At 37.2% G+C, this 521,630-nt stretch overlaps 4 protein-coding genes across 4 annotated transcripts; 1 reads left to right on the top strand and 3 right to left on the bottom strand.

Annotated features, from left to right (window-relative positions):
* Positions 1–90,666: 90,666 nt before the first annotated feature.
* LOC150085273 (uncharacterized) lies at positions 90,667–91,062 on the bottom strand. The gene has a single exon (XM_090374510.1). It carries the CDS (start codon positions 91,060–91,062, stop codon positions 90,667–90,669), a length of 396 nt encoding a protein of 131 aa, XP_090230636.1.
* A 48,783-nt stretch (positions 91,063–139,845) lies between these two features.
* Positions 139,846–396,882, bottom strand: Impbeta11 (importin beta11). Its single transcript, XM_090373121.1, has 26 exons — positions 396,653–396,882; positions 324,375–324,475; positions 323,207–323,279; positions 322,756–322,959; positions 307,395–307,524; positions 303,213–303,320; positions 302,382–302,452; positions 295,237–295,336; positions 271,993–272,085; positions 267,300–267,455; positions 264,281–264,321; positions 259,771–259,909; positions 253,214–253,319; positions 239,871–240,034; positions 238,661–238,701; positions 237,387–237,452; positions 229,607–229,771; positions 214,839–215,031; positions 214,621–214,700; positions 190,432–190,512; positions 180,300–180,395; positions 176,158–176,271; positions 175,810–175,931; positions 152,157–152,249; positions 150,969–151,047; positions 139,846–140,437 (listed from the first exon to the last, which is right to left on the bottom strand). The coding sequence occupies exons 1-26, from the start codon at positions 396,794–396,796 to the stop codon at positions 140,276–140,278; spliced, it is 2,922 nt and encodes a 973-aa protein (XP_090229247.1). The 5' UTR covers positions 396,797–396,882; the 3' UTR covers positions 139,846–140,275.
* A 15,916-nt stretch (positions 396,883–412,798) lies between these two features.
* On the top strand, positions 412,799–414,067 carry IFT57 (intraflagellar transport 57). The gene has a single exon (XM_090374508.1). It carries the CDS (start codon positions 412,817–412,819, stop codon positions 414,065–414,067), a length of 1,251 nt encoding a protein of 416 aa, XP_090230634.1. The 5' UTR covers positions 412,799–412,816.
* Positions 414,068–441,973: 27,906 nt separating this feature from the next.
* LOC150085270 (major facilitator superfamily domain-containing protein 12-like) lies at positions 441,974–520,959 on the bottom strand. The gene is made up of 10 exons (XM_090374507.1): positions 520,611–520,959; positions 513,552–513,759; positions 502,613–502,727; positions 498,131–498,310; positions 489,938–490,030; positions 475,287–475,379; positions 471,159–471,338; positions 468,099–468,193; positions 459,425–459,552; positions 441,974–442,107 (listed from the first exon to the last, which is right to left on the bottom strand). The coding sequence occupies exons 1-10, from the start codon at positions 520,948–520,950 to the stop codon at positions 441,974–441,976; spliced, it is 1,566 nt and encodes a 521-aa protein (XP_090230633.1). The 5' UTR covers positions 520,951–520,959.
* Between the last annotated feature and the right edge of the window lie 671 nt (positions 520,960–521,630).

The following is a 521,630-nucleotide window of genomic DNA, read 5'->3' as shown; positions in this document are numbered from 1 at the left end:
AATAGACCCTTCCAATAGAATCATTCGGAATATCAAAATGCCAGAAATGTTCAGAATTGTGTCCAGGAACAAGAAAGTGAATTCATTCTACTGCAATTGCCTCCCTTCACTAGATTTTAGTCCAACTGAGCACTTGTAGGACAGCATGGAACAATCCCTTCTCAGTAGACATATGAAACCAACCAATTTGCAAAAACTGTGGAAAGCAATTAAGTCAGCATGGACCAGCATTCTTGTGGCACGCTTTCTACACCTCCTTGAGTCCATGCCACGATGGATCCAAGCTATTCTTAGCCCTCAGAATAACCTGATATGAGAGATCCAAGCTGTTATGAGGGACCCATGCTGTTCTGATACCTAATAGGGAGATACTCGCTGTTTGGTATATGTACCTAATAAAGTGGTCACTCAGTGCATAGGAGAATAACGACTTCTTTCTCTCTACTTAATAGGATACCATGTGCATTCTGCGCTGTCTGCTTACAATGAGCAGTAAATTTCACGGATATACAAATAAAAAGTACGTCGAGTAGTATGTATGAGCTTCAGAGTTTTAAAAACTTGACTTCAAGCTCTTTCGCTTTACTTCTAATATGCATGAAAAATGAAAACTAAAAGATTGAAGAGCACTTTGTACATTTTATTGCCATGCAATGATATATGGGAGAAGTAAGTTTCAAAGCCTAAATTGCTTGTTTGCGAATATGTTATCGAAATCTTTTCATTTCAAAACCATATCACCAGATTCTACTAAGCAAGCTCTCAACAAACTCATGTATTGAGCCTTAGACAGAAAATTCTTAGACAACATCATCTCAATAAATCCATGCAAAGTGTTATTCCATTTCCTTTTCAACTTCCCGATCATTTAATATGCTTAGTCATTCCAGCTATATCGGATCTTCCCCTATTTCAAAGAGCGATCGAGTCACAGACTTAGAATCACATTCTCGACAGCGATATTGTTCTCTTCTATCATCAGTAATGTACTTAAAATTATTCAATTCATTAAGCTGAATTCTTTATGACTACATCTATTATGCGTCTGTTGTTAGGAACCCATATAATAGGATTTGAATAAACTTGAAACTGTCCAGCTCAATTTTTTCAGGTATCTTTCCGCTAGAAATATTTTGTTCTACTACTCATATTGCCCTCATGGGTAGCACAGTTGGCAGGATCGCCGTCCTCCCCACACCGGGTGGAAAAAACCAAACTTTGAGTCCCGCAATATGGCCTTAGTCACTAATGCTCCTAAAATCCTACTACAACAATCAATCACATGACTACTATCAATCACTCTGTGTATACAATCGTCTCAAAACTCTTAATTTCAGAAAACCTTAGCCGATCTCAAATATTTAAAGTTCCCTCTGAGAATTATGATTCTTCGGAACTCCTGCAAATCATCAACCTTCGTGTTCCTCTAAAACCCACTGGAAATTAACGATCCTTCCATATTCCTCCATCCACCTATCCATCCAATAACTATATGAAATACAGTCCAATGAACAAACTCTCTTTACTTGCTAATAACCCTGATCCAGACTTTTAAAGCTGTTATTTATTACTCTTTGTACATGTTTTAACAGCACAATTATTTCTTCGAAAGAATTCCAGCTCTCCAAGAAACCTCCTTCAAATTGTCTGCAATATCTGCCATGTTTTAAAACATTTAAGTTTCAGCCACTAATATACTCTTTCTACTATCATTCTATCTACATCGAAGTACAACACAAGAAGTAGATATTACTTAACAAATAATAAGCGTAGCAATAATTTAAATTAATAATACTTTTGATTAAACTTAATCCTTAATGATAAGTAATGATAATTCATTATAATAAAAAAAAAACTAATTATCACTGTGAAAAAATAACCGCTAGCGCATTCTCGCGGCAAGAATAAAATATTTCAGATGTTCATTGTAACAAGCTTATCCTCCCTTCGAGGTAGTACAGTAATAATAATTTAAATTATTAATAATAACAATTAAAAATAAGTCTTAATAATAATTATGTATGATAATTGGCTAAAAATAAAAATATTATTAATGAGAAAAAAATCGCCAGCAACAGCAGCACAACCTCGCGATAAAATTAAATGTCTGAGCAGTATTTATTGTAACAAAATTAACTTCTCCACACGACAAAAGCGTGCATGCCAAAAGACAAAATGAAATCTACAAGATTTCATTACGTGTCCTGACGTCTGCTATATCACGCACGCGGTCTCCATGGGGATTAACTGCTAATTGGCCCACTTCGATCACATGCTGCTGATTATATTTTTTTTCCTTTCGCATTAAAATGCATAAAACCATCTTAATTAGCTTCAGCATAATTAGAGGATTATTTATTTTTTTCTTCATTTATTCTGACCTCAGTGTGGCTTCGTGTGTGACAAGAAACAATCCCAGATATAATAAAGCCTTTTATGTAACAGAAAAAAAGCAGTTCAAAAATCAACTGGCTGTCGCCATAACTCTCATTTTCAAAGCTTAACTACTCATAAATTAGCTGTAAACATTTTAAATGATTCTTCCTAACTAAACGCATTTAATTTGTCTTTGCAGGTGGTATTTTCAAAGGAGATTTCTTCTCCTTCGAAGAAACTTCTTTCAAATTGTGTGCATAATCGTTATATTTAAAAAAAATAAAATATTAATAATAAAAAATTCAAGAATCCAATATGCTGCCATCTAGTTTTCAATATGTGAACCATATAAATTATGGAAATTTATTCTGAATTTTTTGATATTTCCAATCAACAGAATCAGGTAATGTATATTAGAAAATTTTAAAACATAAACTGCTTTTGAAGCTTAAAACTGAAGCATTGTAGTGCGCATTAGAAAATGTTCGGCCTTCGCTCTCAATACAGTTTCTGAATAACTGTTTTTTTTTTTCTTTTCTTTATTTTTTTGCCACATGTTAGGCTTAGGACCCCTTGCTGTTACATAGTTGCAAATAGATTAAGGACTGTTTAATGAAAATAGTGCGTACTTTTAAATTTACAAACGTTGCTTTGTCTACAGCCATTCAGAACAGTTTTCTTCTGCTATTGTAGCATCAAACCTTGATAAGCACTACATTAAAGTTTCATAAATCGTCAGGAACTATGAATGTGTCTATATGACCACGAAGTGCGATAGTTGGAATGAAAAGAAAGCGAAGTAGAAAGGGAAACGACAGACGACGGTGCGGGGGAAGGGGGGGATAGGATAACTGAAGAGATAAACATCAGAAAGAAAAGGAAAAGGATGTGATAGGAAAAATGATGACAGCCCGCTGTATTAAGCCACTGGATTCAGTCACTATCAATAGCTATCGGAGACATGAACGACCGGTTGTGAACACACGCAGGACCCATCCTCACGTCCAATGACAAGCTCCTGCAAAGCTAAGACTGTACTCTTTAAGGGATTTTCGTTTAGATGAACGCTATAGCATTGCACTCCGAGCTGTCCAACAGACAGAGGGAGAGTGAAAATGAAAAAGGAGTTTGTTGGTGTATATACGGTAGGGGATATTTGTACTTAGTACCTCTCTATTCATGTCTGTTTATCTATCAATACCTTAAACTCGGTGACTCTATGAACCTCTGTCCAACTGTGTGTTTCAGAATATTCTGTAAAACAATACTTAATAACAACTCTGCTCATCACATATAGTTTTTTTTCCCTATAGGATCCAATCGGTAAAAGATGTCACATCTTACCACTTTAATGACACCAAACTCACCAGTGCGAACGGATATATCAAAAAATACATGTATTCAAAACTGTTGCATCTTTCCTTGCTCCCATATATTTCACTATAAACAAAACTTACATTTAAATATGTTCGCCATGAATTTAAAGCTTATGAAATTATTTTCATAAATTCATAAAAATTATATAGTTGGCTTTGTATACACCCCTTTTCTACACCCCTTGTGTAGAAATGGACTGGTCTGTGATAATGATGAAGGCTCAAAGTCGGGTATAAGACTATAGTTCGTAAACGTAGCCATCACTTTTTTTCAGTGGCTGCGAGGAAGAATGGGTCAGCAGCGAAATCTTTCCGACTTTGAACGTGGGATGGTTATAAGGGTAAAGTCGTGCAAGTGCAAGTATCTGACAGGAAACATGGTTGTTTTATTTATTTATTATATGAATCGGTACCTGCCTAACCTCTGACAACTTGCTAGTCAATTTAGATAATTACAAACTACTCCCCCTTTGCATTGTCCAATTGCAGGGTTGGAGGATCTAAAAAAAGACAAAAAAGTAACAACAATAATAAAAGTAAGTAATAGCAACATGTTAAGCGCTTCTGTTCTGTGATGTCAAGAGCCTACCGTGACTAGCTCAACAGCGGTCGGAGAGCCAGCCAAAGGTCACAAGTGGGAGAGCCACGTGTGTTCGACGCCCGTGGTGAGCGTCGTGTGTCTCGTCTCGTGACACAGCAGCGACATGGCAGAATGGCTCAGCTAACCATTCAGTACAACTTAGGAATAGCAAGACCAATATCCACATGGACTAATGCACCAAACATTAGCTCGTATAGGCTATGGCAGTCGACGGCCATCACGGGTACCCATACTCACTGCGCCTTGCATGGTCACGTCAGCACCAAATCTGGACCACCGACATGTGGAAATCTGCCTCTTATTCTAATGAATCCCGTTTCCAATTCTGTCATGCTGATGGGCGTATCTGCATTTGGAGAAAGCAACAAGAGGCCATGACACCTGGATGCACTGTTTGTGTTCGACAGGCTGGAGTCGGTGTGTGTTTTTGTGGTATGCCCTGGGTCCTCTGATCACCGTTAATTAACGGCTCGATGGGAACGCCTACCCTTCTGTCGTCGCCGACCAAGTACACTCTTCATGTTGTCAGTGTATACTGGCCACAAGGCCCAGCAGGTTGCTAACTGGTTTCAGAAACGAGTTAGCAACTTATTTCAAACAAAGGCCTCCATAGCCGAGGCCATAAGTGGTCATTATGTTATATTATATTAGCCATTAGGTCATATTAGGTCACCTAGAAATTACCTTTCAACTGCCCATAGGTATTGTGTCTGTAAATTGCCTGTGTTCTCTGGTCGATTTGCCTAATTTGCTGGACAAAAAAACTTGCTATCTATGCCTGAGACCGACTAATTCAGCCACGGAGTGAAAAAAGTCCATAAGTTCCTCCTGTCATCGACGAGATTCGAACCCAGGCTTTTTCCACCCGGTGTGAGGAGAACGGTGACGATACAACTTTGCTACCGCACAAAACTAGCCGAGTGATTAGCTGCGGGAGCGCGCGAGCACACGCTCTTTGAATAAACCGGGTTCAAGCCCCCTGACTGCTAAATACGATCGATCAGTCAACCCGCACTGCACCAGCGTAGCAGATTATTGTCCATTCCCTCAACATGACTTGTTGATGACTATTGACGATTGATTGACGATGGCTGTAGATTTATTTTTATCCTTTTATTAACTTGGCGTTTATTGGCGTTATCTGAAGGAATATGGATTAGTCAGCAACTCTTCTCGTCCATCCATTTTGACGGAAAGGACAGATTCAGTAACAGAAGTAATAATCAATAAAAAATGAACTAGTTATAGAAAACTGCATGTGTAGAAAACAACTTATTATGATTAACAGAGAAGCAGTGTATTATATAAACGTCGTCTTGGATGATTGTGGGAACTTTTGCTTACAACAATATATTTTCATATATACTGAGTGATCACCGAATTATAACCACCTACCGAATATGGTGTTAGTACACCTTTCGCACAGATAACAACCGATATTCGCCACATTGACTCTACTAGATATCTGAAGACGTCCATAGGGATCTGCAGTCATGCTGCCTGCAAAGCTTTCCACAGTATCGAAACAAATAACGGTTGCGTACCCATACACCTCACCTCCCGTTCCAAAACATCCCACAGATGTTCAATTGGATTATGGTCAGGCGAATTTGGAGGCCAATCAAAATGGGTGATATCTTCACCGTGTTCCTCGATCAATTCGTGCACAGTACGGTGACATTGTACATTATCATCTTGGAAGATCCAGTCTCTGTTCGGGCTAAAATGCAACATGGCTAGGTGCAGATGATTTCCTAAGAGCTGATGGTAGACCTCACCAGTGAAACGTGGTCCATACGCATTAGGGGTCCTAGTTTTTGGCAACGAAACATGCCTCATATTAAGCAACTAACGGCTGGTCTGCAGACCGAATCAAATCCCGTGCAAATACGATATTTTCTACAAACTGTCAGAAGTTTAAGTAATAAGCTTCATCCGCTCCAAACACTTTTATCTCTCAGAGAAACTGACTTCATCTGTTTAACGGAGTCCTAGCTATCAAGTGATAGACAAATCGATATACTGCTTCAAGGTACCCTTACAAAGGTATCGGAAACTGTAGAAGATTGAGAAGCGGTGGAGGCGTTCAAATATTCTTCCCAAAACAATGGCAGACGACAAGAGTTATTCTAAGCCAATCTAACAACTTTGAAGCTTTATGCTTCAAAGTTGTTAGATTCATCTACCTCCCTCCTGACCACACTGAAGATACACAGATTGAACTTCAGACGTATCACATCGCCGACGAGAGCAGGTCAAGCTTTAGACCTTGTTTTCCGCAACTATCCCAACTGTAATAACTATCCAACTGTAATAACCCAACTCTTTCGCATTTTCTTCAGATCACTTACCTATTACCTGTGCCTTCTCAATATCAACGGTATCAGGAACTCAAGTTAAAAATTATAATTCAGATACCCGCTCTCAACTGATATTTTCTACAAAATTCTTGAAACCTGAAATAGTCATCAACCATCTCTCCACCATTAATTGGGATAATTTATTTTAATTATCTACTGAAGAGGCAATCCAATCCTTAGCTGAGCAGTTGAAACATATGGCCATGATTGGTGCATCTAAACAAGTCAGAATTAGCAAGAGAACCCAACGGTGGTTTCATCCGGACATGGAAACCGCCTTTAGACACAAGCAGAGGGCATATAGAAAATGGATAAGATCCAGAAACAGTACAGACTACGAAGCCTTTAAAATGGAGAGAGCTCACTTCCTGCGCCTCAAGAGATGAGCACATAAACACTACATCTTATCCCAAATTAAGAAGTCCCAGAAAATTTCCTCGAAATATAACAATCACTTTAACATGGAAGGAAAGCTATTTGAGGAGTGGACGCGCATATCTTTTGATCATCCAGATGCGACCACAGAAACCGCAATCCTGCCTAGTCTAACTGGGAAAACCCTAACTGTTATGGATGATATTATAGTTACTAAGCAACAGCTCATTGACATGATAAATGGCCTGCCCAACACGGCTACAACTGGACCTGACGGCTTTGCACTCTTTATGGTCAAGGTGCGTTCTGTGTACATTGTGGATTTCCTCCTTAACATCTTCCGGAAGATTCTAAAGACAGGCGCCGTACCTGAACTCTGAAATTTTATTATGTCAAACCAGTTCTTAAAATTGGAAACCCCAAGGCTTCCGTCCAATTGCCATAGGATGGACTTTATTAAATTTTTTTGAAAAACTAATACATCCAGTAATTATCCAACACTGTTTTTCTCACCGAGCACCTTACCTCCACACAGTCCTACATCACAGGTCCACTACCTCAAATCTCCTCGATAGTCTCTGCACAAAAAGCCCTGAATGATAGAGCTCAACTGAACATTATCTTTTTCGATATTAAATCTGCTTATGATACTCTGTCAATTCCTACTCTTTTATACATCCTAAAAGAATATTTCAAAACATCAAACCGAATAGTATGCATTCTGGAGTCTTTACTACAGCGGAGAGAGTTAAGTATAGAAAATGGATCTCACCAAGAAACTATCTATGCAATGAGGGAGATGCCTCAGGGTGGGGTGGTGTCGACCACCCTCTTTGCAATTCTACTTGAACCATTCCTTGCAGCACATCCAAATTTTTGCTCCTTCGCCGATGATTTAATTTTTTTTTATTATTTCAAAAGACCCCTAAAAGATTCAAGAAATTAATAATCAAACCTCCAATCAAATTCAACAATTAATAGATTATTTACAGCTAGCTGGACTCCAACTAAACAATGCGAAGTCAGCCCACATGACAATTACGAAGAGGAAGTTCAGGAATGACATCCGAGTTATAGTTAATGGCGAGACAATTCCAAAATGTGATCGCATGCTGACCTTAGTCTAACGTGGGATGAAGACTTAAATTTCAAATATCACTTCTTCAAGAAAAAGACCTATGCTGCATTCTGGGCTATCCGCCAGGAGCTCGTAGCCTGCCACAGCATCAATCTGATTTGTCAATACATTGATAGGTGTTTCACTCCTATACCTTTATATGCATCCGAAATCTGGTCCTTAGCACCTGTCTCTCTGCGTAACAGATTCCAGACGATGGAATACTGGATTCTGCGATGGCTGAACCGTCTGGGATGGAACCCGTTCACCATCTCCAAATCTATTCTTCTAGTCAATCTAGGCATGGCTCCCTGGAAGCTCACTGTTCTCAAAAAAAAATCTGTTCACATTCTCTAAGCTGCTAACCCGTCAGACTGATGCCCCATCGATAGAGGATATAATCTCACTTCTAAAAGCAAGAAATATAAAGTACCAGAGCGGAAAACGTCCACTTAGGATGAAGCTCACTACCCTGGAGTCCTTAAAAGGAATGTTCCCGTGTAACATGATCCAACACCCTCTTGTTGGATCATGTTTCATCAAATTATGGATGAAATCTAGACCAAATCACCAGAAGTACTATAAAATCTGAGCTTTATTTATATCAGAAATGTAAATAATTTAATATAAAAATATATTGTAAAAGCTAAACAAATTGTAATGACAATTACAGAAATTAAATGAAATGTAGGTCAAGCTGTTGAAAGGGTGAACCTAAGGTGAATAAACAGATGATAATAATAATAATAATAAAAAGCAACCACTTCCGCCAGCCTGGACAGTGGGCACCATACATAATGGGTTCATGGACTCGCGTTGCTTGTGCCACACGCAAAAGCGTCCGTCGGCCTGTTGCAGCAGATATTTGGACTCCTCCGACCAGCACACTCGTTTTCAGTGCTCCAGTGTCCAACCAGCGTGGTGTTGACATCACAGCATTCGTTGTCAACGGTGATCATCGGTGAGGAGAGGAGTGTCTCTTCCGTCGTCTTGTAAGATATAAAATCTTACAAGTATAATATTTTATAGAAAAGAGAGATCAATTTAAAGTAAAGCTTCTGATATAGCAATATGGGGCAGCAAAACATTACCAGTCACAAATATTACTAAGATAATGGGTCACTCGCAAGGGATTAAATTTAGACAAGGTTACAAGGAAGGTAAGGGGGGTAAGCATGAGAGACTAGTGGCAATAGGGGGTGCGCTTCAGCTCCCAGCACACGGGAAATAACACCATAACAACGGGACACAGGTAGCAGCTAGTGAGTACGTGTGAATAATTATGGCTCCGAAAGAACAATACAGCAAAGGACTGAGTTTTTCGGGACATTCCTTTGATCGGTGACACCTGGAGACGAGTCGGGTATAAATACGGGACAAATGCTCCCATGAGATTTAAGACTGGCGTCTGGCTGTCGGTGATAGCAAGTTTTGGCATCTTAGGAAGTAAAGGTGTTAAGTGAAACAGAAAGATGGCGGCGAACTTCAAAGCAGCGGACTGCCTGGGAAAAGAATATTAATGTTAAAACGGGAGGTTGAATCCAGTGAGGATGAGCATAGCATGGGAAACCCACACTAGCGAATAGTCGGGATGTAAATTTAAATATTGAAGTACGAGTGGTTAAATTTCTGAGCGAAGGTGGGCCAACACAAAAGGGCGGTACACAACTTCGGAAAACAAAAAGAGAGCGCACGCAGCCAAGAGAGACACACAGTTGAGATTTTGTTGGTTTTTTGGGAAAATGAGTTAAAGGGCACACAGTTGAGATTTTGTTAGTGTTTGGTGAAAATGGGTTAAAAAGAACACAAAGTTGAGTTTATGTGGGTGTTTATGGAAATGAGTTATAAACACTGAGTTGAGCTTTTTTTGGTGTTTTGTGAAGATGAGTTAGGAAAGACAGAGTTGAGTTTTTGACAATGTTAGTGGGAAAATGAGTAATAAGTTGTGTAGGGTTAGATAAGTCCTGTCCTGTCCTGTCAGCCAGTTAGGAAAGTTCTGACAAAGTTAAGATGGAGTAGTGAAGGGTTAGATAAGTTTAGTGCAGTCAGTAAGTTAAGGAAAAGTTAGTGGAGTTTCATAATAGAAGAGAACAGTCGAGTAGTCCGTCATCGGAAGGCAAGGGTAGTGGCCCGTATGCAAATAAGTCTGTCCATTATCGGAAGGCAAGGGTAGTGGCCCGTATGCAGATGAATGAAGTGTAAGGAGAATAAGCCTGCCCGTCGTCTAAAGGCAAGGGTAGTAGCCCGTATGCAAACGACTGAAGTGTATGGAGAAATAAACCTGTCCATTATAGGAAGGTAGTGAAAGTGGCCAGCGTGAAAATAAGTAGTGTAAGGAGAAAATAACCCTAGTTGACCATCTGAAGGCAGTGATAAAGGCAAGGCGCAGATAAGTGAGCTGAGAAGGTAAAGTTGTAATTCCGTGTCCGCCAGAATAGCTGAACCATAGGCTAAATAGCAGTATCGAAGACGAGCCCATAAATTCCTAAAAGACACAATGATGCCTTATCCAGACGTAGACTACAGCCCATTGAGAAACTAGAAGTCCTGAGATGAATGCCCTTGGCAAACGATGATGCCATTCCCAGACAAGGAGCTGAAGGCCCCAAAACGGAGAAATCCGATTAGTAAAATTAAGTAAGTGACTAGTTATAAGGTATTTTCACTTACCTATAAAGGACTAGTAGAAATTTAGAAAGATGTTAAGGGAAGGTTGTACAAAGGTATAAATAAATATACATAAATATAGAGATAAGTCAGATGATAGTTTTGGGTTTTGAGTAATGTATAATTAGACATATGTTGAAAGGCAAAAGAGAGAAATTGGATAATTGTTATTAGTTATTGTTTAACATATAGGTATGATATATTTTGGAAGGGAAGGGTAGAGAAATACAGAGAAGGAAATAGCCTTATGAATGTAGCTAACCCTTGGGACCAGCATTAGTCCAGAAATTGATGTCAAATGTACTATCTGTCTTGATTAGAGAAAGTTGTGAAATTATATTCCCCCAAGACAAAATGGGGCACTAATTAAAACAGAAATTAAGAGTGAAATTCCTAAATCAATTTATAAGGTAAGAATTTGATTTACATAAGAGAAAGAGTGTGAACTAAACCTCTTAAGTAATTATTGTTCATGTATGAAGAAAGAAGAAACTAAAATAAGTTTGTGTAAGGATATTGATTTTGTTGTGTATAAAGAAATAACCCTTCAAGTGTAAAACCAATGTACTTAATTGTATATATATCTGATGCTACATAGGCAAATTTGAATAATATTAGTATGTGCTTGAGTTTTGATCATTTTATCATGTTATATATATATCATGTATATGTAAATAAACTATGTATGTTATAAATTAATGTGTGTTTTTGTCATTCTTTGAACATTCAGCCTTTCCGAAGGGAATTGAGAAGTTCCCTTGAATCTGGAATTCTCCTGTGAAGTCTAAGTCAGATGTGTAAGTGGGGGTATAGAAAAAAAGGTCTATATAAATAAAAGGGAACAAAACAAGAATATTAAACAAAGAATATTTAATTAATCATTAAAAAAAGAAATAAAGTAAAGACCATTTTATTCCCCCCCCCACAGTCTGCTGTGGAACCCCCATACCTCTGCGTGTGCAGCGCATCATCATTTGGGATGTTATTCTTGCATTCCTGATGTTGTATTTCAATGCCAACTATCGCATAATGACTTGCTGTTGAGCTCGTACAATGCGCTGCATCCTTCGCTAACCACGAACACATCCACCTGCATAATCCTTTATATTTCGGGAGATAGTTTGACCCGTTCGACACCATTCTTTGAACACTTTAACCACAGTGGCCAACCGACAACACATACCGTTTCCGATATAGAAGTACGCGACACAAGAGCTACCACAATCATGCCCTTTTTGAAACTCCGTGATATCTTTACTACGTCCCGTAACTGCTAGTTTTTCACTTCGACTTGCACGACGCAAATTACCACTGCTCTACCATACGAAGCTGTTCAGTTTTTTTATACTACTATAAAGCATAGTCCAATACGAATGGGGATAGTCATAATTCAGTGATCATTAAGTGTATATTGTTTAGTGACAAGGATATAAAAACAAGGTGGCAAAATTGCACAAAACCGTTGATATAATAATTTAAAAAATAACCAACATTAACGATTCATTCACTTTTCCGATTTTTAAACATGGCTACTGTAATGCTATATCCTCAATCCCAAAAAGGTATAATAATATATATTTTTTAATTTTAATATATTTTTTTGTGTAAAAAGATTAGTAATTTAAACTCTCACCCAATAGAACTTCTTAATAATCAGCGATGTTTATGAATTCATTGTTGGACCTGCCATCAGGCCTAATCACGAAAGATTTGGAGGTTTTTAATAACTGTATAAGGGTAGAAGACTATTTATCAGTTGTCTCCTATAGTTTTCAAAAGTTCAAGAATGACAACACCAGAAACTGGGTAGAATATCTGATGGCTTGCCAATACACAACGGATGTTATTCAATACCTAGAAATATTAGAAAATTATATTTTCGGATGTCTCCGAGTGGGATACACAGATACTTCCCACCCCTCATTGTATAAAAAAACACTTGAATGTCTGGCCATGGAAGCTGGAAACTTCAAGTTCCTTGCGTTAGACCATGCAATATTCTCAAATGAGTTTCCATTGCCCTCGTAGTTGGTAGGATCGCCGTCCTCTGTGGGGGGACGGTGTATAATTGATTATTTATTCTTTAGATTGTGGGGAAGAATTCTTTATTATTATTATTATTAATTATAATTTCTGTAATTAATAAATCTCGTTATTCTTTCTGTCCCACCTCTCTTAACTTTGTATTTCCCAGTTTATTTTACCCCTAATTTACCCCCTCCACATTAACACCTGACTTGTATACTGCACAGAAGATCACAGATTCTGGGAGAATAGAAGTTCGTGTATGTCTCCTCTGGACTGGCTGAGTATTCAGAATGACTCATATAACACTTGATAAACATATACAATATTGTTTATTCACAGTATATACATTAAAAGAATATATCATACATCATCAATTGGGTATTATGTTAATTACTAGCATTATATGTGTGCTAAGATGTAAGGATAATCATAACTCCTAAACCAGAAGGATAATCTCCTTCTGGTTTAGGTTACATCTCATAACATTCTCTTGTCTTCTAACAATTTAAACTTCCCAACTGGGATTACAGCAGTGAGCATAACACCTATATGTGTATTTTCCTAGATTTATAAATCCCCGCTATAATCTTTCTTTAATTATCCCTTCCAAAATAATTACATGTGCTTAGAACACTCTTTAGTCTCAACTTAAAACATACTAGTCTCGAGTCCTTCCCTTTATGCTAAACAATATCAAATCAACTCTCAACTAATCTAAAACATTCCTTAGAGTCCTTTCCTTCAATTCAAGCTTAAAACTATCATCATCAATATAGGGCATCATCAGACTCCTACTGGAATTAGTCATCGGCTAAAGAACTGCTGCTCATCTACAGGAATTCTCCTTCGTTTAGGAACTCACTCTTTTCTCCATAAATGGGTTGCTCTGGCCCGCTTTGGGCGTCTGATCAGCTCGACGATACTGGGGTGCATAATAAAATTATCAGGACTCTCCTTACTGCTCTATCGAGAAGCCAGACTGTATAACTCTTCCTTATCTTTCTATACCGAGACTTTTCGATCTTTATCACTCAGCTCCAGCATATGTGTTTCCATCTTTCATTGGGCATCTCCTTCCTATTTCTACGTTGCGGCTGACCTCTCCCAGAACTTGCCTAACGAATTGTCTTTGCGACAAACTGCTTCAATTCCCACTACCACATTCCAGCGATTCACAAGAACTCCCACCTTCTTCAAAACTTCATACAACTCCAGAAAACTCTAAAACTCTCTCACTGCAAAAACTCCCTTAAATTAATTTCTCTATCCGCTACTCTCCAGCGATTCTCCCGGCACTTCTCGGGATTTCTTTCCAGCCGCACATCACTCAGGAACACCCACAGAAACTCTCAAAACTTCCAAAAACTGCCCAAACTGTCCAAAAAAACTGTAACTGTCCCCTTTCCTCCTGTTCCATCTCCTTTTTGCTCCAGCCACCCCTTCTATTCTGATCCAATCGTAGTTCGTTCTTCATCATCCCTTTATTCTCATTTGCTCTCTCCCACTTCCTTCGTTTTATTGGCCCTTCCCTTTCCTGGGGAAACATCCGACTTCTCAAATTTCTACAAGCTTCGATGAACTTCCGGACGTCTAGAAATTTCTAGATATTTCCTTGTGATCATTCCGATGCACTTACCTCTTATTAGTCCACTCTGTTTTTTCTCTACCGCTCCTTGAAATCAGTAAGTGCTCAAGGAGTCGATTTGTTTTATCCAGCGGCTAGCCATTTCCACACGGTGTATGCCGCAACCAGGGTTCCCTCCACCCTCTTAGTCTTTAAAATTCTTCCTCTCCACAAGGGGAGTCGGTTCCCTCGTTCTTTTCTTCCAAAGAGCTGCCCACTTTCTGTTTATAGCGACTTGAACTGGCTTCATGGTGCTCCCTTTGTACTTTTGTGCCCTGTCCAGCTACCCACCCGTTGTTACGCTAATCCTCCCCTACTTAACTGTAATATATATATATATATTCTTGTTATGTTATAATGTTTATTTCCCTAGGATAAGTGTAAGAATTGGGTTCTTACACCTCCCCACACCCAGTGGAAAAGATCTGAGTTCGAGTCCCGTTGACGATGGAGGGAATTTTTATGGGCCTTTTACATAAAGTGACTAAGTTAATCGGTTTTAGGAGAGGGTAACATGGTTTTTCATCCAGCAAACAGAAAATCGACCTCAGAACACACGCAATTTACAGACAATATACACGGAGCAATATGGCCTTAGTCGCTGATGCTCCTAAAACACTACCACAGCAACAACATGGTTCTTGGGGGAGGGTGATTAAACTAAGGTACAGAAACACATAATGTGATCTTAAAAATGTTTCATTTTCCTGCGAAAAGCAAACTCTAAATACTTCATAAATCTCTTCATTATGTAATCAATTTACTTAACAAGCCTTTAAACGCGGTATTCCTTTAACGTAATAAAAATCTCATCAGGAGGGTCCCACCGCCATCACCCATGTGAGGCAAAAATTAGCCAAAGGAATGTGTTAATTTAGTTCTTCTAAGAACAATATCTCATTCAATTTATCGACGAAACCACAGCCCTAGAATATTGGCTATTTACTTTCAATTAACTGTCAAGATAGTCACACGGCGCATGCGTGACTTTGGGTTGCCGTGAGCTAATCAGGAGCAGAAATAAAATCATGTACCTTGCATGCGTCACACACACAGCAAGAGGGTAGCCAGAAAGATCCAATGCAACTTAATGACACCACATATCAACACCACTTTAACAACTCCCCCCCCCCCAACACTTCTCCAACACATTCTAGACGACTCCAACCCCTCTTCCCCCCTGCGGGTAAATTGCCGTAACGGCACTAAATAGAATTAGCAACAGGCAATATGGCGCTAATATCGTTCCTTGTAAGGAGCATAAATTGCCTTGATGATTTTTTCACAAGCTTTTCCTAAGCTATAAATGACTATGCGGATAATGACTATCGCAAGACACTGAGCTACCGGTGTGTAACATAAATTACCTGAAAGAAAAGCCCAATGAACCATCACAATAAGTTGTTCCGCCTAATAACATTTTCCCCTCTATGATCACAGATATACAACTTGTTTGTGAACTTCTTCCGGTTGATAAAACCTCAGTTATTCTGGGATAATAAATGATATTCAGTCAATAACGTCATAATAATACGTATTAATAAGAATTAAAATGGCACAACGTGAACTCTTTATCAGATTATCATCAAGATGCGTAATCGTCTGCAATCTTAATTTATGAATTTGTGCGCAGTAGCAGACGATTTATTCATATAATGAATCGTCTGCGAATGCATTTATTCACTTATTCACATAATGAATCTAAATGCAGTTTATCACCGAGTTACAGAGGGAACAGTTGACGGTTTCCCCCAATAAAAAACAGACTAATCGACCTTTAGAACGCACACTGTTTATAGTGTACGAAAAGAAAAATTCGACAAGTTTTTTTTTTTTTAAATAACAAACTGATTTTGTGAATAAAAAATGTGCTTTTTATGATGGCTTTGTGTTTTCACTGCTGACCTAACTTCGAGTCCAGAGTTCGAGTCAAGGTTCTAGTATTAAATCAAAATAGAATCTTATTTTAAACTTACCAAACATGTTTTACATTTACCTTCAAAGTATTCTCTTTGTAAATGTATGTAACCAACCATGCTAACATTGCTAACGAACTTTTAAATTATTTTCTGATCTTACTCAAGAATCTTACTCCGGAATCCAACGATAATTGCATTGCTATAGGGCCCCCGCAATCTTGGGGCTCTGAAGTATCTGCCCAAATACACCTCGTTTAAATCTTCATGATGATTTTTTGTTCCCCAATTTTCTTTTTCGTCTATTGAGGACTTTGGCTAACTGCAAGTACGGCTACAAAACATGACCGATTGACGCCACACGTTTGTCCAGTAGATGATCTGTTTGCTGGACGAAAAATCCGAATCTCCGGGAAAAAAAAAAAAATCATGATATCCTCGCCTGAGACCGACCAACTCAGCCACGTTGTGAAAAAGACCCATAAAAATTCCTCACGGGATTCGAACCCAGGACTTTTCCATGCAGTGTGTGGGGAGGACGGAGATCCTACCAACTGTGCTACCGACGAGGGCTTACCAGATTTCTACTTGTCCGATTTTAATAGAAATCAGAAGTGAATACATCATTTCAAGAGGCCCAAAAATACAACAGAATCAAAATCCATTAATTAGGATCCGAGTTATTACATGCGGACGGACGCACGTGGTGAAAACAATACGCGCATGCCTATATATGCTAATGCACCTGATATTGTCCTTCCATATTTGGGCCCCTAGAAGGATTATCATCACTGGCAAAAAGTTCTCTACTGGTAATTTTATTTCATTGTCCAATAGGAAGAAGGGAACATATTCACGCGAGAAACTGAAGACGGAAGTGGATCGCAGCATTGTTCAGATAGATAAAAAAAAAGTTCGTTCAAAAGGAATAAAAAGAAAGCGAGAAAAAGAACAAATAAAGGGAGCAAAGAGTGATAATTAGAGACTGATAGATGCGGAAGGAGACAGAACATACAAAAGAATAGCGGAGGTGACTGTATGAAGTCAAAACAGACGGCGAAGAAGAGGGTTATATAGATAGATAGCGAGACAGAGTTAGAAAGAGGCTACCTTTGTGCGGTATGCTGCAGGAAGGCGTATTACATGGAGGAGGAAACACGATTTACATCTATCGGTAGTCGGCAAGTACATAAATTATTCATTGGATTGCACTCGGTCGGCAAGAATAAGAATAATGATTTTCGCAAAGGCGCTTCGTGTGCTAACGTACTTTTCGTATGCACTTGCAACTGGCATATGAATTATGCGACGAAAACTTCTTTTTACTTCATTTTAAAATTCTATAGCTTCCTGTTGCTTCTTGATTAGATCAAAAACGAGAACCGTGTCCCGGCTAGCGCACACCACACTGTTGTGTTCCTCGTTCGTACAATACACCTCACTACCATCGTTTCTGTGGCACACAAACCGCTGAAAAGGTGGCCGGATAAAATAGCGACAAATATTCTTTGTCTTTGGGGTTCGCACTTGGTGGCTTTAATTTGAGGTAAAAACTGGGCCGGCGAATATCTCATTTCACCCGGAAGACACAGTCACGATGGAAAATCTCTATCCTAGAGAAGCGTCATCTAGCTCTTCTTTATCCTTGGAAATGCATCCAACGCTCTTTTGTTCATCTATCCAATAATTTCTCAGTCTATATATTCATTCTTTCCGGCGTTCTTTTGCCAGTTTTTTTTCTATTTATCTATTAATATTTTGATCCCTCGATTATGTTTTTCTCCAGACCTAGATATGGGGTACTTGTATTACCTTATGTCTCTCTCTTCCAGAACTACTAAGATACCATTTTATCGAGATCTAAGAAACCATTTCTTATGGAACTTGGAAATGCCTCCAGTGCAGTCCTTTTTTTCTAACTACAATACTGAACCCGATAATTTGTTCCGTGTTTATCTGCCTTAACATGTTTTGTCTGATTATTAATGTTCCATCTTTTAGTCTATTTATTTGTCTATCTTTCTTTTTTACGAAAACCCAAAGTACAAAAGTTATTGGAAGTTACATTCTCAGCCTTCAACCATTGCACGGTTGAAGGCTAAGAAGAGAATGCTGATATCAGACTTGAACAGAAAACAAAATTAGAAGGGATAAATGAGGAAGAAGAAAAGTTGATATTGTGTGGTTGGAGTCGGACGGTGAATGGATGCTGGCTACTTGCGGCGTGTGTTCGAACTGATTTGGAAAAGAGTGGGGAAATTACTGGTGCCAATTCAGAAGAACAGTGCCCATGGAGGTATCTGCAGAAAAATCATGCATCAGGCACTGAACGTCTAGGAGAACACAGAATTGCGTGTTCTGTGGTTGATTTGCTGTTTTCTGGATGAAAAACCCGAGTTTTCACCCGATGTAGAGAGGACAGTGATTATACCAACTGCTCTAACCATGGGCAAAAAGGAATACACGCAATTACAGTCATAATATACTCATGCCTTAGTTGCTTTGGCACTTAACACACACCTAAAGATATAAATCGATCTTTCACGCTGTGGGCTTCCACAATTTGATAAAAGGATCACATAAGTGTATAAATGTCTTTAGAGGTTCTGTTAAAAATATTTTACATTACTTTTCTACTTTCTTCTTTTTTCCTGACTCTGTGACTTACAGACTCGCCCTCGTACTAACAACAATCTTAGTATGGACCATAACTTACAAAAAAAAAAAAATCTATATAAGGAACAAAAAACCGCAAAAGAGTTTTTAGAAGTGTGTATTATAAAATGGATTAATTTTTATGATAATTGTAAAGTAAGCCACATAAAAAAATTCTAATAAGGGTTAATAAAAAAGGGTTTTAATTGGTTTTTTTTTTTTTTTTTTTTTGGAAGGTTGAAGAAGAATGAATATCTCGAAAAGTGAACTTCACTTTGGCATTTCTTAATAAAATATGACAAAATTCTTAATTACACTTATAGTTACAATAAATATGTAAACAGAAATACAGATATATTCTACTCTTGCAAAGATGGTCAGCAGAATTGGAAAAAGGTTGACAATCAGTTGGGAAAGATCCAAGGCCTGATCGTCCACCTCACGTGAGTTATTGCTGTAATAAGCAATTCACAAATGTTTGGAAAGCAGGCCTTGGATTTTTCCCAACTGATTGGATTAATTGGAGGTACACAAAGAAATAAAACTGTTCCATGGAGGCATTTTGACAATAATCCATAAGTATTTCGCTTCTTCCTCTGTTGGGAGGGGTGGAAAAAAATTGATTTCTCCCTTCTCCAACAAAAAACCATACGAAACTGTATACTGTACTCTAAAGGTTACCTGCCATATCGACCAGGATGATACAATACACGGTATCATATACCAGGTACAGTCGTAGACCAGGTACAATATACGCAGATCATTTAATCTGCCAGAAATGTAATTGCTGTTCACAGTGGGGGTGGAGGCTGCGTCCACCAGGGTATTTACCCTAAATTTCCTTCAGCGCGGGTGGCATAGTGGTTATAATCACAACCATCCACAGATCGGGTGGAAAAGGCTCGGATTCGAATCCCATCAATGACGCGATGTCCCTCGCGTCATTGACAAGAACTTCGGGAGCATATTGGATAATCAAGAATGTTTAAATAACAAAACTAAGAGAAAATTTAACTTTACAGGACAAGTTATTTTGACGTTCAAATATTTCTGTGTATGTGTACATCATAATTCAGTTAATGTACAGTGGAGTCAACTACTAACGAATAAAAAAAACTACGAACTATCTCTCGTTAAACAGAACTCGTTAAATAGAAATCTGTAAAGGACAACTAAAATCAAACTTTGGCAAGCGATGATATTAATTTGAACTTTTTAAGAGCGGTAAGACATTAATAAAAAATGTGGTGCTTCTGATGTGCTTCGTAAAATGTGGCCAACTTCTAATGATGTCCATTGGATGAAAATGGCAAAAGTTTGTCTTCGAAAAAGACCTTTTGTAAATGGCCAAAGTGGAGACAATAAAATCCTTCTGTTAGCACCAAAAAACGAAGCACTGAAGGCAGGTAACTAATACTAAACAGACACTTCTAATACCAGAGGTTTTAAGAAATGGGTCAGCTGTTAGCACTCTGGTCACACGTTCTTTATCTGGACACAAACAAATCGAAATTCAGCAAAGAAGTACGACCACAATAATAAACAGCCTGCAAGAATTTCTTCACTACTCTCACAAATTTATATTCATTATCGTGCTGTTTTAGCTTCTCCGAACAATTCTTTCTTTTCTATCTATCTAGCTAGCTCTGTTGTACTTTATCTATCTCCCTTATCCATTTTTCGCCTTCTATCTATTGCTCTCTACGCTTAATCCTATTCGTTCTTTTCTCATTATTTTCCTTGATAATCAATGTGCTGCATTCATTGCATTTTGTTTTTATGAAAGTACAGAACAATCAAATTGCAATAATTATTTTAACGCCAGTGAGATTTGTTGCTGAAATCCGATTTGTCTATTTTATTTCGAGGGTTTAGTGTCAAACAACGTTAACTACAAAATTGCATTTTTGTTTTGAGACAACATGAGTTTTACTTTTTATACAAATAACAATGCATAGAAATGAATCTCTCTAGCAAGAAAATTAACCAAGAAAATGTCAAATGTTTTTTCTTGGTTAATTACAAAAACATTTACTACAAAATGATTTTGTAGTAAATGAAATTGATGGTGATTATAATCACTACACTACAGAGTGCAGAGCGCAGTTGGTAGGATCGATGTCCTCCCCATACCAACTGGAAAAGACCTGAGTACGAGTCCCCTCGATGACGGGAGGAATTTTTATGGATCTTTACGTCTAGTGTTTGGTAGTTACGTCTTGGTTTGGCAGCTGTTCGAAGATGGCAACTCAACCTAACAGCGTATGCGCAGGAATAGATGGAAACTATTGTTTGATTTCTATAGACCAAAATTTTAAAACTGGCTTATTTTCATCATCAGTTCGCAACAAATTGGACAACAAACTTTCATTATAATACCATCACTAAAAAAAGTTAAAGGAAAAGATCTCTCTTTTTGTCAAGTGCACGGGAGCTTTCATGAATCTACCAAATTATTTTCATGATTTCAAATACAAAATTCTGGCCTTCATCAAGCATAAAAAAAATAATACAGCCATCCATATCAGACTAATTTTATTACAATTAGAGAAGACATTTGGGAAAATGTAATTAAATTCGTATAGGATCATCGTTTCTTGTATAATTCTCGTTAGCAGCTTGAAAAATAAGTACAGTATCAGGTATTGGTTCTGTCGGAGTAAAGAAATTTAAATTGCAGAATGGATTCCTTTCAATTAAAAATTTCGGATATTTGCAATGGCAAAATTTAGTTCTTTATTCAAGAAGAAAGAAGAAAAGAGGAGGCAAAATGTTTCGAGCAGTTTTCAAGTGTTTCAAATATTTTTTGCCATACAACAGACACCAGTTATAATATACACTGCCCTACCATTAATATCCGGACAACTGACTTTAGACAAAAAAGAGCTTTTATTGCATCATTTTACATTTTGTTTTTATGACGGCCTTCAATCTACGCGGCATACTCTCAACCAGATTTTTTATAAATGTCAGGTGATATGTTCCTCCACTCAGCCTTTAACGCAGCCACCAGTTCGGCATTGTTCTTTGGGCGATCTCGATGTGCACGTACCCGATGATCCAATACATCCCAAAGATACTCGATAGGGTTCAGATCAGTGCTCTGGGCTGGGCAACCCAACTTTTCCACATCCATGTCCTCAAACCACTTTGTTACGACCCGAGCAGTATGGCATGGCGCGTTGTCTTGCTGATACAGGTATGGGCCTTCCCCGAAGTATTGCCATAATGTTGGAAGTGCATAATTGTCCAGATTGTCCTGGTATTGCGCAGAATCCGTGGTTTTGTCTATAACGACTAATGGGCCCAAGCCAAACCATGAAAGGAGCCCCATACCATGACAATGCCTCTACTAACCTTCATTGTTGGGAGGATACAATCAAGAAGGAACTGTTCCCCTGGCATTTGCCACATACAGGAACGGTCATCAGACTGATAGAGTGCGAAACTCGCCTTGTCTGTGCATAGGACTGTTTTCCACTCTCCACAGTCCAGGATTCGCGCTGCTCACACCATGTTAATCGAACTGTCGAGGTAATTCTGTTGAATGTGTCATCTTGCATGCCCACTTTTGCAATTGTCTGTTCGAAGCCCAGTTTGCATACTTATAGCAGGTTCTGTGACGTGTTGTATGTATAGGACCTGTTTCCCCATCCATGGAGGGGTGTACGGCTATTAATGGTAGGACAGTGTATTGTGTTGTTGTTGTTGCCATAGGGTTATAGGAGCATCAGCGACTAAGGACATCAGCGACAATATTCCTCATGTATATTATCTGTAAATTGCGTGTTCTGTGGTTAATTTTCTGTTTGCTGGACGAAATGCTGTCCTCGCCTGAGCCCGACTAACTCAGCCACGTTATGAAAAAGGCCTATAAAACTTCCTCCCGTCATCGACGGAACTGGAATGGAGTATTATCCACTCGGTGTGGAGAGGACGGCGATCCTACCAGCTGTGTTCAAATATTCATAAACAAAAATAAACAATTAATTAAGAATTTTTGTATAATGTGTGCAGACAAAGGAATATAATTAGAGAAAGAGAAGGAGAGCTAGAGAGGTAAACATAATGGTAGGCTCATACTGTAGACGAACTTGAGGTATAAAATACTCGTTCTAAAACTGTACAACTCACACATTGATTAAGAACTCGACTGGTAACTCGTTATGTAGCGAACGGCCAAACTAATTAAATAATCGACTGAATGAAGTACTCCAACTCTTGTAAATCCGATCATAGATGCGATCAGTGCCGTAGAATGAGCTGTTTAATTATTTTAACTGTGCTAATAATTGAATTTGTAATTCTGGCAATTCTCACTGCCAAATACAAACATGGAGTTCGAATTACAGATGCAACTGTTTAATCTTCCCTGTATCAAAGAAAACATTCGAGCGAAAGCATTCCTTTGTATTTCAATCGGTTCCTGTATGCGCTAGGAAGCATCGTTACAAAGTACCGGGATGAAGAGCAAATTCAAAACCTAAGAATTTCTCGAATAAATTACCAATAAACCAGTTATTATTAGATAATAATACACAGAATCCTACGCAGTTTTGTGTGTGTTTTAATCTAATATAGTAAAAAAATCGAAGTCGAACAATAAAGTAAAGAGATTAGTGGGTATAATTTACCTTCAAAAGTAGTACTCTCCTTCTGTTGTTGTTGGGTTTTTAGGAGCATCAGCAACTAAGGCCATATTCCTTCATGTATACTGTCTGTAGATTACGTGTGTTCTGTAGTCAATGTTCTGTTTGCTGGACGAAAAACCCGAATTTCCCGGAGAAAAAACCATGCTGACCTCGCCTGAGACTGACTAACTCCGCCACGTTGGAAAAAGACCCATAAAAATTCCTCACGTCTTCGATGAAATTGAACTCAGGCCTTTTCCACCGGGTATGGGAAGGCGATTCTACAAACTGTACTACCCACGAGGGCTCTCTCCTGATTTTAAGCACACAAATGTTCTTTGGAAATAATTTTCTAAAACTTATTTTTAGTAGTGACGTCACTGCACTGAAATTCTTCGGTTTCAACATGAAAAAGTCGCATGGAGTGGAAGAGGCAAGTAAGGGTGATACTCCATATTTTTTAGCCAAAAAATTGCCATACCGAAAGAACTACCTGTATATCGGAAGAGTATTGTCATGATAAAAATCCATTAAAAATTTAGTCCTATATGAACTGCACAGACATTGAAAAGAAATTGGAAGAGAAATTAATGTTAGGTTTTAGCAGCATTAGCGACTAATGTCATATTGTTCCATGTATATTGTCTATAAATTGCATATATTCTGAGGTCGATTTTCTGTTTGCTGGACGAGAACCTCGAGTTTCCGGGAGAAAAATCCATGCTACCCTCGCCTGAGACCGACTAACTCAGTCACGTTATGAAAAAGACACACAAAAATTCCTCTCGTCATCGACGGGATTCGAACTGAGGTCTTTTCCAGCGGTGCTAACCACGAAGGAAGGAATAGTTGAAGCTAAACATAAAAAAGCGCCTGGAGTGGATGGGATGTATCTAATTATATTAAGGAAGGCAACAAAAGAGGTAAGTAAACGTTTTGTTTTAAACTGGGAAAATCCTGGGATTTTACCAGTTTAAAACAAAATTTGATATTCGTTCGTTGCTCCATTGCAAAATCGTGATGTCCAGCAAAGCTACTAACGAAACTGGTTGATAATTACAACCCATCAGCCCAATGGACAATCTCTGTACCATCATCTGTTAGAGGAAATTTGAACTACCACAGTTCCGTTTATTTTAAAACTCATTGAACATGACCGCGACACCATTCCGGGAACTTATATATATATATATATATATATAATTCGGATGTGAGCCCTGGCTTTTGGCTGTGACGAAACACTTGCAACATTACTCATACTGCACACTGCATTCATCTAGTTGCAATAAAGATTTTCTCTCCCTCTCAATGCAAACAAGTCTAGGACACCTCATATTTTTCTTTCAGTGATAGAAATTTTGCTAACAGGAATAAGAGGTGATTATCCTGTTGTATAAGTCATTACAGAAAGGATGTGGATTCGTTGGAATGTATAGATGAGCGAGAAGAGACACAAATGGATCAAGGATACTCTTACCAAAGAAGTCTTCAGTTCTGCAAAGACTGGTAACTAGCCTGATAAAAGTGTTTAAGTGGACATAAATTAAAATTGAAAAAGAATATTACATTACAGTTGTGTGAAAGTTTTCCTTCTGCCAGAGAATAATTGATTGTTGGAACAAACTTCCATCTGATGTAGTGGAAATGAATAGTTTGAATAAATTTAAGGAAGAATTAGACAAATTATTAGAGAGGAGCTACAGATGAGATTTTTTGGCTGATACTTCTGGTTCTATAAGCTTGCTTTCTTGCATCATTAATATTCAGATCTCCTGCCAATTTCCAGTCAATCATCAATCATTTCTCACCATTTTGAATCAGTTTTTTTGCACATCTTAGTCCTAGAACAAACGAAATCCAAGCCGCTCATATTATGCAATACTGAACCATGCAGACACGTGATAAAACAAGCATCGCCTTACTAATATTGTTCAGATTTAGCACAAAAATATAATGAACACAACAGCTCCCGGAACTAGTTTTCAGAACTGTTGCTCAGTATCAATTATTTCCAAACATTGCAGAATCAATAATGATAGCCGTTGCATTACTCTTTTTGTATCTTCTTCCTAAACAAATGTCTCAACTAATGCTTACAAGCAACGCTTCATTAATTCTTGTTTTTGCTAATTACTAACCAACCCACTGCCATTGTTTTCTTTTTCGAACATGGAGAATTTCATTCCTTTCCCTAACTAGTATTTTTTTTTTTCGAGCTGCTATAATTTCATTGGGTCTCCAAGGATCTGCACATATTGCCGACGGATCTCCAATTACAGCCGTCATCTGCACACTTATTGTATTATAGTTTATGCGACGTTGGACAGACAAAATGTATCGCATTATCATTCTGATATATTAGTGTTTAGAAACTGCGCCGCTAACAAAAGTGTAGTAATTACAATGGCGAACACCATCTGCATCGGGAAGATGGTTAACATTGAGGCAATTATCGAGTACCCAGCGGGAGCATCTGCAAGTAATAGGTAATAAGAGAACCATAATTAATAAAGCCTCATTGCAACAGTGTGACGGGAATTGCATCAAATTTAGCACTCAGAAATGGACTTTTCTGTCTCTGCTCTATCTTAATGAAATAACTGCGATAATTGGCAGGCAGATCTGTGTCCATCTAATACAGTAAAAGTGGGCAGAAGTGTTATTTATTTTCGGCAATACTCTGGTTTTATAAGGAGGCTCACCGGATGTGGATTAGTACTGTCCATTTTGAAAATTACCTCTCGACAACCAACAGATAAATTTAATATTTTAAAAAATAATATCAGAATTCCATCTTTATAGAAGACATTAATGACTATGATGGCGAATCCCAGTTTGGAGAGTAGGATAAGGCCCTAACACAGGTACAGTAGATAATCTTGTTCTTTGTCCCACTGATGTTAGCTAAAATTTGTTTGTAGATGTAGAAAGGCCAGATTCAGGAAACTGACCTCACAGAAAACTCTGATAAATATATTTTTATTCTTTTCCATATCGGCAATCTAACATTTCTAAATAAGTTCACAGCAATATTATAAAAACACAAAGCATGAGGATTATCAAAATCTGGAACAAATTTGTATTAAAGACGAAATAATAAAATTGATAAAATAAACTTAAAGTACAACTGCACGATTTATAAATTTTCGCTTGGGAAGAACACTTCGCATGGTGACATGGACATATAACTGCATGCTGGATTCAATTATTCAGAGTATAATGACTGCAGTATGACAAAAATAGGGTACGGGGTCGTTTTTACTTGTAAATTAGATTATTAACAATTTTCATCAGAATCAATGGCATGATGAATGGAGGTGACTTGTACGAAGGTAATTCAAAAAGTTCGTATTCTAGCATATACAGGAAAGCCGTGCCATTATGATTCCCTTTTTATTTTTCGACATAGTCCCCAGCCACCGCAATACACTTCTCCCACCGATGCTCTCGTGCCTTGATCCCATTGGATAAAAAATCTGTATCTTGGTCCTCCAACCATGCACCCACAGCTGCGACCACCTCAGAGTCAAAGGCATACCTTGTCCGTTAAATGTTATCCTTCTGCTTGGGAAACAAATAAAAGTCACTAGAGGCAAAATCTGAAGAATACTGAAAAATAGGGTGGGTGCTGAAGCAACTGAAATCCTGAAGTCTCTATGGCACCCAGTCCACCTCCCATTGCAATCTAGGAGGTGAACGGAACTGGGTGCATTGTCGTAAAGGAGCACGACACGTTTTCGCAGTTTTGTTTTGCACTAGTGACAGTGGTTTCGTTTGCCAGGTAATCAACCATGATGATGCCTTCTGCATTCCAAAGAACTGATGCCCTCACCTTGCCAGCTGACGGAGCAACACACGGAACTTCTTGGGAAGCGGAGAACATGGATGCTTCCACATTAAACTTTGTTTTTTTTTTTTTTTTTTTGGTCTCTGTGTCAAAGTGATGAACCTATATTTCACCCAATTTAACAATCCAGGACCAAAAATTACGTGAATCCTCACAAAGCATGTTCAAGTTGGTGATGCACATTCGTTTTCAGCATGCCTTTTGCTCATCCGTTGACGTTCGTAGGACCTTTTTCATCTTCAAAGATTTTGTCACGATTGAATTGACACTGCTGTATGAAATGCCTACAGACGAGTTAAGTCTGTAGGCATTTAATTCAGCAGTGTCAGCAGCCTACAGACTTAACTCGTCTGTCTTGTATCACTAGGTCAATGCACGCGGTTGATGTTTTCTCAGTGGTAGATATGGAGGGTCGTCCAGAACGATCTGTATCATTGCACGATCCCTAGTCCCAACAAAATTCTCTGTGCCACTTCACAACTGTGGAATATGAAGGAACTTTATCCCCCAATGTCTGCACCATATCAACATGAAGATCCTGCGGAAACATTCCTTTTAAAGACAGCTATTTTATCAACGTCCATAATTCATTTTTCTCCATTTCAAAAATTTTCTACTCCTTAGTTCACAAAATCACCTGCAAAAAAAAAAAAATGAATTGGCTCTATTAAACTGAGATTTGGTACAAATCTCAGATTTGATTTGATTGATTTTTGGTAGTTGTTGGCGCATCGGCTTCTGTGGCCATATTGCACCTTCCAAGGTTTTTGCAGTACTTTGATCCAAGCCCGAGGCGGGAATCGAACCCGCGACCTTTGGGTTGCCGGGCAGGTACTTTACCCACTCGGCTAGCCCGGTCGGCCACAAATCTCAGTACAAATCTGAGATGTACAAAAGGATGTACTACCTGCTGAAAAAATACTGTAAATCATATTCATAGAAGTATGAATATGATTTACACTATTTACAGATTAGAATACGAACTTTTTGAGTGCCCTTCAAAGGGGTTGGCCCAAGTTGAAGTACCTATCATTGTGCAAAGACGATAATTAGTTTTATTTATTTTTCCATATATTTTGGTTAATATATGTAAATATACAAAATTTGGTTATTTTTCGGCTTATTTAATATGCATAGATTTATTTCCTTACTTATTACGGTCTATCACGGCAGTATTAACTATATCTTCGATTCTAGCTGGTGATATATGCACATTTATAGGGATCTCAAATTTAGGAATTAATAGCTTTCCTAAAAAGGAAATATATATACGAGGGGTTATCATTTAATACGCGGACTGGTGCAAGATCTTATCTTAATTGTCATCATCTGAATCTTCTGTGGATTTCTCCTTCTCTAAATACTCTCTCTTGAAATTTACACACTTTCTGAGCTTTCTTCAGAGGTGGAAATAGGAAGAAATCACACGGGGCTAAGTCCGATGAATAAGGGGGATGTGGCAGAACCTCGGCACCTATGACAGTGATCACTGCCGGCACAATATTAGCCTATGGGGCTGGCATTGTTTTGATACAGAAACCACTCTACACCGAAATTTCGCCGTCCTACCAAGATGCTCATTACCATACGCTTCATTCATCTCTTTAACTGTTACCGATGCATTTAAGCCCCGTCTGACACAATAACGAATCACGTGTTGCTGATCAATCTGTATGTCCCACATGATACTTGCTTCAAAACGATCCTCAGTCACACATGGCTAAAAAACTCTCTACACGTAACACTATCTGCACAAGTACTGGCATGCACACACAGACTTCGATCAGTAGCGATCATGGAGAGCTCCTCTAGCGGCAGTCATCGAAAGTTCACTCGGTAAACAAAGTCTTGCACCAGTTCGCGAATTGGCTCTATTAAACTGAGATTTGGTACAAATCTCAGTACAAATCTGAGATGTACAAAAGGATGTACTACCTGCTGAAAAAATACTGTAAATCATATTCATAGAAGTATGAATATGATTTACACTATTTACAGATTAGAATACGAATTAAATGATAACCCCTCACCCCTCCTTTATATAGAACCATGAACCAAAACCACCTACCTAATAGCATATGTATAACCGTGATAACCACCTGCACCCGGTGTGGCATCGATTCCACGAGACTGCGGAAGGTATCCTCAGGTATTCTGGACCAGATGGACAGAAGGACGCCCCAGAGTTCAGCAACGGGAGCGAGGTACTGGTGTGGACTGGCGAACGTTGCGTTCCACCGCCTCCCACAAATGTTCGATGAGAATGATGTCAGAGGAATTTGGCGGCCAGGGAAGCATACGAAATGCTTGGACATGATTCTCGAACCATTTCTGCACAATGCGCGCCTTCTGACACGGCGCGTTGTCTTTTTGAATGAGTTCAGTGCCATCTGGATACACGTAGAGGAAAACTTGGTCCGAAACAATGGCGACGTAGGATCTCCCGGTGAGGGTGTATTCAATGTGAATGAGGGGGGCCGGTGATGTCCATGAAAGCATCCCCAAACCATTATACTACTGCCGCTGGCCTATTTTCATCCAACCGTGCAGTCTGGTTGTAAAATAAATAAAATAAATTTTCTGTTTATACTCCGGCACGACAACCAAGTCAGTAGAGTTTACAATAAATCGTCAATACAAATATTTATCGTATTTAGTGGTCACGGGCTTGAACCCCGGTCCACTCAAGGAACGCGTGCTATGCACTCTCGCTCCTGTTGTAGCTGTTCACCTGATCGTTCGTCGAATACCCACCCGTCCATTGGCATGATGGAGCTGGAACCTTGATTCAACAGACGAGGAGACCCTTTATCAGTCGTCCAACGCCCAGAAACAGTTATCTGGTTTGTTGTTGTACGCTTTTAGATGCAACACAACTTAGACATATTGTGCGGTATATACAAATGTATAATATGTCTATAAATTGCGTGTGTTCTGTGGTCTATTTGCTGCTCGCGGCTGTGGAAAAGATAAAACTTGGTGACATATATTATATGACTGTTATGAGTACTCCCATCTTAGGGAGGAATTAATAGCAGGGTCGCTAAATCTACATGCGTTGAATCCTGAATGTGAACAACTTCTGGTAGAGACAGAGGCAGATTTCAAATCCTTTCAAGAGTTTGCCGTCTAGGTATTTCGAAGATGGTTAATCTTGTTAGAAATAGAGGAGCAAGGAAATTAATTGTTACATCGTGTGATAAGGTCTTGTGGCTGACTGGAGAAGGACAACCAGGCTGGCTGATCATCAGTGCGGATTTCAGTATTTCAACAGGTAGGCGCAGGATGTGTGGTATCGTTCTAATTATAGGTGGCAGTTTACCCTGTGCGGGTAATGGCATCCAAATCGTTTCAGAGAGAAAGATAATCTTCTTCACGTAAAGTAAAGAAGAACCATCAGCTGCAGCTATTTGCGTTCCACTTATTGTTATGCATTGCATCAATCTTCACGTAGAGACGATCGCTCTACTAATCAACACAAAGAGAACATTTATTGCGACTCATTATTCTGCACTGATCATTTAGCAGAGCAATCACATGTCATTAATAGTGCATTTTCACTCGTGAAATTTGACTACACTTTTTTCTTCTGCGCATCATGATTTTTCTACACTGAGTGGACAGAAATCATGGGATATCTACCCAGTAACCGGTAGGCCCACCTTTCACTTGGCGATGCATTGAGTACACTAGTTCGCGAAAGGGTTCCACGAGTATTTCCATCCATGCTTGCTGAACCGCTGTCAATAATTCCGTCGCATTCCTGGGGTTTTTACCTTGTTATAGTCACCACGGTTCTGTGTGGAGGCGCATTGTCCTGTTGGAAGTGTCCATTACCCTGTGGGTTCACCATGAAGGAATGCCGTTGGTCTACAAGGATGGACACGTAACCTGGACCATTCAGAGATGCGTCTAAAAGTACCAGAGGTCCCAACGTTTGGCAGTTGAACGTCCCAGACCATTACCGACCGTCCACCTGCCTGAACACTTCCTTGTTGACATAACGAGTGCATAGCTTCGTGCGGTTTCCGCCAGATATGCACCCTCTCGTCCGCTCGAAATAACTGGAAACGGGACTCATCGGACTAGGAGACCCGTTTCCAATCACCCAGGGTCTAGTGCCGATGTTCTTTCGCCCAGTTGAGGCATAAAGTCCTGTGTCGTGGTGTTAGCAATGGGACTCTGGTGGGTCGGCGGCTCCCATAACGTATTGCAGGTAATGATTGCCCTCGTTGAAGTCGGCGGTAATTTGTGCCACTGTCGATCTCCTGTTGGTTGAAACGATGCGAGACAGACGTCGACAGCCACGTTCCTCCACCACCTTTCTCCGCCCACAGAGCTGTCCACGATGAGATGTTATTCCGGAAATGGCATATTCCCGATAAACTCTTGATACTGTCAAACGAGGATAGTGCAATTTCTGTACCACTACTGCGATAGAGTGACCCGTGCGTGGGGCACCCACTATCATCCCTCTTTCAAAGTCGGTTAACTCACGATGTTTACCTATACTGACATCGAATTACTGTCTACGTGAATGCAGTGATGCAATGTACCTATATACTGCCAAGCGGTGGGATCGTCCACTAACGAGAGGGGTAACAGCGTCGCGTTGCCCAGGAACCAGGTATCCCATGAATTCTGTCCTTTCAGTGTGAATGCAGTTCCTTGTGCTGTATGAGTTCAGGTGGATTATCATTGCTGTTATCAAGACATAGACATTTCAGATGGCTCAGTAGTTTGTGCTGTGGCAGATTCATTGTGTCTCAGACTATATGTACATCGGATGATTTCAGTAAGATCACGCAGTCGCATGTGCATGGTATTGTAATTACCATACACACAGATTACCATAAATTTAAAAAATGTGGTCGATTTGCTGTCTGCTAGACGGAAAACACGAGTTTCTGGGAGAAAAAAAAAATTATATTATTATTTAAAAAAAAAAAAAAAAAAAAAAAAAGACCCACAACAGGTCAGTTCTTGCATTTGGGCTCTTTATACATCATTTATACAGTGTAAAAAAATCAGTTTTAATTACTCCTATACGAAACGCAATAAAATTACAAAAAAACAGAATTAGAATGTCTAACAAAAACATTCCTAAGGAAGAAATATCCTTATAGCTTCTTAGAAAAAATTATACATGAAGTAAAAAATAGACTTGAAATTCAGCCTACTACAAATAAACAACTAACCACAAACATCACCGCCCTGGTGGGTAGCATAGTTTTTAGAATTGCTGTCCTCCCCACACCCGGTGGAAAAGAGCTGAGTTCGTGTCCCGTCAATGATGGGAGGAATTTTTATGGCCTCTCACCACGTGGCTGAGGTAGCCGGTCTCAGGGGAGCGTAGTATAGTTTTCCCTACCGGAAACTGGGGTTTTTCGTCCAGCAAACAGAAAATCGACCACCGAACACACGCAATTTACAGACAGTATACACGGAGTAATATGGTCTTAGTCGCTGATGCTCCTAAAACCCAACAACAACAACAACGAACATCACCAGAGTTCTACCATATCACAGCATAATTTTCTCATCATACAACAAAGTCAATACTTTTTTTCAATAGCTACAAAAATACCAAAAAATAACACGTAGTAGTAATAGTAGGGTGTTTTTGGAGCATCAGTAACTAAAACCACATTGCTCTCTCTATATTGTCTGTAAATTTCCTGTGTTCTAAGGCCGATTTTCTGTTTCTGGATGAAAAACCCGAGTTTCCGGAAGGAAAAAACCATGCTACCCTCGCCTGAGACCGACTACCTCAGCCACGTTGTGTAAAAAGCCCATAAAAATTCCTCCCGTCGACTCGAACTCAGGTCTTTTCCAACAGATTTGAGGAGGATGGGATCCTATCAACCATATGATATCGCAGATACCAATAATATAGTGTATTTAATTCTCTGTTAACAAGGCGACTGCAATGCATGTTACACTGGAAGTACCACAGTACTATATGGCACGTCAAATACATGGAACACCAGAGTTTATTACCATAAAGCAAGTTTAGAAAAGTTAGGTCATACCACCGAACTCACTACCCAAGTTCACCCTTCGCACCACCAATCTAAAATTGATTCGGCAATAGTTTTAACAAAACTCCCCTCCAGCTACAAATTGACTACTGTAGAATCACTTTCAACAGAATGGTTTAAAAATACCACACAATAAATAATTCTTGAGGTCAAACTACCTTCAACTTTCTCACCAATTTGGAATTTAAGTAACATCAAATTTCCGTATCCGAACAAACTGCATTATGGGAATTGAAACGTATATAATCATCCCTCTTCATTACGGCCTCACTAACCAAAAGGTGATGATCACGAAAGCATCCGTCATGCTCTTGGTTTTAGTGCTTCAAATCATTATAGACGTGTATTAAGATCTTTTGGTTTCTGTTTATTTAATTAGAAATTAGTTGGTTATGTTAACAATTATGATAATCGAAATTTAGGTGTGATCTAAAATATGTTAACAATTTAAAAAAGGAGGGAGAAGGAAATAAATTAAAATACAAATAGTGCGATACATAAAAATTACATATAATTAGAAAAATATATCAATTCCAATGATATTCTAAAGGCAAATAGCGATACCAACCGTATTTAAAATAAGCGCTTTTGGTAAAACTTTTATGGAGAAATCTCTCCATAAAAGTTGTACGGATTACCAGATTTAAAAAGCAAACTTTACCCCAAATAGTCATTATCGAGTTTTCATTGTATTTGTTTGTTTTTTACAAATAATTATACTATATGCACTAGATATTCAATTGAAAAGATGTTTTGGATATTTAACAAAATTATTTTTTGAAACGTCACCTGTAACATTTACTCATGCAATCCACTACTTGAGTAACAGCCCTCGCGTCTAGCACAGTAGTTACGAGTCTTGTTTTTCCACACAATGCAGAATTTTCTTTTCTTTTATATTTTATTTTTAGTGTCTTTTATTTTCATTTAATACATAATTAAAGATACTTATTTTAGATACTGATGCTCATGTACTCTTCAATTCTCTTCTTTGTTTATCTAAAGAACTCTTTCTTTCTATGTAACATAATAATGAAACCCTGCGATATAACGATTAAGGTCTTTATCGAACAATGCAATACTCCAAACTGCCAAAATGCTTATAACTAAAGATAAACAGTTGATAATGAGAGAGTAGGATAGCATACTTCAAGCTGGTTCAGCAAGATAACTGCTGAAAATTGATGGGTGATGGTTGTAGATATTGCTCTCCAACATCGATGCATAAAGTTAAGTACAGAACTTCATAAAACCATAAAGGCTCATGGAAATTTGACGCTTAGATTGTGTTTCGCATTACGCTACAGAATTAACTTTTTTATTTAATCTCAGCAGTGATCTGACTTAATAACAGACCTACTCTAAAACAAATAGAGGTAATTCTGGTAACGCTTGAGATGAGAAGTCTCTCTCTTGCCTTCTGTATTAACCCTCATTTCTGATTCTACAAACAAAATGGCCTCTGCAAGTTCCGAAAAAACTTTGTCGAGTATCCAAGATTTGATCTTGGTTAACTAAAAATTCTGAACAGACGACTACCCCAAGAGATTTTTTATCCAAACTCGGTCTCACCTGTCAGGTAAATGAAGTGAAATGTCTTAACTTTGTTGTTCGCTGAAAATATAATTTTAATGTCCACTCAGGGCGCCTGAAATGTTTCAAAATTGTCCATTAAAGGTTAAATATTTATGCAGGTGTCGCTGCTGGGCTGCATTATGGGTTTGTTGTAAGAAACACATTCGCCCTGAGACGAGTGTACGCACCAGATAAAACATCCAGAGAGAGAACATAAAGTCGGCGGGTCGTGTTTCCTAGAACAGTGGCAGCCACATACATTACATCCTCCTTGCATCTTTGGAAACTACACTTGCATTAATTCTCCTTCATCTCTTCCTCTTATCACATAGTAAATTGCGCTGATATGTGACGCTAATAATTATAATCTAAATTTCTATCAAAGTTTTTATAATAGAAAAAGAAACTTTCGCTTCATCAAATTAGCTTTCCTTTATTAACCTAATATTATTCTTTCATTCTTCATTCAACTCAACTGTAGCAGAGAAAAGTTTATTAATCAGTTTGCTAACTTTACACAGATTTTGAGTCGTGAAAACAGCCATCACAAGTTGACAAACAAAATTTGATTGAACCAAGTTCAATCAAATTTTGTTTATTTTTTTTTTTTCTATCTTGTTAGTAAAAGCTGATCTTCTACCACGCTTTCAAAAATAGATCGGGCTATCATCACACGCATTCTCGTTACATCACAACTTCAAAATCGATGGGAATATAGTGCCTTGCATCGAGACAAAAATAGGTGGTTCTAGATGATTTTTAGCATACAAAAGTAGTGAAAATGGGCGCATCATTTCCACTGAAACTGAGTGAACTAGCAAAGAGCAGTATTTCTCTATTGCCACAGCGCATATGTTTCGGGTAGCACCATCAGTAGGAAAGGTGATACTAACTGTTTGGGACATGGACATTAAAAATTTATTAAATATTGGTATTATTAACGCTCCCCCCCCCCCAAGCGTGCGCCCAATAAACATAATTGTATTATGTCTGTAGAAGTGTGTGGTCACAGACCGGGTTGCATGTTGTGCAGGATAAAAACCAGAATAAACCGACTCGGGGAAAAAAAACCTTCACCTTCCGCCTGATATCGGCTAACTATAGCCTTGAATGAGGAGAACTTCAGAAATTTGGGACATGAAGTTGTCATAGAATGACAAACTTACAGTCCAAAGGATATAAAGTGCACAGCGAATGGTGTTTCAAGTTTCAAAAATTAATCGGAAGCCAGCCGTCAGAAATAAATGGCAAGGATTCAAGAGGGTGCTACCTTCTGCACTTCATATGTGCAACGTTCTCAACGGTTCGAATCCCATCACAAGAGGAACTTATCTATTAAAGCCTCACCACCTCCATATACTGATCAGAACTCGCGCGATATCACCTGTTTGAGCCTCTTACATCGGAACTTAGCCGAACAAGTTTCCTTCTGACCACGAGGTGCAATGTGCGCTGCAAAAGTCTCAGCAAAAAGCCAAAATAATTTTTCCTCGATGACATCACAAAAACAGTTAATCGGTGAAAGGAGTATATATTGGAAAGGAGGTTACTTTCTGCAAAATGGCGTAAGGACTACTTTCAATAAAAAGTAAAATGTACAAAAGCAAAACAATCACTTCTTTCTGAGATGGTGCTTCTAGGTCAGGGCTGTCCAATGCGGTGCGTCTGATCAGGTAGCACAGTGGTTATAATCATCGTCCTCCCCACACCGGGTGGAAAAAGCCAGGGTTCGAATCCCATCACACGAGGAACTTTTACGAGCTTTTTACACTCTGTGGCTGAGTTAGTCGATCTCAAGGGTGGACAGCAAGGTTTTATCCCACGGAAACTCGGGTTTTCTTCCAACAAAACAGGCAAATCGACTAGAGAACGCACGGGCGCAATTTATGGACATAATACACGTGGGCATATAAGTTCTTGGGTGGCCCTAATATGACAGGTTTTTTTTGTTTTTGTCGAATACAGTGCCACGAACTGTCAACCACCTTTTCTGAGAATGTGTATTTGGAGGAATTCTCGGATGTAAACATCAGAAGTCAATTATTCCGAGAAAAAAATAACGAATAAATATTTTAAGGATTCAAATTTTCCATCTTTCCGGTCTCTGTACTGCTAACGTCGACAGCTGCCAGAGCCGAATGATCCTCGCGAGAGTACATCTGTATATGAGTTTGTGTTGATCTGGTTCAAGCACTACTGAGTGCTAAAATCGGTAATGTTCTTGTATTCTATATTGAGAACCCTTCTGAATTTTTGTGGTCGTTCCAAAGTATAAACAGACAATTTATATATTTAAAATAAGTTTCTGTTATAGAAAATAAAATTCAAACTATTTTAAAAATTTGCACAACCGAATTTATTAAATAGTGTTAACTGAAGTTCATGTAATTAATTTCATTTCTCCAAAGTTTAATATTTTGAGTGGATAATTGTATATATTTTGATGTATGATCAATTACAGAGGATCATTTTCTTTTCTTTTTTTTTTTCTTTTTTTTTTTTGTTAGCGCCCTCCATTTCTTAAAAATGTACAAAATGCGCTCAGCCAGCCAAAAAAGTTACACAGCACTGCTCTAGGTGATCCTCAGCGATGTAAATCACAAAGTGGCTTACACCGCTGAGTAACTGACCCAGGATATCATGAAAAATTCGGTTCATAATATGTAGAAATTTTACCACTGTATTCAGAGTTATCTGAGTTGAGAGTCATTACCATAACAGTTTCAGTTCTAAATTAGATTAACTAATATAATAATTATGTGATTTCTTCTTAACCTATATAATACAGGTCTTGAAAGATAAAATAAAATTAATTCTTAATTTAGTATATTTTTAACAAAAAAATACGATCAGCTTCTTATTCAGCATACGAAAACATCCCTGCAGATTACTAATGAAGGTTAGTAAGACCAAATGCAACCCAAAGAGCACTTAGTCCCCATTCAGAAAATAAATAAATAAATAAATAAACACATCGCTTTTCTTGTTTTTCGCTAACTAAAAATGTTTGCCGATCTAACTTTATCACTGTCAACCGAAAGTACTGTGGAGCTTCATTAAGAATCGGATATGTCATTCACCAAGGGAGAGAATTCCATGCCCTTTTTATCATACCGTGCACCATACAAATACGAACAACGCACGTCAGCCAGTTCAATTAGTACGAAATGGCAGTCTTACCTACTGATTTCATAAATTATTCCTCAATACTTCATTGTTACCATGGCTACTAATGTTGTTCCATACTTGCCAACCCCGCTTCGGAGGTCGCTCACATCATTTCAAAAGAGGGGGCTTCTGTTTAGGAACATGCATATTGCAACAAATAATCTACCAATGACTGTTCTCTTACTTTCAAACTGTACAGCAATCAAAAATTGTAATCCTCCCTTTAATATCAATAAGAGGGTTAGAATATCACATAACTGTAATATTATTAATACAAAATCAATTTCTTTGGTGGGGGGTTAACCTTACAGTTCATAACCTATTTATTTTATTATTTTTCTCGTTCTCGATGAGAAGTCCAATTTTACTGTTTTGTGATATGAAATATAATATGCAATATGTTTAATCCGATATCTATTCTTTTATGTCCAATCAATTACCCTGGTCGGCATCAATTTCCTCCCTGAAATAATTTCGACAGATTCTCGTAAAAAGCCTCAGATATGTACTTAAAAAGTTCTCATCATCCTCAGTTTTCAAATATCGTAGGTTAATGACAGAAAACCAAGACCTGTCGTTAAAGCTTCATTTCCTACATTTCCCATTTAGACTTTTTACCTGAAAACTTGGGAGAGATCTCCGATGAACACGGTGAAAGGTTTTACCAAGATATTTCTCAAATGGAAAAAAGATACCAGGGAAAATGGAGTCCAAATATGTTGGAAAACTACTGTTGGAATCTAGTTCGGGAGACACCAATGGACAATTATAAAAAGGGAAAAAAACGACAAAATAAGTGTTTTGTTATCAGATAAACATTTTTATAAATAGAATAAGGTTACTAGACTCACCGTTCATTATTTAGTACTGTATGTAACATTTTCTTAAAATGTATGAAATCTTTAAATGGAAATAGGCCTACGGTCTCAGGATTCATACTAAATTTTTAGTATGAAACCTTTTTTACCAGAAACTTAGTTTTTGACTTTAATCCCTTCTTTCTTAAAATTAGTAGGTGTTGCAGCAATATGGTTTCCACATTTGAATTCAGCAACGTCGAATCTACAAGAATCATCCTGAATTTTAACAGGAAGAGAAAAAGTTGTTTTTTTCTGACCAGTTTTATCAATTTTACTGCCTATTATCATTTCGCTGATTTTTTAATAATAATTCATTATTGCTACTCTGGTGATTCAAAGCAGGTGGCGCTTCGAGCTTCATTATTATTCAAGAACAGTTACGAAAATTCACAGAATGAAATTATTGTGAACTTTGACATCTGCCAAAGTTTAGTTATCCAAATATAGAGCGGAAGGTATGAATCTGTTTTGGGTTTTTTTTGTTTTTTTATTATATTGAAATTTAACTGCGATAGGTGGTACAACTTTTCTGAAACCTTTTGTCATTATATATTGTCATTTTGTAGTCTAACGTGTGTAGCTTCACAATTACTTGGAGCACTTGAATTTTGTACACAACATTTCCACGTCTTCAGAACTTCATAATTTCATTTATTATTAAATTCCTTCCATAATTTCTCATAAATCCAATAATCCAATTAAAGAAATATGCTTAAAAATTAAAACAGCATTTTCTCGAGACTAATTGATCAATTAGTTCCAAGACTTCTTTAATTATCTCGATAAAATTATTTTTCTATAAACAAGATTTATTTTAATTGCTAGGATTAAATCAAAAACTCGCTCGCATTCATTTTAAATGTGTTTACAAGAGCAATATTTTAGCGATCCAAAGAACTTGAATGTAAATTACTAAACGAAAAAAAAAAATGAAAAATTAATGAAACATGCCACAATCATTGCCACACCTCTGACCATTAGTTGCTGGGCTGAGTGAATTTATCACGCAAGGCATGGCGGTGTTTTCGTGTGGGACTGAGTTAACTGGTCTCAGGCGATGGCTTGTAATTTTTTTTCCTAGATTTCAATTAGTATCAAGGCAAATGAGGACATGACGTATTAGTTCATTGTACAAAAGTACATTTTATTACTATCTCAATATTTTACGTACAGAATTATTAATAACCGGTCAATTGCCTCGACCTTTAATCAAAAGATCTTCAGGGCTTTTCTTTGTTGGATAAGAGTTCCTTTCCTCAATTAAGTACAGTAAAATAAATAAATTAATTAATTATATAAATGATGAAGGCATAGTTTAAAAACATATCTAACTAGTTAACTTTATACTTCCCTTTTCACGAGATGTAAGAGTCAGAATTATTCAAGTACATTAAATCTTCAGGAACAGCAAATGGATTTAACAAACTAAACAGCGTACAGTCACTCCAACTGTCAATTAAATTAATCCAAGTTTTCATATAATTATTTTCATTTTATTTTTATGCACCAATGATGCCGCTCTTCTTTAAGTTGCAAAATATATTTTCAGTAAAAAAGTAAATTCGCCTCCCTTTCTCTCAAACAATATCCAAACATACCTTAACACAGACATGATTGTACTATACAAGGTACTCGCTGGAACAGCATCTCAATCACTTAATCATTGAAAAAAAAAACGAACTTTAATTTTTTATGCTTTTTTTATTAATCAGAACATACTTTTATACAAATAAAATTATGTTTTGATTGTTTCTGATCAATTACTCTAAAAGGAAAAGCACCTATTGCCTTTATCATGTTCATCCGCCCGTCTGTACACATGTAACAGCTCAACAACCAGTGGATGGATTTTCATAAAATTTTATATTTGGGTCATTTATAAATATTTATTGAGCCATTCCAAATTTAATTAAAATTGGACGGTAGAAATTCTGCATTTTTTTCCATAAAATTTCGTGTTACTTAAAGCCCTATATATAAATGGAAGAATATTTGGGATGTTTGAGCATTCTTATACCGTATATCTTATTAATCTCCAGGAAGATTTTAGGATCAATTTCGATTTCATAGCCCACTCTAAAAAAATCTATTTATAGTATCGGACGTTCGGGCATTCTAGAGAAGACAAAGTCGGATCGACGCCAAATTTTATGTCCAGTTACGATACGATTCCATGTACTAACATATCCCATCCCCAGAGTGTTTTAATTATTTTTAGGGTATCATTCGAAAAGTATAATTTTATTGTATATTTATTACAGTATACACAATATACAATATCCTATCACAGCTGTTCAGCTAAGGGTTAGGAAAAGTCACATCAATATTATATTTTCAGCGCATGATTTGTTGCTCCTTGGGAACGTTTGGGTTCCAATTCCAATTTTAGTCTCTCTCCAGTTATTCTTCAAAAGCATTCGAAAAATTTGAGCAGAAGCTCCAGTTTTACTAAAATTCTCATCTTATTAGTCATGTAATGAAAATTTCAGTAATCGTTTCTTGAATACAGTATAGACTTTAATCCCTGAAGTTATTTGATATACGATAATAGAACGCGCTTTCATAATAAAGTTATTTGATAATAGAACGGCTTAGACAAATTTCACGTTTCATTTCCTTCATCGGTTATTCTGCAAAGACCTGCTGGAATAATAGTAATAGTATTCGCCATATAGTGCAACGAAGCCACAGGCTTTTTCTGCAGTGGCAAAAAAAAAAAAAAACAAGTAGATAAGAAAATACAAATTATATGCTTCCCTTCTCATACAGATAACTATCTAGTTGACCTTTGAATTTATTCAAACTGTCAGCCTCATCTTCCTGCGAGGGCGACTTGTTCCAACAATCAACGACTTGCTGGCTAAAAGAATACTTCCTACAATCTAATCTAAACCTCAACCCCTCGTCTTCCCTCGTATGGTCGTCCTTTTGCCGATCTCACCGTTAGAGTTGCCCGCTTTTGGACCCTTTCAAGAAGCTCAATGTCTTTTTTTCAGATGAGGTCTCCATACTTGAACACAGTATTCCAAATGTGGTGTAACAATTGCCTTTTACAGTGAGATTATGACCTCCTTATCTCTACAGGATAACGTTCGATAAATAATCGAATAATCTTGTCGAATTGTCTTATCGAATAATCATGTTATTCGATACGACACCATGGTCTTCCTGGCTGCCTGTTTACACTATTCAGAAAACTTCATATCTGCCCGTATCGATACTACCAGATCCTTTTCCTCCTCCACTGTTTTTAATTCAACCCCACTAAGTGTATAATTTATTTGTGGGTTGCTATTCCCAAGTGTAAGGCCTTGCATTTTGCTGCATTAAAACACAGCTGCCATTTCTCTGATCATCTTTGAAGTCTGTTCAGGTCATCCTAAAGGAGCGCTGCTTGGCACTGATCATTAACGACTCTACCAATCTTTACGTCGTCTGCAAATTTTGACATCATACCTTCTGTCCCTTCGTCGACGTCATTAATGAAAATGATAAAACAACAGTGGTCCAAGAACCGAACCTTGAGGAACCTCACTCCTGACGTTACACCAATCTGAAGAATATCCATTAATCACAACTCTCTTGCAGCCACCCAGTAATCCATCTTAGAAGCTTACCAGTAATCCCAACCCGTTCAAGCTTGTACAATAACCTCTCATAAGGGACTGAGTAAAATGCTTTGCTAAAATCCAAATAGATTATTCAAAATTGTTCTCTACATCCAGCTCATGAGTAACTTTGTCAAAATACCCTACTAAGTTAGTTAAGCATGATTTTCCCTTAATAAAACTATGCCGTGTGCCCTTCAGAATGCTCCATGTTGTGTGCTCTTCAGAATGCTCCATGATGTGGGTCCTTCAGAATAAGTGGAAGATCAGTGGAAGACCAAGCTACGGGCGACCAAAGGCGCTGTTATTAGGGGCATATTTTACACAACTGACACTCTTTTGATTTGTGGTTTTTTTCACAGATTTTTTTCGGTCCTAAAGTTTTATATCTAATTTAAAGAGTCTCTAAATATAAGTACGAAAATAGTTAAGTATTAAAATTGATGTCAGCACCAACAGTGGAACACCATGTTCTCCTGATCTGCTGAATCCTGTCTCCCACATTCCCATGCTGATGGGTGTACCTGCATTTGAAAACAACACGAGGTCATGGCGCCTGGATGCACTGTTGGTATTTGGCAGGCTGGTGGCAGTGGTGATTTGGTAGGGGACTGCTTTCGTGGCATGGCCTGGTGTTCTGATCACCGTTAATCAATGGCTCGATGGGAACGCCTACCTTTCTTTCGTCGCCGACTAAGTACACCCTTCATGATGACAGTGTATTCAGACAACTCCGGAGTTTATCAACAAGGCAATATGCCATGCTACAGGGCCTAGAAAGTTGCTAAGTGGTTTCAGGAACATGACAGCGAACTCTCTATCCTCCCATGGCCACCAAATCATCCGATCTCAATCTAACTGAACACGTTTGGGACTTACTGGAAAAGGGCATTCGATGGTACGCCCATCTACCTGAAAATGTGTAGGTATTACTGGATACATTTTGAAATGCATGGGTAGCACTACCATAGGACACGCTGCAACACCTTGTGCAGTCCATGCCAAGACGTGTACGTAATGTATTTATGCGCAAAAGGTGGCTCCACGAGGTATTAGATAGGTGTTGTTAAGGCAAAGCCCATTCAGTCCATGCTCTAAATACCACAAATGGATAACATAATTTTTTGTCCGGTGTCTATGTAATTCGTAACAGTAATATAATCGATTTCGTATTGTATTATCAAGTGTATTATTCTGAAAATCGATTTGGCCTAGTCCAAGATTTTTAATGGGTAGGAGATGCATTTTAAATAAAAATATTCTTATAGAAGAATGTAGAATTAAGAATTGAGCTTCCTTTAGAATTAAACTTCCAATTTTAATTGTAATTTTCCTTTACTCGGGAACTGTCTGAGATAATAAATTGAAAATACTTTTTTTTAATCAACCTTAAAAGCTTGACTAGAATGAATATCAAAATTTGTACAGAATTAAAAGTTTTTGCTCTTAAGTTTTCCGAGTGTTTAGTCTTTTCGGCCACTGTATTTTTTCAGAGATGGGAAAACGAAATATTAAATCACTTTTTGGAAAGTTCATTTTTTCTTAAAAACACTCTTGAGTTCATCTTAATGCTAAGAAAACATTTTCTTGCCATTTAAATCAATTTGTGATGTCGCTGTCGGTGATTTATGTAAAGAATGCATCAACTGTTGCCGATTACCACTGCCCATATAGCACGTGTCTTGAGATGGTAGCTCTTTGCGTATGTGCTTTCGAAATTCTGTCCATATTAGATGCGTGCAGCTTCTATATTTATTACGACTGTATTTTGAACTGTTATAAATACATCGACGAGCTGATGCTCTTGTGAATTTACAAAATAACTGGAGGCGTTACGGACATAAATTTCGTTTCTCCATCAAATATAAAATATTCTTGCTGTCATCACTCTAAAATATATCACCGGGACGCAGCTACAGTCTGATGGAAAGAGCGAGATAGAGAGAGAGAAGATTAAAATTCTCTGTTCTCAGCCCACACACACACACGACCAAAATAAAAATAAAAAAAGCTGTTGACTCTTCAAATGGTTTAAGTGATTAGTGGCTCCGCATTCCTCTCAAAGAGTCCATTTTCCCTTTAAAAATCGTTTTTTCTTTTGAAATGTTACCTCACATTTTCCCAAATAAATTACATTCTTACCCTATGGCTATATTAAAGTGTTTGCATTTTTATTATTTTTTTTTTTTCTCTCACACACATACCCATGAGCGTAGCTTACTTCATGAGCTACTTTTTCCAATTTTCTTTAGTTGGTTATGTGTGCTTTTATAGAGTTATATAACGGGCAAAAACTAGATATTGTAATTTTGCATCTTTGCCTGGAAAAGACAGGGAGAAAGCAATAAGAAAATTTTAAGAACGAGCAATGGATACTATTCCGAAATGCTCTAATGCTTACATGCAATGCTGAAGTTCAAATTATAGCCACGGATGGATAACCAATGGTAGCATGCGAAACAGATAAATGTCTGTTATCAAGCAGCTCACGTACATATGAGATTGATATTCTAGTGTTTGAAGACGCGCTAGTACAGTTCGTAATAATTGTTGATGGGCTTCAGAATTTGCTGTTTATATCTTGAATTAACTGCTTAGATCGAGAAAGTGGACGTTAGAACAAAATGAACGATGTTTCTAAGCATGATCTAATTAAAACAGAACAGCAAGGCTTCGTGTATAATAGGAACTAAACACGAACGCAGTTAATACTATTGGTAGAAAGACACGCACACAGGACCCCACACTGAGGATTACTGATTCTCTTCTTTGAAACTTCTTTCTAGGAGCTACGTCCTCTCCTGATACCCTTCCCCTTTGAAACTTCTTTCTAGGAGCTATGTCGAAGACAGGTTTCGAATACACACACTTGAAAAAATCTGATTTTTCAAGTTAATCTGACTATTTCGGTGGCTTGTCCAATATGGTTTCAGATTTCAAAATCCATATGGAAAATCCATTCTGGATAATAAAACTATTCTAATTTTCTTTTCTCGAATTTATCTAATATAATTAAAAAAATGAATTAAAAATAAATAATATTAAAAAAAGAGTAATTCAATTTGCGTGATGTTATTGTCTTCATATTTTTTTTTTAAATTGTATCATTGCTTCTTATTTATACAGATGGTTGAAATTCTGATACCCAAAGAACCACATATGATTTTGGTTATGCACTAAGTCACTACCAGCATATAATTCTGAAGAATTTCAAATACATCAAGGGACAGCACTGAAAAACTGACTGGTCAAGCTACGGATAGTGATGTTCTGCAGCTACAACAGCTAAAAACGTTAAATCCACTCCGAGTTCAGGATTTTTCGTAAAAGACAAAGGCCTCGATCAGTTCACATGAATTCCAAAGATACAGTTCGACATACAGAAAGAATTTTAATCTAAATAATATGTGACCTTAATATGAATTTTTTAACATTAAATAGTTGTGCTTGTAATCCGAGTTTGGTTTTTATCAGCATTATTTCTTCACTAAATGAGGAATAATATATATAAAATCATTTCATTTCATATCCCTGATGATTAGCGGAAATAGTAATTCGAGTTATTAAAATTATTCTTTAAGATGGTTCAGTAATAATTAAAATTATAGTAGTTCAGGTTCTTTTAAGTCAGTAGCTGACCGTAATAAACTGACCACTCAGTGCACATATCATCAATTTGTTGACGTTAAACATTAATGCAAGAGAGCATTGACGTTGTATTTTCATTTAAAATATATTGTGTACACAATAATTAATAACACCATATTTAATACTGAAGTAGTGCAATACCGAAGCAACTGTGAAAGGTTCCTGTACAAACGACGATTTATTCATTTGAAGAAGTGCTCATGCCATTACAAATAATTTTTTTCCCTAATACAGTACTGTATAAACTTAGTTGGTTTATTTAAAGCAGGGCAATACATAGGCAACTCGTTGTAAATATGACGAATACAGTTGACGAGAACATCATTTTAACGAAATTTTTTTATACCAAATATTGTTTAATTCTGGGGATTCAACAAATTAGCGTGAATTCACTCTAGATATAGAAAGTAACGTTATTATTTCATCTATACTGCTTAGTGTAAGAGAGCCTAAGTTATCACCAGGCCTCAACAGCGTTGTGAAGTTTCATAAGCTAATTCAGAGAAACAAATACACACCGGTTGAAGCTCAGAGCATGACTGCTATCATATTGTGACCAGGGGAGTATTCAGGGGTGGGAAGAGGGGGTAGATTCCCCCTTAACCAAAATTTTGAAATTAAAGAAAAAGAACGCAGAGGTGCTCTAAAAAAAAACTCAAGTCTCACCGCCGTGTTCCCCCTTATGATGATACCTGGATACGCCCCTGATTGTGACTACTCTTCTAGCGTACAATACGTCCAGCGTTACACGTACATTGGCCACTCCTCGATTTATTATACAATACATTTTTGTTCTACATTACAGAATAGATTACATTCTGCAATGTATAGATTATAGAATGTAATCTATACAACGATGTCCTATTTTTTCTGATGCTCAGCATGCGCTTACAGCGACCGAAAAAAAATCACCAAGCAGATGCTCATTATTTCTAATGTTTCATTTTTTTTTTTTTTTTTTTTCTCCTGTCTCAAGTGACAAAGTGGTAAAATGAGAAATGCTTGTCTGCAACGTGCTAGTTGTGGGGGAAAAAATGGAACGCACATGGATGAAATAGGGGAGTGTGTTGAGCAATGTGGAAACTTATCTGCCTTTCGTCTCAGTTATAATAAAAGCCAATTAACTCTTTAAGGAGGGAGGGAAACAAAGTATACCGAACCTTCGTGGCGATAATGGCATATTCAGAGCCAGAACTGCCTGAGAAATGTTATTCGTGGATGGGGGAAGACAAATAGAATTTGTCTTAATAAAGTCCTCGATGCAAGAGATAATTAACTCGGATTGTACGATACCTATTGAATGTGTGTGTGGGACCCTGCTAAAGCTTGGAGTAGCAGAAACGCTAATTAGCGTCTGAGCAGGAGACGGAAGAGAAGTATTGCGTCACTAACTGAAACGTAGTCAAGCCAATCGACAACAAGAAGAGAACATATTTCACGATTGTGTCGGTGGCTGGGAAGATTTCAAAGACTTTGCAAACGATACTCAACAACAAAGCGCTTGTCCAGCTGGGCTGGTGGGTGCCGCTGTGGGTAAGTTGTTTACACCTCGGATTGCGATAAAATATTGATCGACACCAGTGGTTGCCAACGTGTCCATTTTTTGTTTTTTTTCTTATTTAACTGCACTGACGTAACGAGCCCTGATTTTTAGTAGCTGGGAGGTAAACAAGGGGTGACGAAAAAATAAATTCTCTCACCCTCCCCTACGAAAAAAATTGGAAGGTTAACATTTTTTGTCCTTTTGATGGTTGGAATTTCTCCTGTGCTTTGAATTTCACGAGGTAAAACGTTATAAATTTACAGGATTCTGGAAATCTTTCCAGCTATTCACGCTTACAGCATCAACTCTTGTCTTCTTAAAACAGCTTACAATCTCACTTAAGTCGGTGGTTTTTCATGACGCAGAAAAGAAGTACATCATATCTGACAAAGACAGTTCCTGTGTCAGTGTACACTATCCTCCAACATGTATTCTGAACAAAATGACAAGACATTATTGAAGAACTGTTATATCTGACTCCATGCTGACCCTCTTTATTCATTTTTTGCACTATAAGAAAGTCTGGCGAAAATATTCCACAGCTCTCATAGATCATTTCTTGAATTACTTTGATAATACATTATTTTTGGAGTTAGGAGTATAAAGTGGACCTTCTTAGATTTTTATTGGTTGGTTGGTTTTTGGGCATTTCTTGGCGTATGAACTACTTTGGTCATACTGGTCGGCATGATTGAAACTATGATTTTTATCGTGCACTATGTATGTACTGAACTGAAACCTTCGGGAATAACTGGTTGAAGAAACCCTACTCCCTTCACTTAGCACTGGCTAACTACAGCTCCGATTAAGAATTCCTCCGGTTCCAACAGGATTTGAACTCCGACACCTTCCAAACGAGTGACAAATGGCAAAATATTATAATGGCAAAAGAACTCATTGTCACGAATAACTTTGAATTTAAGGTTCGGGCGCTATCGCTCGCGGACGACACAGTGATTATAATCACCCTCCTACTCAGTTAGTGGCATGATGAATCTTTATGAGCTTTTTTCACAACGTGGCTGGTTAATTTAATCGATCTGACGCAAGAGTGGCATGATTTTCTCTCCCGTAAACTCGTATTTTTCATCCAACAAGCCGACCGAAGAATCCACGCGCAATTACAGACATGGTATACTGGTGCCATTATCAACTCAGCAGGATGGAAGCCTTCTCAACAATTCATGTTGAGGGAAATGGACCATAATCTGCCACGCTGGTCCAGTGCGAGTTGGCAGATCGACCGTATTCAGCAATCAGGGGCTTGAACCCCGGTGTACTCAAAGAGCGTGTGCTATTGCACTCCCGCTCCTGCCCACTGGGCTACGGAGGAGCCCTCAGCATGAATTGTTGAGGAGGCTTCCACCCTGCAGTGGGTTGATAATGGCTGCACTTTACTTTTATACTGGTGCCCATTTTTTTGTTATGAATCATGATTTTTTTTCTCTTTGCTAACGCGCCTGGAATGTAGCGCACTGCGTATATTAACTAACTTGTTTTCAACGATTATCTGCATATTCTGTTTTTTTTTTACAATGTTTTCTTTCATACACTTTTATCCCTTATTGATATTTGGAAGAAAAACAGAGTTATCCAGATGCAACGGGTATGTTTGCTGAGTAGGAAATATTGAGGTTCGAATCCCATTTATTTAAACAGAAGTGAAAAGAGATAAAAATTTTCGTGTGACGTCAAACCGTCCACAACCGAGTTTTAAAACTCTTTGGGTAGAAGGAAAATCAATGATTAATAAAGATCTTACGCAACCGCTAAGATCGCTTAGTTTAATTCAGTAAGTCAGAAGACTGGATACCACCTTATTGGCACTTCTTGCAGTATCAGTTGGTATCTCCAATAAATCGACATCTTGGAAAAAGAGAAAAGGTAAGATTTATTATTTACATACGTAACAGAAACTGCAATCGACCATTCAATAGAAGCCAAGATACTTGCCTATGCATTCATTGCAGAACAAAATATTTTTTTCTCTGTATTGCGTGTTTCCAGCCATTGTGAAGTCGAATAGATAAAAAGTCAGATATATGACTGCAAAGACTATAACAGACGGCAACCAAAACTTCAATTTTAATACGAAATTGAATTACAAATTCCTAAATAAACTGAATCCATGTACTGTTCTCGTTTACCTATTGAGATGTTGGCTACATATTGCTGTCAGCAACAAAAGGTAATGGAATAAAATATAGAGGCATACTTTATGCGCGCGCGCTTCGGCGCTCGTGTGTCCTGTCTCAGATATAGGGTTCGTGGAGAACATGAAAATGAAAATATGATTTTATTTTGTTGCGAAAGGAGATGTGCGGTAGTTTTCTATATAAGGCTGGTCTGAAATCTAAACAGGAAGTCGGACGATCCAGAATTTCCTTGCATGCTTGCTAAATTCTTTCTATCTCGAACATCGGATTCAGTTTCAAAACAAACCTGGGTATTCACTTATTTACTAAAAGTTTCGTTAATTTAATTTTTTATTTTTTGTGATCACAGACATTTTCTTATTTTGTATCAAAATATTCTTGTCGTCTACAAAACAAAGTGTGTACACTACTTTCCCAAAATTTAAATCCCTATTATATATATATATATATATATATATATATATATATATATATATATATATATATATATATATATATATATTTTTTTTTTTTTTTTTTTTTTTTTTGCTAAAAAAATTGTCTTACAGTAAGTTTCAGGAGTGTTATCAAGCTCATTCCTCCAATCAGCGCAACCCAAAAATCATAACATACAGTGCTTCAAGTACCATATACGATGGCCTATATGATATATACGGAAAAAATAAATAACGACTTCCAGCCGGATTTCTGTTGATCCAATTTCATTTAAACTCACGATGGCTGGAAAAAAATCTTTCTAAAAAAGCCGAATGTAAAATTTCATGAAAATCGATCCACTGAGAGTCGAGTTATTGCATAAGGATGGACAAAAAGTGATAATTTCTGGATTTCCATCAGTCCAATTTTAATGAAATTTAGGATAGCATTACAAATATTTCTAGAAGAGGCAAATATAAAATTTTATCAAAATCCATCCACTAGACGTGGAGTTGTTACATGCGGATGAATTGACTTTTTTTATTTATTTATTAAACTAGGAGTTCCAGCCACGTTTTCTGGCAATCCCACCACCTATTTACAATACTATTTACAAATTTACAGATACTATTTACAAATTTACAGATACTATTTACAAATTTACAGATACTATTTACCTATTTACAGAGTATTTCAGACATATCAAATACGGAGGGTTTTACATTAGCTCGTCGTTCAACAGAACAGTTGAGTTTCGCCGACCGGGCTAACCGGGTGGGTAAAGTACCTGCCTAGCAACCCAAAGGCCGCGGGTTCGAATCCCGCCTCGGGCTTGGATCAAAGTACTGCAAAAACCTTGGGAGGTGCATTATGGCCGCCGATGCGCCAATAACTACCAAAAAAAAAAAGTTGAGTTTCAACCTAGATGTTCATGATCTATTGGTTTTGGTAGTAAAATTGGTAAGTAATAAAGTGTAAGAAGTTAACCACATCAGTTCTCTATGAAATTGATTAGTTATACGATTTTATCATCACACACAAGTTGAAGGATCACTAATGAAGCATACAAAGAAAAAGAAGTTAACTAGATCAGTTCACTATGAAGTCACTATAAAAAGTCCCAAGTTGATGATGGATGGACATTTGTCAAACCTTGAGCAAGATTGACCACCGAGGCTTCCGCCCATATGCCATGTTGCCTTACGTTGCGGATGCTTCAGAACCTTTCGGGTTAGTCTTATCAACACAACATGTCAACTTTTACACAATAACTCGTATAACATAAAGAACGACCTTTGGCCTCGCGGCGGCTACGACGTCTCCGCCCCGACCACGAGCAGGTAGTCCTCCTTCGCTATCCCCTCCTAGTGGTGGGGATGGCGAAGACAATAGGCAATTTACGCATATATGCTAACTCGCCTAAAAAGCTATCAATCGTGAAAATGGGCCAATAAACTGCCACACTGTGATGGTGAAGAATGTGTTCAATTAGGTAACAACCAGCAATAATTTTTCGAAAAAAAAAAAAAAAAAAAAAAAAAGACTGCCTTCTTGAATTCTAACTCGGAGATCGGAACAAATTTCAAGAGTTTCATATGCTACTCGCCCATGAAATCCCAGAAAGCCCTCGCATATAGCGAATTGAATAGCGTGACGTATGGTTTGCGCCTTAATTTTGTAGTTTTTGGTGGACGCTCTTTTCAGCTAAAAACCAAAAAAAATCAGCGCAGTGAGCAATGGAGTACATCATCCCCAGAGTCACTTATGTAAACAATGAGGTTGGAGGTCCAGCATCTATAACTGTGGCTATAACTATAATCCACAGCCAATTGTAATGCCTTTTCTTCGTATTAAAGCTAAGGTTGCATGCCCAAATAACGTCAAACATGGCTCAGAGTTACGTTTCCCATTGTTTTTCGTCTGTGAAATGATGAAAATAGGACTGGAGTAAAATAAGTCTTTCAAAATATTACAGTTAGATCAGAAGGTTGAGGGTGTTCCCGGAGAACGTTTCCAGAGCGCATTTTCCCAACAATGAAATCTGAGCTGTTGCAATAGTGTGACCGTTTGCTTTTCATGGCCTTCAAACTTTACTGATAAAATGTCCTGTGAAATGACCTTGAAGTAGGATCAGTCTTCCTATTGTCTTTTGGCGGTTGAACTTGCTTTAATTTCTTTTTCAATTCCTTTAAATAAATTAATAGATGCCCTGATACTGTAGGACGGCTATATTGGGCCAGAAGAATGTGCAACTATCAGATATGACACTAGCAATTAACAACTACGGCGTATTTTGCGTCTTCTTGTAGATTCGAACACAACCTTAAAAACCCTTCATTTGCACTCCGACCAGTCATGGCAGACTCGAAAGCCTCTGAGTTTGTTTTCGTATGACGTCCACTAAAACGTCCTTTTAGCATCCTAAAAGACAGGAAGTAGTTTTTCTGGCTTAGAAAACAGCCTTAAACGTTGACGACCAATTGCTCCTGCCCTTTCTCTAAGAAAGGGCAGGAGCAATTGGGCAGATTACTTTGCGTGGGGAAGAGGTCACATGCAATCCTAATTTATCCTAAATATATTACCACGAAAGACGGTCTGAAAAATCGCATTTTGAAAGCTGCTAAAACCATTAATTTAAGAATAATTCTAAAACGATAAGACATGACAGGGATTCGTAAATGTGTAGTCTGAATGCAGCATTGAACAAAAATGGAGGCCACCTTGAACAGCTTAGATGTTTATTTTTAGAGATTTATTTCAGTTTCTTTTTATATTTTAAATTTTATGATTAATGTTCAGTATCTTGGTTCTATACGTTAATTTTTGTTTCTGAAAATTTATTAACACCTTTGTAATTACGGATTTACCCTACTTAGAATCATTACAGTGATTTTATGTTTCAACTGCTAGTTAAGCCATCAGCTGTTTCATTATAAATTATTAAAAATTTTCTACGCTGACACTGAAAAGAACTCTCAGTACAATATCTACTCTGGCGATTTTTCGACTACCAGTTCGTAATTGTATGTGGAGATTTAAACAATTGGTTTAGTATCCAATGTCCTCAACAACGGTGTCCCCACCCCCAACTCTCCACTCCCCTTCCATGAACATTTTTATTTGGTATCTGTTCGTTAAAGTCTCCTTCGCCATGGGTGCTGCTAAACAATAAAGTCTTTTCAATAATGCAACTCTGTCGATAGAGGGAGTAGCATGTTTGTATACGACCAGGAGACCATGAAAGTTCAAAGGACCATGAATTTTGTCTCTTCCGTTTCTCGCGTGCACTGGTGACTCAATTGTGAATCGAAGAATATTAAGTTATTTTCAAACGAGATCATTTGTGTAAAGTACACTATCTACTCTCTTTCTCTCAAGCATTTAGATTGGATTCGATTTAAAAAAACATACACACACACAAAAGAGAACAAACGTAGCTGCTCTGCAAAAGAGCAGGTCGGTCTGATTAATTTAATTATAGCAAATATATGAAGCCATGTACACTAAGACATATTTACACCAGTAATTTATTAAACCGCTCTCATATTTCCTTATCAAAACCGCTTAACATGCCTTATGCTGTATTGTAATTAACTGGAGGTGGCAGAAAAAGAAGAACGAACGGCATGCTACTTAATGGGTACTTATTTTTATACGTCTCTCTCTCTCTCTCTCTCGTACTGGAAGTAAATAGACTCGTCTTTCTGTGTTATATTGTGTGCGCGCCATCTTCTGTTTTAACACAGATTTTTCTGTTGTATTAAGTTAGAAGTTCGGGATGAATAAAAGAATGTTCAAAGTGTTGCTGGCGAGTACAAAAACTTAAAATTTCGATGGAACGCCTTTCAGTTATCATTTTACAATCATAACACGCAAGTCAAATAGGAAAAGTAGTTTAGTTTATTAAATCCTTAAATTTATTGCAATCGAAAGGTAACATGATATCTAAGGGGGTAAAATATCTACGTCCAGATACATAATGTAATTTTAATTCTTGAAAATAAATCAGGAAACAAGTTACTGTCGATCATAACTATTTGTTTCAGCCAAAGAGCAAGAAATTATTTTTGTATGTTTATCTAAGCCAAGAGTCGTGAATGATATCCAAGTTGATCAAGTTAATTAAACGGTGCGAAAATGGAAAAGATAACATAATACGTCTGGTACGAGTCGAATTTTCTATAGAGAAAAATAAATATCAAGAGTAGAATGTTCTGTTTACGACTGTTTGGTTTAATTAACTTCGAACAACCTTCGATATTGTCTTGTCTTTCTGTACAGAATTTTAACATAACATGGCCCAATGATTGCAGTCAAGACTCTAATTCGCGATGATAAATAACGCGGATATCGATGAGTGGTAATGAGTTAGGAGAGTCAAGATGAATGTTGCAGAGGGAATTAAAAGTACCCCTAGCTATAATTGTTATTTGCTTAAGCTCTTCGGTGTCTCTTAAAAGAGAACGAGGAAATCCAAATTGGTCCTTCGACTATTTTTTTTTTTTTTTTACTTCATTGTCTAGGTATAATTGCACTTGCTTTGTTATGATTACTTTATTCAAAATCGTGCACTTAATAAAAAAAAATATTTATTTCAAGTAAACGTTCATAAGCATCATTGAAAAGCGACTGCAAATCTCATTAAAATTGTATTGTATTCACCCGTATATGGCGATTATTCTGTTCCTAATGACAATTCTTGCGGTTGTAAATAAAACGATAGAATGAAAAATAAAAGCATTAAATAGGAAAGTACATAAAATAATGGTCAGAGTATTCAAAGACGACGACTACATTTTCGTTTGTGGCTTAATGCCTAATTTTACATATAAAACATTTGTAATAATCAAACAATTTTTACCGATAAATATGGAACCTATATTATTTATTATTTTCATAATTTCATAATCGCATACGTTAGAAACAAAAACATTTTCGATTAAAACAACTTAAAATCGCTAAAAATTAGGCAAAAGGCAACACGTTATCAATTCTTAACGTTAGAAACTACTGTAACAGATGATAAAATAGATCGATTCTCCTTACCATAAAGGTAGATGCTCATTATGGTAAGGAAACTGTATCATTTACATTAGTACACTGCCCGAAAACTTTATTAGGATGATGAACTAACAATGGACTGGACTGCCGATACCCAAAATCGCTACTCTGACAGGGCGTGGCTTGGCTTCAACATGTTGAAAATTGACACGAGAAATACTGGGCCATTCATGTAATAAAAAACTATCCTCAATTCCTGAAGTAACGAAGGTGAGGATTGTGTTGACGAATCTTTCAAGTTCATCCCATACATACTCAATGGGGGTTCAGATTCGAGGATTTGACTGGCCAGGGCAGATGCTTGAAGTATTCCTCAATCCACGCTTTCACAAGTTGGGTGAAAGCGTGGATCTATGGATCTATTATCACCTTGAAAATGCCTCTGTCCATAGTGATAAACATCCAACATTGTCTGGTGTACCTGATTTGCAACAATGTTCTGATACTCTAACGTTGACTGTACCCCCAGGGGACCGAAGGCATGCCACGAAAACATGTCCCACACACACACACACCATAGACATAGTTTCCGATGAATTTGGGAAAACTCAAAACATCAATATTATCATTATTAGTGTTATTATTATTTCCTGCTTAATCGCGTGTTTAGCTAATTATTTTCATTATATTTATGTCATATTTAGTAAACTGCTTTAAATCTAAGTTAGAAATGCTGAGAATGCCACTTTTGATAAACGTATCTGAAAAATTCTGTTGTCTTCTCTATAAACAAAAAAAAAAAAAAATAGTAATTTATGATGAACAGAGAACAGAGAAGGAATTCAAAATGAGAATTTGAAAATACTAAAGATCTTTTCAAAAATATTGGGCAGGCTGGGCCCTCTATAACTCTATTCCATCGATGCTGAAATGCGTAATTACTGATTTGGCCACCAGTCGGGCCACATAGCTTTATAGTGCTTTTCCTGCACACGTCACACATCCCATGCGACATCTTCTATTTACGTATTTCTGCACAGATCACTGCATATAGTCCAATCCTCCTAATAAAGTGGCTAAGCAGTGTAGATTTTACCATATAGATATGTGTACATCTAGCTGCATCAGCTTCAATAGTTGGAGTAGATTGATTCACTAGATCAGTGAAACAGGCAGATGATGTACGTTTTAAAAATCACACCAAAACAGCAATCAAAAAATTAATTAGGATGACACAATAAATGCATAATTTCCAAGCCTCCAGCAATATTTTTAATGCTTTCTCCATACTCTTTAACAATAATACCAAATTACATTGGGCCATACTGCCATTACCAGAGGCGTCAAATAGAGCCAACGCAGAACCCGGAACAGTCTTACTATGCCGGCTCGCTTTTCCTCCATGTGGGGAAGGCGGACTCCAACACCAGATCCTAAGAAGCTGATCTGTCCCCTCCGTCAATTGACTAACATTTTCACTTGTGACACTAGGTGGATTTTTGGCTGCTTTGTGTTCTATTGCTATCTGTTCTTGAGTGCTACATACACGTGGTCCTATATAAAGCTATAACTTTACGTTTTATGGAAGCTTCGAATGTTTTGAGTCTGCTGAATGCTAAACTTAAACCCAATTACTATACACCATGCACTAAAATCAAGTGTATTAAAAAGAAAACAAACTAATAAGTTTCTTCGACTAATACATTTATAATAGCATATTATATGTAATGTGGAAGCCACATGTTTAATCTATATGGAAGTGGTCTATTCTGCTTATCAAGCTTTACCAATTCGCACCCCTTTTATTATACTTATTTGGACTGGTTCTTTGTTAAATGGGCGCTGCGTATGTGGTTGCCATAACAATAAAATAAGATTTTTTTTTCTGTAGAGCATGCTGACTTTGTCTGTATTTATATGCCATATAATCATTTTGATTTGGCCAGAGTGTGAGAAAAGGTAAAGATGGAAACCGATTTTCAAGTAACAAATAAAAAGTTTATACCCTACAACAAATAGCAAGTTGGTTCGATTTAAAAACTTAATAGCCTTATACCAAATTTGGAATGGAATTAAATTTGTAATCAACAAATTGCATTTCTTTTGAAATAAAATTTAGTCTAAATCACTGAAATGAGAAACCGCCATGTTTTATTAACATGGCGGAGTTGGAGTAATAACTGATCATATACAATTTGTGGGATTGCATTTTTGAACGCTTTAATCGATATTACATTTTACTTATTTATTACGATGTGGATGTATATCTATAAGCTGACTGCTTGTATTTATTATGATATTGGAAGGGCAACCTTTCGGCAGGCTGCGCCTGGTAATACAAGCTGACCAATCAGTCACATAAAGTATTTAAATATGATCTACTTCATATTACTAAAGTATCATATGATGGCGTGCAGGTTTAAACTGATGCAAAACAGGTTGAAATTTTCGCAGCTGTTCATATTGAAATAATCACCAATAGAACCGATGGTTCTCTGTCACGAAGATGACCATCACCCTTGCTCACACTTTTTTTTTTTTAACGTGGACTTTGTCCATGAAGTTCAAACGACCCTGGAGAAGTCCAGCCAGAGAATAATGGGCAGCGTGGCTTACCTTATAGTGGTGTTGGCGGGCAACGTAAGGCCCCACTAGGCCCATACGGCCAAGTAGCCAGAGAAACAACAGAACCCAACACTATACACATACAACTTGCCACGCACACACACTTCTGGCATTTACAGAGTTCTAGATACGTCACAAGAGTGCTGATGGCGCAGTTGTGGAAGACCACCGGTGGAGCTCACCCTAAATACTATACCACTATGTCAGGGGCTCACATTTGGTGAGTATGGGCTTGAATGATGATATCCAGCCAAGGGTCCTGAGCTGGATATCATCATTCTTCTCTTCCTTGGTGATTCCCTTCTCTCTCTCTCTCTCTCTCTCTCTCTCGGGGTAACTCAATTTTTTTTTTGACTGATGCAGAAAAAGCCTCAGGCTTCCTTGCACCATATGGCTAATGATGATGATAATAATGTCACGAAGATGATTGGAATTTAAACAAAAGTCCACACAACAGAAGTCCAAAAAATCCTGACATTCAACTTTGCACTTTCCTCAATACCTTTTATGGATATGTACATAATAAAATTATAATTTCAGTAGTGGGCCCTCGTGGGTAGCACAGTTGGTAGAATCGCCGTCCTTCCTACACCAGCTGGAAAAAATCAGCGTTCGAGTCCCGTCGATGATGTGAGGAATTTTTATGGGCCTTTTTCACAAAGTGGCTCAATTAGTCGGTTTCACGCGAGAGTAGCATGGGTTTTCTCTCCTGGAAACTCGGGTTTTTCGTCCAGCAAAATAGAAAATCGACCACAGACAATATGCAGGGTTGTTCAAATTAAAGTATCCCTATGTAGAGGACTCTGGAGCAAGTTCTAAGGCTCGTACTGAAGATAAATTTGGAAAACAGGTACAATAAAGAATGCGCTCTCCATTTATTGAAAAAAAAAAAAAAAAAGATTAGTTACAAAATTTGTCACTGTATGGCGCGTAACTATCTTAGTTAGTTACGATTATGCAAATAACGTAAGTTATGCAAATAACTTACGATTATACAAATAACTTACGTTATTTGCATAATCGTAAGTTATTGCCATTGCTCAGCTCTACTGTACTGTATAAAAGCAAAGCAGTCTCTTCAAAATCATACAGTAGATGTTTGATTGCACTGCAGCAGCAATGCCAACAACGTTGCAGGAAAATGCGCTATTAGTGAAGCTGTACTACAAGAACAGCAACTTTGCAAGAAAGGTGCAATTAGTGAAGCAATACTATCAGAACAGCAACAATGCAGCTGCGGCTATCAGAGAATTCCGACGTCAGAAGCGCATAAGGCGTGGACCTAAGACTGTTTGTGCTGTCCGCAAAATGATTGCGAAATTTGAAGCGACAGGACATTTTGGTGTTCAACCAGGTAGAGGTCGAAAACGATTGGAGTCCTCTCGTGTTGAAGATGTGGCTATGGCTGTCGTGGATTTATCAAGTCAGTCCCCATGTGGTAGCGCAAGTGTGCCAGCTGTTTCTCGTGAAGTGGACATGCCGTATTCCACTGTAAGGCAAGTAATGCGTCAAGTGTTGCGGTAATATCCTTACAAGATGCACATGCTACAGTAGCTATAGCATGGTGATGCAGATATTCGTTTCACATACGCACTTCAATTTCTAGCGCGAATAGTGGATATCACTTGGCCATGGAGTGATGAAGCCCACTTCTGCTTAAATGAACAAGTGAATACGCACAACTGTCGCATTTGGGCAACAGAAAACCCTCGAGTTATCCAAGAGGTCCCATAGCATTCTCCAAAAGTGACAGTGTGGTGTGGATTTACGGCCACATTCATGATTGGGCCATATTTATTTTTTTGAACAGGTTTGTTTGTTTGTTATTTGATTTTTAGGAGCATTAGCAACTAAGGCCATATTGCTCCGGGATATACGGTGGTCATTCCCTGACCTTTCCGCATCCTCCGTATTTGGTGGTGACTGGCTCGAACCCTGGTCTAATCAAAAAGCGTGTGCTACGCACTGCTGCTCTTTCCCACCTGGCTACGGAGGCGCCTATTTTTGAACAGGTAACATCGACTGGACCCCGCACCTGTTCCGTCACTGGACAGCGATATTATGAAATGTTGGCAAATTTTGCAATAGTAGAGCTGCGACAACGTGGGTGCTTTCAGGATACCATACTTATGCAAGATGGTGTGTCACCCCACATCCACCGTTGTGTCCAAAGATTGCTAAGGCAACATTTTACAGACGGGTCATCAGTTGTTGTTTCCAGACATCTTGGCCAACCCCGATCACCGGACCTCACCCAATGCGACTTCTGGTTGTGAGATTTTTTGAAGAGCCAGGTGTATCGGGAAGGATGCCAAACTCTGGCAGATCTGAAGGACAGCATTAGACGTCATGTGCTGGCTATTCCACTTGACATGTTACGTTCTGTTGTAGATGTGCTGTTCTTCGAATGGAAACTGTTGTTGACCAAAATGGAGGACACATTGAACAACTGTAACGCTGTTCAAGTGATTGTATTGCCACAGCGCCATATAGTGACAAATCTTGTAACTAATTTTTTTTTTTTTTTTCCAATAAATGGCGAGCACATTTTTTATTGTACCTGTTGTCCAAATTTCTCTTCAGGACGAGCCTTAGAACTCGCTCCAGAGCTCTCTACATAGGAATTCTTTAATTTTAACAACCCTGTATATACAGATCAAAACCTTATTCGCTGATGCTCCCAAACCCTACTAAAACAATAACAACTCAGCAGTGGTACCAGAGTTAAAATAATTTTAAAAAGGTTTTGAGCATTTGGAGTAATTTAACTATTTATTATATAAGCAATAATTATTAAAGTCACTAAAAAATTCATTAACCATTTTATAAAAATGCATCACTCAAATCCACTGTCTCTTTAAGAAGAGTGCTAAGGAATATGTAATATGTAGAAGTAACCCCAGAAAAACGTACTAGCTATGCGATACTACACTCAGGGAGTTAGAGAATGAAAAAGACCTGGGAGTAATTGTGCAGTCAGATATGAAGTTTTCTGAGCACTGCAGATAGACTACCAGAGCAGGTCAATGAGTCTCATCAGTGACATACAGGAATTTTGCTAGTAGGGATATGGAGGTGATTATCTCTTTGTATAAGGAAATGGTCAGGCCGCGCCTTGAGTACTGAGTACAGGTCTGAAGGCCTAATTTTAGGAAGGATGTAGAATTGCTAGAACAAGTAAGTACAGAGAAGGACAGCAAGATTGCTGAGGAGAACGAAGGGATCCTCTTACCAAGAAAGGCTTAAGTTCTGCAAACTGCAGCGTCTGGAAACTAGGCACCTGCGAGGTAATCTGATTGAGGTGTATAAGACCTTGAATAGTTTGAGTAGGCACAATGCTGATGGGATTCTTCCTCTTGCTCAGATTACTCATCTAAGGGGACATAAATTCAAATTGAGCAAAGACAGTTGTAGAATAGATGAGCGGAAATTTGCCTTTAGCCAGTGGGTAATTGATTGCTGGAACAAACTCCCATCTCTTGTTGTGGAAGTTAATAGCGTGAATAAATTTAAGGAAAAACTGGATTTGGCTGATGCTGTATAAGCTTGCTTTCTTGCATCATATTCCTCTGCTAATATTAATGCTATATATACTCTGAACGAATCTTCTTTATCATATTCCTAGAACCAGCATTTACCTTAGGCCAATATAAATATAAATTTATATTTATATATATATTTTTTTTTAATTTAGACATTATAAATATAAATTTCATACCAGGTTACTTTGTTTCGATAGCACAGTTTAATCTCAGAATAACGGTATAAAGATGAGGTGCATTTAACTTCAGTACTGAATGAAAGCTTAACATTAATCTTAAAAATGATAAAAATACAAAGTATATATTTTTACAAAATAATAATAATTGGAAGATTAAACACTGCAATTACCATATGTGAAGAAATATTGGCACTGTGCCAATCTAAATAATTGCTTATGGAGATAAATAATATTGTAATGGAAGAAAAATTCTACTTCAAAATAAAGGCCGTTATTAAAATTCAAAGCATCTGCGTAATTGATAGAAGGAAAAAAGTTGCTCAAGCACCTATAATCAGCAAGCATTATAATATCTGCCTAATATTTTTTTTTTGCGATTTTTTTTCGGAGCTAAAAGGCGTATTCAACTTTCAGCCATGGAATAACTAAACGTTAAACATTAAGCCTTATTCTAGTTCAATTTTCTAGTGTATATTGTAATGAAAGATATCTAAATTGCCACTTCAAAGTAGAAAGACGAATAGAAAAGTTAAATGCGTTCCACATTTGAAATACAAAATAACAAAGTATGAAAACAAGACAGAAAGAATACTACTTTTACTTTTTCTTATGGCAGCTTCAAATTTCTATACTAATTTATGCATAAGAGAAACAAACGCTTAATAATGTGCGTCGTTTACATACTAAATAGAGATACTGAAAGCGACTTTTGTAAAATAATTCATAAATAAATTAAAAAAAGAATAAAGTTAATTATCATTAAAAATGAAATTTTTAGCAATATTGGTACCGTAACGATTAATAAAACTATTATATTTAAGAATTTTAGCCTATTAAAAACACATGAAAACAGAACAATATACCCACAATGGATGAACAAGACAGCGGCTCCTAGCGTCAAACAAGTGACATTTTACATTTGCAGACGCAAAGTATTTAAACATGAATTACTTCACATTACTCAATTTTAAATTAAGATTTTAAATCATAATTTAAAATATTTTGCGTCACATTAAGACAACTGGTATTTATTTTTATTTCTAATACCATGCAGCATTTATATTTCACTGATAAAATCTAAACAAGAAAATAAATTAAACAAATGAATATATTATAGGAATTTTAGTAGCTTAAATACATGGTATTTTAAGACAGCATATTAAGAGGTCTGACAAGAAAGTTCCCGGACTGAAACTGTTGCCATCATATTCGATGAATTTGAAAATAAATGGAAATGTGATACGTTATAGTTCAAACTTCCTCCAACAAACTGTGGTACAGAGATCGTCCAGTAGGCTGACAGGTTGTAAGTAACAACCTACTGGACGATTAACTGGATGATTAACGTTCCGTGTAGTGGAGCAAAGAAAACATCAAATTTTGCTATAAACTGGAAAAATCTGCAACAGAAACGTATGAAATGTTAAAAACTGTTTATGATGATGATGAAACGTTAAGTCGTATCAGTGTATTTGAATGGTATAAACGATTCAAAAACGGAAATGAGGATGGTCGCGATGACCCAAGAAATGGGCGTCTGTCAGCCTCTCGAAATGAGGATAGAGTTGCAAAAGTTCGGGAAATTGTGGAAAGAGATCGTCGTTTGACCCTCAGGATGATGACTGATAAGTTGGATATGAATAAGGCGACGATTCGTCAAATGCAGCATGCAAGTGCATAATTTGGAAAGATTCAGGAAAAAAATTGTGTGCCGAGTACATACGCATATTGGAAGTTAAGTGAAACTTCTTTAGGCGAACATTTATCAAATGACTGAGGATCCCATATTGATGTGAATGCCGAAGGCGACGAATCTGCATGAATGGGAGTCTCGGAGATATGGGACGTTCCGTTACCAAATCTAATTTCGGCAAGTGCTGGCATCGGATGACATTTAAAACTATTTGACTTCGATAGAGCCGGAATCACTTTGTTCTTGAGAGTGCCACAACTGTTACAGGCCGGCATTTGACTTACATCCTCATTTGGAAATGCTGTTTGAAGAAGATCTCGAGCTGCTACAATATTCACATCATTTTTGAACTAAAGCCGAGCACACTGAAACGAAATCATTATCCAGGAATGTACGTTTAAACTGTGGGTGGATGTTTCGGGTGTTTCTTAAAATCCTGTTGCTGCTCCGGCTGTGTATTACGTGTTGAACGATTTGATAGAGTACGTCTGGTAGCCGGTTTTGGCTTCTTCGCTTTTCATTTAAGATTGGGCTTCGAGGACTCTTCATCATTTTCATTTTCAATATTAAGTTCCATGATTCCTTCTTCCAAATTCACTTCTAATATTTCTGGGGAGATGTAAGGCTCTGAAGATGTGGATGGATGGATCTTCTCCGGCTTTTTTGTTCAACTCCATCGCACACTGTATTTCTTCCGCTGTCGAAATAGCTTACATCTCTCCTTTGTACTCAATAGTGGTGGTTTGGGTGGTCGCATTGCACGTATACGTACTCTATACGCCTTACAACGCTCACTATTAGCCTTCAGCACGTTGAATTATAAATTTTTTCCGTTTTTTATTAAGTACGGCTGAGAATGACGAAAGAAACAGCATGACGCAATCAGTAGGGTACTGATTGGGTCATGCGTCGCTCGCTCCTGATACAATGGTGGGGGAGGGATGAATCATGTCGTGTCGCATTTTCTTGGCGATTTTTGTCAATCCACGGATGCATTGCACGTGTACGTGCTCTATACGCATTACAACGCTCACTACACTGGGCCTCCGCTTTACGATTGGTTCAGTGTACGATCAAATCACTTTACAATTGGTTCACTGAACGATCAAATCACTTACGATGGACACTATAACAAAATACCGTTCACTATACGATATGTAGTAAGCGCCGGTCATTATGATCACGTTTACGAATTGAATTTTAATTCTATTAAATAACCGAAAATAGGAGGAATATTATCCACAGGCTGTAAAAGTAAAGATATAAAGCACAGATTTGCACCTTATTAAGGGCCTCCATAGCCGAGTGGTCAGGAGCGGGAGTGCATACCACACACTCCTTGAGTAGACCGGGGTTCAAGCCCCTGACTGCTAAATACAGTCGATCTGGCAACCCGCACTGGACCAGCGTGGCAGATTATGGTCCATTTTCCTCAGCATGAATTGTTGAGGAGGCTTCCATCCTGCAGTGGGTTGATAATGGCTGCACTTTACCTTACCAATTAACAAAATTAAATGATACGTGAAAATGGGAAGAATATTTTCCACAGGTTAACAAAAGGTAAAAAAAGAAAGGACGGTAACTACACTGTGTATTCCCAGGTGGTCACCATCCCAATTACTAACCGAACTTAACTTCAGTAATCGCGTGATAACTGGGGTATTTTTCCTATTACGATAGTTGGCTGTTTAGACTGCGTGTAATGCATTTATTTACAGCAACGGTCCCATTTTCGGTGCGTTTTTTGTCAATCCACGAACGCAAGTTAGTCCCATCTGTAAACTGCCTGAAGCGCGTCTAAAGGGATTTCACTTCAAAAGATTTAGGAAGCAGAAAGGTCTGTGCAAATTTTGTGCCGCACAGCCTCACGGATGAGCAGAAGCAACGAAGAGTGTCATCTTGAGAAGACTTTATCCAGACTTTTCAAGACAATCCTAATTTTCTCGATTGTATTGTCACTGGAGATGAGTTCTGGGCGTTTCAGTACGACCCAGAGATGATGGGTCAGACAGAGCGTGCAGTTGACCTCAAAATCATCACCAAGGCCCGAAAAATTTTGTTTACTGAAGTACAGGGGATCATGTTTTTCAGCAAACAGGCGTGATTCACAAGAAATTTTTACCTGAAGAGAAGAGAATCGATGTCTGCGTTCTACATATAGTGCTTCAAAGACTATTGAAGCTCATTACACGGACGAGGCCGCAATTTAGAGAGAAAGGCAGCTGGTTCTTGTTGTACGACAATGACTTCCACCCATTCTACACTCGTTGTGAAGATATTTTCTGAAGAAACATAGCACTGTTCAGATCAACCATCCACCTTACCCTTCCGATCTAGCACGAGCGGACTTCCTTCTTCCACTGCCCTCAAAGGAAAGAGATTCAGAATGTTGAGGATATGATGAAAAGCGTAATCGCCAAACTGAATATCATTCCTTTGAATGAATTCGCTGACTCCTTTCAGAAAAAATTTTTACGGTGTAATATATGCATTCAATCAAGTGGTTGAATCAAAATAATAAAACTATTTTTGTGCTCCTTCACTTTGTGTTCTTTTCATTGCATCAGTCCGGGAACTTTATTGCCACATCTCTTACAGTAATTAATATATGAGACAGAGAGAGTAGGTCAAATATATTTTCGTGTGGGTAGTAGACAAAATTTTTGATTGCTTGTTCACAGTTAAATAGACACACCACTTTTACCTGACAGCAATCGGCCATGTCCGCCCTTCTATTATGGCCAAGTTTCTCTCCCAATGCGCCAATCGGATTAGATCTGGCTCTGTGCGGAACAATCTTTAATGACCAAACAAATAAAATAAGTGGATGTTATATTCACCTAAACTCTTATATTTGAGGATCATACCAAAAACTTTAATTTTCCTACTTCTGATAGCTTAGAACCAATCCCAGGTAATAGAAAAAAGGAATAGAAAAAGAGAAATCAGTAGTCCAAATAGTTATGAAAGTCGCAAACAAGGCGAAACGAATAATGACGTCAGAAGAAGAGAGAAACGGTTGATTTGTATGACTAGAAAAGCAATAATATAATGCAAATCGGATCATTCTTCAGAATACCACATTTTCAGAGCTCTGAAAGATGCCACCCATCACCATCACCACTGTCAGAAATTTATTTAGTGGTAACGGTGATGGTGTTGATGAGGTGAAAAGTGATTTTGAGAAGCAGGACGGGACTTTAACCGCAGGGAATATTTTAATCTTCATTGCTGAATCCATTATTTATTGAGGCGGAAGGAGATTATAAGGTGAAGTAGGAGTTTCTTGTTTTTTTAATAAGTTTTGATGGAGGAAAAATAGGTCATCTTTGGGCTACTCTCGTGAAATCATATAAAACTTGCATCATACTGCAGTAAAAATTTGCCTTTTCAGCGTCAACTGTAAGTGGGTCAGGGGGGAAATTCTTTGATTTACTCTTAAATTCATAAATTAACAACGTCGTTAATAATAATTAGTTTTTCGTAATTAAGACTGTGATTAATAATAATTATATCTAAAAGAATAATAGTGGCACAGTTCGCTGAAATACTGCTAATTATCATGTGATTTTGATCCTTGTGCAGTTATGGTAATATTTTATTTAAAAATATAGTTTCTGGGTGTTCATCTATTGCGTTATTATTGTTGTTGTTGTAGTAGAGTTTTAGGAGCATCAGCGACTAAGACATTATTGCTCCGTGTATACCGTCTGTAAATTGCGTGTGTTCTATGGTTTATTTTCTATTTGCTGGACAAAAAGCCGATTTTGCGGGAGAAAAACCATATTACCCTCTCCTGAGATCGTCTAATTCAGCCACGTTGTGAAAAAGGCCCATAAAAATTCCTCATGTCATCAACGGGTCTCGAACTCAGATCTTTTCCAGTCGGTGAGGGGAGGACGGCGAATCTACCAACTCGATGGTATCTATCTTGTGTTAAGCGGCAAAGCAACTAAGGGTATTAGGCGTCGGTATATGGTATTCTGTAACAGCATGTATTCTTTGGTCAACTAATTGGGCAACACTATGAAAACAAAAAACGTTTTTTTCACCAGTTTCCGGGAGGAAAAAACCATACTACCTTCGCCTGAGACTGACTAATTCAGCCACGTTGTGAAAAAACCCGATAAGGTTCCCTTCGAGACAGGATTCGAATCTAGGCGTTTTCCACATGTTGTGGAAAGACGGTGATCTTACTGTGCTATCCGCGAAGGCAGTTAATCTATCGTGATGTAGAACATTCACTATTGTGTAGAAGCATCAAGAATGACGATATGATTTCCTCTTTTCCCCCTCCCCCTCTCAGTCTGAGTGAATTTATCTCTTTCAGATTGTAAGATTTTATTTCAGAATTCGAGCCTTCCTCTAACAATCATAAAAGATGCGTTATTTGCACATATAATATCAGTGTTGATTTGAAACTTTTGATCAGAGAAATTTATAAACTTTCATTGCTGGATATCTCCTTGGAGAATATCCTTCAGATTCTCATGTGCTTAATATACATTTCAAAAGATATTCTGATACATGCACGAGCAAAAGAAAGTAAAATCTTTCATTGGAGTCTAAACTCTAAAGACATTTTTTTTTTCTTGACCAGAAATATATTTGTATTTCGAATGTTTGAATCTGGAACAAAATTTTATAAAATATTACCCACCAACTTAAATTCGTAGCTCTCGTTTATTGTTATTACTTCATTTCTTAGAATTCTCTTGACGATTGCTAATGTCCGTAGGCTCTTCATGTTTATGAAGCTTTTTCAAATTGTTTATAACGTAATGTAGCCAAGAAGCGTGTGTACATACAGCAGTGTAGATTTTTTTTAGGATAACTGATTCGAAATATTAGGATATCTGTTTAATTGATAAAACAATAGTCAGTCTACTTAGTTAATTATCGCTTCTGGCAAGAAAAGAAATTTTGGAGATGAATGTTAAAGTTCTCAACCGCTTCTGAATCTCGATTAAAAATTTAAAAAAAAAAAAAACCTAGCTAGGTGTTTTTTCACGAGTATTTAAGTTCCTGCCAGCGGCTACCAATTTAATTTCAGTTTTGGTTTTTGAAAAAAGTCTGACACTAACATGTGACACCAGCATTATTGGTGTCAGGAAACAGGCAATGGCGCCTCCTCTAAGCTACCTTGCTAGTAACGCACTGTATACAGTATTTACATCGAGTGTATTCAGCGTGTAATAGGTAACAGACCTAATAAAACATATATAGAGATATGTAACGGTCGGAAACAGTCTATACTGCTTCGGAAGGATTTGGACTGACTGCAAGTATGAGCTGAAAAACTACAGCTAAAATTTAAAGCTATCAAGTGTAAAGTACTTCACTTGCTTTACCCTCATGGGCAGAGTTGGTATAATCACCGTCCTCCTCACATCGGGTGAAAAAGACATGAGTTCTAATCCCGTCAATGACGCGATGAATTTTTATGGGCCTTTTAACCGACTAACTCGGCCACATTGCGGCTGAGTTAATCGATCAGTCAGTTAAATAGGTGTCAGGCGAGGGTAGGATGGTTTTTCTCTAGGAAATTTGGGTTTTTCTTCCAGCAAATCGACCACAGAACATGTACAATTTAAAGACATATTATGTAAGGCGCAATATGGCCTAAGTTGCTGATTCGCCTAAAACTCTACAACCAACGAACCATTACAATGAAGGGCGACTAGATTGGTGAAGGATGCTAAGCATTGTTCCTGTGAGGAACGGCTTAGAAGATGCAGTCTTCAGACTTTAGCAATTACACACCTTGGGGATTTGAAGAATTCTAGTGATACGTATAAGTCTCTGAGGAAGCTTAGTAAAATGAATGAGGAAGAATTTTCGCACTGGTGAGTGAGACAAGAACCACAGGACACAACTGTAAAATCTCAGAGAATAAAGATTAGATCTGTGAACTTTATCTTCGGACTGCGTGTTGTGGAAGGTTGAAATAAGTAGCGTGCAAGATGGCCTGGACTGAGAGTTTGATAAAAATCAAGCCCAGAATCAAGCTAAGAATTTAATACACTCTTTTTGACTATGGAAATAATATGAGGTTTCTTTCTATTGTTTTTTTTTTTTTTTTTCCTGGCAGATGCAGAATGCGTTCCTTGCATCATTATGCCATTTTAGTACAATTTGAATGCAAAGCTGAGCTAGTTATACATATCAGAAATGACAGATCGATGATGAGTCGAAAATAGAAGAACAAAAAGATAAATTATAAATGCCAGAAATATTTGACTTTCAAAAAAAATACTGGGAGATTGACATTTAATGTGTGTGGTATGAAATGATGTTCTCGACAAATATGTACATATTTCTTTGATTTCACATATTATTATTGTCAATTTGCAATAGTGAAGCTCATGCATTTCTAGAAGGACAAAAAAACTTTGATTTGTATCCTGCCAATAATTTTATCTGTCCAAATTCGTTAAAACTCTTTTGACAAAAACCCCACCGAAGATGGTTATGAATTTTCCTACAAAATGTCTACATATAAATGATCTAATCCACTTATGAAGCGTACGTAAACTTAACTTTAGTTAACAATCATCACAAACCTGGTCTTTTCTTTCCGGTACTCTTTCTAAAATAAACTTTTGCGGTTAATGAAGAAGAAGAAACTTATCAAATATTTCTACTCCATTCACGTTCTTCTAGTAATTCAGTTATTTCCTGCAGTAGGCTCTTACAATAAAGGTCAGCCAGCATTATTATAAAGAAGAACTATTAAGTCTGATAGAAGGACTCAGTTCTCCCTCGTGAAAACTGCTGTAGACATTCACCGAGAATAAGCGCCTTCGTATTTGTTCTTAGAACAGCCATGACTATCCGTCTTTTTCTTCTTTTTTAGCCTTCTACTATCCTTTCTTGATGTGTTCTCTCAGAAAAGACATTTGATCCTCAAGGGAGGTAGAGTAATCACAAACAGTTCCTTCTTGAGCTCATTCTGCTTATAAAATTTATTCTGTTCTTCATTGTAACTATTACATCGTTTTGTCGATATTTAATTAATTAGTCCAAGTTGTTTCCGAGACCTATATTTGATTGCGAATATGATTAACGTATACAGCGGAAATCAACTTTCTTGATTCTTCCAAGATCCAACAAGGCGCGACATTACTTCCGGTGATTATTTATTATCCCTTCTTCTCCTCTCCCCCCCCCCCCAGAAAACTTTCCTAACTTTTTTGGTAGTATAGTTAGTTTCCAAAGGGTTTTTGTCACCAGTAGTAGCACGGCACTCTGTGCAAATATGTTGTCGAAGTGTTGGAAAGTTTCCAATGACACAAAGGGATTTTAGCTTTGTAATGACCGCACTTTGGTTACTATAACAAAAAAGAAATCTTCACCTCAAAATTTTCAAATTACAAAATCGAAAGCTATGCTCTGAATGGGTAATCTGCTAATACCACCATTGGTAGCCTGTACACTAAACTGGGGATAAAAAAATGGACTGGGAATAAATTTGTGTACTGTTCCACTTTTGTAATTGCATCAACATTAATAAGCCAAATGTGATAAAAACTTATTAAAAGTGACTTATATGTAGCTTTACCATCTTTGAGATATTCGTGTTGGTCAATACCTTTTCACTTTCTTTGACATTTCGTGGGTTTTAATCTTGAATTTGTCTGTGTTCCTTCAGGGTACTGTTGCTGATTGGTTCCTTTATGCATCCGCAGGTGCAAGGGGAATCAATCAGTTTCCCTCCACGACGAGATCCATTGTGATTAATTAGTAGTACGTGGACAGATATTAGAATTATATAATTAATTACCTTTCCTTGGAGAGAAAAGAGGCAGCAATGCTTTAATCAGGTTGCCATGGATACGGTACTAGAATCTGGTAGCGCTTTAACGTTGTTTTGAAAGTCAGTTGGGCTCTTGAAAAGTTCCTTCTGTTTACCGGAAAAATGAAGAGGAGCCCATACTTCCAAGTGAAATGCGTTATAAATATTTTAAAGATGTTTTTAACTTATAAAGATGGTATTTATCCTTCCGTTTCATGCCATAAATAGAGAATCTTCACCGAATGTAAAATCCACCAACTATATTATCTTATGAAACCCATAAATTTTTTGTTTGTTTTATAAATCACTGAGGGGTGGATAAGGGGGAAAGGAAGGAAAAAAGTATAGGATTATCTGTCTTGAAAATAAAACATGGCGAGTTAGACCTTTGCTATTTATGAGTTCAAGTTGGGGAAAAAAAAAAGTTGATGATATCTTTAAATAACTACTCTAGTGTGGTCATTCGCTGAATCACGAAACTATTTCGACCAGAAAGGGAGGGTAGGTGGGGTGGAAAGATGGAGAAGGCCACCAGCTTTACGATGGAAAACTGTTGCAGGTGTCTTTCGCTTTATCGTCCAAGGTGCAGTCTAAAACATTCATGACGTAATCTGCAGAAATGTGGCCACACGATGATTTTGCTGACTATTGCAGAAAGTGATACCGGAAGGTAATGGTTCTTTAGTGCGATTCCTCTAAGTCATTTAGATCCTCTTATTGGTCACGTAAGAGACGCAGCTCTCCGGAATGACAGAAATCCGGCGGGCAACCGTACAAGTCAGTAACTGAATGTAGTAGCAAGAGGTGGTAAGTATTGTACAATACGGACACGTCATCTTCGCGTTGGCCGTAAGTTGTATGTGCGTGCGTGTGTGAATGTTTCACTACTTGCTCTGACAAAACGCTCACCGGCACTCTAAAATGCTCGTGCTTTTTAAAATCTGGTCCAAATGGACTTCTTTTTTGTTGCTACAATCTACACGGTAGACATAGCCGAATAAACGTGCCTGGAGATCAAAAAGACCAGTTCGCCTTGCTTAAGGGATACGTGAGTCTATTGGCTGGCACACAGAGACATTGCATAGTATCCCCACAACTCTCCCCCCTCAACTCAGCCATCACCACTGTATATCGCGCCGGCTATTCCAGTTAAATTGGAAGTCTGTGAATTGACGATTCCGAGTTCATTCCAAGCTGAACTTTTGCTTGTACTTCTAAGGATTCCTCAAAGGACTCCGTCCACTGTGAAAGCGAACAGATATTTCGTTCTGTTTTCTTAGATTACTCTGTCACCCGGAGTGCTTCCTTGAGGAGCAAAACAAACAGAGCAGTAATTTATAAACACCTGATTTAGAGCTTATAAAACAACTGTAAGCAGCATGTGAGAGTAGCTTTTCAGGTTTTATAGGTTGGATCCAAGCATCCCGGTAGCTATAAAACGCGAGCGTTCTCTCTTCTCGCCGCTAAATTACGACCCACGGGTAAGTGAATTGTGTTCCAAAATATAATAACACTTGCGGTGTTGGTCCAGCGACAATCTTTACACATCAAAAGTGACACGCTGTGGTATTTTCTTAAAAGCCAATGATAACCGCAGAAAGAAAACGGGATTAGAGGCTCTTAAAAATACGTAAATGGATTTTAATAAAAAAAGAAAAGATAGCAAACGTTAAATGCTATTTAAGTGGCTTCTCGTTAATCGCTACATTTCACACAATGTTGCCTGGATCGATCAGCAAAGCGTGTTAGCTCGTTGTCACAGTGATCAATGAGTTCCAAGGAAAAGACGGTTTCTCATTTTCAGAAAATAACTTAGGCACGCCAATTTTTACTTCGAGAATGCCCTCGTGGGTAGCGCAGTTGGCAGGATTGCTGTCCCCACACCGGGTGGAAAAGACCTGAGTTCGAATCTTGTCAATGACGGAAGGAATTTTTATGGGTATTTTTCGTAACGTGGCTGAGTTAGTCGGTCTCAGGCGAGAAAAGCGTGATTTTTTCTCCCCGAAACTCGGGTTTTTCGTCCAGCAAAACAGAAAATAGACCTCAGAACACACGAAATTTACAGACAATATGGCCTTAGTCGCTATGCTCTTAAAACCCTACAACAACTTTGAGTATATAAAAATATATTATTCAACAGAACACCTTGTTTAAACCAGTACAAGTATACTTCGCTTAACACAGGGTTAGGTTCCTCAAAACTAGGTCGTTAAGCGAAGCATCTTTAAATGAATGATAAATTTCGTTTACTCCGTGTTAAAATGAGAGATATGTTAATTAAAAAAAAATTAAATACTAAATTTTAAATATAACGGTTGTTAGAGCAGTAATTGGGAAAAAAGTATCAGTTAGTATTAGTGAAGTCAAATAATGATAGGAAGTGAACTTTTTTTTTTAGTGATCACGATACCTTTCCTGATGGGAGGGCACTATTCACCTTCGTTTTTTAATTTTACTTTTTAGATCATTTTATTTTTTAGGAGATCCTGTTAAAACAATTTCACGGACAAGTTAAGGATTGGGATACAAGAGAACCTTGTTCACACTTTACTTTCACTTCTGTAAGTGTATTTTTTAGGAACTACTAATGGGGGAGTTGTTTCAACGACCAAAAATAGAGAGGTATTAATGGATGCCGGATGGGTAATGCGCATCTTCTGAAGTTCGGTTTCCAACCCAAACTATAGTTTATATTAGAAGAAGTTAGTAGTAGGCTAGTACCGTGGATGTGTTAAGGGTAGGCGGGTAAGATTCCCAGGAGACTGTGTATAGATTGGAATTGGAGTCAGAGTCCCCATACATGGAAAAGCACTCTTGCCCAGTGAGGCATTTTTACCAGGACCCACCGCAGTTCTCAACGCTCCTGACTAAGGAATGGTACGATGACCTGTTCCTTTAACCTGGTTCCTGCACCCATAAATTTCTTCTAATTTCCCAACCCTCAACCAATTCATGCTCTTTGAAATTGGAGTAGGTATGTTAAAAAATTAGTAAATAATGTTATCTGGATTAAAGGTGTTACAATATGGACGGAGCCATACTGGAATAGGCACGTACTCACTTTCTGACCTACCTATGAGAAGGATAGGCGTGAATCCTTTTATGAAAATAAATGCATAGAAAAATTATTATTTTCTTTTTACTAGTTTCTGTGTTCCTCCTATCTAAGTCACCCAAATTTCTCTTGTTTCTTAAAACCCTTTACTTCATTGATTTCGTTAATTTCTGATCTCTGTGAGATACACCAAATTGTCGTAGCCACCAATTGTCTTTCACCAAATGTCACATATAGTGAAATGTCATTTACCAAATTGTCTCGTACACCGAACTGTGCCCTCGTAGGTAGCAAATTTGGTAGAATCGCCATCCTCACCACACCAAACTTCCTCTCCACTCAAACTCAGGTGGAAAAGACCTGAGTTTGAGTCCCGTCGAAGACTGGGGAATTTTTAATGACTTTTTTCACAACGTGGCTGAATTAGTCAGTCTCAGGTGATGGTAGTGTGGTTTTTTTTCCCAGGAAACTCGGATTTTTCCTCCAGCAAACAGAAAATCGACCGCAGAACACATGCAATTTAAAGACAGTATATATGGAGCAATATGGCCTTAGTCGTTGATGCTCCTAAAACCCTCCTACCACACCGAACTGTCATGCACAGAATTGTCGCATACAACGAATTGTTGTACAATGAACTGTCTTGCGACGAATTCACTTGGACTCGAATAAATCTGGAGCACAATGAGCCCAAATCTTGAGTGTATAAAAAATTCTTTTAGCGTAACATTTAATAATCTCTAAGGATGCCTCTACTTCGTCCATTATACCTACTGATAATTGAAAGATTTCTGGTGTCTTGAATAGTACTTATTACGATAGTAAAACGCCCCCTCACTGCAAAGAAAGACATTCAAGTCAGTATGATTCGAATTGTCTATGCTCTGCTGGCATAGTTATCAGACATCGAACGATCTCAGTCTGATAAGTTAGGGTAATTTTAGAAGTCCTAGAGACTCGGTAATAACAACAAAGCACTTGAAATTGTCTGCGTTCTTTGACACCGGAAATCAATCAATTTGTCGTTACACGTGTTGCATTCTTTTTCATTTCCGGAAATAAATATCTTTGTAGTATTTAATCGCTTCATTTATATGTTTTGACGTATGCAAGTAAAGTTATGGTCGGTTAAAATAAATCTCTAAGAATTCACATGTCTCATATTTCTTTAAGGGATGCTTACTTTAAGCTGAACAAAGTAGTACACTGAATGTACACTTTATTAGGAAAACACAAGCCTAAATAGCCTGTAGTTTCTCCCTCAGCGCTCAGAACAGCCTGGATTCATCGTAGTATGGAACCAACAAGGTATAGAAAGCATGACAGAAATGCTGGCCCATGTTGGTTCGATTGCTTCCCACAGTTGTTGCAAATTGGTGGTTGCGGATCTGTACTCTAAAGAGTTCGTTCCACCTTAACCCACAGGTGCTCAACTGGATTGATATTAATGAGTGTGTGGTCACCGCAGTAGGCTGGATTCACTCTCATGTTCCAAGAACATGAGAACTTTACAGTTTTGTAAAGTTCCGATCCATGGCGCATTATTCTGCTGAAAGAACTCATTCACAGATGGATACATTTCAGCCATAAAGAGATACGCCTGCTCGGAAACAATTTCCAATAACCTGCATCCAAATGTTGCTCCATTGGTGTCAAGGAGCCAAATGTGCACCGCGAAAACACTGCCCATACCATTACATCGCCTCCGCCAACCTGTATTGTGCCCTCGTGAGTAGCATGGTTGTTAGGATCGCATTCCTCCCCCATACCAGGCGGAAAAGATCTGAGTTCAAATTCCGTCGATGACGGGAGGAATTTTAATGGGCCTTTTTGACAACATTCCTGAGTTAGTCTGTCTCAGGTGAGGGTAGCATGGTTTTTTTCTCACAGAAAATCGGGTTTTTTGTCCAGCAAACAGAAAATCGACCAAAAAAGCACACAATTTACAAACAGTACATACGGAGCAATATGGTCTTAGTTGCCAATGCTCCTAAAACCCTATTAAAAAAGAATAAGAGTTTTTTATTGTCTTGGAAAAGATGATTGGTTGCTGTAGAGTTTTAGGCACATCAGCAACTTAGGCCGTATTGTGTCGGGTATAATGTCTGTAAACTGCGTGTGTTCTGTGGTGGATTTGCAGTTTTCTAGATGAAGAACCAAGTTTCCGGGAGAAAAAACCATGGTACCTTTGCCTAGGACCGACTAACTCAGCCGAGTTGTGGAAACGACCATTAAAATTCATCGCGTCATTAATATTTCGTGGGTTTCTGTTGCACTTTTCCCTAATTTTAAACAAAATTTGATGCGAATATGTTGCTGCGTTTAACCACTCATTTTAAAATGCGACTAAACACATAAAACACCTATCAATGCTCGCTAATTCTGACAGACTGCAGATCATTGAGTGATTCTTGCGTTACAATGTCTATGAGTCACCTAACGTGTTACGACAAGTCGATGATGGTTACGAACTGCAAAAGTACAAAGTCGGTCCCGAACTTTTTGATCACACCTGCTATAATATTCAGCGTACTGTTTCTTTAAGTTGGACACAGCTTTTTTCTTGCTCGGAGCAATACGTTTTAGATAAATAATTAGTGAATTAGCTTCTTCTGGAGTTATAACTGTGTTTACTAAGTTGTTTTTTTTTCTTAAGCGAAATATTTTATCGAGTTAATAAAACAGATGAGAATGTCAGCAGTAAAGAATTTTTTTTTGAGGTTCACGAAAGGTAGATGAAACCAATAATTTAAAAGATTACAAATTAATAAAAAAAAATTGTAGGAAACAGTATTTTCTACACGCATTTCTTTCTATACGTATTTCGAGGAGATACAAATATTTACTCAGTACCTCTTTAATCAATTACTCAACTATCAAGTTAAAGTTTTACAAAACATTGACTTCATTAATTTGAATGGTTCCATTCATCCCGTAGAGAATTTTAGAACCTGAGAGTGCCAAACTTTCAAAGCGCAATTTCATGTTTATCTAAAAGCGAAAACATAAAACACTTGGTTGTGTAGTAGATTGCTCTCATTACAAGAAAACGGTTACTTGAGCATACAAACAAAACAAAACGAAAGATAAAAAGAGAGATGAAAAAGGATTTAACAAATAAGTGTTTTCCTGGAATACAATACGTATAAGCTAATCAGGAATTTTCTACTTGGCCCCTTTTTTTTAATGCTTCGCTGCTAGGCAGAAGTGCTACTTCATTTGTAAAATAAATAAATATTGAGAGCTCAGAACAGCTTAAGAATAGTTGATCTCCTTGACTCCCAAGAGATCTACAGACAGATTAGAGAGATAAGACTAAATTACTTACTAGAATTTCTTGTGCAGTGTGTAATGGAAAACAAGATGCTCGAGTAATATCTACGAATTTGAGCCAACAGAAACAAGACAATATTCTAAGTGGATCGCTCATTTGTAACAAAAAAGCAAAAAAAAGGTTTTTGAATCAAGACATCAAACGAATGAGTCCGATTAAACACTTCCAAATGTGTACCGATCGCTGCATTCAAGTCTGCAGTTAGAAAATTACAAATGTAGCAACGGGCAATCACGCTGATCTCTGACCCGTGAAAAACCTGAAATATTAACAAATATACCTGATTTTAAACTGAGCTATTCATTTAACACATAACTTGCTGATAAAGGGTGTGTACCGAAGTAATTATGGCAACAGATCGCATGGTATTATTGGATATGAAGTGAAATATTTTTAGACAGATGGCAGAAAGCAGTTTAAATCAGACAGCAGTGGTATTTGAGGAACAGAATAGCATTTATACGAATTTTTCCAGAGAATAACGCGTGTTTATTTTGTTACATTACTCTACGTCCAAATCAGTTTTTTAATGCCAAAGAAACATCCAGAATATCCAAACAGTCCTGCATCAAAGAAAACAAAGAGAACATTAATAAGTGCCTTTACGCGTATAACATATTCTGCGTAGGAAAGGCATCGAAACCTTCTTCCAGCACGTTTTGTAAGTTTTGATTAAATTTTATGGTAGTAATGCAAACTGGGTTGTATTTTATTTGGATAGCCATGTATAAGCGTGGGGGAAGGGAGAAAACTGAAATGGAAAAAGTGCACAATCTTAGATTCTCTGGTATTCTAACGTTTAACTTTTGCAGACTTGTTATCTCCAGTTTCACTGAGCTTGTTAAAGGTTAAATAAACATCTCTAGCTTGGCCGTACCAGGGTATTGCCCTTACTTTATTGGATGGCAATAAATTATTCTATATATAACATTTGAACGGATATGTGTAAATATTAATTAGCAGTTTATGCCCATATAAAAATTAATTCAAAAAGTTTTTTCTTTAAATAATCGTACTGTTTTGCATGCAGGACCAAATACAAGTGAAAAAATTATCAAAGGCGATTACAACTTTCTGAAGATTTGCCTATATCAAACAACGTTTCATGTTTTAAGATACAATGGAGGACAAAAAAAACTGCATCACTCGTGAATTTTGCAAATAATGTGTTTTGCGCTGCATGGTGGGTTGCAGAAATGTTCGAAATGCATTTGTTAGATGGGATATATATCTCTGCGAATTAAATCCAATAAAAAGACTCCACCTGATTGATATACCTAATTGCCATAAATATCTTCCCAAAGGATAAAATGCGTAATTAATGGAAATATGAGAAATCATGCAAATGGCAACCATGACACCCAAACACATTTTATTGCATTTACGTGAACAAACTGAAATGACAAGTTAACATAATAGTATTATGTACTGTAAATCAGCAAAATAAGTCCTCAATATTTTGTAGTTCCTCCTCGAGCTGCAATTACAGCCTTGCAAAGATCTAGCATAGAGTTAATCAACTTCTGGATATACAGTGGCCCAATTTCGTAGTACCACACTCTTACAGTGCTCTCCTGCAACTGAATCTTACTTGTTCGCTTCTTCTGAGCAATTTTAGACGACATTATGTATCAGCAATTTTCAATAGGGTTCAAATCTGCACTGTTGTCAGGCCAGTCCAACACTGTAACGCCAGCATTTCTGAGGTATGACTGCACCTTAAGGGAGAAAAACGAGGGAAAACACTGGTGTAAGTATGTTTTAAGCCTTGTGAGACAAGAAGACAAACTCATCATTAAATCTAAATAGCATAAAACTCACCAATTTTGCTGTGTGCACGGTGCTGAGTCCTGCTGAAAAATGCAGTTTTGGAAGTGTGTGGTGATCCCTAATAACGGGTTTCAGACACTCCTCCAAGATAGCAGTGTAGGTTTCTGCATTCACCGTTCCGATAATAAACTTAATTCGCCTCATCCCTTTGCTTGTTATGCATCCCCAAACCATATGACCGGCGGGGAACTTTACAGTCGGTGTTATGCAGTCAGGATGGTATGCCTCCGATTTTCGTCTTCTAACATATCGCTTCCCATCCAAGCCATGCAGGTCCTGCTCAAGTACCATCTTCACCACCATCTTTGACTTGGACAGTTGGTTAACAAACTTGTATGACGCCGAGTGACATCACTGTGTTTTCTTGACTTCCATTTCCATTTTGTCCTGAGGCGGGGTCATCTGCTGCCACCACTTTACACTGGTGCGGGATAATTTTTTTTTTTTAATTTTATTTACTTTTTTATTTTATTATTATTTTATTTTTTTTCCCAATTTCTTAACTTATTTTTATCTTTATTTTTACTGAATTTTCTTTATCTTTTATTTTTTTACTTATTTTTATCTTTAATTTTTCTGATTTTTTAATTTACTGTTAAATTTAATTTTATTTGCTCATATTTTGAATGATTTCGATATTCAGTATGTGACACTTGAGGTTTGTTGCGGTTCGCGCTCAGTTGTGGCCCGCCTCCTCGCGGCATAGACGGGTATTAGGACGCACCACCCTGGTGCTTGTTGCTTCCTGATAGCAAAGCGGATAGAAACAACTAAACAACATAACAAACACATACACGGCACAAACATAGCATTACACACATTTCTAGCCTTTCTGCAGAGTTTTTGTAACATCACAGTGTAACACGGCGGAGTTAAACTAGCGTTTGGGAGCCGCCTTACATAAAATACTATACATGTCTACATGCAGGTCCTGTCATCAGTTTCACTGAGTCTTCTGTTCCGTCATGTCTACCCTGGCCAAGTCTACCTGAAATTTTATTATGAAACAAGGGGAACCAGACTTTAACTACTGATGTCTCGACTACTGCTGATTGCCACCCCATCACAAAGCTACATGACCACTGTTCAATTCATTATTCTTGGCGGTTTTTATTTATTTTTTTTATTATTGATTTTTTTAATTATTTTTATTTTTATTTTATTATTATTATTTTATTTATTATTTTTTTTATTTGCCTATAAACACTTTTTTTCTTTTTCAGAATTCTTATTTTTATTTTATTTTATTTTATTTATTATTATTTATTTTATTTTATTATTATTTTTTATTTTATTATTATTGTATTTTATTTATTGATTTACTTTTTATTTTTATTATTTTTATTTTATTTTTATTATTTTTATTTTATTTTTACTTTATTTTTATTTTATTTTTATTATTTTTATTATTTTTATTTTATTTATTTAATTTTTATTTTTATTATTTTTATTTTATTTTTACTTTATTTTATTATTATTATTATTATTATTATTATTATTTTATTTTATTTCTACTTTATTTTATTTTTATTTATCTATTTATTTATTATTATTTTTTTTATTATTTATCAGCTGATACCACCGGGTTGGGCTCCCAGTGGTACGGGATTTGTTGGCATCCACTGGAATTGATTTTTCCTACAGTAGATGCGGGATTCTTACCTTGTCACTTTCGTTTGACAGTACACGTATTGTTGTTGCCCGCCTCCTCGTGGAGTGGATGGGTACTCGGGAGCAGCCATCCTGGTGATCGCTGCTCCCTAGTATCTAAGTGGCAGGATTCAACAAAACAACAGAACAAGACACACACTTCGTTGACATAGCACCATACTTGTATCTGGCCATTTCACAGAGCTCTGTACTCATCACAGTGTACCAGGGCGGAGTTGAACTAACGTTTAGGTGCCGCCGTACATAAGACACAACACATGACCACATGCAGGTTGAATTTCGATTCGTCAGAAAAGATGACGCCACTTCGCCACTTCCTGGAACTCTCATTGGCTGTGCGAATTTCTTCCGTGGCCAGAATACAAATACAAGTCTCGGTATGGCATGTTTTAATTCTCCGACTTCTGCACAGAAAATTGTATGATGTAAACGTGTTCAATGTGACATAACTATCGGTTTGTCTAACAAACTGTATTGGAACTGAACTGGAACACCTTTTAGTTAAGTAAACATTGCATTATATATTTTCTTTTGATGCCTAAAAAATTTTGAAATGGGTTGAAATCCGTAAACACTTTTTAGGAAGACTGGATTTGAAGAGTTCCCCTCTATGCTAAACAATAGATTTCTTTTTCACTACAATATATAGAAAGGACAGATTATATCTTCGCCAAACTTGTAAAGCTTCAATCCCCTGGGCTTTCCAGTACATAATTTGAATTCCGAGTAATCGTTACATCCTTTTTTTTTTAGACTACTTTCCAAATTTGAAAAGCAGCAGGCTTTGAAAATTATAAAAAAAAAAAAAAAAAAAAAAGTTCAAATCATCGAACTTTTTTGAACAATCTTATACGGGGTGATTTTTAAATCATACTGTTTCTTTTCTTTGCAGTTTTACAAACTTCTAATTGTTCGTACCAACAACATCATTATTCTGTAGAGGAAGGTTTGGAATTTGATTGGCAACACTGAATACTCTCCAGAGTTGTCCTGGAATTCCTGGATGACATTTTTGACAACGGGATGGTTTCTACCCTGAGGTATCTGACAATGGAGTCAGATGGCTTCCAATATCACATGATTTAAACTCATGTGATTTTTATTTCTGGGATTAACTTAACGAGACAGACTTTCAGAAAATTTTACGAACCATTCTTAAGCTTAAGAAAACGACTGAGGAAATTTTTTTGTGTATTGGAAACAACATGGGAGCATATTCTTCGTAACTTCAACTCCGACTGCAACGCATTATTGATAAAAGTAGAGGATACATCGAACATGTTGTGACATGATTTCCCAACTTTCCTAAATACAGCTCAAAGCGTTAATTTCTGTTTATAAAATAGTATGATGAATTAAAAAATTACTTTGTAATACTTGAATACATTGAAATTAAACAGGACATGAAAGGAAAACAATGAATCGATTCAAAAAATCTAATCAAGCATGAAGGTCTGCCTAAAAGCATTCATAAAATAGTTTGATAATTGGCAGTCAAGATGGAACAAGTGTGTGGTTGCTGAAGATTACACTGAAGAATATTAGCAATGCAAAACATTTATCATTGAATAAAATTAATTTTTTGCAATTTTCACCGAGAGATTTTGATCAAATCATGTAGTTACAAAACGAATACATTTTCTAAATTACATCAATATTCGTGTTCCGTCCCAAAAAAAACTCAACGAAATAGCAAAGCATCTCATTTATACTAGAGAACAAACTGGTTGTGAGAGCTCCATCCGCCTAGTATTTACATTAATCAGACTTCTGTCGTATTGATCCATTTTTAAAGTATACTAATTTGTTCAGGAACCCGTAACTAAAGTCACAAGTTTATCATTGTAAATCATAAAATAAACTTTGAAATACTCATTCTTTAATCACCCTATTTCAGAGTGTTTTTTAATTTACTTTATCCACAAAACTCCCGGAATCATCATATCAACAACTATTTTTAAAATAGTTGTTGATATTAAAAATCAAAATAGTAACAGATTCTTCACTAGAACACACTACGATATGCCCAGATGTTACAAATACGAATGTTTCCAAATCACACAACCAGAAACTTTCCTGATGATGGTGTTAAAATAGTAAATAGTGTAAGAAAATTTTACTATATGGCATAACTGGCTGTACCACCTGTGTCCCAATGTGCAATGTTTCAACGCAGATATATCCATTTGTAACTTGAACTTGCCCTGTAATACAGGGTGGCCACTGAAAGACTGAAGGGTTTGAAAAAGTCATAACTTGTTAATTTTTAATCTTTTTTATTTTCTTTTTTTACAGGTTATAGAGCATTCCTTGGAGATTAAAATGGCTACGTATGATGTCCAGCAACGAGTAAAACTCGTTGGGTTTTTCTATTCCAGTGAAAGATCAATTATTGAAATTCAGAGAAAATACCGGCAATATTTTAAAGTCCTCCTAGCGATAACATGATTCGGAACCTAATCGCCCGGTTTGAAAGAACTGGATCAGTCGGCGATCTTCCGGGAAGAGGTCCTAAGCGCACTGTGCGCACTGACGCAGCGGTGAAAGCTGTACGGCAGAGTGTCCTTGAGGATCCATCTGCCTCTACCTGTCGTCGCTCTGCTCAACTAGGCATCGCCAGAACATCGCTTCAGAAGATTCTGAAAGGGTGGGCAGTCTTTCAGTGGCCACATTTTAATCTCCAAGGGATGCTCTATAACCTGTAAAAAAAGAAAATAAAAAAAGATTAAAAATGAACAAGTTATGACTTTTTCAAACCCTTCAGTCTTTCAGTGGCCACCCTATATAATATATAAATAAATTAATATATTTTCTGAAAATTATTACATAATTATTCTGAAACTTATTGCATCATATCAAACTATGACGAGTTCGAACATTTATTTATTTGCACCACGAAAATAAGCTTTGGGATTTATTAACTTAATAGAAACAAACATAAGCATACTTTAAACAATTCTCAAATGTAAAATTTATAATATTTAAAATTTATCAATAAAATACAAAGAAATAAACTTTGTTGCTATAAAATAAACATTACTTACCCGCTGCAATCCAAAAATCCTTCAATTCCTTTATTTTTAACGTTTGCGGTTTTTAGTTTAATTTTGACGATAGAGGGCTTTAAACGAATTTAACAGACGATAATCCAGCAACTTCCTGAATTCAAATTTTTTCTGTTTGTTTACCATGTTGCCTGTAGTGCATAGGCGAATAGCTGGATATGTTTAGCTTTCCTGTTATGAATAAATAAATATTTATAGCTATTCCATTGAGGTTTATTCGAGCTAAGAGGAATAAAGCATATTGGATTTTGTGCAGATTAAATAAATACAGTGAAAACAGTGATGGAATGTTACAAGAAATAAAATTATTTCCCAGGGCAGCTCATTAATTACTCTAATATGTACGGTAAGGTCTTCTTATGGGAATAACCTTTGACAGTTAAACATTCCTGCATTAGTGTTATATTTGTACATGTGTAAACAACTTTAAAAAATATGCGTTAAGTTTCGTTATTCCGACATTTGTAAGGAAGTCTTTTGCTATTCTGTATTAATTAAAACAAACGTAAACTAGGTTTATGTATTCTTTACTATATTGGCAAATTTAAATGTTTCTTCTTATTGCTGTTAGCAAAGTTTCTAAGTCTAATGAGGAAATTCATCAATTGTAAAATTGTTCACATGTGCACCTGCAAATTTGACATAAGTGATTACGAGGGCTGAGATAAAAGTAGTGGCAATCAAATACAACAGGAAAATTCAATTTATTATCATGCAAGTATTAATTATATTCCTTCAATGCAATTACTGTATTAGCATTAGCATTAGTAGAGGCATATGGTACAAGAAAACAAACTTATACAGAATCAGCAAAAAAAAAAACTTCACATTTCACCCATCCAATCGCTCCAAAACTTTGTCAAGTTCTTCCTTGAATTTATTTAAGCTATCAATTTTTTTGGTTTTTTTGGAAGATTGCTGGAACAAACTTCCATCTGTCCACTACGACAAGATGGAAATCTTGTCGTAGTGGACAGATGGAAGCATCTGTCTGTTCCAGCAGCAGCAATCAACTACCCGCTGGCTAAAGGCAAATTTCCGCACATCTATACTACAACTGTCTTTCTCAATTTGATTTATGCCCCTTTAGGTTCGTAATCTGAGCAAGAGTTGAGAATTGAGCCTGCTCAACTCATTTAAGGCCTTATATACCTCAATCAGATTACCTCGCAGGTGCCTAGTCTCCAGACGTTGCAATTTGCAGAACTTAAGAATTTCTTGGTAAGAGGACTCCTACGTTTCCCCTCACCAATCTTGTTGCCCTTCTCTGTACTCGTTCTAGCAACTCTACATCCTTCCAAAACACGGCCTACAGACCTGTACGCAGTACTCAAGGCGTCGCCTGACCATTGCTTTATACAAAGGGATAATCACCTCCTTTTCCCGACTAGCAAAATTCCTGTATATCATCCTTGTACTGAACAGTCTAGATAGCAAAACATTTGAAACAGAACAGAATACAGTTATGGTCAGAATTATTAATTACTAACAATTTTTAAATAAAATCCATATTTGAGATTGCGTGTAGTCCATATCCAGACAAATATTAGGAGGAATTATGCTGTAATGGATGTAATTACACTGAATAACAATGAAAAATATTTTTTCAATAGAAATATGGTGGACTTTGTGTATTTTCTCGATCTAGAGCTTGCTGCAGTGGTCAGTTTCCGGCAATTTCTAGACTGTTCTACCCAAACCTGTTTCCTGCATGTTAGACGGATATATATAGTAAACCACCCGAACAGATATAAATCAGTTCACATGCTTTTAAAATGTTACGTCGGTGCGTTAATTCACCAGGAAGCTTTTTCCATGTGTGCGGTGATTACATAGTTAAATCCCACAGACAGTTCATAATCCACCTATTAAATAAAAGCAGGTGAACTTTATTTTGTCTGCAAGTTAAGTGATGCAGACAAGAAGAGGACTCCTCGTATTAACAGTGTGACTGATGTTTGTTATATCCTTTGAAACGGTTTGTTATATCCATTGAAATCCAAGAAAGTTTGCAAACATTTTTTTGGAAAGAACAAAGCAGACAACTAAATCTTGATTGAGAATTTATTACATGGCAACTAAAATTTGGTTGCAATATGTCTCTAAAAATACACTTCCTCCATTCCTATTTAGACTTTTTTTCCTCATACCTTGGACAAGTTAACGATGAACACGGTGAACGTTTTCATCAAGTTATTGCTACCATGGAGAAACCAAGGAAGACAAAAGCCCAGTATGCTAGACATTGATCAGAAGGGCTCCTAACGAAAAAGAAATTCCATTCCAAAAGAAAAAAGCAAACGAAAAAAAGAATCACTGACTATATTTTTATTCCGTTTATTGCAAAGCTTCTTAAAAATTCTAATAAGCGTGCATTCCTCTAAAATCTTTGGGTGGGAAATATTTGACTTTGGAGGCTCATCAAGTTTCATGTAATGATTAATTTCAATGGGGCTGGGAATGTAGATTAACCGAAGATCTAAAAGAGGTGCAAGTCTCTTTTAGAAGAGACTACAAGAGGAAGATTATTAATTTTTAACTTTTAAAAATCAAAGTTTGGATTTATTAACTTATTCACAACTGTTGTGAGATTTAGTGTAGAGTAGTTTTCAAGTTTAATGTTATTGGAAGGTTTGATTTTATTGGAGATAATTTGCTCCCTTACTTTTCATGATTCATTGAGGTAACCTGGGCGCCTCCGAAGCCAGGTGGGCAGGAGCAGCAGTGCGTAGCACACGCTTCTTGATTAGACTGGCGTTCGAGCCCGTGACCATCAAATACAGAGGATGCGGAAAGGTCAGGGAATGACCACCACATATCCCCGGAGCAATATGGCCTTAGTTGCTAATGCTCCTAAAAACCAAAATAACAACAACATAACAACAACATTGAGGTAACCGAATAAAAAATTCATTTGGGAACAGAAACAGAGTGTTCACATGGATCTTTTTGATATACAAGTCATATACATGGATAGATATACTCAAGTCTTAAATACTATATGGCCTTCTGCAGGGTCCCTTCGTATAGATTCTACTTGCACTCCCACTTCCTGTACTCAGCTCTCAGAATAAAATCAACGAGATTTTTCATTGGGTGATCTGGAAAGCCAAAACGTGTTATCAGTATCTCGATCCTGAGTGCTATCTAACAGCCGGCTAGCGATGCAGTTGTAAAATAGTCAAACTAAATAAATTAGCCATGTAACGGCGAGTTACCTGTAATGAATTTATATACTGTATAGAACATACCCCCCCCCAGCACTTTTACATAGCACAGTTGATAGAATCGCCGACATCCCCACACTGGTTGAGAAAGACCTGCTTTCGAGTCCCGTCAGAGATGTGAGGAATTTTACGCGCCTTTTTCACAACGTGCCTAAGTCAGTCGGTCTCAGGCGAGAGTAACATGATTTTTTCTCCCATAAACTCGGGTTTTTCGTCCAGCAAACAGAAAATCGACCGAAGAACACACAATTTACAGGCAGTACATACGGAGCAATATGGTCTTAGTTGCCGATGCTCCTAAAACCCTATTGCAACAACAACAACCTTCCCACCCCCTCTTATTGTGTGTGTGGTATTATATACACAACTGATAAGCTACACCAAAGAAACTATTCAGAATATCAAATAATTATAAAATCGACAAAGTTTAAACATTAAATTTAAGAGAAAGTAATGCTCCATTGTATTTTGTGGGGAAGTGGTGGGAAAGCTAGTGCCAGCTTTCCAGTATCTAGGAGACAGCTGCTTATGACAGTTCTTAAAATTATCAAAAATATTAAAAGCTCATCAAAATTACACACCTATGGCCTGGAATACTTAGCGAAACTTTTTTTGTCTCCAGAACGGTTCGTTTTTTATGCCAATTATAATAAAGTACACAAAATTCCTTTCAAAATTTAATTACTCTTTTCATTTTTCACGGAAAAAACAAAATTCATTACAGAAATCAAACTAAAAAATTATCCTGCATAACCAGAATAAATAATATCTCTCAAAAATTTCTAAACTTCCACTTTCCTGGCGTTTCTGTCAGATAAATTCAACAAAAGATTCTTGAGTGAGTGAGTGAGTGAAAGAGCTTTTATTGAATACAATGATGGGTTGTTTCAAGCAGTAAAAATATTTTTTGAAACATCATCATTCATAATGATTTCCTGAGTGGTAGAATATCTTCACTCACACTGGACAAATTTATGCGATACCGCTTAACAACCGGAATTAGAAAATTGTTTTCTTAATCGAATTGCTCAAACCCGACTAAGCTTATTTTCTTCTGTTTCTAATATTCTACCAGGATCGTCCAAGTTTACAATCACACTGTCTAATCTGAGAACACATTTCCTTTTTAAAATTGTCCAGTTTTCTCATTAAAAACAGCAGACGGACATGATTGGAAGGAACATCAAATAGGTAATCAAAAAGAAAAATGTTCCTTTACTTTTTCAAAAAGTGTTTCTTGAATCAAAGAAACAGCCACTTAAACATCTTTGCACAACAAAGTACAAAACCACATACAAAGAAAAAAAAGAAAAGAAAAATACGTTAAACTTATGATTACATCTCTTACAATGTGTGAAGGACTCAGACCCTACAAAATTTTTTTACCAAATTCGACACTTAATTCCACTTGCAAATAAAAATGCAAACCCACGATCGACTTCCATCTAAAGCATAACCATAAGAAAACAAATCAAACAATACTCACCGTTCGACAACCCTTTTAAATTAAAAACTCAAGAAAAAGAACCTCAACTTGACAACTAACAAACCCATGAAAAACTAAGTACATGACAACAAAAAAAAAGTATTTTCGAAAAATCACCGAGCCAGCTAAAATTGATCGCCACCAAACGATATAGATGGCAGACGATACGAAGCAGTAGTTGAAACCGCTATTCTTCAGAGGATGTACCTAGGTGATGAGTGTAAGCTCCAAAGCAAATGAGGTTACGAGGCGTCGGTACATATTGTGTCTGCAACTGCGTGTATTCTTCGGCCGGTTTTCAGAACGAAAAACCTGAGCTTCCAGGCGAAAAAAAAAATCATGCAACACTGGCTTGAGACCAACTAACTCAGCCCCGTTGTGAAAAAAAAACTCATAAAGATTCTTAGCGTCTTTGACGGGAGTCCAACTCAGGTATTTTCCAGTGTGGGAGGACGGTGATTACTCCCGCTTGCTACCTATAAGGACCATTTTGTCTATCTTTAGGAGAATATAATCTGTTATGCAAACCTCTCAGAGATTTATGCAGCCCCTGATGAACTTTAAACGATATTTTTGAAGACTCCTAGACTAGTGTTCACACTTCCATGGTTTCCTGCTGACGCTTAGTGACACGTTCATGAATAGCCGCACTGGGCGTGCGCCTAGAACCTCCAACATATGGGTGCCCCAAAAAGTTTAAATAGACATACATCCAAATACTTTCTTCAGAAAGAGAAGCCCCAAAATCCCACAGTGCCTTAGGTTCCCAAATGACCGAAACACACTGTACTGCTGACACCTACTCCAATACTGTACTCTCTACAACTCCAAATGTTATTGCCAGCTGTTATCGGAACACAGCGCAATGAAGAGTTGTTTGAGCTCCTAAACGTGTAATGTGAAAGCTCCACATTTCTCGTATAAGAGGGATATCACGGTTTGGATATAACTGCACAAGTGAATTTACACGCATATGCAAAAGTTAAGGAACTTAGCCAATTTTAGAAAAATCTCAATACCATCTATCGAGATTTTAATACACTTTTATTACAAATTTCTAAATGAATAACTCCTGAAAACTGCCAAAAACATAATGATTGTCACTAAGAAATAATTAACTCATGAAAATCATAAAAATTTCGCATGATGAAGGAAAAGTTACAACAAACTTTTGTAACTTTTCGCACTCCTCTATGAATCGCAACGATTCATAGAGGAGTGCGATCACCTCTGGCTGCTCTGCATTCTTATATAAAGTCCTCATGATGCCAACAAAGTTATTTAGGAGGCTGAAAGGAAATAAATCTCATTCCTTTTTCAGGGAAGATCTGACTAGCTAATATATTCTCTGAACACTGGACCAGAAATGCATCAACCAACTGAGCCCTAGGGAGACGTCTGTAATCCAAGAAATTGAACATGAAATGCACCCCGAAACAGTCCACACAAGATTCTAAGAAATCAGCGTGTGTGTATATATATATATTGTTCAATGTGTCCAACCAGTGTGTTGTTGACACCACAGCATTCGCCATCGACGATAATCAGCTGAGCAGAAGGTATCTCTTGGGTAGTCAGTCTGCTGTAGAACTCATACGGCTAAGTGAGCGACGCATCGTCATTTGGGACAGCGTTTTTGTGTTCCACATATTGTATTTCGATGTCAATTGTCGCACAGCGATCTGCCGTTGAGTCCGTACAACGCGCCGCACCCTTCGCTTACCACGAACATCTACCTTACATAATCCTTTACAGTTCTGTCGCCGGGAAGTGGTCTGACCTGTCCGACACCATTCGTTGTACACCTTAGCCACAGTGGGCCGTGAGCAACCGACAAGAGAAGTCGAGGTAGAAACACCCGAGACACGAGCTCCCACAATCATGCCCTTTTGAAACTCCGTGATATCATTACTAGGTCCCATATCTGCTATTTTATCCCTTTGACTTGCACAACCAGATGCAAATACCATTGCTCTAGCGTAGGAAGCTGTTCAGTTTTTTATACCGCGATCTAGCAGCACAGTCGATTACGAATAGGGCGGTCATAATTCACTGATCACTGAGTGTATGTACAGGAAATGATGTTAAGTGTCCGTTGAAATATAATCTTGCTTTTAAAGTACTTTAAATTTTAAAATACTGTATATTATTGCTCTTATTTGATTAATAATCCAAGACAAAATTACAAGTTGCAATTCTGAAGATTAATTCTTGTAGGAAACTGTGTTTGTAGTCTTAGGATTCGATCCCTCCTTGATTAAGCCAAATACTCACAGTCTGTGTAATAAATTGCAGAAATATAACCAAAGTTAATAGTAGTGGGAAATGAAATAATCCAGATTTAAATATAATCTAAATTGAAGGCCTTCGGAGTGAAGAAAGACTGTGTGATGTCCACTTATGCTGGCTGGGCATAACTGTAAAAGCGTTGTAGAAATATCAAGAAAGGTTAAAAGCTAGAGTGTGTTCTAATTTTATTTCAAACACCAGATACAAAGGCCGTGCAAAGGTACTTGGGGCCCGGATGCAAAAGGTGTTAAGGAGCTGCACCCCCCCCCCCCCCACTTCACACCCCATTTGCACGGCCCTGGCAGATACCTTATAGCCAAGACACGAAGAACTTTGGAAAAGGAATACATTAAATTTACATTTACAAATGCCATATGGAACTGTATGTCTGAAATTTTGAATGCATAAGCTTCATTAAGAATTATAAATGAAAAAAAAGGACTGTAAGTAAAGCTATATTTGATTATATGTTATAATTTTAGGAGTCTGGTTAGTTATTGTTTACAGCACACTAATTAAGTTTTGAATAACTGTGAAGTTAAAATTTGATGACAGAAATGCACTATGACAGGATTGCCCATTCTTTATGTATATATATATTATTTTAATTATTTATATGAGATACAGTATATAGTTAGTTTAGATTTTGAGTGATTTTAGTTTAAAGAGCCAAGAAGGAATTTGCACAGGACTGTCAGAATACATTTTTTTTTTTTTTTTTGTTTAATACAATGAATATTGATGAGATATAGTTCAACAGAGAGCAATATGTCAACAAAGGTAGAATTATAAGAGAGAATCATATGAATATAAAAGTGGAATAATTTACGTGACTGAATGGAATATCTAGTCAATGTCTCTGTTTCGGATATAAAATACGTGTCAAAAAAAAAAAAAAAAAAAAAAAAAAAGGATTAGGTTAAAACTGTAAGGTATAAATAATTTGGGAGCGAAGAGGAATTTAGGGCAAAATAAAAGTAAAAAAGTGGCTTGTATGTATTAGGCATGTAGTTTATAATTTACTACACATAGACCAAAACCAAAACTAAAAACTAATGTATATACAGCAAAATAAGAACTCACTCAGACGTCGAAATCACGCAAAAAGAAATTAAACTGATTATGGTGGAATATTGTTAGCTTAACATGGTGTGCTTGATATTTCAATGTTCTGCTAACTAGCTATTTCATAAACATACTCTACAGCCTGGAGTTCTGAGATATAAGCAATCAGAATTGTGTTTTGTGTGCACCTGTCTTCAATAAGGTGGAAGCCGTTTTCACACAAGGAAGGCAGAAATACTGCTATTATCTTGAAATTACACATATATAAAACAATGGGGTGACCGTTTAACAAGGTGTTGAAAAATTATCATCCATATTTGAATCACCCTAAAAGTCCCTAATAGTCTTGGACACCTCCCTAACAATGAGGCCCAAACGTAACGCAGAAAGAAACATGGTAGGTTTTGAAGTGAAACTTCTTTAGGCCAGCTCCAGGCAGTTTTCACATGGGAGTAACTTGCACTCCTGGATTCGTACAAAAATCGCCACTAAAATGCAACACGAAGTGATTCATTGCCTCTAACTATTGTACCACTCCGTATGTAGCAGCAACACATAACGAAATCAGTAACCCTACAGCGCGGCCACGATGTAACTCGCATGCGTGTCGAGTTTACGTTTTAGATCGCTGTATCTCAGCTTATAGCAGTCCAATTTTAAAAATTAAAAATCAAATTATTTCTTTCGTCATTCTCTATCATATTTCACAAAATATTTCGACGAAAAAAAATTATAATTCAACATGCCGATGACTAATAGTGCGCGTTGTAAGGCGTATAGAGCACGTATACGTGCAATGCAACCACCAAAACCACCTCTATTGAATACAAAGGAGAGATCTATAAAAACTTTGTAATAAACTTGTAAAACAATTGTAAAATATTGAACCACTGTAACATTGAAGTCGTAAACGTTTCCAAAAATTCTTTCGAATTTTTTGAAATACGAAATAACTCGGCACACACACAATTTTTTTTTTTTTTCTGTATTCTTTACTCTCTTTTTTTTTTAAATCGAAATTACGGAGTTTTTAGATTAAAAAAAAGAAGACATAATTGGAAAAAAATATTAGTCTAAGGAAAGGTTGGTTGTTGTTTCAGGTACATATATTAGTCCTAGCAGCAGCAGCTGCTATTCTGGAGCATTTGCAATGAAGAAAGATTACAATTCCTATTTGTTATCTAGTAGGCTAGTTAAAATTTAGCATTTGGAATCAGTATTACGAAAGTGAGATAGTCGAAATATTGTAATCTTGGATATCTATACTATCAGCGAGTTAGTGTATGTAAATAAATGGGAAAAGACTGCTCCTGGTTTTATATACAGTACATACATATATATACACACTGTGTATATAAAGCATGCAAAAAGAATAAAAGAAAATCTTCCCAAATGATTTATAGTGTTTTGAAAGATAAAGTAGCAAAATACGAAATAACTCACAAGTCATTCTTCACATAAGGCATTCTTCACACGTTTGTGTTCTACAGGATATTAGACGCAGAAACTATACTGCTGAAGATATTCAAATGACTATTTCCCGTCTTTCCCTCAACAAATAAATTTTACTGTTCAGAATGAATTCTTTGTTTTAAACTAAAACAGTGCTGAGAAAAAAAATTCAGTGTTAAACAAAAATAATCGAGTATGAAGTAGGACAAAGGCTCACTGAATAAATTTTGTCTTCAATATTTATTTTTAAAAAATTCTTTCAACAATACGAAAGGCTTTGGCGCTACATACGACCTCTACCGGTAAGATAAAAGACTTATTTAGCAAAGCTGGGTTAGTAGGCTTCGTTTAGATGGATTGATAAGAAGGTAAATAAATAATAATTATATTCATATTTTAATGGTTAAATATGAAATTACTTCATAAGTCCTGTCCTCACCTAATTTTCTATGCTAAATGACTTCTGTTATTTATCGCTAAATTATTAAATAAATGCATTTTATATCTATTAATCATGGCGATTAATTGCTTTGTAGCTTTGTATCTCTGGTTAATAATGCGATATTATTTATTTTCTGTTGCTTTTATTAATTTTGAATTGGAATCATTAATAGAATGGTTTTTTTTTTTCGTAGAAGATTTAAGAAATTTCAGATTTCTCGGAACTAGCATTTTGATTTTCACTTTTTGTTTACTGCTTAGTTTTATATTCGTATATGCCTGTGATGAGAGAGAGAGAGAGAGATAGGCTAAAAAAAAGAAAGCATAGGTGTGATTATTCCTAAATTTATTCCTTAAAATTATTTACCGAATAAATTTAGTCTACTAAAGGTAATGTGCGAAATTTTTTGATAAACAAATCAGGAACAAAAAAATTATTTTATTTCGATATAATGTGTTGAAGCTCAATATACATATATGATAATTTTAAATTAAAATAAAAAAAAATCATTCATATTCGAACTATCCACATAATTTTCCTCCTACTCCCTAAACACTGAGTCCAGAGGCAATGCGAGGTAGGCTTTGCTGTATTTATTTTATCGATATAATGAAATGTTTAGTTTAGAAAGGAGAAGACAGAGAGTGGTAATCAGTGGACGCTGCTCTTTGTGAACTAATGTTATTAGTGGTGTCTCCCAGGGTTCGGTGTTGGGCCCACTGTTGTTTTGTATATTTATCAGTGATACTAATGAAGGTATATCAGTTTATGTTCAAGTTTGCAGATGATACAAAGGTTGGCAGGGTTGTTAATGACAATAATGGCAGCGTGCTACTGCAACAGGATCAGGAAAATTGGGCAGATGGGCTGAGAAGTCGCAACTGAAGATTAACATTGACAAATGCAAAGTACTGCATATGGGTAGAAGTAACCTCAGATAAATGTATCAACTGTGTGGGTACGTTTCTCTGGGGTGGTAGAAAATGAAAATGATCTGGGAGTATTTGTGCAGTCAGATATGAAGTTTTCTGAGCAGTGTAGACAGGCAGCCAGAGCAGGTCGTGGGTATTGTCAATGATATACAGGAATTTTCGTAGTAGGGAAAAGGAGGTGATTATCCCTTTGTATGAGGCAATGGGCAGGCCACGCCTAGTAGTGCGTACAGTTCTGGAGGCCTCATTTTAGGAAGGATGTAGAGTTGCTTGAACGAGTACAGAGAAGGGCAACAAGATCGGTCAGGGGAACGAAGAGGTCCTCTTACCAAGGAAGGTTTAAGTTCTGCAAATTGCAGCGTCTGAAGACTAGGCACCTGCGAGGTAATGTAATTGAGGTGTATAAGGGTTGGACAGGCTCAATTCTGGTGGTATTTTTCCTCTTGCTCAGATTATGAATCTGAGGGGGCATAAATTCAAATTGAAGAAAGACAGTTGTAGAATAGATGTGCGGAAATTTGCTTTTAGTCAGCGGGTAGTTAATTGATGGAACAAACTTCCATCTGTCGTTGTGGAATTGTGGAAGTTCATAGCTTAAATAAATTCAAGGAGGAACTGGACAAACTTTTAGAGGGAATGGATGCGTGAATTTTTTTTTTTTTTTTTTTGGTGATTCTACATAAGCTTGCTTTCTTGCATCACACGCCTCTACTACTACTACTACTATTTCTGTCTGTTTATAATTCGCAATACGCCGGTGCTATTGAGTCTGTTAAAATCAAATATCTCAATGGCGCCACTATCCTTCGCGTTTCTCTTCTCCTTCTATGTCACTTGTTACAGTTATAGTGCATTTTTTAAGCAGCCTCTGGGTATTTACGACAAGCTAATGAAATTTCGTAACCATTATATTTGCCACTGTTACTACGAAGCAAGTTTTACACAAAACAAACTACAAGCGGATGGAGACCACCGACTCGGAAAATTCCTTGTGCAAATATCAGACCGGTATTCTGGCGAAAATATGATCTGTTGGAGGAAGCAGTTTATCTGACTGAGGCAGATTTAGGCACGCTAGAATCATGGCCGTACTTTCCCGGAGGACACAATAAAATTACGCCCGTTGCAGGTCAATAAAATTTTTCAGCGAGGCCTTGTCGGCTCCTATTTACTGATCATCCGCCGTCCTCTCCATTTCTGCGGACGATTAACCCTTGATGGCCACAAAGTGATTTAACACGTGCCCTCGAGCCACGGGGTGACTGCCACTTTGTCCGTTACAAAAGATACCGCGACAAGGGTACCGCAGGGCTAGTCGCGGAACTGACGACTGCCGGCTCAGTAAGCAGAAAGGAAACAAGAGTGCCGTGTTTAAGGGTAAAAGTTATTCCGATCAGGGATCCTGTGACGTTGATAAAGTTCAGGGGCCTGCTTGCAGGCAACGGTTCGAAATAAAAGCAGACGTCGAACGCCGTGCACCAGAGGCCTCTTGGGAAATAAAGGAAAAGAGAGCGTGTCGTATACGCATGCGAAATATCCCCCCTACCCCGTCCACTGTTTATGAAGAACCTTTTGAAACGAACCGTGCACGCCTGCAGCCAAAAAAATAAATAAATATATATATAAAAAAAGGCTGCACCACCACACACATATAGACCATAGTGTGCTAAAGCTGAAGGTGATGATAGCAATATTTTAAAACTGACAGACCACTTGATCTTAAATGCTTTCTTAGCTACATCCCTTTTATCTCCAAAAAAAGGTAGATTTATTAGACAAGTTTTAAAAGAGAAAGAGACCAATAGATAACAGTTGCTTTATACTGACGTTGTCAGTAATTTCAGTAAAATAAAAATAAAAAAGTCGGCAGATGGCGTATAAATGCTTAATAATGTCGAAAATTAGGTTTTCTTATAAAGATTATACAAAGAAATATTTGTTTCCATTTTGTGCGTTGTAGGTTTATTCCAATGCTTGTAACTGGTGATGTTTTGGATTGGTTTCCTTTAAAATATAATCCTGACTACGAATTGCATATTTGCATATTCTTTGCAGACTTTGCTTATTCTTCATAGATGTTTTCGTCCTTCAGAAAATCAATTTTCTTACGCCCAGGTCGTAATCAGTTATGTTGAAAGTTTTTACATCTAATTTTTGCTGATTGCAATCTTTTGAAGCGAAAAGTATTCGAAATATGGAGATAATTAAGATTTCGTTGCTAGCGAAATATATTCCATTACTGTAACTTGCTGATAAATGTGGTAAATAACTCAGTTTTCATATAAATAAATAAACGTTCTGTTTACATCGCAACCACCATATTGGGTGCACGAATTGCGGTATTTTGTGGTTTCAGTGGATTTTATATGGACCTTGATGCTACTGTTGCAGGTGCATCTATGATGGAAGCCCTGTATAACCTGTGGTTTACAAAAACTTGGTATTATCATATTTTTTGGAATATAAGACGAGCTTTTTTTTTTTTTTTTGTATAAAATTAGTCTTTCGCTTTATGGTTCAATGCTGACTGAAACATTTCCCATGAACTTAGTGGGTTGTTAGCGAGAAATTTTTTCTTGATGATGGTATTGGGGAGAATCACTATGGTGAACTATAATTAGTCTTTCAAGTAGAGGTAGTTCCCTCTGCAAGTAAACAGGGACTTAGAACATCTCCAATTCAAAGACATGATCACCTTATTGCCTGACTTTGCGTTAATTACAATTTAAACTAATTTTAAAGAATAAAATAGTGAAAAAAAAAATAATTCTGTTGCGCTTGTTTGTCATCTTACGTTCTTGTTTACCCCAAGAAATAGTTCGCTGCATTTTGGGAAACAGAGGTGTAAATATCTGAGATATAACGAGGGGATATTGTGTTTCGTTGTAGCCGATTTAAAAAAAAAAAAAAGGAATAAATTTTCCTTGTATCCCGAAAGCTCCCTTTTCCTGTGTATACTTTAGCTATTCCAATAATAGAATAATTTCTCACCCCATATTAAATATAACTTTTTTGTCTGCAATCAAAATGACTTTCACCGAGTTTTTACAGCCAAAACAAACGTGGTTCGCTTTATAGATAAATTAACTACCTGTTATGGTAGACAATAATAAGCTTTTGTTTGCTTCCATCTGGAATTCGTAATAATTCATTAATAATAGACTTCCCATCTGCTCTTTCTCACAACCTAACATAAAGGCAAGAAATCGGAACGATCGAACCAGTGTACTTCCAAAGTCCATTCATATCTCAGACCAAAATAGATAAAACAGGTTAAAAATGAAATATAAAAATATATAGGCAATTCCCCAAACATTATGTACAATTTGCTCATCGATAATTTTTACCTGACGTCATCATGGAAATTAAAATGCTATTTTTTAAGTTGTGAAACTTTACAGTGGATGAGATAAATAATTGATCAAGCAGGAGATAATGCCAACTCCCATCCCAAAATTTCACCGTGATTTTTTCTTGCATTCCAGGTTACTTTATGTAACTTAAGTTTATCAAAGAAAGTGGGAGCAGAAAATCCCGCAGATTCCGCATTAAAGGAGGGCGTATATAGAGAATGCCCATATTTACTCCTAATTAGAACCCTTGGTTTTGAGGGGACTCTGATGATTTTTCGATACGCCACTAATAAGGGAAGGATGATACCTGAAATTTTATTTTTTGAGATATAAGATTTTTTTGGACTATAAGAAGAGCTTTTTTTGTAGAAAATTAGTCCTAAAATTTTCTTTCACTTTATGGTCCAATGCTGGCTCAAACATTTCTCACTGATTTTTTTTAATTTAAGGATTGAGTGGGTTAAAACCACCCAACAGAATAAGTTTCCGTTTCATTATTAGATTATTCATTCCATAGAAAACTAAGATTTATAACTGCGACACTTAATTTGTGAATGGTATATTTTTTTATTTGTTTGGACTAATTTCAAAATTAACATGTTTTTAATTACTTATTAATTTTCTAAATTAGTAAATTACTCTCTTGTAAATTGAACTAGATTTTATAACCTCCTTTATATATGATGTTGTTACGGCAAGATTTATCGACAGCCTGAAAGAATTAACTCGTAGAACCCGTTTTTCGAAAAGAAAGGCCCCCTTTCATTAGCTTGACCAATTCTACCGCCATGAAATGACAACTAAAAATCATATTTCTGTATAAGTATTACCAGTTGCGGTACCAGATGAGGGCTAAAGGGATTATAGCACCCTCATCATATGATAAAACTGTGGTAAAATAATGTATTATTGTTTATTATTATTTTTTTACTGCTACATGCTGATGAAAGTTCAACGATTCTTCGAAATACTGATTTAGAAACCCCTCCCCCACCCTTTTAGAAAATCCTTGGACTGCCACAGAATAAAACACCTTCCAGTTTTTCGAATTACAGAGAAAAATGAGATCGGCTATTTCCTGTATCTCTACAAATTAAAACTATATAGGTAGAAAAAGGAATACATACATATACGGTTACTTTAAAAAAAATGTCTTTCTTTCAAAACAGTAAAAATAAATTCTGTGCCAATTTTTATTTTTCCGACAACTACTGGAATGAGATTGAGTTATGCTCTCCACAAGATATCTTGAACATCTTGGGAGAATCATTTGCTCATGTATCAGCAGAGGCAACATATAGCTCAACCGTTAAGAAAATTAAATCTCAAGTTGAACAATGCGAAATTAATTTCCATACTAATGTCTCTTTTCCCTATAACCAGCCGTTTGGATTATCAGAACTGAAACAGTCCATAGACAAATCTCGTGATTGTGCAGCTGGTCCGGACTGAATTTTCAATTCAATGCTAAGACACTTGAATGAAGCAGACTTAGAAGGCCTACTAAACTACCACAACCGTATTTTTCTTGAAAATGTTTATCCGAGGTCTTGGTGCCATTCAATAATTGTAGCCTTTTTAAAACCAGGAAAATACCCCTCAAATCCTAGGAATTATCGCCCGATTTCGCTTTCTAGCTCTCTTGCGAAAACCCTTGAAAGAATGATTCATAACCGCTTAACTTGACTATTAGAAACCCAGCATTTGCTAAATGCTAATCAATTTGGTTTTCGCAAGCACAGATCCTTCCCCTTGACCTTATGATCGTAATAGAATCTAACATTCGCAATGCATTCATTAAAAAATAACATATGGTTATGACGAGTGTGGATGTAGAAATGGCATTTGACACTACTTGGCGTTGTGGAATCAATGGTAACCACTGCATTGGCAAACTGCATTGGCTATCGTCTATCAAAACAAGAGACACTAGCCATACATTTCTATAAAAAAGAAATCTACACCGGACCTTCAATTATATTTACATGACCATGTGGGGTGGGAGTTCTTTTTTGTTTGATTTAATTTGAATTAGAACCCTACTGACGTCTCAAACCCCACAAAACGCAAATCTGATTGCAATTCACAGAAAATTCAACCATTTCTCACTAGGGTGTGTAAAGCGGGTGTTAGCAGAACATTAAAGACACATTTATTTACAAAAAATTTACAAAACTTTAATGAACGTTATATACATTTACATAAAAAAACGAACTACATATATACATGCATACCAATTTCCATATATTTGAACCATACTACAGTACAATACACTCTCTCTCTCTCATCAACTATTCTCGATTTACATATTATTAACATCAGTTGTATTTTATTTAATATGAATCCTCGATTATTACTCAATTATTCTCTTACATTCCCAATTTTTATCACTTACATCATTAAAACTCATATCAACTCTTATTACTCATTTTCTATATTTGTTTCTAGCCTTTAACGCATGAAATGTATTACAAATGTATTACCTCTTAACTCAATAATATTCACTATAGATCACCCATTCTACCTTAATTACTCTCTAGTTATCATCTTAGTCATCCCCTTTACCACCCTTACGTTATTTCATTATCGTTATTTCATTCTCGTTTATTCATTATCGTTATTTCATGAAATAACGTATCCTTACGTTATTTCATTATTATATTCATAACAAATTGTCTCAACCTTAGTAACTAACTTGCCTAATACAACAGGAATGTTCTTTTTTTAAAAGGACTATCACCCGATTGCTTACAGAGATAGATTATGAGTCCTTGAGTTCAGGATTTGAAAAAAAAAAAAAAAAAAAAAACAGGAACAGACTTACATTCTGGAATAGCCGCTACCTCCAGTTTCTTTGCATTCAGGCTTTCTTCCATTTCTTGGGCACTCTGCTTTCCTTAATGGCGGACGGGCTTTCTTCCATTTCTTGAGCTCACCACCTTCCAATGCTGGACCAGGCTTTCTTTCTCTTCTTGGCTCACATGTCTGCACAACTGGCCATTTCTCAACGGGCCAGACCCTAGACACAAGTGTGGGCTCTCTTTCTCTTCTTGGCTCACTTATCTGCAGAACTTTCAACGCACATGTTCCCACTCTTCCATACCTCCAAAAAACCATCATCATTTTCAGTCCGCAGTTACTCGCGTCCTTTACGCCTCACTACACATTTCTGACCACCAAAAAAATCTACTCCCACTTCAACCCGCAACAAATTCACGACCCTTTCGACCACATAGAAGTCAGATACAGAGTGGACACTTGCTCAATTACTCCCCTCCCTCGAACTTTTCTCTTTCCCTCAAGTTTGGAACGCCTCCCCCAAGGACTCACAACCAATCCTCATACATTGCTTAAATTTCCATTCCTTTCTATTTTCTAAAACATCTCACCCCAGCTGTCTCCCTACCGCACAGACCAACCCTTCTCTAGAAATTTCTGTTTTTTTTTTCACAAGGCAGTATGACCTTTTCATGTTTGCTGGTGTCTTCCAAAACACTCATTTTCGTGTTCACACCTCTGCTAAATATATCGAACTTAACCCAAATATCAGTCACCCTGACGCCGTTTTATTTTGATGCAAACGGGATTACGAAGAGACGCTTCGTAATCCCGTTTCACGGTCTTATTGTTCTTGCCCTCCACAACCATTTCACGCCTGTTCTCAAATGGCACCCTCTACCTAGTCCTGCTGTCCCTGTTAGCTCCCTTACATTATTCGAAATTACTTGTTTACATTTAGCCGCTATTTAACTTATACAGCTATAACTTTCCCATCCCCAAATCCAGTTGTTGTTGTTGTGCTTGGATTTTTCTGGTGCAAAGGTACTTAGGCCATATTGCACCTACCAAATCCAGTGTTTCTTCAAATTTTAACCTTATTTACATTAAAACTAAATATCCAATCTTAACACTTACTATCTTTTACTTAATACTCTGGCATTAATGCTAATTCTCACCTTCCATCGCCCTTCCTGGATTTATTTTAGCAAAACAAATATTTCTATTTAAATTTGTAAGATCTACTTCTTACAATCATATTATCCCGTTCATGGTACATAAGTACACATGCCATAAGTGACCAGGGTTTAAGCCCGTGACTTCTAAATACGGTGCTGTTTCTTGTATTCTCTCTATCTTGTGAAGTCCTCTAACTGTGTGGTCGTCCTGGAGTATAAACAGAAAATTTATTTTACCATGCACTTCGTTGAATTAACATTTGACAAAAAAAACTTAACTTCTTAACATATATAAAGCAAATCCAAACCAACTTAGAAAAAATTAACATTCTTAGAGGAAAATCCGCTAAAAACTGGAGTACTGATCGTGCTAGCCTTCTCAATCTTTATTGAGCTTTAATTAGATCGCGTCTGGACTACGGCTCTCCAGTTTATGACTCTGCCAGGAAGTGTGCACTAGCATGGCTTGAACCTATCCAGCACAACGCTCTCAGAATTGCGTTAGGAGCTTTTAGAACTTCCCGAGCTCAAAGCTTATATAGAGAAACTCACGAACCACCATTACACCTTAGAAGAAAAATTTTATTAGTAAACTATGCATCCAAAGTTTGGAGCCTACTAACTCATCCTATTTGGCCATACCTTTTCCGGCCTAATGGACTGCTCAATATAAAAATAAGCCTCATTTCAATAAACCTGCAGGCATTAGACTCCATGAGATCACTTCAGACTGGAATCTACAGATTGCAACAGTTTTTCAGGATGTGTTGCTCCCTAACCCTTCGTGGGCTATAGTTATGGTTAAATATGATAGTTATTTCAGTCATTGGGGTAAGCATTCTCTGGCAAGCTTAAATATAAGACAACTTCATGCTATTCAAGCCCAAAGTTATACTGAATATAATCAGATATACACTGATAGTTCGAAATCAGACAAGACAATAGGTGCTACGACAGTCTTACCTACTTTCACTGTTTCTGCTTCTCTACCAACAGAGTTGAGCAATTTCTCTGCAGAACGTCAATGTGGTGTCCCTTTGTCAATTTTAAGTGAACCTTTTAGTCACCATTATCTATGCCTGAGCTCTTAATCGCCCCTTTTGTCAAACTTCGAGTTGTTCTAAGTGATAATGTCACTTAGAACACTTAAATTTATACTAAATTTTAGTTGATGCCATCTACCTAGCTTTTAATCACCTAGATTCTCAAACCAGCGCACAGCATATCACCTATACCCATTTTTTAAGCTCTATCAGCTCAGTGCAGAATGAAACACAATTATCATACTCTACTGAAACAAATCAGATCTAAACTGAACCAGCTACAAGACAAGCAACATACAGTGGTATTCTGCTGGATCCCAGCTCATTGTGGAATACTCGGAAAATGAAAACGCAGACCAGGCAGCAAAACACTCAATACATTCAAATGTAATTGATATGAAGATTCTTGTGCAAGACTACAAAACCATTATACGAAAACCTACTCGACTCCCAATGGAAAAATATATGGCAAGAACACAGCAACAATCAACTTATAGAAATTAAATCCCAGCCATCCTTCTGGACCTCCAGCACTAGGAAAGTAAGAAAAGAAGTGGTTCTTTCATTTACCCTCTCATATAACTCATCTTACCTTCTCAGAAATGAAGGCTCTCTACGGTGTACTCCCTGCCATAACGTTCTCTCAGTAAAACATTTCACTTGACCGCTCTTATTATCAGCAGGAATGGCTAGAATCATTTATATCTTACAAAAGTTTACAGGAAACTATAACAGTTGTGGGGGGAGGTCTTATTTTTTTTCTTTATTATTGTATTCTCTATTGGTTTGCTTACTCAATTAAATGAGCTAAACAGTAATAAAGAGACGTGCCCTCAAACATTATGGGAATCTTCTACTCTTGAAGCCATTCCAATTCAGTTTTAACACAAAATCCACTTATCCTATTTCTAAATACCCTTAGGGTATTGGCTAGATGTGATCTATTTTAATTTCTACCTTCGGTTCTATTCAGTTTTATCACAAATCTGAATATCTATCTATTCAGTTTTAACACAAAATCCACTTACCCTTATTTCTGATGTGGTGTCCCTTTGTCAATTTTAAGTGAACCTTTTAGTCACGATTATCTATGCCTGAGCTCTTAATCGCCCCTTTTGTCAAACTTCGAGTTGTTCTAAGTGATAATGTCACTTAGAACACTTAAATTTATACTAAATTTTAGTTGATGCCAAATTAAACCTTCTTCACTTACTCTTTCACTCGCCTAGACCCAAATACACCAGATCATGTAAGATCCACTCTTACACAGTGAAGCAAACCTAGATGAATTTTTCTACTTCCTAAAGAAGACAAGAATGTTCTCTCACCCCTAAAAACTTACAAATTTGAAACATATTTATTTGAAAGGCACAATATGGCCGCTGTAGCCCATGTGCCAAAACTTTCAATAACAACAACAAAAGATGGCTCGCTTTATGTCCTACTGCCATGTATTTATGTAAGAATAAGTGACCGGAAATTATTACAAGTTTTAAAAAAATGACCGATAATTTCTTAGCTCAGCTGTATTAGTCAAAAGTGAGGTACTCTATTACACATAAAATCCTTTAAGTTCATTAGGTCTCCCTGTTTTGCTTTTTATACTTTTTTTTCTTTTCTTTTTTTTTTTTTTTTTTGAGTGAAATGAAGTGTTAGTGGAAGTAAACAGTGCCATCGCGACAGCCGGAAGTACACACAAACCAGAGAAAAAGAATAATCAGCAGAGCTTTAGATGTATGAGAAAGAGGAAGACGAAATTACTTGTGTCAGAAATAATGAAAGTAACTCGTTCCTTGAAATAAAGTGGCTAAAATATCGTAACACTCTAAACTTCTTGTTTGCGTAGGTAAGGCAAGAACGTGCTGAAGAACGAGGAGATAACAAGAAATGAAGAAAACTAGGGAGCGGAAAGAATTAACAATAAAAAATACGACGACTGAAAAGAGCTTGAATAAATCATATAAGCAGTATAATAAGACATCAAGGAATCTCTCCCTCATCCCCCCCATTTACCCCTTTTTATGATCTTCAGAAAACGTCACAGATTTTATGTACGCTCTATTCCCAAACTTAGGCTGCACAGAAACTGTGCCACAATTTCACTGCATTTTAATTTGTGATAAGCCTTTTTCGCAACTTCAACTTATATTGTACATTAGCCTAAAATATCATTTGAATTCACTATGACGATAATAAGGCAATTATTTGTATTCTACTTACACTTTTCGCCCCCGATGACAAGGAGCAGAATCGTCCTGAAAGATGCAGTTACTTGGCAGGTTGAAATGGTCTCTAATGGTTGGCAGCAATTTGCCTTCCAATATAGCCAGGTATCCATTGGCATTTACGGAACCTTTTATAAACTGCAGGTGACCTACTCCTCGATACGAAATGCACCCCCATATCATTTGGCTGGTAGGGAATTTCACTGTAGACACCTTACAGTCTGGATGGTATTCTTCACCACATCTACAGCGAATCGTTTGTCTCCCATCAGAGCCATGCAGGTTGAATTTCTTCTCATCCGAGAAAATAACTGATTTCCACTGCTGCTCGTGGGGCCATTTGACATGCTCCTTACACCAAATTAATCGGACTTTTTCATTTTTTGTGCGAGGAGGGGCTTCTTCTTAGGACGACTGACTACAAGTCCATTTTTTGAAGAGGCATCTTCTGACTGTTGCTGCACTTGCTACCACTCCTGTATGTTCTTCCCATTCTGTTTTCAGCTCAGACGAAGAAGCTTTACAGTTTTTAAGGCATAAGCGCCTCAAACCGCGGTCGCGGTCCTGTTTTGGCGTAGAGACTTGTTTGCGTCCGGTTCCTTTTTTCCTATCAGCAGAACCAGTATTCTTGAGTTTGGAAAGAAATCTACTCAAAATCGACTGATTACAAGACACTCTATAAGCAATATGACGGGAAGAACATCCTTCTTCACGTAAAGCAACAATAGCACTCTTTTTAATAGGTTCACAACGTGGTTCACTTTCTTCGTGGCCTCAACTGCTTTTGAATACGTGACTCGCCATCCTGACACAAGCAAGGAATGACTGCAACTCTTGCAGAGCGTGCTTATAAAGCTGAAAGTAACATCTGATGCAGTATTACATCATCACATATGCGTGTCAACCTTATCTGATGCAATCTGTAAGAAATATTGCCATATACTTACGTTATTTGGACGACAATTACGATTTTAAGGGGTGATTCACCTTCTTTGAACACCAGTGTAGAGCTAACTATCAACAGCGCATATATTCATAAGTTTTAAAAATTATAAAATGCGATGGAATTTAACATAAAAAAATACAGTAAGGGATAAAATATTTTACTGAACAGACTTACTTAGAGAACAAAAATGGCAATGTAGCACAGCGTTCCAAGGTATAGTAGAGCACCACCAATCCGGATTCTCATAATCCGACTTTTTTTTTGGTGTATTTTAAAATATATATTATTGATACTATTAAAGAAAAGCGTTTAACATGGTATGGACATGTAAAACGGATGCAAGGAACCAGATATCCGAAGGCTATCCTGGAATGGATACCTCCAGGAAGAAGGAGAAGAGTTAGACATAGGAGGACATGGATGGATGGAGCACGGGAGTGCATGACAGTCCGAGGTTTAACTGACCGAGACACCTTAAACCACACTTTATGGCAAGAAAAAAATTCCTACCAAAAAAATAACTTGTAGGCTGAGGAAACCCATTGTAAATGGAAACACTCATCTTGAAGAAGAAGAAGAAGAAGAAGCATTTTAAAACTATTCACTGATCGTTCAATTTATTATTTTTTTTCTATTATTTAATAATTATTTTGAATACAATTTATTAAGTCTTTAAGACTATAAAATCCCCAGATAAGGAAACCTCTAGACTCAAGAAGTTTCCGTTTTTGGGAAATTGAAGTGTGGCCAACAACGAGTCACTAGCTACAACTAAGCATCGCCATTGATGTTTAATATTAAGGGGAAGCTAGCACTTTTTGGTTGGTGTGCGTGTTACGCGCAAAAACAGCTAAATCTGTGAGGCTTGTTATTGTCTATAATAGCGCGAATCCTCTGCTAGGTTTTCTGGACATTTTTCCGAATTTAAGGGAAATAAAACCATGATACCCTCACTCGAGCCCAACTAATTCGACCAAATAAATTCCCATTGTGAAAACATCTGATAAAAATTTCTCCCATCGAGACTAGATATGAACCCCGGGAGCATGAGTGCAGTAACACACCCTCTTTGAGTGTACCAGGGTTAAAGCCCGTGACTGCTAAATACGATTAACGTTTGTATTGATGATTTATTGTAAACTCCACTAACCTGTAGTGGTCTTGCCGGAGTATAAACAAGAACATTTTTCATACAGTAAGGCCGGCTTCTATAACCACCGTGCTAACAGCGAGGGCAGTACAGTACTGACAGTCAACTCCAGTATTTAAACCTAACCGCCTATCGTATGTAACGTCGATTGTCGACTAGCAAGGGGAGAGGGGGTTAATTGGCACAACCTGCGAACGTCCGGTTGCAAGGCCCCAAATCCCAACAAAGAGGTCCTTAACTCGCCTTTGGCGATTAACACACCTCATAAATCTTAGGTCACAGTAAAGCCACAGCCTTAGTCTATGAGGGGTGTGGATATTAAGACGGCGACTAAGGCTATGAGTATATTTTTTGTCTGCTAGACAAAAAACCCGGAGTTTCCAGAAGAAACCATGAAACTTCTCCTAAGACTGACTAACTCAACCAGTCTGCGCGTGTAGCACAGTGGTATCGTCACAGTGGTATCCTCCCCACACCGGGTGGAAAAGGCCTGGGTTCGAATCCCGTCGATGATGCGAGGAACTTTAATGGGCTTTTTCCACTCCGTGGCTGAGTTAGTCGGTCTGAGGCGTAGATAGCAAGGTTTTTCTCCCCAGTAACTAGGGTTTTTTCGTCCACCAAAACAGGCAAATCGACCATAGAGCATACGCAATTTATAGACACAAATACGGGTTAATGTATTTAATTACGGGAAACCCTAAAAAATAATAATAATAATTTGACTAACTCAACCAGTCTGCGCGTGTAGCACAGTAGTATCATCACTGTCCTCCCCACACCGGGTGGAAAAGTCCCGGGTTCGAATCCCAGCGAGGAACTTTAGTGGGCTTTTTTCTCTCCGTGGCTGAGTTAGTTGGTCTCAGGTGTAGATAGCAAGGTTTTTTCGTCCAGCAAAACAGGAAAATCGACTAGAGAACACACGCAATTTACAGACACGAATACGGGTTAATGTAATCATTTACGGGTAACCCTAATATAATATATATATTTTTTTGACTAACTCAGCCACGTTGTGAACCTATTAAAAATTCCTTGTCATTCACAGGACTGAAATCCAGCTCTTTTCTTCCACTGGGCGTGGGAGATCGATGATTTTAACTACCGTGTTACTACGACGGCCGAATCAACGAGATCCCACCCAAACAGCAATGTCATTAAGCATTAATAACATTAATATACACTTAGTGAATTATGACCACTCCATCCGTAACAGACTATGCTGCACAGCTCGCAGTATAATTTATAAGCCTAGCGGCTTCGGGTAGTGCAGTTGGTGGGATCGCCATCCTCCCCACACCAGGTGGAAAAGCCTGAGTTCGAATCCCGTCAATGACGGGAGGAATTTTTATGGGTCTTTTTCACAACGTGGCTGAGTTAGGCAGGCGAGGGTAGCATGGTTTTTTCTCCCGGAAACTCGGGTTTTTTATCCAGCAAGCAGAAAATCGACCTCAGAACACGCAATTTACAGACATTATGCACTGAGCGAGCAACATGGTTCTAGTCGCCGATTCTCCTAAAACCCAGCCAAACGACCAACTTCATATTCTAGAGCAGTGGTAATTTGCAAGTCAAAGTGTTATCAAGTAGTAACTTACCCCATTCTGAAACATACCTTTACTATGGGACATAGTAAAGGTATGTTTCAAATGGGCATGATTGTGGGAGCTCCAGTGTTGGGTGCTTCCATAATGGAAAAAGCATAACGTTGGTTGCTCACCACCCAATGTAGTTAAGGTGTACAAAGAATGGTGTTGAACAGGTCAACCCACTTCCCACTGACAGAACTGTAGAGGATTATGCAGGGCAGATGTTCCTGCTGAACGGAAGGTGTAGTGCATTGTACAGGTTCAATGGCAAGACTGCGACAGGTGACATCGCAATACAATATGAGAAATGCAAAAACAATGTCCCAAATAATGATGCACTGTATTCTTATGATGTGTGGGGTTCTACAGCAGGCCTAAGAGACACCCTTTCCTCACTGCTGATCACTGTCATTGGCAAATGATATGGTGTCAACACCCTGGTTTGGCACTGGAGGACTGGAAACGAGTGTTCTGGTCTGTTGAGTCCAAATACCTGTTTGTTGCAACACGCTAACAGATGCCTTCATGCGTGGTTGGCTTCATGCGTAGTTCCCTGCACCACGCATGAAGCCACCCATCTTGATTGGCCTCCAAATTTGCCTGACCTCAATCCAGTTGAACACCTGTGGGATGTTTTGGAACGGGTAGTGAGGCATATGAACGCACAACGATCGTCCATTGTGACATTGTGGAACGCTTTGTAGGCAGCACAGCTGCAGATGCCTACAGACATCTTCAGTCATTAGTGGAGTCATTGCCTAGGCGAACAGCTGTTATCCATGCAGATGGTGGCCCAATATGGTATTAGGTAGGTGGTTATAATTCAGTGATCACTCATTATAAATAGTGGATCAATAACCCAACAGGCATATTTGAGCTTTTAAAAAATTTACTAGTCAGATTTGTCAGAATTTCTCTATGTAGACATGCTTGCTCTTGTCCTAACAGAAACAAAGCCTGTTTAATTGCTTCCCCTTTAAAAATGCTGTTTATTTTTATTGCTGCTTAACCCATGAGTTATCTTATTAGTTATTTTCACAATATACCACAACTTTACTTGTGTAATGTATGAAGTTTTTCTTTTTCTTAACACTTCACTAAATTTTGTAGATATTAACTAAGTATCATTTCCTGCTATATTTATAGTTTCTGAAATTTGCTGCTTCCAGTAATGATTTTGACATGCCAAAAGTTTTATTTTATTTTTATTGTTACAAAACATATATGAACACACATACACACAGATATTTGCAAAAAAAGGCCTTTCGTTCCAAAACAGTTCAATACAATAGCTTCAACCCTCCTGAGCATACTTTTTGGTAACTTCTGGTATGTCAACTGGAATTTGCCCACATTCTTTCTGCAAAGCAGTTGCTGGAACCAGTTTGAAAAGAAGCAGTTTTGGTTAAAGACTAATCTGACACTCCAGTCTGACCCACAGGGGGTCTGTGTGACATTAATGGCCACAAACTGATCCTGCATGATCTTCACTGTATGACATGGAGCATTGTGTCTTGTTATTACAGTGTTTCGTACTGCCAGTGTAGGTAATGCATAATTGTCCAGAATATCTAAGTAGGTCATGGACTTCATTGTGTTAGGCACCATCACCAACAGAACAAGTTTGAAGCAGCTGTGTACCATCAAATTACCCACATGAAATTTCAGAGTTGTGATGAAACACATAGACAAGAATAGCCCTGGGAAATCTCCACACCCAAACACATACACTGGAACAAAACATTATGTAGCAAGATTCATCACTCCATGGTACCCTCTGCACTGTTAGTCCATAACTAGTTGGTAACGACTTTACTCCAAAAGTTTTGCATTGGTAACCATGGTATTCAGCTTGAGGTATGAACTACCTTCTTTATGATTTTGTTGAAATGTTCTGTGAATCTGCAAGGCATCCGGTCTTTTTTTTTTTTCCATTAAGTTATCACCTATAGTCTTCCATCTTCAAATGACATCCACTGCAATGGATGTTGGGACGTTCAAGTACGTTGCAATTACATGCACAGAGAGGTTACTGATGTTGCAACCAATCACTGTCCCATGTTTAAAGTCCGTTAAGTTCCAGTCTGTGACCCATACTGGCTTATAATGTACTGCTGCTACACAGGCAGAGATACAAGATTTATATTGGTGTATCTGGGCCAATACACATGCAGAGGACATCTGGCAGAGCACAGTTGTGCAGGAATTACCAAATACTTTTGGTCATACGCCGATGAGCCAAAACATTATGACCAGCGAGTCGTTATGCAAACCGAAGCAACTGCAGGTGAACTACGGCGGGTTCGCTGGTCGGGACACAGTATAAAAAACACCTGGTACTGAGCTTCATTAACCAGTGTTACTCTTGTTCTTCAGATTGGAAAGGCAGGAGACTTAAGCAAGTTTGACCAAAGGCAAAATTGTAATGACCAGACGACTGGGTCAGAGCGTATCCAAAATGGCATGGCTGGTGGGTCGTTCATGGTCAGCCATGGTTAGTACCTACCGAAAGTGGTCCGAGGAGGGGGAACCCATGAACCACCCATGAGGTGTTGGACGACCATGACTCATTGATGCTCGAGGTGGGCGAAGGCTCTCCCGGATGGTACTTGGCAACAGAAGGGCAACTGTGGTACAACTCGCCGGTAATTGGAATGTCACAACATACAGTACATCGAACCCTGCTGAAAATGGGGCTGCATAGCCGCAGGCTGCTCCGAGTTCCCATGCTAACCATGGTTCACCGGTGAGTGCCTAATATGGGCACGCGAGCATTGAAACTGGACCTTGAGTGATTGGAAGGTCGTCTGGTCTGATGAATCAAGTTTCTTGTTGCACCACCTGGATGGCCGGGTACATGTGCTTCGTTTACCTGGGGAAGTAAAGGCACCAGAATGCATCATGGGACGAAAACAAGCCGGTGGTGGCATGTCATGCTTTGGGCAATGTTCTGCTCGGATACCCTGGGTCCAGTCATCCATGTGTCGGGCATTCTGACATCTACCACCTGTCCTAAACACTATATTCAAAACCCTGGACAGCCAAAACTCCCCTGAGAAAGAGCAAATCTGCTGGGAGAATGACATATTGCACCATCCTCACAGAGGCACCCTTCACACAGCTGCACCTAATATCCACAGTTGGCAAACTAAGAAACAAAAAATCACCAGGAATGCATATGACAGAACCTGAAATAGTTAAAAAGGTGGCAGAGTTTGGACTTATATATATATAAGTCCAGGTTGTATAAGTCCAGGACCTTCTCCTGGACTTATACAACCACTGTCTCCAAAGTGGCCGCTTCTCACAGACTGGAAAACTGCCAACATTAAACTGATTCTGAAAAGCCAAACCAAGCCACAACACATGCCTAATTCATACCGCCCAATTGCTCTTCTCTCTCTCTCTCTCTCTCTCTCTCTGTACTAAGCAGTCTTCAAGCAGCTTCCACGTCAAAGGATAGAAACCTACTACAACTCAGCACAGCTTCCTGCACTGAACCAATTTGGATTTAGTAGAGGAAGATCCACCACTGATGCACTTGAAAGAATCATCACCAGAGATGAAAACTGCCAAAGAAAATACCTCCTCCTCGTCTCAGTCGATTTTTTGGGGGCGTTCGACACCCTCTGGTGGCCGAGCATCCTTGCGTGACTGAGGCGATCAAACCTTCCAATGAATCTGTACAACTGCCTGCAGAGTTATCTCACTGAGAGAAGAGTGGTGATCCAGTCACCTTACTCTAGAATTGAAAGACAGATCTACAGAGGATGCCTGCAGGACTCTGTGCTTGGACCGCTTCTTTGGAACTATGTATTCGATGAATTCCTCTCCATGGACCTTGGGGGCATTTGGGTGCTGGCTTTTGGAGACGACCTAACCCTGATCTTGGAAGCTGACTCAATGGCTCAGATGGACACAACTTCAAATTGAGCCCTATCCGTCCTTCAGAAATGGACCAGAAAGCATCACTTGCAAATCTTTCTAACCAAGACGCCATCCATTCTCCTCAAAGGATACCTAACACTCACAAGGCCTGCACAAATTAAAATTAACAAAACTATAAAACTGGTCATGGAACTAAAGCACCTGGGAATCATTCTCGACAGTAACCTATCTTTCCTACCACATCTGAACTACATCCAAACAAAGATGAAGAAATATGCAGCAATGGTGACAAGTATCGTCCGCTGGGACTGGGGCATAAAGAGGCACACTCTTGCCCTCCTCTACAAAACAGTCTTCATTCTAGCAGCCACATACGCCCCAGGTTTTACAAGGCGACATAAGCAGTAAATAGCAGGAAACTCAATATTATTCGACCAGTTCTTACCATGATGCAGGCCTATAACACTGTCTCTACCCATGCGCTGCAGGTGATCACAGAGGCCTTGCCTCTTGACCTGGAGGCAATAAGCACAGGCATGCTGTACAAGCTTGGACGAGGAAAGAGCCATGACATACAGGGACCACATCACGGGCCCTGCTGGGAATCGATCTGCAGAAAATAAATGACCGCAAAACTACCTCCAATCCGTATGGCAACAATGTTGGATGGAGTCCACAAAAGGGGGAATAACTCGCAAGTTCATTCCAGACGTACAAACGTATCCAAAATTGCCTTTGTGGTTCTCCCCGGGACTCCATTGCACTTACTTATTAACAGGACACAGTGCCACACGCAGCAAGCTAACACTGGGAATAGCCAACAATCCATTTTGTGCATGTGGTTCACAGGAGACCTGGGACCACCTGATGTATGACTGCCGACTCTATGAGGACCTCCGGGGTCTATTCATCACCGAGCTACAGTTTATCCCTAAAGACAGAGAGCACCACATCCTAGTGACATCACCTACAAAGCATTCTCCAAATATGCCCAAAGTCTCTTCACAAGAAGACTGACCCTGCTGCAACCATCAACCCGACCTGAATAGACAACAACCCGCTACCATGAAAACTACAGTATAACAAACCCAAGCAGCAAGGGCTTATTGCCTGGATGGAGGCATCTGACCACAGTAGGATAGGATGATGCCTTCATGAAAATCAGAGAACCAGATTAAGACATACCCGTCCCCGGATGTGATTCAAAATCAGAGGCGACTGACCACAGAACACAACGAAGCCTGGAGTGAACTCCACTTCACCTGGTCTGTTGGTCATTCACAAATACTGAATGACCCGGCCAGTAAACTCCACTTCCCAGACGAGAGTGATGAAAATGTGACAAACACTGGACCTGACTACCACTTGCAAGGACTGCACTCAAGAGAGCATGGACAGGACCTGAGTCTCATGAACGATAACTACCTGATTGGACCTCTGTGGAGGCTAGACAGACACCACCACCAGACCTGATAGTGCAGCTCTGCTGCAAAGTGCCGTATTGGCTATCTAATTCGAGCTCCCTGTCTCCATTTACTTTATACCCTCCTCCCCAGTGGGGGGGTGGAAGGGCCTGGGCAGGCCCACTACCGGGATTGCCTTCTCTATTGTCCCCATTTCTGTCTTTTCCCCCAGTCTTCAGTCTCTCTACCTATACACCAGAGTACACTCCACTCGTCAAAATTGAATCATGCAAAATTGAACCTTGCACAACTTTTGGTTACCAATTCTAACGATTTCCCCCTTTTTATTATTTAATTATTTTATTTTTATTTTATATATTATTATTTTTAAGGTTCTGGCCACTGAAATCTATAGAAACTAGGTGGCAGGACCTGCCAGAGTAAATAATATCTAAACTACTGGGTATCTGGTCTGCTTCCATGGGGGCAGAGTGTGGACATTTGGTCCCATTAGAGGCCCAGTGGCTAAATGACCAGAGGAACAATGGTACACGACACTACACATATACAAAATCCATATACTTTTAAACCTCTGGCATTGAATGTTCTGTTTCCCCCATCTCCATCGCAGAGGTGGGGGGAAACCCCTGGTGCCTTTTCACACTAAACACACTCTACACTCTACCTAAACATCATTGCTGACCAGGTACACCCTTTCATGGCAATGGTCTTCCCTTCTGATTGTGCCATCTTTCAGCAGGATAATGTGCCATGCCATACTGCCCTGATTGTTTGAACAGAACATGAGGAAAACTTCCAGGTATTGATTGCCCTGGCCTCCAAATTCCCCAGACATCAATCCCATCGAGCATCTGTGGTTTGTGTTGGAACAGCAACTCCGATCTTTGGCGTCTCAACCATAGACCTTACAGGAGGTAAAGGATCTGCTGGTTACGTGTTGATACCAGATACCACAAGACACATTTAGAAATCTTGTAGCATCCACGCCTCACCGGGTACGAGCTGTTTTGGCTGCACGTGGAGGACCAACATAGGTAGGTGGTCATAATGTTTTTGCTCATCGGTGTATAATGTAACTATAAAATGACCATCCAAAAACTGAAAAATTCCAAGATTTGGAATGCTTCCAGACCTCCTAGAGTTACGAATTTAGGAGATTCAAAGGTTCAAATCACCAATCAACACTTATTTATACATGTTGTTGTTGGGTTTTTAAGAGCATCGGCAACTAAAGCCATATTGCTCCTTGTATATTGTCTGTAAATTGCGTGTGTTCTGGGGTCGATTTTCTGTTTGCTGGACGAAAAACCCGACTTTCCAGGAGAAAAAACCATGCTATCCTCACCTGAAATTTGACTAACTCAGCCACATTGTGAAAAAAGAATCACAAAAATTCCTCTCATCATCGATGGGATTCAAACTCAGATCTTTTCCACCCGGTGTGGGGAGGATGGCAATTCTACCAACTGTGCTACCCACAAGGGACTATTTGATACATGCATTATCATCCATGTGGAACACAGATAATAGTGCACATACCTTGGCAATTCAAGAACATTCCAGTTTATAATTTTGTTTCTCAAAATTAAGTTTGCATCTTTCTGGTTTTCCAAAATGTTAAGATATTCATCATCAGTTTATAGTTGTGCCTTTGTTAGCTTTTTGCTTTGAAAAACCCCAATGGTTTTTAATATCTTTATGTGAAAATTAGCAAACGATATGTTAAACACTGTTAATTTCTAAGGAAATGATATATTTTGACTAAAATAAGAGACTCAAGTACAAATATGCCGAGTGCGATGCTCACTGTGCTTAAATTACTAGAAAAAGGAAAATTCCTAAAACATTCCCATAAAGAAAATAAAATAAAACATTTTGATCCAATTTGGAAATGCTAACTGTACTGAGTAGAAGCAATATCACAAGAACTAGATGGGTGTATATTTTTTTTTTGCTTGAACAGAAAATATGCCTGTTCATAGGGAAAAAAAATAGCTGTGGCCATACAGCTTAGAAGGAACATTGTCATCCATCCTTAGTTATGTCTGTGGGTTTTGTGTTCAATAAGAAACATTTAGTTATTTTACAAGCTGTTAGCTGTTTATTGTAAAATAGTGTATTTTTACAAGCTGTTATAGTTGTTATGTTACAAGCTGTCACCTATTAACTTCAGAATGTGGAAAAATTGAACCTGTGAACTGCCAAAAAATATCTTCTGGGACCCCTAGACATCAAGACTAGGTGCATAAGTGCACATAAACAATCTAGTACTATGCATTAGCCAGCCGGGAGTCAGAGCTATGATCATAGGCACACCCACAGGGTAGATAAATCCTCCCCCCACCGAGAATGTTTTGTTTTTTATAATTGTATTATCATCATATGTTGATGCATGTAAAACAAGGTATTCCAAGTTGGATGATTTCCCCTCCACACAAAATTGCTGGGTGTGTCGCTGGCTTCCATAAGCGGAAGTCAACAGGTGAATAGTGCATCAACCAAATCAATAATGGAACTCCTAGGCATGTGCCTATTGTGTAATTTGGTACTGCATGTATCATTAACTTTGGTAATAGTTTATCCAATGCTATAAGCATTTCCAATGACAATATAAACCCTTGTAGACTTTAAGGGAAGGAGAGAGAGCTTAACTTGTCCTCCATTCATGTGGCATGGAAATGATTCTTTGATAATGGGTTCACCATTGTCCTATGGGGAAGGGGGAGTCAGGCCTGACATAGCCAAGTGGTCAGGTACATGAGTGCAGTAACATATGCTCTTTGAGTGGACTGGGTTTCAGAAAAGTAAGGTAACACTTTTTTTCTCTCGACAATGTTTAATGATACGAAGTTGAAATTACACACCAAGAAATAAGTGAACATGCATTACTTCTCCACAAAGTCTCCAGTTTTATTGATGCACTTGTCCCAATGATGGATCAGTTTATCAATATCAGTATTGAATAAGTCCGTGCAGACACGCAGTAACCAACATCGTACCCCCTGATGAACTTCCTCATCCGTGGTGAAATGCTTTCCCGAAAGGTTTTTCAGAGGGCCGAACAAATGGAAGTCTGAAGGCACTAAATCTAGGCTGTAGGGGGGGGGGGGAATGTGCAGAATTTCCCAACGATTATGGCACAACCACTCACCAGTGTTGTGGGCAATGTGTGGAGTTGCGTTGTCATGCAACAAAATCACACTGCTTGCCAGGAGTCCTGGTTGTTTGTATCGAATGTTGGCTTTCAGTTTTTCCAATGTGGATCGAATGTTCCTCCCTTCGGCAAGAAATACACCAAAAGGACGCCTTGGCAATCCCAGAATACTATGGCAACATCAGGCCTGCCTGCCCGCCCAATGTTGATCTTCAATATCAACACGGCCCGTTTTAAATTCATTACACCAAAAACACACCTGCTTCTTTGTCATCACATTTTTGCCATACACAGCAACCAGTTCACTGTGAATGTCACTTGGTGATGACCCTTTGGCTTGCAAAAAGTGAATAATTTCCTGAACACGTTTTGGACTCCACTCACGGTAGCCACCATTTTGCCACTGGAATCTGCTGTGATATATTCACATTCACATTCACTCAAATTTCACATTCTCTTTGATCTAGGCTGTTGCCACAACACAATTGTACCTCAGTACCACAACACTGCACTGGCAGTCTTTCTGAACGTTATTAACGGGTCTATAATGAATGAGATGAAACGGGTCTTCACCACATTTCATCTCATTCCTTTTCACCATTATGAGAAAAAAAATGTTACCTTACTTTTCAGAAATCCCTCATATAATTAACATTTGTATTGGTGATTTATTGTAAACTCCACTGACCTGGTGGTCATGCTGGAGTATAGACAAGAACATTTAAAATAATCTGAAAACGACCAACTTGATTCAAAAAAACCTATGTGCATCAGTACACCAACTATGCTTCTTGTTATGCACCCGTGCAATACATTCATTAATGAACAGGTATGGTTACATTCTAGTAGTGCACGAAGGCAAATTTGCAGATTAAGCTTGTATATGGTTTCTCAAATTTCACATTCTCTTTGATCTAGGCTGTTGCCAGCATGTCATAACCAGTCTATACTATGTTGAAGTCCTCCACATCCCAATATGGACTTTGTCCTCATATTGGGATGTGGAGGATCTGGAATATGCTACTGGCTACATATTGGCAAGGCTAAGCAGTCTCTCAGGGACAGTTATTCCTGGCTTGTAGCTGTGAAGGGTACAAGCCAGGAATAATTGTGTAAGGCATGTGCCTTATTATTTATTATTATTACTAGCCATATAGTGTAAGGAAGCCTGAGGCTTATGCTGCACCAGCTAAAAAAAATTGCCGAGTTACCCTGAGAGAGAGAGATAAAGTAGAAGGGAATCACCAAGAAAGAGAAGAATGATGATATCCATCTCAGGACCCTGGGTGCACACCCAAGCCCATACTCACCAGATGTGAGCCCCTGGGGTTAATTTTTTGTATGCAATAAAGAGTTCTTCTATTTTGAGGAACCACATTGGCCATACATTAATACCAGGAGGGTCATGAAACTGATTGTTGTAATGCTTGGGTAATTAGTAACATTGCCAGTGGCTTATATACATTGTGCTGCCACTTTATTAGGTACACCCCTACCGTGCATACAAATGGTTTGTCCCACAACGTTGCAAGTCACATAACCACAGTTGTGGATATAAATACAGCAGAACAACCTTTCTAGTATCAGTTAAGCATACAAATCATGGCAAGAATGAGGAAAAGGATTGATCTAATGGACTTCGAACATGGCATGGCAGTAGTAGGTGCAAGGCATGCTGAACAAAGCATGTCTGAAATGGCAGTTCTCCTGAACTTTTCATGCACCACAGTTTCAACGGTGTATCGAGAATGGTGCAACGAACAGAAAACATCCTCTCAACGGCACTCCCGTGGAAGAAAATTGATTGTTGATGAGAGTGGTCAGAGGAGGATGGCTAGAATTGTGCAAGCAAACAGACGGGCCACAATGTCGCACATCATGTCAGAATACAACCTTGGTGAGCAGAACAAAATATTGCAACGGACTACTAGTTGCACTTTTTTGCGTATGGGCTACAACAGCCGACAGCCACATCATGTACCTTTGTTATCAATGAAGAACAAGAGAGCACACCTCCTGTGGCACAGCAACACCAGCACTGGACTGTTGAAAGACAGTTGCTTGGTATAGACAAGTTGAAGTTCCTGGTGCATCATGTTGATGCATCATGGGTGTGACACACTCACATCTGCATGGTACTTCATTCCTGCATGTTTTCAGCATCTTGTTCAGTCCATGCCTAGATGAATTCAGGCTGTTTTGAAGGCTAAAGAAGGCTCAACACACTACTAGGTAGATGTAAGTAATAAAGTGGCAGCACAGTGTATCTGCATTACTTGGTCTTAATATCAATAAGGTGAGGAGTGAGTGACATCCTATCTTTGAGGTCATACTAGTCTGTAGAAAGATTTCTAACCACGTGAGTGGTACTGCCGATCTGTTTATTGGGGATCACAGTCCCAATATGACCAGATATTTATAGACTGCCTGTCTTCAGGTTATTGAAGACATCATATGGACATCAGAATCTTCCTGTTTATTCTATATTTTTAATTATTTCAACTGTATGTTTTTTATTCAATTTTAGTAGTACTGCGCACATCACTTATTGTGCTTCTGGATAATGTCAACATTTATGTAATGATATCGCTTTTATGAAGTTTCAATCAAATGATAGATAAAAAAAAAAAACATACATTGTAATTAGTAATTAAATGTTTTTATCACTTTTCTTGCTTTGTTCTTGAACTTCAACAAATTGCATGGATATTTACTGATTTTGTTTTATATGGTGCAATGATCACAATAAGCAGCATCCACTGTATGTTTATCATATATAGCATTTTTAATTTGTGCAGTAATTTTGTTTAGTTTAATGTTAATTTCATGAACAGTTTGTTCGGTGAATTTAAGGTACATTTACGATGACCTTACCAAATTACGAAGACCAAACATTTGTAGGATAAAATGTGATACCATTACCAAAAGTATATGGACAACCCTGGGATTTAGGAAAAATTAACCATACCTGTTATCTATATGCCAGATACAAGTATAAAAGTAACCTTTTCACCAGAAGCACACAGATCAATGAAATACACTAGGACAGATTGAGCTTTGCAACTTCCAACAGGGAGTTGTGTAGGCTACCATATTAGCAATCAATCTGTGCAACTGCAGAAAAAACTGCAATACTGAGATCGATGGTGGCAGACATAACCACCAAATAGAAAAGTCATGGAGCTGCTGCTACAGGAAGAAAACATTTTGTGTAGACTAAACAAAAAATGAAAGAAATGAAGGGTGCTCAGTAGAACAGCATATATATCCAATCAGTCATTTTTGAATACTGTCTATCAGGAATTGAGGAAGGCTACACATTTATTAGTAAGAGAACAATGCGTAGGAGCTGCATAGCATCAGATTTTACAAAATAACTCTAGTAAACAAACCAAACCAGGCAAGATGCTGTGCATTGCACAGCATCAACTTGCCTGGTGCATAACCCATCCTAATTGTTTCCTGGAACGTTGTAAAGCCATGTTATGGAGTGATGAATCATGGTACATGGTTTTCTGATCTGACAGCTGTTTTTGGGTCTGGCTGATTCCTGGTGAATGCTGTTTACCAGAGTGAGTATGTCATCCCAACTGCTGAGTTTGTAGGAGGCACTGTAATTTTCTTGAGTTTTTTTATGATATGGGCTTGAAACATTATGGACAAGAAAACAAGCATTAGTCATCCTTCCAAAAACAATGAATGCCACATGGTACAGTAACATTCTGGACAATTCTGCTGTTCCTACACTATGGTGGCATTACAAGGTCTTTTATAAGCATTACAATGCACTATATCATACTGCACAGCCTGATGTGAAGACATGAGCATGCAAAAGATGCACTGGTTTTCCCAGACTTTGCTTCCACTAATACACCTTTGGGATGGTTTGGAATTTCAGCTTTTGGCCAAGCCAACATACCCATAATCAGCAGCTGAACTGATCACTGTGCTAAAGGAGGTAGGGACCAATACTTGTTTCAGAGAGAGGGATACAGTGTCAAATGTGGGCTGACACAATATTAAATGCTGTATTAATAAGATGCATTGGAACAAAAGTGTCTGGTTAATTTTGTTAACATAGTGTACACACATAATTAATTAATATTATTTTATAGTAGCTTTAGATATTTCAGCTAAAAAAAAATGTAACTTCAAACAGTTAAAAAAGAGGATTCACTTCCCTCATCAGTTTTCATTTTCATTATTTAAGAATGGATTACTTATGAAATTTTTTTTTCTGTGCATAGGATATGTACACTTCCACTGTTGTACCTGGGACTGGCAGCATTTTCTTCATCGTCTCCAGCATGACTAGTGCAAAAACTTTTTTTTACAGACATTGTTGAAACCAGACTTTTCATGAAGAAGGATATTTATAAATTCCTGGAGAAGGGGATAGAGTTGGGGGGGATATACAAACTGGAAACAGTATTTTCAAATGCATAGATATTTTTGTGCATTTTATGCATAAGTAGTAGTAGTAGTAATGGCAGTTGATGCAAGAAAGCAGGCATATATAGCATCAACCAAATAAAACCCTTACACAGTTCACCCATCTATACTCTCCAAGAATTTGTCTACTTCTTCCTTGAATTTATTCAACCCATCCACTTCCACAACAACAAATTGAAGCCTGTTCCAACAATCAACACACCACCCACTGGCTGAAGACAAACTTCCACACATCTATCCTGCAAATATCCTTCCTCAACTTGAATTTATGCCCCCTCATGTGTGTAGTCTCAGCAAGTGGAAGAATGCCATTAACATTCAGCTTACTCAATCCATTCAAGGCTTTAAACACCTCACTCAGATCGGACTGTAGGTGCCTAGTCTCGAGATGATGCAATTTGCAGAACTGAAGCCTTTTTAGGCAAGAGCATCCTTTTGTTCCCTTCACAAGTCTGGTTGCCCTTCTCTGCACCCATTCCAGCAGATCTACATCCTGTATACAGTACTCAAGATGCAGCCTAACCATGGCCTTATATAAAGGGATAAATCTCCTTATCCATGCTAGCAAAGTTTCTGTATATCATTGGCAAAACCCCATGGGCTGTCCTGGCAGCACAACTGCACTGTTCAGAGAATTTTATACCTGATTGCACAATTTCCCCCAGGTCTTTTTTATTCTCTTTACCCTGAATGGTAGTACCACAGCTGATAAGTTATCCTGGGGTTACTGCAACCCATATGCAGTACCTTGCACATTTGTCAATGTTAAACTTCAACAGCCATTTCTTAGCCCAATGACCCAATTTCCTAGAACTTGTTGCTTTAGCTAACCTGAATGACTGTCATTAACCTCCCTGCCAGCCTTTGTATCATCTGCGAACCTAGACAATAAGCCTGATATACCTTCGTTAATATCATTGATAAATATTGAAAACAACAATGGACCCAGCACTGAACCCTGAAGAACTCCACTAATAACATTAGTCCACAAAGAGCAATGCCCATTAGCATTAGTAGAGGCATACGATGCAAGAAAGCCAGCTTATGCAGCATCAGCCAAAAAAAAAAAAACCCTCCCATTTCATCCATCCATTCATTCCAAATGCCTGTCCAGTTCCTCCTTAAATTTATTTAACCTATCGACTTCCACAATGACATATAGAAGTTTGTTCCAGCAATTAACCACCCGCTGGCTAAAGGTAAATTTCCGCACATCTATTCTACATGTCTTTTCTTAATTTGAATTTATGACCCCTTAGGTTTGTAATCTGAACAAGTGGAAGGATCCTATCAGAATTCAGTGTGCTCAACCCATTCAAGGCCTTATACACCTCAATCAGATCACCTCACAGATGCCTACTCTCCAGGCACTGCAATTTACAGAACTTAAGCCTTTCTTGGTAAGAGCACCCCTTTGTTCCCCTTCTTTGTACTTGTTCTAGCAACTCTACATCCTTCCTAAAATGAGGGCTCCAGACCTGTACACAGTACTCTAGGTGTGGCTAGACTATTGCCTTGTATAACGGGATTATCACCTCCCTGTCTCTGCTAGCAAAATTCCTATATATCATTGACAAGACTTCATGACCATTGACAACTACTCTCTGTCTTCTTCCACTTAACCATCACTTTATACACAGCAGTAACCTTCCCTTAATGCCACATCGCTCCAGTCTGTACAGCAGTCTTTTATATGCAACGATATCAACAGCCTTCCTGAAATCCAAGTATACGATGTCAAAATTTTTTGCATCCAGTTCCTTCATCACTACATCACAGTAACCTATGAGATTGGTCAGACAAGATCGCCCCTTAATAAGTGCATGCTGTGATTGCAGTATAATTGCATGTCTGTCCAGTTGGTCCTTCCTTACTTCTTTAACCATTGATTCCATTATTTTCCATGAACAGATGTCAAGATATCAGGTCTGTAATCACCGATGCCTTTTCATCCCCCTCTGCAAATTGGGGATACATTTGCACATGTGCAGTCCATAGGGACCTCCTCTTAATCTAAGGATGATCTCATAATTATGGCTAAGGGTTTGCTTACCTCTTGCTGAGCCTCCCTTAATATAATTGGATAGATCCATCCACTGCAGGCACCTTTTTTTATGTCCATCTTCAACAATTTCTCATCTACTTTCCTTTCAGTTATCACAAAATCATTTAGCACCTCTTTAGAGTTTGATAAACTTCTAGCATCCTCTTCCCTAAAGAATTCCTCACGTGTGAATGTAGATGCAAAATATCTATTAAATTTGTTCGCAGCCTGAGCAGGGTCATCAACATTTAACCCATAAATCCAATGTGATTCAAATCCTTCCTTCTACTTTTAATATAAGCATAGACGTCTTTGCAGTTTTTCTTTACTAGACTTCTCATAATCTGCCTTAGCTTGCCTACTTCTTTTGACTTGATTACATACTAATTTACACTGAGTGACCACTGAATTATGACCACCCTTATGAAAGTAAATGCGACCCGTTGACCACGTGAGGTACCAGAGTGCAGTTGTTGACCTACATAGCATAGATAAGGTGTCAGTGGTTCAGTACGTAGTAAAATTCCGAGTGTGATGGGTAAAAGGAAGGATTTATCGGATTTTGATAAAGGACAGATTGTGGGTGTTTGACAAGCTGGTGCATTGATTTCCCAAACGGCTGAATTGGTGAGGTGTTCGAGAGCCGCCATAGTTAGCGTGCCAGGACTGGCTTCAACATGGTCGAACAATGACCCAATGGCAAAAGTCAGCAAAACGTTGATGTTAGAGGCGAGTGCCAGGTCCGACGACTCATACTTGTACAGGTGCAGCACTGTTGAAGAGTTAACTACCCAATACAACATGGGCCAACCCGGAACAATATCTGGCATAACCATGCATAGGCTATACCAGCAGATGACCCCTACAGCATTCTCTCCTAACCAAGGTTCATCGACATAAAAGACTCAACTGGTGTAGAGAGCATGCAAGTTGGACAGAAGACTGGAAGGTGTGCTGATCGGATGAGTCACGTTATATACTCCACACCTTGGACTGTTGTGTACGGATTTGGCGTCAACAGCATAAGGCTCTTGAATCAACATGCATGGTATCAAAAGTGCAGACCGGTGGATGCAGTTGTATGGTGTGGGGCATGTTTCACTGGCAGGAACTTGGATCCCTGGTGTATGAGAAACAACATATGACTGGTCTCCACTAGCATCAACTGCTTGCTGACTATGTACACCCCACTATGTTACACTTTTTCCTGAATGGCAATGGCATCTTCCAAGGTGACAATGCACCAAGCCATCAGGCACTTGTGCAGGAATGGTTTGAGGAACACAATTCTGACTTCTAGCATATCGATTGGCCTCCGAACTCTCCCCCACGCACCGATATCAATCCCATAGAGTACTTGTGGGACACTATGGAAAGGCATATCAGTTGTTTGGATACATCAATCACCTCCACTGCTAGCTGCATTATACACAGCTTGGTTGGCCATACCTCTTGAATGCTTCCGACATCTTGTTGAATCAATGCCATGCCAGATAGCTACTGTACTGAGGGCAAAAGGAGGATCTACAAAGTATTCGGTGATCACTCAGTGAGTATCTACCATAGGCTTCTGTATTACCTGATAATTTATATGCATCCCATGCACTTTTCTTCTCTGACACACATCTCAATAGTTCATCTGGCATCCAGTTAGGTCTAAACCTTGAAGAGTATTTTCTTCGTTGGTATGAAAAGCCAACTAGCTCATTTCCCCGAATACTTCCAATTTATAATTTGCTATTGGTAACATCGTTGTGGTGGTGTTTTGTGGTACAAGGGTTGGTAATATCATCAGTTGTTCCCACTGCACAGAATTTAAAAATTATCTGAGACCACTGTAGTCACCCTTACAAAAGCAAAATCCTTTCTTTTTACCCTTGGCAACTGTTATATCTTTAATTAAATTCCACATTAGTACACTGTGATTGCTGCCACACAGTATATCTTTTACCTGCAAATTTTTGATGCATGAAGAATCACTGCTGATAACCAGATCAAGAGTACTGCTTCCTCTCTAACATGCTGCTGTAGAAAAAAAATGTCCAAGAAATTGACAAAAGTCTTGCTAATGTGAGTGACTAACCGCCCACAAATTCCAGTCAACATCTGGAAAGTTAAAATCCCCCATTATGAGACATGCTGATTTGCTTGCCCACTATTTCTCTGTATAGTTGTTTAGTATGCTCATCACAGTCATTAGGCTTAAAACACACTCCTACTCTCAATTTTTGTTTTCCCAGTGCTTATATCATACCAAATTGACCCAACATTGCACTTATGTCAACTGGATGCACTTTAATATCCTTCTTAACTAAGAGCATAACCCCTCCACCTCTCCTGTCATTTCCGTATACATTGTACTCCCCATATTCAAATTATAATTAGAAACACTGGTCTGTCAGACTCCTGATTTAATTAGCATCTAATTTGTTGAACATGCATTTAAAATGAAATTGCAATTATTTGAAATTTCTCTAGGCAATATAAAAGCCATAAATTATAATTCATTAATTATACTTCGTGTAATAAATTTATACAGTAACGTACACAAAAAAAAATTTAAATGAATGTCTATGCATAAACAGCAAATTACAAGATTTATTAACAGATGAAACCAGATTATATAATTAAAAACATAAAACATATATTTGAATACATTTTATGTTTAAACTATTTGATTTATCTATCACTTTTTTTTCTTTTGCTGAATCTTAGGAAAATTGAGTTGTCACACTCATTGAATTTAGTGTTTCCCTTTCTTTGAATTTGAACATTTACTGCCAATTTATTATCATCATAATTTTTCTGAATGAAGTCCTACAGAAATTCTGGAATTAGAGCTGTTTTTTTTTTTTTTTTTTTTTTTTCAGATGGTGTAAAAACAACAAGTTGTATGAAAGTAACCAATTTACAGTTTATGTGTTTATGTATAAATGCAGAGAATGTTTTTCTGAGATGAAGGGGCACTGCCTGCATAACTGCAATATATAATTAATTTCCAATTTTAATGACTTATTTAACAATGCCTGACTGATTAAATGTGAATTACAGAAAATTACAGTGGATTTTGTTTCACATATATTATCACTGTAATGTTTCTCATTTACTTCTTGTTGACAGTCACTTTTTGGTGAGGTGAAAACATTACAGTAGTTGTAATTTCAACTTTAATTCTCTGAATAATTTAAACAGAAACTTCACTTAATTTGCATGCAGTTATATATATTACCACTGTAATGTTTTCTGTTTGAAATGCTTAGAATGATCCTTCACTCACTGTAGTTGCCATGTAAAAGCTTATTAAGCATTCAAACATAGTTGATAATTTTATTCACATTGAATGTAAAAATATTAATATTCTTTCTTTGTATAAATTTTCTTCAAAATGTTCTCAGAAGTTTCTGAATTCATTAAATGCTAATTCACTTCAGCAGATGCAGAATGTTTATGTACTATATTATTTGCTGTAGTGACAATTTAATTTTACTTCTCCCACAGACAGTAACAGTGACTAAATGTGGTCTTGATGTTTTTGTATTCTTTCGATCTTGTATAATCCTCTGATTGTGTGGTCGTCCCAAAATATAAACAGAAAAATTTATTTATGTATATTTATGTAATTAAAAACAAGTGGTCTGTGATACAACTAGGTTTATGAAACATACTATGCACAGATTGAATGCTAAATAAATCAAAAACCCAACTGCCATAAAAAAAAAACAAAAAACAATTTGAATATATGCAATTGCCACAGTACAATAATATAAATGCAACAGCCTTATATGCAATCAGCTACCAAAAAATAATAATAAATAAATTTGCTTGCTTCATATAATTAGTAAACCAGGGGAGCATATTGGAAGCACTAGTAATGGTGCTTCCAATCTTACAAGTCTTTCCAACCAGGTTGGACGGACCTGTAAAATTTCTGTCACTTGCCCAAGACTTGGCATTCTCAATTGTCACTTGTCCCAATGCAAAACTTCTTTCAGGAAGTAACTGTTCATATAATAAAATGTGTTCCACTTTAAATGACTGAAAGACACTTGTACTAATAACCTAATTGCTTCAACGATTAGTACCACTTTTCTCAGTATAGTTACTGTATTTTCTGGACCATAAAATGTATCCCCCCCCCCCGAGAAAATATTGCTCCAAATTCCCCTGCATCTTATGGTTAAAAGGTATACTGGATGCACTTAGTGATATTTTTCTTTAGTCAGATAAAGTATGGTCAAAACATCCAGATGGCCTGAAAAAGACAGTTTTTTTTTTAGTGTGTAAACATTTCAGATCACAAGTAACAGTGGCAACAAAAAAGGACAGTTGCTGAGGTAAACACTGAGTTAGCTTTCCAATAAGTCTTGCCTAACAGTGACTGGACATCTAAATTAAGATACTATGTAAAGCAGCATTTCCCAAACTGGGGTCTGCGAAATGGTGGTCTACCATATATATGGTCAACTATATATAACATATGCATATGTTATGTATAGGGGTCCGCAAACTTTTTTTGATTTTTGAAAGGGTCCGTAGATCTCAGTAGTTTGGAAACCACTGGTGTAAAGCATTCATGAATGAGAAGTGGACCAACTGAATAGAAGCATCAAATCAAGATATGACACCAACAGGTTGAATGAAACAACCAACAATTTCTCAAAGGTAGTCCTCGCAAGTAGCACAGTGGTTTGATCACTGTCCTTTCGGGTCAGGTGGAGAAGGCCCAAGTTTAAATCCTCTCAATAATACGAGGAATTTTTGTGCATTTTTTAGATGCAACTGAGTCAGTTGATCTTGGGCGGGTGTTGGATGGTGTTTTATCCTAAATACATTTTTCATTCAGCAAATAGCAGCAGACAATACTGTGATGCCTCAGCTTCAGTTGCTTTAGTGCTTAACACATATCTTCAGAAAAGAGTGCAAATGGTGAAAAATTTGTGGGAGTTAGTAAAACACGAGACAGTTGTCATTTTTCAAGAAATGAATTTGTAATTATCAATGCCCTCTAAGAATGTGAATGTTCACACAATAATATTAATGAGATGTGTAACAATAGCAATGAGTTTTTGGTGTCCACCAACGAATAAAAGCTTTGTTATTGAAACATCAGTTTCAATCAGTAAGATTGAAACTGATATTTCAATCAGTAAGAACTTATTAATCTGTGTTTCAAATATATGCAATAAAATATTTTTCCTCCATAATTTGCCTTCTAAAACATGTATCGTCATCTGGAAAATACAGTAATTATACTTATCTTTACGGTTAATAAGTAGGTATAACTGCAATGCATAAATGAATTTTGTTTGCAGTATTCATCATCATGAACTTGATCCAGTTTAGGTCTTTTAAGACCTGTTCTATTGTACCTCTTGGAGGTCTTGATCTCGCCGTCGTTGTCTTGGTTGGCCCACATCTCTCTCGACTGTAGGTTTGTAGTTAAATGCTAATTTTGGGATCCGGTTTGGGTTCATTCGTTCTATGTGACTGATCCATTTTTTTCTGATACCATTTTATGTCATCCACTATATTATCTACTTTTAATTTCTCACGAATATCTGAATTTCTTTGATCTAACCTTGTAAAACCTAATAATTGTCTTAAAAATCTCATTTGTGCTGCTTCTGAATCTTTCTGCTACTTTTGCATCTTTCTTATTTATTACCCAGTATTCATTACACAGGAAAATATATCTTACCAAACAGGTAAATGAATAGAAACTATGACATCATCATCATCATCAGCCATTTTCAATCCACTGCAAGATGAAGGCCTCTCCAGCAACTTTCCAGTTCCTTCTGTTTTGTGCAATGCCATCCATTTACTACTCACAAACTCATGAATTTCATCTGTCCATCTCCGTTGTCTTTCAGGTTTTCTTCTAGCTCCTCTTGGGTACCATTCTGTTATTTTCTTAGTCCATCTGTCATCATGTCTTCGAGCTATGTGTCCTGCCCAAGACCATTTTAGTTCTTTAGTTTTGATAAGAATATCCTTTACTTGAGTTTGCTGCCTGATCCATGTGTTTCTCTTCTTATCTAACAGTCTGATTCCCAATATAATTCATTCCATTCTTCGCTGTGTTGTTCTCAGCTTCTCTTCCATTCTTTTGGTGAGTGCCCAAGTTTCACTTCCATAAGTCATGGAAGGGAGTATACATTGGTTCATTATTTTACGTTTCAGACAAATTAGGATATTGCTCCTCAACATGTGACTATATTTCCTGTGTGCTATCCATCCAAAATTTATTCTTCTCTTGACTTCCAGCCATTTATCATTACAGCTAATGACTTGTCCCAGATAAGTATATGACCCCAACTTTTCAATTACTGTTCCTTTAATCATTATTTTCCTTTCTGTGGCATACTTGTTCATCATTACTTTTGTTTTAGCCACATTCATCTTTAGTCCAAAATCCTTACTAACTCTGCATAAATGATTAAGATTTTCCTCTAATTCTTTGGGATTGTGGCTTATGACCACAATGTCATCTGCAAATCGTAAATGGTTTAGGTACTCTCCATTCACATTGACTCCTTCCTGCGACCAGTCTAATCTTCTGAAAGCTTCCTCAAGGGCAGCAGTAAACAACTTCGGAGATATTGTGCCTCCTTGTCAAACTCCTTTCTCAATTTTAAATTTACTACTGTCTTTGTCCAGTCTAATAAAGGAGGTAGCATTCTCTTATATTTTCTTCAAAATATATTGAAGCATTATATTTTAAATGCTAAACTAGATTCTAAAAAACTAAACGCTAAAAAATATGCTATGACAGCATTTTATTTTTAATGCTAAAAAAAATGCAGCCTTTCTGACCCCCCCCCTCCCCCATTTATAGCTCATATGAACCCTATATTCACTCTGTCACTCATTCATAAATAGCTTACAAGAAAACTTTTTCTGGTTTTTTTTTTCTATTAAAGATTCAAGAATCTCCAGGCCCTTTCAAAAGAGTCAAAATGGCCCGTGTGTCACTTAGGATTTTTGCACAACTTGTAACCACGAAAAGTTACTTCATTTTCAATTTGTACGTTTGCTGTAGGTGGTATCTCATACACTGGGACTTTTATCTATATATGTGCAATTTGAATAGAGGAAAAATAAGATTTTCTGTCACTTCTAATAAGAGATCAGTTAACCCTGGATGCTACCCATAATGGAATATTATAAACCTGGTTGATGCATGCTGTTAAGCTTGTATATATTCTTATTATTTTTATAGTAAAGATATTCTCCCTATTTCATTGCCATAAAATATCTAATATAAACTCTTATGTGAAAAATAAATTTCCTTTTGTCAGCATTCACTAGAGCCATTTGAAATTTAATTGCCCAATTAAATTTCCTCTATCACTGAAATTCAAGATATATATTTTCATGCAACCACAATCTATAGTAGGAAACTAAACTAAAAGCTTTGGAGCAGCTATCTACTCATAGCAAGATTATTTTTATATTTTATATGACTGAACTTGCTATGAATAACTAACTGGTAAACTATTCTGAAGTGCAATGCCCTGTTGAACTTCTCTAGAGGGTCTTTATATTTTTCACATTGCAAACAAGTGAATTTCTACAATAGCATAGTGGTTTCATTACCTGTTTGGAAAGATCTGTGTTTACACCCCAATGAAGAATTTCTTTAAAAGACCATTTCTTCATAAAAAAATTTCTTAACTCACAGCTGCACCTGGTCTGTTTTAGCCACAGGTGTATCTCTTTTCCTTGTGAAATATTCCACAATTTTCGTACAGCAAAACATGCATACCATTTTAACCCAAGCTTCTCTACAGAAAACCTACACTGATCTGTTTTAGCACTTATATATAACTTTGTCTGGTTGTGTAATAAATAAAAGTTGACTGAATTCAAAATATTGAGTGATTCCCCCTCCCTTGGTTTTTTCAGTGATATCAGCCATCAAAACCAACATTCCTTTGAAAATTGTAAAGTTAAAGCAAATTTCAATCAAAATCTTAGTTGCACTGTGAATTTTGATTGTTCCAAAAATTTGGTTCCAACTTTTAGGGAATTAAAAAAAAAAAAAAAATCAGAGGCAGAACACTGATAGTAAATGGAATGCTGATAGTAAACGGGAGTTAACAACCTGTTGCATGTAGCTTCCAGCGGACATTCTTGGTAATCTTATTAGCTAAAAACCAAGAATGCACAAGTTTATTAACTTTTAGATTCCAACTTCTCCAACATTTTCACAGGGGAGTCTTGCACAGGTTCATAAACCTCCCGACCCTGTAATAGAGTGAGGGCTTTATGAATATACTCCGACTTGTCCAGGACAACAGTGCACCGCCCCTTATCTGCAGGCAAGATTACAACAGTGCTATCTTTGCACAAAGAAGAAAGTTTCCTGTTGACATCGTCTGAGGTTATATAATAGTGATAGGCTGGATGTGTTGCAAACTAGAAGCTGTTTTAAAGCGAATTATGTTAGCAGTCTCTTCAAGGTAGCTTGTCGAGAGATGCTTCCACACCCATAGCCAAATGTGTGATGGGAGGTTTACAAGGAAGGACCACAAGCTTCATGTGACAGGTTGTTGACTCCTGCAGTTTTATGGACTTCCAAAGATCCATAAACCTGATATTCCTTTATGGCCCATTGTTTCTTGTTGTCATACACCTATGTATGAACTTTCTAAACAAGGTGCCAAGTTATTAGCATTTTTAGCATTAGCATTAGTAGAGGCATTTGATGCAAGAAAGCAAGCTTATGCAGCATCAGCCAAAAAAAAAAAAACCCACTTCACCCCTCTGTTCGTTCAAAATACCTGTCCAGCTGAGCCTTAAACTTATTTAGGCTATCAACCTCCACCACAAGGGATGGAAGTCTGTTCCACCAACCAACCACCCGCTGGCTAAAGGCAAATTTCCGCACATCTATCCTACATCTGTCTTTCCTCAGTTTGAATTTATGCCCTCTCAGGTGATTTTTCTGAGCTAGAGGAAGAATCCCATCAGCATTGAGCATGCTTAAACCATTCAAGGCTTTATACACCTCTATCAGATCACCTCGCTGGTGCCTAGTCTCCAGACACTGTAATTTGCAAAACTTAAGCCTTTCTTCGTAAGAGCACCCCTTTGTTCCATTCACTAATCTTGTTGCCCTTCTCTGTACTCGTTCCAGCAGCTCTACATCCTTCTTGAAATGAGGCCTCCAGACCTGTATACAGTACTCTAGGTGTGGCCTGACCATCGCCTTATACAATGGAATAATCACCTCCTTATCCCTGCTGGAAAAATTCCTGTATATCATTGACAGTACTCCATGAGCTACTCTTGCAGCCCATCTGCACTGCTCAGAGAACTTCATATCTGCCTGCACAACCACCCCCAAGTCCCTTTCGTTCTCTACCACTGTCAGTGTAGTACCACAGAGTTGATACGTTGCTCTGGGGTTGCTGTTTCCCATGTGTAGTACTTTACATTTGTCAATGTTAAACTTCATTTGCCACCTCTCAGCCCATCTGCTCAACCTTTCCAGATCCTGTTGCAGCAGCATAGTGTCAGTAGTGTCCTTGACAACCCTGCCAACCTTTGTATCGTCTGCAAACTTGGACATTAAGCCCGATATACCATCATCAATATCATTTATAAATACAGAAAACAATAATGGACCCAACACTGAGCCCTGAGGGACTCCACTAATAACATCAGTCCACGATGAGCAGTGTCCATTGATTACCACTCTGTCTTCTCCCCCTCAACCACCCCTTTAACCATAGCAACAATTTGCCTCCAATGTCACACTGCTCCAATTTGTGTAGCAGTCTTCCATGTGCAACAGTATCAAAAGCCTTTCTAAGATCCAAGTATATAATATCAAAGTTATTCCCTGCATCCAGTTCTTTTGTGACTGCATCATAGTATCCAATCAAGTTGGTCAGGCAAGACTTCCCCTTAACAAAACCATGCTGTGTCTGAGCTATAACTGAAGTCTTGTCTAAATGATCCTGCAGTGCTTCTTTAACCAGTGCCTCCATTAATTTTCCTGGAACAGAAGTTAAGCTCACAGGTCTATAATTACTTGTGTCAGCTTTTGATCCTCCTTTGTAAATTGGGGTCACATTTGCACATTTCCAGTCTATGGGTACCTCCCCTGAGTCCAAGGAAGCTCTCATAATTATGGCTAAGGGTTTGCTTACTTCCTTTGCTGCCTCCTTTAATATAACTGGATAGATCCCATCCACCCCGGGTGCCTTTCTTGTGTTTATCTTCAACAGTTTCTCCTCCACTTTACTCCCAGTTATTTCAAGATTCTGAAGCTTACTGCTAGAGTTGAATACACCTCTGGCATTCCCCTCGCTGAATAACTCCTCATATGTGAATGTCGATGCAAAATATTCATTTAGTTTGTTAGCTACCTGAGCAGGATCATCAACACTTGACCCATCAATATCAAGTGGACCAATCTGATTCATCCCCTTCCTTCTAGAGTTTACATAAGTAAAGAACTCTTTGCTGTTTTTCTTTGCATCCCTTGCCAAGGATTTCTCGTAATCTGCCTTCGCCTGCCTAACCTCCTTTGTAACTTGGTTGCATATCAACTTATATCTATCATAGGCTTCTGTGTCATGTGTTAATTTGTATGTATCCCATGCATTTTTCTTCTCTGCCATATGCCTCATTAGTTCATCTGACATCCATTTTGGCCTAAACCTTGAACAATATTTCTTAGTTGGTATGTAAAGTCTAGTAGCTTCCAAGATAAGTTCTTTGAATGCTTCCCATTTTGAATTTGCTGTTGGTAACATCATCAGTTGGTCCCACTGTATAGAATTTAAATACTGTCTCAGTCCATCGTAGTCGCCTTTACGGAAGCAATAACCCTTCCCTTTACCCCTAATGGTAGTTACCTCTTTGAGTAAATCCCACTTCAGCACACTGTGATCACTGCCACCTAGTGGTTCATTTATCTGCAGATTCTTAATGCATGAAGAATCACTGCTGATAATCAAATCAAGAGTATTACTCCCTCTAGTTGCCTCCCGAACATGCTGATGTAGAAAACAATCATCCAATAAATCCACAAAAGTCCTGCTAGTGTGTGAGTAACCAGCCCCCAAATTCCAGTCAATATCTGGGAAATTAAAATCTCCCATTATAAGACACTCTGATTTACTGGCCCACTCTATTTCCCTGTACAGTTCCTTATTATACTCATCAGAGTCATTAGGCCTATAGCACACTCCTACTCTCAATTTTGATCTCCCAATGTTTATGTCACACCAAACTGACTCAACACTGCACTGTCCAGCGATGTCGACTGGCTTCACTTCCTTGGTTTTTATGTGTTTCTTAACTAATAGCATAACCCCTCCTCCCTTCCTATCCTGTCTGTAGACGTTGTACTCCCCAAATTGCAGTTCTGCATCCCTTATATCTGTGTGACACCACGTCTCTGATATCCCAACAATATCTGCCTTCGATGTTTTGAGCAATACCTCAAATTCATCAAATTTATTTACTAAACTCCTAGCATTGGTGTACACACAAGTATACCTGCACCTGTTTCTATTCTTAGCTACCCTAACACAACCCATGTGTTTACTTGTACCGCAATGGCTCCCAGCAGTCTCTGAAATACCATGCATCTTGTTTTTCAGGCTTCTGCTCATTCTAATAGAAGCAGTGCAAGAATCTCTTTCACCTCTGCCAGTGGCTACTGTCAATCTATTGGTCTTTGTCTCCCCCCAAGCTAGCAGTTTTCCGACCCACCTAACACTGCCTCGATAGCATCAGCAAATATTCTTGCACCCTTTCTATTTAAGTGTATCCCATCCCTGTAGAAGCAATCTCTCCTGTTAACAAGTACAGTCCAGGCTGAAAAAAATTCTACCCCTTGAGCCTTGCACAATCTTTCCAGGGCCGAATTGATCGACAAGACTCTCATCATATACTCCCTCCTATCGTGTCTGGGCAGAATTGCAGACACTTTCAAATTCAACCCTAATTCTCGGCTTTTGTTCAACAGTGACCTGTACTTGTTAAGTAATTCTGCCGGTCTCCTACTCTTAATTAGCACCTCTTGTTGGGAAAACTGTTTACACTGTTTCCAGTAGTATGCATTTTCTGTATACTATTAAAGATTTTACTATTTCTGAGAGTGAGGTTATGGTCTCCTTTGATGTGGTTTCTCTGTTCACTTCTGTTCCTGTACAACAGGCTATTGCACATACAAGACGTCTTTTGAGCAGGGATACCACACTGGGAGACAGAATCTCACAGATGGTATTTGTACCGCTCTCAATCTGTGTTTAATGGGGGAGGGGCATGATCATGTTTAATGACTCTGTTTTGCAAAACACTGAGCACAGCTATAGGTGCCCCTGTTAGTCCTATTGTGGCCAATATCACCATGGAGGAACTTTAGAGTCATATTTTCTTGAACTTACCTATTCCTATCACTCTGATGTCATTATGTTGATGATATCTTCGCAATTGTCCCCCGGGGATCGGAATCTCAACTGCTATTTCGAAATATCTCAATTCCCTGTCGCCCATCATTCAGTTTACGATTGAAGTAGAGGTCGATAATACTCTTCCTTTTTTGGATGTGTTAGTTCAACACGTGGATTTGCATTTAATAACTTCCGTTTTTAGGAAGCCAATGTGCGCAGGCCAATTTACCAATTATGGGTCTTCGCATGTCCCTGGTCATTTGCGTAGCACTGCTCGCACTTTATTCTCCCGCACTTGGACGCACTCTAGTTCGACTGGTGACAGGCAATTGGAGATTTCTAAAATTAGGACAGAGCTTTAAAATTGTGGCTATCCACCTTATGTTCTAGATAGATGTGAGCTTCAGGCTCACGAATCTGTTATGCAGTCTAACCCTCCTCGCATCAATGAATTTATCTCTACTGCCTACATCCTCTATTATCCGGGAGTATCAGAACATCTTGTTAGGATTTTGCATCTCCATCATATACGATGTGTGCAACTTCTGGGGAGGAAATTAATCTATTATTTCTGAGGAGGTGAAAGGAGGTGAAAACACCTGTTCCTCCTTTTGTATGGAGTGGTTCTGTATACTGCATTACTTGTCCGGATTGTAGGGAGTGTTATGTAGGAGTCTGGTAGAAGATTGAAATACCGGGTTTCTGAGCATGAGGTGGCTCTGCAAACCGCTAATTTTGAATGCTCCGCAGTCACCAAGAATTATTGGGCTGAGCAGCACAATCTTGATCCCCGACAGGATATTGAAATTGTTGACTATTCACATGATTACCACCAGCTAATGGCTTGAATCACTGCACATTGCTACCAATAATAGTATTATGAATTGCACAAGGGGAGTGCACTTACATCCTATTATAAAATGTACTGTATTGCAGTGCGATGAGCGCTGGCAGTCATCACGTGTACGTAATTCTGTTCTACTGACAACAGACTCGTGATACATGATCATGCCCAGCTTAATTTTTGCTATTGTAACCATTAATATATACTGAAGTACACAAAGACTAGCTCATGAAGCGGCACTTCATCTCGAAAGCTTCTATGTATTTTAATGCTTTTATTATATTATACTTTAACACTTTTACCTTATTCTATTTTAATCAGTGAGTTGGTCATAGCAAGAAACTTGGATGATATGCAACCCAACGTGCAAGGCCTGTTTTCTAAGGAATGCACATATGACTCCTATAGAGGAAAGTTTTTGATTGTTTAAATTTAGAGATTGGTACTATTGCTTCTACTGAACGACATGGCATGCTGGCAGTCCTGTATGCATGGGAGACTACATTCACCAGATGAAATATATGGCATTCACAATGGCAGATAGGTGTGTGTGTGTGTGTGTGTGTGTGTGTGTGTGTGTGTGTGTGTGTGTGTGTGTGTGTGTGTCCAAGCTAGCAGAATGCAGCATTTCTTACAGCAGTTGCATCACTACAGCAGAAATTCACAGACATGAGGAAAGTGTACATCAACAATTGTACATCACTTCCATGGGCGTATGAATGGGCAAAACATTAGCATAAAGGATGTTCCTCACCAAGGGCATACTCACAATAGCTGTAAAGTAAGAAAATGTTATTTTGGCAGATAATGTTAAAAGTCTGCACAAATGGGTTCCCGTCTCCCAAAAATATTTACAAATGGGATTGTGTCTGCAGTACCTAATATGATCTGTAGGAGTTGACTTGGAATGTACAGTGACTGTGGATGTGACATGGTCATTTTGAACCGTAGAACAAGCAAAGCAGCATACAGTGGAAATTTCAATTATTACAATGGCTGAAGAAATTTGACACCTTCAAATGTACTTTGCTATGAATTTGATTCTTAATCTAATTATTAAGAAAATGATTCCTAAGAGTATTATTTGGAATCATATTTTCTAATGTTCATCAGTGAGAAGTGTTCTTATTTTTGATTTAGCATTATTTTGGTTATCAATGTTTTACTATAATGTTACCATTAGAATTTTATGAAATGACAATATGGTTCCCATCCTGAACTTTCTGATAATGTATCCTTCTTTCCAGGCCTTGCTTCACTGGCTGCCCTGTAACCCATGAATTAAAGACCCCTTGTAGGTAGGGTGTGAAACATCGCCTAAGAAGCTTTAGAAGAATAATATTATGAATTATTGAATAATTATAATATAATAATTATAATAATAATAATTAGAATATGATAACAGCTTGAAATGAGACACTTAGTGCTGTGTATATGTTAGAAGGTGTTTGTTGAATATATTAGGTGACACCATTTTAAAAAGACAGTTTATTACCATAAAACTTATCACAAACACCCTTCACTCTTTGAGCTTTCTTAGAAGCAATGTACTGTCACTGATTTAGGTTCAAAAATTTTGCAGTCTAAATACAGTTTCATCTTTTAATTTCCATATATTATCAATCACAATTCTCCTCTTTGCAAATTTTGCTAGCATGACTTTATATCAAAGTGCTAGTTTCAAATGCACCTGTACTAACATTTGTGAGTGGCAATTAATCACTATAATGAGATTTGAATAAGAGTTTCTTTTTCTCTCATTTTGTTTTACTTGTTTTCTTGCTCTTTCCACATTTCACAACATTTAACAGTATAAATTTTATAACTGGCTCATTTCAGCTGACATTTAAAATACAGTATAACAAAAACGGAGTTATAAAATATCTGAACATGACCATATAATAGGTATGAACAAGTAATCTTGGTATCAGTTATTTTACAGAAATGTATTACATATCAGTATTGGAAAATTACATCACCCTCATCAAAAGACAGAAAAACAGATAATACAAAAATTATCAGTAAATACACGTGGCAAGACCAACTGTTTTTTCAACTTTTGACTTTTAAAAACAAAACTTAGCTGCAGTAATCACTGGAATCAAAGTTTTTAAAGTAGCAGCAACAGCAGCTTATGACTTCTGTTCATAATACTACACTATTATTATTGCTGTGAACAAAATGAAAATATCAACTAATTCATTGATTCAAGCAGCAATAATGGCATCCACTATAAGTGCATTAGAAGTTTGCAAATTCTGTGATTGTCCATCTTTTCCCCCTCCCCTTGCAATTCCCAATTAACAAAAACTCTGTCTTTTAACGACTCAGGGTTTCCTACTCTAGACTCTAGGTGATAACTTAGAGTAGCACAACAGCATTAAGTCAGCTTGAAACTTATTACATTGTAAAACAATGTAGAGCAAGAAGAGAGAACTTCACAAATCGGCGTGCTTTGCAGTTACTCATCACACTGGAAATTATTTTAAAAAGTTTTATTCATATTTTTTATGCTGTTAGTCTCACTGATGTAAATACATTTTCAACTGCTGCATAGTTTCAACATCTACAGTAGCCATAAGCTGTTCGAAGGCAGTAGGCCCCACAGACTGTTGTAGTTTTGACATTTGAGAACAGAGATACTCCTTGAGGATTACAGTATGTACAGGATCTTGTCGGGAAAGCTGAAATATTGAAGTATATCAGTAATGAACAAAGAAAATTTATGCCAATTCACTGCAGTAAACAATACAGTAGAACCTGGATAAGAAGTTTTTCAAGGGACTGGAGGTTTAGAACTTCTTATGTGGAAAAACTTCTTAGAAGGGAAAATGACCTAAGGGTATAAAATATTAACTACACAAATGAAAAGCTACACATACATAAGTTAAAGATGATTTTTAAGTACTATTTCAGAATTTATAAATAATTTACTCTCTGCCTATGGGAAACATTCTTAAACTGAGGGAGGACATTTTTAAACTGAATGAACAGAATGTTAAGCAATTAGGAATTGTTTAACATTCTGTTCATTCAGTTTCAACATACCTTAAACCATTACAATAAGACACCATTACAATAAGACAGAGCAACAATTCACTAAGTAATTCTGAACTGTTCATAACTATCAGTGTGTAACGTAGTCTACGTATTGAATTATGAATATCAATAAAAACAATTACAATATGTCACTTCTATTACATCAAAATGTTTATACTAAAAATGTTTTAGCGCTGAAAGCCTCAGACTTCAGAAAATACACTAATCGAACAAGTTAGTGTCAAGCATAAGTTTAGTTCGTAGTAAACAACCAAAGTAGGTGAAATGGCATTGTTTCTGTTATATCTCATATGTGAGTGCAAATGAAACTCTTTGTGCCTTCATAACACCTTGATATTGAACTACCTTGAATAAGCAATGCTCCAACGAGGGCTGAATTTACATATAAGCTAAACAAGCTACAGCTTAGGGCTTCACATTACAAGGGGCCTCGCTCCATCTTAAAAAATCCTTTTTTAATATTATCACATTGAACTGTAAGAGAGAAGGGCCTCATACATGTTCAAGCTTAGGCTACAACAAGTTTAAATCTGGCCCTGGCTCCGAGATAATGGATTCTCGAATAGGCAACACTTCGCCAATAGATTCTCGGCAGATACCACCACCCCTGGGTGGTGATATCCGCCAAGAATAAGTAATATTAGTCTTTTCCATTGGCGAAGTGTTGCTTATTGGAGGTAGTGCAATATCTAGGCAACTCGTTATGAATGCATTCACAATATGAGATACATTTATATTAAAAACGATGCCATTTCAACTACTTCGGTGGTTTTCTATAAACAAAAATGATGTTTGGTACTAACTTGTTCAATTACCAAATGTTTATATTGTTTAATATTTTTTAATATTAAAAATAAATAATTTCTATATTTAAAAACATATTAAGTGGGAAAACGTATTATAACAATACACTGTGTATTCTTTATCATGAACTTTTTATGCGGGAAAACTTTTTACTCAGGAAATTTATTACGCGGGAAAATAATACATTACAACATATAGAGCTGAAATTGATACTTTAGGAACTGACCTAAAGGGGAAAACTTCTTATGCGGGAATTTCTTATCTGGGTTCTACTGTATATACTTAAATAATGACTTAAAAATTCACATTGATTTAAGCCATAAAGTGTTATTTATTCCCTTAATTCCAGCTTAACTTTTTTTAATATAAATTATTTTTAAAAGTTAATAAAGGTGAATTATAAAACTCAATCTGCTCAACCTTGCAATATGCTTTTTAATTACTCATTTGGACAGGAAACAGTAATTCAAATTTTAGAAATAAATATTAAAATATAATCACTACTCCAAAAAAATTCTACACACATCAGAATTATTTGACATTCTTCAAATCCCCCTTATGTCACATTTCAGTTCTTTAACTGGTTCCTACTAAAACATTTTCACTAACATAACCCTGTCTTTTGAGTCATTCTCGTATATGTTTTTGCATTGTAACAATACATCATCAGCAAATAATGCTGCTCTTTTGTCCTGCTACTTATCTTTCACTGTAATAAATAGTAAATTACCTTGCATAGTATGTCTTTAAATTCATACCTGTCTGTCTTATCAAACTTGGTTTTAACACAACCCTTATATTTTTCATGTAGATTGTTAATCTGAGCTATTTCTCCTTAATTTTCATTTCTGAGAATCTTCATGTTTCGTGATTTTAAAAAAGTATCAAATGTTAAAAAAAAAATTATTTCTGCTTGTACAGGGGTAGGAGAAAAGCTAATATGAAGAGTGCTTGTTTGTTGTTGTTTGGTTTTTAGGAGCATTAGCAACTAAGGCCATATTGCTCCAGGATATGCGTATTTGGTATTTGGTGGTGACAGGCTCGAACCCCGGTCTAATCAAGAAGCATGTGCTACGCACTGTTGCTCCTTCCCACCTGGCTACGGAGGTGCCTATGAAGATTGCATACCAATCTCTTTTGTAATTGTAATTCACACACACATGGCTATATCAGTCTTTGCCCAGTGGATAACATTATAAGTTAGTACAGTGGATTCCGGGTATTTGGGCTACCAGTTAATCGGGGCAGAAGACAGCAGCACTGGAGATTGTCTCCGACTGAACCATGTGGTTCAGTCGAAATTCTGGAGGTCATCACAGCCATAAAACAATTAGCAGTAACCTGTTTATTGGGCTTTTCTGTTAGTGAAATCTATCATAAACGGACAGTAAACTATCTTACTGAATTTGTGATAATACCGACAGCTGGAATTCTGTGGGTTATTATGGTGAAATGTGTTTACACTTCGATAAAATCTTCAATCATATAAAAAAATTAATTTTCAGATCTCTTTATTCCTATTTTTAAAGCTGCGCAACTCGTTACTCCGTTTTCACATGCGCATATTGTGTTGCTTGCAATTTGTGTGTGCCATGTTCTTTGTTATTGATTGCTTATCTTTTTACTGTTTTAAATTTTAATCCCCATCCACAAATGTCAGTGAACAGAACCGTCAACTAGTTCACATGTACATATTACAGTACTTATTAATTATTCCGATTATCATGTATATTCTTCCAATTTTCATGTTTCATTTAATTTTTTAATTGGTAAGGTAATAAAGGCTAAATTTGTGCTTAATATATCTTTACTTTTATAGCCTGTGGATAATATTCCTCCTATTTTCACTAATTAGAATTGCTGTTTAATAGAATTAAAATTCAATTCACAAATGTGATCACAATGACCGGCGCTTACTGCACATCGTATAGTGAACCGTACTTTACTATGTTGAGTTCGTTGTAACATGATTTGATTGTACGGTGAACCAATTGTAAAGGGGGGGTACATTGTATTTTTAACTATTTACGTGAAACTTCGGATAATTGGGGCTGCCACTTAATTGGGCCAAAATGCACTAGTCCCGATGTGTCCCCGACATACACAAGAGATACTTTCCAGGACTTCTTACGTAACTCGGGAATGACCAATAAAATATTGCTACTATATCCCTGATATGCCAAAATTAGAAAAACCATATAATATCCTCAGAAGAATGAAGAAAAATAGCTATATATTTTTAATTAGTTCAATTAAAAACTTTATCTGGGGATGGCGGTGAAGTAGCCAGAGTGGCACATAAGAAAACATAAAAGGAAGAAAAAATGCATGTTAGTACTGTAAAAACTGACATGTGTTTCGTAGCTTTGGTTGTTATAGTTGATTTCATTGGCACCAATCACTTCACCGCTTCTCATATTCTGTCTTTCTCCTTTATTATCGTGTTCACTGTTGCCACTGACAAATCTGAATTCCCCGCGATACTTGTTAATGTTTGACCATTTTCATGCATCCTTATTATTTTAATTTTCTGATCCAACTCGATTGCTTTCCTTTTCTTGATAGATTTACTAGTACTGCTGTCACTTATTCTCTTAGTTGGCACCATGATAACAGTCAAAATTAAATTTCCTGAAAATCACTTCACAGGGTTAAGGCAAAAACTCACTATCACGCCAAGCGAGCTCACATTTTACTAAAGCACATTTGCTGGAGGTCACTACCATAAAACAATAAAAACAGTTTGCACTTTCTGAGTAACTGGGCTTTTCTGTTACTGCAGTTTATTATAAACGGGTAGTAAAGTAGTAGTTGTTGGTGACTCTATTGTCAGGGAAACGGGGAACATGCTTTGTAAAAAGAATAGGTGGAACAGGACCAGGGTATGTCTGCCAGGGGCAAAGGTTGATGATGTTGTAGAGCAGATATCATCTTTTAAGGGCATAAAAGGTGATATAGTTGTACACATTGGCACTAATGATATTAAGAGTAGGAGACTGGCGGAATTACTTAACAAGTACAGGTCACTGTTGAAAGAAAGCCGTGAATTAGGGTTGAATTTGAAAGTGTTTCCAATTCTGCCTGGACACGATACGAGGGAGTATATGATGAGAGCATTGTCGATCAATTCGGCCCTGGAGAGATTGTGCAAGGCTCAAGGGGTAGAATTTTTTTCAGCCTGGTCTGTACTTGTTAACAGGAGAGACTGCTTCTACAGGGATGGGATACACTTAAATAGAAAGGGTGCAAGAATATTTGCTGATGCTATCGAGGTGGGTCGGAAAACTGCTAGCTTGTGGGGGGGGGTACAAGGACTCATAGATTAACAGTAGCCACTGGCAGAAGTGAAAGTGATTCTTGCACTGCTTCTATTGGAATGAGCAGCAGCCAAGAAAACAAGATGCAGGATATTTCAGAGACTGATGGGAGTCATTGCAGTACAAGTAAACACATGGGTTGTGTTAGGGTAGCTAAGAATAGGAACAGTGCATGTATACTTGCATGTACACCAATGCTAGGAGTTTAGTAAATAAATTTGATGATTTGAGGTATTGCTCAAAACATCAAAGGCAGATATTGTTGGGATATCAGAGACGTGGTGTCACACAGATATAAGGAATGCAGAACTGGATTTTGGGGAGTACAATGTGTACAGAACCCCTGCTTACCAACGTAAGCAGGGGTTGGGGTGTGGTGCCCACACCACATGGAGGAATGCCACCCCTCTATGTTACCAGGCAGTACTAGGTGGTAGATGACTCATCAACCGGTGCAATACCACCACTTTGCTTACTGGAGGCTTGAAGTGGTGAAACAGGATAGGAACGGAGGAGGGGTTATACTATTAGTTAAAAAACACAAAATCCAAGGAAGTGAAGCCAGTCGACATCGCTGGACAGTGCAGTGTCGAGTCAGTTTGGTGAGGTCAGGTTAACCTAACCTAAGTCTGGACTGTCTGTGACAGCCCAAATCCTCTGCTTGCACCTTCACTATGGTGGGACTGTTAGTAATCCTGGGTATAACCTCCATGCACAAGTACATGGTGGGTGACCAGTCAGGTGTGAACCAACGTAAGCAGGGGTTGGGGTGTGGTGCCCACACCACATGGAGGAATGCCACCCCTCTATGTTACCAGGCAGTACTAGGTGGTAGATGACTCATCAACCGGTGCAATACCACCACTTTGCTTACTGGAGGCTTGAAGTGGTGAAACTCATGTTTAGTCTCTAGAGCTAAGTTCCGGTCAACCCTTCCCTATCTCTTCCACCATGCAGTATGATTGATGACTTTTGAGGTTATGATGAACATTGTGGCAAGATCCAATATTCCTTACATTTCGAGGGTACAGCTCTAAAACGCTATTCGCAGGCCGGCCCGCTAGTTAGTACACCGGACCGAACTCTCTAGGTAACTCTCTAGGAGGTTTCCAGATCAGCTAGTGTATAATCTTGCTACCCCTACTCTGCCAAATAGTGACTGGAGGGAGTCCGAGTAGTGTGTATGCGGGGAGCATGGTCGAGGCCATGTTCTGTCAAGAATCTGGGTATATTCTTACCACATGTACGCCATATCCAAAAATTTTATTACTTCATACAGCATGTCCCACCCACTTTTTCTTACTATTGAATACACCATGAATTGTCGAATTTTGACGAATCTTGATGCTAAGAAAGCTCCCGGTCCCGATGGTATTTCTCCACTTGTTCTCAAAACCTGTGTTCCTGAACTTACTCCTATTCTTTGCCGCCTGTTTTCACTTTCTTATTCCAAAGGTGTTTTTCCTTCTGCTTGGAAATTTGCTCATATCCAGCCAATTCCTAAAAAGGGTGACAAATCCCTCCCATCCAATTTTCGTCCCATTGCAATTACTTCTACTCTTTCTAAAGTAATGGAGAAATCAATTAACTGCCAACTCTTAAACTACCTAGAAACCTTCCATCTGATCAATGATCGCCAGTATGGATTCCATCAGTGTCGATCCACTGGTGATATTCTGGCTTATGTTACTCATTTATGGACTAATTCAATGGAAAGGTTCGGTGAAACACAAGTAGTTGCTCTTGATATCTCAAAGGCTTTCAATTGTGTTTGTCATAAAGGTCTTCTAAACAAGCTTCCATCTTATGGTTTGCCAACTGTTTTTAGTAATTGGTTATCCAGTTTTCTCTCTGATCGCTCACTGAGGGTGATGGTAGATGGCTCTCTGTCTTCTAACTTCTCCACTAATGCCGGTGTCCCCCAAGGTTCAGTTCTTTCTCCCACTCTTTTCCTCTTGTATATTAATGACCTTCTCCCATTGACTGGAAATCCTATCCATAGTTTTGCTGATGATAGCACATTGCATTCTACTTTCCATTTTGAGAAACCTTGTCCTGCTCAATCAGCTTCAACTTCTCGAAAATCTGCTACCAATTCCTTAAATGCCGATCTTCAGGTAATTCTCCAGTGGTGCAAAGACAACTTTGTTGATTTCAACCCTTCTAAAACTCAGTCTTGTCTTATATCTCGCAAAAAGGATTCTTCTGCTCCTATGCTTATCTTTAGTGACACTCCGATTTCTAGGCAAAATGATATATCTCTTTTGGGGATTATCCTGACTTCTCTCTTGGCACAAACACATTACAAATATTGCTTCCTCTGCATCTAAAAAACTTGGTTTTTTCTTTCGCTCTCGGCGTTACTTTTCTTCCAAACAGCTGCTCACTCTGTATAAATCGCAAATCCACCCAGCCATGGAATATTGTTCCCACATCTGGGGTGGTGCCCCCAAAACCTCTCTCAGGCTTCTTGATTCCATTCAGAAGAGGGTAGTTAGGTTAATTAATGAATGATTCATCTCTAACAGAGTCTTTCCACTCGCTGTCTCATAGACGTATTGTTTCTGCTGCATGCCTCTTCTACAGATACTTCCATGGGTACTGTTCTTCTGAATTGGCTTCTATAATTCCTGCTCTCTCTTTCAAAACAGTCCGAACATGTGCCGCCACCAGCCAACAACCATTTACTATCTAACTTCAAACTCACAGAACCAACTTTTCATCTTCCTCGTTTATTTATTCAACTGCCGTTTTCTGGAAAAATCTTCCTTCATACGTATTTCCTGAAAATTACAGTCTACAGAAGTCCAATATCAACAAATATCTTCTTTCATCTTCTTAATCTCCAACCCAAGCATGGTAGTAAGTACTAAAGGTTCTAATACCTCTTGTCTTTATGGTTTACATAATAAAAAAAAAAAAAAAAAAAAAATTAATTATACTAACTACCAGACTACTGCACAATAGCAATTGGCCAGGTGGCACCCTTGCAACCACTATAAATCCAGCGGCAGACTCGAAATTGTTCCCTTTTCCTGCCAGCCACCACCTATAATGTGGTTTTTCAGAGATTTCAGGTAAATAATGTATTTTATTAAATTATATTGTAGTACTTTATGCTGATGCATACCTGTTCAGTTTTGGGTTCCAATCCCAGTTTGTTATAAGTACCAAGCATAGATTAAAATTAACATTTGGTCACAAATTATCAAGATTTATTTTGGCAATGCTAAAAATGAAAAGGCATAAATAAATTAAAGTAGTAAAATTGTTATTGGGAATACAGAAACAGGGTATGAATGAAACATTTGTTTTGTGAGGCTATCTTTTCATTCAAAGCTCCCTGACAAAGTAGCAGAGGGATTGCCACATGGATGAATGTATTTTTCCATTCCCCCCTCCCTTTTTGTTCCTCTTTTCTATTCCCTTCACTTTACATATTATTTTATTTTCTTCATATTGCTGTTTACTCTAGTTATTTGATATAAGTTTATAATTCTTAAAAACCCAGGCAAACTGGTTGCCACTAACACACTAAACTGTTAGTCAGTACCACTAGCCAAAAATCCCTGAAATGCAAGGATTTTGGGCTAGTTTAATCTGATTGTAAAATAAGCTATTAATCTTTGCTATCTTTTTTTTTTTTTTTTTTTAATTACAGAAAGGTCAGGTGAATGAACGAATAATTTCAGGATACAATTAACAAAAAGTTTTGAATTATGAGATGGTATGAAGAATAATTTCTTCATTTGTAGGTCTATAGTTGCATCATGTTCCCAAAATAAAGCATACTGGAAATTCACCGACATGTAGCCCTGCTTGTATACATTAGGAAAATATACTTATTTCATGGACTATAGGTTACTTTTTTTTTTTTTTTTTGGTAGTTGTTGGCGCATAGGCTTCTGTGGCCATAATGCACCTCCCAGGTTTTTGCAGTACTTTGATCCAAGCCCGAGGCGGGAATCGAACCCGCGACCTTTGGGTTGCCAGGCAGGCACTTTAGGTTACACTGAATAAGTCTCAAGCTTAAGTTCTTACACAATTTTGCAGGATTTTGTATACAAATTTAATACCTTATTCAAAATTTCCAATGTTCTTTTTACTTTCTCCTTAGACAATGAACTACAACACTGCTGTGGTACCTACCTTATGAAATTTCACTATACAGGGTGATTCTAAATTATTGTCAGGGTTTCCGTGGCCTATAATTTTCAAACCAGAAACAACAAAATAAAATTGCTTACCGAATATGAAAGTGTAACTCAAAGTTTTATTTCGCAATGCTGTACTTGCCACATTGATATCTGGGAGATATTGACGGCATTACTTCAAAATGGCAACTATTCAAGAGAAGGCAATGTGTGTACTTTGGTTTTTCAAAACGAAGTCCATTATCACAATGCAACATCATAACAGAACTCAGTATATAAAGGATCCACCTTCAGATTATGCTATCCAATGTTGATTAAAGCAATTTAAAGAGACTAGTAGTGTTCTGCACCGAAAAAGAGTGGGAAGACCGAGCACTTCGCAGGAAGATGTTGATCGAATCCACAAAGCGTTTTCTCGAAGCCCACAAAAATCAATTAGACGAACTTCTTTGCAGTTAGATATACCGCAAACTGCTGGGCTGCGTGTGGTGGACCGATTCTGTGGCCTTTGTGTTCACCCGATCTTACGCTGCTTGATTTCTTCCTGTGGGGATACATGAAGGACATTGTGTACAAGACCCCTGTGACCTCCCTCGATGAACTGAAGCTCAGAATTGTTGCTGCGATCGAAACAGTTACACACCGCAAATGCCGGAGAACACTTGGAGGAAAATTGAATATCGCTTGGACATCTTACATGCCACGAAAGGCATGCATGTTGAAGTTGTTTAGCATTCTGCAGTATTAATTCTATAGGTAATAAAACTTTTTGAGTTACACTTTCATATTCTGCAAACAATTTTATTTTGTTGTTTCCGGTTTGAAAATTATAGGCCACAGAAACCCCGACAATAATTTTGAATCACCCCGTACTTTGAAATCAATCTTTTATTAGGTGGTGGTTTCTGGAAATTTCCTGTTATGCAGCCATTGTCATCTTCAAGCATGGTTTTATCATCCACCCTTTTTATGATTGAGGGAAGAAACAATGCAACTTATAACTTTTTCATAATATGCAATACTGTTGTGCATATATCTAAGGCCTGTGCATATTACGTCTATACAAATGTTTTTTTAGGTTGATGCGCAAGCCGTGCAGTCTGAAAAACCTGGAATAACTTATAAGGAGGAACACTACTTACCCTGCCTCAGATTGGCTAATAAAAAAAGGTCATTTAGGATTCCTCCAGTCCCTGATAAGATTTGTACACAGTCCTCTTCCAATAAGTGACAAGTGGCAAAACCACTCTACAGTTGCAAAGGATATGATATTGTCATCCAGGAATACTATTATATTTCAGTATATTTTTCTACGTACTGTACACTAGTAATAACATAGTGTGTAATTATTTGTTCAATGTCATTTAAATAAAAATCTACAAGAATTTAGTAGGTTTGTATCTGCTTTTATCACAGATTCTCAATGAGTAGTTGAGGCCAGTCAGGGCTTTGAAAAATTGAAGAACTAGCTGAGTTGGAACCTACAGGAAGAGGAAACATATATATAGGGTTCTGTTTTTTTATTTTTTCTTTCCTTCCCCCACCCCTTTTTTGGCTGGTGCAGCAAAAGCCCTTTGCAGTATACAATCAATAGCAATTTTGTAATACTAATGCTAAACCTTTAACGGTTTAACATTATATTTGTTATCTTTACTAATGCTATATAGGGAGATTGTACCTTAAAATTGGCCAGCATAAACATTATATAGGTATTAACAACATTAAGTACAGAAAAAGCACCTTTCCCTATTCAAGACACTTTTAAAAGGACTGATTAAGAGTGATAGCTTGAGGACAACTATTTTGCTCCACTGGTTATCCATGAATGATTTTTGTGATATTTTATACAAGCAAATGAAATCAAATATTAGTCAGCTTACTTCTAATTTTCTTCGATCATGCTCCGTTTCCTCTTCTTCCTCCTGCTGCAGAGCATCATTAGCAGGAAGTACAAGTGAACTATAACAGTAAAATTTTGTTAAGAATATAATTTATTTAAAGCAAATGTCACAATTTTTTTATATATGAAAACCAATATGAACATGAGATCAAAATTAATGTACTGGGTATACACAGCCCTACCATTAATATTCAGTCACATGCTTATCTACAATTAATCTATTTGTAGAAAAACTAATAATGTGTGCTGAAACCCTAATCCTCTATGCAAGCCATTAGTTTCTGTGGAACATTCTCTACCAGTTTTTTGTAAATAACCTCTGATATTTTCCACCATTTGGCCTTTTAAAGCAGTGATCAGTTCAGCATTGTTTCGTGGGTGGTCTCTCTTCACATGCACCTGATGATCCAATTCATCCCAGAAGTTCTCTATAAGATTGAGGTCAGGACTCTGTGCTAGCCAGTCCAACTTCAATGCTTGTGTTCTCAAACCAATCCACCACAACGAGCAGTATGCCATGAGGCACTGTCTTTCTGATCCAGATATGAACCATCCCCAAACATGCTGCCATAATGTAGGTGATGCATTATTGTCCAGGACATCTAGAGACGTCTGCATTCATGGTTTTATCCAAAATAACCAATAGTCCCAGGCAAAATCACAAAAAACCCAGACTATCACACTGCCTCTGCCAAACACTGCATTTGTAAGTTTCAGACCATGGTTTTTAATCTCTATTCTACTGAATATCAAGCCATTTCTGAGAATAAAACTTAATTGGTTCTGCAAGAGAGAGAAATCCCTGAGGGAATATCATGTTCCTCCTTAAATATCAAAATTCTCTGCAATGACAATGCCTAAAATTGGCTCTTCTAATTGTTATGAACTTATTCGCTTCAATAAGACCTTGTACTGTGGCTCATCTTGCCAATATAATAGGCCTTGCACAAGTTTAGTTCTCTGAATCAACTATACAAGTGAGCTGCATTTACATGTGCTTCTTACAAAAAAGTTTGTTAAACAGAACAAACAAATGCTCATTCAATTAAGAAAGCCTTAATTGCTTCTTTTTAAGAGGCACATGTAAGTATAACTCATTTGCATTAAAAGAGAAAATAAAATGTGTATTCTGACAGTATTTATATTTTGATATTATAACCATACTCACTCTATTTGGGCACCAATATCATCACTTTTAATAATATCATTGAGAACTTCAACGACTGCTAACAAGACACCACAAATTTTGTCATGTACAATACTGAAACCAAAAATTTAATGTATATTAGAAATGTACCTACTTTTACATACAGAAAGATATAAAAATGTAGTATATTTGGCATATAAAGCAAAATATTTTATTTCCAAATATACATTTTATCTTAATATTCTGTCAGAGAACATGAATTATTTTCCAGGAATAATAGCATTTTGTGATCAATATCAAACATATACTAAATATAGCTCTTATCTGCAGCTGAATTTCAAAATATTAATTACGTTGAGAGTAAGCATTACTTTTCACAATATTTTCTAACTGACATTTATAAAATGCAATAAAATCTCTAAAAAACTTCTTTAACAGTGGTATTAGAATTTACTTTTACAGGGATTTGCACTGAAAGAAAAATTGAAAAAATCCTTCAGAACTGCTCTCTTGAACTTGATTTCAGTCTTCTTTATTATATATTACTTAATTACTATAATAATTGCTAAGCATGCTTTTGTAGCATTAATAGTCAACCAAGAGCTATATGAACCCAGGAAGTAAAAGCTTAAAGCAATAGGGTTTAATGAATATTTTTAACGAAAGTTTAATGAAACTTTTGGATCATTCCTTTTAGTGTTTGGATTTTTAACAGAACTACTGTACCATTTTATTCCATAATAAGATTGTTAGATGTGATTGATAAAATAAATAAACGTGAATAACATTATCGTAAACTGAAATGAATATCGATGAATTATAATTTGATGATAATTTTTCAGTCCAGTCAAATTACACGTACGAGACATTAACTTTCTCTAAAGAAATTTCATAAAAAAATATTTCTTAACCTTTTGCAGTCCAGCACTCTCAATCAAACATATTAGTTGAAATGTAACATTCAAAAATTATTTATTTTTGGGTTTATACGAGATATAAAAAAACAGCATGACAAAACAGTTTAAAAGCTCTAATGCAATATTTCTTCCTGAAAGGAAATATTCACAAAACCTTCCACCCAGATCATTGACAATGTGTTGTACTTTAGAGCCCTACTTTGAATTCATTGCTTGTCCTTTTGTGAATGGGCAGAGATGCAGAATCCAAAATATCTGCAGAACTTTCTTCATGCTAAATACATTCCTGAAATATTTAATTCTGTTTGTCCATTCTTCAGACCAATATTTCTTTATATCAATTTTTTCATTTAGTTCCATGCTGATAACTCAAAAATCTCCTTTAGTTCACTTAGTGAAACCTAAACCCAGTCACTCCATATGGAACAATTGGAAACCATCTTATCTGTAAGTTTCCTTTTTTCCCCTCAATATCTTCAGGAAATCTAACACATTCTCAATTTTGCCACCAGAAAGTCCCTTTACTAGATTTTTACAGAATGTCTATATACTTCACTCTAATGCAGAGTGTAAGTTACTTTGTGACTTCTGTACTGAGGGAAAAAAAAAAAAAAAAAGAAAAAAAAAGAAAAAAAAAGGAAAAAAAAAGAAAGAAAAAAAGAAAAAAAAAGAAAAAAAAACAACAGTGCCCTCTGTTAACTATCTATTGAATATAAATATGAATTTAGTTTTTTGGGTTGCTTATGTGAAGTATAAATAAATGGCAGAAACACTGACAACTGCACTGGTTGAGACAAAGGGAAAAAACCACTGCTTGCTGTTAACAATTGAATATAAACATTGATTTAGTTTTTCTGATTGTTTATGAGAAATGTAAATACATAGTAGTATGATAACTGCACCATTACAACTGGAAAACAAATTCTACAAGCAGAAATGTTGATAGGGGCACTGGTCACAACATTGGTTGTTGTTGTTGTGGGGGTTTAATGGCACATAAGCTGCTTTGGCTATAATGCACCTATTCATTTATTATACAGGGTGTTTCAGTTAAACATTTCAGAACTTCTAAGAGGGGTAGGGTAGATCCTGACAACACGAAATCATATAGCAATGTGGGGTCGGAAATGCTTTCCTGAAGCGGTGTTGTACACAGAAGCACCATAAAGAAAAGAGACCGTAAGTGAGAAATCGTTTTAATAATACATGAAAAGAAGCAAAAGGTACATGGATTAAAGTAAGTGTTCGAAGTTTCTTCCACGGGCTACAATGCACGCCTCACATCTCCGACGCATGGACATCCGAACATTCTGGAATACTCCAGGCGAATTTCGAATTTCTTCGGCAGCTACTGCGATTCTTGCAACCAGCTCCTCAGCATTGTCAACAGGGGTGTCATAAACTAGTGATTTCATATGACCCCAGAAATAAAAATCAAGACATGATAGGTCGGGTGACCGAGCAGGCCAACGCACGGGACCACCACATCCGATCCACTGTTGACCAAATGTGACATCCAGGTAGTTACGAACATCTCCGCTATAATGGGCAGGGGCTCCATCGTGTTGGAACCACATTGTCTGTTGCGTCGATGCAGAAATCTGTTCATCTCTCAAAAGTTGTGGCAATACTTGCTGCAGAAAGATCAAGTAGATAGGTCCGGTTAGACGACACGGTAACAGGTAAGGTCTGATGAGGTGATCTCCCATAATACCGGCCCATACACTGACCGAAAATTGAATCTGTGCTGCACGACGTCGTATTGCATGCGGGTTCTCGACCGCCCAGATATGGTCGTTATGCGTGTTGAAAATTCCTTCCCTTGTGAAGGAATTTTCACGGTCATATGAAATCGCTAGTTTATGACACCCCTGTTCACAATGCTGAGGAGCTGGTTGCAAGAATCGCAGTAGCTGCCGAAGAAATTCGAAATTCGCCTGGAGTATTCCAGAATGTTCGGATGTCCATGCGTCGGAGATGTGAGGCGTGCATTGTAGCCCGTGGAAGAAACTTCGAACACTTACTTTAATCCATGTACCTTTTGCTTCTTTTCATGTATTATTAAAACGATTTCTCACTTACGGTCTCTTTTCTTTATGGTGCTTCTGTGTACAACACCGCTTCAGAAAAGCATTTCCGACCCCACATTGCTATATGATTTCGAGTTGTCAGGATGTACCCTACCCCTCTTAGAAGTTCTGAAACGTTTAACTGAAACACCCTGTATAAAGAAATTAGATATTCTCGTATGGTCAGAAAAATCTGTAATCACAAAAGATTAAAAACTCGTTTTCTCAAGGAAATTAAATTCTGAAAGATTTGTTTTGTCACCAATCAGATTCTCTAGCATTATTGGTTTACGAAGATTAACCAGTAATAGCAAGGTTGAAGTTCTGTTTTGTTTATGGTAGGGGCAGTCAATGAGAATATGTTTAATAGTCAGATTTAAAGAACAATGTGGGCACTATGGTGGATCATTTTCTGTGAGTAAATGAAGGTGGGTCAGATGGGTATGACCTAATTCTTGCCCGTGAAAGGATTACTTCTCGTCTTGATGTGCGGATACTGGAGTGCCAAATTTTCGGATCCTGTTTAAATTGAAAGAGTTTATTATTAGTTTGAGAGTGCCATAATTCTGTCCATTTTGATAGGCAAGCAGCATTTATGATTGGTACATTGTCTGATTCTGGAGCAGAGATATTTGTTAAATCTAAGGATTTTTTGCAGCTCCATCGGCTAATTCATTACCCAAAATACCAGAATGTGCTGGAATCCAAAAGAAGGTGACCAAATGATGGCATTCTTCAATTTGCAGTAATAAATTTCTAATTTCATCAAGAACAGGGTGAACCTTGTCTGGGGAATTACATAATGCCATGATTGAGCTGAGGGAATGAGTGTAAATATCAGTTATTTGTTATTTGGTTTTTTTTAGGAGCATTAGCAACTAAGGCCATATTGCTCCATGAATATGCTGTGGTCATTCCCTGACCTTTCTGCATCCTCCGTATTGGTGGTAATGGGCTCGAACCCCGGTCTAATCAAGAAGTGTGTGCTACGCACTGCTGCTTCTTCCCACCTGGCTATGGAGGCGCCCATTAATATCAGTCAGAACAAGATTTTTCTAAAGCTAGTTTAATTGCATATAATTCAGCTGAGAATATACTGAATTCAGATGGAAGGGATGTTGAAATAGTGGTATTCAGAAACACTGCAGCTGCTCCAACTTTTGAATTAGATTTAGAGCCATTTGTATAAATCAGAAAAAAAAAAAAAAATCAACATATCTTTGAGTGTGAACTGCATGAAATTGTTTAACATTTGATGTTTGCAAAATAGTCTTTCCCCATTGTCAGAGGTAAGTGTCACAGGTCAGTATAGGAGGAGGAGGAACCATGGTGGTTGAGTGCAGGTTTCAACCTGTTGTACAGAATGGATGGAAACATTCCAAACCTGCATCAGTTCAAGAAGGTGAAGAGCAGCTGGTTTTACTATGCTAGGTTTATTTCTGTAAAGGATTTCTAATGGTGGACTGAATATGTATGGCTGAATGGGATGTAAGGCAGAACTTTTTATCTTAACAGCATACTTCAATAACACTGTTTTCCTGCGTAAAGTTAGTAGGGGTGCATGAACATCAATGTAGAGACTGTGTGCTGGAGATGTTCTGAATGCACTAAGCATTAGCATTAGCATAGGCAATTGATGCAAGAAAGCAAGCTTATGCAGCATCAGCCAAAAAAAAAAAAAAAAACCACTTCACCTCTCTGTTCGTTCAAAATACCTGTCCAGCTGAGCCTTAAACTTATTTAGGCTATCAACCTCCACCACAAGGGATGGAAGTCTGTTCCACCAACCAACCACCCGCTGGCTAAAGGCAAATTTCCGCACGTCTATCCTACATCTGTCTTTCCTCAATTTGAATTTATGCCCTCTCAGGTGATTTTTCTGAGCTAGAGGAAGAATCCCATCAGCATTGAGCATGCTTAAACCATTCAAGGCTTTATACACCTCTATCAGATCACCTCGCTGGTGCCTAGTCTCCAGACACTGTAATTTGCAAAACTTCAGCCTTTCTTCGTAAGAGCACCCCTTTGTTCCATTCACTAATCTTGTTGCCCTTCTCTGTACTCGTTCCAGCAGCTCTACATCCTTCTTGAAATGAGGCCTCCAGACCTGTATACAGTACTCTAGGTGTGGCCTGACCACTGCCTTATACAATGGAATAATCACTTCCTTATCCCTGCTGGAAAAATTCCTGTATATCATTGACAATACTCCATGAGCTACTCTTGCAGCCCGTCTGCACTGCTCAGAGAACTTCATATCTGCCTGCACAACCACCCCCAAGTCCCTTTCGTTCTCTACCACTGTCAGTGTAGTACCACAGAGTTGATACGTTGCTCTGGGGTTGCTGTTTCCCATGTGTAGTACTTTACATTTGTCAATGTTAAACTTCATTTGCCACCTCTCAGCCCATCTGCTCAACCTTTCCAGATCCTGTTGCAGCAGCATAGTGTCAGTAGTGTCCTTGACAACCCTGCCAACCTTTGTATCGTCTGCAAACTTGGACATTAAGCTTGATATACCATCATCAATATCATTTATAAATACAGAAAACAATAATGGACCCAACACTGAGCCCTGAGGGACTCCACTAATAACAATTGTGTGCAATCCTCAAGGCTAAAGGTAAGTCTCTACTGTATTTGGAAACTGTTTAGTGATAGAATCTATTCTAAGAGCAAAAAGAGTGGCACTCAACACTGATCCCTTGGAACAAATTCTTCCTGAATGATTGTTTCTGAAAGGGCACGTTGGTATCAAACTTGAAATGAACTAGTATGTAGAAAATTTTTCACAAATTAGTATTAGCATTAGGCACATGATGCAAGAAAGCAATCAACAACCCGCTGGCTAAAGGCAAACTTCTGCACATCTATCGTACAACTGTCTTTCCTCAATTTGAATTTATGCCCTCTCAGGCAATTATTCTGAAAAAGAGGAAGAATCCCATCAGCATTGAGCATGCTCGAAAAAATCAAGGCTTTATACACCCAAATCAGATCACCTGGCAGGGTACCTACTCTCCAGACACTGTAATTTGCAAAACTTAAGCCTTTCTTCCTCAGAGCAACCCTTTGTTCCATTCAATAATCTTGTTGCCCTTCTCTGTACTCATTCCAGCAGCTCTACATTCTTCTTAAAATGAGGCCTCCAGCCCTGTATACAGTACTCAAGGTATGGCCTGACCATTGCCTTATACAAGGGGATAATCACCTCCTTATCCCTGCTAGAAAAATTCCTGTATATCATTGAAAAGATGCCATGAGCTTCTCTTGCAGACCGTCTGCACTGCTCAGAAAACTTCATATCTGCCTGCACAATTACCCCCAGATCCTTTTCATTCTCTACCACTGTCAGTACAGTACCACATGGTTGATACATTACTCTGGGGTTACTGCTACCCATATACAGTACTTTTCATTTGTCAATGTTAAACTTCATTTGCCACCTCTCAGCCCATCTGCTCAACTTTTCTAGATCCTGTTGCAGCAGTGAACTGTCATTAGTGTCATTAACAACCTTGCCAACCTTTGTATTGTCTGCAAACTTGGACATTAAGCCTAATATACCATCATCAAAATCATTTATAAATACAGAAAACAACAATGGACCCAACACTGATCCCTGAGGGACTCCAATAACATTAGTCCACGAAGAGCAGTGTCCATTGATTACCACTCTGTCTTCTCCCACTCAACTATCCCTTTATCCATTGCAGCAATTTGCCCCCAATGCCACACTGCTCCAATTTGTGCAGCAGTCTTCCATGTGCAGCAGTATCAAAAGCCTTTCTAAGATCCAAATATATTATATCAAAATTATTCTTTGCATCCAGTTCCTTTGTGACCACATCATAGTATCCAATCAAATTTGTCAAGCAGGACTTCCCCTTAACAAACTCATGCTGTGTCCGAGCTACAATTGATGTCTTGTCTAGATGATCCTGCAGTGCTTCTTTAACCGGTGCCTACATTAATTTCCCTAGAACAGAAGTTAAACTAACAGGTCTGTAATTACTTGTGTCACCCTTTGATCCTCCTTTGTGAATTGGGGTCACATTTGCACATCCCCAGTCCATGGGTAACACCCTTGAGTCCAAGGAAGCACTCATAATTATGGCTAAGTGTTTGCTTACTTTCTTTGCTGCCTCCTTTAGTATAACTGGATAGATCCCATCCAGCCCAGGTGCCTTTCTTATGTTTATCTTCAACAATTTCTCCTCCACAAATATAGGAAGGTTTCCCCATAGACCAAGAGAGTAAAAATCACTAAGTATTCCATGTCGCCAGGTTGTGTCAAAAGCCTTCTTTATATCTATGGAAATCATTACTAGATGTTCATATTTCACAAAAGCATTACAAATGGCAAATTCAGCCTTGACCATAAGATCCAAGCATGACCTGTTTTGTTGAAAGACACGTTGACTATGGCTCATTAGATTTTCTGACTCAATGAGCCAATCGAGTCTACTATGGACAATTTTTTCAAATATTTGGCTGAGGCAGCTTGAAAGAGATATTGATCTATAGTTATGATCTTTTCCTAGTTGGCCAGTTGGATCTTTTACAGGCTCTTTTAGGAATGCCTAAACCGTAGAATGATGCCAAGAGGCTGGGTATTCATTTTCTAAAAATATACAGTTGTAATATACCAGAAGGAGGCACAAAGCTTTGCCATCAAGATGTTGTAGCATGACATAATAAATCCCATCTGGCTCGGTGGAACCATCATGGGTCTGTTCTCATGGCTTTCAAAAGTTCAGAATATTGCAGAAGTTTGTTATATGGAAAAAGGAGGGCAGTTTGAAAGTTAATAGAATGCTGTTCTCTACTGCTTCTAATTCGTTAGAATGATTTAGTGTAACCTGATGCTGCTGAGATTTCAGCAGAAGTATTACCCAAAGCATTAGCTATATCTAAGGGATTAGATAAATCTTGCCCATTCCAGGAGAGTATTGGAGAAGGTATGGTAGGAAACTTACCAGAAAGCTGTTCAATTTTTTCCATATTATTTTGGGATCAGTGTTTCTGTTGATGTTCGATACAAAACATTTCCAGGATTCTTTCATAGCTTGCTTTCATATGAAATGCACTTTGCCCTTAATTTCTTAAAATTGACAAGATTGGCTGTGGTTGGACTTTGGCAAAAGAAATTCCAGGCTTTATTTTTTGCTTTCTTTGCTTTTGTGCAGTCCTCATTTCAACAGTAATTATAATGCTTTCGGCTCAGGGGATTTCATAATGGTATTGACTCTTTTGCCACTTTTAGGAGATGCGGCGTGGTGTAATCTGTCACATTATCAATAGGATGGAGGCAGATTGTTTCCTCATCAAGACAGATTGATGACTGAAATTTTGCCCAGTTTGCACAGACAAATTTCCATTTTCTACAGGGTTTATTTGAAGGAGTCTGTGCTATCGAAAATTTGCATATGATTGGGAAGTGGTTACTGTCCATGGGATCATTTATAATGTACCACTATGGTTGGGACCAGTATTGTATTGGAGAACAAATTGAGACATCTATTGCTGAGGTGTATTTCAGTTTGGGAGTTGTACGTGCGTGGGTGCACCAGTATTCAAGTATGGTGAGGTTTTGGGCCTCTAGAAAGCTTTCAACGAGTCAACCTCGTCTATCTAATTTAGGAGCGCCCCATAAGGGGCGGTGCCTGTTAAAATCTCCTAATATACAAAGAGGTGGAGGTATCTGTATGATGAGATCTTCAAGATCTTTTAAACAGTAAGTAGATTGAGACATGTGTTATGGTAATTGTTGTACACATTGGCACTAATGATATTAAGAGTAGGAGACTAACGGAATTACTTAACAAATACAGGTCAATGTTGAAAAAAATCCATGAGTTAGGGTTGAATTTGAAAGTGTCTGCAATTCTACCCAGACACGATAGGAGTGAGTATATGATGAGAGCCTTGTCAATCAATTCGGCCCTGGAGATATTGTGCAAGGCTCAAGGGGTAGAACTTTTCTTAGCCTGGTCTGTGCTTGTTAACAGGAGAGACTGCTTCTCCAGGGATGGGATACACTTAAATAGAACGGGTGCAAGAATATTTGCTGATGCTATCGAGGCAGAGTTAGGTGGGTCGAAAAACTGCTAGCTTGGGGGGGGGGATACACAGACTAATAGATAGCCACTGGCAGAGGTGAAAGTGATTCTTGCACTGCTTCTATTGAAATGAGCAGAAACCTGGAAAACAAGGTGCAGAGGATTCCAGAGACTGCTGGGAATCATTGCGGAACAAGTAAATACATGGGCTGCGTTAGGGTAGATAAGAATAGGAACAGGTGCATGTATACTTGTGTGTACACCAATGCTAGGAGTTTGGTAAATAAATTTGATGAATTTGATGTGTTGGTCAAAACTTCAAAGGCAGATATTGTTGGGATAATAGAGACATAGTGTCACACAGTTATAAGGAATGCAAAACTGGAATTTGGGGAGTACAATGTGTACTGGAAGGATAGACATGAATGGAATTGAGGAGGGGTTATGCTATTGGTTAAGAAATACAAAATCCAAGGAAGTACAGCCAGTCGACATGGCTGGACGGCGCTGTGTCAAGTCATTTTGGTGTGACACGCACTGAGAAAGCAAAATTGAGAGTAGGAGTGTGTTATAGGTCTAATGACTCTGACAAGTATAATAAACAACTATACAGAGAAATACAGTGGGCCAGTAAATCAGAGTGTCTTATAATGGGGGGGGATTTTAATTTTCCAGATATTGACTGGAATTTGTGGGTTGGTCACTTACACACTAGCAAGGCTTTTGTGGATTTATTGGATGATTGTTTTCTACATGTTTAGGAGGCAATTAGAGGGAGTAATACTCTTTATATGATTATCAGTAGTGATTATTCATGCATTAAGAATCTGCAGATAAAGGAACCACTAAGTGGCAGTGATCACAGTGTGCTGAAGTGGGATTTACTTAAAGAGGTAACTACCATCACAGGAAAAGGGAAGGGTTTTTGCTTTCGTAAAGGTGACTACGACTACGGTGGTCTAAGACAGTTTTTAAATTCTATATGGTAGGACCAACTGATGATGTTACCAACAGCAAATTCAAAATGGAAAGCATTCAAAGAATTAATCTTGGAAGCTGCTATGCTTTCATACCAACTAAGAAATACTGTTCAAGATTTAGGCCTAAATGGATGTCACATGAACTAATTAGACATGGCAGAGAAAAAAAATGCATGGGATACATATAAATTTAACAGGTGAAACAGAAGCCTATGATAGATACAATCTGGTCTGTAACCAAGTCACAAAGGAGGTTAGGCAGGCAAAGGCAGATTACGAAAAATCTTTGGCAAAGGATGCTAAGAAAAACAGCAAAGAGTTCTTTACTTATGTAAACTCTAGAAGGAAGGGGATGAATCAGATTGGTCCACTTGATATTGATGGTTCAACTGTTGATGATCCTGCTCATGTAGCTAACAAACTAAATGAATATTTTGCATCTACATCCACACATGAGGAGTTATTCAGGGAGTGGAATGCCAGAAGTGTATTAAACTCTGGCAGTAAGCTAGATAATCTTGTAATAACTGAGAGTAAAGTGGAGGATAAATTGTTAAAGATAAGCATAAGAAAGGCACTTGGGATGGATGAAATCTATCCAGTTATATTAAAGGAGACAGCAAAGGAAGTAAGCAAACCCTTATTCATAATTATGAGAGCTTCCTTGGACTCGGGGGGGGGGGGGGAACTCATGGACTACAAATGTGACCCTAATCCACAAAGGAGGATCAAAGGGAGACAGTTAATTACAGACCTGTTAATTTAACTTCTGTTCCAGAAAAATTAATGGAGGCACTGGTTAAAGAAGCATTGCAGGATCATCTAGACAAGACTTCAGTTATAGGTAGGACAGAGCATGGGTTTGTTAAGGGGAAGTCTTGTCTGACCAATTTGATTGGATACTATGTAGTCAAAAAGGAATTGGATGCAAAAAATAATTTTGATATTATATACAGTCGATTCCGGTTATTTGGGACACATCAGGACTAGTGCATTTGGGCCTGATTAAGCGGCTGCCCCAATTATCCAGAGTTTCACGTAAAGAGTTAAATATACAATGGACCCCCTCACAATTGGTTCACTCTACAATCAAATCTCATTACGATGGATTCACCATAGTAAAGTACCATTCACTATACGATGTGTAGTAAGTGCCTGTCATTGTGATCACGTTTGTGAATTGAATTTTAATTCTATGAAACAGCGATTCTAATTAGTGAAAATAGGAGGAATATTATCCACGGGCTATAAAAGTAAAGATGTATTAAGCACAAATTTACCCTTTATTACCTTACCAATTAAAAAATTAAATGATATGTGAAAATTGGAAGAATATACCTGATAACTGGAATAATTAATGTGCTGTAATATGTATATACTAACTAGTTGACATTTCTGTTCACTGACATTTGTGGGTGGGGGTTACAATTTAAAACAGTAAAGAGATAAGCAATCAATAATAAAGAACACCACATACACACACAAATTGCAAGTAACACGATACGCGCAAGTGAGAATGGAGTAACAAGTTACGAAGCTTTAAAAATAGGAATGAAGAGAAGATTCTGAAAATTAATTTTTTTATATGATTGAAGATTCCATGGAGCCGACCGGGCTAGTTGGGTGGGTAAAGTGCCTGCCTGGCAACCCAAAGGTTGCGGGTTCGAATCCTGCCTTTGGCTTGGATCAAAGTACTGCAAAAACCTTGGGAGGTGCATTATGGCCACAGAAGCCGATGCTCCAAGAACTAACAAAAAAAAAAAAAAAAAAAAAAAATTCCATGGACATGTAAACACATTTCACCATAATAACCCACAGAATTCTAGCTGTCGGTATTATTGCAAATTTAATCAATAAGATCGAGTTTACTTATCTGTTCATGATAGATTGCACTAACAGAAAGGCCCAATAAACAGGTGACTGCTAATTGTTTTTATTGTTTTATGGTTGTGACCAGAAACCCGACAGAACCATGTGGTACAGTCAGAGACAATCATAGTGTAATCTCCAGTGCTGTGGTCACCTGCCTGGATTAAACGGCATGTTGTCCCAATTAAGCGAAGTAAACCCTGACTATTTTCTCGATGGGGTTCTGTTTTTTAAATTTTTCCCCAAATAAATGGCTGCCCTGATTAACCAGTGCCCAAATAACCGGAATCCACTGTATTTGTATCTTTGAAAGGCTTTTAATATTGTTAAACATGCAAGACTGCACAGATTGGAGCCGTGTGGCACTGGAGGCAAATTGCTTCTATGGATAAAGGGATGGTTGAGTGGGAGAAGACAGAGTGGTAATCAATGGGCACTGCTCTTCGTGGACTAATGTTATTAGTGGAGTCCCCAGGGTTCGGTGTTGGGTCCATTGTTGTTTTCTGTATTCATCAATGATACTGATGATGGTATATCAGGCTTAATGTCCAAGTTTGCAGACGATAACGAAGTTTGGCATGGCAGTTAATGACACTAATGACAGTATGCTACTGCAACAGGATCTAGAAAAGTTGAGCAGATGGGCTCAGAGGTGGCAACTGAAGTTTATCATTGACAAATGTAAAGTACTACATATGGGAAGCAGTAACCCAGAGTAACGTATCAACCGTGTGGTACTACACTGACAGTTTTGCCAGTTAGGTTAGGATCAGATGTTTGGGTTGTTCCTATTTTGTGTTGGCAATAGGGTGCTCCGTCTTGTGAAGAGGGCTTGTGCAAACTTGGTAAACTCATAGTAGTAGTTTTCTTCTGTGATGAATAAGTGTTCATTTCCTTGAGGGTTATCTTGGATACGAGTAAACAGGATACTGCGGAGGTCCTCATAGTGTTGACAGGTATATACTAGATGGTTCCAATCTTCTATTTCACCACATGCACAGTAGGGGTTGTCAATGATTCCCATGGATGTTGATTTATGGTTTATTGATCCGTGTCCAGTGATGAGGTAGGTGGTATGAAGACCAGGAGAAAACCAAGTTGGAGATTTAGGAAATACGGCATTCACATACGGTATAAATCTCTTGGTGATTGGGCCCTTGTCGGTAGCAGTCCATCTGTCCTGCCAGGTCTGAAGTAGAAGGATGGCAATTTTTTTCTTTTCCTGCCTGATTTCATTCAGGTTATTGATGGAGTGTCCAAGGATAGTTGCTGGTATACCCCTGGATAGACAGTAGTGGAGGCCCCTTTGAATAACCTCCAGATCAAGCGGAAGGACGCCCGCAAGAACCTGAAGGGCTGGGTTACTAACTGTGCAGCATGCCCTTGTAATAGTAAGAAGGATGGTGCGCTGGATGGTTCCCAGTTTACGTTTGTTGTTGTAAAGAGTTGCCCTGCGAAACCAGACCCCTGATCCATACGTTATGAAGGGAAGGAAGATTGATTTATACAGAATCTTAAGGGTGCGTCGGTTCAATCCCCAATCGCGACGACTCACCCGTGCAATGAGAGCAGTGTAGTTTCTCACTTTCGCGTGGAGGTGTGCAAGATGCGGAGAGAAAGTGAGCTTAGGGTCAAGTACTATTCCCAGTAGTTTTAACGTAGAAACTAGCTTGACGGTTTGGCCTTGAAGTTTGATAGTGGGGTTTCTAGTAGGCTGCAGTGATCCCTTCAGGAGAATGGATTGTGTCTTTTGGGGTGAGAGTGTGTAGGGCTGCCCAGTTCTGAAGGATTAAGTGCCTGGTTTCCTCTGGCTTCCAGAGAAGCTCTGCTGTCAGCCTCAATCGAGATGGTCACATCATCAGCAAAGGCTTGTATAGCTACAGGACCTAGGTCCAGTCCAAGGAGCTCATCCAGGACAATGTTCCACAAAAAAGGACCAAGGACTGAACCCTGGGGGCAACCTCTGTAGATTGACCTGGTAATTCTTCGGTACGTTGAGGAGATTGTAATTTTCCTATTTGATAAGTAGTTTTCGATGCATTTGTATAAATTTAATGGTATATTTGCTTGCCTAAGTCTGCGAAGGATACTTGCCCACCAGAGCCTGTCAAATGCTCCTGCGAAATCTATTGCTATTAGTAGGTAGTATTTGGAGGTAGAAGTTGAGACTGCAGAGATGATCATTTGCAGTGCGTCTTCTGTGCAACGCCCCGGTCGAAATCCAAACTGGAAGTTGGAGTGGAGCCCAGCTTTGGTGTAATGGTCTTGGAGCCGTACTAGGAGTAGCCGTTCAAACAGTTTACTGACCATGGATAAAAGGGCAATGGGTCGATATGACTCTGGTTGTTGGAGCGGTTTAGACGGATTTTTTATGATTAGTTTTACATTGGCGTTTTTCCATTCTTCTGGGAAAGATCCATGGGACAAGCACTTATCGAAGAGGTCGAGTAGAAACTGGATGTTAATTTGGGCGGTCTTTTTAAGGACTTCGGGTTCAATGAGGTCTGGTCCGGGACATTTCCTCTCTTTCATTTTGGTAAGAGCCTGCTGCAGTTCATCAGTGGTAAATTGGTCTTCTACAGCACTGTTGAAGTAGATGTTGTTTGCCTGGCATATTTCTTGCTGTTGTACTGTCAGAGGATCAGTATCTGTACCAAAAAGTGTGTCCAGAATATTGGCCATAGACTGCTCCCACGATGTAGTCATAGTGCCGTTTGGTGTGAGAGTGGATTGGATAACTTCGCCCCTCGGGAGCTTGTTGGTGGTGATGCGGTACACCACCCCCCCAGGGTTCAGTATTGCCAGTCGTTTTGACGAGTCGTTCCCAAGATGATCTTTTACACTGCCTTATAAGGGAGGTGTAATCGTTTCTGACTCTTTGATATTCTTCACGGAGGGTGTTGACCTCATTTGGGGGCCAAGCGGTACGAGCTCTCTGAAAGGCTTTTCTTTTGGAGTGTACAATTCGACGAAGGTGCTCCAGCTCTGGGGACCACCATGGGACGGCATTAGGCATTGGTCTTTTCTTTCTAATTGATTGATTGCAGGCCTGGATGATGATTTCTGTTGTGAGCTTTTGATGTTGGTTGGGGTCCAGTGCTGGAAGATCAGAAGAGTTGTGGTTCTGGATCATGGTCTGCAGCGTGGAGCAAAAGATTTCCCAATTGGCCTTGTTAATGGCATAGCGACTAATATTGTAGTGAGGTGGTGGAGTTGGATCAATGGATCTTGTGAGTTGAAATGTAATAGCTCTGTGATCTGAGGTGGTCCAGGCCTCATTGACCTGCCACCCAGAAATTTTGCTGGAAATGGATCATGTAGCTATGGAGATATCTATTGTGGATTCCCACAGAGTGCTGGAATAGGTAGGCAGGTTATTGGGCTTGTTCAGAACCAGGAAGGGAGAAGTGGCCAGGAAATCTTCAAGAAGCTGCCCATTGTGGCACCCAGAGCGATCAGTGGTCAGGCTGTACCAGGTAGGAGAGCGGCAGTTTACATCTGCCCCAAGGATAATCTTGCTGTTGGGAAGTGTAGCAAGGACTGTACGTAGATAATTTATTGTTGGAGTGATATCTTGGCCAGGTCTGCAGTAGAGGGAGATGAGGTAGAAGGCTCCCAACGGGCAAATTACATGGGCACACGCCGCCCATGCAGTGCATAGGGAGGAAATCTTTGTAACCATGATGTTAGGGTTACGGACAGCTATGGCAGCCCAGGGCGTGTCTTCATCTGTATGTATGATTTTGAAAGTCAGGGGGTATCCCCTGACTAGCTTTGAATGGGTATATGGCTCCTGTAGAATTAATATGTCAGCATTTTCCTCTTCGGCCCTGATTCTAATCTGGGCACTTACTGCACGGGCTCGCTGGGCATTTAGTTGGATAAACTTTATGATATTGCTGTTGAATGACTTAGGGCGTGCTGCCATAATCGGTCTTTATTTGTTGGTTCCTCTTAGCTTTTAGATAAACAGGGCACTTACTGTCCCTGAGAGAATGTGCTGCATCGAGCTTTGCTGCTTTGCAGTTTGCACAAACTGCATCTGTGGATCTGTTTGGGCAAGAATTATAGTCATGCCCTTTTTGGGCACAGTGCCCACAGGTAGACACGGTTTGCATGCATGTGTGGGTGGTGTGCCCAAAATGACAGCATCGGAAGCACTTCGGAACAGGCACGTGCTCCTTGAAGCGGTGACTGCTCCAACCCATAAAGACTGTCCTGTAATTTGAGGATGTTCCATGCCTGTGGAGAAAGCTCCACCACCCAATTGTATAGCTGGGGAGACTTGGAGCTAGTGTGATATTTTGGTACTACACTGACAGTGGTAGAGAGTGAAAAGTACTTGGGGGTAATTGTGCAGGCAGATATGAAGTTTTCTGAGCAGTGCAGATTGTCTGCAAGAGTAGCTCGTGGTGTCTTGTCAATGATATACAGGAATTTTTCTAGTAGGGATAAGGAGGTGATTATCCCCTTGTATAAGGCAAAAGTCAGGCTACACCTTGAGGCTTCATTTTAAGAAGGATGTAGAGCTGTTGGAACAAGCACAGAGAGAGAAGGGCAACAAGGTTAGTGAATGGCAGCAAAGGCTTAAGTTTTGCAAATTAGTGTCTGGAGACTAGGCACCTGCAAGGTGATCTGATTGAGGTGAATCAAGCCTTGAATGGTTTGTGCATGCTCAATGCTGATGGGATTCTTCTTCTTGCTTAGAATAATTGCCTGAGAGGGCATAAATTCAAATTGAGGAAAGACAGTTGTAGATTAGATGTGCAGAAGTTTGCCTTTAGCCAGCGGGTGGTTGATTGCTGGAACAAACTTCTGTCATAGAAGTTGATAGTTTAAATAGATTCAAGGCAGAACTGGGCAAACATTTGGAGCAAGCAGATGGGCGAAATGCGGTGTGTGTGTTTTTTTTTTTTTTTGGCTAATGCTATATAAGCTTGCTTTCTTGCATCATGTGCCTTTGCTAATGCTAATATGGAGAGCTATATGAACAGCAACAGCTTCTAATTTAGTTGGGATCTTTGAATTTACTAGGATTGCCACACCACCATGGGCAGCATTAGCTGTATTTTGATCTCTTCGATGAAGGCAATAGTTCTTTATCAAAGGAGAGATTTGTGAGGTTAGGTAAGTTTTCTATAAACAAAGGGCAACTGGAGGATATCAGTTAATAAGGTATTGAATATAGTCAGTGTTGCAACAAAAGACTCTGCATTTCCATTGTAAGATGCTGTGGTTCGCAGGTTTAGCTGAGAATGATTCATCTGACTGTTTTTTGTGTGAGGAGCATTTTTTTTCGATCTTTTTTTGGGAAGGTAGGGTGTCCGGTATCCACACTGACACTTGCGTGAAGTTCTAGTATGGGTTCCTCACGATCTGAGTGTACACCTACTTCCATTCTATTGGTGGATGATTTGGGTTTCTTGCTGTCCTTAGTAGTTTTTAATTTTTCTTTGTCATGTGGGAAGGTCTGAGTATCGGTTGGGATGCTGATTGGAGTGTTGGTCGCTTCACTGGTTTTAGTTTGATGGTGTATTAGTTTGAATTTTTTGAATAGTTAGCTAGAGAACTGCTTGGAGCTGATGTTGAATGAAAGTTTCGAGCATGAGATGCATATGAACGACTGGGCATGGTCAACATAACCTGTCTGAATGCCTCACAGGGTATGTGACTGTGTTCTATTTTATATTTTTGGATTTTCTTCCGTTTTCCTCATTTCACATGATTTTGAAAAGGATGGGTGACTTTCTTTACAGTTGGGGCAAACAGGACTTGAGGCTAAACAGTCTGCTTGTGTATGCTCCCTGAAACCACAAATCAGACAAATGGCATCACCTCTATGTGACTGTTGGGAGTGTCCATATTTTTGGCATTTAAAACAATGAATGGGGTTAGGGATATAAGGCCAAATTCAGCAGTTTATATAGCAAGCTTTTATTAAGGATGGCAAATCTGGGGTGCTGAAAGTTAAAATTATGGATCGAGTTGGAACGAGATTTCCATCTTTTTTGGTCATTATACATTTTGCACTAATTACTTTTTGATTGCTCAATTTCTGCACTAATTCCTCTTCAGATACTATAATCAGGTCCTACTCTGGGATAACACCTTTGGACAAATTTAGCGTATTGTGGGGAGTGATAGATACCAGCAGCCCAGCAAATGTTGTTGTTTGTAGCTGTTTCAATCAGGAGGTCTCCGGATTGCAGTTGTTTAACCATTTTTGGTGTTCCAGCAATGGATTCCAAATATCTTTGGATAAAAAATGGTGATAACTTTCCAACAGGCTGATTGGGGGGGGGGGGGAGAGAGAGAGAGAGAGAGAGAGGGAGAGAGAGAGAGAGAGAGAGAGTATCACCAGAAAGTTTGGCATCTCGTTGCACTGCACTTCTCTTCGGAGCCTTTTCAGTTGGTTCAAGTCCTCATCATTGGACTTGTCTGGCCTTCAGTTTGAAGGCTCTAGAGGTGGATAGTCATTTATATCCATGGTTACGCCTTTTAGCCCTGGAGGATAACAGGTTACCCCAGGTTACCTGCCCTGTCAGGGGGAAGCAGAATCGGTGCCACTTGGAGGCCAAGCGGTTGAAATGTTAGTTAAATTAGTAGAAATAGAAATACAGGAAAATGTTAAGAAAGGTGTATTTTCTTTCTGTGTTCTAACTTGTGGCTTTTCAAGTATAGAACTGTTTTTAAAGTAAGACTGTTGAAAGAAATGTAAAAACTTAAAATATAATTTCAATCACTTATCAAGAGCACTTTAGGAATCACAATAATATCGCTTGACCTCGAAATACGCTTGGCACCCGGGGCCGCACGACATTGGACTGCAGGTGAAATTTCACAATGCCACATTGGATGCAAAGAGTTAACCCAGTGGTTTTCAACAGGGGTGCCACATAATTTGGGTTAAAGTTACTTAAACTTATTTTTAAAAATTTATGTTCATTTCATTATAAAAAAGTATACAGTATCTTTTTAATTTTGTGGTGATCTATAATTGACATTTACTTAGTACCTCTATATAAAGAATAAAATTATTATATACTGTATATATATAATTTGTATTATGAAATGTAATTTTTATAATTATATTATTGTAATAACTATCATATAACATATATATTTTTAATATTTTACATACACAGAGAGAGAGAGAGAGAGAGAGAGAGAGAGAGAGAGAGAGAGAGAGAGAGAAAATCGGATCTAACAGACAGAAAATTGAGTAGGAGTGCCACAAAATAAAATAAATTACTTAGGGATGCCATTATTAAAAAAAGGTTTAAAACCACTGGGTTAACCTTTTGGCAGTTGCATAGAGAAGAAATCTACTCCAGTGTTATTTGAGACTTGCATGAAAAGAAATTGTGCCAGCTCCTCCATTCAAAAATATTTTAAGATTTGTATCTTGTATCAACCACAATGAAATAGTTTAGTCTGCAATTACAATGTAATTAAAAGTTATCAACCAAAACTGAAATATATTAAGAGCACTGCAGTTTTGGGTGGAAAACTATTTCACTACTGATGATATGGAAATTATTATTATTTTTTTTTTTAACAACTTTCTGCTATGAATTAACAGTTTACTTCTGATATTTATTATTATTTCTGACTAATGAAAAGAAAAATCAGCAAAAATCCCTGGACAGGCAGATTATAAGCTTCAAAATGCTGAAGTGTGTAAAAATTGGTCAGTGTATGAAGGCTATTGTTTTTCTTTTTTCTTTTCTTTTTTTTCTTTTTTTTTTATAAATTACTGTTTGTGTTATTCATGTGATATAAGTATTATGGAATTAGGCATGAAAAAAAAAAAAAAATCTTAATGAGAAATATTCAAAACCAGCTACACTACAAATGAGGAAGAAATCTACCCAGTATGCATATACAGTAGACTCAATTTTCCAGGACAGATGGTAAAAAACAAATCCCGGATATTCAATTTCTCAGTTAATCCAAAAATACAGAAGCCCCCGACATACATAAGAGATACGTTCCAGAACTTCTTACTTCGCCAAGTTTTACGTAACTCGGGAATGACTAATAACATATTGCTACTATATTATTATTGACAAATCTGAATTCAGCACGATACTTGATTATTAGTTTAATTTTCTGATCGAAATCTATCGCTTTCCTTTTCTTAGTAGATTTAGTAGTACCGTTGTCGCTTATTCTCTTAGTCAGCACCATGATAACGGTCAAAATGAATTTTCTGTAAATAACTTCATGGGGTTAAAGCGAAAACTCACTATTATATCACCTTGCATGAGCTCACATTTTACTAAAGCACATTTCTGGAGGTCACTACCAAAAAAACAATAGAAACAATTTGCACTTTCCATGTTATTGGACTTTTCTGTTCTTGCATCTAATTATAAACAGTAGTAAACTCATCTTATTGCATTTGCAAAAATACCGATAACTGCAATTCTGTGGATTTTTACGTTATTATGGTGAAATGTGTGTCCCCTTCACTGAAATCTTCAGTCATAAAAAAAAAAAAAAAAAAAACACCATAAATAAATTGTAAGAATCTTCTCTTTCCAATTTTTTTGCTTTTTACTCTGTATCTCACTTGCGCAATTTGTGTGCCGTGATCGTCATTATTGATTGCTTATTTTATGTTATTTTTTTTTTGTTTTAAATTTTACAATCCTAAAAAAAAAAAAAAAAAAAAAATTTGAGTGAAAAAAAATTTACGTCAGAAGTTGCATAAGTCGGGGACTAACTGTATCGAAAAATGTTCACAAACCTACGTAAAAAATATAGTGATAGATAAAAAAAATGAAAAATTGTACCACATACTACTCACGTGTCCAATACAATGCTTTCCTTTATTTTTTGCGATATCAATATTAAATCTAATAGCATCCCTTTATTCTTTACGATGTTGTGTATGGTTTGGTCACCAACATAATGATTCTTTAGAGATTTAACGGATGAACCGTTTTCAAACTTTTGAATAATTTCAAGTTTTTGTTTAACTGAAAGCGCAAGACTCCTTTGTGTTTACCCATTGTTTTTGCAATTTCTAAAAAAAAAAATTTTTTTTTACTATAAAAAAATTGACATCCTTGACAAATAATGAAACAAAATTTGTCCATCTGCGGTGCAATGGAACACAACAATCGAAGCGACACACTAAAACAAAACTAAACATTTGGTCTCTTTTTTTTTTTTTTTTTTTGAGCAGCAGGTGCGAAGACAGCGGGGGTTGCAAGATAATAGGTACATTAACCCCCCAATGACGACTTATAACGCCGCTTCTTGTTGCTTATTTACAATTTGCCGAACATCTGTTTATACCTATTCTAGTTATTACTTGAATTTTATGATTTTTTTAATCTGGAGTCTTGAAGTGTCGAGTCAATCCTATCCCGGTAAATCGAGAGTCTGCTGTATTATTAAACTTAACACATTCCACTGAGAGGTTATGCCAGAGAAATGGGTAGATTTAGTGAGAATACTGGAAACAATTCAAAGAAGAAGAGCTTATGCAACACCAACCAACCAAAGGGAGGGGGGGGGGGGAGAGAACCACTTCGTTTGCCCATTGATTCCAATAATATTTCCAAATTTTCCTTAAATCTATTCAAAATACCAACCTACACAATACCAGTTGGAAGTTTATTTCAACAATGATTAATCTCCAGCTGAATGCAAATTTCTGCACATCTATGCTACAACTCATCCTTTTTCAAATGTAATTGTATGCCCCCTCTCCACCATGTTTCATCTGAGAAAAGTAAAGGTGCTAACTAGCATTTAGTGTACTTAACTCTTATAAAGCTGTACACTACAATTAGGTAACTATGCAGATGCCTAGTTTCCTCAGCCTGCAATTTATAGAACTCCAGGCTTTTGTGGCAAGAATATCCTTTTGTGCCTCTAAATAATCTTCTTGCTCTCCTCTGCATCCTTTATAACAGATCAACATTCCAAAATGAGGTTTACAAACACAAACCTATATGCAGTATATTCCAGATATGGCCTAAAAATTGCCCTGTACAACAGGATGAATGATCCCATCTTTGTTCCCTGCTGGCAACGTTCCTGTATATCACTGAGTTTACAGAACTGCATGAGCTGTTCTAACATCTTGTTTGCACTGCTCAGTGAATTTCATATTGGACTGTACAATTACTCCTAGATCTGATATGAAATCTGAATGACATCGCAGAGGTAGTAACAAGTAAAAAAAAAAAAAAAAGAGGCACTGTCAGCTATGTATGGTTTTTTTTTTTTTATTACAGTAGTAGAAAACTGATGTTGATACAGCAAAACCTCTATCCATGTGAGGTATGTTGAACTATGTCAGGCCAAGGTTGTTTATAATCCGACATGACCAATAAGTCGAAGGGGTTTACAATTAATTATTCTGACAATGAATACAATCATTAATTGTATTTAGCAATCAAGTGGGCTCGAACCATAGTCCACTGAAATGCTTAGGTATTACTGCACTTTTGCATTGCAGTACCTTGCATTTTTTACAGTTAAACCTCAATTGCCATTAAGTGATGCATTTTGTTGAAACTATTCAACAGGTCCTAGTAAAATTAAAATCCGGTTACAAGTTGCTAACAGACAAAGCATTAGCTACTGAATGGTTTCAGCAAAGTTCACCACTAAATGTTCTTAATGTTAAGCTGTCTGAAGACTTCACAGATATGGCAATTGAATCATATTAAATTTCCAAATTACACAAATGATTATAGAGCCTAAACTTTTCTTATATGGGCACCTTTGTATTTATCTGGACCAACTAATGATGCTTACAGAAGTCCACTGTTAGGACACTTGGTTCTTTCATGCTCTTATTTTTAATTTTTGTAATGACGAACCTTCAGGAGGAAAGTGCACCTTTTTACCAAAGGAATTTGGAGTTGTGCCTTCTAAGTGCAAAATTTATCCCTTTTGACAAGTTCAGTTTATTTTAATTTCAGCTGCCTAAGACATTATAAGCCATATGATTAGGAGGTAACTTTTGTGTGTATACGTATGCATTTAAGCTGATTTACCTACCGAAAATGAAAATGATGTGTTATACAGACATATACCTTTAAAGTGTTACCATTCCAGGTTAAAGCCAAAGTGGGGGTAACTGCTGAGTGGATAAAGTCAGCAACAGAAAGGAAAACTGCATGAAATTATGAAGAGACAATGAACATTATGACAAGTATAAATTAATCTGAAATAAATCAGGAAGTGAGAAATTCTAAGGCAGACTATGAAAAGGCATTGGCAAAGAAGGTAAAGAGTAATAATAAGAGAATTTTTTGCTTATGTCAACACCAGAAAAAAAGAGGTTACATGTTTAGTGTAAAAAAAATAATAATAATAAATAAATAAAACAAGACTGTGAGATATCAGTAAATTCTGTCTTTAATTTCATGTGTTTTTCTGTCAGTTTGCCGTTTGTTGGATATTTCAGAATAAAAAAAACCAGGCAACAACTAACTCAACCACATTGTGAAGAAAGCAAGCCCATAAAAATTCCTCACATCATTGACAAGATTTGTGTTTAGGTTTCACATCTCAAAACATTTTATAAGAAAAAAAAAAAAAATTCAAGTAGGCATAGAAACTGAAGGATAAAAGATATGTGATGACTTTTCTCTTCCTATACAAACACTTATGAATGCATAAAAAATAAAGATATATTCATGGTTTGCAAAGCTATTAAACCTCCAAAACAATCTAAAAAATTGTAAAGTTCATTAAAATCTTTTCAGTAAAAATTCACCATTCTTCTGGGAAGGAAACTCAACACTTACCATGCATTTGAAGTAAGAAGTGATGCCAATGCTAAACCTAATAATTTCCTTCTTTCGATTGGATGAACCACTGGCATTTTGTCTAGCCATACCTCTAGTAGCCTGCCAAGAACAGTTTCTGTCTAAATTTCAAAATATAATTAATTATAATAATTTTAACACTGGTTATATGCATCTCATGAATTTTACAGTAATAGTTTTTCATTAGTTTTCTTAATTACATTTCAATAACTTTAGCAATTTAAATATATTAATCAGAACCAATAAGAATGATGGAACATTTGTAAACAAATTCAAAATGACCAGTCATGTTAAAATACAACTAATGAATACTTTTTTCCCACATACCTGTCCATTTTCTTGATTTGCTTTCTCCTGCAGCAAAACGGAAAAACAATGCTGACTATGAAGAACAACTCTGGACAACAATGAGAGGTACATAGACATAACCATTGGCAAATCCTAAAATTGAAAATCAAATTGATTATTTTAAGCAAATGACAAGGGTAGAAAATATTAAATAGCACGATTTTTTAAAATCAATTAAGATTTCCTGTGAAAATATTGAATAACAATTTTAAAAATTTATTAGATTTATGCAAGAATTAGCAAGGGGTTTGGACACTGCAAGTAGATTTCTTTTTCTGGTTTTGCTATTATATTAACACAGAAATGAACTAAATATTTTTAATAAATAATCATCACTGGATATTTTAATGGTTATTAATAAAACAGGGGACATTTCACTGACCTGATACCAAGAAATGAATAAATGCAACCAGCCTCCCAGGTTTTAATGGATCTGATGGAGCCTTCCCAGGCTCCATCAGATTTTAATCTTATGAGAAAATAAAAAAAGGGTAACCTGCAGCCATTATCAACCTACTGTAGGATGGAAGCCTCCTCAACAATTCATGTCGAGGGAAATGAACCATAATCTGCCACACTGGTCCAGTGCAGGTTAGATGAAAAAATAATCACTGGCTAATTAGATCTAATTTCCTTCTTTGTTTCTTTTTTATGTAAAACTTTCAGATTTTGGATTTTTGAGAATTCTGTAAAACCTATGGCATAGTCTTGTCATTCACTGTCCATTAGAAAAGAGATGATGGTCACTCAGGTTTGAAGATAAAAAAAAAAGTTCTTATCGATACTCTGGCACGAACACTCTGTCAGGAGTTTACAATTGAACTATAGGAAAACCCATGTTTTAGAAGGCAAATCTTGGGAAAAAATATTTTATTGAATATATTTGAAACAAATTCACAAGTGCTTATTAAACAAAATGTTGGGGTAAAATGAAGCTTTTTCATTGTATAACACTAGTAACGTGTCATAACTACTATCACACTCGTTATTACTGATGCCATGTCTGACCTATCATTTTCTTTGAAATGAGAGCATTTTCAAGACCACCAAGACTATTGCTGATTTCACAGTTCCTAAAAGACAAGACTGTGTTTTTCATTAAACTCCCACTAATTTTTTGCCCATTTGCAATCCAGGGAAACGGCTGGTTGCTTCATTTGTCCTATTAGTATCGAATCATGATTTGGCACTTCCATTCCTTTGGCCCTCTCTTCACACATGAATACCATAACATATATGTTAATTGAGATGTCCACTGGCTACAGTTGGATAAGGCCTCCTAGAATTACATTAATTTCATGCTTAATTCAACAACCATTCTTTTCGTTGGCTCTTTTATGCGTGATCTGTAATGGTCATATAACAATAGAGCTGCCTTTTTTGAAGGCCATCTTGATCACACTTTCTCTAGCCACAGCTGAAGATATCATTGCCATGCACCTAGCACACCTTCAAACCATAGGATGCAGGATAATTTTAGGTAACATTTTCTGGTAGGGAAGAATCTCAAAATATGATAATTGACAATAATTACCATACATTATGAAAATAATTGTTAATCATATTTAGCAGTCATGTAGGCTTGAATCACAATCCAATCAAATGCATGGGCACTACTGCACTCTCATGCTTGAATACTTGGCAACATCAGACCTATAAATTTTGTTTTTACATTCTGGCACAATCGATAGGTCAGAAGAGTTTACAGTTAATTATGACACTGAATACAATCATTACCCATATTTAACAGTCATGTGAGCTCTAACCACAGACCACTCAAACACGTGTACATCACTGCACTCTCGTACTTGACCACTCAACTACATCAAGTATCTAGGAAAAAAAAAAAAAAAAAAAGAACTCCTCCAGACTTTTTCATGTGAGGAATACTGAAAATTAAGTGTTCAGAAATAAGCTCCATGACAACATTTCATGTAATACTATAGCAAATGACATGGCTATGCCACAAGTTTCCCAGACTTTGGATTGTTATCCAAGACTCCAAATTTTGGATATACAAAGCAGACACTTTAGTATTACTATTAATTAGTAGTGGCAAATGATGCAAGAAAGCAAGCTTGCTAAAAAAAAAAAAACTTCCCATTTAACCTATTCATTCCCTACAATAGTTTGTCTAGTTCTTCCTTGAATTTATTTAAGCTATCGACCTCCACAGCAATAGATGGAAGTTTGTTCCAGTAATCAACCACCCGCTGGCTAAAAAAAAAAACTTCTGCATACCTATTCTGCAACCATCCTTCCTCAATTTGAATTTATGCCCCCTCATGTGCATAGTCTGAGCAAGAGGAAGAATCCCATCAGCACTGAGCTTGCTCAATCCATTCAAAGCCTTAAACATCTCAATCAGATCACTTTGCAGGTGCCTAGTCTCCAGATGCTGCAATTTGCAGAACTGAAGCCTTTCTCTTGGTACAGGCACTCATTTCTTCCTCTCATCAATCTCATTACTCTTCTCTGTACCCATTCCAGCAGCTCTACATACTTCCTAAAATAGAGTTTCAGACCTGTATGCAGTACTCAAGATGTGGCCTGACCACTGCCTTATAGAATGGAATAATCACCTCCTCATCCCTGCTAGCAAAATTTCTGTATACCATTGACAAAACCCCATGAGATGTCATGGCAGCCCACCTGCACTTCCAGGATTCCTTATGAACTGAAGCAATTTCACATAGTCTGAGACATATATAGTACATTTTCTATGTGCCATAAAATCTAAACTCTCATAATTCTGAAACGAAAAAATTATATATTTCTAAAGGGTGCTGTTGCTTCAACCATTGTAAATTACATATGATCACAAGACACTCTGCTGCAGGTTTTGAGGTAACATACTTCCTAACATCAATTAAACTCATGCTATGAAGTGATCAGAATGTTTACTAATAACTAATTTTGGTGATGCATGTTTCTCATTGGTTTCAACCTAATAAAAACAGAAAGCTATATTCATTTTCACTGAAACTGTACATCACGTAAATATTGGACATCTGTGTTTGTAAGATCTCACTGGATTTCATTAATGGCAATTTTTTTTCCAAAAAAAAAAAAAAAACAAAGTCAATCTTTTCTATTACAGAATACTCCTTTTAAAGAACATGTAAACAGTTCAGTATAATTCTATAAGTTTTTGGTTTAAGGTCTTTTCTACTGCAGTAGATCTTATTCTCAAGGTAACTCCATGGGGGAAAAAAATTCAGACACTGTTAAACTGAATGGATACAGAGTTGTCATACCTCATCAAGGTGCCTACACATTAAGAAACTGCTGCCTGAAGAAGTTTGTTTCAAGAATAGTGTGGCTGATCATTCCATCCTAAAACTATAGGGTAAATAGAAATTTACTGTCTTTTCCATTCAAAAATGAAGGTTTAAGGTTTCAGCATGTATAAATAACAATAAAGTAACACTGATTATTAACATTGGATTAATAAATCCAACTTTCTGTTGGATTTATTAATCCAACAGAAAGTTGGATTTCTGTTGGATTTATTAATCCATGCAGACCACTACTCTTCAAAGAAGTAGGGACCTACAACACAATGGTATAACAATGTATAGAGACGCTGATGGTCTAAACATAAAGTTGACGATTTTCTTTAGTCCAAACTTGATAGTTTTGTTTATAAAACCATCTAATGGGGAAACTTCATTATGCATACCACCACAATCTTTATTTTGTTGAAATATTTCAAAAATACCATTTTGAAGAATAGTAACATAAATAGGAAGTTCAAAATTCAATTAAACTAAAATATGGCTTTGTAGTAACAAAAAACAAAAAGACATTAATCCTCTGACTCAGAGGTCGGCAACCTTTTTTGAGTGAAGAGCCATTTTTGATCTAATTAAAAAAAAAAAAAAAAAAAAAAAGAGTTACATGTTCAAAGAGCCTCATGTGGCTCATGAGCCACGGGTTGCCGACCCCTGCTCTAAATCATGAACTAGTCATGCAACTGACACGAACTCTGATACAGTAAGATATGATACTTACTTAGTAGCTTTCATAAATAAAATTCATTGCATTCTAAGTTTTCAATAAGAAATACACAAATAAAACAACTACAGGCAGAGCTGTTACATGAAATTTGAAATATTTACCTCATCTTTTAGTACTGAAGATAAAACATGAAGAAGAATTGGCTGAAAGAGTTGAGGGCCCTCTTCAGGAAAAACTCTGAAAACGACTTCAACAAGCTAAATAAATAGATCCTAACTTTAACTATGTTTCTCAAAAAAATTATAATTAAAAATGATCAAAAGACTTTAATAATAATCCATTTAAAGCATTTTATTTATTCTTTACTTTATATATGTAACATATTCATCACTGTAACCATGGTGTGGGTGTGTGTGTGGGTGTGTGTGTGTACACATTAGTAGCCATGTAAATTTCTATTATTATATTTTTATTATTAAATTGATATTAGTTAAATTTTTATTATTATGTTAATGTTTCCTAAAGGCTTTGATAGCATAAATTGGAAGAAGTTGTTCAGAGTCATGAAAAACTTTGGCCTGGACTGGAGAGAAGGCGGCTTATCCTGCATCTGTACAAGACACAACGTACTGAAATAGATATTAATGGTACCATAAAGGAAGCAAGGATTAGGAGAGGTGTGAGGCAGGGTTGCTCTTTATACCTATACCTTTTCAACATGTTCATCGACGAATCCATAACAAAAATGAAGCAGGAAGCGAAGGGTATCAAGATTAATGGACAACAGATTCACTGCATCAGATTTGCAGATGACATAGCATTATTAGCTGACTCAGAGCAGGAGCTGTGTAAGATGTTGGAAAGGCTATCGTTAAGGCTACAAGATTCACATCTAAAGATAATTGCACAAAAGACTAAAATGCTTGTCACCAAGAATGATGAACAACCTCAAACAAACATCAAAATGGGGAACAACGAAGTGGAACAGTTTTGTTATTTGGGGAATTTCATTACCAGGACAACCGGTGCGCTACAGAGACCAGAAGAATCACCCTTGCCAAGCAAGCTTTCAGTAACAAACAAAATATTCTAACCAGCAGACACATCGACAGGGAGACCAGGAAAAAGTTTGCTAAGACATTCGTTTGGAGTGTGCTGCTGTATGGAAGTGAAACCTGGACATTATGCAAGAAAGATATCAAGAAACTGGAGGCATTGGAGATGTGGTTCTGTAGGAGGATGTTGAGGATTAGCTGGACCGAACGACGATCCAATGAATCTGTCTTGAACGAGATGCAAGAAAAGCGGCAGCTACTCATGACGGCGGCAAAAAGACAATTAAATTTTTAGGACACACCCTAAGACATAACAAATTTTTATGAATATCTCAGAAGGAAAAATATTAGGAAAGAAAGGGGATGACCAAGGAAAAAAATTTTGGAAAACCTAATGAGGAAAATTAACTTTAGAGGATATGAGGATATGAAACATTCAGCAGTAGACAGAGATGTATGGTTGCAGCGACAAGGCGAAGCCTTTAGAGTTTGATGATGAATGTTTCCTAGGGGACTTTGATCCCTGCTTGCTGCACTTGCTTCTTTTGATAAAATAAAATACTTACAGAAGCTTTCGACTCTATGTGCATCTTTTCCTCAGCTATGAATATATAAATACGTTATTATATCTATACAAGGTGTTTCAAAAATATTGGTACAAACGTTTAGGGGAGGTAGGTAACATCTAAAGGAATGTTAATCGCATAGGAACCCATAACCGGAAATGTCACCGTAAGTCGGTACACGGCGCTGTTCATCAGTTCGCGAGAGGGAAAATTTCTGGTTTACTCATTCAAGCAGTAGTCGCCCCACGAAGAGCATGCATCGATATACGAACTGTGAGCTGGCAGACATACACCTAGTGTATGGATTAGCAGAGGGCAATGGACGAGCCGCGCAACGAATTTATGGAGAACGCTTCCCAGACAGACATGTACAGGACCACCGTTTGTTTGCACATGTGCATTAAAATTTGTGCGATTATGGGTCATTTAGAGGTAACAGGAGTAGTGCGGGTGGACCACGTTCGATGCGAACTCCCAGCCATGGAAGAAAGTGTGTTGAATGCCATACATAATAACCCTACTACCAGCACACGTGCCATTGCCTCTATCTTAGGAGTGTCTCGTTGCAGTGTACAGTGTGTCTGGCACGCCGATTCCTTACACCCCTTCCATCTCCAAAGGGTTCAGTTACTGCTCCCCCAAGATCATCCTGCATTTGTGGCTTTTGCGCAGTGGTTTCTCCAAAAAAGTGTTCAAGACTTGAATTTTCCAGCCTATGTTTTGTTCACGGATGAGGCTTATTTCACTCGGGAAGGCTTATTCAATCAGCACAATGATCATGTGTGGGCTCATGACAACCCACACGGTATGCGTCCCCATGTGGCAAAACGTCACTTCACAATAAATGTGTGGGCAGGTATGGTTGGTGACTGCTTAGTTAGCCCATACCTGTTACCATCCTGCATGAATTCCGCTAAATATCGGATCTTTCTTGAACAACTTCTACCAGGGTTACTTGACGATGTTCCAGCAAATGTGAGACGCAACATTTGGTTTCAACATGACGGGGCACCTGCCCATTATGGAAGGTGTGTTCGTGACCATTTGAACAGGCGTTTTGGGCGTCGATGGATTGGCCGTGGTAGACCCGTTGCCTGGCTCCCCACGCTCACCTGATTTCTCAAGCCTTGATTTCTTTCTGTGGGGGCCCTCAAATCTATCTTGTATTGCCTGTGGAGACGGAAATGGATCTCGTGGCAAGACTCATCTGCGCTGCTGCTACTGTCAAAGAAATTCCAGGTGTGTTCGACCGTGTCCACCAATCCATGCTGTATCGGTCTCATGCACGCATCACGTCTCATGGTGGAACCTCCGAGCATCTGTTGTAACATCATGAAATGCATCCATCTCGTACTCCATTGTTAATATTAATGGTTTGCCACTAATAAATAAATGTTTGCCAATCATTACTGTCTTGTATCATTTCTGCTTCTTGTGCCTCTGCTACTACTTTTCCGTGACGTTTCCGGTTATAGGTTCCTATGCGATTCGCATTCCTTTAGATGTTACCTACCTCCCCTAAATGTTTGTACCAATATTTTTGAGACACCCTGTATAATATCAGTGTAGATACACCATAGACAACTCTTAAAGAAAAACTACGACCGTAGCGTGAAAGGCATCATTTCATTTGTATCTCATATTGTGCTTATCCTTCACAATGAGTTACCATGTATATCACTATCTCGAATAGGTAATGCTTCACTAATAGAGAAGACTACTGTCACTTATTCTTGGTGGGCACCACCACCCAGACAGACAGCACCGTTTCAAAGCTAGTTGGCTTTTCTTCAGTGGGTGCCTTTCACACTACTTTAAGAGTTGTCTATGGCATATCTACACTGATATTATATAGATATAGAATCTTAAACTCTTAAAATATTATGCCTTGTTGCATTTAGTTTATTTAAGTTTATTTTAATTTACATATGGAAATCAAGAATGGTACCACGTGTGGTACCATTCTTGATTTCATGTTAGAATTCATTCTATTTCATTATTGAAGATATAATCTATTTCATTACAGATTTCATTCTTGAAGTCATGTTAGATAAACATAACGCGTGACCAAGCTTAAACAGAAGTTTGTTTTACCACAGTAAAACAAGCTTCTGTTACGTATTACCAGGTAACCCGAATCTGTCTTCTCCCATTGGTTGAATAAATATCACTAGGAGGAAAATTTTTAATGTATAGAAGGATACTGATAACAGAAATTGCAAAACCAACTAAAGTAAAAGACCAGTTATCTGACAAGTATGGGGAAGTACTGGTTTTGTGAATTTGCCAGTTAAATGAGCATGACTCTTACAGGTGCCTGCACTATACACAGAAATGTTGCAATGTCAAGTTAAATTTCTTAATCATACAAGCATATGCACTAGATTATTTCTTTTGGCTTAATTTTAAAAATAACACTTCTTATTACTGAAAGCTTATCAAGGATTGTGCTTTTAATCATAATTATTGAAAAGCCAGGTTCATACACTTTTATAAGTATATTACAAATTTCATGTTTTTCTAGTCTTTTGCAAATATCCAGTTTCTTCTTTAAGGTTAACATATCTACTTTTTTACCAACTTTCTGATCTCTTTTGTATATTGTAATGGATGGGTGGGTGGGTGGGTAACAGATAGATCAGATATATCTGATCAGGTAGATCAGTACCCATTGATTTATATCATCAGATATAAATACACTTTCCCAGTTAGCTGATACTTTAATGGAGTGGCTAAAGAGAGATGACTTCAACACCTCTAGTGGTTACTTTTCATATAAAGTAAACAGCAAACACAGTATTTTACAACTTTCTAAAAAAAATTTTTTCGAGTTAATTTTATAACATAAATAGTTACCTAGGTAAAAATTGTTTTTATTTAAATCATTTTTGTAATGTTTAATTACTTAATTTGGTCTCTTAGGTAAGTATGTGGTGTAACTGTCCTATTTTTTTTTTTTTTTTTTTAAAATATGTAATTCTTAAAATATGCCAGTTGCAACTTTCCGGATGTATTTAGACACATGCACTTAGAAAAAGTCACAGAAATTGACTGCAGGTCATATGAATTTTCTCTCATGAACAATGTCCAAGTTAAAACTCCTTTATAAACAATTAATACTCTTGTTGGCCCACCCCACTTCTGGTATGGAATGTATAAAATTCTCAAAATAATTGTTGCCTAGTTCATGGTAAGATACATGAATAATGATTTCTTGCAGTGTTATCTTACTCAGCAGATTTTTTTGTAGGAATTTTCTGTCCTGTAACGTGCCAATAGTTTCCTGTCCGTGATAAGCATCAGACAGTACAGAAAAGGTAAATGATGCAAGAAAGCAGATAGCACACTTTTTCTGTGTCTATTAAAAAAAAAAAAAAAAAAAAAAATATTATATGGAGAAGTTCAACCAATTTCTCACACAATATTTCTCAGTTTCATTTTTACAACCATTACTAATCATACAGCTCAAAATATACAAGCTGTATGGTAAAATAAGTGCCATATTGGTTACTATATGCAATTGTGCATACCTTCTAAATAGAGAATATCCATATTTTGGGATATTATTTCCTGTGTAATTTGCTTATAATCCATACAAAAAGGTGACAGTTTTTTTTTTTTTTTTTCTCTCAATACTGTCACTAGTCCGTGAACTTTTTAACACAGTGCAGATTGCTCTCACAAATTACAGATAAGTTGGTCATGTAGCATTTGCAGGAGCTGATTAAAATGTCTGGAAATGTGTGTTTGATTATAGTTGTGTAATTTTACCTTGAAATTAAATCTGTGGATTTTTTTTGAGCATATAAATAAGTCCCTGGAAAAGATTAAACATGGAAGCTGCTTGAAAGAAAACAACACCATGCAACTACACAATAAAAAAATAAAGCATAACACAAAAAAAAAAAAAAAAAAAAAAAAAACAATTTCTGAAAGTCAGAATTTTTCAATTCAAATGTGGAGGCATGCAATAAAATTCTTTATAAAATATCAAGTGTAAATACACCATAGTCTACCCATAAGTTTAACTACATAAGTAGTGTAATGGCATCGTTTGATTTTATCTCATATTGTGGCTATCTTCACTTCACGAAGGTAGTCGCATAAGGCAAGACATACACAATGAGATAAAATCAAATGATGCCGTTACACTACTTATGTAGTTAAACTTATGGGTAAACTATGGTGTATTTACACCAATATCATATAGTTAATTTCTACCCATAACATATTATGCCTTGTGCATTTAATCTTCAAAAATAAAATTCTTTATATCGTTCATCTTTTAACTTGGCTTAGCAAAGTATTACTGAAAATGACTGGAATGCTCCGGAAGCAGCTTCCATGTTTAATTTCTTCCATAAATAGTGAACTTAATTTATGCACATAAAAAATAATTTCATTTTAAGCAACCAAGGCAAAATTTCAAAAATTTGATCAGCCACACACACAACATTCTCTCTCTCTCTCAACCATTTATGTTTAGTTAAGTCATACTGGTCACTGGCCCATGTTAAGTGTTCAATGACCAGATTACGTAGCTATAATGTGCAAGAGCAGTTTGTACTAAGTTACAAAGTTTACTGAGGGCACTAAAAGAGAGAAATATCACCTTTTTGCATGGACCACAAATATTAAATAACAAACAATATCCCAAAATACAGATACTCTTTCTTTAGTAAGTAATGTATAATTATATGATACACACACACCCACTGATCTACATTATTATTATGGCAGCAATAGCAAAAATTTAATTTACCAAAGTGCATATTCATTGTTATTCTCTCATACTGAGAGTATGCATGTAGTGACTAGCACAGTTTATTTTCAGAAGTGTGAACAAGATAGATTGTGTGTGGGTGTACCCACACTGCAACTTAGAAATATGTTAATTCTCCAAGAATCTTCACATAATTTTTGGGAAAGTAAATAAAAACATTATATTTAAAGGTGATGTATGAGTGGAGGTTCAAAAGAAGATTTGTATTCATCCAGAAATAGCTGTGACAGAAAGATCAAATTTTTTTTGTTTGATACCTTGAAATCTCTATAATCATCAGCCATTTTCAATCCACTGCAGGATGAAGCCCTCTCCAGCAATTTTCCAGTTCCTTCTGTTTTGTGCAATGCCATCCATTTACTACTCACAAACTCATGAATTTCATCTGTCCATCTCCGTTGTCTTTCAGGTTTTCTTCTAGCTCCTCTTGGATACCATTCTGTTATTTTCTTAGTCCATCTGTCATCATGTCTTCGAGCTATGTGTCCTGCCCAAGACCATTTTAGTTCTTTAGTTTTGATAAGAATATCCTTTACTTGAGTTTGCTGCCTGATCCATGTGTTTCTCTTCTTATCTAACAGTCTGATTCCCAATATAATTCGTTCCATTCTTCGCTGTGTTGTTCTCAGCTTCTCTTTTCTTTTGGTGAGTGCCCAAGTTTCACTTCCATAAGTCATGGAAGGGAGTATACATTGGTTCATTATTTTACGTTTCAGACAAATTAGGATATTGCTCCTCAGCATGTGACTATATTTCCTGAGTGCTATCCATCCAAAATTTATTCTTCTCTTGACTTCCAGCCATTTATCATTATCACAGCCAATGACTTGTCCTAGATAAGTATATGACTCCATCTTTTCAATTACTGCTCCTTCAATCATTATATCCCTTTCTGTGGCATACTTGTTCATCATTACTTTTGTTTTGGTCATATTCATCTTTAGTCCAAAATCCTTACTAACTCTGCATAACTGATTAAGATTTTCCTCTAATTCTTTGGGATTGTGGCTTATGACCACAATGTCATCTGCAAATCGTAAATGGTTTAAGTACTCTCCATTCACATTGACTCCTTTCTGCGACCAGTCTAATCTTCTGAAAGCTTCCTCAAGAGCAGCTGTAAATAACTTCAGAGATATTGTGTCTCCTTAACGAACTCCTTTCTCAACTTTAAATTTCCTATAGAATATATTGCTATAGAAATCTCTATAGCAACCACACAAATTTTGGTTTCGATCTGACAATTCATTTTTGATGTGAAAACATCTTTTGCGCCACCTACTACATTTTTGGACTGAAGCAAAACCAATTGGTAATGAAAATGTCAGGTGAAAATGATGCTAATGCAGTCACTAATGTTGATTTGGTAGAGTAAGTAGCGGAGGTAAGCCTGATACTTACTCTACCGAATTTGTCATGAACTTTTACCAAATTTATCACAAAAATGTGAAAGGGAAATGACAAAGATGCAGTGGCTCAATTGCCACTGCATCTTTGTCATTTTCTTTGTCTTGGTTGCAGTCACAGAACTATAATGGTTCTGTGAAAGAAGCCTTGATTTGATTCCTCTGACACAAGGAACATTTATGAGTTTTTGACGTGAAAACATCTTTGGCGGCACCTACATTTTTGGACTGAAGCAAAAAACCAATTGGTAAAGAACATGTCAGATGGAAATGACGCCACTTCCTAAATGACATTAATGCAGCAGTCACTAATGTGAATTTGGTAGAGTAAGTAGTGGGCTCATGCCTACTACTTACTCGAACAAATCAATTTGCATTAGTGTCATTTAGGAAGTGAAGTAATTTGTGTCATTTCCATTTCACATTTTCAGCAAAGATGTTTTCACATAAAACATCTTTGGTGCATACAGGGTACACACGTACTTTTATTTTTTTTTTATTTGCAGCACTGAATGAAGTGCAGTGTCACAATAGGTAAAGTGGAATACAGATCAGCAATTTGGTTCCTCTTTCTGCAAGAGAAAACATCCAAAACAATCCATGAAGAAATGGTCGCTGTTTATGGAGAAGATTGCTCAGGTTACAGTGTTGTTGCACATTGGTATAAACAATTCAAATGTGGAAGAATCTCAGTGCTTGATGAAGAAATCCCACGATGCCCAGTAACTGCTGTAATGGAAGGGAGTGTTGCAAAAATTCAGGCATTAACCATGGAAGATCACTGTATAGCATCAAAGAACTAGCTGTTGAGGTCTAAACTAGTATAGGATCTGTCAAGAACATCATCTATCAACAGTTGCATGAGAGTAAAGTGTCTGCTAAGATGGGTTTCTAGACTTCTGACCTCTTACCAGAAGAAGGAAAGGGCACAATGTGCAAATGAAATGTTCAAATATGCCAGGAAAAACTGAAATATTGCCACATCCTGCTTATTTCTCTAACCTCAAAACCTTGAATTTCTTTCTCCTTCCTGCCCTGAAGTCCTTTCTTTGTGGAAAACAGTTTGCTGCTGATAAGGTGATTTCTGCTGCTGAGTCATGGTTTGAAGAACAGTCAGAGGACTTCTACAAAACTCTCCTTCAGAAGTGTATTGAGAGGTGGTAGAAATGTGTCATTTTGTTTGGTGACTATATTGAAAAAGTGTAATACATGATATTTGTGTCAACCTTCTCTCACAACTACTTCAGAGTGAATACAAATCTTTTTTGAACTGAATAATTTTGTAAACATATTTCAAATTATCCATACTAAAATGCATATAAAACTATAGTTTTTACTGTGAAACAAAATAAAAAATTTTAAATATATTCAACTTTGAATAATCTAATATTGAATTAATGATGATATACTGTGCAGCATTCAAAAATTCAGCTTTGTCTTATACAGAGGGTCAACAACATCCTTCTCCTTATTTGCAAAGACCCTAAGTATCACAGACAATAACCATGTGCTTTCCTACTCATCTGCACTGAATGGCAAATTTCATGTCTAACTGTACTGTAACAGTCTTTTTTTCCCTGACCCACAGTTAACCCTCTACCAGCTTATTTCCACATCTGAGACACAAAACCTTACATTTAGAAACATGAAACTTTAGTTGCCATTTTTGAGAACAATCTATAACCAATCCAGGTAATTTTGAAGCATTTTGGCCTGGTTCTGGTTGTTAAACATATATCCTACTTTTAAATCAGAAAACTGATGACTTCCCCAGCACTCCCTCAACCATGAATGAGGCCCAATACCAATCCCCAAGTAACTCCACTGGTCCACCCTGAAGAGTGCTCATTTATGATATCCTGTCTCCTATCTTTAGCAAGTCTCAATTCAAAGGATCTATCAGTAATCCCAATTTTTTTTCAGTTTATATAAAAGCCTTTCATGAGGAAACATCAGAGGTTTTACTAAAATTAAATAATGGCAAAAGGCATTCCTTGCATCCAACTGTTTTGACTTCATCACAACAATTAACTAGATGGATCAGGCAGGGTTTTTCCTTCATGAAAATAAAGCTGTTCTCCATTAAGGATACTATTACCAATGAGATGGTAATGTATCATATTGTTAACCAAATAGCCAAGATCTTAGCCACCATGAAATAAAATTCACTCATCTATAGTTTTCCTATTGCCTTTTGCAGCTCCTTTTCTAGATTAGGGCGACTAGATTTCTCTCAGAATGAAAATACTTGATTTCAATAATCTTTCATGATAGGGTAAACACACACACACACACAAAATTACTTGCTAGATGTGTTATTGTAATTGTTGATTAGTTAGGATCTAAATTCAACATGCCATATTTTTATAATAACAGAGAGGACTAATCATAAAGAATTATATCTCCAACAATTATAAAAAAAAATAAATGAATACATTTTTATACTGAGCGTGAAAATTAAAAGATGTTGAATTCTTACATACCCTCATTATCATGACCATTCCTTCAGGTTTCATATCTTCTATCAGAGTACAACAGCCATCAACAATATTTCTTCCGTAACTCTTTTCATAAAAAAAAAAAAAAGTAAGTTAATTATAATGTAATAAATATCTTCAGAAAAATTTATACAGTGTATAAATGATAGTAAATGGCTAAAAAAATCATGTATGTACACACAATGTGTTCTGTTTGCACAAAGAGAGATAAGAAACATGCTACAATCAAAAAATAAAAATGCTATCTCAGTACAAATAACTGGACCACTACTTTCTTTGATCTGAAAAAAAAAAAAAAAAAAAAAAAAAAAAAAAAAAGCTTGAAAACACCAAGATTTCACCGTGTCTTAGTGAAATTCCCTTCAATTACTTTACCTTTGATGCAGTAACCTCTAAGACAGAACATCTAGTAAATCCCACCAATTGTTAATAGCTGAGGTCAAATGAACTGGTGAGAATGCAGATAATTAGTTTTCCCTCTCTGAGTATTTTTCAAAATATTAAATTCTTACTCTAACAAAAAAAACTCTTCATTATACAGGGAAACTGTTTACTTAAAATACATAAATCACAAACAAATTATATATTTTACCAGTTTTTTAACAGAGTAATGAGGTTTCACACCAAATGGATTTGGAGTTTTTTGATAACTTTAACAATTTTCATAAACATCTGATAAAGATATTTAAAACTTAATTCTTTTCATTTTAATGTTAATTTTTATATTATCTATTATCATTTTAATTTATTCTGCAAGTTTTAAGGCAATTATTTTAAAATATTTGATGTTAATGTAATAATTCAGTTTGTTTCATGAATTTTATTATTATGCTTTTAACTTTGGGCATTACCTGTACACTGAAAGGACAGAATTCATGGGATACCTGGTTCCTGGGCAGCACCACGCTGTCACCCCTCTGCTAGTGGACAAACCCACCGCTTGGCAGGTATACAGGTAAATTGCATCACTGAATTCACGTAGATGGTAATTCGATGTAAGTATGGATAAACATAGTGAGTTTTGACTTTGAAAGATGGATGATAATGAGTGCACAACGCATGGGTCACTCTAACGCAGAGGTAGTACAGAAATTGCACTAACCCCGTTCAACAGTATCAAGAGTGTATCGGAAATATGCCATTCCTGGAATAACATCTCATCGCGGACAGCCTGTGGGTGGAGAAAGGTGGTAGATGAACGTAGCCGTCAACCTGTTTCAGCCAACCGGAGAGCGACAGTGGCACAAATCACCGCCGACTTCAACAAGGTAGGTACCAGAAATGTCTCCACCAAGACCATCAGGTGATCATTAGCTGCAATAGGTTATGGGAGCTGTCGACCCACCAGAGTCCTATTGTTAACACCATGACACAGGACTCTATGCCTCAAGTGGGCAAAAGAACATTGGCACCTTGGATGAGTGAAGACTGGTCTCCTGGTCCAATGAGTCACATTTCCAGTTATTTTGAGCAGACAGGAAGGTGCATACCTGGTGGAAACCGCATGAGGCTATGTACCTGTCATGTCAACAAGGAACTGTTCAGGCAGGTGGACGGTTGTTAATAGTCTGGGGGCGTGTTCAAGTGGCACACATTGGGACCTCTGGTACATCTAGAAGCATGGTCCAGGTTACATGTCCATCCTTGCAGACCATCTGCATTCCTTCATGGTCATTGTGCACCCACAGGACAATGGACTCTTCCAGCAGGACAATGTGCCTCCCCACAGAGCCATGGTGGCTAGAACACAGTTCGAAGAGCATTCCACAGATTTTTACCACCATGGAATGGCCCCCCTCATTCACCAGATATGAACCCTGTGGATGGGATGCTGTGGAAAGGTCCGTTCGAGCTTTGAATCCTCCACCCAGGAATGCAATGGAATTATGGACAGCAGTGCAGCAAGCATGGATGGATGGAAATACCTGTGGAACGCTTTTGTGAACTAGTGGACTCAATGCCTCACCATGTGACTGCCCTTAACCAGGCGGAAGGTGGGCCTACCTGCTATTAAGTAGGTATCCCATGATTTCTGTCAACTCTGTATGTTAAAGTAAACAAAAAAAATAAATAAATAAATTAAAAAAAAATTCACATCACTGGAAGATCTGTATTATCATCACACGAGAAGCTGTCAGAAATGGGAAACAAATTGACTTCCCTGATGCATTGAAATATTCCCAAATATAATGAAACCACCTTATATTTTTCTCTCATAATATGATTTCCTGCACTGAGTGCCACCTGTTTGTCTCCTGGGCAAAAAATGATAAATAATGTATAACATCCCTTTTTATATGTTCCTGCACAAAAAAATTCCTTATACAGTAATAATTTTTAATACCTTAACAATTATTTATCTTACTATTGTGGTTTTTGGTATTATGCAATGCCAACATATTTGGCACCAAGTTTTCAACACACAAAAACCACACAATATTATTAAAAATTGTTGGGTATTTATGGACAAGTTCCCCATGGAGCAAAGTACTGCACTATACTAATATTTATGTTACTGATGAAGCATAGTATATTTCCAATTGTAATTTGGAAATTGTAATATATTATGCTTAAAAACTATAAATCTACTCTGTAAATATATCAATAATGAAAATTAATGCATTGTTGAGCAATAGATGCTGAAGTAAGAATCAATACTTAACCCAATAAAAAGAAAATTGTTTATATTGCACGAAAAGAATTACCTGCAATAAAAACATAAGACAATGTCATTACCTTTAGATGGGAAATTTGGGATTTTATATTGTCAGATAGTGTAGAAAACCATTAGACATATGCATTCCATTCTTGAGAAAAAACCTGGTCATTTTTGAGAAAATTCTTGAGAAAAAACCAGGGAGTCTGCTGACGAGGCTACTAGTGACGGTCGTGTTCAAAGCCGCTAAGTGGATTTTTCTTATTTATTGATTTGAAATTATTGTTTTTCTAAAACTTTTGATTTAAATTTAGTAGTATAACATTATTTTGTGATTTTTTGATTAATTTGGTGTATTTATTCTTTACTCGGCCTTGTAAAAGTATCGGTAAGGGTTTCCACGTGTTCGTAACTACCGTTACCGTTAGTAACTTTCCCGCCATTGTGATACCGTACTAGATATACCGTAGGTTATATACTGTACTAGATAGCGTTAGTTGAACTTTGTTAGCAGTTAAATTGTACGTTTAAATAAATACATATAACGACTTAGATTACAAACGTAATATAATTAATAACATAACATAATTAATTAATAAATTAATAGAATCATGACTCAGACCAGAGCAGCAAAGCAAAAGGCTCAAGCTAATGGAAGTGCTGTGGCTCAGAGCAGAACTGAGGGGGGCAGTTGTCCTCCGACTCACAGCCTTATAAAATGCACTGTTTGCTTGATGTTTGCAGAGCAATCGGGTACGGGACATGATACTGCCAAGGGGGATGTCTTTGTGTGTGCGCGATGCAAGGAGTGTATCGATATCAGGCAACAACTCGGCGTTCTTGTGGGCCTATATGAGAGCTTGAAGGACAGGGTGGATGCCCTCGAAGAAACTAAATTGAGGGGACCATCAAGCTCTCAGCTGCCCACATCAACGCCAGAGCTTGCACTTGGGCATCGCGTGACACGGAGACAACCCCTAAGGCAGAATGCGCTGGTCCCGAAGGAACTAGTAGTTGTTGGTGACTCTATTGTCAGGGAAACGGGGAACATTCTTTGTAAAAAAGATAGGTGGAACAGGACCAGGGTATGTCTGCCAGGGGCAAAGGTTGATGACGTTGTAGAGCGAATATCATCTTTTAAGGGCACAAAAGGTGATATAGTTGTACACGTTGGCACTAATAATATTAAGAGTAGGAGACCGGCAGAATTACTTAACAAGTACAGGTCACTGTTGAACAAAAGCCGAGAATTAGGGTTGAATTTGAAAGTGTCTGCAATTCTGCCCAGACACGATAGGAGGGAGTATATGATGAGAGCCTTGTCAATCAATTCGGCCCTGGAAAGATTGTGCAAGGCTCAAGGGGTAGAATTTTTTTCAGCCTGGACTGTACTTGTTAACAGGAGAGATTGCTTCTACAGGGATGGGATACACTTAAATAGAAAGGGTGCAAGAATATTTGCTGATGCTATCGAGGCAGTGTTAGGTGGGTCGGAAAACTGCTAGCTTGGGGGGAGACAAAGACCAATAGATTGACAGTAGCCACTGGCAGAGGTGAAAGAGATTCTTGCACTGCTTCTATTAGAATGAGCAGAAGCCTGAAAAACAAGATGCATGGTATTTCAGAGACTGCAGGGAGCCATTGCGGTACAAGTAAACACATGGGTTGTGTTAGGGTAGCTAAGAATAGAAACAGGTGCAGGTATACTTGCGTGTACACCAATGCTAGGAGTTTAGTAAATAAATTTGATGAATTTGAGGTATTGCTCAAAACATCGAAGGCAGATATTGTTGGGATATCAGAGACGTGGTGTCACACAGATATAAGGGATGCAGAACTGCAATTTGGGGAGTACAACGTCTACAGAAAGGATAGACAGGATAGGAAGGGAGGAGGGGTTATGCTATTAGTTAAGAAACACATAAAAACCAAGGAAGTGAAGCCAGTCGACATCGCTGGACAGTGCAGTGTGGAGTCAGTTTGGTGTGACATAAACATTGGGAGATCAAAATTGAGTAGGAGTGTGCTATAGGCCTAATGACTCTGATGAGTATAATAAGGAACTGTACAGGGAAATAGAGTGGGCCAGTAAATCAGAGTGTCTTATAATGGGAGATTTTAATTTCCCAGATATTGACTGGAATTTGGGGGCTGGTTACTCACACACTAGCAGGACTTTTGTGGATTTATTGGATGATTGTTTTCTACATCAGCATGTTCGGGAGGCAACTAGAGGGAGTAATACTCTTGATTTGATTATCAGCAGTGATTCTTCATGCATTAAGAATCTGCAGATAAATGAACCACTAGGTGGCAGTGATCACAGTGTGCTGAAGTGGGATTTACTGAAAGAGGTAACTACCATTAGGGGTAAAGGGAAGGGTTATTGCTTCCGTAAAGGCGACTACGATGGACTGAGACAGTATTTAAATTCTATACAGTGGAACCAACTGATGATGTTACCAACAGCAAATTCAAAATGGGAAGCATTCAAAGAACTTATCTTGGAAGCTACTAGGCTTTACATACCAACTAAGAAATATTGTTCAAGGTTTAGGCCAAAATGGATGTCAGATGAACTAATGAGGCATATGGCAGAGAAGAAAAATGCATGGGATACATACAAATTAACACATGACACAGAAGCTTATGATAGATACAAGTTGATATGCAACCAAGTTACAAAGGAGGTTAGGCAGGCGAAGGCAGATTACGAGAAATCCTTGGCAAGGGATGCAAAGAAAAACAGCAAAGAGTTCTTTACTTATGTAAACTCTAGAAGGAAGGGGATGAATCAGATTGGTCCACTTGATATTGATGGGTCAAGTGTTGATGATCCTGCTCAGGTAGCTAACAAACTAAATGAATATTTTGCATCGACATTCACACATGAGGAGTTATTCAGCGAGATGAATGCCAGAGGTGTATTCAACTCTAGCAGTAAGCTACAGAATCTTGAAATAACTGGGGGTAAAGTGGAGGAGAAACTGTTGAAGATAAACACAAGAAAGGCACCCGGGGTGGATGGGATCTATCCAGTTATATTAAAGGAGGCAGCAAAGGAAGTAAGCAAACCCTTAGCCATAATTATGAGAGCTTCCTTGGACTCAGGGGAGGTACCCATAGACTGGAAATGTGCAAATGTGACCCCAATTCACAAAGGAAGATCAAAGGCTGACACAAGTAATTATAGACCTGTGAGCTTAACTTCTGTTCCGGGAAAATTAATGGAGGCACTGGTTAAAGAAGCACTGCAGGATCATTTAGACAAGACTTCAGTTATAGCTCAGACACAGCATGGTTTTGTTAAGGGGAAGTCTTGCCTGACCAACTTGATTGGATACTATGATGCAGTCACAAAAGAACTGGATGCAGGGAATAACTTTGATATTATATACTTGGATCTTAGAAAGGCTTTTGATACTGTTGCACATGGAAGACTGCTACACAAATTGGAGCAGTGTGACATTGGAGGCAAATTGCTGCTATGGATAAAGGGGTGGTTGAGGGGGAGAAGACAGAGAGTGGTAATCAATGGACACTGCTCATCGTGGACTGATGTTATTAGTGGAGTCCCTCAGGGCTCAGTGTTGGGTCCATTATTGTATTCTGTATTTATAAATGATATTGATGATGGTATATCGGGCTTAATGTCCAAGTTTGCAGACGATACAAAGGTTGGCAGGGTTGTCAAGGACACTACTGACACTATGCTGCTGCAACAGGATCTGGAAAGGTTGAGCAGATGGGCTGAGAGGTGGCAAATGAAGTTTAACATTGACAAATGTAAAGTACTACACATGGGAAACAGCAACCCCAGAGCAACGTATCAACTCTGTGGTACTACACTGACAGTGGTAGAGAATGAAAGGGACTTGGGGGTGGTTGTGCGGGCAGATATGAAGTTCTCTGAGCAGTGCAGACAGGCTGCAACAGTAGCTCATGGAGTATTGTCAATGATATACAGGAATTTTTCCGGCAGGGATAAGGAGGTGATTATTCCATTGTATAATGGCGATGGTCAGGCCACACCTAGAGTACTGTATACAGGTCTGGAGGCCTCATTTCAAGAAGGATGTACAGCTGCTGGAATGAGTACAGAGAAGGGCAACAAGATTAGTGAATGGAACAAAGGAGTGCTCTTACGAAGAAAGGCTTAAGTTTTGCAAATTACAGTGTCTGGAGACTAGGCACCAGCGAGGTGATCTGATAGAGGTGTATAAAGCCTTGAATGGTTTAAGCATGCTCAATGCTGATGGGATTCTTCCTCTAGCTCAGGAAAATCACCTGAGAGGGCATAAATTCAAATTGAGGAAAGATAGATGTAGGATAGACGTGCGGAAATTTGCCTTTAGCCAGCGGCTGGTTGGTTGGTGGAACAGACTTCCATCCCTTGTGGTGGAGGTTGATAGCCTAAATAAGTTTAAGGCTCAGCTGGACAGGTATTTTGAACGAATAGAGGGGTGAAGTTGGAAGTGGGTTTTTTTTTTTTTTTTGGGCTGATGCTGCATAAGCTTGCTTTCTTGCATCAAATGCCTCTACTAATGCTAATGCTAATTTTATCACAACTACATTACAAATTTGCTCTATTACTTTGTTCTCACTTTGCATAAAATAGTATGAAAATGTGGTAGTTTGCTTTCTGATATTTGTTAAAACAGTAAACATTGGAAAGCAAAAATAGAACTCTTCCAATCATAAGTCACATTGAATACTCTTTCACCATTAAAAAAAAAAAAAAAAGGAACGAGTACAGAGACGGGCAAGATTGGCGAATGGAACAAAGGGATGAAAAAACTTACAATTACAGTAAATCCTTTAAAATCCAGTACACTTGTGGAATGAGAAGATCTGGATTTTATAGAGATATACTTAGTGGTTGAGCAGTTTTAAAGGGGCACATTTCAATGAATGTTAAGCAAAAACAACTTTGCTTAAAATTTAATCTGTAAAATTTATAACTATCTCCTTTCATCTGTTTTTGCAGCCAGCATGATTTAAATGACATGGATAATGCTATGATCTTAATTCTCGCTACAGAACAAATTGTCTCCGTAATGAGTTTCCCCTAGTACTGTACTAAATTACAACTCTGAAAACTTGGATTTTTGTATACCACATGGCAACTCACATCAAACAACTTCTTCACAATTGTTTTACCCATGTGTTGTCACTAGAGAAAGCTTGGTATCTGATGGGGGGCCAGTTAGTCCTGAAACAGGCTGTCATAGCAATCTCATCTTTTAAATAACAATTTTTAACCTTTTGGTGAGGCCATCTATTTGAAAGTGGTGAAATACCAGGGCAACTCACTCTGCAAGTTTGTTCTGTTGTGAGAATAAAGTGTTGTATTATCAAAGCAATTTAAATCCTGCTGGTCACAAAAAACAGATAAAAGGGCAAGATAGTCCTGCAAGGATCTCATAAAGAAAGAAATGTCTTCTTTTTTTTTTTGCATTGATTTTTAAAGACAAATACAATCACTGTTGTGAGTGCCGAATTCCATTCTTAATATTTCCCAATTGTAAAATGTTTAAAAATGATTGTTTTGTAAAATGTGGCCTATTTTAAAGTATTGTGGATTCTAAAGTGGCAGATTTTACAGATTTCATTGTCATTGGGGATTAAATCCATTAAGAGTCAATCAGTGGAAGGTGGGGGACCTGAAAAACCCTCAAACTCAAATATCAGTAGCATATATTTAGTAAGACAAGTTTCTATAAATAACTGAACACTGAAGTACACTGAACTCTGGTTCATTTACTTTTATTTTCATATTGATAAAGCTTTTGTGTATGCTATGAAATTTTGATAACAATCCTTTTTTCTGAGAAGGGTGGAACTGTACATCATATAAACATTTTATGAAATATTAGCATTAGTAGAGGCATATGATGCAAGAAAGCAAGCTTATAACAGCATCAGCAAAAAAAAAAATTCCCATTTTACCCATCCATTTGATCTAAAAGTTTGTCTAATTCTACCTTGAATTTATTTAAGCTGTCAGCTTCCATGACAGATAGAAATCTGATCCAGCAATGAACAACCCGTGACAAAAGGCAAATTTCCACACATCTATTCTACAACTGTCTTTCCGCAATTTGAATTTATGGCCCCTCAGGTTCGTAATTTGAGCAAGAAGAAGAATCCCATCAGCATTGAGCCTGCTGAAAACATTCAAGGCCTTATGCACCTTAATGCAGGTGCCTAGCCTCCAGAAACTGCAATTTACAGAACTTAAGACTTTCTTGGTAAGAGTACCAATCTTGTTGCCCTTCTCTGAACTTGTTCTAGCAACTCTACAATCTTCCTAAAATGAAGCCTCCAAACCTGTACACAGTACTTAATGTGAAATCAACAACAGGGATTACCTTTATTTTTGATATAGGATTGCTTCTATTTCAATCAACTATCCTAGTCCAAAGCTTTAAAATTTAATTATGATGATGATATAAAACTTATAAAAAATATTATAATCATCATCCCCACTTTCAGAACAACAGTGAATCAAACCCCACAGTCTCAATATTAAGCACTCAACACAACCCCAGTTTTCAACCACCATACTTCTGCCAGTAAGGAAAATATTACGTATGTCTATCAACGTTAAATTTAAAAATTTTGAAATTTAGATAGTCTAAAAAGCTTAGCTGCATATGGAGCATTTTTTCTCTTCTTTCCTTAAGTTGGACTAAAACTTTTCGAAACTACATGTTCACAGGAATAAGAGCAACACATAAATCAACCAGAAGCATTTGTCTTATGTAGTAATTTTTGTTCTTCACGCATGTGCATAAATGACCAATCGTCCGATAATAAGAATGGTCTACAGATATTAATTGAATTATTACATAACTTCATCTCTAGGGTTTCTGCAATAAGTAATTTATAGTAGTTATGTTGAATATTTATAATTTTATTTATTTAAAGCCAAATGAATGTTGTTCATTTATTGCATGAAGTGAAAGTTCTGAAGCATTTGCTCGACCCACCCAAACTGAAGCTTCGTGTTGTTTTGCTCAAAACTGTGTCCCCCCCCCATGGTAGATCCTACATAAATCACATCGCAGTTTTTACATGGGATGCTGTATACGAGGTCATGTTGTAATTGGAATGTATTGTTTAATGGTTGATTTCTAAAAACGTGTATAAGTTGTTCATGGGTTCGGCTATAATTTTCATGTCAGTACCCTTGCATATTTGATTAAGTTTATTGTACCAATGCAAGATATATGGGATGGTAATGAAATGCGTTTTGTCCAATTCCGATTTTCATACAATGTGTGCTGCAAAGTTATTGTTTATTTTTCCTGTGCTAATGCTTTAACTTTATTTATGGAGGCTAAAGGATGACCCCTAAGTATGAATCTTCTGGTTAATTCATTTATCTCTGTTGTTAATGAAATCTGAGAAGAGGAATATTTAAAAGCATTAAGAAATTGATTCAACATGACTGATTTTTTATATGAATAGGGTGATAACTATGGAAATGTAAAAGCATTCTCTTATTAGTTGGTTTTCTATATATACTAAAATTTAGTTTATGATCTAATCTGTGTATAGTAAAATTAAGAAAATTAATGGAATGTGTTTCTGCTTCAATTTGCAGTGTAAATTTTAATCTCGAATGGATATTATTAAAAACCTGTAGAACATTGTTTATGGTCAAATGATCTGTAATAATCAGGATGTCATCCACATATTTTCCATAATATGTGATCTGTGGTATAAATGGATAAAGATGAATCTTCTCTAATTTATCTAAGTACAGCTCAGCAATGCATCCACTGATGTTTAGACCCATTGGCAGACCAAAAAATCTGTCTATATATTTTTTCTTGAAAGAGAATGTAATTGGCATTTACTAATAATTTTGTTAGTCCAAAGATGCTATTCTTTAGGAAGTCTGGTATTATTAATTTTTATGTTATCATCGTTTACAAGGTCCCAAATTATGTCTAAAGCATACGGGGCATGCAGTACTTAATGCATGGCCTCACCATTGCCTTACACAAGGGGAATAATCACCTCCTTTTCCCTACTAGCAAAATTCCTGTATATCATTGACAAGACTCCATGACAAGCGCTAGCAGCCTGTCTGCACTGCTCAGAAAATTTCATATCTGATTGCACAATTACCCCAGGTCTTTTTCATTCTCTACCACCCTGAGTGTAGTACCACACAGTTAGTAACTGTGTGGTACTACACTCTGGGGTTACTGCTACCCATATACAGTACGTTGCATTTGTCAATGTTAAACTTCAGTTGCCACTTCTCAGCCCTTCTGCCAAACATTTCTAGATCCTGTTACAGTAGCATAGTGTCATTACCCCAGCCAACCTTTGTATCATCTGCAAATTTGGACATTAAGCCGGATATACCTTCATCAATATCATTGATAAATATACAACACAACAGTGGGTTCAACACTGAATCCTACGGGACTCCACTAATAACATTTGTCCACGAAGAGCAGCATCCATTAATTACCACTCTGTTTTCTCCCACTCAACCATCCTTTTATCCATTGTAGCAACTTGCTCTTAATGCCATGATGCTCCAATTTGTACAGTAGTCTTCCATGTGCAGCAGTATCAAAAGCTTTCCTGAAATCCAAGTATATGATATCAAAATTATTTTTTTGCATCCAGTTCCTTTGTGACCACATCATAGTATCCAATCAAATTGGTCAAGGCAAGACTTTCCCCTTAACAAACCCATGCAGTGTCTGAATTATTACTGCAGTCTTGTCTAGATGATCCTGCAATGCTTCTTTAACCAGTGACTCCATTATTTTCCCGGGAACAGAAGTTAAACTATCAGTTTTGTAATGACTTGTGTCACCCTTTGATCCTTCCCCCCTCCGTGTGAATTGGGAATACATTTGCACATCTCCAGTTCATGGGGACCACCCCTGAGTTCAAGGATGCTCTCATAATTACAGTTAAGGGTTTGATTGCTTCCTTAGCTGCCTCCTTTAATATAACTGGATAGATCCCATCCACCTCTAGTGCCTTTCTTATGTTTAACTTCAACAATTTCTCCTCCACTTTGCTCTCAGTTATTACAAAATCATTTAGTTCCTTTTTAGAGTTTGATAAACTTTTGGCATTCCCCTCCCTAAATAACTCCTCATGTGTGAATGTAGATGCAAAATAATCATTCAGTTTGTCAGTTATCTGAGTAGGATCATCAACCATTAATCCATCGATATCAAGTGGACCAACCTGATTCATCCCCTTCCTTTTAGAGTTTATATAAGTAAAAAAGTCTTTGCTGGTTTTCTTTTCATCCTCTGCCAAAGATTTCTCGTAATCTGCCTTCGCTTGCCTAACTTCCTTTGTGACTTGATTACAGACTAGCTTATATCTACCATAGGTTTCTGTGTCACCTGATAATTTATATGCATCCCACGCATTTTTCTTCTCTGCCACAAGTCTCATTAGTTCATTCGACATCAATTTAGGCCTAAATCTTGAACAGTATTTGTTAGTTGGTATGAAATGCCTAGTAGCTTCCAAGATTAATACCTTGGATGCTTCCCTTGAATGTTGAATTATCCTTACTAAAATCACTACGAATGCTGAACTTTAACACTGCTAGCAGTCAAATTTCATTTCATTATTCAAGTTTCCTCCTCCTCAAAATACAGTAACTTTGAAATGTTCTTGGCCAATTACAAGGATCCATAATATCAATAAAATCAGAGATATTAGTTATAACTCAAAAAAGCATGTTTCACGAAACACTGAAGTTACCTGTAATAAATACACAAAGTAGTCCTCGATGACCTGTACAAATATTTTCTAAGCTAATCTAAAAAAGGTTTTTCCAATAAATGTGCTAAGGCTGTTCAAGATAAGAATGTTGTATATCACAATTGGCTTGCATCTAGAGTTGCCAAGTCCTACGTTTTTCCTGGAAACTGTATGTTTTTTTGGTTGATTTTACGGTTTACATTTTTAATTTGCCTATAAGTAGGTTTTCTTTTTTTTTTTTTCTTTTTACGATGAAAATCATGTTTTAAACGTCCCAGTAAATATAGTTAAAACTTGGTTGCTAACACAACCATCAGATGATGCTGCAACTATTCAAAAACTGTTGGCAACAACGCTTTTTCAACAGGTGCCTACCATTGGAAAGGCAGAACAAGTCACAGAACATATTGTTCTTTCACTTTCATTGTCCATAGTGGGAGAAGGATGCAACATAGTTTATCACACATTGAAATGTGAAGATGTTAAAAATTTATGGTAAGGAATATTGAACTTTATAGAAATTTAATGTACACTGTGTGCTATTATTGGTACTTTTAAATATAAAAACACTCGTGTGCATTATTTCTTCTTAACAGTTCTTTCTTTCTCAAACTGAGAGCAACATCCTAGGAGAGATGTGGGCTTTGGATTATTTATTGATGAGGTAAGATTAACAAATTGTTATATACTGTTAATTTAATTCTCTCTGCATCTGAAATACATTGTTAAGCTGACAGACAATATTCGATATTTGTGCAACTTTTACTATTAATTTTTTTTTTTAATTTTTATTATTATTTTTAGATTGCTATTGAATAATTTTTGATAAAATGAGTAAAGAATCAAAGTCCATTAATCCCCCCAACACTCTCCCAAGAAAAAGAAGAAATTGCAGTATAAGCAAGTCTACTTAAAGAAGTGGGAAGAAACTTGCATGGGTGGCTCCCTCTTCTTCTTCTTCAGAGGATCGTGCCTCGCAAAATGCGCAAAATAATTTTTCTATCAGTTATAGTGGTCAATTCGACATTAAGCACCATGCACAATACAAAGGGCATCAGCAAAAAGAAAAGGGAAATGTGGATGTAAACAAGTTATCAAGCTATTTTGTTAGCTTTAAAAAACCAAAATACAATAGTGTGACTGACAACATGTGAACTAGGGTTAATATACCAAAATGCGAAACAAAATCATAGTTACAATAGTTTGGACTGTGGTAACAAACTGGCATCATCCTTATTCCATGATTCTGATATTGCAACAAAATTGTGTTGTGGAAGAACAAAATCAGAACTGTTAATTAAAAATTTTCTAGCTCCTAAAAGTGTAGAAGACTTTGTGGACATTCTTAATGATCCAACTAAATGCAGTCAGTTCTTTTGTGTTGTTACAGATGCTTCAAACAAGGGCAACAGAAAGCTTTTTCCCATATGCATTAGATATTTTGATCCTACTAAAGGTATAGAAAATAAATTGTTAACTGTTGTTGAAAGGACTGATGAAACAACTATTTCTACAGGGTGTCTCAAAAATATTGGTACAAACGTTTAGGGGTAACATCTAAAGCAGCGTTTCCCAACCGAGATCCACATGGACCCCCAGGGTTCCATAGAAGCTTTGAGGGGGTCCACAAGAAAAAAAATTGTATTTTGGGGGTCCATAATATGAGCTAAGGGGTTCCAGATAAAATATAAATAAAATAATTTGTTAAATAAAAATAATAATAATAAAATAAACTAATGTCATAGAAAAGTCCAGAAATTCGCAGTTAGAAGATACTCGTATTTTCTGGAACCTTCTTTAGTTGATGCAAAAAAAAAAAAAAAATTCTTTCCATAGAAAATTCTTGAAGAAAACATTATTTAAGCACCGACTAATCTAGAAAGAGTCAGTCAGTCATTTCATTCTATAGTGAGTAATCGGCATCATCGTGGTGAAATCTATTGTTTGTGTTATTGAACATTATTGTTCTAGTGAACTATATTTCCATTAGTACCTACAAGCATTTCCAACATTAAATATTATAGGTTAATAATATTATTATTGTTTTCAGATTACCCATGGCTCATGCAAAGAAGAAAAACGAGACAATACTTGACTGAATATCTGTCATATGGTTTTACTGAATCACCAGAGAATATCACAAAACCAATGTGCCTTATATGTATAACTGTGCTGTCTAATGATAGCATGAAGCCAAGTAAGCTTCGACACCATTTGGAGACAATGCACAGCGAAAAGAAAAAAAAATCAGTGGAGTATTTCCGAAAACTACAAGACAACTTTTAAGGAAGAAACAAATTGGATCAGATTTTTAGTAAACAAGCAAGCAATAAAGATAGCGGTTTATTAGCATCATATGAAATCAGCAAAATAATAGCAAAATCTGGAAAGCCACATAGCATTGGTGAAACTGTCATCTTGCCTTCGATATCAGTTGTAATTTCAACAATTTTAAACAAAAATGCACATGAAATTACCGATAACCTTCCTTTGAGCAATAACACAATATCTAGACGCATTGATGAAATGTCTAAAGATGTAGAAAATCAATTTATTGCTTAATTACGAGTGAAACAGTTTGCAATGAAACTCAATGAATCAACTTTGATGGGCAATGAAGCACTTTTATTGGCATATGTAAGATGTATGGATGATAATCAACTCAGAGAGGAAATGCTTTTTGCAAGATTCCTCAAAACAGATACTAAAGGTGAAACAATATTTAAGGAAGTCCAGTCTTATTTTAGAGAAAAAAAATATTCCACTCGAAAATTTAATGGCTTGTGCTACTGATAGTGCTCCTTCCATGGTCGGTAGGTACAGAGGATTTATCACTCATTTAAAAAATGCATTGCCAAAAGTGTTTTGCATAAATTGTGTGATTCACTGTCAACCTCATTAAGGGTAATGCTATTCAAGATCATCTCTTTCGCAAATTTTGTGATGAAAATTGACCACCTTGTACTGCATACAGAGGTGCGATGGTTGTCTAAAGGCAATTGTCTTCGTCGCCCTTTGGGACAGTATTGTATCATTTCTAAATGAAAAGGAGATTGGAAAACAGTTGGTTGCCATGAAAACAGACATATTTTACCTCTTAGATGTGTTTGAAAAACTGAATTCTCTTAATAAGCTGCAGCAAGGACATAATTGTGATTTAATATTTAGCAAAGAAGCCATCAATGCATTCCTAGGAAAACTCAAATTATACAGTCTTAATATCTCACGCTGTGCGTTTGATCAGTTTTCAAACCTTGCTTCAGTTAGCAGTGATTTAAAAGATGATGATTGTGTTGTGTATGTTGATCATTTAAAACAAAATTTATGAAGACATGTAAATTTGGTTCAAGGACTTACTAGAACTGAACATCCTAGATTGGGTGCTGATTCCATTTGAGGTAAATGTCGCTGATGTTGAAACTGATTTACAAGAGGAACTTGTTGAATTGCAGTCTGATGAGACAGTCTGAAGTCTATTCAAAAAAAGGAAAGCATGATGTATGGAAGAATAGTGACATTGCATGTAAATATCCGCTTTTATAGGAGAAAGCTAAAATGTATATCATTGTTTTCCCATCATCTTATCTTGTGGAATCTGGCTTTAGTTGTGTAACACAGTTGTTAACAAAAAATCATAATCAACTTGATATAGTAAAAAGAGGTGATCTTCGTCTGACTCTCACAAAATTGGAGCCAGATATTAAAATGCTAATATCAAAACATCAGCCACAAGGATCTCATTAGTAGGGCCTATTTAATGGGATCCTATTTAATAGTCTTAGGAATAAATTTATATATGTTGTTTGAAATAGTATTTTTTTAATTTTTTTTTTACTAATTCTGTCATTACAAGAAAAAACTGAAACATATTTTTACAATTAAAATTTTCAAAATTTGTAATTTACATTTTTTATATTATATTGGAATCGTTTAATTATTAGCTTTTACTAACCTACAAATAAATATTTCATTTAGGAATATTACATATGCGTATATGGGGGTCCACATACGTAAAGTTAGGACTCAGGGGGTCCACAAGCAAAAAAAAGGTTGGGAACCCTTGATCTAAAGGAATGTGAATCGCATAGGAACCCATAACTGGAAACGTCACAGAAGTCGGTAGACGGCGCTGTTCATCAGTTCGCAAGAAGGAAAATTTCTGGTTTACTCATTCAAGCAGTAGTCGCCACACAAAGAGCATGCATCGTTATACAAACTGTAAGCTGGCAGACATACACCCCTAGTGTATGGATTAGCAGAGGGTAATGGACGAGCCGCTCGATGCATTTATGGAGAATGCTTCCCAGACAGACATGTACAGGACCACCGTTTGTTTGCGCGTGTGCATCAAAATTTGTGCGATTATGGGTCATTTAGAGATAACAGGAGTAGTGCGGGCAGACCACGTTCGAAGCAAACTCCCGCCATGGAAGAAAGTGTGTTGAATGCCATCCAGAATAATCCTACTACCAGCACACGTGCCATTGTCTCTACCTTAGGAGTGTCTCGTTGCAGTGTACAGTGTGTCTGGCACACCGATTCCTTACACCCCTTTCATCTCCAAAGGGTTCAGTTACAGCTCCCCCAAGATCATCCTGCACATGTGGCTTTTGTGCAGTGGTTTCTCCAAGAAAGTGTTCAAGACTTGAATTTTCCAGCCTATGTTTTGTTCACGGATGAGGCTTATTTCACTCGTGAAGGCTTATTCAATCAGCACAATGCTCATGTGTGGGCTCATGACAACCCACACGGTGTGCGCCCCCATGCAGCACAACATCGCTTCGCAATAAATGTGTGGGCAGGTATGGTTGGTGACTGCTTAGTCTGCCCATACCTGTTACCATCCCGCATGAACTCCACTAAATATCGGATCTTTCTTGAACAACTTCTACCAGGGTTACTTGACGATGTTTCAGCAAATGTGAGAGGCAACATTTGGTTTCAACATGGCGGGGCGCCTGCCCATTATGGAAGGTGTGTTCGTGACCATTTGAACAGGCGTTTTGGGCGTCAATGGATTGGCCATGGTGGACCTGTTGCCTGGCCCCCACGCTCACCTGATTTATCGAGCCTTGATTTCTTTCTGTGGGGGGGCCCTCAAATCTATCGTATATGAATCGCCTGTGGTGATGGAAATGGATCTCGTGGCAAGACTCGCCTGCGCTACTGCTACTGTCAAAGAAACTCCAGGTGTGTTCGGCCATGTCTGCCAATCCATGCTGCGTCAGTGTCACGCATGCATTGTTAATATTATGTCAACATTTATTTGACATAATATTAACAATGGAGTACGAGATGGATGCATGAAATGCATCCATCTCGTACTCCATTGTTAATATTATGTCAAATAAATGTTTGCCACTAATTACTGTCTTGTGTCATTTCTGCTTCTTGTGCCTCTGCTACTGCTTTCCCATGACGTTTCCGGTTATGGGTTCCTACGCGATTCACATTCTTTTAGATGTTCCTATGCGATTCACATTCCTAAACGTTTGTACCAATATTTTCGAAACACCCTGTATATCTGAAATGCTGTTAGAAAAGCTTGAAACTTTTCACCTTAACCAAAAATATATTTCTGCGTACAGTGCACGTTGATATTTGCATTATCACTGCTGATAATGCAAATGTAAATTTTGGAAAATATCACTCTGTTTTTCAGTCGTTAAGGGCAAGTAATGCCGATATTGTCAAAGCTAATTGTGCTAACCATATATTGCATAATGCCACAAAATATGTTTGTGACAGTTTTGAAGTAGATATAGAAAACATTGTATTGAAAACTTACAATTTTTTTTCTGTATCAGCTAAAAGAAGGAAAAACTTAGAATCATTTTTTTACTTTGTGGAGCTGGACTGGTCTGAATTGGTACACCATGACCAACAAGATGGTTGCCTTTAACACCAGCTGTCAAAAGATTACTTCAAAACTGGCCTGCTATTAAGAGCTATATCCAAAGTATTGATGATTGCCCGAAATTTTTCTCCAAATTATTTCAAAGTGAGGATACAGATTCAGAAATAAAATTGCAAGTTGTTTTTAACTCTTTTGTCAATGTTGGAGAATTGCTAGATGTTACTACTAAAATTCTTGAGAAAAGTGACTTGAGTATTATGGATTCATACAAATCAATGACAATGATCAGAAATAAAATAAATCAAGGAATCCAGGAGCGATACTTCGGAAATTCCGCAAATCAATTTTTGAAAACGTTACCCTAATGAAAACAGAAAAAGATTGTTGTGATTTTTATTCATATCTACTGCAATACCAAAGTGAAATACCACCACTTTGCTTATTGGAGGCTTGAAGTGGTGAAACCTATGTTTAGTCTCTAGAGCAAAGTTTCCGGCATCCCCCTCCCCCCATACTTCTCCTTCAACCCATGCACGGTACTAAGTACTATAGGTTTTGATACCTTTCGTGTTTGGGGTTTTCATAAAAAAAAAAAAAAAACTACAACTTCAGTGAGAAAAATAAGTGTTCTAAGTTAATGAACTTTTCTCTGGAAACAGAAGAAATTAAGTATCAAGATTTTTAAATGGCAATTGATATTTTTCAACTCCAAGAATGTAAATCTGGATGAGTTGTATGAATTTATGTGAGAACAGGTTGAAGTTGTTGGAAAGTGTTAAGTGTACAGGAAGCGATGTGCACAAGTGGCTTGATTTTTTTTCCAAAGTTCCTAAAGAAAATGTATCCATATCAGTAGAATAGTAGGATATTTGTTAAGTATTCTAGGCTCAAATGCTGTAGTAGAAATGGTGTTTTCGTTAATGAAACTGAAATGTCATGGAACCGGGTTTCCAGATGTCAGAAACAGAAGTCACCAAGAATTAATCAAGGCAGAGTTGCAGATTGCACTGAATTTCTCTTTTACATGTAGAGTTCCTTTAGTATATAAAACAGAATAACAATTGTTAAAAAAAGCAAAATGTCAAAATAAGTACAAGTAAAATATCAGACAATTTGAATTTGCTTGTATTTTTTAAAACTAATTTCATTGACAAAAATCTTTTTTTTTTTTTTTAGGAAAACTTGACAACCCTATTTGCATCCAAAATCCAGGTTCCTCTTTTGCTTGTTGTTATGGTAGTTTGTTGCGTAAGCTGCTATCCTCTTCTGCCTATATGAAAGCTCACAACAATTGTAAAGCAGTTATTAATTGGTCCAAACTAGATTTTGAATATGCTAAGAATAGAAAATTTGCTTCTTGTCTAAATGCTAGTCAAGCCTTATCTCTTGCCAAAGCAATTGGCTGCAACTTTTGCCTATCTCTATTCTCATCTCTGTCAAAACCGGATGGTTCTATTTCCAGCTCAGCTAAAGATAAAGCTGACCTGCTAGCATCATACTTTTCTTCTACCTAGTGTGTTTAAGATCTTAATAAACCTTCATTTACCATTCCCAGTACACTCCACTCAGAGCCTCCTGTGGTCTTCCATTTAAAGGATGGCATAAGAATTTTGAACAGTCTTGATGCTAAGAAAGTGCCAGGTCCTGATGGTATTTCTCCACTTGTTTTCGACATCTACCCCTGTTCTATGTTGCCATTTTACACTTTCTTATTCTATCAGTCTTTTTCTCTTCTGCCTGGACATTTGCTCATACCAGACAGTTATTAAAAAGGATGACATCACTTCCATCCAATTATCATCCCATTGCACTTACTTCTACTGTTTCTGAGGTAATGGAGAAATCTACCAACATTCAATTCCTAAACTATAATAAAAACTTCCATCTGATCAATGAATCCCAGTATGGATTCCATCAGTGTTGACCCACTGGTGATATACTGGCTTATGTTACCCATCGATGAGCATATTCAATGGAAAAGTTTGGTGATATCAATCAGTTGCTCTTGACATTTCAAAGACTTTGAAATGTCAAGAGCAATTGCTTGATTTGTGTTTGGCATAAAGGTTTCCTAAATAAGCTTTCATCTTATGGTTTTCCAACTGTTTTTTGTAATTGGGTATATTGTACTATGTTCAAATATGGAGATCGCACCTAAAGAAAAACAGTGTTCTTGAAAGGGTCCAAAGACCAGTAACTCTTTACTTATGTAAACTCTAGAAGGAAAGGGATGAATCAGATTGGTCCACTTAACATACATGGTTTGACTATTGATGATCATGCTCAGGTAGCTGATAAAGTGAATGAGTATTTTGCATCTACATTCACACGAGGAGTTATTCAAGGAGGGGAATGCCAGAAGCTTATCAAACTCTAACAGGGAGTTAAGTGATTTTGTAATAACTAAGAGAAAAGTGGAGGAGAAATTGTTGAGGTTAAATATATGGAAGGCACCTGGGGTGGATGGGATCTATCCAATTATATTAAAGGAGGCAGCAAAGGAAGTAAGCAAACCCTTAGTCATAATTATGAGAGCTTCCTTGGACTCAGGGGAGATACCCATAGACTGGAGAGTGCAAATGTGACCCCAATTCACAAAGGATGATCAAAGGGCAACACAAGTAATTATAGACCTGTTAGTTTAACTTGTGTTTCGGGGGAAATAATGGAGTCACTGGTTAAAGAAGCATTGCAGGATCATCAAGACAAGACAGAAGTAATAATTCAGACAATGTATGGGTTTGTTAAGGGAAAGTCTTGTGTGATCAATTTGATTGGATACTATGATATGGTCACAAAAGATGCAAAAAATAATTTTGATATCATATACTTGGATTTCAGGAAAGCTTTTGATACTGTTGCACAGGAAAGACTGCTGTACAAATTGGAGTGGTATAGCATCAAGGGCAAGTTGCTATAATGGATAAAGGGATGGTTGAGTGGGAGATGACAGGGAGTGGTAATCAATGGACACTGCTCTTCATGGACTAATGTTATTAGTGGAGTTCCCAAGGGTTCGGTACAGGGCCCATTGTTCTTTTGCATATTCATCAATGATATTGATGAAGGTATATCGGGCTTAATGTCCAAGTTTGCAGATGATACAAAGGTTGGCAGGGTTGTTAACGACAGTAAAGACAGTATGCTATTGCAACTGGATCTAGATAAGTTGGGCAAATGGGCTGAGAAGTGGCAACTGAGGTTTAACATTGACAAATGCAAAGTTCTACATATGGGTAGCAGTAACCCAAGAGAAACATACCAACTGTGTACTACACTCAGGGAAGTGGAGAGTAAAAAAGACCAGGGGTAATTGTGCAGTTAGTAAGGAGTTCACTGAGCAGTGCAGACAGGCTGCCAGAGCAGGTCATGGAGTCTTGTCAATGATATATAGGAATTTTGCTAGCAGGAACAAGGAGGTGATTATTCCATTGTACAAGGCAATGGTCAGGCCACACCTTGAATACTGTGTATAGGTCTGGAGGCCTCATTTTAGGAAGGATGTAGAGTTGCTAGAACGAGTACAAAGAAGGGCAACAAGATTGGTGAGGGGAACAAAGGGGCGATCATACCAAGATAGGCTTAAGTTCTGCAAATTGCAATGCCTGGAGACTAGGCACATGCGAGGTGATCTGATTGATGTGTATAAGGCCTTGAACGGGTTGAGCAAGCTCAATGCTAATTAGATTCTTCCTCTTGCTCAGATTAAGAACATGGGGGGGATATAGATTCAAATCGAGGAAAGACAGTTATAGAACAGATATGCAGAAATTTGCCTTTAGCCAGAGGGTAGTTGATTGCTGGAACAGACTTCCATCTCTTGTTGTGGAAGTATCTCACAAAAAGGTTTCTTATGCTTTTGATATCTTAAATAAATTTAAGGCTGAGCTGGACAAGCATTTGGAGTGAATAGATGAGTGAAATGGGAGGGTTTTTTTTTTTTTTTTGGGCTGATGCTGCATAAGCTTGCTTTCTTGCGTCGTATGCCTTAACTAATGCTAAACTCTGGTGAGATCGGCAAAAGGGTGTCCATATGAGGAAAGACTTTGAATATATGGGTTGCAGAGCTTGGAAACTAGGCACCTTAGAGGAGACTTGATTGAGGTGTTTAAGGCTCTGAGACGTATAAGAAAAATGAATGAAAATGAAATTTTCACGGTTGTAAATGATTCTAAAACAAGTGGCCATAATTTCAAGTTACGGGATGAGATGTTTAGATTGGATTGCAGAAGTTTTATTTAAGCCAGCGAGTTATAAATTACTGGAATAAGTTACCTACATGGGTGGTAGAAGCTGAGAGTTTGGGAAAATTCAACGGTCAGCTGGATAATTACCTATGGGAGGAGGGAAACACATAGGTTGTCTATTTCCTTTTCTCTTATTAATTTTTTTTTCTTGCTCTTATTATTATTTTATTTTTTGTTATTTTATTTTACTATTATTATTATTTTTTGACTGGTGCAGCGTAAGCCATAGGCTTCCTTGCACCATGTGGCCATTGCTAATACTAATATTATCCAATTTTCTTTCTGACCGGTTTTCCAGTTTTATTTCAGGTGATGGTAGACAATTCTCTACCTTTTGACTTCTCCATTAATGTAGGTGCCCCAAGGCTCAGTTCTTTCTCCCACTCTTTTCCTCTTCTATATTAATGACCTCCTTCCATTGACAGAAATCCTATCCATAGTTTTGCTGATTTTAGCACATTGCATCCACCCTTCAGTTTGAGAAACCTTGCTCTGCACAAATAGTTTCAACTTCTGGAATATCCACTCCTAATTTCCCTAAATACTGATCTTCTGGGGCAAAGATAACTTAGTTGATTTCAATCCTTCTAAACCTGAATCCTGTCTTATATCTCACAATAAGGTTTCTTCTGCTCCTATGTTTATCTTCAACGACACTCAGATTTCTAGACAAAATCACATATCTCTATTAGGTATTATGCTGACTTCCAATCTCTCCTGCATAACATTAATATTGCTTCCTTTGTACTTAAAACATTGGGTTTTCACTTTCACTCTCAGCATAACTTTTCTTCTAAACAGCTACTCGCCCTGTAAAAACTCCAAATCCATCCTACATTGGCATACTGTTATCACTGCTTAGAGTTTATATAAAAAAAATAAAATAAACTTTAGTCTTTGCACTTTACTTTGGCATTTCACTGTAGCATCTTTAAATTCTAAAGTCTTATCCTTTACTTACTTCTCTTTTGTCTGTTATTAACACTACTTGTTAAGTAATTTATTAACTGTTACAGAATCCATAAGTTATTTTTCCATTACTGCATCCTTAAAGCACTTCGGCATGAGTTAAGTCTGAGAGAGAGAGAGAGAGAGAGAGAGAGAGAGAGAGAGAGAGAGAGAGAGAGAGAGAGAGCTCTTACTTTCAAGAAAACTATCTGAAATAAGGTTAATACTTTTGCTGCTGACTTTCCTGATGATCTTTCTGACCTGAGATTAAGTCAATCTGAATTGGAGAGGGCAGAGCCATTTTTAGGCTTTCTTCTCACAATGACTAAATTAGTCAGCATCTAGTGAAGGTTGCTTGACAAAAATATCTGGTTTTTTCTTCTATCAGATTGGAAGAAAAAGGTCTAAAAGTAGAGTGGTTTCCCTCCAAGTGGACTAAAAACCCAATTCTGCATTTGTGTAATGAATATTTAAGCTAACTTTCATTATATTTATTCCAATTTCAATCTTCTAGTGTCATTTAGGATTTGTGTTTTGCAGAGCTAGTTCATTCATTATCAGCCATTCTATTTTTAAATTTTCATTTCTTTAAAACTAAGTAATGCCAACATCCTTTGACATGCGTATCTGACTTTTCAATATTGCTCCTGTTGATTGTTTTTAAATATAATATATAATAAAAAAAGTACATTTTCAAAATATCTCACCTGAAGAAATTCTTTAGGTGCCAACAAAACATATGCCTGAACTAGCTGTAAAGATATCCTTAGGTTATCCACTCCCCATTCTGCATTCCAAAGGAAAATATAATCATAAATGTTATATACAGTAAGGTAAGCAATTATATAAAAAATAAATATTTCATTACTGCTAAAAAATAAATTCTGTCAAAAAATCAACTTATAAAATTTATACATGATCATACCTAATAATGGCAATAAATTATTTGCCAAACGTAAGAGGTCAGAAGAACAGCGAGAAGTATTTTCAAGTACTGCCCACCAAAGATCTAAAGCATCTTCAACTAAATATACATGAGGGGGCTGCGTGACATCTGTACTGAAGGCAATAACAGGCAGAAGAAAAGGATGGAGTTCCTCACTCAAAGTTCCAAGGCCCTAAAAAATAATTACATTAATAAAAACAAAAGACAATTTATAAACTACCACATTTGTAGTATATATATAGAAATGTAGACAAGAATATGAATTAAAGGCAATCTCAATTTCCTGTACACACAACAAGCTGTTTATATATTTGGCTGTTTATTTATGGATAATTTGAAAACAAACTTCTCTATCGAATATCATTTATAATATATTCCATTCAATTTTTGAAAATTATACAGCACTACTCATCTTAAAACTGAATTAAGAGGGGGGGGAGGAAATAAGGGCATCAGAGTAGTGTCAAAAAGATATTTTTTTAACCAGATTACAAAGAAATAAAAGATATTTTTAACAAAAGTCAAGTGTGTATATAAATTATTAGTTTTGTGAGTGAATATCATGGTGGATCTGCTATGCTGGTGAATTCCTCTTCAATGTGATTTACTATTTTCATTTCATGAAAGTAAAATGGCTGGAAGCAATAAACTGTGGCTCCAACTTCCCTCTGCTGATTGGTTGGTTGGTTGTTGGGTTTTATTGGCGCATTAGCAACTAAGGCTATAATGCGCCTCCCTCTACTGAAAATAACTGAGCAAGACAGAGAAAAAGTAATTGTTGCTGCTTGCTTGGTATGTAGTGTTCATGTGGTATTTAGTGTATCAAAAAAATTCAATAGTAATGCCTGATAAAACTAATTTATGGGACAATATGCTGCACATGCTGGATAAATAAAATTCTTTATTCAAGTAAACAGAATTAAGTGATTAATGTAGATGTATGTGGTACATTAAAGTAGGTATGTAAGGGACACATTTTCAGGTATATCTTTTCAGGTCTAATAGTGAATAATAAAGTTTCACCTCCTCCACAAGGCTTAAATGACAAGCTAGATTACTGAACAAATGAATATTTAGCACAAAATGGGGGAAATGTATTTAGTGAAATGAATTCAGTGATCATGCAAAGAAAATTTACACATACCTGCTTAGTTTTCATGAACTCATTTTGAAATCTAATGCACTCTCAACATGAAAACTAAGCAGGTACATATAAAATTCAGTACAGTTAGTGTAAAAGCATAAGAAGCAAACAAAAACTTGTCTACTTAGCAAAAATACAAAATAAAAATGTAAAAAAATGTTTGTTGCATATTTTCAACATTATCTGTAGTTATCCACATTATGCAATGTTAATTTCAAAGGAGTGAATATATTAAAACTTCAAGCTTTGCTGTTTGGTTAATTTTTGAATTCAAAGTTCACATAATGGCAGCAGGTATATACAAAAAATTGGGGGATAAACTTTAGAAATGAAAATAATTGCATAAATTAATTTGTAACATTAATTTTGGAAATCAATGTAATACCAAAAAGCACATGTGATATACTAAATAAATTACAAAACTGCTGCATGGGCTCTTCCTTGATGGAAACTACAGTACTGAAGGATTAATACAAAATGTAATATCAAATCTGGCGCAATTCAAAAAGAATGATAAAATTTCATATGTTTATTTTGAAGTAACCAGGTAGCTATAATCATATAATAAGCACCAGTCATTACAAAAACTCTCAAAGTTTGAGTCAAATTGATGTGGGAAAATTATTTGCTCTTTCACTGCCAACAATGACCTCGTTACGAAAATGGCAACTCCACAACAAAAAGCATCCCATGTCATGCAGTTTACACACACAAACTATGTGAGACAGTAGTGCCATGGATGTTCTGTATACATTTCTGAATTGATCCACCAACCAGGAGCAACACTTACCACTGGTATAAGCAATTTGAAAAAGACAGGTGTATCTGCAAAAGGAAAGGCAATGGTTGTCCACATGTATTGGAAGTGACATGTGGACAACCATTGCTTTCGACAAGCCTTCCAGCAAAGTCCATGGAAATTAATGTACCAAGGTAGTCACAAGTTACAGTTGTCCCAGACAACCACATGGCATGTTCTATACAAACAATTATCCATGAAACATTACATGTTGCAACTGGTACAATCCCTAAAACCAAAGGAAAAGTTAAATGATACAATTTCTCCATACAGATGCAAGCTGACATGGAAAATGATGAATTTGCAACCAGCCCTATCTTCAGTGATGAAACAACATTTCATTTAAGTGGTAAGGTGAAATACCATAATGTGCACATCTGGGGCACTGAAAATCCACATCATTCATGCACTACAGAGCATGAATGGGATTCACCAAAAGTGAATTTTTTGTGAAAATTCACCAAAAGTGAATTTTCACAATTGAAGGTCCTGGCCTGTTTTTTCTTAATGGAAAACATAATCACCAGGATTATCTATCAGGACATGCTGATGAACTAGCTTTTCCCTCAGTTAAGGAAGCCTTGGACAACTATATTTTCCAGCAGGATGGCACTTCACCTTATTTTCATCTTGAAGTTCCCCTTACCTCAATGAAACACTATCGCACTGCTGGACAAGATGCACTACTGCAGCTGGCTTATTTCTCTGGAGGGATGTGAAGGACACCATTTGTAGACCACCCTTGCCATATGATCTTCAGGAATTAAGACAATGGTCATCACAGCAGTAGTAGCCATAAACAGGAACATACTGGAGAAAACATGGTAGGAATTCAATTATTAAATTCATGTGTGCCACATGACACAGGGTGTCATATTGAAAGTTTATAACTTTAAAGTAAGAAGCTGAGAGTTTTCCCTAATGACTGGTGCACATGACCTGATTGGCTCACGGTTACTTCACAATAAACATGAAAGTATATCATTCTTTTTGAATTGCCCTGTCTGTAGTTAGATGTCTAAAGCACTTTGAAACCTGGAATATGCACAAGATCGGTGGCTGGCATGATACCATTGTTCACTGGGATGAGAATATATCTGGGAATGTTTTGCCACCTGACCAGAATACTGGTCATAGACAACAAATACAGTGAAATCCAGTTACAACAAACTTCAAGGGCACATGAATTATTTCATTGTACACAGAAATTCTGTTCTAATTAATATCACTAAACATTATTTCAAAAGTAATCATAATTTTAATAAATAAATTCTGATGCATGTTTCTAATATATATGTAAGTTATTTCTGCTTTAGGATCAATAAACAAATAAAATGTGTACTGCAAAAGTAAAAATATTTTGTTCAGAAATTGCCATTTTTAAAGCACATTTATAAGAAATACCAAGCATCCAGAAATAGATATACATCTTATTGTTACTTTTCACATATTAAATTCAATTTTTGTTTTTAATGTTTAACTCATTTTGTCCCACATTAATAAAAAAAAAATTTTAAAAATTCAACTTTAGTGCAATTAAAAACGAAGTACTACAAGGATTTAAAAAAAAAAAAAAAAAACCCACAATTATTCAGAGATGGAAAATATAGTAAAGAGAGTACATAATGAATTCTTTTTCCACAATCTTTTTTAGAACTTCCTTTTATTTCAACCAAATGCTTCCATAACCATATTTACAACATGGGCTATGCAATGTTATTCATAATTTTCCAATAAAGATTTTCTTTCAGGGTAAACTAGTACATCTTCAGAATATGCAGATTTCGATAATAATTCATTGTAATGACTTCCTTTTTTATTAAAATTATTTTGTTCAAATGAGACTTGCAAAGCACTAATGACACGGGAAGTCAGCCAAGACCTAGAAATAGTTTCATTCAAATGGTTGCTATAACACAGTTTGTATACCAATAGAAAACTGGTGTTAAAGAGAAATTAGCTCCAGCGGACATATGAGGCATGAGTTGTAATCCTATGGGGTGAGGGGAATGCACCTTTGATATATTGGTATCTTCATTAGTGACTGAACTGATGTTCTGTAAATGTATGACAGTTCTCCCTGGAGACCGAGAAAATGGTCTTTCATATTATCTAGGAAGTTTTCACAAAAAATATTTGTCCATAAACCACAACAAAAAAATATTCAGGACATCATACCTGTGCACCCAGGTAAGAAACTTTCTCATTTAGAAATTGGTCAATTTAAAAAGATATCTAAAGCAGAAGTTGGATGCATTCCCAGCAGTTAGAAGCAACTTCTTGTGAATTGTAACCTGCATATAGAAAAACTTACATAGTCTACCCATGCAATAAAGATGGCTATACTGGCTTCAAAGCCTTATCTGATGTCATTAAAAGAGTTAGGAATTTAAAACAAATTCATCAGGTTTTGAAGTATTTCTAACTTTACAGCTTAAGAATTCAATGGATTGTTTATGCTATTCTTCCCTTAAACTAAGAAAACTTTTGATACCACTTTCCATAACTTGGGATAATATTACTTTTAAAAGGTGAAAATTTCCACTTCTAAAAGATGGAAATTCTTGCTCTTTTAGTGAAAAATCTGATGATTCCTGGTTTCACATTATGGGATGATTACATTTGAATTAACTAATTTATTATTTGGCTTGACATAGAGAGATCCATTTAAGATGTTGTCTTCCCTATATAACAAAGTATAAAAATAAATAAATAAATAAAATAACTTCTGGCTCATTTCTTTTTTCCATTTTATATTTAATGGCCAGATGGATACTAATAATGACTTCAAAGAAGTTCAGGCCTTCCCTTAATTGAATACATGGAAATAATACAAGATGCTGTTGTTTTTATTGGGTTTTTAGGAGCATTAGCAACTAAGGCCACATTGCTTCGGGGATATGTGGTGGCCATGGGCTCGAATCCCGGTCTAATCAAGAAGGGTGTGCTATGCACTGCTGCTCCTGCCCACCTGGCTACGGAGGCACCAATACAAGATGCGAAAAAAAAACTGGTCAGTAGCACTTCGATTTTGAAGTAAAAATGAAGGGTAATACATCTGGACCAGGAGAGCAGTAGATAGGTCAATGATGTCAACCAAGCATTATTAAGAGGGTTTACTCTAGCTAGACTAAATATCTAATAGGAAATAATACAGCATGGATGAAACCAGTGAATGGAAAACTGATAGTCCAGAAAGATAGTCTGCAATTTGAATGAAATTACATCAGATTTGAATGGTTGGTTGGTTGGTTGGTTATTAGGATTTTTATGGCGCATTAGCATCTAAGGCTATAGTGCGCCAATCAGATTTGAATGAAAACTCACTTTTTAAGTCATGGTATACTTTTCTGTGCAGAGAAAAGCCTAGAACAAGATCATTGTTATGTAGTGTAAAGGAAATATTATCCAGAACTCAGAGTTCTTTAAAATAAAATGATATGAACACCATAATACAATAACAGCAAGTCCTTAGGATTAAATAACTAATGTAAATTGGCTATATAATCAAAATGTAACAAAGTTGAACACTCTTGAGCACGAAAAATAGTCCAATAGGTATAACCATAACCTACAACCATTATATAATATTTGTTTCCATTTCTCTTGTAACACAAATTCAACCAAAATTCACAATTTTTGTCCAACCAGCATAAAAAAAAACATTAGCACACCTTCCCAAATAACCAAGGTCTACTTTCAGAACTAAAATCAACAGTTTTCAACTTAAGATGAAAAATAAATCTTTACTGTGAAGTACAGAATTACATACAACACAATATCCTATACAAAACAAAGTTCAGCATAGAAAAGCAGCATACAAATACAAAATGATGAATGCAGATGACCCCTGCTTAATGCTGATAATTCGTTCCGGAAAATCAGAGCGCTAAGTGAATCTGCACTAAGCGAGCACCACATTCCCATAAGGTATCATATGTATTTGTGAATTGCGGTCGGTGCCATAGCATATTTCCTAATCAATAATAAACGGTAGTAAAAAGATGCACAAATGTCAGTCAAAATATTTAATATTCAAATATTTGTACATATAAAATATTCTGCATTATATATGTATATAATTATGTGGTAACTACTTACGTATCAAAATTAAACTTAAAATTCCAATTAAAACCATGAATTTAATTGATCTAAATTGATTTTAATTGATTTAATTTAATTGATGAATTTAATCATGAAAAATGAGTCAATTTTGGGTTGTACTTTGGCCCTCTTGCTGGTAAACTAAAAGGGGTTTTAATTTTTAAGTCCCCTGCAGCATTACCATCCAACAATAAAGTCAATTGATCCTTTGCCGCTTTGAAACTTGGCATGTTTTTTTTCTTCTTTCAATATGAAACTTCTTTTAGGCATTCGTTTCCAAAAAAAGTCCTGCTTCATCTATGTTAAAAACTTGTTGAGAAGTATAACACATAATACCCCTCTTCAATATAATTTTAGCAAGTTTTTTTTTGAAAGTTTCGGCTCTTTGATCTGCAATTGCAGCTTCTCTCTGGATTTTAAATCTATTCAACCAGCCCTTACTAGTTTTAAATGGTTCCACTTTTTTTTTTTTTTTAAGTGAGTTTTCTTCAGATCATCATATAGGCTAATCTCTCTCTCTCCTTTTTTTTATTATTTTTTTTATATAATATTTAACATAACATTTAACATAACTGAAGAATTCTGCATTGGATATTATCTTCAATAAAATTAGTTAAAATCTCTCCATTTCAATCCTAATAGCCGACCTAGCCCTTGTTGCTTGCAGTGGAACAGCTGTCTTTCCCGCTACTAAAATTAATTCTTTATAATTGTTCTTACGTTTATTCTCGTACATTTATTATTGTTCTTGCCAGTCCTAAATTATGGCACATATCCACTTGTCGTTGACTGGAATTGATTCGCTTCAAAACGACTCATTTAATTTTAAAATTCAGTCTTTTTCTTACATTTATAGTCTTTGTACTGTGTCCAAATGTTGTTGCTTTTTCATTCTTATCTGCCATTATTAACTCTTTGAAAATGTAACTGCATTGGTTGCATTAATTATGATACAATGTTCGAGTAAACTGTCCATTGCGCATGATGTCTAATACTATACTGAGTGATGACTAGACTTCATATAAATGCATATAACGCAAATATTACAAGCAATATACTTGATCATTTTTTAAAATGTTGATCTCGGAACTATGCAACAAGTCACTGTACTGCAATTAAATTAGCGTGCGCGAAAATTTCTCAATTCGGCGTGGGAAACATTTGAATGCTGTTTTGCTATTCATTTTCAAGCTATCGACTCCATCAAATGAAACCATTTCATTAAATATGTCAAAAATGCAATCTGTAAAAGAGCCTTACAGTGATTTGTGACAGTGTTATAGTCAGATATGGGTTATAATATAAGAACATCATTTTAGCGAATCTGTGTAAAGTGAACTGCATTATAATGAGGGCCTGCTGTACATTAAAGATTTAAGGAGTACAGAAAACTTGGTTGATATGTTGTTTAATGGCACAAGGACTGCTAAGGCTGTATTGTGCCTGATTCTATTCCGTAGTGCAATTACCAGTTAAAATCTGTTAAATAATCTTGTCTTGTCTGCTTTATGAAAACAAAGAACTCGGTTAGATTTGCATTGTCTCCAATCAGATGAGGTAATGTCAAAGGTTCTTGCAGATGTGAAAATTGTGTTTCAATAATTATTATAATGGTTGAAATTTATAAGAATATGCTTCACCGTAAGTATAGACTGACAAAATGTACACACACTTCACACACTTTTCTATGACTGATTTGTAGTCTGTAGATGGCACTTGGTAGTTAGGAAAGCTTGCAATGATTGGATGTTTTTAGTGGCTTGATCTGCATATTCATTTCCTTTGATGCCTACATGACCTGGTATCCAACAGAAAGTGACTGATTGGTTAACAGCTCGTAACGCAATTATCTGTGATCTGATTTGCTTCAAGACGAGGTGGATTGGTTTTAATGGATTTTTCAATGATGTTATTGCACTCAGAGAAACAGAGTAGATCATAGTGTGCTTACTGGACAGATTAATCACATGATTCAGAGCTACTTTAATCGCCCACAGTTCAGCAGAATAGATGCTGCATTCCTTTGGAAGGGACACAGAACTAGAAAAGATAGAAGAAACTGCCACTGCACCCACTGTTGTACTTGTTTTTCAGCCATATTAGCATTAGCATTAGTAGAGACATTTGATGCAAGAAAGCAAGCTTACGCAGCATCACCCAAAAAAAAAAAAAAAAAAAAACCACTTCCACTTCACCCCTCTGTTCGTTCAAAATACCTGTCCAGCTGAGCCTTAAACTTATTTAGGCTATCAACTTCCATGACAAGGGATGGAAGTCTGTCCAACCAACCAACCACTCGCTGGCTAAAGGCAGATTTCCGCACGTCTATCCTACATCTGTCTTTCCTCAATTTGAATTTATGCCCTCTCAGGTGATTATTCTGAGCGAGAGGAAGAATCCCATCAGCATCGAGCATGCTCAAACCATTCAAGGCTTTATACACCTCTATCAGATCACCTCGCTGGTGCCTAGTCTCCAGACACTGTAATTTGCAAAACTTAAGCCTTTCTTCTTAAGAGCACCCCTTTGTTCCATTCACTAATCTTGTTGCCCTTCTCTGTACTCGTTCCAGCAGCTCTATATCCTTCTTGAAATGAGGCCTCCAGGCCTGTATACAGTACTCTAGGTGTGGTCTGACCATTCCCTTATACAACGGAATAATCACCTCCTTATCCCTGCTAGAAATATTCCTATATATCATTGACAATACACCATGAGCTACTCTTGCAGCCCGTCTGCACTGCTCAGAGAACTTCATATCTGCCTGCACAACCACCCCCAGGTCCTTTTCATTCTCTACCACTATCAGTGTAGTACCACAGAGTTGATACGTTGCTCTGGGGTTGCTGTTTCCCATATGTAGTACTTTACATTTGTCAATGTTAAACTTCATTTGCCACCTCTCAGCCCATCTGCTCAACCTTTCCAGATCCTGTTGCAGCAGCATAGTGTCAGTAGTGTCCTTGACAACCCTGCCAACCTTCGTATCGTCTGCAAACTTGGACATTAAGTTTGATATACCATCATCAATATCATTTATAAATACAGAAAACAATAATGGACCCAATACTGACCCCTGAGGGACTCCACTAATAACATTAGTCCGCGATGAGCAGTGTCCATTGATTACCACTCTCTTCTCCCCCTCAGCCACCCATTTATCCACAGCAGCAATTTGCCTCCAATGTCACACTGCTCCAATTTGTGCAGCAGTCTTCCATGTGCAACAGTATCAAAAGCCTTTCTAAGATCCAAGTATATAATATCAAAGTTATTCCCTGCATCCAGTTCTTTTGTGACTGCATCATAGTATCCAATCAAATTGGTCAGGCAAGACTTCCCCTTAACAAAACCATGCTGTGTCCGAGCTATAACTGAAGTCTTGTGTAGATGATCCTGCAGTGTTTCTTTAACCAGTGCCTCCATTCATTTTTTGGGAACAGAAGTTAAACTCACAGGTCTATAATTACTTGTGTCAGCCTTTGATCCTCCTTTGTGAATTGGGGTCACATTTGCACATTTCCAGTCTATGGGTACCTCCCCTGAGTCCAAGGAAGCTCTCATAATTATGGCTAAGGGTTTGCTTACTTCCTTTGCTGCCTCCTTTAATATAACTGGATAGATCCCATCCACCCCGGGTGCCTTTCTTGTGTTTATCTTCAACAGTTTCTCCTCCACTTTACTCCCAGTTATTTCAAGATTCTGTAGCTTACTGCTAGAGTTGAATACACCTCTGGCATTCCCCTTGCTGAATAACTCCTCATGTGTGAATGTCGATGCAAAATATTCATTTAGTTTGTTAGCTACCTGAGCAGGATCATCAACAGTTGACCCATCAATATCAAGTGGGCCAATCTGATTCATCCCCTTCCTTCTAGAGTTTACATAAGTAAAGAACTCTTTGCTGTTTTTCTTTGCATCCCTTGCCAAGGATTTCTCGTAATCTGCCTTCGCCTGCCTAACCTCCTTTGTAACTTGGTTGCATATCAACTTGTATCTATCATAGGCTTCTGTGTCATGTGTTAATTTGTATGTATCCCATGCATTTTTCTTCTCTGCCATATGCCTCATTAGTTCATCTGACATCCATTTTGGCCTAAACCTTGAACAATATTTCTTAGTTGGTATGTAAAGCCTAGTAGCTTCCAAGATAAGTTCTTTGAATGCTTCCCATTTTGAATTTTCTGTTGGTAACATCATCAGTTGGTCCCACTGTATAGAATTTAAATACTGTCTCAGTCCATCGTAGTCGCCTTTACGGAAGCAATAACCCTTCCCTTTACCCCTAATGGTAGTTACCTCTTTGAGTAAATCCCACTTCAGCACACTGTGATCACTGCCACCTAGTGGTTCATTTATCTGCAGATTCTTAATGCATGAAGAATCACTGCTGATAATCGAATCAAGAGTATTCCTCCCTCTAGTTGCCTCCCGAACATGCTGATGTAGAAAACAATCATCCAATAAATCCACAAAAGCCTTGCTAGTGTGTGAATGACCAACCCACAAATTCCAGTCAATATCTGGGAAATTAAAATCTCCCATTATAAGACTCTCTGATTTACTGGCCCACTCTATTTCCCTGTACAGTTTCTTATTATACTCATCAGAGTCATTAGGCCTATAGCACGCTCCTACTCTCAATTTTGATCTTCCAATGCTTATGTCACACCAAACTGACTCGACACTGCACTGTCCAGCGATGTCCACTGGCTTCACTTGCTTGGATTTTATGTATTTCTTAACTAATAGCATAACCCCTCCTCCCTTCCTATCCAGTCTATCCTTTCTGTAGACGTTGTACTCCCCAAATTCCAGTTCTGCATTCCTTATTTCTGAGTGACACCACGTATCTGATATCCCAACAATATCTGCCTTTGATGTTTTGAGCAATACCTCAAATTCATCAAATTTATTTACTAAACTCCTAGCATTGGTGTACATGCAAGTATACATGCACCTATTTCCATTCTTAGCTACCCTAACACAACCCATGTGTTTACTTGTACCGCAATGACACCCAGCAGTCTCTGAAATATCCTGCATCTTGTTTTTCAGGCTTCTGCTCATTCCAATAGAAGCAGTGCAAGAATCTCTTTCACCTCTGCCAGTGGCTACTGTTAATCTATTTGTCTTTGTCTCCTCCCAAGCTAGCAGTTTTCCGACCCACCTAACACTGCCTCGATAGCATCAGCAAATATTCTTGCACCCTTTCTATTTAAGTGTATCCCATCCCTGTAGAAGCAATCTCTCCTGTTAACAAGTACAGTCCAGGCTGAAAAAAATTCTACCCCTTGAGCCTTGCATAATCCCTCCAGGGCCGAATTGATCGACAAGGCTCTCATCATATACTCCCTCCTATCGTGTCTGGGCAGAATTGCAGACACTTTCGAATTCAACTCTAATTCACGCCTTTTTTTCAACAGTGACCTGTACTTGCTAAGTAATTCCGTCGGTCTCCTACTCTTAATATCATTAGTGCCAACGTGTACAACTATATCACCTTTTGTGCCCTTAAAAGATGATATCCGCTCTACAACGTCATCAACCTTTGCCCCTGGCAGACATACCCTGGTCCTATTCCACCTATCCTTTTTACAAAGCATGTTCCCCGTTTCCCTGACAATAGAGTCATCAACAACTACTAGTTCCTGTGGGAACTAGTAGTTGTTGATGACTTTTGAAAACACCGAGAATTTTTTGCTACATGTGCAGCATGGAGTTTCCTGATGGTGATATCTGCTGCTTGCTTTTTCCCCCCATTGTTGGAATGAGAAATCACAGACCGGTGAATAATCAGACCACGGAAGGTCATGTGTGCTTGTTTCCTGAAAGATATTACCCATGTCTAGATTCCAACATTGTGTTAACTGTAGCAACCTCATCCCAATTGGCTTGTTTTCGTTAAGTTTGTTCTAATAAAAGGTGGTCCCACTAGGGCTCAAATAAGTATGGCGAGATAGGATGAAAGGGAAAGCTCCGTATTTTTGCTGCATAGTTGAAGAGCAACATTTTCCTCCGAAGATGGAGTGGAGGTTCGTGTGCCTGCATATATAGACTCTGTACAGGGGATGTTCTCAATGCTCCTAAAGCAGTTCTTAGGGGTACAGAAAAGTGATAAATATCAGTTTGATTTATGTTCATGGAGCCTAGGGATAGGAAGCAGCATCATAATCCTCTTCTAGAAGGTCAGGGATTGTGAGTGACGAAGGCCTTGATGAAGCTGAATCTGTCTTTCTTGTTCTTTATCAGGCTATCAAAGTCAACATCTACAGTTCAGGGCAGCAAGCATCTGCTTGGGGAGAAACATGCCAGAGTGCAAGCCTATTGTGGTGGCTATAAATGCAGTTGACGATCTTAGGCTTGGCTGTGGGATCCTCCAAGAGCAGGCATTCCAAATGTTTGGAGATGATATCTGGCCAGTGAGAAGTTTGGCCATGAAGACTAACATCTTTTTCATGATCAGGAACTTCACCCTGGGGATTTCCAGTGCTTGTGCCATCTTCATTGTGGTGGCAGAAGGCAGACTTGGTATTGGCCCATTTCAGTAGCCAGTATTCAGCAGTGTACACTCGCTTAAGGTTTGTGGGCATGGCTGAGGCCCATATTTCTGCACCATAGAGAATGGCAGGGTAAAGCACAGAGATGATGAATCTTTTAACAATGAGGGGGATGTCAAATGTGTAGCAGCTGCTGCTTTGAGATCCGCCTAAGGCGAGAAAATCTGGTACTGATTTTATTGATCTGGTTGACAAAGCACATCTTTTGGTCAAATAGAGCGCCAAGGTCTGTGTGCGAGAGCACTTTTGATATTGGTACCCCTTCTAGTGAAACTGAGTAGTATTGGCACGGATTTTAGGGAAAATATAACCTGAGCAGACTTCTATGGATTAATTTGAAGGTTGAAGCTTGCAAGGTACAACTGAAGATTCCTAAGCTGTGAACTGATCCTGTTGCTGAACTGAGTAGGTGGGATTCTCATTGACCTGTGTCATGTCAATAGATTTAGAGAACTCGCAGAGCCTGACAAAGAAGTGATGTCAGTTTGGAGGCAGGTTAAAATTGCCACAAACAAGGTGTATGCAGATGGACAAAGATGGTCAAGGAGCCAGTTCCTAGATCTTCAATGATTTCAATTGTTGGTCCTGGGGGAATATAAACAGAAGCGATATCTATGTGGCTGGAGTGGAAATGCAGAGGGACTATAATCACTTCAAAAGCTTGAGTGTTCATAGGAGAATATGGAGGTGTTATACAGTACCGCTACACTTCCACCTCTAGGGTGCTCCCTGGTGGCAGACAGCATGTGATAACCAGAACAATAGAGCAGAAAAGTGTCTTGATTTGATTGAGGCCACGCGACAGCCAATATCAGCGGCCTGAGAGAGAAAGATCTGTTCGGCATCATCTAGTTTGTTCCTAATGGACCTGATATTTTGGAAGTACATCCTAATAACAGGTGTTTGTCGAACTTCTGTCCTAACTGGAGGTGTCCTTGGTTGGAACATTGGAAAGCATATGGCACGACTCCCCATTGTAAGGCGGACTGGAATTTGATGAGGATCATTGCTCAGGGGAATCAGGATACTCTTATCATGGTCAGGAGAGACTCCACTAGAGAAGTCAGGTAGCTATGCTGTCACAATTATGCATTGTTGTGGAATGGGGTTTGAGTTTGATGAGTTCTGAGCCTTTAGTCTTCCATAGTATGGCATCACCAACAGGCCTTTGGGCCAGTATTCAGCATTGAGATATTGTTGGTAATTTTGCCCATCAATCTGAATCCTTTGTTTGCAGCAGTGTGCGCATCTCCATTTTGATTTTCTAAGTTGTGCAGTCCATTTTAAATCTTTTATGTCACTACACAAATTACAATAAAGAAGCTGGCATGATGCTGTACATTTGATCAGACAGTCGGAAAGTTTTTTGCAGCTCGGAGCAGGATTGCATATTTTTCGACAGCATTGTAACAAAAATGCACTATTCACTGCTGGGAGAAGTATGGCAAATTTGCTGATTAAGTAAAAACAAAGGAGTACTTACAGACCAAGGAAATATCCTTCAGGCTAGGATTAAGTCAGGTGGCAAGAAGCTGACTGTGAACTTAACACAATAGGTGGGCTCCAACTAGTAAAAGAGCAAACACTGTGCTCATAATGGCGAACTACGAGGTCGGGTTTACCTCTAACAATACTGCCAGGAAATCCGAAATTATTGGACGAACTAGTAGTGAAAACTACTTTATTAAACACACATCATAAACTGTGAATATAAATCTAAATCACTAGATGAAAATTAAGATGGTTACACTGGTTTAAGAAACTAAAACAATTGAAATAAGCGGAGCATCAAAATCACTTAAACCCGAACAATCACAGGCATACACACACATAATACATTTATATCAAAATGATTATGGTTGGCAGTATTGTGTTTTAATTCGTTAAATGAGATATACACATTTTGTATCACATTTAAAGATGAAAACTCAACACATTCATATCAAAAAGTTACAATTAACTCTTCTACCTTATATCACTATGGTCCACCTTTGTCCCTGGAAGCTGTTTTCTCTTTAAAGAAGACCCAGCTAATGAATCCATTAAATATATAAAGGTAGCTGACATATGATAAAACTTATAAAAGTATATCTTAATATAGTTATATCACAAGAAATATTAGCAACATTTTTGGGTATACCTGTACTAGGTGAACAAGGGTTGAAATAATGGCACATCGTAACATGTTATGGTCACCTGAAGTCTCCCAAAGTAAAGGGAGGTAATGAACAAGTGCTGCTGCATGCGGCCTTATCTGACTTCCCACCCGTTCAATAATGAAGGATAAAACATAAAGTACAGTCATCTAGAATAATAAACCAAGAAAAAAAAATTATAAATATTTTAACTTAAAATAAAATCATCATAAATTGTGATCAAGTCACTAAATAACTGCAAACAAAATGCGCAAAGAAAGATACTGGATATACAAGAGCCTACATTTAAATTTTAACGCCTTAATGTAAATACTGTTTTCTGTAAGCAATTATTTTACTGTGTTAAAAATTTAAAGATACGGTATGTGCTCACAAATCAGATTGGAAGTAAGCTTGAAAAAAAAAAAAAAAAAGTGAAAGAAACAGAAAATCATACAATCATAAAATTACAAAATAACAACTTCAACAAAAAAAAAAAAAAAAACTAAATATTTAAAATTTTAAGATTAAAATATTTTATAAAATAAAAATATTTTTTAAGTGTTTTTAATCAATATCTCTTGTAAACTGTGCCATAATATCATACATTTTGGTTAGTTTTATCTGATATATTAACCAAAACAAAAATTTCATGATAATTAATTTACATCATGACCAGAGGTTGAACGTCCTTCTCCATAGAAAAAATGCAAAATATTACACAAACTATTAAAAAAAAAAAAAATTGTTAAATGTTTTAAAAGGTTGAAACCTCAAGCAGCAATAACAGTTAAAATATGATCAATTTACAACTGGCAAATTTTAAACACGCTCGCTCGCTCTCACACACACTCACACACACACACACACACACACACACACAAACACGGTGTCTCAAAAATACACAACATAACTTCAGAAATGAATTCCTCATATGTAGACAATAAAATTATTTTATATCAACATAGTTCTGGAAATGCTTGGTTCCCAAGTTATCTCATGTAGGTGATTTCCTTCATCACAAGGTACTGACAGAATCTGGTGGTTTTCCATTCTGACCATATGCTAACTGGTTTTCCTGTTCCCAATACACCTAAATACCTATATAGATAATAAATAAATACCAGAAAATAGAATAAATCGGCCAAATCAAAGCAATTTATTCAATTAACCAGTAACAGATCAAACAGTTTATGCAATTAACCAGTAATAGATCAAACAATTTACGCAATTAATCAGTAATACATCAAGCACATATAATGTCCAATTGCCATATGGCAATAGCATTAACGTAGCAAGTGATAAAGAAGAAATAATCACATAGACTTTAATAATAAAAAACACAATATATATATATATATAAAATCAAGAATAATGGTATTGAGAAGCTAATTAATAAAGGGGGGGAGGACATGTGCCTGTACTAAAAAGAAGATAACATAACTTATGGATCAGGGACACTGCATTAGCAAAAGGTACCCTACAGCCATAATGTGTGTGTATATATATATATAAAATTTTATGTGTAAAATATTGTAAGTAGAACGCGTGAAGGAGATTTTATTGAATTAAATCTAATGAATATACAGTATACACTGGGAGCAATATATGATATGAAAAAGAGGAAGAAATGGACTGGAAATTAAAATAAAGATAAGAATTGAAAAAGCAACCAAGAATAACACTGGAGTGAATTTCACAATTTCAGTGTCATCATCAGAGGTCATCCACCAAAATTATGAAAAAGATTGGCCTAACACAGTGTATTAAACATGTATAAATTGTAATCATATTTAATCTTAACTTTCATTTCATTATATTCCTACCACATTTTTCACACAACTGACCTTAAATACATGATGCACTCACTCCCAGACCTTCGTTCGGGGTTCTAACTATAGGAACGGGTTTGCAACCCTGAACTACCCGAGCCCAACTACTTATCTCTACTTCATTCATCTTTCTGCTTTACTAGCCACTACTTCTTATGTCCTGTGAGCCATTAGTCTACCAATCGCAATAGTGGGACACTACTTTAACTTTACCCAATCTATTTTTCACCTTAACAAAGTTTGGCTGCTTTTTACTGATACTTTGTCAGCTATTATATTTCTTAACCATCCTGGGCAGTTTGGACATCATGATTTAACCTAGCTCATCATCACCACCCATTTCATTTCAATCTATACAGACACGATAACAAAAAAAAAATTTTTTTTTTTTTTTTTGGCCAGTTTTACATAGTAACGGTAAGTCCCTTTCTTCCTGTCTGTACCAATGTTCCTTTTTTTTTTTTTTTTTTTTTTTTATGTGAACCTCAAACACGAGAGGTATTAGAACCTATAGTACTTAGTACCGTGCTTGGGTTGGAGATTGAGAAGATGAAAGAAGATATTTGTTGACATTGGACTTGAACTTCTGTAGCTTGTAATTTTCAGGAAATACGTATGAAGGAAGGTTGTTCCAGAAAACGGCAGTTGAATGAATAAATGAGGAAGATGAAAAGTTGGTTCTGTGAGTTTGAAGTTGGACAGTAAATGGATGTTAGCTGGTGGCAACACGTGTTCGGACTGTTTTGAAAGAGAGAGCGGGAATTATAGAAGCCAATTCAGAAGAACAGTGCCCGTGGAAGTATCTGTAGAAGAGGCATGCAGCAGAAACAGTACATCTATGAGAAAGCGAGTGGAGAGACTCTGTTAGAGATGAATCATTAATTAACCTAACTGTCCTCTTCTGAATGGAATCAAGAAGCCTGAGAGAGGTTTAGGGGGCACCACCCCAGATGTGGGAACAATATTCCATGTCAGGGCGGATTTGCGATTTATACAGAGTGATCAGCTGTTGGGAAGAAAAGTAACGCCGAGAGCGAAAGAGAAAACCAAGTTTTTTAGATGCAGAGGAAGCAATATTTGTAATGTGCTTGTGCCAAGAGAGATTAGAAGTCAGGGTAATCCCCAAAAGAGATATATCATTTTGCCTAGAAATCGGAGTGTCACTAAAGATAAGCATAGGAGCAGAAGAATCCTGTTTTTGCGAGATATAAGACAAGACTGAGTTTTAGAAGGGTTGAAATCAACTAAGTTGTCTTTGCCCCACTGGAGAATTATCTGAAGATCAGCATTTAAGGAATTGGTGAAGTTGAAGCTGATTGAGCAGAACAAGGTTTCTCAAAATGGAAAGTGGAATGCAATGTGCTATCATCGGCAAAACTATGGATAGGATTTCCAGTCAATGGAAGAAGGTCATTAATCAAGAGGAAAAGAGTGGGGGAAAGAACTGAACCGTGGGGGACACCGGCATTAGTGGAGAAGTTAGAAGACAGAAAGAAAACTGGATAACCAATTACTAAAAACAGTTGGCAAACCATAAGATGGAAGCTTGTTTAGAAGACCTTTATGCCAAGCACGATCAAAAGCCTTTGAGATGTCAAGAGAAACTACTTGTGTTTCACCGAACCTTTCCATTGAATTAGTCCATAAATGGGTAACATAAGCCAGAATATCACCAGTGGATCGACACTCACAGAATCCATACTGGCGATCGTTGATCAGATGGAAGGTTTCTAGGTAGTTTAAGAGTTGGCGGTTAATTGATTTCTCCATTACTTTAGAAAGAGTAGAAGTAATTGCAATGGGACAATAATTGGGTGGGAGGGATTTGTCACCCTTTTTAGGAACTGGCTGGATATGAGCAAATTTCCAAGCAGAAGGAAAAACATCTTTGGAATAAGAAAGTGAAAAAAGACAGCAAAGAATAGGAGTAAGTTCAGGAGCACAGGTTTTGAGAACAAGTGGAGAAATATCATCAGGACCTGGAGCATTCTTAGCATCAAGATTCGTCAAAATCCCTTCTGACATCCTTTTGATGGAAGACCACAGGAGGCATTGAATGGAGTGTGTTGGGAATGGTGGGAGGTGTTTTACCAAGATCATTAATACATGAGCTGGAAGAAAAATGGGATGCTAGCAGGTCAGCTTTATCCTTGGCTGAAGTGACAACAGAGCCATCTGGTTTGGCTCTGTTGTCACTTTGGCAAGCTTTGGCAAGAGACCAGAATGCTTGGCTACCATTAGGGCAAGAAGCAATTTTTCTACTCTTAGCCTGTTCAAACTCTAGTTTTGACTGATTAATAACTGCTTTACAATTGGTGCGAACTTTGGTAAAGGCAGAAAATGAAACTGAAGAATTAGAAACAAGCCAATTACGATATGCAACATTCTTCTCTTGAACAGCCTTAGCACATTTATTGGAAAACCAAGGTTTAGATAAAGGACGAGATTTTAAAGTGGTGTGTGGGATAAAGGATTCCATTCCTGCAAGAATAATTTCACTGACACGATCTGAGCAAACGTTGACATCAGAAGTTTTGAAACAGTAATCCGACCAAGGAAAAGAAGAAAGAAGTCTCGCAGGTCATCCCATTTTGCATTCTTGTAATGCCAAACAACACAAGGTTGGGAATAGCCATGAGATAAAGGTTCCATTGGAGAAGAAACAATCACCAAGTTGTGATCTGAAGTGCCTAAAGGACCTCTCACTTCAACCGTGTACTTAGAAGGGTTGTTTGTGAGAAAAAGATCAAGCGTATTGGCTGTATGATTAGGATTGTCCGGTGTTCTTGTAGGTAAATGAACAATCTATGCTAGGTCATTGGTAATTGCAAAAGACTCAGCATCTCGACTAGCTGGGTCGGTGTGACTAGAAACCGGAAGCCAGCTGGAGTTGTGAACATTAAAATCACCAAGGAAAATTACCTCACTGTTAGGAAAGTTGGACTGGAGAAAGTCAAGTTGCAAAGAGAGGAAGTCAAAGAGCTCCAAGTAATTAGTGGAGTTGGGAGAACGGTAGAGACAACAGTGAATTTGACACAATGAGGTAGAGAGATTTTAAGCTAGAGAAGATCAAAGAGAGGAGATTCCAAATTGGCAAGTCTGTGACAGGGAATATCAGAACGGACATATGCACAAGTACCATCTTTGAGGCGAAAGGAATCATACAGCAAATAATTTGGGCATCTGAGATGAGCAGTAGTGGAATCAACCGATAACTGAGATTCTGTCAGAAAAATGGGGTTTGGCAGACTGCAAGTGGAAATGGACATTTATAATACAGAGGATGAGGAAAGGTCAGGGAATGACCACCGCATATTCCAGAGCAATATGGCCTTAGTTGCTAATGCTCCTAAAAAAAAAACAAATAACAAGATCAGAATTGAGACCATGTATATTTGTGAAATGAATTAGGAAGTGCTTGGGAGGTTTAGATCTTTTCGCAGATAAGCTTGCTCTATTAGTTTGACAATTCATGGTGTATTCAACAGTAAGAAAAAGTGGGTGGGACGTGCTGTGTGAAGTAATGAAATTTTTGGATATGGCGTACATTTGGTAAGAATATACCCAGATCCTTGACATAACGTGGCTTCGACAATGCTCCCCGCATACACACTACTCGGACTCCCTCCAGTCACTATCTGGCAGAGTAGAGGTAGCAAGATTATACACTAGCTAATCCAGAAGCCGCCTAGAGAGTAACCAATAGGTTCGGTCTGGTGTACTAACTAGCGGCTGGCTTGTGAACACCGTTTTAGAGCTGTACCCTCGAAATGTAAGGAATATTGGATCTCGCCACAATGTTCATCATAACCTCAAAAGTCATCAATCATACTGCATGATGGAAGAGATAGGGAAGGGTTGATCACAACTTAGCTCTAGAGACTAAACATGGCTTCCACCACTTCAAGCCTCCAATAAGCAAAGTGGTGGTATTTCACCGGTTGATGAGAGTCGTCTACCACCTAGTACTGCCTGGTAACATAGAGGGGCGGTGTTCCTCCATATGGTGTGGGCACCACACCTCGACCCCTGCTTACGTTGGTTCACACCTGGGTGGTCACCCACCATGTACTTGTGCATGGAGGTTATACCCAGGATTACTAACAGTCCATTACCAACTTACTTTAGTCTATCCAGTTTTTTCAATTCTTTTCACTTGCTTCTGTAAGGTCATCCATGATCTGTATGCACCACCTATCATAACGACTTTTATTGACACATTCCCTTATAATCGTACTGCAAAATTCAAAATCTAAATTTGCCTTCGTAACACATGGAACCACACACGTGCACCATAGCATACAGAGCATGTTGGAAACAGAAGCAAGAACATTGCTGTCTTTTTCATAATTTCGGTGGATGACCTCTGATGATGACACTGAAATTGTGAAATACACCGCAATGTTATTTCATCTTGGTCGCTTTTTCAATTCTTATCTTTATATTAATTTCCTGTCCATTTCTTCCTCTTTTTCATACGATATATTGCTTCCAGTGTATACCGTATATTCATTAGATTTAATTCAATAAAATCTCCTTCACACGTTCTACTTACAATTTTTTATACATAAAATTATATATATAATATATATATATATATATATATATATATATAGAGCTGTAAATGTAGCTGATTATTTAGTAATCTAGGTTTGCTGTATTTATTCATTTGTTGTATCACTTCATCTTTTCATATTTATTTGTTATAGTATTATATTCACTTAATCTGTTACTTTAAGTGAAAAAGTAATCCTCTTTAAACATAAATTTTTTTTTTGATGAAAAATAGTATGATCAATTTCTTCCCTAAAATAATTTCAACAGATTCTCACAGGAATATGTTCAAAAACTCAGATATATGCTTAAAAAGTTTTCAGCACCCTTAGTTTCCAAATATCGTAGGTTAATGGCTGAAAACCAAGATCTGTAGTTGGTTTAATCATCTTTTCCATCAATTTTATAATTTTTTTTTCCTAGAACATTCATGAGATTTCTAAAGTATTTGGAGTTTTCTACAACATTCAAGGATGAACCTTCTAGAATATTGTTACTTGCAGAAAAAAGGTTAGGGTGCTTCTGGAAGGTTCTAGAACTTTTGACAACAGTTCTCTAGAAACATTGTGAGCCTTCTAGAAACTTCTCTGCCAGTATATATACGAGTGGGTTCAGCACAAAGCAAGCATTTTCATATTTCAAAAAGTGTATGTGTTTCAGAGAGTGAGTGGTGAACAAGTGTTTCAATGAATTAGTGCTTGTAAACAAGTGTTGGTGTATTAGTGTAAATCATGAACTATGTTTAAATTAGAAATAAATATCTACAATTTCTTAATTGTGTTCTTATGTGTGCATACCCAGAAAAATGGCACACCCAGGATTGGCTTCTGCATCATGATGCCAGTCCGCACAGCTTTCTTGGTTCTACAGTTTTCAGACAAGAACAAAATGATGGTCCCAACACCCTGCCTGTTTTTCTGACTTGCCCCCCATGATTTTTCTGTTCCCCAAACTGAAAATCCCATTAAAATAATGAAAATTCAAGCTGAATCACAGAAAGTGTCAACAGCTTTGTGAAACAGGAGCTCCAGAGAGGCAGCACTGTGACTGATATATAAACACTGGAGGATAACTTTGAATGGGACAATGCCAACCATATAACTAATGTTTAATTGCTGAACTTAATTAATTCTTAATTAAGTTCAGCAATTTAATTAATAATTACTTAATTATTAATTTTAAATCTAAAGTTTAAATTAATTTTAATGACCAGTCTGGAAACTTTTGGCTTGAACTTCATACATTACCAGGTAAGCTGAAATGAAAACACAGAGATATATACATATCCTCAACAGCCCACACAATAAAAACTATCTAGAATCAATACAGGGAAGGGATATTTTTTCTTTGCAACTTTAAAATTTTATACATATTCTAAAATACTAAAACATTGACTTACTTTTGTATCACATTCGTTGACCTGCTTTAAGAGATTAAACAGGAGCCCAACACTTGATTCTATATACTAAAAAGGCAAAATTATAAACAATAAAATTACAGCAAAATTATCCATTAAAAATGCAATGTGAGTGTTAAACTATATTTTAAAATTAGTTTAAAATATTTAATATTTAAAATTAGATCAGTGCTGTAGTAGGATATTACAGTTACCAAGGTATAGATCTTTTTCTGAGGAGAAAGAAGCTTGCTAGAATGCCAATACAAAAATAATTTTCCCACCAGTGTAATCTGGTGGGAAAGTTATATTTCTATCTATCTTGAAACAAGGTGGACACCAATAAGATTATTGGCATCACTCAATTAGAGTCGTGTTTGCAATTCAATCCAGTCTATACCAAACTCAAACTGGGTTCAAGTTTGAACTTTGCCAGCCTTCATGATAACACCCTGTGGATGGCGCTAACAGTCATCTCTGTAATTTAGGTTTTCCTCCAAAATTTCAATAATTACTTTATTTACAATAAAAATAGTGCAGTATTGGCAAAACCAGCCTTTAATATTTGTAATTTCATATCTAGTCCATAATAAACAACTCTTGGATGTTCTTGTTTTCTCACTGACAATTCAAAAATAAACAGTGGTGTTCTTCACAGCTAGCTCTTTTCATGAGCAGTTTCCAGAATGAACTTCTCCATAACCTTGACAGCTTTTACACCTAATTCAAATTATTAATTAAGTTAAAGGAAATAACAGATTTTTTCCCCACACAATTTAATTTAAAAACAGTTTAAATTAAACTATTCAAATATGTTTGTTTTTTCACAATTAGTGTTTTCACTCAATTCATATATTTACTTTAAACAAAAATAGTGCTGCATTTGTTAATCACTTATTCCTTCCTTTCTCCCTATAGAGTTAACAATAATATCCACAACGACTTTGAAATGTTTTCTGAAAAGTTTTTACTTTTCATTTTGTTTCTATAAACTTGATCTTTTTTGCCCATAAAACAATTTATGAAAAATGCAGTTTTTTTTGTAATCTGTTTTTAGAATTTGTTATCTGTTATTTGTTATTTGTTAGAATTTGGGAAACAGTTCAAATTTCCCAATAACTTGAGAAATTTCCCAAATCTCCCAAGAAATTAAACTTTATCTCCTTCATAATTAGAATTCTTTATACCATCATTTAATATACAACATTTATCCTAACTTCATTTATGCATTTATTTATCAATTAATATTAATTCCAAAGAAGCCAGAAATAACTTACTGGAAGAAACTGCTCTATATTAAATTCAAAATCATCTACTGGTGTGATGAGTTAAGAAAAATGATCAGAACATACACATTTGACAATAAAAATTCAGGCCAAATGTTTGCCAAAATAAGTTTTAAAATTGGGAACTAGGATATGATAAACTGCAATTTAATATATATATATATATATATATATATATATATATATATATAAATACACATACACACAAAGAAATAATAAAAATTATGGGAGTATGATCTGTCATAATTAGGGCTACTTGTATCATAGCCACAATTTCTGCACCAATTTCATCGAAAGTCATTAATATTTTCTCAATTTCATGAAATCTGATATATTCTCTTTATTTCTATGATTTTTATTATTATTATTATTATTATTTTGAATAAACCAGCTTAAAACAATATGAATAATATGAATTATTGAAACAATATGAATTATTTTTCAGTGTCAAGAAATGCAGAAATTAATAAAGTCCTTTAGTTAAAAATTTCCGACAAGAACAAGAAAATGGACATCCCATTGTCAACATTAGTAGAAATCATCAACTACATGGGAGACAGCTTCTTTGGAAATCAGTTGTGTAGATGTGTCCTTGCTACAGGACTGACTGTGTGCGGTTGTTAGTAAATCAGATAATCATACATAAAAAAAAAAACACATGGAATGTGCTTTTTTTTTAATAGACAATGTGAGCACTAAATGTGCTTTTTTTTAATAGACAATGTGAGCACTAAAATTTGAACTGTGGGTGTTGTCAAATACAAGTGAAATGTGAGTGATGAGAGAAAGCCAAAGGTCCCCGCAAGTAAAAATTAGTCTATTGTTGGAATCCTTGTTGACCAACCTTAAAATTATGATTACTCATAAACTTTCCATCTACATTTTTCATTAAATATATGAAATAGATTTTTTTAAGATAAAAATCTGCAGAGATAATTTATTTTTCTGAATTTTATTTCAGAAGTGATTTTTATCAATTTTTTTACATGAAAAATTGACTTTTTAAATTTTTTAAAAATAACCTTAGTCATAACTTTTTCAGTACAAAACAATTGACTTCCTGGATTACATAAAATTCATTATGTAATCATAAAATTCATTATGTAATCTTTTTTGTTAAATTGGGGAATAAACTTTGGGAGTAGTAATATTATTAATTTCTAATGGATTTCATCTCAAAGGGTTAAATAAAAAAGGATATCAACTTTAAGAGTATTTGCTGCTGTCAGTCGAACAACTAAATCTTCTTTAGAATCTAATAGTGGAAGAATTGTTTCATATAACACTGGCCTTAATTCTGGAGAAAGTTTAACACTAATCCACTGTCCAATCAACCATATTACACGCCGTCTTACTGCTCTATAACTTGGAAAAAAAATATATAAGTACAGAATATATGCACAGAATAAATAATAAAATTTGTTGTTGCTATTCTATAAATTATAAGAAACACATATCCATATAAAACAATTCCCTTATGCTAAGAAATGGAATAGTTCTACAAGTATTCACAAGTATTCTTAAACTGTTCTGAATAAAACTGGTTTAATATAAATTCAAAGACAGGTCTAAATTCTTGATACAGCTGAACCTGTTAAAACGTGATTTTAGAACGTAAATCTGCTTATAATGCAATGCAAACATGGCTCCCATTTTTCATCAGTTGAAATGTGTTTTTAGTCACTAAAGATCAACATTGAATTCCTTGTGAATACATGGCGATATTTTCAGCTTAATGCTTATCCATGATATGCATTATCCTTTGATTTCTGTAAGAACAATAATAAACCACTTGTCACTGTTTATCACGTTTATGTATAATTAACAACATTAATATTGGTTTTTTAAATACTTTATTGTACAGTGCATCAATAAAAGATTGAAACAACACATTCGCATATTATATCCATTATCATTCTTTGCTTGATTTTTCTTAGACATAGTATTGCAATTATCATGCATAAAAAGAGATGAGCCAAAATTGATAGTAAGTATGAAGTTTGAATGTCGAAAAATGGCTAGAATTTTTTAATGCGATCCCGCTTATATCAAAATGTGATTCTTTGGACCACGAGCATCGCATTACAACAGGTTTCACCTATATTACCAATCTCAATTTATAAAACATGGAAATTTGTTAGTCACATGATACAACCTATTTACTCTAATGTCCTAATCTAAAGACAACTACATATGTCTAATTAAACTATTTGGAACATCAGTAGATAGGATGCCAAGGGACATCTTATATACACTACATTACCATGCCAAAAATAATTGGATGCAGTCACATTTGGAAAAATACAGGCAATATATAGAAATAAGGTGAGAGCCCACTTTTGGCTCTCACAACAGTATTAATCTATTACAGAACACTTCTGACTAGTTCTATGTAGTATGCTATTTGCTACCAGTAAAGATCAATCTCTGAAGAAAATCGCAATTAAATTGGGTCCTTCAGTTGCTTAACATTTCCATTATTTCAGATATTTTTGATTGAAATGAATTTCTATTCCCTACCATATGAAATGAGGTAGTTTTCTTCCTTTTTAATCTCATATGCACTATAGAGAGTGTTCTTTGCATACTGGCCAAAGTTGAAAAGCATATTCTATATGTGATTTGGAACAATTTCCTATAAACCACAACATGATTTCTCCCAACAGAATGCAGTAGTTACACGACTGAATTATATGCCATAAAGCTTGCTATAGAACATATTTTCCATATGTCAATTCAAAAGAGCTTAATATACACAGACTCGCAGAGTTCCTTATTAGCCTTGCAACACAACTCCCCATCTAATCACCCTCTAATAAAGCTCATTAGAACAGAGTTGATACGTCTGAGAGAGAATCAACAAAAGGTTATTTTCTGCTAGATACCTGGCCATACTGGAATACCAGGTAATGAAATTGCGGATGATGCTGCCAAACATCCATCGAGTGCAGCCCCAACGAATTCCTTAGTACCGTTCATAGACTATAAAATTAAGATCCGAAGTATATGTAAAGATCGATGGACTCTGCAATGGCAAGCGCAAATTCATAATAAACTTTTTCAAATTAAACCTGTACCAAAATTATGGGCTTCCAGCCCCATTGCAAACAGACAAGAAGAAGTAATTCTGGCCAGAGCCAGAATCGGCCATACTCATTTAACTCATTTGTTCCTCCTGTCAGGGAATGACCCTCCTCAGTGTAACCATTGCCATACACCACTCACAGTCAAACACATACTTCTGGAATGTAATCTGTATAATAATGCTCAGCTAGTGTCATTCATTTCTCTGGCAAGCTTAAAGGAACCTTTGTCACTTAGCCATATCATAGGCGAAAAATCAAATATCCCAGAATTCTTCTCCTTCTTAAAACAAATAGGACTGTATAGCCATTTCTAACTGATTCTACATGAACCAACACAGGCAATATGAATCACTTTTCTAAGTGCAATATAGCCTAAGTAGCCATTGCACTTAAAACCCCATCAACAAGAGTAGGAGACCGGCAGAATTACTTAACAAGTACAGGTCACTGTTGAACAAAAGCCGAGAATTAGGGTTGAATTTGAAAGTGTCTGCAATTCTGCCCAGACACGATAGGAGGGAGTATATGATGAGAGCCCTGTCGATCAATTCGGCCCTGGAAAGATTGTGCAAGGCTCAAGGGGTAGAATTTTTTTCAGCCTGGACTGTACTTGTTAACAGGAGAGATTGCTTCTACAGGGATGGGATACACTTAAATAGAAAGGGTGCAAGAATATTTGCTGATGCTATCGAGGCAGTGTTAGGTGGGTCGGAAAACTGCTAGCTTGGGGGGAGACAAAGACCAATAGATTGACAGTAGCCACTGGCAGAGGTGAAAGAGATTCTTGCACTGCTTCTATTAGAATGAGCAGAAGCCTGAAAAACAAGATGCATGGTATTTCAGAGACTGCTGGGAGCCATTGCGGTACAAGTAAACACATGGGTTGTGTTAGGGTAGCTAAGAATAGAAACAGGTGCAGGTATACTTGCGTGTACACCAATGCTAGGAGTTTAGTAAATAAATTTGATGAATTTGAGGTATTGCTCAAAACATCAAAGGCAGATATTGTTGGGATATCAGAGACGTGGTGTCACACAGATATAAGGGATGCAGAACTGCAATTTGGGGAGTACAACGTCTACAGAAAGGATAGACAGGATAGGAAGGGGGGAGGGGTTATGCTATTAGTTAAGAAACACATAAAAACCAAGGAAGTGAAGCCAGTCGACATCGCTGGACAGTGCAGTGTTGAGTCAGTTTGGTGTGACATAAGCATTGGGAGATCAAAATTGAGAGTAGGAGTGTGCTATAGGCCTAATGACTCTGATGAGTATAATAAGGAACTGTACAGGGAAATAGAGTGGGCCAGTAAATCAGAGAGTCTTATAATGGGAGATTTTAATTTCCCAGATATTGACTGGAATTTGGGGGCTGGTTACTCACACACTAGCAGGGCTTTTGTGGATTTATTGGATGATTGTTTTCTACATCAGCATGTTCGGGAGGCAACTAGAGGGAGTAATACTCTTGATTTAATTATCAGCAATGATTCTTCATGCATTAAGAATCTGCAGATAAATGAACCACTAGGTGGCAGTGATCACAGTGTGCTGAAGTGGGATTTACTCAAAGAGGTAACTACCATTAGGGGTAAAGGGAAGGGTTATTGCTTCCGTAAAGGCGACTACGATGGACTGAGACAGTATTTAAATTCTATACAGTGGGACCAACTGATGATGTTACCAACAGAAAATTCAAAATGGGAAGCATTCAAAGAACTTATCTTGGAAGCTACTAGGCTTTACATACCAACTAAGAAATATTGTTCAAGGTTTAGGCCAAAATGGATGTCAGATGAACTAATGAGGCATATGGCAGAGAAGAAAAATGCATGGGATACATACAAATTAACACATGACACAGAAGCCTATGATAGATACAAGTTGATATGCAACCAAGTTACAAAGGAGGTTAGGCAGGCGAAGGCAGATTACGAGAAATCCTTGGCAAGGGATGCAAAGAAAAACAGCAAAGAGTTCTTTACTTATGTAAACTCTAGAAGGAAGGGGATGAATCAGATTGGTCCACTTGATATTGATGGGTCAACTGTTGATGATCCTGCTCAGGTAGCTAACAAACTAAATGAATATTTTGCATCGACATTCACACATGAGGAGTTATTCAGCAAGGGGAATGCCAGAGGTGTATTCAACTCTAGCAGTAAGCTACAGAATCTTGAAATAACTGGGAGTAAAGTGGAGGAGAAACTGTTGAAGATAAACACAAGAAAGGCACCCGTGGTGGATGGGATCTATCCAGTTATATTAAAGGAGGCAGCAAAGGAAGTAAGCAAACCCTTAGCCATAATTATGAGAGCTTCCTTGGACTCAGGGGAGGTACCCATAGACTGGAAATGTGCAAATGTGACCCCAATTCACAAAGGAGGATCAAAGGCTGACACAAGTAATTGTAGACCTGTGAGCTTAACTTCTGTTCCAGGAAAATTAATGGAGGTACTGGTTAAAGAAGCACTGCAGGATCATTTAGACAAGACTTCAGTTATAGCTCAGACACAGCATGGTTTTGTTAAGGGGAAGTCTTGCCTGACCAACTTGATTGGATACTATGATGCAGTCACAAAAGAACTGGATACAGGGAATAACTTTGATATTATATACTTGGATCTTAGAAAGGCTTTTGATACTGTTGCACATGGAAGACTGCTACACAAATTGGAGCAGTGTGACATTGGGGGCAAATTGCTGCTATGGATAAAGGGGTGGTTGAGGGGGAGAAGACAGAGAGTGGTAATCAATGGACACTGCTGATCGTGGACTAATGTTATTAGTGGAGTCCCTCAGGGCTCAGTGTTGGGTCCATTATTGTTTTCTGTATTTATAAATGATATTGATGATGGTATATCAAACTTAATGTCCAAGTTTGCAGATGATACAAAGGTTGGCAGGGTTGTCAAGGACACTACTGACACTATGCTGCTGCAACAGGATCTGGAAAGGTTGAGCAGATGGGCTGAGAGGTGGCAAATGAAGTTTAACATTCAAATGTAAAGTACTACACATGGGAAACAGCAACCCCAGAGCAACGTATCAACTCTGTGGTACTACACTGACAGTGGTAGAGAATGAAAGGGACTTGGGGGTGATTGTGCAGGCAGATATGAAGTTCTCTGAGCAGTGCAGACGGGCTGCAACAGTAGCTCATGGAGTATTGTCAATGATATACAGGAATTTTTCCAGCAGGGATAAGGAGGTGATTATTCCATTGTATAAGGCAATGGTCAGGCCACACCTAGAGTACTGTATACAGGTCTGGAGTCCTCATTTCAAGAAGGATGTAGAGCTGCTGGAATGAGTACAGAGAAGGGCAACAAGATTAGTGAATGGAACAAAGGGGTGCTCTTACGAAGAAAGGCTTAAGTTTTGCAAATTACAGTGTCTGGAGACTAGGCACCAGCGAGGTGATCTGATAGAGGTGTATAAAGCCTTGAATGGTTTAAGCATGCTCAATGCTGATGGGATTCTTCCTCTAGCTCAGAAAAATCACCTGAGAGTGCATAAATTCAAATTGAGGAAAGACAGATGTAGGATAGACGTGCAGAAATTTGCCTTTAGCCAGCGGGTGGTTGGTTGGTGGAACAGACTGCCATCCCTTGTGGTGGAGGTTGATAGCCTAAATAAGTTTAAGGCTCAGCTGGACAGGTATTTTGAACGAACAGAGGGGTGAAGTGGAAGTGGTTTTTTTTTTTTTTTTTTTTTGGCTGATGCTGCATAAGCTTGCTTTCTTGCATCAAATGCCTCTACTAATGCTAATGCTAACAACAACAACATGATTCGGCACCACATTCAAGTTAAGTGGTAGTGTGATACAGCAATGAATACAGGATCAATTTTCAATTCACCTTTATTATAGTCACCTTAAACATTTAAAAATACAATATACAGTTTAAATTATACTTCAGTCTATTGTCAGCTTACAAGTTTACATACAACTATATATAATTTTCAAAAAGGATGCATTGTGATAGCATGCACATTGATAAGTGTTACTCTGTAACACTTATCAATAACACTCTGTAACACTCATCCCATGAAACATACACAGCTCACTTCTGATGCCAACAGCAACTTCATTCATGGCCTCTACCAATTACTGCCTACATAGTTACATATAAGTTACATAGTCACAATTACATAGTTTTTGGCAAAAACTATGGTACAATCCAGAGGAAGAAATCTATGGTTAAAACTGGGTGACCAGATGGGCCATGCCTTTGATCTACCTTGATAAGTTTAATTCAAGAACTCTGCAACTTGTCTTGAAATGTGGATGTGCTCCATCATGATGTATTAACATTTGTACTTGCAAGAGGCACATCCTCTAAATACCATGGTAGTTCATTTTCAAAAAAATTCTGTAATATACACTTAAGCCAATAAAAACTTGGCATGCATAAGTAGTTGCCTCACATCCCCACACTACATTTAATGAAAAATCACTATGATTACTTCTGTTACTTCATGGATTTTTTTGAGCCGAAGAGTGTGAATTCCTTGTGTTGTTAACAGCACTGTACAAGCCACCATTGCTCATGAAAAGGAAAGTTCTATGCACAATCTGAAATGTGCTGCAATGTGGAATTCTATGACAGAGATATTGTTGGTAGTATCTGGCTACAGCAGTTTTACAATTTTCAGTGCAGAAACCATATACAAAATACACATTAGCATATTCTTCATTTTTAAATGTTTATGGCATTTTGAAAAACTTTGCAACACAACAGTCACACTAATATGACTGTGTGTGTGTGTGTGTAGACACACACACACACACACACACAGCAGACTCTTGATTTACCGAGATCAGATTAACCAGGACATTTCAATATTTCAAATAAAAAAGATAATAAAAAAAAAACAAGAAATCATAAAATTCAAGTAATAAATAGAATAGATACAAACAGATTTTTTGCAAGTCGTAAATAAGCAACAAGAAGCGGCGTTATAAGGCGTCATTAGGAGATTAGTGTGCCTATTATCTTGCAACTCGTTGTCTTCGCATCCGCCGTTCAAAAAAAAAAAAAAAAAAAAAGACACCAAATGTTTAGTTTGTTTTAGTGCGTTGCATCAATTGTTGTGTTCCATCGCACTCCAAAAGGACAAATTTTGCTTCGCTATGCATGTCAGAATTTTTTTTCTATAGTAACTTTTTTTTGTTGTTAAGAAATCACGAAAATGATGGGCAAACACAAGAGTTGTGCTTTCATTTAAACAAAAACTTGAAATTGTTCAAAAGTTTGAAAACGGTGCATCTGTTAAATCTCTAAAGAACCATTATTTTGGTGACCAAACCATACATGACATTGTAAAAAATAAAAGAAAGCATCGTATTGGACACACAAGTAGTGCGTGATAAGTTCTTTATCTATCGGCATACCTTTTACATAGGTTGCTGAACCTTTTTCGATACAGCAAGTCCCCGACTTATGTAGCTTCGGACTTCCATTACGTTATTTATAATTTTTTTTTATGACTGAAGATATCAAGTGAAGGGGACACACATTTCACCATAATGTAACAACTCACTGAATTTCAGACGTCAGTATTATTGCATATGCAATAAGATGAAGTTTACTACCCATTTATAATTAATTGCACTAACAGAAAAGCCCAGTAAACCGGAAAGTGCAAATTGTTTTTATTGTTTTATGACAGTGACCTCCAGAAATGTGCTTTAGTTAAATGCGAGCTTAGATATAGTGATAATAGCAAGTTTTTGCCTTAACCCTGTGAAGTTGTTTCCATAAAATTTCATTTTGATCGTTATCATGGTGCCGACTAAGAGAATAAGTGACAACAGTACTAGTAAGTCTATCAAGAAAAGGAAAGCAATCAAGTTGGATTAGAAAATTAAAATAATAAGGATGTATGAAAATGGCCAAACATTAACAAGTATTGCGTGGAATTCAGATTTGTCAGTGGCAGCAGTGAATGCAATAAAGGAGAAAGACAGAATACGAGAAGCGGTCAGCCCAAATGAAGGTCAACTATAATAATAACCAAGGCTACGAAATACGTAGCAGTTTTTACAGTACAATAACATGCATTTTTGTTTCCTTTTATGTTTTCTTTTCTTATGTGCCACTCTGGCTACTTCACCGCTGTCCCCAGATAAAGTTTTTAATTGAACTTATTAAAAATATATGACTAATTTTCTTCATCCTTCTGAGGATATTATGTAGTTTTTGTAATTTTGGCATATCAGGGATATAGCAGCAATATTTTATTAGTCATTCCCGAGTTATGCATGAAGTCCTGGAACGTATGTTGGGGACTTACTGTATTTTTGGATTAACTGGGAAAATCTATCATCTGGGAATATTTTTTTACCATCTATCCCAGAAAATCTAGAGTCTACTGTATATTTAAGAATTATGACCAATTTACGTATAAGAAACTGTCATTTGCTACTACTAATACAGAAACAAAAAAAAAAAAAAAAAAGTAAAATATTAAAATAGTGGTTAACAACAAGGTGGCATAGCACTTTTCAATAAGAATCATTTTATGGCAGAAGTTGCAAAAAAAGCAAAATTACAGCAGATTAATAAAAAAAAAAAAAAAAAAACTTTTCCTACATCACCTGTCCATTCTATCCAAGTTGGTTTAGTTCTTCCTTGAATTTATTCAAACTACCTACTTCCACAGAAACAAACAACAGATGGAAATTTATTCCAACAATCAACCACTAAAGGCAAACTTCCACACAACATGCAACCATCTTAACTCAGTTAGAATTTATGCCCCCTCATGTGCGTAGTCTGAGCAAGAAGAAGAATGCCAATCAGTAGTGAGCATGCCAAGTCAATTCAAAGCCTTAAACACCTCAATCAGATCATCTCACAGTTGCCTGGTCTCCAGATGCTGCAATTTGCAGATTTGAAGCCTTCCTTGGTAATAGCACCTTTTGTTTCCTGCATCCATTCCAAAAGGTATACATTCTTTCTAAAATGAGGCCTACTGATCTCTATGCAGTACTCAAGGTGAAAGCATTGCCTTGTGCAATGGGATAATCACCTTCTCCCTACTAGCAAAGTTGCTGTATATCATTGACAACCCCCATGAACTCTTAAGGCAGCCTGTCTACACAATTACCCACCCCCACCCACCAAAACGTTTTCATTTTACACTATCCTAAGTGTAGTAGTAACAACACAGTTGGTACATTAATCTGGAATTATTGCTATCCATACCCAGTACCATACATTCGTCAACCTTAAATTTCAATTGTCAATTCTCAGCTCACCTGCCTAATTTTTCTAGAGCTTGTTCCAGTAGCATAACTTTTATTAACCACCCTGCCCGCCTTTAGTATCATCTGTAAAATTACACATTAACCCTGATATATCTTCTTCAATATCGTTAATACAAATATAGAAAGTAAATATAGAAAGTAACAATGGATCCAGCAATGAATGGTGTGGGGGCTCAACTAATAACATTAGTCCAAGGGCAGTGTCCATTAATAATAAGTCTTTTCCCACTCACCCATCCCTGTATCCATAACAGTAACTTGCCCTTAATGCCACACTGCTCCAATTTGTGCAGCAATATCAAAATTTCTGAAATCCAAGTACACTGGTGTGTAAAACTTAAGGACCAGTCAGATTTTCACCTGTAGCTTCTCATAGGAGTGGCCTGGATAAGGGAAAAGCATACCAAAGGAACCTCATGAGATACAGAAATGATGAAAGAAAAAACACTGACACAACAACGGAAACAAAACGGTACAGAGGGACTTTATTCAAAAATGACAACATTGCACTGGCTCCCATGATAAAGATGCATCACTGCCAAAGATGGAACAAAGGGAAGAGGTGGTCCTCAGTAGGAGATATGGCCACCCCTAATGTCGATGCAGGCTTTGCACTGCCTGTCCATACTTAGAACAATGTTGTTGATAAGTTCTTGTGGTAGCATTATCCATTCCTCTGTCAGCGCCATCTTCAGCTGGTGAACATTTTCTGGTGGGGGGGGGGTGGACGTGCTCTAGGCGTCTCCCCAGAGAGTCCCATATGTGTTCGATGGGATTTAGATCGGTGGAACGGGCAGGCCAATCCATACGAACAATGTCCTCATTTACAAAAAGTATATCAACAACTGAAGTGAAATGGGGTGTGGCATTATCATCCATAAACACGAACTCGGGGTCAATGGCATCTCAGAACAGACGCACATGGGGAAGGATCAACTCAGTACAGTAGCGTGCACCAGTTACAGTACCTCCTTCCAGTATCCGGAGTTGTGTACGTTCATCCAAGATAACGCCTCCCCAGACGAGAACACCTCAACCACCATATCGATCCCTTTCAGTGATGTTTGTGGGGTGATACCATGTGCCAACCTCTCGCCAGATTAGCTGATGTCCAGAATCGCTGCTGAGATTCTACTCTCATCAGTAAACAGTCCACTTTTGTGGTTGCCTGGCCACAGCAAACTGCGATATCCTGCGTCCTGTGCAGCTGGTTTGCAATGGATCCCACTGTCTGGTGTCGGTCCCTCTTGGCCTGTAGGAGTATATAGCGGTCATCGTTGGGCGTTGTGTTTCATGGATGACCACCACTGGTCCTTCGAACAGATGTACCTGTCGTTCTGAAGGCCGACCATGCACGTGAGACGACGCTATGGGCAATACCAAACTCTGCAGCCACACTCCTCACACTTCGAGCTTCCCAATTATTCGATCCCAGGTAAAGTCATCCAGATGTTGTCTACTAGCCATTTCGTTGTCTGTAGCACTGTACGAAACCAATCGAACGTTTGTAACAATCGTGTTCCCCATTCAGAAATTTGCACATAACTTCTGAATTGCTGCTTTTATTTGTTTATGTGAGCCCTCTCATCACAATTCAAATTTTTGCATGTGCACCAGCTTTCTGCTGAACGGCCACAGTTACGCAAATTGCCACAGGCTGTTTCATTTGATTTTGTGGTTGCAACCTTTAGAAATAGTGTTGGTCCTTAAGTTTTGCACACCAGTGTATATGATATCAAAATTATTTTTTCCACCAAGTTCCTTTGTTACTGCATAACAGTGTCCCATTAAATTGGTCAGACAATTTCACCTCTTAACAAATCCATGCTGTGAATGCAGTATAACTGCATTCCTGTCTTGAGTCCTGCATTACTTCTTTAACCAGCAACTACACTGCTTTAATTTAGAACAGAAGTTCATCTAATAGGTCTGTAATTACTGTATCCCCAATTCACACTTCTACAGGTACCTCCCTGAATCCAAATGATAATTATGATTGCATAATTATGGTTAAGGGTTTACTGCCTCTCTTTATATAATTTGATATATCCCATCCACCTAAGGTGCCTTTTTTAATGTTTAGCTTCAACAATTTCTCTTCTACGTTCCTTGTAGTCATCACAAAATCATTTATCTCCACGTTAGAGTTGGATAAACTTTTTGATATCCTCCTCTCCAAGGAATTCTTTATGTGTGAATGCAGATCCAAAATACCTATTCAGTTTTTCAGCAACCTGAGCAGGATCATCAACAGTTAAACCACCAACATCATTGACCAATGTGATTCATCCCCTTCCTTCTAGTACAGGTAACCCTCGTATAACACGGTAGTTAGGTTTTTATAAAATCTTGTGTAGTGTGAAACCGTGTTATACAGGACTAAGAACCAATACAAAACTGGGGGTTACATTCTAAAAGTTAACAAAAATAAATCTTTTTTTTTTTTTTATAACTATTAGAAACTTAATTTTTATTAAAAATAGTAATAACTGAACAAACGTCTTACAAACTGTGATACATAATGTCAGTTAATGTATGTTCATTTAATTTTTCTTCCTCTTCATTGCTGCTAAGCGCAATCAAACAAGAACGTTTTCTCTGTTGCAGAATATCTTCACCTTCTGAACTTGCTTCTACAGCATCTAGATTATGTATCTTCTGCTCTCTTTAAAATATCAGTATTCTGGGATTGTTTGCTTTTGCTTGATAGAGCTTTGTAAATTGCATGTAAGGAGCTAAGCAATTTTGAAGCTCCCTTTTGAACTTTGTGTTCCTTCCAATTGAAGGATCTGCATTCAAAAAAATAGATTCTAATTGCTCAACTCAAGTTTATGCCTTGCCGTAAGCTTTTTAGCGTAAAATTTGGAACTTCAGAATTTTTATCTGTTCAAAGTTGAATAGCACGGAATGTAACACTGGGATTTCCCAGAAAAATAAAATATGGGGATTTCTCAATATTTTTTTTTTTTTGCATTACAATTAGCAAGTTAACGGCAAGGATTCACAAAAAAAAAAAAAAAAAAAAAAAAAATGCATATGTTGGAAAATTAGATATTCAACATAATAGCAGGTTTTTCCCCATACAAAAGCTCAAAAATACCATGTTATGAGCAGTTTTCTGCAATTCTCTAACCATGTTATACAAGTACCGTGTTGTGTGAGGATTGCCGCAATTTATAAATCGTGTTAGAATGAAACCGTGTTGTATAAGTATTGTGTTATATGGGGGTTACCTATATTTACATAAGTAAAGAGGTCTTTTGTTTTTATTTGCGAAATCCTTAGTGAAAGACTTCTCAATCTGCCTTCGCTTGCTCAGCCTCCTTTGTGACTTGATTGCAGACTAGTTTATATCTATCACAATCTTCTGTATCACCTGATAATTTATATACTTACCACGCATTTTTCTTCTCTGTCACGAATCTCATCAATTCATACAAAATCCATTTAGGCCTATACCTTGAACAGAATTTCTAAGTTGGTGTGAAAAGCCTAGTAGCTCCTACAATTACTTCCCTGAATGCTTCACATTTTGAATTTGTTATTAGTAACATCATCAGATGAACCGAGTGCATTGAATTAAAAACTCTCAGAAATCTCCGAAGTCACTCTTACAAAAGCCCTTCCCTTTACCCTTGACAGCAGTTACATCTTTAAGTAAATCCCACATCAGTACTATGTGATCACTGCCACCCAGTGAGTCTTTTACTTGCAGATTTTTAATGCATGAAAAATTACTGCTGATAATTAGATCAGATGTTTAACTGTGAATATTATTTGCACAGTTTCTAAATGAGGTAATATAATACTTTACATATGTTTTACAAAGTATGTTGTAACTATTTTTTTGAGAGATTTTATGTTCCATATAAAAAGATTAATTTTACCGCTTGTGTGTAATACTGATGCTCACCAAGGTAAATGTTTTGCTGATGTATCTATTGGTCTGCATTCTATGAATCGAAATAAATAGTTGTCACATACAAGCATAAATATCTAATATTAGAGCTGGAGTAACATGAACACTACATGATAATACTAATTAAAGAAAACACGTTCCCATGTGAGTCAAGACAAAAATTATACATCTTTGCTCTAAGTGGTAATATTTCTGAATTCTCTCATTAGGTGAAAGGAAGAACTAATATTGTTTAAATTATTGAAACTTTGTGATTAAGATTCTTACCTTGTTTCCATCACTTTTAGCTCTGGGATGAGTACCTGTACAAACCAATTATCAAAGTCCACTTCATCATACAGATCAAAAGCTGCCAAACCAACAGCATTGTATACTACAAAAAAATTCATACAATATTTTAATTTCAAACAAAATGAGTCAAAGCAAAGCCAGTTTGCATTTCTTACAGGAAAAACTTAGATGTAAAGAACAGAAACAGTAAACAGTTCATACTCTATGGGTACATTCCCCTGAGTCCAAGCTTCCTTGGGGAGGTACCCATAGACTGGAGATGTGCAAATGTGACCCCAATTCACAAATGGTTAAAGAAGCACTGCAGTTAAAGAAGCACTACAGGATCATTTAGACAAGACTTCAGTTATAGCTCGGACACAGCATGGTTTTGTTAAGGGGAAGTCTTGCCTGACCAATTTGATTGGATACTATGATGCAGTCACAAAAGAAATGGATGCAGGGAATAGCTTTGATATTATATACTTGGATCTTAGAAAGGCTTTTGATACTGGTGCCCATGGAAGACTGCTGCACAAATTGGAGCAGTGTGACATTGGAGGCAAATTGCTGCAATGGATAAAGGGGTGGTTGAGGGGGAGAAGACAGAGAGTGGTAATCAATGGACACTGCTCATCGTGGACTAATGTTATTAGTGGAGTCCCTCAGGGCTCAGTGTTGGGTCCATTATTGTTTTCTGTATTTATAAATGATATTGATGATGGTATATCAAGCTTAATGTCCAAGTTTGCAGACGATACAAAGGTTGGCAGGGTTGTCAAGGACACTACTGACACTATGCTGCTGCAACAGGATCTGGAAAGGTTGAGCAGATGGGCTGAGAGGTGGCAAATGAAGTTTAACATTGACAAATGTAAAGTACTACACATGGGAAACAGCAACCCCAGAGCAACGTATCAACTCTGTGGTACTACACTGACAGTGGTAGAGAATGAAAGGGACTTGGGGGTGGTTGTGCAGGCAGATATGAAGTTCTCTGAGCAGTGCAGACGGGCTGCAAGAGTAGCTCATGGAGTATTGTCAATGATATACAGGAATTTTTCCAGCAGGGATAAGGAGGTGATTATTCCCTTGTATAAGGCAATGGTCAGGCCACACCTAGAGTACTGTATACAGGTCTGGAGGCCTCATTTCAAGAAGGATGTAGAGCTGCTGGAACGAGTACAGAGAAGGGCAACAAGATTAGTGAATAGAACAAAGGGGTGCAAATGGAACAAAGGCTCTTACGAAGAAAGGCTTAAGTTTTGCAAATTACTGTCTGGAGACTAGGCACCAGCGAGGTGATCTGATAGAGGTGTATAAAGCCTTGAATAGTTTGAGCATGCTCAATGCTGATGGAATTCTTCCTCTAGCTCAGAATAATCACTTGAGAGGGCATAAATTCAAACTGAGGAAAGACAGATGTAGGATAGACGTGCGGAAATTTGCCTTTAGCCAGCGGGTGGTTGGTTGGTGGAACAGACTTCCATCCCTTGTAGTGGAAGTTGATAGCCTAAATAAGTTTAAGGCTCAGCTGGACAGGTATTTTGAACGAACAGAGGGGTGAAGTGGAAGTGGGGTTTTTTTTTTTTTGGCTGATGCTGCATAAGCTTGCTTTCTTGCATCAAATGCCTCTACTAATGCTAATATACATACACTGAGTTGGCTTTGCATTAGTAATATCCCATTACGTAAGAACAGACTGGTCTGTGATGCTAGTAAAGGCTCAAAGTTGGGAATGGCTGATATAATATCGTAGTTCACACACATGGTGATCAATCTGAGTGCCTGTGAGGAAGAACGAGTCAGCATCAAAATCTTTCCAACTTCAGATGCGAAATGGCTGTGGAGCAAGCTATGCAGGTGCCAGTATCTCGACAAAACAGCCAACATGGTCAAGTGTGGCCATTCCGTAGTGTCATGAGTTTACCATGACTGGCTCAACAGTAGCCGAACAACCAGCCAGAGGTCATACGTGGGACAGTCACGTGTGGTTGACACCCAAAACGAATTTTGTTACAACAATGAATTTTCTGTTTCAAACTGGTGGGTGTATCTGCATTTGTAGAAATACAACATGAGGCCATGGCACTTGGATGCACTGTTGATGTTCTGAAGGTTGGAGAGAGTGATGCTATGGTTTAGGGCAGTGGTTTTCAACCTCTTTTTAATAACAGCACCCCTAATTAATTTATTTTATTTTTCGGCACCCCTATTCAATTTTCTGCCCATTAGATCTGATTCTCTCTCTGTATATATATAATATTAAAAAATATATGTTATATGATAGTTATTACAATAATATAATTTCAAAAATTACATTTACATAATACAAATTATATATATACAGTATATAATAATTTTATTCTTTATATAGAGGTACTAAGTAAACATCAATTATAGATCACCACAAAATTAAAAAGATACTGTACACCTTTTTATAATGAAATAAACATATAAATTTTAAAAAATAATAAGGTTAAGTAACTTAAACTCAAATTACGTGGCACCCCTGGAATGTTGTTGCACCACCCCGGTTGAAAACCACTGGTTTAGGGGAATGTTTTTGTGGCATGCTCTGGGTCCTCAGATCACCATAAATCAATGGCTTGATGGGAATGCTTACCTTTCTATTGTTGCCAACCAGGTATACTCCTTCATGATGATAGTTGGCTGCCCACCAACTCAGCTGATAACCAATAGATATCAGCTGCATGCCTTTCTACTGGAAAAGGGCATTCAATTCTATGACCATCAACCTGACAATGTGCAGGCATTACTGGACATGTGCAATGCATGGGTAACACCATCGCAGGATGTCCTGCAACACATTGTGGAGTTCATGCCAAGATTTGCATCGGCAAAAGGTGGCCACGCAAGGTATTAGGTAGGTGTTGCTAATGCAAAGCCAAATCAGTGTATTATATAAACCATGTATATTAACCCTCTGAGTGTGTGTATTTAACATTGTATTAACATTGTATTTTTTAAAGGGTAATGTTTGTTTTTTCCTAGTTTTTCTTTGACTTTTATTCTATACGCTACAATTAAACTTGAAAACTGTAAATATAATCAAACACTATATTTTTTTGTTGATTCCGAACTCAACTTCCTGATCAGAAAAATCTGATGTTTCAATCAAAAAAGAAAAAAAAAAAAAAAATGGAAAATGATTGTCATCCATTAGCAAAATAGCATAGAACTATTTGATAAATGATTTTAGAACTAGGAGCCATAATTTAAAGTTACAGGAGAGTTGTTTAGACTGGATTGCAGGAAGTTTTATTTTAGCCAGGGAGTTATAAATTACTGGAATAAGTTATCTACATGGATGGTAGAGGCTGACAGTCTGAGGAAATTCCAAGGTCAGCTGGGTAATTACCTAAGGGAGGAGGGAAATGCATAGGTTGTCCATTTCCTTTTCTCTTATTAATTTTTATTATTATTTTTTAATTTTCTTATTATTATTAATTTGTTTTTTTTATTATTATTATTTTATATTTTTTTCCTTTACTTTTTTGGCTAATGCAGCATAAGCCATGGGCTTCCTTCAACCATGTGGCCATTACTAATACTAACTAAAAAATATATCCATTAGGCATGTTACCAATCAATGCACTGACACTCAGTATTTAAGTGGGTTAATATCACATAGATATATAATAATATTAGCATTATATAATAATATAATAACACCAGTATATCCCTCAGGAGCAGGTTTTTTTCTATACTTTTTTATCTACAGCAAACTTATGGGGCTTCCAATTGATGGGAAGCCTCCATAAGTTTGCTGTGGACAAAAAAGTAGCAGCAGTATGTATTCCAGCATTTGCATGGGCAGAAACCAATTGGATATTTTTGGCCTATTAGAGATGTATACCAAGACTGGGTTGGACCTGAGAAAGGGATTCTCCAGTTACAGCCAACAATGTAGCTAAGGTACCACTTTACAGTCGCTGTGAACAATTTCTTTGAGTCTCCAAATACACCCCTGATGACGTCATATCAATAATACCACCTTAAATATTTTATCGAACTGTGTAATGGTCTAAACCTGTGTGTTTTACTGTGACTGATAGGAATAATGGAGAGGTGATATAATTTTATTGTTTCTGAACTGTACTGTTCGCTAAAAAACCTATGGCTTTTAAGATTATTAAACAACTCAATTAATAGTTTCATTTTGATAGGACAGGATTAAAGAAATTAGTTTGAAATAATAGCCTCATCATCTTTACAAAAAAAAAAAAAAACAATCTTCTCTCATGAATAGCTGCAGGAAAGCATTTGATGTTAAAGGCCTCTGCCATCTGCATTGTTCTGAATTGAAGGTGGAAACTGAAATTTCCATATTGCCCATTTCATGCTGCTATTCTCCAGCAAATATGCACTTAAGGCAGAGATTTTTAACCAGGAATGCTTGGCTCCCCGAAGAAGTGAGGCAGATGTTCATAGAGGTGAGGTCACCGAATTCACACCAAGGTCTTTTCAAAATTGATTTTCTGACCATATATTTCATGTACAAATTTTGAAACTAGAATAGGGGATGTAATGTGGCAAGGCAAAACTGTAACAGCAGTAACTGTACAGGAAGATTAAGAACCCCCCTCCTAGCCTGAGGCGAGTTGGAGATATGGATGTCCAGACCTTTGCTGTGTACAGTATTACTGGGTAAGCATGCATAGTAATGCATCTGCAAAAATGAAGCAGTTCTGCACATGCATGAGTTGCTGCTTCAGCATCTGCCATAGTTGACAAAATAAATTTCAGAATTCAATTTAAACTTTATTAAATATATGGTGATGATTTTTGTAACTTTAGCTTAATTTTTAAGGGGGACATTTTTAAAGGCAATCTATAAGTGCTTATTATTTAAATATTTACTTAAATGTAATCATGGTTTAAACTAAAAAAAGATATGCATAACATGTCACAAGATGTCATGATTGATGGGAAATTGTCACCTGTGAATCATGGCCTTTTTCCATGTCCTTCCTGTTACACATATGCAGATGGAAATATATTCTGTAATAAAGAGAGATGGAACAGAATCAGAGTACATCTGCAAGGTGCAAAAACTGATGATGTGATTGACCAGCTATCAGTTTTTAAAAGTATTAAAGGGTTTGTGGTGATCTATGTGTACTAATGACTAAAACCTAAATGAATTGATGAGTTGGGTAAAAAATATAACGACATGCTGGCAAAATGTTGCAAGAGGGGACAAAATGTTCTCATGTCTGCATTTTGGCCACACATGATAGAAAGTACAGAGAATATATGAAGAAAGCCTTGTGAATTTCAGCATGGCTAAAAACTAGGGCATAAAATAAAATTGTTTTGTAAAGATGAAATTCATTTGAACAGAGAAGGTGCAAGGATTTCTGCTAGTGTCATTGAAGACACATTTAAGGTTCAGGAAAACTGCTATATTGGGGGAAGGGAAGTAGAGGAGTCGCTGGAATTATGCAGTATTAGTGGCACAGGCTAAAATCACACATGTATCCTCCATATGAGTATTTGTGTTTCGTCTGAAATTACTTTATGCAAAAAATAAAGTTATTGAAATATGTTTATAAACCACCAGCAGTCACATAATACCAGGAAAAAAAAAAAACATGTTCAAATAATTATAAGAGATACTTCAGGGTTGTAAAAAGCCTAAATATACAAAATTTAATTTGCTTATATAGTAATGCCATGAGTATGTAAATAAATTAAATGAATTTGAGCTTTTGATTAAGTAAACCAATGCTGATATAACAGGATTAACAGAGACATGGTGCACCCAGAGATAAGAGTGAAGAGTTTCATTATGGCAGAAAACAGATATAATATACTGGGAAATAGATATTAATGTAGTAAGAATTTCTATTCCAAGGTCAAACTTTTTGGGCATCTCTCAGATAATGGAACAAGTGCATCTCATAGATCTAGGCACTTGTGTCCTGTAACTGTCTTGAGTAGAGATTCTCTTTTGTTTATGGTTATCATATCCATTTGTTGACAGAGGATGATGGGAGGTCACCAACTTCACACTTCATCAAGTCAAATGCAAGGTCAAGATATTATTTCCTCTCATGGGTCAAGTGTTAATCAGTTGTAACTCTAAGAAACTCAATCTGTTACTGGGTCTTTTCTTCAGATTTTCACGGGCATGGATGTGGGGGGGCAAGAGAACTAAATACATACAATAGAACTATCTAGGAGGTGTTGCTACCAAATATGATCAAAGTACCCTCAAATACATCAGATTGGCTTCACAATGAATGTAATAGAATAAAAAAAATTGTTCTTTGAAAATCTGACTCTAAATAACCCACCTACCCAAGGAGGTACTAGTTTTCTCTTACAATAAAAATCATTTAATAAGATACTTTATAACAACAAAAATAATGTTAAGAACTGAGGAAAATAAATATGCTGAGGTGTATAAGTGTAACCGAATTATTTAACATTTTCCACCTATATGTTACTTGTGCACAACATTTATAACATCTACTGAAATATTACAAATACAATGCTATTTTTAAAAAAATATATATTTTTCTTACCAGCTTCCTTCTGAAGGATTGACCTCATATCTCTAGGAATATTTACATTTTGTATATTTTGAATCATATCTAAGACTAGGGGTGTGAGTGTTAACCGAAACTCATGGAAGAAAGATAAGTAAAGCACTTCTGTACAAGGCTGGAAAAAAAAAGAAGAGGATACAATTAAAAAAAACTTTCCAGATCAATATTTCATACATTAATATAATGTATTAAAACTACTCATTCTAAGAATACAACAATAACAATTTTGTTCCTCTCAATAATCAAATCAAGAAATTCTAAACAAATCTACAAAAATCAACTACAAATTGATTTTACAATAAACTTATATACATCGTAGACATAACATTAAAATCATGTACAAGAATAAAATACAATTTGGAGAGTTAGTGAAACTGATGTGCTTGAGATGTGCACAATTAACTTAAACATTGTGTTTGTGATAGACCTGAACAGTTCTTTGTAGTAGCATCAAGTAAACGTTAGATTGTTTCTTTTAGCTTTACTGAACTGTTTGGTTTCCTACATTCCAAAATTTAGAAATTAGCAAACTAAATTATCCTTCTGTCAAACTTCTGGTGCAATAAACAAATGATGTCTCTTGTCTTCTCATCTGTTGCTCCATCTTACAAAAATCATGAAGAGCACACAGGCATGTTTTATAGAAAGGTGAAGGTAAAAAAGAATATCCCAACTTATTTTGATAATGCCCTGCACTCACTGTTACGTTGAATTCTCTTCAAAAATATAAAGATTGTTAATGAAGCTCGCAAGCATAGCACATCACATGTGAATACACAATCAGATGCATTTGTCTTTGTAGAATAACCAAGAATTTTTCTTCATCTTACATATGAAAATTTTCATTTCTAAATTGGCCATTCAAATAAAAATGAGCCTCTTCAGACACAGTGAATGATGTTATGACAATTTGATTGTTTTCAAAGATGCTCACAGCATGACTGACAATAGCAGATCTTGCAAGGTTAAATAGATAAGTTAGAGTACATGTGGAAAAAACTTAAGAGACTGGCACAAAAGTCTTCTGGCAATTTTCTTGTAGATTTCTGGGACTTTGTTGCATTGCATAAGTTATTGTGGAAATTGTTCTTGGTGACTAACTGGAAGCTGATGATCACTTCATTGAAATTTCTTTAATAATCTTTCTGCATCATCAAAGTGCAATTCTCCCTCTCTCTCTAATTTCTTTAATTTACATTGAGCATATGCTAATCATAGTTTAAGTAAAGTATAAATTTACTAGGTATTTCTGGCAAGCCCTAAATATTCATAGTAATTAAAATCCAAAATAAGTCTTCGACCAAAAACAAAGTCAGAAGAATTGGAGTTAATATCACAAAAGGAGCACTTCAAGCTGTAGCATGACTCATATTCTATAAAAAGGAAAGTCAAGAAACCAACTCACATAAATACTAACTCAATTATCCATTATAATGGACGAGAAAAAAGTTTTAACTGGTGATAACTGGTGTTAAATCATTGTGTTTTCATTACAATCCAGAAACACAGCAACAAAGGGTGTAGTAGAAACTCCAACATTGCTAATTTAGTTTGTTTCTTTAATGCCACTGTTTGTTTGTTTGTTATTTGGTTTTTAGGAGCATTAGCAACTAAAGCCATATTGCTCCGGGGATATGCGGTGGTCATTCCCTGACCTTTCCGCATCCTCTGTATTTGGTGGTCACGGGCTCGAACCCCGGTCTAATCAAGAAGCATGTGCTACGCACTGCTGCTCCTGTCCACCTGGCTATGGAGGCACCAATGCCACTGTTTATGAATAATTCATTCTAGGGTCAAATAAGATATAATGTAGAATTTTAATTCATTCAAGAGGTTCAGTGTTACTAAAGACTGTGAACTGTGGTCCAATAATAGCTGTGTGGCATGAGATGGAGGGTTCCTTTGAAGCATAAACTACTTTGGCAACAGTGCACCATTTCATATAGTACCAGATCTTTATCATATATTGTGTCTATTTAAGTATGCATTGATGAACCAATCTACATATTGTGATGAAATACCCCATAAATAACTAGATGGCAATTCTTAATGGATATTGGCTAACTATCATCCCACTTGAAGCCTTTAAAAATTCATCTAGTCTTCAAATGGATTCAAACACAGACCTTTTCAAAGGTGGAAAGTGGCAAACCTACTAAACTATCACGGAGGATTCAATGATTAGATTCTTCACTATGATAATAGTCCTTATCACAGAGCATGCACTTTCTATGAATCAACTCTTGACTAAAAACAGTATTACCCAGTCAATCACTCAACTTATTCTCTAATCATCGATCCAAATAACTTTTTGGTCTCCCCCCCCACCAAAAAAAAAAAAAACAATTCCACAACCAAAAGGCAAAGGTTTACCACCATTGATGATAATCAAAAGAATGTGATGCCGGTTCTAAAGTCAATTTAGAGCCTGCATCACATTTTGGAATAACTGTATAACAAGCCAAGGTTACTACTTTGACTGAAACTAAACCCTCTCATTTGGATAAGTAAGTTTATAAATATGTATTGAAAAATGTCTCATTATTTTATAATTACACCTCATATGGTGAGGTGATTTTCTGATGAATTTCAGGTATCTTTGTGACAAGTGGGAAAAAGAGAGATACAGTAAACCTCCACTAATCTGGCTACAATTAATCCAGATCAAAATATGAAAAATCCGGTTCACAGTTGAGTACTTTGAATGACACACAGAATTTAGGAAGGCAGATGAGTTTGTTTGTTTGTTATTTGGTTTTTAGGAGCATTAGCAACTAAGGCCATATTGCTCCGGGGATATGCGGTGGTCATTCCCTGACCTTTCTGCATCCTTGTATTTGGTGGTCATGGGCTCGAACCCCAGTCTAATCAAGAAGCGTGTGCTATGCACTGCTGCTCCTACCCACCTGGCTACGGAGGCGCCAGGCAGATGAGTAACTCTGACTGTGCACTGATTGACTGCACAGAGCAGAGAGAGAGGGAACATATGTCAAGAAGGCAGTTACTCATCTGCCTTCCTAAATTCCGTGTGTCGTTAAAAGTACTCAAATGTGAACCGAATTTTTCATATTTCGATCCGGATTAATTGTAACCAGATTAGTGGGGGTTTACTGTACCTCTCTTTTTCCCTCTTGTCACAATGATATGAAATTCGTCAAAAAATCCCCTCACCATATGAGGTGTAATTATAAAGTAACGAGACATTTTTCAATACATATTTATAAACTTACTTATCCAAATGAGAGGGTTTGGTTTCAGTCAAAGTAGTAACTTTAGCTTGTTATACAGTTATGCGTGTTGTTCGGTATTGTTGACTCTGAGTCGGATGGATGTCCGACTGAGACGAGTATACATATGTACATAAGTCAACATATTTTATATGATTAGGGGTTCTAAAGAATTAAAAAGTGGAATAAAAAGAAAACATGCTACTCTATCATTAACAAGCTCAAAGTGATAGAACAATTTGAAAATGGTGTTCATGGAAAAAATACTGCTGAAGAATTTGGTATTGGAAAACTGGCTGTGTCAAATATTAAAAACAAAAAGAATCTATAGATATTTGCTTTAAAATTCAATGTGGGGAGTGATAAAAGCAGTGTATCAAATAGACAGATGTTAAAAAAGCCAAAAGAAGTGTTGCTGAAAGAAGATGTATTTAAGTGGTATTCACAGCAATGATCAAGTGGCATTGCCGTGAGACACCAAAGCCACCTGATCGATGGATAAATGTATTGTCTTTTTATAGTTTTTTTAAAATAAAGGCTCTACAGCAATATTTTTAAATTTATTTTCATCAGAACTACCTATGTCATTAAATTTTATATTTATTTGTGTTCTAAGTTGTTTTGTCTTTTAGAGCTATCTTTTGCTTCACTAATCCGGATGGCCTCTCCCCCCAAATAATCTGGATTAGCGAGGGTTTACTGTAGTATTGTGACAAGAGGGAAAAGTTTTCTAACTCTCTTTTGTTAGATGAAATTGTTTCGAGCATAGAAACAGTTTCATCAGATTCTGCTCTCTCTCTCTCTCTCTCTCTCTCTCTCTCTCTCTCTCTCTTCCCCCCCCCCCCCAGTATGAATAAATGCATACTACAGGAAAGTAGTGGACATTTCCAAAAACTTTTAAAACTTAAATATTGTTTGTTATTTGGTTTTTAGGAGCATTAGCAACTAAGGCCATATTGCTCCAGGGATATGAGGTGGTCATTCCCTGATCTTCCCGCATCCTTCGTATTTGGTGGTCACGGGCTCGAACCCCGGTCTAATCAAGAAGCATGTGCTATGCACTGCTGCTCCTGCCCACCTGGCTACGGAGGTACCAAAACTTAAATAATGTACCATGCTATTATTCAAGACTGTGTTTCAAGTGATGTAGGTCATAACTTTATCATCTTGCATTTACTAATCAATAAAATAATAATCCTTACATTTTAAGCTCTTCTTTAAAATAGTTATTATAATTGAGACAGATATGACACACTCACCCTCAAACTGAATTTCCATGTTTCACCACCTTCATCAGCAGCTAAAACAAACATGAAAATCCCAATATAATTTAGCAGCATTCTTAATGAATGTAAGAATAAATCATTAAAGATCATATGTTGGGGGGAAAAAAAATACAACTACTGGCACGTATATTCAACTGCACTTATAGTTAGATTGAAAACAATAGATAAGAAACAGAAATACAGGGTGTCCAAAAAAATTCTTTATTATTAGGAAAAAGGTTGTTAACATAAGAGAGTGGGAGAAAGAACTGATCGTTGAAGAACACCAGCATTAGTTGAGAAGTTAGAAGATACAGCACTTTCTACCACTATCCACAGTGAGTAGTCAGAAAAAGAACTGACCACCCAATTAAGAAAACCAGTTGGCAATCCATAAGGTTCAAATAACCATTTTAACTTTCTGTTTATGACAAATATGATCAAAAGACTTAGAAATGTCATGGGCAATGCCTCCATGAGTCTTGCACTTTTCCAACGAATCTGTCCAATAGTGAGTATTATCATAAGTCAATATATCACCAATAGATCAGTGCTAGTGATCATTAATCAGAAGATCACTAATAAGGATTCCATATTAGTTTAAGAGTTGGAAGCTGACGGATTTCTCCATTATTTTGGCAAGAGTAGGCCAGTTGGTCAGTTCTTAGGGGTATGTTAGCTTCGGAGGAGGGTGTTAAGTATGAAGAACCTGCTCTGCCCACTCTACCTCCTTGCTGAAGTCGTGATGGCCTGGGATCATAAGCATCAGCCAACTACCAAAACTACCTAATGTGTACCAAATATATGAATGGTATTTTCATGATCAGAGGTCACAGTAAGGATTCTTTGGAATCCTTTCCCTTCTACAAGAAAAATCCATCCAGATATATGCTTCTCCCTTGAATGGTAAAAAACACCCTTCCATTATTCAACATCTTTATGAAGAAGATTACTGGAGATATCTTTATCTATCAGTGTATATTAGAAAGCCTACTGATATAGCAGCCTCTGTACTAAACTATGTCCAATTATTCTACTAGTATCAAAGTGGACATAATTAAAATGCTAGACTCTGAGGCCTCTATGTAACTACAGTCCACTCAGAGATGAAAACAAATCATACAGGACTGGAAAACAAGCTTTAGTCTAACAACTGCCCTCCTGACTTTAACAAAAGGTTAATGGATCATGTTGATGAACAATTTTTCATTTCCCCAATATCAGGGTCTCCCTACAATCAAGGATAAGCAAAGCAAAGTAAACTAGATGAATAGCTAAGTATAAAATGAAAATTTTCTTTGTATGAAACAAGAAAATCACACAATTATTATAATTGTCTCAGACACCCCCACCACAAAGGAAATTCCGCAATGTAATGTACCAAGTTATCTACCAATGCAAAAGCTACATAGGACAGTCATACCAGAAATTCAAGGTCAAAATTGGAGAATGAGTCAGTGATACCAGACTGGTGTCACTGACTCATTCAGTTAGGTGTGGTGGCTTTTCACAGCATTTCAGAAGACATTTCTTCAACATGTGTAGACCTACAGTATTAGCCATAGAACATCATGGCAGAAAAAGAAAATCCAGCTGCAATCCACATCCTTGTTTGCCTTATTCAGGAACATCGCATCAGACCTTTGAGGTTTAGTAAATATTAACACAGCAGCTACAAGAAACATCTTCCTATACTCAAACTTCACAGAAAAATAGGATAAGAGCCAGCACAATACCATCCATTCCTGCACTAGCAGATCAGAAAGGAGAGCAACAAGAAGGCTAGTAGCCAAGCCAATCACAGCATAGTTTACTATGAACTCCATTACTAAAGTAATTGCAATGACACTCAATTGTTGAACAAATATAAAGCACTGTACTTCCTTTGTTTTAGATTGCAAAGTAGAGTTTCTGAGGTTGTAGTAGTACACTGGATCAGCATTTGCCATCCTGTATGTAAGTTTTTAAGACTCCAGATCCATTTTCAGCCATATCAGGTTTTAAAACAGACCAAAATGTTTAGACAAATTTGAAATTTTCAAAAAATGCATCATTAACTTATTGTATATAGCTCAAATTTATATCCAAATTTACTCTCAGTTCTTACTTAATATTAGTATAGGCTAAAAAAAATGCAAGGTTTTTTCTTCACTAGGGGAAAAAAAAAAAAATTATCACAGCAATTAACTAATATTTATAATAATCAAGTCAGGTTACTCAGTCTCACACTGCCTAGTGTCAACTATTCTAGAAAAATTCCCCTGCATGTATTTAACATGCTTTTTAACAAATTTATTAAAAAGGTAGCTACTTCAGGTCTCCCATCAGTAAAGTGATGGTACTGTACCAGGTGAGGATCACCTAGTCCTATCTAGTGTCACAAAGCTCTGACATGTGGATTGTAAGCACCAAACCTTAACACCTACTTGCGTTAGTTGACATCTCTAGTATAACAGGCATTTATTACCTTTGTACCTTGCAACATGGGGATACAGTAAATGTTACTAATGGTGCCATAAATGTAGAGGTTTGGGCAAAGGATTTGGTTGCCACAGAATAACTGGACTTTGCTGTATTCTATATACACAGGTTTCAAGAATGACCTCAATATCAGCTCCATCAACATTCTAACTTCAAAGCACTATTCGCTGCTCAGGCTTCCTTAGCTCTCATCAACTGAAGAATTTCCAAAAGGAAAAAATCAAAATGTGAAGCAGCTTGTGCACTCAAACATGGACTGTGACAGATAGCCACCAATCACACCAAAAAAAGAAAAGTAAAAAACAATAAAAAAGAATAATGTTCTCAATTTTCTAGACAATGGAAAAATTTCTAAACCTGATAATAATCTGTTCATACAAATTATGAATCAAGTCAAAATATGAATTCAGTAGCTGTAAATTCAAGAAAACTTTTTAAATCAATATTAAAATATAGATACAATATTTTAATATTGATTAAGATTAATAAAAAGTACCAATAATAAAAATTAACAGTGAAAAATATTACTCACCAAAACTTTCAGGATCATTATCCCACATGTGAAGATCATCTTCAGTAAGCAAGAAATAATGAGACAAAAGCCTTCGGCATATTTCAAGAAGAGTTGGGTATGTGAAAAATTCCATCTTTATCCTATGGGCTTCAAGAGTGAGTGGTTCCCTAGTGTCTGTTTAATTGCATAACATGAGCAAACTTTTCAATTATTTCTGTATTATGTCATTAGAACTAACAATTATCAAAAATTTAAATGGTAGAAATTTTTTTAAGTGATAACTTTTTTTTAACTTGAAATTTCATTTAACTTAATAGTATGATGTGCACAGTAAAATGTTTTAATACTATTATCATATCTTTGGAAACATTTCTTGTTCTCCAAGGCTAAGAATTTCATCTGATTACATCTCATACATGATATGTATGAGATGTTATCAGATGTATACAAATCACATACATGATATATATAATATCTTATAAAAATGTCACATATCATTAGTTTTGCTTTAGGTAAGCTGTGAATTATCTTTATCTTTAATATGTTCATTATCTTCAACTTATCTTTAATAACACCCACATTTAATAACACCCATATTTTTAAAAAATTAGTCACTCTTCTTCCCCCAAAATTATTTTTCCCTTAGCAGCTCTTATCTATAGAAAGATCAAATTCTCAAAACTTTTGTCTAACAATATGAGAGAATTCTCATATCTCTCATAAAACTAATCTCTACCAAGCCCTTCCCTATAATCCAAAATTCTATCTAAAAGAGAGCAGTAAAATTAATCAGGCTAAACCTAGTTTGTTAGACATTATATAAAATGTCATCATGACCATAAGCCAGCATTTCTCAAACTGTGTTCCCCAGAACACTAGTGTTCAGTGAGATGTGAACAAGTGTTCCACGAAAAATCGTAATTAATAATTAAAAAAATAAAATAAATAAATTTTGCATATTTGTAGCATACACCACTTTTGTATCATTATATTCAACATGATTTTTTTTCGGTTATTAATATCCTGGCATTGACCGTGGAACACTTTATTTTGGTGGGCTTTGCATAGAGGTAACGACTCCTATGAAAAAGGTAGCAATGTGGTGATCTAGCATGGCAAGTATGCCATTTGTATGCGATTTAGCCTGGAGTACACGGGTTGCAGGAGAGGAGGAAACAAACCGATATCATAACTAAACACTTCCTTGTATAAATTTTTTTGATAATTATTAGTATTTCGAAATATTATTATTAAAATAAATGACCATGGATTTGTGGTTGAAAACAGGAACTTTAAAACAAGAAGCAAAGTACTTCTAGTAGCGTAACTGTGGTTGATGTAAACGAACCGAATATTGTCACACTTCAAAGTGAGGATCAACGATCACTAATAAAAGACCAAAACAAAAGAATGATTACCATTATTTGAATTTAGGCTTTACATGTGTTGGAAATAAAGATACTCCTGATGCACAGTGCACCATCTGTAATAAAATATTAGCAACAGTTCTTCGGCTATCAAACTTGTGTTTCGGAAGTGTTCCGTGAATATGTAATAGTTTCACGTGATGCAAGAAAGCAAGCGTATGAGTTAATGTAGCATCAGCGAAAAAAAAAAATTCACACAACCATTCCCTCTAAATGTTTATCCAGCTCCTGCTTGAATTTATTTAACCTATCAACTTCCACAATGACAGATGGAAGTTTGTTCCAACAATTAACCACCAGCTGGCTAAAGGCAAATTTCTGCACATCTCTTCTACAACTGTCTTTGCTCAATTTGAATTTATGCCCCCTTAGGTACGTAATCTGAGCAAGTGGAAGAATCCCATCAGAATTCAGCGTGCTCCACCCATTCAAGGCTTTATACACCTCAATCAGATCACCTCGCAGGTGCCTAGTCTCCAGCCACTGCAATTTGCAGAACCTAAGCCTCTCTTGGTAAGAGGATCCCTTCATTCCCCTCACCAACCTTGTTGCCCTTCTCTGCACATGCTCAAGCAAATGTACTTCCTTCCTAAAATGAGGTCTCCAGACCTGTATGCAGTACTCAAGGTGTAGATTGACCATTGCCTTATACAAAGGGATAATCGCCTCCTTTTCCCTGCTAGCAAAATTCCTGTAATTCGTTGACAAAACCCCATGACCTGCTCTTGCAGCCTGTCTGCAGTGCTCAGAAAACATCATATCTGACTGCACAATTACTCCCAGGACTTTTTCATTTTCTACCACCCTAAGTGTAGTACCACAGAGTTAGTACATTCTTCTGGGGTTACTTCTACCCATATACCATACTTTGCATTTGTCAATGTTAAACTTCAGTTGCCACTTCTCAGCCCATTTGCCTAAATTTTCTAGATCCTGTTGCAGTAGCACACTACATTACTATCATTAACAACCGTGCCAACCTTTGTATCATTTACAAACTTCGACACTGAGCCTGATATACCTTCATCAATATCATTGATAAATATACAAAACAGTGGGTCCAACACCGAACCCTGTGGGACTCCACTAATAACATTAGTTCATAAAGCGCAAGGTCCATTGATTACCACCCTCTGCCTTCTCCCACTCAACCACCCTTTTATTCATTGTAGCAACTTTCCCTTAATACCATTCTGCTCCAATTTGTACAGTAGTCTTCCATGTGCAACTGGGTCAAAAGCTTTCCTGAAATCCAAGTATATGATATCAAAATTATTTTTCACATCCAGTTCCTTTGTAACCATATCATAGTATCAAATCAAATTTGTCAGATGAAGATTTTCCCTTAACAAACCCATGCTGTGTCTGAATTATTGCCGCATCTTGTCTAGCTGATCCTGCAATGCATCTTTAACCAGTGACTCCATTATTTTACCCGGAACAGAAGTTAAACTAACTGGTCTGTAATTACTCGTGTCACCCTTCAAGCCCCCTTTGTGAATTGGGGATACATTTGCACTTCTCCAGTCCGTGGGGGCCTCCCGTGAGTCCAAGGATGCTCTCATAATTATGACTAAGGGTTTACTTAGTTCCTTTGCCACCTCCTTTAATATAACTGGATAGATCCCATCCACCCCAGATGACTGGACCAATCTGATTCATCCCATTCCTTTTAGAGTTTATATCAGTAAAGAAATATTTGCTGTTTTTCTTAGCATCCTTTGGCAAAGATTTCTTGTAATCTATCTTCGCTTGCCTAATGTTCTTTGTGACTTGATTACAGACTAGCTTATATCTGCCGTAGGATTTTGTGTCGCCTGATAATTTATATGCATCGCATACATTTTTCTTCTCTGCCATGAGTCTCATTAGTTCATTTGACAACTATTTAGGCCTAAACCTTGAAAAATATTTCTTAATCGGTATGAAAAGTCTAGTAGCTTCCATGATTAATTCCTTGATTCCCATTAGAATTTGCTCTTGGTAACATCATCAGTTGGTCCCACTGTATAGATTTAAAAACTGTCTGAGACCATTGTAGTCACCTTTACAGAAGCAAATACCCTTTCCTTTACCTCTGATGGTAATTATATCTTTAAGTAAATTTCACACCAGTACACTGTGATCATTGCCACCTAGTGGTCCCTTTATCTGCAGATTCTTAATACACGAATGATCACTGCTGATAACCAGATCAAGAGTATTACCCTCTCTGGTTGCCTCTTGAACATGCTGCTGCAGAAAACAATCATCCAATAAATCTGCAAAAGTATGCAAGTGACCAACCCACAAATTCCAGTCAATATCTGGGAAGTTAAAATCCCCCATTATAAGACATTCTGATTTATTAGACCACTCTATTTCTCTGTACAATTGTTCGTTGTAACCATTCGAGTCATTAGGCCTATAACACACTACTACTCTTGCTTTCCCAGTGCTTATGTCACACCAAACTGACTCAACAGTGCACCATTCATCTGTATCACCTGGATGCACTTCCTTTGATTTTATGTTTTTCTTAATTAACAGCATAACCCCTCCTCCCTTCCTATCCTGTCTATCCTGTCTGTAAACATTGTACTCCCCACATTCCAATTCTGCATTCCTTATATCTGTATGACACCATGTCTCTGACATCCCAACAATATGTGCCTTTGATGTTTTGACCAACACCTCAAATTCAAATTTATTTATTATACTTCTAGCATTGGTATACATGTAAGTATACATGCACCTATTCTTAGTTACCCTAACAAATCCCATATACCCGCCTGTTTCACGATGACTGCCATTAGTCGTTTGTTTGTTTGTTATTTGGTTTTTAGGAGCTTTAGCAACTAAGGCCATATTGCTCCGGGATATGCGGTGGTCATTCCCTGACCTTTCCGCATTCTCCGTATTTGGTGGTGACGGGCTCGAACCCTGGTCTAATCAAGAAGCGTGTGCTACGCACTGCTGCTCCTTCTCACCTGGCTACAGAGGCGCCTGCCATTAGTCCCTCAAATCCCCAGCACCCCTTGCTCCAGGCCGCTATTTATTCTAATAGAAGTAGTGCAAGTCATTTCTGACCCACCTAACACTGCCTCAATAGCATCAGCAAATATTCTTGCACCCTTTCTATTTTAGTGTATCCCATCTCTGTAGAAGCAGTTTCTCCTGTTAATGTTGTGAGATGAAAAGTGTTCCGTGACTAAAAAAGTTTGGGAAACGCTGCCATAAGTATTAACTCAACATCAATTAAATAATAAACAAATATGACTAATAACTAAGAAAAATTTACTTACCTTCTAATACTTTGGCAGGTTTATATTCTGCACACAGTAAAACAGCTTTGATTAGATTTAAACATTGAACTATAAACCTTTCAAATAGACAACCTGTAGAGAATATAGCAGAACATACATAGATTCAATTACCAATTTTTATAAAACCTACATATATTAAATTAAAAATATATTTGTTGATGAACTTGTATAAACACTAACTTTAATTTCACAAAACAAGTTTTAGTAGGTACAAAATGGATCTGAATATGCAACAAAACAATTAATACTCTAAGGCTTACAAATGCTTCATGAACTCATATTAATACTTTAAAGTAGGGCATTCAACTGTTTTCAGTTAGAGGCCAAAACAGATAAAATGCTGAAGGTTGCAGGCCACATGTGTTGTTACGGCCAGCAGGTTGTGAGCCAGAAGACTAGTTCCTTACCACTGATTATGCATTTTTCAAAATGGAATTTAAATTTTATCTATGTTCGTATTTACAGATTTTCTCTTTCTTTCTTCCTTTTTTTTAGATTTAAAAATTAAACATGAAAATCCACTGATTATTGTATAATACTAATAACTTAGTGCATTATTATTACTATACACTTATAATAATACTGCTAAATTCTGAAGAATATACATAAGACATGAGAAAGCAATATAGAAAAACTGATTATTATTAATAATGGATGTTTTCAAGTCAATATCTATATATATGAAACACTTAGATATACTACCCAAATTTTCCAACAGCTAATTGTTGCCAGCACTCATTCACATGGTTCACTTCGCGTAACCAACATACCGGGTACTCTTTATTAATTTTTGTACTAACATTTTTTGACTGAATAAAGGCAACCTATGCCTGAAAGCTATCGATGTATGTTTATTTTAATTGTTTATTTTATGTCTTCAATTTTAATAAACTATTCTAAGTTTTATGAAGTGTAAAAATGGCTGAACGAAACATTAGAGGAGAGATGTAATAGACTAAGTGACCAAAACGAGACTCTACAACTACGAAGACAGAGAGAAAACAATGAAGAAAAAGAAGCAAGATTGGAAATGAGAAGATGGGGGAGAAATCCCGTAGGACTAACCAAATAGAAGTACTGGATGTGAATAATCAACAAGCTGTAATTAATGTGGAAGGGCATGACATAGGAAATGTGTTACAACTGTGAGTATTGCGATGCAAGATATTGGGGACATGAGTTAAACACATCGAATAAATATGCTGAATGCTGTCAAGATGGAAAAGTTTCACTTGACCCACTGTCTGAAAGACCTACTCTATTACGAGAGCTGCTTACAGGGAATACACGTGAAGCAAATAACTACAGAGAACATACACGAGAGTACAACTCAATAATGGGCGCAGAGATTAAATCACCACCTGTTTTAGAATACACAGCCAGATTTACCATTTGGTCTGACCGCTATATCCAAACGAGGCAAATAAGCCAGGATATGGACAACTTTATATTTTCAATTCTGCTGAAGCAACAACAAAATGGCCTGAAAAACAATCAAACCAAGGGTGTATGACCAAAGTAATGCACCTACATCCAAAACGGAGGTTGCCGCAATATTTGTTGAAGACGGGGAACCTGAAATAAAGACATATGCATATATCCCACAGGTGACTGCTGTAGAATTATATCAACACTAAACAAGAATGGTGAAGACTGAAGGATCTAGATTAAACTATTTACACCATAATCATGGCGTCAAGATTGCATAAGTTACGCCGAGTACAACTAGTGAAACTATATTTTGTGACATGCTAGTTTTAAACTCAAAGGATGCATAACACTCGAAGGGTGCCTGCATGGCCATGGCTGCACAATGTGAAGGGGAGAGGGTATCAAACCCATTGGTTGGATACTGCTGCTATAAAGTTGTGTGCTACTTTCAAGTATTCCATCTAAATTATAGACTACATACACCACACAATAAGAATTTTGTGTCTATGGCAAATGTAGGCAATCAATTCATACAGCACATCTGATGCTAATTCAGTAAAGGACCTTGAAAAATTCTCTAAGGTTATTAAGAAATTCCAGTTTTTATGTTGTTAAACAGTTTAAGTTTGTTTAGGAAGTTTTCTGAATTTGTCAACAAAAAATAAATTATTCAGATTTTTTTTTGTATAAAAGGTTCTATCTCTGAAATTGGGAAAGGCATATTTTTCAGGTGCATTTGCAATTGCATAAAGAATCTACTGTATTAACTCAAGTATATCTGTTCTTCTCTTTTGGAAAGAATTGTCAAGCCACCATAAACTACATTAAAATTGGACAAATAGAAATTAAATTTTTTTTCCCCTTCTTTTTCATGTATATCTTACCTTATACAAGTAAGCCAACACTTTAATGTACCATCAATAAAATGAGTGAATCGTCAATAAAATGAGTGAACTCGAACTGCTGGTTAGGACAAGTAACGCTGACATAATAGGGATTACAGAAATGTGGTGCCACCCGGAGACAGGGGATGACAAGTACAGTATGTATAATGTATTTATGAAGATAGAAGAGGTGATGGGATCATGCTTCCTATTAAAAGCAGCCTGAGTGCGATGAAAGCTTTCCCAATTCAGACGTTTCGCATGCTAGTATAGAATCTGTGTGATATGAAATAGTTGGAAGCAAAGGTATAAGGAGAATGAGAATAATCTACAGGCCACGTGACTGTTTGACTGATTTTGTTCTATTATTAATATTTTTGGTTGGTGCAGCATAAGCTATAGACTTCCTTGCACATGTGGTCATTGATAATACTACAGTCGTATCTCATTAATACAAAGTTCAAGAGACCTAAATTTTCACGTTTTGTAATAACGAGGTTTGTAGTAACAAGGTCTCCAAAAAAAAAAAAAAAAAAAAAAAAAAAAAAAATTGTCAAAATTTTACCTTTTTTTTTTTTTGGTACATACTGTATATCTAAGAATAATATCGAAAATAAATTAATTTAAATTAATAAAATAAAAACAAAAGCCTTGTCTAACAATACAGTAATAGGAATAACACATTTTTTAAAGATTTTATTTTATTTGTAAGATAAACTAAGAATAAAGCAATTAACGGAAATGAAAATATTGTACAGCATATATTTTGTATCTAATATTGGTGTAAACGCACCATAGACAACTCTTAAATAAAAAAACTATGTTAGTAGAGTGAAGGGCACCGTTTTATCTGTATCTCATATTGTGCTTTTCCTTCACAACGAGTTGCCATGTATTGCAATACCTCGAATAAGTAACGCTTCACTAAAAGAGAAGACTATTGTTACTTATTCTCAGTGGGCACCACCACCCAGACGGCACCATTTCAAAGCTTGTTGGCCTTTCATCGGTGGGTGGGCAGGTACCCTGGTAATAAAAGGTCAACAAGTCACGAAACAGTGCCATTTGAGTGGTGGTGCCCACTGAGAATAAGTAACAATAGTCTTCTCTTTTAGTGAAGCATTACTTATTCGAGGTAGTGCAATACATAGCAACTCGTTGTGAAGGAAGAGCACAATACGAGATACAGATAAAATGATGCCCTTCACACTACTAACATTTTTTTTTTTTTTATTTAAGAGTTGTCTATGGTGTGTTTACTCCAATATTATATAGATTATTATACTCTTAAAGATATGATGCCTTGTTGCATTTAATTTTACTTAAATATTATCATGTACACCTTCTGGCATCTCTCATATTGTGGGATTATCTTCACAACTGGATTGTCACATCTGCAATACCGGGGTACCTGCCCACCCACCGATGAAAGGCCAACTAGCCTTGAAACAGTCACCAGGGGGAGCCTGATATTCACGGAGTTTCCGAGAATAGGTAACAATAGTTCTTCTCTACTGGGGAAGCGTTGCCTATTCGAGGAATTTATGAGTTTTTGAGTTGAAGGAGTTACTGTCCCTTTCATTCTTCAACACCATTTATTTTTTTCTTCCACTCCTACTTTGCCTCTACTTTTTGCTTTTCTAAGTGTAATAGGGACAAGTGGATAGCAGAGTTATTATCCCACACATATACAAACAAGCCCTGAAAAGGTGACTTCTGGGTGGTGGTACCCACTGAGAATAAGTAACAACAGTCTTCTTTTTTAGTGAAGCGTTACTTATTCGAGGTAGTGCAATACATGGCAACTTGTTGTGAAGGAAGAGCACAATATGAGATACACTACTCGGACTCCCTCCAGTCACTATCTGGCAGAGTAGAGGTAGCAAGATCCCTTCACATTACTAACGTAGTTTTTTTATTTAAGAGTTGTCTATGATGTGTTTACACCAATATTATATAGATTATTATATTCTTAAAGATATGATGCCTTGTTGCATTTAATTTTACTTAGCATATATTTTGATATATACAATATTTTAGTATCACAGTAAAAAGAATTACAATCTTAATATAAAAGGAGACTAACTTTTTAATAAATTAATCTAATTTAAAGAAAGAATCCAATGTTGTTTGCACAGTTTTTGTTCTATATGCATTTTTTTTTTTAATGAAAACTCCAAATATGAGAGGTATTAGAACCTATAGTACTTAATACCATGCTTGGGTTGGAGGTGGAGAAGATGAAAGAAGATATCTGTTGACATTAGACTTGAACTTGTCACCCTTTTCAGAAACTGGCTGGATATGAGCAAATTTCCAAGCAGAAGGAAAAACACCTTTGCAATAAGAAAGTGAAAAAAGGCAGAAAAGAACAGGAGCACAGGTTTTGAGAATAAGTGGAGAAATACCATCAGGACCTGGAGCTTTCTGAGAATCAAGATTCATCAAAATCCTCCTGACATCCTTTTGATGGAAGACCACAGGAGGCATTGAATGGAGCATGTTGGGAGGTGTTTTACCAAGATCATTAATACATGAGTTGGGAGAAAAATGTTGCAAAAGTTGCAGCCAATTGCTTTAGCAAGAGACCAGAATGCTTGGCTACCATTAGGGCAAGAAGCAAGTTTTCTACTCTTAGCCTGTTCAAAATCAAGTTTGGACTGATTAATAACTGCTTTACAACAATTGTTGTGAGCTCTGGTGTAAGCAGAAAATGAAACTGAAGAATTGTAAACAAGCCAATTATGATATGCAACATTCTTCTCTCAAATAGCCTTAGCACATTTATTGGAAAACCAAAGTTTAGATAGAGGAGGAGATTTTAATGTGGAATAAACGATTCCATTCCTACCAGAATAATTTCACTGACACTATCTGAGCAAACGTTGATATCAGAAGTTTCGAAACAGTAATCCGACCAAGGAAAAGAAGAAAATAAATCTCTCAGGTCATCCCATTTTGCTTTCTTGTAAGGTCAAACAAAAAGAGGTTGGGAATAGCCATGAGATAAAAGCTCCATTGAAGAAGAGACAATCACTAAGTTGTGATCTGAGGTGCCTAAAGGAACTCTCACTTCAACTGTGTACTTAGAAGGGTTGTTTGTGAGAAAAAGATCAAGCATGTTGGCTGTATGGTTAGAATTTTTCAGTATTCTGGTACGTATATGAACAATCTGTGTGAGGTCATTAGTAATTGCAAAAGCCTCAGCATCTCAAACAGCTGGTTCTGTGTGACTAGAGAACAGAAACCAGCTGGAGTTGTGAACATTAAAATCACCAAGGAAAATTACCTCACGGTCAGAAAGGTTGGACTGGAGATAGTCCAGTCAAAGAGCTCCAAGTGATTAGAGGAGTTGGGAGAACGGTAGAGACAACAGATGAATTTGACACAATGAGGTAGAGAGATTTTAAACCAGAGAAGATCAAAAAGAGGAGATTTCAAATTACCAAGTCTCTGACAGGGAATATCGGAACAGACATATGCACAAGTACCACCTTTGAGGTGAAAGGAATCATACAGTGAATAATTTGGGCAACTGAGATGAGCAGTGGTTGAATCAACCGGTAACTGAGATTCTGTCAGAAAAGGTACATGGGTTTGGCAGATTGTAAGTGGAAATGGACATTGTCGAGATTAGAACTGAGACCAGATATAGTTGTGAAATAAAATAGGAAGCGTTTGGAAGGTTTAGATCTTTTTTGCAGATAAGCTTGCTCTATTAGTTTGACAATTCATGGTGTATTCAAAAATAAGAAAAGGTTGGGGGGGGGGGGGAAACATGCTGTATGAAGTAATTAGATAGTATGAATCAGAGCTGTACTATTTATATGTTCTACGTTGATAATAATATAAGTAAAATAATAGGAGGAGTTTACCTCAATATAGTGCATAGAACACTTCCTTATGATACCCTCCAGAAATTAAAACGGAAAAAACCGACAACTTACCAGCACATTAGAGTAAGATATAAATAATTAAATAATCAATTTAACACAATTCAAATCAATTTAAAACAATTAAAAACCAAATTAACGCAATTAAAAGAATCTAACGAAAATATTCAAAACGGTGACAAATGGGCCTGGAGTACTGGGGTCCATAGTTTAACAGATATTTATTTAAAGTATACCCAGTAAAATAAAATAAAATAAAATATTTCCAGAAGCTTTCGGAACTCGTGTCCCTTTCTCAACTGACAGAATTTTTAAATACATTACAAGCAAACTGTGGCACGTTACTCATTCGTCATTGTTGTAGCACGGACGTGTGCTGCCTTGCGCCAGTGATCATCCATCAATAAAACGGTTGTCTCCAGGATTGGATGTATACGCATGCCTTTCTGGCGATTTAATGCCTTAGGGTTGTTCATTATGTTTAGTGACTCTAGCCATAGGCGGTGGCGAAAGTGTCGCGCGTGGTCCACTATCTCAAAGTCGCGCTTGGGGTCAAGATCGTGGTTGGTAGCCCAAAAATGTTCTGCAAGCGCGGACTGGTCAGTTTCGGCAAGCCGGATTGCTCTGTCGTGTTCCGTGAGGCGATCCTGGAGACGTCTCGATGTCTCACCTACGTAGCAACTGTTACAGGCCCTACAGGTGATACGGTACACTACATTGCTGCGTAAGACAGGTGTGACAGGGGTCTTCACACTGGAGACAAGTGAACGTAGGTTCCTACCTGGTAATTGTACACATTTTATGTTGTAACTTCTCAGGATCTTCGAGATACGTCCTGACACTCCTGGATAATACGGAATGTAGGCGGATGATATGCCGACTTGCTTCGGAGGTCTTGGGTTGGAAGTAAGTTCTTGTGCCTGTAACAAGCATCTGTTTAGTACATGGGATGGATAACCGCATCTGGTTAAGTCCGCCTTCACACGGGAGATCTCGTTACGTCTAATTGTGTCGGTGCTGGAATGGCTCCAGGCCCTGGAGAACAGGGTGCGGGCAGTGCTACTGAGATGGCTTGGAGCGTGGCCGGACCCGTAGTTGGTGAATTGACCGCACCACATGGGTTTGCGGTATACTGAGGTCTCTAGATGTGGGCCTACGCGATGCACTAGCACGTCCAGAAACGGGAGCGAACCGTCCACCTCTGATTCTACGGTAAACTTGATGAAATTGGATAGAGAGTTGAGGTATTCTAGTAGTACCGTTTCAGAACCACGTGGTATTATGGTAAAAATATCGTCGACATATCTACACCACGTTGTAATAGGTGTAGGTGGGTTCTGGTGTATCTGCTTCTCCAGATCTTCCATGGCGATGTTAGCTACTACGGAACTGACAGGGGCACCCATAGCAGTGCCATGTACTTGTTTGTAGAGTGAGTCTTCAAAGGTGAAGATGCTGCTAGAGAGGCATAGGTTGAGGGCGGTACAGATGTCATCAGTGGATAGTGACGTCCTGGATTGGAGGCTTAAGTCGCTCTCAAGGAGCCTTCTGGCGCAGTGCACGGCCTGTTGGACGGGAATCGAGGTGAATAAAGAAACCACGTCAAATGATGCCATGACAGAGTTATCAGGGATTGAAATGTCCTTAATGGTGTTAATGAATTCACTGCTGTTTTTAACGGTGTGAGATGTATTACCTATAAGAGGCGAGAGGAGGCTCGCGATGTGTTTGGACAGTTCATACGTTGGGGCACTGCAGCAAGACACTATAGGTCTGAGAGGAATACCCGGTTTATGGATCTTTGGTAATCCGTAGAATTGTGGTAGTTGGCAGCCAGTAGCACGCAGAAGATGGTGAGTCGCGGTCGGGATCTTCTTATCTTTAAGCCATGCGTGGACAAGTTTATTAACATTTGCTTCCAGACGTTTCAAGACTTTAACGGGAGGATCAGGTAGAGGTTCATATACGTTAGGATCGAGTAATAGGGCCAAGGCTTTCTCTCGGTAGGCTGATCGGTCCAGCACAACAGTCCGGCGCCCTTTATCAGCAGGAAGTACAACGATGGAGTTGTCTTTTCTTATAGATGACAGGGCGGCACGTTGGCGGTGGTTGAGGTTTGAGCACGTTTTTCGAGTGTTGCGGAGGACTGCGGCAGTCTTGAATCGGATCTCGTTGGCAGTTTCTTCGGGAAGGTTGGTAATACTGGCTTCTATGCCCATAGCGAGCTGTGTGATGGGAGGTTTCGATGGTATAACGGCGAATTTCATACCGTTTGATAAAACACTCAGCTGCTCATTGGACAGTTGTTTGTTACTTAGATTCAAGACGAAAGAAGTCGTGTCGTCTGAACGAGTGTTCGTCTTTAAGGAGTTAGTTTCTATGCTCAAGTTTATGAACTTGCGCTGTTGGCGTAAACGGTAGGTATCCGAGGTCTGACTAGCCCGATGGCAGATGGTATGTATAAGGTTTGTAAATACAATAGGCGAGACCTTACCTTGTATGTGTTGTAACAGTCTGGACTTGTTGTAGTCAGCGTTCCTGATTTCACGGTGGAGATGGGATATCCATAAATTTAACGTGCGCAGGCTGAAGTTAAAGCAGGCACGATCCATATGAGAGTTGTGGAACGGGGCTTTGTATCGGAACCCTTTAGGTATAATTCGATTGCTTTTGCATCTGTGGGCGAAGCGTAAATGTTGCCTGTAGCGAGCTATTGAGAGGAAGCACTTTTGCAACTGTGCACAATCGTTGTAGGTATTATGGCCATAAAGTGATCGAATAGTGACAAATGGGCCTGGAGTACTGGGGTCCATAGTTTAACAGATATTTATTTAAAGTATACCCAGTAAAATAAAATAAAATAAAATATTTCCAGAAGCTTTCGGAACTCGTGTCCCTTTCTCAACTGACAGAATTTTTAAATACATTACAAGCAAACTGTGGCACGTTACTCATTCGTCATTGTTGTAGCACGGACGTGTGCTGCCTTGCGCCAGTGATCATCCATCAATAAAACGGTTGTCTCCAGGATTGGATGTATACGCATGCCTTTCTGGCGATTTAATGCCTTAGGGTTGTTCATTATGTTTAGTGACTCTAGCCATAGGCGGTGGCGAAAGTGTCGCGCGTGGTCCACTATCTCAAAGTCGCGCTTGGGGTCAAGATCGTGGTTGGTAGCCCAAAAATGTTCTGCAAGCGCGGACTGGTCAGTTTCGGCAAGCCGGATTGCTCTGTCGTGTTCCGTGAGGCGATCCTGGAGACGTCTCGATGTCTCACCTACGTAGCAACTGTTACAGGCCCTACAGGTGATACGGTACACTACATTGCTGCGTAAGACAGGTGTGACAGGGGTCTTCACACTGGAGACAAGTGAACGTAGGTTCCTACCTGGTAATTGTACACATTTTATGTTGTAACTTCTCAGGATCTTCGAGATACGTCCTGACACTCCTGGATAATACGGAATGTAGGCGGATGATATGCCGACTTGCTTCGGAGGTCTTGGGTTGGAAGTAAGTTCTTGTGCCTGTAACAAGCATCTGTTTAGTACATGGGATGGATAACCGCATCTGGTTAAGTCCGCCTTCACACGGGAGATCTCGTTACGTCTAATTGTGTCGGTGCTGGAATGGCTCCAGGCCCTGGAGAACAGGGTGCGGGCAGTGCTACTGAGATGGCTTGGAGCGTGGCCGGACCCGTAGTTGGTGAATTGACCGCACCACATGGGTTTGCGGTATACTGAGGTCTCTAGATGTGGGCCTACGCGATGCACTAGCACGTCCAGAAACGGGAGCGAACCGTCCACCTCTGATTCTACGGTAAACTTGATGAAATTGGATAGAGAGTTGAGGTATTCTAGTAGTACCGTTTCAGAACCACGTGGTATTATGGTAAAAATATCGTCGACATATCTACACCACGTTGTAATAGGTGTAGGTGGGTTCTGGTGTATCTGCTTCTCCAGATCTTCCATGGCGATGTTAGCTACTACGGAACTGACAGGGGCACCCATAGCAGTGCCATGTACTTGTTTGTAGAGTGAGTCTTCAAAGGTGAAGATGCTGCTAGAGAGGCATAGGTTGAGGGCGGTACAGATGTCATCAGTGGATAGTGACGTCCTGGATTGGAGGCTTAAGTCGCTCTCAAGGAGCCTTCTGGCGCAGTGCACGGCCTGTTGGACGGGAATCGAGGTGAATAAAGAAACCACGTCAAATGATGCCATGACAGAGTTATCAGGGATTGAAATGTCCTTAATGGTGTTAATGAATTCACTGCTGTTTTTAACGGTGTGAGATGTATTACCTATAAGAGGCGAGAGGAGGCTCGCGATGTGTTTGGACAGTTCATACGTTGGGGCACTGCAGCAAGACACTATAGGTCTGAGAGGAATACCCGGTTTATGGATCTTTGGTAATCCGTAGAATTGTGGTAGTTGGCAGCCAGTAGCACGCAGAAGATGGTGAGTCGCGGTCGGGATCTTCTTATCTTTAAGCCATGCGTGGACAAGTTTATTAACATTTGCTTCCAGACGTTTCAAGACTTTAACGGGAGGATCAGGTAGAGGTTCATATACGTTAGGATCGAGTAATAGGGCCAAGGCTTTCTCTCGGTAGGCGCTTGCAGAACATTTTTGGGCTACCAACCACGATCTTGACCCCAAGCGCGACTTTGAGATAGTGGACCACGCGCGACACTTTCGCCACCGCCTATGGCTAGAGTCACTAAACATAATGAACAACCCTAAGGCATTAAATCGCCAGAAAGGCATGCGTATACATCCAATCCTGGAGACAACCGTTTTATTGATGGATGATCACTGGCGCAAGGCAGCACACGTCCGTGCTACAACAATGACGAATGAGTAACGTGCCACAGTTTGCTTGTAATGTATTTAAAAATTCTGTCAGTTGAGAAAGGGACACGAGTTCCGAAAGCTTCTGGAAATATTTTATTTTATTTTATTTTACTGGGTATACTTTAAATAAATATCTGTTAAATATTCAAAACGATTTTCCTTCCTGAAGCTGACAACACTTTTCGACCGTATGTCGTGATGACAGGAATGAAAATTACCGAATCGTGTTAAACCTGACACTTAAATAGAGATTATTTGTCTTCGCGCATGCGCGTAAAGGTCCACGCATCGGAGATCAAATATGGCCGCCGAACATTAACAGAATTCTCGTGTAATTTTATTTCAACAGTTTCTGCAATTAATAGTCGCGTATAATTACGTTGAACGTTAAGTATTTTGGCCTCGTTAAATAAAAAAAAAGTATGTTTTTCGTTAATGGCATGAAAGGATAATTCTGACGCTGCTGAACAAGAAGCACGAACAGAGGCTTCATGTTGATTTACACAAATATTAAGAGAAAAACAGGTCGAACCTTGATAAGACGAGTCGCAATCACCGCAAAAAATATTGTATACCAGATCATTAATTTGTGTTGCGAACGCTGAAATAACCGAGCAATTGTTCAGTATAGTGTGTAACCTCTGTATAGGCCTAGCTACAATTTTAAATTCGGTATCTTTAAAGAATCTGTTAAGCTGTTTGTGCCACTGTTCAACATATGGGACAGAAATAAAGTGTTTTTTGATATTACTATTGTTGATTGGTGTAATATTTTGTATCCTATCCTTAGCTTGTACCCTAATTTGGTTTATTGTGGTAATGGAATAACCCTTGTTTAAGAATCTGCTAGTTAATATTTGTATTTCTGAGTCCAAAGCAGAATCCGTCGTTGAATATTTATAGGCATTAAGAATTGATTAAAGATGATCGATCTTTTGTAGGTGAAAGGGTGATAGCTATTATAATGTAAAAGCATACCAGTGTTTGTATCGGCGAATAAACAAAAATACTTTTCTCAGGTTAGGAAGCTTCGTGATAAATTAAAAAATTATCTACATCCGAACGATTGGGCTGTATTGAAGACCTCCATAGATTTGCGACGGGAAGCACAGGCCTCAGAAATAAAAAAACAGACACGTTAATAAGTTGCAAACATTATCGGATAGGTCAAGACATGTTCATGCGAATTCTAACACATTGTCGCAGGCTTGCGACCAAGTTCATACGAGTTGGGTGACATCCCCCCCCACAGATACAGAACGTGCTACCACAGAATATGTCAGCTAGGGCACGAACACCCCCTCACCCTGTATCCAACGAACCGACATATCAACAGGTTACAAATATTTTCCTCGTGTACACTATCGCAGGACCAGATTTCGCTTTTATCCAAAGGACTAAACTATAATTTACCACCTCGAAAACTGCATAAAAAACAATGCGTAATTGATATTGAATTTGGACTTCGTAATGTTCCACAAAATGATGTATTTATTCAACAAGTTAACCAAGTAGTGAATAACATAAAAGAAACGCGACTTCCTAAATTGAATACACATGACAGTTCGGCTTTACGAGAACTTCGGGGAAATAAGGACATTATTATACAGAGGGCAGATAAAGGAGATACGGTGGTAATACTAGATAAACATGATTATATTAATAAGTTAGATTCAGTTGTGTCAGATACCTCCACTTATCGTGAAGTAGACCCAGCACTGTTTACCAATTTGGTCAATCAATACAATAAAACGTTAACCACGTATCGAAAAAACGACTACATTACTATGGTTCAGTTAAAGGAATTGACGTCCAGAACATACAATATTCCTGCACTTTTCGGTCAGGTAAAATTACACAAGACTGGATTTCCTATTCGACCTATTGTGTCTTACAGGAACTCGGCATTTTCATCCTTAGCCACACATGTATATAACATTATAAAACCCTTTAGACAGGTAATACAATTTGGGATTAAGAACTACGATACATTATTTAATAAACTTAATGACCGTAGACTCGGCGACAATGACAATTTATTCTCACTAGATGTTACCTCATTATATACGAATGTAAACGTTGAATACACATTATTATTTGGGATATGTTAAATAAAAACTCGACACCGATTAATCATACGAAGCTACCTATTAAAGAAATTTTTCACTTAAACTGTTAGTTGAGGCTAACTACATCACCTTTCGAGACAAGGTGTACAAACAAATTTTTGGATTACCAATGGGTTTGAGCCTGAGTGGCTTAATGTCAGAGATCTATCTTTCAACGATTGAGCAGATACATTTGACACCTTTTCGACCCCGTATCACATACTATGGGAGGTATTTAGATGATGTGCTAGTTATTACCGATAGTAATACTATCCAAGACATTTTACATTCGTTTAATAATATTCATTCTAGACTCAAATTTACATTGGAAAGGGAGGATACGGATACAAAGTCATTAAACTTTCTAAATGCGACTCTTCTTTCATGCTTACCCAGGACTGAATAAAATACAATTTAGCATCTATCAAAAACCTACAAACACCGGTATGCTTCTACATTATAATAGCTATCACCCGTTCACCTACAAAAGATCGATCATCTTTAATCAATTTCTTAATGCCTATAAATATTCAACGACGGATTCTGCTTTGGACTCAGAAATACAAATATTAACTAGCAGATTCTTAAACAGGGGTTATTCCATTACCACAATAAACCGAATTAGGGTACAAGCTAAGGATAGGATACAAAATACTACACCAATCAACAATAGTAATATCAAAAAACACTATTTCTGTCCCATATGTTGAACAGTGGCACAAACAGCTTAACAGATTCTTTAAAGATACCGAATTTAAAATTGTAGCTAGGCCTATATGGAAGTTACACACTATACTGAACAATCGCTCGGTTATTTCAGCGTTCGCAACACAAATTAATGATCTGGTATACAATATTTTTTGCGGTGATTGCGACTCGTCTTATCAAGGTTCGACCCGTTTTTCTCTTAATATTTGTGTAAATCAACATGAAGCCTCTGTTCGTGCTTCTCGTTCAGCAGCGTCAGAATTAGCCTTTCATGCCATTAACGAAAAACATACTTTTTTTTATTTAACGAGGCCAAAATACTTAACGTTCAACGTAATTATATGCGACTATTAATTGCAGAAACCGTTGAAATAAAATTACACGAGAATTCTGTTAATGTTCGGCGGCCATATTTGATCTCCGATGCGTGGACCTTTACGCGCATGCACGAAGACAAAATCTCTATTTAAGTATCAGGTTTAACCCGATTCGGTAATTTTCATTCCTGTGATCACGACATACGGTCGAAAAGCGTTGTCAGCTTCAGGAAGGAAAATCGTTTTGAATATTTTCGTTAGATTCTTTTAATTGTGTTAATTTGATTTTTAATTGTTTTAAATTGATTTGAATTGTGTTAAATTGATTATTTAATTATTTATATCTTACTCTAATGTACCGGTAAGTTGTCGATTTTTTCGTTTTTTCCGTTTTAATTTCTGGAGGGTATAATAAGGAAGTGTTCTATGCACTATATTGAGGTAAACTCCTCTTATTATTTTACTTGTATGAAGTAATGAAATTATTGGATATGGTGTATACATGGTAAGAATATACCCAGATCTTGACGTAACGTGGCCTTGACAATGTCCCCTGCATACCCACTACTCGGACTTCCTCCAGTCACTATCTGGCAGAGTAGAGGTAGCAAGATTATACACTAGCTGATCCGGAAGCCTCCTAGAGAGTTACCAATAGGTCCGGTCCGGTGTACAGGCAGTTCTCGCTTTACAAGTTCCTGGGTTTACAATTTTTTTTTTTTTTTTTTTCATAGTATCAAGTATCAACAAAATCGAAAATATGAACATTAATTGCAAAAAATGAAATGTTAAGCATTCATAAATACTGCATTTCAAACCAAGCGCATAGTTATACAATACAGTGTACCGAGCTTTACGATATTAATTCGTTACCATCGTATCACAAAAATTCTGTAATGTGAACCCAATAACACATTGTTTTTTGGTAATTCATTCCACAACCTTGGAAGTTCAAATTTTCGCTATATAACTCTCTAAAAGGTTGTTTTTATAGTATTAGTAAATTGTATTAGTTACCAATTCAAATCATTAAACGCACTACATTTTTAACATTTTCATATATGTTATAAGAACCAATTTTGAATGGCCTTGTGATATTTTTCTAAAGCACATTTCTAGAAGTCACGACCATAAAACAATAAAAACAATTTGCACTTTCTGGTTTATTGGACTTTTCTGTTACTGCAAGCAATTATAAACGGGTGGAAAACTTGATGTTATTGCATTTGTGAAAATACTGATAGCTGGAATTGCGTGGATTTTTACGTTATTATGGTGAAATGTGTTTGCCTTTTACTGAAATCTTGAGTCGTATAAAAAAAATATATTTTCAGACTCTTCTCTTCATTCCTTTGCTTCAATTCCTTTTTTTTTTTGCTTCATTAACTTGTTACTCTGCGCAAATCGTGTTAGTTGCAATTTGTGCATTCCGTTAAAAATGCATATGCATGCTATTGAAATTTATAAAGAAAATAAAAGATTATCTTGGAAATAAACACCTCTTGAAGCATTTCTGAAGAAGACGACTCCTTGTGCAACAAATCAATGAGTGCTGAGCTAATAATGAGTAATCAGCAAGTGTGCATTCAGTCAATGATGATGAAGAATAAACATTCTTTAACATTTGCAAGTCATAAATAATTTCTCTATTATTATAATTTGCTTGATTTATAGGCTACATTTTCATTTCTTTGGATAAATCAATCATTGTTTAAACAAACTAATTAGCTAACTAATTTCATTGTTGATAATGTAACCCCTATTTTTAACATTATGTCTATGGGAAATAAATTCCCGCTTTACGAGTTTTCGCTTTACGAGCACACGCTAGGAACGAATTAACTCGTAAAGTCGAGAACTACCTGTACTAACTAGTGGCCAGACTGCGAACCCCATTTTAGAGCTGTACCCTCGAAATGTAAGGAAGTTTAGATCTCGCCATGGTGTTCATCACAGCACAACTACAGCACAGACATTATCAAATGCAATAGTTGTTTCTATATCACCATTATTGCAGGCCAACACATTCTCTATTATGTTCAATGCATTTTGGGCATCTTTTTTAAAAGGCAGTGTGTGTGTGTGCTTCTTTACTTTTGCTGTTGCTGGTAACAAAAACATCATCGTTTTGTTTGGTGCTCAGCAGCTCTTTTGGTGTTGGCATTGCAGTGGTAGCAACTTCATCATCCACCTTCACAAACTCTTCAAATTTGTCAACAAAATCCATGTGCTCCTTCAAATTGCTCCATCCTCAATTTTGCTATCACATTTGTCTGCTGGACCATGTTTTTCGATGATATTCTCTCTTTCTGAAGCAGCGTCTCCGGCCAGGTGAGCAGGAGCAGCAGTGCGTAGCACACGCTTCTTGATTAGACCGGGGTTCGAGCCCGTGACCACCAAATACAGAGGATGCGGAAAGGTCAGGGAATGACTACCGCATATCCCCGGAGCAATGTGGCCTTAGTTGCTAATGCTCCTAAAAACCAAATAACAAACAAACATCTTTCTGAAGTAGTTGATTATTACACTTGATGCAATACTGTCCCAAGCAATAACAAGATTACAGATAACATCCAAGACATTCCAATTTGGTTAACAAACTGTTCCCTCCTTGTATGTTGCAAATCAAGTACCTTATCAGGCGGGCTCTCTGTGCACTCTTGAGATTATAAATAATGCCTTGATCCAGTGGTTGCAATTAACCGGTGATATTGGGGGTAAAAATAACAGCCGTATATTTGTCAACTTAAGTGTCTTGGCAGAATGTGCTGTACAACAACCTAGAATCATCCAACTGTTCCTTTTTTCTGAAGCCACTCTTATGTCCACTTTTGATAATCAATACTGAAAAGTTTTGACTGTAAGCCAAGCACTTCTTTTGGTCTCATAATCACATGGAAGTTGGTTAACTGCTTTAAAACATCTTGGCTTGGAAAACTTACCAGTCACAAGTGGGCGTAGTTTTGTACTGCCATCTGAATTGCAGCATAACAGAACAGTGAGTCTTTGTTTACTAAATTTTCAACCATGATAAGACTCCTTGAACAGCAAATGTTTTGTCAGGCAGCAAATTATAAAAAAAAAAAATTGTCTCATCAAGATTAAAAATATCCTTTGTCTCGTATTTTTCAAGAATGGACTATACATACAGAACACAACCAGTCTGTAGCCCTTTCTTTGTCAGTTAATGCAGATTCACTGAAACATTTTGTGAAACCAAGTTATTCCTGTCTTTAAATCTTTGGAGCCAGTCACTGCTGCATTTAATGTCCCTAATTCCATGTTGCTGAGCAAGATAATTTACCTTTTCTTGCAAAATTGGACCTGATATTGGCAAATCAGATGCATGGATTTGTTGGTACCACTCAAAGTTTTGTTTCAAGCTCCTCATGTTTTGCACCACAAATTTGTTTCCTGTTTTTTTATCGCTAATCCAGTGTCTTCAAGTCTTTTTTGATTTTTCAGTATTGTATATAGATAAAGTAGGTAAAGGGATGTTGTATTCCTTTGCAATGTCCATCTTGATTCTTTCTATCCTATCAGCCTTTTGTATAATTTTTAGTTTAATTTCCAGGATAATTCTGTACGTTTACATTTTTCGCCATAACACTGCTAGATTAGATTTAATATAAACAAATTTTAAATTAACTTAAAGGCAAGTTTTAAAAGTTACATCAGCTCAGGAAAATGGCACAAAAAATAGATTGCTGTATACAGTAGCAAAAGACTCTTTGAACTGGGGTAACAATTGCAACTGACCTTATTCCCGTGGAGAGCAAGAGAGTGCATGTAAACAACTTAGAAAAACTTTTTATTCTTTTGTTAATTTAACAACATCCTTCAGAAAGATGTTTTTCAGAGTGCACTTGATGTTGTAGCTACCATAAACTGCTTTTGTTTACACAAAAGCAATTTCTAACAAGTCAGTGCCATCCTTCGGGAAGTAGGGAGCCGGGTGGCCAGAGGCAATAATCAGACAGCTCTGCCAAGATTTGTATTAAACATACAAAATGACAATATTTTTTTTCTCACAGTGCAAAAAAGAACTTTGTAATACATATTAACCGAATTTTATAATAAATGAATATATTTACATAGGAAAGCCTATCCTTTCGCAGGGGAATGCTATGTGCTTCATATAAATGAGTACTTTGCATAAACAGTTTGTATTAACAAGATTTTACTGTAATACTAATACAAATTTAATGGACTTCAGAAATAATGGACAATACCTCTTGAACAGTGCTTCCATAGCTGAGTGGTCAGGAGCAGGAGTGCAGTAGCATACTCTTTGAGTAGACTGGGGTTCAAGCCCCTGACTGAAAAATATGGTCAATCTGCCAACCTGCACTAGCGCAGCGTGGCAAATTATGGTGCATTTCCCTCAACATGAATCATTGAGGAGGCTTCCAATCTGCAGTGAAATTGATAATGGCTGTAGTTTATCTTTTTTTTTTTTTTTAACCTCTTGAACCAGACTTCTTAGCCGAGTGGTCAGGAGAAAGAGTGCAGTAGCACACACTCTTTGAGTCAACCGGGGTTCAAACCCGTGGCTGCTAAATACAATTAATGTTTGTATTGATAGTTTATTGTAAACTCCACTGACCTGGTGGTTGTGCTGGAGTATAAACAAGAATTTTTTTTTTTTTATTGTCCACACAAGACCAATGAAGCAACTGTCTCAGTCTGATGGTATTTACTCTCTGAAAGTATTTTTCTTGCAGAAGGAAAGCTGCAAAAATTTATTGCAAAATTTTTTTGAATTATCATTAAATAAAGCAAACATTAGCATTAGCATTAGTAGAGGCATTTGATGCAAGAAAGCAAGCTTATGCAGCATCAGCCAAAAAAAAAAAAAACCCACTTCCACTTCACCCCTCTGTTCGTTCAAAATACCTGTCCAGCTGAGCCTTAAACTTATTTAGGCTATCAACCTCCACCACAAGGGATGGAAGTCTGTTCCACCAACCAACCACCCGCTGGCTAAAGGCAAATTTCCACACGTCTATCCTACATCTGTCTTTCCTCAATTTGAATTTATGCCCTCTCAGGTGATTTTTCTGAGCTAGAGGAAGAATCCCATCAGCATTGAGCATGCTTAAACCATTCAAGGCTTTATACACCTCTATCAGATCACCTCGCTGGTGCCTAGTCTCCAGACACTGTAATTTGCAAAACTTAAGCCTTTCTTCGTAAGAGCACCCCTTTGTTCCATTCACTAATCTTGTTGCCCTTCTCTGTACTCGTTCCAGCAGCTCTACATCCTTCTTGAAATGAGGCCTCCAGACCTGTATACAGTACTCTAGGTGTGGCCTGACCATTGCCTTATACAATGGAATAATCACCTCCTTATCCCTGCTGGAAAAATTCCTGTATATCATTGACAATACTCCATGAGCTACTCTTGCAGCCCGTCTGCACTGCTCAGAAAACTTCATATCTGCCTGCACAACCACCCCCAGGTCCCTTTCATTCTCTACCACTGTCAGTGTAGTACCACAGAGTTGATACGTTGCTCTGGGGTTGCTGTTTCCCATATGCAGTACTTTACATTTGTCAATGTTAAACTTCATTTGCCACCTCTCAGCCCGTCTGCTCAACCTTTCCAGATCCTGTTGCAGCAGCATAGTGTCAGTAGTGTCCTTGACAACCCTGCCAACCTTTGTATCGTCTGCAAACTTGGACATTAAGCTTGATATACCATCATCAGTATCATTTATAAATACAGAAAACAATATTGGACCCAACACTGAGCCCTGAGGGACTCCACTAATAACATTAGTCCACGATGAGCAGTGTCCATTGATTACCACTCTCTGTCTTCTCCCCCTCAACCACCCCTTTATCCATAGCAGCAATTTGCCTCCAATGTCACACTGCTCCAATTTGTGTAGCAGTCTTCCATGTGCAACAGTATCAAAAGCCTTTCTAAGATCCAAGTATATAATATCAAAGTTATTCCCTGCATCCAGTTCTTTTGTGACTGCATCATAGTATCTAATCAAGTTGGTCAGGCAAGACTTCCCCTTAACAAAACCATGCTGTGTCTGAGCTATAACTGAAGTCTTGTCTAAATGATCCTGCAGTGCTTCTTTAACCAGTGCCTCCATTAATTTTCCTGGAACAGAAGTTCAGCTCACAGGTCTATAATTACTTGTGTCAGCCTTTGATCCTCCTTTGTGAATTCGGGTCACATTTGCACATCTCCAGTCTATGGGTACCTCCCCTGAGTCCAAAGAAGCTCTCATAATTATGGCTAAGGGTTTGCTTACTTCCTTTGCTGCCTCCTTTAATATAACAGGATAGATCCCATCCACCCCGGGTGCCTTTCTTGTGTTTATCTTCAACAGTTTCTCCTCCACTTTACTCCAAGTTATTTCAAGATTCTGTAGCTTACTGCTAGAGTTGAATACACCTCTGGCATTCCCCTTGCTGAATAACTCCTCATGTGTGAATGTCGATGCAAAATATTCATTTAGTTTGTTAGCTACCTGAGCAGGATCATCAACAGTTGACCCATCAATATCAAGTGGACCAATCTGATTCATCCCCTTCCTTCTAGAGTTTACATAAGTAAAGAACTCTTTGCTGTTTTTCTTTGCATCCCTTGCCAAGGATTTCTCGTAATCTGTCTTCGCCTGCCTAACCTCCTTTGTAACTTGGTTGCATATCAACTTGTATCTATCATAGGCTTCTGTGTCATGTGTTAATTTGTAAGTATCCCATGCATTTTTCTTCTCTGCCATATGCCTCATTAGTTCATCTGACATCCATTTTGGCCTAAACCTTGAACAATATTTCTTGGTTGGTATGTAAAGCCTAGTAGCTTCCAAGATAAGTTCTTTGAATGCTTCCCATTTTGAATTTGCTGTTGGTAACATCATCAGTTGGTCCCACTGTATAGAATTTAAATACTGTCTCAGTCCATCGTAGTCGCCTTTACGGAAGCAATAACCCTTCCCTTTACCCCTAATGGTAGTTACCTCTTTCAGTAAATCCCACTTCAGCACACTGTGATCACTGCCACCTAGTGGTTCATTTATCTGCAGATTCTTAATGCATGAAGAATCACTGCTGATAATCAAATCAAGAGTATTACTCCCTCTAGTTGCCTCCCGAACATGCTGATGTAGAAAACAATCATCCAATAAATCCACAAAAGCCCTGCTAGTGTGTGAGTAACCAGCCCCCAAATTCCAGTCAATATCTGGGAAATTAAAATCTCCCATTATAAGACTCTCTGATTTACTGGCCCACTCTATTTCCCTGTACAGTTCCTTATTATACTCATCAGAGTCATTAGGCCTATAGCACACTCCTACTCTCAATTTTGATCTCCCAATGCTTATGTCACACCAAACTGACTCAACACTGCACTGTCCAGCGATGTCGACTGGCTTCACTTCCTTGGTTTTTATGTGTTTCTTAACTAATAGCAAACCCCTCCCCCCTTCCTATCCTGTCTATCCTTTCTGTAGACGCTGTACTCCCCAAATTGCAGTTCTGCATCCCTTATATCTGTGTGACACCACGTCTCTGATATCCCAACAATATCTGCCTTTGATGTTTTGAGCAATACCTCAAATTCATCAAATTTATTTACTAAACTCCTAGCATTGGTGTACACGCAAGTATACCTGCACCTGTTTCTATTCTTAGCTACCCTAACACAACCCATGTGTTTACTTGTACCGCAATGGCTCCCAGCAGTCTCTGAAATACCATGCATCTTGTTTTTCAGGCTTCTGCTCATTCTAATAGAAGCAGTGCAAGAATCTCTTTCACCTCTGCCAGTGGCTACTGTCAATCTATTGGTCTTTGTCTCCCCCCAAGCTAGCAGTTTTCCGACCCACCTAACACTGCCTCGATAGCAACCTTGCGATAGTAACACTGCACCTTGCATAACAAACGTCCATGTTATGCAAGGTGCAGTCAGTAGCAGATCCAGTAGGAGGTGATCACCCTACTCCTCTAAGAGCCTGAGTAAATTGGAACAAATACCGCATTGTTTGTTATTAATACTCTGTTTTTATTGTTAATTATCATTAATATCAATTACTGTCCCAGGTCAGTCTAGATCCAACCCTGAGTGGGGTTGGGTCTAGACTGTTCAATAAACAATAACTAAACAAAGAATGGTCCAAAAGTTGTATAATAGAGGTCACAAGTTACTTGCATCAGATGATCAAATTTCTTAATTAATCCTAAACAAAAATTTGTTCTTTTAAGAGCTTGCAAAATTGTAACTGATCACAAATTTGGGGTGAAGAAATTATATCATTTAAAAATGAAATATTTGAAATGTATAAACATGTGAATATCCAAGAAAAATGAGCTGAATGATTTAATGAATTCAAATTTATGGAATGGATTCATTTAAAAAGCATGTCAGTTTGAAAGGAAATACAAAATAAGTGTAAAAATACTACTGTTATGCAATTTCAAATGGACAAAAAAATCTGTTTTCTTTTCTTAAAAATTTATTTTTAAGCAAATTTATAATTTATAAATTACTATCAATTGCACTAAAAGTTACTTACATTTTCTTGGAAATTTTATTTTCCTGGAATAAATTTTATAACACACCCCATTAATCAAATTAAGTCTTTGAAATGCTATGTCATTCTGTCGATGATCACTGGTCAGATGGATGAAGCCATCTGAATGTGAAAACTAACAATGACAATATGTTAGGTAAAAATAACATAAGATTTTTACTGATTAAAATATGATCAGGACAAAAAGAGGTTAAATAAAATATGACTGAGCAAAGGCTCCACTTATTTTATTGGCAATACTGCTTAATTATTCCTCAAATATATCATCAATATTAATTGACAAATATTACAGTGTGTGTGTGTGTGTGTGTGCGCGCGTGCGCACACGCTTTAATTGTTTGTCCTGGATTTTAGGCTCATTCTGTCCTGGTTGTGACCATATCCTATACATGACAGAGCATTAATTCTTGCAATGGAGTAAAAAAGTTACAAGAAACTAACCGTATTACAAAAAATATATGCAACCTACCTTCCCATTCAGTAGTAAAACATAAAGACACTGTACATTCTAAAGTAGGCTTGATAAACTGTACATAATCAAATGGGTGAAGCTCCAGTACATCATGAAGCTAAAGAAAATTTAAAAAAAAAAAGATAAAAACTTTGCTCTGGGTTTATAACTATGATAACAAGCACAAAAATTTATATTTGCTGATATAATTAAATAAAAAAGGGGCAAATATTAGTAGTGTCATTAACCTGGCTAGAGGTTCTCCCTTCAGAAGTCAAGCACATTTGCAAAAACCCACCATGACAGATATTTCTACATACACCGATGAGCCAAAACATTATGACCACCTACCTAATATGACGTTGGTCCTCCATGTGCAGCCAAAACAGCTCACACCCAGCGAGGCATGGATGCTACAAGATTTCTAAATGTGTCCTGTGTTATCTGGTACCAACGTGTAACCAGCAGATCAGATCCGTGAACTCCTGTAAGGTCCATGGTTGAGATGCCGCAGATAGGAGTAACAATTCCAACATAAACCATATATGCTCAATGGGATTGATGTCTGGAGAATTTAGAGGCCAGGACAATACCTGGAAGTCTTCCTCATGTTCTGTGAACCAGTCTCAAACAATCCGGGCAGTGTGGCATGGCGCATTATCCTGCTGAAAGACTGTACCGCCAGAGAGGAAGACCGTTGCCATGAAAGGGTGTACCTGGTCAGCAATGATGTTTAGGTAGGTGGTAGACATCAGAAGGCCTGGCACATGGATGACTGGGCCCAGGGTATCCCAGCAGAACATCACCCAAAGCTTGACACTGCCACCACCGACTTGTTTTCGTCCCATGGTGCATCCAGACACCATCACTTCCCCAGGTAAACGACACACACACCCCAGCCGTCCACATGGTGCAACAGGAAACGTGATTCATCGGACCAATTGACCTTCTTCCAATCACTTTAAGGTCCAGTTTCGATGCTCGCGTGCCCACTGTAGGTGCTGTCACCGGTGAACCGTGGTTAGCATGGGCACACGGAGCAGCCTGCGGCTTCGCAGCCCCATTTTCAGCAGGATTCAATGCACTGTGTGTTGTGACACATTACGACCGTCACCAGCATTCCAATTACCGGCCACATACCATCCGGGAGAGCCTTTGCTCACCTCGAGCATCGATGGGCCATGGTCATCCAACACCGCGCCAGTGGTTCGTAGGTTTACCCTCCTCAGACCACTTTCAGTAGGTACTAACCACAGCTGACCATGAGCATCCCACCAGCTGTTGTTATTTGTTTTTTTTTTTTTTTTTGGAGCATTAGCAACTAAGGCCATATTGCACCGGTGATATGCGGTGGTCATTCTCTGACCTTTCCGCATCCTCTGTATTTGGTAGTCACGGGCTTGAACCCCGGTCTAATCAAGAAGCATGTGCTACGCACTGCTGCTCCTGCCCACCTGGCTATGGAGGCGCCCCCCCCACCAGCCGTGCCGTATTGGATATACTCTGATCCAGTCGCCTGGCCATTACATTTTGGCCTTTATCAAGCTTGCTTAAGTCTGCTGCCTTTCCCATCTGAAGAATAAGAGTAACACTGATTAATGGAGCTCAATATCAAGTGTTTTTTATAACGTGTCCTGACCCACGCACGAGCTGTAGTTCACCTGCAACTGCTTCGATTTGCATAACGACTCGCTGGTCATAATGTTTTGGTTCATTGGTGTATGTATCCTTTCTTTTCTTTTTTTATCTTTGATGTAATACTCTCCTAAGTTTCTTTCAATCAAATAGAATGAGCTATAAAGTTGAAAGCTTTAAATTTCCAGTATGTAAGAAGACTGATATGAAACTTACTTCAGATGAACTAATGAACAGCTTCTAATCTTTGGCTTTCTGCTCAAATCAACTCCTTTGCCTGCCTAGGCAGCCAAAAAGGCAATCCTGGGCCATAAAATGTTGACAATCATTTTATTTCTCCTTCTAAGCACAGAAATTCTTGTACCATCAAATAACAAATTCCATTAACATAATAAAAGTTTTGCCTGTTTTTTTTTTTTTTGACATTTGATGAGCATAAATAACATAAGTTATATAAGATAAGTTTTGTAGTTAAGTAGCATAAGCGTTGCTTTTCTACTCTATGGGATGCAACTCAGATCTTCCAATGTGTCCTCTTCTTCTTTATTGGGAATCAGAAGTTTTTTTCCGAATTAGTTGATGACAGGAGTAGGAAGATCACTTCTAACCAAACTTGCTTCTGCAATGAAGTACTGGTCTTTATTGCAGAAGCATGGATATTCTACTTTATTTCTGCTGCTGCTGTAAAAAGCCAAAATTTTTGTAAGACAGAGATAGCAGTCCTCATTATGATTGGTTCATGCCATAACAAGAGAACAGAAAATGGCATGGTCTCCTTTCATTTGACCCATCTGAGATTTACATAGCATGGAATAGGCAACTTCTCTTTATCTGCCAACTGGCATCCAAAGTAGAGATAATACTCATGTTTAATCATTTCTATTATAGACTGACATTGTGATTTTAGTGTAAAGTGGCAGCCCCCATACACAAAATTTGTTCAGTAAATTAGCACAATCATGAGTGTCATACAAACAAAAATAAAGCAAGTCTGCTTTAAATACACATGTGACAACTGCTGACTAACATTCATAAGCATGACTAACATTCATTCAACAACTACTAGTTCCCACAGGAACTAGTAGTTGTTGATGACTATTGTCAGGGAAACGGGGAACATGCTTTGTAAAAAGGATAGGTGGAATAGGACCAGGGTATGTCTGCCAGGGGCAAAGGTTGATGACGTTGTAGAGCGGATATCATCTTTTAAGGGCACAAAAGGTGATATAGTTGTACACGTTGGCACTAATGATATTAAGAGTAGGAGACCGGCGGAATTACTTAGCAAGTACAGGTCACTGTTGAAAAAAAGCCGTGAATTAGGGTTGAATTCGAAAGTGTCTACAATTCTGCCCAGACACGATAGGAGGGAGTATATGATGAGAGCCTTGTCGATCAATTCGGCCCTGGAGGGATTATGCAAGGCTCAAGGGGTAGAATTTTTTTCAGCCTGGACTGTACTTGTTAACAGGAGAGATTGCTTCTACAGGAATGGGATACACTTAAATAGAAAGGGTGCAAGAATTTTTGCTGATGCTGTCGAGGCAATGTTAGGAGGGTCAGAAAACTGCTAGTTGGGAGGGGATACAAGGACTAATAAATTAACAGTAGCCACTGGCAGAGGGGGAAGTGATTCTTGCACTGCTTCTATTGAAATGAGCAGAAGCCTGAAAAACAAGATGCAGGATATTTCAGAGACTGCTGGGAGTCATTGCGGTACAAGTAAACACATGGGTTGTGTTAGGGTAGCTAGGAATAGAAACAGGTGCATGTATACCTGCGTGTACACCAATGCTAGGAGTTTGGTAAATAAATTTGATGAATTTGAGGTATTGCTCAAAACATCAAAGGCAGATATTGTTGGGATATCAGAGACGTGGTGTCACACAGATATAAGGAATGCAGAACTGGAATTTGGGGAATACAATGTGTATAGAAAGGATAGACAGGGCAGGAGGGGAGGAGGGGTTATGCTATTAGTTAAGAAACACAAAATCCAAGGAAGTGAAGCCAGTCGACATCGATGGACAGGGCAGTGTCGAGTCAGTTTGGTGTGACAAAAGCATAGGGAAATCAAAATTGAGAGTAGGAGTGTGCTATACGCCTAATGACTCTGATGAGTATAATAAGATATTGTACAGGGAAATAGAGTGGGCCAGTAAATCAGGGAGTCTTATAATGGGGGATTTTAATTTCCCAGATATCGACTGGAATTTGTGGGTTGGTCACTCACACACTAGCAAGGCTTTTGTGGATTTATTGGATGATTGTTTTCTACATCAGCATGTTCGTGCGGCAACAAGAGGGAGCAATACTCTTGATCTGATTATCAGTAGTGATTCTTCATGCATTAAGAATCTGCAGATAAATGAACCACTAGGTGGCAGTGATCACAGTGTGTTGAAGTGGGATTTACTCAAGGAGTTAACTACCATCAGAGGTAAAGGGAAGGGTTTTTGTTTTTGTAAAGGCGACTATGATGGTCTGAGACAGTATTTAAATTCTATACAGTGGGACCAACTGATGATGTTACCAACAGCAAACTCAAAATGGGAAGCATTCAAGGAACTAATCTTAGAAGCTACCAGGCTTTACATACCAACTAAGAAATATTGTTCAAGGTTTAGGCCTAAATGGTTGTCAGATGACCTAATGAGATGTGGCAGAGAAGAAAAATGCAGGGAATACATACAAATTAATGGGTGACATGGAAGCCTATGATAGATATAAGTTGGTCTGTAACCAAGTCACAAAGGAGATTAGGCAGGCAAAGGCAGACTACGAAAAATCCTTGGCAAAGGATGCAAAGAAAAACAGAAAAGAGTTCTTTACCTATTTAAACTCAAGAAGGAAAGGGATGAATCAGATTGGTCCACTGGATATTGATGGTTCAACAGTTGAGGATCCTGCTCAGGTGGCTAACAATCTAAACGAGTATTTTGCATCAACATTCATGCATGAGGAGTTATTCAGGAAGGAGAATGACGTAGGTAAAGTAAACATTGGCAGTGAGCTAGATGATTTTGTAATAACTGAGAGGAAAGTGGAGGAGAGATTGTTGAGGATAAACATAAAAAAGGCACCTGGGGTGGATAGGATCTATCCAGTTATATTAAAGGAGGCAGCAAAGGAAGTAAGCAAACCCCTAGCCATAATTATGAGAGCTTCTTTGGACACAGGGGAGGTACCCATAGACTGGAGATGTGCAAATGTAACCCCAATTCACAAAGGAGGATCAAAGGCTGACACAAGTAATTTTAGACCTGTTAGTTTAACTTCTGTTCCAGGTAAATTAATGGAGGCACTGGTTAAAGAAGCACTGCAGGATCATCTAGACAAGAATTCAGTTATAGCTCAGACGCAGCATGGTTTTGTTAAGGGCAGGTCTTGCCTGACCAATTTGATTGGATACTATGATGTAGTCACAAAAGAACTGGATGCAAGGAAAAACTGATATTATATATTTGGATCTTAGAAAGACTTTTGATACTGTTGCACATGGAAGACTGCTGCACAAATTGGAGCAGTGTGGCATTGGAGGCAAATTGCTGCTATGGATAAGGGGATGGTTGAGTGGTAGAAGACAGAGAGTGGTAATCAATGGACACTGCTCAACGTGGACTAATGTTATTAGTGGAGTTCCTCAGGGTTCAGTGTTGGGTCTGTTGTTGTTTTCGGTGTTTATGAATGATATTGATGATGGTATATCAAGTTTAATGTCCAAGTTTGCAGATGATACAAAGGTTTGCAAGGTTGTTAAGGACACTACTGACGCTATGCTGCTGCAACAGGATCTGGAAAGGTTGAACAGATGGGCTGAGATGTGCCAAATGAAGTTTAACATTGACAAATGTAAAGTGCTACATATGGGAAACAGTAGCCACAGAGCAACGTATCAACTCTGCGGTACTACACTGACAGTGGTGGAGAATGAAAAGGACCTGGGGGTAATTGTGCAGGCAGATATGAAGTTCTCTGAGCAGTGCAGACGAGCTGCAAGAGTAGCTCGTGGTGTCTTGTCAATGATATACAGGAATTTTTCTAGTAGGGATAAGGAGGTGATTATTCCCTTGTATAAGGCAATGGTTAGGCCACATCTTGAGTACTGTATACAGGTCTGGAGGCCTCATTTCAAGAAGGATGTAGAGCTGCTGGAACGGGTACAGAGAAGGGCAACAAGATTAGTGAATGGAACAAAGGGTTGCTCTTACAAAGAAAGGCTTAAGTTTTGCAAATTACAGAGTCTGGAGACTAGGCACCGGCGAAGTGATCTGATAGAGGTGTATAAGGCTTTGAATGGTTTGAGCATGCTCAATGCCAATGGGATTCTTCATCTTGCTCAGAATAATCACCTCAGAGGGCATAAATTCAAACTGAGGAAGGACGGATGTCGGATAGATGTGCGGAAATTTGCCTTTGGCCAGCGGGTGGTTGGTTGGTGGAACCGACTTCCATCACTTGTTGTTGAAGTTGATAGCCTAAACAAATTTAAGGCTCAACTGGACAGGTATTTTGAACGAACGGAGGGGTGAAATGGGAGTGGTGTGTTTTTTTTTTTTTTTTTGGCTGATGCTGAATAAGCTTGCTTTCTTGCATCATATGCCTCTACTAATGCTAATGCATGTTATAACAGGTTCGCCTAAGAGATGACTCAATTTTGAGTTGTCTGTTATGATTCTTAATTATGTTATGAAAGTCTTATTGTTGTCAAAACTGTGCTGACCAGCATTATTTAAATTAGAGGTGTATCTATTGATTTTCTTTCAATATGTACCAAACTACCAATATGAATATCAAGACAGTCTTTTCAACAGAAAATGTTTAGGCTAATATATTACAGGAATTTTAAATCCATGAATGATAAATGTGTGCGTTTTTATACCTTTGATATTTATTTTTTATTAAAAACTGGTTAATCTACAAGTAAATATCATAATATCCTTCCGAAATTATAGGGAATAAAAAAAAAAAATTCTTTTCCCATTTAAGCTTTTATCAGCGTCCATAGAAATAAGTCACTACAGAAGCATGCATAGCATCATGAAAACTTATTATAACATCCAAAGCTAACAATATGCATAAATAATCCTTATCTTGATTTAGCAATGAATTACCGAGGTTAAGGGAATGCCTATGGCTACATTGCAATAAAGCTTCCTATAAAAATTGCATGGATATAGGGAATTCCGGCTATAAATTTCTGCCAGCCTTCAGTAAAATATACAGAAGCAAGTCATGACATTAAAAACAAGAACTGAGTACTAGGCCAGTAGAGACATTGCTGGCTCAGTACTGTTAAAAATGTTTGATTGGTGCTTTTCCAAAATTAGCACTTAAGCAGATTTCTAAAAGTAATATTTTAAAATGTGCACAACAGCATTAGAGAGTTGACAGCAAAATGGACACATTTTGTACCAGCTGCAAGATAAATGTATACATGTTAATATTTCATACTGTGTAATTCAATTGAATTTAATTTTCAAAAGCAGATTATATGTGCAGAATAACAGGGCACAACATTAACTTACCACTTTTATTAGCAGAATCAAATACTTTTCACAAAGTTCCCTGAGATGATCATCGTAAGAAAGACGCTTACCTGTGGGGGAAAAAAAAAAAAATAGTAGTATCCAAGTTAAAAAAACATTAACACACAACATACAATTTTCAAATTTAAAAGTGAAGAAGTTTAATCAATTTTAGGACATGACTATATAATTTCACACACTAAAATAGTCTACTTAAATATTCCAGTGTAACTTATATTGTTGTTATAGATATAACTTATATATCAATTTCTTACTAATTTAAAAACATTTTAATAAAAGTAAAATAAGTAGAACACATCACTATATGTAATTAACATAAGAATTAAATTTCCGAAACCTAAACAATTAGGCTAAGAAACTTAAACAAAACCATATGTTTGATCTTTGCCTCAAGATATTAAGAACTACAAACTTCGATTTTTCATTTTCTTACCACTGAAAATGAAAAGGTCAAAATGTGTGGTTCTATTTAAGTTTATTAGTGCAATTAGTCCAGGATTTAAAAATTTAATAAATTCTTATGTTAACTGCATGCAACGATGCATTCTACTCATTTTATTTAGTGTACCTGCATAATCAAGTTATGCCCTTCAATTCACATATAAGAATTTTTTTTTTTGTTAGTTGTTGGTGCATCGGCTTCTGTGGCCATAATGCACCTCCCAAGGTTTTTGCACTACTCTGATCCAAGCCTGAAGTGGGATTTGAACCAGCGACCTTTGGGTTGCCACCACATATAAGAAGTTCAATAAAAGATTATCAGGCATAAAATAGTATGGGAGAATAAAGAATATATCTAATGTTACTCACGATATTCAATAAAAGGCTTTACTTCTTGGAAGACAAGAGTTAGAAATTTGACACCATCCTCCACTTGGCACAACTCTTTGAAACCATGCACAATTAGTTTCCTTAAAACTGCAATAAAATAATCATAAAATAAATTTTATTGGATTTGTAATTAGGCATTTGTATGAAGTGTGATCAAAAACTACAGCAAGTTGACTAGTCCATGTTTGGTGACTGAACTATGAATAACATGAATTATCCATTTATCTGCAGTCGGTCTGAATAAGTGTGCCCTGAATAGGAGGTTAGGTTCTTACCACATTGTAAAATGAATGATTCTACTTAGCAGGAAATTTGTCTACAATCATTTCAAAACAGAGAAAAGTGCAGCAGAGACTATGAAATATTAAAACACCTTTCAGAGAAGATGTTGTGTCTTGTTTGAAAGCCTTTTCAGTGGCGTGCACAGTTTAAAGAGGGATAATTTCATCGAAAATGATTCTCACTCTGGCCGCCTGTCAAACTTCAGAAAGCAATTATTCAATCACTCATGTTTGTGATCTGATCGAAAGCATTTAACATTTAATTATTGATGAAGTTGTCAGTGAAATTAATATTTCTTATGGGACATGTCAATCAATTTTAACACAAGATTTGTGAATACAATGTTTTTCAGCTAAGTGAATGTGGGTGCCTCACATTCTCACTGATGATCACAGAGTTCTCACATGTCAAGAATTCATCAACATCCTGCTGTCCACCCATATTTTGTTTCTATTATTCATGGGTGTGTGGCTATGACTCAGAACCATCAGCTCAGTCCTCTCAATGGAAAGTAAAAAAGAAAGAAAAAAGTAAGACAGCCTCAATCAAATGTGAAGATCATGCTTACTGTACGAGGGATGTTCAATAAATTACCTACCAAAGGTACTTGCCATAATTATATTTTAATGATTCATGATTTATCATATTCCTACATATCTTAACTTAAATCATACTAATTTTGATCCCACTATTTTTTTAGGTAGTGCTGCTGTAACAGAAAGAAGGAAGACAGCTGTATCAAATTATGGATTTCTTGAAATTGGAGCATTTTTCAGTCAAGTTTCTCACCAAAAGGAAATGGGCCAAAGGCAATTCATGAAAGGATGGTGGCTGTGTATGGCAACAGCACACCTTCAGAGTACCAGGTGAAATTCTGGTCAAAACAATTAGTGGGCTAGAGAGTCCATTGAAGATGCTCCACGTCCAGGAAGGCCTGTGACAGCGACCACTCCAGAAATGTGCCAAACTGTGGAAACCGTTGTGCTGAATGAAAGACATTAAAAGACATTTAAATTCCCAAATCTCTAGGGAATATGACATAGCTGAGGAGGCAGTTATAACCATCCACCATGAACATTTGTGGATGACTAAGGTCAGTGCAGTGGGGTCTCCAGATTTCTGACCACTGTGCAGAAGCAATCCAGAATAGTGTTGTGGGGACAATTTAGAGCTTTACTGAAAGGATCATGAAACTTTCACCTCCAGAATTGTTACGGGTGATGAAACATGGGTTCATCACTGGGATCCTGAGACCAAGCAAGAATCAATGCAATGGAAGTAAAAGGGTTCTCTTCCGACCAAAAAATTTTGGACACAATCTTCAGCTGGCAAGATTATGACCACCATTTTTTGGGATGCTGAGGGAATTTTGTACATTCATTACTTGGAACACAAGCAGACAGTCACTGGGGAGTCATATGCATCCCTAACATTCATAACCTCTGTACAACCTAAGGGATGTCATAAAGGAAAAATGCAGTGGAAAACTTGCCAGAGGTGTGTTGCTTCTTCAGCACAATGCACCAGTGCACAGGTGACATGCTGTTGCTGCTGCTTTGAGAAACTGCAACTTCACAGAACTTACCCATCCACCTTACAGGTCGGATCTGGCCCCCAGTGATTATTTCCCGCTTCGACACCTCAAGAAAAGCATACGTGGACATCACTTTGCTAATGATAATGAACTGAAATCTGATGTTTCTGCATTCTTTGATGGACAGGACAAAGGAATTTTATTTGTCTGGTATTTCCTCATTGCCAACAAAATTGGAACAAGTCTATTGAAGTTCAGGGAAGTTACACCAAAAAATAAAAAAATATTTTTGCCTCTCTCATTTCATTCATAGATAGGTAGATAATTTATTGAATGCCCCCCCTCATATTTTGACTCACAGGGCATAGTTCACTATGAATTTGTCCCATGTGGTTAAATGATGAACTAGGAACAGTTCTGTAGCAATTACATGATGCTGTTTGCAGAAAACAGCTGGAAATGTGAACTTTGGGGAATTGCCACTTGCATCATAACAGTGCCCCTGCATAACAACACTCTACATTCAAGAATTTCTTGTGAAGCACTCCATCTTTATGTGTTCCCATACACCATTATGTACTGGATTTAGCTCCTTGTGATTTTTTTTGTTCCCCAATCTTAAATTCTCCTTCAAAAGTCACAGATCTGCAATGATTAAGGAAATTATTCAGAAAGCAATATAAGAACTATTAGCAATTTCCAAAAGAAGCCTATCAGGAATGTTTCCAGAAGCTGCAAAAGCACTGGAATCAGTGTATGCAGTGTCAAGGAGATTATTTCAAAGGATTTCCATCCAAATAGCAAGTAAGCATTATAATTTCTCAAATATTTGTTCATCTGCAAAATTTTTGATCATACCTCATATATTTATAATATGCATATTCAAAAATTTATTATTAGTTTAATTATACAGAGTCATATTGTTTCTGATGTAATACCAGGTAACTGGCCACAGATAGAAATCAATAATATTTACTGGAGTCGGTCTGAATAAGTGTGCATTGAATAGGAGGTTATGTTCTTACCACGTCATAAAATGAATGATTCTACTGAGCAGGAAATTTGCCTACAATCATTTCAAAACAGAGAAAAGTGTAGCAGAGACTATGAAATATTAAAATACCTTTCAGAGAAGATGCTGTGTCTCATTTGAAGCCTTTTCAGTGACCTGTGCAGGCCACTGAAATTGATGGTAACACCCTCTTGAATAGCACAGTGTATATAATATTGCTATACAGTGAAAGTGGAATAACCTCTATACAGCACTGCTATATACTATCCTACCCTCATGGTTCCAGGTGATACCCTCATGGATAGCATACTGTGTAGTATATACAGCATGGGTAATATGCAACTTCAAAACTTTGCAAAAAAATCACACGTAAAATTCTTAAACCTCAATGTAATGTGTACCACGACTTTAGTATAGCAAAAAAAAAAAAAAAAAAAAAAATGGGGGGGGGGGGGGATTCATCTAATGATAGAAAAGAGAATAGAAATTATATTATAGTTTTGGTGCATCATTTGTTCCTAGAAGTCACAGTTTGTATCCTATCATAGACTGGAGGAATTCTTAAACATTTCTTTAATCAGGGCCACAACATCCGATGTCCAATGCTGAACAGATAACAAATTTTAGTGAAAATAACTTGATTGGCCATCAGGTTATTTTCACTAAAGTGAAAATAAGTTGGGATGTGCTACCTCATGAATTACAGGAAACTAAAAATCATTTATAGATGAAATTTAATTTCAAAAATACAACTTTAAATCTACATTCTAATAACGTAGATTAAAAGTTGTATTAAAATATACTGTATAAGATTTATTTAATTATAATGTCTCCTAATCTCATTATCTGAATTTGTAAAGCAATATGCATACCACAAAAAGCTCTCAGATTCATTAACAATCAAATATAGAGACCTTCTTACTAAAAATTTAAGTTGGTGGCATTCCTGATACTAATGTAATTTTAAATGAAGAATGACAAAATTAGAGTTACAAGAACATTAGTGGAAAATAAAATTGTTATGTGGAAATAAAGTCAGCAGTAGAGAAAAAGAAATTCCGAACTTCATGGCAGATCTCAGTAATCAGAGATAAACAATGTTATGAGAAATTTTTTGCAACTAAAGCTATATCAAAACACAGAAAAATTCAAGATGGCTAGCTATGCATGAAAGAGAGTAATGAGTGTGTGCATGCATGTAATTTATACAAATTACATTTGGCTAGCCAAATTAAGCATAATGCAAAAATGCTTTACTCTGAAAATAACTTATAAAAAAAAAAAAAGAAAAAAAAAGAGTCTGAAATATGAATAAAAATAAAGTTAAACTCACCTTTTAAACACATTAGTGTCTTTTCTAAAAAGACATCTACACTGGTTAACTTTTGAGTTGCATGATCTGCAAAAGTTTGTTTGTATGTTGTCCACAACTGTAACATGTAACTAAATATATTACTTGTGAGCTAGAAAAAAAAAAAAAAAAACATAAATATGTTAATATTTGTTCCTAATTCAGGAATTGTTTAATTCTTAAAGAACACAAAAGTCCACTGCAAATTTCAAGTACACAAAATTCCATTTATTTAAAAAAAAAAAATGCAAACTTTATTTTTACTTGAAGTCTATAAATTGACAAATGAATTCTGCTGATGCTGCTGGAAGCAAGCAGTGTCTTGACTAACATACACATATCTTGGGCAAACTCAATAACACAATTTGTTCTGAAGGCCATTTAAATATTTGCAAAAGTGTAGGAAGATACTGAAAATACTGCCAGGACAGCTCATGGGGTTGTCATTTTGCCTGCAGGGATAAGGATAATTATCCCATTGTATAAGGTAACAGTTATGCCATATCTCAAGTACTGCAGACAGGTATGGAAGTGTCATTTTAGAAAGGAAGCAGATCTGTTAGAATGGGTGCTAAGAAGAGTACAAGGTCAGTCAAGGTCACAAAAGAATACAACTATCATGAAAGACTTTAGCCCTGCAAATTCCAGTGCTGGGAAGCTAAGCACCTGCAAGGAGACCTAACTGAAGTGTTTTAAGGCTTTATCATAGACTGAGTAAACTAATGTTGATGAATCCTGACTCTTTCTTGGACAACACACATGAGGGAACAAACTGAAAAAGAATGGATGTGCAAAAACTTATTTACCCATCTGGTGTTGTGGAAGTGGAGTTTAAATACATTTAAGGAAGAAAATCACACAAATTATTAGAAGGGATAATAGTTGAGGTGGGTAAGGTTTTTTTTTTTTTTTTTGGCTGATGCTACATAAACCTGCTTTCTTGCATCATTTGCCACTGCTAATATGTTTTTTAATATAATTATAAATATAATAATAATATTATTATTATGCAATTGATTAACATATTTCATAATAATATAATATACAATGTTTACATTACACAGAATTGCTTAGGCACATCTTGCACTAACTGGATTATGTACAGAGCAGGAACAATGTGATCTCTTAGAATAGCACAGCACCATGCACGTTATATGTATTATTTGCATGATATAACTTTAAATAATATAGCCTCCATCAGAAATGTATCCTTTGATTTAATCAAAGCACTGCTGCACATTTAAGGAGACTATTTCAATTAGTATGTAAATAAAAATGTTATTTCTTTAAGATGCTCTTTACAATGATAAAATAAGTTTTTACCATTTTTTTGCAAATTGATAATTCCGTGGACACTTGAAGTTAACAACCACTATTCAATTTTTAATATGGTAAATTCCTTTATAACACTTTTTTTTTTTTAAATTCTCATCCCAAGATCAATCCTATAAAGCAGGGGTGGGCAACTTTTTTCGTCAGCGGGCCGAATGAAATTTTCGCATCATGATGCAGGCCGAATGAAATTTTCACATCATGATGCGGGCCGGAATAGATTGAACGATTTAATAAAAAAAATCAGAACCTAAAAATGTTATATTACTTGAATTACCAAATTATTAATGTGTTTTTAAAAAAAATACCTGAATGTCCAATTATCATTGAAAATGCGGCATTAGGCATCAATTTTTCTTTTTTTTTTTTTTTTTTTTTTTTTAATTGGCTCATTTTATGGGCTATAAATTATATTAAAAATTGTAATAATTAGAAAAAGCATAAAACATAAAATATCTCGCACCAATATTATTTTTTTCAATAAGAAGTCAAACCCAAAGGAACTTCGTTCGATCATGCTACAATAATAATTAGGAAATAACTCTTTGACGCTGCGACGCTCTTTGACCAAATAACTCTTTTTTTTTTTTTTTTTTTTTTTTATTTGGTAGTTGTTGGCGCATCGGCTTCTGTGGCCATATTGCACCTCCCAAGGTTTTTGCAGTACTTTGATCCAAGCCCGAGGCGGGAATCGAACCCGCGACCTTTGGGTTGCCGGGCAGGTACTTTACCCACTCGGCTAGCCCGGTCGGCCCAAATAACTCACTTGGTTACTGTTGTACTGGCCGCGATTCCCGATTGAACTGAATTAAGCCGAACGTTTACGGCGAGCGTAGTCAGGTATGGATTTTCTATATTTATGCATTTACCGAGGGGGCCGGATTCAACATCGTCGTGGGCCGGATGTGGCCCGTGGGCCGGCTGTTGCCCACCCCTGCTATAAAGTGTCATGCATTTTTAGCAGCTATAGAACTCATATTTAAATACCGGGTGGTTATAAAACAAGTTTCCCTATTCAGGAGAATCCAGTGTCAAAATGGTTATAGATAGTGCTGTGAAAATCGGTGGGTATGTCATTTAGGGTATGGGGAAGTGATTTGTAGAGAAAAAAAATAGTTCAAATTTCTGCCACAAGGGGAGAAATTGGCTGTAAACATGAGATGGAATACTTAGGATTAGATTTTAATATCAAAACTTAGAAATCTGCAGATATTGTTCTATGTGCTTTCCTTCAGTTGAGATGACATTCTGAAAACGGAGGACTGCGCATGACGCACTCACTGGGGATGTTTGCTACATGCTGTTTAACACTTTCTTTCAAATCGACAAGTATCTGTATGCCGCCACAGTAAACTCTGTCTTTCAGGTATCCCCATAGCTAGAAATCACAGGGATTGAGATCTTGTGAGTGGGCTAGCCAGAACTGCGAAAAGTCTCTATAAATTATGCGATCATTTCCAAATGTTGAATGGAGCAGTTCCTTCACTTGTTGACCAACGTGGGGAGGGGCACCATCTTGCACGAACACTATGGTCTCAAAACATTGCCTTTCTTGCAGAGTTGGAATAATGTGATATCTTAGAAGAGCACAGTACTGTGCACTAGTTACCATACACCTTACAGGGCCACGAGGTGTAGACTCTTCAAAGAAAAATGGTCAGATTATAAACTCTGCTGTGAATTCACACCATACAGTAACGTACGGACTTTATAGTGGTCATTCGTGCATAGCAAATGGACGAGAAGTTCCCCATATTTGGCAGTTTTGTGCATTTACAGCCCCATTAAGAATCAAATGTGCCTCATCAGACCACAAGATCATTCAAGCCCATGTATTGTCAAGTTCCATAAGAGCCAGAAATCGTAGAGCAAAGTCTATTCATTGTTGCTGATTACAAGACTTTAGTTCTTGCACTACATGAATTTTGTACGGGAACCAGTGTAAAATTATTCAAAGTACTTTACGTACAGTAGACCAAGGAATGTTCAAGTCTCTTGACACTTGTTATTGTTGTTGTTATTTGGTTTTTTTTAGGAGCATTAGCAACTGAGGCCATATTGCTCTGGGGATATGCGGTGGTCATTCCCTGACCTTTCCGCATCCTCTGTATTTGGTGGACACTGGCTCGAACCCCAGTCTAATCAAGAAGTGGGTGCTACGCATTGCTGCTCCTGCCCACCTGGCTATGGAGGCGCCGTCTCTTGACACACCTCTGGCACTACTGACTGGTAGTGTTTCGTATTCTGACCACTGCAACCACCACGTCATCCACTACCTCTGTTACGATACATGGTCGTCACCTGCCTGTAATTAAACCCAACTCCCCGGTCGGTCGCTTAATTTCTTTATTAGTTTTCGAAGCCCCACTGACTTCAAAGGTCCTTTATGCAAACCTTTTTAAGTTTCCGATATTCACATAGTGCTGCATTAGCATTACTATTATTCTGGTAGAACAGTTTTACTAAAAGAGCACGTTCCATTTAAGAGCTATAATGATTATTGACGGTGGCGTTGGACTTTCTGCTTTTATCTAACAGGATGTCATTTGCGTAAACAGTGTGTCTTGAAGTAAATGACAACAACTTTTACATATGTGCAGTGCCATTTTCAAATCATTCACCTGCACTGGGAATGATCTGAACAATTTTTTTTTCTTCTACAAATCGCTTCCCCATACCATAATGACATACCCAGCGATTTTGCTGGGTGTGTCATTTACTAACTCTAACTATTTTGACACTAGGGTCTCCTGAATAGGGAAACTTATTTTATAACCACCCGGTACTTTTCAGCTTCGGGGAAGGAATGATTGTAGAAATCATTAACTATGCGGTTTGTTTACTTTATAGATATCATTCCCAGTGCAGGTGAATTTATTTCATATTTAACACAAACCTTTGAAGGTAAACAGACTGCTGTTTACAACTCAGTGTATAGCTATTCAATAATGCATGAATATGCCCTTCTCAGCTTTTATTTTTTAAATTCAACATTATTCATCTTTTTTCCTCACTGCCACAGTAATCACTGTCTTTTATGTGTATGTGACTTTCACATGGCATCAATAAATTATTAAAAAACAGCATTATTATTACATTAATACTACATTTATCACAAATTATATTATACAATAATAATCACATACAGTAATACAATATAGGTATTATATTATATATTAATGAGTATTATTAAGGAGTATATGATAAGAGCCTTGTCGATACATTCAGCCCTGGAAAGATTGTGCAAGGCGCACTCAAGGGGTAGAATTTTTTCCAGCCTGGTCTGTACTTGTTAACAGGAGAGACTGCTACAGGGATGGGATACACTTAAATAGAAGGGGTGCAAGACTATTTGCTGATGCTATCACGGCAGTGTGGGGTTGGTCGGAAAACTGCTAGCTTGGGAAGGGGATATAAGGACTAATAGATTAACAGTAGCCACTGGCAAGATGCAGGGTATTTCAGTAACTGCTGGGAGTCATTGCAGTACAAGTAAACACACAGGTTGTGTTAGGGTAGCTAAGAATAGGAACAGGTGCATGTATACTTGCATATACACTAATGCTAGGAGTTTGGTAAACAAATTTGAGGAATTTGAGGTATTGCTAAAAACATCAAAGGCAGATATTGTTGGGATATCAGAGACGTGGGGTCACACAGATATAAGGAATGCAGAACTGGAATTTGGGTAGTACAATATATATACAGGATAGGAAGGGAGGAGGGGTTATGCTATTAGTTAAGAAACATAAAATGCAAGGAAGTGAAGCCAGTCGACATCGCTGGACAGTGCAGTATCGAGTAAGTCTGGTGTGACATAAGCATTGGGAAAGCAAAATTGAGAGTAGGAGTGTGTTATAGGCCTAATGCCTCTGATGAGTATAATAAGAAACTGTGAAGGGAAATAGAGTGGGCCAGTAAATCAGAGAGTCTTATAATGGGGGATTTTAATTTCCCAGATATTGACTGGAATTTGTGGGTTGGTCACTCACACACTAGCAAGGCTTTTGTGGATTTATTGGATGAATGTTTTCTACATCAGCATGTTTGGGAGGCAACTAGAGGGAGTTGCCTCCGTCTAGTAGTGATGAATCAGATCAATACTCTTGATCTGATTATCAGTAGTGATTCTTCATGCATTAAGAATCTGCAGATAAAGGAACCACTAGGTGGCAGTGATCACAGTGTGCCGAAGAGGGATTTACTCAAAAAAGTAACTACCATCAGGAGCAAAGGAAAGGGTTTTTGCTTTCGTAAAAGTGACTACAGTGGTCTGAGACAGTATTTAAATTCTATATGGTGGGACCAACTGATGATGTTACCAACAGCAAATTCAAAATGGGAAGCATTCAAAGAATTTATCTTGGAAGCTACTAGGCTTTACATACCAACTGAGAAATATTGTTCAAGGTTTAGGCCTAAATGGATGTCAGATGAATTAATGAGACATGGCAGAGAAGAAAAATGCATGGGATACATATAAATTAATGGGTGACATGGAAGCCTATGATAGATATAAGCTGGTCTGTAACCAAATCACAAACGAGATTAGGCAGGCAAAGGCATTTTATGAGAAATCTTTCGCAAAGGAAGCAAAGAAAAACAGACAGCAAAGAGTTCTTTACCTATGTAAACTCTAGAAGGAAAAGGATGAATCAGATTGGTCCACTGTTGATTCCACCTGATCCTGCTCAGGTGGCTAACAAACTAATTGAGTATTTTGAATCTACATTCACACATGAGGAGTTATTCAGGTAGGGAAATGCCAGAGGCAAATTAAACTCTGGCAGTGAGCTAGATGATTTTGTAATAACTGAGAGGAAAGTGGAGAAGAAATTGTTGAAGAAAAACATAAAAAAGGCACCCAGGGTGAATGGGATCTATCCAGTTATCTATCCCTTGGACTCAGGGGAGGTACCCATGGATTGGAACTGTGCAAACGTGACCCCAATTCACAAAAGAGGATCAAAGGGAAACATATGTAATTATAGACCTGTTAGCATTAGTAGAGGCATTTGATGCAAGAAAGCAAGCTTATGCAGCAACAGCCAAAAAAAAAAAAATAATAATAATAATAATAATAATAAATAAATAAAAAATAACCACTTCCACTTCACCCCTCTGTTCGTTCCAAATACCTGTCCAGCTGAGCCTTAAACTTATTTAGGCTATCAACTTCCACAACAAGGGATGGAAGTCTATTCCACCAACCAATCATCCGCAGGCTAAAGGCAAATTTCTTCAAGTCTATCCTACATCTGTCTTTTCTCAATTTGAATTTATGCCCTCTCAGGTGATTATTCTGAGCAAGAGGAAGAATCCCATCAGCATTGAGCATGCTCAAACCATTCAAGGCTTTATACACCTCTATCAGATCACCTCGCTGGTGCCTAGTCCCCAGACAGTGTAATTTGCAAAACTTAAGCCTTTCTTCGTAAGAGAACCCCTTTGTTCCATTCACTAATCTTGTTGCCCTCCTCTGTACTCGTTCCAGCATCTCTACATCCCTCTTGAAATGAGGCCTCCTGACCTGTAATACAGTACTCTAGGTGTGGCCTGACCACTGCCTTATACAACGGAATAATCACCTCCTTATCCCTGCTAGAAAAATTCCTATATATCATCGACAATACACCATGTGAGCCCATCTGCACTGCTCAGAAAATTTCATATCTGCCTGCACAACCACCCCCAGGTCCCTTTCATTCTCTACCACTGTCAGTGTAGTACCACAGAGTTGATACATTGCTCTGGGGTTGCTGTTTCCCATATGCAGTACTTTACATTTGTCAATGTTAAACTTCATTTGCCACCTCTCAGCCCGTCTGCTCAACCTTTCCAGATCCTGTTGCAGTAGCATAGTGTCAGTAGCGTCCTTGACAACCCTGCCAACCTTCGTATCGTCTGCAAACTTGGACATTAAGCTTGAACAGAAGTGCACAAAGAAGGCACACCACTAAGACCTATTGTATCCTGCTGTGGATCACAGACTTACGAGCTGTCTAAATTTGTCTCGAGACTTCTTTCTTCTCTAGTTGGCAAGACCACCTACACCGTCTCCAACAGTGTTGAGTTCATAGAAAGGATCCGCACTATATCCATCTCGCAAGATCAAGTGATGGCATCGTTCGATGTCGTATCACTCTTTACCTCCATCCCAGTGGAACTTGCCATCTCTTGCGCAAAACAACTCTTGGATAATGATGGAACCCTTATCGACAGAACTAAGCTGACGCCTGACGACATTTCCGCCGCCCTCAGACTGTGCTTAACAGGGGGTGCAATCATGTTTAATGGCTCAATCTACCAGCAGATACATGGCACAGCCATGGGTTCCCCTGTCAGCTCGGTCACAGCAAACATCGTGATGGAGGAGTTAGAGGGACGTGCGTTTACACACGCACCGGATCACATCGCCTTTTGGTGTCGCTATGTAGACGATGTGTTCGTAGTGATCCCTAGAGACTCAGGTCAGCGACTCCTAACCCACCTCAACTCACTGTCGCCCTTCATAAAATTCACGATTGAGCTGGAGTCGAACAACTCTATACCATACCTAGATACACTTGTCCGGCGCGAAGACACATGCTTGAAGACGACAGTTTATCGTAAGCCTATGTGTGCTGGCCAATTTACCAACTTCCAGTCAGCACACGCACGGGGCCACCTCCTCTCAACCGCCCGAACCTTGCTAACTCGCGCCTGGACACACTCCAGCTCTGCAGATGAAAGGCGCAAAGAGATCACCAGAGTCAAAGTAGACCTTACGAGGTGTGGCTACCCCATCGACGTCCTTAACAGGTGTGATCTACAAGCACGCGACAACGTGACGACCAACAGCAACACCAACAGTGACGAGTCATCCACGAGGGCATTCATCCCATACTACCCCAACCTGTCACAGCAGATCGGTAGAATCCTAAGATCGCATGGGATAAAGTGCATCCAACTCCCAGGCAAGAAACTGCGTTCTCTCCTTTCCAACATAAAAACACCTGTCCCCACCCTTCTACAGAGTGGTTTGGTCTATCGCATCTCTTGCCGTGACTGCACGAGCTGCTACTTTGGAGAGACTGGACGTCGACTCGAGAAATGCCTCTCAGAACATAAAAGGGCGATCCGTTTGGCGGATGTAGAACACTCAGCTATTGCCGAGCATGTCTGGACAACCCACCACGACATCGACCCACACCGCGATGTCGTGGTTGTGGACAAGTCCCACCATTACCTAAGGCGCACCTGGTTGGAATCGTTAAGTATAAATTGCTCGGATACCTCGTTGAACAGGAACAGTGGTTGTCAACTTAACCCCATCACAGAAGCAGTAATTCTGTCCATAGACAAACGCTGGCCACGTCACCACCATACGTCACAGCCACAAACATCAACAAACAATTAACCACGTGCCTCACGCACCATCCTGGCAGTGCATCTCTATTCCAACTGCCATTCAAAGTATTTTAATCTGATGAAGGCTGCCACCCAGCCGAAAGCTAATTCATTTATCGTAGTTTTAATGCTCTGTGTAACAAAATAAAAATAAATTTTCGCATCATCAATATCATTTATAAATACAGAAAACAATAATGGACCTAATACTGAACCCTGAGGGTCTCCACTAATAACATTAGTCCATGATGAGCAGTGTCCATGTGATTACCACTCTCTGTCTTCTCCCCCTCAACCACCCCTTTATCAATAGCAGCAATTTGCCTCCAATGCCACACTGCTCCAATTTGTGCAGCAGTCTTCCATGTGCAACAGTATCAAAAGCCTTTCTAAGATCCAAGTTATAATACCAAAGTTATTCCCTGCATCCAGTTCTTTTATGACTGCATCATAGGATCCAATCAAATTGGTCAGGCAAGACTTCCCCTTAATAAAACCATGCTGTGTCTGAGCTATAACTGAAGTCTTGTTTAACTTCTGTTCCAGGAAAATTAATAGAGGCACTGGTTAAAGAAGCACTGCAGGATCATCTAGACAAGACTTCAGTTATAGTTCGGACACAGCATGTGTACGAACAATAACTGAATTTTGAACTATAACTGAATATAACTGAACTATAACATGGTTTTGTTAAGGGGAAGTCTTGTCTGACCAATCTGATTGGATACTATGATGTGGTCATAAAGCAACTGGATGCAGGGAATAACTTTGATATCATATATTTGGATCTTAGAAAGGCTTTTGATACTGTTGCACAAATTGGAACAGTGCGGCACTGGAGGCAAATTGCTGCTATGAATAAAGGGATGGTTGAGTGGGAGAAGACAGAGTGTTAATCAATGGCTACTGCTCTTCGTGGACTAAATGTTATTAGTGGAGTCCCTCAGGGTTCAATGTTGGGTCCATTATTGTTTTCTGTATTTATAAATGATATTGATGATGGTATATAAGGTTTAATGTCCAACTTTGCAGACAATACAAAGGTTGGCAGAGTTGTTAATGACACTATGCTGCTGCAACAGGATCTAGAAAAGTTGAGCAGATGGGCTGAGAGTTGGCAAATGAAGTTTAACATTGATAAATGTAAAGTACTACATATGGGAAGCAGTAACCCCAGAGTAACGTATTAACTCTGTAGTACTACACTGACAGTGGTAGAGAATGAAAAGGACCTGGGGGTAATTGTGCAGCAGATATGAAGTTTTCTGAGCAGTGCAGACGGGCTGCAAGAGCAGCTCATGGTGTCTTGTCAATGATATACAGGAATTTTTCTAGCAGGGATAAGGAGGTGATTATTCCCTTGTATAAGGCAATGATCAGGCCACACCTAGAGTACTGTATTACAGGTCTGGAGGCCTCATTTCAAGAGGAATGTAGAGATTCTGGAACGAGTACAGAGAAGGGCAACAAGATTAGTGAATGGAAAAAAGGGTTGCTCTTACGAAGAAAGGCTTAAGTTTTGCAAATTACAGTGTCTGGAGACTAGGCACCTGCGAGGTGATCTGAATGAGGTGTATAAAGCCTTGAATGGTTTGAGCATGCTCAATGCTGATGGAATTCTTCCTCTTGCTCAGAATAATCACCTGAGAGTGCATAAATTCAAATTGAGGAAAGACAGTTGTAGGATAGATGTGCAGAAGTTTGCCTTTAGCCAGCAGGTAATTGGTTGGTGGAACAGACTTCCATCCTTTGTTGTGGAAGTTGATAGCCTAAATAAGTTTAAGGCTCAGCTGGACAGGTATTTGGAACGAACGGAGGGGTGAAATGGAAGCGGGTTTTTTTTTTTTTTTTTTTTTGGCTGGTGCTGCATAAGCTTGCTTTCTTGCATCATATGCCTCTACTAATGCTAATTATATAATACTGTATATTACAAGAATGCAAAATGGGATGACCTGCGAGATTTCTTTTCTTCTTTGTTTGTTTGTTGTTTGGTTTTTAGGAGCATTAGCAACTAAGGCCATATTGCTCCGGGAATATGCAGTGGTCATTCCCTGACCTTTCCGCATCCTCCGTATTTGGTGGTGATGGGCTCGAACCCCGGTCTAATCAAGAAGCGTGTGCTACGCACTGCTGCTCCTTCCCACCTGGCTACGGAGGTGCCTTTCTTTTCCTTGGTCGGATTACTATTTCAAAACTTCTGATGTTAACATTTGCTCAGATCGTGTCAGTGAAATTATTCTTGCAGGAATGGAATCCTTTATTCCATACTCCACTTTAAAATCTCGTACTTTATCTAAACCTTGGTTTTCCAATAAATGTGCTAAGACTGTTCAAGAGAAGAATGTTGCATATCGTAATTGGCTTGTTTCTAATTCTTCAGTTTCATTTTCTGCCTACACCAAAGCTCGCAACAACAATTGTAAAGCAGTTATTAATCAGTCTAAACTTGATTTTGAACAGGCTAAGAGTAGAAAACTTTGTTGTTGCCCTAATGGTAGCCGAGCATTCTGGTCACTTGCCAAAGTTATTGGCCACAACTTTTGCCCATCTCTGCTCCCACCTGTCAAAACCAGATGGTTCTATTATCACTTCAGCCAAGGATAAAGCTGACCTGCTAGCATCCCATTTTTCCTCCAATTCATGTATTAATGATCTTGGAAAACACCTCCCAATATTCCCAACATGCTCCATTCAATGCCTCCTGTGGTCTTCCGTCAAAAGGATGTCAGGAGGATTTTGATGAATCTTGATTATCAAAAAGCTCCAGGTCCTGATGGTATTTCTCCACTTATTCTCAAAACCTGTGCTCCTGTTCTTTTTTCACTTTCTTATTCCAAAGGTGTTTTTCCTTCTGCTTGGAAATTTGCTCATATCCAGCCAATTCCTAAAAAGGATGACAAATCCCTCCCATCCAATTATCATCCCATTGCAATTACTTCTACTCTTTCTAAAGTAATGGAAAAATCAATCAACCATCAATCAATCAATCTTAAACTATCTAGAAACTTCCGTCTGATCAATGATCACCAGTATGGATTCCATCAGTGTCAATCCACTGGTGATATTCTGGCTTATGTTACCCATTTATGGACAAATTCAATGGAAAAGTTCAGTGAAACACAAGCAGTTGCTCTTGACATCTCAAAGGCTTTCAATCATGTTTGGCCTTCAGGGATTCTAAACAAGCTTCCATCTTATGATTTGCCAACTATTTTTTGTAATTGGTTATCCAGTTTTCTCTCTGACTGCTCACTGAGGGTGATGGTGATGCCTTTCTGTCTAACTTATCCACTAATGCTGGTTTTCCCCCAAGGTTCAGTTCTTTCCCCCACTCTTTTCCTCTCGTATATTAATGACCTTCTTCCATTGATCGGAAATCCTATCCATAGTTTTGCCGATGATAGCACATATAATTCCCGCTCTCTCTTTCTAAACAGTCCGAACACATGCCGTCACCAGACAACATCCATTTACTGTCCAACTTCAAACTCAGAGAACCAACTTTTCATCTTCATTGTTTGTTCATTCCTAACTGCCATTTTCTGGAACAACCTTCCTTCATACATATTTCCTAAAAATTACAGTCTACAGAAGTTCAAGTCTAATGTCAACAAATATCTTCTTTCATCTTCTCAACCTAACCCAACCACAGTACTAAGTATTATAGTTTCTAATACCTCTCGTGTTTGGGGGTTTCATAAAAATATATAATATAATAATAATATAATATATAGTATTATACAATAATACTCAATATGTTTTAAAATCTTTTTAAAAATTTTCATCCTTTTTAAACAAAAAAAAAAAAAGGGGGTGGAAGCAAGCAGAGTTTAACTTGAATACCACTGCTTCATAAGCATTGCAAAAATGCTAAAAAATATATTAAAAACATCAATATTATCTACCAAAATACTGATGAACAAGAAAAAAATAACCTAAAAAAAAGCCCCAATTGTAAGCTTTCCTACTTATAGTGCTCTTTGGGGCCGGTCCCTTCAAAAATACCATAAAACTAGTAAAACCAGTGATCTCTTATATTTGAGGCTTGAAATAAAATTATTACATACTTTATCCACTCTAGGGCCTTGGTCTCTAGTTAGCCATATTCATATTTGTGCATATTTAGTTCTTTGCAACTACACCCACTCATCTTGGACATTTCTGGATTGAGGTATTATCAAAACACTATGTTCTTCCTTCATCCACTGGAATGTAGCTTTCCCTGAAGAGATGGGGCATCTGCATTTCTCCCAGGTACACTTTTGCCATCCTTTCTCTGTATACGTTGCACAATCTCTGTTTCCACTCCATTAGATGAGATCAATCTTTATAAATGGCAGGCAGAATAAAACTTCTGTGAAGTACATGCGAGCTAAATTTTTTTTAGCTTTCCACGATTTTTAGGATTATTAAACGATATATAATGAAAAAATTGTCATAAACAGTTTTATTATTTTATTAATAAGGAACACGAAATACAAATTCAAGATAAAATTACAAAAATACAATCATAGTAACAAAATACAAACAGTTCCAGTAACAAAAATTGCAATATTTTATTTTTATAATATTTAATAAGGTTTAATACTCTATTTTTATCACTGAATCGATATCTGGATTGATATTTGTTATAGCAATGCATAGAGTATTTTCTAAATTTACATCAGAAATTCCATTAATTCATAAATATATATAATAAAACAGCAGGCCTTTTTTATATATATTTTGAAAACAGCTGCAGCCTGGATTATGCACATTCGCAGGCTAGAGTTGGCCCACAGGCTGGAGGTTGCCCACCCCTGCATTAGGTTATTTATTTTCGTCTGGTTTTAATAAAATATGAAATGGCTAAAAAGATACTTCTGAAAGAACCAAATATAAAATTTTATGAAATCTGTTCATTTGAATCAAGTTGTTACATGTGGATAATAATCAGATCTACTGAAGGCAGACTTGAGCATTTGTGAGTACCCCTAAAAATATTACAACTGAAGTGAATTTTTAGTGGTGCTAAAATATATTTCACAAATAATAGTTCTGTACTGAAGCATATCCCACCTTCATACTCTAATATATTTTTATACAAGTCAGTTTTAGCATTTAAATGGGAAATGCAGGGAATTTTTTTGTTAAATAACCAATTTCATGGTCATCACTAATCAGATCAAGGTATGGCTATTAAATAATGACTGTTGCAATAAAATAAATATAATGAAATATTTTATACCATACAAGTTATCCCATTCAAAATTGGGCTTACACCCACTGTTCTATACATGTCTTCCAAGCACAGAAACGTTTCTGGACAACATCTGTAAGCACTTTTACATCTTAGTCATTTCTTCTTGAATGGATTGGAAATGGGTTCCCTTAAGTACACGTTTCAGTTTAGGGAAGAGATAAAAAGTCAGAAAGGGCTATGTCTATCAAGCAGGGTGCATGTTTACACAGAGGGATTTGTTTTTGGCCAGAAACTGGCAAAGTGAGAGCTCACTGTGTGCTGGAGCATTATTTTGATGGAGTAGCCAGTCATTCTTCCATAGTTCAGGTCTTTTCCTTCAAATTTTTTTTCATACAGTCTTGTCAGAACTTTAATGTAGCAAGTTGACTGACAGTCTGATTTGGTTGGTCATATTCACCCATAATAATTCCTTTAATATCGAAGAAAACATGGAACATGGAAAAATGAAAACATAGTTTTCATTTCTGAATTTGACATTCTTGCATATTTCTGGTTTCGGAGATCGTTTAGTCTTCCACTGCATTTGCTGTCTTTTAGTTTCTGGGTTGTACTAGAACCGCCAATTTTCATCGCAAGTAATTACAGTACTCAGTCCAGATCTTCTTCAGTTTTTTTACAGTAAATAGTCTGGATCCTCTTCAGTTTTTTTACAGTAATTACAGTCTGGGTCTTCTTCAGTTTTTTTTTTCAAATCATCTTCACAAACTTGGAGTCCTCTCATTCTTTGATCTTCATTCAAAATTTTTGGCACCATCTCGGCATACACTATTTTTTTTCATGCCTAAATTTTCAGTTAAAATTTAGTCTGTTTCTTTGTCCATACTGAGTTCTGATACAACCATTCTAATGCTTAAATTATGATCACTTCTAATCAATGTCTTTTTTTCTGGTCCATATTTTCATTGGTTTCATGGATGCTGGATGGCCTGGTCATTCATAGTCTTCCACATTCTCTCCTCCTCCTAAAAATCTTTTATGCCATCCAAACATGCAAGCTCTTGACACAGTGTCTTCTCCAAAAACTTGATGTAACAACTCATAACTTGCAAGTTGGTGTTTTCTTTGTTTTTTTTTAAATTTGAGATGAATTCATTATTTGATTCTTTGTCTGTCATTTGACTAGCAAACTGCAAAAACACAAGGTAACGAAAACCTGTCTCATTACAAAGTGAATAAGCATGTTGCACACAAATAGGGAAAGGTTCAAGGTCACGTGCTGTGCCTTTGTTTCACAAGTGGAATTTGGCAGGTAATGGTTGTACATGCACTCTCATTATTTAACAGCCATCTCATATCTAATTTAAAAATAAGTGAATTTATAAAGTGCATTAAATCAAATTTCTGAAATTCAATTTTTAAAAATTTTTCTTAAATAAATACCTCCTGAAATACCCTCCTATCTCCAGCAAGGCGTTTTGATGAGAGTGCTTTAATAACATGATGCAAAATTAGTAATGCCCTTCGCTGATGTAAGTCTTCAGTAGTTCTTATAGCTTCTAAAAGAGTAGGAACCAATTCTGGCCATTCTTTTGGACAATCAAATCGAGCTACTTTGGAAATAAGGACAGCTAACTGTACAGCCAACTGAAATGAGGAGACAAAACGTACTTTTGTCAACAACCAATACAACTAAACAGACCGAGACCACTGACTAAGTAATAATATACAAAAACATCAAATAAAATCTTGTAGTAAATTTTTCTTATACTGAAAGACAGTTTGCTAATAAAAAAACTTCCCGTCACAGCGTTTACATTTAATAAACCTAGAAAACGTGTTCTACTATTTACACAAACCACACATTATGGAAAGATAACACAGATAACCTTACCTGATTTACAGGTTCTCCAAAACTGGAAATAAGTTTTTGTCTGATAGCTTGCTTTTCTTCTTCTGCTATGGCACTGCATTTAAATAAGTATTTGTAAAAACATGACATTTAGATATAATCATCAGTTTAACAAAAAATAAAGAAAAATATTTTATAAAATTAATTACTTGATTAAATTTTTTTTTTATTCCAAGCTAATAAACCAAAGTTCCTTGGAAGTTCCTGATATTGCATAATGACAATGAATTGTATTCTTTTCCCAGTACTCGAAAGGAAATTTGACCTTTTCTTCAAATATTGTGGCAATGTAGTTATGACATTTGTAGCTACTTCAGACCAGAGCTTTACTGCTCTGGTCTGAGGCATAATTTCTGTTCAAAATCAATTTAATTGAGAATACTACACTAAAGTAATATATTTAAATGCAATAATAACACTATACACCAGTTTGCAGCAATAACAAGTATTACACTATAAAGTTTATGTTATTAAATATGTTACGTTATCGAGTTTACGTCATAAGTATAATGTTACTGAGTTTACACTATACCTTTATGCTTGTAAAGTTAAGTTAAATATAATAATCAATAATATAAATTAAATATAAATATAAATTTTAAAATAATATAATAATAATAGACAATCTATTAACACCAACTTAAGTGATTCAATCTTTTGGGATAGCTATTTACCATAATTAAGACACTAGAATTCCCCCTGGCACACACTACAGTTCAAATTTTTGAGATACAATATTTTCACCAAATCATTGACACAAAGGTTCTATGTATATTAAGTAGTAACTTAAATCTCTAATTAAATTTTAAAATAAACCAACAAATGTGACTATGAATATAATATGCTAATTAGGTCAATAAAATGGCAAAATTTTTCAAAAACGTATCTGCTCCCAGCAGCTCAAAACTCTTCAACTAGTACGTTTTCAAACAATATCTTTCATAAATGATTTAATCAGAGAAGAAACAAAAATTCCTTTTTTTATTTCTGCTTCTGTAATACAACAGTTGTCTCCTTTTAATACTGGAAGCAGGCCCATTACTTATTGAAAATAAACGTACTCTATCTACAGGCAACTGGATATTAAATATATTGCATAAAAGAATCAGCATCATGGCATTATATTTTTCTCTATATTTAATTCACTTACTTTGGTGCTGTCTTTCTCCAGTATCGATCAACTCCGTTTTTGACATAGAGAACTGCTAACCATCGCACATTTACATCTATAGAATGACTGGAAAATATTGTCTATAAAATAAAATTTAAAAAAAAAAAAAAAAAACAATTATAAATTTTTTTTACTGAAAAACAAAAATTTTAACCATATAGTCATAAACATATACAGCAATACTTCGCTTACCACAACTTCAAACAACACAGGTTTCACTATAGCACAGTTTTAAATTAAGTTTAAGTTGAAAATTTATTGTATATATATTAAAACTCATTCAATAGCACAGACACATACTCTACATACAGAGTCCAGTCACAATATTATGACCACCCCCCAATGCAGACATCACACACCTAGCGAATCATACAGCACATGTCAAGTTCACACACCACAAGCATATAAGGCTTGATGTTCAGCATCTGTGAACACAGTAACAGCCTCTGTCATGAGCAAAGCACACGAACTATCAGACCTGGAAAAAGGCATGATCATTGGCTATCGGGACAGGGGTGCCAGCATTTCTGAAATGGCGGACTTTGTGAAATGTTCACGTGCTGCAGTGATGAAAGTGCATCAAGACTGGACGAATGGGACAGTTTTGACGACCCAACGTGCCAGTTTTGGAGCCTCATGCACCATTGATCCCAGAAGTGAACATCGGCTGAAACGGTTGATCAGGACCGATCAACATGTCACGCGAGCTAGGCCATAATGTCTATGTGTCTGCAATTCTGCCCAGACACGATAGGAGGGATTATATGTTAAGAGCCTTGTGGATTAACTCAAGACTTGAAGGAATCTGCAAGGCTTTAGGGGGTAAATTTCTATCAGCATGGCCCACACTTGTAGGTAGAAGGAATTTGTTTTGTAGAGACGGGATACACTTAAACAAAGGTGGTGCAAACGTTTTTGCCAGTATTATTGAGGATACCTTAAAGGTTCAGGGAAACTGCTAGTTAGGGGGGATGTGGGTAATACTGACACACGTTTATCTGATAATATTGGTCAAAGTAACTCTTGCACATACCATAAGAGTTCTTATCTGTTACCCCAACTGGACGTATTATCTAGATGTTCTGGGGGCAGAAACGTTTCACGTGGGCGGGTAGCTAATATCAGGGAAGAGAGCCTAAAAAACTTCAAGGGTTGTGTTAGGGTTGTTAAATATACAAGAAGAGTAAATCTTAATTGTTTATACAGTAACGTTAGAAGTGTCGTCAAAAAAATGAGCAAATTCGAACTGCTGGTTAAAACAAGTAACGCAGACATAATAGGGCTTACATAGACGTGTTGCGACCCGGAAATTGGAAATGATGAGTTTCAGTACGGCTTGTATAATGTATTTAGGAAGGATAGGTTAGATAGAAGGGATGGTGGGGTAATGCTTCTTATCAGAAGCAGCCTGAGTGCGACGATAGCTTTCCCGGATTCAGACATTTCACATGCTAGTATAGAGTCTCTATGGTGTGAGATAGTTGGAAACAAAGTTATAATGCGAGTAGGAGAAATCTACAGACCAGGTGATTGTGAAGATTATGACAAAAGCCTCTACATGCAAATGGAATGGGCAAGTAAGCGTCAATGCCTTATTATGGGTGATTTCAATTTGCCTCTAATTGATTGGAGTAAATGGGAAGGAAACTCGACATGGGGAACAAAATTTTTAAATCAACTAGATGACTGTTATTTGTATCAACATGTCAGGGAAAGTACTAGAGAAAAGAATATCCTAGACCTCATCATCACACATGAATCAGATGACATAACAGGGCTGACAGTAGAGGAACCAGTAGCAGGAAGTGATCACGGAGTTCTACGGTGGATGATGACGAGAGAGGTAGCAGAAGTAAAAGGCAAAGGAATGGGTTTTAATTTCAGAAAAGGAAATTACGATGCCTTAAGGTACTACATGGCCTCTATTAACTGGGTAGATATCGCGCAGAGAATGAATACAATTGAACTGTCGTATGCTTTTAAACCATTAATCACAGATGCCTTGAATGCATATATACCATTAAAAAAAATACTCCACGAGAAGGGTTCCAAGTTGGATGAATAGTGAAGTTGCCACATTACTTGAGCAGAAAAAGGTGGCATGGAAGGGTTACAGAGCAATAAAAAGTACTGAAGCCTATAACAGCTACAAGGTTCGACAGGCAAAGGCAGTTTATGAGAGATCACTAGCAAACAGAGCAAAGAGGGGGGATACAGAATTCTTCACATATATAAATGCCAAGAAGAGCAGGACAAACAGGACCAACCAGATCGGACCTTTACGTAAGGGGATAGTAATAAATACACCAGCTGCCATTGCAGATGAACTCAACAGTTATTTTGCATCGATATTTACAAATGAAAAGCCTTTTGTGGCAATAGGAAATTGTGGGAGCGAAGTTAAAAAATATGTAATTAATGATATTGAAATTTCGCAAGATTATTTAATGAAAAAAACTTCCGAGCCTACAGACCAGTAAGGCTCCTGGAGTTGATGGAATATACCCTATAATCTTAAGAGAGGCGGCAAGCGAGTGCATCGAACCATTGAGGCTAATTATGCGAGCATCACTAGACTCTGGGGAGATTCCCTTGGATTGGAAGTGCAAATGTATCTCCCATACATAAGGGTGGCTCTAAAAGTGAAGTTGGAAATTATCGACCTGTCAGTCTGACTTCAGTAGTAGGGAAAATCATGGAGGCAATGATCAAGGGTGGAATTCAGGATCATTTGGATCGAATTGAAATTCTCAAGGATACTCAGCATGGTTTTGTAAAGGGAAAATCATGTTTAACAAATCTGGTTCGCTATTTCGAAAGGGTCACTCACGAGCTGGATTTAGGGAATAATTTCGACATTGTTTATTTAGATTTCAGCAAAGCTTTTGACTCAGTCCCACATGAGCGGTTGCTTTATAAGCTGGAACAGGTTGGAATCACTGGGAAAATCCTTAGATGGATAGAAGGATGGCTTCAGGGCAGGAGGCAGAGGGTTGTGATAAATGGCTATTCCTCAGATTGGGCTGATGTAAGAAGTGGGGTTCCCCAAGGATCAGTATTAGGACCACTGTTGTTTTTAATTTTCATAAACATGAAAATTTTCATGAAGGGATAGAGGGCGTGATGTCTAAATTTGCAGATGATGTTAAAATTGGGAGAGTAGTTAATGATCACTGTCAAGCTGAGCTCCTTCAGAGAGACCTAGATAGACTTCAGGAATGGTCAGAAAAATGGCAGCTATGCTTTAATCCAACAAAGTGTAAGGTATTACACCTGGGAAACAGTAATCCCAAAAAAACTTATTCACTTGGTGGAGTTCAACTAAACCCAGTACTGGAGGAAAGGGACTTGGGTGTTACGATATGGTCAGACGTGAAATTCTCTGAGCATTGTAAACAGGTTGCAAGGAAGGCCCATGGTGTCCTATCGATGATCTATCAAACTTTTGCAAGTAGAGATAGGGACGTGATAATCCCATTATATAAGGCTTATGTTAGACCACACTTGGAATACTGTGTTCAAGTATGGAGACCGCACCTAAAGAAAGACATCGAGCTTCTTGAAAGGGTGCAAAGGCAGATAACTCGCCTGGTGAGATCGGCAAAAGGGCGTCCTTATGAAGAAAGACTTCGAATATGTGGGTTGCAGAGTTAGGAAACTAGACACCTTAGAGGAGATTTGATTGAGGTGTTTAAGGCTCTGAGAGGCATCAGTAAAATGAATGAGGACGAAATTTTCAAGATTATTAATGATGCTAGAACTAGGGGACATAAATTCAAGTTACGGGGGAAAATGTTTAGATTGGACTGCAGGAAGTTCTATTTTAGCCAGCGAGTTATAAATTACTGGAATAAGTTGCCTTCATGGGTGGTAGAGGCCGACAGTTTGGGGAAATTCAAAGGTCATCTGGATAGTACTTTCGAGTAAGGGAAGCACATAGGATGATAGGTTTAATTTCCTTTTTTTTTTTATTAATTATTATTATTTAGTTATTTATTTTATTTATTATTTTTTTTAATATTGTTTTGTTCATGGGTGGTAGAGGCCGACAGTTTGGGGAAATTCAAAGGTTATCTGGATAGTACTTTCGGGTAAGGGAAGCACATAGGATGATAAGGTTTAATTTCCTTTTTTTTTTTTTTATTAATTATTACTTAGTTATTTATTTTATTTATTATTATTTTTTTTAATATTGTTTTGTTCGGATTTTTTTTTTTTTTTTTTGGCTGGTACAGCATATAAGCCATAGGCTTTCTTCCACCATGCGGCCGTTACTAATACTAACATGCTATTCTTGCTCAACTGGCTGTCCAAATGAACCGTGGGGCCACCGGAAAGGTCTCCAACATAACAATGCAGCAAACCCTGTTGAGCATTGGGCTCCGGAACAGATGCTTGGTGACAGCACCCATGCTGACGGCCACTCATTGCAAACAATGCCGTCAGTTTGCACAGCAATAATGACAGTGGACCCTGGCCGAGTGGCAATGGATGGCTTTCTCCAATGAGTCATGGTTTCTGCTCGACTGAGTGGATGGACGGTGGCGTATTATGCGTGAAACCTTTGAGAACAGACAAGCTCAAGGTGTGTTTATTTTAATTGCAGTCTCTAGGGTTTCCCCTATATATCGCTGTACCATCTGAAAAGGCAAAAAGCCAAGGCCGGCAAGTGTGTGTAAGTATGTGTGGTGTTATGTTGAGTGTTAGCACCTGGCAACTTCGCAGCCAGCGGGCAGGGGGCAGGGGGACACCTGGTCCCCAGCCACCTGACTCCCAAACTTGGCCACGAGGTTGCAAACCAGGGACAACTTCATTACCAGAGACAATTATTGGGGCTAATAGGCAAGCCTGGGAGCCCCATGGTGTTTAGGGAAAGGAAGTGGAGATAACAATGAGAAGTATGGGGACTGGAAGGAAAGGGAAGGGAAAGTTGGATAGAAGATAAGGGGAATAGACTTACCCTGAAATAGAAGAGAAAAGTTTACAACAGTAAAAAGAAATAGTGTATAGTGAACTATATTCTATTACATTTAAACTCTAATCTAGAGATACTTAGACATATTTTAACAGAGCTGCAAAGCTAACAAAAAAACAGTATCAACGAAAATTATATACAAGCTACAGCTGTTTGTTTGTTGTTTGTTATTTGGTTTTTAGAAGCATTAGCAACTAAGGCCATATTGCTCCGGGGATATGCGGTGGTCATTCCCTGACCTTTCCGCATTCTTTGTATTTGGTGGTCACAGGCTCGAACCCTGGTCTAATCAAGAAGCATGTGCAACGCACTGCCACTCCTGCCCACCTGGCTACGGAGGCGCCACAAGCTGCAGCATGTAGACAGGAAGTAACATTAATAGCCATATGTCTTCAAAAGAAAAAAAAAAAAAATTCGCAATAAATGTCAACAGCAAGAAAACATTAGTGTTTTCAACACTATCTTCTAGAACGAAGTTTCCTGAAAGTCAATACCTTTAGGTCTTGTACAAACACCTGAAGAACAGACAACCGAACACAATTGTTGGCAGAAGGCAGGCTGGTGGGGGCAGTATTATGGTCTGGGGAAAGTTTTCATGGCATGGCTTGGGTCCGCTGATACCTCTGGAGAGCACCCTGAATGCAAATGTTTACCTATTGATCATCGCCGATCAGGTACACCCGTACATATTGACCTTGTTTCCTAGGAGCGATGGTATCTATTAGCAATACAATGCACCATGCCATGTCGCCAGAATTGTCCGTGAGTGGGTTGAGGAGCATGATAAAGACTTTAAGCTACTCCCTTGTCCACCAAATTTCTCTGATCTTAACCCAATTGAAAATCTATGGGACCACCTCAATTGACACATCAGACGGATGGATCCTCCACCAAGGAACCTATAGGAACTCCGGGGTGCACTGCAGTCTGCATGGTCACAGATACACATAGAAACCTTCCATGGATTTATTGAGTCCCTCCCACGGCGGCTGGCTGCGGTGCATGCTGCGAAAGGTGCATATTCTGGATACTGGGTAGGTGGTCATAATAATGTGACTGGATCCTGTATATGCTGCACTGTCATAGCCTAGGTACGCATACATATATGCTGCAGTGCCAACACTATTGTCTCACATGCACATGTGCCAGTAGCTCCTCTCATGCAGTCAGTGGCAATGTTCAACAGTGTTCAGTATTCTTAATTCTATCCTTACGAGACAACATGATAGCTTTTCAAACTTTTCATTTCACAATTTATTTTTACCCCTTTAAATATGATCGAATATACATCTGCATCTTGGCTAAAAATCACTACCAACAACATTCATTCTGTTTGGCAAATAATTTCACTGGTTTTGAATCACAAGTTCAGACAATTGCCGAAGACATTATGAAGATCGGAAAAAACTTGGGATTTGAAACTTTGGCCACTGCTAATGTACGTGACTGCATTGACTCACATGCAAATGACTTAGATGATGCAACTTTCCTTGAAATTGACGAGCAAACTGCATACGAAGAAGAGGAAAATAATTCTGAAGTGGTACCAAAAGAATTTTCAACAGAAGAATTGGAGAAAGTTTTTTGGGGAGTTGACATGGCCTGCAATACGATTATGACCGGAGATCCGAATGTTGAACGTAGCATCAAGATATGGCAAATTTAACAAGATGGGATTTGATGCTACAAAGACTTGTACACAGAGAAAAAGAAGAGACAACTTCATTATTGAAATATCTACTTAATATGATAGCAAAGCTTAATTTATTATGGTACTCACCTTTTTTTTATAATCTGCATTTGATGTTTGAATAGGGTGGATGATAATTTTAATTTAAATTAGGAGTAAGTAAGTTGGGGTTTAAAAACAGAAGTTAAAATATGCGCAAGGAAGTAGAAGTGCACGTCTTCGTTGTCAATATTAAAGTTGAAAATAAATGGTTAATACTGGAGGTCAATAGCCATAACAAGCGGCTTTTGTTATCCACGTCTTCAGTTGGCGATGATGGGTTGGGAGTGAACGTGTGTATTTATAACCCATCATTGCCAACTGAAGACATGGATAACGAAAGCCACTTGTTATGGCTATTGGCCTCCAGTATTAACCATTTATTTTCAACTTTAATATTGACAACCAAGGACAAAGACGTTCACTTCTACTTCCTTGCACATATTTTAACTTCTGTTTTTAAACCCCAACTTACTTACTCCTAATTTAAATTAAAATTATCATCCACCCTATTCAAACATCAATTGCAGATTATAAAAAAAGGTGAGTACCATAATAAATTAAGCTATGCTATCATATGAAGTCAATTATAAATGGTATTTTAAGTAATCTACAATTATCGAATTGAAATATCTACATAAACAATAAAGCTTTTTTCTCTTCTCTCAGGATGTTACCTTTTCTTTAATAAAATTTTGGAAATATATTTTTTTCCAAAATTGGCTATTTCGCAAAGAATATGCACTTGATTGGCTATCAAGCGCATATTCTTTATAGATTTATTATAATTTGTTTATAGACTGTTTCTCTGGTAAGCATTCAATTAAAACCCATTATAATTATAAATCAAATCAGCACGGTTTCACATAACGCAGAACAGTTTCGGTACCAATTATCAGTGCTATGCAAGATATTGCTATACTTTGGTTTAAGCTTAAGAGTGCATTTAAGGTACCTATATGTGAATGTTTCACTTGATTTATATTTAATATCATTCAAATGATTGAAAATAATAAATCAGAATACATTTAATGGTTATGAATTAACATTTATTCTTTCTTTCCATCAATGACAATTTACTCAAAATCAATTCAACAGTAAAAAATTTTTTCATCTAAACTTAATATCAATGATAATTAAGAGATATACATGGATGTACTAAAAAGAAGCAATATCTTTATTCCCTAATAAAAAAGAGAACTAATAGTACAGAATGTAAAATTAGTATTGGCAATGATGCAAGAAACCAAGCTTGTACAGAATCATCAAAAAAAAAACTATTCACCTCATCTGTAATAGCACTTAAATAAATTCCATAAACTCACAGACACATGGCATTCTGTTGACATTTATAACCTTCACTAGTAATATATATTGGCAAATTATGAAAGAAAGCAAGCTTATACACCATCATAAAAAAAAAAAAAAAAAAAAAAAAAAATCTCACATCACTTGACCACACCTCCAATTACTTGTCTAGTTTTTCTTTGAATTTATTCAAACTACCAACTTCCACAACAACAGATGGAAGTTTGTTCCAACAATCAACTACCACCGGGCTGAAGGCAAATGTCCCATATCTATCCTGCAACCATCCTTCCTCTCTCGAGTGTAGTTTGAGCAAGAGGAAGAATGCAATCAGCACTGAGCCTGCCCAATCCATTCAAAGCATTGCAATTGTATTGTGGATGACCTTAAGTTCCAGGGATAAAGTTGACAAAAGAAATTTGGATTACCTTATTTTTACAGAACTTACCTCCCAACTGCTTATGTGTTCATTAGGATGGAAGTAAACTGGAAAGAGTTGTGGGCATTAAAAACTTATTAAAATGAAATAGCACAGAGGAAAGTGCACCTTTCTCTAATTTTTCATAGAGGCTTGCTCAAATAAAATCAAACTGCTGAACCAAAATTCAAATGGTGAACTTTTGAATCATCAGCAGTTGCTTCATTAATGTTAGGAGGAAGAAGGGATTGTTAATATACGAGTCTAACTCCCATGGTGCAACCTGATACATGCACTGGAAATTGTGGTTAATATTAGCATTAGCATTAGTAGAGGCATTTGATGCAAGAAAGCAAGCTTATGCAGCATCAGCCAAAAAAAAAAAAAAAAAAAAAAAAAAACCACTTCCACTTCACCCCTCTGTTCGTTCAAAATACCTGTCCAGCTGAGCCTTAAACTTATTTAGGCTATCAACCTCCACCACAAGGGATGGCAGTCTGTTCCACCAACCAACCACTCGCTGGCTAAAGGCAAATTTCCGCACGTCTATCCTACATCTGTCTTTCCTCAATTTGAATTTATGCCCTCTCAGGTGATTATTCTGAGCTAGAGGAAGAATCCAATCAGCATTGAGCATGCTTAAACCATTCAAGGCTTTATACACCTCTATCAGATCACCTCGCTGGTGCCTAGTCTCCAGACACTGTAATTTGCAAAACTTAAGCCTTTCTTCGTAAGAGCACCCCTTTGTTCCATTCACTAATCTTGTTGCCCTTCTCTGTACTCGTTCCAGCAGCTCTACATCCTTCTTGAAATGAGGCCTCCAGACCTGTATACAGTACTCTAGGTGTGGCCTGACCATCGCCTTATACAATGGAATAATCACCTCCTTATCCCTGCTGGAAAAATTCCTGTATATCATTGACAATACTCCATGAGCTACTCTTGCAGCCCGTCTGCACTGCTCAGGGAACTTCATATCTGCCTGCACAACCACCCCCAAGTCCCTTTCATTCTCTACCACTGTCAGTGTTGTACCATAGAGTTGATACGTTGCTCTGGGGTTGCTGTTTCCCATGTGTAGTACTTTACATTTGTCAATGTTAAACTTCATTTGCCACCTCTCAGCCCATCTGCTCAACCTTTCCAGATCCTGTTGCAGAAGCATAGTGTCAGTAGTGTCCTTGACAACCCTGCCAACCTTTGTATCGTCTGCAAACTTGGACATTAATCCCGATATACCATCATCAATATCATTTATAAATACAGAAAACAATAATGGACCCAACACTGAGCCCTGAGGGACTCCACTAATAACATCAGTCCACGATGAGCAGTGTCCATTGATTACCACTCTCTGTCTTCTCCCCCTCAACCACCCCTTTATCCATAGCAGCAATTTGCCTCCAATGTCACACTGCTCCAATTTGTGTAGCAGTCTTCCATGTGCAACAGTATCAAAAGCCTTTCTAAGATCCAAGTATATAATATCAAAGTTATTCCCTGCATCCAGTTCTTTTGTGACTGCATCATAGTATCCAATCAAGTTGGTCAGGCAAGACTTCCCCTTAACAAAACCATGCTGTGTCTGAGCTATAACTGAAGTCTTGTCTAAATGATCCTGCAGTGCGTCTTTAACCAGTGCCTCCATTAATTTTCCTGGAACAGAAGTCAAGCTCACAGGTCTATAATTACTTGTGTCAGCCTTTGATCCTCCTTTGTGAATTGGGGTCACATTTGCACATTTCCAGTCTATGGGTACCTCCCCTGAGTCCAAGGAAGCTCTCATAATTATGGCTAAGGGTTTGCTTACTTCCTTTGCTGCCTCCTTTAATATAACTGGATAGATCCCATCCACCCCGGGTGCCTTTCTTGTGTTTATCTTCAACAGTTTCTCCTCCACTTTACTCCCAGTTATTTCAAGATTCTGTAACTTACTGCTAGAGTTGAATACACCTCTGGCATTCCCCTCGCTGAATAACTCCTCATGTGTGAATGTCGATGTAAAATATTCATTTAGTTTGTTAGCCACCTGAGCAGGATCATCAACACTTGACCCATCAATATCAAGTGGACCAATCTGATTCATCCCTTTCCTTCTAGAGTTTACATAAGTAAAGAACTCTTTGCTGTTTTTCTTTGCATCCCTTGCCAAGGATTTCTCGTAATCTGCCTTCGCCTGCCTAACCTCCTTTGTAACTTGGTTGCATATCAACTTGTATCTATCATAGGCTTCTGTGTCATGTGTTAATTTGTAAGTATCCCATGCATTTTTCTTCTCTGCCATATGCCTCATTAGTTCATCTGACATCCATTTTGGCCTAAACCTTGAACAATATTTCTTAGTTGGTATGTAAAGCCTAGTAGCTTCCAAGATAAGTTCTTTGAATGCTTCCCATTTTGAATTTGCTGTTGGTAACATCATCAGTTGGTCCCACTGTATAGAATTTAAATACTGTCTCAGTCCATCGTAGTCGCCTTTACGGAAGCAATAACCCTTCCCTTTACCTCTAATGGTAGTTACCTCTTTGAGTAAATCCCACTTCAGCACACTGTGATCACTGCCACCTAGTGGTTCGTTTATCTGCAGATTCTTAATGCATGAAGAATCACTGCTGATAATCAAATCAAGAGTATTACTCCCTCTAGTTGCCTCCCGAACATGCTGATGTAGAAAACAATCATCCAATAAATCCACAAAAGCCCTGCTAGTGTGTGAGTATCCAGCCCCCAAATTCCAGTCAATATCTGGGAAATTAAAATCTCCCATTATAAGACACTCTGATTTACTGGCCCACTCTATTTCCCTGTACAGTTCCTTATTATACTCATCAGAGTCATTAGGCCTATAGCACACTCCTACTCTCAATTTTGATCTCCCAATGCTTATGTCACACCAAACTGACTCCACACTGCACTGTCCAGCGATGTCGACTGGCTTCACTTCCTTGGTTTTTATGTGTTTCTTAACTAATAGCATAACACCTCCCCCCTTCCTATCCTGTCTATCCTTTCTGTAGACGTTGTACTCCCCAAATTGCAGTTCCGCATCCCTTATATCTGTGTGACACCACGTCTCTGATATCCCAACAATATCTGCCTTCGATGTTTTGAGCAATACCTCAAATTCATCAAATTTATTTACTAAACTCCTAGCATTGGTGTACACGCAAGTATACCTGCACCTGTTTCTATTCTTAGCTACCCTAACACAACCCATGTGTTTACTTGTACCACAATGGCTCCCAGCAGTCTCTGAAATACCATGCATCTTGTTTTTCAGGATTCTGCTCATTCTAATAGAAGCAGTGCAAGAATCTCTTTCACCTCTGCCAGTGGCTACTGTCAATCTATTGGTCTTTGTCTCCCCCCAAGCTAGCAGTTTTCCGACCCACCTAACACTGCCTCGATAGCATCAGCAAATATTCTTGCACCCTTTCTATTTAAGTGTATCCCATCCCTGTAGAAGCAATCTCTCCTGTTAACAAGTACAGTCCAGGCTGAAAAAAATTCTACCCTTTGAGCCTTGCACAATCTTTCCAGGGCCGAATTGATCGACAAGGCTCTCATCATATACTCCCTCCTATCGTGTCTGGGCAGAATTGCAGACACAATATGAAGAAACCTTGTACTATATTGCATACATGGTAACCACATTACATATATCACCATATACAGCAAAGATACAATACATGCCCACCACAGCCAGGTGGCCAGGAGCTTGACAAGGTTATGGAATAACATAAAAATGTGTATCACAAATAGATGAGAATTAAAACATGACATTAAAACATGCTATAGATCAATAAATATCCAAATATATAGCTAGGAGTATATGCAAATTCTGAGGTGGACAGTACACAAAGGTATATATACATACATTTGTACAAAGTAATTACAAAGGCACACGTATGCTCATTTTATGAGAGCATCACTGGACTCAGGAGTGATTCCGTTGGATTGGAAAAGTGCCAATGTATCTCCAATACATAAGGGCGATTCTAAGAGTGAAGTGGGAAATTATTGGCCGGTTAGTCTAACTTCAGTAGTAGGTAAAATCATGGAGACAATGATCAAAGGTGGAATTCAGGATCATTTAGATAGAAATGGAATTCTGAAGAATACTCAGCATGGTTTTGTAAAGAGAAAATCATGTTTAACTAATCTGGTTAGCTATTTTGACAGGGTTACTCAAGAGCTGGATTTGGGGAATAATTTCGACGTCGTTTATTTGGATTTCAGCAAAGCATTTGAGTCAGTCCCATGAGCAGTTACTTTATAAGCTGGAACAGGTTAGAATCACAGGGAAAAATCCTTAGCTGGATAGCTTCAGGGCAGGAGGCAGAGGGTGGTGATAAATGATTATTCCTCAGATTAGGTTGACGTAAGAAGTGGGTTTCCCCCAAGGATCAGTATTAGGACCACTGTTGTTTTTGATTTTCATAAATGATATCGATGAAGGAATACAGGGTATGATTTCTAAATTTGCAGATAACGTAAAGATTGGTAGAGTAGTTAATGATCACTGCTAAGCAGAGCTTCTTTAGAGTGACCTAGATAGACTTCAGGAATGATCAGAAAAATGGCAGCTACGCTTTAATCCAGCAAAGTGTAAGGTATTGCACCTGGTATAATAATTTATACACTTAGCAGAGTTGAACTAAAGCCAGTAATGGAGGAAAGGGACTTGGGTATTACGATACAGTCAGATATGAACTTCTCCGAGCATTGTGGACTGGTTGCAAGGAAGGCCCCACGGTGTCTTACCGATGATTTATTGAACAATTGCAAGTAGAGATAAGGTCATCATAATCCCATTATATAAAGCTATTGTTAGACCACACTTGGAATACTGTGTTCAAGTATGGAGACCGCACTAAAGAAAGACATTGTGCTTCTTGAAAGGGTCCAAAGACGGGTAACTCGCCTGGTATGATCAACAAAAGGATGTCCATATGAGGAAAGACTTCGAGAAGAGAGAGCTTGGAAACCAGGCACCATAGAAACTTGATTGAGGTGTTTAAGGCTCTGAGAGGCATAAGCAAAATGAATGAGGATGAAATTTTCACGTTATGGGGGGAGATGTTTAGACTGGATTGCAAGAATTTTTATTTTAGCCATAAAGTTAAATTACTGGAATAAGTTACCTAAATGGGTGATAGTGGCTGACGGTTTGGGGAAATTCAAAGGTCAGCTGGATAATTACCTATAGGAGGAGGGGAAACACATAGGTGTCTATTTCCTTCATCTTATTATTTTTATTATTATTTTATTTTTATTCTTATTATTTTATTTTTATTCTTATTATTTGATTTTTATTATTTTATTTAATTTATTTTATTTTATTATTATTATTATTTTTGGCTGGTAATAAGTCAGCATGTTTCACAGATGTGCATTAGGTTGGCCTGTATACAGTCGACATGAGGCCTGTATATAGAGAGTCAACATGAGGGAGTCGTACAATACCAGAACCAGTTCAGCCAGCGAACACCTGTAATTGAGATCCAAAGCGAACTTCTAGAGGTCTCTTCCAATCATTAGCAGAGCTTGTATTGTGGGAAGTACTTGGTCGAGTAGAAATCAGCTGCTGATCTTCAGCCTGTTTTACTGTAGCTGAAGAGGAGTGACTCTTAGGGAAGTTAGTGACACATGCCCAGAAGTCAGGAGAGTTGATTTTGCCAACCAGCATTCTGACAGTGGTCACAGTTCTCCTCATGCAGATTATTTCAAGTAGCTATGGGATCTGAAGTTGATCAGCCATTCTGGTAGTCCCTCTATTGGGAGGGGAAGATGATGTTTGTGCGTTGCCCTCTTCAGTATCCAGTATTCGATGGCAAGGATAGGTGTAATGAGAAAAGGTGCCACAGAGGAGATCCATATTTCAGACGTATACAGAGCAGTGGAGTACACAATGGTTTGCAGATATCATATTACAGTTTCTGAATCCATAATATGAAGGAGACATTGACAGGCAATCCAGCACAGTCAGCTTATCTTGCATAGAACAGATTCAACGTGACAGTTGAATCTAAGCTTTGGGTCAAAAATTAAATTGAGATCTTTGTGTTTAGTCGCACTTGGAATAATTGTGCCCTCCAGTGAGGATTGTATGAGTGTGGAAGACTGCTTTAGAGAGAAAACCATACAGATTTTTGGGGATTCAGTTTAAGACAAATGGTTGAGATAGTTAGAGAGAGAGAGAGAGAGAGAGAGAGAGAGAGAGAGAGAGAGAGAGAGAGAGAGAGAGAGAGAGCTATGACCTTGTTACTGATTTCCGTTGTGATCACTCCTCTGTTGGCTGATGGTGGTATTTCCGTTAAGAGCCTTATATCGTCAGCATAGGATCTCTGTTACACACAAACAGAATAAGGAAAGCAGTAAATAGGAACTCCGATAAAACAACACCTTATGGCATGCCTGGATCGGGTATAGGTGGCATGTGAGGTACACTGTTCTATTCCAGAGGAGTGAATACAGAAAAGCAAAAATGTCACCTTTTATCTGAAAGAAATTGGTTAGCAGATTCAGAAGGGCTGTAATATTTAGGATTCAAAAGCAGCTTAATCTAATTCATAACTAAATTCATAACTAGAGGATAATTTAATTAGTATTATAGTGGAATCAATCTGAAGTTGGAAGTTGAGCAGGCATGTTGGCTGAGTTCAGTTGCATGATAATAAGTACATAAACTGGCTTGATGATAATAAGCTCTACTATTGGATATGTTAGTGGCACCATATTTAATTGTGATGCTGCTTATATAACATGTTACATTCTTGTTAACAAGAGATAAATATACTATATTGTTAGTACCCTGTATTTAAAGGTACCTTTATAGTTATTATAGTGTGTGCTGGTTTTATAGCAGGATGAGAAAACTAAAGTGAGGCCAGTATTAGAAAACAAGTTTTGAGTGGTCTGTTTGTTTGTTTGTTATTTGGTTTTTAGGAGCATTAGCAACTAAGGCCATATTGCTCCGGGGATATGCGGTGGTCACATTACCTGACCATTTCGCATCCTCTGTATTTGGTGATCACGGGCTCGAACCCCGGTCTAATCAAGAAGCGTGTGCTACGCACTGCTGCTCCTGCCCACCTGGTTACGGAGATGCCGTTGAGTGGTCTGGCCAACTGATTTGGAAGAATTATTTTCATTTTAGCATCTTATTGTTTTATTACAGGAGGACTTATTAATCTATTTTTCACTTTATGTACAGTTTCTTCGATTAAACTATGAAGATATTTCCTTTTTGAAAAAGCATTTTTTTAAACAGATCATCCTCATTGTTACAGTATTTTATTGCAATGTAGATCTGTGTATACAGAATGGATTTTTTAAAACTGTATGGATGGTGTGAATAAAGATGCAAAAATTTCCCTGTAAGTGGCTTCTATTTATAAATGGAAGTTTTCAATTGATCATTATACTTAAAGATTTTTAAATTTAGACAGTGGAATTGGATAGCTACTTTTTTGGCAACAGGGAAGGCATAAATGATTTTTTTTTTTTTTTTTGATACAGAAAAAGGTTTGCATCCTTTGATCATCTAGTCATTATATTACTAAATCCTCGTGGCCTTTCAAGACATGACAATTTCTCTAATTATCCATTTTCAGTGACCACACAATTGTCTAGCTCCAGCACTCTCACCTGCGCCAATAGTACCATTACACTTAAAAGAATGACCACATGTAAATGCTGATGCAAAATGTAATTTAACTCATCAGCTAACAATTAATAATCAGCAATGTTAGCAAAGCTATCCTATAATGAACCAAAGTGGCTTAATTCCTTCCTTCTAGTAAAATTTCTACCAAAAATTAATTTTACATTTTTTTACAAAAATTAATACCCTTCTTTTTAGCCTCAATGACAGTTACCTCTTTAGACATTTCCTATATCAGTGATATAAACCTTTTTCACAGTACATGCCAAAAAAAAAAAAAAAAAAACTAAAATAAAAATTTCCACATTGCATGAAAAAAAATAACAGGCAAAGGCAGTTTATGAGAAATCACTAGCAAACAGAGCAAAGAGGGGGGATAAAGAATTCTTCACATATATAAATGCAAAGAAGAGCAGGACAAACCAGATCGGACCTTTATGTAAGGGAAAGGGGATAGTAATAAATACACCAGCTGCCGTTGCAGATGAACTCAACAGTTATTTTGCATCAATATTTACAAATGAAAAGCCTTTTGTGGCAATAGGAAATTGTGGGAGCGAAGTTAAAAAATATGTAATTAATGATATTGAAATTTCGCAAGATTATTTAATGAAAAAACTTTCGAGCCTACAGACCAGTAAGGCTCCTGGAGTTGATGGAATATACCCTATAATCTTAAGAGAGGCGGCAAGCGAGTGCATTGAACCATTGAGGCTAATTATGCGAGCATCACTAGACTCTGGGGAGATTCCCTTGGATTGGAAAAGTGCAAATGTATCTCCCATACATAAGGGTGGCTCTAAAAGTGAAGTGGAAAATTATCGACCTGTCAGTCTGACTTCAGTAGTAGGGAAAATCATGGAGGCAATGATCAAGGGTGGAATTCAGGATCATTTGGATCGAATTGAAATTCTCAAGGATACTCAGCATGGTTTTGTAAAGGGAAAATCATGTTTAACAAATCTGGTTCGCTATTTCGAAAGGGTCACTCACGAGCTGGATTTAGGGAATAATTTCGACATTGTTTATTTAGATTTCAGCAAAGCTTTTGACTCAGTCCCACATGAGCGGTTGCTTTATAAGCTGGAACAGGTTGGAATCACTGGGAAAATCCTTAGATGGATAGAAGGATGGCTTCAGGGCAGGAGGCAGAGGGTTGTGATAAATGGCTATTCCTCAGATTGGGTTGATGTAAGAAGTGGGGTTCCCCAAGGATCAGTATTAGGACCACTGTTGTTTTTAATTTTCATAAACGACATTGATGAAGGGATAGAGGGCGTGATGTCTAAATTTGCAGATGATGTTAAAATTGGGAGAGTAGTTAATGATCACTGTCAAGCTGAGCTTCTTCAGAGAGACCTAGATAGACTTCAGGAATGGTCAGAAAAATGGCAGCTGTGCTTTAATCCAACAAAGTGTAAGGTATTACACCTGGGAAACAGTAATCCCAAAAAAACTTATTCACTTGGTGGAGTTCAACTAAAGCCAGTACTGGAGGAAAGGGACTTGGGTGTTACGATACGGTCAGACATGAAATTCTCTGAGCATTGTAAACAGGTTGCAAGGAAGGCCCATGGTGTCCTATCAATGATCTATCGAACTTTTGCAAGTAGAGATAGGGACGTGATAATCCCATTATATAAGGCTTATGTTAGACCACACTTGGAATACTGTGTTCAAGTATGGAGACCGCACCTGAAGAAAGACATCGAGCTTCTTGAAAGGGTGCAAAGAAGGGTAACTCGCCTGGTGAGATCGGCAAAAGGGCGTCCTTATGAAGAAAGACTTCGAATATGTGGGTTGCAGAGTTTGGAAACTAGACACCTTAGAGGAGATTTGATTGAGGTGTTTAAGGCTCTGAGAGGCATCAGTAAAATGAATGAGGACAAAATTTTCAAGATTATAAATGATGCTAGAACTAGGGGACATAAATTCAAGTTACGGGGGGAAATGTTTAGATTGGATTGCAGGAAGTTCTATTTTAGCCAGAGAGTTATAAATTACTGGAATAAGTTGCCTTCATGGGTGGTAGAGGCCGACAGTTTGGGGAAATTCAAAGGTCATCTGGATAGTACTTTCGGGTAAGGGAAGCACATAGGATGATAGGTTTAATTTCCTTTTTATTTATTTTTTATTTTATTAATTATTATTATTTAGTTATTTATTTTTTTGTTTTTATCATTGTTTTGTTCGGATTTATTTTTTTTAATTTTTTTTTTTTTTTTTTTTTTTTTTTGGCTGGTGCAGCATAAGCCATAGGCTTTCTTGCACCATGCGGCCGTTACTAATACTAATACTTTTCACATGTTGGGAGGTGGAAGTGGGGGAAGAACCGATTAACATTAGTAAGAAGCATTTGTACAGAAATGGTGACAATACTTGAAACTTTCTAATGAGAACTTTCCTACTGTATAATTCCACACAGGGCCGGTGGTTTTGGGCTGTTGGCCACCTGTGTGCTGAGATATTCGGCTGCACTTATCAATGCGGATCGCAAGTAGATTCATAACCTAACCTAACCCAACCCAACTCATGGGAGCCTACTAGTATGTTTTTATGACAGTTCCATATAGTTGACAGGGGTAAAAAAATCCATAAAAATATTTGATATATTTATTTTAATTTTATTCAAATCAAAAATGTACAAGATATATAAAACAGAAGTAACAAAATGTACCCATATAGCGAGAACTGCACTCTTCTTGCTTTCTTATTTGCCAATTCATTAATAACATCTGATAATTCTAAACTTTCACACAATTCCTTTTCTATAGCTAACAGTCCTAGATCATTAAACCTTTCTTGAGTCGGTGACATTCTTAAATATGTTTTTATAAGTTTGAGTTTCGAAAAACTCCTTTCACCTGATGCTACACTAACTGGTAATGTCAGAAAAATTCTCAAAGCTATAAACAGATTAGGAAATGATGACAAAGTTATTTTTTGTAATATATGTCAAGTTTTTTTTAATGGGTCTGCAATTCTACTGCTCAAAATTCTATATGTTATCAGCTCATTGAAGAGCTGAAGACCATCAATATCCTTAATACTTGTGCTTCCTTTCTTAATTTGAGGGGGAAACATCTAAATCAAAACAAGATTTTTTAATTTCCTCTTCAGTGATTTCTCCAAATTCACAAAGAAATTTAAATACATTATTACATTCATTTTGATTTTCAAAACTTTCCTGAATGGAATTTAAGTCTGTATCAAATATGTTTACGGTCATGTTTATGTTCCCATTGTGAATGTTGGTAAGACTTCTTAATTTTACAGTAACATTTGTTACGTTATTTTTATGTTTAATTTACATCGTGAATGAGCCATTGGAGAATACAATATTATTTATTAACAATGCCACATTTGCTATTTCATTGCCGACCACTATATTAAAATAATATTAAATTACATTTTAATTTTATTCTTTAAAGTGCACTATCGGCCGGCCGCTCTAGGGATTTGGCCGCCTGCGTGCATGCACCCTCTAGGGATTTGGCACACCTGCCAGAACCAGCCCTGGTTCCACACACAATCACACTTAGTAGTCACAGCAGATGTAGTTGATAGCTCATAAAATAAATTTGTCTTCATGTAATATAAGCTATTTATGTGTAGCCATATGACCATAAATTTTATTGTGTGCTGTTCATGGCATGTGTGCCACTGGCTTGCCATCTGTCCAACCAACATTAATACATTATAAACACTTCTGCTAATGCTTCACCCAAGAATGACTAAGTCTTTAAACAAAAAAAATGCTCATTTCCATAAATTGCGGATATTCTGAGATTGGTTTGCCTCTTTTGTGGGGTCGAAAATTTTGAGATATAAAACCATGCAACCCTCACCAAAGAATGACCAACTCAGAAATACATAAGAGAAAACATTAAATCAGTTAGTCCCCTTATGTAAAGACTGAGAAGATCATTCATAACTTAGTTAACATAACTGATGGACTGAATAGGTACTTTGCATAAGTACCTTCTTACATTAAAGTACCACAGCAAAGAAAAAACTGGTGGTGAACCTGAGCACTGTAAAATCAGAAATATAGAAATTACATAGGATTCTTTACTAGAAAAAACATGAGGTTGAAGGCAAGTAAGGGGCTCAGGAAGATTGCACAGATCTAGTTATTTTAAAGGAAGCAGTAAGAGAATGCATTAATTCATTAAGATTAATTATGACTCAAGATGATTCCCTTGGATTGGAGAAGATCCCATGTATTGCCAACCCATAAAGGTAATTAAAAGAATGAAGTGGATAATTATAGATCAGTCAGTATAACTTCACTGGCAGGGAAATTCGTGGAGGCAATGAATAAGAATGCAATGTACAGTCATTTAGATAGGAATGTTTTTTTTGAATGGAACACAACATGGTTTTGTAAAGGGAAAATCTTTTTACTCGTGAATTGGATACATGAATAACTTTGACATTGAACTTTAGCAAAGGATTCACTTGGTCAAACACAACAGATTGCTGTATAACCTACAGCTAAGAGTAGAAAGCTTCTTATCCAAATAGTAGTCAAGCATTCTGGTCTCTTGCCAAAGCTTTTGGCTGCAACTTGTCGATCTGTACACTTACTTCTCTTAAAATCTGATGGTTCTATTGCCACCTCAGCTAAAGAAAAATCTCACCTGCTTGCATCTTACTTTTCTTCCAACTAGTGTATTGACGACCTTAGTAAACCAGCTCTTAGTAAACCAGGAATGGTAAGAGCTGGTTTACTAAGGTCGTCATGGCCCACCACTTGAAGCCTCCAATAAGAAAAATGACGGTACTGCACCTTTTGATGAGTTATCTACCATCTAGTATTGCTAGTAACACAGAGAGGCAGCTTCCTCCATGTGGTTGGGCAGCACACCTTGATCTCTGCTTACATTGTTTCACACCTGGGTTGTCATTCAGTGTGCTAGATGCCGTATTTCAGGACTTGCACATGGAGATTATACCCAAGTTTATTAACAGTCCCACCATCGTGAAGGTGTAAGCAGGGGATTTAGCTGTCAGAGCCTGACCCAACTTTGCCAAAATTATTATTATTTTTATTATTATTAGACATATAGTGCAAGGAAGCCTGAGACTTATGCTGCACCAGCCACAAAAAAATTTTTCCAAATTACCCGACAAGAGAGAGAGTCAGATGTAGATCACCAAGAAAGATAAGAATGATGGTATCCAGCTTAGGACCCTGGGTGTGCTAAGCCCATACTCACCAAATGTGAGCCCCTGGGGTTTCACTTGACTTGAGTGTCACCTGAATATCAGTTTCATCAGCATTTTAGACTCCCAGGTAGCAAGCACACCTTGGCATACCTGAGAGAATGTCTATGACAACTCCAAAGACCCATTTTCTATGGTCAATTTTCTGTTTGCTGGACAAAAAACACAAGTTTCCAGGAGGGAAAACCATGCTACCCAGTGGCAGCTCATGACTCTGATGTATGGGGGGTGCTGCTTCTTAAAGTTACATTAAATTAACTTGGTTATAAGACATGTAGACATAGATGGTAATAGTAATAAGCAAGTTAAAAATACGACAAAACATTAACTGGATATTTACCATTAACAGACTGGGTAATCTCAACATTTATTTAAATATAAAATCCATTCTTCAGTTTTTATTTGTTGAAAATAGGTTAATGACCCTTTCATTCGAAGTTTGGTTCACTGTTCAAATCAGCACTGCTTGCTCCGGTTCCTTTGACTTCCTTTTCACCTCTAAAAAAATGCATATTGGCAACCTGCCAACTAGGCATTGTTCTTCACAAAATTTCATATAACTTTGTTGACTGTATATTTAGATTTTAAAAGCTGGGGCGCTGCAGTTCCACAGTGTGTGCCAATGAGCCGCCCCTGATGCTACCCCCGCCTGAGACTAAATAACTCAGCAAATGAAAAATGTCTGCAAAATTTCGCCTCATCATTAACAGGATTTGAACTCTAGTCTTTTCCACCCAGTGTGGGGATGACTGAGATTTTACCAACTGTGCTACTCACAAAGGCATTTCCAATATACTCCAAAAAATTACTTCTGTGGTCGTCAGTCAAAAGGATGTCAGGAGAATTTTGATCAATCTTGATGCCAAGAAAGCTCCAGGTCCTGATGTTTATTTCTCCACTTGTTCTCAAAATCTGTGCTCCCATTCTGGAGCTTTCTTGGCATCAAGATTGATCAAAATTCTCCTGACATCCTTTTGACTGAAGACCACAGGAGTAATTTTTTGGAGTATATGTCACCCCTTCGGCTGAGAAATTTGCTCATATCTAGCCATTTCCCAAAAAGGGGTGACATATCTCTCCCATCTAATTATCATCCCATTGTACTTATTTCTACTCTCTAAGTAATGGAGAAATCCTTTAATTGTCAATTCCTAAACTATCTATACATCTTCCATCTGATTAATGATCACCAATATGGATATTCTGTCAGTGTCAATTCAATGTAAAAGTCTAGCAAAATTGAAGCAGTTGCTCTTGACACTTCAAAGCCTTTTGATCGTGTTTGGCTTAAAGGTCTTCTAATTAAGCTTCCACATTATGGTTTGCCAACTGTGTTTTATAATTGGGTATACAGTTTTCTCGCTGACCTCTCACTACAGGTAATTATAGATGGTTCTCTATCTCCTAACATCTTCACTGATGCTAGTGTCCCCCAAGGTTCAATTCTTTCTCCCACTTTTTTCCCCTTATATATTAATAACCTTCCTCTTTTCTGCTTGTATACTAACCCTCTTCCATCAACCAGAAATCCTATCCTTAATTTTTGCTGATGATAGCACACTGCATTCCACCTTTAAGTTTGAGAAACCTTGCCTGCACAAACAGCAACTTCTTGAATGTCCACTACTAATTCCCTAAATGCTGACCTCCAAGTAATTCTCCAGTAGGAAAAAGACAATTTAACTGATTTCAATCCTTCTAAAACTCACTCTGTCTTATCTTGCAAAAAGGTTTATTCTGCTCCTATGCTTATCTTCAATGATACTCAGATTTCTAGACAAAATCACATTTTATTAGGCTATAATTACCTATAAAGCCTATAATGACTTCTAAACATAACTGATAACCGGAATTCTGACAAGCATAACACTAATATTACTTCCTCTATATCTAACAAACTGGGTTTTCTCTTTCACTCTCAGAGTTACTTATCTTCTAAACAGCTACTCACTCTGTTCAAATCCATCCTACAATGGAATATTGTTCCCACATCTTGGGCAGTGCCACCATAACTTCTCCCAGGCTTCTAGACTCCAATCAAAAGAGGGCAATTAGGTTAATTAATTCATCTCTTACAAAGTCTCTCCACTCTTTGTCTCATAGATGTTTTGTTTCTGCTGTATGCCTTTTCTATAGATACTTCCACGGACACTGTTCTTCTGAACTGGCATCTATAATTCCCCCCACCCTTCCAAACCAGGTCTGTCACAACTAATTAGCATCCTTTTACTGTCCAACTTCAAACTCGCAGAACCTACTTTTCTTCTTCATTTATTCCTCCAACTTCCGTTTTCTGGAACATCTCCCTTCACATGGATTTCTTGAAAATTACCATCTATAGTAATTCAAATCTAATGTCAACAAGTATCTTCTTGACCCATGCACATTGCTAAATACAATAGATTCTAATACCGTTCATCTCTGGGGTGTTCATAAAAAAAAAAAAAAAAAAAAAAAATACCCAGGATCACAAGTAAGCTTCTTAGATGAATTATGGATGCCTACTGCACAGGAGGCAAATTGTTGTAATTAATGGTTACTCATCGTGTTAATAATGGCTAGGTTTAAAGGCGGTTCCTCAGGGATCGGTGATGATCACCAAGCAGTTCTGATTCAGCTTGATGTTAATAGGGTTTAAAAGATGATTAGATAAGTGGTAACTATATTTTAAAGTTGCAAAATGCAGGAGTTACACTTGCAAAAAAGTAAAAGTAATTGTTATTTCTTAAGTGATATTTGCTCCTCTACAATTTTTAACACAATGGGAAGAAGAAAGGCCTTGGAGATAGACATAAAACTGTGCAACTGTCTTGTCAATGATTTATCAAAATATTTATTGTAGTGAGAAGGAGGTTAGTATTCCACCATATAAGAGAATTATGAAACTGCATTCAGAATACAGTGTCCAAATATGGAGAACACACCTAAAAAAAAGACATCGGAGTTCTTGAAAAAGACAGGCAACAAGCCTGTTGAGAGTGGCTGGAAGGTTAAGTGCATACAAATGCAGTGATATATAAGAACATGTAATATTCATATAATAAGGGGGGGGGTGTTTCACTTTGCTATGGTTACCAAACAAAGATGCAAGTTACCTCTAGACCATTCTGCTATTTGTGGATATTATACAGGTTTAATGCAGGTGAAACAACATCATTATGGTACCAAGTTCTGCAGTACATGTGAAGCCTATTTTTGAATGCCTGGGAGTGATCAAGAAAATGTGGACACCTCATTTCTGCTGTGGTTATCACAGTGCAAATAAACATTAGAAGATCATTTCATAGGAGTCATAAATGCATACCTTTTGTTATACCTTAAACATGAAGAAAGCCCACAAACCATAATGATGGGTGCTTCTTTTGTATAGTAGATATATCAAATTTTAAGAAGTCTATAGATCAAAAAGCTGTAGCACATCTCAACATACTATCCTCTACTGCTATGGTGCCACACAATGAAAACCTTCCAATTTCCAATCCATCTTCCCAAGAACATTCTTCAGAATTGAGTGATGAATCTGGAGAACAGGATAATTGGGATTGCACCTCAGAAGCCTGTTCCAGTAAAGGGGCACATTTCCCTAATTAGCGAGAATTGGATGGCATAGTGAGAAACATGGGTTAAACATGGGTCAAATCCAGAGCCCCACACGGCATGTTTAAAAGAGTGGAATCAGCTAGATCCCAGCTATAGGACTTGACATATAGAAAAAGACATCACTTATGCATGTTTCTACACTGTTGCAAAATCCCTGTAGTAGTCTGCAACAGCATAGAAACATGTCTCAATCAAATGGTCTGCTTGATTGGAGTTTGTGAAGCAATTGGTATTAGTCACAATACAAAAGAGTGGCATCTTTTCACAGATAATTCAAGTAAGTTTGAAAGTGTGTTGGAAATACGCACCCCATCAATTTCTGTTGTGCACTCTGTTTATATTAATGAAGTCTATGGAAATGTGAAGCAGGTATTAAAGAAGATACAAATATGACCAATACAAATGGGATGTCAATGGAGACTTCAGGATGCTGAGGTTCCTTCTGGGTTTGCAAGAAGAATCTCCCCTTACTTTTTCTGCCTTAGGAACAACAGGGCAGTAGATCAGCACTACAGGAGAAGAGAATGATCTGCAAAAACTGAGTTGCAGTCTGGTACACACAATGCAGTACACAATCCATTGTTTCCAAGAAACAACATCTTGCTTCCAATGCTGCATATCAAACTGGAACTAGTCAAATAATCTGTTAACACACTACATCCTCAAGATGGCACCTTCAAGCATCTACAATCCATGTTTCTTAAACTGTCTGATGCAAATGTGAAGGGTGGCATATTTATTAGTATGCAAGTTAAGAATATGTTGGCTTCAAGACCTGGCAGATAAAATGACTGATGCTAAGCAAAGTGCTTGGCAGTTGTCTTGCCTTGTGGTGAACCGCTTTCTTGGTAACATTAAGTGTGAAAATTACAAAGAACTAGTTCACAAATTTATTAAAAATTACAGAAAAACTGGGATATAGAATTTCAATCAAGCTCCATTACTTGCACTCTCACCTTAAACTTAAGACCAAATCAAGGCAATGTTAGTGAACATTGCAGAGAGAGAGAGAGAGAGAGAGAGAGAGAGAGAGAGAGAGAGAGAGAGAGAGAGAGAGAGAGAGAGAGAAGGCCATATGGTCGATGGAACAGTACCAATGAAGATGGAATGAAGCTATGATGGGCAACTAGGTGTATTTGAGGTGTATAAAGCCTTGAATGGTTTGAGCATGCTCAATGCTGATGGGATTCTTCTTCTTGCTCAGAGTAATCACCTGAGAGGGCATAAATTCAAATTGAGGAAAGACAGTTGTAGGATAGATGTGCGGAAGTTTGCCTTTAGCCAGCAGGTAGTTGATTGGTGGAACAGACTTCCATCTTTTGTTGTGGAAGTTGATAGCCTTAATAAATTTAAGGCCAAGCTGGACAGGTATTTGAAACGAACGGAGGGGTTAGATGGGAGCGTTTTTTTTTTTTTTTTTTTTTTTTTTTTTGGCTGATGCTGCATAAGCTTGCTTTCTTGCATCATATGCCTCTACTAATACTAACGCTAAAACAATATATCAGGTTCTTGGTCTAAGATGAACACACTGACCACATGAGAGAAATTTGTTCAAATGTACATTTTTAAGGAAATTTTTCTGATTAACCCAAGGAGGATTTTTATTTTGGAATTTGTGTGTGTGTTTTTTTTTAGCTTGTTGTTTACATGTAGCAAAAATTAATACAGAAATTAAACACTTAATAAATCTGATGTAATATTACTGCATATTTACCTTTCTTTCATTTCTAGGCAAATCATTGATGTTATGCAAAAACTAAGGTCATATTTAGAATCAACGTACCCAAATACATAAGAAACACCAAGAAAAGCAGATGAATTGAACCTCTTTAAAGGTTTGTTACAATGTAATAATAAAAAAAATAATAAAGAACATATCTTCTAACTTGTTGCAATCCTCACGTAGGTGCTAAATCCAGCAGACCTTTCAATTTTCCCAAACCTCAACTAACCATGGAGATAACTTATCCCCATGATTTAAAACTAAAGAGCTAAAAACTTCCTATAATTCATTTATTTTTATTTTTTGGCTAGTGCAGCAAAAAGGCTGTGGCTTCCTTGCATTATATGGCTAATACTAAACATATCTGATGATTCAAAACTACTAGATGTAACTATCTAATGTTTTTGAACTGACTTGATATTAAAATCTTAAAGTGAATTCAGATACTACTATTACAAATAACAGTTCAGTACAGGGCTGATTGGAAGTTTTTCAGAGCTTTTCATAAAAAAAACAAAAAAAAAAAAAAAAACACTATATGCTTAAAAATATATTACAGTTAACCTTGCATATCATCAATAAATATCTTTGTAAATATCAGCAGAAGGAAATAACATCAGTCTTGGAATGTAAGAGATACGTTCCAAGACTTCTTGCACAAGTCGAGTTTTATTCAACTCAGGAATGAATAATAAAATATTGCTAACTATATTCCTGATATGCTAAAATTACAAAAACCACATAATATCCTCAGAAGAATGAAGAAAAATAGTTATATATTTGTTATATTATTATTATTAGCCATATGGTGCAAGGAAGCCTGAGGCTTATACTGCACCAGCCAAAAAAAAAATTTCTGAGTTACCCTGAGAGAATGAGAGTCAGAAGTAGAAGGGAATCACCAAGAAAGAGAATAATGATGATATCCAGCTCAGGACCCAGGGTCCTGAGCTGGATATCATCATTATTCTCAAAAAATATATATAACTGAGATATCCCAGGGGCTCACCAGATGTGAGCCTCTGGGATATCTCAGTTATATATTTTTTTTATATATTAGTTATATATTTTTAACTAGTTCAATTAAAAACTTTATCTGGGGACAGTGGTGAAGTAGCAAGAGTGGCACATAACAAAAGAAAATATAAAAGGAAGAAAGAATGCATGTTATTGTACAGTAAAAACTGATATATATTGTCGGCACAACACCAAAACGATGAATATGCAAATTTGGCACTTTTCACCTAAATGCATTCCTGAGGTTGTTTATTGGTCAACTACACCCTGTCAAAGGCACCGGTGTGTATTTCAAGGCCAAGTGGTTGAAAATGTTACATCCATTTTCACTTATCTGTGAAAAAAAAAAAAAAAAAACACTTCTCGCCATGCAGATTCACGAATTTGGCACTTTCATTATTTTGGCATGGTAGAATCTCACAGCTGCAGAATCTCATTACTGCCATAAAACTTCATCTAAAAAAGTATCTTGATGTTACACTCAATGTTTCAATAATGTTCAGAATGTTTAATGAACAGTGAACTGAACAGGGTCTGAAAAACATTTCATTTGAAAAATTTAGGCAAGTGTTTAGGGAGTTTAATTTAGGTTTCTTTCACCCCAAGAAGGGCCAATGTAAAATATGCTTGGTTTATCATAGTTTGACTCCCAAAGAAAAAACAGATAAGACAATTTTAATATGCACGTTGAAAGAAAGCAGCATTTAATTTAATAAATTAGCATTTAATTTCGATCTTGAGTCTGTTTTTAATACTCCAAAGGGAAATTCTGGCCAAATTTTTTACCTACGTAAATTAGCCATTTACAATTTACCAGTTTTTGATTTGCATTCCCTTGAGAATCACTGTTAATTATGGGATGAGACCCAAGGAAAGAGAGGCACTAATGAAATTGCAACGTGTTTGCTTAAATACAATAGGGACAAAACTAATAATAATTACGTCAATTAGAATGATGTCTGATTTGCATGGGTGTCATAATAAGAATACACTTATGGCTTCGCTGCACGTATTTGTTAAAAATTACCACCAGTTTAAAAACTGTTAGATTTTGAGCTAGGCCATTCAGAAATGGAGTGTGACTCAACACACTCTAAAGTTGAGAGAAAGGCCAAGTATGTACCAGTCTATGTCCCTGAAGGATGGGTCAAAATAATTAAAGGTGCAAGATTAAAACCTACACCATTCTCTGTAAATATCATGCAATACAATGACTTTTATGATTTTACTTTTCTTGCCAAACAATGCACTGTTCCTTGGAGAAAAGCCTGCTGCCTTGGATTCCAAAAAGTAAAGGATGAGCATGTCACACAATGTTTTACAAGACAAACTAAACAGATGAATTTATAACAGTAACCTAAAAAGATCTAAAGGAAGATCCAACAATGAGAAACATAACCTTACCAAGCCTATAATGAGAAACTTCATATATCTCAAGCAAAGCTTAAAGATTTAATGAAAATGTGCCAAGATTTGACAATACAGAAGGAGTATCACAAATTCTATTTAAGTTTAAAAGCATCAGTAGAAAAAGCATCACCTTAAATCCAGCACCGGATTTAAGTTAAGAATCTCAATACGAAGATATTGAAAATTAATTTATACCAACTTGTATGTTATTGTAATTAAACACGTGATATTAATAAATGTTTCATTTATTTATATGTAACTCTAACCCCATAAAGTATTCATTTCTGACCAAAAAAAATGTGTTCAAAATTTTTTTTTCACCTTTCCGTTTCTTTATGAATCTGACAAAATTTAAAACTTCACAAAGCCAAAACCGCAAAAGTGCTTTTTAAGCACCTTCATAATGGCAATCTTAAATTACCAATATGGATTAAAACCAGCATCTTTGGAAAGTACTTATAAAACCTTAGTTAAAAAATTAAAAAACTTGATTTTTCCAAAGTCAAAGAATCTTTAAATGTTTTTTCTCAAAACTATCTTTTTGCAGATTCGTGGTTTTGGTGTGGGATTGACGCTATGTATTTCATAGCCTTGGTTATTATAGTTAACTTCATTGGTGCCGATCTCTTCACTGCTTCTCGTATTCTGTCTTTCACCTTTATTATTGTGTTCACTGTTGACACTGACAAATCTAAATTCCACACAATACTTATTAATGTTTGACCCTTTCATACATCCTTATTTTATACATCCTTTACATACATCCTTATTTTAATTTTCTGATCCAAATCAATCGCTTTCCTTTTTCTTGGTAGATTTACTAGTACTGCTGTCACTTATTCTCTTAGTTTGGTTTGGTTTGGTTTGGTAGTTGTTGGCGCATCGGCTTCTGTGGCCATAGTGCACCTCCCAAGGTTTTTGCAGTACTTTGATCCATGCCCGAGGCGGGATTCGAACCCGCGACCTTTGGGTTGCCAGGCAGGCACTTTACCCACCTGGCTAGCCCGGTCGGCATATTCTCTTAGTCAGCACCATGATAATGCTAAAAATAAAATTTTCTGTAAAGAACTTCACAGGGTTAAGGTGGAAACATGCTATTATCACCTCGCACGAGCTCACATTTTACTAAAGCAGATTTCTGGAGGTCACTACCATAAAGCAATAAAAATAATTTTCCAGCTTATTGGGCTTTTCTGTTAGTGCAATCTATTATAAATGGCTAGTAAACTGGATCTTATTGAATTTGTGATAATACCGATAGCTGGAATTCTGTGGGTTTTTACGTTATTATGGTGAAATGTATTAAATTAGTTCAAATCATGACAAAAAAATATGGTGTGGTATGTTTATATATCAAATTGATTTCCTTGCATGTTATTCCTAATACTAATTAGCAATAGATTATCAGAGAGCCTTGTTTTGAACAGCAAGTTATGTTATGCAATGACATGATTTTATATTTGTATAACTTAAAAAACACTACATTAACTTATGAATAATACTATAATTATTTAAAATATGCTCTCTAAACTATATAGAAAAATATGATCTGCTATTAGCAGTTGAAATTCACCATTAGCTCATTTTTATTGTTTGCAACTATCTCTTATTTATACCTCAAAGCCAGGACTAACCTGAAAGGCTTCCCAGGTTAGTAATTTCCTAAAGTTGTGCTGGTACCAAGAGGCACTCCAAGCATTTTTCCTGGTTCACTTGCTCTTAATGCCAGCCCTCCTAATGGCACTACTACATTTATAACATCACATGTGACAAAAATATCTATAACTGTTATTATTGCATAATTAAGGAAGAAAACCATTGTAAAACAATCTGCTTACAGTCCATATTTTGCTATGATGCAGAAAAGTAAATTAAACCTTTTATAAAAGGCTTCTTTACAGTATCATAGCACTGAAGAAAGCGGTAATCAAAACATTATGGAGAAAGTCAGTCAGAGATTGGAACATTTATTGTCAGTACAAACTTTACTTTTTGGCCATTCCACTAAGCAGTAACAAAACCACAAAAAGTCTTCTAAACCTTTTAAGAGAAAAAGCAATTAAAGATTGTAATACAAAGGAGGATCAAAGGGAGACATAGGTAATTACAGAATTGTTAGTTTAACTTCTGTTCCAGGGAAATTAATGGAGGCACTGGTTAAAGAAGCATTGCAGGATCATCTACACAAGACTTCAGTTATAGCTCAGACACAGCATAGGTTTGTTAAGGGGAAGTCTTGTCTGACTAATTTGATTGGATACTATGATGTAGTCACAAAGGAACTGGATGCAAAGAATAACTTTGATATCATATATTCGGATCTTAGAAAAGCCTTCGATACTGTTGCACGTGGAAGACTGCTGCACAATTTGGAGCAGTGCGGCATTGCAGGCAAATTGCTGCTATAGATAAAGAGATAGTTGAGGAGGAGAAGACAGAGAGTGGTAATCAATGGACACTGCTCTTCGTGGAGTCCCTTGGGGTTCAGTATTGGGTCCATTGTTGTTTTCTGTATTTATAAATGATATTGATGATGGTATATCAGGCTTAATGTCCAAGTTTGCAGATGATACGAAGGTTGGCAGGGTTGTTAATGACACTAATGACAGTTCACTGCTGTAACAGGATCTAGAAAAGTTGAGCAGATGGGCTGAGAGGTGGCAAATGAAGTTTAACATTGACAAATGTAAAGTACTACATATGGGAAGCAGTAATCCCAAAGTAACGTATCAACTCTGTGATACCACGCTGACAGTGGTAGAGAATGAAAAGGACCTGGGGGTAATTGTGCAGGCAGATATGAAGTTTTCTGAGCAGTGTAGATGGTCTGCAAGAGTAGCTCATGGTGTCTTGTCAATGATATACAGGAATTTTTCTAGCAGGGATAAGGAGGTGATTATCCCCTTGTATAAGGCAATGGTCAGGCCACACCTTGAGTACTGTATACAGGTCTGGAGGCCTCATTTTAAGACGGATATAGAGCTGTTGGAACAAGTACAGAGAAGGGCAACAAGATTAGTGAATGGAATAAAGGGTTGCTCTTATGAAGAAAGGCTTAAGTTTTGTAAATTACACTGTATGGAGACTAGGCATGTGCGAGGTGATCTGATTGAGGTGTATAAAGCTTTGAATGGTTTGAGCATGCTCAATGCTGATGGGATTCTTCCTTTTGCTCTGAATAATCACCTGAGAGGGCATAAATTCAAATTGAGGAAAGTTGTTGGAACAAACTTCCATCTGCCACTGTAGAAGTTGATAGCTTAAATAGATTCAAGGCAGAACTTGACAAACATTTGGAGTGAGTGGATGGGTCAAATAAAGGGGTTTTTTTTTTTTTTTTTTGGCTGATGCTATATAAGCTTGCTTTCTTGTATCATGTGGCTTTGCTAATGCTAATACCAACAGAATACACCCCAACCAGCTAGAAGATGAATCAAGAAATAAATTCATTTTGCTACAGCACTGCATACTGTTATATAGTATGAGAACCACAGCATCACAATTCAATATCTCTGGAGTCACGTGCAGTCCCAGCAGACTGGAGATGCGCAAATTTAACCCTCCAGTTTAAATCAACTTTGTGAATTAAACTGGAGGGGGAAATTTCAACATTCAATTTTGACTCAAAGAGATGAAAAATGGGAAATTATAGACCTGTAAGTACTCTTAAGTTGAGTGATGGAAAGTTATGGATTCTATGCCTTAAAACTGCTAGCTTGGGGGTATTCACAGACTAATAGATTAACAGTAGCCACAGGCAGAGGTGAAATCAATTCTTGTACTGCTTCTACTGCAATGAGCAGCACCCTGGAAAGCAAGGTACTGGGGATTTCCAGGACTACTGGGAGTCTTTTTTTTTTTTTTTTTTTTGTAGTTGTTGGCGCATCGGCTTCTGTGGCCATAATGCACCTCCCAAGGTTTTTGCAGTACTTTGATCCAAGCCTGAGGCGGGATTCGAACCACAACCTTTGGGTTGCCAGGCAGGCACTTTACCCACCCAGCTAGCCCGGTCAACCTGCTGGGAGTCATCGTGGATCAAGTAAATACATGGGCAGCATAAGGATAACAAAAAGTAAGAAGAGGTGCATGTATCCTTGCATGTACACCAATGCTAGGAGTTTAATAAATACATATCGCCCAAATAAATGGACAAAAATCAATCTCTGTGGCTTCTCAGCCACATCCCATCATGGAAGAACTTGACCTCGACTTTCTCCTCCTCCAGGAACCCTACTGCGTTTGCAGTAAAATCTCTGGATATCCACTTACTTACTGGAAGATACAGACCACAAACCAGCTATGCCTTGCAGTCATCATAATACGAAACCCGGACCTAGTTGTGACCAGACTTGATTCCTTATGCACCTCCGACCTGGCTGCTGCTACTGTGGAAGGCTGCTTTAGCTGCATCTCAGTCCTTACATCCTACTTTCATTTTGGAACGACATCCATCCGCATATTGCCACCCTGGAACGGGCTTTTGACCTGCTTGATGATTCAAATGTTATCATCGCAGCCGACTCCAATGCACACTCTACTAGTTGGTACAATGCCATCACTGATGCTAGAGGTGATTTAGTTGAATTTATTGCTGCCCGCGGATTGGAGGTCGCTAATCTGCCGAGTCAACCTACCAGCTACTCCTCAGGAACCGAGGAATCCAACTTGGATGTTACCCTTATAACTCCTTCCCTCAGCAATTGTCTCCAACAATGGCAGGTACATGAATATGCGACCACCAGTGATCACTGCCTTATCACATACTGTATTACTGATCAAGTTACCCCTTGGAAAATCTACATGCATGATACTTCCAGGTTCTCTATAAGATCGGCTAACTGGGACATTTTTGATGAGATCATTCGGGAAGCCACCTGCAGCCCCTCTGCCCTCGATAAGTATCACTCCATGAATAGTACTGAAAAAACAGATTTTGTTCAATCATTGCTCCTGAAAGCCTCACAAGCATCGATGAAGAAATGTTCTAAAAGTTCAAGGTCCGTACCCTGGTGGTCGCAGGATCTTACTAACCTACGGAATGATCTCAAGCATGCACGTAGAGCATACTACCGTAAACGCAGAACAGAGCCTCCCCACATTGCTGATCAATACAAAGAAAGATTCAGAGCCCTTCGCAGAGAATACTGCAATAGGATTTACCAGGCCAAACAAAACTCATGGCACACACTCGCAGAGACAGAAGGAAAGAGGAACCCTTGGGGCCTGGTGCATAAACCTATCAGGAACAAAATCAGGTCTACAGATATAATCAATTACATACACAATAATGGCTCTCCTCAGACAACAAATTGGCTGGACACAATGAACAAAATTCGGGATGACTTCATTTACCAAGATGATGCTGCCCTAAACACAGACTTTCATAATCAAGTCACTATCGACAACCAAAACTTCAAACCTACCACTATTGAAGATCCTTTTACTGAAGGATCTTCAATAGTGGTAGATCCTTTTACCATGGGCATCAACAAGATCAAGAATGTCAAGGCCCCAGGTGTGAACCTCATCTAGATGAAATCTGTGAAACGTCTTTGGACTGTCGCTCCTGCTATCGTCATCCAGCTTTTCAACACCTTCCTGAAAGATGGCATATTTCCATCATGCTGAAAGCTTGCAAACCTGAGACTTCTACCAAAGGATCCCACTGCAGGACTTCAGCTTATTGTCCTATAGCACTTTTACCAAAACTGGGTGAAGTGTTTGAGAGACTCCTGCTATTTCGCCTCCAGCCTGCATACGAAGCTAAAGGTCTTGCAGCTCCCCTCCAGTTCGAGTTCAGGCCGAGTTGTTCTACAACTGATGCTCTGACCACGATTCTGAAACTTGCAAAAGATTCAGAGGCCACCTATGTCTTTGCAATTTTTATAGATTTTAAGGGCGCTTTTGCCACCGTTTTGTGGCTAGCTATCCTACAGAGGGTCAGGGCCACTGATTTCTCTCAGAATCTGTTCAACTGCCTCAACAGCTACTTCTCTAACCGACGTCTCACCATTAAAGCAGTTCCATTCCATCACCCGACAACTTACCAGAGGCTGTCCTTGGTCCAGCAGTGTGGAATATGATCCTGGATGACTGGCTTCTGAGGATATATCCCAACGTCACACAAACATCTTATGCCGACGACCTTGTCATCGTCGTTGAAGGACCTACGAGAGCTACAATAGAAACTAGGGCGAGTGCAGTACTGTCTGCCCTTTCCGAATGGGCTGAGAACAACAAACTTTCTGTGTCTACCGAAAACAGCAAAGTCCTTCTACTGAAAGGAAAGTTGTATGTGAGGAGGCCTCCGACCATCCGTTTTAAAGGGCAATCACTCAAAAACCAACGCGCAGTCAAATATCTGGGTATTACACTGGATGACCGAGGAACTTTCATTCCCCACTTATGTTCCATCAAAGAGAAAATTAAAGCCTATATTACCATGCTGGCACGTTTCACCCGCGAAGACTGGGGCCTCAAAGGCCGGGTTTTACATCTTCTTTACACAGCTGTATTTATTCCCATTGTCACATGGCGCCGCAGTTTGGTATAACGGGATGACGATAGTAAGAATGCAACATTTGAGGAATTTTGTGTACTGGTCAAGACATCAAAAGATAGATATTACTGGGATATCAGAGGTATGGTGTCACAATGATATAAGGAATGCAGAACTGGAATTTGGGGAGTACAATGTGTACAGAAAGGAGAGACAAAATAGGAAGGGAGGAGAGTTTATGCTGTTAGTTAAGAAACACAAAATCTAAGGAAGTGCATCCAGTTGACATAGGTGGACAGTACTATGTTGAGTCTGTTTGGTGTGACATAAACACCAGAAAGGGAATATGAGAGTAGGAATATGTTATAGGCCTAATGACTCTGGTGAGTACAATGAACAACAGTGCAGAGAAATAGAATGGGCCAGTAAATCAGAATGTCTTATATTGAGGGATTTTAACTTCTCAGATATTGACTGGAACTTGTGGATTGGTCACTCATACACCAGCAAGACTTTTGTGGATTTATTCGATGATTGCTTTCTACAACAGCATGTTCAAAAAGCAACTAGAGAGAGAAATACTCTTGATCTGATTATCACCAGTGATTATTCATGCATTAGGAATCTACAGATAAAGGAACCACTAAGTTGCAGTGATCACAGTGTACTGATGTGGGATTTACTCAAAGATGCAACTACCATCATGGGTACAGGGAAGATCTTTGCTTTGGTAAAGGTGACCATATGGGTCTCAGAGAGTTTTTAAATTCCACTGTACAGTGGAACCAACTGATGATGTTGCCAACAGCAAATTCTAAATGGCAAGCATTCAAAGAATTAATCCTGGAGGTTCTATTCTGCTTTTCATACCAACTAAGAAATACTGTTCAAGGCATAGGCCAAAATGGATGGCAGATGAACTAATGAGACTCATAGCAGAGAAGAAAAATGCATTGGATACATATAAATTATCGGGTGACGCAGAAGACTATGGTAGATATAAGCTAGTCTGTAATCAAGTCACAAAGGAGGTTAGGCAAGCAAAGGCAGATTATGAAAAATCTTTGGCAAAGAATGCAAGGAAAAACAGAAAAGACTTCTTAACTAATGTTAACTCCAGAAGGAAGGGGACGAAACACATTGGTCCACATGATATCGATGGTTCGATTGTCAATGATCCCGCTAAGGTAGTTGACAAACTAAATGAATACTTTGCATCTACATTCACACAATGAGGAAGAAGTATAGGGAGGTGCAGGCTAGAAGCATACTGAACTCTAGCATGAAGCTAAACAATTTTGTAATAACTGAGAGCAAAGTGAAAGAGAAATTGTTGAAGTTGAACATAAGAAAAGCACCTGGGGTGGATGGAATCTATCCAGTTATATTAAAGGAAGTAAGCAAACCCTTAGCCATAATTATGAGAGCTTCCTTGGACTCATGGGAGATCCCCATGGACTGGAGATGAGTAAATGTGTCCCCAATTCACGAAGGAGGATCAAGGAGTGACAAATAATTACAGACCTGTTAGTTTAAGTTCTATTCCAAGGAAAATAATGGAGTCAATGGTTAAAGAAGCACTGCAGGATCATCTACACAAGAGTGAAGTTATAGTTCAGATACAGCATGGCTTTGTTTAGGGGGAAATCTTGTCTGACAAATTGGTGCTTGCCCTCGAGAATAATGTAACTGGGAGCTCGTCAGGGACTCTAGAAACATATCAAGTGAGTCACTCCCGACTTAGGAACCAGAACAGAATAACCAGATGCAAACTACTCAGATTCGAAAGAACTTAGTTCTATTAGGAGACTCCATTGTCAGGGAAATGGGAAATATTTTTTTGTAATAAGGACAGGTGGACTAGAACCAGGGTACGTCTGCCGGGAGCAAATATTAATGATGTCACAGATTTTAAGGGGGGTAAAGAAAATATTATTCATGTAGGGACTAATGACATTAAGCATACATGATCTGGCGATTTGTTAGACAAATATAGGACCATGCTGAAGAAATGCCACGAGTTAGCTAACAATGTATATGTGTCTGCAATTCTGCCCAGGCACGATAGGAGGGATTATATGCTGAAAGCCTTGTGGATTAACTCAAGACTTGAAGGACTCCGCAAGGCTTTTGGGGGGAAATTTCTATCGGCTTGGCCTGCACTTGTAGGTAGAAGGAATCTGTTTTGTAGAGACGAGATACATTTAAACAAAAGTGGTGCAACAGTTTTTGCTAGTATTACTGAGGATACCATAAAGGTACAGGAAAATGCTAGTTTGGGGGAGGGGGGGACAATGGTAATATAGATACGCATTTATCTGATAATAATGGTCAAATTAACATTTGCACATACCACAAGAGTTCTTGTTTGTTACCAAAACAGAACATACTAGCAAGATGTTCTGAGGGCAGAAACATTTCAAATGAGCAGGTAGCTAATACCAGGGAAGCGAGGTTAAACAACTTTAAGGGGTATGTCAGGTAGTTAACTGTACAAGAACTCTTAATTGTTTGTACAGTAATGTCAGAAGTGTCGTCAATAAAATGAGTGAATTCGAACTGCTCGTTAGGACAAGTAACGCTGATATAATAAGACTTACAGAAACATGGTGCCAACCAGAGACAGGGGATGACGAGTTTCAGTACAGTAGTTATTTGTTATTTGGTTTTTAGGAGCATTAGCAACTAAGGCCATATTGCTCCGGGATATGCGGTGGTCAATCCCTGACCTTTCCGCATCCTCCGTATTTGGTGGTGACGGGCTCGAACCCCGGTCTAATCAAGAAGCGTGTGCTACGCACTGCTGCTCCTTCCCACCTGGCTACGGAGGTGCCCAGTACAGTAGTACAATGTATTTAGGAAGGATAGGGAAGATAGAAGGGGTGGTATGAGCATGCTTCTTATCAAAAGCAGCCTGAGAGCAATGAAATCAAAGGTATAATGAGAGTGGCAGTAATCTACATGCCAGGTGATTGTGATGATTATGATGAGAGCCTCTACAAGCAAATGGAATGGGCAAGTAAGTGTGAATGTCTTATTATGGACACTTAATTTGCCTCTAATTGATTGGAGCAAATGGGAGAAACTCCACACCACATGGGAACAAAATTTTTAATTCAACTAGATGATTGCTATTTGTATCAACACGTCAGGGAAAGTACCAGGAAAAAGAATACTCTAGACCTCATCATCACCCATGAACCAGATGACATAATAGGGCAGACAGTAGAGGAACCAGTAGCAGGAAGTGACCACGGAGTTCTATGGTGGACAATGAAGAGAGAGAGAGAGAGAGAGAGAGAGAGAGAGAGAGAGAGAGAGGTAGCAGTAGTTAAAGGCAAAGGAATGGGTTATAATTTCAGGAAAGGAAATTACGATGCCTTAAGGTGCTACATGGCCTCTATTAACTGGGCAGATATCTCACAGAGAGCGAATACAATTGAACTATGGTATACCTTTAAAACATTAATCAACAAGGCTTGAACGCTTATATACCATTAAAAAATAGTCCACAAGGAGGATTCCAAGTGAGATGAATAATGAAGTTGCCAGATTACTTTAGCAGAAAAAGATGGCATGGAAAAGTTACAGAGCAATAAAAAGTACCGAAGCCAATCACAGCTATAAATTGATCTGTAATAGTGCCACAGAAAAGGTTAGGCTGGCAAAGGCAGATGAGAAATCGTTGTCAAAAAGAGCAGAGGAGGGATAACAAATTCTTCATATATATAAATGCAAAGAAGGAGGCCAAAGGAGGTGATTGTCCCTCTGTATAAGGCAATGGTCAGGCCATGCCTTGAGTACTGCGTGCAGGTCTGGAGGCTCATTTTAGGAAGGATGTAGATTTGCTTGAGCATGTACAGAGAAGGGCAACAAGATTGGTGAGAGGAATGAAGGGATCCTCTTACCAGGAGAGGCTTAAGTTCTGAAAATTGCAGCAGCTGGAGACTAGGCACCTGCAAGGTGATCTGATTGAGGTGTATAAGGCCTTGAATGGGCGGAGCATGCTGAATTCTGGTGGGATTCTTCCACTTGTTCAGATTACAAACCTAAGGAGGCATAAATTGAAATTGAGGAAGAACAGATGTAGAATAGATGTGCGGAAATTTGCCTTTAGCCAGCGGGTGGTTAATTGCTGGAACAAACTTCCATCTGTCATTATGGAAGTTGATAGGTTAAACAAATTTAAGCAGGAACTGGACAAACATTTAGAGGGGATTGTTTTGTAATTTTTTTTTTTTTTTGGCTGATGCTGCATAAGCTCATACACTTGCTTTCTTGCATCACATGTCACTACTACTACTACTACAAACCAGATCAGACCCTTATATAATGGACATATGATAGTATTAGATACCCAAGCTGAAGTTGCAGACGAACTCAACAGATACTTTGCATCGATATTTACAGAAGCAAAACCCTTCACGTAAATGAGAAATTCTGGGAGTGTAGTTGAAAAAAATGTAATTAATGATGTTGAAATTTCACATGTTTATTGAATGAAAAAAAATGAGCCTACAGGCCAGTAAGGCTCCTGGGGTTGATGGCATATACCCTGTAATCTTAAGGAAGGCAGCAAGTTAGTACATTGAACCATTGAGGCTAATTATGCGAGCATCACTGGAAGCAACAGAATCACTCTGGAGTGATTCCGTTGGATTGGAAAAGTGCCAATGTATCTCCAATACATAAGGGCGATTCTAAAAGTGAAGTGGGAAATTATTGGCCGGTTAGTCTAACTTCAGTAGTAGGTAAAATCATGGAGACAATGATCAAAGGTGGAATTCAGGATCATTTAGATAGAAATGGAATTCTGAAGAATTCTCAGCATTGGTTTTGTAAAGGGAAAATCATGTTTAACTAATCTGGTTAGCTATTTTTACAGGGTCACTCAAGAGATGGGAATAATTTTGACATTGTAAATTTGGATTTCAGCAAAGCGTTTGACTCAGAACAACCTGAGCAGTTACTTTATAAGCTGGAACAGGTTGAAATCACAGGAGAAATCCTTAGATGAATAGCTGTATGGCTTCAGGGCAGGAGGTAGAGAGTTGTGATAACTGGTTATTCCTCAGATTGGGTTGATATAAGAAGTGGTGTTCCCCAAGGATCCCTGTTAGGACCACAGATGGGCTGGGCAGTACCAACTGAAGTTTAACACTGAAAAATGCAAAGTACTGCATATGGGTAGCAGTAACCCAAGAGAAATGTACCAACTGTGTGGTACCACACTCAGGGAAGTGGAGAATGAAAAAGACCTTGGGATAATTGCACAATCAGATATGAAGTTCTCCGAGCAGTGTAGGCAGGCTCCCAGAGCAAGTCATGGAATTTTGTCAATGATATATAGGAATTTATATGATATAAAGGTGGTGATTATCCCTTTGTATAAGGCAAAGAATAGGCCATACCTTGTGTACAAGGTATGGCCTATTCTGTGTACAGTTCTGGAGGTCTTGTTTTAGGAAGAATGTAGAGTTGCTAGAATGAGTACAGAGAAGGGCAACAAAATTGGTGAGAGGAACAAACGCTTACAAAGAAAGGATTAAGTTCTGCAAATTGCAGCATCTGGAGACAAGGCACCTGAGAGGTGGTCTGATTGAAGTGTATAAGGCCTTGAATGGTTTGAGCAGGCTCAATGCTGACAGGATACTTCCACTTGCTCAGACTAAGAACCTGAGGGGGCATAGATTCAAATTGAGGAAAGACAGTTGTAGAATAGATGTGTGGAAGTTTGCCTTTATCCAGTGGGTAGTTGATTGCTGGAATAGGCTTCCATCTGTTGTTCTGGAAGTTGATAGCTTAAATAAATTTAAGGCCGAACTAGCAAACATTTGGAGTGACTAGATGGGAGAATTTTTTTTTTTTTTTTTTGGCTGATGCTGTATAAGCTTGCTTTCTTGCATCATATGCCTCAACTAATGCTAACGCTAATATTGATGATGGTATATCAGGCTTAATGTCTAAGTTTGCAGACGATACGAAGGTTGGAAGAGTTGTTAATGACACTACGCTACTGCAACAGGATCTAGAAAAGTTGAGCAGATGGGCTGAGAGGTAGAAACTGAACTTTAACACTGACATATGTAAAGTACTGCATATGGGTAGCAGTAATCTCAGAGTAATGTATCAACTCTGTGGTACTATACTGACAGTGGTAGAGAATGAAAAGGACCTTGAGGTAATTGTGCAGGCAGATATGAAGTTTTCTGAGCAGCGCAGACGGTCTGCAAAAGTAGCTCATGGTGTCTATTCAATGATATACAGAGATTTTTCTAGCAGGGATAAGGAGGTGATTATCCCCTTGTATAAGGCAATGGTCAGGCCACACCTTGAGTACTGCATAAGGGTCTGGAGGCCTCATTTTATGAAGGATGTAGAGCTGCTGGAATGAGTACAGATAAGGGCAACAAGATTAGTGAATGGAACAATGGGTTTCTCGTGGCACCTCCATAGCCAGGTGGGCAGGAGCAGCAGTGCATAGCACACGCTTCTTGATTAGACTGGGGTTCAAAGCCGTGACAACAAAATACGGAGGATGCGAAAGGTAAGAGAATGACCACCGCAAAGCCTCGGAGCAATATGGCCTTAGTTGCTAATGCTCCTAAAAACCAAATAACAAAGAAACAATGGGTTGCTCTTAAGAAGGAATGCTTAAGTTTTGCAAATTACAGTGTCTGGAGACTAGGCATCTGTGGGGTGATCTGATTGAAGCGTATAAGGCGTTGAATAGTTTATGCATGCTCAATGCTGATGGATTCTTCTTCTTGCCCAGATTAATCACCTGATGGAACATAAATTCAAATTGAGGAAAGACAGTTGTAGAATAGATGTACGGAAGTTTGCCTTTAGCCAGTGGGTCGTTGATTGCTGGAACAAATTTCCGTCTGTCGTTGTAAAAGTTGACAACTTAAATAAATTCAAGGCAGAACTAGACAAACATTTGAAATGAATGGATCAGTGAAATAGGAAGGTTTTTTTTTTTTTTTTTTTTTGACTAATGCTAGATGCTATGGAGTTTGAGAACGAGTGTAGCCTGCGCGGATGTAGCTTTTTGCCGCTCCTGGGACAGAAAAGTTTTTTCTGATTTATTTCTGTTTTATTAGATTAAATTGGCATATTAACTTATTTTCTAGAGTAGCTTTATATTCCTATTTACGATACTTGTTTAGAGTAACTTAGATAGAGATTTTGTAGGTATTACTTAGTATCGGAAGGGTATCAAATCCACGTGTTGACCATTCGTAAATTGCCGCCATTGTAACACGATACAAAATATTTCGAACTAGATAGCATAAGCTTAATATAGTATAGTACATAATATTGTCAATTAATCAGTAAAATGTATTAATCTTGTTGAACTTCATTGTCAATTAAATTGTACTTTTAACTATACATATAACGACTTAGGTTACGTAGCATAAATAATTAGAAAAATAAATAATTAATACTTAACTTGATACGGAAGTTATATAAAGGGATTTCGTAGATAACACTCGATACTGAAACATAAATATAGCGTTATAACTGTGTTGGGATACAACTTTAGGGTTTTAATTTTGCACTGAAATTGAAATTTTATTGAAATTAAATCGAAATCATGACTCAAACCAGAGCAGCAAAGCAAAAGGTTCAAGCTAATGGGAGTGCTGTGGCTCAGAGGAGAACTGAGGGGGGCAGTTGCCCTCTGAATCACAGCCTTTTAAAATGCACTACTTGCTTGATGTTTGTGGAGCATTCGGGTACGGGACACGATACTGCCATGGGGGATGTCTTTGTGCGCGATGCAAGGAGTGTAAGGAAATTAGGCGACAACTCAACGTTGTTATGGGCCTATATAAGAGCTTGAAGGACAGGGTGGATGCCCTCGAAGGATTAAAAGTGAGGGGCCCATCAAGCTCTCAGCTGCCCACACCAATGCCAGAGCTTGCACTTGGTCACTGCGCAACACAGCATCAGCCTCCAAGGCAGACTGCGCTGGACCCAAAGGAACTAGTAGTTGTTGGTGACTCTATTGTCAGGGGAACGGGAAACATGCTTTGTAAAAAGGATAGGTGGAACAGGACCAGGGTATATCTGCCAGGGGCAAAGGTTGATGATGTTGTAGAGCGGATATCATCTTTTAAGGGCACAAAAGGTGATATAGTTGTACATGTTGGCACTAATGATATTAAGAGAAGGAGACCGGCGGAATTACTTAACAAGTACAGGTCACTGTTGAAAAAAAGCCATGAATTAAGGTTCAATTTGAAAGTGTCTGCAATTCTGCCCAGACACGATAGGAGGGAGTATATGATGAGAGCCCTTGTCAATCAATTCGGCCCTGGAAAGATTGTGCAAGGATCAAGGGGTAGAATTTTTTTCAGCCTGGTCTGTACTTTCTTACACCTTCTACATTCTTGCACCTTCTACAGGTGCAAGAATGTAGTAGTAGTGGCACTTGATGCAAGAAAGCAAGTGTAGGAGCTTATGCAGCATCAGCCAAAAAAAAAAAAAAAAAAAAAAAAAAAATCACACCATACCCTCCAAATGCCTGTCCAGTTCCTCCTTAAATTTATTTAACCTATCAACTTCCACAACGACAGATGGAAGTTTGTTCCAGCAATTAACCACCCGCTGGCTAAAGGCAAATTTCCGCACATCTATTCTACATCTATCCTTTCTTAATTTGAACTTATGTCCCCGTAGGTTCGTATTCTGAACAAGTGGGAGGATCCCATCAGAATTCAGCGTGCTCAACCCATTCAAGGCCTTATAGACCTCAATCAGATCACCGCGCAGGTGCCTAGTCTCCAGCCACTGCAATTTGCAGAACTTAAGCCTCTCTTGGTAAGAGGATCCCTTCGTTCCCCTCATCAATCGTGTTGCTCTTCTCTGTACACGCTCAAGCAAATCTACATCCTTCCTAAAATGAGGCCTCCTGACCTGTACGCAGTACTCAAGGCGTGGCCTGACCATTGCCTTATACAGAGGGACAATCACCTCCTTTTCCCTGCTAGCAAAATTCCTATATATCATTGACAAAACCCCGTGACCTGCCCTAGCAGCCTGTCTGCATTGCTCAGAAAACTTCATATCTGACTGCACAATTATTACCAGGTCTTTTTCATTTTCTACCACCTTAAGTGTAGTACCACACAGTTGGTACGTTTCTCTGGGGTTACTTCTACCCATATGCAGTACTTTGCATTTGTCAAGGTTAAACTTCAGTTGCCACTTCTTAGCCCATCTGCCCAAATTATCTAGATCCTGTTGCAGTAGCACACTGCCATGACTGTCATTAACAACCCTGCCAACCTTCGTGTCATCTGCAAACTTCGACATTAAGCTTGATATACCTTCATCAATATCATTGATAAATATACAAAACAACAGTGGACCCAACACCGAACCCTGTGGGACTCCACTAATAACATTAGTCCACGAAGAGCAGCACCCATTGATTACCACCCTCTGTCTTCTCCCACTTAACCATCCTTTTATCCATTGTAGCAACTTACCCTTAATACCATTCTGCTCCAATTTGTACAATAGTCTTCCATGCGCAACAGTGTCAAAAGCTTTCCTGAAATCCAAATATATGATATCAAAATTATATTTTGCATCCAGTTCCTTTGTAACCACATCATAATAACCAATCAAATTTGTAAGACAATACTTTCCCTTAACAAACCCATGCTGTGTCTGAATTATTGCTGCAGTCTTGTCTAGATGATCCTGCAATGCATCTTTAACCAGTGACTCCATTATTTTACCTGGAACAGAAGTTAAACTAGCTCTAATGTTTGCTGATGCTATCGAGGCAGTGTTAGGTGGGTCGGAAAACTGCTAGATTGGGGGGATACAAGGACTAATAGATTAACAGTAGCCACTGGCAGAGGTGAAAGTGATTCTTGCACTGCTTCTATTGGAATGAGCAGCAGCCTCGAAAATAAGATGCAGGATATTTCAGAGACTGCTGGGAATCATTGGGGTACAAGTAAAAACATGGGTTGTGTTAGGGTAGCTAAGAAAAAGAACAGGTGCATGTATACTTGTGTGTACACCAATGCTAGGAGTTTAGTAAATAAATTTGATGAATTTGAGGTATTGCTCAAAACATCAAAGGCAGATATTGCTGGGATTTCAGAGACGTGGTGTCACACAGATATGAGGAATGCAGAACTGGAATTTGGGGAGTATAATGTCTACAGAAAGGATAGACAGGATAGGAAGGGAGGAGGGGCTATGCTATTAGTTAAGAAATACATAAAATCCAAGGAAGTGAAGCCAGTCGACATCGCTGGACAGTGCAGTGTCGAGTCAGTTTGGTGTGACATAAGAATTGGGAGATCAAAATTGAGAGTAGGAGTGTGTTACAGGCCTAATGACTCTAATGATAAGTATAATAAGAAACTGTACAGGGAAATAGAGTGGGCCAGTAAATCAGAGAGTCTTATAATGGGGGATTTTAATTTCCCAGATACTGACTGGAATTTGGGGGCTGGTCACTCACACACTAGCAAGGCTTTTGTGGATTTATTGGATGACTGTTTTCTACATCAGCATGTTCAGGAGGCAACTAGAGGGAGTAATACTCTTGATTTGATTATCAGTAGTGATTCTTCATGCATTAAGAATCTGCAGATAAATGAACCACTAGGTGGCAGTGATCACAGTGGGCCGAAGTGGGATTTACTCAAAGAGGTAACTACCATTAGGGGTAAAGGGAAGGGTTATTGCTTTTGTAAAGGCAACTACGATGGACTGAGCCAGTATTTAAATTCTATACAGTGGGACCAACTGATGATGTTACCAACAGCAAATTCAAAATGGGACGCATTCAAAGAACTTATCTTGGAAGCTACTAGGCTTTACATACCAACTAAGAAATATTGTTCAAGGTTTAGGCCTAAATGGATGTCAGATGAACTAATGAGACATGTGGCAGAGAAGAAAAATGCATGGGATACATACAAATTAACAAGTAACACAGAAACCTATGATAGATACAAGTTGATCTGTAACCAAGTTACAAAGGAGGTTAGGCAGGCGAAGGCAGATTACGAGATATTTTTGGCAAAGGATGCAAAGAAAAACAGCAAAGAGTTCTTTACTTATGTAAACTCTAGAAGGAAGGGGATGAATCAGATTGGTCCACTTGATATCGCTGGGTCAACTGTTGATGATCCTGCTCAGGTAGCTAACAAACTAAATGAATATTTTGCATCGATATTCACACATGAGGAGTTATTCAGCGAGGGGAATGCCAGAGGTGTATTCAACTCTGGCTTACTGCCAGAGTTGAATACACAGGAGAAATTGTTGAAGATAAACAGAAGAAAGGTGCCTGGGGTGGATGGGATCTATCCAGTTATATTAAAGGAGGCAGCAAAGGAAGTAAGCAAACCCTTAGCCATAATTATGAGAGCTTCCTTGGACTCAGGGGAGGTACCCATGGACTGGAGATGTGCAAATGTGACCCCAATTCACAAAGGAGGATCAAAAGCTGACACAAGTAATTATAGACCTGTGAGTTTAACTTCTGTTCCCAAAAAATGAATGGAGGCACTGGTTAAAGAAGCACTGCAGGATCATCTACACAAGACTTCAGTTATAGCTCGGACACAGCATGGTTTTGTTAAGGGGAAGTCTTGCCTGACCAATTTGATTGGATACTATGATGCAGTCACAAAAGAACTGGATGCAGGGAATAACTTTGATATTACATACTTGGATCTTAGAAAGGCTTTTGATACTGTTGCACAATGAAGACTACTGCACAAATTGGAGCAGTGTGGCATTGCAGGCAAATTGCTGCAATGGATAAAGGGGTGGTTGAGAGGGAGAAGACAGAGAGTGGTAATCAATGGACACTGCTCATCGCGGACTAATGTTATTAGTGGAGTCCCTCAGGGGTCAGTATTGGGTCCATTATTGTTTTCTGTATTTATAAATGATATTGATGATGGTATATTAGCATTAGCATTAGTAGAGGCATATGATGCAAGAAAGCAAGCTTATTCAGCATCAGCCAAAAAAAAAAAAAAAAAACCCTCTCCCATTTCACCCCTCCGTTCGTTCGAAATACCTGTCCAGTTGAGCTTTAAATTTGTTTAGGCTATCAACTTCAACAACAAGTGATGGAAGTCGGTTCCACCAACCAACCACTCGCTGGCCAAAGGCAAATTTCCGCACATCTATCCGACATCCGTCCTTCCTCAATTTGAATTTATGCCCTCTGAGGTGATTATTCTCAGAAAGATGAAGAATCCCATTGGCATTGAGCATGCTCAAACCATTCAAAGCCTTATACACCTCTATCAGATCACCTCGCCGGTGCCTAGTCTCCAGACTCTGTAATTTGCAAAACTTAAGCCTTTCTTCGTAAGAGCAACCCTTTGTTCCATTTACTAATCTTGTTGCCCTTCTCTGTACCCGTTCCAGCAGCTCTACATCCTTCTTGCAATGAGGCCTCCAGACCTGTATACAGTACTCAAGATGTGGCCTAACCATTGCCTTATACAAGGGAATAATCACCTCCTTATCCCTGCTAGAAAAATTCCTGTATATCATTGACAAGACACCATGAGCTACTCTTGCAGCTCGCCTGCACTGCTCAGAGAACTTCATATCTGCCTGCACAATTACCCCCATGTCCTTTTCATTCTCCACCACTGTCAGTGCAGTACCGCAGAGTTGATACATTGCTCTGGGGTTACTGTTACCCATATGTAGTACTTTACATTTGTCAATGTTAAACTTCATTTGCCACCTCTCAGCCCATCTGTTCAACCTTTCCAGATCCTGTTGCAGCAGCATAGCGTCAGTATGTCCTTAACGACCCTGCCAACCTTTGTATCATCTGCAAACTTAGACATTAAACTTGATATCCCATCATCAATATCATTCATAAACACCGAAAACAACAATGGACCCAACACTGAACCTTGAGGAACTCCACTAATAACATTAGTCCACGTTGAGCAGTGTCCATTGATTACCACTCTCTGTCTTCTGCCACTCAACCATCCCCTTATCCATAGCAGCAATTTGCCTCCAATGCCACACTGCTCCAATTTGTGCAGCAGTCTTCCATGTGCAACAGTATCAAAAGCCTTTCTAAGATCCAAATATATAATATCAAAGTTATTCCCTGCATCCAGTTCTTTTGTGACTACATCATAGTATCCAATCAAATTGGTCAGGCAAGACCTGCCCTTAACAAAACCATGCTGCGTCTGAGCTATAACTGAATTCTTGTCTAGATGATCCTGCAGTGCTTCTTTAACCAGTGCCTCCATTAATTTTCCTGGAACAGAAGTTAAGCTCACAGGTCTATAATTACTTGTGTCAGCCTTTGATCCTCCTTTGTGAATTGGGGTTACATTTGCACATCTCCAGTCTATGGGTACCTCCCCTGAGTCCAAAGAAGCTCTCATAATTATGGCTAGGGGTTTGCATACTTCCTTTGCTGCCTCCTTTAATATAACTGGATTGATCCCATCCACCCCAGGTGCCTTTTTTATGTTTATCCTAAACAATCTCTCCTCCACTTTCCTCTCACTTATTACAAAATCATCCAGCTCACTGCCAATGTTTACTTTACCTACATCATTCTCCTTCCTGAATAACTCCTCATGCGTGAATGTAGATGCAAAATACTCGTTTAGATTGTTAGCCACCTGACCAGGATCCTCAACTGTTGAACCATCAATATCCAGTGGACCAATCTGATTCATCCCTTTCCTTCTCGAGTTCAAGTATGTAAAGAACTCCTTTCTGTTTTTCTTTGCATCCTTTGCCAAGGATTTTTCGTAGTCTGCCTTTGCCTGCCTAATCTCCTTTGTGACTTGGTTACAGACCAACTTATATCTATCATAGGCTTCCATGTCACCCATTAATTTGTATGTATCCCATGCATTTTTCTTCTCTGCCACATGTCTCATTAGTCCATCTGTCAACCATTTAGGCCTAAACCTTGAACAATATTTCTTAGTTGGTATGTAAAGCCTGGTAGCCACCAAGATTAGTTCCTTGAATGCTTCCCATTTTGAGTTTGCTGTTGGTAACATCATCAGTTGGTCCCACTGTATAGAATTTAGATACTGTCTCAGACCATCATAGTCGCCTTTACGAAAACAAAAACCCTTCCCTTTACCTCTGATGGTAGTTACCTCCTTGAGTAAATCCCACTTCAACACACTGTGATCACTGCCACCTAGTGGTTCATTTATCTGCAGGTTCTTAATGCATGAAGAATCACTACTGATAATCAGATCAAGAGTATTGCTCCCTCTTGTTGCCTCACGAACATGCTGATGTAGAAAACAATCATCCAATAAATCCACAAAAGCCTTGCTAGTGTGCGAGTGACCAATCCACAAATTCCAGTCAATATCTGGGAAATTAAAATCCCCCATTATAAGACTCTCTGATTTACTGGCCCACTCTATTTCCCTGTACAATATATTATTATACTCATCAGAGTCATTAGGCCTATAGCACACTCCTACTCTCAATTTTGATTTCCCTATGCTTATGTCACACCAAACTGACTCGACACTGCCCTGTCCATCGATGTCAACTGGCTTCACTTCCTTTGACTTTGTGTTTCTTAATTAATAGCATAACCCCTCCTCCCCTCCTGTCCTGTCTATCCTTTCTATATACATTGTATTCCCCAAATTCCAGTTCCGCATTACTTATATTTGTGTGACACCACGTCTCTGATATCCCAACAATATCTGCCTTTGATGTTTTAAGCAATACCTCAAATTCATCAAATTTATTTACCAAACTCCTAGCATTGGTGTACACGCAGGTATACATGCACCTGTTTCTATTCTTAGCTACCCTAAAACAACCCATGTGTTTACTTGTAACGCAATGACTACCAGCAGTCTCTGAAATATCCTGCATCTTGTTTTTCAGACTTCTGCTCATTTGAATAGAAGCAGTGCAAGAATTACTTCCACCTCTGCCAGTGGCTACTGTTAATCTATTAGTCCTTGTATCCCCCCCTAACTAGCAGTTTTCCGACCCACCTAACACTGCCTCGACAGCATCAGCAAAAATTCTTGCACCCTTTCTATTTAAGTGTATCCCATCCCTGTAGAAGCAATCTCTCCTGTTAACAAGTACAGTCCAGGCTGAAAAAAATTCTACCCCTTGAGCCTTGCACAATCCCTCCAGGGCCGAATTGATCGACAAGGCTCTCATCATATACTCCCTCCTATCGTGCCTGGGCAGAATTGCAGACGCTTTCAAGTTCAACCCTAATTCACGGCTTTTTTTCAACAGTGACCTGTACTTGCTAAGTAATTCCGCCAGTCTCCTACTCTTAATATCATTAGTGCCAACGTGTACAACTATATCACCTTTTGTGCCCTTAAAAGATGATATCCGCTCTACAACGTCATCAACCTTTGCCCCTGGCAGACATACCCTGGTCCTATTCCACCTATCCTTTTTTACAAAGCATGTTCCCCGTTTCCCTGACAATAGAGTCACCAACAACTACTAGTTCCTGTGGGACCAGCGCATTCTGCCTAGGGGGCTGCCCCTGTGTTGCCTGATGACCAAGTGCAAGCTCTGGCGTTGATGTGGGCAGCTGAGAGCTTGATGGGCCCTCAATTTATTTCCTTCGAGGGCATCCACCCTGTCCTTCAAGGTCTCATAAAGGCCCATAACAACGCTGAGTTGTCGCCTGATTTCCTTGCACTCCTTACATCGTGCACACACAAAGACATCCCCCTTGGCAGTATCATGTCCCGTACCCGACTGCTCCGCAAACATCAAGCTTAATGTCCAAGTTTGCAGACGATACGAAGGTTGGCAGGGTTGTCAAGGACACTACTGACACTATGATGCTGCAACAGGACCTGGAAAGGTTGAGCAGATGGGCGAGAGGTGGCAAATGAAGTTTAACATTGATAAATGTAAAGTACTACATATGGGAAACAGCATCCCCAGAGCAACGTATCAACTCTGTGGTACTACACTGACAGTGGTAGAGAATGAAAAGGACCTGGGGTGGTTGTGCAGGCAGATATGAAGTTCTCTGAGCAGTGCAGACGGGCTCATGCTGTATTGTCAATGATATATAGGAATATTTCTAGCAGGGATAAGGAGGTGATTATTCCGTTGTATAAGGCAATGGTCAGACCACACCTAGAGTACTGTATACAGGCCTGGAGGCCTCATTTCAAGAAGGATGTAGAGCTGCTGGAACGAGTACAGAGAAGGGCAACAAGAGTAGTGAATGGAACAAAGGGGGTGCTCTTACGAAGAAAGGCTTTAGTTTTGCAAATTACAGTGTCTGGAGACTAGGCACCAGCGAGGTGATCTTATAGAGGTGTATAAAGCCCTGAATGGTTTGAGCATGCTCAATGCTGATGGGATTCTCCCTCTTGCTCAGAATAATCACCTGAGAGGGCATAAATTCAAATTGAGGAAAGACAGATGTAGGATAGACGTGCGGAAATCTGTCTTTAGCCAGCAGGTGGTTGGTTGGTGGAACAGACTTCCATCCCTTGTCGTGGAAGTTGATAGTCTAAATAAGTTTAAGACTCAGCTGGACAGGTATTTCGAACGAACAGAGGGGTGAAGTGGAAGTGGTTATTTTTTTTTATTTATTTATTTATTTTTTTTTTTTTTTGGCTGATGCTGCATAAGCTTGCTTTCTTGCATCAAATGCCTCTACTAATGCTAAACAATCGCCTAAGTAGGAATGGAATTATAGAAGAAACACATAAATGGGTTTATTCAAACCTAAATCTGATATAGTATATTTCGACTTCAGTAAGATTTTTGATACTGTCCTATATGAATGCCCTTTGTAAAATTAGAACAATGAATATTGCTGGAAAAATATTATTGCATATACAAGGCTAGCTGGAGACTAAGAGCAGGTGATTGTCTCCTTGTATAAGGAAATGGTCAAATCACACCTTGAGTACCACATACAGGTCTTCAGGCCTCATTTTAGGAAGGATGTAGAGCTGCTGGAACGAGTACGAAAAGGGCAACGAGATTGGTGAGAGGAACAAAGGGTTGCTGCTACCAAAAAACACTTAGGTTCTGCAATTGCAGCATCTGGAGACTAAGCACCTGCGAGGTGATCTAATTGAAGTGTATAAGGCCTTGAATGGTTTGAGCAAGTTGAATGCTGATGGGATTCTTCCTATTGCTTAGATTACTCACCTTAGGGGACAAATTCAAATTGAGGAAAGACAACTGTAGAATAGATGTGTGGAAGTTTGGCCTTTGACCAGCGGTTGATAGTTGAAACAAACTTCCATCTGTTGTAGCAGTGGAGGTAAACAACTTAAATAAGTTCAAGGCAGAACTAGACAAATATTTGGAGTGAATGGATGGGTGAAATGGGAAGGGGGTTTTTTTTTTTTTTTTTTTTTTGGCTGATGCTATATAAGCTTGCTTTCTTGCATCATATACCTCTACTAATGCTAATTCATAGGATAGTAAAATCAGATAAATAATTAACACAGAGTTAACAAAAGAGAACTAAACTTACTATAAAACAAAATTATAATGAAGTAAATTATGCGCAAGCGATTCAATCAGATGTCCTACTATCTTCAGCACAGTTGTACAGGAAATGAAATTTTCTACAAATATGTCGTGTTAGTTGTGATACATGCACTCTAGCAGTAGTTGTGCTACCTCATTGTCTATTCACAAAGAGGTGGTTGTAAACGTTGAAAATGAAATAACAGTGGGCAAATTATCAGTAATGAAACTCAGAGATAACTACCCTTATATTAGATATTTTATTCTCCACGTATTTTCTGAAAATTGTAACCTGCAGAAATTGCAGTTCACTATCAATATGTATTCTTCCCAAACAAACTTTTTTTTTTTTGCATATTTGAGATCACAAGGGAGAAAGATTGGGAGTGTGTGGATGCATGCACATACACATGCAGCATTTAACAAAATTCATTTATTACTGAAATGGATTATGATAAATTATAATTCAGAATACCTTTGTCAAAATTTAAAGTGGTGTTATAAATTCAAGAGTATATAAGTTATTTTGGTCTTGACACTTAAAAATATTTCAGCATGTTTAATATGAAGCTGTATCTACAACATTATATGAAATGCTCTACTTAAAACTGTGATCAGCATATTTGTTAATTTGTTTTAAATTTAATCGTCTTATAACATGCAAACAGCAATTTGTTTTAAACTAGTGCCTTACTAAAAGGATCAACTGTTTTAAATTGATTAATTTCTTAGAACATTCTTAATTCATTTTAAGAATTGTGGCACTGTCTGTCTATCCTGAAGAAGCACAACTTGACAGTTTTCAACATTGGATTGTACAGCAGAAAAACAAAATTCTCCATCACAGCTTCAGTTTCTACTCTTAAATATTGAATATGTAGAGTACTACAGTAGATATAGTCTTCCTGAAACCCTATCAGAAAGTGACAAAGGATTAAGGTTCAATGGACATAACCAAATGATGCAAAAAAAAAAAACAGCTGTTAATGATCAGATGAAGTGCATTTATTCCTTAATGGCCATATTAACAAACAAGGCATGATGAGCCACATATATGAAAATTCTCAAGAAATGAAACAAACACTTCTTCCATCTGAAAATGTACTGATTGATATGTGATTAGAAAACAAAGTATCATCCGACCAATTTTAGTTGATGGCATGCTAACCAGTACCTTCCATTGTAACCTTGTCACATTCATGTTATTCATTTTCAAAGTAAAGGTCTGGTTGACTGTAGTGCTGAGATAGATTACATGCTTACTGATATACATGTCGCTTGTATAAATCCATATACCACCACAAAAACTGCACAGTGCACAGCTCATTGTGAACTAAGTACTGTGTTAAAATGGCACATTTTAAAATTTTGTTCTTAATGTTGACACTATATTGAATAATATGAAGAAATTACGTCTTTAATAACACCAGTCTTGTTGCCCAAACAAAGGTCCCAACTATCTATCTTCCAGCAAAATCTAAATGTAGTGATATTGGTGAAATCAAAACTGAAAAAGCACTATTCAAATATAATAAGTACAACTTCACATTTTGTAGAAACAAGAAGCTGTAGATAATTTTTTTACATTAAAAGGTTTTTCATACTGGTTACTGCTCTGGAATGTTTGCTGAGTGGCCAAAGCAATGATGAAATTATCCAATCAACAACAAATCCATGAATGCTCTGAATTCATTTTGATTTTAGTTATGAGTGTAAATACTAGTGCAATTGCCACAAATCCCTCCAAACCTAATCTCAAACTGCTTCTATTAAGTTACAAAAATTATATACAGTACTATAGTGTTCAAACTTGAAGTTCAACAATTCACCAGAGAAAATCAAATGTATGCAACAGGCTTAATGGAATTATATCAAAAAATAAAACATATCTGAGACAGGAGCAAGTGCTACTCTGTCATGACAAAATAAATCAAAATATTCTTGTTTATAGAGCTAGATGACAAATGATGAAAAATAATGAAGAGAAATCAGAGGAATTATATAGCTAGATGACAAATTAAGAAATAATGAAGAGAAATCATAGAATGTGCATCAAAGATTTAACACAACTAACAATTTTAGCTGAGGACAAAACAAAATGTCACTAGAAGAAATTCAAAAATGTAGTAGTAGTGGTGGCATGTGATGCAAGAAAGCAAGTGTATGAGCTTGTGCAGCATCAGCCAAAAAAAATGCCTGTCCAGTTCCTCCTTAAATTTATTTAACCTATCAACTTCCACAACGACAGATGGAAGTTTGTTGCAGCAATTAACAACCCACTGGCTAAAGACAAATTTCTGCACATCTATTCTACATCTGTCTTTTCTTAATTTGAATTTATGACCCCTTAGGTTCGTAATCTAAACAAGTGGAAGGATCCCATCAGAATTCAGTGTGATCAACCCATTCAAGGCCTTATACACTTCAATCAGATCACTGCACAGGTGCCTAGTCTCCAGCCACTGCAATTTGCAGAACTTAAGCCTCTGCTTGGTAAGAGGATCCCTTCATTCCCCTCACCAATCTTGTTGCCCTTCTCTGTACACGCTCAAGCAAATCTACATCCTTGCTAAAATGAGGCCTCCAGACCTGTACACAGTACTCAAGGCATGGCCTGACCATTGCCTTATACAGAGGGATAATCACCTCCTTTTTCCTGCTAGCAAAATTCCTATATATCATTGACAAAACCCCATGACCTGCCCTGGCAGCCTGTCTGCATTGCTCAGAAAACATCATATCTGACTGCACAATTACTCCTAGGTCTTTTTCATTTTCTACCACCTTAAGTGTAGTACCACACAGTTGGTACATTTCTCTGGGGTTACTTCTACCCATGTGCAGTACTTTGCATTTGTCAAGGTTAAATTTCAGTTGCCACTTCTTAGCCCATCTTCCCAAATTATCTAGATCCTGTTGCAGTAGCACACTGCCATTACTGTCATTAACAACCCTGCCACCCTTTGTATCATCTGTAAACTTTGACACTAAGCCTGATATACCTTCATCAATATCACTGATAAATATACAAAACAACAGAGGACCCAACACTGAACGGTGTGGGACTCCACTAATAACATTAGTCCACGAAGAGCAGCACCCATTGATTACCACCCTCTGTCTTCTCACACTCAACCATCCTTTTATCCATTGTAGCAATTTACCCTTAATACCATTCTGCTCCAATTTGTACAATAGTCTTCCATGTGCACAGTGTCAAAAGCTTTCCTGAAATCCAAATATATGATATCAAAATTATTTTTTGCATCCTGTTCCTTTGTAACCACATCATAATATCCTATCAAATTTGTCAGACAAGACTTTCCCTTAACAAACCCATGCTGTGTCTGAATTATTGCTGCAGTCTTGTCTAGATGATCCTAGATGTCAGTTTCCAGCATGTGTGCAGGAAATGGTATATATAAGACAGAACACTACCATGGCTCAGAAGCTGCCTGGAGACATGGAGACTTCAGAATAAAGTTGAAATTTTGCAATTTCATTTAAAAAAAAAAAAAAAGCAGAGGAGGAAAATATACATTACAATCAACGTGATCAGCACTGACAAAGTGTCAATTCAAAATTTCACTACACCAGAATGGTACAAAATAAAAGAAAAAAGACTAACTACCAAAGCAAGCAAGAAGTGGATACACCACTTCTAATAGTTGTAACATTTAATGGGTGCAACATCTAATGGCTGTAACAATTCTGTTGTGTTGCTGGGGGACACAACAGAATTGCTACAGCAATTAGATGTTTTTGTTAATCAGCACAAGACTTTCACTGTGAATTATGAGATACATTTATCATGTTTCTTATGCCAAAGCATGATGCATACAAAACAGCAGGTTAAGGGTGCATAAGTATTGTGAGTTACATGAACATTTTTTGAAATACACATTGCATTTTGAATTAATTTGAATCTGTAATCAAATGCCACAAGAATATTTTTAAGAAATTTTTAGAACAGTACATACTACTGACACATTCTTCCAATACTTTTTACAACTGAGCAAACTATACTGTATGTATTAAAAAAAAAACTGCTTGGGAGCTGCACAAATATTTTTAGAACTGGGTGGTTGGTAGGTGGAACAGACTTCCATCCCTTGTCGTGGAAGTTGATAGCCTAAATAAGTTTACGGCTCGGCTGGACAGGTATTTCGAACGAACAGAGGGGTGAAGTGGAAGTGGTTATTTTTTATTTATTTATTTTACTTTAATTTTTTTGGCTGATGCTGCATAAGCTTGCTTTCTTGCATCAAATGCCTCTACTAATGCTAATGCTAACTGCATGTTTAAAAAAGCTTGTCTGCCACAAGGTAACTTCATGTTATCAGGCATTAATCTCACATTCAGTCAGTTGAATTTCCCATTTGTGGAATGCCACGCTGATTTTATTCCATTTAATTACTATTTTTCTTCTCAATCTGTATCGTATCATTCATTAACTGCAAGTTAAGTGCCAAAACAATTCTAAGTGTTTTAATCATTCTTACTGAAAATACGAGTATTATTTTTGCATGATCAGCTAAGCAAACATAACACAAAATGATATACTATGGACTGAACATGCCAAAAATTCCAAATGAAAAGACAAGATGATTTTATATGCTATTATGATAATAAAACATTAATATGCAGAAATTCAGCATGGGTTGAAAAAAAAAAGTATGATAGATTGATTCAGAATCTAGCCAAGCCCAGCTCCATTATTTTTTGAGCGAATGACTGAGGAAAAAAAATTTTTTTCGCTACATGAAAACTTCAAGGAATGCATTAATCGTGTCATGTAACTCAAGAGCATGTATAGAGTAGTGTGATTATTATTATTATCATCATCATTAATAACCATATGGTGCAAGGAAGCCTGAGGCTTATGCTGCACCAGGAAAAAAAAAAATTCCCAAGTTTCCCTGAGAGAGAGAGAGAGTCAAAAGTAGAAGGGAATCACAAAGAAAGAGAAGAATGATGAGCTGGATATCATCATTCTTCTCTTTCTTGGTGATTCCCTTCTACTTTTGACACACTCTCTCTCTCTCTCTCTCTCTCTCTCTCTCTCTCTCTCTCTCAGGGAAACTTGGGAATTTTTTTTTTTCCTGGTGCAGCATAAGCCTCAGGCTTCTTTGCACCATATGGTTATTAATGATGATGATAATAATAATAATCACACTACTCTATACATGCTCTTGAGTTACATGACACGATTGATGCAGGTAAGAACTGGGGAAATGTTGATGGATAGAGGCCTCCGTAGTCGAGTGGGCAGGAGTGGGAGTGCAGTAGCGCACGCTCTTTGAGTAGACCGGGGTTCAAGCCCCTGACTGCTGAATACAGTTGATCTGCCAACCCGCAATGGACCAGCGTGGCAGATTATGGTCCATTTCCCTCAGCATGAATTGTTGAGGAGGCTTCCATCCTGCAGTGGGTTGATAATGGCTGCACTTTACTTTTTACTTTACTAATGGATTCATCAAGGCTGCAAATCTGAGCAGACTACTGGAGCCCAAGAAAGATAATGACATTGAGGACAAGGAGAACATTACACTTAACCTTTCCTTGACCCTCCTACTATCTTTTACTTGGATACCAAAACTAAGCAACGCAAAAGTTTCTCTGATGATGAGTAACAAACTCTTCAACTCGTAATTAAATTTATTAAAATCTACTTAATTTTTGCCATATTAAAATATATTATGATTGTCAAAACAACTCATTCCATGATTTGTTATCATGAAAACACTGCCATGATTTATTTCATGTTATTTGGGGTTTTTTTTTTTTTTTTTTGGTAGTTGTTGGCGCATCGACTTCTGTGGCCATAATGCACCTCCCAAGGTTTTTGCAGTACTTTGATCCAAGCCCGAGGTGGGATTCGAACCCGCGACCTTTGGGTTGCCAGGAAGACACTTTACCCACCAGGCTAAATGTTATTTGGTCAACTACTGTATTCAACCTAGATTCATCTTACATTGAGGATGGACTTATCCATTAATGAAGGTAAGGAAAATGAGAAATTCACTTCATAATCCCTGAAACATATGATACGAGTATATGTTCTGTGTGTTAAGGACAAAGTCAAAAATTAGCTATAGTATGATATGACTAAAGCTATGAAGTGTCTAGTACAGGTTAGACCAAGTTTACATTGCAATAACTTTTTTTTGAAATTATTACAATGTAGCAATAACTTCAAAATTCCTAACTATGACAGTAAATATGGCATCATTTATTATATATTGATTACTTCATAATTATACTGCATGTTCTATCTGTATCCATACACTGAAATCATCTGATATCATTGCATCTTATTGTTAATATATAATTTTTATAAATTCAAGTGTATTTAATCTATTCTCTTTTTGTATCTCTCAAATAGTACAGCACTGCTAAATGCTGCAGCATCATGTTTTTTTCTTTAATGTGTAGGTATCTCAAGCACAAAAGGAACACTGGATGCTAAATACTGTGAATGGTGTGAGAAGCCAGAAGAAATCTTTTGTAATTGGACTTGGAATTTCTGTAGGCTGCAATTTTCAGGAAATACATAAAGAGGAAATGTCGTTCCAAAGAACAGAAATAGCAGAAAAAAAATGAAGAACAGCAACATCATTCACTGCTCAGTGAATGGATGCTGGCAACTTGATACATATAATCAAACTGATTTGTATGAGATGTTAAATTACAGACATTAAATAAGAAGACCAGAGCATATAGACATATTCAAAGGGAAGGAAATACTGTAAATGTCAACCTTTGAAGCACTAAGAAATCATCTAAAATTCTGAGGTCAACTTAGAGATCAGGTATAAAATCCTAAACTTGAATTAAAGGCATCTGCTTAGGGTTAAAAAGACACAAATTAATACCTACATATTTAAAATTTATCATATATATATATATATATATATATATATATATATATATATTTTTTTTTTTTTTTTTTACACAAATATACATTGTTTCTCACCTATTAAAACTCAAGAATGTTTATCTGCTTCATCAGGTTTACTTTAAGTTTTTGAAAAGCAAACTAGTTACTGAAATGTCACCAGTCTAGCAATACACTATTTAGGTTAAGTTAGACTTAAAGTAAGTCTCATCTAACCTAATCAAACCAGCGTATCACTAGAGTGGTCTTAACTACTGAGACAGGAGGATAATTAACAAGTACCAAGTACTGTACATGCTTACCACTTTCTTTAAAGTTGACCGTGAAGTGTAATAAAAACTATCACAATGTAAACTTATAAAATAAAGGGCAGAAAGAACTGAATTAAAACATAGGCAGTGGTCCTTAGTGCAGACTTTAATGTAATACACCATTATGGCAGATGAAAAACAACCAAAATAAAGGGGTTGACATAAGGCAAAAAAATAGTGTGAGAGAGAGAGAAAGAGCGCGCACATTAATTATCTGACTGATCTATACTTTTTTTGTATAGATACAATGTGCTTTACAATCATTCAAGCAATGTGGATATGTAATTAAGGTGAAAAAAAAACCAATTAGTAAGAGATAATGTAAATGAAAATAAAAGTCCAATTTTTCAGATATAGTAGTAATGGCAAATGATCCAAGAAAGCAAGCTTATATAGCATCAACCAAAAAATATATATAGATATAGCATTTATAATATTTATGCCAAGAGAGGACAGAGGTGAAGATCAATGAAACTATTTGCATTTAAAGCAATGTGTTCCCAGTTATTAATACAGTTTAATCTTCCAAATCTGGTGACCTTAAGACCTAATCCTTCTTGATCATGGAATTTGTTTAGAATCTGAAGATATGCATAAGAACAGAAGATTCAATTTTTATTTGAAATAAGACAGGACTGGATTACAGAAGGGCTGAAAAAGACTACATTCTCTTTCTCCCTTCACATTATAGTTGCACAAAAAATATATAATACTGCATTTCTATACTGCAAACTCATTATAAACAGTATTATATAAATGTATCCTATAATAAAAAAGGGTAGTGCAGAGCACACAGTATAAAGTATTATATCACACAAAACAGTAAAATTATTTCCCCTTCCAAAATATACCTTGCACACTTGATGAAACAACTGTCAAAATTTCTTAATCATTCCCTATTACTGTTTACTGTAGAATCTCTTTAACAACACAACCTTTTCCATAATAAATAACAATTTGCATATGTGTTTCTAAACCACAAGTCCTCTACTTTTCTTTTAGGCTAAATATTTAAGGAAATGCACAAATGGAAAAAAAGTTACATTGATTTTTGTTTTTTGCAAACATCACAATCTAAAAGTTGTTTGGTGTTCAGTGAATGAGTTATGTCAGCTCAATGCTTCACGTAGAAATCAAGACCCTGAAACTCTGAGTTCTCAATCATTGTGGAACAGGTAAATACATGGGCTATTTTAGGATAGCTAAAAGTAAAAACAGGTGCATGTACACTAATAGTGGGAGATAATAAATAAATTTGAGGGATATCAGACAATATCACTGTAGGGATATCGGACACAATATCACTCAGACATAAGGGATGCAGAATTTGAATATGAGGAGTACAATGTGTACAAAAAGGACAGACAGGATAGGATGGGAGGAGAGGTTATGCTGTTAGTTACGATATAAAATCTAAGGCAGCACATCCAATCAACATGGGTGACTAGTGCAACATTGAGTCAATCTGATGTGATATAAGAATTGGTAAAACAAAAACCAGAGTAAGAGTGGATTATAGGCTGAATAACTGTGATGAGTATAACAAACAACTATTTGTATAGAGAAACAGAGTGAGCCAGTAAATCAGAATATTTTATAATGGGGGATTTTAACATTCCAGATATTGACTGGAACTTATAGATTAGTCACTCACACACTAGCAAGACTTTTGTGGATTTTCATCTAAGAGAGCTTAATAGAGATAGAAAATGCAATAGATAATGCTATAACAAAACATATGATATATTATCAAATTTCAGAAATTTGGTAAATTTTCCAAGTGATGCAATATTTTTGAGCACTGCTGAATATTAACGCAGCAAAGGAGGTAAGTGAACCCTTAGCCATAATAATGAGAGCATCTTTGGATTCAGGAGAGGTCCCCGTGAACTGGAGATGTGCGAATGTACCCCCAATTTCACAAAGAGGAATCGATCAGTGACACAAGTAATTACAGACCTGTTTACTTAACTTCTGTTCAAGGGAAAATAATGGAGTCACTCATTAAAGAAGTAACACAGGACTATCTAGACAGGACTGCAGTTATACTTCTGACACACCACAGGTATGTTAAGGGGAAATCTTAATGAGTAATCATTACCAATTCGACTGGATACTACAACGCAGTCAAATTCACTGGATACAAAAAGTAATCTGATATCATATAATTGGATTTCAGGAAAGCTTTTGATACTGTTGCACATAAAAGACTTCTTGTACAAATTGGGGTATCATAGCATTAAGGCAAGTTACTGCTATGGATAAAAGAATGATACAGTAGGAGAAGGCAGAGAGGACTAGCATTATTAGTGGTGGAATCCAAGGGTTCAGTGCTGAGCTCTTCATGGACTAGCATTATTAGTGGTGGAATCCAAGAGTTCAGTGCTGAGCCCACTGTTGTCTCCTATATTTATTAATGAAGCCATATCAGGGTTAATGTCCAAGTTTGCACATGATACAAAGGTTGGCTGGGTGATTAATGAGTAATTATGGTATGCTACTGCAACAGGATCTAGAAAAATTAAGCAGATGAACTGAGAAATGGTAACTGAAGTTTTTACCCTTCACACGTGCAAAGTACCATATATGGATAGCAGTAATCCCAGAATAACATACTGACTTTGGTAATGCATTCAAGGTAATGGAAAATGAAAAAGACCTAAAGGTAATTGTGCAGTCAGATATGAAGTTCTCTGAGCAGTGCAGACCAATTTTGTCAATGATATACAGGAATTTTGCAGAAGGGATAAGAAAGTGATTATCCCATTGTATAAGGCAATGGTCAGACAACACCTTAAGTACTGCATACAAGTCTGGAGGCCTTATTTAGGAAGGATGTAGAGCAGCTGAAAAAGGCAGAGAAAGGCAACAAGCTTGGTGAGAGTAACAAAGTGGTGCTCTTACCACGAAAGGCTTCATTTCTGCAAATTGCAGCATCTGGAGACTAGACACTGGGGAAGTGGTCTGATTGAGGTGATTAAGGCTCTGAATGAATGGAGCAAGCTAAATGCTAATGGGATTCTTCCTCTTGCCCAGTCCACACACGTGAGAGGATATAAATTCAAACTGAGGAAGAATGGTTGCAGAATAGATATGCAGAAGTTTGTCTTTAACCAGCGGTTGGTTGATTACTGGAACAAATTTCTATCTGTTGTAGTGGCAGTGGACAGCTTGAATAATTTCAAGGAGGAACTAGACTAACTATTGCTTTGTTCCATCATTTACCACTACTGATATCACGGTAGTATATTAAAGAGGCAAAAAAGAGGAAACAATACTCTTGATCAGATTAGCAGCAGAGATTCTTCATGCATTAAGAATCTACAGGTAAAAGACCCCATGAGTAACAGTGATAATAGTGTACTTATGTGGGATTTCCTTAAGGACATAACTACTAGGGCTTACAATACTGGGATCCCAGTCATTTTTTTCCGGTATTGAAATACCAGTATTGATACAAAAAATACTGGTTTTTCGGTACTAATTTTAAAAAAATAATTGTTTATAATTTAATCACATAAAGGTTATAAAATCACCTTATGTGATTATGACGTTGTTATCTCTACTAACAAATGTTCGATAAATCATCGATAAGACAACATGCAACATTGCAACCTGTCCACAATTCTGGGAAAACTTCCTGTCTGACCGTATCGTAACTCCCAAGTCCCGTTCCCCCACTACTGACTTTAGTTCAACTCCACCAAGTATATAAGTTATTTTGGAGTTGCTGTTCCCCTGGTGTAAGACATTGCATTTTGCTGAATTAAAGCATAGCTGCCACTTTTCTGACCATCCCGGAAGTCTATCTAGGTCACTCTGAAGAAGCTCTGCTTGGCAGCTATCATTAACTACTCTACTGATCTTTACATCATCTGCAAGTTTAGACCTCACACCCTCCATAGATGTCATTTAAGATAATCAAAAACAACAGTGGTCCCAATACTGATCCTTGAGGAATCCCACTACTTACATTAACCCAATCTGAGGAATAACCATTTATCACAACCCTCTGCCTGGTGCCCTCAAACCATCGTACTATTCATCTAAGGATTTTCCCTATGATTCCAGCCTGCTCCAACTTATAAAGTAACCACTCATGTGGGACTGAGTCAAATGCTTTGTTGAAATCCAAATAAACAATGTTGAAATTATTCCCTAAATCCAGCTCACAAATGACCTGTCAACGTGGCTAACCACATCTGTTAAACATGCTTTTCCCTTTACAAAACCATGCTGTGTATCCTACAGAATTCCATTTCCATCTAAATGATCCTGAATTCCACCCTTGATCATTGCCTCCATGATTTTCCCTACTACTGAAGTTAGACTGGCCGGTCGGTAATTTCCCGTTACACTCCTAGAATCGCCTTTATGTTCCAATTAACACCAATCCAACGGAATCTCTCCTGAGTCCACTGATTCAATGCACTCACCTGCCACCTACTTTAGGATTACAGGGTATATGCCATCAACCGCAGGAGCCTTACTTGCCTGTAGGTGCAAAAGTTCTCATTAAATAATCATTTGAAATTTCAACCTCATTAAATGATCATTTGAAATTTCAACCTCATTAATTCCATTTTTTTCAACTTCACTTCCATAATATCTCATTGACACAAAGGGTTTTTTTAATGTAAATATCGATGCAAAGTAAATGTTGAATTCATCTGCAACTTCAGCTATGTTATCTAATATTATCCCCACGTCCATTACATAAGGGTCCAATCTGATTTGTCCTTCTGTTCTTTGCATTTATATATGTCAAGAATTCTTTATCCCCCACTCTTTGCTCTCTCCTAGACTCAGTAAAGATACTATAGTGAAAATTATACTTCGCTTAATAAAACATCTTTCTCCTTCAGAAAGTGATGAACATAATTCAACCATGGAAGCCCAACATGGAACAGAATATCATTGTTCTGCAAATTCTTTCCAAAATAAGAAATTGCCTGACTCCAATGGGATTTTAAAAGATGAACTTGAGTCGGAAATTAATGAAATACTTTAAACTATTTTTGCTAAAAAAAGTTCAAAGTCTAGAAAATATGGACTGAGATCGTCTACGATTATCTCGGTACAATAGTACCAGAATAGAATCCGAAAGGGCGTTTTCTGCCACTAATCAAATATGTACCAAAATTACATCCACTTTAAACGATCATACTATTGATTGCTTATGTTTCTTAAGAGCTCACTTTATTCGGACAGGTAGGGTGGATGCTTAAACATAACTAAACTTTGCAGTAACAATATGTATTTTTTTTGTTTTTAGAATAACTGTATTTTAATTTTTTTCAGAATATTTAATTATTGCAATAAAAGTTTATTAAAAACATGAATTCAAGTAATTACAGTACTTGTTTTTTTTTCCTTAACTTATCGCCCCTAATTGTCATCAAAATTTATTGATAAAAACATTTGTTTTTGGAATACCAGTATCCCAGTTTCATAAATTAAAAATACCAAAATACCGGTATTGTAAGCCCTAATAACTACCATCAAGGGTAAAGGAAAGGAATTTTCCTTTTGTAAGGGTGATTAGATGCTCTTAGGAAGTTTTTAAATTCTATGCAGTGGGACCAACTGATGATGTTACCAACAGCAAATTCTAAAACATTGAGAGAAGTAATCACAGAAGCTACTAGGCTTTTCATACCCAGTAAGAAATACCATTCAAGGGATAGACCTAAATGGATGTCAGATGAACTATTGAGACTTTGGCAGAGAAGAAAATGCATCAGATGATATAAATTATCAGGTTAAAGAGAAGTTCATTTCATAGTAGATATAAACAAGTTTGCAATCAAGTCACAAAGAAGGTTGGACAAGCTAAAGCACATTATGAAACATCTATGGCAAAGAATGCCAAGAAAAGCAGCAGACTTCTTTACTTATATTAACAATAGAAGGAAAAGATTGAATAACATTTGTCCACTTGATGGTTTTACTATTAATGATCCTACTCAGATTACTGGCAAATTGAATATGCATTTTATATTTCTGCATGAGGAGTTTTTTTAGGGAGTGGGATGCCAGAAGTTCATAAAAATCTAAAAGGGAGCTAAATGATTTATGATAACTAAGAGGGAAGTGTTGAAGACAAACTGTTGAAGCTTAACATAAAAAAGGTGCCTAGGATTGATGGGATCTATCCAATTATTTTTAGGGAGACAAGAAAGGAGGTAAGCAAACCCTTAGCCAAAATTATGAAAGCATCTTTGCATTCAGGAGAGGCCCTATGGACTAGACATGTCAAAAACATATCCTCAATTCACAAAGAGGAATCAAAAGGTGAGGTAAGGAATTACAGACCTGTTAGCTTAACTATTCTGTTCTAGGGAAAATAATGCAGTCACTCATTAAATAAGTAATGCAGGACCATCTAGAGAGGAATACAATTATACTGTAATTACAACGTGGATTTGTTAAGGGGAGGATATTGCCTGACAAATCTAATTCGATACTATGATTGTTTTTTTGTTTTGTTTTTTTTTTTTTGTTTTTGGAGCATTAGCAACTAAGGCTATATTGCTCCGGGATATGCGGTGGTCATTCCCTGACCTTTCCGCATCCTCCGTATTTGGTGGTGACGGGTTCGAACCCCGGTCTAATCAAGAAGCGTGTGCTACGCACTGCTGCTCCTTCCCACCTGGCTACGGAGGCGCCTCGATACTATGATGCAGTAACAAAGGAACTGGATGCAAAAAATAATTTTGATGTCATACACTTGGATTTCAAGAAAGCTTTCGATACTGTTGCACATTGAAGACTACTGTATAAATTGGAGCAGTGTGGCATTAAAGGCAAGTTACTACTATGCATAAAGGGATGGTTGAGTGGGAGAACACAAGAGTGGTCATTAAATGACACTGCTCTTCATGGACTAACATTATTAGCAGAGTCTCCAAGCATTCAGTGCTACGCCCATTGTTTTCCAAATTCATTAAATGATATTGATGAAGATATATCAGACTTAATGTCTAAGTTTACAGATTATACAAAAGTTAGCAGAGTGGTTAATGACAGTAATCAAGGTAAGCTACTGCAACTGGATGTAGAAAAATTAGGCAAATAGGGTGAGAAATGGCAGTTAAAGTTTAACATTGACAAATGCAAGTTATTGCATATCTGTAGCAGTAATCCCAGATTAATTTTTAATTGTATGGTATTACAGTCAAGTTAGTAGAAATAAAGACCTGGGGGTAACTGTGCAGTCAGTCAGTTATGAAGTTTTCTGAGCAGTGCAGACAGGCTATCAGTACAGTTCATGGGGTTTTGCCAATGATATACAGGAACTTTGCTTGCAGGGATAAGGAGGTAATTATCCCATTGTACAAGGCAATAGTCAGGCCACATTTTGAGTACTGCATACAGGTCTGGAGGCCTCATTTTAGGAAGGATGTAAGTCTGGAGGAATGGGTGCTGAGAAGGGCAATCAGCTTGTTGAAGGGAACAAAAAGTGGTCCTACCAATGAAGGCTTCCATTCTGCAAATTGCAGCATCAGAAGCCTAGACATCTATGAAATGATTAAGGCATTTTAAGGCTTTGAGTGGATTGAGCAAGCTCAATGCTGATGGAATTTTTCCTCTCGCTCCAACTAGCCACGAGGGTGCATAAATTCAAACTGAGGAAGGATGGTTGCAGAACAGATGTGTGGAAGTTTGCCTTCAACCAACAGGTGGTTGATTATTGGAACCAACTTCCATCTACAGTTGTGGAAGATAATTTGAATAAATTCAAATAAAAACTATACAAATTATTAGAAGAGATGGAAAGGTGATGTGGGAAGGTTTTTTTTTTTTTTTTGCTTATGCTTTATAAGCTTGCTTTCTTGCAGTATTTGCTACTAACTACTGCTAATATTATTCAATACAGAAATAGCAGTAGATGATCCAATGACTTTCTAACAAATTTCCATGTGACTGAAGTAGTAAAAACTTTTATGCCAATGAGATTAAAATCTCCAGCCTTCACAATCAATTTTAATGCTCTGAGTAAATAGCTAATGTACAAATGGTTAACCAGAGAACAAAAATTTGCTGATTCTCCAGTAACTTTTCCAATTCACCAATTTTCCTAGTCTGTCAGAAAATTGGTCTCAGATAAGAAGGGATTGCTGGATTTGTTTGGGAATTTTAACTGTATATGTGCTACTGAAGATAAGCATTTTCATCTGATATAAATAGGATTTGGTTTTAGAAAAGTTAAAGATGATCAAGTTCTCCCACCCCCAACTTCCCACACAGCATTTGCGAAACTAATTCTGCATAAACAACCACACTTGTGGTTGTTTATGCAGAATTAGTTTTAATAAGCTGAAATGTAATATCCAAGATGTGTCAAAAGCCTTGCTATCTCACGAGTTGTTATTATCGAGATGCAAAATATATATATATAAAAAAAAACAAAAAAAACAACACTTGTGAATAGCTTACTTAACTACAAAATAGTTTAATATTTTCCCAATTTGTATTATGTATCAATAACGTGGTAATGTGAATACCTTAATTTTTCATTTTAATTGTCTTTTTTTTTTTCCAAGTGCACCCAGTGATCATCAAACTTATGGATAGAATTTTCAGTTAACGGGAAATCCCGTTGATATACAAGAGAAAAACAGTATATAGAAAACAGACCTGGAAAGTATGATCAGAAAAGAAGCAGCCACCCCCATGCAAAAAAAAAAAACACCATTCAAATGTCTCTAAAATATCTAATGTAATAGCTTCAGTTACTCCACAGGTTTTAGTATTAGTAGTGACAAATGATGCAAGAAAAAAAGTTATAGGGCATTAGCAAAAAAAAAAAAAAAAAAAAAAAAAACACTATCCACCTTATCTGTACATCCCGTACAAAAATTTATCTAGTTCTTTGAATTTATTCAAACAATCCACTTGAACAACAAATGGAAGTTTGTTTTTCCATCAATCACCACCCACTGGCTGAAGACAAACTTCCACACATCATTCTGTAATCCTCCTTCCTCTATTTGAATTTATGCATTCTCAGCAAGAAGAATGCCATCAACACCTCAGTCAGATCTTGCAGGTGCCTAGTCTCCAGATGCTGCAAATTTTTGGAACTGAAGCCTTTCTTGGTAAGATATAAAGTATTATATCACACAAAATAGCAAAATTATTTCCCCTTCTAAAATATACCTTAAGCACTTGATGAACCAATTGTCAAAATTTTCTCACCATCCCCAAGGTTTTACTGTAGAGGCTTTAACAATGCAACCATGTTCCACAATAGATAATGATCTGTGTTTGTGTTTCTAACTCACAAGTGCCCTGCTTTTCTCTTAGGCTGAATATTTAAGGAAATGCACAAATCAAAATGTCTTATGTTAATCAGATTGGTGAGGGTTTCCCACTCACTAAAATGAGGCCCCCAGACACATATACAGTACTCAAGATGCAGCCTAACAATGGAGTTGTACAATGGAATAATCATCTCCTTATACATGCTAGCAAAGTTCCTGTATATCACTGACAAAATGAGCTGTTGTGGCAGCCAGTATGCACTGGTAAAAGAATTTCATAGCTAACTGCACAATTACCCCCACCCCCAATTGTTTTTCATTTTTCACTACACTGAGTGTAGTACCACACAGTTGGTATTTTAATCTGGAATTACTGCTACTCATAGGTTAAACTTCAACTGCCATTTCTCAACCCATCAACCTAATTTTTCTAGATCTTTTTTCAGTAACTTACGTTGATAACTATGATGAAAACATTTGTATCATCTGCACACATAGACAATAAGCTTGATATACCTTCATCAATATCATTAATAAATATTGAAAACAGCAATGGACATAGCACTGAACCCTCAGGGACTCCACTAATAACATTAGTCCACAAAGAGTAGTATCCACTAATAATGACTCTCTTGTCCCATTCAACCATCTCTTTATCCATAGCAATAACTTTCCCTTAATGCCACAATGCTCCAGTTTGTACAGCAGTCTTTTATTTATTTTATTTCACTTATCCAATGTTAAATAATAAAACTAAGAAATAAAAAGTATATCAGTATATCCTCTCCCATAACTGATGTGGGAGGGAGAGTAAGGAAACAGAGGGTTTCCTTTATGACAGACTTTCTAGACAGACTAGAAATTAACTCTGGATAATTGGTTTTATGGTTTATAGGAGAAATGTCATCAGGGCATGGAGATTTGCTGAAAAATTAATGTTCATTATCAGTCTTTTACTTTCTTTGTAAAAAAGTAAAAATTTCTGTTTACATTAACTAATTAATTATTGCAATTCTTAGGGACTAATCGCAAGTTTCTATTTATTCTGAATATCATCAAAGTTCACTTTAATTGATATATCAAACAAACTAAATCAGCACTACACACCAAGAGCACATGGTTCCATCTGCTTTAGTGCTGTAAAGGAATGACAATAGCCGTGAAGAGAGCTAGACCATATATAGCCTAAAAAATTGGGAGGGAGGGTAACAGACAAAGAATTTGCACTATACAAAACACAAGTAAAAGGCATTCTGAGAACTTACAAAAACTGAAAATATTAAAACATTAAGAATGAGTTATCTTACATAAAGTAACAGTACTACAATTATGGGAGCATCAGAGTAGTGCCAATGTGAGCAGCACATTTAAAATAAACCTATTTTAATAAACTGTTCCACTAACTCAAGTTAGAGAATTGGAATGTTTTTATTAAAATAATATAAATTATTTTATATCTAAAAATAATTGCAAAATCTTATTAAATATACAATTTAAGGTTTCTAACCCGAAATATGTAATCATTCCTGAAGCAGGTTTAAATTAAACAAATGCTGTGTTATGACAAGAGTTCATTATCATTTTTAAAAAATGTCATCTGGTTAAATCTAAATAATAAAAATAAATTGAATGGCTGAATAAGATGAAAATAACTTTTCATAACAACTATCATCTTTTACATTTTGAATTCCTTCCTTTATTCAGCAACTAAGTCTTCACAACCTCCAACCCAAGAACGGTACTAAGTACTATAGGTTCTAATACCTCTCGTGTTTGGGGGTTTCATTAAAAAAAAAAAAGTAAATATGTTCCTACTAACTATAAAATATTCTATATCTCTACTTTAAAAAAAAAAAGAACACTAAGTAACATTTCTGCCTGGGAAATTAAAAATCATCTATTCGTGCAGAAAACAATCTCGACTATAATAATTACACATAAATAAATTGCTCTGCTTCTAAATATAAAAAGTTATTCCATCAAAGGGAGGTTGTTGTTGGTATAGAGGTTAACGACACAAGGCCATCGAAGGGGGGGGGGGGCTGAGGATTTTGTCAAGTAAATATCTGTAACTAATCCCATAGTTAATTATGCCACCATTATTAAAACACTATTTTATAATAATAAACAAAATTAATAATATCTTAAACCCTCAACTGTGCAGTTAATAACATTTTAGAATTATTCTCATATATATACAATAATAATAATAAAGTTTTTCTTAATTCTCATATTAAGAAACTTTAGTAATGTAGAAAATTGGCCAATGTCATCTAAGTTCCTAAGTTTGTTTTGTACATTTATATTACATTAACACATTCTTCAAATCGATTATCAGGAAAAAATCCATATATCACAGGCATAACTGTCAAAATCAATTTTTACTTCAACGACATTCCTTTAAAATTCTAGCACGAAAATTCCCACATTTTAAGTTTAACAATCCAATTCGTTTTCCCATAATAATAATACTATATTCTCATTGATTCTCATCAAGCAAAACGCAATATAATTTAATTAAACCAATTTGATGATAATTATTTATAAATGTCAAATAAGTAACATAATGCTGCTCATCACAAACTCAATGGAACGACGACATTTGTTACTTTATTTCTGAAATCAGAAGTTTATCATACTTGTTACAATTAAATGGTAGTTATGTAACAAGCCAAAACAGAATTGCTTACATACCAATAACGTAGAATAAAATCCTGGTTCTGTCTCCCAAGCTTTCAGCTGCTGTTCGGCAGGTTTCAACAATTCTGCATTTTGACTAGCTGCTTTTGATAATACATCTAAAACCACTAGATTACATATCTCCATATTTACTTTCATCGGGTAAATAATTGTAATTGTGCTTTTCAAATTAAATACAAGTATTCGGAATGCATCTGTTGAAAATCTATTACTACCACCATAAATTCACGTTTTTCTTGGAGGCCGCCATGATAGATACATACAAGTAGTCTCAAAATGAGATTTTAAATGCGTCAAAAAGTAATGCTAATACCAAATTTACATAGCTGTTCTGTTGATAACAATTAAAATTCAAAACACCTTTTTTTTTTATTTTATATTTCTCAAATTGAATTTTCCAATTTGTTTGTTGTTCGTGTTATAAAGTTAAAGTGGTATGTAAATAAGTATTTTTATACTATTTTTTCTCCTCATATTGAGGGATCCTGAAGCCAAAGTTAATAACCCACAACATATGGCGTCTGTAAATTGCTTGTTTTTCGCTTAGTTTGAATGTTTTTGCAAAACAAAAAACACATTAATTTTCAAATTATCCAAAAAAAAAAAAAAGAAAAGAAAGAAAGAAAGAGCTACCGTTGCCGGAGCACGTCTAACTTGGCCTGAAAATTTCCATAAAATTCTGCGAATCTTTGACGGGATTCGAACCGAAACCTCTTCCGCGCAGCAGCGAAAGACAGTGATTCTCACCACTCTTCTACAGCGATGGCATTCGTATGTACTTCTTTTCTTTATTTTTTTAGGGGTTTCCCGAGCTCACATACCCACAGTATATTGTGTTCAAATAGCGTGTTCTCCGTTTTAGCTTAGTCGTACATTGTCGTCTCTCCACTGGGTTGGAGAGGTTCAGATTCAGGTTGGGGAATTTCTAAAGTCCTCTTCAATCGAGGCTGTAGTTGGCTGATCTCATGCGGAGAGAGCAGGGTTTCACCCGTAGCTTATTCCGGGGATTTTAGCACGCACGACATGCAGCAAATCAACCAGTGCAAACATATAAGCCTGTGGTCACTCTGAAACACTTAAAGCAAAGTATGGCACTAGCGTATCTCTCAACATCGCCAGTACAATTTACAATTGTTTTGTTTCAATCGTGCTAAAGAAGGATAGAAAAACTAATTGGCTTTCTAATTGAAAACTAATTGGAAAACATCCGCTAAACACCACCTAGTGAATGTCGTTGAGCCATCTTTGATAACGAACCTGAACCTCTCAATAACACAGTGTACTGATGTGGATTTACTTAAAGATATAATTACCATCAGGGATAAAAGAAAGGATTTTTGGTTCCGTAAAGGTGAGCACAGTGGTCTCAGACAGTTTTTTAAATTCTGTACAGTGGATCAACTGACGATGTTACCAACAGTAAATTCTAAGTGGGAAGCATTCAAGGAATTAATCGTGGATGCTACTAAAAGTTTCATAACTATTAAGAAATATTGTTCAAAGTTTAGGCCTAAATGGTTATCAAATGAACTAATGAGACTCGTGATAGAGAAGAAAAATGCATGGGATGCATATAAATTATCAAGCGACTCAGAAGCCTATGGCAGATATAAGCTAGTCTGTAATGAAGTCACAAAGAAGATTAGGCAAGCGAAGGCAGATTACGAGAAATCTTTGGCAAAAGATGCTAAGAAAAACAGCAAGGATTTCTTTACTTATATAAACTCTAAAAGGAAGGGGATGAATCTGATTGGTCCACTTGATATCGATGGTTCGACTGTTGATAATCCTGCTCAGATAGCAAACAAACTGAATGAGTATTTTGCATCTACATTCACACATGAGGAATTATTAAGGTTTAAAAATAGCAGAAGGTTATCAAATTGTAGTAGGGTGCTTAATGATTTTGTAATAACTAAGAGCAAAGTGGAGGAGAAATAGTTGAAGTTAAACATAAGAAAGGCATCTGTGGTGGATGGGATCTATCCAGTTATATTAAAGGAGGCGGCAAAGCAACTAAGCAAACCCTTACCATAATTATGAGAGCGTCCTTGGACTCAGGGGAGGTCCCCACGGACTGCAGATGTGCCAATGTATCCCCAATTCACAAAGGGGGATCGAAGGGTGACACGAGTAATTACAGCCCAGTTAGTTTAACTTCTGTGCCGGGTAAAATAATGGAGTCACTGGTTAAAGATGCATTGCAGGATCATCTAGACAAGACTGCAGCAATAATTCAGACACAGCATGGGTTTTTTTAAGGGAAAGACTTGTCTGACAAATTTGATTGAATGATATGATGCGATTACAAAGGAACCGGATGCAAAAAATAATTTTGACATCATATATTTGGATTTCAGAAAAGCTTTTGACATTGTTGTGCATGGGAGACTACTGTACAAATTTGAGCAGAATGGTATTAAGGGTAAATTGCTACAATGGATAAAAGAATGGATGAGTGGGAGAAGACAGAGAGTGGTAATTAATGGGTGCTGCTCTTCTTGGACTAATATTATTAGTGGAGTCCCACAGGGTTCGGTGTTGGGTCCTCTGTTGTTTTGTATATTTATCAATGATATTGTTAAAGGTATATCAGGCTTGGTGTCGAAGTTTGCAGATGATACAAAAGTTGATAGGGTTGTTAATGACAGTAATGGCAGTGTGCTACAGCAAAAGGATTTAGATAATTTGGGCAGATGGGCTAAGAAGTGGCAACTGAAGTTTAACCTTGACAAATGCAAAGTACTGCATATGAGTAAACGTAACCCCAGAGAAATGTACCAACTGTGTGGTACTACACTTAAGGTGGTAGAAAATGAAAAAGACCTAGGAGTAATTGTGCAGTAAGACATGAAGTTTTCTGAGCAATGCAGTCAGGCTGCCAGGGCAGGTCATGGGGTTTTGTCAATGATATATAGGAATTTTGCTAGCAGGAAAAAGGAGGTGATTGTCCATCTGTATGATGCAATGGTCAGGCCATGCCTTGAGTACTGCCTACAGGTCTGGAGGCCTCATTTTAGGAAGGATGTAGATTTGCTTGAGCGTGTACAGAGAAGGGCAACAAGATTGGTGAGGGCAAAGAAGGAATGAAGAGAGGCTTAAATTTATTGGGCTTTTTTCACTCCATGGCTGAGTTAGTCGGTCTCAGGCATAGATAGCAAGGTTTTTCCCCTCAGAAGCTGGGGTTTTTTCGTTCAGCCAAACAGGCAAATCGACCAGAGAACCCACGCAATTTACAGACACGAATACGGGTTAACGTAATCATTTACGGTAACCCTAATATAGTAATTTGATTTTTTTTTTTTTACCTGTACTTACACTCCTTGGATGGCGACCTCTATAAGTTCGCTTTGGATAAAAAATACAGGCAGAACTTACTCCATCAAGTGCAATACTTCCTTCTTAGGACCGCGTCACAGGACATTAGAACCTGCTCCCAAGGACCTGTCCATCACTGCCATGGATCCACCACCACAGTGTTCCAACTTTCTGCGCCTGCTCAGATAACTCAAGAACTGTAAAAGGACTGCTCCCTGGAGAATAATTAACTTGATAACATGCTGTTGTGTAAATATTTTCATATGTAAATTTTTCAATTTTTTTTCCAGTGTTTAAACCTACACTTGTATAATTTGCAATAATATTGTTTTTTTTTTTCTCCTATCTCATCCTTTTATTATATTGTATTAGCCTTTACTGTAAACCCCTGGCTTGTGAAGGGTACGGCGTGTGCCTTTTGTATGCAATAAAGAGTTCTAAATGGCCAACTGCAACAAACTTAAAGTATCTCCATCCAAAACCCGGCTCTTGATCTTTAAAGGTCAACTAAATATCCATCGTCCTCCTATCTTGAAAATTTACCCCCAGGGGCTCACATCTGGTGAGTATGGGCTTGGCACACCCAGGGTCCTTAGCTGGATATCATCATTCTTCTCTTTCTTGGTGATTTCCTTCTATTTCTCTCTCTCTCTCTCTCTCTCTCTCTCTCTCTCTCTCTCTCTCTCTCTCTCTCTCTCTCTCTCTCTCTCGCTCAGAAATTTTTTTTTTGGCTGGTGCAGCAAAAGCCTCAGGCTTCCTTGCACCATATGGCTAAAAAAATAATAAAAAATAATGATAGCTAACAAGCAAATACCATAAGTCAAGCACTTAAAACATCTTAGTGTGATTCATGATAGGCTCAATTTTACTCTCCACATAAACCACCTAATAGATAAAATCAAGAAATTTACTATGGTTCTTGTTCGGATTACAAGAACTGACTGGGGGCTTGGACGCAGAGTTCTTTTCTTATATTGCAAGGTAGTATTCATACCTATTGCAACCTATGCTGCTCCAGTTTGGTATGACAGAATTAAGAACGTCAAACTGAAATCAAAACTACTCTCCTTGCAATGATCCGTGATCCTTACAATGCTCCGTGCCTGTAGGACTGTCTCAACTGATGCCCTGCAGGTTATAGCTGGAGTATTACCTCTGGACTTGCACATTTTACATCGTGCCTTCTGCTACTTTCAAAAACATCAGACTTCCATGGAATTCTATGGAACACAGAATGATGTCCTTGCAGACACCAAAGATGAAAAAACAGGGATTTGGTCTGCTTTAACAAAAATTTGACAAGATCGTTGGAATACATCCGGTAAAGGTAGAACTACATATAAATTTATACCAGACGTCTCCTTTACTGCCAATAAGAAAAATTCCCTATGGTTTTCTCCAAATCTGTACACATCATTTATCATAACTGGACATGGCTCTTTCAACTCCAAACTCTTTCAGTTCAGAATAAGCAATACCGATTCTTGCATTTGTCTCCATCTGGAAGACTGGAACCACCTGCTCTATCACTGCCCTCGTTATGCTGACTTACGGAAATCCCTACAAGACCGTATAAACACCTTCTCAGCTGGCAACGAAAAACATCTAATAGAATCTGCCTCACACCTTGGAATCCTACAACAATTAGCTTCTGATTTATTTGCTAGAAGAAAACTTCTGTTGACCAATCCTGCTTCAACTTCACCTCCTACAGTGCCTCCAGCACCTTCAATAATGTCAACCTCAACAGTGAGCGATGTCTTGCAAAGATAAAATATTGCCATCTTGAATAGCTCTTAGAAGATCACATAGATCCAGTTTTTTTTTTTTTTTTTTTACTTTTATCCCCTCGGGCCTGGGCAACCCAAGGATGGCTGGCCCCCACTGGTATTGCACTACCTCCAGTGGGTGCGGGATTTGTCCAATCTTAGACAAATCACTTTTATTCATTTTTATCTATTTTTTTTCTTTTAAATTTTTATTTATTTTTATATATTTTATATTTATTTTTTTTTATTTTTTTTTTCTATTTTGTTAGCAGTACCAGCTAGAGAGAATAGAAGAAAGTCTGGGCAACTGGGTTTTTATTTTTATTTATCTAATTTTATTTTATTTATCTTTTAATTTTATTTTATATTTACAATCATTAGTTATTTATTTATTATTTTTTAATTCTTACTTTTATTTATTTATTTATTTATTTTATTAGTAATTTCTTTTTTTAACTTTGTATCTATATATATATATATATATATTATTTTTTTATTTCATTTTACTTCTTTTTTCTTTTCTTTTTTTAATACTAATTTTTTAATTTTTATTTTTTTATTTATTTTATTTTTTTCTACTCTTATCTATAAATTTTATCTTGGTTTATTTTATTTTATTTTTTTTCAACTAACTTATTTATTTATTTATTATTATTTTTTTAAATTATGATTTTATTTTTTTTTTTTTCTCTGTGCTAGTACCCTAAGTTTGGGTAGCTGTGGATACAGGATTTGCTGGCACCCATGGTATAGCACTATCTCCAGTGGGTGCGGGACTTCGCCCTCTTCAGGGCAGACAAAGATTGTAATGGTCTATCTCCACTTGGCTAAGGACATATCTAGTTGGGGCCCACCTCTTCGTGGTGTAGACGGGCACCGGGCACGCTTTCCAGGCGATCGTTTGCCTGCTGGCAAAGAGGCCAGAAACAACTAAACAACACATAATATACACAAACATAACACTACACGTTTCTGGCCGCTCTACAGAGTTTGTATCATCACAGAGTAACATGACAGAGATGAACTTATGCTCCTGGAGCCGCTGTACAGAAGATACTATAAATGTCTACATGTCTACATATTGGTATGTTGCAAATATAGTTAAGAGTAAAAACAGAATAAGTAAAGAAAGGTTTTTAGCCAGGAATGTAAACACGAAAAGAAATGAAGAATTTGAGTCAAAAGTGATTAAAAAATACATTTCTTCTCAATAGTGTCAATATACTAGTTAGATCTTGTTAGACTAGATAGATATACTTGTTAGAATCATTTGGCGGTGTTGCCTACAGCCAACATCGTCAGATGACCACAGACTTCCAGAACAATGCAAACAGGTCCATATAATTTGGACCAGTTTGCTTGAATTAATTTGATAATAAATTGTAAAAGTATAAATTTGAAAAATAGTAGTAGTATGGAGTTGAGTCAAGATGTAATATGAATTGCGTATTGATTATAATGATAATACGTAAAAGTAAGAAATCTTTATTGCAATAATTATAATGATGATAATACAATTCGATACATGTAGTTAGTCCATCATTACTCACTGTCATACTGAAAAGTTAGTACGCCATCTTCACATCAGGTGGTATTTTTGGCTAGCGGCATTAAGACGAGCTTTGAGGAGAAGAATCAGGGATAGGGAAGTACAATTCAAAGATGCGACGTCTGTAATCCCTCTCAGAAGCGAATTTATTAAGGTCAGCATCTAAGGACTGGGCACATGAAAGTAGCTGAAAAGGCAGAAACTTATCGGATGAGTGGAGACGGCTGAGATGTGGGCATAGAGTTGGAGTCACTCTGAGGGAAGGCTGAAGGACTCTCCATGAGCACAGGTGATGATGGTGCCGAAATCTCGGCAACCATAATTTTGATAGTCGTGGTAAGACGTTTCACCCTAATCAGCGTGGGGAGCCTGTGAATTTGAATCAAGCTGGCCATTTCAATTGTCCTTGGCTGTGGAGGAAGTTTATGTTTGTTTATGGCTCATTTTAAGAGCCAAAACTCAACAGAAAAAAGTGGCAGCTGGTGCCCATACCTCTGCAGTATATAAAAGCGGTTTCTAGTACGTAGTTGTGACTTCATTGATATAATGTAAATGCTGTTTGGTAATCCATCTGAGTCGAGCTGCCAGGGTGAGGAGCTTGTCTATGTGGTAACTGAAGCAAAGCTTAGGATCAAACACAACCCCGAGATCAGTATGCTTATTGACGATGGGAATAGGAGAATTACACAGAATTGGATGAATATAAGACGACATTTTATTTAAGAGAATATCATAAATTCAGATTTTTCTGGATTTATTTTTAATCCGAATTGGTTGAGGTAGTTTTCAATTTCCGTGAGTGCATTATTAATTGATCCTGTTATGATGAGAAGATCATCGTGCGGAGAAATCGGTGTGAGGAGCTTTATATCATCTGCATAACATTAGGTATCATACCTGGACTCAACAAGTGGAGAGATAAGTGCTGTAAATAAGAGCCCAGATAAGACACCACCCTGTGGCACGCCTGAAGAGATACTTCGCTCGTATATGTGCCCATGGACAGTAAGCTGGATTATTCTGTTTTGAAAGAGTGATTTGAGGAACTGTAGAGCGTCTCCCTTGATCTGATAGTGGTCTGAAAGTAGCTTCAGCATTGCAGGAACGTTTATAGAGTCGAAAGCTGCTTCAAGGTCTACATAGGTGACTGCAAGCTCTGCTTGGGATTCAAACGCAGAGAGGATAGAGCTGGTGGTGGCTAAGGGGGTTAGTCACAGTGGATCTATGCGGAAGGGAGTAATGGATTTGAGGACAGTGATGTGGAAGAAGTTGTTAAATTAGAACGGGGAGAAGTATCTTCTCAAGGAGCTTTAGAAGACATGAGGCATTGGAGATTGGCCGGTAATGCTTAAGAAGTGTAGGAGATTGAATTTTGGGAATAGGCTTCACAAGGTAGAAAGAGATCAGTGGTTTTCAACCGGGGTGTCGCTGCACCTTAGAGTTCCGCAACAACATTCCAGGGGTGCCATGTAATTTGAGTTTAAGTTACTTAAACTTATTATTTTTTTAAATTTATATGTTTATTTCATTATAAAAAGGTGTACAGTATCTTTTTAATTTTGTGGTGATCTATAATTGATGTTTACTTAGTACCTCTATATAAAGAATAAAATTATTATATACTGTATATATATAATTTTTATTATGTAAATGTAATTTTTAAAATTATATTATTGTAATAACTATCATATAACATATATTTTTTAATATTATATATATATATATATATATATACAGGGTGTCTCGAAAATATTGGTAGTTTAGGGGAGGTAGGTAACATCTAAAGGAATGTAAATCGCATAGGAACCCATAACCGGAAACGTCACCGTAAGTCGGTAGACGGCGCTGTTCATCAGTTCGCGAGAGGGAAAATTTCTGTTTTACTCATTCAAGCAGAAGTCGCCGCACGAAGAGCATGCATCGATATACGAACTGTGAGCTGGCAGACATGCCCCTAGTGGATGGTGCGGACCTGACCCTGCAGTCTGGTTTGCTCCCACCCATGCACACAGGCCACATTGGCAACCTGAGCCAGCTCTCTTGTCTGGCTCACTGTCTCACCTCTTCCTGGCAGGTGGGGAGGGGACAGTAAACTGTCCCCTCCCCACCCTGCCACCCTATTTCTTCCCTCTGGTGGGGCATTGGCATGCCCCACTGTAAACTGGAGTTGCCTTCCCTTTCGGCTCCATATTTCTGTCTATTTGCCCCCCAGTCTTCAGCCTTCACCCCGCTCTATCTGATAGCAACGTGAACACGCCCCACACAATCTAAAATCACCAATCTAAATTAATTTTGCCCAACATTTTGGACTTCTAGCGCTCCCCGCGACGCGTACGCGATTTTTTTTTTTTTTTTTTTTTTAAGGTCCTAGCCACTGAAATCTTAGGAAATTAGGTGGCAGGACCTGCCAGAGTGAACTATATACTAGTGAGTACCTGGTCTGCCTCCACGGGGCTAAAGTGGGACAACGTCGGGCCTCAGTAGGGGTCTGGCGGCTAAATGACCAGATGAACAAGTACAAGGCATCAAATATATACAAAGTCCATACACTTTTAAATCTCTGGCTTTTCCAGTCAACTGGTTCACCCACAATGTAAACTACGCGGAGATGGGGGAAACCCCTGGTGCCGCTTGACCCTAAACACACTTTACACTTTACATGCACCTAGTGTATGGATTAGCAGAGGGCAATGGACGAGCCGCTCAACGAATTTATGGAGAACGCTTCCCAGACAGACTTGCACTGGACCACCGTTTGTTTGCGTGTGTGTGTGTGCATCAAAATTTGTGCAATTATGGGTCATTTAGAGGTAACAGGAGTAGTGTGGGCAGACTACGTTCAACGCGACCTCCTGCCATGGAAGAAAGTGTGTTGAATGCTGTCCAGAATAATTCTACCAGCACACGTGCCGTTGCCTCTGCCTTAGGAGTGTCTCGTTACAGTGTACAGCGTGTCTGCCATGACGATTCCTTACACCCCTTTCATCTCCAAAGGATTCAGTTACTGCTCCCCCAAGAGCATCCTGCACGTGTGGCTTTTGCGCAGTGGTTTCTCCAAGAAAGTGTTCAAGATTTGAAATTTCCAGCCTATGTTTTATTCACGGATGAGGCTTATTTCACCCGGGAAGGCTTATTTAATCAGCACAATGCTCATGTGTGGGCTCACGACAACCCACACGGTGTGCGCCCCCATGCGGCACAACAAACAGATAATAATAATAATAATAATAATAATAATAATAAATGTGTGGGTAGGTATGGTCGGTGACAGCTTAGTTGGCCCATACCTTGGTTACTTGACGATGTTCCAGCAAATATGAGACGCAACGTTTGGTTTCGACATGACGGGCGCCTGCCCATTATGGAAGGTGTGTTCGTGACCATTTGAACAGGCGTTTTGGGTGTTGATGGATTGGCCGTGGTGGACCCGTTGCCTGGCCCCCACGCTCACCTGATTTATCGAGCCTTGATGTCTTTCTGTGGGGGGCCCTCAAATCTATCGTGTATGAATCGCCTTTGGAGACGGAAATGGATCTCGTGGCGAGACTCGTCTGCGCTGCTGCTACTGTCAAAGAAACTCCAGGTGTGTTCGACCGTGTCCGCCAATCCATGCTGCGTCGGTGTCACGCATGCATCGCGTCTCATGGTGGAACCTTCGAGCATCTGTTGTAACATCATGAAATGCATCCATCACGTACTCCATTGTTAATATTATGTCAAATAAATGTTTGCCACTAATTACTGTCTTGTGTCATTTCTGCTTCTTGTGCCTCTGCTACTACTTTCCCGTGACGTTTCCGGTTATGGGTTCCCTATGCGATTCACATTCCTTTAGATGTTACCTACCTCCCCTAAACGCTTGTACCAATATTTTTGAGACACCCCGTATATACAGAGAGAGAATCGGATCTAACATGCAGAAAAAAAAAAATTAATTAATTAGGGCCATTATTAAAAAAAGGTTGAAAACCACTGAGGTAGATCTTCCACTGTTGGGGAAAGAAATGGCTTGACAAAACAGTTAAAAATAGTTACAAGGGGATCCAAAATATATGGGCTAAGACATTTGATAATGAATTGGGGGATTCCGTCCGCACCTGCTGTAGCAGAAGCTGATGTAGAATTAATGGCACCAATAAGCTGTTCCCTGGAGATTGATACGGCAAACAGTGTCAGGCGGGATTCTAGTTGTTGGTGTGTGAAGATCAGGATATTGTTCCGTGTTCGAGGCAAATCTAGATAAGAAGTGAAGCCACTGCTGAGGTTCAAGATTTAGGGGAAAATCAGAAGGCCGCTCAGAGTAGGTGCATTTTCCGCTACGAATGGTTCTATCCCTATAATGCTTAATTGGTTGAGATTTCGGCTTATTAAATGTGGCGCGAACTCTGGAGTAGGCTATCCTCTCTTGGACACTATGCGACTGCTTCCACATTTTGTGCAGATGCTGCTTTAATTTGAAGCTCATATTATGATGGGGAGTCCACCATGCTCTTGATCAAGGCATCATGGAAATTCTCTTTGATGCTGCAAAGATCGCAATAGTCTTAAGCCAAATAGTAAGCAAATTCACTGCAATTTCGAGATCACAAATTTCTAAGACTGTCCATGGGATGACAGAGGCAGCCTCAACACATTTATAAATATTCAAAAACCTGGGACTTACTATTACTTTGGTATTAGTCGAATTCACAACATTGAAGTTTGGAGCAGATATGTGTCAAAGAACAACAATTGGCTTGTGGTCAGAATTGAAATAAGTCTCTGGCAGGTAATCAGGTGTGTAAGGAAAATAAGCAAGAAAAGGCACTTAAAAGATATAAGAGATTAAGTTCAATCTCGCATGGCTACTAAACATGGTTATAGATTGTTTTCGTTGATCAAAATAATAATGAATACTCCTCTAAACTAGCGGTCGTACCGGATTATAAACAAGGTTACATTCTGATTAGTTATGAAAATTGCAGCACAATACATCACAGTAGAGTAGATGCAGTAGAGTACATTAGCAGCAGCTGAAATGTTGGAAGTACAGATGAAACAGAGAAAGAAAGAAAGAAAGCCAAATTTTGGTAAAAACGAGAACAGTGAAGTGAAGTAATGAAACTGTTGTTTGGTTGTAGTAGAGTTTTAGGCACATATACGATATGTGCCATGTACAGTGTCTGGAGACTCTATACCTGCGAGGTGATCTGATTGAGGTGTATAAGGCCTTGAATAGTTTAAGCAGACTCATTGCTGATGAGATTCTTCCTCTTGCTCAGAATAATTACCAGAGAGGGCACAAATTCAAATTGAGGAAAGACAGTTGTAGGATAGATGGGCGAAAGTTTGCCTTTATCCAGCGAGTGGTTGACTGTCGGAACAAACTTCCATCTGTCGTTGTAGAAGTTGATAGTTTAAGTAGATTCAAGGCAGAACTAGACAGACATTTGGAGCGTGTGGATAGGTGAAATGTGGCATATGCAAAAAACGACCATCTCGATCATCGTGTCAACCACAGGTATTGTGCCATAGACCTTACATAACAGCCTAGCAGCATTAGGTCTCCAGGTGAACACCTACAAGGAACACCAGAAAGTCGCCTGAACACCTGTAGGATAGTCAGAGAATTCCTCGACAAACATTAACACATGACATAACAGTAACTACCCTGTGTACTTGGTAGCAATACCCGTCACGAGGTGGAACCCCCAATCAGGGAGAAATACTAATAATAATTGCTTCCAATGCTTGGTTCACGAGCGGGACGCTCTTCCCCGAGACTAAAGGATTCATGTCGGCCATCCAAGACTAGGTAATCAACACCAGGAACTATAGAAAAAACATCATCAAGGAGCCCGGAGTGTTCGATGACACATGTCAACGATGCCACTTGGCCTCAGAAACGATCCAACACATCACCGCGGGATGCAAGAAGATCACCCAGAATGAGTACGCTCATAGACACGACCAGATAGCCAGAATACATCAGAAGCTAGCAAGGAAATACCAGTTGGTCGAAGAAAGTATACCGTACTACAAGTACGAACCCCATGTAGTACTAGAGACCCCAGCTCACAAGCTGTACTGGGACCGCGCCATAATAACGGATAGGACAATTCGGCAGAACAGACCGGATATAACCATTGTTGACAAGAAGGAAAAGGGTACCTATCTGATTGACATAGTGGTACCCAAAAGTGGCAACTTGCAGAAAACCCCATGGGTTTCTGCAAGAAGTACACGAACCTAAGGCAGGAGTTCATACATACATACATTAACAACTTCATCCCATGCGTGTCTCCAGGGCCTAGGCCCTTATGCACCAATTCTCAAGGTCCAAAGACTATGTATACAGCCTTTGGTTTTAAAGTATGTATTCTTAATCAACATAATAATAATAAATAAAATTAAATAAATATATATAAATAAATAAATAAATAACAAGAAATCTTTCTATAATTTCCAATGAAATTTTGGTTCAATATCAATAAAATTTTGTATAATGTGCACAATAAAAAACACAACATGTATATTAGCCCGTCGGCACTAAATAGCACATTTTGTTATCCAGTGCCTTCGGCAGCTGTTCCTGTACCTTGTGTCGAAATACCTCTACTATCACTTAACAATATGGCCCTCCTTTTAAACACGTTATTAACAAAAGTTGAGAAATATTTAAAGGACACTCGACTTACAAACAAATCGGGCAAGGTACCCAAATCCAAATTAAAGAGCTCCCGTTCAAGTGTGCTGCTCAGATCTTCATAATACGGACAGGAGTTGAAAAGGCAGGAGTTCAAAGAGATGTGGCATATGCAACAAGTAACGACCATCCCGATCACCGTGTCAAGCACAGGTATGGTGCCGAAGACCCTACATAACAGCCTAGCAGCAATAGGTCTCACAGCGAACACCTACAAGGAACTCCAGAAAGTCGCAACCCTGAACGCCTGTAGGATAGTCAAAGAGTTCCTCGACCAACAGTAACACAAGACATAACAACAACCACCCTGTGTACTTGGTAGCAATACCCGTCACGAAGTGGAACTCCCAATCAGGGAGAAATAATATAAGAGCAATAATAATAATAATAATAACCTGTACGACCTCACCGACCTGATGTACATGGATGCCATCAAGCTCTACGCGGAAACCGAGAAGCAACTCCAGCAACTACTCCGGATCACCTAACAATTTAGCAGGACATCAGGATGGAAATTGGGCTTGACAAATGCAAGACCCACACACTTCATCTGGGAAAATTTGTCGGCCGAAACTGCCAGTTGCAGTTTCGGCAGCAAATACCTAAGGATGATGCATGCTCAGCAATTATAGCACAAGGAAATCAAGAAGTGCCTGTTCGAAAAATATCATCAGAAACTCAGAAGCCTGCTGAAAGCAGAATTAAATAGAGGGAACACAGTTAAACCCATAAACACCTATGCAGCTCTAGTACCAACATATTACTTTTTGGGGTCATAGATTGGACTAATACCGACCTAGAGGATATCGTGCAAAATACAATGACAATGATGACCAAGAGCCGCCAACATCACCTGAAGTCAGCAGTGGAGAGACTAAAAATGGCTCGGAAAGAGGGAGGAATGGGCCTGATAGAGCAACAGAAAAAAGCGATAGTTAATCTCAAGGATTACTTCGAAAACAAAGGAACAACACTGCACCAGGCCATAAGGAAGGTAGATTGTTATGCCCCACTCAACCTAAGCGAGGAAGCCCCTCCAGTCCAGACGGCACAAGAAACGAAGCTAGAAAGATGGGCAAAGAAGACACTCCATGGCAGACAATACAATGAACTCCATCAAGATGACATCGATAACATTGCTTCCAATGCATGGCTCACAAGCGGGACGCTCTTCCCTGAGACTGAAGGGTTCATGCTGGCCATCCAAGACCAGGTAATCAATACCATAAACTATAGAAAATACAACGCAAAGGATCCTGGAATGTCAGGTGACACATGTCGATGATGCCACCTGGATTCAGAAACTATCCAACACACCACAGGGGATTGCAAGGTGATCACTCACATTGAGTACGCTCGTAGACACGACTACGTAGCCAGGATAATACATCAGAAGCTAGCGAGGTAATAGCAGTTGACCACAGAAAGTGTACAATACCACATGTAGGAACCGCAGGCAGTACTAGAAACCCCAACCCACAAGCTGTACTGGGACCGCGCCATAATAACTGATAAGACCATCCCGCACGATAGACCGGACATAACTCTTGTGGACAAGATGGAAAACGCTACCTATCTGATTTTCATAGTGGTTCCCAACACTAACAATGTCCAAACCCATGAGGAAAAAATTAGAAAATATACGAACCTGAGACATGAGGTTAAGGAGATGGGGGCATATGCAAGAAGTAAGGACCATCCCGATCATCGTGTCAACCACAGGTATGGTGCCAAAGAACCTACATAGCAGCCCTACAGCAATAGGTCTCCCAGAGAACACCAACAAAGGACTCCAGAAAGTCGCAATCCTGAACACCTGTAGGATTGTCAGAGAGTTCCTCGATCAACAGTAACACCAGCCATAACAACAACCCTGTGTACTTGGTTGCAGTAGCTGTCCCGGAGTGGAATGCCCCAATCAGAGAGAAATAATATAAGAGCATGAACAATAATAATAATACGAAGAGAGTTTACCGTACTACAAGTACGAATCCCAGGCAGTACTAGACCCCGACTCACAAGATATACGGAGACCGCGCCATAATAACGGATAAGACAATCCCACACAACAGACCGGACATAACCCTTGTGGACAAGTAGGAAAATTCTACCTGTCTGATTGACATAGCGGTACACAACACTCACAACCTGCAGAAAACCCATGAGAAAAAAAATCAGGAAGTACATGAACCTAAGACAGGAGATCAACAAGTAACGACCATCGCGATCATCGTGTCAACCACCGGTATGGTGCAAAAAACCCTACATAACAGCCTAGCAGCAATAGGTCTCTCAGCGAACACCTACAAGGAACTCGAGAGTCATATTCCTGAACACCTGTAGGATAGTCCAGAGAGTTCCTCGACCAATAGAAACATCAGACATAACATCAACCACCCTGTGTACTTGGTAGCAATACTCGTCACGAGGTGGAACCTCCAATCAGAGAGAAATAATATAAGAGCAATAATAATAAAAAAAGAACATGGACTGTATTACACTACGAGTGCGATTTCTGTGTATTATTTATGAAATATTTGATATTCTCCGGCAGGTAGCGCAAAATTTGTTTCCGTTTTGGTGCTGTTACATATTTGTGTACGATAATGGTAGTAATATGTTATAAACCAGCTGTGTGAAGTTTTAAAATGCGTGATCTGTCAAAGCGATGTGGGTGTCGTTATATATTTATTTGCCGAAATTATTTTTTGATTATTCACTGAACCTTTCATTCTTCAACTGGTGACTATTTCATTTCACCATTGATATTTGTTATACATAATTTTTAATGTAGTATATTGCTATTTTTTCACTGAAAATATATATTCATTTAAACTATGGGAGACGACAAGCGACGTACAGAAATAACTGAGGATGGAGGTCCTGGGCAAGTTTATATGCCATTTGTAGTTATGGAAGATCTTTTGGACAAACTGAAGCTTTTGAATTATGACCACGATTTTTCACGTGAGCTTCGGTTAAAATCTATAAGCAGACACTATTTTGCGATTCAGACAAATCCGGGAGAGCAGTTTTATCTTTTTACAACTTTAGCAGCATGGCTTATACGAAAGTGCGGTCGGCAGTTTGATACACCTCAGGAATATGACGATCCAAATTCAACTATATCAAACATTTTAGATGTACTTAGACAGATGGGAGTAACAATTGACTTTCCTCCAAATAAACTGAAACAAGGATGGGGTGAACAAGTTATATTTGTTTTGGACAGGTTAGCAGATCAAGCACTAAAGGCATCGAGTTTTTCATGGAGAAGGCCCTCTCACCCAAAAGAAGAAACTGAAGAAGAAAGTTTAGTGGATGATAATGCAGAAGTCACATTGGAAAAGGTTGAAGAAGAAATGTTGGCTGAGGCTGATAATGACGAAGATGATGATGAAGCAATTTTGGATTTGGAAGGGCTTAAAAATATGCCTGGGGGTAGCTTAGTTGGAATGAAGGATATAACTAAACCTGATGATGTGCTTGAATCTACAACAGATTCATCAGAATGGAAATTGGAAGTTGAAAGAGTACAACCACAGTTAAAAGTAACCATTAAAAGTGATGTAAAGGATTGGAGAAGTAGAATAGAACAAATGTATCAGCATCGTAAAGAAATTGAAGAAAGTCTTTCTACCACAAAAACACAACTGGACAAATTGCATTCAGAAATTACAAGAGTGCTAGAAAAAATTGGAAGTAGAGAAAAATATTTAAATAATCAGCTAGAGCAGCAGTTACTAGAATACAGATCAGTGCATAATCGACTAGCTCAGGCAAAAGAACAGTATCGAACTGTTAGCGGTGGTGTGACAGAACGATCCAGTATTCTTGCCCAGATAACTGAAGATTTAGAATCCCTGAAACAAGAGATGGAGGAGAGAGGCTCCAGTATAATTGATGGCACTCCATCAGTAAACATTCGTAAGGCATTAACAAGGTTAAAGACAGAGATATCCCAAATGAATGTGCGGATTGGTGTTGCAGGTCACACTCTCTTACAAGCTCGATTAAAAGAAAAAGGCAATATGAAAAGAGCTACTAGTGCCCCAGTTAATATACCTGGTTTTGATACTGTGTTTTAATGCTTTTCTTCTTATCTTGTGCTGTTTAACTATTCTGAAGATTAAAATTATTTCACTTTGTTTTAGTCTTAATCTCAGTATTTTTAATGACAGCATCAAAAATTTTTTAACATTTATCACAACATTATTCCTTAAATATGTACAATTATTAGATGCATTTCATTTTGTCAGTAAGGCTATGACTGTATCTATATAATCTGCTTATTTTATAGACAGTTTTTCTGAAGATATATTTTATTATGTTCACTCGCAATGAACAAACGTATGGTCAGTATATAATTAACTTGTAACTCTGTGATATATTTGTTTTCACTTACTTTGCATTGAAAACAATCTCCACACTTTCATATTCTTGCTGTTCAGACCTCCCTCACATAATAAATTTAAATTGAATAGTACTTTTGTAAACTATTTATAATTCACTCCTAATGTACAGATTTTTTTTTTTCTTCTTTCCCTTCCTTTGAATATTTATTTGGCAATTAGCATTAATCAAGTAATTCTTGATGGCACACCAATATGAAAATGAACTTGATTCTTTTCTAATTTTCTACTTTAACACATTAAATATGTCATGATGCATGTGTGCATTGTGGAGTTTTTAATTCACTAGGAGGGGAAAATCACCTGACTTTAGAACCATTTTCTTCCAATTTGATGGAAGAAAAACTGGATTTTTTTAACTCAAGCATCCTCTGCAAGCAGCTGAAAATTTCAGATATAGTGAGAAGATAGCCTAAAAATGTCTCTGTCCTCCCCAAACCAGATTGACTCAATCCCGATCAAAATACTTGTAGGAAAGGCAACAGCAAAGGTGTTAAGAGCCAGAAATTAGTAAATGTGTCTGAAGTATGCAAGATAATAATAGAACTGAAAGTAGACAAATATTACAAGCCTATTGTAGTTCTTTTGAGCTCCAGCATGCATTAAAAGATTCTTAATTCAGTCTTGATTTTCAGTATGGATTTTGCACTTACCACATTCAGTGGCATGGAGCTCTCTCGCTTGCTCTCTCTGTGTCACACACACACACACACACACACACACTCTTGAGTATACATCATCATTTACTAAACCAAGCTGTCAGATAAAGTTTTTGCTTTGAAGAGTAACTTAGTTTTTTTACTATAAACTTGCATGAAGCCATTGTAATATACTGTATGCAGTTTTATTTCTGTGGTCCTGGTTTGATGTTTAATTATGTCGTAGGTGAAGTGCATTATATTGGCATTATTCTTATTGGGCAGTTTAAATTTATTTCTTCTAAACTTCAACTTGAAGGCCGTGTATGTATATAAAAAATAATAAATTATTTTGCACCAGATGATTGCAACTTTATTTGATTTTCAGTTTTCATTTCATTTCAGGAGTGGAAGTGCAGCAGCACTCCCGCTCCTGACCACTCCTGAATTGTTGAGGAGGCTTCCATCCTGCAGTGGATTGTAATGGCTGCAGTTTTAAGGGCATTCAAGTATCGGATGCCCTTATCCTGCAACTTACACTCAAAATTTCAGTTCCATAAAACAGTAAAAATTTTCCTTTAGGATATTGTAACAAACAGCCATTTGGTATTGTGGGAGTAGCTAATTTTAAGGATTAAATTTTTTGGGAATATGTACAGAAGAGGCTAGTAGATTTTTTTTTTTTTTATATATATATTAGCTGTATAGCACAAGAAAGCATTTTGCTGCAATAATCAAAAAAATGAATAAAATTACTAAATAATTATTTAAAAAATAAACAATAAAATGAAAATTTAAAAAAAAATAGTAAACAATAAAATTTAAATAAAAAAATAATAAACAACCTGCACTTCCCTCCTCACAAATGTAAAAACTACATTATCTGGCCAAAATTTGAATTTCCTAAGCCAGCAGCCTTAACTACCCACAGAAAAAACATATTCCAGTAATTAACAACTCACTGGCTGAAAGAAAACTTTCTACAGACTGGCCTAAATCTCTTTCCCTGTAATTTGAATTTATGGTCCCAAATTCTAAAATCATAACAGTGGAAATTTTACCTTCATTCATATTACTGTTCCTCCTCAGAGCCTTATAGACTACAATCAGGACCCTTCTAAGGTTATCAAGCTCTTCTGTAGCCAAAATTATTCAGAGTATTTACCCATACTGGTGCCCTTTTGTAGATCTCACCAAATGGGTTGCCTGTCTTTGGACTCTTTCAAGGAGCTTGTTTTATTAGTTGTGGTCTCCATGCTTGAACACAATATTCCAAATGCAGTCTTACAATTGTCTTATACAGTGGGATTAAGATCTTATCTCTACAAACAAATGTTTGAGAAATCATTGGCTACCATAGGCCTTCCCTGCTGCCTGTCTGCATTGTTAGAGAACCTTGTATTCCCAAAATTGTAACTCTCAAATCCTTTTCTTCTTCTATTGTTTTTAATTTAACCCCACTGTCTGTTATTTTGGGGTTGTTATTCCTCAAGTGTAAGATAAACTGCATTTTTGGCTGATGCTGTATGAATTTGCATCATTTGGCAGTAGTATTTCTGATACCAGGGGCTCACATGTGATGAGTGTGGGCTTGGCACACCCAGGGTCCTGAGCTAGATATCATCATTCTTCTCTTTCTTGATGATTTGCTTCTTCTTCTGACTCTTGTTCTCTTGCTCTCTCAGGGTAACTCAGAATTTTTTTTTTTTTTTGTCTGGTGTAGCAAAAGCCTCAAGCTTCCTTGCACCATATTGCTAATAATAATAATACTATAAAAAAAGTATGTTTATTTTTTTTTTTCCAAATTTCAGGAAAGATAAATTCTTCCTGTTTATATCTGTAATGGGGAGCATAGATTGCTTTCAAAAGTTGCAACAAAAATATTATATAATCTAATTAAAACTATAATCTAAATAAAAATTTCAAATTTGATCTACAAAAAGAAAACTGACCACCTAATACTGATCATATTTAAAAGACTTCAAAGCTATATCTGAAGTTGGACTAGCCATGGACCAGTGTTGCAATAGACTATTAACAACTTGTAGGTCTGAACTCATTCTGTTATGCTGGTCGCAATATTTCATATCTCTCAGTTCAGGCCACACCTAGAGTACTGTATACAGGTCTGGAGGCCTCATTTTAGGAAGGATGTACAGCTGCTGGAACGAGTACAGAGAAAGAAAACAAGATTAGTGAATGGAACAAAGGCCTGCTCTTATGAAGAAAGGCTTAAATTTTGCAAATTACAGTGTCTGGAGACTAAGCACCTGCGAGGTGATCTGATTTAGGTGTATAAGGCAATGGTTTGAGCAAGCTCAATGCTAATGGGATTCTTCCTCTTGCCCAGATTAATCACCTGAGGGGGATATACATTCAAATTGAGGAAAGACAGTTGTAGAATAGATGTATGGAAATTTGCCTTTAGCCAGCGGGTGGTTGATTGCTGAAACAAACTTCCATCTGTCATAGAAGTTGACAGCTTAAAGTAATTCAAAGCAGAACTAGATAAACATTTGGAGTGAATGGATGGGTGAAATGGGAAGGTTTTTTTTTTTTCCTTTTTTGGCTGATGCTGTTTAAGCTTGCTTTCTTGCATCATATGCCTGTACTAATTCTAGTTCACTTCAGCCATTTCAAGTTCTTTATATTAGTTTTTTCATAATAAGAAAAAAAGTGGAAAGTGATCACTTCCTCCCTATAAAATATAATTTGGCCATCAGTGGTTAGCAAACAAGTAAATAACTTTACGTCAGCATATTTGAGTTTATACTGGAGGGAATGTGCAAGGTGCATTATTTTTTTCAGCATGGTCTGTGCTTGTTAACAGAAGAGACGGCTTCTACATTGATGGGATACACTCAAATAGAAAGGGTGCAAGAATATTTGCTGATGCTATCGAAGCAGTGTTAGGTGGGTCAGAAAACTGCTACCTTGGGGGGATTCACAGATTAAAGGTTAAAAGTAGCCACAGGCAGAGGTGAAGGTGATTCTTGCACTACTTCTATTAGAATAAGCAGCAGCCTGGAGCGAGGGGGTGCTGGGGGTTTCAGGGACTGATGGAAGTTACCATGAAATAGGTGGGTATATGGGATGTGTTAGGGTAACTAAGAATAAGAATAGGTGCATTTATACTTGTATGTATACCAATGCTAGAAGTATAGTAAATAAATTTGATGAATTTGAAGTGTTGGTCAAGACATCAAAGGCAGATATTGTTGGGATATCAGAGATGTGGTGTCACACAGATATTAGGAATGCAGAATTGGAATTTGGGGAGTACAATTTGTACAGAAAGGACAGGAAGGGAGGATGGGCTATGCTGTTAATTAAGATAAACATAAAAATCAAAAGAAGTGCATCCAGTTGATATGGATGGACAGTGCACTGTTGAGTCAGTCTGGTGTGACATAAGCACTGCAAAAGCAAAAATAAGAGTAGGGGTGTGTTATAGGCCTAATGACTCGAATGAGTACAATGAACAATTGTACAGAGAAATAGAGTGGGCTAGTAAATCAGAATGTCTTATAATGGGGGATTTTAACTTCCTAGATATTGACTGGAACTTGTGGGTTGGTCACTCGCACACTAGTAAGGCTTTTGTGGATTTATTGAATGATTGTTTTCTGCACCAGCATGTTCGAGAGACAACCAGATCAGCAGTGATCATTCATGTATTAAGAATTTGCAGATAAAGGAACCACTAGGTGGCAGAGATCACAGTGTACTGATGTGGGATTTACTTAAAGATATAATTACCATGAGGGGTAAAGGAAAGAGATTTTGCTTCCGTAACGGTGACTACAGTGGTTTCAGACAGTTTTTAAATTCTGTACCGAGAGATCAACTGATGATGTTACCAACAGCAAATTCTAAGTGGGAAGCATTCAAGGAATTAATCATGGAAATTTCTTAATAGGAAACTAATAGTTTCCTATTAAGAAATATTGATCAAGGTTTAGGCCTAAATGATTGTTAAATGAACTAATGAGACTCGTGGCAGAGAAGAAAAATGCATGGGATGCATATAAATTATCAGGCGACACAGAAACCTATGGCAGACATAAGCTAGTCTGTAAGCAAGTCACAAAGGAGGTTAGGCAGATTACGAGAAATCTTTTGCAAAGGATGCTAAGAAAAACAGCAAGGATTTCTTTACTTATATGTATAAACTCTAAAAAGAAGGGGGTTGAATCAGATTGGTCCACTTGATATCGATGGTTCGACTGTTGATGATCCTGCTCAGATAGCAAACAACCTGAATGAGTATTTTGCATCTACATTCACACATGAGGAGTTATTAAGTATTGAAAATGCCAGAAGGTTATCAAATTGTAGAGGGTGCTTAATGATTTTGTAATAACTGAGAGTAAAGTGGAGGAGAAATTGTTGAAATTAAACATAAGAAAGGCACCTGTAGTGGCTGGGATCTATCCAGTTATATTAAAGGATTAAAGGAAGTGGCAAAGGAAATAAGCAAACCCTTAGCCATAATTATAAGAGCATCCTTGGACTCAGGGGAGGTTCCCACTAACTGGAGATATGCAAATGTATCCCCAATTCACAAAGGGGAATCAAAGGGTGATACGAGTAATTATAGACCAGTTAGTTTAACTTCTGTTCCGGGTAAAATAATGGAGTCACTGGTTAAAGATACATTGCAGGATCATGTAGACAAGACATGGGGGATTTCCTTACATGTGTGCACGATGTAAGGAAATCGGGCGACAACTCAGCATTGTTATGGGTCTATATGAGAGCTTGAAGGACAGGGTGGATGCCCTCGAAAGATCTAAATTGAGGGGCCCATCAAGCTCTCAGCTGCCCACATCAACAGCGGAGCTTGCACTAGGTCATCACGCAACACAGCGGCAACCCCTAAGGCAGAATGCGCTGGTCCCACAGGAACTAGTAGTTGTTGGTGACTCTATTGTCAGGTTAACGGGAACATGGTATGTAAAAAGGATTGGTGGAACAGAACCAGGGTATGTCTGCCAGGGACAAAGGTTGATGATATTGTAGAGTGGATATCTTTTAAGGGCACAAAAGGTGATATAGTTGTACACGTTGGCATATTAAGAGTAGGAGACCGGTGGAACTACTTAGCAAGTACAGGTCACTGTTGAAAAAAAGCCGTGAATTAAGGTTGAATTTAAGTGTCTGCAATTCGGCCCAGACACGATAGGAGGGAGTATATGATGAGAGCCATGTTGATCAATTCGGCCCTGGAAAGATTTTTTTTTTTTTTTATGAAAACCCCAAACACGAAAGGTATCAAACCTATAGTACTTAGTACTGTGCATAGGTTGAAGGAGAAGTATGGGGGGGGGGGGGATACCGGAAACTTTGCTCTAGAGATTAAACATGGGTTTCACCACTTCAAGCCTCCAATAAGCAAAGTGGTGGTATTTCGCCGGTGCAAGGCTCAAGGGGTAGAATTTTTTTTCAGCCTGGTCTGTACTTGTTAACAGGAGAGACTGTTCCACAGGATGCAATACACTTAAATAGAAAGGGTGTAAGAATATTTGCTGATGCTATCGAGGCAGTGTTAGGTGGGTCAGTAAACTGCTAGATTGGGAAGATAAAAGGACTAATAGATTAACAGTAGCCACTGGCAGAGATGAAAGTGATTCTTGCAATTCTTCTATTGAAATGAGCAGCAGCCTGGAAAACAAGATGCAGGGTATTTCAGAGACTGCTGGGAGTCATCGCTATACAAGTAAACACATGGGTTGTATTAGGGTAGCTAAGAATAGGAGCAGGTGCATGTGTACACCAATGCTAGGAGTTTGGTAAATAAATTTGATGAATTTGAGGTATTGCTCAAAACATGAAAGGCAGATATTGTTGGGAAATTAGAGACGTGGTGTCACACAGATATAAGGAATGCAGAACTAGGATTTGGGGAGTACAATGTTTACAGAAAGGATAGGAAGGGAGGAAGGGTTGTTATTAGTTAAGAAACACATAAAATCCAAGGAATTGAAGCCATCGCTGGACAGTGCAGTGTCGAGTCAGTTTGGTGTGATATAAGCATTGGGCGATCAAATTGAGAGTAGGAGTGTGCTATAAGCCTAATGACTCTGATGAGTATAATAAGAAACTGTACAGGGAAATAGAGTGAGCCAGTAAATCAGAGAGTCTTATAATGGAGGATTTTAATTTCCCAGATATTGACTGGAATTTGTGGGTTGGTCACTCACATACTTTTGTGGATTTATTGGATGATTGTTTTCTACATCAGCATGTTCGGGAGGCAACTAGAGGGAGAAATACTCTTGATCTGATTATCAGTAGTGATTCTTCATGCATTAAGAATCTGCAGATAAAGGAACCACTAGGTGGCAGTGATCAAAGTGTGCTGAAGTGAGATTTACTCAAAGAGGTAACTACCATTAGGGGTAAAGGGAAGGGTTTTTGCTTTCATAAAGGCGACTACGATGGTCTGGGACAGTATTTATATTCTATACAGTGGGACCAACTGATGATGTTACCAACAACAAATTCAAAATGGGAAGCATTCAAAGAACTTACCTTGGAAGCTACTAGGCTTTACATACCAACTAAGAAATATTGTTCAAGATTTAGGCCTAAATGGATGTCAGATGAACTAATGAGACACATGGCAGAGAAGGAAAATGCATGGGATACATATAAATTAATGGGTGACATGGAAGCCTATGATAGATATTAGCTGGTCTGTAACCAAGTCACAAAGGACATTAGGCAGGCAAAGGCAGATTATGAGAAATCCTTGGCAAAGGATGCAGAGAAAAACAGAAAAGAATTCTTTACCTATGTAAACTCTAGAAGGAAAGGGATGACTCAGATTGGTCCACTGGATATTGATGGTTCAACAGTTGAGGATCCTGCTCAGGTGGCTAACAAACTAAACGAGTATTTTGCATCTACATTCACACATGAGTTATTCAGCAAGGGGAATGCCAGAGGAGAAGTAAACTCTGAAAGTGAGCTAGATGATTTTGTAATAACTGAGAGGAAAGTGGAGGAGAAATGTTGAGGATAACCATAAAAAATGCACCCGGGGTGGATGGGATCTATCCAGTTATATTAAAGGAGGCAGCAAAGGAAGTAAGCAAACCCTTAGCCATAATTATGAGAGCTTCTTTGGACTCAGGGGAGGTACCCATAGACTGGAGATGTGCAAATGTGACCCCAATTCCCAAAAGAGGATCAAAGGCTGACACAAGTAATTATAGACCTGTGAGTATAACTTCTGTTCCAGGAAAATTAATGGAGGCACTGGTTAAAGAAGCACTGCAGGATCATCTAGACAAGACTTCAGTTATAGCTCGGACACAGCATGGTTTTGTTAAGGGAAATTCTTGCCTGACCAATTTGATTGAATACTATGATGCAGTCACAAAAGAACTGGATGCAGGGAATAACTTTGATATTATATAATTGGATCTTAGAAAGGCTTTTGATACTGTTGCACATGGAAGACTGCTGCACAAATTGGAGGAATGTGGCATTGGAAGCAAATTGCTACTATGGATAAAGGGATGGTAGAGGGGGAGAAGACAGAGAGTGGTAATCAATGGACACTGCTCATCATGGACTAATGTTATTAGTGGAGTCCCTCAGGGTTCAGTGTTGGGTCCATTGTTGTTTTCTGTATTTATAAATGATATTGATGATGGTATATCAAGCTTAATGTCTAAGTTTGCAGACGATACAAAGGTTGGCAGGGTTGTTAAAGACACTACTGATGCTATGCTGCTGCACCAGGATCTGGATAGGTTGAGCAGATGGGCTGATGGTGGCAAATGAAGTTTAACAATGACAAATGTAAAGTACTACTTATGGGAAACAGTAACCTCAGAGCAACGTATCAACTCTGTGGCTACACTGACAGTGGTAGAGAATGAAAAGGACCTTGGGGGTAATTGTGCAGGCAGATATGAAGTTCTCTGAGCAGTGCAGACAGGCTGCAAGAGTAGTTCATTGTGTCTTGTCAATGATATACAGGAATTTTTCTAGCAGGGATAAGGATGTGATTATTCCCTTGTATAAGGCAATGGTCAGGCCACACCTTGAGTAATGTATACAGGTCTGGAGGCCTCATTTCAAAAAGGATGTAGAGCTGCTGGAATGAGTACAGAGAAGGGCAACAAGATTAGTGAATGGAACAAAGGGTTGCTCTTACGAAGAAAGGCTTAAGTTTTGCAAATTACAGTGTCTGGAGACTAGGCACTGGCGAGGTGATTTGATAGAAGTGTATAAAGTCTTGAATGGTTTGAGCATGCTCAATGCCGATGGGATTCTTCCACTTGCTCAGAATAATCACCTGAGAGGGCATAAATTCAAATTGAGGAAAGACAGATGTAGGATAGATGTGCGGAAATTTGCCTTTAGCCAGTGGGTGGTTGGTTGGTGGAATAGACTTCCATCCCTTGTTGTGGAAGTTGATAGCCTAAATAAATTTAAGGCTCAGCTGAACAGGTATTTTGAACGAACGGACGGGTGAAATGGGAGTGTTTGTTTTTTTTTTTTTGGCTGAAGCTGCATAAGCTTGCTTTCTTGCATCATATGCCTCTGCTAATGCGTAATGAGTGTGTGTATGTTGTTATTTGGATTTTTAGGAGCATTAGCAACTAAGGCCATATTGCTCTGGGGATATGTGGTGGTCATTCCCTGACCCTTCCACATCCTCCATATTTGGTGGTCACGAGCTCGAACCCCAGTCTAATCAAGAAGCGTGTGCTACACATTGCTATTCCTGCCCACCTGGCTACCGAGGCACCTGTGCGTGTGTGTGTGTGAGCTGCAATGTTACTCTAAAAACAGCATCCCACTGATCAGAGAAGTAGTGCAGGAAGGTCCATGAAACATCTAAGCAGATTTTGACCACTTGCAGGATGAAGTGCTTTAATTCCTCATAATTCTAAGCAATATTAACAAAATATTAGTGAATATTTTTGTTCATCTTTAGCATACAGATATATTGATAAAACACGGATGTAGTGAGAAGAGGATTTTGAACTCTCACTGGTTGCTGACCTACAATGGAATCTATCCAGTTATATTAAAGGAGGCAGCAAAGGAAGTAAACAAACCCTTAGCCATAATTATGAGAGCTTCCTTGGACTCCAGTCCATCGGTACCTCCCGATGGACTGGAGATGTGCAAATGTGACCCCAATCCACAAAGGAGGATCAAAGGGCAACACAGGTAATTACAGACCTGTTAGTTTAACTTCTGTTCCAGGGAAATTAATGGAGGCACTGGTTAAATAAGCATTACAGGATCATCTGGACAAGACTTCAGTTATGGCCTGGACACAGCATGGGTTTGTTAAAGGGAAGTCTTGTCTGACCAATTTGATTGGATACTATGATGTGGTCACAAAGGAACTGGATGCAAAGAATAAGTTTGATATATTTTTGGATCTTAGAAAGGCTTTTGATACTGTTGCACATGGAAGACTGCTGCACAAATTGGGGCAGTATGGCATTGGAGGCAAATTGCTGCTATGGATAAAGGGATGGTTGAGTGGGAGAAGACAGAGAGTGGTAATCAATGGACACTGCTCTTTGTGGACTAATGTTATCAGTGGAGTGTCTCAGGGTTCAGTATTGGGTCCATTATTGTTTTCTGTATTTATAATGATGATGGTATATCAAGCTTAATGTCCAAGTTTGCAGACGATACGAAGGTTGGCAGGGTTGTCAAGGACACTACTTGCAACAGGATCTGGAAAGGTTGAGCAGATGTGCTGAGAGGTGGCAACTGAAATTTAACATTGACAAATGCAAAGTACTGCATATGGGAAGCAGGAACCCCAGAGTAATGTATCAACTGTGTGGCACTACACTGACAGTGGTAGAGAGTGAAAAGGACCTGAAGATAATTGTTCAGGCAGATATGAAGTTTTCTGAGCAGTGTAGATGGTCTGCAAGAGTAGCTCATGGTGGCTTGTCAATGATATACAGGAATTTTTCTAGCAGAGATAAGGAGGTGATTATCCCTTTGTATAAGGCAATGGTCAGGCCACACCTTGAGTACTGTAAACAGGTCTGTAGGCCTCATTTTAAGAAGGATGAAGAACAAACGGTTGCCCTTATGAAGGAAGATGAATGGAACAAACGGTTTCCCTTATGAAGAAAGGCTTAAGTTTTGTAAATTACAGTATCTGGAGACTAGGCACCTGCAAGGTGATCTGATTAAGGTGTATAAAGGCTTGAATGGTTTGAGCATGCTCAATGTTAATGGGAGTCTTCCATTTGCTCAGCATAATTGCCTGAGAGGGCATAAATTCAAATTGAGGATAGACAGTTGTAGGTCAGATGTGCAGAAGTTTGCACAAACTTCCATGTGTTGTTGTAGAAGTTGATAGCTTAAACAGATTCAAGGCAGAACTAGACAAACATTTGGAGGAAGTGGATGGATGAAAAGAGAAAGGCGTGTTTTTTCTTTTTTCTGGCTGATGCTATATAAGCTTGCGTTCTTGCATCATGTGCCTTTACTAATGCTAAGACTGCAGCAATAACTCAGACACAGCATGGGTTTGTTAAAGGAAAGTCTTGTCTGACAAATTTGACTGGATATTATGATATGGTTACAAAGAAACTGGATGATAAAAATAATTTTGATATCATATAATTAGATTTCAGGAAAGCTTTTGATACTGTTGTGCATGGAAGACTACTGAACAAATTGGAACAGTGTGGTATTAAGGGTAATTTGATACAATGGATAAAAGAGGTGGTTGAGTGGAAGAAGACAGAGTAGTAATCAATGGATGTTGCTCTTCATGGAATAATGTCATTAGATGAGTCTCACAGGGTTTGGTGTTGGGTCGACTGTTGTTTTGTATATTTATCAATGATGAAGATATATCAGGCTTAGTGTCGAAGTTTTCAGATGATACAAAGGTTAGCAGGATTGTTAATGGCAGTGTGCTACTGCAACAGGATCTAGAAAATTTGGGTAGATGGGCTGAGAAGTGGCAACTGAAGTTTAACATTGACAAACGCAAAGTACTGCATATGGGTAGAAGTAACCTCAGATGAACATACCAACTGTGTGGTACTACGCTTAGGGTGGTAGAAAATGAAAAAGACCTGGGAGTAATTGTGCAGTCAGATATGAAGTTTTGTGAGCAATGCAGACAGGCTGCCAGAGAAGGTCAAGGGGTTTTGTCAATGATATACAGGAATTTTGCTAGCAGGGAAAAGGAGGTGATTGTCCCTCTGTATAAGGCAATGGTCAGGCCACGACTTGAGTACTGCATACAGGTCTGGAGGCCTTATTTTAGGAAGGATGCAGATTGCTTGAGCTTGTGCAGAGAAGGGCAACAAGATTGGTGAGAGGAATAAAGGGATCCTCTTACCAAGAGAGGCTTAAGTTCTGCAAATTGCAGTGGCTGGAGACTAGGCACCTGCAAGGTGATTTGATTGAGGTGTATAATGGGTTGAGCACGCTGAATTCTGATGGGATTCTTCCACTTGTTCAGATTACGAACCTAAGGGGGCATAAATTCAAATTGAGGAAAGACAGGTGTAGAATAGATATGCAGAAATTTGCCTTTAGCCAGCAGGTGGTTAATTGCTGGAACAAACTTCTGTCATTGTGGAAGTTGATAGGTTAAATAAATTTAATGAGGAAATGGATACACATTTTGAGGGAATGGTTGTGTGAATTTTTTTTTTTTTTAGCTGATGCTGCATAATCTCATACACTTGCTTTCTTGCATCACATGCCACGATTACTATTACTATACAGCACGATTATATCGTCATCCTGAAATATAAACTGAAAATTAATTATTTAAATGGTTCCAGCTTAACCATTTTTAGCTCTCAAATGAAATGAAATTAAATTTTCTTTGCTTTCTCAGCTCATATTTATTTTAAATTGCACATTTTCAATTTAGAAAGCGATATCATGGTTGTCATAGGGCATGCAAAAAAAAAGCATAAAATGTGCAAGTAGTGGCATCTGTAATAAGGAAATTTATTTTATCCTTAATAAAAAAAAAAAAAAGAGTTGGGAGAAAAAACAAGTAATGTTGCTGATGCACTGAGATCTGGATCTGATCTCAGAAACATGAATTGGATACTGTTTGAAAGTCCAGGAAATTCTTATAAGGCCAGCTTCTCTGCAGCACCTGTTTCTAGATCTGCCTTTGAAAAATATGAAGTGAGCTAGGAAAATGAAATATGAATTTATGTAGAACAGAACTAGAACCTCTGTTACATTTTATTATTCTAAGCCTGTGAAAAAGAAGAGGGCCATTTTGCATGACATTAGTACTCCTAATAGCCAAATTTTGATTATTGCCAAGTTGCCACATATCAAAATTTCACACTGGAAGTGATGACATATTAACATTGGTCACCCACGCTTTGAGGTGATCAAACAAGCTTACATGAATAATTATCATAAGCGTATAAGGGTTATTTTGACTCCATTTACAGTTTCTCAAATTTTTTTATAGAGAAATCAAAGGGAAAAAACTTTTATCTTAAAAGCATTGTGAGTAAGCAGAACTGAAGGGTAGTTTTATAGCACGGAGCAGCAATATACTTCTCTTTGCTGTAGGCATTATTTTTATTATTACTTATTTGAAAATGCAATAATGGTATTTTACCTAATTTATATGATAATATTGTGTGGTAGGAATTGTACTCATAAATACAAGCAATTAATTTAACACATTCACTGCTTCCTGAATGGAAATATACAGCTTTGGATTTTAATCCACTTCGAGGGGGAACCACACTATCTTTATAGTTTTTTCTTCCAATTTGACAGAAGGAAAAACCGGATATTTTTTTAAAGTAACCTTCACCAGGGTTTAATTAATTGTCATGGTGAGAAGAAAACCCAAAAATGTTTGTGCTTCAAGGAACCCAGTCCACAGAAATATCTAGGAAATTTCTACAGCAAAAATTGAATCGTTATGTGGCAAAGAGGATTTATTATTTGCCATACATTTGTGTAGAATCACATTTAATAATACAGATTGCAATGCACTGCAGATATCTCTGGTCTCTGCAATGCTTGGCAATCTGTATTGTTATGCATTGATGAAGATGCTAGGAAGAGGAGAGAGTCCATGATAATCAAAGGTGATGTCATCTTTTCAGCATGTGTTTGAATATTTTTTCTCTAAGGAGAATGTGGATATTTTTTCTGCATGCCGGATCTCCAGCACTGTCTCAAAATGATCACATCATGTTTTGTCACCAGCCACAATTTGTAAATGAAACCATTTTAGTTTTATTTTACTGAATCAAATTCTGCAGGGACAGTTCCATATACAGCCATTTTTATACTTACCCAAGCACATCAACTGAACGAACACACACACACACACACAGTGTGATACCCAACGTTTTGAATGATGAAATGCACCATTCCTACTGTAATAACACTTGGATATAAATCTGCTTACAGACATTGCTGTCTCCCTAGTGGTAATATTGTAGATATTAGGCAATACTGTAAATATATATCTCAATAATGATGGGCCAGCTACATTGGCACAAAGTATCTATACCACAACAATATAGAGCCAAACTCAGGCTATAGTATAAGTACTGGTAAAATGATGCAAAGAAGCTTACATAGCAAAAAAAAAAAAAAAAAAACCAGAAAAACTTTTTCTTACCACTTATTTCTCACATTCCTTCAAATAATTTGTCCAAACCTATAGAAATAGGACAGTTGTCTAAGACTCGTAAATTAGTGTCTCGGTTTCACTAGACAAAATGTCTGTATGTGGGACCATGTACAAATATTTTATCTAGTGTGTAGAGATTTATAAGTTTGGGTTTAAAAGTTGATACAACCTATTTTAAATTCGAGTGACTTGCTGTTCTTCTCCATCCATGCATTTTTAATTCAAATTCCCTTATCAATAAAACCATTTAAATCTAACTAATTTAATTATCAACCTACCATTTATAATACCAAGGAAACTTTTGGCAATAAAAGTACACATGTGAGACCAATGTTAATATGAAAAAAATGCTAGCAGTGGCCTGTTATAACATGACATAAGTTCTGCTAATAATAATAATGTATTGGCACTCCCACACCCAAAGAAATTCATATATTTTGTTATAATTTTAAATGATTACAAACTTCCTACTATTAGTTTCAGTACTGTGTTAAACTAAAATGCTCTTTATTGAGATCAGCAGTAAGGTGCTAGATGACTGTCAACCTGTGCAACACCACCACTTGGCTTGAGATGAAAACCCATGTTTAGTCTCCAGAAGGGCTTAGAGGAGGAACAGGCATTTTGTGTGTTATCAGACACTCAGTCTAAAACAAACAATGATGGATCCAATATCTTTCTATTTCAAAAGATTTAGAAAAAGTCTGGATGGCCTGCCTCCCTAAAATACACTCATGCACACCTTCTCGATGGTAAGCCCTGTTACGTCATTTAAGTGGCAATGAACGTATAGTGGTTCTCTTCAAGATGCCTGGTCAGCGTGAAGAGGAAAAGACCAAACACTCCAGCACAACGAAACAAATGACCCTCGGTCCCCAGCGGCTTTCACTCCCCCTCTTATGGCAGCAAGAGGATCAGAGTGGAAGCAGAGAGTGCTAAGGATCTTTGTGTATGACCATGCTGCCATGCACGGAAACTGAACTTGGCCTGTTACAACGTAAGTTCGTTCATTAGTGAACAAGATATTAGAGCTGGAAAAGGAATTAGAAAATGTGAATTGGAATATCATCAGTTTGGCTGAAACAAGAAGAAGAAATGAATCACTTATAAGTTTATCAAGTGGAAATCTGCTGTACACCAATGGAAACAGTGAAAGGAATGAAGGTGGAGTTGGCTTTCTGATCCATAAAGATATAGAAAACAACATTTTGGAATTCAAAAGTACATCACCAAGGGTGTCAAGACTACTACTACTCAGGATTTCTAAGAGGTACAAGCTAAAGGTTATAATTATTTATGCGCACCAACATCGAGCCATGATGATGAAGAAGTTGAAGAAATGTACACCGAAATTGAGTCTTCTAGATGAGCAGAAAACCCACTACACTATCATTATGGGGACTTCAACGCTAAGGTTGGAAAGAAAAAAAGCAGTGCAGAAAGGGGAACTATAGGAAATTTTGAAATTGGTGAAAGACATGGAATTTGCAGAATCTCGAGGAATGTCAGTAATGAACACTTTTTTCAAGAAAAGGGTGAACAGAAAGTGGACATGGAAGAGCCCAAATGAATTAACAACTAATGAAATTACTTCATCCTCACTAACAGAAGATATATCATGAATGATGTTACCATCCTGAACAAGGTTAAATGTTGGAAGTGATCACAGAATGGTAAGATGCACACCTGATATAGATGTAAGAGAGGAAAGGAAAAAACTGACTCCAGTAAATAATAAGAAGGTCTTTGAGATAACAGAAGAGGAGAAAAAGTGTTATGTACTGGAACTTAAGAACAAGTTTGAGCTTCTGCTGACTGTTCAGGACCAAGATATCGACGAGGAATATTACAACTTTCTGAAAGTGATAAAGCCCTATAGGTAAAAAGAAATCCAAAGAAGAAAAAATTAGTCAAGAAACACTTGTCATGATGAACCGAAGACGACAAATGAAGAGCAAGAAAAACACTGACAAGGAGAAAATTGAGTATACTGAGTTATGGAAAGCCATTAGAAAGAGACTCAGAGAGGACATAAGATTTAATACAAGAAAAGTAGAACAACCATTAAGGAAAAACAAAGGACTTAAATCAGCAGCCATGAGCAGTTTTACAGAAAGTCAAATGATACTGAAACTGAAGAATAGCGATGGTGTACTTATAAATAGCAGAGAAGGCATAATTCAAATAGCAGAAGACTAATATAGAGAATTATACAAGGAGCGAGGGAATGATGCCAGCAGTGGGGAAGATGGATCACAAATCAGAAACACATACGACATACCCAATATCCTTCCTGAGAGGTAGAACATGCATTGAAGAAAATGAAGAATCAAAGCCCTGGGAGAAGATAAAGTTATTGTAGAGTTGTTAAAATTAGGAGGAAGAGACATGACACATAAACGGGCACAACTCTTCACAAAATGCATTAGAAAAGATGTGATACCTAAGGAGTGGAATAATGCAATTATAGTTTTGCTGCATAAGAAAGGAGATAAATCAGAAATTGGAAATTCTAGACCAATTAGCTTGTTATCCCATATCTACAAGTTGTCCAAAAGGGTTATTATTAACAGATTAGAAAGAATATTTGATGAGAATCAACTGAAAGGGCAAGCTGCCTTTAGGACAGAATTCTCAACTATGGATCACCTTCATGTAATATCACAGCTAATGGAGAAAGCAAATGAATATAAAACACCATTATGCCTGGCATTTGTGGATTATGAAAAGGCATTTGACTCCATACAGCATAAGGCAATGTTTCAGGTACTGGAAAGACAAGGCATAGATACCCCATATATTATGATTTTGAAGAAAATATATGAGAATGCTACCTGGTTTATTAGACTAGATAAACACAGTAGCAAATTTAAAATTGAGAAAGGAGTTTGACAAGGAGACACAATATCTCCAAAGTTGTTTACTGCTGCCGTTGAGGAAGGTTTCAGATTAGACTGGTCACAGAAAGGTGTCAATGTGAATAGAGAGTACCCAAACCATTTACAATTTGCAGATGACATTGTGGTCATGAGCCATGATCCCAAAGAATTAGAAGAATCAGTTATGCAGAGTTAGTAAGGATTTTGGACTAAAGATGAATACGGCTAAAACAAAAATAATGATGAACAAGTATGCCACAGAAAGGGATATAATAATTGAAGGAGCAGTAATTGAAAAAGTGGAGTCATATACTTATATGGGACAAGTCATTAGCTATAAGAATGATAAATGGCTGGAAGTCAAGAGAAGATTAAATTTTGGATGGACAGCATTCAGGAAATACAGTCACATACTGAGGAGCAATATCTCAATTTGTCTGAAATGTAAAATAATGAACCAATGTATACTCCCCACAATGACTTATGGAAGTGAAACTTGGGCACTCACCAAAAGAATGGAAGAGAAGCTGAGAACTACACAGCAAAGAAGGGAACAAATTATATTGGGAATCAGACTGTTAGATAAAAAGAGAAACATGTATTAGGCAGCAAACTCAAGTAAAGGACATTCTTATCAAAACTAAACTAAAATGGTCTTGGGCAGGACACAGCTCAAAGACATGATGACAGATGGACTAAGAAAATAACAGAATAGTACCCAAGAGGAGCTAGAAGAAAACCTGGAAGACAACAACAGAGATGGACAGATGAAATTCATGAGTTTGTGGGTAGTAAATGGATGGCCATTGCGCAAAACAGAAGGAACTGGAAAGCTGCTGGAGAGGCCTTCATCCTGCAGTGGATTGAAAATGGCTAATGATGAGTCTCCAGAGCAAAGAATCCCCCCCCCCCTCCGTCAACCCATGGACAGTACTGAGTACTATAGGATTTGATTCCTTTTGTGTTTGGGGTTTTCATAATAATAATAAAAAAAAAAAAGCATGAAAAATTCTTGCTGACCTACCAACAGGAAATGAAGCTTGAAAAAGTCAACCAAAATGCTATATCTCTGTTAACTAAAATTTGATAACAGTAATGCTAATTTAAGGAAATAAAACAAGTCCACCTAATGAAGAGAGATGGATGTGCAATATATATATATATATATAAGAGATAAATGGAAATGCATGGGAAGAAGGTATTTCCATTCTGCCAATGTTCTATCTCTTCAGGGGAAAGCTACAAGACACAATCCTGGGCAAAGAACCCTCTCAATGCTTGGTGGGTTGAGATTAGTGGCTGTAGCCTCTTAACTAAAAATCAGTAAGCAAACACATATCCAACTAGCAAAGCACTCAAATCTGTAAAAAACAAGCCAAAAAAATAAAATGGATACAGTTGTAAATACCCACAAACAACACTTGTACTGAGGATAGAGATTATTTATTTAAAATTAGCATTATTGTTATCAAATTCTAGGCTGACAGAGAAATACCATCTCGGTTGACTTTTTCAAGCATTATTTCCTGTTTGGTCAGTGTTGGTTAGAATTTTTCATGTATGTTAGTTTTTTAAATTAAAATAGTTTATTTTTGTATGAGTAATAATAAAGGAATCAATATAATAGATATATGCACTGATTTATTTATTAACATAACTTTGCACTTTCCAAAATGAATTTCTAGTTGTGCCCACTCATTTTCAGACTTCCTCTTTTATGAAGTTTACTTTGAATATATAGTCCTCACATTACGATATACAAGTATAGTGCAGATTCCTTAAAAAAATTCATTAGACTTCTCTGCTTCAAATCATATATTGATTAGTGTTAGCTTTACAACAAACTCAAACATTGCTTATCTTTCTTATCACTAGTGAGATGGATGCTCCATTCTTTCTAGCCTATGGCTTAACTGCCTCATTTGAGAATTGGACTAGGTTATCAGAATAACAGCCAATCAAGCCATGAGGTGACACCATGTTGTATTCTACAATCAGTTTTCCTGTTTTCAGGATGAAAAACCATATGATTGTCACTAATGGCTAACAAACTCATTATGGTGTGAAAAAATCCTTTCTCAACAGTAATCAAATTTTTTCCACACAGTATAGAAAAAACATTAGCCATAAAAGTGTTGGACTATTCAAAATTCATGCCAAGACAATAAAGTCACAAGGCATTAATATTTCATATTCTTTGATCTGTGCATCTTGCATGAAAACTCAAGATTCTGGGAGATATAACTATATTACTCTCTCCTGATTAACTATGCCAAGATATGGAAAAAAAAAAAAAAAATCTAGAAAAAATCTTCACAGTAATCCAACATGGGCATTTTTGAATAATCTGAAAGAAAATCAACCATAAAACACTGTGCTAGTCATGAGGGCTGATCAGAGATCCCCAGGCTTGCTATGAGAGTACCTGATAAAGTGACTTACTGACTGTATTATAACATATAAATAGCAAACTCTGATTAACAATTAATATAAAAATAAAAAACAGCATCTACAAAAATAATTTTTTGGGTTCTGGGCGAAACTTTTGTCCAACGTAGAGTTGATTGCAAGATTAATACATACTAAATGACAGGTACACCCATCAGCTTAGTTTAGATTTAGATTTTATTGGCGCATTAGCAGCTTTGGCTATAATGCGCCAAGACCAACACCCATCAGCAAAAAAGCACGAGGGTTTATAAAATAAATTGTACTTCTTTCCCTTAAACCTGATTCTGCCATTATATAACTTTAAATTTAGTGCACAAATTTCATTTACAAAACTTTGATTTGTAAACATGCTAAGTATTCTTATTTTTTAAAATTCTTAAATATTGCATAGTTTACTTTTTACCATAAATATATGATTTTACATGAGTAATTTAACAGCATACCAGAAGAAATAAGACACAAGAAACAAAAAAATATTTTATTATATCACTTTAAAAAAGCATGTTATCAAATCAGATTTTGTATATTTCATGATTCATTAATTACAAAGTCCATGATTAACACTATACAATGTTCTCATTCCATTAAATTTAAATATTGGCATTTTTCTGACAAAATATTGTGTAAGTTCAGTATTTACAAATAAAAGGAATGATAAATTGTTCTGTTCTTCAAAATAAGCAGCACAATAATTTCTTTGTTGCAGAATGAAGTTTGTACATTTTATGGCTTATTGCACTGATTTCAATGTGAGAACATCTGAATTGGCAGTAATATATATTATTACTGGCTGGACTAAAATCCTGTTCAAGATAGAGGGAGTTCAAAGAATTATCTAAATATTGCATGATATGCAATATTCATGCAATGCATTCATATTTCGTACTACTTCATATTGCAAGCAATTCTTGCTGCAATAAAAATAGCAAAATTTTGTGATTTTCATAATTTTAAATGTTTTATCAGGCCTATCAAAAATTCCACAAGAAAAGAGAAATTTTTCTTGGAATTACAATTCTGGTTTATTTATCTTCATTATTACAGCTACCATTCTTTGTCACTGTACTTTGCATTTTTAAAAGCAAACAACATCAAGAAATATGGCATCTCATCATGTATCTGCATATGATACAGGGTGGGCCATATGTCAGTTTACCAAGAAGTAATTTGTACAATTTATATTTCCAAGTAAATTTATTCCCATTTTACTTTATTAATTTTATATTCTTATTACTTTTTTATATTACTACTACTATTTATATTTACATAACGTTATGACATTTAAATGTCATAACATTAAAAAAGAAACCAATAAACTGTTTTTATTAGTTTCTTGGAAAATTACATACCTTCTCAGTAAACTGATATATAGTCACCCTGTATATTATATAGTATGATATATCATGGTAACATCCAATTATGAAATAGTGCATCATAAAATAATAATATACTTTGCTTGTTTATGGGATTAAAATTTCTTTCCAAGAAGAAAGAACCCATACACCTCTGGTTGGGATAAATTAACTAAGTCCTATTAAAGGTTCTTACCATCCCAATGGGAAAGTGTTCTATTTCAGTAGAATGATGAAAACCCGACTTTCCAAGTATAAACTGTTGTAACACTACCATCACAGAGACCAGTTAAAACAGCAATGAAAAGCACTTTGATTTTATGCTGTGTAGCCATAGTTTTTTTTGTTGTACTCTTTCTGCTGAATTATATCCCTAGTAAATACCACACGGGCTGCTCCCACAAGGAAACTGTGAATATGGCATTGCTGGCATTTAGAGCAGAAGGGAGGGGTAGGGGATATATAGTTAATGATAAGCTGTATATGGTGTCACACTAATAACTGATAAAGTAGTAGTAGTAGCAGTAATAGCAATGGCTAATGGTGCAACCCATCTACTTCCAACAACAGATGGAAGTCTTTCCAACAATCAACCACCTGAAGGCAAACTTCTGCACATCTATCCTTCAACTTAAATTTATGCCTCCTCATGTGTGTAGCCTCAAGCAAGTATACCATTAAGCTTACTCAATCCATTCAAGGCCCAAACAACTCAATCAGATCCCCCCCAACAGGTGCCTAGTGTTGAGATGGTGCAATTTGTAAAACTGAAGCCTTTCTAGGTAAGAGCATCCTTTTGTTCTATTAACCAATCTGATTGCCCTTCTCTGCACCTGTTCCAGCAGATCTACATCCCTCCTAAAGTGAGGCCTCCAAACCTGTATACAGTACTCAAGATGCAGCCTAACCATGGCCTTATACAAAGGGACAATCACCTCCTTATCCCTGGTAGCAAAGTTTGTGTATCATTGATAAAGCTCCCTGAGCTGTCCTGGCAGCTCACGGGGCTTTGTCATTACTGCCATTTCTCAGCCCATCAACCCAATTTTCCTAGATCTTGTTGCAGTAGCTCATCCTGATAACTGTCATTAACCACCCTGCCAACCTTTGAATCATCTGCAAACTTAGACATTAAGCCCGATATACCTTCATCAATATTGTTGATATATATATTGAAAACAACAATTGACCTAGCACTGAACCCTGGGGAACTCCACTAATAACATTAGTCCACAAAGAGCAGTGCCCACTGATAACCACTCTGTCTTCTTCCAGTTAACCATCCCTCTATCCATAGCATTAACTTGCCCTTAGCACCACATTGTCCCAGTTTGTACACCAGTCTTTTATGCGCAATAGTATTAAAAGCCTTCCTGAAATCCAAGTATACAATGTCAAAATTATTTTTTGCATCCAGTCCTTTGGTCACTGCATCATAGTAGCCTATCAGATTTGGTTAGACAAGACTGCCCCTTGGCAACTATCCAAAGTACTTCAGTTTTCTCCATATTTATTCACAATTCAGATGATTATAGTCCTTTTCAGACAGTTTGATTTCTGCATATGGTTATACCTATAAACTGAAATTTTGTGAAGTGTGTTTCTCCAAATTTTTTTTAATGTGTCATTTGGCATACAATAGCTTGTGTAATTCTAAATATACCTTTTAGAAAACTAACATTTACTTTGAATTACACAAGTTTTGAAGGACATATCGCAAAATTTATAACATTAAGCATATTAATGTTTTATAGTATTTTTTTTGTTTCTTCAAATTAGTTTCACTATATTATTCTCTTGGTCTTCACTTGAATAGTTAAACCTACTGTTTTCTCTTGAAAGGACTGTAGTTCAGCCAGTTTTAGTAGTACTATTTGCAATTTATTATGCCTAAAGTTTTTTTATACAGGGTCATCGAAAAAGTTGTCAGTGATTTCCCTTTTAATTATCTTCAGAAATATTTGATCAATTGCTGTGATCATAGCAGCAAACAGTGTGGTAACTCACTAAGTTTTATTTGACAAATCAACAATTACCTTGGCTGTGCCATGAAGTGTGCACAGAATGACTTCTACACACACTACCTATCAGTGTCAGTAAGATGGCAACCATGCAACAGAAAGCGCAGGTGTGTTGTGGTACACTGAATTTAAATCTGTCATAGCAGTGCAATGTCAATACCCGACGTTACACCATTTAAATTCCAAATTTAAATTCAGCATACCACAACACACAATGTGCTTTCTGTTGCACGGCCGCCATCGTACTGACACTGATTGGGGCGGTGCACGTAGGAGTCATTCTACACACTCACGGCACAGCCAAGGTCATTGTTGAGGTGTCAAATAAAACTTAGTGAGTTACCACATTGTTTGCTGCTATGATCACAGCAATTGATCAAATATTTCTGAAGATAATTAAAAGGGAATTCATGGACAACTTTTTCGATGACCCTGTATTTAGCACCTGTCTTGAAAAGGAACTCAAAATCAGCAGTGTGCTGGCAATCAATTAACAATGGATTCATTATATAAATGAAAACAAGTTCACTAACTGACACCAACTGCTTATCACACTATCTTCAAAATAGACTCACCAAACCCAAAAATGTAACAACAGGCCAGTAAGAGCCTGACTGATAAAACATCTGTAGTAAAACACAGCAACATTAAATAAACATTTCAAAACTGACAAAACTACAGAAATAATTGCCATTTTATAAAAGCTAAATTTTTCCTTCATTCTAAAGAGTTCAAAGTAGTCATCTCTAGCTGACATACAGCAATATTGTAAACAGATGGATAGATGCCAACAAACTTAATTAAACAAAAAATTTGCGTGAAAATGACATTAGGTCTTACGAAAAGTTATCATGAGTTACCTAGTATTGCATCACAGGTTAGCAGCACTTGCATGAGAAGTATAATGCTATTTTCATCAACATGAGGGTAATTAATGATAACATTGCAACTTGAAAGATCAATGTCTTTCCTCTTCATGGTGTACTTATATGCATACTCCCCTAGGCAAGTATACCTAACTATTTATATTGTAATCACTCCAGATATGCATTATATGCCACACCAAAAAAAAAAAAAAAAATGTATGGAATGTATCAAAATATTTTTAAATAAATTATCAGTATACTACTGTCGGAATAATTATAGTCAAGATCATTTGTTACTGTTGTGGTTACTAATACAAAGTCATTAAAAAAATTACAGAAAAATAAACAATGTTATAAAACCACATAATACACAATATTTTTAACAAATACAGTTCCAAATATGACGGAGATTATTTCCATTCTGCTATATAAATATTTAAATTAAAAAGGAACGATACCTTGGAATATCCCTTACATGATTTAAACAGTTTAATGTGGCTTCCACACAGTGTTCAAGTATTTACATATTGTGGGGTTTTTTTTTTTTGGACATGCAGGAATCATTTTAAACATAAAACAGTTTTTTCTTACATACATGTAATGAAATAAATTATGGCTTTTTTCTTCAAAAAATTAAATTGGCACAATTTATAACATCAAATTATGCTTTGTTAAGTTAATCCTCCAATTGTTCATGATGCATATGTGCATACAATGAAAAACAAATAATTTAAATATATAAAATTAATGGAAAGAAATACTTCAAAATTTATGATATAAAAAAAAAAAACAATTCAAAACTATTATTTCCTTTTTTAAAATCTTTATTAGCTGTAGGTTTTATTACAATACTAGACTGTTTCTGGGAGTACATCATGGTCAGCTGGAGGATTAATATCATCCAATTCACATATCATATTTTTATGGTCTAAAACAAATTCTGAGAGATTACTGATGTCTTGTGTCATTAATGTTTTCCTTTCTCATAAACAATTTTTATTTACAACTCCCATGATTATGATATGTACCATAACAAAAAACGTTTTCTTGTGGAGTGTAACAATTCAGTTACTATAAAGTACTTCTGACTAGATTGTATTAACCACCCAAACTTCCAAAACAAAGGTATCTTGCATTAGATTTTTAATGCCTCACCATTAAAAATCTTTTTTTTTTCTACTCCCCCTTGTTAAAATCATTCATTTCCACAATGATAAGTGATATGGTGCTTCAACTTCAAATTCAAAGTGACCATTAGAATTGCACCAGTAGAATGTAAATGTTTCAAATATGATCTGGGCAAAGTTAATTTAAAAAATTATTTGAAAGGCCTAGCTGAGTGGTCAGGAGCAGGAGTGCAGTAGCACACACTCCTTGAGTAGACTGGGGTTCAAGCCCCTGACTGCTAAATACGGTCGATCTGCCAACCCACACTGGACCAGCGTGGCAGATTATCGTCCATTTCCCTTAGCATGAATTTTGAGGAGGCTTCCATCCTGCAGTGGGTTGATAATGGCGGCAGTTTACCTTTTTTAAGTAGAATTTAAAAACTGCCTTGAATAAAAATAATTTTCTAGTTTTGTTCCATTTTGGATTATAATTTTCTAATTCAACTCCTGAATGAATTTCCACTAGGTCATGACTTGAAGAATCAGAGGATACATTTTTTTCTAGTTTATCCCAGTTTTCTAAGGGAAGCACTCCCCCCCCCCAAACAGGTTGTTTAACAATTGTAATTTATTATAAACTGAAATTAATTATGCACAAAATTATTATTAAAAATGAATATATATATATATATATATATATATATATATTTAAATTTTTTTTACATTTTTCAAAAACCCCATATGAGGAATATTGTTAAAAAGGAATTCATTTTGGGTCCTAAATTGAGACTATTTGGGTGGCTAATATGGTTCATCTGTATGCAGTTTGTAAGTACTTTGTTTATGACTCAGAGATTCTAGAACTGAATAATACAAAATATAAATAATATAGAAACCTGCTACAAAAATGAAAATTTTTAAAATAAATAAATTGGGAATAGACTATATATCTTAAATACAGAACAGACGATATCTTACATTTGTTCCACTAATCAAATAACATCCTTCTCAGGAAAATATTATCACTACTGTAGAAAGAAAGTCAAATTTCAATATCCATGACTAATAATAAATTATAAACCATTAGACAGTTTTGAACAGTTCATCTGTACTACTCTCTCTCTCTCTCTCACACACACACACACACACACACACACACACACACACACACACACACACACACACACACACACACACACACACACACACACACACACACACACACACACACACACAATGGTTTCGCCAATTAAAAAAATATACGGTTTAGGATTTTGTAAGAATTATACAAAATCTTTAAACTTACTAACAAAATCCTTTACTTATTTTGGTATAACCATTTGCAATGCAAAAAAATATACATTTTCTACACTTCATCTGATACCTATACACTGTATAGATATGACCTCCCCAATTGCTGGTGCCTTATTTGCTGTTTCCAATTCCCATGATTTTCTTATGATTGCAATTTTCAGTGGATCAATATCACTGACCAGTGAGTGAACATGATTTTTGTTCTTAATACTGTAATTTTTTCTAGAAGCAGCTGCTCAGTCTGCTTATCACATTTTTGCACTCAGTGAATCTAATTTAGCTGACAATGAAAAGCATTGCTATCTTCCCCACCTGCAAGTTCAAAATGAGACCTAAAACTGAAAAAAATAGATCAGTTGTAGAAAGACAACCATTCTGTATCCAAGATTCAGAATTTTATTGTAATTTAGACTTACGCAGAAGTTTCTGGATATTGCATGATCATCTTACATCCATTCTTCAGTTGCTTAAACTAAGTAAAATAAATTTAAAAAAAAAAAAAACTAAACACATGCTACATATCAGCTAAACAAACATACTGGTAGACCCATGTACTGGCATCCTCAATGAACAATGGTTATATAATGAATCTAGCTACACAGAGCTATATGACATGTAGCTTATTTATTTCAGTCATAGAGGAAAGAATCTAAGATGATCCTCCAATAGCTGACAACTCCTCTTTTAATATAAATTTAGTCTAAATTATAATAAAAGTTTTCAGCTCAGAAAAACAATAGTTTTATTACTACAACTGAATGCTCCTGGAACACCATGCCCTTCTACCATCGTATTAAATAAAGACATTAATTTTTTTAAAGTTTTGTTGACTGGAGATAGGGTCAATGATTTATACTTGTAATAGGGTCAATTTTCAAGCAAAACTTTGTCATCATGGTCCTTAAAAGAGTCACTGCAACATACTGCATCTTACGTAAGTTTCAGCATGTTATTTATAGAAAATCATATTTAATTTAATTTTGTGATTTAACTTGATTTTGTATTTATTATTTGTGCTTTGAGTCTGGAGGATAGCTTTATATATAAGTCTAAGTTTACTAGACTGATAAACAAATTGTATTTTACAAGCTTTCTTAAGTTGTCTTGACTTTTTTTGTTTCATATTGTATAACAGATTTTCCATATGAAAATTCTTCATTATTTGAGGAAGGTAATTCCCACAATTGGAGAGGGCACCCTATATGTATATAAGAGAAGTGTAATAATATTATTTTGAACCATCCTGTACTTGTATCACTGCAAATGCCAGACTCTTTCAATCTATTATTCAAATAAAAAATTCAACTATGCCCAGGATTACTTTCATTCCCAAGCAAGGGAGCAATTTCTTCATTACTATATGTACCACATTCAGCAGGAAAATCTTTCTTCAACTTTTGATTACCTTTCTCAACACTGCTCTGCCAGGACACATCTACAGAAAGAAATCAAACCAGAATGAATCTTTTTAGGGATTTATATAACATTTGTAGTTTATCAAGTATTTAAATGGGAATTTAAAAAAAAAAATGCTGAAAAAAAGTTCATATGCAAAGCAATTATTTATCTAGCTAATTAATAACATCAAGGGTGAATTCTAATATCTCCAGGTTCATTAATCATCAACAAAGGAAAAATATTCCCCAAATTCCTCCACGACTGAATTCAAATAATGTATGCAGCAATAATGATAATAATTACATTACTGTAAAGTAAACAGTATCTGAGATAGAAATAAACAGTATGTAAATTAAGCAAGAAAAGGTTGCATGCAATTGTGATAATTTATTATTAACAATCAATATACACAATCTATGTACAGAAAATTAAATTATTATACAGAGAAGGTTGAAAATATACAGTAACTAAAATATTTACATAAACATATAATACAATACAGCATATCATCAAATAAAATATTTTTAAAACATGTAACTTCAAACAAAATATGGACACCTTCAGAAGCAATAAAATTAATAAAGTATAATTTTAACTAGGGGGAAAAAAACACTCAAAAAAGTTATACAGAACAATATTTAAGTACATCCCTTTTGGGAAAGAACATGCCTGAATTAAAAAAAGTTTAATTAAAGAATGTTTTGTGCTCCCTACAGAATCTTCTAAACAACGATGACTTGCCACTTGTAGATGAAATCATGAAGGCTCTTATGAAATAATCTTGAAATGACATGAGAGGGTAGCCACTACCTTTCATTTAAAGCTTCAATAATTTGCATATCGCAATGCACATTGACCAATTTCAATCAAATATTCAGAATTATATACAATTTACACTGTCATTTACTGTTAATAAAAATACTGAACAAAAAAACCTTAAAATGTAACTACCAGTGTAGGTAAGTAAACAACATATTTAAATAGTTTGCATATCATTTACTTGAAGAAATGAGATGCTCACAATAACTAATACACCAAGTGAACTTGGCAATTTTTAACAAAGTACATGTAAACAAATATATTTGAAAGATACTGTATCGGTTGATAAAACGTTTCAGAATAACTCATCACTTACTAAAATTGCTACAGAAAATGCCATTTTACATTTCTAACTTTCCCTTTTATATGATGAAGTATTAAATATGTTTTATATATATAGTCTAATCTTGCGAATACAAAGTTCAAGGGACCTAAATTTTCACGTTTTGTAATAACGAGGTCCCCCAAAAGTGTCAAAATTTTATCTTTTTTTTTTTTTTTTTTTGGTACATACTGTATATCTAAGAATAATAATAAAAATAAAATAAAATAAAATAAGACCAAAAGGCTCGTCTAACAATACAGTAATAGAAATAACATATTTTTTAAAGATTTTATTTTATTTGTATGATAAACTAAGAAAAAAGCAATTAACGGAAATGAAAAAATTGTACAGTATATATACAATATTTTAGTATCACAGTAAAAAGAATTACAATCTTAAAATAAAAGGAGACATACAGACCATTAACTTTTTAATAAAGTAATCTAATTTAAAGAAAGAATCCAATGTTGTTTGTACAGTTTTTGTCCTATATATGCATTTTTAACTACAGCACAGACATTATCAAAGGCAATAGTTGTTTCTTTATCATATGTTTGTATATTAGAGTTTGTATATTATCTAACACATTCTCTATTAGAGTGGTTTTCAACCGGGGTGCCACAACAACATTCCAGGGGTGCCACGTAATTTGGATTGAAGTTACTTTTTTTAAAAAAATTTATGTTTATTTATTATAAAAAGGTGTATGGTATCATTTTAATTTTGTGGTGATCTATAATTGATCTTTACCGCTATATAAAGAATAAAATTATTATATAAATATATTTAATTTGTATTATGAATTGTAATTTTGCTTATAATTATATTATTATAATAACTGTCATATAACATATTTTTTTAAATATTATATATATATATATATAGAATAGAAGTAATAGGTACGGGAGTTGTAATAAGAGGAATATATGAAGGAAGATAGACCTAGGTTACTACTATGTAGAGTAGAAGGCACCCAATGACTATAAATAAATAAACGATAGGAGGTTATGCTTTTAGTACGGAGAGAGAGAGAGAGAAAGAGAGAGAGAACAGCAGGTAGTGTAATCAACCAATGGGTTAGCTAAAATGGAAAGGCAATCATTAAATAACACGATTCGAATCTGCAACACAGAAAGTCAAAAATATTTTATTACAAGTACTTAGTACTGTACTTCAGATGATTTCAACATCGTTAACGAAGGCCAGCCGTCAAAATCAGTCAAAATGCAGCAAAAAGTAAGGTCTCTGTTTCTAACATGAAATATATGTAGCATGTGGTAAAAAGATACCAGGTTTTTAGTTTATTGTTAATGTTTTTTCAGAAGCCAGGTTAATTGTAATGCTAACGTATATATCATGGCTGACCTGACAGAGAAATGATAGATAATAAGCAATATATAGGTAGTAAAAAATTACTAAAGATCATTGAAAGTTGAAATTGTGAGATGGAGCAGACGGTCATGAATCGTACTTACTGATTTCGCAAGACAGAGAAGTGGGAACGGTCGTCTGGTATACTGCGGGGAGAGAAAGAATGCTACGTGCTTGTTTCAATGACTATATGGATCCTTAACCTTTTTGGTGTCTCATGGTCTGAAAAACTTGTGCCCACCGATTGGTTATCATAGAAGTATTTTTTCACTATTTTTATTGGCATTATATGTAATTATATTTTCATCATGAATGGTAATAAAACCTAAATGGTAATATAATGGTCTACCTCCACCATTATTAACATTATTGATTAAACACATGAGACAGTCCCAGAAATTACGTTTAGGATCCTACTACAGGAATGGGCTAGTGACCCTGGACTACCCAAGTACTAATTCCTCTCATCCTCACACTCCTTTTTACTGATCTGAATCCCTATCTTTTATTTCTTGTGCGCGATTATGTTTCGAAAGCAATATCAAGATGCTATTTTACTGCTATACATACTGACTTCGCCTCATACAAAATTCAGCATCTTTTTCATGCTATTTTGTGCATTATGCCTTCTCCCCTATCCTGGGACTCGTGGCCTCATTGTGTTTAATCCCCCCCACCCCGTACGTCTCACTGCATTCCATTGCCCGAGGTCACTTCTACACACCATATAGTCATTGAAACAAGCATGTAGCATTCTTTCTCTCCCTGCAGTATACCGGACGACCATCCCCACTTCTCTGGCTTGCGAAATCAGTAAGTACGATTCTTGACCGTCTGCTCCATCTCGCAATTTCAACTTTCAATGATCTTTAGTAATTTTTTACTACCTATATATTGCTTATAACTCAAGTAAAGGACATTTTGTTATCAAAACTAAAGAACTAAAATGGTCTTGGGCAGGACACATAGCTCGAAGACATGACAGATGGATTAAGAAAATAACAGAATGGTACCCAAGAGGAGCTAGAAGAAAACCTGGAAGACAACGGCGGAGATGGATAGATGAAATTCATGAGTTTGTGGGTAGTAAATGGATGGCCATTGCACGAAACAGAAGGAACTGGAAAGTTGCTGGTGAGGCCTTCATCTTGCAGTGGATTGAAAATGGCTGATGATATGACCTTGGTCATATCATCAGCCATTTTCAATCCACTGCAGGATGATGGTGATGATACTGCTTATTATCTATCATTTCTCCGCCTCTGCTGGGTCAGCCAAGATATATACATTAGCATTACGATTAACCTGGCTTCCAAACATTAACAATAAACTAAAAACCTGGTATCTTTTTATCACGTGCAACGTATATTTCATGTTAGAAACAGAGGCTTTACTTTTTGCTGCATTTTGACAGCTGGCCCTCGTTAACGACACTGAAATCATCTGAAGTACAGCACTTAAGTACTTATAAAAAAATATTTTTGACTTTCTGTGTTGCAGGTTTGAATTGTGTTATTTTATGACTGCCTTTCCATTTTAGCTAACCCGTTGGTTGATTACACTACCTGCTGTTCTCTCTCCATACTAAAAGCATAACCTCCTATCATTTACACACACACAGAGAGAACTGTATCTAACAGGCAGAAAATTGAGTAGGGGTGCCACAAAAAAAACATTATCATTTTGTTTGGTGCTCAGCAGCTCTTCTGGTGTTGGCATTGGAGTGGGAGCAACTTCATCATCCACCTTCATAAACTCTTCAAATTTGCCAACAAAATCCATATGCTCCTTCAAATTCCTCCATTCCTCAATGTTGCTATCACATTTGTCTGCTGGACCATGTTTTTCGAAGATATTCTCTCCAAAGCCACTGTTTCTGAAGCAGTTGATTATCACACTTGATGCAATACTGTCCCAGGCAATAACAAGATAACGGACAGCATCCAAGACATTCCAATTTGGCTGCAAATTGTTCCCTCCTTTTTATTGCAGATCAAGTACCTTATCGGGCAGACTCTGTATGTTCTCTTGAGGTTATAAATGCCTTGATCCAGTGGTTGCATTAAACTAGTGGTATTGGGGGGAGGGTAAAAGCAACAGCCGTATGTTTATCAACTTAAGTGTCTCACCAGAATGTGCTGTACAACAATCTAGAATCATCAAAATGTTCCTTTTTTTCTGAAGTCATTCTTCTGTCCACTTTTAATAACCGAGAGTGAAAAATTTTGATTGTAAGCCAAGCACTTCTATTGGCCTAATAATCACAGGGAAGTTGGTTAACTGTTTTAAAACATCTTGGCTTGGAAAACTTACCAATCACAAGTGGGCATAGTTTTGTACTGCCATCTGAACTGCAGCATAACAGAACAGTGAGCCTTTGTTTATTAAATTTTACGCCACGACAAGACTCTCCTCGAATAGCAAATGTTTTGTTTGGCAGCAAATTATAAATAAACCAGTCTCGTCAAGATTAAAAATATCCTTTGCCTCATATTTTTCAAGAATGGACCATACAGAACGCAACCAGTCTGTAGCCTTTTCTTTGTCGGCTAATCCAGACTCACTGCAAACATTTTGCAAAACCAAGTTATTCCTGTCTTTAAATCTTTGGAGCCAGCCACTGGTGAATTTGAAGTAGCTAATTCCATGTTGCTGAGCTAGATAATTTGCCTTTTGTTGCAAAATCGAACCTGATATTGGCAAATTAGATGCATGCATTTGTTGGTACCACTTGAAAAGTTTTGTTACAAGCTCCTCGTGTTTTGCACCACAAATTTGTTTTGTGTTTTCATCGCTGCTCCAGTGTCACACACTTCAAGTCTTTTTCGGTTTTTCAGTATTGTAGATAAAGTAGGTAAAGGGATGTTGTACTCCTTTGCATTGTCCATTTTGCTTCTTTCCATCCTATCAGCCTCTTGTATAATTTTTAGTTTAATTTCCAGGCCTTATTTAGTCTGTTTATGTTTTGTTGCCATAACACTACTAGATAAGATTTAATATAAACAAATTTAAATTAATTTAAAGACAAAAGTTCCAAAAAAGGCATCAGCTCAGATAAAATGATAAAAATAGATTGCTGTATACAGTAGCAAAAGACTTTGAAATGGCATAACAATTGCAACTGACCTTATTCCCATAGAGAGCAAGGGAGTGCATGTAAACAACTTAGAAAAACTTTTTATTCTTTTGTTAATTTAACAACTCATCCTTCAGAAAGATGATTTTCAGAGTGCACTTGATGTTGTAGCTACCATAAACTGCTTTTGTTTACACAAAACTAATATCTAACAAATCGGTGCCATCTTTCAGGAAGTAGGGAGCCAGGTGGTCAGAGGCAATAATCAGACAGCTCTGATAAGATTTATATTAAACATACAAAACAACAATATTTATTTCTCACGGGGTGGAAAAGGACTTTGTAATACATATTAACCAAATTTTGTAATAAACAAATATATTTACTATGAAAAACATCTCCTTTTACAAGGGAATGGTTATTTGCTTCATATAAACGAGTTTTATTAATAAGATTTTACTGTATATATAATATAAAGGGCAGAACTAAATAAAAACACAAGAATGAGCATATATCGGTGTCAGGAAAATTGTTCATGACCAGAACTGCTCTGAAAAATGGCTGGCAATATTCACACAACATCCAATATAGCCATATGTTTTATTTTTCCAACTGCTCACAGAAGAAAATATCGGATGTGCTGAAATCTGCTGCCCAGTTCATGTATACTCACTTGCACACATTTTGACATACAGCAGCAACAGTGGCATGTAGCACGGCCACCAGGTCCTCCATACTGTTAAGTGGAACATTCTTGCCCATCAATTCCCTTAGATGTCCCAAGAAGGAAGTTTTAAGGGATTAAGGCAGTGGTTCTCAAACTTTTTAATGTGAAGACACCCTAAATCCATTATGAAAAATTCCCAGCACCGGGTGCAATAGGCGCTGGCAGAATATTTTGTAAGATGGTACTATTTCAAATACAGTGTATGCGACGGAAGGCTCAGCTGTTCTGTATATATAGGTGTATGTACATAAAAACTGTGATGCAGTCAGCAATTATTTCGTGATGACTTCTAATTTACACAGTTGCATGAAAATCAATGATCTTTTGTAGCGACAGCCATGATGTAAGCTGATGCTAAATTTGACATCACGGCACTCCTATAAAGAGTAAGTGGCAGCCTAGGATGCCGTGGCACCAACTTTGAGAACCACTGGATTAAGATCATATTTATGGGTAATATTTTTTAAATTAATTTTATTTTAGTAATTTATAATAATTACACAAACCACAGTTCTGATATAAATATCAAATTTCCAATACACCATTACCATTTCAAGAATAGCTTGACTGATGGAATATTATTACTATTAATAGTAACTTAATTATGTAATATCAAGTTCTGTAAAAATTGATCTATGCATAAGGTTTTTGCAGATATATTGAGATAACTCATAGAAACACATTTTCTTTTGTAACTTAACTGCTAATGTGACTAATTTCCAATTGATAAACTCCTCTTTGGTAAATAGTTTAAAATAGGTTTCCATTTATAAGATAACCACATATATTTTTCAAACATTAGGCAAATGTTGCTTTAGCAACTTTCCATATACAACATACAAAGTTCAATTTCAAATACACATTATATATATACTCGATAAGTATTTCAGATAAAAATTAAAATTAGTTTAGAATCATTGGTGGGACTAATGATATTGAAAAAAACTCTGCACAGGCTATTTGCAGATACTTTTTTTATGTTATTAGTATGCAACTGGTATAAAGCTTTCCAAAATGGATAGACATTAATTATATCCAAATGCAAACTGTTTAATACAATTGATAATACTGTTTAATCCAATTTCTTAACACCTTGACAAGGACAAGCAACATGCATATATTATAAATGTGCCTTATAAATTTATTATAACTTCTAAATTTAATTTGCATAGTGTAATCATTTGATTTTATGTTTTCATTTCACTGGGCACATATAGGCAGATCTCAAAGTATCAATATTTTGCTTTAGTAAAGAAACACAGCCTGACACATTTAAATATTCTTAAATTTCTTATAGTTATGTTATTACAATTCACATTTACGATTTGTATATCTGAGAATATACAGTAAAAGTTGTACTAACTGGCCCTTTACTAAGCAGTTTTTTCCTTCTAAAACCAAATCACAGTAAAAGTTTCTGTAACTATGCAGCAAAATTATTTTTATATAATGCTTACATCCAGCGTTGTCACTGTCATTCAGTAGTTCTAAATGTTTCCAATATGCACAGTATTATTAAATATCCACCATGTGTAGCTCCAACGCAGCAAATGTCTTACAAGCTTTATCTCAAAATATTTACACCATACAAGAAGGATGCGGGCAAAAATATAAGTGTGTTGTGCTAATATGCATGTAAGTGTTGAAGACAATAAATCGAATGGAAAAGGATTTCAACACTGACTCATAATCTACAAATCAAGGTCAAAAAAGGCAAAGTTATAAGAATTTTTCATTTAATCTGAAACAAGGAAGGCTATTAAAACAAGTCACTCTCCAAAAACTGAAGCTAGCCAAACTAGATAAGGATTTGTACAACTAGTTCACTATGAGATGAAGAGAAATTGCACTTATTTGTGAACAAATGCTAACCCAAGATTTTTGGAAGGCTGGGGTGCTTCGAGCTTTGGCATGGCATATGCTGGACTAATCCACTACCCAGCAATCCTCATTACCCACTGCCGCTGGTTAGAAAAACTCATACTGTATATATAATAATTATTATTTTTTTTATGCTGACCTCTAATATGAAAGCCTGGTAAAACCCATAGTATTATAGTATCATGAATAGACTGAGAGACAGGAAGAGAAAAACTTATTAACACTGCTTTTGATTTTTCAATAGATTGTAATTTTTAGTATATGCGAATAAAAAAGAAGAGGATCTAGTTCAATGAATTTGAAGTGTGTATAGATGCTGGTGCACATGTTTAGAGTGGTTTAGAAGAAAGATGAGGAATTACATGTCAATTCAAAAGAACAGTGTTCATGAAAATAAGATATGGTAAAGAGCAACAGTTGCCTCAGAGATGTCTAATAATGGTTTTGAAAGCTTTATGTAATTAAATATATGCACTATGCTATTTAATGTTATTAAGTGATGTTTGCAGTGTGAATCACTGTTTAATTAACAGTTGGCTTGTATGAATATGTTTCACAAAATGTTTATTTTAGATAATATAACTTGCAGAGTTAAGCATTTTCATATTGTGCAAGGTGCGGGCAAGGACAACTGCTACAAAATGCTAAATTGTTTATACTCATAACATTGAACTGCCAACTTTCAAATTTAAAAAAATTGTGAGGACAGATATCTAAAAAAGCTGGTACATAGCATGAAATAACAACTCAACACAAGTTACTTCAGCATGTTCTGCTTGCATGCTGCTGAAGAGGCATACCTCATCCCATAACAGTTGCACTATCTGTAAGAACTACTTGTTCATTGATGAGCATACATCCAAGATGAACTCTGATTTTTTTTTATTAAAAAAAAAAACAAATAAATAAATGTAATAAATATTTAAATGAAAGGTGCTGAGTGCTTCACATCTGACTAGCAAAATTTCAAGATCATTAACCTCAGCAAGAAGACATTCTTAGTCCATATTCACAAATACTATATATATTTTTAATTCTTTCTCAATACTCTCTCCTGAAATTCGGCAGAAAAGTTCAGAATCACCATGTACGTACAAAAATGTAGTTAAAAGTGACCCTATCAGATTAATATTTGTGCATCTATTTATACAGAGCAAAGTTTATGCCATGTGATAAGGTCAATTAATATATTTGGAATACAATTAATGGAAACTGTCTTTGGCATAAATATTTGACTAATAAAGTGGAATGCTAGGAATTTAGAATGACATTCTCATAAACAGATCAGGATGTAAACTGCTTAAAGTCTCTCTAATTCAATTTCTGTTGAACAGCTGGGTGTATTTTTATCTTCACCTGAGAGAGCTAGGTTGCAAGTTGGTCTTGTTTCTAAATATAATTATATAGAAAATCAGACTTTAGCTCTTTGATTGATACATTATATTTAGTAATTAAACATAACAGAACTTAAATCAGGAAAGGCAGCATTTCATATCAGCCTTTAAATAAAAGTAGTACTTTATTTAAAGTTATTACTCTGCTCTATTTTTGATAAGAAATTTAGTGTTAATATTTTCTCTAGATTTGTTAAGAACAAATCCATGGCAAAATAGTGGTTTTAGAGAATTGAAACTATACAGAAATGGCATCTTCATTCAGTCATCTGAGGTTCTGATCAACAATCCCTGTACAGTTTAGTTCAAATTAAGAATAAGACTCACTCACTCTTGTAAGTATGCATGGACTGTCACAAGATCATATTTTTATTTTAAACTTCATTAAAGAAACCTGCATACAGAACACACACAAATTACATTTTGAGCATAATTCTGGGTGTTTCAGCCCACATTGTTTATGGAACAAAGTTCTGGAGACGAATAAACATTACAGATGTGCATAACAAGCTCTGTGCCATTAAAATATCTTGTTATACAGGATGCAATAAAACAGTTAAGATGAAACTGTGAACTTACCTTTCCTACCAAGTATAAATAGAAATTAATTTATTAATTATGAATATTAATGCAATAAAGAACTCAGTACTAAGTTATTGCATTAAGTAACATACTACATGGGAATGATAAGTTATTAAATGCATTACACACTTACTTATTTTTAACGAAACTTACATTTCATCAATGTGACTCTCGCTCGCTCGCTCGTGCTCTCTCTCTAAGTTGTACCTATAAGTGCTTCCACCAATCAAATGATTAAAAGTAGGCACTGTGTGCATTGTACCTTGTATTCCCAATATCCAAAGATATAGGAAATATAAGACACAACACAAACAGACCATCTGAATGTTAAAATAAGTTAGGTAATGTCCATCATTATAAAAATAATGAACATTTTTATTTAGAAATAAAAATGTTCAATTTTTATTTCTTGAATTGGTTGGATTTCTTCTGTGATTAACAGAGGTTGAAAGTAAATCACTAATTTATCTTGTTACAAATATCTACTTTACTTATTTCCTCCTGGATTTTAATAACAATTGAAATATAACATTTACTTTTTCTGCTCTTAATATAATATGAAAATAGTAATAATTCATGATCTATGTATTTAGTAAACTGATAAAAAAATTTGCTTCTCAGAAAGCAGAGCTACACAAGCATCCATCATATTGCCCATTCATTCCTTCGAGAACACATAGCAACAAACATAATATCCAATGATACAGCTGCAATACATAATATATGCATGTGATATGCAAGGAAAAGAAAGAAAGAAAGAAATAATAATTGCTAGCTTTTTATTTGTTGATTTTAATAAAATTTGGGATGGCTTAACATATGTAAAATTTTATGAAATTATGTCCAATGGGAATAGAGTTGTCATATGAAGAGAGAAAGAAGGAAGGATGGATGGATGGATGGAAAGTGGACAAAGTGAAAACAATAGGTGCTTTTATGCATATGTGAATGCATCTGAACAAATTTCAACCAAGAGTGACACAAAAAGCCAGTAACTAGTCTTGGCAAAAATTTTAAAATTAAGGAAATACAGGACATTATAAAAAAATATACAGGACATGTTTCAAATATACAAGAAATATAGAACAAGTAGAAGCAAACTAATATAAACAGAAAAGTATTTTCAAACAATGTAAAACCTCTGTGAGCCTTTTCTTGACATCAAATTCCTTAAAAGCATCACAGCAGGTGATAAAAACTTCAATTTATTAAAACAATGTCAGAGCTCCTTGGAAAATTAAAATTAATTAGATTTAGCACCAACCATACATCAAACATAAGCAGGACAGGTAAAATGATCAAATGGAAAGAGCACTGCAGGTTGATAATATTCTGTAATCATACAGAGTTAGTAAATCACCAAATCATCACAAATTTGTGTCCTCTGCATAAGCAGCTAATTAGGCTTCCTATCCATGTGTCCTATGGTGACTACAGCTCTCTAACTATCAACAATCCTCTAATTATCTGGGTAATTTGAAGCAAATTACCCAGATAATTAATTAGAGGATTGGATGCAAATGCTGCATTATTAGATTTAGCATACGATGCAAGAAAGCAAGCATCAGCCAAAAAAAAAAAAAAAAAAAAACTTCCCATATCACTCATCTGTTCACTCCAAATGCTTGTCCAGCTCAGTCTTAAATTTATTTAAGCTATTAACTTCCACAACAAGAGATGGAAGTCTGTTCCAGCAATCAATTACCCACTGGCTAAAGGCAAATTTCCGCACATCTACAACTGTCTTTCCTCGGTTTGAATCTATGCCCCCTCAGGTTCTTAATCTGAGCAAGAGGAAGAATCCCATGAGCATTGAGCTTGCTCAATCCATTCAAGGCCTATACACCTCAATCAGATCATCTCGCATGTGCCTAGTCTCCAGGCACTGATTCTGCAAATCAGTGCCTGGAGACCTCACCAATCTTGTTGCCCTTCTTTGTACTCATTCTAGCAACTCAACTTCCTTCCTAAAATGAGGCCTCCAGACCTGTACACAGTATTCAAGGTGTGGCCTGACCACTGCCTTGTACAAAGGGATAATCACCTCCTTGTCCCTGCTAACAAAATTCCTATATATTAGTATTAGTAACGGCCGCAAAAAAAAAAAAAAAAAAAAAATCCAAACAAAACAATGATAAAAACAAAAAATAAATAAATAAATAAATAATAATAATTAATAAATAAAAAAAATAAAATAAAAAATAAATAAAAAGGAAATTAAACCTATCATCCTATGCGCTTCCCTTACCCGAAAGTACTATCCAGATGACCTTTGAATTTCCCCAAACTGTCGGCCTCTACCACCCATGAAGGCAACTTATTCCAGTAATTTATAACTCACTGACTAAAATAAAACTTCCTGCAGTCCAATCTAAACATTTCCCCCCGTAACTTGAATTTATGTCCCCTAGTTCTAGCATCATTTATATTCTTGAAAATTTTGTCCTCATTCATTTTACCGATGCCTCTCAGAGCCTTAAACACCTCAATCAAATCTCCTCTAAGGTGTCTAGTTTCCAAACTCTGCAACCCACATATTCGAAGTCTTTCTTCATAAGGACGCCCTTTTGCCGATCTCACCAGGCGAGTTAGCATTCTTTGCACCCTTTCAAGAAGCCTGATGTCTTTCTTTAGGTGCGGTCTCCATACTTGAACACAGTATTCCAAGTGTGGTCTAACATAAGCCTTATATAATGGGATTATCACGTCCCTATCTCTACTTGCAAAAGTTCGATAGATCAACGATAGGACACCATGGGCCTTCCTTGCAACCTGTTTACAATGCTCAGAGAATTTCATGTCTGACTGTATCGTAACACCCAAGTCCCTTTCCTCCAGTTCTGGGTTTAGTTGAACTCCACTAAGTGAATAAGTTATTTTGGGATTACTGTTTCCCAGGTGTAATACCTTACACTTTGTTGGATTAAAGCACAGCTGCCATTTTTCTAACCATTCCTGAAGTCTATCTAAGTCTCTCTGAAGAAGCTCAGCTTGACAGTGATCATTAACTACTCTACCAATTTTAACATCATCTGCAAATTTAGACATCACGCCCTCTATCCCTTCATCGATGTCGTTTATGAAAATTAAAAACAACAGTGGCCCTAATACTGATCCCTGGGGAACCCCACTTCTTACATCAACCCAATCTGAGGAATAGCCATTTATCACAACCCTCTGCCTCCTGCCCTGAAGCCATCCTTCTATCCATCTAAGGATTTTCCCAGTGATTCCAACCTGTTCCAGCTTATAAAGCAACCGCTCATGTGGGACTGAGTCAAAAGCTTTGCTGAAATCTAAATAAACAATGTCGAAATTATTCCCTAAATCCAGCTCGTGAGTGATCCTTTCGAAATAGCGAACCAGATTTGTTAAACATGATTTTCCCTTTACAAAACCATGCTGAGTATCCTTGAGAATTTCAGTTCAATCCAAGTGATCCTGAATTCCACCCTTGATCATTGCCTCCATGATTTTCCCTACTACTGAAGTCAGACTGACAGGTTGATAATTTCCAACTTCACTTTTAGAGCCACCCTTATGTATGGGAGATACATTTGCACTTCCAATCCAATCCAAGGGAATCTCCCCAGAGTCTAGTGATGCTCGCATAATTAGCCTCAATGGTTCAATGCACTCGCTTGCCGCCTCTCTTAAGATTATAGGGTATATTCCATCAACTCCAGGAGCCTTACTAGTCTGTAGGCTCAAAAGTTTTTTCATTAAATAATCTTGCGAAATTTCAATATCATTAATTACATATTTTTTAACTTCGCTCCCACAATTTCCCATTGCCACAAAAGGCTTTTCATTTGTAAATATCGATGCAAAATAACTGTTGAGTTCATCTGCAACAGCAGCTGGTGTATTTATTACTATCCCCTTTCCCTTATGTAAAGGTCCAATCTGTTTTGTCCTGCTCTTCTTGGCATTTATATATGTGAAGAATTCTTTATCCCCCCCCTCTTTGCTCTGTTTGCTAGTGATCTCTCATAAACTGCCTTTGCCTGTCGAACCTTTTCTGTGGCTCTATTACACATCACCTTGTAGCTGTTATAGGCTTCAGTACTTTTTATTGCTCTGTAACCTTTCCATGCCACCTTTTTCTGCTCAAGTAATGCAGCAACTTCACTATTCATCCAACTTGGAACCCTTCTCGTGGAGTATTTTTTTAATGGTATATACGCATTCAAGGCATCTGTGATTAATGTTTTAAAAGTGTACCACAGTTCAATTTTATTCATTCTCTGCGCGATATCTACCCAGTTAATAGAGGCCATGTAGTACCTTAAGGCATCGTAATTTCCTTTTCTGAAATTAAAACCCATTCCTTTGCCTTTTACTTCTGCTACCTCTCTCGTCATCATCCACCGTAGAACTCCGTGATCACTTCCTGCTACTGGTTCCTCTACTGTCAGCCCTGTTATGTCATCTGATTCATGTGTGATGATGAGGTCTAGGATATTCTTTTCTCTAGTACTTTCCCTGACATGTTGATACAAATAACAGTCATCTAGTTGATTTAAAAATTTTGTTCCCCATGTCGAGTTTCCTTCCCATTTACTCCAATCAATTAGAGGCAAATTGAAATCACCCATAATAAGGCATTGACGCTTACTTGCCCATTCCATTTGCATGTAGAGGCTTTTGTCATAATCTTCACAATCACCTGGTCACAATCACAGATTTCTCCTACTCGCATTATAACTTTGTTTCCAACTATCTCACACCATAGAGACTCTATACTAGCATGTGAAATGTCTGAATCCGGGAAAGCTATCGTCGCACTCAGGCTGCTTCTGATAAGAAGCATTACCCCACCATCCCTTCTATCTAACCTATCCTTCCTAAATACATTATACAAGCCGTACTGAAACTCATCATTTCCAATTTCCGGGTCGCAACACGTCTATGTAAGCCCTATTATGTCTGCGTTACTTGTTTTAACCAGCAGTTCGAATTCGCTCATTTTATTGACGACACATCTAACGTTACTGTATAAACAATTAAGATTTACTGTTCTTGTATATTTAACAACCCTTGAAGTTTTTTAGGCTCTCTTCCCTGATATTAGCTACCCGCCCACGTGAAACGTCTTTGCCCCCAGAACATCTAGATAATACGTCCAGTTGGGGTAACAGATAAGAACTCTTAAGGTATGTGCAAGAGTTACATTGACCAATATTATCAGATAAACGCGTGTCAGTATTACCCACATCCCCCCTAACTAGCAGTTTCCCTGAACCTTTAAGGTATCCTCAATAATACTGGCAAAAACGTTTGCACCCACTTTGTTTAAGTGTATCCCATCTCTACAAAACAAATTCCTTCTACCTACAAGTGTGGGCCATGCTGATAGAAATTTACCCCCTAAAGCCTTGCAGATTCCTTCAAGTCTTGAGTTAATCCACAAGGCTCTTAACATATAATCCCTCCTATCATGTCTGGGCAGAATTGCAGACACATAGACATTATGGCCTAGCTCGCGACATTTCCTCAGCATGGAAATGCTGAGGAAATGTCAATCCATTCAAGGCCTTATACACCTCAATCAGATCATCTCGCATGTGCCTAGTCTCCAGGCACTGATTTGCAGAACTTAAGCCTATCTTTGTAAGAGAAGAGAAGAGCACCCCTTTGTTCCCTCACCAATCTTGTTGCCCTTCTTTGTACTCATTCTAGCAACTCAACATCCTTCCTAAAATGAGGCCTCCAGACCTGTACACAGTATTCAAGGTGTGGCCTGACCACTGCCTTGTACAAAGGGATAATCACCTCCTTGTCCCTGCTAACAAAATTCCTATATATCATTGACAAGACTCCTTGACCTGCTCTGGCAGTCCATCTGCACTGCTCAGCAAATTTCATATCTGACTGCACAATCACCCCCAGGTGTTTTTCACTCTCCACTTCCCTGAGTGTTGTACCACATAGTTGGTACATTTCTCTTGCAGTACTTCCCATATGCAGTACTTTGCATTTTTCAATGTTAAATTTCAGTTGCACTACTCAGCCCATTTGCCCAACTTATCTAGATCCAGTTGCAGTAAAATACTGTCTTTACTGTCATTAACAACCCTGCCAATCTTTGTATCATCTGCAAACTTGGACGTTAAGCCTGATATGCCCTCATCAATATCATTGATGAATACACAAAACAACAATGGGTCCAGTACTGAACCCTGAGGAACTCCACTAATAAAATTAGTCCATTTATTACCACTCTCTGTCATCTTCCACTCAACCATCCTTTATCCATTGTAGCAACTTGCCCTTAATGCCATACTGCTCCAATCTGTGCAGCAGTCTTCCATGTGCAACAGTATCAAAAGCTTTCCTGAAATCCAAGTATATGATATCAAAATTATTTTTTACATCCAGTTCCTTTGTGACCACATCATAGTATCCAATAAAATTGGTCAGACAAGACCGCCCTTTAACAAGACACTGCAGTCTTGTCTAGATGATCCTGCAATGCTTCTTTAACCAGTGTCACCATTATTTTCCCAGGAATACAAGTTAAACTAACAGGTCTTTAGTTACTATATAACAGTGAAACCTTTCCACTTCTCCTAGTGTAATTTCCACATGAAAGTTTCTGAAGAAATACAGCATAAAAGTTGGTAATCCTCTATAAAATTTATCTGATGTGATTTTTCTAATGTAAAAAATCCTGTTACTAATAGATAATTATATGGTTGAAAAAAAAGCAAATACACCAATATTAAAATAAATATGTTTACCATATTTACTTAATTCGGCCTTGTGTAACATACTTTAGCTTCCTAAATGAAAAATTTCTAAAAATATTTCTAAAAAAAAAAAAAAGAGGAAAACATCTGGATGACAGTTCCACTATTATAATACAGCAGAGGTTTTAAAAGAAGTTACTAAACATGATTAGTATGGGTGTTTCTAGAAGTAGGAGCAATGTTGGACAAGTGTATATATGTTGCTAAAACTACTTAAGGAAATTTATTTCATTAGCTATAAGTAAACAGACAGAATTATAAGATTGAGTCTCCTTGCATATTGATTAGACTTAATTTAAACACATACAGAAAGGAAAATGCATTAAAAAAAAAAAAAAAAAAACAGAAAAAAAAAGTTTAAGAATAGTACATAATTATTTTATGATAAGAAATAAATTCTAAGTTTACAGAACTTTGGACAACTTACCTTTCCTTGTTACCACTATAGGATACGGTGCCAATGAAGCAAGAGCTAGAAGTCCGACACATACAGCTCCTCCACAGGCAAATACCATAACAAAGACATAATAGTACTTGCAACCTTCGCAACAAGTTCTGCATTAAAAAAAAAAAAAAAATTACCCTGGGCTGTGCTAACATAAAACAATAAAATACTTTTGTGATTTCAACAATACAATCATATTTTAAATTTGTACATTATGTTCCCTAAGGAGGTTTTTCTGAAACTCCTCTTAGGAAAACCTTGCTGACTACATTGCTCAAAACAGGTTGATTTAAATATATAAATTAAAATAAATTTATACGTTAAAATATCCTGCATTCATCCTAACAAAAAAATTTTAATTAGATTTTATAATAAACTGTTGATGCTGTTGTGGGATTTTAAGTGCATTAGCAACTTAGGCAATATCATTCTGTTGTGCATTATGTCTGTACTAGTGTACAGACAATGCAAAGGGATGGGGCGAATTAAGTTTATTAACAGAACGGTGAATGAAGAAACCTATGCTGCTATCTTGGAGGAGTGCCTGCAACCCATTATTAGGGATCACCACTCAGACATCCAAAACCGTATTTTTCAACAGGACTCACACCTTGCCACACAGCAAAATTGGCAAGTTTTATGCTATTTAGATTTAATGATGAGTTTGTTTTCTTGTCTCAAAAGTCTTAAAACACCAATGTTTTCCTTCTATTTCTCTTTTAAGGTGCAGTCATAGCTCAGAAATGTTGGCATTACAGTATTGGACTGGCCCAGCAACAGTCCACATTTGAACCCTATTGAAAATTGCTTGTACATAATGCCATCTAAAATTGCTTAGAAGAAGCCAACAAGTAAGATTCAGCTGCAGGAGAGCACTGTAGGAGAGTGGTACCATGAAATTGGGCAACCATATATCCAGAAGTTGATTAACTCTATACCAGATCATTGCAAGGCTGTAACTGCAGCTAGAGGAGGAACAACAAAATATCGAGGACTTATTTTGCTGATTTACAGTACATAACACTATTACGTTAAGTCGTCATTTCAGTTTGTACACTTAAATGCAATAAAATGTATATTTGGTTGTCATGATTGCCATTTGCACGATTTCTCATGTTTCCATTAATTACGCATTTGACCCTTTCGGAAGATATTTATGGCAATTAGGTACATCAGGTAGAGTCTTTTTATTGGATTTCATTCACAGAGTCATATATCCCATCTAACAAATGCATTTCGAACATTTCTGCAACCCACAATGCAGTGGGTTGCAGAAATGCAAAACACATTATTTACAAATTTCACAAGTGATGCAGTTTTTTTATCTGCCACTGTACAATCCCAACTGAACCTGCCTTTAGAAATTCCTCTAGTCATTGATGGGACTTGAACCCAGACCTCTCCAAATGAGTGACAAGTGGCAAAACCATTATACTGTCATAACATGTGTATATGTTATAATGCAAGATTCAAAACAGAACCTATCAAAAAAAAAAAAAAAAACCCATAGATAAACTGCTCCTTTCTGAATGGCATATAACAAACTAATTGCCAGTCATTACACGCTTCCTTTCTTTTTGTGCAAATTTTATTTCTTATGGAAACATTCGCTTCTCTCTGGCTCATGGCACAATTTTGTACTGATGATAATACAATCTCCCTTTCTTTTTCCAGTATTGATGACTGAATTATTTACATAATTCAGTCATCAATAGAAAATTCTGGAGTTTTCCAGAATCTTAAGATGATCATTTCACATTATAATCCATGATTAACTGCACATCTGCAATTAATCATGGCATCGGGATGTTAGCCCCAGTAAGAACTGGTATATGTTTGCATGTGATGGATTAACTTTTGACAAAAATCATATTCTTCTTCTTCAAGAGGAGTGTTTCCATTTACAATGAGTTTCCTCAGCCTACAAGTTATTTTTTGGTAGGAATTTTTTCCCGCCATAAAGTGCAGTTCAAGGTGTCTTGGTCGGTTAAGCCTTAGGCTGTCATGCACTCCCGTACTCCATCCAACCATGTCGTCCTAGGTCTTCTCCTTCTTCCAGGAGGTATCCATTCCAAAATCATATTATAATCAGGAAATGACATTACATGGTGATTATCAATGGAATTTTTCTCTCTAAATAACCACTATTACACCATGTGAGTTTTTAAAAGTTAGTTTATTTAGCATTATTAACTAAATGTACTACACAATTAGGTAATGTTTTGGGAATCTTGCTAGAAGTCATTCTTGCTGAATGGCTAAGTCTCCTTCATTCATTGAAGGAATCTGAATCTCAACAAAAGCATACATAAAACAATTCTAGTTCAGAGGTGCCCAAAGTGTAATCCATAAGCACCCATTTATCCTTGGGAAAGGCTGAGTCATCCATGGAAAGCTAAATGTTAAATACGGATATTTAAAAAAAAAAAAATCTTTTTTTTAGTAATTTTTAAGAAGTTAAGAATCCCAAAGAACTATTTTAAGAGTTTTCTGGAAACATGAAAAAAGTCGAGCAATACTGCTTAAATAATGTTCTTCTGAAAACATATTCCATAGTTGGAGTATCTCTGGAGTAAAAAATTATATTCTTTAAAAAAAAAAATAAAAAAAAAAAAAATATATATATATATATATATATACACACACACTGTAGATGCAGCTTACAATGATCACTTCGGGACTCAGCTTAATAGATAACAATAACTGATGAAACAAGAATGCTGCTGTTCAGTGCTGTTTATTGATGCAGGGTAGAAATGTGTACATAAAAAGATGAAAGAGGACAGAGAGAAAATGCAAAATACCTTAATATTTTACATTTTCCCACTATTTCTCCCAAAAGTCATTAAAAATGAAACTATCACAATCTTTCTGGATATCCATAGAAAACATTAAAAACAAATAAAGAAATTATTAAAATCAAGAATTAAAAAAGATTACTGCTGCACTATAAAATAGTCAGATTGGTAGGAGTACAGATGCAGTACTTTCTTTCATGGAGTAACCACACTGACAACCATATGAACTGTATGAAGCAACAGCAGTAGCAACATGTGTTGGAGTTCAAGAACAAATCGAGTTGTAACATAATCACTTTCACTGCACATACATAAACCATGATAAGGCAAAAAATTGATAACAGAAATCAAAGTTTTTTTTTTTTTTTGGTAGTTGTTGGTGCATAGGCTTCTGTGGCCATAATGCACCTCCCAAGGTTTTTGATGTACTTTGATCCAAGCCCGAGGCGGGAATCGAACCCGCGACCTTTAGGTTGCCAGGCAGGCACTTTACCCACCCGGCTAGCCCGGTCGGCAGAAATCAAAGTGCTGATTACAATGAACATTGGTTTTTCTATGTATTAGCATACATAAACTTATGGGCTATATAAAAGTGATAAAATTAAATGAGTGATCCATTATCCGTGATCACTAAAAGCAGCGTGCACTGTATATTTTATATATTTATATAAAATAAAATACACTTTTAGAAAACAGTAGAATATTTATATTTATTTATATATTTATCTTTATATATTTACTAAGTAAATAACTGCAGGAGGCATAATACATTATGAATTGGGAATTTACTATAGAACATCGGTGAAATACATACCATTCTCTGTTCATAATAGCAAATGCAATGAATGGCCTTGATTTAATTGTATCTCATATTGTGACTCCTTCACAACAAGTTACCCTGCATTGCACCACCTCGAATAAGTAACGCTTCTCCAATGGAGAAGACTATTGTTACTTATTCTCAGCAGATACCACAAACCAAACGGCACTGTTTCAAGGCTTGTTGGCCTATCATCAGTGGGTGGGCAGCTACCCTGGTGTTGCAATCATGCCAACCCAGTTATGAAGTATAACTCCACAATATGCAAGCCGCCAAGGGAAATATACACCATTCTTTGTTCATAATAGCAAATTGGAATGAATGGCATCGATTTAATTGTATCTCATATTGTGACTCCCTTCAGAATGAGCTATTGTATTGTGAGCATATTGTGACTCCCTTCAGAATGTATTGCTATTATGAACAAAGAATGGTGTGTGTTTCACCAAATGTTCTATAGTAAATTCCCAATTCATAATGTATTATGCCTCATGCATTTATTTACTTAGTTAGTAAATATTACTATGTACACTCTTTGGCGTCTCTCATATACCAACAAGCCTTGAAACGGTACCGTCTGGGTGGTAGTGTCTGCTGAGAATAAGTAACAATAGTCTTCTCGACTGGAGAAGTGTTACTTATTCGAAGTAGTGCAATATATGTTAACTCGTTATGTAACAATATCTCACAATATGAGATACAATTAAATCAATGCCATTCATTGCAATTTGCTATTATGAACAAAGAATGGTGTGTATTTCACCGAATGTTCTATAGTATATTTATATATATATATATATATAATTTTCATATAATATAAATATGCAATTATGTATATTTATATAATACAGGTAAATCTCAACATATATGGTTAATTCGTGCAACGAGTGTACCGTATATCTCAAAACCACAAATATTGAGGTTAAAAACCAATGGGAAAAATTTAATTCATCCATGATGTTTTGGAACATTTACCAGAAAGCCTTTAAAATATGTTTTAACTGTGAACATAGATAGAAATATAAAGAATAATAAAAAACAAGTAAGCTAAAAAACATTTATTAAAGAAATGGGCTACAAAATGAATGAAAAATGGATATGCTACTTTCTAGAAAAATATTTTTCAAGCATCGTTTAAATAGTTGTAGCCTTCTTTTTCACTTCATAAAATTTATGATAGCAGCTAATTCCATTTTCTAGGGTTCGGCAAACTAGCATGCTTCTTTCTACATTGAATCTAAATCCATAATTTGTTGTTTAACAGTTTCCAAATTTCGAAACATCTGCACGAGTTCGTTTAACAAAATTTCCTTAGAGACACACTCCTCCTTCAATCGAAATTTCTTCTTTCTTGTCATAGGTATTCTCTGTTGCTACAATTCTATGAGATCCATGTAAGATTAAAACTATTATTTTTACCTCCAAACACTGTCTTTGCTGTAGCAAAGACAGTGTCTGGAGGTAAAAATACTACTTTTAATTTTCACACAGGTCATTCAGAGCAGTAGGATGATCAAGGGCATTGTTAAGAACTAAGAGCGAGTGGCTGTGAATGCAAATCCAGGCATTCTCTGACATTAGGGGAACCAATATCTTCAAAGTCAATCCTTTCCAATGACCATTTACCAGTCGGTTAAATAGGAGTAGATCAGCTTTGCTGCAACCTCTTAAAGTCCTCGGATTTACGTTTCAATTTGAAATTGCCTTCACCTTTCCTTGCAACAGAAAAGTTAAGCAGTCCTTGGAGACTTTGTAATCAGGTTGTGATTCTTATTTTTCAGCTAAGAAAGTTCTAGACGGCAATTTTTTTTTCCAATAAAGGCCAGTTTCATCAACATTAAAAATTTAGCGGTCATCATAATGATTTTCCTCAATTATTTTTTTAAAACATGCGAAAATTTGGCAACTGCATCTTTATCGGCACTCGCCGCCTCCCCTGTTAACTTGACATTATACATTCCAGTTCGAGCTTTAAACTTTTTAAACCACCTTCTGCTGGCAGAAAATACCATTGTATCCCCTTTAAATTTGTTTTCTTTGAGTGATGAAAACAGGCTAAGTGCTTTTACCATTATGTTGTTGGTACCAATTGGAATCCGTTTTTGATTGCAATCTTCCAGCCAAGTTATTAAAAGATTCTCCATTTCAACCAAAATAGGACTTCTGTTCCTAGTGCACTGCATACTAAAAGATGTTCATTTAACTTTACCTTGTTATGTGTATTCCTTAGATTTGGTCAGAATTTGTCATACTGTAGACTCGTTGAGGCCTAGGGCCATACCAATGCTTGTCTTGCCTTGACTATTATCAAACCATTTAATAATGTCAAGTTTCGTATCCAAAGTAATAACTTTATGTTTCTTCGTATCGGATTCCACTGATATATCACTTTTCCTTTTGGACATGGTGAACTTTTACAAAATATTAATTATTACTTAGTGTGAAATAGGAAGAGACTGTTTTGACACGTCTGCCTTGGATGGTTGCCTAAGCGAAACTGAGCTCGTGGCAGGATAATGGAGAGGCAGAAGCACAAATATGGCAACAGTTTATAAACGACTGTTTTCGAGCATCTTTTTTTTCAAGTTGATAAAAATTTTTTGTTTTACAATCGGCTGCACTATTCAAAATTTTATGGGGCATATATAGAGGAATGGTATAAATGTTTGTGACCATATTAACCAAAACTCGTATTGATCAAAAACGCATATATCGAGGTTTACCTGTATAATATTTATATACTTATATAAATATATATTATAATTTTTTATATTATATATTTATTTTTGTCATATTATTATTTAAAATTATAATATGATAAATAACAATCATATTAAATTCTTTTATTTCTCCTACTTTAAAAAAATAGGCCATTTCATTTTGCAGTATCAAATTTGAAATATCTAACTAAATTCTCTACATTTATTCTTAACTTACTGGAAGCATATCTTTTGTCTTAGCACTAAGAATGCACTTCCTCCAATTTTAAAAGCCAAGGTTGCTAATCTGTCACAAATGATGACAACCTCATGGGTCATTTTTTAAATTAAACAAGATTATACTCCTATCAGTTTGCACATAATGTTATTAAATCATACAAATTTTGGTGAATTTAATAATACATTAGCCAAGCATTAATTCATAATAATTTAGCAATGTGTGAAATGGAAATATCTTTTAAGTCCAAGCAGTAAATTAAAAAAAAAATTTTTTTTTTCTTTAATTTTTAATGAAGGCATATGGAATAGAGGACTCAGAATCATATAAAAATGTTATGAATATAAAATTTTATAAGAAATATATGTTATATTTGTTATAGTAAAATCTCATGGATTTGGCATTTAAAAATGCTGCAAAAAAAAAAACTACTATAAATACAACCGTGTAAACTTTCATAGCACTCTGAGACAGTATTTTTTTTTCTGATAACAAACAGTCTGACTATACAATTATTGGAGCTATTGCTATTTTGAACTGCACAGCTACAGCTATTTCGAACTGTATGTTTTTTAATTTATTTTATTATTATTCCTTTAACTTATAATTCATTGCTGGAAATCGCTTTGTAAACTTTGCTATAAACATGATTTATATATTGGACTGTACAGTTTTGTTCATGCTAGGAAATTCTTCCATAGCTGCCAAAGCAGCAGCCACAAGAACAAGAAAGTTTCCTGAGCATCACATTATAAGCCCTTAGCTAAAAAAAAAAAAATAAAAAATAATGATCAATGCACTGCGAGATCCTATCATGGTGCAGTTCTACTGACATCAGGAAACAAAGTTTCATATGACTGCATTCATGACTATGTCAGGTGTGTGTGTTTTTTTATTTTATTTATTTATTATTATATCTTAAACCTAAGACTTAGAATGTGATTAACACATTAGCTATATGGTGCAAGGAAGCCCCAGGCCTTTGCTATACTAGCCAAAAAAGAGTAAATGAAACTAAAATAAAATAATAAATAATCAAATAAAACAAGCCATCTGACTCTCTCCTCATAAGTACCTGAGTACTCCTCCAACTGACCTTTGAATCTCCCCAAGCTATCAGCTTCAATCACTCATGCAGACAACTTATTCCAATAATCAACAACTCAGCAAGTGATGCTCAACAAAGTTCATTCCTGAAGTGAAAAATAAGCTATAACTGCTGTAGCTGGTTGGTTGTTGTTGGATTTTTTTGGCACAAAAGTAACTTTGGCCATATTGCACCTATCTATTAGTATTATAGGACAATGACATTGATGTTTCTTAATTATGGTTTATATCTGGCTAAAATATCCTATTAGTTTTAAATAAATAAATATATTTTCAATGTTGGAGTTATCACCTAGGATCTGTGATCAAGTCAGGGAATCCTGAATATTTATAGAGAGAGAGAGAGAGATGGAAGGCCAATTGTACTGCTGTAGCAAAATGTTCCTTCACTACTATACAGGAATATTGAATAATCTTCTAGAATATTTCTGGAAGTCTTCATTATTCAAAAATCCAGGAAAAGCTAAGTTCCAACATTGCCTGATTTAAAATATTCTGTTTATGCTCTGGCATGACCACTAAGTTAAGGGACGGGGTTACAATTAACCAATTCAATAAAATCATTAACCATATTTAACAGTCATGTGAGCTTCAAACATCAGCTTCAACACTCCACTGAAATGCGAGCGTTTCTGCCCTTTTGAACTTGACTAAGCAGCTACATCAAGCCTTATGAGGTTTTACTGTACATCCAAATCATCAGCAAAATTTTAAAATTTTCATAGTTAAAATGGTAGCACAGCTAAATGAGAGTCCGCGTTTTGTTATATTTGTTTGAATAAGATTCCAAAGTAATATTTAAGTGCTTTTTGATAATGTACTTTATTTTAGTAATACTTTTATAGCAATGTATTTTATGTCATTATAATAAAAATCAAATTATCATATTCAAAAAAAAATCTATTCTAATGCTTAAATGGATGGCTAACAGTAGGGAAGAACAAAAACTAAAAGCTACATTACAAAAAAATCTAAAATAAAACTTCCATCTTACATGCAAGGATGCACATTCTGAATGATCACAACAGCCAGTCCATTGGAAAGTTTATCTGTGAAACTCATAGCACCAAAAACAAAAGCACCACTGGACTGAAATGATAACATAAATGGTTAGATTTTTTTTATTTAAATACTATTTAGAGAAAAATATCAAGAAAGAAGAAAAACAAGATACAGGTTACTCCTTAATGCATATGTTTATTATCAAATCATTTCAATATGTTGGAATAAAAAGTAACATTAATCATTAATGTCTTTCACCCAATATTTATGATCTCTCTCTCTTAATTACAGTGTGATATTCAATTATCAAACTGGGAACTGACCAGCTCAGATACTACATTATTAAAGTAAGCAATCAACGATAAATATGCCTGTACTGCATGCAATGTTAAAATGTACATAAGTATAGCCATACTGACATGAAATGTTAAAATGTACATAAATATAGCCATACTGACATGCAATGTTAAAATGTACATAAGTATAGCCATACTGACATGCAATGTTAAAATGTACATAAGTATAGCCATACTGACATGCAATGTTAAAATGTACATAAGTATAGCTATACTGACACAAAAACAAATTCAAGATCACCATCAGATGTAATGTTGTTTGTTATTTGGAACATTAGCAACTAAGGCCATATTGCTCCAGGGATAAGCGGTGGTCATTCCCTGACCTTTCCGCATCCTCCGTATTTGGTGGGCATGGGCTCGAACCCATCAGATGTAATCTATATTAGGAATATAAAAGGGTGATTAAGGTAGTACTTTAATTTTAGAATAATTTCAGTTTTAAACAAAATTAATTATATAAATGTATAATGAAATAATGTATAGAACAATTCTGTTCTCAATTCAATCTTGGTCTATAGCAGAAATTTAATATCTGCATTCATTCTTTTTCCTACTTCACTAATCTCTCTATTTTATAAATAGACTGTACAGGGCCTTGGATTCATTCTCATAGTGGTAGGACTATGTATTTATGAACTTCTAGAAATCTTCAAAACAACATCATCAAAGAAATCATCAAAACAAACACCTTTGCTCATAAGGAAATTGGAAAGTAAATGCAATTACTTTTTTGTTATAGATAACTTGAATTATTTATGATGTTTGTTTATTGTTGCAGGTAACCAAGTTATTTAAGAAAAGAATTGCATTTAATTTCCAATTAAATGTTTAAATTAGATGTGTAAATATCTAAATATCAAAATTGCATGTAGTTTTACTATCTGATAGCATAATTGGATTTCCCTATAAGTAAGGACTTTTGAAACACATTGTATAACAAGAATTATATCAAGTACTGTTATTTCACATTAAAAAAGAAACGCTTGCCAATTGTATCATTAAATATTCTGTTACTCCTACACACCAAATTTACTGTTTCAAGATTTTGAAAAAAAGTCCCAACATTTTTTTTTTCTGACTCCATGCAGCAACTTTTTACCAACGGAATGAAGATTTGATCACAGATCTGCATACACCTGTGGTCAAGCATTCCATCATATGATCACATAATAGAAGCTATTTTACACATCTCATCCCATTTTCATTTCACCCACATATGTTACATTTTTAGTTTACATTTCCCATTTAACAGGCTGAAGAATAACTAAGGTATAATATGATTTTCCCTAATCTGAAAGTTCTAGCAGCAATGTTTCTTTGACTATTGGTCCTTTTCTTTGGCAGAATCTCAAACAAGTTATCCTTTTTTATGACCTTGAATCTTCTGAGACATGTAGAGCTCTTTTATGTAATTTAAAAAATTTAACAAATTTTTATTTGTTAAATTTTAAATTTGTATGTAATTTAGATGAAGTGCATATTACAAAGAAAGAATTGTAATCTCTTGGATTTGAGCTGCTTGGTTGAACTGAAAACATACTCGGGATCAGTCTAAAGCAGTAGAGGGTCCTCGAAATGGACCCTCTGGAACTAGTCAAATTATTTGTTCTATGTATAGCAAATTTATGATAAATAAAGTTATTATTATATATTTATATAAAAATAAGAATAAAGTTGAGTTGTTTTAAACTTAAAACTTTGAATTTTCTCTTCAGAAAACCCACTGTTTATACATATATACACACACACCTACATATATGGGTCGGCAAACTTTTTTTCATTTTTGAATGGGTCTGTAAACTTTTTTTGATTTTTGAAGGAGTCCATAGATGTCAGTAGTTTCGGACCCACTGGTCTAAAGGCATATGCTTAAAGTGTATATACCCTGCAAACACTGGGATGCCAAAAGAAGTAATACACCGACGTTTCATATTTTCACTAATTTGTTGGTCAAAAAACCTCCATCTCACACATGGCAAAATAGAATCTGAAGCTGTTGCTATTTATTTTTAACTTTTGATAGTCCCATGTTGTTTTCTGCAGCAGACTGATCCTCCTTGTGGAAAATGAATATAAAATACTGCATTGCAGAGAGAAACCATTCCTTACTGATTTTGAAATAAAATATACCAGAAATCTCTTTTAACCATCTGTGTGAATTTGCACTTTAGAAGACATGATGCGACCAAGAATACTAACAAATACTCCTGGTTTGTTACATGTTCTAACTAGTTTAAAAGAAACATGAAGTTGGAGATGTCAATTCAGAAGAATATTGCCTAAGAAATATCTTTAGAAAAAAGACATGTAGCAGAAAATTAATATCTATGTGATAGCAGGAGGAACAAGTTAGGGAAAGTCCTTCATTAACGTGACTAATGAAGTCAAGTTAATGAAGAGAGTTGATTTTGAAAAAGGTTTTACTGAGACAGAGTTTTGAACTTGGCATTTGTACATAGGTTATAGTTGTTAAAAAGATAAAAAAAAAACAAAAAAATGCCTGTGTGTGTGTGTGTGTGTGTGTGTGTGTGTGTGTGTGTGTGTGTGTGTGTGTGTGTGTGTGTGTGTGTGTGTGTGTGTGTAAATATATACTCCTCAAAGGTTAATAATAAAAAAATAAAAAAAGCACTACCAACAGCAAATTATATCCTTATGAAATAAAATGAGTAAACGTAGACCCAACCACTACTTACTGTACTTCCTCCTACAAGATCTGAAGTGAAAGAGAGGCAGATTATCAGCATTATAGAGCCTGCTAGTCCAATGAGTACTGCAACTGCATAGATTAGGCCATAGCGATAAGTATCACCTTCACCAAAATAAAGGCATATTGATGCTATCAATGCTAAAATACATCCCGCGAAGAAGGTTATCTAAACAAATGAATAAAATATATATATTTTGTGCACTGGAATAAATAGCATAAATATTAACATGAAATTGCTTCATGTACTTTAAAATTTCATATATTTTGAAATATGATAGCACAATATTTTATTCAAATTTAGAGCTCTGATTCTACAATTGCTCCGGGATATGCGGTGGTCATTCCCCGACCTTTCCACATCCTCCGTATTTGGTGGTGACAGGCTCGAACCCCGGTCTAATCAAGAAGCGTGTGCTACGCACTGCTGCTCCTTCCCACCTGGCTAGGGAGGCGCCTGCTCTGTGAAGGACTCACTCTCTCACTCTCTCTCTCTGAAAGGAGTGTGTTTTCTTTCCATGTCAGTTATGTGATTTTAATTCATTGGGTGAAGGCTGAAATTCATTGCACACTTAATTTACCAGTGATGGTTTATTCACATTCAATAATAGCAAAAAAAGAAAAAAGAAAGGAAGAAAAAAAAAGCATGATGTTCTATTGTTCAAAATTCAAAACATCCAAGTAGGCCATGGACTTCATATTTGCAGGTGCTACCACCAATGAAACAAATTCAAACCAGCTGAAACAGCCCTACATCAACAGGTCACCTGAACTAAACTTCATAGTTGAGATAATATGCTCTAGGACAGTGATGGCGAACCTTTTTGAAGAGTGGGTCAATTATTTTTATTTATTTTTTAAAATACTAGCCCGTGAGTCATAAGTAAGTGGTCTCAATTAGAAAGGGGGGGGGGGGGTAAAAGGATGCCAATTATTTGGAAACATCAAACAATTTGTTAAGAGATCAAGTTGATAGTTGAATCTTTTTGGTTCTAACTTTTGAAATAATCCAAAAAAGGTTTTAGTTTCCTTTTTGATTTATAACTTTAACTTTTGCAAGTGAAGAGCTAAAAAAAAAAGTAAATATCGAAGCTTGATTTGATACCTTGTACTGCACCAGGTGACATCATGACCAGTATTGCCTCTGCACAAAGTATTTGAATGAGCAAGGAATAAAAGAAAACGCCTTTATTTTGAAATATTCTTCATTAATAATTAACATAATTACAGATACAGTATGTGTAATAAAGTTGATAAAAGTATATTTAATGCGAAATTTGTTTTTGCTTACTTTCAGACAGTTTCTTAATATTAGGTACATACTTCGTGTTCATTACTTTAATACATTTTGCAGTCAATTCATTTCCAAGTTTATTCCTGTTGGAAGATTTAACAAAATTCATTGAGGAAAACAATTTTTCACATGAATATGTGGACCCGAACGTTGTGAGAAGAGCGTTAGCCAGTTTCCTCATACATGAAAAATTGTTCAGTAAAGAATACCATGCGTTTAATATAATATTTTCAACTTTTAGTGTGGGATCTTCATTAGGCCTAGCTGCATTACTTTCTGAAATTTTTCCTTCTACTTCGAAAATCAAATTTTCAAATTTATTTTTCCACACTATGCTGCTTTGGAATTCAATTAATTCCATTTCTAAGTTAGTGATACCTAGCCACATAAAATCGTTTAGCTGCATTGTATCGTACTCTGCTTTATGTGGACATAAAATAAAGCGAAATGTATTTTCCAAACTTTTAAATTGATTATATCTCTCATGGAAAGCTTGTTTTATTTTTTGCAAAATGGTTAAATATATTTTAATTGCATTTTCTTGAATGTCAAGAATATTTTCAAAATCTTTAGTGTTTTGAAAATGTTTTTGTAATTGAGGAAAATATTTCATGGTGCTCATTTCCAAATCTTTAATAAAGATGTCAAGTTTTTTCATAAATATTTTGATATTTTCAAACATCATTAATGCAATTTGTCCATGTCCCTGAAGTTTTTTATTCAGTTCATTGAAATGCTGAGTGATATCACATAAGAACATTAAATCATTTAGCCAATTTATATTTGAAAATTCGTCATAACTATTCTTTTTTTCATTCAAAAAGAGCTTTATTTCGTCTAATAAAATGACAAACCGATTAAGAACTTGGCTGCAACTGAGCCATCGAACATTGTTTTACGTCAAAATCCCAGAATATTGGCACTCAATTTCCTCTAATAATTGTGCAAATTCTCGCTTATTAAGACCATTTATAAAGTTAATAACTTTAATTACAACTGGCATTACATCAGAAAATGTTTTTAAACCTTGCTTCGCACATGCAACTTGCTGGTGTATTATACAACGAAATTCTATCAGAGAATGTCTCTAATATTTTGCTTAAGCTGCTGAATAAAACCAATGTTTTTTTCCCACCATATTGTGAGCACCATGTGTTGTTCCAAAAACAATTTTTTGTAGGTCAATTTCCATTTTTTTAAAAATGCATTATCAAATTCTTTAAAAATATCAAGACCGGTACACCTTCCTTTCAATTTTATTAACTCTTCTTTCATTATATTGCCTGCATTATATCGAGCAAAAACTGCTGTTGCGCATAACCATTTACATCAGTACTCTCATCTAAAGCAATCGAATACATTTCTACAGACTTTAAGTCGTTATGTATTTGAGAAGAAATATTTATTTCTAATTCTATTACTCGATCTTTAATAGTATTGCGACTTATTGGTAACTCATTTATACGCTTTATAATCGAGTCTTTTTCTTTAAAATCTGAAAACAGTAGAACTACATTCTAAAAATGCTTGTTTTACAAACTCCTTCTGAAAGAGGTTTCCCATGGCGAGCAATGCAATGGGTTACTTGAAAACTAGCAGCTGTAATGTTATTTTTCGGAGTCAAAAAAGTTTTTAAAACACTTGTTTGTGAATCATGCTGTTTATTTTTATTTATTTTTTGTTATAAATCTGACATTACATATTTATATTTTATAATTGTTTAATATTTTCGATTATCTTTTCTCTCTGTTCTAATTAAAAAAAGTAGGCCAATATTACAATAAACGCGTGCGCGTGGGTTACTTACAAAGCCTTTCGTGGGTCAGTATCTGACCCACGTGTCATAGGTTCGCCACCACTGCTCTAGGATGTAGATTTGCTTGAGCGTGTACAGAGAAGGGCAACAAGATTGGTGACGGGAATGAAGGGATCCTCTTACCAAGAGAGGTTAAGTTCTGCAAATTGCAGTGGCTGGAGACTAGACACCTGTGCAGTGATCTGATTGAGGTGTATAAGGCCTTGAATGGGTTGAGGATGCTGAATTCTGATGGGATCCTTCCACTTGTTCAGATTACGAACCGAAGGGGGCATAAATTCAAATTAAGAAAAGACAGAGATAGAATAGATGTGCGGAAATTTGTCTTTAGCCAGCGGGTGGTTAATTGCTGGAACAAACTTCCATCTGTCATTGTGGAAGTTGACAGGTTAAATAAATTTAAGGAGGAACTGGACAGGCATTTGGAGGGAATGGTGTATTTTTTTTTTTTTTTGGCTGATGCTGCATAAGCTCATACACTTGCTTTCTTGCATCACATGCCCCTACTACTACTACTACTACAAGAAGTGCCCTCTGTTCAATCTACATACCCAAATGTGCCTGCTAAAAGAAAACATTGTACAGTAAAATTCATCACTCTATAGTAGTTTCTAGAGTCCAGGAACACTAGGGCACACTGCAAACACTTTTTCAACTGGTGACCACGACATTGGACATATGCATGGCTGCCTTACCACTGAACCCAATGCTATGCAGTTCTCCATGGATGGCTGACTTACTGATAGACATTTCTGTAGTCTCTTGGGCCTACTCTGATGTTTTCCTTGTGATACATTTAGCAATCACATCATGCAAAAACAGTATATAATAAAAACATAAGTAAAATATATGAACATACTGGAATACACAAGGTGCCATACAGCACCCTCTCCTTTAGTTCGGTTATATTAAATAATTGCATTACTTTATCATAAATGTTATCAAAAATACAATGATTAAAAATTCTAAATAATACATACCAAGATAAATATATAAAGAACATTTACCTTATTCCCTATTTTCTGGTTAAGATATTTCATAAAAAATGAGGCAACAAATCCACTTACATATACAACCATTGGAATAATAGCAATACTTTTCTGCAGAAAAAATAAAATAAAAATAAATAAAATAAATTAACACAATAAAAACTGTTTTCTTAATAATCTGATACACTTCAAATAATTTCAGAAAAATCTTTTAAAAAATATATGATACTGATATGCCATATCCTTGTACAAAAGAAAATCTGCATACACAAAGAAAATCTATATACAAAACAAAATCTACATTTTGTTTTGTGTATATAAAATATTTTTAAAAGTACAGTAGAACCTGGATAAGAAGTTTTCCAAGGGACTGGAGGTTTAGAACTTGTTACGTGGGAAAACTTCTTAGAAGGGAAAATGACCTAAGGGTATGAAATATTAACAAATGAAAATGAAAAGATACACATACATAAGTTAAAGACGATTTCTAAGTACTATTTCAGAAGTTATAAATATTTCACTCTATCTATGGGAAACATTTTTAAACTGAAGATTTCTGATTGCTTAAAATTCTATACATTAAGCTCATTACCAAAGTTGGATGGATGAGCCCCTTTGGAGTTTCAACATATATTAAAAGGTCACAATTACAATAGGACAGAGAAGAATTCACTAAGTAATTCAGAACTGTTCAGAAAAATCAGAACTTAACAGCAAATGGTTCACGTGGTCGAAGCTATCCAATTATGGATATTGATGAAAACAATTGCAATATATCACTTCCATTATATCCAAATTTTTATCCTAAAGAGGGTTTAAGACTGAAAGCATCAGACTATGGAAAATTGACTAATCGAACAAGTTAGTGCGTGGCATAATTTTAGTTCATAGTAAATCACCAAAGTAGCAAACAATCAACACTTCGACACTTGGTTCTCGAATAGGCAACACTTTGCCAGTGGATTCCACCACCCCTGGGTAGTGGTATCAATCAAGAATAAGTAACATTAGTCTTCTCAGTGAAGCGTTGGAGGTAGTGCAATATCAGGGCAACTCGTTGTGAAGGCATTAACAATATGAGATGTAAAAAACTATGCTATTTCACCTACTTCGGTGGTTTACTACAAACTAAAATGATGCTTGGCAATACCCTGTTCGATTACCAAATGTTTATACAGTAAACGCCCACTACTCGCGGGGGTTACGTTCTTGAGAAATGCTGCGAATATCGAAAACGCGAATACTGAGTTATGGCTCCCATAGTAATAAAGGGGTTCTGTTCCAAAGTATGAAATATATAAGAAAAACTAGTCTAAAATTTTGTCTATGTATGTATTATATGTACCTTCATAATATGACTATGTACATAGACAGTACATATGAAATGCAAGCATATGGCATTGAAATGAAAATAAGAAACAATTTAATATTAAATGTAATATTTATTAGAAATTTCACAAACAAATCTTTCAAACTAGCGCCTTTGCTAGCTAAAAAACTTATCCCGCCAGTGCTATCGCCAGTTTCGCTAAAGTGTTGATAAAGGAGTTTTGTCTTTTCACGAATGATGATAACTTAACAGAATTTTATTTTGAGTTCAGTCTTCTATCCACAGATTTAAAGACTTTTCCATTTTTTCTAATTTAACATCACGAATTCTAATTTAGCGCGTTTTCACAGACACTACAGCGGATTTTTTCTTCCGATTTCTTGAATGATTGTACCGTTGACTCATTGATTTTATAATGTTTTCCCACTGAGGAGACACTTTCACCATTAGAAATTTTATCAAATAACTCAATATAATATAACTCAATTTTATTCACTATTGTCGTCACCTTCTTTGATCTTTTCACATTTCCCTTGTTATTCGTAGCCATATTTTTGTACGGGTTAGAAAGAACTTGTCCGCAATAAAGTCACTTTCTTCTGTTAACACACTAGAAAAAGTTGTTTTGCACTGCAAAACAGTAGATTTATCACTTTTGTAAGCATATCAATTTATAAATTGATAAATTTATTCAATTTATAAGCATATAAATTAAAAGCAAACGACGACACCTTCCATGACAAGCGCATAACACATACTGAACAAGGATTAGCGAGAAACATACATGATTGCGATTTTGTTACCCCTCTCCCCCCACCCACTGAGCGCTGTTTTGACCGGGAAAGATAATTTTAGCCACGCCCATGTTTTTTTATGGCTGAAAATGTTCACGGCGCTTTAAAATTCACATTTTTTTTTAGGTTTCATTTTATATTAAATCAGCGACCGCGAATACAGATACCGCGAATAGCGGGGGTTTACTGTATTTGTTTAATATTAAAAATAAAGAATTTCTATATTTAAAAAATAATACATTATTATAATGATGTGTATCCTTTATCATGAACTTTTTATGTGGGAAAACTTTTTACTTGGGAAACTTCTTAGGCAGGAAAATAATACATTACAATACATAGAGGGGAAATTGGGACTTAAAAAACCAGGTATAGGAGAAAACTTCTTATGCAGAAATTTCTTATGAGTTCTACTGTAAATTGTCTTCATTTTCACTGAAAGTAATAAAAGTGTATATTGTATTTGTCTGGAACGTTTGACACACCAGCAACTAAGGTCATAGTGCAGCAAGTAGTATATGGTAACTGATAAATCAGATTATATCAAATACACACAGTTGACCATCAGTGAAATGTAAATACCCTTACTACTGTGAACTATGCACCATGCCAATATTATAACAGACTGATGTGTCCAATGCAGGGATTATTCAGTATAGGACAAAGTCAGCCACAAATACAACAATAATGAGCTGGTGCTATTATTTAATGGATCTTGAAAGAAATATAATCAAGAGTGTCAGGAGGATGGTTGTCATTGATACAAGCTTTGTAGCAGAAATCAGCATGATCTGGTAAATCTGGCAAAACACAAGATAATAACTATCATTATTAAAATAACTGAAGAACATGAGTATATGATTTAGGCCAACAGGAGGGGAAAAAGCAGGGGTTGTGAAAGTTGTGAAATGTTCCCAGTGTTTATTTCCAGCAACAAGAGTGATGAAAAGACCTTTCCTAAGCTCCTTTCCTTTCATGTAATAGCAAATTTTCAAAAACACTTTAACAATACAGGAAACTACAACTTGCATGATTCCAGGAACATCAACTGGCAAAAAGTGTGATGGTCTAATAAAGCATGCTAATATAGTATAAACTTTACTGTATGGATAGAAATCAGATAACATCCTTTCCCAATTACATTAACATCATGCTATGCTACACTTTTACACCACATGGATAGTAAAATATTTTTAGAAATTACAGTTAGCAAGTGTGCGCATGTGCGAGTGTCAAAACATCAATGAGATTTTCAAGCATGATAAAGACAACATACAGGTGACAATGGAAATGACATAGGGTATTTTGCTGAAACTTTCTGTGACCTATACAAGAAATGCAACAATGCTTGCTGACTATATGAATACTCCTTTCTTTACCTAATAGTTATGTTTTCCAACAGTACAATGCATTATTGCACCTGCAAAAATTTGTACACGTTTTTCAAAATATTTCCATATGATCACCCTCCTTCCTTAGCCAGTTAACTCTCCATATCACAACACAATGAAATATTTACTGATGAAAGTTGAAAGAACTGTCTGAAAGCAGATCTTATACAATCCCTGTGCCATACTTGAATATTCTTTAGATAATCATGGCAAGATGAAACTCAGGCAGTATTTTGTTATATGGTGGAGAATATGCTTCAATATGTCATTAACTAGGCTCAATTTGACATTAGATAGGTTTTTGAAACTAAACAACTGTTTTTGGAACAATACAAACAACAGAACGTAATAACGTTATACTTTTCAACATTTGGTGAGGTATATCATTTGCAGCATTGACAGGCTCTTGGGTATCTGGGATAAGCTCAGACATTTTCATCTTGTTGCTAAGAGACTTTAAGGCTGTGTTGAATTCATCTTTAGATATTTCCTCCTACATATTTTCTTGTTTTCTAGTGCCGTATTCCTCCATGTATACATACTTGAATCTTCATATAGTTCTTCAACATATCTTCTCCATCTTTCCTTTTGTTCTTCAAAATTCAGTACTGTCATCCCTTTTCATCCCGCATTACTCTCGTTTGAATTCCACTACTCTTTCTCGTTAACACCATGTTTTTTCCTATGCGCCAACTGCATCCAACCTCGTTGCTCGAGCATTTCGATCTCTTGACAGTACTCTGCCTGTCACTGTTCTTTTGCCTTCCTACATTCCCCATCAATTTCATTCTACGATAGTTCCTTTGATATTCATAATTTTTTTGGCCTTTCAGTTTCCTCCACTCATCTATTTTCTGCCGTTAAATATCTGTAATCTAAAATCACGAACACATTCGGACCTCACCACGTGAGGTCAGAATGTGTTCGTGATTTTAGTTTTAAAGGTATTCCTTAAATCAAGTGTATTTGCCCTCATTCTGCAATCCACCCAATTAATAAATACCATATAGTGCCTTAAACAGTTAGGTTTAAGGCACTATATGATATTTATTAATTGGGTAGCCTAATTCATGAGTAATGATAATGTCATTCTCACCCCTAGTATTATCTCTGACATGCTGGTGCAAATAATAAACATATAGTTTATTTAGAAAAATTTTTCTCCAAGGTGAGTTTCTCTCCCACTTATTCTAATCAATCTTGAGCAGACTGAAGTCACCCATAATAAGAAATTCACGCTTACTTGCCTGATGACTTTCATCAACCATTTGCATGTAAAGACTCGTCATTCCCTTCACAATCTTCTGGTCTGTAGATTACTTCCACTCTCATTATACCTTTGCTTCAACTAACTCACACCACAAAGATTCTATGCCAGCAGATGTAACTTCAGACTTAGCAAAAGCTCTTTTCATACTCAGGCTGCTTTTGATAAGAAGCATGACACCACCACCTCTCCTATCTTCCCCATCCTTCCTAAATACATTATACATACCATAGTGGAACTTGTCATCCCCAATTTCCGGGTAGCACCATGTTCCTGTTAGTCCTATTATGTCAGCATTAGATGTCCTAACTAGGAGTTCAAATTCAGCTATTTTATTTACAACACTCCTGACATTGCTGTAAATGCAGTTAAGACTAAGTATTCTTCTATAGTTTACTACCCTGACACACCCTTTGAAGTTATTTAGGCTTGTTTCTCTATCTTATCCTGCTCATTTTAAACGGTGATAACCTCAGAACAGCTTGCCAACATTGGCTGTTGTGGCAACAAACAAGAATTCTTGAGGTGAGTGCAAACATTATTTTCACTCATATCATCAGATAAATGTGGAACCATTAAGATATTCTTAATGATACTGGCAAAATCGTTGCATTACCTTTTTTGAAATGAATGCCATCTCTACAAAGGTCCTTGAGGTTGTCACAGACATTCTCTCAGATATGCCAGACAAGCTATACTTGCTACCTGGGAGTCTAAAACGCTGATGGAACTGATATTCTGGTGACACTCAAGTCAACTGGACCTGATTTCGGCAAAGTATGGATGGTCTGTGACAGTCAAATTCTCTGCTTGTACCTTCACGATGGCGGGACTGTTAGTAATCCTGGGTATGACCTCCATGCACAAGTACATGGTGGGTGACCACCCAGGTGTGAACCAACGTAAGCAGGGGTCGAGGTGTGGCGCCCACACCACATGGAGGAATGCCGCTCCTCCATGTTACCAGGCAGTACTAGGTGGTAGATGACTCTCATCAACCGGTGCAATACCACCACTTTGCTTATTGGAGGCTTGAAGTGGTGGAACTCATGTTTAGTCTCTAGAGCTAGGTTCCAGTCAACCCTTCCCCACCTCTTCCATCATGCAGTATGATTGATAACTTTTGAGTTTATGATGAACATCGTGGCGAGCTCCAATATTCCTTACATTTCGAGGGTACAGCTCTAAAACGGTGTTCGCAGGCCAGCTGCTAGTTAGAACACCAGACTGAACCTATTGGTAACTCTCTAGAAGGCTTCTGGATCAGCTAGTGTATAATCTTGCTACCTCTACTCTGCCAGATAGTGACTGGAGGGAGTCCGAGTAGTGTGTATGCAGGGGAGCATTGTAGAGGCCACGTTATGTCAAGGATCTGGGTATATTCTTACCATGTGTACACCATATTCAAAAATTTCATTACTTCGTACAGCATGTCCCACTCAATTTTTTTTACTATTGAATACACCATGAATTGTCAAACTAATAGAGCAAGCTTATCTGCAAAAAGATCTAAACCTCCCAAATACTTCCTAATTCATTTCACAAATATACGTGGTCTCAATTCTAATCTCAACGATGTCCATTTCCACTTGCAGTCTGCCAAATGTCAATGTTTGCTCAGATCGTGTCAGTAAAATTATTCTTGCAGGAATGGAATCCTTTATCAAACACTCCACTTTAAAATCTCGTTCTTTATTTAAACTTTGGTTTTCCAATAAATGTGCTAAGGCTGTTCAAGAGAAGAACATTGCATATAGTAATTGGCTTGTTTCTAATTCTTCAGTTTCATTTTCTGCCTACACCAAAGCTCGCAACAATTGTAAAGCTGTTATTAATCAGTCCAAACTAGAGTTTGAACAGGCTAAGAGTAGAAAACTTGCTTCTTACCCTAATGGTAGCCAAGCATTCTGGTCTCTCACCAAAGCTATTGGCCGCAACTTTTGCCCATCTCTGCTCCCACCTCTGTCCAAACCAGATGGCAAGGATAAAGCTGACCTGTTAGCATCCCATTTTTCTTTCAACTCATGTATTAATGATCTTGGTAAAACCCCTCCCACCATTCCCAACACACTCCATTCAATGCCTCCTGTGATCCTCCATCAAAAGGATGTCAGAAAGATTTTGACAAATCTTGATGCTAAGAAAGCTCCAGGTCCCGATGGTATTTCTCCACTTGTTCTCAAAACCTGTGCTCCTGAACGTACTCCTATTCTTTGCTGCCTTTTTTCACTTTCTTATTCCAAAGATGTTTTTCCTTCTGCTTGGAAATTTGCTCATATCCAGCGAGTTCCTAAAAAGGGTGACAAATCCCTCCCATCCAATTATCGTCCCATTGCAATTACTTCTACTCTTTCTAAAGTAATGGAGAAATTAATTAACCGCCAACTCTTAAACTACCTAGAAACCTTCCATCTGATCAATGATCACCAGTATGGATTCCGTCAGTGTCGGTCCATTGGTGATATTCTGGCTTATGTTACCCATTTATGGACTAATTCAATGGAAAGGTTCGGTGAAACACAAGTAGTTGCTCTTGACATCTCAAAGGCTTTTGATCGTGTTTGGCATAAAGGTCTTTTTAACAAGCTCCCATCTTATGGTTTGCCAACTGTTTTTTGTAACTGGTTATCCAGTTTTTTCTCTGATCGCTTACTGAGGGTGAAGGTAGATGGCTCTCTGTCTTCTAACTTCTCCACTAATGCCGGTATCCTCCAAGGTTCAGTTCTTTCCCCCAATCTTTTCCTCTTGTATTTTAATGACCTTCTTCCATTGACTGGAAATCCTATCCATAGTTTTCCCGATGATAGCACATTGCATTCAACTTTCCATTTTGAGAAACCTTGTCCTGCTCAATCAGCTTCAACTTCTCGAAAATCTGCTACCAATTCCTTAAATGTCAATCTTCAAGTAATTCTCCAGTGGGGCAAAGACAACTTAGTTGATTTCAACCCTTCTAAAACTCAATCTTGTCTTATATCTCGCAAAAAGGATTCTTCTGCCCCTATGCTTATCTTTGATGACACTGATTTCTAGGCAAAATGATATATCTCTTTTGGGGATTACCCTGACTTCTAATTTCTCTTGGCACAAGCACATTACAAATATTGCTTCCTCTGCATCTAAAAAACTTGGTTTTCTCTTTCGTTCTCGGCGTTACTTTTCTTCCAAACAGTTGCTCACTCTGTATAAATCGCAAATCCACCCTGCCATGGAATATTGTTCCCACATCTGGGGTGGTGCCCCCAAAACCTCTATCCGGCTTCTTGATTCCATTCAGAAGAGGACAGTTAGGTTAATTAATGATTCATCTCTAACAGAGTCTCTCCACTCACTGTCTCATAGACGCACTGTTTCTGCTGCATGCCTCTTCTACAGATACTTCCATGGGCACTGTTCTTCTGAATTGGCTTCTATAATTCCCACTCTCTCTCTTTCAAAACAGTCCGAACACATGCAGCCAACATCCATTTACTGTCCAACTTCAAACTCACAGAACCAACTTTTCATCTTCCTCGTTTATTCATTCAACTACTATTTTCTGGAACAACCTTCCTTCATACGTATTTCCTGAAAATTACAGTCTACAGAAGTTCAAGTGCAGTATCAACAAATATCTTCTTTCATCTTCTCAACCTCCAACCCAAGCACGGTACTAAGTACTATAGGTTCTAATACCTCTGGTGTTTGGGGTTTACATAAAAAAAAAACCAGATTCTTTTTACAAACAACGTAGGCCACACTGATAAAAATTTCTCCCCTAGAGTCGTGCAGATTCCCTCAAGCCTCGAGTTAATCCACAAGGCTTTCAAGCATATTATCCTGCTTATCGTGTCTGGATAGCAGTAATCCCAGAATTACATATCACTTGAGTAGCAATAAATCCAAGGTAACTGATAAAGGAAAAAAAAAAAAAGACCTAGATGTTTATTGTGCAAGCCCATTATATGTTCTCTGAGCAGTGCAGACAGGTGCTAGAAAAGCTCTTGAGATTTGGTCAATGATGATATTCAGGAACTCTGCCGGCAAGAACAATGAGGTGATTATCCGTAGTATAAAGATATGGTTAGGCCAAATCTTAAGTGCTTCATACAGGGTTGAAAATTCCATTTTAGGAAGCATGTAGATCTGCTGGTGAGGGTGTAGAGAAGAGAAATGAGATTAGCTGGAGGCACAAAAGGATATTCTTATCAAGGAAGACTGGAGTTCTGTAAAAAAAAAACAAAAAAACAGCATCTGGGAACTAGGCACCTGTGTGGTGACCTGATTGAAGAGTTTAAGGCTTGAAAAGGGTTAAGAACACTAAATGCTAACTGGACACACAGGGGATATATTTAAACTGAAAGAGAAGGGTGATTGCAAAGTAGATGTGCAGAAATTTGCTTTTAGTCAGAGTAAATGACTGGCAGAAGTGAGAAATTTGACACAGCCCCAGTGGTCAGGGGCAAGAGTGCAGTGGCACATGCTCTCTGAGCCCGTGACTGCTAAATACGATTAACGTTTGTATTGATGATTTATTGTAAACTCTACTGGCCTGGTGGTCATGCCAGAGTATAAACAGGAACATTTTTAATAAATATAAAAGATTGGACACATTATTAAACGGAATGTGTTTTAAAGTAAAAGTTTTTTATGCTTTCTTGCACATTTTACCAATACCAATACTAAGTATCGCCATGTGCTACATATTCTCATATGAGAGACCAGAAGTCCCATATTTACTATAAATTAAATATTGGTATTAAATAACAAAATAACAGCTCTCTTGGTGATGGCATTTGTTTAAAATAGTGCAGCACTAAGGCAATGATAGAGACAAAGCTCAACTGTGAAAATCAACTCCACTGCACTTTAGGCAGTTTAAATCCTGATGCCTACTTTCATATAATATAAATATAGTGTAATGATATCAATATAGTCTACACCTATGTGTGGACTTTGGCAGATTCCAGTTATTGAGCATTCTGGATGGTAAAATGCCAGATAACAAAGCTTTAACTGTAATTATGATATTCTGAAACACATTTTATAGATATTTCAACAGACTTTATTAATCATCAAATTTCACATATACTGCCAGTTTTGCTATAACGCACATTTTAGGAATGCAAATTTGCTCCAATGTGACTGACATATTAAGGAAACAATGCGAGTATAACGTGATTTTCGCATTGGCTCATGCGCGATTTTGTCTGCAAGTAACACTAGGTGAACACAAAACCCAGCACTAGGCTGAACGTAGCGAGCTGTGCAACAACACATACAACTTTACAAAGCTTAAAAAATGTCAAATGTGTGAGAGCAATATTTCACATTTACTGTAGTTGTACTGGTCAGAGACACACTGCTGTCTTTCGCTGTATTCACAAGCTACATGATATTGCAGGCCGATTCACGTTTTCAGGAGCTCACATTTTTCTGTTCGAACAGAAATTTCATGTGGCAGGATAGTGTGAGCAGAGGGAGCACATTTCTGCTAATGCAATCTAATTATAAACAGGTAGTAAACTTGACCTTACTGCATTTGGAATAATACCGATAGCTGGAATTCCGTGGGTTTTTAAGTTATTATGGTGAAATGCGTTTCCCCTTCCATAAAATCGTCAATCATATAAAAAACAAATTTTCAGAATCTTCTCATCACTCCTTTTTTTTAAGCTTCGTAAACTTGTCTCACTTGTTCAATTTGTGCGTCCCATGTTTGTCATTATTGATTGTTATTTACGGTTTTATATTTTTCCAATTAAAAAAAAAAATGTCAGTGAACAGAAATATTAATTAGTATGTATATATTACAGTGTTATATTTACTGTAATATTTATTTATTTATTTTATTTTTTTTTTTAGTGTTTTACTTACCAGACTGAAGTAAATATACTGACATTATTTTTGAGTGCTCTGCTCTCAGCAAAGTGGAGGAGAAATTGTTGAAGATAAACACAAGAAAGGCACCTGGGGTGGATGGGATCTATCCAGTTATATTAAAGGAGGCAGCAAAGGAGGTAAGCAAACCCTTAGCCATAATTATGAGAGCTTCCTTGGACTCAGGGGAGGTACCCATTGACTGGAGATGTGCAAATGTGACCCCAATTCACAAAGGGGGATCAAAGGCTGACACAAGTAATTATAGACCTGTGAGTTTAACTTCTGTTCCCGGAAAATTAATGGAGGCACTGGTGAAAGAAGCACTGCAGGATCATCTAGACAAGACTTCAGTTATAGCTAGGACACAGCATGGTTTTGTTAAAGGGAAGTCTTGCCTGACCAATTTGATTGGATACTATGATGCAGTCACAAAAGAACTGGATGCAGGGAATAACTTTGATATTATATACTTGGATCTTAGAAAGGCTTTTGATACTGTTGCACATGGAAGACTGCTGCACAAATTGGAGCAGTGTGGCATTGGAGGCAAGTTGCTGCTATGGATAAAGGGGTGGTTGAGGGGGAGAAGACAGAGAGTGGTAATCAATGGACACTGCTCATCGTGGACTAATGTTATTAGTGGAGTCCCTCAGGGTTCAGTATTGGGGCCTTTATTGTTTTCTGTATTTATAAATGATATTGATGATAGTATATATGGCTTAATGTCCAAGTTTGCAGACGATACAAAGGTTGGCAGGGTTGTCAAGGACACTACTGACACTATGCTGCTGCAACAGGATTTGGAAAGGTTGAGCAGATGGGCTTCGAGGTGGCAAATGAAGTTTAACATTGACAAATGTAAAGTACTACATATGGGAAACAGCAACCCCAGAGCAACGTATCAACTCTGTGGTACTACACTGACAGTGGTAGAGAATGAAAGGGACCTGGGGGTGGTGGTGCAGGCAGATATGAAGTTCTCTGAGCAGTGCAGACGAGCTGCAAGAGTAGCTCATGGTGTATTGTCAATGATATATAGAAATTTTTCTAGCAGGGATAAGGAGGTGATTATTCCCTTGTATAAGGCAATGGTCAGGCCACACCTAGAGTACTGTATACAGGCCTGGAGGCCTCATTTCAGGAAGGATGTAGAGCTGCTGGAACGAGTACAGAGAAGGGCAACTAGATTGGTGAATGGGACAAAGGGGTTCTCTTACGAAGAAAGGCTTAAGTTTTGCAAATTACAGTGTCTGGAAACTAGGCACCAGCGGGGTGATCTGATAGAGGTGTACAAAGCCTTGAATGGTTTGAGCATGCTCAATGCTGATGGGATTCTTCCTCTAGCTCAGAAAAATCACCTGAGAGGGCATAAATTCAAATTGAGGAAAGACAGATGTAGGATAGATGTGCGGAAATTTGCCTTTAGCCAGCGGGTGGTTGGTGGGTGGAACAGACTTCCATCCCTTGTCGTGGAAGTTGATAGCCTAAATAAGTTTAAGGCTCAGCTGGACAGGTATTTCGAACGAACAGAGGGGTGAAGTGGAAGTGGTTATTTTTATTTATTTATGTTACTTTTTTTTTTTTTTTTTTTTTTTTTTTTGGCTGATGCTGCATAAGCTTGCTTTCTTGCATCAAATGCCTCTACTAATGCTAATGCTAATGCTAATGCTCTATCCCTATTTTTTCCCATAAGCTCTGTTGTTTTTAATGCGTGAAATACCATAACACAGAGATTTTTAGAATCACATGTACTGTGTTATAGAACAACTGACTGTATAAAATTTCAGAATGGTAACACTGCTACATAGCTAAACTGAAAGAAGCAGCTAAGGAGGTCACAAAATACTAGATCTTCAGCTGAGTCTCAAGCTGCCTTCATCATTATAGATATAATTATGAAGAAAGCTTCAGACTCAGCTGAAATTCTAGAGTTGGAAATGTGCAAAATGAAGTGTCCTAGAAATAAATGCATTGGAAACAAAAGAGTCCTCAATTGAAATCGATGCCAAATACATGTATTTGGCAAATACATTGCCAGAGGTGAAGTAAACTCTGGCAGTGAGCTAGATGATTTTGTAATAACTGAGAGGAAAGTGGAGGAGAAATTGTTGAGAATAAACATAAAAAAAGGCACCCGGGATGGATGGATCTATCCAGTTATATTAAAGGAGGCAGCAAAGAAAGTAAGCAAACCCTTAGCCATAATTATGAGAGCTTCTTTGGACTCAGGGGAGGTACCCATAGACTGAAGATGTGCAAATGTGACCCCAACAAAAGAGGATCAAAGGCTGACACAAGTAATTATAGACCTGTGAGTTTAACTTCTGTTCCAGGAAAATTAATGGACGCACTGGTTAAAGAAGCACTGCAGGATCATATAGATAAGACTTCAGTTAATGTTCGGACACAGCATGGTTTTGTTAAGGGAAAGTCTTGCCTGACCAATTTGATTGGATACTTTTATGGAGTCACAAAAGAATAGGATGCAGGGAATAACTTTGATATTATATATTTGAATCTTAGAAAGGCTTTTGATACTGTTGCACATGGAAGACTGCTGCACAAATTGGAGCAGTGTGGCACTGGAGGCAAATTGCTGCTATGGATAAAGGGATGGTTGAGGAGGAGAAGACAGAGAGTTGTAATCAATGGACACTGCTCATCGTGGACTAATGTTATTAGTGGAGTCCCTCAGGGTTCAGTGTGGGGTCCATTGTTGTTTTCTGTATTTATAAATGATATTGATGATGGTATATATCAAGCTTAATGTCCAAGTTTTCAGATGATACAAAGGTTGGCAGGGTTGTTAAGGACACTACTGACAGTATGCTGCTGCAACAGGATCTGGAAAGGTTGAGCAGATGGGCTGAGAGGTGGCAAATGGAGTTTAACATTGACAAATGAAAAGTACTACATATGGGAAACAGTAATCCCAGATTAACGTAACAACTCTGTGGTACTACACTGACAGTGGTAGAGAATGAAAAGGACTTGGGGTAATTGTGCAGGCAGATGTGAAGTTTTCTGAGAAGTGCAGATGGGCTGCAAGAGTAGCTCATGGTGTCTTGTCAATGATATACAGGAATTTTTCTAGCAGGGATAAGGAGGTGATTATTCCCTTGTATAAGGCAATGGTCAGGCCACACTTTGAGTACTGTATACAGGTCTGGAGGCCTCATTTCAAGAAGGATGTAGAGCTGCTGGAACGAGTACAGCGAAGGGCAACAAGGTTAGTGAATGGAACAAAGGGTTGCTCTTATGAAGAAAGGCTTAAGTTTTGCAAATTACAGTGTCTGGAGACTAGGCACCGGCGAGGTAATCTGATTGAGGTGTATAAAGCCTTGAATGGTTTGAGCATGCTCAATGCTGATGGGATTCTTCCTCTTGCTCAGAATAATCACCTGAGAGGGCATAAATTCAAATTGAAGAAAGACAGGTGTAGGACAGATGTGCGGAAATTTGCCTTTAGCCAGCAGGTAATTGGTTGGTGGAACAGACTTCCATCACTTGTTGTGGAAGTTGATAGCCTAAATAAATTTAAGGCTCAGCTGGACAGGTATTTCAAACGAACAGAGGGGTGAAATGGGAGTGGGGTTTTTTTTTTTTTTTTTTTTGGTTGATGCTGCATAAGCTTGCTTTTTGCATCATATGCCTCTACTAATGCTAATGCTAAGATATTATTCATTTTTTATTACTAATTTTTTAAGAAATGTTCACTTTTCATTAATCTCTCTACTATGGATGCCCATAATTATTCAAAAAGTGAATTTTAAAACTATTTTGAATAAGAAATGGTGAATCACAGCCAACCATTTCTTATTCAAAATTCAAAATGTCCAAGCCATGAAGGCTTGGACATTTGCCCAAAGTCCACACATTGAACAAACAAAAAATTATATATTCAACAGTATTTATAACAGTATTATGCAGATATAAGAAAATTTAAGCATACTTAAAAAAACGTCTATACATATATTTAACAAATAATGTCATTGAATATAAAATAGCTGAAACTGTCAACTGACCTTTTCTAGTTCTAAAGAGTCTTGCAAATATACAGGCATATACACTTGGGAAAGATTTATATAAAGTCGAGTTGCCATATACAAGATGGCAATCTAAAAATAATAAAAAATAAATAATAAAATAATAATCTAAAAAAAAAAATAATACCATACTACATGAATATAATTTGGCAAGTATGACACTACTCTTGCACAATTCACAGGTTTACTATAACTATTATGGTATTCATGGATAATTTAAACTTCTTAAGAGCAAATTGGAATAATGGCATTCAATATAATGCTACTGATCCCTCCTGAGAATTTTAACAATCTTTGAGCTACACGGAGCACATGTAATATTAGCTGTAATACAAATTCTTTTGATATCTTAGCTTTTATTAATGTTCAAAGAGGGTTAGTTAGATTCACTTACCAGATATAATTGTAGGTCAGTGTTTTTCTTTCTCCCAAAGGAAAGCAAATCTCTTGTAGGGGCATGATATAATTAAAACTCTTTTTGTAAGAAAGTTAATTACTGAGAGATAACAAAAGTTCATAAAGTCACTATGCTTCTATATAAAGCTCAAATTGCAAACCTTCAAGTGTTATGTAGAATGCTTAGTGTAAAACATCCCTACAATTATTAACAATCAGGGTATTATCTGTTCCCTTGCTGATAATTCAACTAAATATTAATGTGACTCAGATGGAGAAACTTGAAATTAACAGCATAAATTGTAGACTCTAGTCCTTTCAGTTTATCTGCAGTTTAAATACCGCATACATTTAATTATCTCAATTTTCTGGGATTAACTGGGGGTCTTTATGGCCTGCAGAAGTCTTAAGTCAGATAACAAAATGAAATATGTTGAATCCATTGCAGGGGTTGTTTGTTCAGACAAGTCCCTTGAATTTCTCATTTCACCTTTCCTTTCTGCCCACTACTGTGGCTCATTTCAATAATCCTTCAGTTTTACTACTGTACAGTTAATATTAATATTCTTCTCCAAGTTTTCTTTTTGTTTACATCCATGTGCATCCATTATGCAAAAAAGGTTGTTCTTTCTATTAAACAAAACCTTTCAATTCATCAATAAATATGAAAATGGTGCTGAAGTGCACAAGACACTGCTCTTGCTGATAAGATGGTGTTTCAAAATTTGTGTAGTACTTTTTGTAAGAAGGAGAACCAAAGGAAAAAGGAAACTTCTTTGTTTCCTTTTTCAAAAAAAAATTATGTTCATATTAAATATCAATGTATATGAACATAAATATATATATTTTCACATTTCAGTTTTTCTTTCATTTTGTGGATGATATGGAGTTCAATTATCTGAGCAAATTTACTTCCTGGCCACCATAGATAAGTGGAAATCTCTGAACTTATTTTTATACAATTATGACCTAATGTCATCACAAAGCCAATAATTTGATTTCATCTTTTATCAAATGTTCCATATTTGTTCCTTTACACCTTATCTATCATTTATACACTCCTGTATGTTTCCTTTCATATTTTTCTTTTGTATCCTTTAATTTTTTTGTCTTCTATGTTTTTTTAAAATATATTTTATGCATAGTAACGAATGGGCCTGGAGTACTGGGGTCCATAGTTTAATATACACTTAAGTTAGTTATAAACCAGTTATACAAATATATTAACAAAAATCAGTAGCTTTCAGGACGCATGTCCCTTTGTCAACTGACAAATTAAATACAAATTTAAATACAATACAACGAGCTGAGTGAGGCACGTTAATCATGCGTCATTGTTGTTGCACGGACGTGTGCCGCTTTCTATGCCACTGATCATCCAGCAATAAAACGGTTGTCTCCAGGATGGGATGTAGACGTATGCCTTTCTGGCGATTTAATGCCTTTGGATTGCTTACTATGTTGAGTGACTCTAGCCATAGGTGGTGGCGAGAGTGCTGTGAGTGGTCTACTATTTCAAAGTCGCGTTTGTGGTTAAGATCGTGGTTGGTGGCCCAGAAATGTTCCGCGACCGCGGACTGGTCAGTTTCGGCAAGCTGGATTGCTCTGTCGTGTTCCGTGAGGCGATCCTGGAGACGCCTTGATGTTTCTCCTATGTAGCAACTGTTACAGTCTCTACAGGTGATGCGATATACCACATTGCTGCGCAAGACAGGTGTGACAGGGGTCTTCACGCTGGAGACAAGTGAACGTAGGTTCCTGCAGGGTAATTGCACACATTTGATGTTGTAACTTCTAAGGACCTTCGAGATCCATCCTGACACACCTGGATAATAGGGAATGTAGGTGGATGATATACTGACTTGGTTCGGTGGTCTTGGGTTGGATGTGAGTTCTTCTGCCTGTAATAGGCATCTGCTTAGTACATGGGATGGATAACCACATTTGGTTAGGTCCGCCTTCACATGGGAGATCTCGTTACGCCTAATTGTGTCGGTGCTGGAATGGCTCCAAGCCCTGGAGAATAGGGTGCGGGCAGTGCTATTGAGATGGCTTGGTGCGTGGCCGGACCTGTAGTTAGTGAATTGACCGCACCACATGGGTTTGCGGTATACTGAGGTCTCTAGATGTGGGCCTACGCGATGCACTTCGACGTCCAGGAACGGGAGCGTACCGTTCACCGCTGATTCTATGGTAAACTTGATGAAATTAGATAGGGAGTTGAGGTATTCCAGCAGTGCAGTTTCAGAACCACGTGGTATTACAGTAAAAATATCGTCAACGTATCTACACCATGTTGTAATAGGTCTAGGTGGGTTCTGGTGTATCTGCTCCTCCAGATCTTCCATGGCGATGTTAGCTACTACGGAACTGACAGGGGCACCCATAGCAGTGCCATGTACCTGCTGGTAGAGTGAATCCTCAAAAGTGAAGATGCTGCTTGATAAGCATAGGTTGAGGGCGGTACAGATTTTTGTCAACTGACAAGTTTAATTTGTCAGTTGACAAAGGGACACGCGTCCCGAAAGCTACTGATTTTTGTTAATATATTTGTATAACTGGTTTATAACTAACTTAAGTGTATATTTTATGCATGTTTGCTAATTCAATGGCATTTACAGGGAATTGCATATAACATTTTTACTTCATTAATTTTGCATCTAATTTGCTTTCTCTTTCATTTTGATCTGTTTCCTGGTAGCTAGACAATGCTAGTACAATCTAGGGCAGCAATTTCTTTTGTGATCAGTTTAGTAAGCATAATTAGTTTTATTTCTGAAATTATTTCATTTTAATTCAATGTTGGAAAGGTTTTCTGACATTCTTATTATGTCAGCAGTTGTTAATTTAGCCACTACTGCAGATTTAATAGCTATACTCCTAGATGAGTACAGTTATCAAATTTAATAATTGTACTCTTCGATGGGTCTGTATTTTCAACATTCTCTATAATTCTAACACAATGATTACAGCAGTGCTTTCTCCAGAAATTTTCCAATTGGATATTTCATTAGTAACAGCACTCTGTGAACAATTATTCAATAATTTCCCATTATATTTTCCATGGTCTCACACTACAGGTGCTTCTAGTTCTCACTGTATTAGTATTATAACCACTCTTAACAGGTCCTGTTCCTCCCCAAACTGTTTTCCAAGTTTCTGTATGTTCTAATATGGATTGTAATGCAAGGATCAAATGTATCTCTGATTTTAGCTATCATAAAATTATTGGTCTAAGTATCTCACCCCAACCAACAGTTTTTTTTAAATATCTAAGAATGCCTCAACAGCAACAGCAAATATTCTTGCACCTCTTCTATTCAAGTCAATGCATTTTTATAAACCTAGACCTTCTTTCTAAAAGATTTAGTCTTTTAAAGACTCGATTAGAAGTTGGATACTAATTTACTTAATCGAAAACACTGAAATAAAACTCTTAAAAAAGGTGTTATTACACATTTAAATAGTTAAATAGTTAATAAAAAAAATAGTTAATTTTTAAATAGCAAAATAAATAACTTAATCAGTTACAAACACTTTTACCTCAGTTGATTTCCAGTCATATCTCTCTCTCTCTCTCTCTCTCTCTCTCTCCTGAAAAATGAATCTCAAAAATTATCCCAAAATAGAACCCAAATTTTCTACAAAAAATTCAACTCTTTATATGAAATCTTAAGTCAGTCACTATCATCTCATCTTGTAAACAGAATCCCAAAGAGGGTTCAAAAATGGGATCAGCAAAGAGAAAATTAATTTCATATACGGAATGTTGTGTTTCAGAAATAAACTGTTCTGTTAATTTCGGTAAAGTACAGTTTTTTCCTATAATATTAAGAATTATCATAATATCACTCCTTTTGCAAGATCTGATCCACAAAAACAATCTGTTCAAAACCAAAACAAGAAAAGCAAACACAAAATCAGACTGCCTCCATTGCACTTCAAAAATTGGGGTGCTGCAATTTTTTCAAAACTTCATCACTTCACTGAACTCTTTTCCACTCCTCGAGGGGGCAGTATCTCTAACATGGCATGAAACTTGATGTGCATTCATTTTCATGAGACATGTTTATTTAGCTCTTCCGTGGAAGTCCTACTGATGCGTTGTTATGTATACAATATGCATACCGACAATAGCTCCTGTATGATACTCAAACCTTAAAAGTAATTGTTTGGCATAGCAGACTGTGTTCCATTCACATATGTTGTTCTATGTTTGTTATTTGGTTTTTAGGAGCATTAGCAACTAAAGCCATATTGCTCCGGGATATGCGGTAGTCATTCCCTGACCTTTCCGCATCCTCCGTATTTGGTGGTCACGGGCTTGAACACCAGTCTAATCAAGAAGCGTGTGCTACGCACTGTTGCTCCTGCCCACCTGGCTACGGAGACGCCATGTTGTTCTAGACAGAGGTCGTTGGAATGTTGAGAGGCCTAAAAAAACTATTAAATGCTAAATCCTGCTCTGTGGCATCCACAACCTTACCATTCTTGAATTCACTGAGCTCATTTCCATGTGGCATGTTGATTGTAAATGGCACCGCTACCTTCTAAAGCAGTGTTCCATAACCTTTTTCTCTTCACGGCACACTAAGTTATCCATGACACAACATGGCACATCAAAATGTTAATCACCCAGAAAGCACAGTTTATGGGAATGCTAATATAAATATGCTATAAGTCACAATAGAATCGATTATTATTGTTCCAACAATCCAAGAGAAATTGGCTCAGGCATATATTAACATTTTATTAACTATCGGTGTAGATACACCATAGTTTACCCATAAATTTGAACTATGTATGTAGTATAAAAGGCATCGTTTTAATTGTATCTCATATTGTGGGTGCCTTCAAAACGAGATAGCAGGTACTGCACTACTTCAAATAAATAATGCTTCTCTAGTAGAGAAGACTACTGTTATTTATTTTCAGTGGATACCACTACCCAGATGATCGTTTCGAAGCTAGTTGGCTTCGTCATCAGTGAATGGGCAAGTACCCTGGTAATGCAACATGCCATCACAGTTGCGAAGTTATTTCCACAATATGAGAGATGCCAAATGGTGTATAAATAATAATGTATTAGAAGATGAAATGCACAGGGGCATAATTTCTTATGGGTTTAGGTAATTAACTATATAATATTAGTGTAGATACACCATAGTTTACCCATAAATTTGAACTACGTATGTAGTGTAAACTGGGTACCTGCCCGCTCACTGATGACAAAGCCACCTAGCTTTGAAACGATCGTCTGGATGGTGGTATCCACTGAAAAAAAAAATAACAGTAGTCTTCTGTACTAGAGAAGCGTTATTTATTTGAAGTAGTGCAATACCAGCTATCTCGTTGTGAAGGCACCCACAATATGAGCTATATGAGATACAATTAAAACGATGCCTTTTACACTACATACATAGTTCAAATTTATGGGTAAACTATGGTGTATCTACACCGATATTATAAAGTTAATTACCTAAACCCATAAGAAATTATGCCCCTGTGCATTTCGTCTTCTAATACATTAACATTTTATGAACCCTAAATCACTGTACAAAAGCAAAGCCAAAAAAAAAAAAAAATTCTATTAGTATTAAACCAAATAACTACATGTACCTTTAATGTGATACTTGTGCCTGCTTTGCTGAACACAGACGGCCGATGCGTGGCAGATTCGTTGACAATGCAAGCCTCATTTCTCCATCAGGGGATCCGAGTCTCTCCCTGTTTGATGTTTTAATTTCAGTCAAGGTTGAAAAGCCCAGTTCACATAAACATGTAGCCGAAAATGGTAATAACACATTAATTGCCATCTCGGAGCTAGCTGGGTATTCTTTCCTTATTGACAACCAAAATGTGTCCAACTGCACTTCATGATGTTTTAATCACAATATTCTGTCTGCCTTCAGTTCTGTTAGTTCCTCTTGTTCATTCATCAGAAGAGATTTTGCATCTACAACAAATGAATCGTGAACCCAGTCGGAATCTTCAACGCTCTCTCCAAAATAATCCTTGAACTTCTGCAAGTTATCTAAATATTCTTTAATGAAGTCTATCACTACTTTATTACTAGCAGCAAGTGACCATACAGGTCGGAACATCTCAAACAACCCATTTTCTAGGCATTGTATCCACAAATCCACCTTATTCTGAAAGCCTTGAATCTTATCCATACTCATAAAAAGATTTTTGTTCTTGCCTTGCATTTTTCGGTTCAGCTCATTCAAATGAACAAAAATATCAGAAAGATATGCTAACTTAGTCACCCATTCATCATCTGCAAATAATGTAACTCTGCATACTCACGCTCCTCAACTGTTAAAAATGTCTGTACCTCCTGCTTAAGCTCAAAAAGGCACGTTAACACTTTACCATACTTCTGTATGTAGCAGGAGTGTGGTGTGTTCAGATCCCGTTTCCTGACACAAAACAGAAAAAAGTCAAAAATTGTGGGGCCGCGATTTGATGAAGTTAACAACTTTTACTACTTTGTCCAGCACAACTTTCAGAGCAGATGGTAAAGACTTGGCAACAATGGCTTCACAGTGAATAAGACAATGGTCACATCATATGTCAGAATTCACTTCACGCACTTTAGCTACAAATCCTTTAACTCGACCTGTCATGAAGCAGCTCTGTCTGTGCAAACACTAACACAATCCTTCCAATTTAATTCATTTTGGAGCATATATTCATTAGTAACATGAAATATTTCTTCATCGGTGGCTCGCTCTGGTAGTGTTTTGCAAAAAAAGAAATTTGTTGCAATTGCATCTCCATCGATGAACTGAATGTTGGCAAGAAGTTGAGCGTGACTGTTAACATCTAGGCACTCGTCAATTTGAAGCGACAACCTCCGACTTCCCTTGATTTTCTCCTTCATAATGTTTTCGATGTCCCTGGGCATATCACTGACTCGGCGACTGATTGTGTCAGCTGAGAGCGGAATTTTTGAAATTTCATCAGCAGCTTCTGGGCCCAGGTCTATTTTCACCATCTCTTTACAAGCTGGCATCAACAAAGTTTCGGCTATTGTGTGTGGCTTTTTGGCCTTTACAATAAGTTTGGCTACTTTATAGCTAGCTTCCTGTACTTTTTCCAAAACATGTACCAATGAAGTCATGAACGTTGCCTGTTTTTTGTTTTGTTGCAACAACCATCGAAAAGAATTGATATCTTTGCATGCCAGAGAAGAATGTTTTGTTGAGAAATGTCATTTCAGTTTACTGGGAATCAGTAAACTGAAACGTTCTCAATTGTCAATTTCTAATAATAATATGTAATTTCTAATCATAATACATATAGTATTATTTATAGGTATATGGCTTCAGCAAAGTTCGCAGCATACCTGTCATCTTGTGGCGGCACACCGGTTGCGGAACACTGTTCTAAAGCCTCATATCATGCTTTATTTTATGGTGCATCAGCATCTTAGACCATATTGTACCCAGTATATTATTTAATTATGTATTCATAGGTCAATTTTCAAGTTGTATGAGTTTAAAAATCTGAAATAACTCATGGGGAAATACTATTCCCTCTGCCTAAGATAAGCTAACTAAAGCCTACACTTAAGAGCACTTTAAGAATTCCTTTAAGAATTAGGAATGAAGTCCTCTCAAAGTGGCAAAACCATTTTGTTGCATGAATTCCATAGTATATGGGATTCATGCAACAAACTTATTAGACCACACTAATTTTCAATTAACTGATTCATATTTATACAAAATTTGTAGCAAACTAATAAATGGCATTAAATATTAAATATTTTACCTTATAAAACAGTGGTTGTTTAAACCATTCTTTCCAAGTCAAATGAGGGCTGTTACTGTAAGTGCTACACATATTAATACTTAGACTTTGTTCAGCAGACAATTCGTTATGTTCTTTCACCAAAACATGGAAGACGACTGAAAGTATAATGCCAAGGCCCAAAACACTTATGACAATATACTGCAAGAAAAAAATAAATCAAAATAAATAAAATTATTTAAAATATGCAAATTTATTAAAACTGCACAAGCCTGAAATTACTCTGGGTCTGATATATGTGTTGAAAGGCACAGAGACATTCAGGTATAACTCTCTGGAAAAAGGACACTTCACTACATGGTCAGGATGTAAAAATATAATTTAATGTAATAAAATAGATAACTGCTCTCATGACTTACACTTATTAAATTGCATGCATTCAGAATTTTGAAATATCCAGGACAAACAAACACTTTGGGAAATTTTGAAAAATACACAATAGACACCATGGCTCACTTTTCTTGGCCTTCTTGTAGCTTTAAATTTCATTAAGAACAAAATATCTTACATTACAGACTTATTTCTTCCGGAGAACAAAAACTGAGGTAAGTTTTGTGTCCCAGAAGTGATAGTGCGAAAAGTTTTCTGGTTCATGACCATGCAGGGCTGATCTCAGTTGTGAAGTCAGCTCTGCATGATCATAATTGAGACTAGTTTTGTGGGAGATGCGCTGGAACAGAGAACAGCATGTAAGCTTCATTTAGAATTTCATAACTTCAGTGATGATGGTATAGTGAAATTCTCTATATACCAATGAGCAGATGAATTTGATATCTCATCATTTTACATGTTTTTTGATGTCCACAATGACTGCTCAGGCCTCAGATTATCTAGTCTACAGACTAATGGACAGTACTATTAAATATAGTAAAGCTTATTTCATGAATGTTATACTACTAGATGATACTTAGATATATTAACAAAGGTAGTAGTTTTTTCTATGGGTCAAACCACTTTGTTGCAATAAGAAAGCATTAGCAAAGAAACCAGCAACGTTACTGGTTTGCAACGTCTATACACTGGATCAAATGAGGCAAAAAGTGTTCAGGAAGTGGTTATCAGCTTTGTATGAATACCCCATTTTCACCCAATATTTTTCAAGATATGACCCCCATTTGCAACAAATACTAAGATTAGACCACCTTAATGAGCACTTGATATTTTCTTTGTGTAAACTGACCAATTTTCACAAAAAGGAATAGTGTTAACAAAGAGAACACGAGTGGTCTCATCTGAAAGGGAGGCTCAAGGCTACCCCCACCATTTGCTTTTGGTATATTCTTATCATCCTGATTATTCAGACTAAACAGAAATATTACTGACAGCAACATTCTGACCCCCATCACAAAATCCTGCAAATAAAGACATACTTCTACTAGTAACCAATAGAAGTCCAACTCCTCACTGTTTCAGTGATTCTGTGCACATGCAGCATTCTTTTTATCATTCGATTGCCTAATTTAACACCAGTAGTGAAATTATGAAAATTCTGAATATTAAAAACTTGCCAGCAGGAAACACTGACACAGATATCTATTGCATTAATTTCAATTCCCCACTCCCTCCCACCAAGGATTTACTTCCCAATACATCCAAAAGCAATATTATGATGGATGAATGTCTAGCACAAGATGGAATCTGGTGCCTTATGCTACCAAACTTCAGATACAAAGAAATCTGGGAAAGATAGAGAAGGTACTCTATAATTTCCTGTTATAAAATGGGCACTTCAGAGTCAAAGACTTAGAGAACTGGGTAAGGTTAAAATAAAGTCCCATGCAAGCATGCATGTATACTGGTATCATGAAAGCTACCCTGCTGAGAAACTTAAGCAAAACCTGATCATATTGAGAGTCCCAGAAGTGACCTGTTTTCCAATGAAGCAATTAAGGAGCCCATTAAGACCATGTGGAAAATTAAAAAGTGTAATTCAGAGCCCCCAAAGATGTTGACAAAATAGTTACCATCATTAATAACAGTGACATAAGTTTAATCTCAGAGATACCAAAGTCATATTTTTGATGTGGATAACTCCAGATAAAAGCCAAAGAAGTCCTTACTGACATATATGAGAAAAACCTACAAGAGCATGACCTGACAAGAGAGAAGGATTTGACAATTAACTGCTCTGCACTTCACTACAAAATTCAGATCTAATTCAACTGCAAATTGGGTATTAAACTCTCCCCCAAGGTATAGAAACACTAAAATTTCATGACAGACAGGAAGTCTGTCAGGAAGGAAGAAACACTGTAGAAAAGAGTTCCAGATTGCATTACAAAATAGCACATTGTCAATTTCTTATGCCAGTCCCCACATGGCACCATTTGTTGGCATTATTTTAAAACAGTTAACTGTCAAGATAGCAGTACCTTTGCAGCCAGACACCAAGGCAGAGATGTGACTTGTAATCCAAATTTTGAAGGAAGAAGAGAAAGCTTGCTGAAATTTATCACGGAACATTGGATCAGTATGGTGAAGCAATCATGAGTCAACAGCAAGTAGTCTATGAATGGGTGAATAAGTTTAAGAATGGTATCAAAGTGGTGAGGATCCTCCTTGATCAGGACAGCTACATCACGTCATGGCATTAGAAGCCATAGCAGCAATGGAAGAACTCAAATGGAAAGTGTCACATTACTATTGAAGAAACTTTCAGCATACAAGATTAGTGTTGGTTTAGCACACATTATCATAAGTGAGGAGTTGCACTTTTGACATATGTGTGATCAATGGATTCCTTCGAGTTTAAGGCAATGGTCAGGCCACACCTAGAGTACTGTATACAGGTCTGGAGGCCTCATTTCAAGAAGGATGTAGAGCTGCTGGAACGAGTACAGAGAAGGGCAACAAGATTAGTGAATGGAACAAAGGGGTGCTCTTACGAAGAAAGGCTTAAGTTTTGCAAATTACAGTGTCTGGAGACCAGGCACCAGCGAGGTGATCTGATAGAGGTGTATAAAGCCTTGAATGGTTTAAGCATGCTCAATGCTGATGGAATTCTTCCTCTAGCTCAGAAAAATCACCTGAGAGGGCATAAATTCAAATTGAGGAAAGACAGATGTAGGATAGACGTGCGGAAATTTGCCTTTAGCCAGCGGGTGGTTGGTTAGTGGAACAGACTTCCATCCCTTGTGGTGGAGGTTGATAGCCTAAATAAGTTTAAGGCTCAGCCGGACAGGTATTTTGAACGAACAGAGGGGTGAAGTGGAAGTGGGTTTTTTTTTTTTTTTTTTTTTTTGGCTGATGCTGCATAAGCTTGCTTTCTTGCATCAAATGCCTCTACTAATGCTAATGCTAATGCAAATTGCATCATCTGAAAACTAGCACTAAAACTGAAGGAAGTGAGGGTACATGTTCCACTTCTTCAATGGTATGAGCAAAAAGGAGATGTCTTCTCAGAATATGTACTAACTGGACATGAATCCTGGGTGCACTATTACACAGAAGAAATCAAAAGCACAAGTTCAGAGTGGTGCCATGTAGGATCACCTCAACTGAAGAAACTCCATACCCAGGCATCAGTCAGGAAAGTGTTACTCACTGTATTCTGGAATCATAAAGGAGAGATTTTGTATCATTATCTGAAGAGAGAAAAAACAGTAATGTGTGACAAATACTATGATGTGCTTCTGAATCAATAAGAGAGAATAAGCCAAAATAAACATCATGATTTGCTGTCCTCAGTTGTGTGCACATATGATAATGGCCATTCTACCATAAATCAGATACAGAAGATAAAGTATGAGATAATACCCTATCCTCCATATTCGCCCGACTTAGCTTCATGTTATTATCATCTTTTTTGGCAACACAAAAATACACTAAGAGGATGTCACTCCTTATCAGATGAAGAAGTCAAGGCAGCAGTGCACAAATGGCTTCTACACTAACCACAAAACTTCTCTGAGGAATCCAAGGAATTATTGCAATACTGGAGAAAGTGTGTGTGTGTGTGTGTGTGTGTGTGTGTGTGTGTGTGTGTGTGTGTGTGTGTGTGTGTGTGTGTGTGTGTGTGTGTGTGTGTGTGTCAAACAAAATAGGGACTACATTCAAGATTTACATGAATAGTTCCCTTGTTGTTCATAAAATACAACTTTTACTTAACTTTACAGTTTTCACTTGAATGACCCTTGTATAAAGCCATGGTTAGGGGGTTCGTACCAATAACTAACTAGTAAGGTTCTCTTACTGCCTAATTATGTAGTACTATAGAGCTTACGTAAATTCAAGAACTGACAGATATTAGATGTGAGCCATGTGACTGTGTTGTCTTTCCTTACTTTTTTTTATTTTTTAAGGTAGATGCCCAATTAATTTAATTTGGAAAAACAAAACTAGATATATATGAAAACTAGGTATATATTTTGAAAACTAGGTATATGTGAAAAACAGAAAATTTAATAATGTTTATTTATCTAATAACAAATTTTCAGGACTCACCCGAAATGAAGGGATATCACGAGCACTAAGAAACTTTTCATTTGTATTACTGATTCCTAGCACCATCCACGTAACAAAATAAACAAATATATTTGATGCTACTGTACATGCATATCTGAAAATATCATAAAAAACATTACATATACACACACACATAAACACACAAAATAGTATAAAGTTAGATTAAATAACATTTAGAGAGAATAATATATAAATACAATAAATAATATAAAAAGTAATGTGAGACAAAACTAATACCCCTGTATACCTAATTAAACATTATGACTGCTGTTAACATGAGAATATATATAAGCTAATATAAGAGCAGCTAGGTATATGTACCCTGTATTACCATAAAGTACCTTTGCTCTATGGGGGGAAAAAACTGTAATAAAAAAAATGAATAAACACACAAAAAAACAGTTGCCAAATACTGATAGCATACTGTAAACAGGCTTTTCACCAAGGGCTGTTGCTGTTCAATGAATGGCAGTCTCTAAGCTGCCTAACTATAACTTTAGACACAATCAGAAATAGATGGCTATATATCACATTACTGATTAGGCACATTAAATGATGCTAGTACTTGACAATGAGCTACACACTTTTTTTGATAACAGGACAAAGGCATGTTTATATTTATACTGGGTACATATAAACGAAAATGTTGTTGTTGTTTGTTTGGTTTTTAGGAGCATTAGCAATATATAGGTGATACTGTTCGTGTTTGGGGTTTTCATTAAAAAAAAAAAAAAAAAAAATATTGCTCCGGGGATATGCGGTGGTCATTCCCTGACCTTGCCGCATCCTCCGTATTTGGTGGGCACAGGCTCGAACCCCGGTCTAATCAAGAAGCATGTGCTAAGCACTGCTGCTCCTGCCTACCTGGCTACGGAGGCACTTAAACGAAAATGACACATACACACAAAAGAAAATGAGAAATTATGTCTATAAAGCAACGTGCATAGGCGCCTCCGTAGCCAGGTGGGAAGGAGCAGCAGTGCGTAGCACACGCTTCTTGATTAGACCGGGGTTCGAGCCCGTCACCACCAAATACGGAGGATGCGGAAAGGTCAGGGAATGATCACCGCATATCCCGGAGCAATATGGCCTTAGTTGCTAATGCTCCTAAAAACCAAATAACAAACAAACAAACAGCAACGTGCATGCAAGTGAGAAAGAGAAAAACAACAGAATGCAAAGGTACATTTAAAATTCACATCAGGTACATTAATATAGCCTGAGAGAAAAGGAAACAAGTAAAACTAACAAAAACTTAAAATCCATAAAATTAAAAAAAACCTCAAAACTGGTCTTATTATCACCAACATTGTTTAACTATAACTTCAAAAATCTCAACATAACCTTCAAAACTCTTCAGTCATCAACAAACCTTGACATTTGACAAATTAGAACAGTAAAATCATGGTACTCTGAAGAAATTATTTTTATTCATTCACAAAATATATTAGTAGTATTCATAGTAATTAAATGAAGAAAATGATTAAATATTTTCTGCTGATGACATTGACAAAGAATATTTATAGTAATAAGAATTCCTTTGAAAACAAACTTAAGTACAGATGATACTTATCAAGAAAATCTGACCTATAAGACTTGATCAATTAATATATTGCAAATTCAATTTCATGTTTTTTAATTCTTAATAAGTTGTTATATTTTTAACTTATTTTCATACATTTTAATAAACTGACATATTTTAACAATTTTTCTGTAAGCTATGCATTTTTTTATTTGTCTAAAAATGTCAAAACTTGAATCAAGTTTTTTGTTTCATTTAGACATTAATATAGTTAATAATGAACAAGTTTGTTAATGTATGCAGTGCATTACATTTCAGGTGCATTAGCAAATAATAATAATTCATTATTTATAACATAGGAAGGAAAGCAATAACTTATGCATGATACTTAGAAACAAAATGCTGATACTTAGAAAGCATTTTATTTCTGAGTATCAGCGAAATTAGCATTAGCCGAGGCATATGATGCAAGAAAGCAAGCTTATAAAGCATCAGTCAAAAAAAAAAAAAAAAAATACCATTTCACACATCCATTTACTCTAAAAGTTTATCCAGTTCTTCCTAGAATTTAAATAGGCTATCAACTTCCACAACGACAGATGGAAGTTTGTTCCAGCAATCGACTACCTGCTGGTTAAAGGCAAATTTCCGTGCATCTATTCTACAACTGTCTCTCCTCGATTTGAAATTATGCCCCCTCAGGTTTGTAATCTGAGTAAGAGGAAAAATTCCATCAGCACTGAGCCTGCTCAAACCATTCAAGGCCTTATACACCTCAATCAGATCTCGAAGGTGCCTAGTCACCAGATGCTGCAATTTGCAGAACTTAAGCCTTTCTTTGTAGCAGGATCCTTTCATTCCTCTCACCAATCTTGTTGCCCTTCTCTGTAATCATTCTAACAACTCTACATCCTTCCTAAAATGAGGCCTCCAGACCCACATGCAGTACTCAAGACATGGCCTGACCACTGCCTTATACAAAGCAAAATTATACAAAATTCCTGTATATCATTGACAAGACCCCATGATCTTCTCTGACAGCCTGACTGCACTGCTCAGAAAACTTCATATCTGCCTGCACAATTACCCCCAAGTCTGTTTCATTCTCCACTACCTTGAGTGTAGTACTGCACGGTTGGTATGTTTCTCTAGGATTACTTCTACCCATATGCAGTACTTTGCATTTTTCAATGTTAAACTTCAGTTGTCACTTCTCAGCCCATCTGTCCAGCTTTTCTAGATCCTGTTGCAGCAACAGGATCTAGAAATGAATTGCCAATTCATTTCTCCAAACCAGTGTGTGGAAGCAGATATAATATCTAGTATATGTGTATAGCCTATGTGACATTAAGTAATAATTGCTGGTTTTCTATTAGTCCAATTTTAATGATATTTGGGAAGGCTCAACAAATCATTCTAAAAGAGTGAAATATAAAATTACATGAAAATCCATTTAGTAGGAATCAAGTTATTACATGCAGGTGGATGAGAGAGAAATAATATTGCTGGATTTTTCTTGATCTGATTTTAATGAAATTTGGAATGGCTTGACTAATATTTCTATAAGATCCAAATATAAAATTTCATGAAAATCCATCCACTGATAGTCGGAGTTATTACATGCAGATGGACAAAGAAATAATAATTTCCAGATTTCTACTATCCAATTTTAATTACATTTGGGATGGCTGAACAAATATTTTTATAAAGCCCAAATATCAAGCTGCATGAAAATCCATCCACTAGGAGCCAAGTTATTACATCTGGATGGCCAGAAGGATGTGGTGAAGACAACATGCACATTACACATATATGCTAACAAGCCTAAATATTCAGAATTATCTATTTTAGCCAACCAGATCTGTCATCCAATTAAACAGTCAATCCAACATTGAGATTAAACCTAGAAATATAAAAAAAAGTTCTCTATTATTTTCCTAACTTGGAAGCAATGTTGCGAGTTAATATATACCAACAATACAAAACACTAAAGAAACTTAAAACCATAATATAGGTAACCCCCGTATAACATGGTACTTCTACAACAAAGTTTCGTTCTAACACGGTTTGAGAATTAACACAATCCTCGCACAACATGGTACTTATATAACACGGTTTGAGAATTGCGGGAAATCTTGCATAAAATGGTATTTTTGAGCTTTTGTGCTGGGAAAACCTCGCTATTATGTTAGATGTAATTTTAAACATTTCCATTCCTTTTGTAATCCCCGCTGTTGACTTGCTAATCATTATCGCCTTCATAATATTTTTCCAAAGCATATTTCTGGAGGTCATGACCATAAAACAATAAAAACAATTTGCAGTTTCTGGTTTATTGGTTTTTTCTGTTAGTGTAATCAATTATAAACGGGTAGTAAACTCGATCTTTTTGCATTTGCTATAGTACCAACGGATGGAATTCTGTGGGTTTTCACGTTATTAGGGTGAAATGTGTTTCCCCTTCTGAAATGAGTTTCTGAAATAAATTTTTAGAAACTCATTATTCCATATCTCACTCGTGCATATCGTATTTATTGAAACTTGTGCATGCCATGTTCTTTGTTATTAATTGCTTATCATTTTTATTGTTTTAAATTTTACAACAAAAAAAAAAAAAAAAAAAAAAAGGTGAGTGAACAGAAATAGCAATTAATTAGTATGTACATATTACGGTACGTATTAATTAAGCTATGTACGTAAGCATAAATTTATTTTTATTTTGCTAACTGAAAAATATTCTTCCGATTTTCACATATCATTTAACTTTGTTAATTGGTAAGGTAATAAAGTTAAATTTGTGCTTTATATCTAAGCGGGGGTACACTGTATTTTGTTGGGAGATCCCTGGGTTAGGAGATCCCCTTTTTGTACTGTGCTTCTGTGCTATTGAACTTGTGCTTGTTTAAGTTTGTTTGTTTGTTTGGTTTGGTTTTTAATGGCGCATTGGCAGCTAAGGCCATAATGCGCCAAGTCAAGTTTAAAATGCTATTAAATATTTTGGTAGCCAAGGCTACCACGTCAAACAATTAATTATGTTAAAAAGGTATAAAAGTTAGATCTTTGTATAAAAATTAATAAATTGTAAAAAGTTAAAAACGTCAGACATATTGTGTCTGTCACCTATAATCTGACTGAGTGTAAATGGCTCAGTCAAATTATTAAAAGCGGTAAAATACAAGCATCGTGCTTCTATAAAAACAGGACATTCTATTAAAATATGACGGACGGTTAAAATAACATTGCACATCTCGCACATAGGTGGGTCATCCGCCCTCAGCAAGTAGGAATGGGTTAGATGACTAGGACCTATGCGGAGCCGAGCAAGAACAACTTCCACTCTTCGGACCCTGCGTAGACTGGACTGCCATTGCATAATTACAGGCTTGATGTGATGTAATTTATTTGTGGCCTGTCCATGCCAAGAATCTTGCCATTGGGAAAGTAGTTTAGAACGTATTATTTGCCTGTAGTCTGTATAGGGGACTGACAGGCAATAATTATCCAGGGAAATAGCTGATTTGGCAGCGGCATCAGCCGATTCATTTCCCCGGATCCCAATGTGGCTTGGGATCTAGCAAAAACGAATATCGAATTCTAATTTCTTGAGAGAAAAAAGAATCTGCCGGATCCTGGACAGGATCGGATGAGGGTTAAAACTCACCGATACCAGAGCCTGTAACACGCTCAATGAATCGCAATAAATCATATACCTCTGGTAGTCGTGATTTTTAATGTGATCTAGGGCTGTTTGTATTGCATGCAACTCTGCAGTATAAATGCTAGTTTCTTGTGATCTTATAGGATAATGTTTTGTGAGGGAACACAACAGCAGATCCCACATGACATTCTAACTTTGAGCCATCTGTATAGATTGGCAGAAAGTCAGAATACTGCTGTCTATGTGATGCAAAGAGTTGCTGGTAGACAGATGGCGGTGTAGTAGCCTTCTCCCAGGTCTTAAGGGAGAGGTCGCAAGTTGGAGAATAAGCATGCCAGGGTGGAAAGAATTGCCTTGGTGACTGGGCAACGTTGTCTACCGTCAAGTTTAGCTCATTCAGCAGCCCTTGAATGCGAATACCAAAAGGTTTGTTGGCAGTCCGACAGGTGTTGTAGAGGTTTGCCCAGTGCGGCTCAAAAATGGATGACCACGTGGGATGATCGGGCAGGGATTTTAATTTGAAGGCGTACTGTAAGGACAACTGCTTACGTCGAAGAGACAGAGATAGTTCATTTGCTTCAACGTAAAGGCTTTGGACAGGAGATGTGCGAAATGCTCCAGTGGCTGTCCGGATGGCTTGATGGTGGATTGGATCTAACCACCGAAGTGCACTATCTCTAGCAGAACCATAGACCTGAGACCCATAGTCGAGTTTGGAACGGACAAGTGCCCGGTAGAGACGAAGAAGGGTAGCACGATCTGCGCCCCGTGAGGTTGACGAAAGGGCATGAAGGATGTTAAGCCCTTTGACACATCTTGTCCTCAGCTGACGAATATGTTGTAAAAATGTCAGCTTTTTGTCGAAAATAAGTCCAAGGAATTTGAATTCTGCTACAACTGGGATGTTATTTTGCCCAAGCCTGGGTCAGGATGAAGATTAATTCTGGGTCAGGATGAAGATTACGTTTGCGACAGAAGTGTACACAAACAGTCTTCTGTGATGAGAATCTGAACCCATTAGCCAAAGACCAAGCTGTAAGATGGTCAATGGTTTTCTGCAGTTGCCTTTCAATGACCCTCATATTGCATGAGTGACAAAATATAGCAAAGTCATCAACATAGAGGGCATTGTTTACAGTGGGTGGAAGTTGTTCTGCGATAGAGTTTATTTTGATTGTGAAAAGCGTGACACTTAGAACGGATCCTTGTGGGACTCCCTCTTCCTGAGAGAAAACTCGAGAGAGGATGGATCCTAAACGGACTTGAAACTGGCGATTCGAAAGAAAGTTTTTAATAAAAAGAGGAAGGTTACTTCTAAGACCAAAGTTATGGAGGTCTTTTAAAATCCCAAATCGCCAGGCTGTGTCGTACGCTTTTTCAATATCAAAGAAAACTGCTACCAAATGCTCGGATTTAATAAAAGCATCACGAATGGACGTTTCCAATTGGATTAAATGATCCAGAGTGGATCGATTTCTTCGGAAGCTGCACTGTGTCCTGGAAAGCAGACCATTTGTTTCTAAATACCATACGAGGTGTGCATTAACCATTCTTTCCAGGATTTTGCACAAACAGCTTGTCAGAGCAATAGGACGATAGTTACTTGGATTGCTAGGGTCTTTTCCTGGTTTTGGGAAAGAAAGGACGATAGCCCTTTGCCAGGAATCCGGAAATTGTTTGTGAATAAAAATTCTGTTAAACAGAATTAACAGGTGATCCTTAGATTGTGGTGAGAGGTGTTTTAGCATTTCGTAGTGGATGTCATTGGGCCCCACAGCACTTGCATGTGTGAGAAAGAGTGCTGCATTTAATTCTTCCTGTAAAAAGGGCTTGTTATATGATTCAAGCCCTTTTGAAGAGAAGTTCGGTGGGTTTTTCTCAATTTTCTTTTTCAGGGCCAAAAACTCTGCGGGAAAAGATGTTGTTGCAGAGATTTTTGCAAATGTTTCCCCTAAAATATTTGCAACTGCAGTTCGATCTGCAATTGGACATACGTTGTGCTTGAGGATCACTGAAGGGCATGGTGCATGGTGAATATTTTCCCTTCATTTTCCGGATCTTATCCCAGACTACTTTTGAGCTAGCAGCCTGAGTTATGGAAGATGTAAAACGAATCCAATATTTCCTTTGGCTCTGACGTCGTACATAACGCGCTTTCGCACGTGCACATTTGAATGATATTAAATTTTCAGTCGTGGGATATAGGCGGAATATCCCCCACGCTTTGTTTTGTGCTTTTTTTGCTGCCGTGCATTCTGAATTCCACCAAGGTTTGGGAAATAGTGGGAACTGGCTGGATGATTTTGGGATTGCAATTGCAGCTGCTTGGACAATCGTTTCTGTGACATACATGACTGCTTCACTGATTGGCTCCTGACTGACTGTAGCAATGTCAAAGTTTGCCAGATATTGAAAGGCATTCCAGTCAGCCTGATCAATCTTCCACCGCGGTAAACTAAATGGCAGACAGGGTCTACCACTAGTTAGTGGTTATTATCACGGGGAAGTGATCGCTTCCATATGGATTTTCTTCTACCTCCCAAGTAAGTGAAGGAAGGAGAGAAGGGGAGCAGACAGAAAGATCAATGGCAGAGAATGTACGGGTAGGCATGTGGAAGAAGGTGTTCGTTCCCACATTTAAGAGGGAGAGGTCATTGTCAATGAGCATACGCTCTATGACTCGCCCCCTTCGATTGATGTTAGCACCACCCCACAGAGAATTATGTCCATTGAAATCCCCAAGAATTAAACAAGGGGAAGGCAATTGCATGATAAGATCATCAAGGCCTTTCTGGGGGATGTCAATCCCAGGTGGCAAATAAACGGAGCAGACAGTTAATAAGAACCCCACTGAAAGGCGAATTGCTACAGCCTCAATGCTAGTTGTAAGCTGCAAAGGCTGAAATGGGATCTGGTTGCCGATGAGGATTGCAACTCCTCCGTGAGCAGGACCATCCACAATTCTATCCTTATGAATGATGGTAATGTTATGCATAGTGGGGTCGTCATTTGCCTTTAAATAAGTCTCCTGTATGTAAAAGCAAGCTGGTTTGTGCTTTTGCAGGAGTGCCTTGATGTCATCAGTATTTTGCCAGAATCCACGACAGTTCCACTGTAGGAATTTAGCCATTATTTTGGCTTGGTGGGTCCATCAGGCGGCTTCCGAGGTACTGAGGGCTTACCTTTTTCAGTTCTGGCTTTCTCCTTCCTGGGGGAAGTATGGACGCTGTCCAGTGTCCATTTCCTCCTCAGCAAAGAGCTCCAAAACTGAGTCTTCTTGTACCTCCTTCTGCTCGACATCCATGTTTTCTTGGGTACTAGGTGGTATTTCACCTTTCTTATTCTTTTCTTTTGCATTTGCTTTTGTTATTTGTAGAGCATTAGGAGGTGCCGATATAGGAGTGGCAGCTGATTGGTCCTTCTGTGCAGGTTTTTGGGAGCTTAAAAGATAACGTGCGATGGGAGTAAATGATTCTTTTGGAGGGACGGACATGTCCGGCTGAGTCCCAATCGAACACCTCCCTGCTACCTTCTGGGCGTAGGTAGGTTTTTTGATGTTGAGAGGTTTCACTCCTTTCCTTGCCTCCTGGTACGATATGTTTAGCTCTGCCTTCAGCCGTTGAATTTCTTTTTCTTCTTTCCACCTCTGACATGCTCTTGAATAGGCTGGGTGTTCTCCCTCACAGTTAATGAAGGTGGGTTTCGTGGCTGAACATGCTGTTGTTTCGTTGTCCTTTGCACCACATCGAGCGGATGCAAGGACTCCACGGCAGGCCATTTGAGAATGTCCATATTTCTGGCATTTAAAACACCGTAAAGGGTTTGGAACATATGGACGCACTGGACAGTTGATGTAGCCAGCTTTAATCTCATCAGGAGGTTTGGGAGAGTTAAAAGTCAGGATAACACTCCTGGTTTTAACAATTTTTCCATTCCTTCGCGCAGTGATTCTCTTGATGGCAATAACTCCCTGTGGTTTTAATTCGGAGCAGATTTCCTCCTCGGTGACGTTGAGAAGGTCCCACTCCGAAATAACACCTCTCGATGAATTTAGTGTTCTGTGTGGTGTCACTGTTATGGGTATTCCTCCAATTGATGTTACTCGGAGTAGATGTTCAGACTGCCTGTCATTTTTTGTTTCAATCAAGAGATCCCCAGAATGGAGCCTCTTAACTGACTTGGGTGTACCTGCTAACCCATCCAACCCTTTTTGTATAAAAAAGGGTGACATTTTACCAATCGGTGTTTCGTTGGTGGAATGCATTATTAAGAACCTTGGGACAGGCCCTGATGGTAGTTCGGTTCGCTGCCTCTTTGTAGCAATAATGCTATCTGCCTCTCCGTCATTATTTTCAGATAGGGACCGGGTTGGGGCCCCTGAAGGAATATGTTTATCAGGATTCATGAAGTTTTGAAGTGGTTCAGTGCCCGGGCTCCCCACCCACCACGGAGCCCAAAGGGATGCCCACTACCCGGCATGCAATAAATGCGCTTGGGAGTGGAACGCCAGGGCTACCCAGACACTATACCCGCACCGCCGCCAGCCTGAATCCTGTCCCTCGGACCATGAGGGTAGGGGCGTGGCATTGACACGGTTGACCCTCGTAGGCGAGCCTACTAGCCGATTGATCCTAGCCGGGCCTTCCAGGACCACCCGTCTTGTCAAAGCAGGGGCCAAAGTGGTGTATTGAAGCTGGGCCCCCTCAACCACCAGGATCCCCCTTTCCGAATTTCCACGGGTCGCAGCGCACGGCAAACACGCTGGATTCCATTGATGTAAGCCTGGAACCTGGGCTGTGGGCGTTGGATCCCAGTGATGCTATTCTGGAAGTCCAGCAGCGTCACTGGGAGGTCCCCTCACCACGTACAGGTGCCCACGTCGAGGGGCTTGTTTAAGACCATAAAAAATTGTGACTTTGAAGTGTCCAGAAGGTACACGAAATCAAGATGCTGCAGAAGAGATTGTGCTTAGCAGCAATGAAGAGGAAGAAAATTAAATGAACGTACATTACCTGACATATAAGTATCAGTTTGTAAGGTAAGATGTTTGTTCAGTTATTACTATTTAAGTTACTACTATTATAAAAATAAAGTTAAAATATTAAGTTATTACTACTATAAAAATAAAGTTAAAATATTAAGTTATTACTACTATAAAAATTAAGTTTCTGATAGTTATAAAAAATGGTGTATTTTTGTTAGCTTTTGGAATGTAACTCCCCCCCCCCCCTTTTTGTACTGGTTCTTAGTCCGGTATAACACGGTTTCACATTACGTGAGATTTTGTAGGAACCAAACAAGGGTTACCTGTATACACAAAAAGAAAATCAAGCACTAATAATACACGGCCATGACAACCTATGCTGTTTTAACTTCCACATCTGCATGTTTTGTTTAAAGAGTGTGTTCAACTCCATCTCTTACTCTCCTCTTAGAAAAAACAACAGATGCGCACTAATGTTAGTAGTATGTATTCATGCATGAAGGCATCTTGAAGAATTTCACTATATTAAATCAAATTATTATTTCATTGTTTTATGAAAGTATCCAGTACATCCCAAATATACACATTTCTGAATTTTATTATATGAAATTCAAAATTTTTTTTTCCTTAGTTACTTCATCAGTGAATCAGTAACTAAGGAAAAAAAAATTTTGATAAATGCTGGATCTATAGATCATTGGATCTCATTAATTATGAAAATTATATATTACATTATATTTCAAATTAAACATACCTATAAGCTCCTAGTTCTGCCCTTTCACTAGAAATTGGTGTTAAATCTGGAATTAAAGATAAGTGAGACACCTGTACAGCTGCCCATCCAAACTGGAAAATTACAATAAAAGGTGCGTAGTAAATAAATTGAGCATTCTGAGGAGAATGGGAGCATCCGAGACACTCGTTAAAAATAAATGGAAAAGTCCCAACAACACATATTGTACCTGTAATACAGAAACTACATTAATATGAATACTACAATACACTAAAAACGTGATAAATATAACAACTATAGCTTTTTTAATTATATAAATTTTTTTTAATTTAAATATCAATTTTTTTTTTAAATCTCCACTTGAAATGTAATTTTCAACATGTTCCCCAAGGTGGGGGTGTACATATTTTTAAATTGGTTTAAAATATTGAGATTAGTGTAAAATACAGGGCAAATGACAGCAAATTCCTAAATAACAAATATCAATAACTTCTCAATTTTTTTTTTTTAAATCTCCACTTGAAATGTAATTTTCAACATGTTCCCCAAGGTGGGGGTATACCTATTTTTAAATTGGTTTCTCCACAAGAAAAATAATACTGCATCATCCCACTTGTAAAGACAAATTCAGTGACAGCATGCAATGCAACTTTCACCCATACTACAAAACATGAAAAACCACAACATAAATCAATTTATAACTGATAAAAGCAGTTTGAAAGCAAAGGAATATACAAAGGAAGAGTCTGGGTTGCTTTCCTCCGAAACACGCTGATGAAACAGTGCAATGTACAAGGTCTGTCACAAAACTAATGCGACTGATTTTATAAAAAAAATTTATTGTAAACTTTTCTACAACTGAAGGTTCTCTCCTTCAAAGCACCTTCCTTGAAAAGGTACATGTTGCCTCCAGTACTCCTTCCATCCCCTTAAGCAGTGCTGGAAGTCTTCTTCTGCAAGGTCCTTCGGTGTCAGTTACGACACTTTGGATATTGTTGATCATTCAAAATAATGTCCTTTCAGGCAATACTTGATCTTTTGAAAAAGTTGCATAGCAACACATCTGGGTAATATGATGGCTGCAGGAGCACTGGAATGTTTGTGGAGGTCAAAAATTCCACAACAGACATGATGTCTGTTCAGGAGTTTTTGATGTGGATGGATGCATTGTCATGATGCAAAATCCAATTTTTGGCCTTTTCAGGTCAAAAAACTAAAACCCCTTTTCCATAGCAGTTCAAGGACTTCTCAGTAGAAAAGTTTGGTCAACAGTTTTACCTTAAGACAAACTCTTTGTGTACCACTGCACACTGATGAATATCAATTCGATTCTGGATTTGCTCATTCGTGCTTTCTTCAGGAATGGCAAATTTGCAGTGTGCTATTCTTCACTCTGTCTTTTCGTTTACAGGCAGACTATGAAAAATCCTTGGCAAAGGATGCAAAGAAAAACAGAAAAGAGTTCTTTACATACTTGAACTCGAAAAGGAAAGGGATGAATCAGATTGGTCCACTGGATATTGATGGTTCAACAGTTGAGGATCCTGCTCAGGTGGCTAACAATCTAAACGAGTATTTTGCATCTACATTCACGCATGAGGAGTTATTCAGGAAGGAGAATGATGTAGGTAAAGTAAACATTGGCAGTGAGCTGGATGATTTTGTAATAACTGAGAGGAAAGTGGAGGAGAGATTGTTGAGGATAAACATTAAAAAGGCACCTGGGGTGGATGGGATCTATCCAGTTATATTAAAGGAGGCAGCAAAGGAAGTATGCAAACCCCTAGCCATAATTATGAGAGCTTCTTTGGACTCAGGGGAGGTACCCATAGATTGGAGATGTGCAAATGTAACCCCAATTCACAAAGGAGGATTAAAGGCTGACACAAGTAATTATAGACCTGTTAGTTTAACTTCTGTTCCAGGTAAATTAATGGAGGCACTGGTTAAAGAAGCACTGCAGGATCATCTAGACAAGAATTCAGTTATAGCTCAGACGCAGCATGGTTTTGTTAAGGGCAGGTCTTGCCTGACCAATTTGATTGGATACTATGATGTAGTCACAAAAGAACTGGATGCAGGGAATAACTTTGATATTATATATTTGGATCTTAGAAAGGCTTTTGATACTGTTGCACATGGAAGACTGCTGCACAAATTGGAGCAGTGTGGCATTGGAGGCAAATTGCTGCTATGGATAAGGGGATGGTTGAGTGGCAGAAGACAGAGAGTGGTAATCAATGGACACTGCTCAACCTGGACTAATGTTATTAGTGGAGTTCCTCAAGGTTCAGTGTTGGGTCCGTTGTTGTTTTCGGTGTTTATGAATGATATTGATGATGGGATATCAAGTTTAATGTCCAAGTTTGCAGATGATACAAAGGTTGGCAGGGTCGTTAAGGACAATACTGACGCTATGCTGCTGCAACAGGATCTGGAAAGGTTGAACAGATGGGCTGAGAGGTGGCAAATGAGGTTTAACATCGACAAATGTAAAGTGCTGCATATGGGAAACAGTAACCCCAGAGCAACGTATCAACTCTGCGGTACTACACTGACAGTGGTGGAGAATGAAAAGGACCTGGGGGTAATTGTGCAGGCAGATATGAAGTTCTCTGAGCAGTGCAGACGAGCTGCAAGAGTAGCTCATGGTGTCTTGTCAATGATATACAGGAATTTTTCTAGCAGGGATAAGGAGGTGATTATTCCCTTGTATAAGGCAATGGTAAGGCCACATCTTGAGTACTGTATACAGGTCTGGAGGCCTCATTTCAAGAAGGATGTAGAGCTGCTGGAACGGGTACAGAGAAGGGCAACAAGATTAGTAAATGGAACAAAGGGTTGCTCTTACGAAGAAAGGCTTAAGTTTTGCAAATTACAGAGTTTGGAGACTAGGCACCGGCGAGGTGATCTGATAGAGGTGTATAAGGCTTTGAATGGTTTGAGCATGCTCAATGCCAATGGGATTCTTCATCTTTCTCAGAATAATCACCTCAGAGGGCATAAATTCAAATTGAGGAAGGACGGATGTCGGATAGATGTGCGGAAATTTGCCTTTGGCCAGCGGGTGGTTGGTTGGTGGAACCGACTTCCATCACTTGTTGTTGAAGTTGATAGCCTAAACAAATTTAAAGCTCAACTGGACAGGTATTTCGAACAAACGGAGGGGTGAAATGGGAGTGGGTTTTTTTTTTTTTTTTTTTTGGCTGATGCTGAATAAGCTTGCTTTCTTGCATCATATGCCTCTGCTAATGCTAATGCTAATGCTCTCCACAATCTCCTCTGTTGTTGATGAGATGGACAGGTCTACGTGTGCATGGTTCATCTTCAACAGCTTTACATCCTTCAAAAAAGTCTCATGCCATCTGAAAACTTGCTTAGGATAAATATTGATCTCCATAAGCTCTCTTAACTTTTCATACGTTTCCATTATACTTTCATTCAGTTTGATGCAAAGTTTGATGCTGCAATTTTGCTAGATTTTTTCTGCTGCATTTTTTTTTTTTTTTTTGTGATGTGCAGTTGACAAACACGATGTGGTTGCTTACTTCACAATGACTCAACATACACTGAATGAATTGAGACACAACTACTCTCAATTTTTTCAAGAATTCAATTTTTTTTTGATATAGAGTCTTTTCATTAAACCCTTTATTTCTTGTACATTTCTTGTGTAGAGGGGGGGTTCAACCTATATGCTGATAAGCAGCATGTGTGCACAGTGCACCATACCACATTTTATCATCTTATAAAATCAGTCTCATTAATTTTGTGACGTAACTCGTATACACAAAGTATTTCAGCAAGGCCTACAAAAATTCACTTAAAGCTATGAAGTGAACATGCCTCAAACAACAGTCTGGTACATTCTCTATAAGCCTTTACTTTTGAAAGCGTACAAGTTGCAGTTAGCACAGGCATTAAAACTGATAGACAAATGGAAACAAGACAAGTTTTGTTCTGGTTTTTTACAATAGGTGGAAGAGCATGGCAGCAGAGCTTGTTTTCAATGATGAAATCACTTTTCACTTGAGAAACTTAGTTAGCTTGAATGTACAAAGATCTTTTAAGTTGCCACTGTGGCCAAAATTCAAACACAAGAATTCAATTTTTTTTTGATATAGAGTCTTTTCATTAAACCCTTTATTTCTTGTACATTACCAATGTCAGTCTCGTTTTCGGTGCACAATTTATAGAACTATTTCTAGCCTTACACTCATTAAATCAAAACTACCACCATAAATAGCATCACTTTGCCATATAATAGCTGGTATACACAGTTCCTTTCTTTTCTATCTCTTTGTTTCAATGCATATTATGCTATATGCATTCCATATAATTCTTTTTAACCAGTAATGTACTTCACTGAACTATCTACAATGACTATGTTTCCTGACAGATTCAGCCTAATGAAAATAGCAGTGATTCAGTTTGATGCATGCATTACTTCTGTGTTAAGTGAACTCGCATTTGATCAACTAAATAACCCTTTTAAGAACTAACATCTGAGAAATAGACAATGTTATACATAATTTATATTTTTAACAATCATAAGAAACAATAATAACATCATGATTAAAACATTTTTAAACTGTCCAAAAAATATCTGTAAAAAGTTAAAGTTCCTTAAACTTGCATTGGACCAGAATCTATATCTCCAGTCTTTTTTTTTTTTTTTTTTTCTGTTCTTTCTATAAGCAAATTAAGATAGAGTCAAACAGTCGCTGCATTACCTCTTCACTCCCACCCACATTTGGAATTAAGCAACGGTTACTAGAATAAGATAAATCTCAATGTCCTTATTTCTATTAATGTTTTGCCTTGTATATGTTAGTTGCACAGCTTCTAACTAATGGACTCTGCCACCAGGGCCTGGCTCAATTGTTGACTTCATATGCATGATGGGATCAATGGATGACACCTGGGTGCATAGATTGAGATCTGACAGAAATACGTTAAACTCCTGATTAATGTATGCTGGTGGCCCAGTGCACTGCAGGTGTCATATTCATATGGCATGGGATGACATGTAGACAATTGCATTATATAAAAATATAAAAATATGTATTATATAAAAATATAGAGTGGAATCCATACCTGCTAGCAATAAACACCGGCAAAGGTTACGATTGCTATACAGCAACTGCATGGGGACCCAGTCCCTATGACTTTTCTCTTTTCCATCCCAGTGGGCCTTCCCTCAAGGAATCCTCCTATTCTCTTCTTCCTATTTCACGTAGCATATGCTTCTTTTCCTCCACCACCATATTCTACCTCTGTATACCTCCCAACTCTATGTCTATCCCCCTATACTGTTTCAATATATATTTTTTTTTAACATAGAACATTCGGCCCCTATCACTTTGCACCTTCATTCCTATTCTAAGGTACCCTCATTCCCATTTCTATACTTTGCCTGGTGGATGCCTTTTGCTTACACCCAACCCTAACTATTTCATCTTTCCCATGCTCTTTTTCAATGTTATATTTTTAATGGCCTCTCCCAAAGAAAGCTCAGGTGACTGTGGTATTGGTCCCACCAGAGAACTGCCCTACTTACCTGACCTGGCTCCCTGCACCAGTGAACAGTAACTAGGGATTGGTGGAGTTTTGGGGGATGTCTAAGTGGGGAGATTAAAATAACCCCAGTTTACAAACCAACCTTTAAAGAGTGATGTATGCATCACAGAGAAACTACTTAAGATTTGGAGGATCCCCCCCCCCAGTGCTGCTAGAAATATACACTAATCCTTATTTCTATTATTTCTTTGCACAGTTTCTAATTAATGGGACGTTGGGCATTAACAGCTATCAATAATTTTAAAAGTCCCAGGAAGAAGCAAAAGCAGACACTCAATCTGTTTAATCAATATCTCAAAGAATTTTGAAGGAAGAAGAAAAGAAAAAAAGATTATTCTGGTTGACTTTTCTTGAAAGCCAATAGTGCAGTGGTATAATGTCTTTAAACCAAAATTTAGTTTATATTGTTTTTATAGTTAATTTTAGGCTAAAAATATCTCTTAACAATTCCTGTTTACAAATAGATCCAGACTTTTGGTTGAATCTTTCATCTTTATTGCATCTTTCTTTGGTTGAAAGATGCAATACTCCAAGTTTACTCTCAGCTACGAGATTTTTATCTCATAATAGTCTTCTACCATATTTACTGGGCCAGTTAAATTTTGGACAAAGAACAATTTGACAATAACTAATTTTGCAAGATCCAGCCTTTTAACCACTGACATCAAATGGCACCTCAATTTCACAAATAGAATTGGGTGCCTTGAATAATCAGGCAAGCTCCAGTGGTGCTCTAGGTTGAAAAAGTAGAAACCCCTGGGGAAAAAAAAAAAAAAATTTCTGTTTTGCAATTTCACAACATACATTTTTGTGTGTGTGCTACTGATATGGTATTTTGCATATTCTCCTAGCAATCCATAAATTGATATGTTTAGTATATGGTTGTTACTAATGCAAATTGATTAGCTATATCTCACATAGAAATCATTTTTAAATGTCATTAATATGTATTTATTAATAATTATTTTCCTCAGAAGGAGTATTCTCTGAATTCATTAAGCTTAAATATTACTGTAAATTTTAAAAATTTCTCCATAAAGCCTATAATTAGTGGTATAGTGTCTTTGAACTCAAATGTCATTTCTGTTGTTTTTGCAATTACTTTTAGGCTATAAAAATATCCCTTTTAATAAATAATCTCAAACCATGTTTGTTGAACAATGGTTATTGGCCTAATACAGCTAATGAAACCCAAAATGAATTATAAACATCTTGTAATCAACAAAATCACATTCCTTAAATTGAGAATTCATCCTTTTCACATTGTAAGCCACAAATCCATATCCCCTGCATTCAGCAATAATCTCTTAGAATAACAGCCCCCAAATTCTTTTGTAAGCATACCACCACTGAAGAACAGGAAAAGTTTCCTATACCGCTAAACTCCAGATTAATTTAACAGTTGTGTTTAGTGCAAATCTCAAACTAAAGTAAATAAAATAAATTTAGCCAATTATAGATAAAATTATGAAGAAAAAATATTTTAGAAATTGCACTTACCTACAAGATGCCATGTTTTCCTTCTACCATATTTACACAACCAAAAACCATCTTTCCTATCAGATTCAAGTCCTATAAATGGAGTTGCTAAAGCATCTGCTACTTGACCAACTAAAAAAAGTCCTCCAGCTATTTTATTATTAAAACTTAAAACAGAATGCTGATAAACAATCAGGTAGGTGAACCATACTGATGCACAGAGGTCATTAAGAACATGGCCAATACTGTATGCAATTCTAGTCTTTAGTGGAAGGAAATGCCTAATAACAACACTTCTTCCTGAAGTTTCCACTTCGGACTGCTTACTGTCTTCTATACCTGATGGCATATTATCTTCCATAGTGGCCTATATAATACAGTATAACTCCTCTTGTTTTTTTTTTCTTCCTTTGTAACTTGAAATAATCTCTGAAAGACTGTAAAAGATAAGCATTATGAGAAAACTTAAAACTTTCAATAAAAAAAAAAAAGTCCAAAATCCATTAAGGTGAACATATCCAGTAAATAACTATACTGAGTAAGTGTGGCTTGATATCAGCATTGGAAAAAACAAAAATAAGAGTAGGAATATATTATGCTGTATATGTTCATATTATGCTGGATATAAATTTAAATTAAGACCACATTGGAAAGCCAGTGGTCAACAATGTATTAATGTGGGATTTATTTAAAAAAATAACTATTGTAAAAAAAAAAGTAGGGAAGAGTTTTTGCTTTGATAAGAGGATTACACACACACAATGGTCTTAGACGTCAAAGTTCTACTCAGTGGTAATTTTAACAAATAAAAAAAAATGAATATGAGAAATGTTCAAGGAAACGATTCTGGAAGCTACTAAACTTTCTATGCTAATAAAAAAAAAAAAAAAGTACTACTTAAGGTAAACATCACAATGGATGTTAAAAGAACTGATGTGCCGACCGGGCTAGCCGGGTGGGTAAAGTACCTGCCTGGCAACCCAAAGGTCGCGGGTTCGAATCCCGCCTCAGGCTTGGATCAAAGTACTGCAAAAAACCTTG

This window comes from Mastigoproctus giganteus, chromosome 5 (assembly GCF_048544385.1).
Source record: "Mastigoproctus giganteus isolate SK-2022 chromosome 5, ASM4854438v1, whole genome shotgun sequence".
NCBI lineage: Eukaryota > Metazoa > Arthropoda > Arachnida > Uropygi > Thelyphonidae > Mastigoproctus > Mastigoproctus giganteus.
Note: the sequence above shows the minus strand (reverse complement) of the source record. Positions and strands in the feature narration are given on the sequence as shown.

What these genes read in the sequence shown, in the direction of transcription:
- IFT57 (XM_090374508.1), top strand. Translation starts at nt 412,817, where the DNA reads ATGGGAGACGACAAGCGACGTACAGAAATAACTGAGGATGGAGGTCCT.
- LOC150085273 (XM_090374510.1), bottom strand. Translation starts at nt 91,062, where the DNA reads ATGGTATTTGCATCTGGTTGTGCAAGTCAAAGGGATAAAATAGCAGAT.
- LOC150085270 (XM_090374507.1), bottom strand. Translation starts at nt 520,950, where the DNA reads ATGGAAGATAATATGCCATCAGGTATAGAAGACAGTAAGCAGTCCGAA. An exon ending in GTGATATCCCTTCATTTCGG is followed by an intron (nt 498,311 to 502,612) that starts GTGAGTCCTGAA and finishes TTTTTCTTGCAG; the next exon opens with TATATTGTCATAAGTGTTTT. An exon ending in CAGAATGTGCATCCTTGCAT is followed by an intron (nt 459,553 to 468,098) that starts GTAAGATGGAAG and finishes TTTTTAATGCAG; the next exon opens with AACTTGTTGCGAAGGTTGCA.
- Impbeta11 (XM_090373121.1), bottom strand. Translation starts at nt 396,796, where the DNA reads ATGAAAGTAAATATGGAGATATGTAATCTAGTGGTTTTAGATGTATTA. An exon ending in ACCTGCCAAAGTATTAGAAG is followed by an intron (nt 267,456 to 271,992) that starts GTAAGTAAATTT and finishes GCAATTAAACAG; the next exon opens with ACACTAGGGAACCACTCACT. An exon ending in TAATGATCCTGAAAGTTTTG is followed by an intron (nt 264,322 to 267,299) that starts GTGAGTAATATT and finishes TGTTTGTTTTAG; the next exon opens with CTGCTGATGAAGGTGGTGAA.